The following is a 487,587-nucleotide window of genomic DNA, read 5'->3' as shown; positions in this document are numbered from 1 at the left end:
CTTTCAAGATAGGAGTGGATAGGAGCGGGCCATGAGTTTTGAAAAATTCGCGAAGATTCGTCAATCAGCGCCAATGTTATTGGGAATAGAATGTTGCGATTTTCCTATGGATAATAGGTCCTAACTATAACTACCTACTGGCAGTAGGTAATATACACAAGTGTATTTGCTTAAATGAGCTGTCTCTAGGCCATATCAAATTAAGTGATGCTCTCAGATGAATGAAACTACCACTCATTCGAAATTTGTACATAAAACATAAGCATTTTTATTATCCATTTTAATCCATGAATGTACATAATTTTGTGTCACACTTTAATTAAAGGGCAGCATATCACCATTCAGTCAAGGCAGTGCAATGCACAAAAACTAACAAGTGAAGGACGATCTAGGACTCCAGAGAGCCTATCACAAAATTAATCTTCCAACCCAGATATGCGCATGAATACCCGTATATGAAGAGAGTGAGACGCCTAAAACATTCATTCCCAGGTGAAGCCAGGAATTTCTTTCACACCCAAGGAAAAAATACAGTGAGGCCAAAATGACGCTGCCACAGTTGTGCGGGAGCGTGGTTTAACACAACAAGCTTCAGATGTGTGTAGTCTACATCTGGTAATTTACAAAACTGCCTTTAATTGAAGTCATTAAAAAACCCTCTTGTCGAACTGTTGATTTTTGTAACAATATTTAAGCAAGAACCTCAATGTTAGCTGAAGAAAGATTCAATATCTATTAAGGAAAGCTTTCAGACAGCACCTCAATCGTGCTACAACAGAAACATTCCACATCATCTTCTAGACCAATAACATTAATTAAACTCAGGCGAGTCTGCTCTGTCATTTCAGACCACTGCCTTCCCCTGGTAAGACTTGTGCAGGCTTTTATTAGATCCTTTCTGCTGCTGCTCGTAGTTATAAGCTGCACATTGTTCGCACACCGATCATTCATCCAACCGCCAGCATATCTAATTAAGCAGACTTCAACATTTTCTGTCAGTTTAATATAATAAATTACTGTTTAAAAATATATTACTTTTCAGACAATATACATTTTTTGAGCAACATTTTAAAATTGAATTATTTGAACATTTCGTCAATATTAATTATTTTCTACAGTTCTTAAATTTAAGCTCTCGAAAGTTCATTTAGCTTCTGACCAGCGATTCAAAGCCATTTTCAGTGTTCTATTTGGGGTAAGAACAAGCGATTGTAGTGGAAGATTCGTCATGGGACTGGAACGTTTCTTCGTGCTAATCCAGCTTTCTATTGCCTGCCTTTCGTAGGAATAGCCGTCTAGATGAAATAAAAACACAATTAATGGTGAATTATATTTATTTATTTGAATTTTTTAAATGGCACCTTGTCACTGGACAGGTATTACATGCCTTTGATGTCAATAAGCAGAACCACACAAGCACTGGTAATCTAATTACCTGCATCAGCTTTAAATATAATTTGCTCTAAAAAAACACCTTTAAATAATTGTTGATCCACTCATCGAAATTAGAAAAAGCTCTTTACAAGAGTAAATATTTTGTCCCTCAATATTTGCATTTTGAAGCTGCTACAGAGGTCTCATAATCGAGATTGAGAGAGGTCAAAAACGAAAAGAATTTGGTAACAAAATGTAATGTGAAGGGAAGAATGTTCTATCGTACTAATCCTTAAAAGATAACTCTTGAAATTACCCGAAAATAAACCTAGATTAGACATGGATTTCTAGATTAACGCAAACACAAGGAGATGATGGATGGAGCACTGAAGCATTTCAAACACTCACCCCCCAGTCACAGATCTGGGTTGAATCCATCATCGTTCTTTAGCTCACTTCGCCACCCCAGTTCAGACCCAGTTATATGGAAATCAATCTTGACCCTGTGCCTCATGGGAACAGTCCAGCCCAAACTGCCAAGCCAGGTCTTCCCTGGACCAGAAACAAGCATCCTGGGAGAACGATGAGGGATTCAACCCAGATCTGCGACTGGGGTTGAGTGTCTGAAAAGTTTCAGCGCTCCATCCATCATCTCCTTGTGTTTGCCATGGATTTCTAGACTGCCATGGTGTTGCAAGCAAAGCCTTGGTAAATTCTGGGCTTAGCACTCCCTTCAAAACAAATGGGCATTGACGGAAATGATGTAGGACATTAAGTTTAAGCTAAAGCTTGTTGTGAGATTTACAATTATGCAATGGAAAAAATAGTAACTTCAAAAGCATAATCTTAGTACTTCTGGGAACTGCACTCCCTGTGGATCTAAAGTATTTAATGTATTGGTTCTGTCGTGAGACATTTTTAAAATGCATTCCAAAATGTGTTTTACCATAGGTTGCTGTAGATACACATGCTCTCCATTATCCTGCTATTGTTGGGCTGATGTTTGCAGGTTGTTTTTCTTTGAAGAAAGGCTTTGGATTCACGGGGTCGACTGTGGCCCACCGCCCTTATTTGCCAATGCGCATGGGCACCCAGAGCCAGATTAAGACATTCTATAGGCCCTAAGCACTTAGAAGATTTTGTTGCCCCATGTATATCTAATTCAAAATATAAACAATAATAAACTGTAAAATAAAATTGTATTTTTTGAAATGAAACAAAACGTACAGTAAAACGGGAAATGTTTCTTTTGTAACTTCAAAAGCATAATCTTAGTACTTCTGGGAACTGCACTCCCTGTGGATCTAAAGTATTTAATGTATTGGTTCTGTCGTGAGACATTTTTAAAATGCATTCCAAAATGTGTTTTACCATAGGTTGCTGTAGATACACATGCTCTCCATTATCCTGCTATTGTTGGGCTGATGTTTGCAGGTTGTTTTTCTTTGAAGAAAGGCTTTGGATTCACGGGGTCGACTGTGGCCCACCGCCCTTATTTGCCAATGCGCATGGGCACCCAGAGCCAGATTAAGACATTCTATAGGCCCTAAGCACTTAGAAGATTTTGTTGCCCCATGTATATCTAATTCAAAATATAAACAATAATAAACTGTAAAATAAAATTGTATTTTTTGAAATGAAACAAAACGTACAGTAAAACGGGAAATGTTTCTTTTTGTAAACTTACACTTTATTCATAGGTTCAGCAGCACCATTTGCAGTTTTACACCATATGGTCCATGGTAAATCCGGCAAAAGAACATGTCTGTGGTGCCCCCCTTCCCTTGATGCCCAAACCCGTGCTTATTTAGATTAATGGTTGATACAGCCCTGTGGGCACTTACTCCCCTACACCATTCAGTCATCACTCAATGCTTGCAGTTCAGCAGAGTAACAAAGAATGTCCAAGACGTAATATGAGCCTCACATTCATTAGACAATACCAGTCCTCCATTTAGTTCAGCAACCTCCTACTTCTCCTAAGGTTCCACCCCCCCCCCATCCCTTTTTTTTTACTGAACTATCTCTTGGTGGCCATACTGGCTTTGTGCCTCCCTCCACAACAGGTGGCGGTGTCTTTTCTATGATCTCGCATTTCACTAATGGTAACTACATCAGCAAGTCCTGGCAGTGGATTGGCATTGTCCAGGGTGGCTGCCAGCTTTCCATGTAGGCCTCCTGAGAACAACCACTGATATCTAATGGACCTCTTACTAAGCCATGTGCCACTGGGTGAAACTCCCTCCATTTCTGCAAGGAAACCACTGACAGGTCCTGATATAAGACAATCCCATTATGACACTAATCCCAGTGCACCTGGACATAGCCTGTTGCATGATCTGTTCATTGAGGCAGTAAAAGGACAATTTGGCAAGGACATCTTGAGGTCCACGGTTGTCCCCAGTGATGTGCTCACCCACCCAGTCAGCTCTCTGAGTTCTGATATGGTAATCTGGCTCATACCCTATTTTGATTGCAAAACTTTAAAACATTGAAAGCATTTTCTTTCAGATTGTTTACAAAAATACTATCTATTTTCTCCTCACATTTGTCAATGAGAGATCTTGTTTGTGAATCTCCGCTTAGTGTAATTACGTTGCATATCCGACTGTAAGTCCACTATTTACTTGGTGTTATCTGCTCTCAATTATGGCTAGTTATCATCTGGATTTCCCTGAGCCCTGCTTTGAGTTCTATCAACCATGCTTCTCAGATCCTGCTTGGTGAGAACGCTTAACCTCTTAACAGAAATGCTTTGGCTCTGAGGGTCAGAGGGTGTTTCCATTATGGGAAATCTATGGTAATGCTCAATGCTGCCACTGCTAGTAGCTTTGTTGTGCTTGCCACTAAATAAACGAAGACCACCCTTAGTCCAGCTATGCATCTTAATTTGGGTGCACAGTGTTTACGCTTCCATCATTTCACTCCTAAGAACTAAAATGTAATCTGAAATGTAAACAAAACCTGCAGACGAAGCATCCACAGAGCATGCTTATTAGGCCATGGGGATGTCCTACATAGGCACTCGGAAACCTCCCAGAGCTTCGCTATTGAGTGCCCCCATGTATGTATGTATGTATGTATGTATGTATGTATGTATGTATGTCCGTCCGTCCGTCCGTCCGTCCGTCCGTCCGTCCATCCATCCATCCATCCATCCATCCAGGCACAGTGTCTCAGGTCTCCATGGATGATTTGCATGTGAATCATTGTCCTCCACCGTCCGTCCGTCCGCCCGTCCGTCCGTCCATCCGTCCGTCCGTCCGTCCATCCGTCCATCCATCCGTCCATCCGTCCATCCATCCATCCATCCATCCATCCATCCATCCATCCATCCATCCATCCATCCATCCATCCATCCATCCATCCATCCATCCATCCAGGCACAGTGTCTCAGGTCTCCATGGATGATTTGCATGTGAATCATTGTCCTCCATATTAACAGGTGCAGATTGCACATTTTGGTGGTTACTGCACCAAAATCCGTACATTCAGTTACCTACCAGGTCTAGGTTTTCAGTGTAAATTCTGGCACATTTGACCTGCCGAAATAAATCCCCTGGGGTGGAGGGGTGGACTGTATCGAATACACAAATTAACAGATGCAATAAGCTTCTCACTAATAGTAAATGTGATATTTCCACAAACAGGTGTTAGTGCCGGCATTGTTAAAAACCAGGCCACTCCTTACTGGGGAATAAACAGCCAAGAGCCAGTTCTTTTCCCTTCCCATTCAGTTTAAACTGTATTTGCATAACCCTGCACCTTGGTTACCCATCATTAACCAAAGGCACTTGTTCTACGCACACACTTAGGGGCATATTTACAAGCCCCTTGCGTCACTTTTGCGTCATTTTTAACATGGGAAAATTGACGGAAGGGTGGCGCAAAGGGCTTGTAAATATGTCCCTTAAGTTGTATCTGTCTAGTTACGACTCAGAGTGCTGCACCCTGTGACAAGGACCTAGGTACAATGATAGCTGGACAAGCATAAATAAAACAGTACGGATCCCTGATCACAAGTGGGCAGGATGGAGACATGGGGTATCCGGAACATGACAAACACCATTGTCCCGAGATAAGATAATCACTGTTGCAGCAAATAACCCTATACCATTTTTTTTTAAACTTAGAAATGAGGCATATTATGCAGCTCGGTATCTGAAGCACTGAATTACACATGTGTTCCCGTGTTTTTTGGCCTTCGCTTTCCCATCACATGATTTGGATTCTGAACCTTGCACTACCTTTTTTTACATGCACAGTACAAAATAAAACAAAACGAAGGCAATACTGGTCTTGTTGTAGCGTCGAACATTACTGTTGGTAAATACTAGCTATGCTGAGACGCTTGAGTGATGCTTATACATAATCGACTTATATCCTTATTAACAATTTGCAAAATAGAGGTCATCCAATGGAAAACACACCGGTGAAGGACTTGACTCTTAACAATTGCCGTGTAAATACAGTAGCAGCCTAAAACTTGACAACCCCGGCAGGGCCGGCCTTAGACATGTGCAAGCTGTGCACCTGCACAGGGCCACCGAATCCCAGGGGCCACCACGCCAATATATATCTTTAATATAATAATCCTCTGAGGAAGGATACATACTTGTGTGGCGGCCCCTGGCAGGGATTTGGTGGTCTCTGGCTCTGTTCCACTTCCAAACACCCTGACTCGCCCCCCCCCCCCCCCCCTTCACTGGCCCCCGCGCTCCGCCCCGACCCCCTCTTCCGGGGCCCCCTACCTACGCTCCCTGCCCAGGGCTACCATGAGCCTAGAGCCGCCCTATCCCCGGCTCCCACTCTCGCTCGCAAACCCTGCCAGCCCCGGGGAGTTTTCCCATACAGTGAGGTCCAGCTGGCAAAGCATCGACTGCAACAGCTGGACGCAGCATGGGGCCACGGGAGGTTCCCAGCACTAATGTTCGCACCAGAAAATATGAATTTACGTTGCCAATTATACGAAGATTAATGCAGAGATGAGCGGTACCTGATGCAATGACGGGATCTGTCATGAGCTCGCGCGTAATTGGGCACAGGAACTCGTCTGGAACGGCCGCGGAAGCCGCCTGCAACCTGAGACCCCGGAGTTTCTCGATTTCCCTCAAGACTTTACTGCGCAGACCCAGGGACTCTGAAAGGAGATTTGAAGAGTTGTGCTTTAGCCAGGAATGTTGCAGTTATAATGCTTCAATTGTATGTGCGTGCTCGTTTTTAGCTGTGGTCTTGCTTACAGAGGAGTGTTGTTCTTTCTGCGATAGATATAAAACCGCGAGAATTGGGTAACCAGGATTGGTCAAATTTACGAATAAAGGACTTCTGCACATATCAGAGAAACTTCTAAAAACTCGCGTGTGTTACACAGGCCCACCACCAAAGCCCCATAAACTAAACACATTTCCCTTTCTTTAACTTACAACATGAACACTGAATATGACGAGTCAATAGAGACCTTTTGCTGGCAACTAAATTTAATATTTTTCCCTATTAAAGTCATTATTCTTTCAGCATCGGGATTAAATCATTGCTTAAACCACTGACAACTTTATAACTCCTTACAGGACCGGATACGTTTTACAAGTGGATAACGCAATATTGGGAATAGTAAGTATTGATCAACAGAGCATGTTTTATAACAAATTGGCCTAGATTTATCAAGATTCCATTTTGCGAATCTTAAATAGCGATTTTTTGCGAATCGCTATTTAGAATTCGCAAAATGGAATGTATGTAAAAAATTGCATTTTTTTTGCGATTCCTTAATTATCTTTATTTGCGAATTCGCATTTTGCGAATTCGCAAATAGGGAATAATTCCACATGCATTCCTATGGGCCAAGAGGCCCATAGGAATGATTGTGCAGTAATTCTCAAATTGCGAATTCGCAATTTGCTAATCGCAATTTGAGAATTATTTCAAGGGTGCAGGGGTGTCTCATGGACACCCTGCTGCACCCCTGAAACTTACATGTGTGAGCATATGGCACACATACATGCCCTATGGGCATGTATGTGTGTCACATGCCACCTTCAAAATAGTCATATTTTGTTTTTTAAAAGGATTTCGCAAATTAACACGAACCTCATATTGGTGTTAATTTGCGATTCCTTAACCCAAATTCGCAATTTTAAAAAGTTTCATACATGCCATTTAAGGAATCGCAAAATTGCGATTCCTTAAATGCATAAGCAAAATAAGGAATCGCAATTTTTTGCGATTCCTTATTTTGCTAATTTCTGATAGATCCCAAAAGATGCTAAATGTCCGTTTGCGATTCCTTAAGGCCGAAATTCTGCGAATTTCGGCCTTAACGAGTCGCAAAAGGCTTGATACATCTAGGCCAAATATTGCAAATGCCACTCTTCTACACAGACACATTTACGAATTGTGATAGCAGTATTTTATTTTAAAAAGGAAAAACAAAGACCGGTACCAAACTAGCTGACAGGTGCTAAAAAACAGAACAAAACAAAAATGTGTAAAACATTACATAATAGCCAACTACATATTATAAACGAACGGCCAAAATAAAACAAAATCCTGTCCTCAAAAGAAAGGTGAATGTTACTTACCCTGTAAGCATCTGTTTATGGCATGTAGTGCTGTAGATTCACATGCTTAGCATAAATCCGCCATCTATTTATTTACTTATTTGAAAAGTTTTGTATAGCGCTGGCTAGACCCGGAGGTATCAGAGCACTTTTCATGAGATAGGACATTGCAGCAGAACATTATTACATAGTATATCAGTTACAGTTATAGTTGCAGCTACCAGTAAATGCTTGGGAGAAAAACGTGAGCTCAGTTTACACAATAATACAATAAATTAGCATGTAGCATATCCAAGACACACGTCGCACTACTGTTGGGCTCGGAGGTGTGCAAGTTGTTTTTCTTCTAAGAACTCTTTGGAGTCACAAGTTACAGTGACTCCTCTTCTTGCTTGCGGTGGGCATAGTCATCGACTCTATTGTTAGATTATTTTCCGATTGGCAGATGAGGATGGGATGAAAGGATAGTGTATCCCATGTAGATGACCATGTAATAATGTGACAAATAATGTATACATACGCAATAAACACAAGTCACTGGGGAGGAGGGTGGGAAACATGTGAATCTATAGCACTACATGCCACAAACAGATGCTTAAAGGATAAGTAACATTCACCGTATGGTGGCATGTGTGGCTGTAGATCCACATGCTTAGCATAAAATACAAAGCAGTTCCTCTTGTATTGTTTGAAATAATGTACGTAGTACTGCTTAACCAACATTAGCTTTTTTTCATGCCATAACATCTACACAGTAATGTTTTACGACTGATCAACACTAGATCCTCTAATTGACCATCTGCTTGAGATTATTGTTTCATTAAGCATTGCTGTAGAGGGCGCATATAAGTTATGTTATATTAACTTCTGGAGCGTACAAATACCCATGGGTGTCTCAGCGCTATGGACTGTAAGGATTAGCGGAGGGCTGGCCACTTATTGCTCAAAGAGCCAATTTTTTTACTTGTTTTCTGAATGATAGCAAGGTGGGACTGGTCTTAATTTGCAGGGGGAACAAATTCCATTATTTAGTTGTGGCAACTATAAATCTTCTATCACCCCAGTTGGCTTTCTTGGTTCTGGGGACGATCAGAAGGTTGGCATCTGCTGAGCGTAGGGCTCTGCTGGGCGCGTATGCCAGAAAAGCTTTTTTTCAGGAATTCAGGTCCTATGTTGTGAATTGCCTTGCAGGCAATACATAGCGCTTTAAATTTAGTGGGCTCTCCTTATTATCAGGGGGACTCCTCCTCGAAGAGGCACCATTTGGCAAGACGGGCGGAACCTAATGTAGGATTTGCCCACGAGGGGAGGATCTCACGGCAGGAGTCCTCCTTATAATAAGGAGAGCTGGTACAACTGATCCTGGTTCCCTTATGTCATTGTAAGAAAATTGCACCAGTGTCCAACAGTAGCGACAAATGACCCTGCTCTGACGAAATTGCCTGAAAGACTAAATGGCAATGATACATGTCGGCTAAGAAAGAAGGTGTTCTGCATATTTGCAGCCGGTTTTAAATTCTGAATAAGGGCACAAGAAAAGAATAAAATTGGTTATCTGTGCGTCTTATTTCAGTTTTATACTTTATTGGGTCTTGTTTTGTTTTGGTAGTCGCAAAAGCACATAGGGTGTGTGTTTTATTTAATCATTGGATCAAATTTTTTTGGGGGACACTTATAAGGTTTAGCAAAATGGATACCGATGATGATAAAAGTGAGCATAGCTGGTGAGTACCAATCAGCAACCTCGAGTGGTGGTGAGCAAGTGAGATGCCATTTTGCTTTTTTCACTATTTTTTCACTATTTTGGAAATCTGAAAACACATTTATGGGTGTGTCTTTCAATAATTGATGAGATATGACTGTCATTTGACAAAAAAACACCTTTTTATGAAAAGAAGGCAAATAAAGTGGTACGACACTACCTGACAAGTAGGAAGGCGTGATCAGCGTAGATAACAATAAATACATTCTAAGTCCACATTTGGGATTAGATAAGCCTTAGGGAACAGGCCTTGTGTGTATTTGATAAATTGAGAGGAGGGTGACCTGTTCCTCTTGTTCCCGCTGCAGCTCCGTATTGACAGATTAAACTTTGGAGTACCTGACAGTATCCTGGCGGCTGCAATCTGTATCAGTTGCAGCCTGCCCACAATTTTTCTTGCGATACAAAAGGTGATGATTGACAGAGCGCTTGAGAAAATCAAACACTCACCCCCAGTCAACTGATCTGGGTTTAATCCATCACCATTCTTTAGCTCACTCCGCCACCCCAGTTCAGACATGGCCATATGGACTTTTCCAATGAGGCACAGGGTCAGACTGATTTGCATATGGCCATGTCTGAACTGGGGTGGCAAAGTGGGCTAAAGAACGGTGATGGATTAAACCCAGATCTGTTGACTGGGTGTGAGTGTTTGATTGGTTCAGATGCTCCGTCCATCACCAACCACTTTTGTACCGCTTTGTTTGCCATAAGTTGGCAGGGTATGCTCAGACGGGAGTCCCTTGCTCACTTTGCCACTGGATTCAAGCAAGCCTGGCTGAAGACGGCTGGAATGCCAGAAACAGGTCCCAGGATGCTTGTTTCCGGTCCAGGGAAGGCATGGCTTGGCATTTCGGGCTGGACTGTTCCCATGAGGCACAGGGTCAGACTTATTTGCATATGGCCATGTCTGAACTGGCGTGGCAAAGTGGGCTAAAGAACGGTGATGAATTAAACCCAGATCTGTTGACTGGGTGTGAGTGTTTGATTGGTTCAGATGCTCCGTTCATCACCAACCCCTTTTGTACCGCAGAATTTTTCTTGGGCATTGATTAGAAAGCCATTGCAGTAGTCGACCTTTGACATAACCAGGGAACTGATGAGTGTTTTTCCAGTACTAATTGGGAGGAAAGGTAGTAATTTCTTTATCATCCTTAAAACATAAAAGGATGAGGGGACCATTGCATTGGCATGATGTTTAAAAGATAAACTCTCATCAAATATAATACCTAAGTTTCTGGCCTTCCTAACAAGGGTAATAACTGATCCCAACTCAGCTGGCCACCAGGTCGGAGACCATCCTATGGCAAGGTTACTAAAGACCTTTACTTTAGTCTTGTCTGAGTTTAATATATTTTTTAAAATTCTTTTTATTTTCAGATTAAAGAGAACAAACGCGGCCAATGAGTTACATGTTAGAGTCTGTTACAACACCAGAAATACAATGACAGTGTGATATAATCCTAGTAGATACAGCTGTTGGAGAACAATTTTTCATTCTATATCCTCTTCGCCAGAATGGTGGGCTTTTGGGGGCTCACAGATGTTACCTCTGAAGTCGTTCCAGCATGACCACACCTCCCCCATTTCCGAGGGCACCCTCGTGCCGTGTACACAGTCTTTTCCTGCAGCATACACCAGTCCATGTCATTTTGCCATTCTACTAGTTTCGGCGGGGTGGGGGCACCCCATAGTCGGGCGATGTTTCTTTTTGCCACCATTTGTCCAAGTGTAACCCAAATTTTCCCTTTTGTAGGCAGGTCTGTGGGTTCCCAGATGTTCAGGAGGCATCTCTTAGCCTCTGGGCGTATATCTACCCCCCATACTTCTTGCATGCATTGCACCACACGTCTCCAGAACCTTCGCACCATTGGCAATCCCACAGCATATGGAAGAAAGAGCCCGTCTCACCACAGCCCCTCCTGCAGAGCCCCGCCCCCCCCTACCCATCAACTGTAGTCTTGTGCAGGAGATGTACATCCTGTGCAGTATTTTAAGTTGAATAAGCCTAAGTCTGGCCGAAATCGCCACCTCTTTAGGGGAGGCCAGCGCATTCATCCATTCCTTTTCGTCAATCTCTAGCCCATCAGCAACCCATCTCTCTTTAAGGGGAAGGAGCGAGTCACGGGGGTTATGTCTGAGTTTAATTTAAGGCAGGTACTTGCCATTCATGAACTAATGGCCAACATGCCATCATGAAAGCTTGCCGCCACTGCCTCTCTGTCTTTGTGCACCGCAAGCATCAGTTGCGTGTCGGCAGCATAAGACGCGAGACCCATCCCAAAGGATTTGATTACTCATGCTAAGTCTGTCACATATATATTGAACAAAGTTGGACTTAACGACGATCCTTGCGGAACTCCACAAGGGAGAGAAAAAACTGGTGAGTTGAAATCGCCCATACTGGCTGACTGGGTCCGATTAGAGAGGAAAGAGGACAGAAGGGCTTTGGCCTTTCGTCCGATGTGTATGACTGAGACACAGTTGATCAGAGTAGCATGATAAACCGGGTCAAAAGCTGCTGATAGATCCAGAAGCACCAAGACTGCGGCACCTCCTCTATCAAGCACCATTCTAATTTCATCCGATGCTTTGATGAATGTGGTCTCTGTGCCGTGGCCTTTCCTAAAGCCAAATTGAGTGTCATCTAACAGCTTATTCTCTTCAATAAACTTCACCAGCTGGATGTTCATAATTTTTTCAATAATTTTCGCTGGGAATGGGAGACGCGTGATTGGCCTATAGTTTTTGGTCTCTCCTGGGTCGAGATTGTTTTTCTTTAACAATGGCTGAATGATGGCCTTTTTCCATATGGAAGGGTAGGTGCCTGAGCAGAACATAGAATTACAGATGCTCGCTAGATTAGCGCCTATCAGGTCAAGGATCATTTTCAGGACTAACGGGGCATGGGTCAGACAGGGAGCCTGATTTGACTGTGTTAACCAGATTAATGATCTGTTCCACAGACACTGGCCAAATTCCATGAAGCTGGGGATGTCTCTCCTCCTGCTGTTGTCAGCCAGTTGATTCCAGACCCCATAGGAGTGGTAAAATTGGAATAAACTTGGCCCACCTTGTCTTGAAAGTAGCTGGCTAAAGAATCACAGAGTGATTGAGACGCCTCCTCTATATAGAGTCTAGCATGAGGTACTATGGCTGTACATGATGCCATGGTTCCTAGGAGATGCATAACTGTTCTCACTGATACATGATTTTGCGGGTAAAGCTGTGGCATCAGGTTGTTGAATGTTTGTATCCTGGCTGTATTTGGGTAGGCTACTCCTGTTTGACCATCCAGTATGGCTCCCAAGTAAGGTTGTGTATGAAGAGGATACAGGTATAACTTTTCTGCATTTATTGTAAAACCTAGTTGATGTAGTAAATGTATTGCTGTTTGTGTGTGTTCCAAACATTTGTGATATGTGCGGCTTTTGATAAGCCAGTTGTCTAGATATGGAAAGATGTGTATGTTCTGCCTTTGCAAGTGTGCTGCTACCACTGCTAAAAATTTGGTAAACACTCTGGGTGCTGTTGTGACCCTGACTGTAAGCACTTTGACTTGAAAGCGTTGTCCGTTGAAGGCAAATCTGAGGTATTGCCTGTGTGTTGGGTGAACTGGAATATGAAAATATTCATCCTTTAAGTCTAATGCAGTCATAAAGTCTCATTGTTGGAGAAGTGGTATGACGTCGTGAAGAGTGGCCATAAGAAAATGTTCTGAAAGGATGTATCTGTTTAGAGGTCTGAGGTCTAATATATGTCTTAGAGCTCCATCTTTTTTGTGTATAAGGAAGTAAAGGGAATTGGCTCTGGTGCCTTATTGTTGTAGTGGCACTAGTTCTAGTGCTCCTTTATTCAGTAAAGCTTAAATTTCTACTCTGAGGAGCTTTAGATAACCTGTGATTGCCAGGTGGAATGTTTGGAGGTGTTGAATTGAGCTCCTGACAATAACCATGTCAGATAATATCCGAAACCCATTAATCATATGTGATGTTTATCCATGTGGGAAAGAAATATTGTAGTCTTTCCCCAACAGGTGATGTGTGATCGGGGGTGAGTAAAGCCTTGGTGTTGGTGGAGGTATTATTTTTGTTAAAACCTCCTTTACCTCTGCCTTTATTATTGTTTCCTCTGTGGGACACCAATTATATCCTCTAGAAGAGGTGGTTTGCCTTTGTTATAGGAGGTGGATGTGTCAGTAGAGGTTGTTTTTTATCCTCCGTGATATGAGGAGCAACGAAAAGTGGCCCTTTCAAATTGTGTTTGTAGGGCTCCCAGTGACTTAGCGGTCTCATTGTCTTTTTCAACTTTTTCCAAGAGAGTATCCACCTGCGGTCCAAAAAGATGCTCTCCAACAAAGGGAAGGCCTAGTAAACTACTGCTGGTTTAAAACCAGATACTCTTAACCAGGCATTTTTTCTTAGTATAAGGCTAGTGTTTAATCCTCTAGCCTCTATATCAGCACCATCAAGGGTACATCTTATATTTGTGTTAGAAATACATTTACCCGCTGATACAATTTGGTATGCCCTTTTTTATGTTCCTCCCGGAGATGTTGTAAACATTTTTCAATTACGTCCCAGTGTGCCCTATCATATCTTGATAATAGGCCTATTGAATTAGAAGTCTTCCGATGATTGGGCTGTCACACTTTTTTTCTTCCTCATCTATATGTTTGCTATCTTTGTCTGGTAATGGAGCTTCAGCAGTTGCCTAGGAGTTTGCTCTTTTGCGAGCAGTAGCCACAACCGAAGAGTCTGATTTAAGTTAATTCCTAATGTAACTAAGGTCTGCTGGAGAAGGCTTATATTTTTTATCAACTCTATGAGTGATAATTCTAGATGTGAAATGGTTATTGAATATATCGGTAGTATGCCTGAGCATTCCTTTTAACATAGGGAGATACCGTGTAGATTTTTGTGTTGAAGAAAGTCTCAAATAAACAAATCACCTTTCCTTTCCTCAGTATGTAATAGTACCATATGGAAATGTGCCGCTCTAATGATAAGGTCATGATAAGTAGTGGTATCATCTGATGGGGAGGGTTTAGATGGATAAAGATCGGGATCTGCATTATCTGTGAATCTATATCAATTGTATCCCAGTTATCCTGTTATGGTATTGACTGTTGATCATCGTCCCTCCCATCTCCATCCCCTGTAAAAGAATGTAATGATTCTTCTGATGAATGTATGTGCTCATGAAGTGGAGAGTGTTCTGGTGATGTTGTAGTGGAGAAGGACTAAAGTGAAGTGGACTAGTGGCTTTATCCTGTTTTTTTCCTTGTTTTTGTAGGAATGTCTATTGCCTCCTAAAAAGATAGTTGTCTTTTAGCAAATTGTGCATGCTCTTGATGGAGACTGGTGAGTATTCTTCATGTATCCGGATGGATCACTAAGTGTTTTTGTCAAGAATCCAGTTGCTGGTGTAATTTCTCGAGTACTGGTTGTACAGTCTGTGGAGAACGAGCAACTGGTTGTGTTTTCGACTCCGAAATTAGTTTTTCTTCTGCATTTTACAAAGCTGCTTGTTTCGGTTCTGAAGCTTTGGCTTTAACTGCGGAGTCGGAGCACTTGTTCAGATCAGAGGGTTTAGGTTCCGAAGATATCAACACATCTGCTTTTGAATGTTTCTGTGCCAAGAACAAGGATTCTGAGGTAGAATGTTTAGGACCGAGGACTTTAAGCTGGTTTTTTGAAGCAGAGCTGAGTCTAGACTTTCCAGAATCAGCCAGTCATTGCCGACCATGGCCTGAAGGAAGTGACGGCCCAACAGCAGACTTCTGTAATGTCTGTGATTTTGGATGGGGCAATGTACTCACAGTTTGTTGACCTGATGTGAGGGTATCTTGTTCTTCTGAATCGTAGCTCAGTTCCAGAGAGAAATTACCCTCATCTGCAGCCGACAGATGTGCCTCCATTTATGTTTCCGAAAAGGGGGTGGTGATGAACAGAGTGTCTGAATTAAGCAGACCACTCTTACCCAGTCCAAAGATCAGGGCTTGATCCATCACCGTTTTTTAGCTCACTGCACCATCCCAGCTCAGAACCTGGCTACATGCAAATTAGTCTGTCCCTGGCCCAGTGCATCATGGGAATGGGGCAGACCAGACTACCAAGCCAATTCTTCACTGGAAAGGAGACAAGCTTCCGGGGACCGGTTTCTGGCATTTCAGCCATCGTCGGCCCGGCTTGCTTGAATCCTGATGGTGCAGTGAGCAAGGGACTCATGTCTGAGTATACCCTGCCACACCTATAGTGGCCAAAAACGATTCAGAAAAGGGGGTGGTGATGAACAGAGTGTCTGAATTAAGCAGACCACTCTTACCCAGTCCAAAGATCAGGGCTTGATCCATCACCGTTTTTTAGCTCACTGCACCATCCCAGCTCAGAACCTGGCTACATGCAAATTAGTCTGTCCCTGGCCCAGTGCATCATGGGAACAGGGCAGACCAGACTAACAAGCCAACTCTTCACTGGAAAGGAGACAAGCTTCCGGGGACCGGGTTCTGGCATTTCAGCCGTCGTCGGCCCGGCTTGCTTGAATCCTGATGGTGCAGTGAGCAAGGGACTCATGTCTGAGTATACCCTGCCACACCTATAGTGGCCAAAAACGATTCAGAAAAGGGGGTGGTGATGAACAGAGTGTCTGAATTAAGCAGACCACTCTTACCCAGTCCAAAGATCAGGGCTTGATCCATCACCGTTTTTTAGCTCACTGCACCATCCCAGCTCAGAACCTGGCTACATGCAAATTAGTAGGTCCCTGGCCCAGTGTATCATGGGAACAGGGCAGACCAGACTACCAAGCCAATTTTTCACTGGAAAAGAGACAAGCTTCCGGGGACCGGCTTCTGGCATTTCAGCCGTCGTCGGCCCGGCTTGCTTGAATCCTGATGGTGTAGTGAGCAAGGGACTCATGTCTGAGCATACCCTGCCACACCTATAGTGGCTAAAAACGATTCAGAAAAGGGGGTGGTGATGAACAGAGTGTCTGAATTAAGCAGACCATTCTTACCCAGTCCAAAGATCAGGGCTTGATCCATCACCGTTTTTTAGCTCACTGCACCATCCCAGCTCAGAACCTGGCTGTAGGAGAGTAGGGTCTGCAATCCTATGATCACCCAGATTTTTTGCTTTTGTTTCACTGGTTTACGACTTTCTCTGGCTGTGGGCCTGCTAATCAGACCCACAGCCTGGCTGTTCTCTTTCTAAATTACGACATGTACCCTAGGTGCATTTACCAATTGGTACTGGGCCACCTTATCAGACCCTGTAACTCAGGGCATAGGTGTACCCAGGGCCGCCAGGGGCTGCAGCATGTATTATGCCACCCCTGGCTGGCCTCCTAAATTTGACACAACTGGCTGCATGACAGCTGGGGCGAAGTCGTGTAATCACACTTTGCTTTAGATATAGTAGCCCTATATCTAACCATACAATGGACACCCGAGTTCCTATCAGTCACTCCTATGGCAGGCCTTGACAATCCTGAAGGCAGAGTGCGTGGGCTCGTGTGAACTAGGCTCTGGCCCGAGCCGAGCCCGGTTGCAGCTTGCGGAACCAAGACCCAATGGCTGTTCCATGATAACGCGTACCACATCGGTAACTTCGGTGTCGCGTTATCAAGACATGTCGAGTAAGGTGTCATACGAATCGGGATGCTGCCCTCTCACCAACTCTGGCGACGAGGTTAGCATTCCGCCCTTCTAGAGGGACACGACATGTACGTAACTGTGAACCCCGGTTAAAGTTAACTAAAGCCTCACCTCCACAAAATGGATGCTGCCACCACAGACACGAGTCTGACCTCCTGCTGCTGGGAGTCCTTCCAGCGAGGAGAGCTTGGACAAAGGGTTTCCTGTCGAGGGCGGTGTTCGCACCGTCCCAGACAGGGTTTGTGTATTCTGGGTAGGTAGGGCTTTTGCGAGAAGGTGACTGCGGAGTGGCACCCCGGTGCTCACTACGCATCTGCCGGTCAGAACCAGTTCCAGGGGCGCCAGTCCTGGCCTGGGGAAAGTCCGGCAGGGGAGAGGGGTGTAACTACCCCCCTTCCTGGTCCCACCCTTAGGGCAGGACCTGGTCATGTACCCACCCCTTTCCTTAGAATAAAGGCCGGAGCGGGGACCCTTCCAAATTAGATCATCTTTGAATCAAGAACTACTTTCTACGAAAGGACACTCAAGACTCTTCTCAAGATTTCTCCCTTGTGACTAAGGAGTAGTCACCCTGCATCAGCGGGCACCATCTAAGAACTCTGCGGTTTGCTGCAAGTCCTTCCTCAAGGAATCCGACGGCCCAGCTCGACGAGAACCGGCTTCCCTGGCACCTCTGACCTCTACCCACGTCATCAGTGGGTGCGACGAGACCTCGAGGGACCGGCCATCATCAGAACCTGCACGCTCTTAACCAGCACGACCATCGAAGCAATTCTCTGGTGAGTGCTCTGGGGTCCGAGAAGCCCCGACCCTGAGCCGCTCCAGCACCGAAGTGCAGTCCCCCAGCATCTCCACGATCTGCGTGGGGCCCTTCTGCTCGCTGCTCAGCACGTTGTCTGGTCACTAGCCGCTGGCTTGTGCCCTTCTGTGACGACATCCGACAATCAACACTGCTGGTCTGGTTGCTCCAGACTGGCCCTTGCTTCCATCTTTGCGAGAAGCACCCCGGACCCTCCTGGTCCACTCAAGACGCCATCTTAGGCCCACCACGTGGCCCTGAGATCTGCCAAGGCTTGTTGCCCCATCCTGGGCCCAGCGACGCCGACAGCATCATCCTTCGTGGGACAGCTCGCACCTCCACCGTGGTCGCCGACAACGCCTCCTGGTCCGTGAGACTGCAGAGCCTAGCGTCGCCCACTCACCTGGTCGAGGTGACGGCCAACCGGTGCCCTCCTGGTACCCTCTGACTACTGGCTAGTAGTACGAACTTGGTCCCCTCTGCTTTCAGGTATCAACGATCTCTGATCCAGGCTTGGATCTCTACGAACTATTCATCACTGGTCGCCGGCCAGCAACTCCTTTTCTTCCGGCTCCTGGCTCGTCCGCGAAGACCCCGACGCCTGTAAGACTTGTGCAGCCGCAGCCCTCGTGGCTAGGTAACTCGGCATTTCGGTGCCTGCATAGCCTCTTTACTCTAGGGTCCTGAGTCCCTCGCTTCCGACTTGCCTTATCGGGTCCGCCCGAAACCTTAAACTTTCCGTGTCCTCGGACACTTGTTTTAATTGTGCACTTGAAGTATTTTCCTAAGAGATTTGGTTTGTGCTTAGTCAGACCCCCCAGGATATAGCGGCATGGATTAGCAAATTTAGCGGCACAAAAATGGAAATTTTGCGGCACAAATATGGAAATTTAGCGGCAATTTTGCGGCATTTTATGTGGCCATTTTTCCTACAACAAACACAGATATCTTAGTTTTTTTTAGTTATTTAACAACATGAAGCTATGTATATTTGGTTTCTTTACAATGTAGACACTTTGGGGCAGATTTACAAGCCCCTTGCGCTGCTTTTATGCCGCCGTTGCGTCACTTTTGTGATGCAGCGGCGGCACAAAAGATGCACCATGATGCGGGGTATTTACAATGTGACGCATCTCCCAGATGCGTCACGTTGCAAAGCCCTGCGCCAGAAGAGGCGTACCATTGCAGGTCAGTTTGTGTCTTGCAATAGCCTTAGAGCTTGGTGCCACTGTACCTGCTGCACTAATGATGGCTATACCTATCGCCCCTTTATAGTGTATTTTGAACACGACCTGATATCCCACCGGATGCCCGTTCGACAGATCTAAACACTAGAGAAAGAGCAGTCAAAACCGCCAAGTGATCACTTGTTAAACTGTAGCGAACTGCATGTTGGTACTTGTAGTTTTGTTGCAAAATGTCAGCCTGCAAATCGTCTCCGATTTAAAAGCGGGGACTGGTTGAAGTTGACACCCATGACATGGGGCCACTTGACGCCAGTATTAAATTTCTCGCCTCTAGGATTTTTCCCATGGCTCACTCCCAGGGGGAAATGGTCTGCAATATGTGAGCTCAACCCTCTGACTTCATCCCTTGTCCAGCGCGCCTCTGCAGATACCCCGTCCCGTGTGCGCCTCAGCTCTCTCGGCTGAGTGGTTCTGTCTGTTTATCTTGAGGGACAGACATCTCTGCACGGCGCTCCGTCTCCAAGCCCGCGAATAAGGTGACCAACTGGCATTGGTGCAAATTCAGGACGGTGAGTGTACAAATTCAGGACAAAGGGTCAAAATTCAGGACACAAATTCAGGACAGGAGGTCAAAATTCAGGACAAAACTTCAGGACAATAGGTACGTTTTAACACATCAGAGGTCGCGCAATAGTATATAAGTAAGCCCAGCCATTTCCAAACATATTCAACCGTTTGCAAACCTATCCATCATGTACCCTTCCATCTATCATTTCACTCATCCTTCCCTTCATCCATCCCCTCATCCATCCTTTCACTCATCTCCATTATCCATCCACCCTTTTACCCTATCCATCTGTACACTTATCCATCCACTCCTCATCCCATCCATCCATTCACTCATCCATTCAGCCATTTACCCTTTCACCAATCCAGCCATCCTTTCACTTACTAATCCTTCCACCCATCCACTATTTTAGTCATCCATCCATCCTCCCTTTCTGTCTCCATCGACCCTTTCACTTAGCCATCCTTCCTTCCATCCATCCTTTCACCCACCCATCATCCATCCATCCATCCATCTGTCCTTCCCCTCATCATCCATCCATCCATCCCCTCATCACCCATCCATCATTTTCCCTCATCATCCATCCATCCTTTTCCCTCATCATCCATCCATCCTTCTACCCACCCACTCTTCATCCATCCATCCTTCCCCTCATCATCCATCCATCCTTCCCCTCATCATTCATCCATCCATCCATCCTTTCACCCACCCCCTCATCATCCATCCATTCCCTCATCATCCATCCATCTATCCTTTCACCCACCCCCTCATCATCCATCCATGCACCCTTCCCCTCTTCATCCATCCATCCACCCTTCCCCTCATCATCCATCCTTTCACCCACCCCCTCATCAACCATCCATCCATCCATCCCCTCATCATCCATCCATCCATCCTTCCCCTCATCCATCCATCCTTCCCCTCCATCCATCCTTCTCCTCATCCATCATCCTTCCCCTCATCCATCTTTCCCCTCATCCATCATCCAGCTACCCTTCCACCCATACATCCAGCTATTTACATTTTCTCTCCATCCGTCCCCTCTCATCAATCCATCCATCCTCTCTCATTATCCATTTATTCAATCTTTCATTCATCCATTCACCCTTTCACTAATTCATCCAGCCATTCACCCATCCCTTCACTTACTTACTCACCAACCTTTCCATATTAATCTTGAGCTGAGCCCTTTTGAGAAGAGGTCCATCAAGAACTTCACCCTCGCTGCAGGGGCCATTCCAGGACTGGGACAGAAGCCACCCAGGGCGGAGACAGGATCCACCACAGGGGGGGGACAAGAGCCATCACAGGTGTAGGTGGACTGGAGCCACAACATGGGGGGACAGAAGCCATCACAGGTGGGGGATGGACTGGAGCCACCACATGGGGGGACAGGAGCCATCACTGAGGGGAGGGCAGGAGCCATCACAGGAGAGGGAACAGGATCCACCAGGGTGGGCACAGGGGTGGGCATGCAGTATTCTAGTATCATCTTGGGCTCCTCGCCCCCTCCTGCACAAGACAACGAGAAGACAGGCTCTCTGTCCAAAATGCCATCCCCCACTGTGATGTACAGTACTTACAGGAGATACTCTAAGAGAACTGATTGAACTGATTGTCCACCATACTTTGTTAATCAGTGTGGGTGCGATTGTGCCATTTCTTTATTTTCTTACATTATAGACTGCATGTTGAAGAACCGAGGTTTGCTTACAATTTAGTGACAGTAATTACGCTCTGTGAAGAGAACCACGTGCTGCCTCGGTGTAATCAGGGGTGTAATCTGGCCGAGTCTCGGATGTTTGGGGCCCTGGGTAGAAATGGAATGGGCGAGCCCCCTCCAAATAGCAGGGACATGATGCATTCAGGGCTGTTTGCATGTGAATAGATGTCGCTGCTCCTGAGCCTGCAGCCCCTCCCTCTCAGTCACCTTCGCAGCGCCTCTTAACAGGTCAGCAAGGGCTGGAGGTGTCAGGGCTGCCCCCCCCCTCCTCTCAGTCACCTTCGAAGCACCTCTTAACAGGTCATCAAGGGCTGGAGGTGGGAGGGTTGCCACCCCGCTGTGCCTCTCCAATGCTGCTGAGTATCTTGGCTGCTAGCCCTATTCACAGGCGATAGCCACATAAAGCAGACCCCCCAGGATATAGCGAAAAATGCTGCGATTTCTACAAAAAATGCCGATTTCGCGGGCATTTTTGTAAAAATCGCAGCATTTTTTAAAAAGTGCCGAGTTCGCGGCAAATCGCGAAATCGCGATATCCTGGGGGGTCTGCTTAGTACCCTGTCCTCATAAAGAGTACAGGGCTGTTGTGAATCTTAATAAATATTCTGTTTATTTTCATAACACTTGTGTGGTGTCCTTTCACTGGGTGTTCAAGGGGTACATGTGTGGTAAACAGCTGGCTTAACACGTCCTCTCGAGTCTTTAGCCTTAGACTGCTCGTATCCACGCTACTAGGATAGCTGGTCTTTAGGTTGACTTACAACCAATCATCATAAGGGTCGTTTGGAACGATACATAGCGGTCGCTAGAATAGCGAACGCTGCATATCGGGCCAACTTCTCACACTGGCTACATGCAAATTAGTCTGTCCCTGGCCCAGTGCATCATGGGAACAGGGCAGACCAGACTACCAAGCCAATTCTTCACTGGAAAGGAGACAAGCTTCCGGGGACCGGTTTCTGGCATTTCAGCCGTCGTCGGCCCGGCTTGCTTGAATCCTGATGGTGCAGTGAGCAAGGGACTCATGTCTGAGTATACCCTGCCACACCTATAGTGGCCAAAAACGATTCAGAAAAGGGGGCGGTGATGAACAGAGTGTCTGAATTAAGCAGACCACTCTTACCCAGTCCAAAGATCAGGGCTTGATCCATCACCGTTTTTTAGCTCACTGCACCATCCCAGCTCAGAACCTGGCTATATGCAAATTAGTCTGTCCCTGGCCCAGTGCATCATGGGAACAGGGCAGACCAGACTACCAAGCCAATTCTTCACTGGAAAGGAGACTCTGTCCATCACCACCCCCTTTTCTGAATCCATTTATGTTTTCAGCTCTTTTCCGAACCAAAAATGTCTGGTGTCTCGTTGATGCTGCATCAATACATTTGCTGTCTTCTGGTTTTCTGATGAGTTTTTTTCGACCTGAATGATTTACAGACCTCACAGGTTTGTTCTCGATGATCAGGAGAAGGGCTGAGTTACACCCTCATATAAATCAGTATGTGGACATTTAGAATGACTGGAACAACATTCAAAATGTGTCCATTCAATCACCTTTTGGTCATTTTAATATAGAAAACGTTTAAGAGAATTTCCACCTCAAAGGGCAAAGGCCCCGAAGGGCACAATGGAATCAAGTCCCCTGGACAAAATCAGTGTTAAAAAAGTTATCGTCTAAATATGGATTGGATCTCTATCGAAAACAATACAGACAGTATTTGAAAAGGATCCTAATGACTGTGTCGACTGGAGCAGAAGTGCACAAGACCAAACCAGATGGTGGAAAATACAATCTAACAATGGAGTCGATGACAAAGCATGCTGCAAGCAAGAAGAGGAGTTACTGGTGGCTCGAGAGACTGCTTAGAAGGCAAGCATTTGCAATGCAATAGGTCTCGCAGTTCTCGAGTTTGAGCTATTGGCATTGTAAATAAGAATGCAGTTTATTTATGATTTGTTTTTTTAAAAATAAATAGAAAGGCATTGTCATTTACATTGCCAATAGCTTAAACTCTCGTAGAGGCAAGACGTATTGCATTGCAAATGCTTGTTCAGGGAGAAGGGAGAGTGAAGTCGAATCTAAAGTGTGGCTAGAAGCAATGGAGATGAGAAGAAAGCGCTATTGGCAGAATGATAGTAAGGGAGGGGTAAGAATGGCATGGAAGAAGTAAAGTTGGAGACACAGGACAGGGATGGACTGAGGGAAGGAAGGGTCAAGGAAGGGATCTGGGAGAGGCATAGAAGATGACGTCACACAACAGGAAGGTACAAATGGAGGTGGCGGCGGGGTGGAGAGGGCAGATAATGAATCTAGAAAACAATTAAAGGCAAGGTTGGATGAGGCCAGGATAATTAAGAAGGAGGGCTACTAGAAGGGGGAGGGGATGCACGAGAAGCTCAGAAGACAGATGGCTAAAAGCAAGTGCCTTTCACATCGAACAGACCATCACCTTGCCCACCTTCTTTCCGCCTCCGCATACTTCTAAAGAGGAATAGAGGCTCCTTCATCTGGACTCAAAACGTGCGCTCTCTATCTGAGCCGCACACAACAGTTCCGGGTGGATGACCAGCTCTTTGTTGGCTACGTGCGCGGTGGAGCCGAAGAGGCCAGGGTCAAACCGTGCATCTGAATGAAAAGCAGTGTCCGCATGGGCGTGCGGGGTACAGAGTGAGGCAATGAGAGGGTGGGGAGGTGGCACAGAGACAATGGGACGGACAGACTCTGGACGCTTAACATCAACTGGCTGGGACTTATGATTTGAAAAAAGTGCCTGTTAATTTTTTTTGAGGTTCAAGTCATCGAAATGAGCTTACAATAATGAAGCGTGCTGGGGCTCGGAATCCGGTAATTATTTAGTGGGAGTCCACAGTACGTTTCCTCGTGTGATGTAACTGGTTGGTGCTCATCTAAAGCACTCCAACACCCTGGGTAAAGTTTGTGCTATGTAAAAGTACAAAAAAAACATATTCTGATAGCTTGAGTAAAGCGTATTAACTGAATAACTAACTCAATTAGCCCCCCAGTGGTGTCAGGAGCGGAGCAGGAGGAAGGGAAGGCTACGAAAACGAGCTGGGTCAAGGAAGGGAGAGAAAAGGAGCACTGGGACGTGGAAAGACATGGAGTGAGGTATGAGAGATGGTGGTCAGAAGGCAGATAGAGAGCACACAAGATACTGCATGAGCCATGCGCAAGCAAAAGAAAACTCACATATCCGCTCCTGCCTTTCATGCGCGTTTTCCCCAGCCTCCACCGGCTGCCCCCGAATCTGTAGCTTCCGGGCAGGATCACAGCGCCGCAGATAATGGCTGTGACCGCGCGCTTTAGGAGACACGCTCTGTGAAAGTGAAAGTGTGGAAGAGCGCGAGAAGAGACACGCACGTTCACAGCGCGTATCTCCTAAAGCGTGCAAATTCACTGCCCGTGTCTGCTAAAGCGTGCGGTCACTGCCACTGCCTGCAATGGGTTTATTGAGCGTGTGCACATCTAATGTCCCACTTCGCAGCCTACACAGCCACAATAAGTGTCGCTTCGCGAGCAGCGCATATCGCTGCATTGCTAGGCGAGACCTAAAAAACATCTTGCAAACTTCCAAGCCCAATACTAGATGGTGGACTTATGCTAAACATGTGTATCTACAGCCACATATGTCTGTAGCTGACGTATCATCTTCGCATGCCGGAATTTCTAGAGATAAAACGTTCCTATCCCGTTCCCACCAGCTTTTGCGCGTCGGTTTGTCTGCCTCGGATGCCATTGGTCCTCACAGGAAAAGAAATGCACCATATTGACATGACAGTTTGACAAATCGGTGTAATCAGAGTACTCTATGCACTGTCTGTAAAAGTATAAATTACAATAGATCTATTGAAGAACATATTAATTGATGTTTGGGGACCCTCAGACATACAAGGCACAGAGAATTACCCATACACAGGGGTGTCAACCCTCGATTCAATTGGTGACACTAATATCAACAGGAGAATTCATCATGGCTAGACATTGTTGAACTTGCCCAACAAGGAGAGAGCCTTGTCTTATTTGGAGGACCCGCCAAAGAAAGAAAGACTGCTAGCCAAATACTAGCATCCTGATTGACCTACTCACAAGGCATTTGATTGTACCCCTACAGCATATGAATTGAGAAGGTCCTGAAGAAGGTGGTCAAAATAAGGCTTATTCCACCGAAACACTTGTCAACCTAGTTATATGCACTCAGCCCACAATAAGGTCATGGAGACCTCAAACACCACTGTCCTCTTCTGACCAGGATGAATATGTGGTTCAGGTCTGATTGTTAATGTATATGATATGATTGAGAAGGAATGTGGATCTAATTGAGTGATTTGAATTGCAGGTATGAATTTAGGGGTGCACTGCACATTTGTGTTTTGGGTTATATGTAACAGTTTGTGCACTAATGAAATGTAGAAAAATAATAATATGAAAAAAAGATTTTGTAATAATATGTATGTCTTTTAGGAAAATGATTTTCTATTCACTTTTTGCTATTATTGATGATAATAAGTATACAATATTTAGCAAAATCGATAAAAATATCTTTTTTATTGTGATGTTGGTGTTGAGTAGATAAAGTCTCACAAATTTTCTAAGATAGGCCTGTAGGAGCAGATTTAGCCCAAATGTTAAAGAAATAGACTTCCAGTGGGAGGTTGTACAACAGTATTTCTACAGCCACATATGCCACCAATTCGCATATGCCACCAAACACAGCATTTCAAATCGATTTCCTTAAATCTGCAAACCGAAGTGTTATCTACGATTATTTTTGCAGTGGAAACAATTTATATAGTAACTCCGAGCCATGTCAATAATACATTTCCTAATACTACTTAACCCATTTGTTAGGACTTGACCTCTGCTTCTATTCATCATGATTTAAGGCATAAACTAGGAACATGGTAGTACTTGTGTAAACCAAACCTTACTCAAATGACCATTCTGGACGGCTGCATATCAAATACGGAGTAAGAAAAAGGAGTTTTAGTGGGGTGTGGGGTGGGGGGGGGGTGTAACTACCAATCTCAAATAATAAATATAATCCTTGGCAGGGTGAACAACTAAATTACCAGGAGCTCAAACCCCTGGTAGTTTTGGCACAGAGCAGTCAAGCTTCACTTAGGGGCAGTGCGTAAAGTATTTATGTAGTACCAAAATAGTAATAAGGTCAAAACGCATCATAAGCAAAATGGTCAAAGCAATTTAATAAACTGACACTAAAATAATAAAAATCTAGTAAAGAGAAAACTAATATATGGATTTTTACAGTTTTGAATAAAAATAGTGCCAAAATGTTTTTTTTGCCAACCACAATCACAAGGTCGTAGTGGACTGGGCCCTAGGCGCAATTTGAGGAGGATCACAATAGAGTGTGGGTCGGCTACAGAAATCAGATTTGACCTGGTCACAAGTTTTGCCTTTGGACTTAGGGCCTAATTAAGAGTTTGGCGGTACGATGGACCGCCAAACCCAAGGTGGCAGTGCGGCAAACACCACACCGGCAGTCCGACTTTGGTGGTCAAACCGCCATTGGACCGCTGCAACCGCCGGGGATCTGTGATCCCTCAGCGGGTATACATCAGCCAGATGCTCTCAATATGCTGGCGATGCCCCTGCAGCACCACCAAGCATCTTACAAGTTTACTCACTGCCACAGTTTTTATGGTGGTGAGCCTGCCATGAAAAGTGTGCTGGTGAGGAAAGAAACGGGGCCCTACAGGGCACTCTGTTGCCTCGAAGCCTGGGGAGTGCATGCACCCCCTGTTCCTGCACGGCAAGCACTTCACAGTCCATGCCATGCAGGAACAGGCTTTGGCGCTTCCACAGCACTGCCTTGCTAAGGCTGACATATGAGCCTTCGCGAAGCACCACTGTAGGACCGCCTGCCAAACCAGGAGCAAACTCCTAATCTGGCAGGTGGTCAAGGTTGGTGGTGTGGAAACGGGGTAATGGCGTGGCGTGGCGGCCCGCTCCCACGTCGCCAAACTCGTAATCAGGCCCTTGGTCTCTGAAAAGGAGCAAGGCATGGCAAGACAGAAGGCTGTGGCTGAGAAGGGCTGAATGAGGTCAGATGTCCGTCAGTCGAGGTCACGTGAAGCTGTTGCCTTTTGGTGGGGCAGCGCTAAGCAGGAGAAATTCAAATTTCGTGTCTAAGGAAGGTCCGGATAATGTAGCGCCTTTGTACTAGTGAAGATTTCAACGTTCACACTTAGTCCACTTTTTTGGAGCTCAGATTCGTCCATGGGGCAAGGCTACAGGATGTATCTGAAGAGGACTCTATAAGGCAGGACACTCTTCAGCCCTGCTTGACAGGTTTGTTCCAGTCTTTCAGAGATCTGTTGAGCCAAAACGTTTTTGAGCCAAAAAGTTTTCAAGTCCCAGGTTTTTCAGGATGTTAGGAAGAGTACACTTTGAAATAATCCAGGGTTCCATGGCCTCAGGAACAGCACTTGGGGGTCAAGACTGACTATAGCAGAAGCCATCAACAGGGTAGAGGACAGGTTCAGCTGCAATTGGTCAGCTGGGCAATTGCAGGAAAGGCCTCTGTAGCTTGAACACAAGGTCAGCCTTATGACTCTTGGAGTCCACCTCTTTATCCTAGGTTTTATGAGGGAAAGAAGGACCAGTCCTATGATGCTCTTCTCAGATCTCAGTACCTTTTCCATAATATTTATTAAAAATCAACTCTCTCATTGAATTTGGCTCTTAATAAATATTACAAAGAGTCAACGAATGACATTTTAGCTGTTTTCTAGCCAGAGATAGCATTATTAAATGTTATATTGCGCCCCAGTGTTTTCTTATGGAATAACCAGTCTTGCTACAGTGAAAACAGCTCTTGGGGCTTTTTCACTGTGAGGGCATGTTTAATAATACATTTCTACATGCCCTACTTTTAAATACTATTTGCCCTGCCTTGTGGGCAGTAAGGAAGGTTTAGACCTGTCAAAAGTGTTTATTTTGACAAGTCAGATTGTAGTTTTTAAACTGCCATAGTCAGACTACAATGGCTGTTCTGAAGCCATGTTTTTTACTGTCACTGTAATGGATGGCACAATGGGTGCTGTGGTCCTCTAGTGACATTTAATTTACATGTCATGGGTACACAGTGTACTATATACTAGCGACTTATAGGTAAGTTAGATATGCCAATAAGTAGAATACCTTTTTCATAATATTCAAAGGAGAAGCACTGGAACTTTACTCCTGGTTAGCAGGGGTAACTTGCAGAGAGTTCTATAGTCAGCAAAAAATGTTAAGGCACTAATCTGGGGGTACACTATGCAAAAGGTGGTCATTTGCTTCACTGAGAAATACACAAATATACTCTAGAACAGCTTAAATAATACAGTGGCAAATCATCAAAAGAGACCGAGTTTCTGATCAAATATATAGATGACAATGGGCTGTTTTTTCTGCCGATGCCACCTGTGAGGAACAAGAAAGTTGCAAATCAAAAATAAGCTCCTGGTTTTGCTCTGTATTCACGTGAAGGTCCTCAAACAACTGCCCATTTCTGACATCACTTATTGAAGGAGTAGGTCCCAGGACCAAAAACTTAATTTTGCTTGATTGGAGATAATGTTGTGCAATCCATGTTTTTTTAGGCTCCAGACAAGAGGACAAATGTGTAATATTTGCAGAATTTTCATGCCAGTGCAAGAGGGACTAAGTGTCCTCAACATACATCCGATACCAAGCATAAACAATCTCCATAACAGAGCCGAATCCTGTGAGACACCACACTTATGGGTTGAGCACCTGAGATATACTGACCCCAAAAAGACCCACTGCTAAAGATTGGTCAAAAATGACTAAATCCACAGAAGGCCCTCACCATGCGCTCCTACCCAAAATCCAAATGGGAGACAAGCAGCCCAAGGTCCACAGTATCAAGAGCTGCTGACTCCATAGCAGCCTGACCCTTATCTTGTTTTCCAGTAACTGCGTCCTGATATCCAGTAGTACCTCGCAAAAGGCTGAAGCCCGACTGAAACTTAGCGGGAAACATGTTGCACTCCAAGTATTTCTGCAATTAGAAAAACTATCAGTTCCACTATTTTGGCAGATTGGTAATGAATGTGGTGTACTATGGACTAAATGGCCATATGTGCTACAGCATCTTCCCATAGACACAGAACGGATAAAGCCAGTTGATACATCTGGCCCATCTAATTCTCGTTTCTTATAAGTTGAATAGGGGTCTATGGTGGTGTCACCAAAGCAATTTTCAAAGGTCTGGATAAGTTCACCTCTGCAGAGCAGAGTATAAATCACAATATTAGCTGTATACTCTGTTATGTTTTATATATTGACCGCATGACTAGAAGCAGAGAAAATATACAATGTATACACCGTGGGGTGCAAACAGACCTCCACTACATTCACAGTATGCTAAGTTGACACCAAACCAAATATTTGGAATTCTGGTGTTAATGACTTGGTCAAAACGCCAACTTACTAATAGGGTCTACAAATTCATTTTCTATTTTGCATCTCAGATATCAAATGTTTTCACATGATAGACCTCCAATGCATTCCAAAACTCTTTAGATAACCTGTGTAAAATATGTTGATTGGGTCGAGTTGTCAATTGTCTATACATTTTAAATAGTTCCTGCATTGAGTTTTGTGCTGATTCAATGCAAGCTTCAAGAAATGTGCGTTTACCCTTATGCTTGGCTTTCATATGTGGTCTCAGTAGTCACAAATAAGCAGGCATTACGATTAACATGTAAATCAGTAAAATGGTGAGCATGATATAAGACCTGCAAAATGCTGATTGCATAATTAGCAAGGAGATACACGAGCTCGATTTTCTGCAAAATATATTGTCTGAGGTGTTGTCCTTTGTTAATTGATCTAAAATCAAGGCTTATGAATCAGTTTGTGCCAACATAAACTTATGGGTTTTGACGACCATATTCATTATTACAGCTTATTACCCTAAATGGCTGAGGTGACCTCTCTCACATATTCAGACCTGGAGTAATCGCAAACAGATTTTTTTAATGGTCCAAAATGTCCCCTCTAGTGGATGCCCAGGCATGAATGTTCTAAAATTCCCCCCTCAAACAACCTATCAGTCTGCTACCAGCTAAGCAGCCCTCTCAGTTTCATCAGAACGGAGGATCTGGTTGTAATACTTTTTTTAAATTATATTTAAAAGGGAAGCTTCTAGTAGGTGAGGCTGCCCATAGCCTTGTGAAGTAGAATTGCAGTAAACAAGTTGGTAATCCTTACCGAACTGCTATATGCAAGCAGTAATGTGCTTTCCACCCAATTCCTGAACCTTTCTGGCAGAATAAGATGATAGTGTGGGCAGTTAGCCATCCAGGTTTAAACTGGGGTGTGTGACAGGAGCACAGGATAAAGCAATGCCACAAGTATGCAAATACTAAGCCAGACCACAAATGCAACATGAAGCTTCACGGTTTTTTACCGAAAATACTAACCCATAAAGGAAATTGAAAGACTACAATAGGAACATTTCATACGTAAAGGAAAAATCAATTACTAGCAATTCTATCTCTCTGACATGGCCATCTTTCTTAAACTAAAGAACAATTAATATCTCAACTCTAAAATACTTAAAAGAGAAAATCCTGTCAAAAATGTATATTTAAAACCTGTAATATTGCTTAAATAGAACAGTGTTGGCCTAGGCTTTAATGAAAATGGCAAAATAGCAGTGAAACAGAAATTAATCAATCAGCTCGGCTTAACTCCCTCATTAAGAAGGGATTTAACACTGTCCCATTAAGGCAGGCGTTGGTCCACGATTCTAGATGCAGTGCAGTGACAGGTGAATACATTTGACGGTGAGGTTGAAGGGATTATTAAAAAAAGGATTTTTATTATTCACTTTTTCGGCCCTTTTGAGGTGGTTTATAAATTCCATTCAGGTATTTATGATGGAGAAGCATTGCTTGACTTTTATAATTTGTCTTTTGGCTCTTTTCTATCCACAGCCTGGATATATCTCTACAAAGGGGAAGGACCTGTAGCTGCTTTTAAAGCTGTTAAATACAGATTTCTGTGTGCGGTACGCCCACCCATGCATGCACCACACACAGTAAACTCACATTCCCTGTCTGTACGTGTCTCTTGCTGGTTTCTTTTCTCAAAAAAATAAAAATGAAAAGTAAATCGTATTTTTTGACAGAACTAAGAGTAAAACACTTAACCTCATCACTGCGGCGCCAATTCCGCCGCAGTGCTGAAGATTCTAATCGCGGGCGTGGTCATGACGGCTCCCGGCCGTCATCAGCACACGCCCACCGTGACTCTTGACGGCTGGGAGCCGTCATCAGTGACGAAGAGGTTGACATGAACCACACTTCAGTCTACTCTTAATTCCTGGCTTTTTCTTGTAGTCAGCCTACTGGTAAAATTTACACAACTCAGAAAAAGAATAGGTGGGGAAAAGCAGCACACAGTAAAGAAGTTGTGGAGATTCGCCTGCCCAAATTTCAATTTTCTGTAGAAAGAAGCTTCAAGCATGCAAAGGTGGCAAAATGCATTTGGGGTTGTGTAGCGGGGAGAGCTTACCCTCGGAAGAGGTGACCCCTGTGGTGGACTGGTGGGACTCTGACATGGCTGCCCCTCCCTCTTTTTCCCCACAGCAGGACAATTGGCAACCCGACTCCAAGACAAGCTGGCCGGACAACATCGTCGGGGAAGGTGCAGGCTCCTTTAACTGGGAGAGTTGCCAGGACGAAATCACACCCCTGACTGACGTCTACACTGCCGGATTGGTGAAAAGCAAGGAAGTGGAAAGAGCGGCGTGTGACGTCACCGAGCAAGCACCAGAGGAGTTCGAGCAGGTCGTTGGATGGCGGAGAGAAGAACCAGAATACGGAGAAGAGTCGGTCTGAAGAGCGGAGGCGGAAGAAGGAGAGGAGGCCCATCCGGAGGGAAAGAGAAAGCCAGGAGGCCACCGTCAACGCGAGCCGCCCAGCCACATTCACCAGGGAGTGTGGCTCCACCAGGTACGGCAGCGCGTTACTGGGTGGTTTGAGAAGAGGGGAGGCACCGCGTAAGACCCGGAGCGCCTGCCTGTTGCCCTCCAAGAAGCGCTGCTTCCTGCCCCTACTGTAAATAGCCTGTTATCCTCCACAGTCCCCTTTTGTCTGAAATCACGGAGCACTAGTCGTTAGTAAGGGCACGAATCACGGTGAACCTTACACATCCCCGGGCTCCCCCATGGGTATAAGTGCTTAAGGAACCCTTCCTAATATTAGTCTTCATTTTGTTTCTCATGCATGTACTTCGGTGGAGCAATCGAGGAAGCGCTGGACCCCGAAAGAGAGAGCAGTAGACCCCAGCCGAAAACAAGAGGAGGAGTCAACCCTGCCATATTAGCAAGAGAGCGAACTTCACAAAGGAAAAAGAAGACATTTATAAAAATAAAACCCTATATACCCCGGTCCAGTCTCCGTTCCCTTCTTTCTCCCTCGTCACCCCCGCAACACAACTCAAGTACACCGATGATCACTTAGGACTACTGTAGTGTGAAATAACAAGTGAGCCAATATCTTCTACAGGGTGCTTCAGGCTCATACCAGGTAAATGCGCTCTATGAAACGGAATGCGTTGCCCCCAGCGCTTTAGTTAATGGCTGATCCTCTTTTTGAAGCCAGTGGTCTGCCTTCTACTCAGCAGAAAGAACTCAACTTGAAATTCAAAAGGAGGGGTGGGAGGTGTAGGAGAGTAGGGTCTGCAATCCTATGATCACCCAGATTTTTTGCTTTATTTCACTGGTTTACGACTTTCTCGGGCTGTGGGCCTGCCAATCAGACCCACAGCCTAGCTGTTCTCTCGCTAAATTGATATGTGTACCTTAGGTGCATTACCCAATTGGAACTGGGCCACCTTGTCAGACCCTGTAACTCAGGGCATCGGTGTACCCAGGGCCTACCAGGGGCTGAAGCATGTATTATGCCACCCCTGGATGGCCATCTAAATCTGACACAACTGGCTGCGCGACAGCTGGGGCAACGTGGCATACTCGCCCGTTGCTTTAGGTATAGTATACCTATATCTAACCCTCAAATGGACACCCGAAGTCCTATCAGCCACTCCTATGGCAGGCCTTGACAATCCTGAAGGCAGAGTGCGTGGAATCGTGTGAATTGGGCTCTGGCACAAGCCGAGCCCGGTTGCAGCTTGCGGAACCAAGACCCAATGACTGTTCCATGATAACGCGTACCATATTGGTAACTTCGGTATCGCATTATCAAGACATGTCGAGTAAGGTGTCATACGAATCGGGATACTGACCCCTCACCAATGCTGGCGACGGGGTTAGCATTCCACCCTTCTAGAGGGACACGACATGTACGTAACTGTGAACCCCGGTTAAAGTTAACTGAAGCCTCAGCTCCACAAAATGGATGCTGCCACCACAGACACGAGTCTGACCTCCTGCTGCTGGAAGTCCTTCCAGCGAGGAGAGCTTCGACAAAGGGTTTCCTGTCCGGGGCGGTGCTCGCACCATCCCAGACAGGGTTTTGTGTATCCTGGATAGGCAGGGCTTTACAGGAAGGTGACTGCGGAGTGGCACCCCGGTGCTCACTACGCATCTGCCGGCTAGAACCAGTTCCAGGGGCTCACCAGCCCCTGACCTGGGGAAAGTCCGGCATGGGAGAGGGGTGTAACTACCCCCCTTCCTGGTCCCACCCCTAGGGCAGGACCTAGTCACGTACCCACCCCTTTCTTTAGGATAAAGGCAGGAGCGGGGACCCTTCCAGATTAGATCATCTTTGAATCAAGAATACTTTCTACGAAAGGAACTCTCGACTCTTCTCAAGATTTCTCCCTTGTGGCTAAGGAGTAGTCACCCTGCATCCGCAGGCACCATCTAAGAACTCTGCGGTTTGCTGCAAGTCCTTCCTCAGGAATCCGACTGCCCAGCTCGACAAGAACCGGCTTCCCTAGCACCTCTGACCTCTACCCACATCGTCAGCTCAGCTGAGATCTGTGGGTGCGACGAGACCTCGAGGGACCGGCCATCATCAAGACCTGCACGATTTCTTGAACCAGCACGACCACCGAGGGATCCTCTGGTGAGTGCTCCTGGGTCCGAGAAGCCCCGACCCTGAGCAGCTCCAGCACCGAAGTGCAGCCTCCCAGCATCTCCACGATCTGCGTGGGGCCCTTCTGCTCTTTGCTGTTCAGCACGTTGTCTGGTTACTAGCCGCTGGCTTGTGACCTTCTTGACGACGCCCGACAACCAACGCTGCTGGTCTGGTTGCTCCAGACCGGCTTTTGCTCCCTTCTGAGAGAGGAGCACCCCGGACCCTCCTGGTCCGCTCAAGACGCCATTTTAGGCCCACCACGTGGCCCTGAAAAATCCTGGGCCCAGCGACGCCGACAGCATCAGCCTTCGTGGGACAGCTCGCACCTCCATCCTGGTCGCCGACAACGCCTACTGGTCCGTGAGACTGCATAGCCTAGCGTCGCCCACTCACCTAGTCGAGGTGACGATCATCCGGTGCCCTCCTGGTACCCTCTGACTACTGGCTAGTAGTACGTACTTGGTCCCCTCTGCTTTCAGGTGTCATCCATCTCTGATCCAGGCTTGGATCTCTACGAACTATCTCCACTGGTCGCCGGCCAGCAACTGCTTCCTTCCGGCTCCTGGTTCGTCAGCGAGGACTCCCGACGTCTGTAAAGACTTGTGCAGCTGCAGCCCCCCGGGCTTGGTAACTTCGGCATTTCGGTGCCCGCATAGCCTCAGTATCTAAGGGTCCCGAGTCCTTATCGCTTCCGACTTACCTTATCGGGTCCGCCCGCGACCACTACCTTTCCGTGCCCTCGGGCACTTGTATAGATTGTGCACTTGAAGTATTTTCCTAAGAGTTTTGTTGTGTGCTTAGTACCCTGTCCTCATAAAGAGTACAGGGCTGTTGTGACTTTAAATAAATACACTGTCTATTTTCATAACACTTGTGTGGTGTCCTTTCACTTGGTGTTCAAGGAGTATGTGATGGTATAACAGCTGGCTTAACACGCCCTCTAGAGTTTAGCCCGAAGACTGCTCGTATCCACGCTACTAGGATAGCTGGTCTAAGGTTGACTTACAACCAATCACCATAAGGGTCGTTTGGACCGATGCATAGTGATCACTAGAATAGTGAGCACTGCATATCGGGCCAACTTCTCACATTGGTGAGCAGCGGTTGGGATTTGAGCTTGCTGTTGTTTTACCACGCGTATCCTAAGAATATCTTGTGAAAGATCGCATAAGTACTCCAGGTACATATAACTTAGCTTAGAATACTCTGAGTTCTACTGAACCAGCTGTTGTAGCTCCTCAAGGCTTAGCATACCTTGGCTACAACTCTAAGCAAGGGATCAGTAGGTAAACATATAGTGTAGGTAGGTGCATCACTTACACCACACTAGAAGCAGCATGTCAGACAAAGGAGGAAACGCGGAGTCTCCCCTTGTGTCAGTCGACCTTCCACAGGTCACTTCCAGATATGCTGCACTTAGCTTCCAAGAGATGCGACAAATCTGTATGTCTCGGAAGCTAAAACAGGGTGCAAACCCTACCATTCCGTTTCTGATTGGTCTCTTGGAGACTTATGATGCTAGGAGGGCTGGTAACACAGACCCTTCTCATCCAGAAGGGAATATGCCCCCCCTCCAGGGAACCCTAGGTGGCCCTGACCTTATCCATCTCTCCGCAGAAGGTGAAGAGGAGGACGAGGATCCGGAGACATCTGGGGACGAGGCAGACAAAGGTCCGGTAGTAGTTAGCCAGCTAACTAGGGACAACTTAAGCAGGCACGAGAGTGGTACTAGGAGACCCCTGGGGCCCCTCTCCGGCCAGCTTAACATTGGGAATGGACGAGTTAGGTCTCTGTCGAGAGGCTCTAACAGATCCGTTCGAACCAATGGCTCTCGCGGCTCTTCTCGAAGAGGGATGACATCCCCTCAGAGGAGAGTGTACGAAGCTAAAGAGCGGGAAGTCAATCTGAGGATCGAAAGGGAAGAACTTGCCCTGGCCAAAAAAAAGACTCGCCTTCGCTAGAGAGCAAGAATTGAGTGGGAAAAACCCCACTGGTGGCAGCATTCCCCCAAGGGAAAACAGGAGTTTAGACACTAGGCACCTGAGTAAGATAGTGCCCCCCTTTAAGCAAGGGGACGATATCCACAAATGGATTACTGCTTTGGAGAGGGCCTGCACTGTACAGTGCGTCCCCCAGAGTCAGTGGGCAGCTATCTTGTGGCTCTCCTTTGAAGGTAAAGGTAGAGATAAGCTCCTCACTACTAGAGCTGAGGACGCTAATGATTACCAGGTCCTGAAGAACACACTGATTGATGGGTTCGGCCTAACCACTGAGCAGTACAGGTTGCTGTTCAGGGATACCCAGAAAACTCAGTCTCAGGACTGGTCTGATTTTGTCGATTGTGCCACTAAGGCTTTGGAGGCCTGGTTGCTGGGCAGTAAAGTTACTGATTACACAGGATTGTATAATTTGATCATGCGAGAACAGATTTTAAACAATTGTCAGAACCAGTTGTTGCATCAGCACCTTGTCGACTCGGATCTGACCTCTCCCCAAGAATTGGGAAAGAAGGCAGACAGATGGGTCAGAACAAGGGTTAAGCAAAACCAGGGCCAGAACCAGGGTGGTCAGGAGAAAGCAGACCAGAAGGGTAAAGATTCTAAGGGTGAACAAAATGACCAGAAGTCTTCGACAGGTCCCCAACAACCCAAAGAGGGGGGGGGGTCAGGCTTCCCAGAAAAAGAAGAATCAAGAAGGCCAATCGAAAAGGTGGTGCCAATACTGTAAAAGTAAAACTCACTGGTTTAGTGAGTGCACCAAGAAAGGAGGGCAGACTCCTGCTACTGCAGCCCCTAAGGCACCTGTGCCCCCTAGTACAGCCAGCAGTAGTAGTGCACCTCCCAAGGGATTAGTTGGGTTAACCTTGGGTTCTGAGGGATGTGACAACTTAGTTGGCACACTCACTCAGGCTGTCCTTGTCTGTACGGGGGATGTGGATATATCCCCCGATGTCAGTCCCAATACTTTGGGCAAATACCGACAGACGCCTTTGATAAATGGAAAAATGGCTCAGGCCTATAGGGACACTTGTGCCAGTGTCACCATTGTGACGCCTAACTTTGTGGACCCTGGACAGATCATGCCAGGTACAGAATTCCTGGTGACCAATGCCAGCAACGTCACTACCAGTCATAGTATGGCGATTGTTGCTTTCTCCTGGGGAGGAGTAAATGGCCAGAAAAAAGTTGTTGTTAGTTCAGACCTTCCCGTGCATTGTTTGTTGGGCAATGATTTGGAGTCATCACTATGGTCAGAAGTGGAGCACAGGACTCACATGGAAATGTTAGGCTTGCCAGCACATGTGCTTGCTGTGACTAGGTCACAGGTCAGACGATGGCCCACTGAACCGGTGCTGGATCCTGGAACAACGGACCAGACACCTCCCAAGAAGAAGAGCAGTCGGGTTAAGGCATCGCCTTCCCCCTTACCCCAGGTCGAGGATCAGGTCTCAGAGGAGGCTGACCTCCAGGAATTGCGGGAAACTGAACCTAAAGAACTCGAACTTGATCAAGTTGAGTTTCTGGGCTCAGGGGGACCCACACGAGAAGACCTGGGGAAGGACCAGTTAGACTGCCCTTCCCTTGAACCCCTCAGACAGCAGGCTGCTGCTGAGGCTGCTGGGAACGCCACAGGTACCCACAAGGTATACTGGGAGGATGGACTCCTGTACACTGAGGCAAGAGACCCCAAGCCTGGCATGACCAGGAGGCTGGTTATCCCCTTGTCTCAGCGTGGTTTCCTTCTTACCTTGGCCCACGAGATTCCCTTAGCAGGACACTTAGGCCAGACGAAGACGTGGGACAGGCTTGTCTCACACTTTCACTGGCCTCACATGAACGAAGATACCAAGGAGTTTTGTCGCTCCTGTGTCACTTGCCAAGCCAGTGGTAAGTCAGGTGGCACGACAAAGGCCCCCCTTATACCAATGCCTGTGGTGGGGGTGCCCTTCGAACGAGTGGGGATTGACATTGTCGGTCCAATGGAACCCCAGACAGCATCAGGGCACAGGTTTATACTGGTGGTAGTGGATCATGCCACCAGGTATCCTGAAGCTATTCCCCTTAGGACCACTACAGCACCTGTTGCGGCAAGAGCCCTAGTTGGAGTGTTCTCCAGAGTGGGCTTCCCTAAGGAGGTTGTCTCTGACAGAGGTGCAAACTTCATGTCGAGTTACTTAACTGCTATGTGGAAGGAATGTGGTGTCAACTACAAGTTCACTACACCCTTTCACCCACAATGCAATGGGCTTGTTGAAAGGTTCAACAGGACCCTGAAAGGGATGATTCATGGACTACCTGAAAAGCTCCGGCGTAGATGGGACGTCCTGATTCCCTGCCTTTTATTCGCTTATAGAGAAGTCCCACAGAAGGGGGTTGGCTACAGCCCTTTTGAACTTTTGTACGGACATCCTGTAAGAGGACCCCTGTGTTTGGTGAAGGAAGGTTGGGAGAGACCTCTCCAAAAGCCTGCAACCAGCATAGTGGACTATGTGCTTGGCCTCCGCTCCCGGATGGCTGAGTACATGGAGAAGGCATCCGAAAACCTTAAGGCCAGCCAAGAACTCCAAAAAGCTTGGCATGACCAAAAGGCTGTCCTGACTGTTTATCAGCCTGGACAGAAGGTGTGGGTGTTGGAGCCAGTGGCCCCAGCAGCACTCAAAGACTAATGGTCTGGGCCCTACACCATCCTGGAGAAAAAGAGAGAGGTCACCTACCTGGTGGACCTTGGAACTCCCAGGAGCCCCCACAGGGTGCTCCATGTCAACAGGCTCAAGTCATATGTCGACAGGAAGGACATGAGCTTGCTCATGGCCATAGATGAGGGACAGGAGGAAGAGAGTGACCCTCTCCCAGACCTGCTCACTCAGATTCCTGATGATGGATCAGTGGACGGTGTTGTCTTTTGTGGCAGCCTCTCTGAACATCAACAGAAGGATTGTAAACAGGTTCTTCAATCCTTCCGGCATATGTTCTCTCTAACACCCAGTCAGACCAATTGGTGCACCCATGAGGTTGACACTGGCGACAGCTTGCCCGTCAAGAGTAAAATCTACAGGCAGCCCGATCACGTTAGAGACTGCATCAAAACTGAAATGCAGAAAATGTTGGAGTTGGGAGTCATTGAACCCTCGGATAGCCCTTGGGCTAGTCCCGTAGTTCTAGTGCCGAAACCTCACACCCAGGGTGGTAAGAAAGAGATGAGGTTCTGCGTAGACTACAGGGGTCTCAATGCAGTTACTAAGACTGATGCCCACCCAATGCCAAGGGCAGATGAGCTTATAGATAGATTGGCTTCTGCCAACTACTTAAGTACGTTTGACCTGACAGCTAGGTATTGGCAAATCAGGTTAGCTGAGGACGCCAAGCCTAAGACAGCATTTTCTACCCCTGGTGGGCATTATCAATTTGTGGTAATGCCCTTTGGTTTGAAAAATGCACCTGCCACCTTCCAAAGGCTGGTGAATCACGTTCTCACTGGGCTGGATGACTTCTGTGCGGCGTATCTTGACGATATTGCTGTCTTTAGCTCCACCTGGGAGGATCACCTGGTCCACCTGAGGAAAGTGTTAGAGGCTCTGCAAGCCGCAGGTCTCACTATCAAGACCACCATGCCAGATAGGGCAGACACAGGTTGTATACTTGGGCCAACTTGTAGGTGGAGGCCAAGTTCAACCACTGGAGAGCAAAATACAGTCAATCAGGGACTGGGCTCCTCCAACCACCCAGACTCAGGTTCGAGCTTTCTTGGGCCTGACTGGTTACTACCGAAAGTTTGTCAGAAATTATGGATCGATTGTGACTCCACTTAATGAACTGACAAGTAAGAAAATGCCAAAAAAGGTTCAGTGGACAGCGAGCTGTCAAACAGCATTCGATGACCTAAAACAGGCCATGTGCACGGCACCTATCCTCAAGAGTCCAGACTACTCCAAACCATTCATTGTCCAAACAGATGCTTCTGAGTTGGGTGTGGGAGCTGTTCTATCTCAACTGAATTTCGATGGTAATGACCAGCCCATTGCTTTTAAAGCAGACGGCTGACCCCCAGAGAGAAAAATTGGTCAGCTATCGAGAGGGAGGCCTTCGCTGTGGTTTGGGCCCTGAAGAAACTGAGGTCATACTTGTTTGGCACTCATTTCAAGATTCAGACCGACCATAAGCCCCTCTTGTGGCTAAATCAGATGAAGGGTGAAAACCCCAAACTGCTTAGGTGGTCCATTTCCCTACAGGGGATGGACTTCACAGTGGAGCATAGACCTGGCACTGATCATGGCAATGCAGATGGGCACTCCAGGTATTTCCACTTAGAACAAGAAGACTCACCTGGTCAAGGTTAGTTTATTGTCCCAACGTTTGGGGGTCATGTAGGAGAGTAGGGTCTGCAATCCTATGATCACCCAGATTTTTTGCTTTGTTTCACTGGTTTACGACTTTCTCGGGCTGTGGGCCTACCAATCAGACCCACAGCCTAGCTGTTCTCTCGCTAAATTGATATGTGTACCTTAGGTGCATTACCCAATTGGAACTGGGCCACCTTGTCAGACCCTGTAACTCAGGGCATCGGTGTACCCAGGGCCTACCAGGGGCTGAAGCATGTATTATGCCACCCCTGGATGGCCATCTAAATCTGACACAACTGGCTGCGCGACAGCTGGGTCAACGTGGCATACTCGCCCGTTGCTTTAGGTATAGTTTACCTATATCTAACCCTCAAATGGACACCCGAAGTCCTATCAGCCACTCCTATGGCAGGCCTTGACAATCCTGAAGGCAGAGTGCGTGGAATCGTGTGAATTGGGCTCTGGCACGAGCCGAGCCCGGTTGCAGCTTGCGGAACCAAGACCCAATGGCTGTTCCATGATAACGCGTACCATATTGGTAACTTCGGTATCGCATTATCAAGACATGTCGAGTAAGGTGTCATACGAATCGGGATACTGACCCCTCACCAATGCTGGCGACGGGGTTAGCATTCCACCCTTCTAGAGGGACATGACATGTACGTAACTGTGAACCCCGGTTAAAGTTAACTGAAGCCTCAGCTCCACAAAATGGATGCTGCCACCACAGACACGAGTCTGACCTCCTGCTGCTGGGAGTCCTTCCAGTGAGGAGAGCTTGGACAAAGGGTTTCCTGTCCGGGGCGGTGCTCGCACCATCCCAGACAGGGTTTTGTGTATCCTGGGTAGGCAGGGCTTTACAGGAAGGTGACTGCGGAGTGGCACCCCGGTGCTCACTACGCATCTGCCGGCTAGAACCAGTTCCAGGGGCTCACCAACTCCTGACCTGGGGAAAGTCCGGCATGGGAGAGGGGTGTAACTACCCCCCTTCCTGGTCCCACCCCTAGGGCAGGACCTAGTCACGTAACCACCCCTTTCTTTAGGATAAAGGCAGGAGCGGGGACCCTTCCAGATTAGATCATCTTTGAATCAAGAATACTTTCTACGAAAGGAACTCTCGACTCTTCTCAAGATTTCTCCCTTGTGGCTAAGGAGTAGTCACCCTGCATCCGCAGGCACCATCTAAGAACTCTGCGGTTTGCTGCAAGTCCTTCCTCAGGAATCCGACTGCCCAGCTCGACGAGAACCGGCTTCCCTGGCACCTCTGACCTCTACCCACATCGTCAGCTCAGCTGAGATCTGTGGGTGCGACGAGACCTTGAGGGACCGGCCATCATCAAGACCTGCACGATTTCTTGAACCAGCACGACCACCGAGGGATCCTCTGGTGAGTGCTCTGGGGTCCGAGAAGCCCCGACCCTGAGCAGCTCCAGCACCGAAGTGCAGCCTCCCAGCATCTCCACGATCTGCGTGGGGCCCTTCTGCTCTATGCTGTTCAGCACGTTGTCTGGTTACTAGCCGCTGGCTTGTGACCTTCTTGACGACGCCCGACCACCAACGCTGCTGGTCTGGTTGCTCCAGACCGGCTTTTGCTCCCTTCTGAGAGAGGAGCACCCCGGACCCTCCTGGTCCGCTCAAGACGCCATTTTAGGCCCACCACGTGGCCCTGAAATTTGCCAAGGCTTGTTGCCCCAATCCTGGGCCCAGCGACGCCGACAGCATCAACCTTCGTGGGACAGCTCGCACCTACATCCTGGTTGCCGACAACGCCTCCTGGTCCGTGAGACTGCAGAGCCTAGCGTCGCCCACTCACCTAGTCGAGGTGACGATCATCCGGTGCCCTCCTGGTACCCTCTGACTACTGGCTAGTAGTACGAACTTGGTCCCCTCTGCTTTCAGGTGTCATCCAGCTCTGATCCAGGCTTGGATCTCTACGAACTATCTCCACTGGTCGCTGGCCAGCAACTGCTTCCTTCCGGCTCCTGGTTCGTCAGTGAGGACTCCCGACGTCTGTAAAGACTTGTGCAGCCGCAGCCCCCCGGGCTAGGTAACTTCGGCATTTCGGTGCCCGCATAGCCTCAGTATCTAAGGGTCCCGAGTCCTTATCGCTTCCGACTTACCTTATCGGGTCCGCCCGAGACCACTAACTTTCCGGGCACTTGTATAGATTGTGCACTTGAAGTATTTTCCTAAGAGTTTTGTTGTGTGCTTAGTACCCTGTCCTCATAAAGAGTACAGGGCTGTTGTGACTTTAAATAAATACACTGTCTATTTTCATAACACTTGTGTGGTGTCCTTTCACTTGGTGTTCAAGGGGTATGTTTCTATTTCTATTTCTATGCGGAATTTGTTAAGCGCGCGGTCACCCAGGGGTTTCATGGCGCTGAAGAAAACAGATGGTAGATAGAAGTGAGGGGGCAGATGGTGTAGTGCTCTAACCGTACGCTTGTTTGAATAGCCAGGTCTTCAATGCTCGCCTGAACTCTGTCAGCTTGGTGCAGCTCCGGATAGACAAGGGCAGTGAGTTCCAGGTTTTTGGGGCGAGGTATGCAAAGCTGGATCCGCCAAGTATTTCTTTTTGAATGACGGCACCGTGAGGAGGGACAGATGGGCAGAACGAAGCTCGCGGGTAGGTTCATGTTTGTTTATGAGTTGGTTGACGAACCTGGGGCTTTTTCCGTGAAGAGCCTTGAAAATTATGCAGCCTGTCTTAAAGGTAATCCGATGGGTAATGGGAAGCCAGTGGAGGGAGGCCAACAAAGGTTTGGCTGACTTCCTGCGATTGCTCTTGAATATTAATCTGGCTGCTTGATTCTGAACAATCTGCAGGCGTTTGGCGATGGTGAGGGGAAGGCCCAGGTAGGTAGAGTTGGAGAAATCTAACCGCGAGAGAACCAGTGCGAGTACTACCTGGATGAGAGCAGAATGGGTCAGCAGGTGAGCGATTTTTTTAATCTTTCTTAGCTGAAAGAAGCAGGAGGAGATCACTGTTCCGACCTGGGTTTTCAGTGAGAGATCGGCGCTAAGAGTGACCCCGAGGCTTTTAGCTGACTGGGAGGGGGATGGGGGTGTGCCCATTGAGGGTGGCCAGAAGTAGGGCCCCCAACTGAGTGCGCTGTTGCTAGGGAGTACTAACTCAGTCTTTCCTGGGTTTAGCTTAAGGTGGTTCCGATCCATCCAGCTCTGAATGTGCAGCATGGTCTTTTGAAATTCCTCGACGGAGTCCGGGGAGTTGAGGGGGAATACCAGCTGCAAATCGTCTGCGTAGTTAAATATAATGACTTTTCTGTTTTTCAGGGAGTGCAGTAGGGGTTTAAGATATAGATTAAAAAGTAGAGGAGACAGTGAGGAGCCCTGTGGGACACCGCAAGTGGTTGGGAGTGTGGGGGCTGTGAAGTTCTCCAGCTTTACAGCCTGGGATCTGTCCGTCAGGAAGGACTTGATCCAGGAGAGAGCCGCGCCGCTGAGGCCAGCTTGTTCGACACGGTGTAATAGTATGGTATGGTCCACCGTGTCGAACGCGGCCGATAGGTCGAGTAGTACGAGGGCCTGATGAATTCCATTGTCGGCGTTGGTCCTTAGGGTGTTCTGCACGGCGAGGATCACCGCCTCGGTGGAGTGAGCCTGGCGGAATCCCGCTTGGTTGGGTTCCAGATAATCTGATGTTTCGATGAAGTTGGATAAGCAGGTGGTTACGTAGGCTTCCAGCAGCTTTGCGCAGTAAGGGAGAAGGGAGATGGGGCGGTAGTTAGAGAGGTTAGAGGGATCGGCACCTGGTTTCTTGATAAGAGGGACCAGGGTGGCATTTTTGAAGGAATCGGGTACTATTCCTCGTGATAGGGAGGTGTTCAAAATGGAGAGTATGCCCTGAGGGAGTGCGGCATAGACTTCTTTCAGAATATGCGGGGGGCAGGGATTGTTGGGTGAACCCGATTTTACTCGGTTCATTAGTTCCAGTAATTTGGGTGGGTCAATGGGGGGGGATGTCCTGAAGGGTATTAGGATTTCTACAGATGTCCGGATCGTCTGCTACAGCATGGTTGGTTTGGATGCTGTTTTTTATGATGTCAATCTTCTCCTTGAAGAAGTTGTTGAGAAGGGAGGAGCCAAGATGGCGGACGGGACGGACGTGTGAGCTCCCGGCTCCGCAAGCCATCTGCCTTTGCAGCAATATCCTGTCCTTAATCCTTGCTCACACCGTGTTGAAATGACGGAAAGAACGCGTAGATGCTGCTTGCTTTCCTTTGGGGCCTCCGCCGTCTGATTTGGTGCAGAACTCGCTGAGTTCGTCGACCTCCGGAGCTGCCTGGGTAGCTGTGCCGATCGCCACCGCTGGACATCACGAGACCTAGCCGGCAGGACGAGCGGGGGAGGTGCCGTTGACTACGGGAGCATCGCGACTTCGGAAATGGACTTCGAAGATCTCTCCCGGTGCAGAGTGACTCACCTTGGCTGAGGTGTGTGTCTTTATGCAACTAGAGCCCTCCACGCGGCGCTTCCCCCCGCTCCGCTACTCATCGCCTGGACAATCTCCATTTTGGGGCGACTCCCGACTGCTACACACCCGCATTGACGAGAAAGGCGAGGTGACTCTCGTTCTGTGCGACCCCCTTGCTGTGGGCTGCATTTCTACCGGAGGTTTAAACGCTTGCCTTTCCGTATAGCGAATTCGCCCCCCCTCTCCTTATTGCGGACTCCCTGAGGGGCAGCAATGGCGCTTGCCCTTCGGGACGAAGAGAAGGCTGCTCCACTATCCCTATTGCGCGCTGCCCTGCCTGTTCCCGGACTGGAGGCGGACCCCGGGGCATCGCCGCTTGCTGCGGATCGGCTGTTATCTCGGAGCACTCTGACTTATGGGGATATTCTGATCGCCCTTGCAGACCTGGGGACAACATGGCGGCGAAACGTCCAAGAACTGATGGAGAAGATCGAGGGAGCTTCATCTGGCGTAACGCGACCGGGGCTGGCTGACCCTCTGCTACCTTCAACATTTTCTGGAACGGTTACAAAGTCGCACTATGAGAGGGCGGAGATGCGCAGTGTCCCTGGCAACAATGTTGATGGTCTTCTCCTCGGTGAGGTTCTCAATACAATGTTACCCCCCACTTTGAGAACAGTGACTCTGTCCCCACATTGGCTCTGCTCATCGATCCTCCAGTGCCTGACCCCCCCTAAGGTCTTTGCCTCCGGAGCCGTTTCTGTACAATGGTGGAGTGTGTGTTGTCCGGGAATGGAGGGGGTGTTCAACAGATTTGATGCTGGACTTGGTGGTGACCGGGGACGCTCCTCTCCGCCTCCTGTGTTTCTTCCTAGTCTAGAGCGGCCATTTTGCTCCTTTGTTCTACCCGGGGAGTGCTCGCAGCGATGGCCAGCCCTGGCGGGATTTTGCCGTTCAGGACAGGGCTGAAGATGTTTTCTCGTGGGTTTTGCTCGGACGGATGGCGGAGACCCGGACTGAACTGTATTTTGATAGGCTGTCTGCATTGAACGTGCTCCTTTTTCCCCACTTCAGTTCATACTTTCTAGGTCCTGCTCTCTATTCTTGTTGTGGGGGTTGCGATTAATGTGCTGATCTGTGACTTTAGGTATGGCTGATTAGACTCTTTCTTGGCTGTAATTTTTTTGAACTTATTGATACACGGTGGGGGAGTTGCACATGGCTGTGTGAGTTCGGGAGACCTGATTTTGGAAGGAAACTGCGGCCCTCCCCCGGGGTTAGGTTTCTTGGGAGGTTTAGATTAGATTTTTCTTTTCTGGCTCCCTATATCAAGGTGACATTATATCTTTTTCCTTTTTCTTTCTCTTACTATCTCTACTATATTTCGGGTTTATGGGGCGACAGACGCGCTGCTGGGGGGGGGGGGGTAGGCCGTAGCCTTCGCATGCGTGTAGGGTGGGGGTTGTGGGATGGGTATTCTGTTTCTTTTTGTTCCTATGGTGCCTTGTTTTTCTCTTTCTACTTTATTTCTTCTTTCTTCTATCTTGGGACCGTGTCGACGTTACTGCCGGGTGGGTGGCGGTGAATGCTGTTAGGGCCTTGGGTCTAATATCCTGGTAACATACATCCTGGCCGCCATGCTGCCTAGTAGGATTTGTCTTCTGAGTTGCTGGGCTGTGTATGCCTTTGTTGATATCACTATTTCACGTCTTCATGGACCCTGTTCTTTCTTTTCGTTTATGTTCCCAATTTTTACTGAAATGGAATAGTTGGACATTATTGCTTGCAATGAAAACTTTAAAATTAACCTTCACAACTCCTGAGACGCGACAGTAAGGGCTCTACAGTGTAACTGCTGACTGCTTCCTGATTATATTGTTGTACTGTCGTGTCACCGTCTTGCATGTACATGTGCTCAACAGTATTTGTGGCCGGCCTGAAGGTTGTGGGCCACTATTTGTACTTTTCTGGATGCACTAATAAAGGTTTTCAAAAATTAAAAAAAAAAAAAAAAAAGAAGAAGTCGTTGAGTCGGTTGCACATCATTTGTGATGCAGGTTGAGAGGGAGAGGTTCTGGCGTCATTGCATAGGTCGTTGACGACTCTGAAGATTTCCCGTGATTTGTTTTTGGCGTTGGAGATTTTATCTGAAAAGAAAGTAGCCTTGGCAGATAAGATAGAGTCCTTATAATTTTTGCGGGCTGTCTTGTATAGTGCTCTGTCTGTGGCGTGGTAGCCATGTCTCCACTTCCTTTCTAGTTGACGGAGTTCTAGTTTCTGCTTTTTTAGGTCAGCGGAAAACCATTTGTGGGCGTCCATGCGGCGGGCGCGGGAGAACTTGGTGAGGGGAGCATGTTCGTTGCATGCAGAGAGGAGCCACTCGGTGTGCGCTTTGTCCATCAGATTGATGTCTGGTCCCTGGGTAGGGATGGAGTTGGTCAGGGTGGAGAGGAAATCTTGGAGGTTTAGGGATCTCCATTTCCTGACTGACCCTCCCGGGGGCGCTTGGTTTTTTAGGTGACCCTGAATGGTAATAGAGAATTGCAGTAAGTAGTGGTCAGACCATATGCATGGTGAGGCCGTGGGACAAGAGGTAGAGATGTTGTGAGACCAGATGTGGTCTAGGATATGTCCCTTTTCATGGGTGGGGATCAAGACATGTTGGTGGAGATTTAAATTGGAGAGGAGTTCGAAAAGTTCTGTGGCATGAGGTCCAGCTTCCGAGTTATTGTACCAGTAATTGAAATCTCCTATGACCATGACCTTGTCATAGTCGACGACTAGACCTGCTATTTGCTCAGACAAGGAGGCAGGGAAGGAAGGCATAGATGTAGGTGGTCGGTAGATCAATGCTAGCGCCATGGTGCCTGTATCGGTGTCAGATTTGATGACTAGGTTATCCGTATCTGGTAAGTCTAGGGGAGGTAAGGTGGTAAACGTGTGGTCTTTATGAATAATGGGGGCAACACCTCCCCCAGCTTTTCCTGATTTTCTATTTGCAGACAGGATGTAATAATCTGATGGTAAAGCCAAGAGTATATCTGGCAAGGAGTCTGTAGTGAGCCATGTCTCAGTGACAAAAAGTATGTCAGGGCTATCCGATTTCAGGAGCAGGAATATATCTAGTTGGTGTTTGACCAGGGATCTGGTGTTCAGATAGAGACATCGGAGGGTCCGGAGATTAGGTTTAGGGGGGGGGCTTATTGTTTTTAGAGCTTTGAGATAAGATAGGGGACGGTTCTTGTAAGTGATGGTGAGAAAGGATATTGCTTGCCTTTAGGCGGGCGTGAGTGGTCGGGTCGAGGGGTTGAAGAGCGGGATTGTGTAGAGAATGCAACTCTAGGGAGGAGTACCTGATGAATTCTTCATTCTGCCTGGTCCCTGGGCCCGTCCAGGCGCGGACGGGCGCGGACGGGCGCAGACGGGCTTGCCTTAGGCGCTCCCGCTGCGCTCGTCCGCTGCGCTTCCTTCCCAGGCACATGATGAAGGAAAAGGAAGGGGCGTGGCCTCAAGGGGGCATGGCTAGCGAGCACGCCTGCGATGGCGGCCGCTGAATGACAACAAACAATTACCGCAGCAGCGCTCAATCGGCTGCGTGGTATGAAGGCGGAATACGGTGGTCGGGTAAGCTTTTAGAGGTTATCAATTCAACAAATTAAAAGCAGTTTGCACAATTTTAAATGATGATGGTATAACAGCTGGCTTAACACGCCCTCTAGAGTTTAGCCCGAAGACTGCTCGTATCCACGCTACTAGGATAGCTGGTCTAAGGTTGACTTACAACCAATCACCATAAGGGTCGTTTGGACCGATGCATAGTGATCACTAGAATAATGAGCACTGCATATCGGGCCAACTTCTCACAGGAGGTGGGTGAGGGTCTGTGATCCACCTGCAGGCATGAGCAGTGAGTTACAGCAAACATCCTCAGGGAGCATCTGTGAGATACATTGGGCCTCCTTTTCTTGGTTCAACGTCACTGTGACTGTGCACCACCTGTTTGCAGCACAGTCAGCGCGCCACATGACATCTCCTTTGCCTCTGTCTCTCCATCTCTGATGCGGCGCCGGAAAAGTGTTTCCCCATATGAATGAGGCCACGTTCCCATGAGAATGAAAGAATGCCCAATTGCGATTGCACTGGGGCTACATGTGCACAGGTATTTTCTTTATTATACGAGGGGTCCCACAGGCAAGCGTTTATGGCCCCTTCTGTAATACCAAGGTTCCTTGGGTGCAAAAAGCAGATACACTCGCTCTTTGTGCCCCCAAGGCACTTTTGAAAACATCACCCCAGATGGAGTTTGCAATCCATGAGAAGTGTAGCAAAAGGTAATGCATAAATGTTATCCATTTTGGTCTCAATAAAAGTGCAATGCACAGTGGCAGGCGCTGACCTTAAACAGTAAAGGGTCATCTAGCCAAGTTCCAAACCCAGTGTCAGGCACTGCAATAATGCCTTTGGGCTCACATTCCAAAGCTTGCAATCATGGCTCGTTAACAGATTTTATAACGGCTGTGACTGAGAGTTCCGGAATTAAGGCTGAAGGAAATGCGGGTTTCTCACAGTGGCTGCCAGTGCGCAAAAAATATAAAATAAAATGTAAAACATACTTACCCACGCTTCCTCGTCTTGAGTGCAGTCAGCTTGAATCCTCTTGGAACCTCAGTCAACCGTCTCCACATCCCGAAGCTGCTCTCATGGTGCAGATGAGCAGCACGAGGATTGGCTAGAGAGGGCTGCCTCAATGCTCCAGCAGGCACAGGGGGCCTGTGCCTGCTCTCCACCCAGCTGTCTAAGACGGCTAGGTGGAGAGGTCTTCACAGCGTATTTTAGGCAGGCCGTCGCAAGATAGCTGGCCAAATTGACATGCGCAGTGTAAACTGGTGGAGTGAGCACCATTCCTCTGCTGCCAGTCAGCAGCAATGCCCTGCCCCAAACACTACAAAGGAAATTCATTTTATTACCATTTTATTTTTCACTTTTGCTGCATTAGCAGCAGGGCGACCACGCTCTTCTGCCCTAATGGAAGGCAATGCATGCTTGATGTCCAAATTATGCAACGCCTACTCAGTGAGGAGGGCTTAGGAAAGTGGAACACAATCTTTTTTAAGACAGAATTCCAACAGATGTGAAAGGTTAATTGGAGCAAAGATGTTGCTGATTTCTTATGTGTATAGCCTCCAAAAAGGTTGCCTTTCCTGAAAGAAGTCTCATGTAACTGAAGACCATTGGCTCAAGGCTTATGAATCAGTTTGGAACAGACCAGGGTGAGGTCCTAAGAGATATCTCATTAGAGGGAACATGTGCTGTGAGATACTGGGTGTCTGCTGCAGCCCACCCCCCTCCTTACGCCTGGCTTTTGATACAGCTTTGACTGAGGTTTACTGGGTACTTGCCAACCAGGCTGCAAGTACCAGTGTTCTTTGCCTAAAAATGTACCACAATTGGCACCACTTCAGCGACCCCTGTAAGTACCTAGTAAATGGTACCCCTGGTACTGCGGGTATGAGTACTGAAGAGAGTCCTCTGGAGCTACAGCACCTGTTGTGTCACCAGAGAGGCCCCTCATCAAGGCTACGCATTCTGCCATTGCAGGCTGTGTGTCCTAGTGAAGAAATCCGAAATATTCGACATGGCACACTGCCCTGTGTGCCATACCACCCACACACTGCATTAGATAAAGGTAAGTCCACCCTACTGCAGGCCTTTACCCCTAAGGCAGGGTGCACTTACTATATCCTATGTGAGGGTAGATCAGCTTGAGCAGATATGCCTCTACAATGTCCAGTCTATTCTGAGATGTTGTAAGTGCACAGGGCAACCATAAGGAGTACATAATCCACATTTGTAAAGCGCGAACAATCACCCGTAAGGGTCTCTAGGCGCTGGGGGCCGTCGGAAAGATTAAGCAAGCTATTGCCCAGAGTCACATGGTGCTGGGCTAATGTGCCTCCAGGGATCGAACCGTGATCCCCAGATTCCAGCGTCAGTCGCCCTGGCCGTGGCGCCACACCTCTCCCTCTCCTACATGGGCTGAATACTTGTCAAAACAGTTTCCTAGCTCCATAATGGCTTCCCAAATTTCTAAGATGTTTGGTCCCAAACATCTTGCCTTAATAAATTCTCAGTTGCCCTATTCTTCCATGGTCTAAACAATGTTTCCACACATGAAGGACAAATTCAACGCTCTATTTACTACAGCAACCAGAGGATGGAAGAAGGGCAGTTCAGCTGGTGGCAGACTAATTTGTCAGCTGTTATGTGGCCTCCTTAGCCAACACCACTCTGAGAACCAAGGATGCCTGGGTCGGATCATGTCTGGTCTCCTGGCCTGTTTGATTTTGTGAACAGACCACTGAGCCAATTCTTAAAAGTCCCAGACTACTTTCACCTTCAAAAAATTGAAGTGATGGATCTCTGGATTACTTGACAACTGCCAAAGCATGCTGTTCACAATACTAACAGATACACATATAATCAGACAACCATAAACACACCATCAAATGGCCATATCATCAAATACTTACACATGCTATAAGGGTTTCATGCATACTCATAAACCCAACGATATTCTCTAAATTGTATTCTGGTTCAGGGAGGACCAGACTTCGCAGTTTGGGATGGACGTTTCCTATTGGAGCAGGGTCAAAACTGATTCGCATACAGCTGGTTCTGAACTAAGGTGGCATGGTGTGCAATGTAAGGATGAATTGAGATGCGGCCAGAGTGATGACCAGTAGCTGAGATTTATTCAAGAATTCAATCCGTCACTGTTTTGTATACTTATTGTGTCGCCCTAAGTGGGACGTGTTGCCCAGACGTGGATCCCGTACACACTGTCACTGGAACTAAGCTGTACTAGGCTGATGAGTCCACAACTATGGCAAAACTGGTCCTGGGTTACTTGTATTCTGGTTAAGGGAGGACCTGGCTTGGCAGTTTGGGCTGGACTGTTCCTACTGGAGCAGGATCAACACTGAACTGAGGCGTTATGGTGTGCAAAATAACAATGTATTGCAGTGATTGTCAATACCGGAGATTCATTCAAGTATTCCATTCGTCACAGGTCTGTATACTTATTAAAAATCTAAAAACAGCAGAAATTCCCAATTTAAGAAACAAATGTCACTGTATAGCCTAACGCTTCTTACCAATTTAACCTTAAATCTCAGCCCACCATTTGCTCTTAGGAATGTCAACCATTTTCATATATAAAGTAACAGTACGCAATGTGCAATATCATAATTTACATTATAATGGTTAAACGTGTAGAATCTAAATTTTGAAGGACAACCATATGAAACATCGCAATGTAATGCCCAATGTACTATCAATATCGGCAGCCAGTAAGTGCATCAATACATTCGATTAGTCCCACTCCTGATACACTTCTTACCAATGACAAACATCTTTTCACACACAAAATTACACATGACAAAATCTACATTTTCCGATATTTCATCAATACCAACAACATTGAGATGCAAACCAGGTTCTAAACCACTAAAGACTGTATGTACCACCAACGATCACAAAGCTCTATTACATATTTACACACAAATACGCAACAACAAAAAACTCCTAATCAAAATATTTTAACGACCAATAATGTCCTCCATTATCTATGCTTTAAATAAATACTAATACATTTGAACCGAAAGTAAAAAAACCTGCAATTGACATGTTTTCCCAAAGCCATTCTATCTACTTCTTCACACAATCAAAGAAACCGTTTACACCTTCAAAAAAATACTCGCCCCATCTTTTAGTCACATCTTATTTCAAACTTTCGCAAGCAGGGGTGGAATTTAAGGTCGTATTATTTTGTAAGGGTTGAAAATTAATTGGAGCTAATAGTAGCTTAACTTGGGAGTTTTAGTCTTTTCAGGTTTACTGCAAATAGCCACTGTTGCTCAATTGAACGTAACGTTCCTTTACAAAGTTAGGCAAATGCGATCTTGAGTGGGTGCTCCACACATCAATGCTTTTGGAACAAGGAGATGTCTTCGAAGAAATTGAACTTGTGGGATATAGGATACATTGATTTATTTCAAGTTGTGAATTAACCCACAAATAGCATTTAAAAGAAATCCAAAGGTTGATTTTTGGAGCTATGCAGTGTTATACTACTTTCCTTCCAAGTCAATATCCGTGATGAGACATCACTTCGAATGCATGCATTTGTGTCATATTGAAGAATATGTTCCATGTGACACGAGTGCAACTTCATATCAAGGTATATCAGCAGGTTGTGATCATGTTTTTGGTGTGTACTCTGAAACAGTCTCCTGGCTGATGAAGTGCTACATAAACTAGACATTATCATATACTGAAATGTGAAAAGACCATTTGAAATTAATTTAACCTGTGACATGGACGTGTATTTTCTTCTCAGTAAGCAGCCATGTAAATGATTCAGAAGGTTTGGAGCAGGTAAGCATGGTTGGCACATTTAGGCTAGTTTAACTGATTAATCCAAATGTTCTATCTCTATTTTTTTAGTGGGACAGCATCTGCTGCAGAAATACAGTATCTTCCCAGCAGCCTTTGGCTTTTCTAATCGCCGTGTTTAGTACTTATACAGTCCTTTCAACAAGCAGGGGATAAAAAGAGTTTCTTATTTCTTCTTTAGACGTGTGTCTGCTCCTCTCTGCTCAAAGTCTCAAATTACAGGAGGCAAATTTCTCCCCCTCCACACCCGGTGACCCAGGCTGGTGAAGACCGTTTATCAATTCTTGTAGCTGCTGGTTTTTTTTTTTTTTTTTTGGACAAAATAAAAGTAGTTTAGGAATGCAATTTTCAACAGTTTCAGCCCGCTTTAATCTCATCTCTCACAAACTTTTTTGTACTAAATTGTAAACGTTCATTTTATTCTGGTAACAAGAACTCCTTCCTTAGAAAATAAAAATAATTTAAATACTAATGGGATTATCACCAGAGATTTTTAAATGAATTCTGTTTCCATGTTTTTATAGATTTGACGCAAAATGGAGCAATAGGGAGGGAATCAATGTAACTTATAAACGAGAGAAAATTTTACATCACATTAGACTGTATGTGACCTTCAGATTGATTTGAAATGTTTACTTATTTTATTTATTAAAGTATTCAAGCAGACTTAACTGAGGACTATCAGAGCACAACTTGTAACACAAACAATGGAAATTATGAATGGAGAATAGCAGAAACGTACCTGTGAGACGTTCTGATGCTATTTATTATTTTAACTATGGGAAGGTTGAAACAATTTTAAAGGGCTTTGGTTGCTGTGCTTCGCCAGATGATTCTTCCTCTGGTGCTAAGTAGCCCAGGACCACAAGGATCAACCACAAAGAAGGCGTGGGCCACAGAGCTTCACTAAGACCATATTACTTTAGAAAAACTCTTACACCTACTTCTCCTAGGGCTACGAAAAGAAAACAAATGCCCTACTGAGGTCGGATTTTCAGGGTCTTTACAAATGTTAAAAGCTGTTTAAAATCCACTAGCAAGTCCCTGGGGAGGCTGATTGACAATGTGTGAAATCAATAAAAATACTTTTTGTTTTGAGTACTCACCAACATGGAGCTCATTTTTCAGACTTTCGTTTGTGAGCATTAGCAGCTCTTTTCCATCTATGTTGTTGAGCTTGAAAACCTGAACAAGATCAGGAAAACCCTCCGAAGACAGCCATGCTGAAACTTCATCCTCGGTCCAAACTTGAACAGATGGCGTACATGTGTTATCCGCCTGAGCGCCTTGGAAAACCAGAGTAGGGAAATGAATAACTGCAAATAATTAGGCACAAAAGGATCTGTGTTCTTTCAAATAATGTAAATCAAAGCGTATTTTAATTCCACAGAAAAACAGAATGTTCTCACCTACATTAACTCCACTATTCTTGGGCCTTTCCCACAGAGCTATTAATCACACCCAATACTAGGCAACCTGTATTCATAAACATAGCAAACACTAACACAAATGACTATAATCCACTTCCTAAAAAGAAGTTTTAGAAATTAGAGTTTGAATCACACACAATGTCCTGATCCATAAACTGTGCTATCCCAGTCACTCTGGGGTCAATGTGTATATTCCTTTATGCAGAAAAGAAAGGTTCATGAGAAAAAAGTTACCATCACGAAAAATATTCTGATCGAGCCATTATCTTTCCCGAGGTTCCTTATCTCATGTATATCTTCCTGGAGCAAGACTGGATCCAGAAACATTTTTCCCTAGCAATAGTTTTTCAGCACTGGTGGAGCTGCAGTGTTCCCTCAGCCACAACTCTGACCTCCCCGGATGTGACAACATCGGAATGCATAAGCCCCAGCTGCTTTCAGTTCCTGGTACTTTTCTTGCACCCCACTGAGGTGTATGGAAAGGAAAGATAAAGAATCAGGGACAGACAAATACAGAGAAACATGATATGTTTACATACCATGGAATCTTATTAATCGTGGCACTAAGTCATCAGGGGAGGACGGGCAGGAATTTGGAGGAGAGAATGGATTGAGCCGAAATATTGTTACCAATGTTAAATAATATTCTTTCTCTGATGGATACAACTTCCTACAGATTCCTTTCCCTATGCATGAAGCCTAACACAACACCCTATTGGACGTGGGATTGAGTAATTCCAATTAACCAAAGATGTCATGCAGCATAACCCTCGCAAAGTAGTCATCACTGCAAGCTCGGGCTTTGAGAAAGTAATGTTTAGCTGAAGTATGCAAGAATGAACATTTGGCCGCCAGGCAGATGTCAACTACCGGGAAGCATCAGGTGAGAGCTGTGGAAACAGCCTTGACCCTGGTGGAGTGGGCACGAATGCCAACCGTAGGTTCTTTCATGGCCAAAGTAGACCAGATCGTAACGCAAAGCATAACCCAATACAAAACAATGCTTTGGTCACTGCCTTGCACTTCTTGACACTGGCAAAACCAACAAAGAGTGCCTCAACCATTCTGTCTTGTTGAGTACAGGCTATGTAGCAAGATACAACACATCTGGGGTCCAGTCTATGCAGCCACTGCTCTTCCTGGGTTGATGAGGAGGAAAGGAATATGGAAGAGCAATGGGCTGACTGAAATGTAAAGCAAATGCCATTTTGTTAAAAATAGTGCACAGGTGTGCAGAACCAATTTGTAAGTGAATGGTGGTTGAACCAAGAGGGTCTGAAGTTCTCTGACCCTACAGGCCGAAGTCATTACCACCAAGAAAACTGTCTTCAGAGTGAGAAATCAAACAGAGCAAAGGAGCATCAGATCAAATGGGGATGCCGAGAGGAAAGTCAACACAAGATTCAATTCCCAGATGAATGGAAGAAAAAAAATACAATTACCCAGGAAAACAGAAGGTGAACAGAGCAGTCAAAAAACTTTTTACCGTAGATACTGTAAAGCCCTGCTGTTATGCCCTCCTTGGGTGAAACGGAGAACATTGGAAAATTATGACCGCAATGGGTTCAGACCTCCTGACTCCCACCACTGAACAACCCATGTAAATGCATTTTGAGGTGGTTTTTCTGACAGCCAAGATGTTGTCTGCAACTTCAGACAGCAAGTACAAGTGCTCCAGCTAAAACCACTCATTCTCATTCCGTGCAGCTTCTGCATTTGTGGACTGGGGTGGAGGACCCATCCACCTGTGAGAGCCGGCCCTTCTCCATGCAAAAGAGGAAGTGGTAGCCGACAGCAGAGTGCCAACAAATCATCATTACCAAACCCTCATCGCCTAGTCTGGAGAGAGCAGGATCAAATGTGCTCATTCGTCCTGCTCCTTCTGCAATATTCTTGGCATAAATGGGTTCTGTGCGAATGCATAAAAAGGCCCCGTGACCAACTGAACCTGATGGCATTACCAAGGAAACTAGTCGTAGAGCAGTGTATGCTCAAAATTAAAAACACATCCATTATGGCACGTTGTGAAGAGTTTCATGCACGGACACCACAAATTGGCAAATAGTAATTCTTTATCTTCCGGAAAAAAAAAGTCTCATTCCTGGTCTTCCAAAGAAAGAAGACTTAGAGCATCTATGCTTTCACTGAGGTTTCCTGTGAGATTTGTCACTACTGGAAAAATGTCCTACTGTTGGGCCCACTGCCACATACAAATTCTCTCCCAACAGAGTCTATAACCTCACACCACCCTGTCGGTTGATGTAATAGGCAGTAACAATGTTGAGGGACAGAACTTGAATGATGGAAAAGAGGAAGGCCTTCAAGTTAAGAAAGACTGCCTGCACTTAGCCTCAATTATGTGTAAAGCTACCCCATGCAGTGACGTTGCCCTGAAAATAGTCACATCCCAGTGAGGAGGCCTCTAAAACCATGGTAGCCTTAAACTGTGGTGGACTGAAGTTGCAATCAATGAACATTCATGGGGCACATCCACCTCTACAGATCCAGGAGCGTGGAATTCAGCACCCGAGCATTCTTCAGTCCAATTGGCAGAACCGCAATAGTGCTGAGATCCCACAGAACTTAAAGTAGCGCCAGTGAGTGGATAGGATCGATAGATGAAAATAAGCCTCCTAGATGCTCAGGGACATTAGCTAATCTCCTGCATTAAGTGTCATTAAGACCTGATTGAGGGACAGAATCTTGAATCTGGTTCAAGGTTCAAGATACAAAGGTCCAGGATTGGTCTCAGACCTTTGTCCTTCTACAGGATCATGAAGTAAAGGAAATAGAATCTGTTGCCCATTTCCTCCATGAGCACCACCATGTTGGTCTCTTAATTAGGCAGCCAAGAGGTTCTTCCTACAAATAGAAATGACTGCCAGGGAGCTAGCTCTGGTGGAAGGGAGGACAGAAATGCTAGGGCACAGTGCTTGCAGATTAGCTGGGTGAAATAGCAATCCACTGCGATGGCCTCCCAATTGGTGGTAAAATGTGAAATTTTCCCCACCCCACAGAAGCAGGAGAAGTAGAGGGCTATCCGTTTTTGATGCAGCAGAGCCAGCACAAGATGGCTTGGATTAGGATTGCTGCTATTGCTGGTGTCTTCTAGATTCCACCTCTGCTTCATAAAAGAGATATATTAATTGGTGCATCTCAGCAAGCTGCCAAGGTTGATACAGATATGACTACTGAGCCCTGGGGCAGCCCCAAATAATGTGGGACTGCTGGAGAAATTGCTTTATTGGAGAGACTATGCACAGCAAACATGCCCTAGTGTGGCTATTCTTGAAAAGTTTCAAGGAGCAGTCTTCTCACCCAATAATGGAATGCTTATGATAGTTGTATGGGCATCTCAAGGAAAACCAGTGAAGTGCATCAAAGTGTGGTAATGCAGTGTGAAGGTCATGCACATGGTTCACTCGACTGTGTCACCAGAACCCCAGCTGCACTACTGGATGTGACTGAAGGCATCCAAACTATTGAGGCCCAAATAAAATGGAAGTTTTTTCATGTTGTCGGGTAAACGGACAGTGATCCGTTGAGCCAGTTTCGACCAAGTATGAACATAGTGGCCCAAAGGGTACATGGTGTACGCAGTGCAAATGGCAAGACTGACGGAATACAATGGGGAGATTGCTGTACTGTTCCTATGTGGAAAGGAAGGGAGGTTAAACTACACATACACTTTGCTCACTCAATGCTTTTGAGGCATGCAATTATTGTGCTCAATGATCCACAATATCGCCAGCATGCCACATATGTTCCACAATCTGGCATTGACATTTATTTTGTGATTATTGCGAAATGTTTTAATCATTGCTGTTCCTTTTCTCTATGTCTAGGCATAGGAGACCCCATAGAGGTAACACGCACCACTTACATGACACGAGCATGTGCCCCCCCCTCTTCTCACTGTTTGTAAAGGTCCTGATGAATCGCGGGTGATTCGACCCCTAGCGAGAAACATGTTGACCCCTTTGACTCCTAGTCTTTTCTAGTATCACTCAACCTAAATTGTTGACATCTAGTAAGCTAGTCTCACATTTTAACTGCAGCCAGGGGACCCCCAGAATAAAACTATTTCCGGTACCCCTAGCTACATTTTAGCAATCAGCCAATCATCACATACCCTCCTGCCCACACACCCCCACTTCACCATAAGGCTGTTGGATAAAAGATCTCCGCCAAAGAGCCCCTCTCGAGGTGAGCCCGTCGGGGATTGCACCGCCTCCCCGACGAGGAGCAAACGCCGATGATGAAGCATGACATCCTTCGGGGTGTGTGAGGCAAATACATCCAACATAATGGATGCCCCAGGGTGTTAGTCTAACACCTATGGTCATGCCAGTTTAACCTCCCTTCCTTTCCACATAGGAACAGTACAGCAATCTCCCCATTGTATCCTCTATATCGGACACAAGCTGTGACTGGACCTTCCACCAACCTTGGTGGTAATCTGTGTCCATTGATCAGAAGATCAACCCTCCTCCCTCTTTTTGATAAATAAAAGACTGACGGAATCACATTTTTTTGCCTTCTAGATTCACGTAAGTAAGGCTGTTGGTAATGCGTAGGAACCATCAGAAAGGTGTTTGAGTTCAGTTTTGCGGAGGAAGCGTTCGGAAAAGGGTATGATAGCAAAAACATTTGGGTCCCAAAAATAGGGCCTCAGGGTGCAGGACTGTGTCTTCTCGCAACTTGTTTGTGTGGTGCTGGATCTGAAAAGGATTTCTCCCAGGCAGCAAGAACAGGCTCCAATAGTGTCTCGTTAAAAGGTAGCAACGGCTGTAAGACTGCAAGACATCTATTAAAATGTCTGACTTGGCTTGCAATTTTGCTGCTTTGCATACCCATGAAGTGAAGAAAGACAATTCGTCTGAAGAAGGATCAGAGAGGGAATAGCCACTGACATTTTGTAGGTCCAAGATGAGGCATTTATCTGTGTTATTAGAAGGAAGGAGATTATCTGCATCTGAATCATCATTCTATTGGCAGCCATTATAGTGGTCGGGCAGGACTAAAGCACTGGAGTTGGACATGAAAAGTTCCTCCATGCGGGCAAACAACTGGGCCCTAGGGAGGAGTTATGCCAAAAGTTCATAACCAAAACAGGCTCAAAGTTTTCTTTTGCCGCTCAGATAATGTGTATCCGTTTTTGCGTTTCATTGGGGTTGGAGCTACAGGAAATCGCTAAACCAAAAGGATCAGGCTGATTCTTGGGAAGTGGGCAGAGCACATTCGATTGCTTCAAAATAGTCTAGCATATCTTCCAGGAAGGCCTTGACCTCTGAGTTGTTGGATGATAGAGTCAGGAATTCTGTATTCATCTCTATTAATATTATAGTTGGTTCTCACGCTAGGGAACAGCACTGAGGTTTCTATGAACCTGGGAGAACAACCATTTCCTCAGGGAAGAAGAACCTTTCTACTTCCTAAGGTGTTTTTTTGTGGGAAGATCTTTTGGGAAATTGTTTCCTGTTAGGGGACTTACCTGAAGGAGAAGGGAAACTGTTGCAGGGTTGTGTCTGGGTACAACAAACTGAATGCAACCCTCAAGTGTTTAGTCAATCTAGAGGTTTATCTCTAGGCACTCTATCACATTCAATTCTAACTATATATCTCTGGAATTGGGTGTTCTAGTTGAAATACCCATGAAATTCACTATAAAGGCTTTAGTTAAAGGTTATTTAAGTTTGGTGGTGAAAAATACTGTGTACAACATAAAATCTAGCAAGACAAAAAATTGTCCTCACCGCCAAACTTTAATTTTTTCTACAACTTTATTTGCATTTCGAATCATATCCATATATTCAGTGTATTACCCAAAACAAATATCTCTTAATGACCTTTGTGGTTCATGTGTGTACCAGTTCCTATCTTTGCTATACTTGAGTGTGTTTTGATGTGTGACATGATCGTCTCCTACACATCTTTTAGCTCTTCAGGGTTTTTTTGTCACTCTCTGTTACACGTGTCCTCACCACCAACCTTAACTAAAATAATGGATGGCTGGTCTCCCACTGCTTTAGCTTACACTTTCTGGCTTTTTTTCCATCCTTGCTCATATTTTCATGCCTATTTTTAACCATTTTCATTGTTATCATTTCTTCATCTCACTTCTATCTTTTCTGACTTTCTCTCTCTTGCTCAAAGCAGATGGTGAAAAATAATCGCCTTATCCCCAAAAATGAGTGCAGATGACACTATCTGCAACTAACTCAATATATTAAGCACTGTTTGTAAAGCCAGGTTTGAAGAAACATAAAGGATTTACTTTGTAGAGGTTTGAGGGATTGTAAATCACTGAATATTTCACTAGTTAATAAAGCTCACTTTTATAGGCGCATACTAGCCCACCAGAAAATATGGCAATATGTGCAGGTGTGGCAATATTATACAAACAGTATTCTGTGAGTCCCTTCGCTCCCCTTTTCTGAACCACAAAGTTATAATCACTAGATCTGTGTAAACGTGGTTATAGGGTCCTGGGAAAAGAGACGAGCCAGATGAGGGAGTACTAAAAGCTAGGACATTTATTTAGTTGATCCCCACACATACATTTTAAGTAGAAGGCTTGCATTACGATGAGGACCTTCTACTTGCCTTCAAAATCCTCGTTCTGTGTAAACTTCCAGATGTTTACAGTTTTGTCCATCGATCCAGTGGCAAGTACTGGGAGGCTGAAGGAAAAGGCACATGTAGTGACATATCTAAAATTAAAAGAACTGAAGTTAGTGATTTGATACACAACAGAGGAAAAACATTCTTAGCTTCATAGATTATAATATTCTGACCTTGTGTGCTGAGTCAAAATGTAAAGAATACTTCCGCTGCTCTGAAAAAAACAAAGAAAACTAAATCAAAACAATGTTTTGGGTGAATTTGTGAAAAGCAAATAAGAGAGGCAGCTCTTATGAAGTAAATTACCATTTGAAAGTATCAGTCTGAGCTCAGTTCATTTTATTCCACTTTTACCCTGAGGGCACTCCCCTGAAGTGTTTGAAACTAAACTAAACTAAAATTGAACTTCAATGTTCAATTATTTGAATTCAGAATACAATCAATAAGAACCCATCCACGACATCTGACAGTATATATGCATGTTATATGGAGAGTTATGGGAAGCAAGAAAAGGGGAGCACAACCACTGAACAAGTCATAAGAACAAGCATTTGCAATGCAATAGGTCTCGCATTATTAAAAATTTGAGTTTTTGGCGTAGCAAATATTAATGCAACATTACTAGCTCGAATTTTGTTAATGTAGACCTATAGAGTGTAGTGTGGTACAGTGAAGTGGTGTAGTATAGAGTAGAGGAAATTACTATAAAGTGTAGTGAAGTTGAGTAGTTTAGCGTGGAGTGTTGTTGAGTAAAGTGGAGGAAAGTTTATAGAGTGGGATTGTGTGTGCTTGTATTAGGATAAAATATAGTAATATCATGTAGGAATAAACGCATGAGAAATATAGGTTGGTGGTACTACATTTGCTGTACCAATTTATTTATAATGTGTTTTGTTGTGCAAGATGACTTTACTTGTTTAGTTGCTTGTTTAGGCTTTAAGCAGTACGTATAAAAAAAATAGTATAATAAGGAATTTTCTATAAGCAGAAATAATAGGGAAACTGTGTACAGCATGCAAAAAGCTGGTAATTTAGTTGGAAAGTTTGCTGTTTATAACATTTGAAGTGTATAAAGGCGCCTAAAAGGCATAAAGTTAGTAAGTAATGTTGCGCAAGCAAAAACTGTAGTGTAATAATGTGTACAGTATTAGGTTATTGCCAGCCCCCTGGGAATACGGAGTGTTTGTAGGGTGATAGCGTGCCTTGGGGCAGCCTATTTAAGATATAGTAAAGCTAAAAAATACACGGGGAACAAAAAAAAAAGTGTAAAAGAAGTTGTGTATGGGTATATAAGATAGTAGGGCACTACTGTATGCTAAAAAGATAAAAGAATAATCATATGGAAGAGGAGAAAAAGATTAAAGGGCATTTGTGTGGGTATTTAATAATGTAAATGGGTGGGCATTTATTAAAAACTAGCTTACCCGTTGTGCGTTGCTGCGATCTCAGAAGAAAGGAAACTTGTTATGATAACATTCAATTTACATTGTGTCATTTTTATTGAAACGTATTCATTTTAATATGGAAAACATTTTAAAGTGTTGTTTTAATTCTGTTTAGTTATTCGAGTGCTTGTGGATACACTGTATTTTTTGTTTTTCCGTCTGGTGTGTACACGAATAAATCAGAAGGTTTTCCGACGCGCGAGTTGTCCATGCGAGAAGCACGGATTCTCCAAATGTAGTCCACACACTTGCAGCGATTATCCTTGTGCTTTGTTGATGGTCATTGCAAAAGCGAGTCACACCGTAAACTGTAAACGTTCAGTATTGGAAAGATTATGGGGGGCCGGGGGCCGATATTTAACACAATTTGTTTTTGCAAGAAACCTTCGCGGGAGTGTAATCAACAACTTCCCAGAGTTTCATGGCGATCGGATGAATGGTGTAGTAATGCATAAAGGACAAACAGACATACTTTCGTTTTTATATATATAGAAAATAGAATGGTGTTGTTGGAGAGAGGGATAGAGGAGCGCCAAGGATAAAGCAAGTAGTAGTGGCATGTAGTTTAAGCAGAAGGGGCCTTAGAGAAAGAGAAGAAGGGTATGTAGTTAAATCAGTAGGGGTTTAGATATAAGGAGGTAGACTCAGGGAGGGAAGGAGAGAACTAGCAAGTAGCAGTTGGGTAGAAGTAAGGTAGTATTGTGTGCGAATGGGATGGTGTATTATAAAACCAGCAGTGGTATAAGTAAGCGTGCAATACCTTATATGGCTAATAGAGTTCTCTTTACAACTCCACAGAGACACCTAGTAACAGTCTACGATACAGCACCCTTTTCTTGCTTATTACTTATGCTACTGCTGGGATATTTGTTAACAAACAAACCTAACAAACAATATCATTTGCAACACCAATAGCTCAAACTTACAGTAATGCGAGACCTATTGCATTGAAAATGCTTGTTTAGGACTTGTGCCCCGATTGTTATTTTGCTCACGAAGCCACCCCAGTTCAGACATGGCCATATGCAAATCAGTCTTAACCCTGTGCCTCATGGGAACAGTCCAGCCCGAACTGCCAAGCCGTATCTTCCCTGGACCGGAATCAAGCATCCTAGGACCGGTTTCTGGCTATCAGCCATCTTCAGCCAGGACAGCTTGACTCCAGTGCCTTAGTGAGCAAGGGACCCACGTCTGGGCATACCCTTCCCACATAGGGTGAACAGCAAAACACACAAGATAATGGACGGAATGTTGCTGGGTTCAAACTGGAATGGCATGGTGAGCAAAATAAAGATGGATTTAGGCCCAGATCTCTGTACTGGGGTGAATGTATGACATTGTTCTGCATTCTGTCCCTCACCTGTTGTTTTTGCATTTGTCACCCCGAGTGAGACGGGTATGCTCAGACGTGAGTCCTGTGCTCACCATGCCACTGGAATCAAGCTATCCAGGCTGATGAGGGCTGAAATTCCGAAACCGGTCCTTGGATGCTTGTTTCCAGTCCAGGGAGGACCTGGCTTTTCAGTTCGGGCTGGACTGTTTTTTACCACGGGGCACAGGGACAAGACTGATTTGCATATGGCTGGGTTCAAACATCAATACAAATACTTTTCATTGTGTCTTTGTTATGTCTAATAGGCATTTTACTACATAAATGCACGCACATGGGACTGCGGCAGTGTGCAGTCTATTGTACATAATTACTAATTAAAATATTTAAAAAAATAAAATACATTGAACTAATATATAAGCAATCAATTATAGGAAATAATTGACATAAAACCATGTATTGGCAACACATGCCAAAAACTAGAATTTCAGTGCAATACGTAACTAGCTGAATATGATTTTTTTTCTTAGATATACAATGAGGCGCAATTTACTGTCATTGGACTAACACCAAGCACACAAATCATGCAGCGTCCATTACACCACAACCAGTGCACACTACAAATTCTTTACAGTGAGACAGGACGTAGGTCATCAAGTTTGATCAATATTCATGACAGTCCTTGTGAGGGGAAACACATCCTCATGAAAGACCCTAAAATTCAACGAAGACGACTTATTATGCTCTGGTTCTTTCTTGCTAATACATGTTGTCATAGACCTTAAAATGCCAAGCGGTTATGTGGATGCTGCCCAGAACACTTTTCCAACTCTGGGCATTTCAGCTCTTAAATATTTGGTATCAGGTGTTTTGTCAGTAAAGTGCTATTAAACCCCCCCAGTTCAACTCCCAGAAAACTTATGGTTGTTTGTCAGATGAAAGCCCCGGACTAGAATTATAGCGCCTCAACAGCACAGAGCTACATGATAATTCTCAACTCATTCAGAAATACTGCTGCATAAACTCTCATAAATAAAGATTATCATATGTTTTATATTTATCAGATAAACTTTGAATAGTATTTGCTTAGCCCTATTGACCTAATGTTTTGATTCAGCTAAAGAAAGCTTGAATAGCATTATGAGTTACAAATACAAAATATTCTCTGGAATTTGAATGAAATGGTTTTCGTGCTGTAGCCCAACTGGCATATGACATTTGCTCATGCCACTAGTGCATTATTTTAGGAGCCCCATTGTCACAACAGCCAGCCCTGATTAATCGTTTACAGCAGTGGCTCACACAAAGGAATGCCATTTAGTTGTTCTCCTACCTATAGAAGTGTACATGCATTCTAAGCTTATACACTTGTACATGTTAGTGGTTTTAGGTCTGAGTGTTGACCGCACAGTTGCCAAACAGATCTATTCCAAACAATGTATATATAGTGAAATGTGGGTCCCTTTCAACCATTGGCTTTCTTCTACTGGTTTCTTTCAACCAATGGCTTGAGACTTTTAACAATCATGTCTTGGCTCAGTCCACTCGACTATACATCTCTCACTATATGTTACTGTCGGTTTGGAAGTATCCTTCTGCATACACTGAACTTCCCAAGGGGCGAGTTTATTTAAAGGGAGCAAAGTCATGTTGGGAGCTAGTTGTCCTGCAAATTCTAATGCATGCCTTTCTTGATGGATGAAAAATTTAAATAGAATTGAGAAGCACATAATAATATATTTACTGAGATCTTAGATTGATAGTAATTGCCAAAGTATGTATCTCATTTAAGTTGAACACAAACATCCAGAATGTTCATTTTGAGCTGAGAAATGTTTCATCCCAATTCACCTAATCCATGTTGGTCGATTCTCATGTACTTTAAAGTGCGTTGTCAAATGTGAAGATTTCAGCTGTACGGTAGATTTTTCAATTTGCAAATATTGTAGTGAAGAGTGTTGAAGGATGTTTCTTCTGTATTCCTACTTATTTAAGCGAGTCTTGTTTGTTCAATCAGAAGAGATGGAATCATAAGTAAAGGAGTTTCTCACAGCTGTGCAGCAGTACTCACTTTGAGCATTAGGCTTATGTGAAATTTTAACTAAAACTGCTCTTATTGATGCTTGCCTACTGGTGTTGCGAGCCAAAGAATACTGTGTATGAATTATTGCAAGGAATATCTATCTATTCATCTATCCTGTCCATGCAATGCAAATCTATCCATCGTATACTTACATTAAGATCCATACTTACACAAGTCCATTCATTACCTCGAACATTCACTCATGCTTCTAACCTTGTACACATGCCCATCCATCCATACATCCTTGGAAACAAACACAACTGTTCATTCACCTTATAGTCTTCATTTGTTCACCTGCAACTATGCATCCATTCAATGATCCATCATCTTTTTAGCCACCGCACACTTTGAATTTCATTCATACCCATATGTGTGCATGTGAACCTTTGAGATGTCTATATGTGTCTTCTGAGTGTGCCTTTCTATATGTGTCTTCTGTGTGTGCCTTTGGGGAAATAGTCTGTACTTACACGTGTGCCTGCATAAATGTGTTAATTTGTCTTTGGTTTTATGTGCATGCCCTGGTTGTTTGCGGGAGTGTGTGTTCCTGGGATGGGTATGGGAGTATTTCTTGGTATCTGCATGCATTGCGTTTATTACCAATATGTCTGGTAGAGAAAAGCCTCTTGTTGAACATTGTTTGCGGGAGTGTGTGTTCCTGGGATGGCTATGGGAGTATTCCTTGGTATCTGCATGCATTGCGTTTATTACCAATATGTCTGGTAGAGAAAAGCCTCTTGTTGAACATACTAAAAACTGAGAGTGAGCTTAGAGTCGGTCCATTGTTTAACATCGGTTGGCTTCACAGGCATCAAAAAATCCACTTGCTATGGCGGGTCACATTTTAACAGGTTGAGCTAATTATAGGACCTACTAATCCGTTCTTCTGAATTAACTTAAACTGGAAAGGACTAAGTGTTCTGTTCATTCAGAAAGTGAATGAGCAATTATTACGCCTTTAAATCTTGCTTTTATCTCGACACGTTTGCGGTTTGTTCAAGGACAGAGATCAAATGTCAATTTGCCTTTTTACTAATTGCTGCTTATCTTATCCTTGAAAATGGTGTTTACTTTTCTTTCTGATGACTGTAATTTCATGACCATGTTGACCCCTTTCTATCTCCTCCTCCAAAGGGTCGGTACTCACCTGAAACGGCACTGCTGCCCTCAGTTCAGAGTACTAAAGGCTCTGTTCCTTGCCTCCCAGTCACATCCGTGGTACACTTCCTGGCAGCTGCAGAGCACCACCCTATGGGCCCTGCTCAGTATGGAAGAGCAAGGAACACTACGGACAGGCGGCCAGCCCTCAACGAGCATGCACAAACTGTAACGCGACAGCCATACCCCAACGAGGCGCCATCATGAATTAGAGGGGAGTGAAGGGTTTCAAAAACATATAGATGTAGAGCGAACATGTCGGTCTGACAAAATGCATGATTATGTATCATTCAAATCACTAAGTAAAGGAATTGACGCTGCAAATTATAATTGAAATTTTATAGAATATTCTACAAATTATTAATAGTATTCTTGTACTTAACAAGGATAACAACATTATCCCTTTCTAACACTGACAACAACATAATTGTAAAAGAAAGATAACGAAATATGCTCAGAGGTTGTATTTTGATGAATGGCATGCCGTTTCAAAATGGCCATCCCTTTTACAGTGTGCAGTGAACCGCTCCGTATTCATGGAAACAAAAGACGGCGACGAGCCGATACCGATTGTCCATCTGTAGAGAGTAAACAATAGGGAGCTTCGCGTGGGAAGCCAGTTCCACGGTGGTCGCAGGCTCATACGGTTCAAGCGTAATCCGTTGATGATGAGGCAGGTGGTCGCATTACGCCACTCTGTCTCAAATTCAAAATACAGAAGGCAGGTATTTGGAGGTGCGCCTTGCCGGGCATGTTTTGACTTGCAATGTTATTGCGCTGCACCATCGATCCAAAATAGTTTTTCATAGTTTACTGAGAACAACAGTGTTATAATACAGGTTAATAACCACACTCTCAAGTTGTGAGATATAAAAATACATTTTATAGTAGGAACACAATAAACACTATTGAGTATCAATTGAGTTGTCCACAGGTGCAAAGGAGACAGTTGCAGATAAAATTCTGCTGCACCGCTATTTCCATGCAAGGTAATTTTATAATCCAAAATGCATGCTTGTCTGTCTATGAACTCATAATCGGGTTCCTCTCCTGGATCCACACAAACATAATATCGGCACACAATAAACAAGCTCTTGGCATTGCTGTGGGGAGGGGGGGGGGAGGAGAAATTCGAGACACGGCCTGGCGGCCGTGAAAAGTGTGAAGCAGGGGGCGGGGGAGGAGAAATGCGAGACACGGCCTGGCGGACATGAAGTGTGAACAAGCAACAAATGGCTAGGCAGGCGGATAGAAGCGCGTTCACGAGACCACATGCACTTCTGGAAATCCGCATTTGTTTAGCTCTTAGTTTAGCCCCTATAGTCTCGTCCTATTCATTCCTTGCGGAATGGAATAGGACGAGACCTAAAAAGTAACTTACTTTTAACTATAGTTACTCCTTCCTTAATATCTTTGATAGATTCACATGTGTCAATTATTCCTTTTTGTGAGGATGGTAACCCTTGTATATTTTTGAACAACAGGCAAGGTACTTCCTAACAACTAAACGTAAAACATTGGCATCAATATGATAGTGCAAACTACAGCCAAAGAGCTGTATGTATTTTCAGCTAACAATTCCCCAGATTACACCAAACCTCAAATTATCATACAGATGTGTAAGGAATAGGAGTCTTATAATAGGGAAGATGGAGTGGAGCACATGAATCTAAGAAACATACAAGAGCTGCATATCGCACTATAGAAAACTTTATAAATAAATAAATAAAGTGTTACAGGGATGTATATTTTTCTTCTGCTTTGGATCTTTCATAATGTAAGATGCTTGAATCCAGACTACATGCAGCGAAATACTAGAAGAGAATTTGGAAAGGGGTTCAATTTATTGAAAGAGATGGTGAGGAACCACTTCTCCGTGGTGGACTCACTTCTAGTCTGAAAGCCTTAGCATCAAGATTGGAGAAGTTAAAAGCTGGTTCTCCTCCCGCCATAATACAAACAGATCCTAATATGAGAGCCTCATCTTGAAAGATCAAAAAGGCTAGCTTATGATTTTGAGGAAAACGTCAAGATGATAGAGAATCAATACAAAGGAACTCAAAAACAGGGTTAAGAAACAGTCAGGCAAATCTGTTTTTTCCCCCAATGTCCAGCTTTTTCACTAGTTTGAAGCATCAAGACTTTGTAATACAAATTAGCTACTACCCACATGGTTTTAGGTTATTTTAGATTAATGTAATCCAGATGCAGCAAAAAGAGCTGCTCAGACTGTTGTGTGGAGAAGATGAAAATATACAAAACATTTTATGAATGATTATGTCCATAAGGACGAGTGACAGTGCATCATAAACCAAACAAATTACATTATTAACAGGAATCCGGTACCTCCAAAATACTTCCAATCACCAAATCAGTCTTCTGTTGCTAAAATTGCTGGGATCAGAACAAGCAACGACTCTGGATTGAAAGGAGGAGAAACTACAGTTTTAGACTGATGTAGTGAGAATCCTCTACTACAGCAGAACTGACCAGGCAAACTATGCAAGTATCTGATAGAGTACACGTGTCCATACTCGCTCTTCTACAGAAATTAAAATAGCAGCTACACTAGAGGAGTTAAGAAAGAGCAGGCCTTCCCTTCCACCTACAAAAATTATTTCTTGCCAGAAGTTGGAAGGAGGGTGCCATGCAGTGGTCCACAAAGAGAACTTCCTAATAATGCCTTTCACTGCCCTACTGTGATTTTATTGGCGTGGATAAGATTCTAAGGGTCAGATGTACGACGTGATTTTGCATGCGCAGACGGGTTTGCTAACCCTTTTGCGCATGCAAAATCACTATTGCCATGGACAATTCCTAAATAGCGAATCGCAATTTATTTGCGACTCGCAAATTAGGAATTGAGAGTCGCAATTAGTCTGCAATGCTGTGTGAATGTTTTGTGACCACAATTGCAGTAGCAAAACACTCGCGAATTACCACCCTCTTCAAGAGGGTGGTAATGCAGTCACAATTGGGAAGGGGTCCCCAGGGGACCCCTTCCACTTTGTGACTGTGTATAAAAATATTTTTAAGGGCAGGCAGTGGTCCTAAAGACCACTGTCTGCGCTTAAAAATGAAACAACAACGTTTAATTTTTTTTTTTTTTAAATGCATCCCGTTTTCCTTTAAGGAAATCAACTGATCCCTTTAAATCATGCAGAGTTTTCTGCAGGTCAATTGAAGTTGCATTATATTTTTGCATTAAGTTGCATTGTACATAAATTAAACATGCTCTGCCACTTTTTAGGTCTCGGAGAGGCGTAGGCTTGAGCAGCGAAGCTGCTAGCCACGCCCTGCGAGATATTGTTCTAAAAAGGGTACTGTAATCCCGCCCCTCCTTTCCATTGGGTAGCGTCAGCGTTTAGGGTAAGCGCTGGCTTCCCATTGGAAAGGAGGGTTTTTGGTTGCCGCCCTGTCGGCTTTTTAGAACGTCCCTCTGGACAAGGCAGCCTGCTTTCCTTTTGTCGTAAAACCTGTGTGGACAGATCATGGCCTCTGTTTATGAGGAGAGAGCAGCTGCGGTGAGATCACCGCCTGCCCCTCCTCCTCCCCCGCCCACCCGAGCTCTGCTGCCTCCCGGGCTCGGTACACTGCTTCTTCAGCAGTAAACCCTCTGCCCTTCGCATGCTCTTCCATGCACCCCCTCCCTCCCCCCGTGGAAGCTGGGGCTGTCTGAGTACTGTCAGCCAGAGGCTGCTGCGCATTCCTTCCAGCCTCTGCTGTAAACTTATTAAGAATGTCTCATTGCTAACGGACATGTGCGGCAATCTCAGGGTTTTGGTCACTCTCGATGACAGCCTCCAAGCCTCATTTCAAACCTGTATGTGCAGTCGACGCTCCGTGTGAACTTGGTCAGCCCTCCCTGGCGTCCCCTGCGTCAATCACGTATAAAAACTCACTTGCTGTTAAGACTGCGCCCTCTGCGGTGAAGGGGGGGCGGCGGGTCACAGCAGGGGGAGCTCCGAGCTCTGGGAACAGCGGCAGAACACGTGTATGGGGAGGCAGGGGGGCTCAGAGTACTTGTAAAGCGCGCTACTCACCCGTGAGCGTCTCAAGGCGCTGAGGGGAGGGGGGTGCAGCTACTGCTCGAAAAGCCAGGTCTTGAGGAGTCTTCTGAAGCGAGTAGGTCTTGGGTCTGCTGTAGGTGGGCAGGGACGGTGTTCCTGGTCTTGGCGGTAAGGTAGGTGAAGGAACTGCCGCCGGAGGTCGTTCGTTGGATGCGGGGGACAGCGGCGAGGGCGAGGCTGGCGGAGTGGAGCTAGCGGGTGGGAGTGTAGAAGCTGAGTCTGCTGTTCAGGTCGGTTGGCTCTGGTCTAAAGTGCACTCACACTGCAGCGCAGAGCACCAATTGTACTAGTATTTAGTAGAATGCATTGCATTTCTTAGCTCATAAAATGGTAGCAAAAAAAATAATTACTAACTGAAGGGACTCTGACGGTCTACATACGTAATGAGAACATTTACTTCTTTACATACCATTACTGTAAACCATTAGTTCGTTTAACGACTCCCACGTGTGCAGACTCAGAGCCAGTTTGGAAGTGTGTCATGAAGAGCATCTTCGGCTATATGCCCTAGAGGTGGCGATCCGACAAATCAACAGGGAGAACCGAGTCAGGAATCTTACCGTGCTCTTAGGAGCCGAGTCATGGAAATGTTTCGTCATGTTACTCGTGCAACAAACATCAAATACAAATATGTTAAAATCTCTTCATTGAAAAAAAAGTGTATTTAACATTTGGAAGCGTTTGGCTATACTACAGATTAAAACACTGCGTTAAAAGCTGTGTGGACTGTGAGAGCTGTGTGGGATGTGAGAGCTGTTTGAGCTGTGTGACCTGTGTGGGCTGTGAGAGCTATGTGGGCTGTGAGAGTTGTGTGGGTTGTTAGAGCTGCGTGGACTTGAGAGCTGCATGAATTGTGAGAGCTGCGTGGCTTGTGAGAGCTGCGTGGCTTGTGAGAGCTGTGTGGATTGTGAGAGCTGCGTGGATTGTGAGAGCTGCGTGGATTATGAGAGCTGCGTGGGCTGTGAGAGCTGCGTGGGCTGAGAGCTGTGTGGGCTGTGAGAGCTGCGTGGGCTGTGAGAGCTGCGTCAGCTGTTAGAGCTGTGTGAGCTGTGTGGGCTGTTAGAGCTGTGTGAGCTGTGTGAGCTGTGAGAGCTGTGTGGGCTGTGTGGGCTGTGAGAGCTGTGTGGGCTGTGAGAGCTGTGTGGGGTGTCTCAGCTGTGGCAGCTGTGTGAGCTGAGGGCTCTGGGCTGTTAGAGCTGTGAGAGATGTAAAAGCTGTGTGAGCTATCTGAGCTGTGTATGCTGTGAAAGATGTGTGAGCTGTGTAAGAAATTTGAGCTGCGAGAGCTGTGTAAGCTGTGAGAGCCATGGCGGAATGAGAACTGTGAGAGCTGTGTAAGCTGTGAGAGCTGTGTGGGCTGTTGGATCTGTGAGAGCTGTGTAGCTGTGTGACCTGTGTGGGCTGTGTGGAATGTGAGAGCTGTTTCGACTTTGAGAGCTGTGTGGACTGAGAGCTGTGTGGACTGTAAGAGCTGTGTGGACTGTGAGAGCTGTGGTATGTCGATGATAAAATCAAAGGGGCGCACTGTACAAACTGGGTATTTCCCCTGGGGAGACAGCACCCGTCTCTTAAGCACTCTTAAAAACGCGTCAAAAACCCACATTTCACCACCACTGACCCTTACCCAGGACCGACCCGCAGCGCACTTTGTATTCATCCAGGTTTATGATTTAATCCCATGCTCATGGGAGACGGTTGATAGTTAATCACCGCTGGACGTCACTACCCCATATTTAATGAAACACCACAAGACGCTGTCTAGCTGGTAAGACAGCTCCGCGAGCTGAACGCTGGCTAGCAACAAATGCTGCGATTAGGTGCCACTAGTTTGATTCCTAGCAAGCCAGACTCAGCCTTTCATCATTCTGCGGTCAGTAACTAGAGTATCATAAATTGATAAAAATGAACACCTGGCATTTACCGTGATTAGAAGTAGTGTCAAGTGGTATATAAAACATTCTAATTGATACATGGTCTAAAATGTTGTCTTTGAACTTGCATTACATCCACGACTGAGCTGTGAGAGGAGCTGTGAGAGTTGTGTGAGGAATGAAAGCTGTGTGGGCTGTTAGAGCGGTGTGGGCTGTGAGAGCTGGGTGGGCTGTGAGAGCTGGGTGGGCTGTGAGAGCTGGGTGGGCTGTGTGAGCTGTGAGAGCTGTGAGCTGTGTGGGCTGTGTGGGCTGTGAGAGCTGTCTTAGCTGTAAGTGCTGTGTGGACTAAGAGCTGTGTAGACTGTGAGAGCAGTTAGAGCTGTTTGAGCTAAGCGAGCTGTGAGAGCTGTGTATGATGTGAGAGTTGAGTGAGCTGTATAAGAAATTTGAGCTGCCAGAGCTGTGTAAGCTGTGAGAGCCATGTGAAGAATGAGAGCTGTCTGAGCTTTGAGAGCTGTTTGAGCTGTAAGAGCTGCGAGAGCTGTGTAAGCTGTGTAAAGAATGAGAGCTGTGTGAAGAATGACAGAGCTGTGAGAGCTTTGTGAGTTGTTTAAGTTCTGAGTGCTTTGTGAGCTGTGTGAGGATTGAGAGCTGTGTAAACTGTGAGAGTTGTGACAGTCGTGAGAGATGTGTGAGCCATGACGGTCGTGAGAACTGTGTGAGCTGAGAACAGTGTGAGCTGTGAGAGCTATATGAGCTGTGAGAGCTTCGTGAGCTGTGTGACTTCTGAGAGCTGTATGAGCTGTGACCGCTCTGGTCACACTCCAAGGTGCATCACCCCTTTGTGCCCGGGCTCAGAAATAGATTGCCCAGCATTAAAGATCGTGTAAAAAACCAGTGATATTGTCTATAACTTTTTTACAAAAGAAAAACAAAAAAAGAAACAATGACATTTACAATAGCTCAAAATAATGTCAGTGCGAGACCTATTGCATTGTAAATGCTGGTTTCTCTGGGTGTAGTGTATTTTAATTCTGATTTTGATAAAGTGAACCGGAATTTACTGTTGTCTATGCTAACCAACAAGCGTATACTCTTAGGGACTGTTATCACTTCTCATTGCACAACATTCTCATACTTAGGCTTAATCGTTAATGATGGCGCACAGGGAGCGAAAAGTAATTGTTCAACCTCTCAAGATGCACTGAAGCTATGGTGCGCGCCAGTGCCGTTTCGTGACCTTTGTCAATTCTTGAAAGAAGCCAAAGGTTATGACGCAAATATACACGATTATCATAGAAACACTTTATTATATACAGGTGACCTGCAGTATTGGATTGTACCTGTTGGCGTTATAAAGACATATGGATGTGCTAAGTATGTAAATTAATCTGGCTATTCATCACAGACACAGTTTATTGAACCGGGGTGAACATAATGTAATTATAGTACTTTTTTAAATGATGTGAAATTGTAACAACTGTCCTTCGGTACATATCTTGGAGTCACTTTTACTGAAATCTTGTGTTTTGTAGATCACAAATACTTTGTTTTTAGAAAGGCAATGAATATGTTGGAAGGTTTGTCTCAGTTTAATCAGACATATGGAGGATTCTCCATGAAAAGCCCAGTAGGCAAAGGTTATCTCAGTTATAACATATAGTATTTAAGGATTAATAATTGAAAATCCTCTTATGTTTTAAGTTCTGAAACGAAAGCATTACAGAAAGTATTTACATTGCAACCTAGCAATTGGTTTTGGAGCCCTACATTTAGAACCGGGGCACTTTTTTATACTTTAAATTTTGGCCATACGGTTTTTAGCCACCCTAATGCAATATATTAAATCTGTAGCAATGTAGTGTTTAAAAGAGGATTTGGAGTACACCGCTTAAAAAAACATTAAAAAAAAATATGTTCTTAATTTCAAACATTATGTAATTTCCTGAGACAAATATTTACACTCCTAAGAAATATGTCCAACAGGACGTATCCCTGGAGCTCCTGGCTGGCCCAAGACAAAATCCTTCATCATCCTGAATCCGGACTGTGGATTCCATGATGAAAATCCTTGTGGGTAGGCTCCACACGCCCGTTGAGGGGTAGCCATGGCAGGATTGAGCCCCATTGCCGGCAAACATGTATTATTCTGCTCAGTTCAGTTCAACTTTATTCGGATACAAAAGTACCCATAAAAGCACAAAAAACACAATTCATCACAATAATTAATACACAGGATTAAAATTCCATATACATATAACCAAAGTCCCTTGTGCAAAAATGACCATCATGTTAATATATACAGTTATTAAAACAATTCACAGATTATGTCATACGAGATCAGGGTCCCATCATAGATCTACGCACCCTTATTGCAGTTTTTAGAAAAGTGCCAGTGCGGAAAATCAATTCAACATCATCTAAATCTAGTATTGATCGGTACGCTTCCTCCAGAGTAATTGGTCTTCTCTTGTTAAAATATGAATTAAAAAACTGTTTAGCGTATTTAATGTAATGTTTACAGAAAAATATAAAGTGCATGATAGTTTGCTCACTCCTCCCGTCACAAGAACACAAGTTTAAGTTAAAATTTGAGCTATAGCCAAGTGGAAAACAAAGTGCAAATCGAATTGTGCCAGCTCTTAGTCAAAACAAAAGGCTCATTTTCCAACGGCTCATTGATAAAGTCAAATACGTGTGAAGCGGATAACAGTACTGTTCAATAGCCATATAGTTACGCACAGTTGATTTCCTAGACTCCACCACCTCCCGCTCGTTATTATATAGGGAGTACAAAGCATTCTGCAGTTCCTTTTTTGGGACTGATGCTGCTAATATGGGATCTAGGAAGACATTTTCTCTATTTACACTGCGCAAGCTTCTCAGCACAACGCTTAGCCATGGAATTTCTAAGCCTTTATCGCAGTGTAAGCAGTCCTTGAAAATCAGCTGTGTCAAAGATGCCGCTTCGTTCTTCCACACTGATACCCACATAAGTGCTGGTCATGCCTGAATAAAATCAGTTATAAAATTAATGTTAAGCTCCTTGTGACATATATATTGTGGGGTTGAAATTGGGGTGCTCATTAGTTTTCTGCAAAACCTATTTTCTTCCTGCTGAATTACTGAGCAGTTGACCGTTCCCCAAATCTCGGCGCCATATGTGGCCACCGGGGTGCACTGAAGTTTATATATTTTCTGTACTGCTAAAAGAGCACCCATAGTCTTAGGACGAGGTAGACTTAAAATGGAGTTGGTGGCCTTTGAGAATTTGCTCCTGGCGTGAGCTAAATGCTCACTCCAGGAGCCGTTCGCAGCAAAGGCCAATCCTAAATAACAGTGGCGTAACGAAACTTGAGGGGGTCCCCCTGCAAAGCACGTGGAGGGGGGGCCCCCATCGGCTCGGCCCACCACCTACCACTTTGCCCTACCACCCAGAAATCTAATATATTTTGATTCGAAACCACCAACATGTAACCGAGGTAAAAAAAGAATACAGTACTATTGCATAACACTTTAAGGCTGACATATCGAAGTACTGCAAACATTTGTTACTGTGAACAAACTAACAGGATTAATGTTATCAACCTCAGAACGGCCAAAGGCCCTGCCAGGATCTGGCAGGTGACCCAGTGATAACAGTACAGTGGCATAATAAGCTGTTTTACCACTTTTTTGCAGTGGCCTTGAAATGTAGGTGGTCATTGTAAATCCAATTTACTGACTGAAAGGGAGGTATGGTCAGGCTACACCATGTTTATCTCAAACCAGATAGACACACAGTGACCCACAAAACACCACGTAGTAGGAAGAGGGAATGGATTTAAAAAGGATTCCTGAATTTGAATCTGGGCATTTTGATTGTTGGCCGTGATACTTCTGGCCAATTGGATAGCTCAGTGGGTTGAGTGCCTGCAGTAGGCATGTGTGTAACATGTAATTCACAAGTATGAATTGTACTAAGGTAGGTGCTACCCTTTGTTCTTGAGAGGTGAACAAAATAAGTATCATGATTTTATTAGGTTATGTTGGAAGCACTCGTTAAAGAGAATTGACGTGTTTCATATTGTGTTTTGCTCTTTCGAATGATACATTTAATTTGGGATGCCTTGTTCATGTATGCCCATGGCTACAGAAAGGAGAAACAGCGTTATCAGCTGTGGGCGCTTGTGTGCTACCTCTTCCTGGGGATCACTTACCATCTGGATATGCAATGCTGAATCCAGCTCTTGCATTGCTGAGACCGATTGAATTTGCCAATACTTGTTAACGTTCGCTAGAGACTGGAGGGGTGCAATGCAATAAATCGCTCAAATAGCCCAATTGTAGTGCTAAATGTTTAAAGGGAACTCGTATTGAAATTCAGAAATAAAGGACTTAATTACTGCTGATATTTTCTACAGCACTTCATCAGGATAGAATTTATTTTTCTTACAGGCTTCCTAAGTTCAAATGGCAGTTGTAACAGGAAATATGGTGCAGAGGCTAAACTCAATCCTTGAAGTGTGGTACTTGCATTCCAATTTTACTAAAGGTCAGTTTCACACATTCTGTTAATCTTTTATCTCAAAGGTTTTTGCCCATTAATGCCTCAAGCAGCATTATAGAGCAAAATCTCAGCTCATGCAGAAGTGTTCAGACTTATTATCTAATACACTTAGTTGTTGCAGTGTCTAGCAAAACAAAACTGATTTGCTGGTTCAAGTACTCACAATGCAGCATGAACTGCTGTCACTTTGTGCCTCTTTTTTAGTTTGTCCTTGCAGTTTGTGGCCCACTCTCTACGCTGATACACATCAAAGAAACAAGGGTTCTCACACCGATTTAGTTTTTACTTCTGTATTTAGTGCATGATCCATAGATTAATATAATCCTTAAACATATTAGAATGCCTACCTAGTTAAAATTCTTATGCAGAAGTGAAATCGCAGTGACCTAACTAATAGTCATTAAAAGTATAGTTTATTGTTCAGTGTCAGAAAAACAGCACTTGAGCGTTATTCTTTGGACGTAAATGGAACCAGATCAATCAAGGTCAGAGAAATCCTGTTAAGAAATTAGTTGAAAGCACCATTGTTAGTGTAATCCTCTATTATGTACTCAATGTGCACTGGAGTTGGCTTATAACTGAACAGTTGAATTTTTAGGTTTTGTGTCAGTAAAAGGTATTGCTATAAAACGGATTAAAAAAACTGGCTTAGAGCCCATCCATTACTTAACATTGGTTGGTTTCCATGTCACTCTAGTTTCCTTGCTTCTTACTTGCCATGCCTCCTGCTGACTGTCGCCTGCTCCTGCATTCTTCCCAGGGCTTTTGCCCCTGCCATAGAGCAAGCACCTAGCACAGCTTTCTGTTTGCGGCCCGTGTCCTTCCACTGGTTGCGTGCAGCTCCAGGTACTTTCTCACTTTTGACCACTGTAAGAGTGCTTGGCAATGTCTGATGTCCCCACCCTCTGCCCTCATGTGTTGCTTACCCCCACACCCCTGTGCTGTTTTTTCACATATTGCACATTAGTGTGGGTTACTGTGCAACATGACTTAAAGGAAAAAAAAGCACATATACAGTCAATGTTGGGTGTGTGCATTCATGTGAAACTCAGTTCGCTTCGTTGTTTAGCATGTGTCCGGGAGTACACTTAGCGTAATACTTGAAAGCCATTTTGTACATTGCTACGCAGCAGCCCATGACTGCAGTAGAGCATTGTTTAGTTGAGGAACCTAGGAAACTGACATTAGTGGAATAGGCCAGACCCATACAGTAAATTTCCAGCGACACCGTGGCGCACCCATGTAAGGGACACGCTCTTATCTTATCTTATCAGCCTCCGCAAACACATGTATGCGGCTTATCCTTCTTTAAGTCATGTGAACTGGCTGCTCTGTTATTTCTACCTTGTCGCTACACTTTTTATGTTTTTGTTAATGCTGGCAGTAGACTGGTCATCTCTAGCCTTAATGATGGAACAGGGTATTTTTGCAAAGTAGGGCTAGGCAGTGTACATCTGGCCTTATAAAATTGAAAGCTGCAATTTGGGTGTGTAGGGGATGCAAGCTATAAGTATTAGAATTTCCGTGGTATGAGACAGAAGAATTTGATACTTAATCAACAACAGATTGTGGTACGTCACAACTGTGTGTGTAGTTTTTAGTACCACTCCAAATAAAATCCTTTATTACTAGCTTATTTTGGCGAACTTTAATCCATGAAAGGGTCCGCTAGCAGGCATTAAACTTGAAAATTGAGGGGTTACTGTCCTTTCTCTTCATTAGATCAATTAATCCAATGCATTATCTTGCCTATTTGAAAACTTAGTCGTAAAAAGATAGATTTTAGTTTGTAGACAACTGAAAGTGTAATCCATGCACTAGTTGCTTGATGTGGGGTTGTTGTAATGTTACTTTTCAATATCCATGTAATTTGCGAGTTGAAGCAAGAGAAAGAAAAACAATGTGCAAGCTTACAACCCCCACCAGCAGCCCTTTTAATCAAAGAAGATCAAAAGTAATGTCCCAGCTCGAGAGGGTGTGTACAGGGCGTCAGTGGCGTTACCTGCCCCACCAAAGGTCCTCCATTCCAGTGCCACCAAGAGGGTCACGCCACTCCCCCTTCTGGAGACTGAGCTGCGAAGATCAGAGGTCCGTTTAGGAGAACTGCCCAGAGGCCCTTTGTTAGATCCTTCACTGTACCAGTGGAGAGGAGATGAAACTAAGAAAACCCCTTTTGTTCAGTCTCCTTCAGAGGGTGACAAACCTGAAGACAAACATGAAACACAGTACACAGTGCCAGCTCCTCAGTTGTAAGTCCTAGGTCTGCTTGATATGCACGACTGGTAAATATGCTGCACGTGAGAAGCAGCCAACCCAGTGAAACCCTCACCCCTGGAACCAGAGTATTACATTGTGTAACAACCGGCACTGACAGCGCGACGCCCCTCTGCATGGAAGGAGTGGACGTGGTGCTCACGACTGACAGCGGACGGGGGTGGGAGGTGAAACAGACTCCATATCTACACCCCTCGACAACCATTGGAAGCCTTTGAAAATAGGAACAAAGCTGACTGAAGAAAAATAATGCCAGCAAACTACAACGAGACAAAAATAACACTGCAGCTGGGAGTTTGAGACCCTATTCCTTCTTCAAGCCTCTGAACATCGCTGGTGGGCGGGCCCACACCGGACACATTTAGGAGAGTCGAGTACAAGAGCAGAGCACTAGAGACCCGGTCAGCATGAACAAGAGCTATGGGGTGCATCGGAGTAGGCAACACCGATGGTGGAGAGTGGTTCCTCCATGTAGCCATGGTCCTGTAACCACTGTGCCCATTGACAACCACCACAGCAAGGGCTCACCACTGAGACTCCTCGCCACCACCACCCACGTCCCACCACCACTCCTGCCTCGGACAGACTTACCTGAGGCCTGGCCTGTAGCTTCAGAGCAGGCAGGGGTGAGCGGACAGCAGTAGAAGGCAAGGCTAGCCAAGCAGGGGCTAATAATAAATTATGCTGGAGAAGGTCCTTCCAAGTTCTCACTAGTCTCTGGCTGGCCTCGGTCCTACGATGCCTCACCTCGCTCACTGGTCAGGTCACGCACACTTTTAATTGCAATGCGCATGACAATGGCATTGATCACCAGCCCCACACACTATGCCTCACCCTGAAGACTGGGCAGACGCAAAGACAACGGCGCGCCGCGCACCCAACATTTAATTAATGAAGAGCCCAGAGGCCCTGCCGGCCGAGGCCCGGGCCTGTGCTGCGCACCAATGATTAATTAAGAGGCCGGGGCCGGGCCTTTTCATTAATGAAAAAACATAGCTGCCAAGGTTTCAGATTGCTTTGGTGTGACATTTTCATAATTTCAGTATAACTGTGAGTGACATTCAACGACTATGAGTGACACTTTCTAACGAGCAAAATCAAGCAATGAAGACGAAGGTGAGGGAAGCATAAATAGCAGAAATGACACCCATTTGAGCAACGAGAAATACTAAGAATATCTTAAAACTGTGCAAAGCGCTAGAACTGGTGCCCAGTTTACTTTGGCTCATGATCATGATGCGCTAAAAGAAAATGTAATTTAAATAAGAATTTGAGAAGGTACTAATTGCACTTACTAGTCTGTAGCAAGCAACACCCGACTGAACAGACAATAAACCAAACACTGCAGTGAGTGTTTAATTTTTATGACCAGCATTGGTGGCAAGCTTCAGACTGCTTATGTGTGACATTTTGGTGCTTTCAGTGTGAGTGTAAGTGACTTTCTACTGCCAAAAAAGTGACACTTTCTCGCAAGTAAATAAAAGCAATAATTAGTATTATTGTGCTTGAATTTTAGAATAATATGAAAGATAAAAACCTAGCTTCATAAGTTAACTAGTGAAACCAGTCAAGCCAATGCAAATGGAAAACCTTGCAGTACGAGCAACTCCTCAATGTGTCCCAGATGGCAAATTCATGAAGCTATAATGAAGGCAAGCATGTGTCCCAACATTTGCTGCATCTGAAATAGCCTTCTCGTAAAATGCCCCTAGGTTACATCATTTAATCACCAGAAAAACCCAGAAGTTCGTTCGTCGCATATTGAAAAAACACAGGGTCTGGCGAAAACAAAATTGTTCACACAAACTACCAGCTGAGACTCGCCACTGCGGATCTCGACTGCTAACATTAATCAATATAGTGACTGAGTCGGTCAACTGAGCCCAGCCCGCCGAGGCGCCACCACATCCTACAGTGAGTTTATAGGCCCAGGCTCACACTGTAAAAAAGTATTATATTTAAATATACAACAATAATCACACAGACCTGAATGAGGCAAGCTGGCCGGTATAGAGTCTTGCAGCATGTTGGCATACCCCAGAGGGAGGGAGACATTCAGGTCAAATTAATGTGCTGCAGTGCAGTCTCTGGGATAGATCCGATCACCCAATGAATGAAAGGTCGCCAAAGAAACTGGTACTGAGGCCCCAATTAAACTGGAAGGCCAGTAACAGGTAGCTGTGAGGGCACTTAGCTGCGGCAAAATATAGACACATAACTGCCGCTCGATTTTCTGCCGACAAGCTGCCAGGAATCGAACATAAGAACTTGGTGATTATTGGTATCACATTCCGGCATGTCACGTGGATGGATGCTGCCGGCCGATGTCTCAGCAGCACTGTCATGCGTGGTTTTGGCAGGACTGGACTTCTTTGAATTATGCTGCCAGCGCAGTTGAGTCCTCCCAGGACAGCAAGACCCACAGGCCTTAGTGAGTCTGCAATCCAGTGACAGAAGTCTGTCCTGGACGGCCGCTGCAAATACAGGCACTGACTCCGTGACCTGATGCTCAGCAATCAACAAATTTGACGCCCCCGACATGCAGAAGGCATTTCTGCAAGCGCCATGATTATGGCGCCAATTGCAAAAAACACAGCTGATGGACAGAATGCAGAACAATGTCTTACATTCACCCCAGTACAAAGATCTGGGTCTAAATCCATCGTTTTTTTGCACTCCACACCACCCTAGGTAAGACAATGGCTATATGCAAATCAGCCTTGCCCCTGTGCCTCATGGGAACTGTCCAGCCCGAACTACCAAGCCATGTCTTTCCTAGACCGGAATCAAGCATCCAAGGACCGGTTTCTAGCTATCAGCCTTCTTCAGCCTGGATAGCTTGACTCCAGTGATGTGGAGAGCCTGGGACTCACATCTGAGCATACCCAGCCCACTCGGGGTGAAAATTGCAAAAAACACAGTTGATGGACAGAATGCAGAACAATGTCTTACATTCACCCCAGTACAAAGATCTGGGCCTAAATCCATCGTTTTTTTGCACTCCACACCACCCTAGGTCAGACAATGGCTATATGCAAATCAGCCTTGACCCTGTGCCTCATGGGAACAGTCCAGCCCGAACTACCAAGCCATGTGTTTCCTAGACCGTAATCAAGCATCCAAGGACCGGTTTCTGGCTATCAGCCTTCTTCAGCCTGGATAGCTTGACTCCAGTGATGTGGAGAGCCTGGGACTCACATCTGAGCATACCCAGCCCACTTGGGGTGAAAATTGCAAAAAACACAGTTGATGGACAGAATGCAGAACAATGTCTTACATTCACCCCAGTACAAAGATCTGGGCCTAAATCCATCGTTTTTTTGCACTCCACACCACCCTAGGTCAGACAATGGCTATATGCAAATCAGCCTTGACCCTGTGCCTCATGGGAACAGTCCAGCCCGAACTACCAAGCCATGTCTTTGGGGTGTATGTAAGACATTGTTCTGCATTCTGTCCATCAACTGTGTTTTTTGCAATTTTCACCCTGAGTGGGCTGGGTATGCTCAGACGTGAGTCCCAGGCTCTCCATATCACTGGAGTCAAGCTATCCAGGCTGAATAAGGCTGATAGCCAGAAACCGGTCCTTGGATGCTTGATTCCGGTCTAGGAAAGACATGGCTTGGTAGTTCGGGCTGGACTGTTTCCATGAGGCACAGGGTCAAGGCTGATTTGCATATAGCCATTGTCTTACCTAGGGTGGTGTGGAGTGCAAAAAAACGATGGATTTAGGCCCAGATCTTTGTACTGGGGTGAATGTAAGACATTGTTCTGCATTCTGTCCATCAACTGTGTTTTTTGCAATTTTCATCCCGAGTGGGCTGCGTATGCTCAGACGTGAGTCCCAGGCTCTCCACATCACTGGAGTCAAGCTATCCAGGCTGAAGAAGGCTGATAGCCAGAAACCGGTCCTTGGATGCTTGGTTCCGGTCTAGGAAAGACATGGCTTGGTAGTTCGGGCTGGACTGTTCTCATGAGGCACAGGGTCAAGGCTGATTTGCATATAGCCATTGTCTTACCTAGGGTGGTGTGGAGTGCAAAAAACCGATGGATTTAGGCCCAGATCTTTGTACTGGGGTGAATGTAAGACATTGTTCTGCATTCTGTCCATCAACTGTGTTTTTTGCAATTTTCACCCCGAGTGGGCTGGGTATGCTCAGACGTGAGTCCCAGGCTCTCCACATCACTGGAGTCAAGCTATCCAGGCTGAAGAAGGCTGATAGCCAGAAACCGGTCCTTGGATGCTTGATTCCGGTCTAGGAAAGACATGGCTTGGTAGTTCGGGCTGGACTGTTCCCATGAGGCACAGGGTCAAGGCTGATTTGCATATAGCCATTGCCTTACCTAGGGTGGTGTGGAGTGCAAAAAAACGATGGATTTAGGCCCAGATCTTTGTACTGGGGTGAATGTAAGACATTGTTCTGCATTCTGTCCATCAACTGTGTTTTTTGCAATTTTCACCCCGAGTGGGCTGGGTATGCTCAGACGTGAGTCCCAGGCTCTCCACATCACTGGAGTCAAGCTATCCAGGCTGAAGAAGGCTGATAGCCAGAAACCGGTCCTTGGATGCTTGATTCCGGTCTAGGAAAGACATGGCTTGGTAGTTCGGGCTGGACTGTTTCCATGAGGCACAGGGTCAAGGCTGATTTGCATATAGCCATTGTCTTACCTAGGGTGGTGTGGAGTGCAAAAAAACGATGGATTTAGGCCCAGATCTTTGTACTGGGGTGAATGTAAGACATTGTTCTGCATTCTGTCCATCAACTGTGTTTTTTGCAAGGATTATGGCGCCAGCGCCTGTTGACCAATAAATAGCCCATCAATGCTAAGTCCCTTCCAAATTCAAACTCCCAGCTTTTGGCAGCAGGACAGGACGTGACGCTACTCCCGCGGCGCCAGTATAGCTTAATTTGATTGGGACCGAGCCCGGCTGTGACGTTACAGCGTTTACGCACTACCATGAAGTCAGGCTGGCTGAGAGCTGCGCCTGCAAACATAATTTACAGTGCCATGTTGCGTCACTGGCGTGCCCTGCTCGCACCATTTCATTTATGACTGGAGGCCCTTTGCACCACATTTAAGCCTCTGAGTGAGGGGCCCCTGGAGCGGGAGGGCCCTCCCGCAATGCGGCGGCTGCGGGGGCCTGTGTTACGCCTCTGCTAAATAAACAAAATATCTTACAGAAGTCAATTTTTGGCCATCTATTGTGATCGTGCCTATTACGCGCTTCCGCTGGCCATTACTCATCAGAAAGGATTTCTTAAAGTTTACCCGCAGGTCTAACTTTTTCATATAGTTATTAAAATTTAGGACATGAAGACGCAGTGAATTTGGAGTGGGCCTATAAGAACCGCATCGTCTGCGTAAAGAAGCACAGGGATGGGCTCTTTATTAATGTATGGGACGTCTTGGGGAGCCGTTTTCAGAGAGGTGTTGAGCCCATTAATATATATAATAAAAAGCAGGGGGGTCAACACACAACCTTGTCTGACCCCCCTGCCAATATCAATGGACCCTGAAACCTCTCCTCCCGTCCCGATCCTTACTTGGGCCTTGAGGTCTCTATCTAAATATGCTAAGAAATTTACCAGTGTTTCACCCAACTCACCAGCCCAAAAGGATTGCCCACAGCTTTGGCCTATTCATTTGATCGAAAGCTGTGGACAAATCCATAAAAGCCATATAGATGGGGGACCTCCTTGTAAAAGTATATTTACCAACGAATAAGTTTAGTTTGAGGCATTGTTCCGTTGTTCCGACCTTGCTCCTAAAACCCAACTGGCATGGGTCCAAGATGGCATTTGTTTCTGTCCAATCCACAATGTTATTGTACAGGACTCTTCCTAGGATTTTAAGGGTATTATCTATTAGGGAGATAGGTCGATAATTACACGGGAGAGATATATCTCCCTTCTTGAAGTTTGGAACTATTATACTTCTTGCCCAAGTCTCAGGTATTTTTGCCAAAGTTAGATTATAAAAAATATTATTATTCTACAAAGCTCGGTCGGGGCCCAGCTGGGAGTGGAGCCCACAGTGCCATTTGCAGAGCAGCGGAGAGAGCGGACACCCTGACTCTGTAACCCCAGGTAGCAGCGGCTCAGCACTGTGATGACTGGGAGCTTTCAGAGGTGATCTGCTGGGTGCCCCCTCCAAGGCCGGACTGGGAACCAAAACCGGTCCTGGAAAACTGCTCGGCCGGCATCCCGGGGGTGAGGAGGGGGTGCAGCCAAACTGTTTGCTACGGCCGATTTCGTTAAGGGACCTAAAACTAGCCCCCATCCTGGCGGCCCACCGGGGAAACGCCCGGTACCTGCTAAGGCCATTCTGGCCCCCTCCCCCTCATTCTTACGACAACAAGGTGAGGTGGATCCTTGCCCGTAATGTGGAATGAGTGCCTGGCAAGTGGCGAGCCTCTGCAGAGGACCTTGAGGGGCCCGACAGAGGTGGAGAAGGACCTGTTGAATACTGCGCCCCCGCCCCCCCAAGGCAGTCCGGACTTGGCCTGGCAGCACAGAACTGTAGAGGATTGCTCCCGGCTAAAACGAGGGGCTGAGGGCCTGCACCTGCGAGCAACTTCCAGAGGCCTGTGGCAGAGAGCGGAAAGACCCCGCAAATAATCCGCCCGCCCTTGGGCCATGCAAATGGGTGCTGTAGGCTTGCTGGCGAAGCCCCGGCAACTACAGGAAGGCAAGAGGCTTCACGGGGACCACATACCAGTGGGTGGTATGAGCGATCCCTCTTGTGGGACCTTGTGATATGGTTCCCTGGTAGTGACGGACATGCTTCAAGACAGCCCAGAGCCAACAGTACCCGCACACTCAGGGGTGTGCACAGCTTCAATGAACTAGTGGCAGCTTTACAGATGCAGCGGCTACTGGAGGGATGTACTAGTAGGATAGGGAGTGCCAGCACAATTCCATGAGGCCCGGAGCATCAGGTGGGAGACCGAGACGGCAGCTGTAACACACAACACATAGCCATAGTGTCTAGGCCTCCATTGTCTAACATAAAATCATGGGCAAATATAGAGCCCCATGCCTGCATTGCACCAATACCATTACGCAGTATATTACCCTACACCAACTGCCACAGAGACTCACATGGCAAGGGGGACAGGAAGTTGCGGAGAGCCAGCCAGACGGGAGTCTAGAGCCATCACGTGCAGAACTGCTGGCAGCTGTCCATGGCTCCCGCACAGCGTTAGAAACTAAGATAGAGGCTGTATCCATTGACGTAAACCTCCTGAATGCAAACCTGAGAAAGGTGGCAGATAAGGTTGTAATGGCTGAGAGCAACATCAAAGAACTGTAGGGAGAAGCCACGGTCCTAAAATGGTAAATGGCCCAGATGACCACAGCAACCGCAGAATTGGAGCATCACGTGAGTGAGCAACTGAGTGAGCACAGAACTGAAACCACCAGGAATATCACAATGTTTTGTCACGGAAAGAGCCCATAGAACGCTGGTTCCTCTACCACCTTACATTACCCATCGTGTCCTGCGGTTATCGTCGGAGAACCTATTAGCACCCCCCCCCCTCTTTCAAACTGAAAACTAGAGGGGGCAAGGCATGGCGGTTTTAGGAACCAAAGCATGGAATTCCCTGCCCACCCAGCTTAGACATACACAAATGAAACTCAATTTTCAAGAAGCTCCTAAAGACCTGGATTTTTACCACACCAGACCATACTGTTGTATCTCTCATCTAATCTCTTGCTTCTAGTGCTTCATCTTGGTTTTCTCCCCCACTACAGATCATCAGATGTTTTTTCCGCTAGCGCCAAGATGCTCCTTGGAGTGAACGTTGCGCTTTATAAATACCATCATTCATTTATTCACCGTCAGGCTCCCCACCCAGGGCCTTCATTGCCAAAATTCTAAATTACAGGGACTTATATTACGCGCAGATCAAAAACAACATGTCCCGCAGTCCGGTAACAGCCACATAGCTATCTACCCAGACAACACAAAGCAGGTGCAAGAGAGGTGCAAATCCTTCTACGGAACTAAACAAAAACTGAGAGCACAACACCTGCAGTATATGTGGTTATACCAGGCGCGGATAAAGGGAAGGTCCATTTTATTCAATTACCCAGAGGAGGTCTGGGAGCGGTTGGAGATGACAGACGTAACAACAGCTCCACAACAGAGTACTAGCCTCAAATGGACTCAGGGTTCTCGATACAGAGGAAGAACACAATGAAGCTACTGCTCTCCGCCCGAGAAGACCAATACAGAGCCACTAGGCCCACAGAGAGTAACGATAAATGATGATAGAACGATTCAACTACAGAACACTCACAATTAGCAAGCACAGACACATGGCTGCTCGATCCTTGAACTCTAAAACTCATGAAAAGTTTGCCATTTGTTTAATTGACTCCTGGGGGCGGGTGGAGCCTAATTCTTATGAACATGGGAGCACAGTCTACACCCGGAGCCTCTGGGATTTATTTTAGTCTATTCCCTGCAGAGGGTGAAATTCTAAACTGGTGAACATTCATTCACTCAGTGAAAAAAATTAACTAATAATAGTCCTATATAGAAATTGGAATATGGGGTAAAGGTACAATCAGATTGCTGGCTGGGAGTTCGTAGGTCGCCTAGAAGTGACTGTCCCAGTTGGACAATTGGGGATGTTGTGCAGGTCCTGACACATGTAGATAGGCCGACTGTTGGCCAATGTATGCCCGTAGGTGGGTGGGGTGGGACTTTATTATTTCTGTTTTAGATGCTCAGTTAAGGGTTTTGTCGAATGGCAGTCTGAAAAACTATCGAACTACTTGAGATGGGGGAGGGATATGACGATTGGATGCCACAGAAAATGGGGGATAGCTATAGGTTCCTAACATGGAACGGCAGGGGACTGGGTTCCTATAAGAAACGTTACAGGGTGCTCGCTTTCCCAAAAAGACATAAGATTAGTATAGCGTACCTACAGGAAACACACTTGGATGACGTAAGGGCGGCCAGGCTGGCAAAAAGGTGGCAGGCCAGGTATATCATTTCTCATACTGTAACTGTGCCAGAGGCACCCTGGTATGGGTGGCACCAGGCTGCCGTTATTATTGACATGGAAGAAGATGTGGATTGGGGCTATGTGTTTTTACAAGGTTGACGGTCAGGCAATCACACGCCTCAACACTTATGCCCCTAAAATCGACGACCCAACCTATTTTTTTGTCCATGCAAGATTTGGCAAGGCACACAGCATTGGCTGGGAGACTTTTATTGTGACCTGGACGGAGACCTAGGGAGGGCATCACCCAGAGCGAACGCAAAGCCCTCATGACCTCTGCCTTTAAGGAAGTCATGCATAACTTGGGATTAACAGATGTATGGAGTGGGAGAAACCCAACACAAAGAGCTTAAACATGTCACTGCATAATACCTTCAGTAGGTTAGATAGATACTAAGGGCTGGACACAGGCAACCTGAAGATATGGACGTAACACATGTGGGACACTTTCTATCTGACCACTTCTCTATTTGTTGTGAAATACAAGGGGGCGCCCGCCACCCAGGGGGCCAGTATAGGAGAATTCCCAAGAGTTACTGACTGCTCCAGAAGGCAGGGAGAATTTGGCGCAATCCATGACTGATTATTTGACCATTAATTTGGTCGCCACAGCGCGTAGGGCCACAACGTGGGAGGCCCTAAAGTCTGTAATACAGGGTGCATGTGGCGTGCATCGACAATTGCAGTCAGAGCTGCGCAGGGAGGCAACAAGTCTGGCTACCACACAGGTTAGGGACTTGCCACACCCGGAATGGCAATCAGAGGAGCAGGGAGTGCGCAGCCATATAGAAGACATCTTGGATTGGTTAGATAAGTATACACTTAAACAGTACAGACAGCATTTACATAGGCAGGGAGATGAATAGGGGCACCTCCTAGCATGGATATTGCATAGGGAACATCCTCCCCTATCCATGAAATGTACTCACACCAGAGGGCAGGGCAGGGCTGTGGCTACGAAAGAGGGCATAGTGGTAATATTTAGGAGGCACTTGCAGGCAGTGTATACAGCAGAGCCCAACATCCCCCCGGCAAGGTAAACCCCTTCCTGGAGAGCTTAGCTATGCCACAGCTTCCTGAAGGAACTAATGAGGAGCTGGAAACCCCATTGGCGCTTGAGCAGCATTGAGTATGCTTCCCCATTCAAATGTTCCGAGAGAGGGTGGTTTTCCAGTCGCATTTTATCAGGCTCACACAGCAGAGACCACTAAATGCATACTGGATGTTTTATGTTGAGGCGTGCAACACTGGGGTACTCGCACAAACTATGCAAGAGAGGGAGAGCTGAATGTTCCTGAAACCAGGGGGAGACTAAATGACCCCAGCGGCTTATAGACCTATCACGATGATTAATTCAGACGTGAACATTTTGCACAATTTACTGGCAAATCAGCTAGCCCCTCACAAGACAGCATTGGTTCCCGAGGACCAGTGCTGTTTTATCCAAAGCTGATACATTGGCATGAACTTGAGAAGATTTGAGCATGTGCTGCAGGAGATACAGGGTCATGATGGTGAGATGGCACTGGTCTCCATCGACCTAGAGAAAGCGGTCTATACCGCTGACTGGGTGTCCGCTCTCCCCACTCAAGTTCACCCTAGCTATAAAGCCACTTGTAACCGTATTATCTCATTGTACGCAGATAGTGCTTTATTTTATGTCCATTCACCCCCTATTGCAATGACAGTGCTCCAGCATTTTCTGGAGTAATTTGGAGATGTAATGGGACTCCGAATTAACCAGACCAAATCTCTGATGTTCCCTTTGGCCTCCCAAAATGGAACTCCGGTTGAACATCTCCCCACCCTGGGATTGCACTAGGAACTGGTATCTTTTAGCTATATGAGAATCCAGGTAGCCCACACTAGAGCACAACAGTTGCAGCTTAATATTGGTAGAGTGCTTGACTCTCTCAAAAACCTGGTGACCTTCTGGAATACACTCTCCCTGTCCCTGATGGTCAGATTAGCCATCTCTAAAATGGTACTCATGGCCAGATGTCTGTACCTACTCCAGAACACTTTGTGCCTACTCCCAGCACAAGTGTTTCAACAGCTGGACTCGCTTCTTATCTCACTCTTATGGGCAGGTGGGCATTGCAGAGTAACATTGGCTACAATAACAAAGCCATATGCAGCGGGTGAACTGCAGGTCCCACGTTTAGATCTATATTATTATGCCGCCCAATTGCAACAGGCCGCATGATGGCTGGACACAGACCCTAGTTAGGAGTCACAGTTCTTGGCAGGAATGGTGGACGTCGTTTCTCTTCCTGAACTACTGATGGAGGGCGCGGGTACACCAAGAGACACTCCATATATTGTGCGATAGACAGCCAGGGTGTGGTAACATTTTTTAGTTGCAGTACTTAAGCGTGCACCGTTCCACAGGGAACTTCCAATTTGAATATTAAAACCAGTCAGGCAGATGGCGATCAATATGTCCTCCAGACATGGAAAGAGGGGGGGATTCGAACTATGGGGCGACCTGTATCTAGACGAGTCCTTCATTTTTTTTATTTTAAAATGCCTGTGTAGACTTTGGACTAGGCCAGGGGCAATTCTTTCAACATCGGGCCTAGCAGAAACAACTAAACACACCTGGCCATGTTATCCGGCAGACCGCAATCTACTCATACCGTTGAGATTCTGCTGGCCTATGGTTCGGGCAGACACCTGATTACACACCTTTACAGAGCTATTGGGTCGGATATGGTGGAAGCCCCACAATGGGCTCGTGTGGTGAGGAATTCAGACCTTGACACCCAAATGAGAGATGCAGATTGGCAACAGGTATGTGGACTAACGCAAACAGTCTCTAGTAATGACCACTTGTGGCTGATACACTACAATTATTTACAAAGAATCTACTTAATGTCTAAAGTTATCCATCGTATGGATGAGTCTCGACTGGATACATTTTCTGGCTGTAATACTAGGGGGTGGACTTTCTACACTTAGCCTGGTCCTGTGATGAAGTGTACAGCTTATACCAACTAGTAGTGGATGAGATGGTATGTGCCCCTCGACTACCCATAGTCCTGATGCCCACATGGATATCTCAGCGAGCCCAGACAGCACTCTGGCATAGAGATGTGACTGAGCGGGCCGCTTCTTGGAGGACAGGAAAACAGAACTGTACGCATGAGAAAACTGAATGCTTTTTGATTGGCCCTCTCCTGTATAGACTGTATTGTCATACTATGTCTATGCATGTAATGACCGCCTTGTTATTTGTTGATAAGATGATTTTATTAGCAATAACTGTTCACTGATTCAAGTCAACGCAAGTAAGGACTTTTATGGCATAGCATAGTCGCTATTGACTACTCTATTATCTTGTTTGGGGTTTTCGGTTAAGGTTGAGATTATCAACCAAGCTTTCATTTTGTTTGAAAGTATCTGCCCACAAAGTACATCAAATAAGTTTGTGCATATCATGTTACTTTTTCTTGCAAATTTAATTTGTAAGAAAAGACATGTGAACCACTGTTCAAAAAAAGGTTGGCATCGGACAATAGATGAAGTAGTCAGTTATTTTTTTCACCTTAGGCCCTGACAAGATAGCAATTGGAGTTGCTTTATATTTAGGGCCGGTGAAAAGAAAAAAAATCGTACAGATTTAAGTTACCAGTGCAACATATAAATTGTTGCTAATGAATTATGTATTTCTTTGTATATTGCTGATGCTTCCATTTTATTTTGAAACTGACTGATTGGTTGTTTTACAATTGTTTCTCTGAGTTCTCTGTGTTATCTTTTAATGTGAAGTGTTTTAAATGTTCTTACTTTTGTCCTAATAAACCAATAATTATCAGTCTTTGTACGTAGGGGATGCCCCAAGAAATGGACGCGGGTGTGGGGCAAGTGGGATGCTTTCCTAAGCCATATTTGTGAGCCCCCACTAGAGGAATCATTGTCAGATGTCAGTAACTGAAAGACCAAAGTGAGGGTAATATGTAGTGCATGTGACCCTGTACAGAAATATAGACAGAGGCGTACGAAGCAAACCTGGTCGAATGAGATGACAGATGAACAACTCATGTATAAACATTTGATACACCATGTATGCTTCCTGACCTAATGATGCACTGTACCGTTTATTGCAAAAACAACAATTGATGGACAGAATGCAGAACAATGTCATACATTCACCCCAGTACAGATATCTGGGCCTAAATCCATCGTTTTTTTGCACTCCACACCACCCCAGTTCAGACATGGCCATATGCAAATCAGCCTTGACCCTGTGCCTCATGGGAACAGTCCAGCCCGAACTACCAAGCCATGTCTTTCCTGGACCGGAATCAAGCATCCTAGGACCGGTTTCTGGCTATCAGCTGTCTTCAGCCAGGATAGCTTGACTCCAGTGGTGTGGAGAGCATGGGACTCACGTCTGAGCATACCCATCCCACTCGGGGTGACAAATGCAAAAAGAACAATTGCTGGACAGAATGCAGAACAATGCCATACATTCACCCCCGTACAGAGATCTGGGCCTAAATCCATCGTTTTTTTGCACTCCACACCACTCCAGTTCAGACATGGCCATATGCAAATCAGCCTTGACCCTATGTCTCATGGGAACAGTCCAGCCCGAACTGCCAAGCCATGTCTTTCCTGGACCGGAATCAAGCATCCTAGGACCGGTTTCTGGCTATCAGCAGACTTCAGCCAGGATAGCTTGACTCCAGTGGTATGGAGAGCATGGGACTCACGTCTGAGCATACCCATCCCACTCGGGGTGACAAATGCAAAAACAATTATTGATGGACAGAATACAGAACAATGTCATACATTCACCCCAGTACAGAGATCTGGGCCTAAATCCATCATTTTTTTGCACTCCACGCCACCCCAGTTCAGACATGGCCATATGCAAATCAGCCTTGACCCTGTGCCTCATGGGAACAGTCCAGCCCGAACTGCCAAGCCATGTCTTTCCTGGACCGGAATCAAGCATCCTAGGACCGGTTTCTGGCTATCAGCCTTCTTCAGCCAGGATAGCTTGACTCCAGTGGTGTGGAGAGCATGGGACTCACGTCTGAGCATACCCATCCCACTCGGGGTGACAAATGCAAAATCAACAAATGATGGACAGAATGCAGAACAATGTCATACATTCACCGCTAATTGTTCATAGTAAAATGTCAATAAAAATGTTTTTTAAAAAAAGATAATAAATACAAGAATGCACTCCGCACAAATTATCTCCCTTCAGAAACCAGTCTGGTGTAGCATCTTGAATTTCTTGAAGGGTAGGTATGATGTGATGTTGTAGATGTGTGAAATAGTATGAAACATTCAAATTGTATTTTTCATTGCAAAATATAAAAAGTATAACATTGTCCCTTCAAACAATTCTATTACCCCCGAAGGAAAAAACGCTGCACCTCATAAGTTAGAAGGAAAAAACTGAAAAGAGGGTTATCTCACAGCCATCTTTTCATGATAAACAACTGCCAGTCTGCGCAAAAAGAGTTGCCTAGCACTGAACTGCATATACAGTTAGGAGACTGAACTTTCTCTTGCCATCAAGAAGTATCACCGATATTGCGCTCAGGAATCTTGCTGTGGTCAGCATTTGACCTTAAGTAAGATCATATTCACAGACAAGGAGAAGAGAACTTGTCCTCCAACAGAAGGTCAAAATCTATGTGCTGTGCACCCTACTTCAAGTTTGAGGGATACATCCAGGCTAGCCTCTGGAGACTCCAAAGGCCAATAGCATCCTTGACTTAATGAGTTACTTTCTCACTAGAAGCTGATGCAGCACAGTTGATTGCTCTCGTCTGGCATGGTTATGTATTTCTGTCTCTATTAGTTGGCTAAAGAGATCAGTGAATCTGTCCGTTTCATCCCATAACTTGTGGTATATGGTCTTTACAGAAATTGTAATGGCCTGGTTAAGAGCAAGCCTTTTCAACTGATAACCTTGTTACCCCAGGTTGCCAGGCACTGGTGTCCTGTAAAGTAGTTCAGACCAGGCATGGCTGTACCTGTTGCACTGATCCTCACGCACGTATCCAAACAACAAACCACTGAAAATCTCCCAAAGACTTGTATCACCCTTCCACTAGAGATGTTCTACGGTACTAAAGAAGAAAAAGAACAAAAAGGCAATACCAACGTAAAGTGCAACTTTCTTTTAGTATCAGTAAAACTTCCAAGCACTCAAGTGCAGAGCCCATTCTGGATGGGTCACAGGAAAAGATGAATTCACCTTATGGGTAGAGAAATCTCTCTTAGAAAGCTGGCTCAATATAATCGATCGAACCAGCTAGAACTAGTGACTTGATAATTATGCTAGCCACAGCACCTAGTCTTCAACTGAATACCTCTTGGCCCACATGCATCATTGTAACATTTTGCGATTTCTTACTTGCGAAAATTAAGGAATCGCAATTAAGAAATGGCAAAATGCTATGCATTACAAAAAAAAAAATCGCAATCTTTTTTGCGATTCGGTATTTTTCCTTAATTGCGATTCACAATTAGCGAATCGCAATTAAGGAAAACCCTTCCCATTGATTCCTATGGGCCAAAAGGCCCTTAGGAATGAATGGGAAGGCATTCACATTTTGCGAATTTCAAATTGCGATTCTCAAAACGTGAATGCACTTTCAAGGGTGCAGGGGGGGGGTCCAAAGAACCCCTCCATGCACCCCTGAAATTTAACTTTAAGTGCAATTTACACACACACATGAACCAAGGACATGTGTGTGTGTAAATTAAAACTTTAAAATATGCAACTAGTGCATGTTTGAAAGTTTTCGGTAAATTAGCATGAAGTTCAACTTCATGCTAATTTACCCCTTCCAAAGTACGAATTCGCAATTTAAAAATAATCATGCATTGCATTTAAGAAATCTGAAATTGCGATTTCTTAAATGCAATTGCTATTTTAGAAATCCCAACATGGTTGCAATTCCTAAAATTGCGAAATGCATGATGCATTCCAAATTAGTCAATTGCATTCGCAAACGGCCGAAAATTGCGATTCGCACCGTTTGCGAATGCAATTGACTTTGATGCATGTGGGCCCTTGTTCTTTGCCTCCTGGGAAACTAACTACATAGAACATGGGGCACCCTGTGTTCCAAGGAACATTGGTAATTAGGCCATATGTAAAGCACGGTTCGGTAAGGAATCATTCTAATTAAAATAGTACATTTGAGATTCCTTGCAACATTGAATGTTAAAGTTAGCAGGGAGGGTAAGGGCAGTAGCCCCTGCAGAAACATATAAAGGATTCTGAATGATTCCTTACGGAACAGTGTTTTACATATCTACTAGGAAATACGGACAGACTTCGAGGTGAACAGGGTCTATATCCAATATCGCCAGAGAAAAGGGCCTGCTAATTCCTCATGCATGAAGAGTACGTAACAGCATGTGTGAAGTGGAGTTTGCCAGTATCAACAAGGAATATGTTCCACGTCTTCCCAGGACACTAGAAAGTGTGCACCTAAAAGAGGGAAGGCATGTGTTATTTAACCCATAGGGAGAAGCTCCAGGGAGAACTTAAGGATAATGCCTAGTGTGTGTTGGCCAGTGAATGCACCAATAATCCAACAGTGGCTTATAGGGAGAACCCAACAAATCTTGTAACATTCCGCATATAAACAACAGTTACATTTATGTTTCTTTTAAATGTCTTTTCATCTATTAACACTTGAAACATTTATAAAAATATGAAAATCAAATCCACATAACTTAGAAAAAAAATAAGGACTCCTTTACGAAGGAAAATAGCTTAGTTGTAATATGCTTGCCTGTAAAAGCTTCTGGAATATTACTGTGAACTACCAGCGTATTGAGTCTTCAAGTCAGCACACACAAATAATATTCATTTTTAAAGAAGCAGGTATAGTGTAAAGCAATAAGCAAATAAGCATAATGTCAATAAAAATGTAGGGATACATTATAAAATATCTTTACAGTAAGTCACACACTCATATATACATACACACACACACACACATACCCACACACACACACACACACACACACACACACACACACTGACACATATATGTGTTTTGCAAAATACTTACTGCTTCATATAGTATAACACTTTTATCCACCGACCTTTAAATAAAAAAAGAAAGGAGAAATACATTAGAAAACATATTCAAAGGTATATAACATATTAATCAGAGCTGAATTTTCTTTACATTTAACTCATGAATGTTTATACATCGTTCTTTAAATGGCCACTGACACTTATCGACATGGAATCGGGGACAAAAGCCTTGAAGAAAATACACATTCATCACAGTACCTCATGGATAAGAAGTGCCAAACTGGCACTAGATTTTTAACTTTGCAAAGTATTCGTTTAAAATATTGCATGCAAGGGAGTCATTATGTATTTGTGGTAATTTTCTAAGAGTAGTCTGCTCTCTTGTTCATTAATCAGCCTGACTCCTTCCTCTGGTTACTAAACACGTGGTAGCTTGCTCTATTCTTTACATGATTATTTTTTGGTGGCCCATCAATTGTACATTGAATCAATAAATTGTACTTATATAGAGCTTACTACTCCTGGTGAGGCATTGAGGCACTCTGAGGCGAATAGCACACTACTATGGAGCCGAAGATCAGAGGTTACTAGTTCATAGATTAGAAAAACCTTATTTTTTATTTGTACATTCGTTGTGCTAGGTTTGTGCTCTTGATTTTCTGTGTGCTTATTAGAATTTAGAGTAGGGACAGAATGATGGGAGTGGATTTTGATGGGGAAGTAGTAAATTGCTATTTGTAAGTAGAGGTTGTGTGTGCACGTGTAAATTGGGTTACATCGGTAACAAGCATTGGTATAGCCAATAGGTTTCGCCTTTGGGACCTTATAAGTGTTTAGCCATGCAACACTTGATGTTGTTGCACCAAGGATATTGTGCTAGATAACTAAACACTTATCAGGTCCCAAAGGCGAGACCTATTGCCTATTCCAATGCTTGTTTAGCATATTGTTACCCTCTTTTTTGGCAAGAATGGCTGTACATAAAATCAGGCCAACGCTACAAAAAAGATCTCTGGACTAGAACCCAACACACATTATAACTTACCGCACTGGAGACAGTGACCTCTCTCACTCTCTTTCCAAGTCATGAACATCACAACTATGTTCCCATAATAGGTTCACAAGTGTGATTTTAATTTGCACATGATTGTGATTTTATCATATTTTTATGGCTCTATGAATACAGCTGAGAATTAAAGACAATTTCGGTTTGAAGTGTACCTAATTGACGAAGCACCTGATGCAAAGCTCTCAAGTTTTTCTGATAAATGTGCAAATACATTGCCCAGCCTAGGTTTTTTCCTCTGTATCTGGGACCTGTAGACTGGATTTTATAATGTACTCAATGGGACTTCAAATTCCAGATTGCAAACACAAAATCAGGACTGGTGACCCACTCACAAGGACCTGGGAAACTTGAGGGCTGTTAGGCCCCCATTTTGGGTGGGTCGATAATTCCAATATGTGCAATGACACCAGTCAGCACTCGTATTGGAATTGAGTTTGGGTGGGTCGATAATTCCAATTTGTGCAATAACACCAGACAGCACTCCTACTGGAATTGAGTTTGGGTTCAAGTTCAAGTTCAAAATTTGTATAGCGCACTACTCACCCAGAGGGTCTCAAGGCGCTTGAGGGAGGGGGGGTACTTTACTTATCGAATATCCAAGTTTTTAGTTGCTTTCTGAAAAAGAGGTGGTTCTGTGTAAGGCAGAGGTGGGTGGGGACAGAATTCCAGGTTTTGGCCGCTAAGTAGGAGAAGGATCTTCCCCCCATGGTGGATCTATGGATGTGCGGAATTGCGGCGAGGGCTTGATTGGACGATCGTAGTTGGCGGGTGGGGATGTAAAAGGACAGGCGCGTGTTGAGGCATTCGGGTCCTAGATCGTAGAGGGCTTTGTGTGCATGGGTGAGGAGACGGAACGTTATTCTCTTGTTGACGAGGAGCCAGTGAAGGTCTTTCAGGTGACCGGAAATGTGAGCTTGGCGGGGGATGTCTAGTATGAGTCTGGCTGAGGCGTTTTGGATGCGTTGGAGTTTTTTCTGTAGTTTAGCTGTGGTTCCGGCGTAAAGGGTGTTTCCGTAATCCAGTCGGCTTGTGACCAGTGCGTGGGTGACCGTCTTTCTTGTTTCGGTGGGGATCCAACGGAAGATTTTTTTGAGTATGCGTAGGATGTTGAAGCATGATGATGAGACGGCTTTGACTTGTCTGGTCATCGAGAGGGAGGAGTCCAGGATGAAGCCCAGGTTAAGTGCGTGGTCCGTGGGTATGGGTGCGGTTCTCAGGGCCGGTGGCCACCATGAGTCATCCCAAGCAGAGGGGGATGAACCTAAGATGAGGACTTCAGTTTTGTCCGAGTTCAGTTTTAAACGGCTGTTCTTCATCCACTCGGCTACTTCTTTCATTCCTTCGTGTAAGTTGGTTTTGGCGGTGTTTGGGTCTTTGGTGAGGGAGAAGATCAGCTGGGTGTTGTCTGCATAGGAGAAGATGTTGTGGTTGTGTTGGCGCGCGATGGATGAAAGGGGACTCATGTATACGTTGAAGAGGGTGGGACTGAGTGATGATCCCTGTGGTACGCCGCGGATGACTTCGGTGGCCTCTGATCTAAAAGGGGGGAGGCGGACTCTCTGGGTTCTTCCGGTGAGGAACGAGATAATCCAGTCCAATGCTTTTCCTTGTATTCCGATGTTGCTGAGGCGTTGTATAAGGGTGCTATGACAGACTGTGTTGAAGGCTGCGGAGAGGTGAAGTAGGATGAGGGCAACTGTTTCTCCGTTGTCCAGTAGTGTTCGAATGTCGTCTGTTGCTGCGATGAGGGCGGTTTCGGTGCTGTGTTTGGCTCGGAAGCCGGACTGTGAGGGGTCGAGGGATTTGTTGGATTCGAGGAAGGCGGCGAGCTGACTGTTGACGGCTTTCTCAATGACTTTGGCAGGGAATGGGAGGAGCGAGATGGGGCGGTAGTTCTTAAGTTCAGTGGGGTCTGCTGTGGGTTTCTTCAGAAGGGCGCTGAGTTCGGCATGTTTCCAGCTTTCCGGGAAGGTAGCGGAGTTGAGGAAGCAGTTGATGACGTCTCGGAGATGGGGTGCGATAATGGGAGTCTGCTTTGTTGAAAATGTGGTGGGGACATGGGTCGGTTGGCGATCCTGAGTCGATGGAGTTCATCAGGCAGATGGTGTCTTCAGTGGTGATTGGGTTCCAGGCGCAAAGGTTGTTAGAGGGGGGTTTTGGTTCGGAGGTGGGTGGAGTGGACTGGTCTCCGGACTGGTTTTCAAAGCGGTTATGTATGTCGGCGATTTTGTTGTGGAAGAATGAGGCTAGGGAGTCGCAGAGGTCTTGGAGGGAGTGATGTCGTTGGTGCTGGCAGTGGGGTTGGTAAATTCTTTGACGATGTTGAATAGTTCCTTGCTGTTGTGGGCGTTGTTGTCAAGTCAATCCTTGAATGCTGATTTCTTGGTGGATTGGATCAGTTGGTGGTGTTTGCGGGTGGCGTTCTTGAAGATGGCCAGGTTGTCAGTGGTTCGGTTTTTTCTCCAGGCTTTCTCGAGGGTGCGACAGAACTTCTTGGATTTCTTAAGGTCATCGCTGAACCAGGGGCCTTTTTTTGCTACTTTATTCGATTTGATAGTTTTTCAAGGGTGCTAGTTCGTCGGCGCTGTGGGTGATCCATTGTGTGAGGTTGGTGGCTGCTTGTTTTCGGTCCGTTGATTTGGCAGGAGGGTTTTGGTGAAGCGATGTGAAGAGCTGGTCGGTGGAAATTTTGTTCCAGTTTCTTCGGGGAATTGGTTGTGGGAGTTTGTGGGTCGTGGTCTTTTTGTAGTTGAAGTGAACGCAGCTGTGGTCCGTCCAATGGAGAGCTGTGGTGTGGTCGAAGGAGATGTGCTTGCTGGAGGTGAAGATTGGGTCGAGCGTGTGCCCGGCATAGTGGGTGGGGGTATCAACAAGTTGTTCGAGTCCGAGGTTGGCCAGGTTGGCCAGAAGGGTGGTGGTGTTGCTGTCGTTTTTCTTTTCCAGGTGGAGTTGAGGTCTCCCAGTAGAATGTAGTCCTCGGAGGGGAGGGCGTGTGGGCTGATGAAGTCAGTGATGTCTTCGCTGAATTGTGTGCGGGGTCCTGGTGGCCTGTAGATGAGGGTGCCTCTGAGTGTGGTCTTGGGGTCGGTGTGGATCTGGAAGTGAAGGTGTTCGGCGGTAGCGAGGTTATCGTCGGAACTGGTCGTGATGCGGATGGTGTTCTTATGGACGATGGCGATGCCTCCTCCTGTTTGGTTGGTGCGGTCCTTTCGGATGATCTTGTAGCCGTCCAGGATGGCTATGGCGATGTCGGGAGCTGATGAGGCGTTCATCCAGGTTTCTGTAAGGAAGGCGACGTCTAGCGATGTAGTGTAGAGTAGGTTCCAGAGGTCAATGGCGTGTCTGTGGACCGAGCGGGTGTTGAGCAGGATGCATTTCAGGTGGTTAGTGTCGGAGCTCTGTTTGGAGTTTGTGGATTTGGTGTGGGTCCTGATGCTGTCGAACTTACAGGAGTGGCAGGTGAAAGGTCCATGGGTGTGTCCTGGGGCGGCTTGGTAGCAGTTAGGTGGTCGTCCGGGGTTAAGGGCTGAGAGGGTTGTGGCGTCGTACGTAATGCGGGAGGAGTGAATTTTGCGGGGGCCAGGGAGTCTGGCGCTGGGCGCGGTCCAGGCATGGACGGGCGTAGACGGGCTTACCTTTGGCGCACCTTCGGCGCGCATGGGGCGCGATCACTGCGCGTGAACGCTGCGCGCAAAGGCATCTGTCATAAGTGGATAGTGGAGGAGGGCGGGGCGAGGGAGGAGCAGCTGGGAGGCGGGAGCGGGGTGGAGAGACGGGCTATGATGCACAACAACAACAAAATGGCAGCAAAAAAGAAAGCGAAACAGGGCGAGACTGGGGCACAATCTGTGGTGACTCCTAGGTATGAGCAGAGGCACAATCGGGCACAAGTAACTTTAAAATCAATGCGAGCAGTGCAATGCGAGCAGTATAATGTAGGTTCCCACTACCAGGCAGTACAAATGACAATATGACAATACAGGCAATGGCAGCAATGCAGAGGCACTATAGTGCTAGGAAATCACAAACAGTGACACTGAAATGGCGCAAATGATAATGGCAGCAGAGCGAGCGAAGCGCAGACCAACTATCAGCAGCGGTGATCAAAATCAGCTTGAAAGTGCTACGATACCAAAAGCCTTGGGAGCGTGGGGAGCGACCTTGGGAGCGTGGGGAGCGACCTTGGGAACGTGGGGAGCGACCAATTTGTGCAATGACACCAGTCAGCACTCCTACTGGAATTGAGTTTTGTGATAAATATCGGCAGGCAAAACCTGTTGATATTTATCTGATGAAAAATGTCTGGTATTTACTGGAATATGCGGATTTTGGTGCATTAAAAACCCAAATCTGCATGTTATTCCTCTAAAAACTCACGGTAACTGAAAATGATCACATCCAATAAATACCGAACACCTTGGTATCAGATTTCATCAGTTACAATAATTATTGAATCCCAAAAAAATACCGACTTGAAATGAGGGCCTCTGTATCAAAGTATAGCTGTCATAATAATCTGGTTATAACATTGATCTGAACTATCAAAAATCCAACAAATCCTAGAGGGATTGGTTACAAGTGTACCATTAAATTGCGATTCTTTGCACAGATATGCTTTCTCCATGTTTATTTCATCATCATAAAAGTACCAATAAAAAGTTTTTTTTTTAATTAATTGCGATCCTTTGGTCAAGGATTGCAATTATAAGCATTGTTTAACAATCCCAGTAATTACTAGATGCAATAAAGTGAGCACATAAGTATACCTGCTAGAATTTAACAAGGGGAAAATGCCCCGTGTTTATTGGGACATGCAGATTTTGGTGATGCGAGCACCCAAATCCACCTTTAATTCCCCACAAACTAGCTATTGCTATAATTATCGCATCTGTTACATTTGAACGTCTGGAGTCTAATGTTTTAATGTGGTAAGTATTACATCCTACAAGGCTTCTTCATATTCAGACTGAGAGATGCAACTAGATTTCTGATGCCTTCGATACAAGTAGCCCATTTTTTTCTGACCGCTGCGCAAACAGCGGTAGGCACATGAATTGGAATGACAAGTTTTGCGGTAATTACCACATACCCCGCAATTTTTCCCAGGTGAATTTACTACAGGAAAATGTCTTGTAAAAACAAAATAGGGTCCCAAACTTGTTGATGGTCCTCTTTGTGCTTGTGAGTTGATTTGTAACACCCTCATCTCCGTGTTATTACGGGGAGATTACGACTATTGGGGGTCAGGCGCATTTAGCACGTTTTTTGTTGGGTCACGTGTGAGAGAGGCGTGGCTATCTGTCAGCTGCTGAGCTGCACCACAGGAGAAGGAGGGAAAACAAAGGAGCTGGCAGAGAGTAGTGGGGTAAGTGTTGGAGGGTACATCAGAGGAGGGGGATTTTGGATGGTGTGGGGGATCGGATGGCTGAACGGGGCTTGCGAGGCAGAAGAGGGATATGCAGATGAGGGTCTTAAGGGGATCGTGGGGCAGAGTTAAAATGAGGTCGACGGTGGGGTGTGGATGCTGAGCCAAGAATGTTGATGTGCTATTGTGTTTACTAGGCGATGGTGTGCCATGGGGAATTTGATAAGTCTTAGTGGGACGTGGGTCTGGTGGGATGTGGACGACTTGAGTAAGTCACTGCGGGTCTCTGAGCACAGAGCTGTAGGGATCTGAGTTCTAGCGGAAAATCCAGTTATCCTCCCTCTCACTACAAAGTATACTGAATTCAGCTATTGGCATATGGGTATTTGCAGGTTAAATAATGTGTTACAGAAAGTTATTACATATTTAACGCGGTTTTTGGTGCTTAACAGTTTTTTTTAGTTTAAGTTGAGTTTGTAGCCAAGCTGTTGAGTTCTGCATATTTCCACGGGCAGCATACAGTTAATTGTTTAAAGGCTGCAAATGAAGCATCTGGATCCTTTAAAAAACAAGAAATGCTTGCGGGAAGCCTTGCGACAGCTCCTGGGGTCGAGCGGTGGCTGCGCGTGCCTTGGTTGATTACTCAGCACTGCCGCCGGGCACTTGAGCCTGTCTGGGAAAGTGAAAGCACGCCTCCTTGCACGCGTAGGGACACAAAAATATGCGTGCGTGTGCACAAAGATGGAGTTGGGCTGTCCACATGCACGTGCATTTTTTTGTCCCAAAGCATGCATATATAGCTTTGTGGATTGCGAGAGCAGCCATCTTTGTCCATTTGGATGCGCGTGCATTCAGCTTTGGCTGAATCAATTCTAAATGGTCCTCTCCATGGCGAGAGTAGCGCATGCACTGCTTTCGCCAGGCGAGACCTAAAAAAAGGAGGGGAAAGTTTGAGAAGGATGTTTTTGTAGTTGATAGTCAGAAAGGTTTGGGATCAGTCAAATGAGGGATGGGCCAAAGGTTGAAAGGAGGATTAAAAAAAGGCTTGCGCCAGCTCCTGGAGTCGAGCGGTGGCTGCGCGCGCCATGGTTTATTCCTCAGCACTGCCGCCAGGCCCTTCAGCCTGTCTGGGAAAGTGAAAGCACGCAGCCTTGCAAACATAGGGATAAAAATATACGCACGCATGTGTACAAAGATGGCGTTCGGCTGTCTACATGCGCGTGCATTTTTTTGTCCCTAAGCGTGCATGTTTAGCTTTGCGGATGGCGAGAGCAGCCATCTTTGTCCATTTGGACGGGCGTGCATTCAGCTTTGGCTGAATCGATTCCAAAAGGTCCTCTCCATGGCGAGAGCAGCGCATGCGCTGCTTTCGCCAGGCGAGACCTAAAAAAAGGAGGGGAAAGTTTGAGAAGGATGTTTTGGCAGTTGATAGTCAGAAAGGTTTGGGATCAGTCAAATGAGGGAAGGGCCAAAGGTTGGAAGGAGGATTAAAAAAAAATAGTTAAAATGAACTTAGACATACACATATGCACAAGACCCATACCCATATGTGTATAGAATATTGAACAAGGTCTGATGTGCATAGTTATCTTGTGATAACGTATGCAAATGTGATGACATTTCTTAGAGCTTTAGTAGTATGCATAAACTCTTGTATATATGCACCAACACGTACACAGAAGCAACAATTATGACGTTATCAGATATGCATTTTTTTATTTAATTATAAGGTTTTATATAGCTCATACTAGATCCCAAAGGATATCAGAGCGCGTTACAGGTGAGGCCAAGAGTGTAATGACAACAACAAATTAGTAAAAGACTGGATCATACAGTAATACATGGGACTATAACAGATTCAACAATGGTATGTACATATTTTAGAGCCTCCTCAATTTGTGTTCTTGCATCCATTTAATGTGTTTTCTTTGGGACAGGTCTTGCTATGACTGGTCTCATTACCTGCCCTTGCCGCCTGGTAATGCAACATCACTGCTTAAGAAATCTGGAAGGGAAACAGCACTCAAAATCCATCCACCTGCTATCCTCCTTTTGCTGGATTAAAAATATATATTTTCTAGCATGGTCACAGCTTTTATCCTAAACTCTTGAAAACCTTCCTGCTGGTTTACAAGTCAGGTAGGAGGTGCAGAATACAGTAGGTCACAGTTCATAAAATACGTAAAGCGGCCTTCGTGAGCTTCATTGGCTCCTCATAAAAGAAGAATGTTTGTTCAAAATTCTTTGCTTTTGCCATAGAGTCTTCTATGATGCTAGAACAAGATACTTTACCAATAAAGTTCTTTGTTATTAGCCGCAGTGGACACTAGTTGTTTTAATTTTTTGATGTCCACTGTACCAGTCGACTATAAAGACCAGAAGAGTGGTTGCTCCTTTTCTCTCTTTGTCCCTAAAATAGGAATTTCTCCCCATTTAGTTTTTATGCTCAGCACAGTTTTATTTTTGTCTCACAAATGCTCAGAACAGTTTTGTTCAGTCAATAATTCTACCTTGTCTTCGCTCTTACAGGCGATTTATTTTTGTCAGCAGTAGGACACACTTAGAAGGAAGCAGTTGCACTCCATAAATAGAAAACATCATCACCTGTGCTAAGTTTTGTATATATAACACAAAAGGAGTGAATTGAACACTTTCAGCAGTCACACCTTTGATTTCCTGACTATTCTTCTCACTGTCTCAGTATCTGATGCTCATTCTGACTTACCCCAAGGGGGAGATTCAGGCAGGCAGATTTCCTGTCTGAAACTGGGGGAATTCGCGTTTCCTGTGAGACTTTAAGGTATTGCCCCAGTCATGTTAACATCGAGTCAGCAAGACCAAAGTGGTGCCATCCCAAAAGGATTATTTAGTTTACCCAGTTCTGAAAGAGCTGGTTAATTATTAATTACATCTGTTCCCCAAGAAATAGAAAAGTGGTAATTCCGAGCCTAAAATACCCCTAACTCAATCCTGACAATCTAGGTAATTTCCAGACAATTTCCTAATTATCAGTGACAGCCAAGGACTTTGAGTATCTTGTCACACAGTAACTTCAATCCTATCTGGAGACATGTGTCTACTGAGACCACTAACAGCTGATTGCCATTCATTTAGCAGTAACAAGTCCTTCCTCTTGTCACAATTAGATAAATTCACAATGTATGTGCGATGAGGAATTGTCACAGCATCAATACTCCAGGATGACCTCGGGGCACAAACACGTAGGTCAGAAAGATCTCTGCACCCTTGTATCCCAGTTGTGGATGACTATGTACTATAAGGTTCCTCAAGAGTCTGCCTCCATTACCCCTGCTCTTCTCAAAGTCTTCAAAAGATTGCAGGCCATTCTTATTTACACCCAGGTTCTATATTAAGCTCTTTTTTGGGGAATGTCGAACTATCAGGGTCAGCTCATCCAAAATACTGCCATGTGGCTGGTGATGGGTATTTATAGGGATAACTGATGAACTCAGTGCATTCATATTGCACTCTAATTTCCATAATGGGTCTCTAGGAGATGACTGACAACCTTTGTCCCACCTCTTCTAAGCCCTTAAGTTATCACCAGTGGAATAGACTATTATTTTTTTTTAATCGGTCTGCGTGGTCCAGAAATCCCTTAATGCACTCATAAAAACAATCTTACAATATCAACCTGCAAGGCTGCTTTGATCTGACAGAGCCTGTTTAATACTGTTGCTGCATTGTGCTTCAAAGGGAAAAGAAATGAGCCTTTTCACTTAGCACCCAGGCATATAAATGACCACAAGCGATCTCTTTCCTTTAAACAAAGTTTTGGTAAACTTTGAAAGCTCATAAAAATAGATCCATATCTGCAATAGTTTCTTCTTGTAGTTTCAGGCATATTGAAATGTTCCACTGTCATGACCGACTGGAGGGAAGAGCTTCAAAAATAGCAAATAGACATACAAATTCTATACTCGTAATGTATTAAATACGTCTCGGCATCACAGTGATAGAGCAGGAAAATATGGCTTAAAATAAGTGTCCTAATTTGAGCAACATATTAACATGAGAATGCTTAAAGATTCAAATAAAAGAAAACGCGCCTTTTCTTAATCGAGCAAAATGATATATTTTTGGGAATAAGCACTTATATCTATCGTATTTTTTTAGTTTTTTGGGTTTTTTTAAACTGTGTTTATTAGAAGATTAAGGATACAATACATAGCAGTGATCATAGGAAACAATATATGCATTTGAGGTAATATTCAGATCAATTACAACTGCAATATATTTGAGAGGATATGAGAGTTTTGTTTTAAACCTCTCAACAAACTAGGCAACAGTCAGTACAGTAGAGATGCAAATCTGGTAAATACAATAGGTATAACAGCATCCTGGTTCATAGTGCCCTCAGAGCAAAGTTCACAGGGCAAGTGCGGCATCTGACAAACATATCACACACAAACAGATGGTGGCGCATGCAAAGGGACAGGACACACAGCAGCAAGGTAGAAACAGTTCCAGATAAACGCAGATGGTGTGCACATCTTGTTAAACATTTGATCAAGCAGGTACTAAAATTTGGTAGTTGAATCCGCAAGCTCAGATCAGCACATGGCCTCTCAGCAGTTATAACATTTCTATTGTAATTTCATTACAAGAATGGAGGCTACATTATGCATATTCTTTTAATGCAATCCAAGCAGCCGCATACATAACAATACTAAAAGTTCCAGAACATTATCAACATATAAAAGGCATGAGCCAACAACAATCTGCCTCTTTTAAATTTGGCTCCGAGCAGATAAGTTGAATTTGACTTCTTTCCATATTTACCTCTTATCTCCTCTTAACTACCTTCCTTGCATGGCTCAACCCCACCCACCCTCTTCTAACAACATACTGATCTCCAATTAACGGAGATCTCCTTCAACTTCCTTTTCCCTGCACTAAAATAACAAAAAGCTCTTTGCGCCGATAACTTATGTTATTTATTCATCGTTACACTATAATTAATCTCAAAGTGCCGATAAGTGCTCATGTTGATTACTGTCTTTAACGTTAACTCTTCATGTTAATCACCATTTCTAACCTTCATTTTTCCGTTCTCATTTAAAATGTATTATTACCGCTTGGATTTTAAAGGTAATGTCCCATATCCCATTGTTTTATTTCCTCACCCCGCTTCATCGGAGAAATCGACTCTCCTCTTCCCCGAGTGCAGTCCGCAAGCTACGGTGCGGTCTCCAGCGTGACCTGCCATCAAGTAAGAGATTGAAGGAATGCTTCCTGGCAACAGAAACGCCACGTCTTACGGTTGCCAGGAGCCTTTCTTACCTCATTCCCTCAGCATACTGGTGATCACTACAGTCACCCTGGCAACTTACAGCTGATCGCTCGAGCATACGAGTGTCAGTTGCTCACATCTTGAAGACGATCAGCTGTTACTCAATTTACCGCAAGTCTTATTTAGATATTTACACACAAAACAGGAGGGGGGAATATCGAAAAAGGCATCTTCTGAACACCAATTTACCTCTGTAAGAGAAATTAATACAATTTATACAAAATGTACTTTAGGAACAAGAGAAATTTCTCCTTTGGACATTCTTTTCCTTACCTTACATCGCTAAAGGGCATTCCTATCTATTTTAAAATAACAATCTATCTAAAATAACAAACTATTCTTAAACCATGTCTGATTCCGATTCAGATGACGCCACCGCACCCTAATCTAATCTAATCTAGAGGGCTCCCGATGGGGAGATCTTCCTCTGGACTGAGAACGTTTCTCTTTAGGAAGTGTCTGTTTAGTATTTTCCCCACTTTTAGGAGTAGTGAGATTATTTTTAATAAACACCTTTTCAGGATTTTCTGTTAATTCGGGTTTTATTGGTTTCCCACCCAAACTATCTCTTCCTAGTTCTTCATAAGATTTTTCAATAATTCTAGCAATCTCATATGGTCGGTCCGTTATATCTGTTTCTTTTAACTTTTGGCGGATTTCCACGGATGCTGCTTCACCTCTAATGTTAGCTAATAATATAGCTGAGACCGGTTTGAAATCTTTCAGTAATTTCATACCTAGATTTAAGTCCGGTTCTGGACCGTATTCATTTTGAATCTGCCTCAGAACATCTGGTATTACCGCCATAGACGGGACACCATGTGTTTTTGTGTAAATTGAAGCATAGACTGTACCCCAAGTGTCACAGTCCTCCACATGTGGTGCTATCCCCATTGGTAAACAGATTGTCAGAATTTTGTGTTTCTCATGAGGTGTACTATCGGGGAATACTGCCTCTATTTGAGTAATTTTTAGAGCTAACCAGAACGGAATTTGTTCCCTCTTTGCGGGCAATTTACCAATGACTGATTGTATAATCTGTGGTGTGATTTTGTTTGTATTCTCCTGGTGAGGGGTATGCTGTGGAATCCTTACAGCTGGTTGGACTGTTAAAGTCGTCATGACATATTGAACCAATTGTCTGTGTATTTTAATTAACTGTTTCAGCTGAGCTAACAGTTCTGGACCTGTCATTCCGTTAATGTCAGAATGTGGTGTGTAGCTGGCCAGTACCAGCCATGTTGCTCCTGGTCAACCTAGTGGACCGAGCCTGGCAATGTGATTTTGATGTTTTAGGACGCCTTTAAACCAGAGCTGATGCTCTTGGTAAGTTAATGGAATTTCAACGTCCTCAAAAGGAACATATTCCGCTGGAGGTTCTTCTACTTTGTAGTAGTGGAACTCGTGTGTTACCGGATTTGCTGTAGGAAACATAATCCATGAATAGAATACCTCTGTTTGCCGATATTCATGTGCCTCTATAACAAAGATTACTTTACCACCTCTCGATGATACTCCATTTTCTATAAGTTTTATAGTTATGGTTTTTCTTATATTTGCCGGGATGATTATTGCATCCGGGTCATTTTGTTGGAGATTTGTGTCATCTAAGACTGCTTGAGCTGCTGCTGCAGCTCTCTCCCTTTCTTCGTCACTCTCTGACATTTTATTGACTGAAAGATTGCAGAGCAAGTTTCAAGGAAACAAAGATTAGGTTCACAATATTTTGGAACACTCTATCCTTCAAAGTTGAACAAACCAAAAACGAATTCATAGGATTTTCGTCCTACTCAGTTTTGGCGGATATTAACCTTTTACCCACTCCAGACGTCTATTTGAGTATTTTACGGGAAAAAGGGGTCTGTGTGAAAAGCACGACTGAGTTACTCTAGTATCTAGCGTTAAATTATCGCCTTACAAACGTTGGGCGCCATGTAGTGTAGTTCCTATATTCCCAATAGGCTCATCTGCCCTGGTCTCCTGGGTATCGTAGCGCTTTTCCCCACTGCTGCTAAAAATGATCTTGTGCATTGCCGTGTAATCATTTGCCTGTTATTATTTTGTGCCCGCTCAGTATTGTAGCGCTATTTCACTCACTGCGGCCAAGAAGTAATTGTGCACTGCTCGCATTGCTTTGAAATTAGTTGTGCCTGTGTATTATCGTGGCGCTGCACTGCTTGCTAATATTATTTAGTGCCTGATTGTGCAGGTGACACTGCCCTTAGCTATATTTCATATCGTGCCCCAATCTCGTCCTGTTTGCTTTTGTTGTTGCTGCCATTTTGTTGTTGTGCCTCCAGCCCGTCTCTCCACCCCGCTCCCGCCTCCCAGCTGCTCCTCCCTCCCACTGATAGACGGGCTTACTTTTGGTATCCCGTCTACGCCCGTCCACGCCCAGCGCCAGACCCCCTGGCCCCCGCATAACCCACTCCACCCGCATAACGTACGACGCCGCAACCCTCTCAGCACTTAACCCCGGCCGACTCCCAAACTGCTACCAAGCCGCCCCAGGACACACCCATGGACCCTTCACCTGCCACTCCTGCAAGTTCGACTACATCAGGTCCCACACCAAAACCAAAGACTCCAAACAGAGCTCCGACACTAACCACCTGAAGTGCATCCTGCTCAACACCCGCTTGGTCCACAGACACGCCATTGAACTTTGGAACCTACTCGACACCACATCCCGGACGTCGCCTTTCTTACAGAAACCTGGATGAACGCCTCTTTAGCGCCCGACATCGCCATAGCCATCCCGGACGGTTACAAGATCATCCGAAAGGACCGCATCAACCAAACAGGAGGAGGCATCGCCATCGTTCATAAGAACACCATCCGCATCACGACCAGTTCCGACGATAACCTCGCTACCGCCGATCACCTTCACTTCCAGATCCACACCGACCCCAAGACCACACTCAGAGGCACCCTCATCTACAGGCCACCAGGACCCCGCACACAATTCAGCGAAGACATCACTGACTTCATCAGCCCTCACGCTCTCCCCTCCGAGGACTACATTTTACTGGGTGACCTCAACTTCCACCTGGAAAAGAACAACGACAGCAACACCACCACCCTTCTGGACAACCTCGCCAATCTCGGACTCAAACAACTTGTCGACACCCCCACCCACCTTGCCGGGCACACGCTCGACCCAATCTTCACCCCCAGCAAGCACATCTTCTTTAATCACACCTCAGCTCTCCATTGGACGGACCACAGCTGCGTTCACTTCAACTACAAAAAGACCACGACCCACAACCAACCCACAACCTATTCCCCAGAGAAACTGGAGTAAATTTACCACCGAACAGCTCTTCACATCGCTTCACCAAAACCCTCCTGCAAAATCATCGAACCCAAACCAAGCAGCCACCAACCTCACACAATGGATCACCCACAGCGCTGACGAATTAGCACCCCTGAAAAACCATCAAATCAAACAAGGCAGCAAAAAAGCCCCCTTGGTTTAATGATGCCCTTAAGAAATCCAAGAAGATCTGTCGCACCCTCGAGAAAGCCTGGCGAAAAAACCAACCACTGACAACATGACCACCTTCAAGAACGCCACCCGCAAACACCACCAACTGATCCGATCCACCAAGAAATCAGCATTCAAGGATCGACTCGACAACAACGCCCACAACAGCAAAGAACTATTCAACATCGTCAAAGAGTTTACCAACCCCACCGCCGGCACCAACGACATCACTTCATCCCAAGACCTCTGCGACTCTCTAGCCTCGTTCTTCCACAACAAAATCGCCGACATACATAACAGCTTTGGAGACCAGCACACCCCACCTACCTCCGAACTAAAACCCCCCTCCAACAACCTTTACGCCTGGAACCCAATCACCACTGAAGACACCATCCGCCTGATGAACACCATTCACTCAGGATCGCCAACCGACCCGTGTCCCCACCAAATTTTCAACAAAGCGGACTCCATTATCGCACCCCATCTCCGAGACGTCATCAACTGCTCCCTCAACTCCGCCAACTTCCCGGAAAGCTGGAAACACGCCGAACTCCGCGCCCTCTTGAAGAAACCTACAGCGGACCCCACTGAACTTAAGAACTACCGCCCCATTTCGCTCCTCCCTTTCCCTGCCAAAGTCATTGAGAAAGCCGTCAACAGTCAACTAGCCGCCTTCCTTGAATCCAACAAATCCCTCGACCCTTCACAGTCTGGCTTCTGAGCCAAACACAGCACCGAGACCACCCTCATCGCAGCAACAGACGACATTCGAACTCTACTGGACAACGGAGAAACTGCTGCCCTCATCCTACTTGACCTCTCCGCAGCCTACGACACGGTCTGTCATAGCACCCTCATACAACGCCATCAGCAACGTCTGAATACAGGGAAAAGCATTAGACTGGATAATCTCGTTCCTCGCGGGAAGAACCCAGAGAGTCCGTCTCCCCCCTTTTAGATCAGAGGCCACCGAAGTCATCTGCGGCGTACCCCAAGGATCCTCACTCAGTCCCACCCTCTTCAACGTATACATGAGTCCCCTCGCATCCATCGCGCGCCAACACAACCTCAACATTATCTCCTACGCAGACGACACTCAGCTGATCCTATCCCTCACCAAAGACCCAAACACCGCCAAAACCAACCTACATGAAGGGATGAAAGAAGTAGCCGAGTGGATGAAGAACAGCCGTCTAAAACTTAACTCAGACAAAACGGAAGTCCTCATCTTAGGATCACCCCCCTCCGCCTGGGACGACTCATGGTGGCCACCGGCCCTGGGAACCGCACCCATACCTACAGACCACGCACGTAACCTGGGCTTCATCCTAGACTCCTCCCTCTCGATGACAAGACAAGTCAACGCCGTCTCTTCATCATGCTTCAACATCCTACGAATGCTCAACAAAATCTTCTGTTGGATCCCCACCGAAACAAGAAAGACGGTCACCCATGCACTGGTCACAAGCCGACTAGACTACGGAAACACCCTTTACGCCGGAACCACAGCCAAACTACAGAAAAACTCCAACGCATCCAAAACGCCTCAGCCAGACTCATCCTAGACATCCCCCGCCAAGCTCACATTTCCGGTCACCTGAGAGACCTCCACTGGCTCCCCGTCAACAAGAGAATAACTTTCCGCCTCCTCACCCACGCACACAAAGCCCTCTACGACCTAGGATCCGAATACCTCAACACGTGCCTGTCCTTCTACAACCCCACCCGCCAACTTCGATCGTCCAATCAAGCCCTCGCCGCAATTCCACTCATCCAAAGATCCACCATGGGAGGAAGATCCTTCTCCTACTTAGCGGCCAAGACCTGGAATTCCCTCCCCACCCACATCCGCCTCACACAAAACCACCTCTCCTTCAGGAAACAACTAAAAACCTGGATATTTGATAAGTAAAGCTCCCCCCTCCCTCAAGCGCCTTGAGACCCTCTGGGTGAGTAGTGTGCTATACAAATTCAAACTTGACTTGACTTGATACTATAGTTTAGACGTAGGACTGAGGTCGAGTAGGTCTCTATCGTATATATTAAACTTAATTGTGAGTGCCAGCTAGCTCAGAGGTCACTAGAAACTTTCTCGAATTCACAAGAAGGGATTAGTTTCTGACAACCGCATAAACATGACAACTTTGTTTCCCAAGAATAAGAAATCAATCTCTAAAGTAGCAGAAACAATAGATAACAATAGATAACAATAGATAACTATTTTACTCAGTCAATCGTGCATGCTTCGTTTCACCAGAGGTGCTGAGAAAATAGAGACACAGGCGTTTTCAATAAAAGGTATTTATTGAACAGTCTTCTTTCTCAAGCATAAGAAATGTACTTCTACAATCGTAATACTGGTTATAAAGTACAGGGCATATAATACGAAAAGTATTATAAAGTAGTACTGTAAAAGCATGACATGGTTTCTAAGCCATAAGTTGCCTAAAACGTATCAAATACATACAGTAATAAAATAATGACTAAAAGTACTCAACTGGTGCTTCTAGAATACACCTACCCCGGTGTACCTAACCTAAGTCTAGTACAAGGGAAGAAGTAGGTGAGGAGTAGCTTAAGTTTAGTATTTCTCTGACAAGGATCTATCCAAGAATTCTCTAAGCTTCTAATCAGCTCCGTACCTTGGTTTTAGAATGAAGGAGGTCTAGTATCTCTCTCTCTCAGGACTCAATTTCCCAGCAACCCGCAAGGGTAGCCAGGAAACACTGGAGCTGGATTTCTCGGCAGGAGAAAAGACAGAGTCTCTCAGTGAGTCAGCTGGAGGGTCTGCTTCCTTCGGCACTTGCTGCTGCAGGGCGTTGGGCAAGTAGTTAGTTGATATGCTCCAAACCAACGTGTATTTGTCTGGGCAAATGTAGGCATATTTATACTTTGAAGGTGCCGAGTTGGACGTATGATTGGACTTAATAACGTCACTCAAAGACTCAGTTCTTTGAAAACTCCATGATTTCCTAGATAAATTAGTATTCAGGCGAGGGGAAGTCCCTAGCTGCTGAAGGCAGGTTTGTCTAAGAAATAGTTGTTGATTCTTGGAACTAAGCCTGTGTGTTCTCCGCAATAGGCTCAAGGAAATAATCAATGTACTTGCATAAGGGCTCCAACATTGAGCCACATCCAAACGCAATGGGGCGTCCAGGTGGATTTGTCATGTCCTTGTACATTTTGGGCAGAGGGTATATTGTAGGCAGTCTGGGGTTCTTTTGGTTGAGGTAGTAAAATTCTTGGTCAGAGAGGAAACCCTAATCAAGGCCTTCTTGGGTAAGATTGAGTATTTCAAGAGCTAGTTCCTTAGAGAGATCAGATGGTGGTTTCTTGTGGCTGACTCCGTTGTTAAGTTGCTTGAAAATCTCTTCTTTATATTTGGTCACATCCTGCACCACAATTGCGCCCCTTTTGTCGGCAGGTTTGATGATCACTTCTTTGTTTGCTTTCAGGGCCAACAATGCCGTCTTCTCAATCCTGCTGATATTAAACTTGGTATGCTTGTGTTCTTCCAACATCTTGTTGACATCACGCAGTACCACATTTTCATAGGCCAGAATCTTACTTATCATGGCATAAGTGGTTGGGACAAAAGTTGACGGGATTCTTAAGCCGGTGTAGGAGTACCGGGATTGAAAAGTTGAGTGTCTAAAGTAGTACCGGAGCCAAATCTTCCTAAAGAACCTGTGAAGCTCAGTTCTGATGGCAAATTTTTTGGAAGATGCAGTCGGGACATACGAAAGGCCCTTGCTGAGGACCTTGATCTCATCCTTTAAATTGTATGAAGAAATGTTGACCACTGGGTTCAGTGGGGATCTTACCACCTGTACACTTCCCGATGGGTGGGTATCTCCCCATGTTCTTCCGGTGGAAAGCGACCTGTTTCTGGGGTCTGCCCCTGTCTCCATCCCAGTTCATGTTGTTTGGTTGTTGGCCTCTCAGCGGACCCCTGGGCCAGTTGTTGCCACGTCCCCTGGGAGGTCTCCATTGGCCTTGTCCTAAAAAAGAAATCTGCGTGGATAGCTGTAGTCTTGGTAACCGTAGGCCGAGCTGGGGCCTGGTTTTTCGCCGTCACTCTCTGAGCTGTATGAGGAGTCTGAGAAAGTTGTGTAGTTCCGTCTTCCTCGGAAACCACCTCTACCACGGTTTGTGAACCGTCCCTGGTTGTCTTGTCGGAAATAGTCTTCCTGTAAGTATGGATAAGACTTCTTTTTATCATAAAAACAGACGTCACGGGGCAGTTTCTCTAGTTTCTTAGTCTGGGTTGTGATTTCAAAATCCTTCAGGGTGGCATCAAGGCGTGTCAATGCTTCCTTAGCGTTGATCAAAGTTGTGTCACCTGCAATCTCTGCTTTAAGAGACGCAATCTCTTTTGTGAGAATCTGGACTTGTTCAGCAGCTGTTTCTACTCCCAGCACCATCTAGTGCCGGAAGCAATTGTTGGCGACAAAGCTGAATCCCTCTTTAAATTTCGGTATATCCACAAAAATAGCTGGTTCAATTTTAATTTGGAGTCCCACAGGAATGGTATTTGCTTGAAGATATTTGGTGAGCAGATGTCAGTGCAATTTAGTTCGGATCAATTTCTTCTCTCCCGGGTGATGAAGGATGCATTACAGCCCGCAAGTATTTTCCGCTCTCATGACAACCCCGCGTTTGCAGTCTGTACGCAACCAACTCTCCCGAGTTTGGGTCTAAGCTTTTAATATCGGGTCCTTTTATTATGTATTCCTTAGAACCGCGGGTAGCTGACCGTGCCCTGGCGGCTCTTTTGTGATGAAGCTATTTCAACAAGGATGGTGATTTTCAAGCACATTCTCTGTGAGTTGATTCATTCCCCTTCTTTTTCAGCCATTTCTGTCCACTGCACACTCACAGTCTGAGTGTTCTGTAATTGGTGCCTATTTTTGTTACTTCATTTCCCAAATGCATTTATTGTTGTGGCTACCCCCTGAAGCCTCATGTGTAACTACGAGACTCACAGTAATCTATTTATTCATTCTTTCCACCACCGCTTATTTTAGAATTTTGGATCCTTCGAGACCAGTCTTTACATTGATTCCTCCTTTCTATTTTTCTGCTCCAGGAAGTCAGCCCACATCCCTTCCCCCATCCTGAGGAAGACCCTCCTGTAAGGTCCTAGTTGTCCCTACCTTGTTGTGTGGTCGAAAAGTCGACAACCGGTCCGCCTGCCAGCTTCTACCCCGAGCCTGAATTTTACTGCTATTTTAGAAGTATGGCCAATCATAATTTATGATCATTTACTGTATATTTGTCTCGCTCTTTTCTGAAGCCAGGATTGAGAATTGTTGTGAGTTAGGCCGCTTGATCTTCACTGTATCACTTCCCTAACCCTGCACTAATTCCTGTCACCTACACCCTCCTTCCCTCATCCTGTTGGGCACAACTACTTTCTATAATGACAACATGCATTGTGTGTACAATACTTTGTGTTATGGTGCATTGTGATTAAATAACAATGTTCTTTCAAGTTGACCGTATTTGTTTTCTATTTTGACACTAAGCTATATCTATTGCATGTTAACAGTGTTCTGCGACCCCTTCCCTTTGTACTTACATGAAAGTCCCATCGGGCTCCTTTGAGGATGGAGGTCGTAAAGGCTTGGGGAGCAAAGCTCACTGGTAAAGGGCCAGAGCCAGGTGCAGAGCAAACAGGTCAGCCAGGCGTTTTGCATCTTGAGGTCCTCGCGGTCAGGTGCAGGCCACTTGGAGATGCGATCTCGGGACAGCTGGGCCACTCAGGAAGTGGGTCTTGGGTGGCTAGACAGCCCTCAACGGGTGCTTGCTTGAGGGGCTTTGGGAGTCTAGTGCAGATGCTTCTTCTCTGTGTTTGACGTTGGGGGTCCAGTACTCCTGGTACTGGTACGAGACTGCTCCGGTAGGTCCTGGTGTCTCCAAACTTGGTGAGGAGACAGATCTGATACTGTGGGGCTGTTGTACCCTTTCTCGCTTCGGTGCTGCATTGAGGTCGTCAGGAAGCAGCAAGCCGAAAAGAAAACAAGTTACTTACCTGTAACTTCAGTTATCCAGTATTGGTATCTTTCATAGATTCACATGCCTGAATCATTCCCCGTCGTCGAGGCGGGAGTCCCACGGTAAATAAAAAAGCAGTGCCAAAAGCACTTTGCAGTAGTAGGCCCTAGAAAAAGGCCTGAGGCCTATATTATAGTAGCCTATCTACCTCATTATGCTAAAAGACCCAAAGTCTTTGCTCCAACCAATCAGCTCACAGCACCCTCTAGAACCTTCCCTGCAGAGCCAGCTCTCCTCAGATTTTCGTAGCACAAGTGGGAACAAGTATCCCAAACTTAGAGAACTGACTCTCCGGGGAGGAGGGTGGGTGCATGTGAATCTATGAAAGATACCAATACTGGATAACTGAAGTTACAGGTAAGTAACTTGTTTTCTTATCCAGTATTGGGGTATCTTTCATAGATTCACATGCCTGAATCAGAATAGCAAGCAGTAAGCCAGGCAAAGTCGGTTGCGGATGGTGGGAGACTTATTGCAGTGCACCCCCATGAATGTATCGTCAACAACCAACAAACGCTTAGAGATTGAACTATTAATAAATCATGTTCAAGTTCAACATTGAAATTATGCATATTCTTTCTGGAAAGAAATCTTAAGCATCATACAAAAATACACAACATGTTAGCATGTGTCTGCATATGTAAACACAATCTATTAAATTGCATGCACTTTATATGAAATAAGTGAACCTCAGTACCTGAACATACTGCTTATGGAAACAGGTGACGTAAAACAGCTTGGCCCACTGCCGCATCATCCTGATTTGCTGATTGTAGGCAGTAGTGTCTTGTAAACGTGTGGACATTCTTCCATGTCGCAGCACGGCAAATGTTCTCAAGCGTCACTCCTGCAAACAAAGCCGCAGACGCTGCTACAGCTCTTGTGGAGTGAGATCGAACAGACTTTGCCAATGGTCGATTAGCCTTGACGTGGCAGAATTGAATCGCGGATGCGATCCATCTTGAAATTGTGGCTTTAGTGACCGCTTTCCCCAAAGTATTTTGACCATAAGCTACAAACAGTTGATCTGATTTTCTCAAAGTCTTGGTTCTCTGAAGATAGAATTTTAAGCATCGTTTGATGTCTAACGAATGCAATGTCTTTTCAGCCGGGGTTGACGGGTTTGGAAAGAAAACTTTCAGCTTGACAGGTTCATTTAAATGAAACTGGGAAGGCACTTTCGGTATGAACGTTGGATTCGTTCGTAAAGTGACATAGTCCTGGGAGAAATGTAAAAAGGGCTCCTTTATCGTGAAAGCTTGAATTTCTCCCACTCTTCTTGGTGAAGTTAGCGCCAATAATAAAGCAATCTTCCATGTCAAGAACTTTAGGTCGGCTCTATGGATAGGCTCGAACGGATGCTTCATCAGTTGTGATAGAACCGTGTTGAGCTCCCATTCCGGTGGTGAGGGCTTGACTGGGGGATAAGCCCGGAACAGACCCCTCATAAATTGCTTGATTAGCGATGAAGAGCAGAGTGACTGAGAGTTGGTCCTCTTTCTGTACCTGGATAAGGCCGCTAAGTGGACCTTTATTGATGAAAAAGAAAGGCCAGATTGCGCTAAATGTAACAAATAGGGCAATATCTTTTCTGCCGGTGCCTCTATAGGGTGCAAAGCACTAGAGATGCACCATGCACAAAAACGCTTCCACTTGAGACGATAAGTCTTTAATGTACTCTGGGCTCTTGCCTTCTCTAAAATGTCCCGGCATTCCTGAGGAATTTGAAGATGCTCGAATTCTAAGAAGTTAGGAGCCATGCGTGCAATTTCAGTGATTGAGGATCTGGGTGAAGTACTTGACCCTCGTTGCGTGACAGTAGCTTCGGAATTACCCGCAGCTTGATCGGTGGCTCCTGAGAAAGTAACATGAGTTCCTGAAACCAATACTGGCGAGGCCACTTGGGAGCAATGAGGAGAAGGCGACAACTCTCCACTTTCATTTTGCGCACCACTCGTGGAATCAGAGGGATCGGAGGAAAAGCGTATGCATAAGTCCCTGACCATCGCATCGAAAGGGCATTCCCCCTTGACCCCTGTTGAGGATATCTGCTGGCGTAGTACCGGTATTTCTTGTTCTGTTGGGTCGCAAATAGGTCCAACCTGGGTTTGCCCCATCTCTGAAACACATAGTTTAACTGGCCGTTGTCCAGTTCCCACTCGTGGCAATCTGACAGTGTTCTGCTCAGTTTGTCTGCCAAAGTGTTGTAGAGGCCTCTGACATGCTCCACTTTGAGGGTTATGTTGTGAACTGTTAACCATTTCCATAACTCTTGGGCTTGTTTGGATAGCGTTGCCGATCTCGTTCCCCCCTGCTTGTTGATATAAAACATGCTTGTGGTGTTGTCCGTTCTGACTAGAACCGAGGATCCCACTATCCTGGGGAGGAACGCTTGAAGAGACAGACAAATGGCTTTCAACTCTAGGCTGTTGATGTGGCATTTCTTGTCTTGCTGAGACCATCTTCCCTGCACTTGCAGTTCCTGGAGGTGACCACCCCAACCCTCCATGGACGCATCCGTTGTCAGAATAAAATCCGGAGGATTCTGCAAGAATGAAAGCCCCTGTTCCAGATTGCTGATCGGAGACCACCATTGGAGTGCGTGCACCATCCTGTTGGTGATTGTGATGGTGTCCTCGAATGAACCTGTCGCTTGATGCCACTGACAGTTTAGCTCCTCTTGCAGTGGTCGCATCTTTAGACGCGCCAATGGAATGAGGTTGATGGCTGAAGAACACATCCCCAGAAGTGATGCAAATAGGCGAACTGAAAGTGACCTTCTTCTTGCCAGTTTTCTGGCTAATGCCTGCAGACGGAGTTGTCTCTCTCGAGATAAGGATGCCTTGCATTCCACCGTGTCCAAGCAAGCTCCTAGGAACAACAGGCTTTGTTTTGGATGCATCTGAGATTTGGTTTTGTTGATTGTGAGGCCTAGCGATGCGAAGAGATTGCGGCATGCCGTAATGTCGGCTCTCACTTTGTCTTCTGATGGACCTTTGACTAGCCAGTCGTCCAAATACGGGAAGACCTGCATTTTTGCTGCCCGGAGAGCTGCTGCCACAGGGGCCAGGCACTTCGTGAAAATTCTTGGGGCCGACTTGAGGCCAAATGGGAGAACTTTGAATTGATAATGGGCGCCGGCCACAGTGAAACGGAGGTACTTCCGATGGTTTGGGTGGATTGGGATGTGGAAGTATGCGTCTTCCATGTCCAAGGAAGCCATGTAATCTCCCTCGTTGAGGCAACTGAGAATGTCCGAGAGGGTGACCATTCGAAATCCCTGCTTCTTGAGATATTTGTTCAGATTGCGCAGTTCTAGGAACGGTCGCCATTCCCCTGTTTTCTTTTTTATGAGGAAAAAGCGGGAATAGAAACCTGTCCCTCTCTGATGGAATGGAACCTTCTCTACTGCGTTCCTGAGTAGCATAGCTTGCACCTCCTTGAACAATAAGTGAAGACGAGGGGGAGGGGGACCCCTGGGCGGAGTTGGTGGAGGTTTGGTGATGAACTCTAGGGTGTGACCATGATGGATCAAGTCTAGCACCCACCGATCCGATGTTATTTTCTGCCATTGCTGTTGGAATTTTACACGAAAGAGATGCCACCCACTGTTAATTTGAATCAGCTTTTAGTTATAAGCCACACATCTACTTGAGTTAGAAGTGTTTGGTATATTTATTTGTACCTTATATTCATCATATAGTCAAAATGTTCAAAAAGTTTTTACATGTCAGACAAAAAACACTACAAATATAACACATACATATATCAATATAAGCACAGTTTTACAAATGAAACAATGAGACAAATCAACAAGTCAACATGTGCATGTACTATACACAACCAAGCGTTCACATCTAAGTACAGACGATTGGAAATTACAATAACCAGTAATGAAAAGCTTGTAATTAGAACAATAATGGACAAAATCACACATGAAAGGGGATATCACGACAATTGAATTATAATATTCTTTACAAAACAATAGTTCCTGGTCGTGTTAATTTATTCTGTAATTGGGTATAATTTATATCCCCTTCCTTGCCGACGCGTTTCGAACTTCATACATGAATTACGAGTTCTCTTCAGGGCCTTGTCAATACTATCTTCAAAGCCTTGCCATTGCTGGCTGCCTGTGTGTAGAGTAAAAAGATTCTGTCAATGTCGAATAGTGTGCCTCATCTCTTAAGACCTCTCGCATTTTTAACAAAAAGTACCTGAGTGTTAGCCAGATTTTTCTCAATATCTTGTTCTGGGTAAAGGCGTATTTCAATCTAAAAAGAATTAAGCCAAAGTCACGTTTTAGAGTCAAAAAATTCCAGGAATGGCCCTACAATCACATCGGCCAAGAACATCGCGCAACATACCTTTGGGTTTGTTTTGGGTGCGGAGGGGCGTCTCCCTATGGCACGGTGAGGCTTCAATTACCTGAAGGAGGGGGGAGGAGGGATTCAATACCTGCATATTTGCACATTTTACGTTTCTGTCATGAGCCGAAAAATCGGATTAAACAAGCTGAGCAGTTAGCGTTACCTCTAAGGGTGCCCCGCGGGCTTCGGGAGAGGCGCACTTTCTGTCTAGCAGTTTGAAGGTCCACGTTAGTCAGGAATATCGCGGGCTCGCGTTCAGTCTCCCTCCGATCTCAAGCGCTGCTAAAAGAGAGATCGGTTCCCAATTTAGATGATATATTGGGCAGTCTATTTATCATTCACTCGCACAAGCGCTCCGCTCACCTTTTCACAAGCGTTCCGTTTTCCAAATGATTCGGTCTCGCGGGCGGCGGTCAGGTTGCCAAGCAACTAAATACGGTCACATGACCGGGGGTGTTATGGGAATTGTAGTGCTGAGTGCGCGCAGACCCATTGTATGGCTTACAGATTTCAGGGGTTACAGTTGTCACTTACATATCCTCCTCATGTGCCCTTCTTTCGCGTGAGAGATCAGGGGCCCCGTGGAGTCCCAAACAACCTTTAATTTATAATCTAGACACCTCGGACAGAGCGTTCAATCCAGTTTGTGCGCTATTAAATTTGAGAATCAAATAAGCTTCTTTTCTTAACAGGGTTTCCTCAATATCAATCGGACCCTTATTCCCTGATGGCACTACTGTGCACAGCACGGTCCACTTGAAGTCCATATCGCTATGGTCTGAATCCAGAAAGTGTTGCACCATGGGGGCACTCTCCACTCTCTTTTTGATACGTGACCTGTGTTGAGTGATGCGACTGTTGACCTGTTGTGTCGTCTTGCCTATATACAGTTTTTGACAGGCACAGATGATTGCATATATCACATTTCGGGTCTTGCAGTTAGAAAATCCATTATTGTGGCATTTGATTCCTCTATGTTCAAATTCCGACCCTTCGATTGTGGATGCACATGATATACAGTTTCCACATCTGTGGTGCCCTGTTATTGGCTTAAGGCCCCATATTGAGATCAAATCACTTTTGGGCTTAGCAGTCAATACATCAGCCCTGATTATACTTTGGCCAATGCTCTTACTCTTCTTGTAGGCAAACAGCGGTCGTGGGAATGAGCATTCAAGATCCTCTAATAGGTGCCAGTTCTTAAGTACCATTTGCCTTACTTGATGTGTGTCAGGCCCAAAAGTCGACACACATACTAGTCGGTCCATTTCTGGTTTTTGTTTTCGCTCAAGTAAACACTCCCTCGGAGTGTAGTGTGCCCTCTTTTTGGAATTACTGAGCAGTTTCTTGGGATACCCTCTGTTTTGCATTTCTTCACAAAACCTGGTCGCATGTTTGTCATATTCAGCCACTTCCGAACAGTTTCTTCGGATACGAAGAAGTTGCCCGTAGGGCAGATTGTCCCTCAGGCTTCTGGGGTGAGCGCTTCGATGATGAAGGATTGCTGTTGGAAAGCAGATATTTTCGCGCCCACGGGAAGCTAAGGGGTTGGAGGTGGCGCCCAATTGCTCTCACTGTTTCTTGTGACTGTCTCGTCCTTGGTTGTTTGCGCGCCTTCTTCCTACTTGACGAGAGAAACCAGCCGATCCAGATTGTCTGTAAGAGGACTGGTAGTTTTGACGGTATTGTGGTTGATACTGTCTGCCTTGCTGGTAATAACTTCCTCTGGAAGAATAACCTCGTCCTCTAGCTCCTCTGAATGAACCTCTTTTATATTGCAAGGATCCTAGCGACTTTGCAGTATCTGTGTCAGTTTTAATCGTCTGGAGAGCCTCATCGACATGTTTTCCAAAGAGGGACTCTCCGTCATAAGCCATGTCCAGTATTTTCAACTGAACCTCCGGACGAAACGTAGTGGCTTTTAGCCACCCCTGACGTCTCAGGACAGCTGCCCCAGCCAACTGCCTGAAATTCGTATTCGCCATTTCTAGAGCGCAGTCGATGGATTCTTCCGCTGCCCGCTCTCCTTCCATTAAAACTTTCCTGGCTTCTTGTCTTGAGTCCTCTGGCAATAGCTCTATGAATCTAGCCATCTCCGACCACATCTGGCGATCGTAGCGTCCAATAATCGCCATTGAATTTGCTATCCTGATGGATGCTGCAGCCATAGTGGAAAACTTCTTCCCAATAAGGTCTAATCGTCGCCCCTCTTTATCTGGTGGAGTAGAAATAGGGGTAGCTGGGTTCTTTGACCTTTGCTGCGCCGCCTGAGAGATTACCGAATCCGGGCGTGGATGACCAATAAGGCACGCCGGACTAGAGAGCGGAGCGCGATATTTCTTTTCTATTCTGGGTAACACAGCAGGCACAGATGCAGGGTTTTTCATTATCTTTATGCCTTCCTTCCAAATAAACTCAATCATGGGAATGGCTCTAGATATCTTCCTTGTTTCCTCTTTAAAGTCATGGAGAAAACACTCTGTTTGCTCCACTGTAACCGGGAGCTTAAACCTGGTTGATGCCATCTGCATCAAGTTGTGAAAACCACCTACATCTTCAGGCGGTGAATCTGAAGGTTGTGGAGTTGGAGGGGACGGCATGGGTATAACATACTCATCCCATGGGTCCGATGAAGGTATGTTAGGCAACTCTCCATCCTCTACCTCCTCTTCTGATGACGTATCCGGAGTTTGTGGAGGCAAGACCGGTTGCGGAGTTTCCACAACTGGAGAGACCGGTGGCTGTTGCCGAGGAGGAGCTACTGTATCAGATTGAGGTACTTGCGGAGGAAAACGCTGCTTGTAGTCCGCCAGCATAGCCTGTAAATCCTGTATCAGATTAGGCGGCAACTGAGTGACTTCCGGGACTCTAGGCCTTCTTTGATGTTCCAATGAATGAGGCACTATGATATCCTCTTGGTAGTAGTGCTCAGCGTATGAATCCTCTTCATCATCATCTTGGCACTTGATGACAAGTTCGGATGGGTGACGTGCCACACCAAAAGCACCCTCATCGTCATCATCTTCAAAGTCATCTTCTTCATCATCGGCAAAAGTTTCTAGAAGATGAGAAGGCATAAGTGGAGATATATATTCACCCTGTTGTCTCTTATAAGACACTAGTTGAAAATTTTTTGTCGCTATTGGCGTACAAAAGGCCTGATTCCCAGTGGTAGGTCTTAGTAAAGCTGATCCCATCGACCTTGATGACCCCGGAGACCAAGGTGCATCTATTTGCTGAAAAGATGCCGTCGTCGACGGATTTATCGTCAACGAGATCGACGACTAGGGCATCGTCGACGATAGACTTGCCGTCGACGGGACTGTCGTCGACGGGCTCGACGTCGACGGGACAGTCGTCGATGGACTCGTCGTCGATGGAGCCACCGTCGACGGGACGGTCGTCGACGGGGTAACCAAGGACGGGCTCGTCGTCGACGGGATAGACGTCGATGCATTCTTCCGTCGACGGCGGCGTCGACGACTTCGTCGACGGGCTCTTCTTAGACGACGAATTTTTTGATGATGACGGCGTCTTCGTCGACGAGTCGTCCACGAGAGTTCTTTTTGTCACAATACTAATTTTAGTAGACACAATCGGAGTAGTAATAGATGTAGTGGATATCATATTCATAGAAGAAGAGGTTGAAGTAGAGACAGTGGTCACTGGAGAGGAGACAGTAGAAGTCTTACTCACAGTTTTCTTTGCCGGATCGTTGGTGGCTGAGGCTCCAGAGACAGAATGTTTGGATCTCTGAGAAGAGCCTGAAGTAGAGTGGGAGGTCTTAACATGCTTTCTCCCCTCACTTATCTTATCCTCTTGAGACCTTGCCCTCTTGCTAGAGGTAGAGGCTCTGTCATCATCATCCTTGGAAGAGGATTTAAGCCACGAAAGGACTCTGGCCTCCCCATCCCTTAAGGTCTTGGCAGGGAAGGTAGTGCAGATCTTACAGGTTTTTGCCTCATGCTTGGGATACAGGCAATAAATGCAGTCCTTGTGTAAGTCATCCACATGGACCCTCTTCTTCTCGCATGTTCTGCAGGGTCTGAACAAGGCCTTCTTGTCAGACATCTTGAAGCTCTTGAAGAAAAAACTGAGTCAAGACTCAGGGAGACTCCCTTCCACACGACGTGCGGTGAAAATCTGAGGAGAGCTGGCTCTGCAGGGAAGGTTCTAGAGGGTGCTGTGAGCTGATTGGTTGGAGCAAAGACTTTGGGTCTTTTAGCATAATGAGGTAGATAGGCTACTATAATATGGGCCTCAGGCCTTTTTCTAGGGCCTACTACTGCAAAGTGCTTTTGGCACTGCTTTTTTATTTACCGTGGGACTCCCGCCTCGACGACGGGGAATGATTCAGGCATGTGAATCTATGAAAGATACCCCAATACTGGATAAACCGGACTTCACTGGATCAATGCCTGAGGTGTACAGGGAGTAATATCTTTACTCCAAGGGAGCTTCTCTTCGGATTTCTTGAAGGCTGCGGGTGCTTCGGGGCTGTTGGAGTGCTTTCAGATTCAGGACGACACAGCAGGCAGCGACTGTTGAGTCCTTGATGCAGAAGGGCTTCAGTTCTCGTGCAGCAGGTCTTCTTTGTCCTGGTCTTTTCTTGTTCATTGAATCTGAAGTTCAGGTCTCATGATGCCACCTAAATACTGAATGTTGGGGTGCTACAAGGGGAGACCGGTAGTAGCCAATGGGCTACCTACCTTTAGGGTTTCTACATTCTCTAGTGACCACTTCCTGTGGGAAAAAGCACCATCCTACCACTCATAGGTTGTTTCTCCACAATACCAAGATGGTAGAATTTCAGGAGAGGGGTTCACATCGCCTGTCCCGCCCTACGGATGGTGTAGGCTAAGTGGGGACCCTCCTCCTAATCTAATTGCCCTCGCTTTTCTCCCACTAAAGTGAAGCAGATTAGGGGGCTTGGCTTCCTCCACTAGCTGGTGGTTTCTGCATTGGATTTCAAAGGCGGCATCGCCTTTGAGGTTTCCCGCCCAGGAAAGCCATCCTTTCCTGGAGGAGGTGTGAGCACCTCCGCCCAGAGCAGGTTTGGTCTCTGTCCCCTCAGAGTGCTGGCTCTCACTCTGTGAGGTCAGAAACATAACTAAAAGACTGGCTAAAACAAGTCAGGGATCACACCAGTGCTTCGCAGGTTTGCAGGGTGGCCTCTAAAAAGGTCTCCGGTGGGAATTTATTTAAAAATCCAACACTGGCATCAATGAGGATTATTAAGCCAAGATATTTGGTACCAAACATCTTAGAAATCAATGAAGCTATCATGGAGCTAGGAAACTCGTACTGACAAGTATCCAGCCATGCACTCCTTATGGCTTCGCTGTGCACTTACAATATGTCAAAATAGACTGGATATTGTAAGGGCATATCTGCTCATGCTGATATCCCCTCACATAGAATATACTGCACCCTGTCTTCAGGTTAAATGCCTGCAGTGAAGGTGACTTACCTATACCTTACGCAGTGTATAAGTGCTATGTCGACTTTTCGTATTTCTTTGCACCAAGACACGTAGCCTGCAATGGCAGAATGCATAGCCTTGGTGAGGGGTTAGCTGGGGTGGCACGGCTAGTGCTGCAGCACCAGGGGATCATCATCAGTACCCAGGTCCTAGGTACCAGGGGTACCATTTACAGGGGTAGCTGAAGTGGTACCAATCATGGTACAGTGTTTGGGAAAGAGATCTGGCATTGGGAACCTGGTTAGCAGGGACCAAGTGCACTTACAGTTCGAAATCTCATCAGGCAAGAAAGTGGGGGCTAACAATGCAGAAAGAGGCACTTTCCTACAGGAATCTAATACTCTGATCTGATCTTTAGCATAGGGAATTAGTACTTTACGGGATTCTCCACTTCGCTGTCCTTACCTTTATAGCCTTCGATACATAACAGAATAATAATCTACACTTAAGACATATAAAAACTAAAGAAATAAATACCTAACCAGTATGAGGCAGGCCTAGCACATTCTCATACATAAAGAACAGATAGTGTAATCCATTGGAAATAATACATATAACATACTATCCAGCAAAAAAATATTTAAACTTCTCAGGTTGCACAACCGCTCCTCCAAATCTTTTAGGTTTAAAGTATTTTATTAAGGCATAAAAACAAACACGGGGAGGGGATCAGGAAGTCAGGTAAACACCTCCAAATCTTTTAATGATTTTAGGTTGGGTCTGAATGTCTTTACAGCGCTTAAATGTATTACTTGATTTTTTAATCTAACCATTCTTTTCATTGAGATTTCTGTAGCCTTATTCGATTTATGGACTAGTCGAAATAAAAAGGACCAAAAGAACTTTACTAATCTCTTAAGAGAATGAAGGCTTTTGAAATTTATCTAAACTGTCATCAATGACTGAACTTACATGATTGATGAAATGTAAGTTTATGATGCCTGATTTGCTCTTTGACTCATAATACAATATTCAAAAACCCATCACCGGAGAAGAGAAAGTTCCAGTGCGGAAACAGGGCCTAACCGGCATGTTATGGTAAATTGGCAAACAAAGCGTATGTCATTGAAGAAAGAAGAATATGAATTTCTTGGCGAACACTACTTGCTATTAAAAGTTTTCAGTAATCACCAAAACCCCCCTGGGCCTGCAAGATAACCAAAAAACACGCTCATCTTCCACTCATCCTTCCGCCATCACAGGCACTGCAATCCAAGACACAATAATAGTGGCACTGTTATGTCTTCCTAAAAACACTAAACAATCTAATATCAAAAAAGCCTTCTTTTAAGTTATGATCAAATGCGGACATCTCAGGTTTCAGCTGACATCTATAAACTACTCTACTTAGGTCTGGCGTTTTATGCTGTCACCGGGACCTGTTAACAGTCTAAAAGGCTTGCTAATCATAGATAAATGTGAATTAATCTCTACTTCCTACACATGTAACGCAAGTGCTCATGAAATGACAAATTGTGAAAAAAGTACAAAACTAGAACAAGTTGCTTACCCTGAAACCAACATCCGTCCATCACTTGAAAAAGCACAAGAAAGTGCTGGAGCGGTGTGTCCACTTAAAGTACATTTAAGTTTTAGGACAAACCCTAGAGGCAACAGAAAGCAAAAAGGATTCAAAACTAATTGATAACTACAACCTGATAGTATTATAAAAGTATAGAAGAGAAGCGATTCCAATAGTCTGCTAATTAGTTCTGCTAAACTGGGCTGGGCGGTATAAGGTCATACGAGGCTTTCCAGGAAACTCTACACTGCCCTACAACTAAAGCTATTGCAAACACTTACACTCATTGGTAACATCCCAGGCATTACGGTGTATGATACATTAAGATTTTATTCTGAGACAGAAGTTGAGGATTGTTAGAAGTCGGAACCCTGTGCTGATGGATCCCAAGCACAAATAAATTGTGTTTAAATTATGCCTAACCTACAAAAACAACAAACGAGCAATACTTTTTCCACCAGAAATGTACAATTTGAGGTTACTACAGACTTACAATTGAGAGGTGCACCCAGAAACTATTTTTTATTTCCAATTAATATACAGATCTGAATTGAGGAAAAACTGTAAGCCATTGCTCATGTTAATAAATGTTGATTATTTTTCAAGTGGAACTCTGACAATATCTTGGGGACAAAGGATGGATAGGTTTCTCAGCACCACTTTTTTTTAGGAATGATGGTTTACAGTTCTGAGGTGCAAAATGATAATGTAAAAAAGTAAAGGAAAATGGTCAACTGGAAGCAAGTTTATAGCAGTATGCCAAGACATATCTCCATCTAGCTCTAGTCCAGTGATAACTGGACTCCACTGTCTGGAACTATACCTTAATGTGTAAAAAAGTGCTGGGGCTCTCGTCAGCAGGCTGCTTGCACCAGCTCATCTCTCCTGTTAACACTGACAAAAACAGAACCAACTACTAACCATAAAAGTGGGGAGAGGATGTGGCCTAATGGCCAGAGCTGCACACTTCGGAGCTGGGGAACCAGGTTCGAGTCTGGCCTTGGCTCAACATCCTGTGATTCTGGGAAAATCACTTAATCTCCCCGTAAATTAATGTGTCCTTAACTGGTGCTCATGAAAAACTCCGGTGTTGATGAATAAGTGCTGGTGCTGAGCACCGGACGCCACCGGCTCAAATTAAGCACGGATTGTTTCTACCATTTTCCAGGAAACTCATGCCACTTCGCTCGAGAGGCATAGGCCATTCCGCACTTCTTCGTCCTTAACTCAATAACCTTCAATACATAACAGAACAATAATCTACACTTCAGACATATAAAAACTAAAAGAAAGAAATACCTGACTAGTATGCAGCAGGTTTAGCACAACACTTACAAGAATAACACATAGTGTAAGCTATTGGAAATAATACATTTAACTTGCTATTCAGCAATAAAATATTTAAGCTTCTCAAGTTGTAGAACAGCTCCTCTAAATCTTGTAATGATTATAGGTTGAGTCTTAGTGTCACCACAACCGTCCATAGATTCTTTACTCGCTCTGTGCTAAGACGCGTCTAAGTTCAAGGGCTCTAAAACTCAACCTATCTCCTGGGAAACCTCAGCTCGAGAACACAGGCCACACATAGGGCATACTACCGATAGCATTAACTAATATAAGGTCTCTGGTTTTAATGTTTTTTGAAAGAGACCGAGAAAGGCCTTTCAAGGTCCCAAATGGACGAAAGCCTTTTTATGAGGGGAAATAAACACATCAGAGTAGAAGAACTTCCATGACCTATTCCCAAAGATGCCAATTGATACCAAATAGGATTTGTGTTGCAAGCGAACATCTTAATTGCTGTGCCAGGGTGCTCTAAGGAACCTTAACATCAGTGGTCCCAGCAGTCCTGTGGTTGCCAAAGGGCTCCAGGCAGTTTGGACAGCTGCTGGCTACCCGAGCGTTTCTCTGCCATAATGGTCTGTGAACAGTAAATACTCAACCACTGGAGAACTCCCTCAGTGAGGGAGAAACCTATCCAGCACATCCAAAATCGGAACAAACCTGATGAGTACCTCAAAAACCAAGTCAGTACAGAATGAAAACAAGCACTGACGAAGCCAATAGGACTCACCTATTGAACATTTGCATTGGCCAATGTGAGTGGGGGGTTGTATGGGGAAAGGCGCATCAGAGAGCAACGCGGAGCACAGTGGTGTTTCCAAGGTGGACAGAGCACAATAGAAAGAGCAACACTGATCGCAGGGAGGTTGCAGGGGGAAGCAAACCAGGGAGAGAGCAACATGTAACAAGGGGGCTTGACAGGGGGAGAAGCGCAGAAGGAAGACCGCGACATAGAATGTGGGGAAAAAACGAGAAAGACCATGGGATGGGTTTGCAGGGGGAGAAGAACACAGAGAGCAACACGGATCATGGGTTGGGGGACGCATAAAAGCTAGAGACAAATGGAGTACTGGGGCGTGGGATTTGTGGGGAAAGCACAAAAGGAATAGTGCAACACAGAGCATGAGGAGTGTTGTGTGAGTGGGGGAATAACAAGGAAGAGAGCAACATAGAGCTGGGACTAGGAAAACACCCATGATAAAGCACGCAACTGTGATTTTCGTGGAGGACAAGTAAACAACAGAGAGAGCAAGACTGAGCATGGGGAGATTTGTAGGGGAACTCATACAAAGGAATGAGCACCATAGAGCACAGGAGTAGTTTGTGGGGGAGAAGTATGCGATGAACAGAGCAACATGCAAAGCGCATAAGCACACACAGAAGAGAGTGATATGGAGCGCAACAGCAGGTGGCGTGGGGGGAGGAGCTGTAAAACGCATGGACTCACAGGGAGTGCTTTACGAAGAAGAAAAAAAAGGAGTTCCCTAAAACTGAGTGTTGGAGGGATACAAGTCAGCCAGTTAGAAATGGACAAGCATTCCCTGAATTACAACAAGGTAGCTCAAGTAGAAAACTATTTCTAAATGAAAGTGGTCTTGCAGAGCATGGATAGACATGGAGGCAAGACAACAGGAGCAGAAAGAAAATGTACATAAGGATAAACCCAAAAAACAGCTCCACAAAGACAGAAGAACAAGATAAAACCAAGAATGAGTTGTTAGACAACACAGGGCTAGTACCGGTGCCAAACTAAAAGAGGAGGGAAGTGGGGGACAGACAGATAGGAAGGAGCTTGAGTATTGTGAATGAAAGATGTCAGAAAGGGACTAGGGTCTCATCCCACTAACAAACATTAGACAATGAATCATGAAGACATTGATCAATGACATAGAAACACACAGGTAAACAGATAAAGTCACCACAAACTCAAGCAAGGAGACTATGTAACACACATACATCTGCTGTGCCAAGATAGAGGTAACAAAATGACAGAGCCCCTGGGTCTCTATTGTTACTTTTGGAGGACTCCGGGATTAGGGGAATAGTAAGGAGAGGGGAGAAGGCACACAGGAATCTCCATTATAAGTCGAATATGGGACTTGGTAAGCTCTTCCCAGTCATGTGTGCAAAATGTCCTCTATGAACAAGTTCCTGTTTGATGGGGCAGTAAGGAATTCTGAAAGTTCACGTGAATCTAAGATTTAAAAGGGTCTGAAGGACCAGATCCAAAATGGATGTAGCCAGTTCTCTATATAGTGCCTTTCTAAGGCCGTTTTTTAGGTGAGGGTAGCAATGGAACTTCTGAAGTACGAGAAGGCTATCAAGAGAGCAAGCAGTTTTATAAACACACATGGAGTTGAATTCCAACCAAAAGACAGAATTATGACTTAATTGGTAGCACTGATCCCTTACAACCAGCATGTGACTGTCAGTGGTCTTAATGCACAGGTATTGAGTCTTCCGCAAATTCTAGGGAATCATTTAGAGATTGCCAGGGATCTACCACAGATAGAGCCATCATCTGTTGGTACGGCGCCCTCAGAGACATTTTGTGGCTCCCATTCTGCATTTTTCTCACAAAATTGCACCTATTTGTATTATTTCCCTCAATCAACTAAAGCATACTCAAAATCTATTTACTCTGAAGGAGCTATTCGTGGAATTCAGTCACTTTTATGTCAACAAGGTTTCTCCTTTAGTCACTGTTATTAAATCAGGTTCCCACATACATCCATATCCTGCCTCTTTCACAAGGCATTGAATATAGTTGCACTTGTAATTACCGATTTGTTCACTATCTCCTATTGTAACTCAGTAGTCCATCTAGACTTTAAACAAGCTCTCTTGACCCTTCCTTAAGAAGCCAACACCAGAGCCCCAGGTCATGAGCAGTTTTAGTCATATTTTGTTGCTCCCTTTTGTTACCAAAATATTTGAAAAGGAGATCAATGATCAACTGTTTAAGTTCATTGAATCTAACAATCTGAAGGACCCTTTTTGAAAGTGAATTTGTCCCTCTTATGCCCGTAGGTTACTAAATACCTCGGTAGTCTTTCTGACCAGGGGGTTGTTCTGCCCTTATTTTGTTAGAGTCAAATGATGTGTATGACACTGTCTCACATGAGATCTTGATCCACTGAAAGGATCAAATCTGCCTAAGAGCACAGCACTCTTTTAGCTTCTTTCTTTTCTGTCTGAGTGAGTACAAGCTGTACACCTTCCTCCTGTTTCCTCTGCTTTTAAGGCTCTCACCTATGGCGTGCTGCAGGAATCGTCTCACAGTCATACTGTGTTTATATCCTGGTTCACTCCTCTGAATGTTTAGGTCAAATAATTAGATTTTTCTATAATGCAGTATGCCAATGTCAACCAAATTATACTTTTTTAAATGATGGCTTAGTAGATGATCTTGATCATTTCAAATCTTGCCTGTGGGTTGCTATACTTTAGAAAACGTGTTGAAATTAAACAGAGCGAAGAAAAAGATACTCGTCTTGGGTAAACCTCCGTTGCCATCATCTGGAGGGTGACAGATAAGAGCTGGGTTCTTCCCCGGCCGGTTCAATCTGCCTCTAATCTCAGAGTGATTTACAATAACCCGGTCCGTTTTTTTAGGTCATATTACCAAGGTTGCATCCATTCGCTTTGCTTTTTTCACCTTCTCATTCACCGTAAATATTCCTTTTCTGCTGGTGGACTGTCGTAAAATGGGCATTCTGGTTATTATTAGGTCTGGAACAGACTATAGTAACTCTCTTTACATATGAGTACCTGTGTCCCTTATGCAACAGTGTCAGGTAGCAGAATGCAGCTGCTTGCCTTATTCTTGGGATTCCTTTACATTCTTCAATTTCTGGTCAAGTAGCATCTCTGCACTTGCTTCCAGTGGCAAATTGTAAAATGTTCATGCCCTCTGCCAGTGTCATAAAGCTATTCATGACAGTCCTGGTCCACCCTCTGCCACTGTCCTCAAGGCACATTCCTTCCAGAATCTGCTTTCAACGTCTGCTATCTTCACATCCCGAGGATTAAAAGGGGCAGACCTGGTGGCCACTCATTCTTTCTTCTTGCTACCAAGTACTGGAATTCTCTTATTGCTGATCGGGGCTACACCGATTATCTTCAGTACCGTAAAAAGACTTGCTTGTTTCCAGATCAATAGCTGCCCTGCTTTGCTAAAGCACCAGGAAACTATCTTGAGGTTATCAGTGCACTTTATAAATGCTTTTTGTTCATTTAATCTGTTACATATCATGCAGGGCACTGGTCCCAATATCACTGAGCAGCGTTTTCCTGTTACGTTTAGGTAGTAGGGTGCCCACATTCTGGAAATAAAGGATTGCCATATTGCCTTCAGCATTGAGAGTGGAAACATAGGCATGTCAAGGTTTTAATGGGGGAAGATTATGTGGTTATAACTAGCTCAGTAACAGGATAATAATGCATTACCACTGAAGATGAAATGGCTTAGGAAGAACAACTCAATACAGGTTAAATATAGGTGAAAGAAAGGGAAATACGTGATCACAATATTCTAAGGGCATCTAATACACTGAAAAATATATGTTTTCCAAATGAGGTAGTCTCTCTCAGTAAATTCAAAGTTCTATAAATTATACAAATCTCCACCACTTGACCATAAGCAGATCACAACTCAAACCCTCTTCTTTGGTACAGGAAAATGCTCATCACTGGAAAAGAATACATTTCCCGATGCTGCACATACCTAGAAATCTATTGATGGTTGACTGGGGTTGGTGGTTTAATTTTTTGATATTCCTCTCTAAACAGGAGCACGTGTTGGGGCAGTTTTATTCCCCTATCAAAGCATGACATCCTTGCAAATCACACCAAACAGGCTTTCACAATAGTGGTTTAGAAGGACGGATACAGGTACTAAAAGGGAATCGCACAATTCATTTCCACCAGTGAATACATCTCTTGGGAGCCTGCTTTGATCCAGTTTTTGATTTACAAGAGTTTCAGATTTTATTTTACTTTCCTAAAAACGTGTACATCAGAGTGAATGTTTCAACCGTGCAAATTAAATTAGGAGCAGACCTAAAAAAGTGTTACCTTCAGGAAAATATGTTCCTGTATGCTACTTTTATAAAGGAGATTGTTACAGATCCTAAGAGAGTAAAACAATTTTGAGTCAAGGAAGAACAAAGAAAACCCTAATGCTCACTGACAAAACATGCATTGAAAAGTGTTGTCATTTTCAAACAATGCCATACATACCAGTGTTATCATTACATGATATAACCCACATTTTTATTCCAATATCTTGACCACAGGACGCCATTCTATAGCAATTTGGACCATGTTCTCCGTCTGTTTAAAATAAAAAAAAAGCATTGATGAGCAGTTAAACGGAATACCCAATTTTTGAACAAACAGCTGAACAAAAACCTATTTACTATGGAAATGTATTAAATGCTCAGAAACTGTTGAATGTATTAGGAGATAATATATAGAAAATAATACATCTACACATTTTATTTCCATTTCAGAAACCAAAAATGGACCAGAATTATGGTTTAGATTTCCCCGTACCCTAGTTTTCCCGAATAACGCCGCCAACAATGTTCAATTTGGACAAGGGTACATGATTATGCTTAGTTTAATACTTTACTGCATGTATTAACTTTGCCGATCACCACTCAAAAGTCATTCTTCAGTGCTTCTCAGGAGTGCTTTATTGACTTAGTGTTCATATTAAATCAGCTGCATCAATTGCCTCATAGTTCCCAGAAGCCTCATGCAGAGACAGGTTTCCTAATGGTTTCCACCTTATTACTTCCCTTTTCTTCAGAATGTTTTGCTTTTTTAAAGAACCTGAGAAAGAGATCTCACATTACTATTTGCTTCCTAATTAAACCTTGATAGGAGACTCAATCTTCTCCTGTCCTTTCAAACAACATAAACAGATGTGCATCAGACTGTTATTGAGTCAATTAAAATAAAATCACTTTCATGCAATATTTACACACCATCTGAGATGTGTCTCGGTAGAGGACAGTGCGCACAGATTTGTGACCTCTACTTAGCTTGAAGTACATTAACAGTAATCTATTTAGCTGAAGTCAAATTTCTCAATTTCAGTAGACATTTGTCCAAAAGTTGATCTTTGGTACATGCAAAGTAAGGTCTATCAGCACTCCCATTAGTGTTCATAAGTATTCCTCACTTGTGTTACATTCTTCCATGCCATAGTTGAATACTTATGATTCACAGTATCCTTTTACATGTTCTTCTTCTATTTACTTTTTTATATAATTGTTAAAACACTTCTTTCCAGCAAGTATTACGTTTGAAAAATATTTCCACATAACTTCTTCATGGTCTTCTAGCATACTAGTCAATGGCTGTAGAGAACAAAGCAGGAATACTTCTTGTGAATGGTAATAATATACATTTAGTGTTCTCGCATTCTGAACTATCAAGAACCATCTTATGCCCCTACGCACCAATAAAACGGAGTAGTACTGACCTCATCATTCGTCCATCTATGGCCCAAATCCCCTTCTCATAACTGCAAGAACCATGTCAGGCAGTTTTTCCTCTTTGAGGCATTTGTTGACAGTTAAACCTGTGAGTGCAATGATTCATCAGGGGACTTTCCATAAATGCTTCTGCAATAGAGCCCCCACCTTCCAACTTGGCTGAGCAGTGCAGGACTTAGACTTTGCCAGACAACATCTGCAGGACCTGCAGGTTGGTGGGAAGGGACCACTGGGGTGATACACAGTATGGTGCTGCACCTACTCATCTGCAGTTATGTGTTGTGGCAACAGTCCATCGGGAGATGATGCAACCCAAAGTCAGTTATAGACGCCCGAAGGAAACATAGGTACACTAATGATTTTGATCAGGAACTGCCCATCCAAGTGCCGGAGTCCGTTTCATCCAAATGTCTGGCACAACAGTTGCATGTGCACATATGACAGGAGCAATGCAACAGGTAAATAGACTGTGTGTCACCCATGCTTTACATTCGAGATGTAAGGACCCCGCATCCCGATCTTACCAGCGGGAAACACCACCCACCAAGGTACTCTAAAGTATCATGTTATAGAGCAGCAGGGTCACTGTAAGTACTCTCCCCCTGTACCACTTGTGTTAATCTCGACTACTGTCACAAAAGTGTTGTTACCATCCTCAGAGAAAATCTGGGGGGAGGAAAGAACACTGTTTGGCATAACATCTGTTCTTCCAGATGCATTTTGTCATATGCGGTTCAAGAATAAGGTTACTTTAAACTACTTACAATTACTACCGGGTTCACAATATGTTAGCACAGCCTTTTCACTGGATGTCTGGACAAATGTGTTTATGGATACTTGTCTGCCATTGCCAGAGACCAACATCTAAAATTCGGGTTGCTTGAAATGCTGCTCTATGTCTCTAACGTTAAATAGCACACCAACACGTAGGTGCATCCCCACAAATGTGTCAGCACTAATAGCTCCAAGGGAGTCAAACAATCAAAGTGTTGTGTTGAGAACACTGCTTGTTTTTTGTTCAAGATCAGGACCTTCACCCAACCGACTGTGGCGGTGGAAGGGTAGCTGAATCTTTCACCATAGTAGAACAGTCTTTAACTTATTAACAAGTTTGTACACTTGACGGAAGTCCGCGGACTACAGATAAAGTCCTACACCTGTTGATAGGCAGGCCAGGTCTACAGCACCCAATTAGGCCTGTGAATTAGGATGTGCCCACCCTACCGCCTTATATGGCCTTTTTTCATGATGTGGGGACCAGAACTGGATAACATGGAAAAAAGATCCTACATCCAAACGAATTTGAAAACGTTTTCAATTTGGGTCTACGAACACAGGTTTGAGGACAATTTGTCCACTAATATTCTAGATATCAACCCTTTCAAGCCCATCAAACTTTTTTTTGTAACTAATTTCTAGAAAATTACTGAAAATGTTTGTACCAAACCAAGCAACGGCACCTTCTCCAGAAAACTTGTAGTTTCATGTCAAGTTTGGTGAAAGTTCTTTCAACTTTTTTCCCCTTAGCAGTGAGTAAAGACTCGCGTGGGAGTTAAAATGGGAAATGCAACTTTTTTGACATGTCTTTTGTTCTCCCCTTTGACAGATTTGTATGAAACTTATGACTCTGAACCCAAAACGGATACATTCAGTTTTGTAAAGTTTCGTGTAGGTTTCTCACACAGAGCTAAGGTAATTAAGAAAACAAAAACGGTTTTTCAATTGAAACTCAAGCTTAACCATAACTACACATTCACTATTGGTAAGTGAGTGATATAACTGTTCTGCTGAGCCAAATATATGAAAGGGACTTTAATATCTTCTCATATCCGTTGTAAAGAGAGGTATGTATCTACTATTGAACCCGTAGACACCAAGATAATGTGTGGAAAAAGGAAATGTCTAAATTATCTGTGGGGGATTCCAATTTATAGTCGGGTCCACTAGAATTATGTGATTATGCAGCTGTGGAATTGTTCATATAATTACAGATTTGCTGCATTTTCTACATAATCCATCATCTACTGCATAATCTGCAGATTTTAACAAAAAAAAATCTTTCTAGCTCAAACGTGACTAAAAATGCTGCGCCACGTGTTGCCACAAAGTGGAAGGCCCTTTACAAACGTTGACTGGTCATCTTTCTGTTGCTTACTGCTAAATTTGGATGTTAAACTGGTACTAATGAGGTGCAACCAATGTCCATACAGTTTTAACATTATGTGACATAATTTGGCCTTTTCTTGCTGGCATAATTTACTCAACCCTACAAAATAATTTGGCCCTCCTCTGCCAAACGATTCCAGTGGCCCTGTTTATAGTGAAGTTAATTTTGGGTTGCCTAGCCTGCCCTTGATTATTGTTTTTGTTATCCGCAAACTATAAAAGAGGTTTGATCATACGCTATTCCTGAAAACTACGCAACTGCGTATGCCTAGTAACTATTATAGTAAGTTGGGTATCATCATCAGTGAATAGTGACCATTTGGTGCAATACAGGGGGTCTTCAAATAACTAATACCTAATGTCTGAATGTTCTTAGGTGCTAAGGGGTTTTCCCCCTCCGGTGCTGCCCTTTGAGTTTTCCCATTGTTCATGACAAGGTCAACTCGTCATAAGCACAGGGCAGGTAAAACCCATGACGAGTTGACCTTGTCATGAGCACTGAAGAGGTTAAAACTTAGTGGCTTGAAAAATCAACAAATTGCCTTAAACCAAAAAATCAACTATCTTAATGAAGAGAGTAGGGCCCATGAATTCTGTATTCAACCTAATGCTTTTGAGGTAGAAAAAACGTGTATTTTTTAGGTACACTGAAGCTCTGCAAGTTCTTCCCTCAGCGGATTAATGCTTTCTAGGAGATTCTCTGAAGTCACCACTCTCCTCACAGGATCTGCCTTTACTCTGGATCTCTGTACAAGATAATCTGAGACAGAAGCATCCAGTGGCACTGAAAAGGAATGTTCCAAAGGATTCAGAGGAGAACATATACCATATGAAAAGGCATTAATTACATTGGCTCATCTACATTGGCAGAGGTGCACAAGGGCAACCAGGACCTGAAAGATTCCCACTGCACACAGTTGCAGAGCAGAGAAGGTCAGACTCCACGTTGTAGAGCAGAGCCAGGGATCCAGCAAGGAGAGAAGCGAAGAAGAATGCGAGGCCTGTGCTGGAGGTCGCTGAAATGCTGTAGTGGCCGCTTTAGGGGATCGAGACTTCAGTGCAGTACTGATAGTGGCATCAGCATCAACATTGAAGGTAAGTAGTGGCCTGTTTATTCCAACCCGGTGTTGTCCAATACACTGCCAGCCCACGGTTAGCCTGAACGTACAGCAACACACCACGCCGAAATACATACAGTGCAACACACCCTGCTACAGCACACGCTAACATCCTAAAGCAAGTGTTTGTGGCAAAAATGTTTTTGTTTCAAACGGGGAAACATTTGAAAGAAATGTAACTGCAACTGTAACATAACTGTGGCACTATGACACAACTGCTCTAATCCAAGAACTTTCTAGATCAAATAACGCATCTGCACAAGACCAGTGGTGACTAGTGGCAATAACTGGGTCTTCAGAAAAGGTTGAGCAAGGCATGAGGCAAGCATTGCACTTTGGAAGAAAACCAGATGGGCCGGTCGAGAGCAGGATTGCAAAGTTAGAGCAGTCACCCACAGGTTGAGCCGGAGAGGTACAGAGGTAGCCGAACTAGGTCCCGGTGCAGCTTGCGAAAACGCTCGATGTGCTCACCCGCCTGCACCGTGCCCCCCCTCCCAACATAGAGCTCAACTCACCTTTGCCACAACACCAGCTGCTACTACAACAACACCAAGAAAAACAGCTACTGTTATACCCATAACTATTAAGACAGCCAAAGCAGAGGTTAGTGCCCACACCTTCTACCAAGCCGATCAGCTCGTGCCACCCACCAGGACATAGGTGGTGGGACTAAAGAAACAAAGAATGAGCACTGAATTTAGGTAGAGAAAAGGAACAAGGGGCACCAACCGATGCCACCAGCATCACTGCAATCTGACATAGGGACCTGACCCACCCAGAGGAAGCAAAGCAGATTACACACCCAGTTTCTAGCTGGTTGGAAACTGTCATATAGACTAATTCTTCAATGATGCTCCAGTGCCATGGCAAAAAAGAGGGTTTTAGCTTGCGTAAAATCGCATGCTGGTGTGACTTTAGCTTTAGCCCCATTACACCAACCACATCAACCACTCTGAGCGGATAGCCCATCCCAAGGGTAGTCCTGGACTGTGGTCAGCTCAAAGAAAGACCAGCATGAATTAAAGCTGAATGCAGAAATTCCGCTACCTTAACCCTGTAGAATTTGTAAAAACCAGCACCTCAGCAAAGTAAAGTCAACTGAGTTCTTTTTTCAAACAGCAGCAACTACAGAATCACCAGTGCACTCAACCTCAGTGTATATCCATAACTCACTATGCAGATGCTACACTTCCTGCCCCTTTCAATAAACTGAATTGTCATCAGAAAGCATATTAAGTGTGTCATTGGAATTAAAACCAAAATCAACGACAGGGACCCAAAATCCACCCAACTTGAAAGTATGACTTAGTCTCCAAACTGACATCAGTACTATCACTTCCAGAAATCAAGTCTTACCTGTATCCTCACAGTTGCATGCGCTCTCCACCACTCCCTCCATCTCATGTCAAACAACTGCGCTGGTTACTGAAGGAATCCCCGGGCCTAGTAGAGCTCACGCCCACCCACAGAGTACCACAGAGTACCAAAGAAGGAGGGCTGGACTTGGAGAGGAGTATGCTGGAATGGTCCGAGGCCTTTGACAACTGTAATTACTGGGGAAGAGGTAGCCAATTAAGTGCCTCCACCTCAATCCCCAACCATGTAGCAAGTAGTAAAGTTCCCATGCAGCAAAATGAATGGTCTACATTTGTGCAGAATTTCAAACAGACAGAGACTGAGAACAGTTACACAAAAACAGACCAACCCGCTTTTTTCTCCAATATGTTTAAGGGCAATCCAACTGGCCTCAATTAAAACCACTCTGGTCACCACAGTAAATGCCCTGACCTGGCAGTCAGAGAAACTGTACGTCAACTTGTTCTGATTAACACCCTAGCAAAATCAATAACCAAACTGGAGTGTAAATTAGACTCCCTGGAACTAGGTGAGCACACGATTAGTATAACTGGGAGGGGCATAAGCTCATGCTTGTGCCACCCAACTGTAGAAAAATTGAGCACCCCGCCGGAGGTCCTATCCACCATGATAATGAACTGGAAACAGGCCTTCCAATGGCCAGTTAAATCAGGCCCCCAAACCTCACACCAAGTTTTGATAACCACAGTAATTATGCCCGATATAGCCTTGCACAGTTTACCACCAAGTGAACCAGCTAATAGAGAGCAACACAAACAGATCGGCCATGAAGGCCCATCTCTGACTACCTCCGTCACTGATGCTCCCACAACTAGTGAAGGACCACCTAGGGCAAACCCAATTGATTGCAATACCCTTGCATTGGCTACCAACCATAGCCAATTTTCATGTGACACCCAAGGCATAGCAACTTAGTCGGACAATCCACGGATCAGACTGTTCTCTAAAAGATCAAAGAAAAGATTGAAAAAGGCTCAAAACAAATCCATAAAACAACACAAACCAGTCTCAATGTCCAGAGCTTCAACCTCAGACAAATCTAACACACAACAACTTGGTGATCCTGTACCCGTCTTCCAGGAAACCTCAACCCCAAAGAAGGTAGTAGGTGGGCCAGACACAAACCAACTCCCAACACATTGCCTCATTCGGTACCAGAGCACCCTGAAAATCAATCGTGCTATCAAGAAACACCTGATGCCTCCTCTGTGTCACAAGCAAAGCTAAGAGCCACCCAGTCATTAAATGTCCATCTCAAATCAGGGCCCGAAATCCAGCCATTTATCTCAATAGTGTGGCAAAAAAAACAAGAGCCAGCTAAGTCAGTCAATTTTCAAACTGGCCCCAACCAGCAACCTCACGACAACCACACCAGCAGTTCTATAAGCAACACCTGTATCCATACTGAGCCCAGAGGTAATCGAACACCAGCTAAATTGATCCTTACTCCACATTACTCCTCCGAGGGCCAACATGACATCCTAAATAGATGTAGTTTGCTGAGGTTGTTCACAATCATCCTGAACCCTAGCAAACATAACCACAGAAGATATTCTGGGATTTGAATTTAAAACCTTGACAAATGGCTCGAATGGGATACTGAGGAAATTACCGCAATACTCGCCCGACCACCGCTACTACTAGACAGGGACCTCTTCCAGACTCTGGCAAACAGTAATGAATGGGACGAACTATCGGAACTCAAAAAGGAACAAGTCAGGACAGCTGTCCATGGGATAATCATGACCGAATATCTAAGGGTCTACGCAGCACCTAAGGGACTTTGGGTGACCAATGCTCCACAAATTTTTTTAAAAGATCTTGCCTTCCGCAAAGACTGGTCAGCAATATTGTGGAAATGCACAAGGGACTATCTAGTACTAATAATAAAAACAGCCACCAAGATTACTGATGAACTCACAATAAAGATCCAAATTATCGAGACCAAACTGAACAACATGGTCCATGTCACTGTATATAAAAAAAGGTTGGAAGAAATTAATAAGGAGATGAGCGAAACACAAGAATACCTAACACAAATCAAACTACAAAAACTGAGCAAAGAGCTCAAAAAATTCTCTCTTGAACGCATACATCCCTACAGCCACAAGGACTATAACCCCAATGACAATGCTTCGAACTATGGTTCCAACAGCGGATCTTCAACGGATGGATCCGATTGGAGCGGGGATGAATTCCCCAACAATCCGAGAGGGAGAAACCGCAATAGGAGGGGTAATCGACGTGGTCACAACTATTGGCACACCCCCAATTACCCAGTGAACCCACAGGGTATACCATTTCACTCCTTCAACCCCCATTTCCAAGGATGGGTTGACCCCTATTTCCAAGGACCACCCCCAATGAGTCTCCAAATGCTACAACCAATGGGAGGAAATTACCAACAAAGGCCGCCTTTTTTAGGGAGAGGCCAAACGAATCAAAGATCGAGACGAAAAGGAGTAACATGGCAGGACCAGCCACGACAAGTACACACCCGGAGCATGACCAGGGCGAAACCAGGGACAAGCACAATGCCCTCGTAGTCAATCTAACAGACAAAGTTCTGACTGAAGACCAAGAACGAATTCTAAATAGGGGCCTTGGATATGTTCCAACACCCAATTTGGATATCTTCAAAACAAAATGTGAGATTGCAGAATTCTATAAAAAACTGAAATTAAAAGCCTTTTTCAGTAACCAAGCACCACCACCTCCTGTTGGAGACACGTCTCTACGGAAAAAATCAAACTTCTGTCCTTCGAATTCGCAAGTTCCCATTGAGATACTCACCTTTGAGCAGGCCATTATGAAAGAGATAGACGGATTGAAAGGCAATACAAAAAAACTATTCAGAAATGTATCCAAAGCTGAGCAAAAAGCTCTAGACGAATTGAGGAATGATGGGGAGATCATCATAAAACAAGCAGATAAAGGGGTTGGGGTAGTTCTCTCAAAGGAAGGTTACAACCAACAATGTTTGGATTTACTTTCAGATCAAAAGTTTTACAAGGTCATCACCATGGACCCTACACCGAGACTACAGAGAACTATCGCTCTGATGGTAACAGAAGCAGAAACAAATAATTGGATCTCGAAGAAGGAGGCTGAATTTCTAGAAACCAATACCCCCAGGACCCCTTACTTTTACTGTTTGCCCAAAACCCATAAAATATGTAACCAACCCCCAGGAAGACCTATCGTTTCCGGGATTGGTTCAGTATTAGAACCATTGTCGCAATTTGCAGACCAATACCTGAAGCCATTAACGCAAAAAACTCCCACTTATCTAAAAGACACGAGGGATCTTCTGAATCTCCTACAGGACTTCAACTACTCAGTGGAAAGCATGATTCTGGTGGTGCTCGATGTTGAGAGTCTTTACACGAGCCTCCCCCAACAGAAGACTCTGGACACATTAGAAACTATCATCTTTAACAGCGATTGGGATTATAAAACACCCAGACACTTCGTACTTGAGTGTTGCAAGATGGCTCTGACAGAAAACTATTTTCAGTACAATGACACCATGTATCAACAATGCCATGGTACATCGATGGGGAATACATTTGCGCCGAGCGTAGCTGGGCTCTACGTGAGCAATTTCGAATCCGAACACATCAATAACCCCATCAATGCATACCACACACAGATTTTATTTTGGCGTCAATATATAGACAACATCATCTTAATCTAGGAAGGAGATATGGAAAGACTAAAAAACTTCCACACATGGATCAACACAAGGGATGAATGGTTGAAATTCACCTACATAGCAGACAAGCACCAACTTGACTTTCCTGACATTACCATCTATGCCGAGAACCAAACTTTACAGACAAAAACCTACTACAAACCGACATCAAAAAACTGTTTACTCTTGTACCAGAGTTTCCATCCCCGCCTCCTTAGGGAGAATCTCCCCTACAGTCAATTCTTAAGATTACGCAGAAATTGCAGTAAACCAACAGAGTACAAAAAACAGGCAAATGAACTATGTGGAAAACTCCAGGAAAGGGACTACCCTCAAAGAGTCATCGACAAATGCAAGAAGAGGGCAAGGAACCAGAACAGAGTAAGTCTTTTGGAACCAACTCAGAGAGCGCTTGAACCAGACCTGATGACGTGTGTCACCACATATGGTCCGGCAAGCAACAATGTAAAAAAGATCATCAATAAAAACTGGGGAATCCTTACTTCAGCAAATATCAAATGGCCAAAACCAAGGTTTGCTAATAAAAGGACGTGCAACCTAAAAGACATATTGGTCCACACCAGACCACCCCCGAAGAAATCCACAGCTGGAGCAGGCCAACTATGGGATCTCCATCCAGTTACTGGACACTTCCCATGTGGTTCATGTTCAGTATGTCCGCTGACCAAGACCACGAAGGAGATACAACTGCTACCTGACTTTAAATGGAAATTAATAAGCCATACAAATTGCAACACCAGCCATGTGATCTATATGATCACATGCCCATGCAAGAAGCGCTACATAGGTATGACGTGTAGAAAGGTCAAGCAGCGCATCTGCGAGCATCGCAGCAATGTAAAATTTAAGAAAAACACCACCAAGATGTCAAGCCATTATCTTGAAGCAGGACACACAACTGAGGATCTGAATTGGATAATCTTAGAAACTCTAAGCAACAAGGACCTTAATGCGGAAAGAATCCTCTTTGAGAAGGAACAGAGGTGGGTGCATAGATTACAGACCGCCTCAGATGGCCTAAATGATAATATTCCGTGGGGAAGCGTTTATAAATAGCTAGTGTTTCCTTTAACTAACGTTATATCATAGCCCCACCACCATGCCCTAACGTACCTCCTAGCTATTACCCACAACGAGACTGCCTGGCAAACAATATCCTAATGAAATCATCTGTCACATCCAGTGATTGTAGTTAAGAGAATTAGTGATCTACTCCTCTGGATGATAAATGCTCTATATCTGTGAATAATAGGATAACAACACGTGAAAAAAATGCAGGCTCTAGACTTAACCTGAACTGAAGACTTCGTGATGTAAATACGGAGCCAACCGTGGTCCGGTTTTTACAATTTTAATATCTTTGACTTCTTACATTTGTCTTCGCAGTTCCATAGTAAATGTGAATGAAAAATCACTTAGCGATAACATAAAAGAGAACAGACTCGGATCTACTGTGAGGGGTCTGTCTTTGATGGCCATGCTGCCATCTCTTATTTGGCTACCCGGAACAGCTTGCACGATCCCGGGCCCAGAGTGGTAGAGTCAGCACAAGTGGTGCCGACGGAGACCGCAGGTAGCACAAGGATAACACGGACGCCGCTACAAAATCGTAACGTATCTTTAAAAACCTATTAAGGTTCTTAAACTGTATTGTATTTTCTAGTAGACCTCCCTGACCCACTGGGACCTCGATGAGGCACAATAACACCTGACGCAGGTACATGTTTATCGCGTATTTGGCAAACAAGCGCATAAGAATATTGACTATCTAAATCCCGGCACCTTGAGGCTATGACAGCACATAATTCTTAAAATCAGGGGCATATATTATATACTGTGTTGCACACATTGCTTCACAACTTATGTGACATCATATCCTAATGGGCTGACAAGTTTCGAATGCATGTCGATACTATAGAATGAGTAGAGGAATCTTGCCATACAAAATTAATGTCCCAGATTTGGGAGAGTTGACCTTGACCATTAGTTTGTGTGTGGTTGAGAGAAGTATTGCCATTTTTTAGTTGCTTCACTTTAAGAGCGTTTTGATGTTCCTGGTAAGCATTACCAGTACACTAGTCCAGTCTAAAACCCAACCCCCCCCCCCATCTCCCTCATCTAGTCTATGCTTTTTCATTACAGGTACCTAGCGACCTTCAAGGAGTAGGATTAACATATCGTCTCCATTATCATCAGTAAATAGGCAATCAAAGAAATTCTTATTTGCCCAACACTAATAGAGACGCCCAAGGTCTCTACACACCCTGCACTTCGGTCCTGAAGAAAGTCCACTAGACCTAACCGGCAGCAAAGGGCTGAAACATGTCGACCTACAACATTCACTAAACTGAGTGTGTGAGTGCCCTAATCACTCTCATTCACACAACTTTATTTTAACATCTCTAATCCAGAACGAATAAAATTACTGCTCTGGCAGGAAGAGATATTTTACCTTTTCAGTTCACACTTTCACGTCACTGATCACTACTGTTTTTAACCAAGGGTAAAACCTCCGGGTGGAGGATGCATAGCCACTAAACCCTATGATTATGCACACACGTGTTAAGAACAGCGGAGAATCAAGATATACCGTTAAATTTACCAACTCTATACGTGCATGAGGGTTTTTTATTCGGACTAGCTGGAACGAAACCTGCATACCCTTGTTATGCAGGACAAGTGATCCTTCTCTCTTGAATATTCGAATGGGATAGAATCAACAATATTAACACTCAAATCCCATACAGTAGTAGCAGATTTCTTGAGCAGTAAGGAGACTTTCGAAGAGTGGAGGAAAGAAATCATGAAACTACTGGCTCCAAAATTTAGTCATCCTTGGAAGAAATTAGGAGAGCAGCCAAGGACTCAGGCTCATCCACTCAGCATCTTCAGAGGGGCGGGAAACGCTCAACTTAACTTGGCGTACAATAAACTGAGAAAATCATGCTCCTATTCAAACTAAACAGGTCCAACAAGGAGAATAGCCTAGAGCATACATACAAAAAAAAACCAAGGAGATGATTGGAGCTTGCTACCAACTACACTTCCGAGCAACACAAGAAATTAAGAAATTACTCCTAGCCCCAACAGTCACATACCTTAGGCTAAACCTATAGGGAATCTAAATATAAACCTCTTATCAAGGAACGTAGCAGGATTAACAAAGCTACTTAAATCTTCAACCACAAGGTCATTCATTCAGACCGCCGATCTCCTCTGCTTCCAGGAAGAATCTCCGATCTACTCTGCTCCCAGGAAACATGGGCAACCAGCTCCACCACAATCCCTGGAATTTACAAAGTCTAACGAGCAACCGCAAGAACTTATATATTTGAGAGGCCTTCAGATAGCCTCTCAATCTACGTCAGCCTGTGCCTGGATTTGAAAGTTTAAACCTTCGAACCGCAAGATGAAATGTTCCAACTAGTGATCCTGCAAGGCCTGCGAATAAATCACTTGCACCTGAAGAGTTTGCTTGTTAATGTATATTTCAATTGTTTCGGAGCAGGACGAAAAAGACAGGTTGAACAAACTCTGTGATTCCCTTGAACCTGTGCTCTATGAAAACATAACCCAGGACGCTATCATATGTGATGACTTCAATCAGTGACCCTTGGGAACCCATCTGAGAAACCTGGCTACAGGTAGCCATGCTAACAGTTCGCTTGCCACTCTATTCCAACTCCAAAGTCTAAAATAGTTTCAACACATAATCGAAAGTACATATTCAACACAAAATTCTATAAATGACCAAGTACTCTGAACTTACCACAGCAAAAATCCTAAATGTTCTAGTAAGCTTTGACATCCAGACTTGCCCAAAGAGCGAGTATTTACCTCTAGTTAGGTCCTTGAAAAGTCAGTTCCAACAAGCACAAAAACCAGAGGATTATAGCTTACTCACCTGGTGAGGAAAGCTGGGATCTAATTAGAAGGATAAAATGGGGACCAGAAAATTTGCAGAAATTCAAAGCATGGGAATCCTCCAGAGGCCCGCCCCTCAAGTTCATGCATGGTAAAATCCCCATTGGCCAATTTGCACTCAATTCTTAATGAAATACATCAAGTGTTTGGCAACAATTTAATTTCTCAAAGGGCATTTGCCAACCTTTTGCAAAAAGAAAAAAAAGACATGTTACTGTTAGTTAACTGAATATACATAGACTTCAAAAAGCCCGCCAAAAAGAACGCAAAACAACTAAAACCCGACTGTAAATAAGATTGCAGATCCTAAATAAACAGCATAAACAGATGGTCTTGTATGCAAAACGCAAACAAATGGAAAGAGAATAGATGCACGTATATTCACTGATGGGTAAACGGGGCACAATGACCTATGGAGGTATCTTAAGAACAAAACAAGACCAGCAATGGCTAGATTTAACAGTCTCAGAATCCCAGTGGATCCTGCATGTACAAAACCTATATGCAACTAAAACTGCAGCCCATGACGATTCAGATGCTCAGAGCTACTGCCCTGATCCCCAGTACCAAGGGAGGGGGGCACTTCTAACTGAAAATGGTATTTCTAAAATTATGAAGAATGGTAGTGCAACAGGAGCACCCCACCCACATGGTATACCCACACGGGGAGATCCTGACCAGTGGTCAGCAATCCCTACCACACCTGTCTATTGACCACACAGATCCCGGAGAGTTGGAAGGTCTCCATCTTGAACCCCATATATAAGAAAGGCGACAGGACGGATCCATCTCATGACCATCTCGTTGGCCTTCCAGACATTGAAGTCAAGGCCTATGCCTCCGCCCCCTTGAAAGAACTGGAGCGCTGGGCTGAAGTGAATTACATAATTATATTCAGTCAAAAAGGTGTCAGGGCAAATTCCTCTACACAGAACAATATTGTGATCCTTTCCTACCTAATCCATCAGGCAAAGAGCAAGAAGCAACTCCAGCTCTTTTTCGATTTTGTGGACTACTCAGCTGCCATTCGAACTCTGGTAAGTATTTGTCGTTCGAATTCCATAAGGTTCTGGTGGTCTCCAATCCACATGCAGTTGTTTTTTTACTAAGCAAGGAAGTCATTACCCTTTAGAGTGGGGGGTGGGGGTAAATCGGGTTAACAATGATGGGGATAAGTGGGCAGGGGTAGGGTGATAATCATTTAGAGTTAGCAGTTCTTTGCCATACTTGCAGCGTGGGCCTGGTGACCAGGGAGAAGTACCCGCCCCAAGGCCGATGGGGTCTAGCTAGCCAGGGAACCTTCAACATATATAGGACGGCTACCATCTAGTCCATGAAGCACCAGTGTTTCTCTGATGCCGGCTGGTTCCATTCCACAATGTATCGCAGTTGGGCTGCAAAATAGTAGTTAGCAAAATTGGGAGGGCCAAGGCCTCCATCTGTGAAATCAGAAGGTATGCTCGAACCTGTGCCATACACCCCTCCCCCCCCAAAGGTCTATTTGTTGTTGCAGTGTTCTTGAGGAGTTACGATGGAGGCTGCAGAGGAAGGGTGTGCATGACAGAGGATCCTTGGGAGGAGGGTCATTTTAAGGGACGCAATCCGGCCACCCAAGACATGACACCCATCTGCCAGCCACAAAGGTTCATCTGCGTTGCCTTCAAAGAAGTCCTTATAGTAGCGCTCTGCTGTGTGTTACGGGGAGGAGCAGATCTTAAGGCCCAGGTAGCGCATCCAACTGCCAGTCCACATCAGAAGGTAGCAGGCCTCTAATGCTGCTTTGTCCGCCGTCGGGATTGTGAAGTTCAGGATCTGAGATTTTTGCCAGTTAATCTTAAATCCAGATACCCTCCCAAACGCCTGAACCGGCGAGGAAGAACTGGTGTGGGTCTGAGAGAGTGAAATGGATATTGTCAGCGTAGAGCATGGTCTTGTGCTCTTGTTTACCTTAAGTGATGCCTGAGATCTCCCTGCTCCGCCTAATATGCTCTGCCAGTGGCCCCATATATAGCATGAACAGGAGCGGTGACAGGGGACTGTTCTGGCTGGTGCCCCTGGTGACATTAAAGGAGCAGGAAAGGATGCCATTCACATGGACTCTGGCAGATGGGTGGGAGTAGCCGCTGTTGATCCATCGCTGCAGGCAGGGGTCAAAGCCTATCCTTGCTAGGACTGCCTGCAGGAACCTCCAATGGACTTAATCAAAGGCCTTCTTTGCATCAATAGAGAGGAGAAGAGAAGGTTTGCGAGCACATGAGACTGTCTATGAGAAGGAGTTTCTGCTTTGTGTTGCCATTACAACCCCTTTCGGGATAAACCCAGTCTGATGGGGGCTCACCAGCCCTTGCATGCATTGCTTAAGGCAAACAGCTAGTACGCTGGTGAACATTTCTGCATCTACATTGAGGAGTGAAATAGGGTGATAGGAGGCGAATGAGCTAGGGTCTTTGCCCTACTTCAGGAGGACTGTTACGATCACCTTGGACATGGTGGGCGTGAGGACTCCCAAGTCCAACATGGAGTTGAAGAGACGCGTCAGGATTGGGCAAAAGGTTTTATAGAATGCAGGGGTGAAGCGATTGCTCTCTGTGCCCTCTGAATCTGCAAATTAGCTATGGTGGAAATGACCTTCCCAACCCGGATGCTTGTCTTCAGGGCATCCACTTCTTCCGGGGGGGAGGAGAACCAGTTCAGAGCCAGACACATAATGTTCAAGCTCATCGTGGTCCATCTCGTCAGCTGTGTATAACCCGGCATAGAATGTCCCAAACGTGCCAGATATGTCCTCGTCCCTCAGGGACTGTGCCCAATCAGACATGACTATGCACGAGGCCCCATCATGTTCCTGTTTGGCCTACAACTTGCAAGACAGAAGGCACCCAGTTTTATTGCCTACCATGTAGTGCTGGCACCCTGTCTTAGTCCAGCATGTTCAACTGTTTGTAGCTAGTGTCGATTGTCGATACACTGGGCATGCCCTTGAATGTTTGTGAGCATCTTCCAATGCCTTTACTCAAACCTCCAGTGCTAGGCACTTGTTGCGTCTCTTTGTTGAAGCGAGCCACTATAGCTATGCAGGTGCCCCGAAATACCGCCTTTGGAGCATCCCAGAGTACAGGCAATGGGACACTCTTCTTGTTCTTGTTGGGTGATAATTTTTTATCAAGTTCTGAATCTCTGTCTGGGTCTCTTTCAGAGCAGGATACCGTCAATCAGTCTCCAGGTACGTCTACCACTCGCCTGGGAGAGGAAACTGTAAGGGTAATGAGCACCAGTGAGTAGTTTAACACTGCAGAAACTCCGGTCTCAACCTGTGTCGCAGCCTGCAGGACACAGGTGGATGCCTGGAAAACGTACAGTCATGCGTAGGTCTGTCTGGATGCTGAGAAGAAGGAATAATCTATAGACTGTGGGTGAATGTCTTTCCGGACACCCGATAGCCTCAGATCCGTCAACCACTGACTTCCTGCAGGGGAAAGGGCGCCTTATTGGCTCGCCCTCTTAACTGATTGGGCCATTTTGCCATAAAGTACTAAATTAAAATCTCCCCCACAGAAGAATGTCTCCACTATGAGACCAGACCATATATTTGGCTTTGCTGATCAATTATTCCTGTGCATCCCTGGGGGGCGTATAATGTTGCCAGTGGGAAGGAGTATGAGGGATTGGAGATCTGGAGAATAAGAAGCTTGCCTGGAATCTCTATAGAAGATTGCTGCACTTGCCCCTGTAATTTGCCGGCTATGAGCATGGAGACTTCCTGTTGGGGCCTGAGGAAATGAATTGTCGAGGGAACCTCATGGACCTCATTCAGCTCATCTTGTTTCAGAAGATGTGTCTCCTGTAGACAACAAATCTCACTATCAAAGATTTTTGTGCATTTCCAAGAGTACAAAATGTTTGGTTGGCACTTTGAGGCCACTGATGTTCATAGTGGTGATCTTAATCATTAGGTGAAGTGAGTGGTTAGCTACAGTAAAGACCGCCCGGGGCACATCCACAGGTTATCTTTGTAGCCAGGTTCGAACTGGGAAGGACGGAGCACACAGCCTTGCATCAGAACCTAGTGCAAAGAGGGTTGCCAACAGTGTAACAGGGGTTTTATGAACACCCCTCTCCGCAGGAGAGCACACAAAATGAACCCAAAACGGAGGGCAGCTTTGAGCCCTGCGCTGGGCCATCCACAATGGGTCGAGCTGTGTTAATCCCATAGCCACAAACTTCACAAATGAGAAATTACTTATGCGTGCCGTCCCGGCCAGTACCATCAGTAGTTTGCGGGGGTTCAGTCAGCTTCTATCAGGGCCGGCCTTAGGCATGTGCAAGCTGTGCACCTGCACAGGGCCACCAAATCCCAGGGGCCCCCACATCAATATATATCCTTAATATAATAATCCTCTGAGGATGGATACATATTTGTGTGGGGGCCCCTGGCAGGGATTTGGTGGGCTCTGGCTCTATACAACTTCCAAACACCATGACCCGCCCTCTTCACTGGCCTCCGCGCTCCGCCCCACCCGGACCCCCTCTTCCGGGGCCCCCTACATACGCTCCCTGCCCAGGCCCACCATGAACCTAGAGCCGCCCCTGCTTCTATCCCTGTGCTGCTGTGGGCCCTAATTTTCATCTCTCCAACCTGGAGTAATCAAGGCAGAGTCTTGGGTCTGTAGCTCTTGTAGCAGGGCCGTTCTCTCGTGGCGACTTTCCTCTGGCGGTCATCAGGTATCTGCTGTAGACCATGGAAGACTTGAGACTCCAAAAAGGTGCAAACAGAGTGCGATTCCTGATTCCACTGGAAAGTGAGCCAGAAACGGTGCTCACATTTGTACTGCATGCATTTGTCGTGGAGGTAGATCGTGACAGGACGCAGGACATGCCGTTTATACAGGGTACTTGGAAGTAGCACCAACACAGGTGTGTTGGTGTCTCCTTGGGCACAGATTTGGTGCTGCGTACTACAGCTAGTTTCAACCTTGAAATTCTAATAAAACAATCAATGTTCCTTTTTCCTTTTCAACCGTAAGTGTTCAACCGTAAGTGATTTTATTAATCATTTACTGCATCCAGGTAAGTAGGCAATATATTTTGTCACTCCTAGGTATCCATACAACGTTTATCTTTCATTCCCAATGCATTTCGGCTACTGCCTTCATCTGGGGAATATCTATTGAAAAACATATAATATACATCACTAATGCGAATATGTCACTGAAAGGTATCCACCACCTAATGAAATTGCTGTGTAAATTATCTGAAAAAACACTTAGGCTCGTGAAAAATCACCAAGTGGTATAAACCTAACTGTTAATGTTCTGATGGTTATACAGGGGGTGTCCACGAAATAAGATAAAAAAGTGAGTTATGTTAAAGATCGTGACTAAACTAAACAAAGCGAGTGAGTGTTAAAATAAAGGTACAATAGAGCAATGTGAGGGTAGAGAGACGTGCTTTAGTATACATGCTAGAGCGGTGAACTCTACTTTACTGGATTGGGCGTGCGTGATCGGGACAACATTTGTTTTTTTTTTATTTGTTTTTTGGAAACCTTTATTGTGCAACAAAAGCTTACAGGTACGGGCCCACAACCATGCAGGCCGGCCGCGAAATCAAATGGTAGCACACTAGGCAAAATCAAAACAGCTCAGCAGTCCCGGAGACGAGGAACAGCAATTATCCGATGCATCACATACTGGAGAAAAGGGGGACCACTGAGTACAGGATAAGTGAGGTTAATTTTTAAAGTTATAGGTAAGAAGGATCAGACGCAGTCACTTCATCGAGAACACATGGCGGGCAATGATCCCAGCGAATCAGCAACAAACTAGGCAATAATTAGAGGATCATCAGAAGAACTTGAGGATAAGAACAAACAGTACAATACATACTGGTCAGTACCCGCCCCATGATCGTGGAACATATTGACTAACGGTAGTGGGGAGACCAACAGCAGAAACAATAAGCAGCGCTACACCTAACCACCAACCTGACCCAAAGGAAAAAGGAAAGAGTAAGAAGAGTCAAGAGAGAAAGGAGAAAAATAAGGCCCATAGAACCAAGACGAAACAAAAGACCCACCCCCAAACCCCCCACCCAGCACGCATGCAGAGGCTACGGCCTACCCCCCCCCTAGCAGTGTGCCTGTCGCCCAAAAACCGAGTCCCGAAATATAGACTCAGAAAGAGAAAAAGGAAAGGAAAAAGAAGAAAGGGGAAGGGAGAAAAAGGAACTAAGAACTGTCGGGAGAGGAGACATGCAATCAAAACGATCTGCTCCCACCCTCCACCTGTGCACAATTGGAACCTATGAGAAGAGGAAGTCACTGCAAAGTCAAATACAGGAACATGATGAGGAAGCGATCATACTTGTACAATCGAAAGTACGCCATTTATCCATGCACAAAGTAGTAGTCCGCCGATGCAAGTTATCTCAACCCTGTCCTTGTCTGTCCAGGGCCATAGACACGGAGTGCACATTGAACCAGAAGCGGACGGGCCAGGAGTGAAACGCAAGAACTCCAGGCCACGAAACACGGCACCAGTCATGATGGCCTCGGATCGGACTAGCAAGAAAAAGCAACAGCAACAGCAGGCAACACGAACAGCGCCCCGCTGACCAAGAAGGGGCACTCGCTCCGCTAGGACAGACATCGGATCCCGGCTCAGCAGGGCGAGGCGAACAATCGCCGGGAGTCACGGCAAGGCAGGCCCGGACGGACCCCGGCCGGAGTCCCTCCGTCATTTCCACTCCTTGGAAACGCTCCCGACAAAACAGAGCAACGGGCATCCAGACCTCCAGACAAGCGACGGCCGTAATCTCATCAACCTCGGGGAAGGTCCGTGCAGCACAGTGCAGCGGTTGGTCCGCACCCGTGGGAGGCGGCTCAGCGAGCCCGTCAAGAAAATCATCATCCGGTCCAGCGGCATTCAACATCATGGCCTCACGCCAGGAACTCAAGGCACCGAGGACGTCGCCAATCGTAGGATCACCCCTACAGTATTCAGCAAACGTGCCGTGCGACCGGCCAGTGTTCCCGTCGAAATCGGGACAACATTAACCATCGTTACGGTTTACGTATGGTGGTATTAACCGGCATAAGTGTGCTCTTCGCTGCAACCATGTGAAAAGGGTGTAGTTGTCTAAAAGAGCTCTACAAGCTAGAAGAGCTAAGAACTTAGTGCTTATCGAGTGAAAAACGCTGCAGTTATTCAATATGCCGGCGGTTCAAACGCCATACTCTCATTCCGCATCCCTTCACCAAAGCGGATTTTGGGCGTGTACCATGTTACGTAAGGGGGAGTGGTTAAGTATGCGATTCAGTGTGCGATTGTATTAAAGGTGTACACACATCATATCGAGTGTGTATTGTAGACAGTGACAGGTTCAGGTACAAATGCAATTGTCCCTGCTTTCCTTGCTGCAATCATTATTGCCTCATTTTGTTGGAAAGGGTGGATCCAGGCTAGGATGTGAGGGGCAGGGCTTGCCTGGACTGCTGACCTCCCAGTGCTGTGCGTTCTGTCCAGTTTGACATCCACCACTGCTAAGCTTAGGAGGAGTTTTCGGAACAGTCACACTACGTACCCCTTAATGCCCGCTCCCTCGGCTCCCGGGGGCAGCCTCCTGAATGCAGATAGTGGAGTGGTGCTACCTGTTTTTCAGGTCCTCCAGGTGTAGCTGCAGGTACTTGTTACACTCCCTAAGGAACACCAGTTCACAGCGGAGGACATCTAGCTCTTCCTCTCTGGCATTTTCTTGTGCCCTCCAACGTGGATACTTGCTGGCCCAGCTAAGCCTTATCACACTAGGGGCCGTATTACATAGGGTGCCACGTGGGGTGCAACGGGCGTTTGCACCCACTTTGCGCGCCCCGGGGCCCTTTGGTATTATAGAAGGGGGTGCAGGTGCTTGCGAGACCCCTTCTATAATACCGATAGCGCTGGCGCATTTACAGTGCCAGCACTATCAATAGAGGGTGTTCCCTCATTTGCATAGGAGTGTGCCCTATGCAAATGAGGGAATTTCTTTGACTGATGCAGGCACAGAGTCAAAGAAGTCCTCAGAAGGCGCAATAAGAGTGTGCCATTTAAAAAGTGGTTAACTGTCAGTGCGCCCCCTGAGAGCAGCCCTCTGCATGGGCTAAATGGGTCACATCAACCCCCCCGCACATCACCTTGCAGACAGGTACAGTCACTGACTGCACCCGCCTGCAAGGGGATCTCTAATCCCCTTTGAAAGTGCAGGTGGGTGTCACTTGTACTGTGAAAACACTGAGCAGCTGCTCCGTGTTTTCACATGAATACACAGCCTCCATGGCAGCGCAAGTTCGTGGCTGCCCCCACGGCAGTTGCAAAAATAACAGTTGGACAGAATGCAGAAGAATGTCATACATTCACCCCAGTACAGAGATCTGGGCCTAAATCCATAGTTTTTTTGCACTCCACACCACCCCAGTTTAGACATGGCCATATGCAAATCAGCCTTGACCCTGTGCCTCATGGGAACAGTCCAGCCGAACTGCCAAGCCATGTCTTTCCTGGACCGGAATCAAGCATCCTAGGACCGGTTTCTGGCTATCAGCCGTCTTCAGCCAGGATAGCTTGACTCCAGTGGTGTGGAGAGCATGGGACTCACGTCTGAGCATACCCATCCCACTCGGGGTGACGAATGCAAAAACAACAGTTGATGGACAGAATGCAGAACAATGTTATACATTCACCCCAGTACAGAGATTTGGGCCTAAATCCATCCTTTTTTTGCACTCCACACACCCCAGTTCAGACATGGCCATATGCAAATCAGCCTTGACCCTGTGCCTCATGGGAACAGTCCAGCCCGAACTGCCAAGCCATGTCTTTCCTGGACCGGAATCAAGCCTCCTAGGACCGGTGTCTGGCTATCAGCCGTCTTCAGCCAGGATAGCGTGACTCCAGTGGTGTGGAGAGCATGGGTCTCACGTCTGAGCATACCCATCCCACTCGGGGTGACAATTGCAAAACAACAGTTGATCGACAGAATGCAGAACAATGTCATACATTGACCCCAGTACAGAGATCTGGGCCTAAATCCATCGTTTTTTGCACTCCACACCACCCCAGTTCAGACATGGTCATATGCAAATCAGCCTTGACCCTGTGCCGGACGGGAACAGTCCAGCCCGAACTGCCAAGCCATGTCTTTCCTTGGCCGGAATCAAGCATCCTAGGACCAGTGTCTGGCTATCAGCCGTCTTCAGCCAGGATAACTTGACTCCAGTGGTGTGGAGAGCATGGGACTCACGTCTGAGCATACCTATTTCGGTACTCCCATGTGAACAGTAAAATTTGAAATAATAGGAATGGAAAATTTTTGAACTAGCTCCAGTGTTAGAATTCTAGTTAACAGCATAATCTACAATAAAATACTGTTGTGGTTTGCTTCATTTTAATTTTGTATGCCAAATCAAGGCCATCCTTTTTACCCTTCTCACATATTTGGTGGGTGTACAGTATTTTACATGCCGATTTCCCTCCCGGCAATTATTATTTTTCCGCAATTACCATGTGCTGCTGTACAACCTGGGACAAACGTTGCTCTAAATCAGTTTCCTTTTCTCTCAATAGTTTTATTAATCTCACTGTAGAAGCTAATAATTTCCCTATTATCACTGGCTTGGTAGTGGCATACACTAAGTGGTATCCCTAGTGTCACAGTATTTAAAATGAAGTTCTATCTCTGTCATAAAAAGCATTAATTTTCCATAGTTGACTCGATAGCATGTCCTCAATAACAACTTCGACCATTGAGACGTGAGAGAAGTTAGATATGCCCTGTAGTTCAATATTCGTTGACAACAGTAATAGCTGAAAAGGTTCATTTACCTCTTCCCCTCATGTTGGGCTGTCCATAAATGTATCAGATCCATTTAATGAGAGAGGGATTGGGGTAGGATTAAAATTTGTATTTTAGTAAATTTTGCCATCAATGCATGTAGACCTCGTAAAAACCTTTCTCCCCCTTATGGTTAATATGGATGGATAATTACAATCCCTCATCTCCCCTCATTGAGACATGGTCAGTTTTCAGTATCCTCCATTTTATCTATATTATAGTGTGCTACTTTTTGAGGTTTTACACTCTCCTTGTTAATACATCTTATTTAAGTGAGTGTTCTGTCAGAGATGTTTCAATGTGATCAAAGTGACCTTCTTTTGTTTGTATCAAATTATATAAATCGATTAGCAGGTTCGCAAAATCTTGGTCTATTGGTGCAATGTCTTTTTTGAATTCCAGTAACAGTTATTGTATATCATGTTTAATCAATGGTGCCTCACTTGATGAGGAGGTCTTGTTGCATAGAAGGAGCCAGGTCCAAGCCACCATTTTTCTCTGACCTTCATGAGCTTGATGCATGGCATCTTGGAAACTTAGCCTTGGGCAAAGATTAATCTGTGGCTCAACCGTTGATCTGAATGCATCTTTAAAAGAGTGACTGTTCAAGATATACCAATACCTTCAAGCACACAGAGACTACTATCAGCACATTCTCTTAGATACACCTACAAGTTACAATACAGCTATGCCTGAACTGCGGCTTAACCTGTGATCCTAGGGTAAACGTTATTTTCACTTTTGGGTGCTTCTCCCTCTCCATATGGGATAAATAGGCTTTCCAAGTGGGCCTCCATTCCTGCACAGCATAGAATCTTTTGATTGGCGACCCAAGAAGACTCATTTTTTACATAGCTGGTGTACTTTTGTCTGGAAAGCGGTATAGCCCAAGAGCACGACCAGAGCCTCACTTACATCATCCACAACCTCCATTCATTCTCACGTCTCCAGGAGCCCTTTTCCCAGTAAAATTACCCAAGGCCTATGCCTTACTCACTAATTATACTTCGGATCAGCCTATAGGCCCATCTAGGAGGATCTCTGGGTCCTGCAAAGCCTCCAGGGCTAAAGCTGTGAGTTTTTCTTTGAATGTGCTAGTGAAGATCCTCGATGTTGAGTGCATTTAATGTAGCAGAACCTCATGGGGTTCATCTTTCTTATTGCAGGTCTCTTTCGTCTGTTCCGATTACCAACCCTCAACTTGGGGGCCTTCTGTTTTTTATTCCTATCCCTCTAAGGTCACTGAAACAGGCCAGACTTTGTCCTCACTCATAAGTGTGCACTGGATTGTTTGGACTACACCGCAGATCTAAAACTTCCAAGATTGAATCTCATTGTATAGACCTAGTACTCCTCCTTGCCAAGAGCAAATAACGATCCATTGGAAGTCTCCCAATCTGCCCCCGTGTTGGGCTGTGGTGAGGAAGTTTAACGATGAAGATCCGCTGAGAGCTTGGTGCTACGTAGGGAGGAACACAGTGGGTTACGCAAAACACCTATTGCTATGTTATGGGGTACTTTGCTGGAACAGTTCAAAACCCAGGTGCAGGACACTGGTTGAAACCGGACACACTCTCCTAGGTTCTATACTACCAGCTCTAGCCCTTGACGTTCCCTTAGCATCTGACATACACCTCAGATATTGACTCCTTTGGTCTTTAATACGCCAGAATGACTTACAATCTTCTGATGATAATTTGCTTGTATGACGGCAGTAGGACTAACTTGGTGGATCGGTTTGGGGGACGAAGGTAAAGCTATTAGCTCAGTCACCTTTATTTTAAATATACTGTAGGCCATTTACTGCATCCCAAATTTACATTCTGTGCTTGCTTCAACACTACAGTTATAACACCTAAGTATTATCCTATACATATATTCTTCATCTAGCGAAATAACTATACCTTGATGCACAATGCATCTGTGGCGAAGTACAGTGTTAACTTTTTGAGAAATGCAATAACATTAATTTTACAAAAAAGTGTACACTGGATTGCGCTTGCCTTGATGAATAGCTCATGTAACAGATTTTTCACTGGGCAGATAGACTCAGCTCACTGGTCTCGCCTTACCAGTTCCTAATGATTGGTGCCTCATAGGATCTACTCTGTGATCTTAGTTGCCTGCACTATCTCCACAGACTCCAAACTTGCTTCAAATTTCAGTGTAGATCCTCTGGACTTCCCTTCCTCGAACCTCACTAGTCATCTTGGAACTCACTTTCATCACCAATGGCCAGGGTACGTGTTGATTCAGATGGCAATTTCTAAAACCCTCACTGTATTCTGGTCTCATTTTTGGGTTTCCAGGGATCAGATTTTGCTTCCTCTATATATCCTGGTGCTGTTGTATAAAAACAACATTTTCAAAGCTTGTGTGGCCTTACTAAGGCCCAGATTCCGAAGCTTAGAGAAGACGTGTCATGTCAGGTCCTTCCTCCTGCCAGGCCCTCCTTATCGTCTTTTTAAAAGAAGTTATGCTCACAAGTAACATTTTAAAACAGCAGTCTGATAATCTCAACAGAACAAACCTGATATGGGTTGTGGTGCAAAATCACAACTTGTGACTCCAAGATCATGAGCCTTTTCGTTATATAGACATCTCATATGGCTATCCCAAGCAGTCAAGTCTCCATAAGATGACCCAGTGACAAAAAACTTTCCACAAGGAGAAAATGCACAAGCCACCAAGGAACCATCCTTCACTGTACCACACCTAGGATCAAAGCAAACACAAAATGTTAGTTCTGAGAACACAAACACAACAACATTTAATTCCTGAATGAGCTCTGTAGAGACACAATGGTTCTAACAAGTTCATTGCTTTTAAGGAATTAGTTACTTACCTGTACACTATAGTTCTCCAGTATTATCTTTCATAGATTCACATGCTTGTATCTTCCCCGTCGTCATGGTGGGAGTCTCACGGTAACAGAATGACCAAAGCAGTAATCATAAAGAAGAAAGCTGAATAGAAAAGCCCATTGGGACTGTAGTATTTGGTAACCAGACCTCCTCATTGTCTGGTCCAAAAGCCAGCCAATCAGCATTGCTGCCCTACCCTCACACTCCCCACCAGAAGCTTCCTGCCTCAGATTTCCGTCCCCGAGTGAGAGACATGGATAAATACCGAGAAAAACAGGTTCTGCCTGAGAAATGGGGAGGTGGGCGGGCGCATGTGAATCTATGAAAGATAATACTGGAGAACTATAGTGTACAGGTAAGTAACTAATTCCTTCTCTGGTATTACATCTTTCATAGATTCACATGCTTGTATCAGAGTAGTAAGTAGTGCTCACAAAACCTGCGGCGTTTCCAGGATAGAACCCAGAAGGAAGTTCTGCAGCTGAAACATTGTTAGAACATGATCTTAAAATACACAGGTCAGACAAGAATAAAAACCAAATTCCCCTTTATAACATATTGTGCAAGTTCTCGAAAGAAAACATAATAAAACCATCTATAACGATAGCATATTTTATATATATATATATATATATATATATATATATATATATATATATATATAAATGCACTGTATAGAATATTGATAGATAACCAAAGTATACCTTATTGAAATAGACGCTTCAGAACAGCTTGTCCCACTGCCGTGTCCTCTTTCCACGCAGTGTCCAGACAGTAGTGCTTGGTAAATGAATGCACACTCTTCCACGTCGCCGCTCTGCAGATGTCGGGCAGCGACACTCCTGCGAACAAGGCCATTGATGTCGCCATCTTCCTTGAGGAATGAGCATTTACTCTGGAAAGAAGCTGCTTTCTCGCTTTTTCATGACATTTCATGATAGCCGATGATATTCATCTGGCAATACTCAGTCTGGACAGAGGAAGCCCTTTCCTTTGTCCTTCAAATGCAATAAATAACTGTTTGGATTTGCGGAATGTCTTTGTTCGTTCTATGTAGAACTTTAAACATCTAGCTATGTCCAAAGAATGCAACGCTCTTTCTGCTTCAGCTGAGGTATTGCTGAAGAAAGTAGGCAAAATAATTGGTTCGTTGAGGTGAAAAGAAGTAGGGACCTTGGGTATAAATGTAGGATTTGTCCGTAATACAACCCTGTCCTGGCGAAATTGAAGAAAAGGCTCTTCCACTGAAAAGGCTTGAATTTCGCTAACCATCCTCGCCGATGTAAGGGCGAGCAGTAGGGCTGTCTTCCACAAGAGGAACTGTAAGTCTGTCTTGTGTATAGGCTCGAAAGGTGGCCTCATAAGTTGCGCCAAAACTGTATTCAGGTGCCAGGGCACTGGCGGGCGCTGAATGGGTGTAAAAACTCTAAAGAGCCCTCTAACAAACTCTTTTATTAGTCTATGAGACCAGAGAGACTGCTCATCTGGCACTCTCCTGAATCTTGATATTGCCGCCAAATGCACCTTCAATAAGGCATGTGACAGACCTGCCTTAGATAACAACAACAGGTAAGGCAGAATACCTTCAGGGGGTACCGTCAACGGGTGTAGATTTTGACTGGCACACCAGTGGCAGAAACAAGTCCATTTTGCTGTGTATGTCTTGTTGGTGGACATAGCTCTAGATTGCAATAGAATTTGTCTGCAGTCTTGTGGAATGCTCAAGGCTTGGAATTCCCGCTCATGAGGTTCCATGCGGATAATTTTAACGATGCTAGGTCTGGATGCAGAATCTGTCCGTTGCTCATTGAAATGAGGTTCTGGAATGTCGGGAATTGCACTTTGTTGCCTTTTGACATCTGCAGCAGATCTGAAAACCATGCCTGTCTCAGCCAAGCTGGTGCTATCAGAATGACATGACACGGTACCGACTTTATTTTGCGAAGCACTCGCGGTATTAAGGGAATTGGTGGGAACGTGTAAGCGAACATTCCCGTCCAGTCCATGTGAAACGCATTTCCCTTGGAATCTCGCTGAGGGTACCTGGACACAAACTGGACGCATATCGAATTGTCTCTGGTTGCAAACAAGTCGAATGTTGGTGTGCCCCATTTTTGAAACACTTTGTGCATCTGAGTGTCCTGCAGTTCCCACTCGTGCGTCACACTCACCGTGCGACTCAGGACATCTGCCCGTGTGTTGAGGATGCCCTGTATATGTTGTACCTGAATTGAAATGTCGTGGCTTATCGGCCATTTCCAGATTCTTTGCGCCAGCGCCGAAAGTTGTTTGGATCTTGTTCAGCCCTGCATCAGAAGATAAAACATAGTCGTGGTGCTGTCCATTTGAATGAGCACCAACGAGCTCCAGATTCTGGGCAGGAAAGCTTGGAGTCCCAGAAACACCGCTTTGAGCTCCAACATATTTATGTGAAGCTGTGCTTCCAACTCTGACCAGCGGCCCTGGCTCTCCAGCTCTTGAAGATGCATGCTCCATCCTTGCGACGAAGCGTCCGTCGTCATCACATATTCGTGATTCTGAGGTACAAAATTCAGACCCTGATTTAAGTTCTTCTGAACCTTCCACCATGACATGGCCACCTTCATACGGTGAGTGATGGTAATCCAATCTTCGAAGGTTCCTTTGGACTGAACCCACTGCTCGTCCAGATGTTCCTGCAAGGGTCTCATTCGAAGACGGCAGTTTGGAACCAGTGGGATGCAAGAGGATATCATCCCCAACAAGGATTTGTACATCCTCACAGAAGCGAACCTTTTTGTCTGAAGGGATGTTGCTAGGCCCATTATCATCTTCATCCGTTCCTCGGACGGGTATGCTTTCGTTGCCTTGGTGCATATCCATGCCCCTAAGAAGTGGATGCCCTGAGCTGGAGTCAGTGAAGACTTTTCCAAGTTGGTCCTTAGGCCTAAGCGATGGAACAGCCGGATGCAGCACTGAAGGGACCTTCTGGCTCCTGTGAATGATGGACCTGTCACCAGCCAATCGTCCAGATATGGGTAAATGCAATGCCCTCTTAACCTTAAGTGGGCCGCCACCGGGGCCATGCATTTGGTAAACACCCTCGGGCCGATTTGAGGCCAAATGGCAACACCTTGAATTGGAAATGGTGACTCTCCACAGCGAATCTTAAATACTTTCTGTGCTTCCGATGAATTGGGATATGGAAGTACGCATCCATGAGATCCAATGACGCCATGTAGTCTTTCTCTTTTAACATTAGAAGGATCTCTTGCAATGAGAGCATATTCGGAAGGGAATTTTCTTTATGTATTGATTGAGATCCCTCAAATCCAATACCTGTCTCCACTTCAGAGTTTGTTTCTTTTTGATGAGGAAGAAATGCGAATAGAAGCCTTTCCCTCTGTGTTGTTCCGGTACTTCTATAAAAAAAAAAAAATAATTGATTTGTAGAGCGCATGGCTGCCCGGAAGCGTCCCAGCGCTTGCTTAGGGAACCGGTCCTGGTATTCCCCTGCGAGACAACCCATTACTGGGCATCCCCAAGGTGAAAGCCAGGCATCCCGCTGCGAGGGGCCGTTGTGGAGATTAAGCAAGCTATTGCCCAGAGTTACTGAGTGGGACTCCATGATTGGAATAGGCACCGAGGCGAGAATTGTCAGGTCCGGGGAAATTTGAGCCCAAGACCCGCCGAGGCGGGGAATTGAACCCTGGTCCGGGCCAGACCTCTGCATCAGGGTCTGCCGCTCCAACCACTTGAGCCACACTTCTCCACCCCTTCTGCAATAGTGATTGGACTTCCTTTTGCAGCTCCTGACGATGTTGGTGGTGTCTAAACACCGGAGGATGATCTGGTGGCATTTCCACAAACTCTAGGATATGGCCTCTGCTTATTACGTCCAAAACCCATTTGTCCGATGTTATGGACATTCAATTGTTGAAGTATTGAGACAGATAGTGGTCGTTTTCGGGGATCTGCTGTGTGGGGAGCGCCGGCCTGAGATCATTGTCGTCTGTTAGACTGTTGATTCTTTCCTCTATTGGAAGACTTGCCCCTAGACTGCTGCTGGAAAGAGGAGTTGGAGGGCCTATACTGATTGTTGGTTATAAGGCTGATATCTGTTGGTCTGATATGAAGACCTCTGATTAGATTGACCCCTTGCACCTCTTTTACGAAAGGTCTGGAACCGTCCTTGCTGAAGGGATTCCAGCGCTCTAGCTGTATCTGTGTCTGACTTGATACCCTGTAGCGCTTCGTCTACGTGCTTTCCAAATAGATTTTCGCCATCGAATGGCATGTCCACAATCTTCGCTTGCACCTCTGGACGAAAGAATGTTGCCTTTAGCCAACCCTGTCTCCGAAGCGAAACTGCTCCTGCCATCTGCCTGAACGCCATAGAGGAAACATCCATGGCAATGTCAATAGATTCCGATGCCGACTTTGCCCCGTCTCGGAGGATAGCCGCTGCCTCTTCTTTCTTATCCTCCGGTAGTGCAGACAGAATGGCTGTCAAATACGACCACATTTGCCTGTTAAAACGGCTAATAAGGGCCATAGCATTGGCTGCTTTAATCGTAGAGGTTGCCATCACCGCAAACCTCTTCCCGGCTCCATTCATCCTCCGTCCTTCTTTGTCTGGCGGCACCAATGAAGTAGCAACTGGATTCTTTGAATTCCTCTGCGCCGCCTGCGTCACCACCGACTCCGGTCTCGGGTGTCCTATTAGACAAGCCGCAGCAGACTCTGGTGCTCTATATTTCTTTTCGATTCTAGGAACCGAAACCGTGATGGAAGCCGGTGTCTTCAGAATTTTTAGGCCCTCTTCCCAAATATGAGGGATAATCGGGATTGAGCGAGCAGATTTCCTGGTGTCATCTTTGAAATCATATAAGAAACATTCCGTTTCTTTAACCTCCATTTCCAAATCAAACCTCTTAGCTGCTTTTCCCATAATGTCATGGAATCCTCCAATGTCCTGAGGAGGAGAAGTGGTTGGCTGCGGAGTAGGTGAAGGGGCCGACAGCAAAATGTACTCATTCCACTCCTGTCCCGTAGAATCTTGTACAAGTTCACCTTCCTCAGGTTGATCATCATCATCATCAGAATCCGTTAGATCGTCCCTGATTGTTATCACTGGTGGTGATCTCACAACCTGCTCATGAGGAGTAGATTGGGTCTTTGGTAGATGAGTTGTAGCCACCGGCGTAGATGATGGAGGCGCATTTGCCTCTGGAAAACGACGATAATAGTCGTTAATCATGAACCTCAGGTCAGAGACAAGAGAAACAGGTATGGAGACTGACTCCTCTCGCGACTCCTCTCGCGATTCTTCTTGTTGCTCGTCATCCTCATTATAATTACATGTTTCCTGGAAAGACTCATATCTTGTAGATTGAGCTCTCTCTTTGAAGGAAAACACCTTTTCTTCATCTGTGTCCTGGCTCTTTATTCTAAGTTGTGAAGGGCTGTAGGCCGCTCCTGACCACTCCTCTCCTTCTGAATCGTGTTCCAGTAAAGAAGATGGTGGTAGAGGCGAAATCTGCGTCCACGACGTGAATTCTGCAGATTTGCTTATGGTCGCCGAACCCCTCGACGACTGAAAAGAGCGAATAGAGATCAAAGTCTTCGACTGTGGCGATTTAAATCTCTTTGCCGTTGAAATTACAGTCTCCGTCGACGGAGTCAACGTCTTCGTTGCTGATCCCTTAGTCGTTGACGACGTTGTCGTCCTTTACCACAGATTTTGCAGCAGAAACTAGGGAACTGGTCGACGGAGCAGACCCTGCCCCTTTCTGACCTGACGGCTTCTTGAGGGGAGTAAGAGGGAGAGATGACGCCACTTTCTCCTTTGATTTAACCTTTTTAGGCTCCACCCTTTCCTCAGAATGTGAGGCCTTTCTCTTTTTAGGTGTTAGGTTAGAAGATTCCTCCCCAGAATCTGAGTCTGATGCGGCCTTCTTGTTTTGAAGCCACAACAGCAAACGAGCCTCTCTGTCCCTCAGAGATTTAGCAGAGAAGGTTCTACAATATTTACAATCCTTGGCTACATGCTTAGGATGAAGACAATATAAGCAGTCCTTGTGAGGATCTTCAGAGAAAAGCCTAGCCTTTCCACAGGATCTGCAAGGCCTGAAAAGCCTCTTTTTAGAGCTTTCAGCCATTATGAAAGAAATTAGGTACACACAATACTTTAATCCAGATGAAAAGATAGTTGAAATAAAAGGTCAATAGTTCACTCAGGAACAGCAAACTGAGCAGAGCTCAGGGAGACTCCTTTCTCACACGAAGGCGTTGGAAAGCTGAGGCAGGGAGCTTCTGCTGGGGAGTGTGAGGGTAGGGCAGCAATGCTGATTGGCTGGCTTTTGGACCAAACAATGAGGAGGTCTGGTTACCAAACACTACAGTCCCAATGGGCTTTTCTATGCAGTTTTGATTGATTTTGATTTGATTGATTTTAAAACTTATATAGCGCTTACTGTCACCCCACGGGTATCCTAGCGCTTTCGACTAAAAACTGAGTCACGATTAAATAGGGTACATCAGCCCTTACCTGTATAGAGGATTCCTGCTAGGCTTTGGGGAAAAGCCAGGTTTTCAGGTTCCTGCGAAATTCTAGCAGGGCGCTAATCTGTCTAAGGCTCTGGGGAAGTCCGTTCCACAGCAGAGCGCCGACTACGCTAAATGCTCTACCTCCTAACCTGGCCCGTTTGAACCTGGGCACCGTGAGTAGTGAGGCACTAGATGATCGCAGCTGCCTGGAAGGTTGATACCTAGAGAACCTTTCCTGCATAGGGACTTGCCCTAATTCATGTATCGCTTTAAAAACCAGGCACAGGGACTTGAAGCGAATACGTTCCGTCACCGGTAGCCAGTGCAGCTCCCTCAATGCCATTGTTGTCGAGGAGCGGCGTTGCCAACCAAGAGCAAGTTTAGCTGCCGCCGACTGGATTCTTTGGAGCCCTTGTAGAATATATAACGGGGCCCCTAGATACAACGAATTGCAGTAATCCAGTCTGCTACCCACTATGCTACCAACTACCAGTGGGCGAGTCTCTTTAGGCAGCAAGGGTAGAATTTTACGCAGCATGCGTAGCAACACAAAACAGACATTGGCAGTCTTATTGGCCTGTGATTCCAACTGGAGGTCCTTGTCAATCAGCACCCCCAGGTTACGTACTTTGCTCACCGGAATCAGTGGTTCCTCCTCTGGGGTCAGCCTAAATTCAGATGGAAATTGTCTACGTGGGCCACCCGAGGAGCAGTAAACCACCTCGGTCTTTCCTGCGTTAAACTGTAGGGAATTCCTACTAAGCCAATTGGCTGTCTTCCGCATGCATTCCTGGAACCGATCAAGGGATACAGCGTTGTCACCCTCCAAGGAGAATGCCAATTGAGTGTCGTCCGCGTAATTAACTGTGCAAACTCCGGCAGACTTTATAATGGGGAGCAGGGGCTGCAAGTAAATATTAAATAAGATGGGACTAATTGCAGACCCCTGCGGTACCCCATGGGTGACCGATGTTTTCCTAGCAGTGAAAGGGGCCAGTGTTACCACCTGATGACGTCCTGCCAGGTAGGATTTTAACCATTGCAGTGCCTGCCCCTCCACTCCCAAATTCTGTAGTCTCTCCAACAGAATTAGATGGTTCACCGTGTCGAATGCGGCCGACATATCAAGAAGCACTAACACAGTCGCATTCCCGTTGTCGGCACGCATCCGCAGGTTGTCCAGCATGGTGACCCGAGCCGTCTCCATTCCGTGACCGGAACGGAAGCCGAACTGGTCTTTATCAAGAAGGGAGTTCTCCTCCAGGAAGTGCGACAGTTCCCTACTAACTGTTTTCTCCAGAATCTTCACTGGGTAAGGTAGGAGAGAGATAGGTCTAAAATTGGCCGGTACTGAAGGATCCAGGGAAGGCTTTTTAATCAGTGGAGTCACCGTTGCCAGTTTCCATTCCGCTGGAACCTCTCCTTTCTCCAGGGATTGGTTACAAATCAGTCTCAGCCAGGGGAGCGTATCCCGGCCAGATAACTTCCATATTCTGGAGGGGAAAGGGTCATTTGGAGAGCCTGAGGATACACTCTCTACCAGTCTATCAAAAGCCTCTTTTGGCAGGGTTTGGAATTTATTCAGGGAGGCTGATTGCAATTGAGCTTCCGCTCCCATCTGTACCGAGGTAAGTTCGTCCACCATGTTGTTAACAGTGAGACTGTCCACGGTCTTAATGATTTTGTCTTGGAAATGAGAAGCAATCGCATCACAAAGTTCTTGTGATGCTGTCACTTTATTGTCCAGACATTTAGGGGCGGACAGTACTTTAGTAATTTCGAAGAGGACTTTTGTCCCGTTAGATGCATGGGTAATTGAGCTAGCGTAAAAGTCAGCCTTAGCCTTAAGGATACTTTCCTTATAGTGCAGCTGTCTCCGTCTTAGTTCGTTTTATCTTCCTCCCCATACCCATTCCTCCACTTCCTTTCCGCCTTCTTGCGAAGTAGCCGGAGCTGTTTCAGCTCCTCATTGAACCAGGGCGCCGAAGCCTTCCTCTTATTTTTTATCCTCTTCAAAGGAATTACCTGGTCTAAGATGGCAGAAATGTGGTTTGTATAGGTTGAATAGTTCTCTTCTACCGATATCATGGGATCGAAGTGCATGTCCTCTGGGTCAAACACTGGGGATCTGCAATGGTTCAACTTCGCCCATTCCCTGCCTATTCTATAGGATCTGTGCTGATTTTGCCTGTCCTTAGTATGCATTGTCCTGATGCTAAACAGGACTAGGTGGTGGTCTGACCAGCTCTGAGGCATTATATCTAATATCCTTGTTATATCTTGATTAGAGAATAGTAAATCAAGGACGTGCCCAACCCTCGTGCGTCGGTTTTCTTCTCTATGATTACTGCTTTGGTCATTCTGTTACCGTGAGACTCCCACCATGACGACGGGGAAGATACAAGCATGTGAATCTATGAAAGATGTAATACTGGAGAATTATATATATATATGTGATTTTAGTTATTAGGAGTACATTTCAGATGCTTTTCCATGTTTTACAATTTCAGTGTGGTTTCAGTTATCACATGGAACTGGACTATATCTCAAACCCTATGCTTATACTGTGAAGGACATCCATGACACAGTCTTTTAAAGGGTCAGATAACTCTCCATGTTCAGTAGGCATAGACATCTATTCCTTCAAAACACAATCTATATACATTTAAGCAACTTAAATTATAGAAGCACTGGCATGAGTATTCTCACAGGGTATGAACAGAACTGTCCTTATACAAAGTAATAGGATAAATAATACCTAAAACATTTGTTTGTTGATTAGGTGTGTTTTGTAACTTCAAATGTGTGTGTGCAATCCTCGGTCTTTGGTTTTAAGAAGTCTACTGAAAGGAATTATTGTATATGAAGTGCAGTCAAGTCAGAACAAGCGTGTGTGGATTGGCAACTAGCTATTGCCATTACATGTCTCACCAACATGCACAAGTGATAGAAACTGCTAGGTCAATAACTGATTGGTGAGATAACTTTGAGTGCTTTCCTTGAATATGATGTAAGACATTGCAAAGAGTGGGACTTGAAAGGAATTACGCATTTATGGACGCAAGAAGATTATTGTCGCTTTCCAAATATACTTTCCTGCCACACAATAAGTGACATACAGTCCACAATTATTACAATTGGATGAGCTTTATTGTCACCGATCTAGTGGCCTGCATCACTGTTGGCTTACAAGTGGATGTCAGAGAGAGATTAGTGGCTAGGAGGATTGGGCATATGATCCCCGCTGGATTAACGCAAAGTCTCCTTGAACTCTCTGCCTAAGAGCTCTGAGGTGGTCAACCAGCATTCAGTACTCACAAGTAGGAATCCATCTTCCATCACAGAGAGAAATTATTAACATTAATGCGACGTTACACTGCATATAATGAAGAGCCAGGTTAATTTAGACAGATTGACCCAGGAGGTAATCACATTTGGAGAATTCTCTGGATTGAATATTAATTGGAATAAATCTGAAATCTTTCCTGGGTTTCCTGATTGAATATGAGGAGCAAAAATCAGCAGTAAGACCGCCACAATGCTGAAATACCAAATACAGAATTGCATGGGACAGGCATTTTATTTAGTGTTAGCAAGTAACTATTTGTGGGTTGAAAATGTTCTTTCAACATTTTAATATATATTTGCAGCTACTTAGTAATTCCATTTTTAGCTCCCATATGTCAAGCTAGCACCGTGTTAATATGAAAGACGGGTCTAAGATGGCCAAGAAGTGACTCCAATAGAAACATAATACAAGCAGCTCTTTGTCCTGAAAGGGGGCGGCACACTTATAGCTAGTCCTATACATGAGTCCCATGCCAATCCGACAGTTATGTGGGAAAGCGGGAGGAGGATGGATGGGGAGGAGAGGGAGGCCATAAAGTCAAGGTCAGTAAAAGCCTTACCTGCACAAAATATAAGCAGAACACTTATTACGTGTTAACCAGTTGGCATTTGACCCTGGCTAGACTTAAGGCCATCTTGGGATGTGCCAATATATACAGGATAGATTGCCAAATAAATGGAACAATAGTGCATGTTTGGTATTTTTGTCCTCAGACTGAGCCATAACGGGTGCCCTTACTACACCTCGTTGAAGATATATCAGGCATAGATTTACTGCTAGATCCAGTGGTGATAATGTTAGCACACAGGAGAGGACAAGCGATGAACTCTTAGCATGGGAAAACTAATCACATATTTACTGTTAGCTTGCAAAATGATTCTGTCCAATTTTGGAAGCAAACTACCCCACCCCCACTAGGATTATGGTGAGCAAACATTTGGCATATTTACCAATGCAGAAACTTACAGCAAAAATAGTCGATAAAATTCAAGGGTTCAAAAGTAAATTAAACTAACAAAAACACAGCCAAAACCAGATTAGGAGCACTGGAGAATGGCATGGCATGTTCCCAACTTGGTGAGGAAAGTGGGACTACACAGAATGAGCCTTATTCACAAAGGTTAATTTACACACAAGTAGATGTACTCTTACATTCAGTAGTAAATGTACTACTTTTGGCTATTCACCATTTAGGAGTGTAAATCTACAACAACGTGTACATTTACATGTCTCCCACCCCTGGCATGGGGGTAGAGCCAACTTTAGAAATGTAAAGTCACTAAAGCCAAAAAGGCTCCAACACAGTAGTAAATGTAATCCAGTTAAGACATGGAGTAAGTCCAACACCAATCACGACCAACGGCTGATGACTGATACTGCAACACACTCTCATAGATAATATTGGAGGTTGAGACATAAAATAGAACTTCATATGACATAATATTAAAATAAATTAATTTATTTCAACTTCTTAGCAATATAACTTTAATGTTCAAAATTGTACAGAATTCACAGAACATATTTCTGATAAAATATTTCAATAACCTTTTTAAATTTAAAAATAAAGTTAACTTTTTAAAATAATTCAATCAGTTAAAATTAATTCCATACATGTTTGAAACATTTAATACAGAAGTAAACATACATTTTAATTATACTTTTTTTGAATAAATAAAACATATTTTAACTAAATATATTTAAATACATTAAATATTTGAGTCACATCAATATACCAAATATACAATGGCCTACAAAAAAAGTTAAAATAGAGGGTCCATAAGGTGGAAACAAAAAAAGTATGCTAATGAATACATGAATACCCAACTTTAATGATAGCAATAGTTAACAATATAGAAGTGAGTACAGAGGTTAAGCCGGGTCAAATTGCATGTCTGTAGGAGGACAATGAACCCTCCAAGAGGCAAAGCCATAAAGGGAAATTACTTCTTTGACAATATAACACTGAATGTCCAGCATGTAAAAAATTACATGTCTGCACTTGGCGCATTGATTTAATGCCGAAGTACACTTTTTGGATTTGAGCAGAAAATACGAGGAACGGCTACTAAATAAAAAGATAGCAGCACAATCCAGATCTTAACCTGACTGTCTTGATTCTGCAAAATCAAACACAGTACTTTTGGAATATGGTGTTGCTCGGTTCTAATAATCAAAACCAGAAGATAATATCATATTGGTGCAAATATGTAGGTTTCCCAATTAAAAAAATGAATATAACCAATACCTTGCCCTAAGCTAAAAATTACAGGTGCAGGCAATAAAGAAGCAGTAACCAGGTTGGCTATCCTTACAACTGAGGTGGCAAGAGCAATAAGACAACAAAAGGCCAATTAAGTGACAGAACCAGGGCATGTAGATTTATTTTTATCAGACCATAAGTAAAGGCAAGCTATCCTCACTAATGTTTACAACGCAGCACTTAAGAAAAATCACAGTTCGCTGTCTTGGCATTCTGCCATCCTATTCCCAATTGCATAACAAGCATTTGCAATGCAATAGGTCTCACATTCACACGAGTTTGAGCTATTGGCATTGTACATGACAATGCCTTTTATTTATGCTTTGAGTTTAAAACATAAATAAAAAGCATTGTCATTTACAATACTAATAACTTAAACTCTCGCAAATGCAAGACCTATTGCTTTGCAATAAAGGGCCTTCTCGACCACTTGTTAGATTGTAAATAGAAGAGGAAGAGACCGACCTGCGAAGTCTTCGAAGTAGTGATAAATAGTGCAGTGAAGAAGATGTGTAAGTGTTGTAAATTACACAGACATAAAGTGTGACGTGAGAATTACATATGATTCGAGCAATAAACACTAACAAAGTGCACCAACACCTTTTGCTCTGTGATTACACTGTCGCGGTTCAGGAAGAAGAGCGTGGGGGCTAGTTCCTGCCCTCCCCATGATTTGAGTGTGCAGTGTGGCATTGCGTAGTGTCATTGCTATCTCTGGCCTAATAAAAATCACTCCAGCTACAGTAGGATCCTGGCTTCACCTCAGGTGCAGGGCGGGCTGTTATTTATGGCAGGCATGGAGGGAGGGAGGGGTGGTCTCGGCTGCAGCTCCAGCCTCATAAAGTGCCCCTGCTATTACTAGTGAACGGGAGGCGCTGGTATTGGTGGTGGTGGTCTTGGTGGTGGTATTGGTGGTGGTGGTATTGGTGGTCGTACTGGTATTGGTGGTGGTATTGGGGGTGGTTGTATTGGTGGTGGTGGTAGTGGTGGTGGTAGTGGTGGTATTGGCGATGGTGGCAGTGGTGGTATTGATGGTGGAAGTATTGATGGTGGTATTGCTGGTGGTGGTGGTATAGGTGGTGGTGGTATTTATTGGTGGTGGTGGTATTGGTGGTAGTTGTGGTGGTAGTGCTGCTGGTATTGATGGTGGTATTGGTGGTGGTAGTATTGGTGGTGGTGGTGGTGGTATTGTGGTGGTGCTAGTGGTATTGGTGGTGGTGGTGCTAGTGGTATTGGTGGAGGTGGTATTGATGGTGGTGGTATTGGCAATGGTGGTATTGGTGATGGTGGTGGTATTGGCAGGGGGGTGGTATTGGTGGTGGTGGTATTGGTGGCATTGGTGGTGGTGGTATTGATGGTGGTGGTATTGGTAGTGTTGTTAATAAAACAGGCTTTTAAAAACAACCCGTCAGGTGACTTTAGTACAGATGACATGTACAACAGATTTGCTGTTATCAGCTATAGCCCGTTAGAACAAGTGTTACCAGGAATACACATGACTTACTTTGCTAATCATTTCTAAATCCATTTTACTTGGGGGCTTGAAACAGACACAAGATAATGCCGGGTTAAACTGATTGAAAGCAGGTGCCTGTGTTAAGGGGGTGGCTGTGCTGCTTAAAAAAACACAAGCAGTTTCAGCTAAAGCAGAGCATGTCCGGCCTGCAGTAAGAGTAAAGTAAATAGTGCTTATAGACTAAATAACAGGTCCAGTGTAGCAACTGAAGTAAAAGGGCCAGTCGCCATGGGAGGGTACAAATGAAGACAATGCTGTACTAAGGAGGGACTAACAAGCCTATTAACGAATCCGAAGGCAGCATTTACGAAAGACTGACACAATCCAATGAAAAATATGGGAGGAGAATGGGCGCGCTTCTCTCCCATACTCTACTACAACAGTCTCACAGAGCGAGCAGCGCATGCATGCTGCCACTAGGCTCGACCTAAAAAAAGGTAGCCACAATGATTGAGCCAACTATAGGCCCATCTCTTTGTTGGATGGGAAAATTGGGGGGCTGGGGGGGCAGGTGCTCTTAAATTATCAGTCTGGGTAGATGCAAACTGTATCTCAACCAACAGTCAGGCTTTAAGGAGGAGTTGGGAACGAAAGAAGAGGGATTTATCCAGCATTAAATATTATTTAAATACTCAAGAAAAGCCCATTATACCTGACATTTATCAATTTAAAGTCAGCCTTTGATTTGGAAAGCAGAACTAAACTATGGTGTACTCTTCATTAACAGAGACTTCATTAATCGTTTTAACTGCTATTGAAGCATCCACATTGCAAATGCAGTGGGGAGGTAGGAGTTGGGTCAGTGTGGGCCTAACAGGAATGAAGTGCCTCCTTTAAACGATGCTATTGCTTACCTGGATATTTACAACAAGGGGTGGTGAGGGACAGAGTCTCTGAATTAAGCAGAAAGCTCTCACCCAGTCAAGAGATCAGGGCTAGATCCAACACCGTTTTTTAGCTCACTGCACCATCCCAGTTTCAGAACCTGGCTGTATGCAAATTAGTCTGTTCCTGTCCCAGTGCATGATGGGAACAGGGCAAACCAAACTACAAAAGCCAATTCTTACACTGGGAAGGAAACAAGCTCCCGGGGACCGGTTTCTGGCATTACAGCCGTCTTCGGCCCGGTTTGCTTGAATCCTGATGGTGCAATGAGCAAGGGTCTCACATCTGAGAATACCCTTCCACGCTTAGGGTGGACAAAAATATTTACAACAAGGGGTGGTGAGGGACAGAGTCTCTGAATTAAGCAGAAAGCTCTCACCCAGTCAAGAGATCAGGGCTAGATCCAACACCGTTTTTTAGCTCACTGCACCATCCCAGTTTCAGAACCTGGCTGTATGCAAATTAGTCTGTTCCTGTCCCAGTGCATGATGGGAACAGGGCAAACCAAACTACTTACCTGGAGGCACGTAGCTTAGAAGCCCCTAAATTGCAAAGCATTAAGGTCCCTAGTCTGTTATATGCAGACAATAATATTTTGTTGTACTGAGCAAAAAGGTCCATGCATGTCAAGTTAGAGAAATGTTCCACGTAGTGCAGGAATAAAGGTTTCTCCATCTATAGGAACCAAACAAAACTCATGCTGATAAAACAGCTCTACTATTAAAGAGATTCCTGAAAATAAATGGGAAATTGCACAAGAGTAGATCACTTTCATTACTTGGGTATGCAGTTTCATCATAAACTCAGTTTGTTGCTGGGATTCTGCGCAAACAGAACTATGCGTAGGATTATGGTACCTTAGTGTACAGGAACGGAGTCATCCTTCCACCTTAGTATCCATGAGCCCAGGACCGACTAGCTATAGTGTCTCACTTGCTCTCCTACTCACTCGCAGAGAAACAAGTGATTAAACACTCCAGAACACACTACTCCCAACTCTCTCAGGATTAGCAGTTTCAAGAAACACCCTTTCGCGCACAGTTGTACTTGTCCACAATAAGATATGGCAGAGACACAAACAAGTTTAAAATAATTATTTTAACTAAAGAGCTCTAATGTACATTATACGTGCAGCAATACGCAGAAAAATGCATAACACAAATATGGCCAGCATAGCAAGTAGTCCGTAAATCATAAAAGGAGCTGTCATTGTAAAAGACTGCATAGCCTAAACTCCCCCACTTGTATAGAAGCAGAATAATTATAGATTACAAGATATCTGGGTGTTATCTGCAGACCTTAGTCTATAGATGGTGGATCTACATCATAGGTGCTGTCTTGCTCTTCTCCCTGGAAAGGTCCCGCTCCAAGAGTGTGCTACCTATTCATGTAATCCAATAAGACCAAAGTAGGTATTCCCAAACAATAGCTGCATCGGTATGTTTTGTCTAGGTGCTATGGCCTGACCAGAACAGAATAACAAGGAGCATTGTTGATCGACCTTGCACACAATGTGCAGACTAAATCCCTGGAACCTGCAGAGTGTGAACACAGCAGTAGGTTCCCATGTGAAAATGGCAAAAGAGGGCTTTGCAAAATAAACTCATGTAGTAACATGCGCAAAGCAGCGGACAGTCTGCAGCATGCTCATGCTAACTTAGAGAAGAGGACAATATCCCCATGCACCTCGAAATAGCCATGTTGTGGCCCCGCCCCAGCCTTGGTTGCATGCTCAGGATACGGTCGTCCGCATCCCCCTGGGTGCAGGCCTCGAAAACAGCCACAGGGGGTCCAGAGGAAGGGATCCCCCACCACTCCATTCACTGCTGGGTCGGCCACACAACTTCTGCTCAGCACTTGCCTGTCAGAACACGCTTAGATAGCAGCGGCCATCTTGCGCGGTTAGCCTAGTAAGGAGATTTAGGATTCAGTGATGGATAGGAAGTAGTAAGGGGGCTTTAGGGTTCAGAAATAAGTAAGGGCTACTATGAGAATTTTGGAGTTTCTAGGGTTCAAGGAAAGGTGGGGGTAAGGGGTAGTAAATAGTTTTACGAGTTGAGAGATGGATATGGATATGGGGCAGGTGGTAGTAAGGTCATTTACGGTTCATGGATGGGTAAGGAATAGTATGGGGTTCTTAGATTTTAGCAGTGGGTAACTGTAAATTGTAGTTTTGAGGTTTTAAGTTTCAGGGGGCTAATGGTAAAGGGAGATAAGGGATTTGAAAAGGGGTTCTGAGAAATTAGCCCCATAAAAGTATTTTTTTTTTAAGTAAAAACAAGGGGATTGGGGGACCCCCAAAAAACAAATATATACATTAAAAATACATATATTATATATCCATATATACACACACATTACCTACTGGCGGTCGCCAGTAGGTAGTTATAGTTAGGACCTCGTTTCCATAGGAAAATCGCAACATTCTATTCCCAATAACTTTGACGAATCTTCGTGAAATGTTCAAAACTCATGGGGCGCTCCGGTCCGCTGCTATCTTGAACGTTTCGGGGTGATTCGGCAAGCAGGGGCCGAGAAAAAAGGGGGGGGTCACAAAACGTGTTTTCACCATGTTAATTTCCATAGGAAACTTTAGACACGGCTACAGCCTGAACTGCTGAACGGAATTACACCAAATTTGGCAAAAAGGTAGCCCTTAGTTCAGAAAGAACTTGTTTTGTTAAATGGTGTAAATCCGTTCAGTATTTCCTGAGAAAATAAAAAAATATTGATATATAGAGGCGCGCTGGATCCGCGCACCCTGCCGATCACGAGCTGCATGCTAATTGGCTTTCAACACTTCAAACCAGGAAGCGTTGGCAGCCATCTTGTGCCTCGGTAGAACCGAGGCACAAGAAAAGAGAAAAACAAACGCACAAAACACGAAAAGGGGGCAGGGTAGAAACACCCTGACCCCCTAGGCCTACTCAGGGGTTCCACAAGGACCCAAAGGGCCCAAAAAAAGCATTCCCCCCGAAAACAAAATCGCTAGGTGCGCGCTGGATCCGCGGATCCGGCTGTGAAAAAAAAAATGAAGCACTAGCCCACCAGGTACCTACAATAAGCACCACAGAGCTGAGTTGCAGAGTGTTGTTAAAAGGGGTGTGGCATCTCAACAACGCAGCTCCCTGGAACATACTGGAGGTACCTGGTGGGCTAGTTGGCCCCCAGGAACCCTCAGGATTGAAGAGGAATCAATTACCCAACTTAAAACACGCCACAGGGCGTGTTTGCACACATGTCACCTCAGGCCCCGCCCCCTTCCTTCACCACTGTGCTAACGCGCCCCCTAGCGAGTTGTAAGTTGGGGAATTAATTCCCCTTGAATACTGAGGGTCCCTGGGGGCAAACTAGCCCACCAGGTACCTCCAGTATGCGCCAGGGAGCTGCATTGCAGAGAGTTGTTCAGAAGCCATGCCCCTTTTTACACCTCTCTGCAACACAGCTCTGTGGTGCTTACTGGAGGTACCAAGTGGGGTAGTTGGACCCTAATGACCCTCAGGATTCAAGGGGACTTAAACTCCGAACTTAAAACGGCCACAGGGCGTGTTTACACAGTGGGGAAGGAAGGGGACGGGCCTGAGGTGATGTGTGCAAACACGCCCTGTGGCGTGTTTTAGGTTGGGGAAATAATTCCCCTTCAATCCTAAGGGCCCCTGAGGGCTAACTAGCCCACCAGGTGCTTCCAGTAAGCGCCACTGTGCTGCGTTGCAGAGAGGTGGTCCAGGCCGTGCCCCTTTTAACACCCCTCTGCAACGCAGCTCTGTGGCATTTACTGGAGATACCTGGTGGGCTAGTTGGACCAGGGGACTTTCAGGATTCAAGGGGACTTTATCCCCAACTTAAAACGGGCACAGGGTGTGTTTGCACACAGGTCACCTCAGGCCCCCCCCCCTTCCCGTCACCAATGTGCAAAAGCACCCTGTGGCGCGTTTTAAGAGGTAGTTTTAATCCCCCTGCCCTATTATATACTAGGGTCTTACAGATGAGGTCTTGCTAATCACAGTGGTACCCCAAAGCATTGTTTTCCCTAGTGTATGTGGGTGTTTTAACTGTATTCTAAGTGTCTTTTAGCGTAGAACTGGCTCTATGCCTGGTTAGTCAGATTCAGTTACCACCAGTACCTGTCTGAAAAGGCTGTGGGCACAGGAGGACTTTCTGCTCCTCTGTTGGTTCTTTCTGCACATCTCTTCTTCTTCCTGCACTTTTCTTAGTCTTTGTTGACTTCTGTTGTTTCTTTCTGCATTTCCTTTTTTTCTTTGTGTGTGTTGTTTCTTCTTTCATCACATGTCCTACCTCTGTAGGCATAGTTAGAAACTAGCATTTAAAAAAACTCACTGAAAAAACATAGGTTTCAGGCATGTTATAGTTAGAAGAACAAGTTACTTACCTTCGGTAACGCTTTTTCTGGTAGATACAATATCTGCCTGTGGATTCCTTACCTTGTGAATATCCCCTTGCGCCAGCAACATTCGGAAATTCATTTTGTAGCTTCGCGCAGACGTGGACGACGTCACAGAGGCACGGCATCGCACGCGACTCCGCTGACGTCACCGACACCATAATAGGCCCACGCCGGCGTGATGACATCAGTTCCGCCCTTTTTTCCGTGCCTTCGATGCACTCGGACGGACCGATGACAGCAGATTTATACACAGTATACACAGTACACAAATGTCAAGATAACACACACAGTGTGAAGCCAATGCAGGAAAACAAAATGTAATAAACATTTCCTTTGACAATAAAAATATATACATTACAGTAACTCAGGTATAGAAGAGAGGACCACAGAGAGGCGGGTGGGTCAGTGAGGAATCCACAGGCAGATATTGTATCTATCAGAAAAAGCGTTACCGAAGGCAATTAACTTGTTCTTCTGATAGATACATCTGCCAGTGGATTCCTCACCTTGTGAATAGAATCCCACAGCAGTCCCTACTCCCGGAGGAGGGTGTCCACTCTCCTATACCAAAAAGCCCTGGAGAACAGAGCGCGCAAAGTGGCCGTCCCACCTCACTTCGGAATCCAAGCAGTAATGCTTCTCGAAAATGTGGAGGGAGGCCCAAGTAGCCGCTCTACAAATGTCCTCTACAGGTACAACCCTAGACAAAGCAGAGGAAGAAGACTTTGCTCTAGTGGAGTGAGCTCTTATACCCTCTGGAGGTTCCTTACTCGCCAGGGCGTATCAGATCTTACTGCAGAGGATAATCCATCTCGAGAGCATGCGCTTGTGCACCGCCTTCCCCTCCTTGAAGCCAGCAAATCCAACAAACAGCTGGTCATCCAACCTGAACGCTCTTGTCCTGTCCAGGTAAAAGCTTACCGCCCTCTTAGGGTCCAAGCGGTGAAGTCTCTCCTCCTCCTTGGAAGGGTGAGTGGGAGGATAGAAGGGAGGGAGGGTAATGGACTGCCCCAGATGGAAAGGAGTAACCGCCTTAGGCAGAAAAGCAGCCCTGGTCCTGAGAACCATTTTTTCAGCATGAATGGACAAAAATGGGGGCATTGAACTAAGAGCTTGAAGCTCACTTACCCTCCTTGCTGAGGTAATTGCCACTAGAAAAACAGTCTTAAAAGACAAAAGTCTCAAGGGACACTTGTGTAAAGGTTCAAAAGGCGAACCCATCAAGAATGAAAGAACAAGGTTCAAGTCCAATTGAGGCACAATAAAAGGAGTAGGAGGAAATTTATTGGTAATGCCCTTAATGAATCGTGATACAATAGGAGATTTAAACAAAGAGGGCTGGTCCGGCAAACAAAAGAAAGCCGATAAGGCCGACATATAACCTTTGATAGTTGCCACCGCAAACCCCTGCTGGGCCAAGGAAAGTGCAAATTGAAGTATATTAGACAAACGAGCCCTTAAAGGGTCAATGGACTTCTCCCCACACCAAGCAACACATTTAGACCATCTATAAGAATAAATGGACTTGGTGGAGTCACGCCTGGCTGATAAGATGATATCCACCACATTGTGTGGGAGAGAAAAGGAAATCAGGTTGCCCCGCTCAATCTCCAGGCATGAAGGTGTAAGGTCTGGAGGTGGGGGTGTAGAACCTGCCCCTCCATCTGGGAGAGGAGATCTGCCCTGTGAGGGAGATGGAGCGGAGGGCATGAGGAGAGGTGGAGAAGATCTGTGTACCACACCCTTCTTGGCCAATCCGGGGCGATCAATATAACTTGGGCCCGGTCTTGACGTATCTTCCTCAGAACCAGAGGAATCAAGGGTATGGGAGGAAACGCGTATAGGAGTTGTGAGTCCCAACTCAACTGAAAAGCGTCCCCAAGGCTCCCTGCATCGGAAACTGGAGACTGCAGAATGACGGGCAGTGAGAATTCTCGTGAGTGGTGAACAGGTCCACCTGAGGAGTCCCCCCACGTCCGAAAGACGTAACGAACTACCTCTGGATGGAGCCTCCACTCGTGGTCGGCTGAGAGCTGCCGACTGTGACTGTCCGCACGTACGTTCAGAACTTTGGCCAGATGATTTGCCATTAGACAAATCTGATGGTCCTGACCCAAGGACCAGAGACGCAGCAGAGATGCAGAGCCTCCCTGCTGAGACACTGCGACCCTACTCCTCCCTGCTTGTTGACATACCACATCGCGGTCGTGTTGCCCGTCAAGACTTGAACTGACTGACCGCGAAGGGAAGGGAGGAAGGCCTTGAGCGCTAAACGTATGGCCCACACTCTAGAACGTTGATGTGAAGCAACCTTTCCTCTGGAGACCAAAGACCTTTGACCTCCAGATCCCCCAGATGAGCACCCCACCATAGAGTGAATGCATCCGTTATCACTGTGGCCACCGATGGAGGTAGTTGAAAAGGCTTTCCTTGTGACAGATTGCCTTCCACGCTCCACTAAGACAGATCCGCTGCAGTTTCTCTCGAGATCCTCACGGACTCCCTGAGATCTCCGCTGTGCTGATACCACTGCCTGCGGAGGCACCACTGGAGTGCCCTCATGTGCCAGCGTGCATGGCTGACCAACAGAATGCAGGAAGCCATCAGACCGAGCAGACGAAGGACCTTTAGGACTGGAATGACCACTCCATTGAAAAATAAAGGAATCATTTCCTGTATGTCGCGAATCCTTTGAGGAGGAGGGAATGCACGACACATAGCAGTGTCCAGTACCGCACCTATGAACAGGTTGCGCTGGGAGGGCACCAGGTGAGATTTGGGTACATTTTTCGAAAAACCCAACCTGTGCACCAACTGAGTTGTCTCTTGCAGATGAAGGAGCACTATCTCTGGAGATTCTGCTTTGATCAGCCAATCGTCCAGATACGGGAATACCGATATTTCTGATCTTCTGAGATGTGCAGCCATCACAGCCATCACCTTGGTGAAGACTCGAGGCGCAGTAGTAAGACCAAACGGAAGGACCGTAAACTGGTAGTGTTGCGATCCAACCGTGAAACGGATATACTTCCTGTGCAACTTCAGGATGGGAATATGAAAATACGCATCCTGTAAGTCGATCGACACCATCCAGTCTTCTTCTAGAAGCGCTTGAAGAACCTGCGCAAGGGTGAGCATCTTTAACTTATCCTGCTTCAGGTAAAGATTCAAGATCCTGAGATCCAGGATTTGACGTAGTCTGCCATCCTTCTTGGGGATCAGAAAATACCGGGAGTAGCATCCCTGACCCCTCTCCTGCTCCGGAACCACTTCTATCGCACCCTTTCTGAACAGTGCCAGGACTTCTTCGTGCAGGAGTAGCAGGTGGTCCTCCGAACAATAACCCTGGCAAGGAGGGTAATTTGGGGGAAATTCCCGAAAGGGAAGAGCATACCCATTCTCCACGAGATTGAGAACCCAAAGATCTGATGTAATCAATTCCCAATCTCGCAGAAAATGGGTAAGCCAACCCCCCACTGGACCCACATGATCCGGAATGGCGGATCTAGGGCTGCTTTGCTGTGTTGGCAGGAGGCTGGGAAGGGGAAGAGGAGGAGGAGGAGGCTTGGCGACCTCAAGGACGAGCTCTTTGTCTGCCCCTGTACGACTTGTACAGCGTATTTTGCTGCTGCTGTGATTGTTTGTAGGCCCGAAAGTAAAATCTACCAAATCCTCTGAATTGCTTTCCAAAAGAGCCCCTGGTCTGAAGGCCCAAAGACTTTGCCGTCGCTCTGCTGTCTTTAAACCGCTCTAAAGCAGCGTCAGCTTTCTTTCAAAACAATCCTGACCCATCAAAGGGCAAATCCATCAAAGCAGACTGGACATCCGCAGAAAATTCTGAAGATTTCAACCATGCAGCTCTCCTAGTGGCCACCGAAGAGCCCATCACTCTCGCCACTGAATCCCACTCTGGATTACCTGCCTTGCTGCAGCCTGAGTGTCAGAAATCACTTCCTGAAAATCCTTCCTATCGTCCTCAGGAATTTTAGGCACCAATTGTTTGACGGAATCCATCAAAGCATGGATGTATCTACCCATCAGGCAAGTAGACTTTAGCGCCATACTGGCTGAGGAAAAAAGATTTTCTTGGCTGCCTGGTCTTGTTCCTTGATTCCTTTTCCCCAGGAACCTGTGGAAAAGCACCCGCAGATTTCTTTGAGCAGGCAGCCTGCATACCCAAACTCTCTGGCAGGGGGTGCGTTGACAAAAAGTCAGGGTCACCAGGTGCCACTCTATACCTTCTCGCAACCGCCCTTGAAACAGCAGGGGCTGTCAGAGGTTTTTTCCACACCTCATAAATAGACTCGGCCAAAGCGTCATTAAATGGGAGCATTGGTTCAATAACAGCGGAAGGCGAGTGAAGGACCTCAGTTAGAATGTTAGACTTGTATTCAGCAGTAGGCAGAGTAATATTCAACAAGTCTGCAGCCTTCTTTATAACAACGTGATCAGGTATCCCATCCTTAGAAGGTACGTCCAATACAGAGGTCAAATCCCACTCAGGAGACAGCTCAAGGCAACTAGCCTCTCTCAGGTCATCAAAAGGATCCTCCGAATCCTGCAGTTCACCTTCCTCCAAATTTTCATCACAATACCTCTCCTCTTCCAGAGGCCTCTGTGCCTCACGCCTCGACCTCTCCTTCATAAAGGAAGTCGACGGATCCGGGACCGACTCCACCGGAGCCGACGCTGTGCTCTAAGTCGGAGGAAGCAGCTTAATCCGAGGTCGAACCGGGTTCGGCAACGGAGTTGAGGGTATCGGCGTCAATGGATTCGGCATCAATGGATTCTGCGTCGAATGCCTCCGCGTCGAAGGCTTCAGCGTCGCCGGGAAATGCCAATGCGGAGTTGGCATGAAAGGCATAAAAGGCGCAGGAGCACAAGCCTGGGGGACACCCAAATTAAATGCTAATGGACCCGTGGCACCAACCAGTGCACCAGAGGGATACATTGCCCTGGAGTAAACTCCAAACATGGCATTCAGGAACTGAGTAGGATCCTGACCTGGAGCCGGAAAGGCTGGCTAAAAGCCCCCAAGTTGCTCTTGAGGGAGCGGAGTCTTCTCGACCTCGGCCTCCACCTCAGGCTGGTGCACCGGGGTCGACGAACCCGCAGGCAACAAAGCCTCGCCCTCTCCTTCTTCCTCTTCACCTTCATCTTCATCCTCTTGACCAGGATGGGATGGATTCGGAGAAGGATTCGGCAACTGCTTCGGTGACACAGGCGAATCCGCATGCGAAGCCTCACCCTCGAAGACCTGGACTTCCGAAGCCGGGGCCACCGCTTCCTTTCGAAGTAACTTCACCTGTGACTTCGGCCTTTAACTCGAGTCCTTCTCAGAGTGATGGCGAGATTCATGACTCCTCTTCATATGCTTCTTCCTCGAAGACCTCGAAGCATGCGCCGAAGACGACTCCGAGTGCGATCTCAAATGAGACCTCAAACGTCGAGTTTGTGACCTCGAACTATTTTTATCCTTTTTGTTTTTCAACTTCGCTACGAGGAGTTTAGTCTCCCTCTCCCGGAGTGCCTTCGGAGTCATCTTTTTACAAGAAGGACAATCTTCGACGTCATGATTGGAGCTCAAGCACCAAACGCAGCACTCATGTGGATCAGTGATAGACATCATCTTGCCACATTCTCCGGACGCTTTAAATCCAGTCTTCTTCGTAGACATCACGACAGAAGACAAAGAAAACACCAGTAGAAACACAAAGTAACAAAGTTACTATACAGCTACAGACGATCCCTTGAATACCGTTAGCGTCGACGACGTGGAAAAAAGGGAACTGATGTCATCACGCTGGCGTGGGCCTAATAAGTGTCGGTGACGTTAGCGGAATAGCGCGCGATGTCGTTCCTCTGTGACGTCGTCCATGTCCTCGCGAAGCTACAAAAAGAATTTCCGAATGTTGCTGACGCAAGGGGATATTCACAAGGTGAGGAATCCACTTGCAGATGTATCTATCAGAAATTAGCATTTAAAAAACTTTAGGAATTCACTGAAAAAACCATAGGTTTCAGGTACGTTATAGTTAGAAATTAGCATTTAAAAAACCTTAGAAATTCACTGAAAAAAACAATAGGTTTCAGGGGCGTTATAGTTAGTTGGACATTTCACTCGTACAAAACCATAGAAATTCCCACGTTATAGTTTATTTTATTTTTATTTATAAAGTCTTATATAGCGCAAACTTGACCCAAGAGGGTATCAGAGCACTTTACATTTAGGATCATTGCGTTACAAGTTACATCAGATATAAGAGCATAGTAAGGTACAGTGCACATAAACAATGATTCAATAATCATAGGAGGGAGGGGAGGAAGGAGTCATAGCGAGGAGGGGAGGACGGAGTCATAGCGGGGAGACAAGGAGGAACTATGACCAATGTCCGACTAGGTAGGTGACGGTCAAGGGGGAAACCAGGGCCAATCTCCTCATTAGCTGTCAAGCAGCTCCAACGGTCATCAGCCATGTTGCTCAGGTCTCAGCGTTCAGGAAAAAAAACAGTTTTAGTTTATTTGATTTGTAACGGTTATCTAGCACTATCTAGACCCGGAGGTATCAGAGCACTTAACCAGGGCAACGTTGCATTAGAAGGTACATCAAAATGATTATAGAGCGCTGGCTAGACCCGTAGGTATCAGAGCGCTATATCAGAGGAACATTGTGTTACAAATTTCATCAATTGCAATAGCGTAATAATGTAAAGTAAACAAACAACGAGGTTGAGAGAATTTATAAGAAAGGAGGGGAGGAAGGAGCCATAGCAAGGAGACAAGGAAGCACTGTGTCCAATGTCCGGCTGGGTAGGTGACGGTCGAGGCGGAAATCAAGCCCAATCTCCTCATTAGTTGTCTAGCACTCCATCGGGCATCAGCCATGTTGCTCCGGTCTCAACAATCAGGAAAAACAGTTTAGAATAGATGTATAGGCTACGAGGATAGAGGTAAAAGAAGAGGTGGGGGGGAGGGCATAGAACAAGCCAGAGAGGGAGTGGGGAGACCTACCCAGCGTACTGTCCGGCTGGGTAGGTGATAGTCAAGGGGGTGAACCAGGGCCAATCTCCTCTACAGCCATCTAACAGCTCCACGGGCATCAGCCATGTTGCTCAGGTCTCAGCGGTCGGAAGACAGGAATAATCAATTTAGAGTAAGTATATTAGCTACAGATCCATAGTCAAACATAGAATACCAAGTCCCCAATAGAGTATAGAGGAGAGGCCACCCTGCTGGGACTCCACGCTCAGGGAAACATCCCTGCTGGATGATGTTGCTGCTGAAATCAACTTGTAGGCAGAAATGGCGACACTTGGTGTAGTCCAGCTCGGCATCTGAGAAGGAACTGGGGTCTCCCATAGTGGCTGCCGGAGAAACAAAGGCAGCGGAGGCCGCATTATAAAGTCAGGCACATCAGGACTGGGCCTACGTAGATCCTTGTGTAGGTGTAAATGAGGAGGATAGGTCTCCACCACGATGAAGCCCTCCTCTTGAAAGACCACAGACGGCCCGGATGCCAAGCTGGTGCCGAGAAGTGTGGAGCAGAAGCAGTGGGACAAGGACAAAATCACGGAGAGCTGCAGGAAGGTGAACAGCAACTCCCTTGCCCCCTCCACCGAGTTGTCTCCACCAAGAGTGTAGAAAGCCAGGCTGCATTGAGCAAGGGGGATCCCCTGGGGGCACCGCTGAGCCTCCCGATTCCTCCTCACAGCAGGCACCATTTTGAGGTCAGGCGTCTCTCCCAGGGCTCAGCCATAGCATTGCCAAATTGTAAAAGCATCACTGAAATTATCACCAAAGGAAGGGGGCACCGCTCAGGAGGCTGGAAAAAAGGGCTCACCACGGAGCCTCTGCTCTCAGGGGCCACGTCGAGTACAGGCTCCTCCTCTACAGCCTTCAGCTGGGCTCGTGCGTGAGCCTTTGCCTGTCCCCCTCACTATTTCTCTGGTTGGTCATGCTGCCTTTATAACGATCTACCCATGTCTGCTCCTCTCGCCTCCGCGGGAGGCTCGCTCTTCGGGCGCCTCCTATGTGATCTTTGATGCGGGCGTAGGTGCTTGCTGAACCCTTCACCCCCTCAGCTGCCTCGCGGGGGCTACGAGCCGTGTGTCAATGCCGCTTCGAATCCCACGGGCTCTCATGCTTGATTATGGGGTCGAGGGAGGGGGGAGGGGTCACCCTTGCCTTGGCTTCAGGCGCTCGTTATCGCGCTCCACTGCAGGCCGCCGTAGCTTCCCCGAGGATCGCCAGGGAGCACGGGCAGGCGTCGCAGCAGACGGGCACTCACCAGATTGCCATCTGCAGGATCTGCGCACCTCTCCAGCCTTCAGCCGATCCGCCGGACGTCTGCACCAGCTACGCCAGGTGTGTTTACCCTGCACCGTGATGGCTGTCAGCCCCGCCAGTCGCGGTAAGTGCAGTTCTGGTCCGCCTTCACTCGTACGGCGCCATCTTTATTTCACCGGTCTTCAGCCGATCCGCCGGACATCTTCACCAGCTACCGCACCCATCATATGTACTCATACACCTATACATCCTGTTACACACCGCCACTCATCCATAGAGTTACTCACACACAGTCACACAAGCAAACAAAGTATCAAACATCCATTTACTTGCATATACAGTTATACACACACCACCACACTTATTTCTACAGAAATGTACACATACTTACTCTCTTAAACCATCACTTATAAAAACACATATTTATACAGGAACTCTTCTAATCTCTCACTCTCACATATACTCACTTATATACATAAATACTGACATATACTAGTTTAAAACATGTAGCTACTCATAAAGACACTATTGAAACAGTCATTCACTCACAAACACACCCATACACACACTCATCCACCCATACAGTCCTGCAAACATACTCTTTTCAACACATACTAACAGTGACGCACTCATTCATGCATCTATGCACTAAGTAATACCCCCAGCAAACAACACACTCACACACTCATACCGATACTCAAAAAAACAACCAATAACCCATATAGACACTCACGTAGCTACTCACCAACCAATGCAGTCATTTATACACAAAGTGAGAGACTGATACAGATATTTACATTTTTAAACATTACTCGCTAACCCATGTATTCACTAAGATACACTTAATCAGTTATACAATCAATTTTACCCAAAAAAATATCCATTTATACACTTATATACCCATCTATTCTTCCATCGAACTTAAGATATACATATATAAAACATTTGTAATCTTCAGAAAAACACACATTCACTGGAAGATGTCATGAGTGATGTCATGAGTGATGTCATGAGTGATGTCATGAGTGATGTCATGAGTGATGTCACTGACCATGTCATGAGTGATGTAATATGTGATGTCAGCAGTGTATTGCGGGCGCGCAAGTCATAGTTAGCTGAACTAACTATACCGGGGGAATTTCTATGGTTTTGTACGAGAGAAATGTCAAACTAACTATAACGCCCCTGAAACCTATGGTTTTTTCAGTGAATAGACATATATACATTTCGGCACAGCCCGGTGCCCGCCTCTCTACACAAAGGAATCCAGGGCGGCTGCAGTGCAGTCCGTGACTGCACGGAGGATCAGAATGCATTGTCTTCTTGACCCCTGCCCAGCTGACTTCCGTTTCTGGGGGGCGGGAAAGTTTGGGGACTGGAGGAAGCATTTTGTGATTTTAGCAACGGGATATTGACTTTATTTCTCCGTCACCTTCCTGTACTTCGCAGAATCCACACAGACACTCCCCACACAGCACTTACCTGGATAATGAACTCTGGGGCGTGTATTTCCTAGGAACAACAAGAAGTCCCCCTGGGAGGGGGTGTGGCGATTCAAAGCCAATTGAACTGTGGCAGGCTGATTTTAAAACCTGTGAAAGAGTCTCCAGAAAGGTTGATGGCATCTGAGGAATGACGAATTGTGGCTGAAATGAAATATTCTGGTACATCAAATTAAATGCTTCCAAGATTCCCCGCTTTGGCCTCTACTTCTTTACTTGCTGGAGGAGTTGTTGTGATACATTGAGGGTATCCAGAAAAGCTCTACAGGGGCCCCGTTCTTCAAAGTGGCCCGGACTCATCTGGTCTCTGCTTCAGCGGTTTTTCTCCATTTCCAAGGTATTGGTACAGCCCGGTGCCCGCTTCTCCACACAAGGAATCCAGGGCGGCTGCAGTAAGGTCCGTGACTGCACTGAGGATCAGAATGCATTGTCTTCTTGACCCCTGCCCGGCTGACTATCGTTTCTGGTGGTCTGGAACGTTTGGGGACTGGACGAAGCATTTTGTGCTTTTAGCAACTGGATATTGACTTTATTTCACCGTCACCTTCCTGCACTTTGCAGAATCCACTCGGACACTCCCTGCGCACCACTTACCTGGATAATGAACTCTGGGGCGTGTAGTTCCTAGGAACTACAAGCAGTGAGCAGTGATCCTAGGAGCGGGGTATGGGGATTCACAGCCAATTGAACTATAGCAGGCTGATTTTAAAACCAGTGAAAGAGTCTCCAGAGATGTTTGATGGAATCTGAGGAAGGCCGAATTGCGGCCGAAAAGCATTATACCGGTACATCAAATTAAATGCTTCCAAGATTCCCAGCTGTGGCGTCTGCTCCTTTACTTGCTGGAGGAGTGGTTGTGATACATTGCACTGTATCCAGAAACGCGCTACAGGGGCCCGATCTTCAAAGTGGCCAGGGATCATCTGGTCTCTGCTTCAGCAGTTTTTCTCCATTTCCAAGGTATTGGTATAGCCCAGTGCCCGCCTCTCTACACAAAGGAATCCAGTGCGGCCACAGTGCGGTCCGTGACTGCACGGAGGATCAGAATTAATTGTCTTCTTGACTTTCGTTTCTGGGGGGCTGAACTCTGGGCTGTGTAGTTCATAGGAACTACAAGCAGTGATCCTAGGAGGGGGTGTGGCGATTCACAGCCAATTGAACTGTGGCAGGCCGATTTTAAAACCGGTGAAAGAGTTTGCTGTCAAAACGCTTAGCCTTTGAAAATAAACTCTGGTTCGTTCCGAGTGCTTCTTTGAAGAAGGGTGCTGTGGGATGGATGGATGGATGGATGGAGATATATATAAGACTGAACTTAGGGAGGCACAGACCAACAGCAAGATCAGATTCCTCGAAAGGGGATATTCAGAAGAATTGGTGGATAGGGCCATTACCAAATCCAAACTAAGAGAAAGACAGGATCTGTTGGCCAAGTATGACCACACAATTCCAAATGGTAGCTCTGTATGTCTAGATAGTGTCAATAAACCACAAAATGATTTTAGGATCATTACGGGTTTTAATAGACAACATCGAGAGCTATATCGAATTATTAAGCGTAACTGGTCGACATTACAGAGTGATCCCATCATTGGTCCTACCTTACCCCGCAAGGCAACTATTACATATAGCCGAGCACCCTCCAGAAGAGACCGCCTCATCAACACCAATCCCGAAGTTACAGAAAAAAACAACATGGTTACAAACCAATAATGGCTTTTTCAAGTGCAAAATCTGCAAATCTTGTACACATGGGGTAAACACCAAGGTCTATAAGGATGGCTTCAGTGACAAGGAACATAGAATAGACAAGGTTCTAACTTGTAAACCTAAATATGCCATCTATGTGCTCCAATGCCCATGTTCCCTTAGGTATGTAGGGAGTACGAAGTTGGCGGTGCATAAACGTATCCTTCAGCACCTAAGGGCCATTACAAACCAAGATAATACCTACCCGGTGGCCCGCCATTTCAAAGAAGCACACCAATGTAACAACAAAGGGCTAAAATTCTTTGTAATCGATGCTGTGATAGCCAGGAGACGTGGAGGGGACAGAGAAGATATGCTTCGAAAATTGGAAACAAAATATATCCTCCGTCTTGACTCCAAACAGCCGAGTGGGCTTAATATTACGGAAGATTTGCACACTAGTCTTGGGCAGTAATTTTCTTGCTCCAATTTTGGGACTGATTAGACACTTTAACTACCTGTATATTTTAGTGAATGGTTCTCTAGTGATTTTTTAATCATTTATAAATTATTTATTATCTTAAAGTGTTTTAAAATATACACATTCATTCTGCCCATACAGAGTCCATTGTTTAACTTGACATGTGGGGGGCCAATACTCTCATTTCTAAGCAGAATATTGTTGACATATGGATGTCGGCAATAGTACCCCCCCATAGAACTATATGTCTCATATGAATTTGTGTATATAGGTACATGCACTTTATCCCCCCTTTCCTCAGTGGTTGTTGCTATTAATCCAATTGTGTTGTTATTAGGTAACTGTAAGAAGAACTTGAGTGAAATTGGGCTCAGTCCACTCGTGTAGCTATCCAGTAATTTGGTGAACACTGTTCTCCCGTCAAAATCTATTAAATCCATTAGTCTTTTTTATACACACTAAGCACTTTTTTGAATTGTTTTGCACAGCTGTAAGTATTTACAGTCCACGATGGTACTTTAAGATTGGACCCGATACATGGGGATTTATCCCGCAATTTTGAAATGTTCCAGGAATATACAATCAGGAAACATAATGATTTAATTATGCTGTATACTGTTTAAGGTAATCTATGCATTTTATTTTTCCATGATTAGTGGCGGTGCTCAGTTGACTGGTTATATTTGCGACATTTTGCACATTGGCGACATTTTTGCACAAGTCCCTTTAGAATATACTGGGGTTACCTGAATGCTCCGGCGTCAGGTTTACACAGCAATTCTAGCATTTGAGATTTTACAAACACTAGAAGTATATATTTATATGGCGTAATTTTGCACAATGGGACTCCTTTTACTACAATTAATTGAAAAGTTGTGAAGTATTTATTATCTATTTTTAAAATTTTACATGTATACCTGAACCTGATGATTAAGATATAATCTATGGCACATTCCATCTTTGTACAAAACAATAAAAGTTACAAATTGTTTCTGTGTACATACCAAGTTGGTAGATTTGTATCTGTCTTCTATGTCCATTCTGACATTCTGTATCACGTGGATGGTAATGGTCACTTTAAAAAGGTGATTCCCTTTAATCACATTGTCATGTGAACAAGGCTATATATATATATATATATATATATATATATATATATATATATATATATATATATATCACGAAAATTCTTCCAGCAAAAGAAGACAGAGGCCGGAGGGGATTTCTGAAAGAACAGCTACTTTATTGAGGGGGATGCCAGCAGCGGCGAATGCATTTCGGTCAGCAGACCTTCCTCAGCGCCCAGTACTGTGTCCTTCCCAAGTGAAACTCCTCCTGCGTGGAATACTCGACTGCACTTATGCTCCTCCCCCTTAAGCTGTAGGCTCACCTGTGCAGCTCCAATTACAGTCCTCGGAACTGCATTTCCCAGTATGCACAGTCTCGGCAATATCCTGGTCGGTGGCGTGGGGGTGAAACTTCAAGACGATGGGTCCGTGCGTGTCACAGGTGAGTTGGCAGGGACTGTTCACACCGCTCCCAAAACTGTAGTCATTCCTCTTTGTCCCCTCACTCCTGCCATGGCCATTTCCCTAATGTTGAAACTTCGAGTCAGCTGCCAAATGCGAGGCGTATTAGCTTAGGGAGATAAAATACCCCCTTCCCTCGAATTCCAGCATCATGTTCCTGGCGGACTCCGGCTATTATTGATCCCTCAACCTCGAAACGCTGGAACAGCGGAACGCCAGTTTTGAAGCCGAGTCTCTTTGTCTGGCAGGGGCCATCTGTGCTGCGCCTCTGGCTGGCGCAGAAAATGTCACGAAAATTCTTCCAGCAAAAGAAGACAGAGGCCGGAGGGGATTTCTGAAAGAACAGCTACTTTATTGAGGAGGATGCCAGCAGCGGCGAATGCATTTCGGTCAGCAGACCTTCCTCAGCGCCCAGTACTGTGTCCTTCCCCAGTGAAACTCCTCCTGCGTGGAATACTCGACTACACTTATGCTCCTCCCCCTTAAGCTGTAGGCTCACCTGTGCAGCTCCAATTACAGTCCTCGGAACTGCATTTCCCAGTATGCACAGTCTCGGCAATATCCTGGTCGGTGGCGTGGGGGTGAAACTTCAAGACGATGGGTCCGTGCGTGTCACAGGTGAGTTGGCAGGGACTGTTCACACCGCTCCCAAAACTGTAGTCATTCCTCTTTATCCCCTCACTCCTGCCATGGCCATTTCCCTAATGTTGAAACTTCGAGTCAGCTGCCAAATGCGAGGCGTATTAGCTTAGGGAGATAACATAAGGTGATTCCCTTTAATCATGTTGTCATGTGAACAAGGCTCTCTCTACATATATATATATATATATATATATATATATATATATAGATATATATATATTCGTCAATTGTCTTCTCCTGAAGTGGGGAAGTGAGTCGCACATACAACACCGTGCTGGAGCACTTCATTTGTACAGATGGGCAGTTTTTTAAGTCCTGATGCGTTTCTTTCGCCTTCACTGCGAACTTTCTCAAAGGTTGGCCCAGGTAGACGCGGATATGTCAGTGGGACGTGTTTTGATGTTATTATAGCATTGCCGGCCCTCTGGTGGACATCTTGGGTGATGGTCGCCTTGCATCCTGGTTACTGCAGTCCCGCTGAGTCAGTGATAATTTTTCTGAATGTGCCGTTATTGTTATGTTACAAAGCAAACCGTTGGATTTCCTGTGGTGTTGTTCCTGTAGCTGTCCATATTGTAGGACTGCTGGGACCCTTACCAAACTTTGGTGCTTGGCGGCAGCCGTTCACCCTAATGTTCGTTACCGAAGCAAAAGTTGTGGTCCCTGTTGGGTGATTGTCGGCGCTCTCTCAGGTAGTGCGTTGCTCTGCGGCCGGACCGAGCCGCTGTTTATTCATCAATTGTCTTCTCCTGAAGTGGGGAAGTGAGTCGCACATACAACACCGTGCTGGAGCACTTCATTTGTACAGATGGGTAGTTGTTGAGGTCCTGACGCGTTTCTTTCGCCTTCACTGCGAACTTTCTCAAAGGTTGGCCCAGGTAGACACGGATATGTCAGAGGGACGTGTTTTGATGTTATTATAGCATTGCCGGCCATCTGGTGGACATCTTGGGTGATGGTCGCCTGGCATGCTGGTTACTGCAGTCCCGCTGAGTCCGTGATAATTTTTCTGAATGTGCCGTTATTGCTCTGTTACAAAGGAAACGTTACTGCAGTCCCGCTGAGTCCATGATAATTTTTCTGAATGTGCCGTTATTGCTCTGTTACAAAGGAAACCGTTGGATTTCCTGTGGTGTTTTTTCGGTAGCTGTCCATATTGTAGGACTGCTGGGACCCTTGGGCAGTTGTTGAAGTCCTGACGCGTTTCGTTCGCCTTCACTGTGAACTTTCTCAAAGGTTGGCCCAGGTAGACGCGGATATGTCAGTGGGACGATATATATATATATATATATATATATATATATATATATATATATATATACATACACACACCCTATATATATATATATACTTGCTCATTTTGATACGAAGACCCTTCTTAGGAGAACTGGACTGATTGTTGTCAGACTTGACTTGGGGCAGAGAAAGACATTGGGTGGCATTAGATAAACGTATGCAGCCAGATGACGAAGGAGGTCTAGGTGCACTCAACTTTAAATTGTATTTTTGGCGGCACAACTACAGCAGCTGCCATGGTAGCTGGATGAAGTACACTTGGTTGACACAGGCCTTCCCATTGGTGAGCTAAGCAAAAGATTCCTGAATAACCGGACAACAGAAAGGGGGCCAAACCATGAGAGACAACACTGACAACTGTGGGTAGCAATGATCCCCGCACTCATCCCCGTCCATCTTAGTCTGTTCGGTCCCACACTGGGGTTATTCTTCCCCATTGTATCTGTGGCCAGAAGGAGAGGTAAGCCAGACCACCGCCATGAAACCCCTGCGATCCGCACAGGGACATGCACCACTAGATACCAATCTGTGTCTCCAGGGGGCTCCACATTATCCACCAGCTGTTATCCACACTGCAGAATCTCTTGGGCTCCCCTTTCAGTCAAGTCTCCAACTTCGGCATTGGGGGTAGCTCAGTCACAGCCATGGCAGCACCCCCAGCGGCATCAGGAGGGTTCAGGGCCACACAATGCCACAAATCCACCACCGTCTGCTCCGAAGCTGAAGTAGGTCCAGCGCTCTATGGGCCCTAATTGCATCAGACCATGGCAACATACAGCATGTAGAGTGGGGGGGGGGGTGGGGGGTCTTGTCCATTGTGATTCCCTCCACAGAGGTCCCCCTAGTATGTCTTTTGGTCGTTGGATAGATAAGGAGGGCGCGGGCAGGACAACTGGGCAGTTTAGGCTGCTGCTGGGACCCGGCCCATGCAGTCCCCCGGGGTGCTCAGGCCGCTGACCTGCAGGCTGCACAGGTGGGGTGTGACTCATCTCCTTTCTCCGTGCAGTGCTCTGTATGCCGTCACCTCCACCTACTCCGTGCGAGACAGTCACGTACCGCATCACAGGTACTGCGCAACCGCACTCACCCAAGGCGCTGCCCGCACCACCGTTGGTCCTGGGCCAAACTGCCAGTCACACAGCTCCATGGGCACTCAGCACTAGCCGTGCCCCAAAATCAGCCATCGAGGCTCCAAATGCCTGTAGCTCTTCACTCAGTCGCCATCCTCTGCCACAGTTACAGAGCCGCTCCGTCAACTCTTCATCCAGCAAAAGCAATCGCCGGGATCACCTCAGCAGCAACGAACCTCTAGGCTGCTAATAGGGCAGCCACCAACACAGATAATGTAGGATTGCTACAGGCCAAGACAGGAGTTTGTAAAGCTACTTCAGGGTGGCCATTTTACCAGGCCAAGCCCACATGTTTCAGGATGTTAAGGGCAATATGAACTGCCTGTGATACATGCAGTTGTCTTTAGAACATACTGATTTTTACGGAGAAATGTAAAGTTTTTTCAGCTAGCATCTAGGGGAGCTATGAAAAGCAGGAGGCCAGTCTCGTGAGGTGGACTTTAAAGGGGCTGAGGCGATAACCTGGTGCAAGGCCCAGAAAGTACAAAGGTAAAATGAAGCCAGGATAAAGGGAGTGAGATACCCCAGCTCCCTCCTCTTCCAAGGGAGCTCCCAAAAAAAACCAGAAGGAAGACATTCCCCTGTGTGTGTGAGGTGGGGTTCTACAGAGCTGCATAATCAACCTAAGGTAACAAATTAATATAAGGGTACCCTAACCTCCCTCACAAGTAGGAGCTGTCCCTTACCATGTCCTGTGGGAGGATGTCATGTTCCAAGAAGGGCAGAGACCGTTGGACCCAATTCTGGAGAAGGCATTGTCCTGTACATATAAAAGAATTGTCAACAACTCACCAGACTTACTATTCAAGGGTCGAGAGGCGTGGGAATCTGAGGTGGGGTTATTAGAGGATGGTGATTGGGTGGAGGCAGTGCAAAGTTCCAGAGAGGTGGCAATCCGGGCATGATTCCAACTAGTCCAATTGCAGAAACTGCATAGGTCCTACAACACCAGCACACTAATGTTTAAATTAGGGCGCATTTTAACCAAGGATTGTCAGAGGGGGTGTACTCAGATGGAAAAATAATTTCACATCCTATAGACTGCCTGATCATACAGAATTATTGGAAGAAGGTGGTTCAGCTTATGTCCCCATGGGTGCCAGGTGACATATATTGTGTGTGTCTGGGGAGCAGAATTGACCTAATTATCAAAGAATCTGGTTACTGGTAGCTGCAATGGTCGCTAAGAGGAATACTGCAGGAGCATGGGGGGGCAACTCAGTCGCCAAATGTCTCTCAGTGGAAAAAGGACATGGATTGGTGCTGTGCAGCGGAAAGGACAATGTATGAAAGCCGGGAATGCCCCAAGCAAATGGAGAAATTGTGGCAGCGATAGGGAGATTATAGGGGGTTCGGGAGGGGCATTGACTAGTTAGGTGGAGGGTGCTGGGACAGGGGGTTGGGATAGGTGGACTCTAAAGGGACTGTTCCTTTTACATCATGTCTTCGTATAGCAGAATATGTATGCCATTGGAAAGACATGTAACCCAATTTATTATTATGAACATGTTTGTAAATGCTGACCACTGTTCAATAAAAAGAAGTTTAAAAAAAAAAAAGAAAAAAAGAAGGGCAGAGACCAGGCATAGTCTGGCATGGCCAGTATGAACAAAGTCACAGGCCCACAATGGTGAAAAGACAACTAGTCACTACGAAATAAAGACCACCCACTCACAGATAATGCTCCGAACAGGGCAGCTTAGACATAAGAAGGTCTTGGGTTGCCAGCAGGACTAGCTGCAGAAGGGACTGGGCACCGAATTTACAGCTCAGGTTGGCCACATTGTAGCCACCATGGAAAAGCAGTTGGTTTGAAACTTAATCCGGGTAGTTGGGATGGAGATAGTCACCTAAAAAGAACAAAGCATGGTCTAACACAAAAACAGATTTAGAAGGGCATAAAGCCCAAGAGAGACCAACACTGATCATGGAAAACTTGTAAATAATTTTCAATATTTGACCTATGAAAATTTGATAAATGTCTTCCTGCCAGTGGTGTAACATTTTGTCTGTAAATAAAAATATCTGCAGCCATCTGAGTCCAAAAAATTTCTTTTGCATAAAATGAGGGTTGGTGGCCTGAGTAGCCTGAAAGCAAGGGTTAGCCTTTATAACACCTGATCAGAGTAACTGTGGTGGAGAACAGCCTGGAACTGGCCATCGCGCTGATGATGACCAGAGGCCAGTCCGTAATCTCAGACGGACTGATGGCAGGGAACGGAACTAAGGGTCTGCAAGGCGTCACCATTTCTGAATTTCAGTCCTATGGTCCACCATTATACTATGAACTATATCAGAACCTCACAGACGGAACGGGACTGGATAACTCAGCTGGCAACATGAGTGAGAGGAGAATTTTGTCTTCAACATACAGCTGCAAAGATTCTCCACTCCTCAAGTCACATCTTTTCGTCCCAGAACAAGCTGCAGGGCTCTTCCCCAATCCTGACACCCAAGCACCATCCACTCCCTCTCAATTTGCTCCGGCTTACTTCCTTCCATGGATGATTTGCTCAGTGACCATGAGGGTGTTCACATTTCTGAATGTACCACTCCTTCCTTTCAACCTACTGCCTTGGTTACCTTCATTTAATCTGGATCTGTATGGAGATTTGCAGAGAGCATGAACTTATTCAAGCTCTGGACACTATGTGTCCAGCAATGATTGACCCGTGTAATATCTGTCTTGCCACTTCAGAGCAGCTTTTTGTATCTTGACAGATTATCCATAACTATTTTGCCACCTGTGCCTTGATTATAACATTCTAACAACAAACATAATTTTCCAAATGTTTCTTAGTTCCCTAGTGACTTGTCAGTCCATTTTGGTTTTCCTAGCAGTATTTATTTGCAAAGCTCTTCTTTCGCCGTGAGTTTACCACCTCAATTTTTTCATTTATTTATGTATTTAAAAAGCACGGACACTGCTTAAAGGCTTTTTCAGAAGTCGTTCACATGAGGTGGCAGTTAGTTAGGTTATGACTAATCTGTTTGATAGAATTGCTGATATTTCTAATCTTTTTTTTTTGCTGCTAAGTCTGCATTATAGCAGAGATGCTTTATGTTCCAAATGAAGGACTTTTGTCGTTCCACAAAACATTTGGAGAGGATGGAAAGTCTGCTTAGAGGTCTCGAATGTAGACGTCAATTGGCTTGAAATGCAACGTCACATTCGTAACATAGTAAGGAGCACAACCTTGACTGGTCTTCTGAATAAAGAATATCAAATCGACACAAAAGATATTCATTTATTTCACAGCCACCACCTCAGAACCAGAGACCAACACTTCTACCGTGCATTTCCTACAAAAACTATTGCACAATGTTTATTTTAATTTGCAATAACGAGCACATACAAAGAATGTTAGTTGGGTTTCTGCTCATTACATTTCAATCCCTTTTTAGCTATAATTACCAATTTAAGCAGTTTATACAAATTTGAATTTGACAAATACAATGCACATTACATCTGGATCCATTAAATATGTTGTCTTTCAACTGCACCCAAGTTAAATACTGTACAGTCATTTGTGTTTTATAGGTTTCTTGAAGTTCAGGTTTTAAGAGTGATAAAGACACTACTGTTGGTTGAATGACATAATATGTACGGCATACTATACTATGCACTGCATGTATACTAGAACACTATGTATTCTGGGACGGTAGGAATAGAGGGATTAAGTGAGCCACTGATCAAGTACATCATTATTATCACCATGTATTCACTAATGGAAAAGACGGAATGTGGGACTCCATGAGAGTCTATCTTAGTTATTCAAAAGATGAAGCAAAAATAAAACTCAAGATCCAGCCTACCCTCTGTTGTCGCCTTTGATTGGAGTATATCGAATTTGGCCCCTGCCCATTTCTTTAATTCTCTTTTCCAACTCATGACACTCAGTGCAAAAACAAATTTCCAATTCACAGCTACACTGCATTAGGTTATAAGCACTGCCAAATTAATAAACTTACTCGGTTTGCACTTTTTGAGGTCTTGGCATAATACCAAGTAGGCAAATTGATTTTATTTATGTTATATCTGCCAGTAATAGATTCTGATGCCTTGCTTGCCAGCCTCCAAAAAGGTTCCATAAATGGGCAGGCCCACACCATGGAGTAACAAGCATTGGCAAAGCCAATAGGTCTCGCCTTTGGGACCTTATAAGTCTTTAGTTATGCAGCACAAGATCCTTACAAAAAACAATTTGATGGACAGAATGTAGATCAATGTCTTACATTCACCCCAGTACAAGGATCTGGGCCTAAATCCATCGTTTTTTGCACTCCACACCACCCTGGGTCAGATAATGGCTTTATGCAAATCAGCTCTGACCCTGTGCCCCATGGGAACAGTCCAGTCCGAACTACAACAGCCATATCTTTCCCAGACCGGAATCAAGCATCCGAGGACCGGACCGGTTTCGAGGTAACACCTCTCATCAGCCCGGCTAGCTTGACTCCAGTGGTGTGGAGGCTCTGGGACCCACGTCTGAGCTACCCCAGTACACTCAGGGAGAAAATTACAAAAAACAATTTGATGGACAATATCCTTACAGCAACAACATTAACTGTTGCATGGCTAAACACTTATAAGGTCCCAAAGACAAGACTTATTGGCTATGCCAATGCTTCTCTCTGTCAGTGCCAGGCTCACGGGCTCCACTAACGTGAATTGAATTATGGGATTGCATTCCCTTTTAATAGCATAGTTTAACCTTCTGCAGAATCCCAAATCAAGCTCCTGTCAGCTTTGATGCCTAAAGTGGGAAATTGTGGTCAGGCACATGAAGCTAAAATAGATGGTTGGATAAATAACTAAATAAAAAACATAACATAAGAAAAACACCCCAACTGCACGGCCAGAAGATTGAGTCTATGTTTGTGTGACAAGAGTATCAGCGAAACCGATTTACAAAAGGTCTTTTTGGGATTTACGCCAAACTTATAATAAAAAAAAAAAGACAGAATCCACAACGGAGTAACAACAGATGTTTCTAGGGAGTATTTTCTCAACTTATTCATGGGTGCGTAACTTAAGGGCGAATAGTTCTAACACTATTTTATGCCTGTGGCCTAGTCTGAGGAGGACTCTGCGAAATTCAAGGTAGATCTTATGCAAATATGTTGAACCCAAACTCAGGTGTAGCTTTGTGCTACTCCAGTACTCCTGTTGGAGCATGTGTCGCTTAAAATGCAAGTAAGAAATCCCACTGCCCTGATTTTGAGCGGACTGGAAGGAAAGGAGTCAGTTTCAGTAAACATATGTTGGACTGAATATAAGCATTTTTCAATTTGCTTCAAATTAAAGACGTTGGCATAGGAAGACAAGTTTAGGCGCCATTTATTTGTTAATGTCGTTCACTTTAGTGAGTTCCTTCATGCATGCACAAATTACACGAGTAGGAAAGGTGCATAAATGGCATAGAAATGTGTGCAACTCACACTGCAGTGTAACTTACATATCGGTATAAGCTTCACATATTTTAGTAAGCCGGGCACCAGGTATTTACTTAATCTATTTTTTAAAGTTTTTTGTTAGATTTGTGTCTTTGTAAATATAATGTAGCCTATTTCTAAAGCACGAGCGAGCCGGAGTGGGGCCTGCTGAGTGTTAACTACTCACCTTCAAGTAACATGTCTTTGCAGCCGGTGCTCCAACCACCAAGCTATCATGCAGACAAACAACGAGTATGTATTACCCAACCAGGATGCAGTCAAATCAAAAGAAGCAAGAAAAGAAACTTTGGAAAGCTAATAGATGGATTCCATTAAAAACACTGCTGCAGTAGAAAAAAACCCATATAAAACGACTGTATATAGAATTTGAGTCAAAAAATTTAAAGAGCAACAATTCAGTGTATTTATGCGCCGTGAAATGGTTCAGCGTGCACTTTAATGCAAGAACTCAAGGGTAGGTGGAGGGATACACCAAACAGCAAACTGCATGACGCATTACTACTCTTGGAGGAGCCAATGCCCACTCATGCCCATGGTATGTATATGTTAAAAAATGGTATTAATAGGCACCAATCAGCAAACACTCTCAAGACCTAAAGAGGCAGCAGCAGCCCTGTGCCGTCGTGTAGGCCGTGGCTGTAAATCAGGGTCTATTTTGACAGTCTATGTCAGGGCGGAGAGCGTGGCTCTGCCCGCACCGTTGCTTATACTGTTCACCCCAAGTATGACCTGAGCATCCCAAGGTCTACTGGCACTCTTGGCTTTTCTGCATTGTCAGCGCTTAGACATTTCATGTTGAGATTTGCAAAAATATCAGAATATAAAAGAAAAAAAACTGAGACTGGATGAAATGCTCGAGTGGCGAAATTGAAATTTTGCACTAATAAGTTTACCGGGGGTTAGGATATTTTATAAAAGTGCCACTGTCAGCGGGAATAATGCTAGAAACGTGTGACGCAGCCGCCCTCTTATCCTTCCTGTGGCACGGGTGACACCGCCACACATACATACTCCATCCTAGAAAGATACTAGAAATATAAGTAGGGCGGATAAGTTGTGAAAACATGCATTAGACCAGAGGTCTTTAAACTGGGGGGCGGGCCACCCTAGGGGGGCCTCGAATGATCTCAGGGGGGGGGCGCCAGGCTCTGGCCAAAAGAAACATTATGCTTTGTTTTCAGCGTAAAAAAATGAACATCAGTAAGCACGTCTGTAATGGGCCATCATTCACATCCTTTGTCATTTAAATCCTGGCTGGGAGAAGGTGTCAAAAGAGAAGGAACTTCAAATGTTCTCCAAGAACCACACTGTCATTTTGAATAACCACACTGGATCCTTTGCACATTAGTAAGGCCTGCCTCACCAGAATAGTATGTTTGGAAATAATGTATTTGTTTGCATTTCTAAAACAGTGACAGAACTTAGCTGCAATGTTTAAATAAGTCTCGACATATTTAACCATTGCCAGTTAAATAAAATAATTGTGAAATATTTTGAGGGGGGGCCCGGCGAATTGTTTTTCTACAAAGGGGGGGGGCGCGGAATAAAAAAGTTTGAAGACCACTGCATTAGACGGTTTAAGTTAAACCCAGGAATAAAGGCGATGCTAGAGAGAGAGGGGGGAGAGAGAGGAAGCGAGAGAGAGAGAAAGAGAGAGCGGGAGTGACAGAGAGAAAGAGAGAGAGAGAGAAAGCGAGAGGAGAGACAGCGAGAGAGCCCATGCTGCGTGCGTGCAAGCGCAGTCTGCTCATTTTCAAGCACTGCATTAGTACTTGTGGCGGCCCCTCCTCGCTCCTGCAAGGTAGATTCGGCCACAAGCACAAGTGCGTGCTTGAAAATGACCAGAGCGACAGCTAAAGGTCCTATAGGCAAGACCTAAATATCTGCAGCATCAGAGGCCCATATGGAGTATTTAGGAGACATATTAGCATACGTTATATAGAGAACATTATGTTTAGCGGTACAGAAATGGGAGAAGGCAGAGCAGGAGACACTGCAGGAGGAGGAGGTTAAGGGACAACGAAAACATCCCATATCTATGGAGTGGGCCCTGTTATCCCACCAGTTTAAGCAATTACACATGTGCACCGACCCAAGCACTTCTCAGCACAACTCAACGGACTCGGATGCATGAACCTCACAAAAGCGTACGCATGACACCGCCCCCACCACTCCGACCAACACGTGATGCACAATAATCCCACAACGCACTGCACTGCATACTGCAACTAGCAACGCTGTCCAACTGATAGCCCGTAAACAACGCTGTGGTACACCTACAGTCTGTAGCGGACATGACCCAGACGCCCTACCCGATGCACACACCCTGACTCCCCCCTCAATGCACCCCCAGTTTATTCCCCCCAGTTCCCCCCGACATCCCTTTACAGAGAAGACAAGTGGATTGTAACGACAGATACCCCCTCTGAGCGCAGGATGTATGTCCTACGGGCAAACAACAGTACTACTGTCGCTCAAAAAAGCACAAGATGTAATGTGATTTTATTGCAAAACTGTTAATAAAAATATTTCACAAAAAAAATACAGATCCTGTTTGATGAATATAATCCAATTGCAACAATTTGAAAAAAGCTTTGCTAGACATTGAGTTACATATTACTTAGTTCAGCCCCAATAATCATCAGGAATTCTAATCCAACAACGTCCTCCCATTCTGGTTTCTGATCATCAAGAACTGTGTCATCCACACCTCTTGATGGCAAGTATAGTTGAATTACTGCTTTTCTACCACTCACCAGTGATCATGTTCACATCCCCATGCCAACCCTACTGCTAGACTCCTCAAAACTAGCCAAATTACCAGGCTACCTATGCTATATAGACTACAAGCCACCTTCGACTGTGTTAACCAGAACAGGTTTTGGAGCAAATAAAAAAACTGGTCTAAACCACCCGTGCTCCTAAGATCGATTTAAAACCTACGTACAAACACTTGGGTCAGAGTAAAGCTGGGCAATGGAGCAAACCGCTCCATGGCCTTTCCAACATCCTGTGGGCTTAAGCAGGGTTGTGTCCTAGCCCCCACTCTTTTCAACCTATTTCTGGTGGACCTATCTTCATCCTTGGCTTCGGTTACCTCCCATGCCCTTTCAAATCTCCTCTATGCCGACTTGGTGCAGATTAGCCTTACTAAGGTTACCCATGAATATTCAACAAACAATAGCCTGACAGTCAACACCAAGAAAACCAAAAACATGAACAGTTCTGGAAGAAGACTTCACCAAGGTCTGTAAATTCAACTAATATACATACCTCGAACTTACATTTGACAATAAAGGAAACTTTAAGCCTCACAGGGAAAAAATAAAAAAGTAAAGGGTTCACTTTGGCAGCAGGACTTAGGGCACTATTTAGGAACCTGACTGGTATGTCGCACAGCCCCATTCTAGAAATAGCAAGGGCAAAGGTAGTCCCAACTCAGGCGTACAAAAGCTGTGCTCTGCTGGGCAGGGTCTCAGACACTCTGGACAATATGGTCATAAGAATTTACAGGGACATTTTCAATCTCCCTAGATACACCTCGCCTGGCCATTTTCCTGATCACATTCCTCCCAGACCCTCAAAAGATTTTCCCAGTAGGAGATGTAGGGTCTGTTGGCGAAGAGGTACGCGGAAAGAGACTCGTATGTACTGCCCCGAGTGTCCTTCTAAACCTGGACTGTGTGTGCCTGCTTGTTTTAGAATGTATCACACGCAAAATAATTTTGGGAGCATCCATGAGTGGTAAAGTGAACTGCCTGGCCTCTATTGTTTAATAGTTTTTGCTCAGTTTCAAGGTTGGCATTTGTGTAGTGTATTTAGTTTCAGATTTTGTTAGTAGATTTGTATATATTTTGAAATTATTCTTATTTAAATTTTAAAAAATCCTAAATGTGATGGCGGTGTTCGTGGAGTGGACCTTGTCTGCCGGTGTGCGTGGTCTGGCGCTTGGCTGACGGTGTGTATGGATTGGTGCTTGGCTGGCGGTGTGTTTGTACTGGAGCTTGGCTGGCGGTGTGTTTGTAGTGGCGCTTGGCTAGCGGTGTGCGTGGACTGGCGCTTGGCTAGCAGTGTGCGTGGACGGGCGCTCAGCTGGCGGTGTACGTGGACTGGCGCTTGGCTGGCGGTGTGCGAGTAGTGACTAGCTGCTGGTCACTACACACACTGCTAGCCAAATGCCACTCAACGCAATCCCTGAGCTGGTGGGGTTGCTGTGTCAGGCATGCGGGCATGTGAAATTGATGGGCCCTTGAATGGCGCTGTCTGCTGATGTGAGTGTTGTAATGTGATGGGTCCGCGGCTGGTGGTGTGAATGGTTTTGTATGTGTCACTCGTATGAAAGGTGTATGAATGGCCTGAAAAGAGGTTGGTGCCTTGTCGTGGCTTTACAGCTCACAAGCTGTGAGTCAATGGTTCAGTTTCTCGTCCTTTTAATTAACAGTGCATTTTATTTTTGTGAAATATCTGGTTAATACACTGTATATTCTGAACCATCACTCGCCCTCGTGCCAAATCCAACCAGTATGTATGTGTGCTTGAGAAATAGGTGGTTGTGACTAAAATTTGTCTTTTCAGTTTTTTTCAAGCAGGGTGTACCTTGTCCTATTTTGTGAATGTAATGTGTTGGTTTTGTGCCTGGTGGTGTGAATGGTCTTGTGTGTATCATGTATGAAAGGTGTGTGCATGGCCTGTAAAGCGGTTGGTCCATTGACGTGGCTTTACAGCTCACAAGCTGCGAGTCACAGGTTCAGTTTTTCTGTCCTTTCATTTATTGATAGTGCATTTTATTTTTGTAAAATCTCTTCTTAATAACATTTTATATATTGAACCATCACTCGCCCTCGTGCCAAATCCATCCAGTATGTGTGTGTGCTAGAGGAATAGATGGCTGTGCAGTAATCTTTGTCCGATTTGTGTCTCTGCCAAACTGTACATTTCATCTAAGAATAACATTTGTGCTGGCACAGTGATTCCACGCAAAAAGGTATAGAAAAAGGGATTTTTCTTCAGCTAAATTTGAGGTTTCAGGGGATTCTGGGTAAGAAAATGTTGGGGGATCCACGCAAGCCTTACCTCATTGGACTCCCCCGGGTGTCTAGTTTTCAGAAATGTTTGGGTTTGGTACTTTCCCAGGATGCCCGCCGGGGCCAAAATCTCAGGTGCCCCCCCCCCCCTCAAAACCAGGTAGTTTTGCTGTAGGTAATTTTGAAGTCTCCACAGTATGATTTGGGCCATTTCCTTTTGCAGCCACTATACCTACCCACACAAGTGAGGTACCTTTTTAATCGGGAGACCTAGGAGAACGCTGGGTGGGAGGAAATTTGTGGATCCACGCAGATTCCAGAACATTCCCACACAGAAATTTGAGAAAAAAACGTTTTTTTTCAGCAAAATTTGAGGTTTGCAGGGGATTCTGGGTAGGAGAAAAATGTGAGATCCACGCAAGCCATTCCTCGCTGGACTCCCCCGGGTGTCTAGATTCCAGAAATGTGTGGGTTAGGTAGGTTTCCCTAGATGGCTGCTGAGCTCCGCGCCAAAAACTCATGGGACCCCCACGCAAAACCAGGTTGGTTTGTCATAGGTAATTTTGATGTCGCCTCAATAGGTTTTGGGCCCTTACCTGTTGCGGGTCCTTGACCCACCCACAGGAGTGAGGTACCATTTTAAACGGAAGACCTGGGGGAACGTGGGGTCGGTGGATCCACGCATATTCTAGAACTTTCCACCACAGAAATGTGAGGAAAATTAGTTTCTTTGACAATTATTTTGGTTTGCAATGGATTCGGGGTAACAGAACCTTGTGAGAGGCAGTCAAGTCACCCCATCCTGAATTCCCCTGGGTGTCTAGTTTTCAAACATGTATAGGTTTGCTAGGTTTCCCTAATTGCCGGCAGAGCTAGGGTTAAAAAACTACAGCTAGGCACTTTGCCAAAAAAGGGTCATTATTAGGTCTCGCCTGAGACAGCGCAAGCGCCGTCTCTTTGAGACTTTTTGGCTTTTAAAAGTGCCACCAGAGACTGTTGATGGCCTACAGCTTGCGTTCATGAGGTCGTGCACATGCACAGCTGCCATCTGTGTTTTTATTGCTGTAATCAGGCTCCTCTGCTTGCCCTACCCCCCTCCCTTTCCCCCCTCCTGGCCAGCTTCATATGTGTCTTCTAGCTATGAATTATGCTCCTCTGCTTGCACTCCCCCCTCCCTTCTCCCCCTCCTCCCCCTCCTCTTTGTTAGTTTCATTTGTGTCTTCTATCACTGTGAATGCTCCTGCTTTCACCAGGCACACACACCATCAGTCATCAGTATACGCTTTCACCAGGCACACACACCACCAGCGTCAGTGCACAGCTTCCACCAGGTACACACCACACCAGCCGTCAATGCACGCTTTCACCAGGCACAGAAACCACCAGCCGTCCGTGCATGCTTCCACCAGGCACACACCACCAGCCGTCAGTGCACACTTCCACCAGGCAAACACACCACCAGCCGTCAGTGCACACTTCCACCAGGCACACACACCACCAGCCGTCAGTGTACGCTTCCACCTGGCACACACACCACCAGCCGTCAGTGCACGCTTCCACTAGGCACACACACCACCAGCCGTCAGTGCACGCTTCCACCAGGCACACACCACCAGCGGTCATTGCACGCTTCCGCCAGGCACACACCACCAGCTGTCAGTGCACGCTTCCACCAGGCATACACACCACCAGCCGTCAGTGAATGTGTCAACCAGGCCCACACACCACCAGCATTCAGTGCACGCTTCCACCAGGCACACACACACCACCAGCCATCAGTGCACGCTTCCACAAGTCATGCACACACACCAACAGCCGTCAGTGCACGCTTCCACCAGGCACGTTGTGTTTTGCGCCGTTTCCTGTTCCAGGCACTAGAACTACCCACACAAGTGAGGTACCATTTTTCTCGGAAGACTTTGGGGAATGTGGAGTGGGTGGAAATTTGTGGATCCATGCAGATTCCAGAACTTTCCATCACAGAAATGTGAGGAAAAGCTGTTTTTTTTTACAATTTGCAAGGGATTCTGGGTAACAGAACATGCTGGGAACCAGTCAAGTCACCCCATCCTGGATTTCCCTGGGTGTCTAATTTTCAAAAATGTATAGGTATGCTAGGTTTCCCTAGGTGCCGGCAGAGCTAGGGTTCGAAAACTACAGCTAGGCACTTTGCCAAAAAAGGGTCATTTTTCATTGTGAAAATGTGGTGTGTTCATGTTGGGTCTTGACCCTGTTTCTGTAGTGTCCACTATGCCTACCCACACAAGTGAGGTACCATTTTTATCAGGAGACTTAGGGTAATTCAGATTTGCAAAGCAGCTGTTATCACCTATTGACTTTCAATGCATTTCTACCTTCCAAATGAAAGACAATGTGTAAAAAAGAAGTCATTTAGAAAAATGACCAATAATTCTCATGCTAGTAGGAGTATTCCCAATTCTGGAAAGGTGCAAATATATACTGTTCCCATTTCAGAAATACATAGGTGTCTTTCATACTGAATTTTCCATGTATACATTTTCCCAGAATAATTGCTATATACCCGGTACATAATAAAAAAACGATTGCAAGACGCTGCTCAGTTATTGGCTCTGGGTTCGTCGGGTTCTTGGTGAACCTACAAGTCCTATTTATATCCCCACAACCAGTAAGGTCCAGTGGATGTAACGGTATAATGCTTTCAAATAGCTGTCATAATTAGAAGAAGTTACAGGTGAAAACGTTGACACAAAAGGGTGTTTTTTTCAACTAATTTTCAATTTGTTGAATATTTAACTGTTAGTTTCTATAAAGAAACCTTGATGAAGTTACACAAATGACCCCTTGCGGAATTCAGCATTCTGTCTACTTTACTAAAATGTATAGCTTTCCAGGATCCATTATTGCTTTTATACTCATTTCTACCATTTACTGGAAGGAGGTTGAAAGCAGAAAAATGCCAAAACTGCATACAAATTTTGGTTTTCTGACAAAAATCTGTCATTCCCTAAAAGCTGGGAAAATGGTGATTTCAGCTCCACAAACCGTTTTTTGATACAATTTGCAGGGAAAAACCCAGACGCTTTCATTTGCAGCACTTTCTTTCCCATTTTTCCCCCAAAAAAACAAATTTAGCTGTATTTTGTCTAATTTCTGGGACCCCTCTAGGGGGAATCCACAAACCCTGGGTGCCTTTAGAATCCCCATGATGTTGGAAGAAAAGGACACAAATTTGGCGTGGATACCTTATGTGGTCAAAATGTTACAGGGGCCTACACGCGCACTACCCCAAATAGCCAAAAAACAGACTTAGCATAGGGGGGGAAAGGCCTAGCAGCGAAGGGGTTAACATCTTCATGTTTGTTGGCAGTGCCTTAAAAAATGCTCCAGTCTGAGTCCCATTTTAAGACTTAGTTCTTCAAGTCAAGAGTAAGGTAGTGCCTTGATCATTTACAGCACAAATGTTAAATATGTGACAAACTGCATTTCTACAATTTCTGCTGGCCATTGTACATTTGGTAAAGTATCATTCTCATGTCCAGCAAATAACTTAGAAATGTTGAATCTCTTTGGTGGCAACACAAGAGTGAAGCCGTGCTAACTTAGATGAGACTCTGTCCCAGATACTGTAGCTGTTGCAAGCTCTGCTAGTACCACAGGGGACAGTAATCTAATAAGGTTAGTACTGCAGGATATTGTGAATGTTGTAGGGGCAATTGATGTACTATGGTGATTCATGATCTGCATTATCTTTTATGGTAAATATGCATGGCCATCCCATTATGAAACATAGAAGCAACTTACCTAAATATAAAATGAACAAGGACTACGTCTACAGCAATGCTCACCTGTAAAACTTTAATGACTGAACGTTCCATAAAACCACAGTGCCATCAGCTCCACCAGAAACCAAATATGCTGATTGAGGGGAAAATCTGCAGACTCGAACAGGGCTACTGCTGGGATGTTCAAGTACTGCCAGTGTGTGTCCATTTTGAGTATTCCATAACATAACAGTACCATCAGTAGAACATGAAGCTAAAATATCACCAAGAGGAGAGAAGCAACAGCAATGAACAGCATATGTGTGACCTTTCAGTGGAGAATAAGTAAGTTCAACGAAGTCACTCATCTCGTACACACGGATGGTTTTGTCCATGGAACATGTTGCCAGGTAAGAGGAGGAAAAGGCACAGCAGTTGACATCATCACTATGGTCGGCTAGCGTTTGAATAAGTGTCACCATCTTAACAACATATCGAAGAGTGGCCTGTAACATGAAAAGAACACTTTGTTTAATCTTTTTTAATACAGGTTGTTTTCAAAAGTACATACCACAAACAATACAAAGCACCTCTACAACCTTAATAAGTACTATCCGCAGTGCAATATTCATCTACCCCTGCGCACCACGCCACCTCCCACAACAAACATTGGCTCAGTTAAAGTTCAAAACTGCATGCAGGAATTTTCAGAACTACAATGGTTTAGTCTTAATCTATGTTTGGACTTCTTAGTCAACAACAGTTTCGGTGATAAGGTACCACAAGCACAGCATGCCCTTCATTCGCCGACAACTCTAACAGCTAAGTTTGTTATTATTTCTCCCAAAAATATTTCAGAAATCAACCTGTCCATAGCAGTAGGATTAAATGATCATTGTTAAAACGTGCACAATCTCCCATTTCACATAATAAAACATTGCAGAGTCTAGGCAACCAGTTATTCACTTCTGGGGTCTGTGTTGACTTCTGGAAGTCTCCAAAAGTCCAAATGGCCACTGCTAAATGCTTCAAGATAAGCTCACTTCTAACTTCGCTCAGGTCATGCTTTTAGGCACCATCTCTCTCTCCAACAGGTCCTGGCGACTTTCTTGCACTATGACCGCCTCCTTTCATAGACAGTCTTCTTCACCTTACTTTAAAATTATCCCAGAGCCCGTTTCAAGATGGCAGAAATGCTCTTGCTACAAGTCAGGCGCTCCCTTTTTTCGATGAATTCTCACACCTAACAGGATCAGATAGGATTCTTCCTCCTACTAGGTGTGAAGCTAAAGAGTCTAATAGGGCTCTGAGAATGAATGTGAATAGATGTATTCTGTCAGCCCATTTGAGATCAGTAAGTCAAAAGAAGGAGTGTTAAGGCTGCCCTTTCTCATGCCACCTATCTTGCACAATTCAGTGATGGGTAATCCCTGTTAATTAGCCAATAGTAAACGCTGCCTTGCTCTTCCTGGACTCAGAGGCATGCTGTTGTCTTCTGTGCAAGAGTCGTTAACTCTCTTTGGCATGGCATATGTGTGTATTCCAGGTCTGAATGTGTAATGAGTGGCAGAGCTGATCTTAAGCCACTTCTGGCTCAGAGACACCACAGTAAGTGCTTCTAAAGGTACTTTTCCTGTATAGTTACCAAAGTTATGATTTCACTGTTCAATTGGATATTTAAAACTATGGTGAAAATAACATAAAAACTGTTTTCTTGGGACGTGACCGAGCAAGCCATCATGGCGGTCGCACTGTAGGCGAGCTCTGCTGAGCCGGTCATTAAAAAACTTCAATTATCCTGCTTTTACAACTGTTGCCACCGTGGAAACACTGCAAGGGGGAGGGGTTGGGGGGGGCGGGCTGAGTGCTACGGGTAATCTGTGGCAGTTTTCTTGACCGGCCCAGGCGAGTTTCAGCCCGTTCTGGTGAGGTGCATGGCCGGCGGGACCTGTGGCGAGCCTGAGACGGTGTGGCGCAGCTGAGCCAGATGCAGCAGTGACTGGAGCCGAGCGCTGTCCTGCCCTGGGGCTGACATCGTGTTCCAGCTGTGTGTCCCTGTCTGCGGAGAGGCGGCAACCAGTGTAGTGCGGATATCCTAATATGGAGGGGCTGGGGCGGCCTGGTGAGTCGACGTAGAAACCACCCCCCACCCTACATTTCTACTGAGCCCTGCTTTGCCTGAGGATCTGTGGGTTCGCAGCTCCGACGAAGCTCCTGGGGTGGTGTGCGAACCCCGTGTGTCGCCCTGCCCCCCGCTCCGGTGGTCAGATCGGGCCACGAGTGGGGAGGAAGAAAGCGGTGGTGCTGTGAGGGGCCATACGTCCGGACAGACAGTGGGTGTTTCAGCCGGCCTCTGCTTTGGGGACCTCCTGTGCTTGCCCTGTGGTGTCAAATTTGGGCCCCGGCATTGAATCCCTGCCTGCAGAGTGGTGGTGGAGGGTGCAGTGCTGGTGGCCCGTTGTGGAGGGGGTGAGGCAGCCCGTTGGATTTGCGGAGGGTTCTTCCCCCCTCCTCCTGCATCCCTACAGGGATATGCCGCTTTCGGACCGCAAGTGATCTGTCGCCCCAGGGGGGTTCTGGCCAGTTTATCCTGGGGGTGCGTGTGGACCCCATCCCTGTCCCCGCATCCGTGATCGGAACGGGCCACGCACAAGAGGTGTGAGGGTGACTGTGTGCGTTGAGGCCGGCTATATCCTCCGCCCAAAGGTGCTGACGCTCTATCAACGGTCATACCTGGCCGTGTGGGCTCTAGGGGGTGCATGAGTGACTTTGGATGTTGTATTGTGGCCCACTCGGCTTAGTGCGGCAGAGGCGTCTCCAGTGGGACCATGACCGGTTTCCCCGCGTGTGCGCTTTCCTTCCCGCTGTAAGATCCGGCAGCCAGGTCGGGCTGCGATTGGAGTGAGTGCGTGGGGGCCCCTGTGACACCCTGTGTGGACCGGTCGGAGTGGCATGGCTAGCGGACTGGGGGCCTATTCCTAGGTGGTGGTGTCATACCCTCCCCACGTAGGGGTGGACTTGTTGCGGCCTCTTCATCATCGTTTTTGCTGGGCATACTGTGTTGAGGTTCCACCTGGTGTTGGAGCCTCACCGATACCATGACGAGAGGTAAGCATTCGGGGGGCCCGGCTAAGCAAAGCACCATGGACCGCTTCACTGGTACCACGGCCTCGGCAGCGGAGCAGGAGGGTGCACAGGCCGGCAATTATGCAGTACCGCACAGACCTCGAGACCAAAATAGGGGCGGTGGGTTCTTAGGTCTTACTCCTCCGCCAGGACCTGCGCAATGCGACAGAGTGCATTACAGCAGCAGAAAACAGGATCTCTGGAGTGGAGGACTCCGTCAGTACTTTACATAGGAAAGTAGCATCCTTGGAGACCCTCACTAGGGGCCTGGTGCCTCTTGTGGATGCCGAAGGGAGGGCACGGAGAAGTAATCTGCACTTTGTGGGGTTCCCAGAGGGCTGTGAGGGGGGATATGGAACATTTCTCGACCAAATGGCTGGTCAGTTGGTTCCCCTCAGAATCCATGTCTAACTGCTTTGTCATTGAGAGGACACATTGGGCCCTCATGCAGAAGCCGCCACCGGGAGCTCGACCACGACCAGTCATAGCGAAAATCCTGAATTATCACGACTGGGACGCTATCCTGAAACAAGCCCGCCTTAAGGAACCACTGCATTGCGAAAAAGCTCATATTCTGATCTTTCCCGACTACACTCGTCTGGTCCAGCAGAAGGGCCAATCCTCTATGGCAGCTAAGACCCGCCTACGCAACTTCAAGTTGCTGTATGCTCTCCCGTATCCTGCTAAGCTGAGGGTGGTTTATCAGTCACTAATTTTGTTTTTCGATTCTCCTGAGGACGTTTTCCACTGGAAGGACGAGACAGTAAGGGTGCATTCGCATATACCACAAAGACTGGAGTCCGACTCGTCAACAAGTGAATCCCGCAAGCTACCTAAACCTAAAGTCAAAGGCAACAGGCGCTCAAGATCCAGACGTCTTTCAAAGTCCCATAGAGATGCCAGTAATTGGTCTCAGTGCCCTGCTCAGGGAGGCCGGCCTCGTGACTTCTTCGGGACTTTCCTTGCGGACAAATTTACGTACATATCTGTTTAGGCTGTTGAAGCATATGATCGGGCTATCATCCCCTGTGGGCCTTAGCAGTCCAGGGGACAGCTCAGGTTTCATGGGGAGGCTTCTGGGGATCCATTGGCGAAGGTGGGGCCGGGGGCTCCCGTTGGGGTCACCATGCCACCTTTACTGCGACAGATACTTCAGTGGTTTTGAGGTATTGGGATGGGGGTTGAAGTTGGTGGGGATGTCTTTGTTCATTATTAGTATGTTTTCTAATCATTCATCAGAGGTTTATTATTTCACTGGTTACGTTTTGGGGGATTGTTAAGCTTTCAGTGCATGGTCATATTGCTGCTATGTTCCGCTGTGTCTTTATATGTCACCGCAAGTCCTGCTCATTGTGTTTATTGTTTCTCTAGATGTCTGCCCCTGTAGTTATCCCACGGCCCACTGCTGGGGCCCTTAGGATTGTGAATGTCAGGGGCGCTGGATAAGGTAAAGAGGGGGCTATCCTTCACCAGGCCAAGCACTACCGGGCGGATGTTCTTATTTTGCAGGAGACACATTTACTGAGTACTAAGGCCCTTTGCTTTCGGAGATCTGGGTATTCCCAGGTTTTCCACTCAGGGTTCACAAGGGGTTTCCTTGGGGTGGCTCTACTCATCCACCGCAGGGCACCATATGTCCTCTCCAGGACGTGGGCAGATACTCAGGGGAGGTATGTCTTTATCCAAGGATCTATTTATAAAGAACGGGTGGTTCTGGGTAGTGTCTATGCCCCTCCCCTTTGTCTTGGACATTGGCTGAACGCATTAGGACTTAGTGGGCGGATGTTACGGATGGAGGGACAGCTGTGGGTGGTGACTCGAATGATGTGATGGATGGGGCTCGAGATAGGTGGTGACAGGGAGGGAACGCCAGCTGCGGGCCACTCAACTAAATTATCTGCCCTGGTATCGGGTCTGGGCTGGGTGGACTCCTGGCGACCGCAGCATGCGGGGGAGCAGGGTTATACATATTTCTCTGCTGTACATGAATCGTTCTTACGGTTGGACTACATCATTGTGCCGGCTGCAGTGGCTTGGAGAGTGAAGGACGCAGACATCCTTCCTAGGGGTCTATCGAATCATTCCCCGGTTGCGCTCACGCTACGGTTCGGCCCTGCGAGGCCACCATTTCGTTGGCGTCTTTCCCCCTGCCATCTGCAAGACGACCAGTATAGGGATCATTTGGTACAGGTCAATGATCAATATTTAGATCTTAATGTGGGTTCAGTGGCGACCGCAGCACCGCTGTGGGAAGCGATGAAGCCTACTATGTGGGGAGTGGACATATCTTATTGCTCAGCGGCGCGGCGGACTAAGATGGAGTCCTTGGTGCGCTTGGAGGCCCACATGTTGGAATTGGAGCATGCCAGTAGGGTGGATGCGGGGGGCCTGGTGCGTCGTCAGCTGCTAGTGGCTAGACAAATGCAAGCAGATTTATTGCTGGATAAGGCTCGATTGGCATGGCCGGCGTTCCATAGTAGGATCTATCAATGGGGGGATAAGTCCAGTAAATTGCTGTATCGTCTTTGTCAGGGGGCAGATAGTTCCCTGGTTCTCCCTAGGCTTGTGGGGCCATCCAGGAGTGTATTGGGTGATCCCTTGGTTATAGCTGAGAGCTTTGCACACTACTATGCTGACTTGTACACCACACAGGAGTCCTTGTCAGAGGACATGGTTCGCAATTTTATTTCGGATCTCCCGCCCCAGTCTCTCTCAGATGAGGCTCGGGAGGAATTGGATCTCCCACTCATGGTGGAGGAATTAGGCACTGCATTAGGGGAACTCAATTCTGGGAATTCTCCAGGACCCAGCGGATTACCATGGGAGTTTTTCAAGAGATTTTTTTCGCAACTGTGACCCCATCTCCTTCGGGTGGTAGAGGAAGCAAGCAAGAGTGGGTGCCTTCCACGCGACTGGAGACACACCGAGGTGGTCGTGCTCCAAAAGCCAGGCCGTCCTACAGACCAACACTCTTCATACCGCCCCATCTCGCTGCTAAATATGGAGGCCAAGGTTTTCGCCAAGGCCTTGGCCACTCGCCTTCACTCCCATATCACCTCGCTGGTCCATCCGGACCAAGTGGGCTTAATGCCTCAGCTGGCGACACGGCACAATATCCGGCGGGCGCACATTACTATAGACATGATACGGAGGCTGGATGTGCCAGCGCTCTCCTTTTGGCGGATGTGGCTAGGGATTTTGATTCCCTTAGTTGGATGTATCTATTTGCGCTTTTGGATATTTTGAATTTGGGCCCACATTTCTTGGCCTACTTAAAACTTTTTTATACTCGATTCGATTCAATAAGCTTTATTCGGTTCAGTTAAAACAACCATAAAAGCGCATATACAACATGTGTTAGAAAAAACCCATACAAATCATTGAATTAAGATAATACAATTGTGACTGTTAATACATCTTAAAACAGCATACATTTCCTTACATGAAATGATCTCAAAATAAATGTTGCAGTATAAAAGCAAATATCGGGTTCTTGCATTGTAAACAGCAGACTCATAGCATCATCAGTAGTTAAAGTACAATATTTTTTAAACAAGGGTTTTAGAAAAGCAATGCGGAGGTTCAAATACAAATCACATATGAGGAAAAAGTGCAAAGTGCTTTGTTTGGTACGTCCATCACAAGGGCAGGGGGAAACAGGATACTTTTTTGCATAGGGGAATGCTACCAAGTGATGAACGAGACCTAATCTCATTCTTGTAAGAACTAAACGGTGCGACGATCTAGTGACCTGGCTCAATGGCTCAATGATTAGAGCGGCAGACCCTGATGCAGAAGTCTAGCCCGGGACCAGGGTTCAATTCCCCGCCTCGGCGGGTCTTGGGCTCAAAATTCCACGGACCTGATAATTCTCGCCTCGGTGCCTATTCCAATCATGGAGTCCCACTCTGCAACTCTGGGCAATAGCTTGCTTAATCTCCACAACGGCCCCTACAACGCTAAGGATGCCTGGCCTCCACCTTGGGGGTGTCCAGGAGTGGACGCCTCACAGGGAAAGCCAGGATGGGTTCCACAGTGGTATTCGTACAAGCGCCTTGAGATCCTTGCAGGTGAGTAGTGCGCTATACAAGTATTAATTTATATTACATTTACAAATAGGTTTGGAATGTTATGTTATGTTAATCGTAATTTATAGAGCGCACAGTCACCCAAGGGTTTCATGGCACTGAAGTGAGGAACATTAACGGCAAATAACCTATACAGATGCTTGCTTAAAGAGCGAGGTCATCAAGGATCTCAGAAACACAATAAGATTTTCACAACTCCTGACTGTCAAAGGGAGTGCATTCCAAACCTTAGGGGCTAGGTAGGCAAATCGACACCCTCACTGTCGCTTCCGTTTAAAGGAGAGTAGGGTAAGCTGAGAAAGATGAGCTGAGCGGAGATTACGGGAAGGCTTATGTTTCACAATCATGCTGTTGATAAACCTAGGACTCTTTCCATGAAGAGTCTTAAAGGCCAGACAGCCGACCTTAAATGCCACCCGTTGAGCAATAGGTAGCCAATGAAGGTCGGCCAACAGCGGTCTTGCCAATCGCCAATTGGGATGTTTATGGATGAGTCTGGCCGCTTGATTCAGGACAATTTGCAAGCGCTTTAATAAAAATACAGGTAACCCTAGGTAAATGGAATTAGAAAAGTCCAGACGGGATAGGACCAAAGCAAGCACCACCTGTATGAGAGCAGAGTGGGTCAGTAGATGGGCAATTTTTAAAATTTTGCGCAGTTGATGGAAGCTGGAAAAAATCACAGCTCCCACCTGTCCACTGAGTGAGAGATCTGAGTTAATAGTAATCCCAAGGCTTTTCACTGAAGAGGATGGTGAAGGAAGTAACCCCAGTTTTGCCGGCCAAAAGTGCGGGCCCCAACTGGCTTCACTTTTGCCAGGGAGCACCAGCTCAGTCTTCCCTGGGTTAAGTTTAAGATGGTTCTGATTGATCCACAGCTGGATATGCAACATGGTGGCCTGAAATTCAGTGACAGAGTCCGGGGAGTCCAAAGTAAATATTAATTGCAGGTCGTCGGCATAGTTAAAGGTTGTGACCTTTCTGTTTTTTAGAGAATGTAAAAAGGGGTTTAAGATATAAGTTAAAAAGAAGCGGGGACAGTGAGGAGCCTTGCGGGACACCCCAGGTAGTAACCAACTTGGGCGAAGTGAAGTTCCCAAGCCTGACAGCCTGGGTACGGTCAGTCAGGAAGGAATTCACCCAACTGACAGAGGAGCCCCTCAGGTCGGCCTGTTCGACACGGTGCAATAAGATGGCGTGATCAACCGCGTCGAACGCCGCAAACAAGTCCAGGAGCACTAAGGCCTGATGGATACCCCTATCCGCGTTGGACCTCATAGTGTCTAGGACCTCAAGAATCACAGACTCAGTTGAGTGCGCTGGACAAAAGCCGGCTTGGTTTGGTTCCAAGTAGCCTGATGATTCAATAAAATTGGAGCGACATCTAGCCACATGAGCTTCCAGAATTTTTGCTCCAAAAGGAAGGAGAGAGATGGGCCGATAGTTAGAAAGATTAGCAGGGTCGGCCCCTGGTTTTTTGATAAGCGGGACCAATGTCGCATTTTTGAAAGCACCAGGGACCTTACCCTGTGCAAGTGACTCGTTAAGGAGGGGGGAGTACACTGAGAGGTAGGACCGAAAAAACATCCTTTAGGACGTGAGGGGGGCAACAGTCATTGGGTGAGCCTGATTTAACCCGGGTCATCAATTCGACTAGCATTGAGTGGTCAATAGGAGGGATGGCATCCAGTACAGAGGGGTTGCTAGGCATATCTTCTGTGAGGACCATACTGAAACTGTTTGGTATGCTCTCTTTAATGGTGGCTATTTTATCCTTAAAGAAATCATTTAGAGAGTTACAAAGCTTTTAAGTCGGTACTTGCACAGAGGAAGTTCTATCGTCATTACATAGGTCGTTCACAACCTTAAAAATTTCCTTTGATTTATTTTGAGCATTTAAGATTCTCTCAGAAAAGAACGCTGCCTTGGTGATCAAAATAGCTTTCTTATATTTCCTGCAAGCAGTCATATATGACTCCCTATCTTCCACGGAGTAGCCGTGTCTCCATTTCCTCTCATATTGGCGCAATTCCAGTTTTTGTTTCCTTAGGTCAGACGAGAACCATCTGTGAGCGTCGGAGCGACGGGCGCGGGAGAATTTAGTGAGAGGTACATGATCGTCGCATTCTGCCAGAAGCCAGTTAGAGAGATTCATTTCCATAAGGTTGACATTGTGGCTAGGAGCAGGTATTGATTTGGCCAGGGAACTGAGAAAGTCCTGGTTGTTCTATGATCTCCATTTCCTGGTTACTCCTCCCACTGGGATAGGGGCTTTTAAATGGCCATGGAAGGTAAGTGAGAACTGAATTAGATAAGGATCTGACCAGATACATGGAGTCGCCACAGGTGTGGACAAGGATACATTATAGGACCAGATTTGGTCCAAAATGTGTCCTTTTTTATGGGTGGGAGTCCGAATATGTTGAATAAAATTCAGATGAGAGAGAAGCTCAGAAAGTTCAATGGCCTGAGGCCCTCCTGCAATATCATCGAACCAATAGTTCAGGTCCCCGACCAGTAGGACCTTGGCACAGTTGACGACTAAGAATGCCAGTTGAACACTTAAAGAGACCGGGAAGGTGGGCATTGCATGAGAAGGACGGTAGATAAGTACCAGCACCATAGTCCCCATATCTGTGTCAATTTTAACAACTAAATTCTCTATATCCAGCAGGACCAAGGGGGGCCGAATAGTAAATTTATGATCCTTATGGATAATGGCTGCGACCCAACCCCCCAGCTTCCCGGGAGGCCGGTTAACTGACAGAATAGAATAGTCAGAAGGGAGAGCTGCAAGAAAATATGGCAGGGAATCGTGGGTGAGCCACGTTTCAGTAATAAGTAAAATATCAGGCTTGTCAGTATTGAAAAGCAGAAAAATTTCCAATTGGTGTTTTACCAAGAACCGCGTGTTCAGATAGAGACAGAGGAGGGTAGAGTCCTTGATCGTTAAGACTTTTTTAGAGGAGAAATAACAGGGTTCAGGTGTGGGTGGAGGAACAGAGCCCGCCTGGGGGAGGAGAATATCGTTAGCCCCTAAACAGTTAAGTGTTGCTGGGTCCAGACATGGGAGACAAGTATGTTTTAATGAACAAAGCTCCATGGAAGAGTAGGTGAAAGTTTAACCATGATGCGTGGCCCATGGGCCCGTACCGGCGCAGACGGGCTTGCCTTTGGCGCGCCCGCTGCGCGCATCCCCTGCGCTCCCGTATCATTGCCCCCATAAATACTCCTAGGACCCGTCTCCAAGATGGCGGCTAGCCGACGAGCCAGAAGTGAGTACTTCCCTGTGAGCGTTCGGGGCGCCCTCCACAACAATCAGACAGAAAGGCTGCGGTGGACCAGGGTGTCTCGAGCAGACACAATGCAAATAAGTAAGTGCACAAGTAGCAGCAGAATAGATTAAAAGCACGATTTGTCAATTTTTTTAAAAACTGCGCTGGTAGACAGGCGCACCTCACGGATATCAACCTGGCCCCTAACTCGAGCCCGACTAAATACCCAGGTGAGCCACAATGCAAATAAGTAAGTGCACAAGTAGCAGTAGCAGCAGAATAGGTTAAAAGCACGATTTGTCATTTGTTTTTAAAACTGCGCTGGTAGACAGGCGCACCTCACGGATATCAACCTGGCCCCTAACTCGAGCCCGATTAAATACCCAGGTGAGCAGGGAAGGTCCGGACAGCTAGACCGCCGACCAAGATGGCGGCTAGCCGACGAGTCGGAAGTGAGTACTTCCCTCTGAGCGTTCGGGGCGCCCTCCACAACAATCAGCCAGGATGGCTGCGGTGGACCGGGGCGTCTCGAGCAGACACAATACAAAAAAGTAAGTGCACAAGTAGCAGTGGAATAGATTAAAAGCACGATTTGTCAATTTCTTTTTTTAAACTGCGCTGGTAGACAGGCGCACCTCACGGATATCAACCTGGCCCCTAACTCGAGCCCGATTAAATACCCAGGTGAGCCACAATCCAAATAAGTAAGTGCACAAGTAGCAGTAGCAGCAGAATAGGTTAAAAGCACGATTTGTCAATTTTTTTAAAAAACTACGCTGGTAAACAGGCACACCTCAGATTCTAAATAAAAGTAGTAGAACTGACATGTTGTTAAATGCCCTATGCTTCTTTGTCGTGCATACTTTCTCTCCCACAGAAACATATTTTTCACTTCTGTTTTGGACTTTTCTATTGCTCCGTCGGGGTTTTCCAAGATGTTTATTTTGAATATGTCCTTAAAAGTTTGTACTATGTATTTAAGCCATTATCTAGTCGGAGACAGTCTTTAATAATCATTCTATTGAATGTGGTCTCTTCCTTCAGCCATATTGATCTCCAGATCAATAATGGTCTTAGCTCTATTAGGTCTGTCAGGTAATTGATCCCCACTTCACTATGAATTAATTCAGTGGATACCGAAGGGGGTAAACAGAGCAACTTTTTAAGGAACACGTTTTCCTCTGTTTGCAAATCACCATAATAGTGATGACCCCAAGAAAATAATAGACTCTGGAGCACCAAGACCTAGTAAAATTGGCCAAAGTATGGCATGATCTACCAGATCAAATGAACTGATGAGGTCAGCGAAACATAGGAAAAGGGACCCTTGCTTAGCACGTGTATATTTTCCAATTAATAATTCCAGGTTAATGCACTGTTCCAAGGTTCCCCGCCCTTTCCTAAAACCATATTGGGTCTGCGTTAAAATCCCGTTGTCCTCAGCCCACTCCTCTAATCTGACAAGTAAGACCCTACTAATAACTTTCATAGACGAATCTAAGAGGGAAATCTGCCGATAGTTTTTGGCTTCAGATTTATCACCCTTCTTAAAGATGTGAATAATAATTGATTCGCCCCATGTAGGGGGGGCCCCTTCCAATACAGCGGCGTTAAAAACTCTATTTAATATGGGCCCCCAGAGAGCAGGTATAGCTTTATAGACATCTATTGGGACACCATCCGGGCTTTCCTTCCCTTGCTGCTATTTATTCCTTGTTCTACCTCTGTTAGTGTGATATTTACAGGTAAAATCGGCCAGATACTTGAATCCCCAGAATCAATACTGGTTACATTTCCTGGGTTAAAGATACTAGAGAAATGTACAACCCATGCCTCACTACTGACATAGGATGTCAATTCAGGGACTTCCTCATTTTTAGGTTTCGCCTAGCGGAAGCTGCGCTCTGCGCAGCTTTTCCGCGCAGGCGAAATCCTGTTGAGAACCGTAGGGTGCTTTGGTTCGGCCCTCGTCGTTGATTGGCTGGCTCCGTAAACGGAGCCTTGCCATTGGACGAGGGGCCTGTCCGTCAATGCCGGACCAGACACGGGGGCGTTCCCGACATTCTTTGGCTTTTGCCGACGTCACGGGACGCCGGGAACGCCCCCGTGTCTGGTCCGGCATTGCCGGCACCTCCCTTGCTCCCCCTCCCGCTTGTTTCCTCCCTGGACGCTCCTCCACAGCGTGTTGTGCCCCGCGCTCGGGGCTTCTTGTTTTTCCCGCGCTCCCCAGGGTCGCTCCTCGCCCCACCGTGGGGCTGTTTAATTTTCTTTCTTTTGTCCCCTCTGCAGGTTTCCGGTCTCGTAACTACAAGCAACTGGTGCCTGCAATGCGGGAATGGCGGAGGAGCTTGATCCTGGGAAAGAGCGGAATGTCGCCTGTTTGCGATGGTGAAAATTGCCCGAAGCAGAGGGCGAGTCAACTTTCAGGTCTCTGGTCCGAGGGGAAGCATAAGCGTCGTCATTGGAGGAGCCTTTCTCGAAGATGCAGGAGCATTTTAAAGTTAAGTTGCTTCGAGCGGGAAAACTGTATAGCACACTATAATGGAAGACTGCCATGCGTATAGAGGTTGCGAGGGCCCGAGGGGTTATATCCATGGCGCACATTTGTTTTCTTGGGCACAAACCGGGAGCAGTGTTACAATACTAGTGCTTGTGTCGTGCATAGAAGGCGCCGCTAAAGCTTCCCGTGTGTATGTTTTACTACTAATATGGTTGGGATTAACAGCGGCCCGCTGTGGTTAATTACTCCTAAGATTACACAAGGTTTACTCTCTTTGCTTAGCCGTGTGCTTTCATGCTGATCGAGCGTCATTTAAACCCCTCGAATTACTGCCCGTGTTTTTTAAGGCGCTCTTGCGGGGTTTGAACCGCGTGTGTAAGGTCTGAAAATGTGGAGGGGAGGGAAGCCAGTGGAGTGTTCAGCGGTACGAGTTGCCGACTCTTGAGCTTGGTGACCAGTGTTCGAGCTGCGGCTTCCACTCACTTAATCTAATTTAAGCTGCCATGCGGTTTCTTGTGAGGTCAGTGCAGCAATATAAAAATGTACTGTAAAATGCACATTATTTAGTTACCTTAGCGGTGATGTTTTTCACTGCTGGTGTCGCCCTTGGGGGTCAGGGGAGAACGTCATTATAGCCCCACGAGGAGCTTACCAATTTGGCCTGTATAGCGGTATGGGCAGGGATTCTCCAGGTCATGAACTGAATGCGTTCCCTCGACCATGTGGTTAATGCGGGCATCCAGTCACCACATCCTGTTGCTGCCACACGAATATCGGCGCTTGCCTATGAGTACGTGTATAAATGCTCCAGTGTGTGGCTGAGTCCCAGGAGCTGGCCAGGTTAGAGATTTTCCAGTAATGGCGCGTGTGCATCGGTAAAAATACGGAAAGCAACGTTTTTTCCGTTTTTGGTGATTGTGTGCTTTATATATATAAAGCCGTTTTTTAAAGGAGGTTTGTCACAGCAAAGAAATCACCGCCAGCAGGCAATGCTTTCAGACAGGAATGCTCTTACAAAGTGGTTTTGCCAATGTCAAACAAGATATTTGAAAATAGGGGGGAGTACATCCTGTGCTTGCCGTGTGAAATTGTGTTCATTTTACATGCGTTGTTTTGATTATCTGGCCTGCTATTGTTCGCCAAGAAGTTCGTTAGTCATCTAAAATGTCAGATTTATTTATTTTGTTTTTACTTTGCTTAGACAGTCTGTTCTTACTAAATGTTGTTGGCTCTATTCCTGCAACAGTTCTCTCGTGTAACGTAACGGGTCCGATTGTGTAGCGCTCTGACACCTTCGGGTAAAGTGGGGAACTGTGTTTTCACATGTGTGAATTCGGTACACATGCTCACATTTGGTGTAAACAGAAACTAGATGGACATGCGTAGAGGACACACACGCACTGTGACAGTCCAGAGTTGGGAATGGTACACGGTAATGGTTGTAGTTTACCTTTATGGACTAATCCCCTGTAGGCTCCACGCCCCAGCCAGGAGTTTCAGTGCAAAGCAATGAGCGAGGCCACATAGGGCCCAGCTCGTTCATATCTCACTGCCAGAATCCACTCAGGGGACAGGACCCAGCTTTCCTCTCCACCACTGTCTCGGTGCTTTGGCAGTGTTTGTCTGCAGTCCTCATTAAGCGCTTCTTGACGAGATACAAACATAAGGTTTCCCAATTATGCTTTGTGCAGAATTACACACGATACCTTTCCTACAACTGGATAGCGCTCACTGACGCGGCTGACACACATCTAAATGATCCTGTCATATTTCCGTTCGGCAGGCTGTAAAATGCAGTCTGATCACCCATTTTGTGACATGTTGTAAGTGTTCACTGTTTGTGTATCTGATTGGCATTGAGTGCGAGCTGTGCGTGGGGGAGCGCTATGAGAGCTCAGGTATATTTAGAGATATTCAGCGCAGCCGGCTGGAAGTTAATGTTGTGTACCGATGCAGGCGGGGTCTCAGGTTTTGCCTGCACATGCACAGTACCTTTGTAGCATGACCAATGGTAAGTTTCTATCCATGTAGCGCTGCTGTTTCTTTGTGAAGCACTTTTACAGATGCAGGTTAAGTTGGCAATATATAAAAGCACTTAAAAACAAAGGACATGATGTTCCACGAGAGTCTGGGAGGGGAATTTTTCTATGCTACCATCTAGTTTAGCATGTTAGTAATATCGGGGATGATCTTGCTTATTGCATTTCGAGATCAATCCAAATCCATGTTTCGAAATAGAGACATGTGTACAGTTTTTAAGAAAACGATATACGTTGTTAAAATTACGTAAGCTAAACACCCGGGCTTAGCATAGTGTGCGGCCCTAATTGTGTTTGGCGGTTTCTGCCATTGCATCCAGTTATGTGATACAAGTAAACTGCAGAACTACAAGGTTTTCGACGGTTGTTAGTTGTATTAAGATGAATAGACAGCAACTAGGGCTTGTATACAATAGTAAAAGATTCCACTTAAAGCCTGGTGACACTACGACAACTATGTCAAAAGAGAAGAGAAATCCCTAGAAAAATGGCTCTCTTCACGTGAGTTCCCTTCCCCTACAAGGCTCGCCTGGCATGACGTCATGCCATAACATCTCCGTTTGTTTTCTTTCTGCATCTACTAGCTGGGACGGGCCCAGAGATCAGGGTGGCTCGTATTTTGATATTTGAATCATGGCTCATTCCCATGTTGGGTGCGTCACATGGTTATATCATGAACATCCAGCAGTGTGAGCACACGTACAGGCAGCAAGTCCCTGTGTTTGTTTTCTTTCTAAGATGAGTTTATTATGTACGGTGCTGCCACCCCTGGCGGCTAGGACTGCACTCTAACAACAAGCCACATATAAGCATTTGATCATGGGAGAGAGCCAGGTTTGAAAGTTCGACGATTTATGCAGCACTTTAGCTCTGGATAGGTTGTTTGTGTAGATCTGAACTGGGGGCTCCTTCGGGCAGTGGAGACTCCCGTGGGTAGGGACAGAGATATACCTCGGAGTGCTCTAATGAGGTGTGGAAATTTAGTGTGCTGCTCATGTTGAGTGCTCTATATGGGAGACGCGCAGGGAGCCATTGAGGTGCTTGTGAGCATAGTGGGAGAAGGTTGCCTTCCCAGTTATTACTATTTACATGGTGTGTACCTCTTGGGGATTTTATATGGCCTCCAAGGTGAAGAACATTGGAATTGTGATGAACTTCAACTTTGCCATAAACAGGAAGCTTTTCATAAGACTTGCCCTGTTATTTATCTCCGAGAGAAAGTCCTCTTTCCTTGCTCGCTATTCCCTTATACACAATCTTTGCAACCCCCCGCACCCCAGTATATTTTGGACAACAAAGGGATGAAAAGATATGCACACTCCAAATCCAAGGACTCTGGCAGAGCACGTTGCAGCTTTGGGGGCAAAACAGTTTTAGTACAACAGTTGTTCTGTGGCATGCCTACCACAGGATTGCAGAAAACAGCAAGAACACATACATTTTAGCAACATTTTTTAAACCTTCCAGTTTAATGAAGCCTTTGACGTTCTATCTTAGGCCCCTTATCTCTCTCTTTATGGTACTTATTGGGTGCACTAAAGTCCAGCTTATGAATCATGTACCCCAAGATGAAAAATATCATAGCAACATTTTGATGTGGCATGTGTGCATCTTATTGTATTATTTTAACTTGTTTCTTGGTGCCTGTCTTTACCTAATGAATAGAGCATCAGGACGGGACAGGGCCTGCTCAAATCATTTTCTCAAACAAAAGTAAGGCTCACCTGCACCCTAAGCCAATGAAGACTTTTACACTGAAGGGCATCCTGAGGTTCTTTACTCCTCCCTTTAGTACATAGGCGATGATGCTGTTTTTACAGTCATTAACGAGTGACTGGGTGATGGTAACTTTAATTGCGACATGGAATATTTTATTTTTAGTATTTTACTTTTAGTTCCCAGGGACCCCCATTGTCATGCGGGAATGTGCGAGGGACTTTCTTCTCATTAGGAGGTGGGGGGTGGAGCGGCCGCCGGGGCAGGGCGTGGTGCTCGGCAGGAGATGCAGAGATAGAAAGAGAAAGGGGGCTCTGTGCCCTTTTCCGAGCCGGGCTAGCCTTCTCTTGTCACTCACCTGGGAATATTTTAAGTGCGCAGTATGGAAATTAGCGAAGACGCTCGTTTTATACTTTTTGAACCCAAAGCTACTCTTTTTGTTTCTGAAGGAGGGATTTAATTAAGCTATTTGTATTCCAATAAAACACATTTTAATACATTTATAGTACAGATCCAGTAAAAAAAGGTAGCATTCTTCATATATTTGATTAGGCAGGAACACACCCAAAAAGTTCACACTAGTAGTTTAAACTCACTATTTCTAATCATGCATCTTTACTGCTGTTCATCTGTAAAGCTGTAATCATACATATTTTTTGTATTTTGCTGCTTTCACGCCGAGACTATATTATACATAGGGGCCCATACGTGCTCTTGAATATACATTGCGCCACCTGGCAGCTCTGCGACACGAGCTCAGAGGATACTGCCACTACAGTAGCTCGGAGTGTAGTCTGTAAACAGAAAGGTGGGAATAAAGCAAGTGTCAATTGCAGAATAATTGGTACCACTTGGTACCACTGCACCAGCCACACTACTTCCCTACTGACCGTTCTCCACTTCAGCCCCGTCTAAATTACAATTCCTGCTTGTGACCCTTTTGCCTGCTTGTGCTTGTTTTCCTGACCCTGTTGCCTGCTTGTGCCTCCGTGTGCCCCTGTTGCCTGCTTGTGCCTCCGTGTGCCCCTGTCGCCTGTTTGTGCCTCGGTTTTCGTGCCCCTGTTGCCTGCTTGTGCGCCCCTGTTGCCTGCTTGTGCCTCCGTGTGCCCCTGTTGCCTGCTTGTGCCTCCGTGTGCCCCTGTCGCCTGCTTGTGCCTCAGTTTTCGTGCCCCTGTTGCCTGCTTGTGCGCCCCTGTTGCCTGCTTGTGCCTCCGTGTGCCCCTGTTGCCTGCTTGTGCCTCCGTGTGCCCTTGTTGCCTGCTTGTGCCCCTGTTGCCTGCTTGTGCCTCCGTGTGCCCCTGTTGCCTGCTTGTGCCTCCGTGTGCCCCTGTTGCCTGCTTGTGCCTCAGTGTGCCCCTGTTGCCTGCTTGTGCGTCCGTGTGCCCCTGTTGCCTGCTTGTGCCTCAGTGTGCCCCTGTTGCCTGCTTGTGCCATGTGGGTGTGTGTGGAGGGCTCTGTGTGGCTGTGTGTGTGGGGAGGTTTGTGTGGCTGTGTGTGTGGGGAGCTTTGTGTGGCTGTGTGTGTGGGGAGCTTTGTGTGGCTGTGTGTGTGGGGAGCTTTGTGCGGCTGTGTGTGTGGGGAGCTTTGTGCGGCTGTGTGTGTGGGGAGCTTTGTGTGGCTGTGTGTGTGGGGGGGGGCTCTGTGTGTGTCATTTGCGAGAGATAAAGCTAGTGGCATTGTAAATGACAATGCCATTTATTTATGTTAAAAAATACATAAATAAAAATAATGTCAAGAGCAATGCCAATAGCTCTAACTTTAACAAAGGCGAAACCATTGCATTGTAAATGCTTGTTTAAGAAAGGTGAATTGACTGTTTCCCAGAACATCTGGCTGTTAGATGTATCTACAGCCAGGGTTAGTTTGTCCCAGGCCTCCTGTTGGAGCTCTCTCTTTCTCTGTTTTAGTTGTAATTTGTATGTCAATCTTAAATTCTTTACAAGCTCCATATCCCTGCACCTACATTACAGGGCTTGTTTTAACTGGTTCAGTTAGAGGGTGCAGGCATGGTAAAAACCATCCTCTATTCAGTGTAACTTTCTTATTATATGTTGTAGTCAAAATATTAATAATTCCATTTATTTTGCTAAAATTCATTAAAATCTGGGCTGGTTCGGGGCGTGGCTAAGGCGGCGAACATGGCGGACGCAGCCTAAGTGAGCTCCGTCCCGCCGAACAGCTATCCGGCGATAATCCTTCGTCTCCCCAACCCTAAGACGCCCAAAACCAACATATTTGGCTGTCGGAACTGGCTGCGGTGCTCCGACTACACTTTCAGCGCTGTGGCCTGCTGCTGGCCGGAGACTTGAGCTCTGGAGTGGTGCGGCCTGCTGCCACGCGCAAAGCCGGGACCTCGAGTTTGGAGTCGCGGATGGGAGTGCGGCGCAGCCGGTGTGGCGGAGGAGTGGTGGCCGGCCCACACTTCCGGAGCCTCGGCGGACACGGTGTGCTGTACGACACGGCGAGGGACTGGTGCAGAGGCCGACAGCGCGGCTGCGGGGGGCCCCGCTCTTCAGTGCCGGCTAGGTGAGGGGTACAACAGCAGCTGGACGAGCCCCACTCGGCGGTCGAATCGGTATTTCCCCCCCTGCCTCCTACTAGATCTCGGCAGCTAACCCCGGCGCTTGCTGAGGGGGGGCGAGACATCTGGGCTGAGGCTGACCGCCGGCGCTTCCTACGCGGCATACTGGGGCCTTCCCCCCACCCGGTTCAAGGACACTGTGAGGCCATTGAAGAGACTCTCCTGAGGCGGGGGGCCGAGAATCTGCCAGCCGGTCGTGGAGTGGTGACTGCGGGCTGGTACACGGAGGTCGGGGCGAGCTACCCCCGCAACTGACTGCATCCTGTGGCCTGGCCCAGCGGTGACGGTCCTCGGAGGCGTGGTGGTGGGGCCCCGGAGGTGAAACCCACAGAACGGTGCGGTCTATGCTGCCCCGGCCCGGATAGTGGCCCATCTGCCGGACTTGGGTTGGAGGGGGGGAGCGAACCCATCGAGGTGCCACTGGCGCGAGGAGGTGATACGATGCCGGCGGAGACGCTAACTGATCTAGGGGTGGACATCTATACCCCGATCACTACTCCCGTGACGCCCTGGACCTAGTACCTATATCTACAGGCAGCCATGACGAGGGGTAGCAACAGTGGGCACACTTCAAAACAAGGCCCGAAAGACAAATTCACGGGGCCGCCTGGGGGTGCCGGTGCAGCCGGGGGCCCACCTATATCCGTCCCCGATAATGCCGCCCTCATGGCGGCGATAACTAAATCCAGGGACATGCTAGATGCTAAAATAGGGGCGGTTGGAGCCGACGTTACATTATTGCGCCAGGATCTGCGCAACGCTGTGGCTCGCATTACTGAAGCGGCAACAAGACTTACTGGAGTGGAAGACGATGTTGCGACTCTAAAAAAGAAGGTGGCCAACATGGAGGGGATCCAGAGTGGCCTAGCTCTGAGGATGCAGAAGGGCAGGCTCGGAGGAGCAATTTACGCTTTGTGGGATTTCCGGAGGGCTGTGAGAAGGGCGACATGGAGGCCTTCCTGAACCGCTGGCTGGAGGGGTTGATCCCTCCGGAATCCCTATCGCGCTGTTTTATTGTAGAACGTGCGCACCGAGCACTGACCCAGAAGCCGCCGGTGGAGGAGCGCCCTAGACCAGTGATAGCCAAGCTGCTTAACTATCACGACCGCGACACGATCCTGCGGCAAGCACGCATGAAGGAGCCTCTGCTGTTTGAAAACCACAAAATCCTGATCTTTCCGGACTATACCAAGTTGGTACAGCGACAACTCCAATCCTTCACCGAGGCCAGGGCGCGACTGCGGGGCCTAAATATCCAGTTTGCTTTGCTTTATTCGGCCCGCCTGCGGGTGGTGTTCCAGTCCAAGACCCAATTTTTTAACACGCCAGAAGAAGTCTTTGCCTGGACGGACGAGACGGTCCGGATCAGGGTGCACACTCCCCCAGGTCGGGATTCAGACACATCCTCCACTACTGGGCCCCCTCGGACCCCACGACGGTCGCGTAGCAGAAGTAATTGGATCACCCGTCCTAAGAAGAATCCTCCTTCAGAGACTGGGGCGGCGGGGGCCGCTGAGGCTACAGACTCTCAAGATCCGGCATCTTAGTCACCGCGGTGGGTGGCAAACTTTCAACCAGGATCCGGGGAGGAGAATACGCTCTTCCTGAACATGGACAACTTTTGCGGAATGCAGCTTGAGACTTCAGCTATACAAGTAACTTTGTGGTTTGGGGGTCCGGGTTGGGGGACGACATAGGGAGGGCGGACTCAACCCCTCAGTTCGGTTGGGTTTGTTAGTGGGGGGTAGGTTGGGACTGTGTGGGTAGTTTTTGGGGATCCATTGGGATAGTGTGTCCCGGGCCTCCCATTGGGGGCCGTCGACGATTTATACCGCGACAGGTACTTCAATGTTGCTGAGGTATGGGGTGGGGGAGGAGGGATTGTTCTGAGGGTAGTTGGCAATGGGGTGGTAGAGGGGGAGTGTGTTGTGGGTGTGGGTGGGCAGGGTGGGGGGCTGGAGAGGGGTATGGATGCGGTTGGGGGTAGTTAGTCTTGACACATTGTCTGCACGAGTTCGATTGCGAATGTCTGAGTGTGTGTGGCTCCAACAGCCCAGGACCTTGCTTTTTCTTCCCATTGATGGCTGACGTCCGGAGTACAGGCCCTACACAGGCGCTACTGCGGGTGGTGAGTTGGAATGTCCGGGGAACGCTCAATAAAATTAAAAGAGGGGCGGTATTACGGCACGGGAAGAGGGAACAGGCGGATGTCCTTCTTTTGCAAGAGACGCATCTTCAGGGCACGAAAATCCTCAGCTTGCAGCGGTATGGCTATCAACAAGTATTTCATGCAGGATTTGTGAGGGGGTCTCGAGGGGTGGTGGTACTGGTACATCGCTGACTCCGATATGTACATGAGACGCAATGGATTGATGCACATGGTAGATTCGTGTTTGTTAAAGGTATGGTTGGGGATGAGCCGATGGTGTTTGGTAGCGTGTATGCCCCGCCCCGATTGCAAGAGGCACTTGTTGAAAGGTTGTTTGAGCTATGGGCCGATATTCCAAATGTACTGGCCATCGTGGGTGGTGACTGCAATGACGTGATGAACGTACGGATGGACCGACAAAGGCCCGGAGGGGGGGCCTGTAGCAGACACCCCCACTAAATTGGGCGGCATGGTGCAGGGAATGGGATGGATTGATGCATGGCGGTACCAACATACCCATAGCCGTGAGTACTCCTATGTCTCCGCTGTGCACCGGTCTTTTTCCAGACTAGATTACCTGTTTGTTCCTTCTAGCTGGATAGGGAGGGTGGCCTCCACGTCCATACTCCCGCGTGGCCTGTCGTATCACTCCCCTGTGGCGTTAGACCTACAATTAGATAGGAGGCGACAGCCCTTTAGATGGCGCCTGTCTACGTGGCACCTGCAACAAGACAGTTACCAATCACATATACGAGAGGCCATCTCTCACTACTGGGAGGACAACGAGGGGCCCGAAATAGACGCTGTCACCCAGTGGGAAGCCCTAAAACCCGTGATCCGGGGTGATGACATTGCATGGTGTGCGGGGGCCCGCAGGGCTCGTGGGAGGAGCATAGAGGAGGTGGCGAGGCGGGTCCGGGATCTAGAAGGGGAGAGTAGTGCTGGGGATACGATTGAGGCTGTCGGGCAGCTGCTGCTGGGACAGCAGTCTTAAACATCACCGCTACTGAATGAGGCGCACCAGCTGTGGTTAGCCACGCAGAGTAGGATTTACCAGTGGGACGACAAATCCAGCACCATGCTTTACAGACTCTGCCAGAATACCTTCCAGGCGCAGTCCCTACCGGGACTTCGCGATGAGATGGGGGACCCTGTGACGGCCCCGGAAGACCTGGCAGCCAGTTTTGCGCAGTATTATGCGGCCCTGTATGCCCCCGGGAAGTTCTTCCAGCTGATGACATGGACAAATTTTTGGCGGACCTCCCGCCGCACGCGCTCTCGGATGAGGGTCAGGACCGGCTGGAGCTCCCCATTTCCCTAGAAGAGCTGGAGACGGCGCTTGGAGAGCTGAACTCTGGGAAGGCCCCTGGCCCTAATGGGTTCCCGTGCGAATACATGAAGACTTTTCATCTCCAGCTGGGGGTGCGTTATAGAAAGGCATTGGAGGCGGCCAGGGAGCGAGGCCGCCTTCCGGCGGACTGGCGACATACTGAGATAGTAGTCTTCTGCAAGCCCGGGAGGCTCCCCGAATACCACTCTTCATATAGGCCAATATCGCTCCTCAATTTTGATGCAAAAATGTTGGCGAAAGCCCTGGCCAATCGTCTTCTCCCTTATATTACATATTTAATTCACCCTGATCAGGCCGGGTTTATGCCCCATAGGGCGACGAGGCACAATATCCGTCGCGCGAAGGTGGTGGTGGAGATGGCCCGGGCTGCCAAGATCCCAGCGGCGCTCCTTTTAGCCGACATTGATAGATCGTTTGACTCGCTTAGTTGGGTTTATCTCCGAGCGCTCCTGTCCTGCCTGAACCTTGGGCCTCGCTTCCTTTCCTATCTGCAGCTGCTGTACATGGATCTGACGGCGTCTGTGAGAGTGGCGGGTGCGGTATCAGACCCGTTCTTTATCGGCCGGGGTACCAGACAGGGCTGCCCTCTCTCACCCTATTTATTTGCATTGGCCATGGAGCCGCTGGCGGCGTGGGTGCGGATGGACGCACAGCTGCGCGGACTTGAATGGGAGATGGGACTATCTGATCGAATCGCACTCTACGCGGACGACGTCCTCTTCTTCCTTACAGACATAAATCGGTCAGGGCCTAGAGTCCTTGAGATAATGCGTATATTTGGGGAGGTGTCATGCTTGCACCTAAACGTGCAAAAATCCACGCTGTGAGTTCTGGGGGAACGGGAGGGGAGGGGACCCTGGGCGTCGGCGCTGCACGAGGCGGCTGGCGGTATTAAATACCTGGGTGTCTTCTTGACCGATGTACCTGGAGTGGCATGAGCCCGCAATGTGGTGCCGGTCTGGGACCGCGTGCGGTCGGATATGAAGACTTGGTCCAGAATGCCCCTAAATATATATGGTCGCTCGGCGATATTCAAGATGGTGGCCCTCCCGCGCCTCCTCTATCAGTTGCAAAACCACCCATGTCCCATAGCGCCGCAGTGGTTTCGACAAGTGAACTCTGCGTTAAGCCAGTTTCTCTGGGCCGGAGGGGTGGCGAGAGTGGTGCTTCATACCTTGCGACATCAGACATCTTATCCTATTATCAAGCGTCTCACTTGCTGGTGCTCAATGAATGGTGGTATGGGGACCGAGGTGACCCGGCCTACACCTTTGAGAGATACATGATGGAGCCGGATACGTTGCACGCCATCTTATATTCGGCGACCGTCAGGAAGAGACTTCCCATGGTCACCCAAGTGGTCTTCCGAGTGTGGCGTGGAGCTCTACGCCGCATGGGGTGGTGGAATAAATTAACGAGAGAGACTCCGCTGTGGCAGAATGGACAGTTGTCGGCCTGGCTTCCTTGCAAGGTTTCAGGGGCTGGGATGCCATTGGAATATCGGCATTGAGACATGTCATGAAAGGCACGACCCTCATGTCGTTTCAAGCATTGAGAGAAGAATACAACATGCCTCAACCCCAATTCTTTAGGTACCTGCAGCTGCGACACGCCCTGTCCCCCTCCCTGCTGGGCCTGGACTCGCTGCCCGAATTTAGCCCCCTGGAGGCTAAGGTTTTTATGGGGGAGCTGGACTAAAAGAAAATTTCTAACATATATCAGACCCTAGTCACACATTGCTCCTCTTCATTAGATAAACTGCGCATTGTGTGGGAGGGAGACATAGGAGTATTCGAGGAGGAAGACTGGAGGGAGGCCCTGGAGGCTCCGAGGGGAGCAGCGATAGCGGTGCGATTGCGCTTTATTCAATTCAAATACCTACACAGCGCCTATTATACCAGGGACCGACTGTGGAGGGCTGTTTTGATTGCCTCCCCTGAGTGCTTGCGGTGTGAGCGTGCAGTGGGCACATTTATACATACGGTGTGGTCATGCGAGAAGTTATCGAGGTTTTGGATAGGTGTGTGGAATTGCTTTTCCGAGGTGCTTGGCTGGGACCTCCCCCGCTCGCCGCAGCTTGGCCTCTTACATATCATGGAACAGGTTGGGGGAAACGTATATAAACGCCACCTATTAGTCCTCGGTCTTACAGTGGCCAAAAGAGATATTGCTCGAGCCTGGAAAGACCCCAGGGCCCCCTTGTTGGAAGTGTGGAGGAGGGGTTTGGACTTTTGCATGGGGCTGGAGCGTCTGGTGTTTGAGGCCAGGGGCTGCGCCCGGAAGCATTTTAAGATATGGAAGCGATGGGCGGACTATAGAGGGCTGTGGCTGGAGCCGCCTGCGCAACAGGACGCTGATATTGACCAACTGCTCGTTGAACCTGGGGGATAAGGAGTACACACTGCGTGTAACTTAATTGCTGTTATACTTGGACTATGTAGACACTGTGCGGGGATAGGGGCGGGATCCGGGGTGGAGGGTAGGGAGAGGGAGGTCGGGAGGGCCATTTTATGTCCAAAATGTTGATTGAATCACCTGTATGCGATGACTTGTTCCTTGCTCACTGGTCCTCCGGTTTATTGGGGGACAGTGTCCCCTATGTCATTCATCAACAACATAATAAAATTTTGTTCTGAAAAAAAAAATCTGGGCTGGTTCGGCATCAACATCCAAACTCTCAGAGATCTCAGTATAACAATGGGAGACTATTTTTTAACACCTTGTCCGGATTGACCCCTTTCCATTTTATTCTGGTGCCATTTGGTCTACACAGCGCTATATTGCCAATAGTGGTTTGTATTACCAGGAGTCTATTACCCCATACAGCTAATGGCATAATAATGCAGTTATAATCACTAAGTAGTAGTTCTTCGATCCATGGTGTAGTGCAAAAGGGGACAATGTTCGCAGAAACCAATACATGATCTATAATAGTATTTGTGTTTCTACCTGTAAAAGTTGGGATCAATTTCCTAGAACCATCTCTTGCACACTGCATTATATCCAGGTCAAATTTAGCCAGAAATGTGTTTAAGATATCTCCATAGGGATTATGTGGGAAATGCACGCAATCATCTCCTGTATCGTTCCTAAACCCACAAACCTTAGTCAAAGACAAAGGGCATATTTGCGTATTGAAATCTCCCACCCAGATTATATCAAAATTGACATCTTCTACATTACCCAATTTATCAATGGCATTCTCCAGTTCAATAACAACTTTATAACGTGTACAGTCAAACAGATTGTTATAAAAACTAATTAACAAAACATCCCGGCCATTTTTTTGGTGTAGCCAGAGTACCTGTGAATGACATCCAACATATTTAAACATTTTAACTTCTATAGGCAGATTATTTGACATGCGTATTAGCAGCCCCCCTTTGCTCTGCCAGCTATAGAACGCAATGCAGGTAAATTATAAGAGACAAACCCGTCAAAATTAACCTGGTCTATGCACCAAGTTTCCTGGAGACATATAATATTGTGCTTATTAAGAAAATCTGTCCATCCTAACATATCTCTTTTATTAGTCAATCCAGCTATATTCCATGTTGCTAATCTAAACCTGCTAGCTATAGGTCTCTCTGTGTTTTTGGCTGACTGGGTCGTTAGGGCCTGGCCATCCCCGGTCACATCAGTCACAGTGATCGCAGCCTGTGGAAAAAAATAATTATTCCGTACATGGGCCTATATTTCCATCTGGGGTCTCTCCTTGCACTCTGCTCAAATCCCTTTCTTCCAGAGTAATTATGTCCCCCTGTGAATTTGCCTCCTGCCCAGATAACATCTGTCCTACTGGCCTCACAACCCCTTATTGACTGTTTCTCCTAGGACCCGCCATTCCTTTATTATGGCAGGCAGGACTTTGTCAATCATTCTCCTGAAGGGTATTGAGTGGTTGAAATCTATTATAAGTGGGGAGGGCAAAGGTGGCATTGTCCAATTAGCTCTACGATATACCTGACTTACTTCCATTGATGAATCTTGTTTTAAATGGCTATAAAAAAAGCCAAGTGAAAGGAGTAGAATACTACTGTCAGGATCTGGCAGGGCAAAGGCTCTTTCCAAGGTAATCCTGGTATAATGTGGGTTCTTAAAATTAACAATAACACGATCACCCTTCGTTGATTTCTTTAGAGGGACGATCCAGTTTACTCTTCTTGTCGTAAGGATCTGATCTGCATGGTTAACAGGGTAGCCACAATTACGAAATAGCCAATCCACCACTTTATTTTTAAGGGATGCATGTGTTTCTATTAGGCTTGGGCTAAGGGGGAGGAATGTTCACCAGTACTACCACAAACGGACAGCAATCGGGAGGTAAGTTGATGGATCTAGTCCTATTTCCAACCTCGGGTTCTTTCTCTGTCCGATTTATAGGCACCTGTGTAGTCTCCATGTTCCTAATATCTTTGTTTCCTGAATCACGGGCTTTGCTACTCCCCATTGATTGCTTTCTTTCTCCTAAAGGGGCTGTGTTGACTACTGTGTCTAATACACTAGGATTAGAGCTTGCTGATTCTCCAGCCCTGCTATTCCTGGGGGTGTCAAGTACAACCCCTGAGACAGATGTTATTCCAATATTGTTTCCCCCTTGTGATCCTTCCTGCTGCCTAGTTGTATTTTCTTTAAGTAGCTCATTAGAATGGTTAAGTACCCCACTAAGTCTAACAACTTCCCCATTCAATTGATCTATTTTATCGTGGAGTGGTTTGAGGTGTGTTTCTAATGTAAGAGTTAGTGCAGCAATGATCTGGTTAACCTGCGCCTCACACATGGTCCCCATGCTAGGTGGATGTTCCACTATAAGGTTAGGAGATGGGGCCTTTCTGCCTTTATTGGCTATTCCCTGTTTTTGCTGGATTTTTCTACAACTCCTTTTCCTTTTTGGGGTAGGTGATCTTTTAGATGCCGGTAGACAGTGAGCTTCACTAAGTTCAGGGGAATCTGGAACAGGATCTGGACATAAAGAATTAAAATGGGGGGCAATATTTAAGTCTTTACTTGCATTGGACTCTGCATTAGGCTCTACTTGTAAATCGATCACATTTACAGGGCCAGAAGCGCTACCTAATCCTAACGAGAGGCGGCGTTCTGCCCTGTCTATTTCACGAGATAGCAATCGATAGTGGAGCCTGGGTGCTCAACTACATTATTAGTTCCTTTTTGTAATTTACGTTTCGACATAATGATAATGTCGTATTTATTAAGAACAAATGTTACATAAACTTCTGGGCTAATACTGGCCTTATATTGTGCTGGATGATATTTGTACCAAAAAGAATACACAAATACCCCAATACACAAAATAGTATAATTGTCATGATGGTTACGACAGCCAGGACCTAATGCTAATATAAAACAAAATACTTAAAAGGGAACGTAGTAAGAATTTACTCAATATAGTGTGAATAGTATAATGGTTAAACAAATGACCAATTATGTACCCAAATCACTTTATCAGTCTTAATAAATCTTAAAAAATAATAATTAAAAGCTTATTGATCATATCGAGAGAAGCCGATTGCATAAACTTGACAATTCAGAGCATGGCCGGTTACGCACAAGTTCTTAGACGGTCCGTAATTACAAAACCAAGGGGGGTAGGCCCAGCCCAGCCTCGCACAGTCTCGGACATGCCCGCCCTTGGCCTGGGCTTCGCCAGGCACGCTCCCGCACGCGTTCCGCAAAGCGAGTGGCGCAAGGAGTTTTGCAACAGCCAGTGGTGGGAGGGGCTGATGACAGTCAGCTGCATGGCCCCGTGGACTCCTGGACCTCCGAGTCCCTGAAGCAAAGAATGCCCCACAGAGCTCCAAGTACAAGCGTCACCTGCGGAGCGGGTGGCGCGTGGAGTTTTACAACAGCCGGTGGTGGGAGGGGCTGATGACAGTCAGCTGCGTGGCCCCGTGGACTTCTGGACCTCCGAGTTCCTGCAGCAAAGAATGCCCCACAGAGCTCCAAGTACGAAGCGTCACCCCTTCTTTATACTCAAATTACAGCTTTGGTACGGGTTGCGGGAGCTGCATCCTTCACCTTTCTTATTGGACGGGGCTTTTTAACCGACGTCAATAGGACGGGCCCCAGATTGCTGCGTATTATGGAGATATTTGGGAAGACCTCTGGTCTATTCATGAACGCGAGCAAGTCCGTGTTGTGGCCACTGGGGAGCCAGGTTGAATTGGGTACCTGGGCCTCTGCGGTACAGGTTACTGCAGTCCGTATGAAATGTCTGGGGGTTTTCTGTCCACCTCATCGGGGAGTCCTGGGACCGGAATGTTGCATCGGTGTGGGCGCAGATACGTGACGAATTGAAAACTTAACCTCATATGCCCTTTCTCTTCCAGGTCGATCAGCCATCTTGAAAATGGTCTTGTTGCCACTCTTGCTCTATCAGCTACAAAATCATCCATTTCCCGTTAGGCTCTCTTAGTTCCACCAGGTTAACTCGGTCCTGGGTGAGTTTCTTTGGGCAGGGGTGGCACCCAGGGTCGCTCTACAGACGTGTTTTCAGTCCACGTACTGTGGTGGGCTTGCCACCTCGGACGTCCAGTCCTATTACGTGGCCTCGCAACTCCTGATCTTGAACAAATGGTGGTTTGGGGATCGCTCTGATCCTGCATATGCAGTGGAGCGGTGCTGGATGGGTTCCTATTCTTTACAAACGGTCTTATACTCTGCTTCTATCCGCAAGACACTGCCCTCCGCTATGAGAGTAGTTTTCCAGGTGTGGAGGCAGGCCATGCGCAAGATGGGGTGGTGGGGCAGGCTGAGGAGGGAGACTCCCCTATGGTCCAATGACAGATTGCCACAACTTGCAGGCCTTGAGGGGGTTCCGAGACTGGAATAATATTGGAATCTCTACCTTAGGGGACGTTATGCGCGGCACGGTTTTAAAATCTTTCCAGGATCTCCAGCTTGACTATCAGATGCTAAAAACACAATTTTTCAAATACTTGCAGTTTAGACATGCTATACTTCCCAACATTGCGAAATTGGAGTCTCTTCCAGAGTTCAGTCCTGTTGAAGCTTAAGTATTTATGGGAGACCTCCAAGACCATAAAATCTCAAAGATATATCAAACCTTGGTGAGAAATTGCCCCACTACATTGGATAAACTTAGGGAGAGGTGGGAGGAAGACCTCGGCCCCTTGGATGAGGAGGACTGGACGGTGGCGCTTGCGTCCCCTAGAGGAGCGGCGATAGCCGTGCGCCTTTGGTTGATCCAATTTAATTATCTTCACTGTGTATATTTTACACGAGTTAGGCTGTGAAGGGCAGGCTTGATAGGACCCCGGTGTGCCTACGTTGTGGCTCGGCGGATGGTACTCTATTTTTATACAATTTGGCAATGCATGGGGCTTGAAAGGTTCTGGCGGGGGGTTTGGTCTGCCTTGCTGAGGTTCTGGGATGGGAGCTCCCTTACTCCCTAAAATTGGTGCTATTACATATAATGGAGGGGGTGGGGAGAAATATTTATAAGCGCCATCTGATGCTCCCGGGCTTTACGCTGGCTAAACGGGACATTGCTCGTAAGTGGAAGGCAGGGGCCCCACCCATGCTTTCAGCATGGAAAAAGGTTTTGGATTTTATTATGGGTCTGGAGGTCCCTATTTTTCAGGCATGAGGGTGCCCATTGAAGCATTTTAAGATCTGGAAGAGGTGGGCGACATAATGGAGTTTGGACCTAGAGCCCCCTGCCGTGAGGGATGTGGCTGTTGAGGGTTAAATTGGGCAGGACTTGTGGTTCCTGACCTTTTGGGTCCTGCAGTGCGGGCGAATTTGTGTGATTAATAGTGTGGTGCATAGAAAGTGCAGGGGGGGGGCGGGGATTTGGTTTTTTTATTGTTTCAGTTTTTTGCATAATGCACATGTTAAAAGTCAACGCAATATTTCTTGTGTACTATGTGGCAGTCTGTCACTGGGTCACAGAGCTCTGCATTGTATTTGACAATTGACATAATATAAATTGTTGTTAAAAAAAATAACACTTTTCTCACATTTCCCAAAGTAAAGTTGTAAAAAAACATTTTTGATCCGTCTATATGGAAAATGCAGCTGAACTTAAACAGTGAAAATAGCTTTAGACATTCAGTTATGGTGGGGCCACGTTTGTTGAATGTATAGCTTGCCACGTTTTATACATTAAATGCCCGGCTTTTTGGGCTTGCACAACACACTTTAGGGGTGAATTGTTTTCCTATATCTATTTATTAGAATTTTTAAAATGAAACCAACATAAGTTACAATGGCGTTTATATCATATTCCATTCAAGAATAGCCTGGAACCACAGATCCAGCCACTGCACCGCACAGACTCCATTTGGATCAACCCCCAATAGGAGTTCCATCCACTCCACATTTTGGTGCATTTTAGGGCATCCCCTGGCCTCAAAAACCAATGTTTCAGCTAAAGTGTCACACTTCTAGGTCTAGAAATCAGAGGCCAGTCCAGCACCTCAGGCTTTCATAAAATATCTTTTCACCACCAGACCAAGTGACATCCATAGTCGCTGGGCCCTGGTTACACCCACCTCCTCAAATATATTAAGGACACATTGTTTTGCCGAGATAGTCAGCTCCCTTCCCCTGCCACAGACAGTCCACAATTTTGGACCAGAGGTTTTGTATTACATGGCAGTCCCAAACGATATGTTGGAAGGATCCAGTCTGCCCGCAAAATCACAAGCACAGATATGTGGGAACACTGCTCACATTAAACAAGTAACACAGACCTTCCAGGCCGGGCCGCGTCGTACTCTTCTACCTAACTGTCCAGAATATGGGACAGGGCGAGACTACACACCTCTGAGCCTATTAGCTCTCTTCCGACGCGAGCGGGATTTTCACTAAGCGGTGTCAACAATACCCAACTGTATGGTCCTGATCCAACAACAAAATCACCGTGTGATTCCCTGTGTACAGTTTCCTGAGGCGATCCATCCTTTGAAACCGTGATTATCTACCTGAAAGCAGACTATTGATGCGTGCAACTCCGGGATACATAAATGAGTTATTCTAAAGGACCAGTGGATAGGTCTTGGTCTCTCTCTTTTTTTTTTTTTCTTCATTGACGCTAATATTCCTTCATCACACATTTCGAAAATCCTTGAACTTCGATTGAATTTTTACTCCTACATTTCCCTGAGGAAGCTCCCCATGAGGGAGAGAAATGCGGTGGCTGATCTATTTTTGACATAAATGATGAGCTTTTCTACGAACTTTAAAAAAAAATTTAAAATAAAGAACTATTTTCCGATAAATTTGCTTGTTTGGACTTTGCCCCTCAGTAGTACAGCCTGCAACGTATGCCTGAGTTGCAGGTAGCGGTAGGACTCGAAGACAGCTAGCTGGTACTCTCGGGCACAGGGAGTCACCACGAGCCAACACGTCACTTGCAATGGAGATACTAATTAAACCCCACTTGACAAATCCAGTCAGCCTATTCAGGGTTTCTAACATCTCCGGTGTAATTGTGTTTTTCCACCCTAGATGTGCTGTCACCTCTTTTCAAATTTTGACCACAGCTCTGATGAGGTTAGGTAGGCTGGCTAATTTCCTCCCACCATATATCCCCCATCTTCCAGTACATGTCAATTCATTTGGAGTGCTGGTACAGTCTGCAGAAGATAGACCCAGTCATTAACCCTAATTAATTGTTTCGCTCAAATACATCTGAATATCCGGAAAGGCAATTCTTCCATCATACCAGCCTCTAGTTAGTTTGGGTAGGGCAATCTGTGCTAGGCCTCCATTCCATAATAATAGCTTGACTTGCACAACCCTGCCGGGTGCCCCTTTGGAGTTTGAAGACTGAAGAGTACACCAGGGTCACCTTAACTCTGGCCAGTGTAAAGCAGGCTGACCCATTGCATACCTTGTGTGCAGAATCCCAGTTTGTCGAGCACTGCAAATATGTAGTTCCACTCCAGCATATCAAATGGCATTTTGGAATCCAATGACATTGTCAAAGCATTTTTACATAAGGTGTTGCTCTATCCCAGGATTCCGTAAAGGCGTCGAGATGGAGTTCTCTGTTCCAGTTTGGCATAAGGCATGACTGATAATGGTGGATCAGCGAGTGCATCAGTCTTCTGAGTCGCATTGCCAGCATGTTGGCTTTGATATTCAACATTGATATGAGCCTCTAAGAGGCGCAGTCCTCTGGGTACTTCCCTTCTTTAAGCATCACTACTATGGTGGTGAGCCTTTGTTTTTGCGGTAGTGAGCTCCGCTTTTTGCTTTCTTTGTACATTGTTAATAGGTGCAGTGCAAGTTTTGTTAATACTGCCCAAACCAAGGAGTGAGGCGAGATCCCTCCGGCCAGGTGTCGGACTTCAGATCATTGATGTGTCTGCTGGTGCCATGTGACAAGGTAGTCAAGGCAGGAGATGCTACAGAGTGCACCAGAGTGATAAGTAGATTGCCATTTCTGTAGGCTGTGTGTTCTCAGCTAGTCCACAATTCCCATTGCAGCCAGGAAGTCCAGCAGCGGACTCTGTGCACCCCTCCGTATTTTGTATGTCTAGAGGTCTCAGTACTTGCTGGCTGCCATGCTGAGGTCGCCCCCTCAATATTAACATGCTGTCTGGCAGTTGTAAGAGCAGGAAAACCTGGTCAGGCAACGTGGAGTCATGCAATCTTGGTGGCACATATAAAGAGCAAATAGTCAATATCAGGCCTACCCACTGTTCTGATAGGGCAACATATTTATCGTGTGGATCGGACCATGTTCATTGAGCTTATAGGGAGAAACTTCTCTACAAGAACCTCCACTCCTCTGGACCAAGATATAGCCTGTGTGAGCAATCATTTTATCCTCCTACAAATCCATAGCTCTATATGTGTTGCCGCTCATGTCTGCTTTCTTGCAGAATAATGCCAGGGGCATGTTGCTTGAACTACTGAAGGATCACTCCTCTCTTTATCTTATCCCCTATTCCATTAACAGTCCTTGACAATATTTTCAAAGAGCTCCCTCCAGCCATGGTGAAACGTAATTCTTGCAGCCCGCAGGCCCATTCAGCCGTACACCGAATGTCCAAGAGCAGACAAGAGCGACCAGCAGCCCCTCCCCCAAGCCATCGGAGGCTTCTTCAGCGTTTCGCGCCTCCCGCTCCATGGGAGACGCTTCAGTTCACCGGCCAGAGGCGTGTGGCGGCAGGGCAGCGGGGGCCAGGGACTACACGGCCCATAACTCCAGGAGGCGGCCGGCGCCACCAGCAGCCCCTACCCCAAATCACCAGAGGGGTATTAATTTAAAAGGCCCATCCCGCACCGCGGGACGCGGGCGGGCGCCTGGCTAAGCCCGGGCAAAGGGAGGGCCGCCTGTGGCCGTCAGGGGCCATAAGAGGCCGGGCCGGGACATCCCCCTTGGCATTTAAATTGAGGAGCGACGACACATGACAGCAAGGTAAAATCTGGTATAAGTATTGCAGCCGGTAACCGTGTCTCAACAGAGCAAACGAAAGGGGGCAGCAGGCACTTTGGATGATTTCATCGTAAGCGCTGAGTCGGTGCTCATTCACCAAATTCAAGCCACAGAGAGATGGCTATCTTTAGACCTTGCAGCATCCCAATCCCGTTTGTCCATTGGGGGTCCAAATGAGTCACTCCCGCTGCTAAATTTGGAGCCAAATCTGTGCCATTGAGCCCAGATATACAGGTAATAAACATCCCACTGAACATGTCTCAGACTACCCAAGTCCCACAAGTCCCAGCCAGCAACACACGAGGCAAGACAATTAAACGGCAGATATTGACTGCTTCAGTATCGGATAGTAAGACTGATGTATCAAAACCCAACAAGGTGGAGCATAGAAGAAAATCAATAGACCTCAATATGGATAACATGAGGAATAACAAAGGTGGGGCCGACATTGGAATTCTTGATGTCAGGCCAACTAACTATCTCCACCCAGACAGAACTACCTTTTGTTAGTGGCTCTAACACAAATGATTTGGGCATCGAAATTTTGGACACCCTGATGGAAGGTTTTGAATCTAGACTGGATGATTTAATGGGGGTTTTAACTATGAAACTTGATGGCCTTTGGAAAGAAATACGAAGTGGTGGAGGAGCACTCAACTATTAGACATTCTAATATATTAATCACAATTATCTAAGAGGTGCAACACTACCTATTGTGTTGGCTACACAACTTGTGAAAACTGAACTTGAATGTAGACAGAGGCCTACATGCAGTGTGCACTGTTCCAGGAGAAAAAAATTCTCTAAGATTTAAACTATAATCATACAATTTAAATAAAACAGACTAATCTTGTGTGAATTCAAATTCTTTTTTAGTGGTAAACATTATCTCTCAACTGTCACAGTTCAATTGTATTCACCACAGTGATTATTCACTTTACGTGTGTAGTAATCTGTATCCATTATAACTAGGGCTCCGCCCTTATCAGCTGGTTTCAAAGTCAAGTTCACATTCTGCACTATGGATTGGATCGTCCTCTGGTCATGTATTGTGAAATTTGTTTTTTTGGTTGATTTGTAATGGATCGTCATCAGATCAGGTTTCACAGTCTCCTCGAAGAAATCAAGTATTTTGTGGGAAATGGGTGCTTGATATCTACTTTTCGGTCTAAAGATGGTGTCTGCAGTGTCTCTATGTTCATCTTGCGATTGTTCCATCACGTTGGAAAATAGTGGCGTAATCTCAGTTTACGCATGAACTTGTAAAGTGCCACATTTGTTTCCACCAAGGTGGTGTCATTCGTGGGCACAAAGGTCATCCCTTTATTTAAGGTCATAAGTTGTTGCTTGGTTAGTTCCGTTGATGAGATGTTGATAATTAAGCTACATTCTTTCCACTGCGTAGTGTTCTTGCCTTGTCCTCTCCTTGTGGGCCGCTTGTTTGATCTAAAGTTACCTGTTTCTGCGGTGGTGGTGGCTGGCCTGACGTCGGAACCTGTATCAAAAAAGAAGACCCAGTGGCCAAAGTGCTCGTTCCTGGCGTTTCAGTGGTGTGAGTCAACCCGGAAGTTTGAATCGTGAATGCTGACCCAGATTTGGTGACTGGAGGTCGTGTGGCTGAAATATCCTGATCAGTAGTGATACTCTCTTCGCTTTAAGTGTTTGTCTTGTGGGTGGTAAAGCGTTTCTTAGCATAAATCTCCGCCCAGGTGTATACCTCATTTAACTTATAACCAATAGTATCACGCCAATACTTTCTGATTTTACCTTCTTGGAGTTCTTTATTATAGCGATCCAGTTTTAAATTTAAATCGTGTTCGCAGAACACGGTGTCCCTAAGGGCATTGTGAGAGAGACGACAGGTGAAAGCCCGACGCTGAGAGTAGGGAGGCCGGAGACGAAGCAGGACCGGCGCATGATCGGAAAGGGTGCGGGTAGGGTGACCAACCGTCTGTAAATTTCACGGACCGTCCGTAAATTGGACCTCACGTCCGTTGTCCGTGAGGATCCCTTTTACGGACGCCTTTTGTCCGTAATTTTGGGCCTTTCAGGGAACAGAGCTGTTCCCTGCGAGAGGCCTCTTCTCCCTGATGGGGCGCCTCACACTCCTCCTGGGAGCACAAGAGCAGCCCCACCCGCCCATTATCATTCTGTGTGTGGCTGATTGCCACATACAGAACGATAATGGGTCAGTCTGGACTGGCACAGCATGTGGTGGCCTCCTCCAGCCTTGGACCAGGGCAGGGCATTCGGCGCATTGAAGTGCAAAAACGCCCATGCTGCTGCTAGGTGAGAATCCAGTTCATCAAAGGAAGGGGTAAAAAAAAGTTCAAAGGAAAGGATTATTGGTCTCTCAGAGTCTCATGTTTTAGAACGGACACATTTTCAATATTAATGTGAGGCGTGGTAAACGCGCACCTGTACCAAGGGAAATGCTGGCAAGGTTGCATTCGTTTTTAAATGTCTTTACAGAGGTAAAAACATAAATGGAAAATTGAGAGAACATCATTATAAGACATTTAAAGACACACAAAGGTGGTCAGATGGGTAAACATAGCTATTAATAATGCAGCAGGTGCAGTGGCACCAGTGCCAAGTGTCTAAGGGACCAAGTGCACCCAGAGTGTGGCTTTCTTTTGCACAACCAGATGCCTGTGTGAACAGCATATTCAAGGAAGCCATGGTTGCTGCTTTTTTATTTTATGCAATTAACAACCATTGACAAAGCCAATAGTTCTGGCTTGAAGGTGTAACTTTACTTGTTTTAAGTGTAACGTTACTTGTATTATATATCTAGAGGCAAACAAAAATACCAGTAGGGCGGCACATTATACTAAACACAGATTTTTAGCTTATATGTTTTTAAGCCACGCTCTTAATTACATTGAACTTGATAACCCTTTAGGAGAGACCCCCCCCCCCTAGTTTTTTCATTCCACTTAAAGCACTGGAAACAACACCATGTCACAGTCACCCCACGTCCAGGCACTGTGCATCATGCATGACTCATGGCATCCACTTTTTCAGATTACCTATGTGCAGGGGCACAGTGAACCCTCCCCACCCCAACCCTTGCTTTAGGAACTACAGCGAGGATGGAGTTCTTGATGGGCCTCTTCTGTCTGCAACTGCAAAGGCGCAGCTCATAATTAATGTGAAACGGTGGGCGAGTGAGTAAGTGAAGGGATGGGATGGGTGGATGGATGGCTGGATGGATGAGTGAAATGATGGATGGATGAGTGAAAGGGTGGATGACGGGGGAGTGAATGGGTGGATGGATGAGGGAAATGATGGATGGGTTGATGAATTGATAAGTGAAAGGGTGGATTGATGAACTGATAAGTGAAAGGGTGAATCGATGGATGGATGAGTGAAAGGGTGGATGTAAGGCTAGATGAGTGAGTGAAAGGGCTGGTATTTGTTGTTAGTATTATTGTTGTCGGCCCTGCCCGAGTCTCCGCCCCGCTCCCGCCTTCCCAGCTCACCCTCCCTCGCCCCTCCCCTCTCACTATCTACATATGACAGTCGCTCTAGCGCGCAGCGTCTACGCGCAGCGACCGCGCCCCATTCGCGCCGAAGGTGCGCCAAAGGTAAGCCCGTCTACGCCCGTCCGCGCCTGGACCGCGCCCAGCGCCAGACCCCCTGCCCCTCGCGCTGCCCAGCCCCCCCGCGTTACCTATGATGCCGCCACCCTCCTAGCCCTTAACCCCGGCCGCTCCCCCAACTGCGTCCAAGCCGCTCCTGGACGCACCCATGGACCGTTCTCCTGCCTATCCTGCAATTTTAGCGGCACCGACAACATCTCCGCTGCGACCACAACACAGATTCCCGACCCCAACCACCTAGAATGCATCCTTCTCAACACCCGCTCGGTCCACAGGCACGCCATTGACCTTTGGAACCTACTAGACACCATCTCTCCTGACGTCGCCTTCCTAACGGAAACATGGATGAACGCTTCCTCCGCCCCTGACATCGCCATCGCTATCCCTGAAGACTATAAGATCACTCGCAAGGACCGCACCGACCATACAGGAGGAGGAATCGCTATCGTCCATAAGAAATCCATCCGCATCTCTACCAGCTCCGACGCCAACCTCGCTAACTCCGAACACCTTCACTTCCAGATCCACATCGACCCCACGACCACACTCAGAGGCACCCTCCTCTACAGACCACCAGGACCACGCGCAAAATTCAGTGAAGACATCACGGACTTCATCACCCCACACGCACTCCCCTCCAAAGACTACATCCTCCTGGGAGACCTCAACTTCCACCTTGAAAAGAGCAACGACCGCAACACCGCCACCCTCTTAGACAACCTCGCCAACCTCGGACTTAAACAACTGGTCACTTCCCCCACACACATCGCAGGTCACACTCTCGACCCCATCTTCACCTCCAGCAACCATGTCTCCTTCAGCCACACTACAGATCTCCTCTGGACTGACCACAGCTGCGTTCACTTCACCTACAACAAGCCGAAACCCATCATCCACCTCCAACCAACTCTACAAAGAAACTGGAACAAAATCACCACAGAGCAGATCTCCACATCACTCCTTCAAACCTCCCCAGCCCTCTCTTCTAATGCCAACGAAGCCGCCTCCAACCTCACCCTTTGGTTATCCAACACCGCCGACACCTTAGCACCACTGAAAAAACGTCAACACAAACTTGGCATCAAGAAGGCTTCATGGTTCAACGACGACCTCAAGAAATCCAAGAAACTGTGCCACTCCCTTGAAAAGGCCTGGAAAAAAGACCCATCCACCAGCAACAAGGACGCCTTCAAAAGCGCCATCCGTACTCACCACCAACTGATCCGAAAAGCCAAGAAAACAGCATTCAAAGATCGACTTGACAACAACGCCCACAACAGCAAGGAACTTTTCAACATCGTCAAGGAATTTTCCAACCCCTCGGCCAACTCCAACAACATCACCCCCTCTCAAACCCTCTGCGACTCCCTAGCCTCATTCTTCCACAACAAGATTGCAGACATCCACAACAGCTTCGACAACCAACCCGGAAGCCAACCCACCCCACCATCAACTGACCATCTTCCCCCCGTTAACACCCTTAACGCCTGGAACCCAATCTCCACTGAGGACACCATCCGCCTGATGAACTCCATCCACTCAGGATCCCCCACAGACCCTTGCCCCCACCACATCTTCAACAAAGCAGACTCCGTCATAGCTCCGCACCTCCGAGACGTCATCAACTGCTCCTTCAACTCCGCTACCTTCCCAGAAGATTGGAAACACGCTGAACTCACCGCCCTTCTGAAAAAACCAACAGCAGACCCCACCGAACTCAAAAACTACCGCCCCATCTCGCTTCTTCCATTCCCGGCCAAAGTCATCGAGAAAGCTGTCAACAACCAGCTCGCCGCCTTCCTCGAAGACAACAAATCACTCGACCCCTCACAATCTGGCTTCCGAGCCAAACACAGCACTGAGACCGCCCTCATCGCAGCTACAGACGACATTCGAACTCTACTGGACAATGGAGACACAGTCGCCCTCATCCTCCTCGACCTCTCTGCAGCCTTCGACACAGTCTGCCACAGCACCCTTTTACAACGCCTCAGAAACATCGGAATCCAAGGTAAGGCACTGGAATGGATCACCTCGTTCCTCACCGGAAGAACCCAGAGAGTCCGCCTCCCACCATTCAAGTCCGAGGCCTCCGAAATCATCTGCGGCGTACCACAAGGATCCTCACTCAGTCCCACCCTCTTCAACGTATACATGAGCCCCCTCGCGGCCATCGCCCGCCAACACAACCTCAACATCATCTCTTACGCGGATGACACTCAACTGATCCTATCTCTCACCAAGGACCCCAGCACCGCTAAAACTAACCTACACGAAGGAATGAAAGAAGTCGCCGAATGGATGAAACAAAGCCGTCTGAAACTGAACTCAGACAAAACAGAAGTCCTCATCTTAGGTAAATCCCCCTCTGCATGGGACGACTCCTGGTGGCCGGAAGCCCTCGGAAATGCACCCATCCCGACAGACCACGCACGGAACCTTGGCGTCATCCTGGATTCTTCACTCTCAATGAACAGACAAGTCAGCGCCGTATCCTCTTCCTGCTTTAACATTCTTCGCATGCTCAGAAAAACATTTCGCTGGATCCCCCCCGAAACAAGGAAAACAGTCACCCACGCTCTAGTCACGAGCCGACTGGACTACGGAAACACCCTCTACGCAGGTACCACCGCGAAACTCCAGAAGAAACTAAAACGAATCCAAAACGCCTCAGCCAGGCTCATATTAGACATCCCACGCAACGAACACATCTCCGGTAACCTTAAAGACCTCCACTGGCTACCCGTCAATAAGAGGATCACTTTCCGACTGCTTACCCACGCACACAAATCACTCTACGACATCGGACCAGATTGCCTCAACTCTCAACTGTCCTTCTACACCCCCTCCCGCCATCTCCGCTCTTCCAGCCAAGCCTTCGCCACTGTACCTCGCATCAACAAGACCACCATGGGAGGCAGATCCTTCTCATACCTGGCTGCCAAAACATGGAACTCACTCCCCGCTCACCTTCGCCTCACCCAGAATCACCTAGCGTTCAGAAAGCAGCTTAAAACGTGGATATTTGACAAATAATCCACCTCCCCTTCCTAAGCGCCTTGAAACCCTCTGGGTATGTAGTGCGCTATATAAATGTTCTGACTTGACTTGACTTGACATGGACAAAAAAATTGATAGATGAGTGAAAGGGGGATGGATGAGAGAAAGGATGGATGGATGAGTGAAAGGATGGATGAGTGATTGGTTCAATGGATGGATTCATGAGTAGATGGATGGGTGGATGGATGGATGGCTAAGTGAAAGGGGAATTGAGAGAGAAAGGGAGGATGGGTAAATGGATGACTGAACTGGTGAATGGGTGGAAGGATGAGTAAGTGAAAGGACGGTTGGATAGGTAAAAGGCTGGATGGATGTGTGGAAGAGTGGATGGATGAATGCATGGATGGTTAGGGTGAAAGGGTGGATGGATGGATGAGTAAAAGGGTGGATGGAAGGATGGACGAGTGAAATGATGGATGGAAGGATACATGATGGATAGGTTTTTAAATGGTTGAATATGGACATGGATGGGCACACAGAAGGAAGGACAGAATGAATGGTGAAAGACTGAATGATGGATGAAAGTATGATTACACATTGTGTGCCCATTATCTTAAGCAACATTTACTATACATTAACTTTCACATTTATATGAGTGTTTGTCTTTATATAATATGTGTGTGTTGTAACGCATTCGAACACTCTGCCCCACATACTTGGGATGAGTAGCACTGTAAAAGAAATTAAATACACATGAGAGAGGGTCTATCTGAAGATGAGGGGCGCCGTTGGAGGTTGGTAGCAAGAACAGACTGGTCGGACCGGGCATCAGGCATTTTCTCTGGGAGCTGGAAAGGTGGGGGCGGTTTTGTTACCACAAAAAGACCTGCACATTTGCTAAAAGCTGTGCGCATATTGAAAAACTATGAAGTGCAGAATTGTCTCAACCTCATATAAACTTATTTTCCCTTGTACTTAAGTGGTTGTCTATTTACTTACTTATATACTATTGCGCAACCTCCTCTGATGTGTCTTCTAAAACGTACCTTTTGTCCTGAATTTTGACCTCCTGTCCTGAATTTTTGTCCTGAATTTAGACCCTTTGTCCTGAATTTTTGAACTCACTGTCCTGAATTTGCACCCATGCCAGTTGGTCACCCTAGGTGCGGGCCATGTGTGTAACCTCAATGGTCCAGGACAAAACGTCCAGCGAGGTGAGTCAGAGATCGATTCTCGACCAACAACCCCTCGCACCAGTAATGCAAGTGCCTTCCCGAGCATCGGGACGCAAATGCCGCCAGGCATCATAGAGCGAATTATCAGTTAAAATAGACGAAAGAGCAGTAGCGGCCCGCGGGTGGGACATATAAGAACCAGAACAATCCAAAGTTGCGGAGAGAGTAACATTAAAATCCCCACCCCAGACGACAGCCGCGGGACCGCAAGAGGAGATGAGATGCCAGATGTGATGAAAGAACTCTGGATCATCCGAATTTGGGCCGTAAACCGCAGCGATGGTGACAGGCTGAGCCAGAAGCAAGCCATGTAGTACAACATACCTACCTTCCGGATCAATGAGGGCATGGGAGGTCTGCCAGGGGAGACCACGACGCAACAGGATTGAAACGCCCCTTGCATAGGATGAGTAGGTGGAAGAGTGGGATCCCCCCCAGTGGCTAGACTGAAGTTTGGAGATAGAGCCGGGAAGCAGATACGTCTCCTGTAAAAGGCATATATCCACCCTGTGGTGCTGAAGATGTTCATGAATTAGACGAACCTTACGGTAATCGTTCAGGCCGCGGACATTCCTTGTCCAATAGATTATTTCAGCTATAAAGAGCGTGTCGGGAAGCAGCATTATGCATAGCGAGCAGCAGGCAGAACAATCTTACATAGCACATGTTGAGAGCGGGGAGGTCGAATGACAGCCGAGGGAGCGCAAATAGGAAGTAATGCGGGGAGTAGAGTCCACCCACAGGCGGTGACCAGCGACAAGTGGCATAAAAGGGCAGCATAAGCTAGTAACGGGCCAGTCGGGCTGGAAGGACGTGGGACAAAATAAGAAGGTCTCAGCAGCCAGAAGCTGTGAAATGGAGGGATGTGACCCATGAGGCAACAGGAGTATCTAAGGGGTATCAAGTGAAACTACGAGGCGAAGCTGGAGAGTGCCATCTGGAAAGAACATAGAACAAGAGTCGGGATCATACCAAATAAAGCGTGATGTCAAGCTGCAACGAAGTTGCGCAAATTACACAGTACATCAACAGAGCAAATTGTGAGTGTAAATGGACATTAGTAACAAAGTCGTGCATAGAGCACAGTGTCATGTCAAAAAGCGAGCAAGTAGGACCCCACCCACCAGACCCCCCCCCAAACCACCCCCAACCCCAACAACCCAGGCAAAAAGAGACCCAACCACCCCGCACCCACACCAACCCCCCAATCAGGCTGAGAATACCACCCACAACTTGGAGGAAGCAACACATTTTGAACAATGGGAATCATCCCGTTGGGCATGGCAGGACTCGGTGGTCACCCCTGCTGAGGAGCAGGCTGACCAAGCTATAATTGAGTAGCGACATTTGAAACAAAGTCCCATATGAAACAAAGAAAGAACCATTGTCTGCACTGTTAGTCATTATCACTTATACGTTCGGCCGTTTCATGTGGAGACTCGGAGGGGGAGGATCTAGATTCCTTGTCCATACGCTTGGCAAAAGCGAGGGCCTCTCTGAGATCGGGGAAAACAAGTGTCTTGGAGCCCTGCTGGACCCTCAACTTTGCCAGGGTAAGCCAAAGAGTAGGAGATCCCTTGCTTCTGGAGGATGCGCTTGGCTGGCATGAACAGTCAAGGTGTAGTCCGGATAAAAGGAAAGGGTGTTACCCTGATGGGTGATGGTGCACTTGTCGCGAGCCGCCCGGAGAATGTAATCACGATCTCGGAAATTCAGGATCTTCGCCACTATAGGGCGGGGAGGTAGACCAGGACCAGGACGCGGACCCAGGGAGCGGTGGGCGCGCTCCACAACAAAGAATGGAGACAAGACCTCCCCGAAGAGGTCTTTGATGAGCTGTTCGACAAAGTCTTCCATCCTGGAGATATTGGTGGACTCGGGAAGGCCTGTGATGCGAAGGTTACTCCGGCGAGAGCGGGCCTCCAAATCTTCGCTCTTCTCCCGAATCACGGCCAGGATCTTGTCCATCTGGAGTAACTTCTGTCTGTCCTGGGTGGCCGCATCCTCGACGTCGGATACCCTGGATTCCACGTGTAGAAGCCCTTTGTCGTGGGAGTCCACCAGGGCCTTTACGGAGTCGAGACGAGCGGATAGTTGGTCGAGCTGGGAAGCAATGAAGTGACAGTCGACTTAACCTCGAGCATGATAGCCTTCAGATCGTCATCTCGGCTCGGGGGGGTTCCATCGCCCCATCGGAGTCAGCTCCGTCCGAGCCTGCGCCGTCCTGACACGAGGATCTCCGCTCCCGGCCACACACAGACAGAAGAAGCTGAAGAATTGGGGCAAGATAGAGATGGCAGGACTGGCTCGAGCTCCGAGATCGCCAACAGCTAGTTGAGACGGAAAGACAATGCTGGCCACCGTGCTTCACTCCTGGCCACACACAGATGGCAGAAGCTGAAGTCCTGAGGGCAAGAATCCAGGAAGCCCTGAGCAGGAGCTGAGGAGCACCGAGGGCCTGCGGTGGAGTATGGTAGCAGCAGCTGGTATGGAGGGAGAATCTCTGTGAGAGCCGCACGAGTGAACGGGAATACTGCATCTGGGCTGCAGGGCCAGTAGGAGGCCACACTATACCAAGGCAAGCCGCGGCCTAGTGGTATCTATATTTGTAAATATGCAAGAAAAAACTTACCGGCTCGGGGGGAGTGAGGGGGGGGGGTCGAGTCGGACGGGAAACCAAGCAGCACGACCATGTTTATCCGAGGCGCAAAAAAAAATGCCTCAGAGAAAGCACTGTCATTTTCCGATTGGGGGACGTGGTTTTCTTTCTCTCCTCTTCCCATTGGCTGGAAGGTAAAATTCCAGCCAATGGGAAGAGGAGAGAACATAAACAAGAAAGAAGAGAAAAAACACGCCCCCGAATCTGGATAAAACGGGGCTTGAACCGAGTGACGCCCCTCTCCTCCAATGGATGGCCTCCGTTTAGGAAGCCAGCCAATGGAAAAGAGAGGCGGGTTCAAGACCCCTACTAAAAAACATTAAATCTCGGGCTGCGCGAGCTAGGGTGACCAACCGTCCGTAAATTTCACGGACAGTCCGTAATTTCGGCCGTCTGTCCGTTGTCCTTGAAGGATTCTTTAACGGACACCATTTGTCCGTAATTTTAACTGGTCGCACAACCGGCACAGCTGGCCCCCACCTCCCTTCTTGACTGTGATGCTGCTGAGGTCGGTGTAAAAGACTCCGAGGCAGTACAAAAGCTCAGATACCCATCAGCATTGGCGAGGCACAGCGGGATGGCAACCCTCACACCTTCAGCCCTTGATGAGCTGTTAAGAGGTACTTGAAGGTGACAGAGAGAGGGGCGGCAGGCCGGCAGCTTCAGGAGCAGGGGCATCTATTCAGATGCAAACAGCACTGAATGCGTCTTGTATCTGCAACTGGTGTGAGACATTCCCTTTCTGCCCAGGGTTCCAAACATCCTAGAACCGGCCCTGATTACACCGAGGCAGCACATGGTTCACTTCACAGAGCTTAATTACTATCACTAAATTCTAAACAAACCTCGATTCTTCAAACATGCAGTCTATATTGTAATAAAATAGAGAAATGGCACAATCGCACTCACACTGATTAACAAAGTATGGAGGACAATCAGTTAAATCAGTTCTCTTGGAGTATCTCCTTTCAGTACTGTACATCAGTGTGGGAGGAGGGGGGCAAAACCAACATTTTGGAAACAGAGCCTGTCTTCTCGTTGTCTTGTCCAAGAGGGGGTGAGGAGCCCTCCCCCATTCTGAAAGAGACCAAGATGATACTAGAATACTGCATACCCACCCCTGTGTCCATCCTGGAGGATCCTGTTCCCCCTCTAGTGATGGCTCTTGTTCCCCCCAAGTGGTGGCTCCTGTCCCCCCCCCCTCCCACCGCCTGTGATGGCTCCTGTCCCCTCCTGTAGTGGATCCTGTCTCTGCCCTGGGTGGCTTCTGTCCCAGTCCTGGAATGGCTCCTGCAGCGAGGGTGAAGTTCTTGATGGGCCTCTTCTCAAAAAGGCTCAGCTCAAAATTAATATGAAAAGGTGGGCGAGTGAGTAAGTGAAGGGATGGCGGATGAATTCGGAAAGGGTTAATGAATGAATGAAAGATTGAATAGATGGATAATGGGAGGGGATGGATGGATTGATGAGTGAGTGGAAGGATGGAAGAGAGAAACGGAAATAGCTGGATGTATGGGTGGAAGGGTAGCTGGATGGGTAAAAGGGTGGATGGATGAGTTAAAGGATGGATGAGTGAAAAGGTGGATGGATTGATGAATTGCTAAGTGCAAGGGCGAATGGAAGGACGGATGAGTGAAAGGGTGGATGTAAGGATGGATGAGTGAGTGAAAGGGAAGGTAGATGGACAAAATGATGAATAGACCAGTGAAGGAGTGAAAGAATAAATGGATGAGAGAAAGGATGGATGAGTGATCGGGTCAATGGATGGATTCATGAGCGGATGTGTAGATGGATGGATGGATGGGTGGGTGGATGGATGGAAGGAGGGTGGGTGGATGGAAGGAAGGAGGGTGTGTGGATGGATGGTGGACGGAAGGAAGGATTGCTAAGTGAAAGTCGATGGAGAGAGAAAGGGAGGATTATGGATGACTGAAAGGGTGGATGGGTGGAAGGATCAGTGACTGGGTGGATGGATGAGTAAGTGAAAGGATGGCTGGATGGGTGACAGGGTAAATCGCTGGATGGATGAGTGGATGGATGGGTAGAAGAGTGGATGGATGAGTGTACAGATGGATAGGGTGAAAGGGCGGATGGATGGATGAGTGAAAGGATGGATGAAGGGTGGATGAGTGAAATGAAAGATGGAAGGATACATGATGGGTAGGTTTGCAAATGGCTGAATATGTCTAGATATGGCTGGGCTTACTTATATACAATTGCACCAACCTCTGATGTGTCTGTAAAACTTATCCAATTGTCCTTAAGTTTTGTCCTGAATTTTGACCTCCTGTCCTGAATTTGTATCCTGAATTTTTACTCTCACCGTCCTGAATTTGCACCAATGCCAGTTGGTCACCCTAGCGCGAGCACTGCTGCGCAGTGAAAAGCTAGTCCGAGACCTAAAAAGGGGGAATTCTGTAAAATCGGGGGTATTTATATGATGTAAGTACAGTGTATTTTTGTTCTATTTAGAATGTGTTAGGTCGACGCTCTCTATTCTACAATTCAGAGAAAAGTATGGGGAGAATAAATATTACGGGCATTCTTGTAGTAATGGAATGGTTCTGTCATGTTGTGGAGAGGTTGCTAATAATAAAGAAAACTTAATCCTTTCGATTACTATTCGTCCTGATTTATTTATGTTAAAATGATACAACACATCGTGCCCCTGCACCCAATCGGCAAGTTCCAGGAACATTTTGCCCCAGTTCCAGCACTGCTAGTGTGCTTGTAACAGAGTGGATAAGCCCATATCAACCAGATAATACGTTCTGAAATAACAGGCAATACACCAATTGAGCCTAGTATAACGTAGGTGGTAATTAATAACGAAACACATCGGAAGGCCTTGGAGAATAATGAGAATATAATAACATCCTTTTGGATTGTGACAAAGTTTTATAATTTTGTAACACCCTGATTAATTAACAAATACAGACATATATGACAGGCAGCCAACAATAAACAGTGCTCACCTTAAACTCCCTAAACTATTGGAAACAGGAAACGGCTCGAACCCACCTGGAGAGACCTCTTTAGATGGAACAAGTTGAGAAAACGCCAAGAAACAAACACTGTCAGTGTCAGGTATTTTTTCTATTGCTGGATTTTGATCTGCTTCCGGGTATGCGCGAATGAAAAGGGGCGTGTTTAATCAATCCGAGGCATGCTCCTGGAAAAAAGTCAGAAGGAAACAGCGCGCTACCTCCTGTTGAAGTATTTTAAGAATCGGGATTCCTCTCCTTTAGAGTATGCTGTAGGCGACATCAGTATTTAAAGGCATGGGCTTAAATTAGTTAAGATAAGAAGCTGGTTTACGTATTGCCAGTTTGTGAACGGTGCTAATGAAAGGGCTTGAAGGCAGTACCGCGATTGGTTAGCAAAAAAAACATGATGGCCTGCACTGCAAATCACGAGTCTCACGTCTCAGGAGACCCGCCCAACTGCTTAGCTCGTGAGCGCGTAGAAAGAAATAGTGTCTGCATGTACGGAATCAGTACCTGTGGTGACAAACTGACCCCAGGGGGCTCCCGCAAGTGCAGCTACACGCACCGGAGGAAATCGAGAGCTGTTGCCTGGCATAAGTGGTTGGAGGAGGGCAGGACGCAATGAAACTGTGACCAGATTTCGAGAACGAACTGTGGCACTGCCCTAGTGGAACACATTCCAGTGACACATGCAGTGTGTTGCAGTTAATTATCCGTTCCTGTTGCACGAAGTTTGACCAAAGGCATTAAAGAACTTTGCAAACGAACTAAAATAAAATGCATTTGCAAAAAAACAGTAGAAAAGCCGATATGTCTCGCAGTGCCCGAGCTACTGGCCTTGTCAATGTGAATGTATTTAGCCATGTCCGCTGTCCAGCAAGGCTGAAAGGTACTGAAAGCTCAGAATCACAGGAGGTTAAACCAGCGCAGTCTCTTTGATCCCCCATTTGAGTTTATTGTCCTGCCCCCTCCTAACTCAAACAAGCATTTGCAATGCAATAGGTCTCGCATTAGGAAAGTTTGAGCTATTGGTATTGTAAATGACAAATATTTTATTTATGTGTTGCTTTTGAACATAGCGAAATTAATAGCTTTGTCTTTTACAATGCCAATAGATTTAACTTTCGCAAATGGGACACCTATAGCATTTGTAATGCAATATTTGTTGTATTTACGTGACTTAGATGTATTGATATTACAAATAACAATGGCTTTTATTTTTTTTTATAATTAATACTTAAATAAAAGTTATTGTAATTTTTAATGGCAATAGCTTTAACTTTTGTAAATAACTTATGTGAAGATTATGTTCAGCGTATTTTATTGTGATGAAAATCCAAGCACAGAAGTGAAATATTACCATCTTTTTGTGACATTTGTAATAAAGCTTGAAACATTGAGAGAACATTTTAACCAGTTGTTGTTGAATGGTTGCACAGATTGATGCTGTGGTGGCGCTGAGTGATGTGGTGGCGACGAGGGATGCTGTGGCGTTCAGTGATGCTGTGGTAGCGCATAGTGATGTTGTGGTGCCCCAGAGTGATTCTGTGGTGGTGCTGAGTGATGCTGTGGTGATGCGATAGATAGATAGAGTGAGTGCTATAGATAGATAGAGTGAGGGCGCTAGATAGATAGAGTGAGGGCGATTGATAGATAGAGTGAGGGCGATAGTTAGAGTGAGGGCGATAGTTAGAGTGAGGGCGATAGTTAGAGTGAGGGCGATAGATAGAGTGAGGGCGATAGATACAGTGAGGGTGATAGATAGATTAATAGAGTGAGGGCGATAGATTGATAGAGTGAGGGCGATTGATTGATAGAGTGAGGGCGATTGATTGAGTGAGGGGTGATAGATGGTAGATAGATATAGTGAGGGCGATAGATTGAGTGAGGGCGATAGAGTGAGGGCGATAGATTGAGGGCGATAGATAGAGTGAGGGGCGATACATGATAGATATAGTGAGGGCTATAGATAGAATGAGGGCCGATAGATGATAGATATAGTGAGGGCAATAGATAGAGTGAGGGCGACAGATAGATAGATAGAGTGAGGGCAACAGATAGAGTGAGGGCGATAGATAGATAGATAGATGGTTGTGTGTGTGGGGGGGTTGTGTGTGTTCGGTGGGTGGGGGTTTGTGTAAGTGGGTGTGTGGGGGGGGGTTGGGTGTGTGTGTGTGGGGGGTTGTGTGGGTTTGGCGTTGTGTGTGTGGGGTTGTGTGTGCTTGTGGATTTGTATGTGTGTGTGGGGTTGTGTGTGTGGGGATGTGAGTGAGTGTGTGGATGTGGGTTGTGTGTGTGGGGTTGTATGTGTGTGGGGTTGTATGTGTGTCTGGTTATATGTGTGTGGGGTTGTGTGTGTGGGGGGGGTTGTGTGTGGGAGGGTTATGTGTGAGGGTTTGTATGTGTGGGGTTGTGTGTGTGGTTGTATGTGTACAGGGTTGTGTGTCTGGGGGTTGTTAGTGGGGGGCCTGGTATGGGGGGGGTTGTGTGCGTGGTGCTGTGTGGGTGTGTGTGGGGTTGTGTGTGTGGGGGGTTGGGTGTGGTGGGGTCTGGGTATGTGTGTGTGGTAGGTTGTGTGTGTGGGGGGGTTGTGTTTGTGATGGGGTTGTGTTTGTGGTGGGGTTGTGTGTGTGGTGGGTTGTGTGGGTGGAGTGTGTGTGCTTGTGGTTGTGTGTGGGGGGGTTGTATTTGTGTGGGGGGTTTGGGTGTGTGGGGGGTTGTATGTGTAGGGGGTTGTGGCTGTGGGGGAGTTGTGGGTGGGGGGGTTATGTGTGTGGGGGTTGTGTGTGTTTGGGTGGTGTCTGGCGTTGTGTGTGTGGGGGGTTGTGTGTGGAGGGTCTGGGTATGTGTGTGGGGAGTTGTGTGTGGGGGGGTTGTGTGTGTAGGGGGTTGTGTGTGGGAGGGGTTGTGTGTGTGGGGTGGGGGTGGGTGTGTGGGGGGATGTGTGTGGGGTTGTGTGTGTGTGTGTAGGGTGTGTTTTGGGGGTTGTGTGTGTCGGGGTTGTGTGTGTGGGGTGTGTTTTTGTGGGGGGGGGGTGTGGGTACAAACACACAAGTACTGTATAACTAGCACATTGACCCATTGCCAGGAAGCGCAGAATGGTAGATGTGCTGTGCATTTTCAACATCGTACAAAACATGAAAGATCGGTTTCAAATAACTTAAAGAAACACGCATAGTGTAAACACGAAACAGGGACAAGTCTGCGAGAGCGAGGACCAAATACAAAGGAGATTCAGTAAAGAGATAAAAGGGAAGAGAGGTGAGTTGGGGTGGGGGGGTTTAGTCTAAAAGTGAGAGGCTGAACCGTTCAGCCGTGGCAAATCCGAACACACAAAGGAGGGGACTCAAAACTAACAGCGCCTTTTACATAGAGCTCAAATAAAAGTGTAATCAGTGGCGCGTTACTTGTCATTAAGCGAGGTTGACAGCCCCATATTTAGCTTCGACAGGGGAGCAAGCAGCCCAGGAATAAACATCTCCGCGAGCCGGAGTCATAATTCCTTAAGCTCCATTAACAACTCTTAGGAAATGGGCTCCATGAAAACATCTCCAAATCTTGATTTCCTTTCCTTTTCTTTTTTGTAATTTAGGGGGCGAGCCGTCCAGCAAAAGGTAATAGACTTTGACACAAGGCCTTCTGGGGTAGGAAAAGTGAGCGGCAACAAGATTTTAAATGATATTTAAAAGGCAGCCAATTGAGATTTAAAGGGGTTATTCTCCTGAGATTGTGCACGTGATGGATGTAACCAACTCCGCACGTGCATTTTCCACCTCTTCACTTAAACATCTTGGGGTCCAATGCCAAAGTGTCGCCGCTGTTATTCGTGGTGTGCGCAAGGAAATTAAATTGCAATTGTGCTCTGGTAGGACTAGTGCACAACTGTTGTCAGTGGAATCACACTGGAAAGAAAGAAAAAATAAAACGGCAATTGCGCTCTGGTAGGACTAGTGCACAACTGTTGTCAGTGGAATCACATTGAAAATAAAAAAAAAAAAACGGCAATTGTGCTCTGGTAGGACTAGTGCACAACTGTTGTCAGTGGAATCACACTGAAAAGAAAGAAAAAATAAAACGGCAATTGTGCTCTGGCAGGACTAGTGCACAACTGTTGTCAGTGGAATCACACTGAAAAGAAAGAGAAGGATAGAGAGACTTGGAGATAAACAAGCAGAAAGCAGAGCCAGAAGGGGCGGGGGGGGAGCGGATTCCTTTGAAGTGTTTAAAGTCTGATGCCGGCTGCATGTGATGTGCACGCGCCTGCACACATGCACTGTAGGCAATCCGCCTGGAAAAGCCTTTGGATGCATTTTTGAAAGCCCCTTTACTTAAGTCTTGCAGACAACGCATGCGTGTTATCTCAGCGAGACCTAAAAAGTGTTATGAAGTGCACTGCGCTGGCTTCATCATAGTGCTTTTTTTGAGTGACTCTCAGCCATGCAGAGCAGCAGATGCGCTTCTAAACAACATGTCTAAAAGACTTTCACATTGACATTGCCAATAGCATATGCATTGCTGTCATACCTGCCAACTTGAAGACCAATCTCACAGTGTGAGGAGGGGGCGGGGCCTTGAAGGCGCATGGCCTGAGCTGAGAAGTACCTACCATGCACTTTTGAACCCCACCCCCAAGCCCCCTCCTCCCCAAAAAAGTGGGGGTCAAGAAGCTTGCTGAGGCTGCTGCTGATGTCCAGGGGTGTTTTCACACCACTTAATGGTCGCCGTCAGTTTAAAGCCTTGGAAAATGAGCTGAAATACACTATTTACAGTGGTTTTCATCTCGTCCCCCCCCCCTCCCCCCCACCTTGTGATATTGGCTCCTCATCACTAGACCATGCAATGGGAGCCGATATCACGTGTTACATGGTGGCACAGTGTGAGTTGGCAGGTATGCACTGAGATATATTGGCTTTCCCAATGCTTATTCAGTGTTGACCTGGTCTTGCTGAACAAATGTGGTCGTGATATTTCAGCTTTGAAGTGAAGCTAGGATGTGGTGTAAGGGCTAGAGCTGCTGACAGGAGAACCAGGTTCGAATCTCAGGGTCGGCCGAACAATTTGTGATACTGGGCAAATCTCTTACGCTTCCCCTTGCCTAGGACAATGAATGTGTAATTTTCTGTTAAAAATGGCTACCCATTTTCAACAGAAAATTGAATAAAGAACTGAATTCAACTGAAGAGCCTCTATCAATTTTCTTGGGAAAACTAATAACTATTGTTGAATTGAATATAATATGATCATTGTTCTGAATACTTATGCAATATGTTGAGAATCTGAAGGGTGCAGGGCCATTTCTTTGGGATTGCTGTTGAGGGAATAGGGGGATTGCGATCCTGGCTACTGGCACCTTCCTTTTGAAATTTGTGGTATTTCAGTACCGGTGCAGGCAAAATTAGCCTTGATCCCTAATCTTTGTTGTTATACCTTCTCTAATCCATATCAATACGCCTCGTGCAAAGGCAGAATAGGCCGTACTGAAAACCTGTCCCCTCCATCTACGCTGCAGGGAGTGGCTCTCGCGGCCTGTGACATGTGTCTCCTGAAGGAAGGCAATTTGGATCCCACTCCGCACTAAGTAAGCATGTACCTTGTATCGGCGCTCCATAGTATGTATGCTCCTGACATTCCACGATATTCACTTAAACTCAATCAGCGAACCCATGGTAGAAATTGCGCCCAGTACCCCAGTGAAGTTCGAAAAGTACCATGCCAAGGTCTCAAATAAACTTTCCCAACGCCCCCTCTCAAGGATAGTCACTATCAAACGAGCTCCTATCCAAACTATATTAAACTAGGAATAATCCTCAGACTAGTTCAGAGGTACAAGTGAGCGCAGCTGTCTAGGGATGCATGCCCAGGTCGCTACGCATCAGCCTTATTAACCCTACACTAACTCTGGGCCCTCATAACCAACGTATTACTAAATGCCCTGAGATTGTCGCAAATAGTCCAGCCTAACAATATAAATTGCACAATGTCATCCACACTCTGAGGTGTTACCACAGGCAGCTTCACACTGCCACTTTGAGAAGTGTCCGAGTCATTAGCGGCTGACGCTTCAGTAGAGCCAGCGCCATCATCCGATGGGGGTGGGTTTCGGCTCTGTGACAGGGACACCACTGCTCGCAGTGATACAGCCCGTTCCTTCTCAGCCTGCGTCGTGGAGGGTTTCATCAAGGCCCTTCGCGGTGATCTGCGGGGGAGATGTCTCCCGGAGGCCCCGGGTTTTGAGTCCGGACCCTCCCTGTGCATACCGCCTGTCAACCCGCCCTTGTAGCTTTCCAACCAGTCCCATGTGTCCTCAGGAGAGTCAAAATAATGAGTGGTGTCTTCAAGAGCAACACGTAGCCGAGCCGGGAACATCAGAGAGTACTGCAGCCCCTCATCTGTCAGCGATTTTTTAACCTCCAGATAAGAAGCCTGCTTCCTCTGTACCTCCAAAGTATAATCCGGAAACAGAGTGACTTTACTATTCCCCGCTAAAAGTCCAACAGTCCGTGCTCTCTGCAGAAGCAAATCCCTGTCCCGAAAATGTAGAAGCCGGGCCACCACTGGCCTCGGAGGTCTCCCCGGGGCTAACGGTCTAGCTGGAACTCTATGGGCTCTTTCCAATGTGCAGAAGGTGGAGAGCCCCTCCGGGGCCACTACGGACTTGAACAAATCCTCTAGGTAGGCCACCAAGTCTACCCCTTCCGTTCCTTCTGGCAGCCCGACCACCCGAAAGTTGTTCCTGCGATTGCGCCCATCTGCACCTTCTGCCCTGCGTTTTAACACGGCCACCCTGTCCGTAAGGGCACCCAATCGCTGGTCCGTCTCCCTCTGCACGGGCAACAATTCTTCAAGGCTGGTCTTGGTTTTCTTAACCCTGATCGAGTCTGGTGTTCCTCGCGTAGCAAGCCCAATCCAACCGCCACCGTGCTGATGTCCTGATGGAGGATGTCAGCAATTGTGGCAAGTATTTGTTGCAGTTGTTGCCGCACTGGATCCTCCGGGCCTTGTTGAGATGTTCATATGTGCTTTCTTTGGGATCCAGTACGTTCTGGTGGTTTGGGCTCTAGGTTTACCCATAGTTGTGCTCCAGGAGAGGCTGGGCTCAGTGTCAGTGTGATTCACTACAGGCCACCTCGTTCCATGGTCCGGATAGCGCCCAGGCACCAGGTCCAGCGACTTTCCACTCACTCACCCCCCCTCTCGGCAGTCACCAGCAAGGAGGAAATCAGGCAAGCGCCCCGTCTGTGCAAGGAATACAGGTACTGTGCAGTAAAATGTCTGTCCCCCACTAACCGAGTCACCCAGCTCCAGGTCAGGCTCTCCAGATGTCAACCAGTATTCCCCTCAGTATGAAACACCACCCTTGCCAGGTTAAAGGGTCTGATTAGCCCCCTTCGTTCTCTCCAATGTCCCAATCAGCCGCTGCCTGGGCTCTCCAGGCCAGCACACAAAATGGCGGCTGTGCCCCTCAACTTCAGGCCGCACTACTCACTATTCGCCATCAACCTCCAGCAGTCTCCGTTGGTCATGCAGACTCCGGGGTGCCGGAGAATTCCTCTCTGTTCCAGCGGTGCCCTCAGATCTCGACACTGCTACCCAGGTATCGGCGTTGCGGCTCTCCCATCGGGTCTGCTCCGGTGTCCTCAAGGCGGCCTCTCTGAACATGTCGCTCGTCAGTTTCTCGTTCCCCAGGCGGCATTTTCGTGAGAATCAGATGTGATCTATTACAGGCAAGCTGAGCTGAGCGCAGATCGTCCGCCTGTCGTGGTCCAAAGACCCCGGGGGCTCACCTCGGACAAAGCACAGGTCTCTGCATTGCTCTCCAGCCGAGTCTTAAGTTATCACAGGGACTGCTTCTCTCACCTCGATGCTCGCCCGCTACCCTCCGAAGCAGGCCAATTAACCCCGCTCGCGGCTCTGCCAGGCATACAGACTCAGTCCACTTACTCCCCACCATGCTGGAAAGTAGCAGGCAGGAATAGGGCATCAGAAAGCGGGCCCAGGTGTAAAATTTGTCAGGAGAAGTGTTCGGCTGATGCTGAGCTCCTTGCTCTCGCGTCCGCCATGCTCCCCAGTCAAGCCACGCCCCCCCATGAAGAAGGGCTCTTGTACTAGTTTAAACTACCACAACTACACCTGGATTTACTCAAGTCATGAGCGGGCCTAACACCACCTTCACCAAATACTACACCCTAAGCTTATAGAAAACCAAAAACAGAGCACAGCATCAAAATAAGTACCAACTGACCAACAAAAGTCAGTAATGTATTTTAATTGCCCAAATACATCATGACTCAAAACAATCCAAATGGTAAGAACATAAGCAGCATATGTTTATTTAAACAAGTTGACACGTAGTTGTAGAATATCAACAGCCAACACGTGTTTCATCTAAAAACGACTTCCTCACGGCTTAAAGTTGCATCTAAGTGTTGTAGGGTCCACCAACTCAAGCAATTTACTGTCGTAATTTAGCAATGGTACTAAGCTGTCTCCACTGATCCGTATGAGTAAAGACCTTTAGAAATATCTTGAAGTCGGGAAATCCACCTAGGCACCCCTTTTTCAGAGGCAGTGTTGCCCACTGCTGTGAGTAAAAACAGAAGCGCACTTAAAGAAATAATAAAGTAGTCCTAAAACAGTGCCCTACAATGACCCCTGCATATGTCTAACAGTAGTTGGACGGATCACTCGGGAGGGCTAAACACGAAAAGAGGCATGACTTATTCATGCCTTTAACCAATGGGGAGACGCAGACTGGAGCGACAATGGCTACAGCAAATGGTAAGCCTAAGGGCGGGCTGTAAGCCCAGAAGGAGATACATAATTTCTCTGTTCGAGACAGCGCACACGCGACGTCTAAGAGCTGAGACCTAAAAACGAGTAGCATATCAGCAGTAGTCAGCGAATGGGAACAGAAAAGGTTACCACGATAGAAAAAAACAAAAAAAAAACAACTGGAGGAGAACAACATCCTGGACCCGTCCCAATGCGGATTCCGCAGCAATCACAGCACCGAAACCGCCCTCATCGCTGCCACAGATGACATCAGGACCCTGCTGGACTACGTCAAAACCGCGGACCTAATCGTCCTGGACCTCTCGGCCGCCTTCGACACCATCTGCCACCACACCCTACACACACTCCTACACGACGTAGGAATATGCGTCAAAGCTCTGGACTGGACCACCTCCTAACTCACCGACAGAACTCAGAGGGTTCACCTCCCCCATTCTGTTCTGAAGTCACCAAGATCATCTGGGGCGTACCCCAAGGATCATCCCTCAGCCTGACCCTCTTCAATGTCTACATGGCACCGCTCGCCAACATCGTCCGCTCATACAAGCTCAACATCGTCTCCTACGCCGACGACACTCTGTTGATCCTCTCTCTCACCAAGAACCCCGCCACTGTCAAAGCCAACCTCCACGAAGGAATGAAGGCCGTAGACCACTGGATGCAGAACAGCCGCCTGAAACTCAAATCAGAAAAGACAGAGTTCCTCATCCTGGGCTCCACCCCCTCCGCCTGGGACGACTCCTGGTGGTCAGCCGCCCTGGGAGCCGCACCCACACCCACCAACCCCACACGCAACCTGGGGTTCATCCTGGACTCATCACTCACAATGGCCCAGCAAATCACCGATGTCTCCTCCTCCTGTTTCAGCATGCTCTGCAAGATCTACAGGTGGATCCCCACCGGAACCAGAAGGACGGTCACCCAGGCCCTCGTCAGCAGCAAACTGGACTACGGCCACGCCCTCTACGCAGGAACCAAGGCCAAACTCCAGAAAAGACTCCAGCGCATACAGAATGCATCCGCACTCCTCATCCTCGACATCCCCGCCACATCCACATCACTGCCCACCTTAAAGGCCTGCACTGGCTCCCAGTCAACAAAAGCATCACCTTCAAGCTCCTCACCCACGCTCACAAAGCACTCCACAACGCCGAACCAGCATACCTCAACCAACGTCTCACCTTTTACAGCCCGAACCGCCAGCTTTGCTCCTCCGACTTTGCCCTTGACACCGTCCCACGCATCGGCAAGACCTCCACCGGCGGCAGATCCTTCTCCTACCTTGCCGCCAAGACATGGAACACAAAGTTGGTGGTAGTGTTCTCCTGTACAGGAGAAACGTCAACACATATAGTAACAGATCTAAAAAAACAATAATATACGTGACTTTTAAACTTCTCATAAAAATTTAGCCAATCTACACAGGGTGCTTGAAAAAACCCTGATATACACCCATCACCCGGAGTGTTATTAAGTACACGAGATGCGTACAATCAACAAAAAAAGGGAAACAGGCCGAATCAGCACACCAAGTAATGTTAATCACACCGTCAGCTCTAGGTAGTCCGGTGTGAGCTGAGAAGTCGTATTTATTGATGAACTTTTAATAAAGAATTTGAAGAATATTCCTTGGCTTGGATCTTTGAATCCATTGAAACTTACAGTAAAGGGACAGTTCTTTAATCTCACCTCGAAACCCATGTCACATGGGGTGGGATTCTATTGCTCTCCAATGGAGATCTAGGACTACCTAGAGCTGACGGTGTGATTAACATTATTTGGTGAGCTGATTCGGCCTGTTTCCCTTTTTTTGAAGACATGGAACACTCTACCCACACAGCTGCGCCAGACCCAGAACCTGCTGACCTTCAGGAGACTCCTCAAGACCTGGATGTTCGAGCAGTAGCTGCATCCCTCCGCATCTAGAGACCTTCACGGGTGATTAGTGCGCTCTACAATTTATTGATTGATTGTAGGTGAGTTAGGCCAATGTGGCCTAAGAACAAGACATTGGAGACAGTAGTGGTGAACTGTGAAAGACTTACAATCAGTAAAAATTGGATGGGTGGTTAGAAGGCTGGGCCAGTAAGGTGAGAGGTTGTCAGGTGTGCCCAGTGTTTCAAGGGGGATGAAAAGGTGGTGGTGGGGGGTTCTTAAAGGGGCGTCACCAAAGAAGTGTAACTAGCAATTATTTCCAAGAGACATGGTCTTTATAATTAAGGGTGTGGCTTAAAACATGTAAAAATCCTATACTTCACCTAGTGTGCCACCTGAACAGTATTTGGATGCTCCTCTTCAAGCTTCCTGTTATTGCTTTTACACGCCACACAACAATTAAGCATTTATCAATGCTAATTAGCTGTTAGATAAAGCAGAATATTGACAATGATTCTGTTTTGATTTACTAGAATTGCACATTTTTACATTTAGAAAATATGAGAAAGTGACTTAAACATTAGTTTGGTCGGCGGAAGGGATGTTGGCTTTCAGAGTGTATCATACACTATGGTTCCCCCCACTTTCTTCTGCAGTCTCTCACTCAGCCATGTACAGCCTTTTCTCCCAACATCTTTCTGAAATCCTTTATCTGCACATCTCACACTTCCCCACAATTACAATTGGCATATATGTGACCATCTCTCTCTGTCCTTTACAGGGGGTCTGAGGATTGGATGTGAATGTGGTCAACACACCTTTCTGACCCACTGAGAGGCACGCTGCAAAAAACTAGCCGTTTTCTGGCTGAACTTCAGAGCTCTCGATCTTGCTCTGACAAACATCCACCCACATGAACTCACTGAACAACTAGAGGAGAAAGAGTTCAAAACTTTCGCTATACAAGAGTCATGCTGCATGAAAAATACAGAAACAAGACATCTTGAAAAAAGCAAATACTCTTATGGAATGCAAGATGAAATAATATGGACATTAAATATGTTAATGCTTTTTACAGTCATTTTTAGGTCTTGCCTGAGCCAGCGCATGCGCTGCTCTGGCGAGACATTAAGTAACTACTTAGAAAACTGCTACTTGCCGGCCACCAGCTTGCTAGAACGCGCAAAAGCACGCGCGGTGTTGCACGCGCATCCTTTGCGTGCTTCGCGTCATCGCGATCACTTTCGCTTTCACAGCGATCGTGATCGCGATCACTTTCTTTATTTCACCGCCGAACCTGTGAAGGAATCACTCACTAGCTTGACACTTTGAAGGGAGTCTCTTGGTTGAAACAAAAAATTTGATTTTTAAATACATTTATTGTCGATGTTAAGAAGGTTATTTTTAAGAAAATAAAACTAATTTTCGTTAACTCGAAACTGGCTGTTCCTTCCGTTGTTGTGAACGTGTGATTGGCTTTGTGTGTTTTAAACTCGGCTGTATGTTTGTGCATTGGTCTGGTGCTGCAGTAGCTTTGTATTCTAACTGCAGGATTTGTTTGGTGCTGCAGGATCTGTGGATTGTTGCTGGTGCGAGGGGTTGCAGCTGCTCTGCGTTCTGTCCTGTTCGATAAATCGTGTCTGGGGCTGCAGGGACTTTTCACAGTCAAGAAGTGTTTGTGTTCGTGCACATGTGCGAGCTCTCAGGTTAATTGGTGGAATCGGATCCCGGCTCATCACTGGTGCAGAACATCCAGCCATGGTCTCACCTCCATCCACGGGATTAAATGACCGATTACTCAACATATCATTGCCGGTGCAACCAGAGCGCTGATACCGCCTCCCTGCAAGACTCGGTGGTCCCTCTCGAGTTTTCCTCTGTTCGACTGCTCCGTCCATGGTCCCTACAGCGTATCTTAAAGATATCTTTTTGTCAAAATCAACACCACGGCTCCTTTAGCTCAAAACATGAAAACCTGTGATCAATGAATTGTGTATTCCTGTTTGTCTGACCTTTGTTACACGTTATCACTGTATGGTGTGTCATCTTTGCTGCCATAGTCTAGTCAGCTTCATTATGGGTCTTTCTCGCACTATACTTTGCACCTCTTTCAAGGTTAGGTTCCACCACAAGCAAGCTACCATGTGATTGAAGCATGCCCCTGGAACCTCACGCGTGACGCCAAACATGCCACTCTGCAAACCTATGACTCTAATGTCCTTGTATAAGAAACGGAGTGGCTAATTGCTGGTCTCCCACCAACCAGCGCTGTACCAACAATGAATAATAAACTGAGTAGCTCCTTACTGGTCCTCCCACATACCAAAATTGTACCAGCAATGTATAAATAGAAAACTTAGTAGCTAGTTACCAGTCCTCCCGTGAACCAACAATGAATAACAAACTGAGTAGCTACTTACTGGTGTCCCGCAAGCAAACATGGTACCAACAATGTATAAACAAGCATTGCCATAGCCAATAGGTCTCGCTTTTGCGAGAGTTTATGCTATTGGTATTGTAAACGACAATGCCTTTTTTTTTTTTAAACCAACACATTAATAAAAGGCATTGTAGATTACTCAAACTCTAGTAAATGCGATACCTATTGCATTGCAAATGCTTGTTGAGAAATGGATCAGTGTTCTTGCCAGTGGAGTTAAGGATAGGAATATAGAGCCTAATAGGGACCCAATATTCTCTACTAGGCTAGCATTTTTTTACTTCTATAGTAAGAGTTCATAGACTTTCTGGGGTTATTGTTAGTGACGGAGGTTTCACAGTTTATAGCTAAGTTCTGGAATGTCTTATTACAAACTCTGGGTATTGCTACTTTTAAATCCACAAGTTATCATCTGAAGATAGAGAGCCCAAAAGGTTTAATCAGTGAATACAGCAGGGTTTGAGATGCCTTATTATGGAATATCTGGTAGTTTGGTCTTCCTGGGTTTCATTAGCAGCACCAACATACATTAACTCCCATCATGGTGCATTAGGTTGTTCTCTTTTCTGCTGTACATATGTGTTTCATCCAGGATTTAGTCCTATACATCATCCAATGCTAGAGTACCATTTTTCACATCTTTACATCAGAAGTTGGATTCCAATCAAAAAATGGCTGTTTTCCACTTAACTAAGGTTAAGGCAGATTACAGAAGTTTCTTTAGTAAGAAGTGTAGACTGGTTCCTATTATCAAGTGGAAGATAGGGTTGACTCTCCCCTTCTCATATTCACAATCCTGGATCCCACCGTAAGTGTGCGCCTCAATGTGTGGGTCCTTTTAAGATCACTCATTTGGTAGGCTCCTCTTTATGCTTGGCCCGAAAGAGCACATGGAGAATCCATCTTGTTGCACATGTGTCCTTAGTTAAACCAGACAGATCTATATCCACAAATCCTATCCACCAGTACTAGTGAATGGGTCACAGATCTAGGTGGTTATGCAGTTCTTCATTCCAGAATATGTGGGTTTGTGGGGGCTTACATTATCCCATAGCCTGGAAGGTAAATGATGCTTCAGAGGTGTCATGGAAACCTGCTACTTTAGTAAATGTGCCTAGACTGGAAAAGATCTTCCATGCAGCTTTCCCACACAAACCGTCAGAGAATCAGGAGAGGGGGTCTACCTTGCACAGAAGGTGTTTACCGTTATATTTTCAGTCAAGAGAACACAAAGGAAGAGGTGTGTACTGTAGGATACAATGGAGAAGTGGACTGTGAAGCTTGCCAAGGTCGGAAATTATGTAGTACCGGCTCTGTTCTGCTGGGGCACACACAATACTGCAGAAACACTCACTCACTTCAGGGCAGTGTAATCAGAGGCAGTAGAGCATTCACATTGGTTTCAGGTTCCAAAACAATTGGCTTAGAAGTACTTAGCTGGTGCCTGGCACCTTTTTGTTGTTATCTCTTCCTCTTAAATTGTTCATCTCAGGCTTTGCTTCTTTCATTTTTGTTATTTTGGGAACCCTTCTCTGTTTTAGTACTCTGTCTCTTCCCCAGTGGATATTCTGAAGTGGAAGGGTCTGAAAGGCTCTAATGACCCGGTTCCTTTGGAGTCCCGGGGTGTTTCCTGGTGCCTGCATGGGTTTAAAATTGCTCCTTGTTCTGAAGGACCCGCTGAGTCACTTTACACACTTATATGAAAAAGGTATTACGTTCTGGGCTAGTTCATTTATTAATGATGTTATGCTTCTCATTATCTTAAGGAAAACCCTAGAGCTAGATGTTATCTCAATACTATTATGTGTATGAGTCATGAGAAGTGCCTCTCCAGTGATGGAAGACTGCGGTTGTGTTCGGTCTTCTCTTTCTCCCCTCACCCTAAACCCCTTTTTCACTGTGCAGGACACTCAGAGTTGTATACAATCATGTAACTCTGGGGAGATCTGTTCAGGGGATTGAAGTATTAACCTTCAAACCTATGGCACCTCTTTTCATTGCTGCTTGGCAACATTCCTAACAAAGGACAGGGAGCTAGCAAAAGAGGTACGAGGGAAGTAATTTAACTTGTAGACACACAGTGGAGATTAGGAATGAGGAAAGTATAGGATGGAGGAAGCAAAGGATTGGTGTGAGTTTGAGAAATTGAACTGAGATCAGGTCAGTAAGAAACAGGGGTGACAGAGTGTAAACTAGCCAAAAAAGGTGAGAAACGAAGAAGATAGATTAAGAACGATATTTGAGGCTTAGGGCCGCATATATGAAAATATCCTTTTGCGATTATTAAATATCGATTTTTAAGAAATTGCTATTTGGTAATCGCAAAATGCTAGGAAACAAAACAGACAGTAAATAGCCATTCCCTAATTGCAATTTGTGGAGAAGTGTGGCTCAGGGGTTAGAGGCGGCAGACCCGGAATCTGAGATCGGCCCTGGACCAGGGTTCAATTCCCCGCCTCGGCAGGTCTTGGGCTCAAAAATTCCACAGACTCGATAATTCTCGCTCCGGTGCCTTCTCGACTCACGGGTTCACACTCTGCGACTCTGGGCAATAGCTTGCTTAATCTCCACAACGGCCCCTCGTGGCGGGATGCCTGGCTTTCACCTTGTGGATACCGGGTTATCTCACAGGGGAATACCAGGACGGGTTCCCTAAGCAAGCGCCGGGAAACCCACTGCGGGTAGCTGTGCGCTATATAAGCTCAAATACATTTACATATACATTTCTTGAAAATCGCAAACGCAATCAGGAAATCGCTATTTGTAATTCCGACTCCATTCGTTCCTACGGGCCTAGGTGAAAATGGTATTGCATTACCTAAATTGTGATTACTTAATTGGTAACCACAAATTAGGTAATGCAAGGGTGCCTGGGGGCCTAAGGCCCCCCCTGAAGGACCCCTAAAAAAAGATGCACATGTAAGGCACTTTCATGCCCTAGGGTCATGTGTGCTCTACATTGCACTTTGCATTTTTCAAGGTTTGCATTTGGTTACCATCAACTTGAAGTTGATGGTAATAGCGGTTCATAAATGCCCAGTTCGCATTTAGGAAAGTCTTCTTACATGTGCATTAGGGATTCACTATTTGCGATTCCCTATTTTAATTAAAAATGTAGGTAATCGGTAAAAGAACAAGTTGCTTACCTTCGGTAACGCTTTATCTGGTGGATACAATATCTGCCTGTTGGTTCCTAACCTTTTGAATTACACCTTGCGCAGCATTCCACAAAACATTTTCTACATAGCTTTCTCACGTCGACGAGGATTTGACAATGGAACGGCTTGGCTCGCGACCCTGCGCGATGTCATTGAAGCCATAAGAAGACCTCGTTGGCATGCTGACGTCAGTTTCACCCATTTTTTCCGTGCCTTCGAGGCGAACAGGTGAACCAACAACATTTCAACAAGTATACACAGTATACAATTTAAAGAAAGAAACTGGAAATTCTAAAATATAGACATTTCCTAGTGACAAACATCATACTATTTCAAATAAAATACATTAATTTCATGGCAATTAATTTTTCGGTATAAACGGGGAGGTGGGTGGGTCAGTGAGGAATCTACAGGCAGAGACTGTATCCACCAGAAAATTTTTTACCGAAGGTAAGTAACTTGTTCTTCTGATGGATACATCTACCCGCGGATTCCTCCCCTTTTGAATTGAATCCCAAAGCAGTTCTGCTCGCGGAGGAGGGTGCCTGCCTACCTATGTCAAAAAATCTTACAGCAAAGTACATGCAAAGAGGCTGTCTCTCTTCACCTCCAAGTCTAAGCAGTACTGCTTCACAAAAGTGTGGAGGGAGGCCAAATTTGCCGGCTTGTAGATGTCTACAACAGGTAAACCTCTAGCTAAAGCAGAAAATGAAGATTTAGCTCTGGTGGAATAAGCTTGAATACCTTTAGGAGGCTCCTTCTTCGCCAAGGCGTAGAAAATCTTGATGCAGAGGATGATCCACCTGGACAGTGTTCTCTTGTGGACAGCCTTGCCCTTCATCTTGCTCACATATCCAATAAAGAGCTGGTCGTCCAACCTGACATCCTTAGTTCTGTCCAGGTAGAATCTGACCACCCTCTTGGCCCCTTCCCTGCTGCGCACATTCCCCTGCTGTGCTGGGGTGCGGGGGGGCGCGCACAGCGCCCCCATGCTCATGACGAGCTCAGCTCGTCATGCAGTACAGTGCTCCTGTGCTCATGACGAGCTGAGCTCCTCACAGCCACACCCGTTTCTTTAGAACGTTCGCACAGCAGGGGAATTAGCCCAGCGTGCGAGCGTTCTAAAGGCCATGACAAGCTCAGCTCGTCATGAGCACAGGAGCACTGTAGCTCATGACGAGCTGAGCTCGTTATGAGCATGCAAGAGGTTAAGGTCCGATCAATCGATCTCTCTTCACATCATTTTACAAACCTAGCCCACCTACTGGAGTAAACAGGTTTGGTGGAGTGTCTCCTGGCTGATAAAATAACATCCACCACAGCAGATGGAAGAGAGCAAGAGCTCAGGTTTCCCCACTCAATCTCAAGGCATGAAGGTGCAGGCTCGGGAGGTGGGGGTGTAGAACTTGTCCCTGTGACTGCGAGAGGAGGTCTGCCCTGAGAGGGTGACGGAACGGAGGCTGCGATGAGAGGTAAAGGAGGTCTGTGTCCAATACCCTCCTTGGCCAGTCCAGAGCGATCAATATCACTTGGACCCGGTCCTGGCGAATCTTCCTCAGAACTCGAGGAATCAAGGGTATGGGAGGAAATACATAGAGAAGCTGTGAGTCCCAGTCTAGCTGAAACGCGTCCCCTAACGCTCCCCTCATCGAATACTGGATACTGCAGAACGACGGCCAGTGTACGTTCTTGTGAGTGGCAAACAGGTCTAACCGAGGAAACCCTATCATCCTGAAATTGTGATGGACCACCTCCAGATGGAGACACCACTCGTGATCGGCCTCGTACTGCCGACTGAGACTGTCTACACGCACATTAAGCACTCTGGCCAGATGATTCCCAGTCACACAAATCTGATGGTCCTGAGCCCAGGACCTGAGTTGCAGAGCTTCTCTGCAGAGACGATACAACACTACTCCTCCCTGTTTGTTTATGTACCACATGGCCGTAGTGTTGTCCGTCGGGGCCTGACAGCTTGGAATGGTGAGGTTGTATAGTACTTTAAGAACTTCTAGCAACTCTAGGAGTGCTGCCTTTTAAGCTTTTAAAACTGCTGTTTTGGTGTGCTTTTGTTTGTGTGCTTTTTTTTTACCGTGCTTTTGTTTACTGTTTTTAATCTTTTGTTCTTCTCACTCCTCCCTTGCATTGTTCCTGTTGGTGCCTTTTCCCTCTCTGGTTCACCGCTGCTTTTTTGCCATTTGCGTGGAGGCTGGTCACTTTTTTCCTTTCACCTGTGAGGTGAGGCACTTCTGAGGGCGGTGGGGGTGGTACTACTCATGCTCTCTGACATTTAGGCATGAACAGACCACGGTCGCGCAGAGGATGCGCGCCAAACGTGCCTAAGGCCAGCCCATCTGCACCTGTCCGTGTCTGGACGTCGCCAGACCCCAGACATGCTGCCGGTCTGAGCTGCGGCAAGCTCTCCTATTCTCGAGGTAAACTTCTTGGCATTAGGCAATTAGGGAGCCCCTGCAGTCACCCTCCTTGTAATCTGATTGAGGGTCCGTTTTGCTGTAGGAATTGTGGCTTCAACTCCTGGACGACCACCTTGTCCCTCCCCACTTCCCTTCTCTGCCTTAGACAGAACATTAAATTGCTCAGCCTTAACTGTCGCACCCTAGTCAAGCATCATCCGGATGTATACGACTTGCTTCACGATGAATCTCCCGATGTCCTGTTCCTGATGGAGACATGGCTGTCAGCTGATATGGTGGCTGAGCCTGGCCTGAAGCTTCCCCGGGTTTCAGCATTGTGACTTTCCATCGAGAGGATAGAGGGGGTGGTATCGCAGTTGTTTTTAAATCCTGCTATACTTGGACCTTTGCCAAAGTAACCCTGGCGGGTTGTGAGTGTGGGCGTTTTGGGATCTCTTTCAATACCAGCTATACTATGTCTGGCCTACTGGTTTATCGTCCACCAGGTCCTTTGAAGGAGTTTAGGGTGACGCTGAGTGATCCAGTTAGTTCTCTGGTTGTGAGGTATGCCAACAAGTGTTACTGGCAATCTGAATCTGCATCATGACAACCCCCATGACTCAGAAGTTGGCAATTTCGCAGCTGACTTAGCCGCCTCAGGGCTCTAGAAATCTGAAAAATTGTACTAGTCCTGCAGGTCTAGTACTTTAAAAAAACTCCTCGACCTAACAGTAACCTACTTGACCTACGTCTCTGAAAGAGGAGCAAATGTGGCAAGATAACAAGATTTAAAGGCATCTTTATTGCTGATTTGCTTTGTGAGCAATAAAAAGGCATTTAAATCTTGTTATCTTGTCACATTTGCTCGGTTTTCAAAGACGGAGGACAAAAGTTAGTATGTTTTCCTACTCGCCAGAAAGGGCGAGTAGGACCTAAAAATAGCTCGACCTCATAAAATTTACCTTGCAAATGCGGTCGAGTGGATTTGTCTAGCCTTGCGCCTGTCAGTTGATTCAATTGGTTAGAGGTCCTACCCACTATGCTGGCCATCTACTTGATCCAGTCTTCTCTAAACTTCCCTATCTTACGGTCTCTACCCCCATTCCGGTGTGTTGGTCTGACCATTATCTTATTCCCATGACACTCTCGGGGGTAGAGCCCCCTCAGAGGGTGCCTCAGAAATTCTCTTTCCGTCGCTCTTGGCATAAATAAAATGTCGACCCTCTTAATACCCTCCTCTCCTCAAACATACCCAGCCTGCCGGATGATCCGAATGCTGCCACAAAGCGATATCGGCCTGGGTACTTTGTCCTCTGGATGCACTTATTCCTGTCAAATGGTCTAAGGGTTGCAGTATCAAATCCAATCCTTGGTACAACGACAAGCTCGCTAATATGCGTAAAGCCTGTAAGAGGCCGGAGCGGGCATGGAGAAGAGACTATGACCCAATCCTGAAAGGATGTTATCAGGAAGCCATTAAGAAATACCATAGGGCTATTCAGAAAGAACGTGCAGCCTACTTCGCTGACGAGATTAGGAACAGCAACAATCCTACCAAGAGTATTTTCTCCATACTCAAAGATCTTAAATCGTCCGAGCCACTCGCTGAGCCCTCTATCACATCAGATGAGCATTGTGAGGCTCTCGCCACCTTCTTTGTCAACTTGGTGGGAAACATCTATAAATCTTTTCCCCAGGTGGATATGTGTTCTGGCTCTGCGGGCAGATCTCCTCCCACTCACATGCTTGCCGTCTTCCCGAGGATGTTGCGCTCATTGTGCAGCAAGATTAAATCCGGCTCCCCTGCCGATCCCTTGAAACCTGATTAATTTATGAGAGCGTTACCTGTGCTTCCTACACCTCTGGGCCAGGTGATTAACATGCCTCTGTCTATGGTAGTTGTCCCCAGGAACTGGAAGCAGGCTAGGGTTGTTCCTTTATTTAAAAAAACAACCCTTGATACAGCTAAATCTGAGAACTTCCATGCTATCTCCCTCCTGTGGTGGGCTTCCAAGATCTCTGAAGCCTATATAAACTCCATCTTGTCCGGTTTCCTGGAAGAGAACAACATACTTGATTTCTTTTAGTGCGACTTCCATCCAGGTCTCAGCACAGAGTCTGCCCTCTTAGCAGTGACCCAACATCTGTGGGCTGCATTGGATGAGGGACGTACCTCGGCACTGATCCTACTGGATCTCAGTGCCGTGTTTAATACGGTCTCTCACCACATCCTGCTGCAAAGGTTGGAGGAAGTTGGCATTGTGGGTCCTGCATTGGACTGGTTCGCCTCCTTACTTGTGGAAGGACCTTTCAGGTAACATCCCCCCCTTTCTCCTCCAGGGTCCATACTATCAAGAAGGGTGTGCCGCAGTGCTCAACCTTGACCCCAACACTCTTTGATTTGTATGTCCAGCCATTATCTGCGGTGGCCAAGAGTAAAGGGCTGACAATGGTATCATATGCAGATGATACGCAGTTGCTCTCACCGATGACTGTCTGCATGATGCTCATAAGTTTTGGTCCAGTCTTGCTGGTGTCGCGGAGTGGATCACTGCCAACTGCCTCCAGCTCAATGCCAGCAAGTCTGAGGTCTGGCTGATAGGGAAAGATCCTGAGCTGTGGAGTGAACACTGGTGGCCTACTACCTTAGGTTGCGCCCCCGCCCCGAAACAGGTGGTGGAAAATCTTGGTGTTTGGGTCGACTCGGCTCTCAGCTTTCAGGACCAAGCGAAGAAAGTGGCAGCGACATGTTTCGGCATACTACCGGGGCTCAAACCGCTACAGTTTTTTGGATCCATTCATCAGGCAGATGATTGTTCAGGCCTCCGTTCTGTCGAGGCTGGACTACGGCAGATTGCTCTAGTTGGAGGCAAATAAGACGGAGTATATGAGACTGCAGGGGGTCCAAAATGCAGCCCCCCGAACCCTCCTTGGCCTTCCTACAATCTGCTCCACCACCAGTGCTATTCCTCAGCTAAATTGGCTGCCAGTGGCCAGACGAGTGGAGTTTAAGTTCCTCTGTATTGCTTTCAGAATTTTGACCTTTTCCTCTCCTGGCATTCTGGCCTCCCTGCTTTCAACATACAACCCCCTTGCCAACTCCGCTCAGTAGGCCATCACCTTGCGGTTGTTCCCCGGGTAAGGAGGGCTCATGCTGGTGGGCGCTCGTTTCGCACACTGGCAGCTAAACTTTGTAATTCACTTCCTATTCACATATGGAGCATTGACAACTACCTGGCTTTTCGTAAGGCTATCAAGACCCACCTCTTCCCTTCACTATAGGCCTTCTCTTTACTATAGGTTTTTTAATTTCCTTCCTGTTGTTCTTTTGTGTTTTGTTAAGGTTATTAGATTTCCCCACTTTCCTTATTAGGCCCCCTTCTGCCGTCTTCTGCCCTTCTGTTTTTATTAGCACTGGACGCCCCTTTGCTGGGGCAGCCATGCGCTTTATAAAACTTCCTAACTTAACTGACCGCAAAGGGAGGGATGAAAGGCCTTGAGAGCCAAAGGTATCTTCCACAATTCTAGAAGATTGATGTGAAGCAATCTTTCCTCTGGAGGCCAAAGGTCCTTGCCAACCAGATCACCCAGATAAGCTCCCCACCCTAGAGTGGAGGCTTCCGTTATCACTGTGGCCACCGGAGACGGGGTTGAAACGGCTTCCCTTGAGATAGGTTGTATGAAACACTCCACCATAACAGCCCCGCTGCAGTATCTCTGGAGATTCTGACCACCTACCTATTGAAACCACTGCCTGCGGCGGTACCACTAGAGTGCCCTTGTGCCTGGTTGACCAACAGTATGCAGGAAGAGAACAGACTGAGCTGGCGTAAGACCTTCAGGACTGTAACAGCTGCTCCATCTTGAAACATTGGAATCATAGCCTGGAGGTCTACAATCCTCTGAGGAGGCGGGAAAGCACAACTCACAGTAGTGTCCAGTACTGCCCCTATGAACAGGTTGTGCTGAGAGGGCATCAGGTGAGATTTGGGTACATTTATCGAAAAACTCAAGTCAAACAACAGCTGTGTTGTTACTTGCAGATGCTGCAGCTCCATCTCTGGCGCCTTTGCCTTGAGCAGCTATTGGTCCAGATAGGGGAAATCAGGAATCCCCAATGTTCTGAGATGTGCCACTACCACCGCCATCACTTTCGTGAAGACCCGTGGAGCGGATGTAAAACCGAACGGAAGGACCACAAACTGGTAGTGTTGAGATCCCACCATAAAACAGAGATACTTCCGATGCAACTTCAGGATGGGAATGTGAAAATATGCATCCTGTAAATCGATCAACACCATCCAGTCTTCCTGTTGCAGTGCCAGAAGAACCTCCTTTTTGAGGTACACCATTCAAGATCCTGAGGTCTAGGATCGGTCTCAATCGCCCGTCCTTTTAGGAATCAGGAAATACCGGAAGTAGCATCCCTGACCCCTTTCCTGCTCCGGAACAACCTTTATTGCACCTTTCTGTAGTAAAGATAGAACCTCTTGTGCAGGAGCAACAGATGGTCCTCCGAGCACCAACCCTGGCGAGGAGAGAAAGGAGGAGTAAACTTCCGGAAAGGAAGGATGTATCCATTTTCTACTAGATCCAAAACCCAGAGATCTGATGTAACAGATCTCCAATTTTGTAGAAAATGGGACACCCGACCTCCCACGGGACCAACATGCTTCAAGATGGGGGATCTAGAGCTGCTTCCCTGCGGTACCAGTTGGGGGAATGGGAGAGGAGGAGGAGACTTGCTGGCGAGCTGAAGCTCGCAGGTGACCTCTACCTTTCCCTCTGGATGATCTATACAGAGGATTTCCTGGTTGTTGCTGTTGCTGCTGCTGCTGGGCCTGAAAGGAAGTAGCCTTGCCAAACCCTCAAAATCTACGGTAACCAAAGCCTAAAAGCTGGGACTGTAGACCTAACAATCTAGCTGTGGCACAACTATCATTAAAGCGCCGAGTCCGCTTTGGTACCAAAGAGACAAGAGCCATTACAAGGCAAGTCCAAAAGAGTGGCCTGCACATCTGGAGGAAAACCAGACCCCCCTTAGCCAGGCGTGCCTCTTATTTGCCGCTGAGGAACCCATCATTCTAGCAACTGAGTCAGCTGTGTCAAGCCAAGACTGAATGACTTGACGGGCCGCAGCTTGATTGTGAGACAGAAGCTCGGTAAAATGGCCCTGAACGTCCTCTGGAAGCTTAGGGATCACTTCTGTAGCTGAATCCATCAAAGCATTAATGTAGCGACCCAGCAGGCATGTTGCATTTGTGGATTTTAAGGCCATTCTGGCTGAAGAAAACACCTTCTTAACTCATTCTTCCATCCTCTTAGATTCCCTTTCTCCAGGCGTGGGTGGAAACGAGCCAGTAGACTGCTTTGTAGAGCATGACGCCTGAACTAGTAAGCTCCCAGGGGATGGATGTACAGATAAGAAAGTTGGATCCCCAGTTGCTACTTTGTACCTTCTCACCATCGATCTGGAAACAGCAGGGGCAGTCATAGGCTTCTGCCATACCTGTAAGATGGGCTCAGTCAATTCCTAATTAAAGGGGAGCAGAGGCTCTATCACAGAAGAAGTAGAGTGAAGAACCTCTGTCAGGATGTTTGACTTGATTTCTTCAGATTGTAAGTCCAGTAGATCAGCTGCATTCCTCATGATTGAGTGGTAAGAAGAGACGTTCTGCGAAGGAAGGTCTTTCGAAGAAGAGAGTTCCCACTCTGGAGAAATATCTAAACTACTAGCCTCTAGCAGTCCCTCAAATTCTTGCATGGGATCAATAATCTCCCCTTCTTCAGCCTCTTCTTGTTGCCCCTGGTATTTTTCCTCTTCCAGTAACCTCTGTGTCTCCCTTCTAGATCTCAACTTGGGTATTGGCGGCCACGGCGCCAGACGCGTCACCGGTGACTATGGGGCCGCCATTGATGGAGGCTCCACTTGGATAGCTGAAGGTGCCGGGCGAGGCTGAGATGGCACCGGAGCCAGCCGGCGCCGGAGAATACTCCAGTCTTCCCTTCAGGTATTGCATCAGCATCGAGTACCATGGCGTCGGGAGAGGCCAACTTCCCGGGGTCATCGGCATGAGCGGGATAAAAGGTGCCTGTGCAAAATGAGGTGGCAAGCCTCCCAGGTTAAAAGACAGAGGTCCCATGGGGCCAACAGGCTCACCAGTAAGGTTAGTTGTACTGGAAAACATGCCAAACATCACATTCAAGAAATGCGAAGAATCCGTACCTGGAGCCGGAAAGGGTGGGTTTGGATCGGTATCGCCTGTTCAGGGACAGCTGGAGGAGGCTGTAAGACTGGCTCCGGTTGCGGCGCCGGTGACACTAGAGCCAGAGGTGGAATGGTCGGAGGCGAAGGCGTCGCATCCTTGGGCATCAGAGAACCTCTCGGAGCCGGAGAGTATGCCGGAGTCACTTGAGGAGAAGGGAAGGGTGATACTTCATCTTTTCTATGATGCCAAAGTACTGGGGATCCCGAATTCGGAGACTTATCCTTGGAGGAGCGATGCCTCGACCCATGACGCTGCTTCTTCTTGTGCTTCCTCGATGACTTCGAAGTGTGCGGAGTCAGTGACTTAGACTTTGATATCGTCCTTCTTCGGCCTCTCTTCTGCTTCATCGCCCTGGCCATGAACAACTTGGCCTCCCTTTCTTTGAGGGCCTTGGCACGACGAACACCCCTTGATGTTGTGGTCCGACGAAAGGCACCAAAGACAATCATCATGGAGGTCAGTGATAGACATATGCCCCCTGCATTCCTTACAAGGCTTGAAACCAGATTTCTGCTACAATTTCAGGAGAACCTGTAGCAATGAAACTCTCAGAAATGGAGAGCCTTGGAAAAACCGTTACGCGTCGAAGGCGTGGAAATAAGGGAACTGACATAAGCATGCCAATGAGGTTTTCTTATAGCTCCAATGACGTCGCATAGGGTCGCAACGGAGCAGTACCATTGTGACGTCCTCGTTGACGTGGGAGAGCTATGAAGAATTGTTTTCATGCAATGCTGCGCAAGGGGTAATTCAAAAGGTGAGGAATCCACAGTCAGATGTATCAATCAGAAATTGTGATTACCTAAATTGCAAATGCCAAAGCCTTTCATATATAAGGAAAGGCCATTTTGCATTCTGAAAACGTCCGAATGTTGCGATTCGCACCATTTGCGAACCAAAATAGTTTCAGACAGCCAGCTTTTAGAGTGGTTGGAAGAGGTGCATACAGATATAAAGACATTATTGTCAGCCTCCTTAGAACTGATCGGAACCACAAATGGGTTGTCAAAAAAAAGAGTGAGTATCAGAACCTGTTAGGGAGGGGTGTGCCACAGGGCAAAACAGGGGCTACTGAGCCACAACTATGGTGGTTGATTTTGTTTGCCACTGGTGTCCTGGGGCCCAGTTTACTATGGCTCTGCAAACTCAGTCAAGTAAACCCTTTCTGCACTGAGCTCTCATAGTAGCAGGGTGAACAGTGAAGGCTTCATGTGCAATTAATGTTGGGGTGGGGGAGCTCAGTGTGAGAAATTGGCCTGATATGCAGTGATCACTATTCTAGTGATCACTATGTATCAGTCCAAATGACCCTTATTGATGATTGGTTGTAAGTCAACCGTAGACCAGCTATCCTAGTAGCATGGACAAGAGCAGTCTTTAAGCTAGACTCTAGAGGGCGTGTTAAGCCAGCTGTTATACCATCACATATACCCCTTGAACACCAAGTGAAAGGACACCACACAAGTTGTTATGAAAATAAAAGGATATTTATTTAGAACACAACAGCCCTGGACTCTTTATGAGGACAGGGCGCTAAGCACAATACAAAGCTCTTATGAAAATACTGAAAGTCACACAATTCACACAAATGCCCGAGGGGCACGAAAAACAATATACTCTGGAAGTGGAATGTGAAATTACTAGCAGGTAAGTACTACTCTAATAGGCTTTAGGATCGCTAGGACTGGACTACTGAACCTTCAGATTACGAGCAGGAGGCCTAGGGAGATCGGGTGCAGAGTGTGCACTCTCACGCGGGATGCAGGACAAAGTCTATGGACGCTAGATTTCGTAAAGTTAGTGTTATCGGACGAATCCGACTAGGTAGAGCTGAAACGAAAAAGGATCTGGACCCTTGGAAAGTTAAGCTACGCTGGAGCACCGAAATGCTCAGTTTACGTAGCCCAGGGGCTGCGGCTGCATAGGTCTGGAAAGACGTCGGGAATCCTCGTTGCAGTCTATGGAGCCTGAAAGAAGAAGTTGCTGGCAGGCGACCAGTGAGGAAGTTCGATGTGATCCAAGCCTGGATCGGTGATGGAGGATACCTGTAAGCAGAGGGGACCAAGTTCTGAATCACTAGCCAGTGATTAGATGGGCACCAGGATGGCACCGGATGGAGTCACCTCGACCAGGTGAGTGGGCGACGCTGGGCTCTGCAGTCTCTCGGACCAGGAGGCGTTGTCGGCGACCAGGATGGAGGTGCGAGCTGTCCCACGAAGGTATCTGCTGTCGACGTCGCTGGACCCAGGATTGGGGCAACAACTCTTGGCAAATGCAAGCCCATGCGGTGGACTCAAAATGGCGTCTGGAGTGGACCAGGAGGGTCCGGGGTGCTCCTCTGTTGGAGGGGAGCATGGGCCAGTCTGTAGCAACCAGACCAGCGGTGTTGTCGTCGTGGTGCGTCGTCAGGAGGGCCACAAGCCAGCAGGCAAGTAGTCGGACAACGCGGTGAGCAGCAAAGAGCAGAAGGGCCCCACGCAGATCTGGTGGATGCTGGGGGGCTAAGCACTCACTCGAGGATCCCTCGGCGGTCGTGCTGGGTAAGTGTAGTGCAGTTCTGAAGATGGCCGGTCCCTCGAGGTCTCGTCGCACCCACGAATCTCAGCGTGGCTGATGATGCAGGTAGAGGTCAGAGGTGCCAGGGAAGCCGGGTCTCGTCGTGCTGGTCGGTCGGATTCCGGAGGAAGGACGTGCAGCAAACCGCAGGTTACTTAGTTGGTGCCCGCTGATGCAGGGTGACTACTCCTTAGTCACAAGGGAGAAATCTTAGGAAGAAGTCTTGAGTCCCTTTCGTAGAAAGTAGTTTCAGGATTCAAAGATGATCTAATTTGGAAGGGCCCCCGCTCCCACCTTTATTCTAAAGAAAGGGGCTGGTACGCGACTAGGTCCTGCCCATGGGTGGGACCAGGAAGGGGGGTGGTTACACCCCGCTCCCATGCCGGACTTTCCCCAGCTCAGGGGCTAGTGTGCCCCTGGAACTGGTTCTAGCCGGCCTATGCAAAACACTGTCTGGGATGGTGCTAGCACCGCCCCTGACAGGAAACCCTTTGTCTAAGCTCTCCTCGCTGGAAGGACTCCCAGCAGCACGAGGTCAGACTTGTGTCTGTGGTGGCAGCATCCATTTTGTGATGCTGAGGCTCGAGTTAACTTTAACCGGGGTTCACAGTTACACACATGTCGTGCCCCTCTAGAAGGGTGGAATGCTAACCCAGTCGCCAGAATTGGCGAGGGGTTAGTATTCCAATTCGTATGACACCTTACTCGACATGTTTTGATAAAGCGATACCAGAGTTGGCATATAACCGCGAGGATTATAATGCACTTAAGAGTATATGGTATGCGTTATCATGCAACAGCTATTAGGACTTGGTTCCGCAAGCTGCAAACGGGCTCAGCTCATGCCAGAGCACCATCTCACATGATTCCAAGGACTCTGCCTTCAGGATTGTTAAGGCCTGCCCTAGGAGTGACTGATAGGAATCTATGTGTCCATTTTAGGGTTAGATATAGGTATACTATATCTAAGGCAAAGGGTGATTACACCACCTTGCCCCAGCTGTCGTTCAGCCAGTTGTGTCAGATTTAGATGGCCAGCCAGGGGTGGCATAATACATGCTGCAGCCCCTGGTAGGCCCTGGGTACACCTATGCCCTGAGTTACAGGGTCTGATAAGGTGGCCCAGTACCAATTGGTAAATGCACCTAAGGTACACGTGTCAATTTAGTGAGAGAACAGCTAGGCTGTGGGTCTGATTGACAGGCCCTAAGCCAGGGAAGTCGTAAACCAGTGAAGCAAAAAGCAAAAATCTGGGGTGATCATAGGATTGCAGACCCTACTCTCCTACATGAACCCCCCCCCCAAACTTTGGGACAATAAACTAACCTTGACCAGGTGAGTCTTCTTGCTCTAAGTGGAAATACCTGGAGAGCCCATCTGCATTGCCATGATCAGTGCCAGGTCTATTCTCCACTGTAAAATCCAACCCCTGTAGGGAAATGGACCACCTAAGCAGTTTGGGGTTTTCACCCTTCATCTGATTTAGCCACAAGAGGGGCTTATGGTCGGTCTGAATCTTGAAATGAGTGCCAAACAAGTATGGCCTCAGTTTCTTCAGGGCCCAAACCACAGCAAAGGCCTCCCTCTCGATAGCTGACCAATTTTTCTCTCTGGGGGTCAGCCTTCTGCTAATAAAAGCAATTGGCTGGTCATGACCATCAAAATTCAGCTGAGATAGAACAGCTCCCACACCCAACTCAGAAGCATCTGTTTGGACAATGAATGGTTTGGAGTAGTCTGGACTCTTTAGGATAGGTGCTGTGCACATGGCCTGCTTTAGGTCATCGAATGCTTTTTGACAGCCTGCTGTCCACTGAACTTTCTTTGGCATCTTTTTACTTGTCAGGTCATTAAGTGGAGTCACAATTGATCCATAATTTCTGACAAATTTCCTGTAATAACCAGTCAGGCCCAAGAAAGCTCGAACCTGAGTCTGGGTGGTTGGAGGAGCCCAATCTTTGATGGATTGCATCTTGCTCTCCAGTGGCTGAACCTGGCCTCCACCTACCAGGTGGCCCAGGTATACAACCTGTGTCTGCCCTATCTGGCACTTTGTGGCCTTGATAGTGAGACCTGCTGCTTGCAGTGCCTTTAACATTTTCCACAGGTGGACCAGCTGATGCTCCCAGGTGGAACTAAAGACAGCTATATCATCAAGATATGCTGCACAGAAGTCATCCAGCCCAGTGAGAACTTGATTCACCAGCCTTTGGAAGGTGGCAGGTGCATTTTTCAGACCAAAGGGCATTACCACAAATTGATAATGCCCACCAGGGGTTGAAAATGCTGTCTTGGGCTTGGCTTCCTCAGCTAACCTGATTTGCCAATACCCAGCAGTCAGGTCAAAGGTACTTAAGTAGTTGGCAGAAGCCAATCTATCTATAAGTTCATCTGCCCTTGGTATTGGGTGGGCATCAGTCTTAGTGACTGCATTGAGGCCCCTGTAGTCTACGCAGAACCTCATCTCTTTCTTACCACCCTGTGGGATGAGGTTTAGGCACTAGAACTACTGGACTAGCCCAAGGGATATCTGAGGGCTCAATGACTCCCAGCTCCAACATTTTCTGCACTTCAGTTTTTATGCAGTCTCTGACATGATCAGGCTGTCTGTAGATTTTACTCTTAACTGGCAGACTGTCACCAGTGTCAACTTCATGGGTACACCAATTGGTTTGACTGGGTGTCAGAGAGAACATATGTCTAAAGGATTGAAGTACTTGTTTGCAATCCTGTTGCTGATGTTCAGAGAGGCTGCCACAAAAGACAACACCATCTACTGACCCATCATCAGGGTTCTGAGTGAGCAGGTCTGGGAGAGGGTCACTCTCCTCCTCCTGTCCCTCATCTGTGGCCATGAGCAAGCTCATGTCCTTCTTGTCGACATATGCCTTGAGCCTATTCACATGGAGCACCCTGAGGGGGCTCCCGGGAGTTCCAAGGTCCACCAGGTAGGTGACCTCTCCCTTTTGCTCAATGATTGTGTGGGGCCCAGACCATTTGTCTTTGAGTGCTGCTGGGGCCACTGGCTCCAACACACACACCTTCTGTCCAGGCTTGTACACAGTCAGGACAGCCTTTTGGTCATGCCAAGCTTTTTGGAGTTCTTGGCTTGCCTCAAGGTTTTTAGAAGCCTTTTCCATGTACTCAGCCATCCTGGAGCGGAGACCAAGTACATAGTCCACTATGTTGGTTGCAGGCTTTTTGAGAGGTTTCTCCCATCCTTCCTTCACCAAACACAGGGGTCCTCTTACAGGATGTCCATACAAAAGTTCAAAAGGGCTGTAGCCAACCCCCTTCTGTGGGACCTCTCTGTAAGCAAACAAAAGGCAGGGTATCAGGACATCCCATCTACGCCTGAGCTTTTCAGGTAGTCCATGAATCATCCCTTTTAGGGTCCTGTTGAACCTTTCAACAAGCCCATTGCATTGTGGATGATAGGGTGTGGTGAACTTGTAGTTGACACCACATTCCTTCCACATAGCAGTCAGATATCCTGACATGAAGTTTGCACCTCTGTCAGAGACCACCTCCTTAGGGAAGCCCACTCTGGAGAACACTCCAACTAGGGCTCTTGCCACAACAGGTGCTGTAGTGGTCCTAAGGGAAATAGCTTCAGGATACCTGGTGGCATGGTCCACCACCGCCAGTATAAACTTGTGCCCTGATGCTGTCTGGGGTTCCATTGGACCAACAAGGTCAATCCCCACTCTTTCAAAGGCCACCCCCACCACAGGCATTGGTATAAGGGGGGCCTTTGTTGTGCCACCTGACTTACCACTGGCTTGGCAAGTGACACAGGAGCGACAAAACTCCCTGGTATCTTCATTCATGTGAGGCCAGTGAAAGTGTGAGACAAGTCTGTCCCAAGTCTTATTCTGGCCTAAGTGTCCTGCAAGGGGAATCTCATGGACCAAGGTAAGAAGGAAACCTCTCTGTGACAAGGGGACGACCAGCCTCCTGGTTGCACCAGGTTTGGGGTTTCTTGCTTCAGAGTACAGGAGTCCATCATCCCAGTATACCTTGTGGGTACCTGTGGCGTTCCCTGCAGCCTGCTGTCTGAGGGGTTCAAGAGAAGGGCAGTCTAACTGTGCCTTCCCCAGGTCTTCTCTGGAGGGTCCCCCTGAACCCAGAAACTCAACCTGATCAGGTTCAAGTTATTTAGGCTCAGTTTCCCTCAACTCTTCGAGGTCAGCCTCCTCTGAGACTTGATCCACAACCTGGGGCAAGGGGGAAGGCAATGCCTTAACCCTACTGCTCTTCTTCTTGGAAGGTGTCTGGTCCATTGTTCCAGGATCCAGCACCTGTTCAGTGGGGCATCTTCTGGCCTGTGACCTAGTCACAGCAAGGACATGTGCTGGCACACCTAACATTTCCATGTGAGTCCTCTGCTCCACTTCTGACCATAGTGATGACTCCAAATCATTGCCCAACAAACATTCAACTGGGAGGTCTGAACTAACCACAACTTTCTTTTGGCCACTTACCCCTCCCCAGGAGAAAGCCACAATTGCCATACTATGGTGGGTAGTGACATTGCTGGCATTGGTCACACTAGGTAGTCTGTACCTAGTATGATCTGTCCAGGGTCCACAAAGTTAGGTGTCACCATTGTGACACTGGCACAAGTGTCCCTATAGGCCTGAGCCATCCTTCCATTTATAAAAGGTGTCTGCCTGTATTTGCCCAAAGTATTGGGACTTGCATCAGGGGATATATCCATATCCCCTGTACAGACAAGGACAGCCTGAGTGAGTGTGCCAACTAAGTTGTCATACCCCTCAGATCCCAAGGTTAACCCAACTAATCCCTTGGGAGGTGCACTACCACTGCTGGCTGTACTAGGGGGTGCAGGTGCCTTAGGGGCTGCAGTGGCAGGAGTTTGCCCTCCTTTCTTGGTGCACTCACTAAACCAGCGAGTTTTACTTTTACAGTATTGGCACCACCTTTTAGACAGGCCTTCTTGAGTCTTCTTTTTCTGCTGTGAAAGCCTGACCCCCACCCTCTTTGGTTTGTTGGGGGCCTGTCGAAGACTTCTGGTCATTTTGCTCATTCTTAGTATTACCCTTTTGGTCTGCTTTCTTCTGACCACCCTGGTTCTGGCCCTGGTTCTGCTTAACCCTTGTTCTGACCCATCTGTCTGCCTTCTTTCCCAATTCTTTGGGAGAGGTCAGATCCGAGTCAACAAGGTGCTGATGCAACAACTGGTTCTGACAATTGTTTAAAATCTGTTCCCTCATGATCAGATTGTACAATCCTGTATAATCAGTAACCTTACTGCCCAGCAACCAGCCCTCCAAAGCCTTAGTGGCACAATCCACGAAATCAGACCAATCCTGAGACTGAGTTTTCTGGGTATCCCTGAACAGCAACCTGTACTGCTCAGTGGTTAGGCCAAACCCATCTATCAGTGTATTTTTCAGGACTTGGTAATTGTTAGCATCCTCAGCTCTAGTAGTGAGGAGCTTATCTCTACCTTTGCCTTCAAAGGAGAGCCACAAGACAGCTGCCCACTGACTCTGGGGGACGCACTGGACAGTGCAGGCCCTCTCCAAAGCAGTTATCCATTTGTGGATATCATCCCCTTGTTTAAAGGGGGCACTATCTTACTCAGGTGTCTAGTGTCTAAACTCCTGTCCTTTTATCTAGGTAAAATGCTGCCACCAGTGGGATCTAGCCCACACAATTTTTGCTCTCGAGCAAGGGCAAGTCTTTCTTTGGCCAGGGCAAGTTCTTCCCTTTCAATCCTCAGATTGACTTCCCTCATCTTAGCTTCATGCTCTCTTCTCTGAGGGGATGTCATCCCTCTGTGAGAAGAGGTCTGAGAGCCATTGGTTCGAATGGATCTGTTAGAGCCTCTGGATAGAGACCTAACTTGTCCACTCCCAATGTTAAGCCTGCCTGAGAGTGGCCCTGGGGGTCCCCCAAATCCATTCTCATGCCTGCTTAAGTTGGTCCTGGTTAGTCTACTGACTTCTACCTGACCTTTGTCTGCCTCATCCCCTGACAACTCCTGATCCTCCTCCTCTCCTTCACTAACTGTTCCATTGAGTTGGAGGTCAGGGTCACCAGTGGTTCCCTCTAAGGGAGGCATGTTCCCATCTGGATGAGAGGGGTCTGTGTTAGCAGTCCTCCTGGCATCATAAGTCTCTAAGAGACCAGTCAGAAATGGGATTGTAGGGTTAGAACCCTGTTTTAGCTTCCTGGATGTACAGATTTGTCTCATCTCCTGGAAGCTAAGAGCAGCATATCTTGAAGTGACCTGTGGAGGGTCAACTGACACAAGGGGGGCCTCTGAGTTCCCTCCTTTGTCTGACATGCTTCTAGTGTGGTGTAAGTGATGCACCTACCTACACTATTTGTTTGCCTACTGATCCCTTGCTAAGAGTTGTAGTCAGGGTGTGCTAGGCCCTGTTGAACTACAACAGCTGGTTCAGTAGAACTCAGAGTATTCTAAGCTAAGTTATATGTACCTTGGTACTTATGTGATCTTTCAAATGATATTCTTAGGATACGTGTGGTAAAACAACAGCAAGCTCAAATCCCAACCGCTGCTCACCAATGTGAGAAATTGGCCTGATATGCAGTGCTCACTATTCTAGTGATCACTATGTATCAGTCCAAATGACCCTTATTGATGATTGGTTGTAAGTCAACCGTAGACCAGATATCCTAGTAGCATGGACAAGAGCAGTCTTTAGGCTAGACTCTAGAGGACGTGTTAAGCCAGCTGTTATACCATCACATATACCCCTTGAACACCAAGTGAAAGGACACCACACAAGTTGTTATGAAAATAAAAGGATATTTATTTAGAACACAACAGCCCTGGACTCTTTATGAGGACAGGGCGCTAAGCACAATACAAAGCTCTTATGAAAATACTGAAAGTCACACAATTCACACAAATGCCCGAGGGGCACGAAAAACCATATACTCTGGAAGTGGAATGCGAAATTATTAGCAGGTAAGTACTACTCTAATAGGCTTTAGGATCGCTCGGACTGGACTACTGAACCTTCAGATTACGAGCAGGAGGCCTAGGGAGATCGGGTGCAGAGTGTGCACTCTCACGCGGGATGCGGGACAAAGTCTATGGATGCTAGATTTCGTAAAGTTAGTGTTATCGGACGGATCCGACTAGGTAGAGCTGAAACGAAAAAGGATCTGGACTCTTGGATAGTTAAGCTATGCTGGAGCACCAAAATGCTTAGGTTACCTAGCCTAGGGGCTGCGTCTGCATAGGTCTGGAAAGACGTCGGGAATCCTCGTTGCAGTCTATGGAGCCTGAAAGAAGAAGTTGCTGGCAGGCGACCAGTGATGAAGTTCGATGTGATCCAAGCCTGGATCGGCGATGGAGGATACCTGTAAGCAGAGGGGACCAAGTTCTGAATCACTAGCCAGTGATTAGATGGGCACCAGGATGGCACCGGATGGAGTCACCTCGACCTGGTGAGTGGGCGACGCTGGGCTCTGCAGTCTCTCGGACCAGGAGGCGTTGTCGGCGACCAGGATGGAGGTGCGAGCTGTCCCACGAAGGTATCTGCTGTCGACGTTGCTGGACCCAGGATTGGGGCAACAACTCTTGGCAAATGCAAGCCCCCGTGGTGGACTCAAAATGGCGTCTGGAGTGGACCAGGAGGGTCCAGGGTGCTCCTCTGTTGGAGGGGAGCAAGGGCCAGTCTGGAGCAACCAGACCAGCTGTGTTGTCGTCGTGGTGCGTCGTCAGGAGGGCCACAAGCCAGCAGGCAAGTAGTCGGACAACGCGGTGAGCAGCAAAAAACAGAAGGGCCCCACGCAGATCTGGTGGATGCTGGGGGGCTGGACTTCGGTGCTGGAGCTGCTCAGGGTTAGGGCTTCTCGAACCCCAAAGCACTCACTTGAGGATCCCTCGGCGGTCGTGCTGGATAAGTGTAGTGCAGTTCTGAAGATGGCCGGTCCCTCGAGGTCTCGTCGCACCCACGAATCTCAGCGTGGCTGATGATGCAGGTAGAGGTCAGAGGTGCCAGGGAAGTCGGGTCTCGCCGTGCTGGTCGGTCGGATTCGGGAGGAAGGACGTGCAACAAACCGCAGGTTACTTAGTTGGTACCCGCTGATGCAGGGTGACTACTCCTTAGTCACAAGGGAGAAATCTTAGGAAGAAGTCTTGAGTTCCTTTCGTAGAAAGTAGTTTCAGGATTCAAAGATGATCTAATTTGGAAGGGCCCCCGCTCCCACCTTTATTCTAAAGAAAGGGGCTGGTACGCGACTAGGTCCTGCCCATGGGTGGGACCAGGAAGGGGGGTGGTTACACCCCTCTCCCATGCCGGACTTTCCCCAGCTCAGGGGCTGGTGTGCCCCTGGAACTGGTTCTAGCCGGCCTATGCATAGTGAGCACCGGGGTGCCACTTGCAGTCACCTTCCTCTAAAGCCCTGCCTACCCAGGATACACAAAACCCTGTCTAGGATGGTGATAGCACCGCCCCTGACAGGAAACCCTTTGTCCAAGCTCTCCTCGCTGGAAGGACTCCCAGCAGCAGGAGGTCAGACTTGTGTCTGTGGTGGCAGCATCCATTTTGTGATGCTGAGGCTCGAGTTAACTTTAACCGGGGTTCACAGTTACACACATGTCGTGTCCCTCTAGAAGGGTGGAATGCTAACCCCGTCGCCAGAATTGGCGAGGGGTTAGTATTCCAATTCGTATGACACCTTACTCGACATGTTTTGATAAAGCGATACCAGAGTTGGCATATTACCGCGAGGATTATAATGCATTTAAGAGTATATGGTATGTGTTATCATGGAACAGCTATTAGGACTTGGTTCCGCAAGCTGCAAACGGGCTCAGCTCATGCCAGAGCACCATCTCACATGATTCCAAGCACTCTGCCTTCAGGATTGTTAAGGCCTGCCCTTGGAATGACTGATAGGAATCTATGTGTCCATTTTAGGGTTAGATATAGGTATACTATATCTAAAGCAAAGGGTGATTACACCACCTTACCCCAGCTGTCGTGCAGCCAGTTGTGTCAGATTTAGATGGCCAGCCAGGGGTGGCATAATACATGCTGCAGCCCCTGGTAGGGTTAAGTGAGAACAGGGTTGACCCAAAAAGTCGCTGGGACCTGGGTAGCTAGCGTTGAGAGTAAGGGGTCCCAGTGAACAAGAACATATAATTACACACAAAATAGAAAAACTAGTAAACAGAGAATCATTGCCGCTATAATGTTTTAATCACATTATAGGAAAAATGCGTGATTGTATATTCAACAAAGCATATACACTTATAAATGTATTGGTGCCCCTGAGGGTGGGGGGGGGGGGAAAAGTGATATGGTGGAGGTATAGTGAGGGGAAGGATAGGTGACAATAAAAGCGTGATATTGATCAGGTAATAAAAGCGGAAAATCAAATGTTCAGTAATACACAAGATAAACCATAAATCATTGTTATAATTCCAACAAAGCACATGCCCCAATGTCCATTTAATGCAAAATTGGTGGGTTGATTAGGGCTGTTGTGGGGTAAGGGTGGGTGTCGACGTTTCGACCCTGGAAAGCAGGATTAATTCACACTCCTTGCACTCGGGTCTTCTTCAGGACGGGCAGTACATAGGGGCAGCCAACCTGATATTTAAAAAGGGAATTTATTTAGTAAATTATGAATTGGAAAATTATCCAAGTTTGACTATGTGGGTAGGGTATGCAGATATACCTGAGTATGTCCAGTGGGGTGATGGAGTTGATCCAAAGAAAGGTCCTTAATATTAGTTCAAAGGCCTAGGACAAATCAAACATAAACTTATTACAATTAGTTGTATAATTGAATTACCAAGAACAATTAAGGAAAAGCCAATAGACTTACTAAAGTAAAAAGTAAAAATTCGGGTTCCTTTACAGGTCAGAAATTGCTGGATGAAGAACCACTCGAACCATCTATCAACAGGAGAAACACCACTTAGGATTGGACACTTGATATTTGAAATTTAAAAGGGGGGTAAATTGTGAGTTAGAGTTGCAGCGGAGCTTACCAAATGGCTTGAGAATCCGCTCGTCTTAGTTAGAGGCAGAATTGCTGAGTAGATCCAATTGCGGTGTCTAAAAAATAAAAGGACCGCAATCGATTGTCAAAATATTAAATTCAAAGGTTAGCGCGGGAGAATGGAACTACGTGATGCGAGCACCCGGAAGGTTTGTAAGCTTACCGGACGGCTTCGCGCTCGGCGTCTGACTCCGGTTCCTCGCGGCGAGAGAACTTCCTGATAGTCAGGTTGTTATGGTAACCTAGTCACATGGGATGGGCAGGGAAGAAAGACTACGAGAGACGCCCGTTGCCATAGTAGCGTAATCGGGTTTCGTAGTTGAATGTTCCGCTTGTTGCATACGAGAATGAATAAAACCACCTAATTAGATCGACAATTTGGGCAATGTAAACCTAAAAGGGGTAATTCTGGAATCATGAGTATAAAACGAAGCCGGTCGAGTGGGTGACAACGACCAACCAAGATTAATAGCCAATCACTGTGACAATATTCTCGGGTTGGAAATGCAATGTAATGTTAGTAAGCCAGTCCGTGATTAATGTGGTAATCAGTTCACATACTTACAACATGAATTAGGTTGGTATCATCATTGTTAGCACCTAACTGCGTACCTATGCCATGATGGTAAAGCAGTATTATTTACATTTCGCCAGATGTTAGTATCAAAAAACAACCATAATCAATAATCATGCACTATAGCATTATTCATAGGCTGGAAATGCACTATATTGTTGGTAAAACAGTACTGGATTAATGTAGGTATCAGTTCACATAAATACACCCTGAAATAAGATGGTGTCATCATTCTTAACCCATAACTGCGTACCTATGCCATGATGGTAAAGCAGTATATATTTACATTTCGCTAGATGAGTACACATCGTGTCAGTATCAACCAAGATAATATGTCAGCCAGTAGGCAGCAGATAGCCCATACTCAATGTTCTGCGTACCTGTCCCATGACGGTATAGGCAGTTACAGTTAGGTAATAATAATAACGCACAATGGACGGTTATATTCGAGTAATTCTGTATTCTCATGTGGAAATCAGTAGCATACATTACGCTAAGGTGGCAAGTTGCGAAAAGGAGCTATCATGTTCATTGAGACCAGTATTTATAGAGTCAAAGAAGAACATCCATTTCAGTTCCCTTATGTTAAGTATGTTGGATATGTTGCCACCCCTGGGGCCAAGGTTGATTTTCTCAATTACTAGCCATTTAAGACTGTCAGGTGGATGTTGTGCTGATCTTAAATGGTCTACTAAAGGAGCACCGGACACCTCACATCTGATGCGGCTCATATGTTGCAAAACCCTCTGTTTGATTTTCTGTTGAGTTTGCCCAATATAGATGAGTTTACAAGGGCATACAATCGCATAAATCACTGTCGAGGTGTTACAATTGCTAAGAGATTTCAGTTGGATTTTCTTTTGATTGTGTATGAATTCTTTGGTTTGCATGCAATTATCACAGGCTTTGCATTGGCCGCATTTGAAATGGCCAATTGTAGGCTGGAGATTCCACAGAGATCTGATGGTAGGATCTGTCTTGGAGGGAAGAAGCGAGCGTACTACATAGTCTTTAACACTTCTAGATTTTTTGAAAGCATGTAGTGGGGTGTCGGGATGTTGTATGTCGTCTGCAACCAGTTGCCAATGGTGATTTACAATCTTCTTGATTGAGTTGCTCTTGGTAGAGAAGGTCGTCACACAGACAATTCTATCCTGCTGATTCTCCATTGGGTCTTTGGTCTTTAAGAGTTCCTCTCGGGGGTAGAACCACGCACGTTTCTTAGCTTTAGTCACCAGCCGTTTTGGGTAGCCACGGATTATCAAACGTTCTGCTAGTTCCTCCGACTGTTGGAAGTAATGTTCTTTGGAGGAACAGTTTCTTCGGACCCGTAAAAATTGACCAAATGGGAGGTTGTCCCGGAGGGCACGTGGGTGGTGACTACTATATTGAAGTAGAGAGTTCCTCTCCGCCGGTTTCCTGTACAATGTGGTTTGAAGTTGGCCCTGATGGTGATATATGGTGATGTCCAGAAAGTCAATACTTTGATTATTAGATTGTATGGTAAATTTAAGATAAGGTGACTGCTGATTTAGCCATACATGAAACTCATTTAGGGTGGTCAAATCGCCATTCCAAAGTATTAAAATGTCGTCTATGTAACGAACCCAGATATTAAGATGGTTGTTGAAAGGATTATGGGCATCCAGTATGTTGTTTACTTCGAAAGCCGCCATATACAAAATGGCTACATCCGGGGCAAAGGGAGCCCCCATTGCCACACCCTGTATTTGAAGAAAGAATTCATTTTTAAAGGTGAAAAAGTTCTTAGTCATTGCGATCCGAAGTAAGGAAATGATGAATTCAGAAGGCACCTGCTTGGGTGCTGGTCTAGATTCCAAGTACCTCATGATGACTGTTAATGCTTCCTCTTGGGGGATGGAAGTATACAGAGATACCACGTCGCAGGTGACTAGTAATTGCTGCGTTGGGTCAAAGGGTAACCCTTCAATTAGGTTGATGGTTTGAGGAGTATCTCTTAGGTACGTCTGGGTCGCCTCCGCCAATGGTTTTAAGAAAAAGTCAATATACCTTCCCAATGGTTCTAGAATAGAGCCACAACCCGATACAATCGGACGTCCAGGAGGGTTGGTCATGTCCTTATGTATTTTAGGGAGAGTATATATCGTGGCTAGACGTGGGTACGGCTGGTTGAGATAATCAAATTCATGTTTTGATAGGAATCCAAGTTCCAATCCAAGCTGAGTGTTTTCCAGGATTTCACGTGCTATTGCTTGTGAGGGATCCGATCGAAGTTTCTGGTAGCTAACGTCATCCATCAGTTGTCGTTGAATCTCAGACTCGTATTTTTGGGTATCCTGAATCACAATGGCACCACCTTTATCCGCCGGTTTAATCACCACTTCCGAGTTATTAGCCAGTGACTGGAGAGAATCCTTTTCAATCTTACTTGTATTATATCTGGTGTAGGTCTGATTCAATAGAGTAGCGTTCACATCCCTCCATACAACTGCTTCATATGCCAAAATTTTATTGGTCATGGTGCATGACGGTGGAACAAACGTGGAGGGAGGCCTCAGGCCAGTACAGGATGGATTTTTGTAAGGCCCAGCATTCCTGAAAAAATATTTCAGTCTCACTTTCCGAAAAAATTTAAACAGTTCAGAACGAACTGTAAATGAGTCAGGTTTGTTGGTTGGGACATATGACAGTCCCTTGCTTAATGCGCGTGTTTCAGATTCGTTCAAGACGTAGTTGGAAATGTTCACCACAGGGTTCATGGTAGATGTCTGTATTACCAGCGGTAAGTTTTGTTCCGGGTTGTTCTCTCCCCGTGCTGCTCCTGCTGGAAATGAACCTGTTTGGATGTTTGACCACGTCCGGTGTCCCAGTTGGTGTTGCTCTGATTCTGTCCCCGGGGTTGACCTCTGTTGGAAAAATTGCCTCTGCCTCTCGGGGGGCGCCATGGTGCGGGTCGCTGGCCTAAAAAAGGTTGGTACTGTGGTGACTGATAACTGTAGTCAGGGTAATTGTATTGACGACTCGGACCAGCGAGTTCTTGTTCCCCTTCGGAACTATATGAGGAGTCAGAGAAGGTTGTATAGTTCCGTCTACCGCGGAAACTGCCTCGCCCTCTGTTGGTGAATCTACCTTGTTGGTCCTGTTTATAGTAGTCGTCTTGCAGGTAAGGGTAAGTTTTCTTTTTGTCGTACAATCTTATGTCCCTGGCAAGTTTCTCTAATTTACGATTCTGAGTGGTGAGGTCAAAATCTTTTAGAGTGGCTTCCAGATTGTTTAGTGTTTCTTTTGCTCCTTCCAGATTAGCATCTGCGGCGATCTCTGCACGTAGTGACTTAATTTCGCTGGTCAGTATCTGGATCTGTTGGGCAGCTGTTTCTATCCCAAGCACCATCCAGTGGCGCGAGCAATTGTTCGATATGTGACTAAACCCTTCCCTGAATTTAGGGACTTCAACAAAGATAGCAGGTTCGATTTTTATTTGTAGGCCAATCGGGATGATGTTCTCCTTAAGATATTTGGTGAGCAGGTGTCCGTGCCAGCGGGTACGGATTAGTTTCTTTTCAAGGCGTTCTAGCCGTTGAATCTTATCCTTAAGACTGAAGTCTAAAGTTGGTACATCAGTTGTCAAAAAATTATTGCTGGGATCCTCAAGAAGTTTATCAATATAATCTTCAGAGTATGATAACAATTCACGTTCAACCATCGTTATATAAATACCCTATCATGTAGAACTTAATTCAAAGAAGAGAAAACCTCGCAGACAGCGTCTGCACGAAGTGCGTTAAGTGAGAACAGGGTTGACCCAAAAAGTCGCTGGGACCTGGGTAGCTAGCGTTGAGAGTAAGGGGTCCCAGTGAACAAGAACATATAATTACACACAAAATAGAAAAACTAGTAAACAGAGAATCATTGCCGCTATAATGTTTTAATCACATTATAGGAAAAATGCGTGATTGTATATTCAACAAAGCATATACACTTATAAATGTATTGGTGCCCCTGAGGGTGGGGGGGGGGAAAAGTGATATGGTGGAGGTATAGTGAGGGGAAGGATAGGTGACAATAAAAGCGTGATATTGATCAGGTAATAAAAGCGGAAAATCAAATGTTCAGTAATACACAAGATAAACCATAAATCATTGTTATAATTCCAACAAAGCACATGCCCCAATGTCCATTTAATGCAAAATTGGTGGGTTGATTAGGGCTGTTGTGGGGTAAGGGTGGGTGTCGACGTTTCGACCCTGGAAAGCAGGATTAATTCACACTCCTTGCACTCGGGTCTTCTTCAGGACGGGCAGTACATAGGGGCAGCCAACCTGATATTTAAAAAGGGAATTTATTTAGTAAATTATGAATTGGAAAATTATCCAAGTTTGACTATGTGGGTAGGGTATGCAGATATACCTGAGTATGTCCAGTGGGGTGATGGAGTTGATCCATAGAAAGGTCCTTAATATTAGTTCAAAGGCCTAGGACAAATCAAACATAAACTTATTACAATTAGTTGTATAATTGAATTACCAAGAACAATTAAGGAAAAGCCAATAGACTTACTAAAGTAAAAAGTAAAAATTCGGGTTCCTTTACAGGTCAGAAATTGCTGGATGAAGAACCACTCGAACCATCTATCAACAGGAGAAACACCACTTAGGATTGGACACTTGATATTTGAAATTTAAAAGGGGGGTAAATTGTGAGTTAGAGTTGCAGCGGAGCTTACCAAATGGCTTGAGAATCCGCTCGTCTTAGTTAGAGGCAGAATTGCTGAGTAGATCCAATTGCGGTGTCTAAAAAATAAAAGGACCGCAATCGATTGTCAAAATATTAAATTCAAAGGTTAGCGCGGGAGAATGGAACTACGTGATGCGAGCACCCGGAAGGTTTGTAAGCTTACCGGTCGGCTTCGCGCTCGGCGTCTGACTCCGGTTCCTCGCGGCGAGAGAACTTCCTGATAGTCAGGTTGTTATGGTAACCTAGTCACATGGGATGGGCAGGGAAGAAAGACTACGAGAGACGCCCGTTGCCATAGTAGCGTAATCGGGTTTCGTAGTTGAATGTTCCGCTTGTTGCATACGAGAATGAATAAAACCACCTAATTAGATCGACAATTTGGGCAATGTAAACCTAAAAGGGGTAATTCTGGAATCATGAGTATAAAACGAAGCCGGTCGAGTGGGTGACAACGACCAACCAAGATTAATAGCCAATCACTGTGACAATATTCTCGGGTTGGAAATGCAATGTAATGTTAGTAAGCCAGTCCGTGATTAATGTGGTAATCAGTTCACATACTTACAACATGAATTAGGTTGGTATCATCATTGTTAGCACCTAACTGCGTACCTATGCCATGATGGTAAAGCAGTATTATTTACATTTCGCCAGATGTTAGTATCAAAAAACAACCATAATCAATAATCATGCACTATAGCATTATTCATAGGCTGGAAATGCACTATATTGTTGGTAAAACAGTACTGGATTAATGTAGGTATCAGTTCACATAAATACACCCTGAAATAAGATGGTGTCATCATTCTTAACCCATAACTGCGTACCTATGCCATGATGGTAAAGCAGTATATATTTACATTTCGCTAGATGAGTACACATCGTGTCAGTATCAACCAAGATAATATGTCAGCCAGTAGGCAGCAGATAGCCCATACTCAATGTTCTGCGTACCTGTCCCATGACGGTATAGGCAGTTACAGTTAGGTAATAATAATAACGCACAATGGACGGTTATATTCGAGTAATTCTGTATTCTCATGTGGAAATCAGTAGCATACATTACGCTAAGGTGGCAAGTTGCGAAAAGGAGCTATCATGTTCATTGAGACCAGTATTTATAGAGTCAAAGAAGAACATCCATTTCAGTTCCCTTATGTTAAGTATGTTGGATATGTTGCCACCCCTGGGGCCAAGGTTGATTTTCTCAATTACTAGCCATTTAAGACTGTCAGGTGGATGTTGTGCTGATCTTAAATGGTCTACTAAAGGAGCACCGGACACCTCACATCTGATGCGGCTCATATGTTGCAAAACCCTCTGTTTGATTTTCTGTTGAGTTTGCCCAATATAGATGAGTTTACAAGGGCATACAATCGCATAAATCACTGTCGAGGTGTTACAATTGCTAAGAGATTTCAGTTGGATTTTCTTTTGATTGTGTATGAATTCTTTGGTTTGCATGCAATTATCACAGGCTTTGCATTGGCCGCATTTGAAATGGCCAATTGTAGGCTGGAGATTCCACAGAGATCTGATGGTAGGATCTGTCTTGGAGGGAAGAAGCGAGCGTACTACATAGTCTTTAACACTTCTAGATTTTTTGAAAGCATGTAGTGGGGTGTCGGGATGTTGTATGTCGTCTGCAACCAGTTGCCAATGGTGATTTACAATCTTCTTGATTGAGTTGCTCTTGGTAGAGAAGGTCGTCACACAGACAATTCTATCCTGCTGATTCTCCATTGGGTCTTTGGTCTTTAAGAGTTCCTCTCGGGGGTAGAACCACGCACGTTTCTTAGCTTTAGTCACCAGCCGTTTTGGGTAGCCACGGATTATCAAACGTTCTGCTAGTTCCTCCGACTGTTGGAAGTAATGTTCTTTGGAGGAACAGTTTCTTCGGACCCGTAAAAATTGACCAAATGGGAGGTTGTCCCGGAGGGCACGTGGGTGGTGACTACTATATTGAATTAGAGAGTTCCTCTCCGCCGGTTTCCTGTACAATGTGGTTTGAAGTTGGCCCTGATGGTGATATATGGTGATGTCCAGAAAGTCAATACTTTGATTATTAGATTGTATGGTAAATTTAAGATAAGGTGACTGCTGATTTAGCCATACATGAAACTCATTTAGGGTGGTCAAATCGCCATTCCAAAGTATTAAAATGTCGTCTATGTAACGAACCCAGATATTAAGATGGTTGTTGAAAGGATTATGGGCATCCAGTATGTTGTTTACTTCGAAAGCCGCCATATACAAAATGGCTACATCCGGGGCAAAGGGAGCCCCCATTGCCACACCCTGTATTTGAAGAAAGAATTCATTTTTAAAGGTGAAAAAGTTCTTAGTCATTGCGATCCGAAGTAAGGAAATGATGAATTCAGAAGGCACCTGCTTGGGTGCTGGTCTAGATTCCAAGTACCTCATGATGACTGTTAATGCTTCCTCTTGGGGGATGGAAGTATACAGAGATACCACGTCGCAGGTGACTAGTAATTGCTGCGTTGGGTCAAAGGGTAACCCTTCAATTAGGTTGATGGTTTGAGGAGTATCTCTTAGGTACGTCTGGGTCGCCTCCGCCAATGGTTTTAAGAAAAAGTCAATATACCTTCCCAATGGTTCTAGAATAGAGCCACAACCCGATACAATCGGACGTCCAGGAGGGTTGGTCATGTCCTTATGTATTTTAGGGAGAGTATATATCGTGGCTAGACGTGGGTACGGCTGGTTGAGATAATCAAATTCATGTTTTGATAGGAATCCAAGTTCCAATCCAAGCTGAGTGTTTTCCAGGATTTCACGTGCTATTGCTTGTGAGGGATCCGATCGAAGTTTCTGGTAGCTAACGTCATCCATCAGTTGTCGTTGAATCTCAGACTCGTATTTTTGGGTATCCTGAATCACAATGGCACCACCTTTATCCGCCGGTTTAATCACCACTTCCGAGTTATTAGCCAGTGACTGGAGAGAATCCTTTTCAATCTTACTTGTATTATATCTGGTGTAGGTCTGATTCAATAGAGTAGCGTTCACATCCCTCCATACAACTGCTTCATATGCCAAAATTTTATTGGTCATGGTGCATGACGGTGGAACAAACGTGGAGGGAGGCCTCAGGCCAGTACAGGATGGATTTTTGTAAGGCCCAGCATTCCTGAAAAAATATTTCAGTCTCACTTTCCGAAAAAATTTAAACAGTTCAGAACGAACTGTAAATGAGTCAGGTTTGTTGGTTGGGACATATGACAGTCCCTTGCTTAATGCGCGTGTTTCAGATTCGTTCAAGACGTAGTTGGAAATGTTCACCACAGGGTTCATGGTAGATGTCTGTATTACCAGCGGTAAGTTTTGTTCCGGGTTGTTCTCTCCCCGTGCTGCTCCTGCTGGAAATGAACCTGTTTGGATGTTTGACCACGTCCGGTGTCCCAGTTGGTGTTGCTCTGATTCTGTCCCCGGGGTTGACCTCTGTTGGAAAAATTGCCTCTGCCTCTCGGGGGGCGCCATGGTGCGGGTCGCTGGCCTAAAAAAGGTTGGTACTGTGGTGACTGATAACTGTAGTCAGGGTAATTGTATTGACGACTCGGACCAGCGAGTTCTTGTTCCCCTTCGGAACTATATGAGGAGTCAGAGAAGGTTGTATAGTTCCGTCTACCGCGGAAACTGCCTCGCCCTCTGTTGGTGAATCTACCTTGTTGGTCCTGTTTATAGTAGTCGTCTTGCAGGTAAGGGTAAGTTTTCTTTTTGTCGTACAATCTTATGTCCCTGGCAAGTTTCTCTAATTTACGATTCTGAGTGGTGAGGTCAAAATCTTTTAGAGTGGCTTCCAGATTGTTTAGTGTTTCTTTTGCTCCTTCCAGATTAGCATCTGCGGCGATCTCTGCACGTAGTGACTTAATTTCGCTGGTCAGTATCTGGATCTGTTGGGCAGCTGTTTCTATCCCAAGCACCATCCAGTGGCGCGAGCAATTGTTCGATATGTGACTAAACCCTTCCCTGAATTTAGGGACTTCAACAAAGATAGCAGGTTCGATTTTTATTTGTAGGCCAATCGGGATGATGTTCTCCTTAAGATATTTGGTGAGCAGGTGTCCGTGCCAGCGGGTACGGATTAGTTTCTTTTCAAGGCGTTCTAGCCGTTGAATCTTATCCTTAAGACTGAAGTCTAAAGTTGGTACATCAGTTGTCAAAAAATTATTGCTGGGATCCTCAAGAAGTTTATCAATATAATCTTCAGAGTATGATAACAATTCACGTTCAACCATCGTTATATAAATACCCTATCATGTAGAACTTAATTCAAAGAAGAGAAAACCTCGCAGACAGCGTCTGCACGAAGTGCGTTAAGTGAGAACAGGGTTGACCCAAAAAGTCGCTGGGACCTGGGTAGCTAGCGTTGAGAGTAAGGGGTCCCAGTGAACAAGAACATATAATTACACACAAAATAGAAAAACTAGTAAACAGAGAATCATTGCCGCTATAATGTTTTAATCACATTATAGGAAAAATGCGTGATTGTATATTCAACAAAGCATATACACTTATAAATGTATTGGTGCCCCTGAGGGTGGGGGGGGGGAAAAGTGATATGGTGGAGGTATAGTGAGGGGAAGGATAGGTGACAATAAAAGCGTGATATTGATCAGGTAATAAAAGCGGAAAATCAAATGTTCAGTAATACACAAGATAAACCATAAATCATTGTTATAATTCCAACAAAGCACATGCCCCAATGTCCATTTAATGCAAAATTGGTGGGTTGATTAGGGCTGTTGTGGGGTAAGGGTGGGTGTCGACGTTTCGACCCTGGAAAGCAGGATTAATTCACACTCCTTGCACTCGGGTCTTCTTCAGGACGGGCAGTACATAGGGGCAGCCAACCTGATATTTAAAAAGGGAATTTATTTAGTAAATTATGAATTGGAAAATTATCCAAGTTTGACTATGTGGGTAGGGTATGCAGATATACCTGAGTATGTCCAGTGGGGTGATGGAGTTGATCCATAGAAAGGTCCTTAATATTAGTTCAAAGGCCTAGGACAAATCAAACATAAACTTATTACAATTAGTTGTATAATTGAATTACCAAGAACAATTAAGGAAAAGCCAATAGACTTACTAAAGTAAAAAGTAAAAATTCGGGTTCCTTTACAGGTCAGAAATTGCTGGATGAAGAACCACTCGAACCATCTATCAACAGGAGAAACACCACTTAGGATTGGACACTTGATATTTGAAATTTAAAAGGGGGGTAAATTGTGAGTTAGAGTTGCAGCGGAGCTTACCAAATGGCTTGAGAATCCGCTCGTCTTAGTTAGAGGCAGAATTGCTGAGTAGATCCAATTGCGGTGTCTAAAAAATAAAAGGACCGCAATCGATTGTCAAAATATTAAATTCAAAGGTTAGCGCGGGAGAATGGAACTACGTGATGCGAGCACCCGGAAGGTTTGTAAGCTTACCGGTCGGCTTCGCGCTCGGCGTCTGACTCCGGTTCCTCGCGGCGAGAGAACTTCCTGATAGTCAGGTTGTTATGGTAACCTAGTCACATGGGATGGGCAGGGAAGAAAGACTACGAGAGACGCCCGTTGCCATAGTAGCGTAATCGGGTTTCGTAGTTGAATGTTCCGCTTGTTGCATACGAGAATGAATAAAACCACCTAATTAGATCGACAATTTGGGCAATGTAAACCTAAAAGGGGTAATTCTGGAATCATGAGTATAAAACGAAGCCGGTCGAGTGGGTGACAACGACCAACCAAGATTAATAGCCAATCACTGTGACAATATTCTCGGGTTGGAAATGCAATGTAATGTTAGTAAGCCAGTCCGTGATTAATGTGGTAATCAGTTCACATACTTACAACATGAATTAGGTTGGTATCATCATTGTTAGCACCTAACTGCGTACCTATGCCATGATGGTAAAGCAGTATTATTTACATTTCGCCAGATGTTAGTATCAAAAAACAACCATAATCAATAATCATGCACTATAGCATTATTCATAGGCTGGAAATGCACTATATTGTTGGTAAAACAGTACTGGATTAATGTAGGTATCAGTTCACATAAATACACCCTGAAATAAGATGGTGTCATCATTCTTAACCCATAACTGCGTACCTATGCCATGATGGTAAAGCAGTATATATTTACATTTCGCTAGATGAGTACACATCGTGTCAGTATCAACCAAGATAATATGTCAGCCAGTAGGCAGCAGATAGCCCATACTCAATGTTCTGCGTACCTGTCCCATGACGGTATAGGCAGTTACAGTTAGGTAATAATAATAACGCACAATGGACGGTTATATTCGAGTAATTCTGTATTCTCATGTGGAAATCAGTAGCATACATTACGCTAAGGTGGCAAGTTGCGAAAAGGAGCTATCATGTTCATTGAGACCAGTATTTATAGAGTCAAAGAAGAACATCCATTTCAGTTCCCTTATGTTAAGTATGTTGGATATGTTGCCACCCCTGGGGCCAAGGTTGATTTTCTCAATTACTAGCCATTTAAGACTGTCAGGTGGATGTTGTGCTGATCTGAAATGGTCTACTAAAGGAGCACCGGACACCTCACATCTGATGCGGCTCATATGTTGCAAAACCCTCTGTTTGATTTTCTGTTGAGTTTGCCCAATATAGATGAGTTTACAAGGGCATACAATCGCATAAATCACTGTCGAGGTGTTACAATTGCTAAGAGATTTCAGTTGGATTTTCTTTTGATTGTGTATGAATTCTTTGGTTTGCATGCAATTATCACAGGCTTTGCATTGGCCGCATTTGAAATGGCCAATTGTAGGCTGGAGATTCCACAGAGATCTGATGGTAGGATCTGTCTTGGAGGGAAGAAGCGAGCGTACTACATAGTCTTTAACACTTCTAGATTTTTTGAAAGCATGTAGTGGGGTGTCGGGATGTTGTATGTCGTCTGCAACCAGTTGCCAATGGTGATTTACAATCTTCTTGATTGAGTTGCTCTTGGTAGAGAAGGTCGTCACACAGACAATTCTATCCTGCTGATTCTCCATTGGGTCTTTGGTCTTTAAGAGTTCCTCTCGGGGGTAGAACCACGCACGTTTCTTAGCTTTAGTCACCAGCCGTTTTGGGTAGCCACGGATTATCAAACGTTCTGCTAGTTCCTCCGACTGTTGGAAGTAATGTTCTTTGGAGGAACAGTTTCTTCGGACCCGTAAAAATTGACCAAATGGGAGGTTGTCCCGGAGGGCACGTGGATGGTGACTACTATATTGAAGTAGAGAGTTCCTCTCCGCCGGTTTCCTGTACAATGTGGTTTGAAGTTGGCCCTGATGGTGATATATGGTGATGTCCAGAAAGTCAATACTTTGATTATTAGATTGTATGGTAAATTTAAGATAAGGTGACTGCTGATTTAGCCATACATGAAACTCATTTAGGGTGGTCAAATCGCCATTCCAAAGTATTAAAATGTCGTCTATGTAACGAACCCAGATATTAAGATGGTTGTTGAAAGGATTATGGGCATCCAGTATGTTGTTTACTTCGAAAGCCGCCATATACAAAATGGCTACATCCGGGGCAAAGGGAGCCCCCATTGCCACACCCTGTATTTGAAGAAAGAATTCATTTTTAAAGGTGAAAAAGTTCTTAGTCATTGCGATCCGAAGTAAGGAAATGATGAATTCAGAAGGCACCTGCTTGGGTGCTGGTCTAGATTCCAAGTACCTCATGATGACTGTTAATGCTTCCTCTTGGGGGATGGAAGTATACAGAGATACCACGTCGCAGGTAACCTTTGAATTTAATATTTTGACAATCGATTGCGGTCCTTTTATTTTTTAGACACCGCAATTGGATCTACTCAGCAATTCTGCCTCTAACTAAGACGAGCGGATTCTCAAGCCATTTGGTAAGCTCCGCTGCAACTCTAACTCACAATTTACCCCCCTTTTAAATTTCAAATATCAAGTGTCCAATCCTAAGTGGTGTTTCTCCTGTTGATAGATGGTTCGAGTGGTTCTTCATCCAGCAATTTCTGACCTGTAAAGGAACCCGAATTTTTACTTTTTACTTTAGTAAGTCTATTGGCTTTTCCTTAATTGTTCTTGGTAATTCAATTATACTACTAATTGTAATAAGTTTATGTTTGATTTGTCCTAGGCCTTTGAACTAATATTAAGGACCTTTCTTTGGATCAACTCCATCACCCCACTGGACATACTCAGGTATATCTGCATACCCTACCCACATAGTCAAACTTGGATAATTTTCCAATTCATAATTTACTAAATAAATTCCCTTTTTAAATATCAGGTTGGCTGCCCCTATGTACTGCCCGTCCTGAAGAAGACCCGGGTGCAAGGAGTGTGAATTAATCCTGCTTTCCAGGGTCGAAACGTCGACACCCACCCTTACCCCACAACAGCCCTAATCAACCCACCAATTTTGCATTAAATGGACATTGGGGCATGTGCTTTGTTGGAATTATAACAATGATTTATGGTTTATCTTGTGTATTACTGAACATTTGATTTTCCGCTTTTATTACCTGATCAATATCACGCTTTTATTGTCACCTATCCTTCCCCTCACTATACCTCCACCATATCACTTTCCCCCCCCCCCCACCCTCAGGGGCACCAATACATTTATAAGTGTATATGCTTTGTTGAATATACAATCACGCATTTTTCCTATAATGTGATTAAAACATTATAGCGGCAATGATTCTCTGTTTACTAGTTTTTCTATTTTGTGTGTAATTATATGTTCTTGTTCACTGGGACCCCTTACTCTCTACGCAGCCCCTGGTAGGCCCTGGGTACACCTATGCCCTGAGTTACGGGGTCTGATAAGGTGGCCCAGTACCAATTGGTAAATGCACCTAAGGTACACGTGTCAATTTAGTGAGAGTACAGCTAGGCTGTGGGTCTGATTGGCAGGACCACAGCCAGGGAAGTCGTAAACCAGTGAAGCAAAAAGCAAAATTCTGGGGTGATCATAGGATTGCAGACCCTACTCTCCTACACTCAGAACTCAACAGTCAAACAACAGACACAATAATGTATTGTCCAGCTCAGTGTTTATTTTAGTTAAAAAGAAAGTACCTTGATTACCAAAGCAAAACAACATACTATTCAGCTCAACAGGTCTCAGCTACTGGGCTGCGATCTCATATAGGATTCCCATTCAAGCATTGCAATTACAGACACTATTGTGCCCTCTCCCTATCCTAGGAAGCTTTCCCGATTTATACAGTACCTTATGTAAAGGTGCAGACATTGGCATGGATTAGGCACAGGTGCAGTCTTTAGTGATTACTCAATGGGGATACGTTTTAGAGCAGTTCAAATAGAAAGTGGTGAGGGGTGCAATAATTAGTGTTCCCATGTCAGATGTACCTCTTTGTTTTCAGTTCAGACTTAGCCTAACATTCTAAAGCCCCACTTTACCTGCTCTAGAAGCAACGTGTGCTTGCGTCAGCAGTTTCAGCTTCCTGGCTGAAAGCAGAGGGGTGCTTATCTTCAGCAGTCGCCGCCTCTTGACAGAATGCAGAGAGGTGCTCAATTTCAGCAGTTGTGGCCTCCAAGCCAAATGCAGATGTTTGCTCATTTTTGGCAGTTTGGACAATTTGGCTGAATGCAGACAGGTGTGGCAGTTGCGGCATCAGGGCCAGGATCAGGGTTTTCGCTTCAGCTGTGATGATAGCTCACTCACTAGGTACACCAAATGTTAAGCAGAGGCAGCGCCAGTCCTTGGGCATACTGTAGAAGAGCTGGAAGGCGCAGTGTTGGGTTCACATTCTTTAAGTGGTCCTTCACAGGAACTGCACTAAGAAACTGTGAGCTCCATCACAACATGGGTTGGCCCCAGCTTTGCACCCAATGGCAGTCAGCTGCTTCTGGGTATTAATCATGCTGGGAACCAAAACTGGGTTCTCCTCAAAGACAGTCACTCGTCTTGCAGGGCGAGTCACTCTCCATGTCTCTCTGAGGCAAGCTTCTAGGTGCAAGGAAGACCCTCCGCTAGTCTAGTAAGTTGCAGGCTTCAGGTGATGGCCCCTCACCTTTGAGAGACTGGCTGTCATGCAGGTAAATGTAAAAAGAACAATTGATGGATGGAATTCTGAACACTGTCAAACATTCACCTGCAGTACAGAGATCTGGGCCTAAATCATTCCTTTTTTTGCTTACCATGCCATTACAGTTTTGACCCAGCCGTATGCAAATCAGTCTTGACCAATATCCCTATGGGCACAGTCCAGCCTGAACTGCCAGGCCAGGACCCGCATGGACCGTAAACAAGCATCCTAGGGCCGGTTTCAGGTTATCACCCCTCATCAGCCAGGCTAGTAGGTACACATCAGCTTCTAGAGTACTCTGCGGAGAACTCCCTTCCTTGATCAAGATGAATTTGGAACTGGAACACGTTGAGGGTAGTTTGAGTCCCACAATTATATTCCTTTTCCATATGTGGGATCTGGATCCACTGTCTAAAGTCTCATAGCTGTTATGCAAGGTAGTGCCTCTCACAGCTAATAATGGCTAGGCTGACACCAAGAAGGAGTATCCAAAACATTAGCACAATGAAGTGTGAAGACTGCCACATGGCTTTCATCAGACTTACTCACATGGCAATCAGTGAAAGACAAAAGGGCAGGTCCTTCCTAGAAGTGTCTTTGCTTTCAGCAACAGAATCTGATGGACTCACCCCTCCTGTACCATACACCAAATGGCAGGGCTTGGGAAAATATAATCAGAAGACTCACAAGCTTCTCGGTGAGTAGCTCGCGATCTGCTGGTAGCTGTCCAGCTACCTACAAGTAGCTCTTTTATGAGCAGCCCACTTTACTAAATTAGAACCTTTTGCTTGGTTGAAATAATATTTATACCAAAATTGAGAGTGTTTAATTGTTATGAAAATGGGTGTATTTTCATAACCCATAAGCTAGTGTTTTTCAAGTAACATGGCTACATTTCCAAAATATATTTATATTTGATAGGTAAATCATGTGGAATTGAGGAGACCTATACCTAATATTATTACGTTGGTGCCAGGGGCACTACAGCTATGGATGTTATGTATTACTCATGTATAAGTATGATCATTCCAAATAGACAAAGCCTTTTTAACATAACTGCTGGCAACCCTGCCTTGTGGACTGGGATTTTCACTGCTAGGAAACTTCATAGGGGAGCCACTAATGTAATCTTCTCAGAATGGTAATTATAAAACACAGATAATGTTAATAGCTCAGAATGATTGTCATTGAACATAAATAGTTCTTATTGCAAAAAAGGCTGAAAACCCCTGAGCCACTTGCTGAAAGGACTAATTGAATTTATAAGGGTTGTCGCGTCTCATCCTCCCTCACTTCGTTGTCCAAGTCACCTTCCTCCAGTCATAGGAATGCAGTCAGTACACTTCCACTGTTTGGAGAAGCTGTAGCCATGCCCCATCTTGTGTCAGGCAAACAAAGGGGCTATCCAAAATGGATCCACTAGTCCCAGTACTCATATTTGCAATACACAAGGTCTCGCTGTCTTGCATGACCCACACATACACAGTGTATATGCACACTCAACACATAGATAGAATATCAGCTCAGAGTTCTGGGAAAGTCAAACTATATCATAACTTTACATTAGTGTAGTCAGTAGATCACATTTCTCTCTGACACATGAAAAAGGGCTGATCAGGACTACTGATTCACAATACTCGGCATGCTGCAACCACTGCTGCATGTAATCACCCCACAGCACTGGCATTAGTTCTATCTCAGTTCTGAGAGCATGCTTGTGGGTCTCTCCAGAACACAGGACAGTTTAGGGACCTTTGCATTTCTCTGGACATTCCTCAGCCACAGCATACACGCTCAATTAACATGTGTGCGCGGCCAACAAAAAGTTAGGATACCAATTTCAATTATAGTTAGGTCAATCTGAGGAGGGATACACACCCATTCAGCATGGAGGAGGCATATTCGACCCAACCGTAGGAGAAAAAGGGAAGAGAATAGTTACAGGGTGTTAACCTAGGCAGAGGGAATGTAACAGAAGACAAAGACACATAACAAAATCAATAGATATTGATAGAGATGATCAGTCAAAAAGAGACTATCGTCCTCGATTGAATCATGATATTGCCATTGTTAAAACAGAAATTCAAAGATTGCTGCTGAAATCATTAGAGACACAGTCAGCTTTCAACAACAAAGTATATTAAAAGTAGAAGAGCTATTCAGGACCTTATGAAGAGTTCACGCCAAAGGCAGTGTCAAGTAAGTAAAGTCTGTTTTGAGTTTTCCTTTTTGGCTGCAGTGATATTGGTCATCTATAGAGTTTCAGGGCATTCTCTCAAACATTTATGTAGTTAGATGAATTTTTAGACCGAATAGCGGAATAAATGATTTTAAGGAGTTAGGTCTTGATTTATTCAAGTTTCAACCAAGCGGGAGTATCAGCATGGGTCATCTTTGAAATTAAATAGGGGGTGGTCAAGATTAAATGAGCTAAAATTAGAAGACCGCAATGTTGCTATTAACTGCCAAATGTAGGACAGATGCTGCAGCTTTAGAGTGTTGAGTTAGTCTAGAGTTAGTAACCAGAGGTCCACCATGGAAATTAAGTCGGACCAGAACAGCCCACACAAGATGATTTGTTATCAAAACTAACAATCAAGATGCATATGCGGATTAGAAAGCAGGGGAAAAACAACAAGTAGGTCTAAAATCTCAAACAGCTAGAGACAATTGAAGAAGGCAGGCTAGAAGAAAAGTAAGAAGCATCTGAGAAACTTTGTGAAGCCTGTAGCTCCATGTGTACTGTATCTTCACTCCCTCGCCCTCTCTGGCTGTCTGGGGTCTTTACATATCAAACCAGGGGTCCTGACTCAGGCTTCTTGGGTATTAGTTCAACTCAGAAGAATGAAAGCCTGGACTGTCCATACTGGATTTAGACTCATAATGTTAGATTTTTAGTCTATCTCGATGATCCTGGGCAGTCTTCCAGAGATTTTTCACTTCTGTTCCTGGGATCAAGCAGGGCACGTCTATAAAGGAAACAATTTACAAGGAGGCCTTAGACACAGTACAGCACATTGTTATTTAGGTGGGAATCTTTTATGTGTGGTGCAACGATCATGGGAAAAAAGACCTAATTCCCTAAAGTGAATAAATTCACATAAACATTTACACGGAGATGATCAGCACACACTTATTTATAAACATGAATCGATTTGTGAGATCGTTATTCTCATCAAGTAGAATCCAAGGAATTTCATGGAGACATGTATCAAATTTTTTGATAATTCGTTATTCTTTTTTTTCTCTTCGCAGTGTAGCCAACGTGTTTCGTCCCTTCATAGGACTCCTTCAGGGCTCAGTCACATGATATTTGCGTATGATAGATATATTATCTCCAATATTCAACACCATCACATTCTCGCTCTGTTTTCTTAAAGGATGTTTAGTGGATCCAATATTTCCAAGTAAGGCTAATCCTTTTTCAAATATTTCGGGCCTGTGTTGGCTACCGCATCTGGAGTCCGCAGTCAAATGGTCATCCGGCCCCCTCGAATGATCCAATAAAAGAATAAAAATTATCATAAAACTTTATACATGTCTCCATTAAATTCCTTGGTTTCTACTTGATGAGAATAACAATCTCACACATCGATTCATGCTTATAAATAAGTGTGGGCTGATCATCTCCTTGTACACGTCTATAAAGGAACTCTTTTCAATTGAGGTGAAGAATTTTTCCTTTTCTACAAGGAACTGATAAGGCAGAAGTAAGCTGCAGGATTAGTGGATGTCCTTATACAATTAGAGCCTTTCTTCTGTCTCCATAGAGTCCCAGTTCAGTGTACACTGCGGGCTACATGTGCAAGCAGTGAATGCTTGCACAAGTCTTTCTTTTATATTGCCCATGTCTGGCAAACACTTGTGTCTTGGCAAGTTGGAGCTGCATTGAAAATGCCCTCAGAAGTACTTTTTAGACTTCACAGGCAAGGCTGACGGAGGTGAGTGTTTTAGCTGCATTTTCCACATATTTTCTCCAATATAGTCGCCACCACGTGTAACTTTTATGGTACTTTATTCCCATCAAGATTCAACAATCCTTTACCATCCCAGCAAGAAAACAGAGTTTGTGCATGGTGCTCTGAGGACACTGGAAGTCCTTAACGTTAGCTGGAACATGCATCTAAACAGAATGCATATGATGAGGGGCTGCAGTCAACACCAGAGCATTGAACATTTAGCAGCCAGACCCCTACTCTTTTATTGCAAACATGAAGATCCTTTTTTTGAGCCTCCTTTGCTTGCCTAGCATGCTATTTTCACCTGAACACTATAGTAATGGGTGGTGTTTAAATAGTTTACACTTTTCTTCTTTGAACCTCGTTTTCACCAGCTGGAAGTAAAGTGATTTACAAATAGATTGTGTAATCTTAGTTTCAGTGTCCCATTTTTTTATATTTGTAAATAGGTGTCAACATGTTCACTCTTGAGTGGCAATGCAGCCAGATGTTTAAGAGGGTGGGCCCATTTAAGTGATTGGAAAGCAAATATTGTTGGAGAGGGAAGCAGGTTTCCTGTCTACACAGAGCCCCTAACTGTCATTCTCAACCAAGCAAACATCCCCTTCCATCTATACGCAGATGACACCCAACTTTACTTGGAAATCATTTCACTAGAAGATATCCACCGACTAAATGCCACCCTAAACAAAGTTCAACACTGGCTATCTTGTAACCATCTAAAACTCAACCAAGCCAAAACAGAAATTCTGCTCATATCAAAGACAGAGCAATCCTCTCCCCCCGGTGTAAAAATAGCTCAACTCCATTGATGCTGTTAAATGCAACCTCACCCTAACCAACTCCCAAAAATCTCTAGGAATCACATTGGACCTCAAACCGAGCATGAAAGATTATATAAAGAACAATTGGAACCTGAAACTTCTGAACTACATCAAACCCTGACTACCACCAATTGACCTCAAATATGCTAGTCAAGTGCTGGTATTGTCTAGATTAGACTACACAAGCACTAGGAAATCCCACCATGTGCCCCTTAGAACCACTCTCAGTGCAGCAGCCAGATTGGTCACTAGATTAAAAAAATATTACCATATCTCCCCTGCCCTGAAAGAACTGAAATGGTTCCCAATTGAAGCTTGCTGCAGCTTCAGAACTGCTTGTCTCACAAAGCCCTACACACTGGGAAACCAGCTTACCTTGCCTCAAAACTCAAAAAGGCAGGTCAATCAAGATACCTAAGAAGCTCAAACACTTTACTCCTCATTCCGCTTGAAGCCCACAAACAAAAAACACTTGCAGGATCCTTCTCGAGCAAAGCCACTAAAATCTGGAACTCCATCCCAGTACATGAAGACAAACCCCTCCTTCTTTAGCTTTGAGAGACAGCTAAAAGATCCCCTCCTCAATCAACGTCTCAACTAATAGAAGACCAATTGGCCCTTAAGACATGAACTCAACCTTCAGTTCTCCCTACATCCCTCCCCTTTTATTTTATGTCTCATGCGCAAACTTGGACTCAGTGTGATCTTATCACTGCGATGTAATTATACTCACTATTTGTAATGAACATGCACACATGTAAATCTCTCTGACACCCTGGGATATTGCCAACGCTATATAAAACTCCTAAATAAATAAAACTAAAAACCCACTTAATCAGCATGAGTGGACAGGCATGTTAATAGTTTGTTTTTCATTTTAGGTGGTGGGAAGTTACCAAAATGTACAGCGAACAACTCAACAGGATGACCTAATGTATGACTGCACCAGCTGATCTAAAATGGTCACTTTATTCCATGTTCCGATCTTTACATCCGGACGGTCTGAATCAGAGCAAGGAACTCTATGTACATCTGTAAATAATTTTATTTGCAAACAATAAGACAAACAGACAAAAACACCTAACTGTGAAACCATTAGTTTGGGAAAATAACATGTAAACAGTATAAAAAACCTTTCCTTCCGTAATATGACATAAAAGCATATGGGTAACAGACAAACACATTAGAATTAGTTGTAAACTGGGAGTTTCTCATATTCGTGCAAACACTGTTGAAGGTTGCGATTAGAAGGGTAGAACTGTAAGCCCACTGGAGGGCGTTATTTCTGAGAAATAAATATCACTGGTAAAGGGGCCCACTAGAGGGCGATACCCGATAAAAGTACAATGTTAACCCGGATCTCGGGCAATGAATGAATAAATGTATGACCAATTGGGGAATGTGTCAGGGTAAAAACAACCAGGACCTCATAACAGTCAAATAACATCAGTAACATTGTGACAATATAATGTTTGCATGAGTAGATAACAATGTGTTTGTAAATATAATGCGGTTTGCATATGAAATGAACTACGAAACCCATAACTCTTAGCTGTAATGACAGGAAGTCACGCAATAATCATGTGGCTTTGTGTAACCACTCCTTAAAGGAAGTTAGTGGGCAGACTGAATATTGACCGTGATCAAGCTGTCAGTTGGCGGCGAAACGCGTTGGTAATTGAATGAAAACTATGGATAAATAAAGAAATTGGAAAGCGAGATCCTGACGAGTGCGTGTTCATTTCCTGGAAAAGGGAAGAGTGGACGATATATATATATATATATATACAGATATTAACCTATAAGTCACTCCTATGGCAGGCCTTGACAATCCTGGAAGCAGAGTGCTTGGTTTTGTGTGAGAGGGTGCCCTAGTATGAGCTGAGCCCCTCTGCAGCTTTCGGAACCATCTCCTTATAGCTCTTCTATGATTTAGCCATACCATATACTCTTAAGTGCATTATAATCCTCGCGGTTAATGCTAACTTTGGTTTGGCTTTATCAAAACATGTCGTGTAAGGTGTCAGACACTTTGGAATACTACCCCCCGCCAGTTCTGGCGGCGGGGGTAGCATTCCACCCTTCTAGAGGGAGAAGGCATGTAGTTACTGTTAAACCCGGTTAAAGTTAAACAGAGCCCCAGCATCACAAAATGGATGCTGCTGCCACAGACACAAGTCTGCCCTCCTGCTGCTGGACAAAACTCAGGCAGGAATGGCCTGGACAATAGGTTTCCTGTCCAGGGAGGTGCCAGCACCTCCCCAGACAGGCTTTAGTTTATTGGGGCAGGGTGGGTTGCATTCAGTGAATGCTTTTCAGACACTGCCTGGGGCTCACTAGGTGCTCCATGCATTTCCCAGTTCAAACCGGTTGCTGGGGCACTCAGCCCCAGCTCTGGTGCGAAACTGGACAAAGGGGAAGGGTTGTAACCAACCCCTCCCCAGGTACACCCATAGGAGGGACCTTAGAGTTAGCCCAATCCCTAATCTTGATATAAGAATAGGATCCCAGTCCCTAGGACTTTAGATTACCCTGGACGAAACTCTGCAACATATATCTTGGACCTTCGACATTCCATATCAACTGGAAGACGGAAGAAATCTTCCTTGTGGTCAAGAAGTGACCACCCTGTTCAAACAGGCACCAACTGCATCTTTGTCGGTCTGCATTTTCGAGGCTTCGCCGGATCCTGGAGAATCTGCGACACAGGACTCGGACTTCCAGACATCTCTGACCTGCGCTCCCAGCAAAGCTGAGACCTGTAGCGGACACGAGAGACGTGGGACCGGAACTCCTGGACAACCTGCATTTTTCAACCTGCACCTACTTCCCGAGGTATCCCGAAGTTGTGCATTAGGGTGCTTGAAGCCCCAGCCCGAACACCTTTTGCACCGAAGTTCAGAGGCCCACACTCCACGAGTGTCCCGTGGGCCCGCTTTGTGCATTTCAGCTAGATGAGTCTTCGCGGTTCCTAGTCCGTTGGCTAGTGAGCCCCCAAGAAGACCAATTCTTGATTTACTTTGCTTTCCTGGTTGATCCAGGCTTGCTCCCACTCAGCTCCAAAGGAGGAGTCTCTCAGACCTTGCTGGTCTGAACCGAAGCCAATCTCGACATCTTGGGTGGATTGCGTTTCATAAGGCTTGTTGAGTTTAATCCGGATTCCGACACCGCAGTCAACTAGATCCTTTGTGGGACAGCTCGAATCCAGCTCCTGGTTGTCGTCGACACCTCATGGACCTTGTGGCTGAAGAGAAAAACTTCACCTCTTGCACCTGATATCACCCAACATTGGCTGGCAGCTTCCCATCGCCATCCTGGTCACTGGCTAGTGACCCAGACTCTGTCCCTTCTGCTTTCAGGTTCTTCACATCTTCGATCCACCCTTGGATCCACCCGGACACTTTTCCTCTGGTCGCCTGCAGCACTTCTTCGCAGCTCTCCATTGGAATCGATGAAACCTGACACCAAAAGACACCTATGCACCCGGCTTCCCTGGGTGAGGTAATACGAGTACTCCGGTGCTCCTGTGGGTCTTGACTCTCGAAGTGTTCTAGTCTAAAAGGGTTCCATTGTAGTTAACCTAGAAGTGTCCTTAAACTGTAAAATTGTGACTTGTTTGTTTCCCATAGAGAGTCAATGGTAACCTGCGGCTGTGTTTAGTCACTGCACGTGTCTCCCATGGCCTCCTACATCCTAACCTTTGGTGGTTCTAGATATCCCCAGCGATTCCACTGGCCCTAGGCCTGCTTTCTATTCCAGACGTGGTTCTTATACCACTATTTTAGTGTATGGTTTGTGAGGCCCCTAGGGCATAACATATACTGTGCAACTTATTGTATGCTAATTAAGTTCCTTGTATTGTACTTTTACCTCTGACCTCATAAAGAGTGCAGAGGGGTTGTGTTTAGAATATATACATATATATTTGATATATACCGTGTGTGGTGTGCTTTCATTTGATCATTCAAGAGATTATAATTGGTAAACAACTTGCTTAACTCGTCTCCAAGTTTTAGCCTGAAGGCTGCTCTCCACATCTACCACTAGGATAGCTTTCTATAAGGTTGACTTTATAACCTACCATCAATAAGGGTTGTTTGGACTGGTGCAAGGTGCCCACTAAAATAGTGGACATCATATACCAGGCCAACTTCTCACATTGATGTGCAGTGTATGGGATAAGAGCTTGCATTGTTTTACCAAATAATCTCGAGAATATCATTTGAAAAATCACATTAAGGTACCAGTAGGTACATATAAATCAAGACTTATAATACATAAGTTCTACTGAACTTAGAAGTTGTAGGTGTTAAGGGCTTAGCACACCCTAACAACAACTCCTAGAGAGGTTCTAGTAGGAAACCAAGTAGTGTAGGTAGGTGCACACACCATACCTCACTAGTCATGGCTTTAAAGGCAGGAGCTAGTGCATCTCTGCCAGATGTCAGCCAAGTGCAGACATCTAAATATGACACATTCTCTTTCCAAGAGTTAAGAGGTTTGTGTGCCATAAGGAAATGAAAGCAAGGACAGAGTCCCACCACCCAACACCTGATAGATATCTTAGTGGCAGATGACTTAGCAAAAGCATCAGATCCAGATACTCAAGGTAGTAGGAAGGGGGGACATCCATCTTCAGAAGAGGATTCTAGTGGGGCCCCCCACCAGGACACTGAGGATGATTAGGATGCAGACCAGGAAGAGGTTGATGAACCCAACCTGAAAGACACAGGACTACCTGGAGATGGAGAGGGCCTAATGAGGCCTCTCTCTGTCCTCCCAAATAGGCCTACTGGTGGGCACAGAAGACAGAGATCCCTTTCAGGGGAATCTCACCATTCTGGTTCATCAATGGGGTCCTCTAGCTCATCTCATAGGAGGAAAACGTCTCCTGAGAGGAGGGAACATGAAGCTAGAGTGAGAGAAGTCAAGCTTAGAATCAAGAGGCAAGAAATTGCTCTTGAGAAAGAGACCCTAGCTCTTGTGAGAGAGAGAAAATTAGCAGGACTAGAGTCCTCTTGTGGCAGCAAAATCCCTAGTGGTAGGGATGATAGGTCTTATGACCATAAAAACCTAATCAAGATTGTCCCTCCCTACCAGAGTGGGGATGACATCCACAAATGGATAACTGCTCTGGAGAGGGGCCTGCAAAGTACAGCAGGTCCCCTCAAAGCAGTGGGCAGCAATCATGTGGCTCTCCTTTGCAGACAAAGGTAGAGACAAACTCCTCACTGTAAGAGAAGAGGATGCTGACAATTACACAGTCCTGAAGAGTACTCTAATAAATGGGTTTGGCCTAACCACTGAACAGTATAGGTTGCAGTTCAGAGATACCCATAAGACACAGACTCAGGACTGGACTGACTTTGTAGATTGTGCTACTAAGGCTCTGGAGGGCTGGTTACTGGGCAGTAAAGTAAATGACTATACAGGATTGTATAACCTTACAATGAGAGAACAGATTCCTAATAATTGTCAGAACCAGTTATTGCATCAGCACTTGGTCTCATCTTCTGAGGAAATATAAATGTTATGGTCAAGTAATGTTCCCTAACGTGTACCCCACCGTCTCCATGTACCAGCTTAAAGTGCATGTAACTTCCCTCCTGTGCCAGCTATGAAGACGCAAATACATTTGCGTCCAACGTTAACATGTCCTCTTTCAGACCCACCCTGAATGGGTTGAATATTCCGTTCCTAAATATGCTATGCCAACGTCTTTTTGTGGTGTACTTTACACGTTTTTCAGCTCTGGCGAAGTAGGCCCTGAATTCTGCCATCGAGCCTTTTTCCTGCCTTCTGACTCTGAAAGCCTCAGCCCAGGCTGCCTCTGTACCCGTGATCTCTGCCTCACTCCCTGTGCGGCTCACGGCGCTTAGCTCAGCCTGCTGCCTGCCAAGACTGTATTCAACCTTCGAATTATCTGTTCCGCTCCTCGAAAATGCATTCCTGCCTACTAGTTTAAGTAAACATTCCCCCAGCTGCAGAGCAAAGGGCCCGGCCTCACTGTCTCCGTGCAAGTAATTCATAGCCTCTGTTACCATGGTAGGCCCATGCCCCCTCTCATCTCATGCAGACACTTAGACGCTTATACACGCACTCACAGTCAGTATAGAATAGCTTCTGCCCCAGAGACCTTTTCCGTTTAGATAATATAGTTCCTAAACATCAGATACCAGATATGATAAAGTACGAGTTGATCTGACATGCCAGACTTCTGTCTCTTTCCGCCAGTGTAAATGTCAAGTCCCCTGCACCCTCCGGTTTTCACGTCAGTCACACGTCATGCAGCTGCGCGCGCATCCAGGCCTCAGATTTCTGCTGACATTACAAGATTCTGCTTTGTTGCCACCCACTTGTGACCCCTACCTGTGACGTTTCTAGCACACACCTCTATGTTCACGCCTAGTTCACGCCTTCTAATTACGTACCACTACCACGTGTATACTGTTATCTTGTTTCTCTCAGCTGTTACGCCTACTGTATTGGTTTCTATAATGTGACTTAAGTATATAAGCTATGTATTGTCAATAAAATATGGCTCTATCCCTTCCTGCACCCCAGTGGTGGCAGGAACAAGATATCCGGTCATGACCATTCCTTTTTAAGGAATAAAACCCCTAAGAACTCTAACACCACGGACTCTGCCTCTTTCTTTCCGATTGAGTTATTATTGATTAAGTACTTACCTGCATAGAAATTAGGACGGTAAATCAAATATTTACCACATTATTCTGGCGCCCGAACAGGGACCCCTCCCCCACCCCACGCGCCGGTTGGTGCGTTGCAAGCTCTGTCCCCTGCCATCAGTTAGACGGAACTACGCGTACTGGCAGGATTTCCTGTATCTCCCTCTGGCCCACGGAGGTGACGAAGACTGCGATCAGCACCCAGACGAGGCGGTGAGGAGTGCGGAGGATCCCGACCAGAGCCTAGCCGAAAGAAGCAAGGTCCGAGGTGTCAAGAGGCCCACCAGTTTCCGAAGTATCCATGAGTCGAGTCGAGTCCGGTCCAGTCCAGTCGAGTTTTCCGAGGCCTTCCGATTTCCGTGCTTCCCGGTGAGTACCATTGCTGGGACGTATCTAGACGGGTGCATTATTATGTATCCGATAAAGACGAGTTTGGGTACACAAATTCGGTCTGCACTGTTTTAGACAGTGTATCTGTACTGTTTAGCAGTATATCAGTTATTCAAGTTCTTGCACTGTCTTCGACAGTGTATCTGTGCTGTTTAGCAGTACATCCAGTATCTAGGGTAGAGATATATGTTCTAAAATGTTTTTCATGTGATTAATGTCGTGGTATGAGTGACTGTTTTTAATGTGCATTATTGTGTTCTTGTGTAACTAGTTGTGTTCAGAGTTAAGTAGCAAGGATTGAGCATTCAGTATTAAGTAAACAAGATGCCGTTTTTCAATAAGTTAAAGCAGATAGGAACTAGGAAAGGGATACTAGAGGAAGAAATTCCTATCCCCCCTAGGGACACGCCTGGAAACTTTATGTACCATAAGCATGGCTTAGATGCCATATTGTATCTAGATTTATGGGCCGATTATACTAAGCATCTAGACGAGAGACACAGATGGCCCGTTACAGGAACATGGGATGCCGAGTGCATCATGAAGGTAGAAGAAGCACTATGGAAAAAGAAAGGCAGACAATCTCAGAAAGACGCCATAGAATTTTGGCGTAAAGAATCACATAAACGTGCTGAGAAAGCACTCCGTAGAGAAGACAGACATAGAGAAGAGTCAGATAAAGTCCGAGAAAATGAATTAGTTATTGAAGGGATTCGAGTAAAATCAGAACAAGTAGATCGCGCACGAAACAATCTTGTAAATGGTATGTATCTTGTGGCCGAGGGTTCGCCTGAAGCCACTTCAGAAATACCGAAAGGCCTGCCGCCACCATTGGTTCCAACTAAAGTAAATCACAGGACTACTAAAGACATATTTCTGAATTCCTATCTAGATGATGTAGCACCCCCGTACACCAATCCACGTGCCCACGTCCCGCCTACTGACGGTGACGGAGATGGCAACCCGCCTCCAGACCATATCCCGCCATTACCGCAACAAGGTTTCCCCGTCCGACAGCCTGTCGTTCCTCCTCCTCCACCACTTCCCGCACCTAAAATTAATATACCAAAATCGTTTTCACCTGATCCTACTAAGAGACAAGTTCAAGTACATATACAGACTCCACAGAGGGATAACGCCCAAGCCTCTGCCTCAGGAGGTGCGACCGGGGGTTACCAGACCCCGCCAGCAACACACAGATTACACCTTAGGGACATGCAGAACCACCTTACACTCCAGTCACCCCGTCTTGACATACTCAAAACACCGCTTCAAGTTTGCAGATACGATCCAGTACCTGGTAAAGACGATAGGATGTTGATAGCATCGCTACGCTTACGACAAGCTACAGATTACCTAGTGTTATTCTCAGGAATGAAAGAGCACTTAGATAAAATATATCATTTTGTCCAGACTGGGGAAAATCCTGAAAGTATTAAGGAGGCCATGGCACATCAGAAAGTTGACACTCAAGCATATATACTACGTTTCTTCATAAATTGCTTAATAAGAGAACGAGACAGGCCTGAGACAGAACAGGATGAAATGGAGGCACTAAACAAGTGGGGCCAAAATATATCCGAAGGAAAACACGATAAAGGGGGTTGCATAGCCAGTATGTACAGGAAAATAAGAAAAGCAGTGATAGAAATACACGAAAAAGAAAAAGAAAAAGAGAATGACTCTTCCGAGGAGGAGGAAGAACCTGAAGAACCGGAAAAGACTACAGATACGATAGCGTATGTAGGTAAGGGAACTTACCTTAGGAAAGGCATTCGTACAGAAAGCAAGAGAGTTTTTCTCTCTGGCATATCGAAACCGAATTCTCCTGAACATCAGTTTCAAGACACTGATAAAAGGCTTCGAGAACGAATGGGGTACCATGTACTCAATTCTATGGATGAACAAGAACTAGCACGATCAGCAGTACTATGGGCTGACAACTCTAATATATATAATGATGACACAGTAGCACAGACATTTCTGAACCTATCTCCAGACGAGCAGAAATTAGCAGGTGTATATATGATTCAGCACCTTCTCAAGTTATACAGAAATCAACATTCTGATCCAGGTCCCTTACACGATACGTTAGAAGCACTACTCATGGACAGATGGAGAGGCCTAAGTACCAAGTTAATACAAATAATTCTAGAACAACGGCACAGATATAACACTTTCTTAAGCTCCGAATATGTTCCCGCTCCGCCCCCAGAAAGAAAAATGTACCATATGGAGCGTCTGCATGGCATTGAAAGTCAGAACCCCTTACGAGAAGTACATCCAGTTATGGGTACCGATAATACCTTGAAACGTGTGTATGTACACACACCTCTGACCAAGTTAGAACTATTGGAAATGAAGAAACTAGTACCCTGTCACGATAAAGACCCTGCAGGTTTTCACAGAGAACTTAAAGACATGTTACTGATGGGAGATTACACATATGCAGATATCATGAAAATGTTAAAAGTATTGTTGCCCACGGGCATCTACGAGAAACTTAAGGAAAGAGAATGGGAGGTAGGAGACAAAAAGATCGTATGGGCAGAAATAGAAGACGAGGAGAAACTTCGTACCCCAGGGCTAGGCCTTGGGGAGAAAACTAAAGCATTACCAGGTTTAATAGTACAGGTTCTGCCAAGATTACTGACAACTAGAAAGGAAGACTGGGACGCTATCTCAGCCTGTAAACAGAAACACGATGAAGATACTAGTGACTTCTATTCAAGATTCGAGAAATGTTTCATTATTAATAGTGGCCTTAAACCAAGTAGCGAGTCATACCCGCATCTTTTTGTATCAAAGTTAGTCGAGAATTCCCTGCCATTAGTCAAGAACCGTGTATATAAAGTTGAGAGTACATGGCAAGCAAATACGCCATCCCAGATGTTACAAATGTTACAGTACCATCAGAACAGAATCAGAGAAGAACAGGATCATGAACAGAAACGTATGAAAGACACGAAAATGAAAATGTTAGTGGCCCAGTCGGTTCCAGCCGACGGCCAGAGAAAGGGTACGACCCAGACAGGTAATGCAGCAGCTCCCGTTAAAGGGACATGCAACTATTGCAAGCAGCCAGGTCACTACGTACATGAATGCCCAGTCCTGAAACACAATATAGCAACAGGTAAAACTAAAGAAAGACCGCATCCGCCTAGACACGACCAGAGTCAGCTACAGACTTCGCAGAATTCACAACCTATGCATGCTTCATCACATACAGGACAGACCGCTGCGGTATCACGGTCGCAGTCACAGCCACAGCCCGTTGCCGCGACGCAGCAAGTTTCACGGCAGATGTGCCAGTATGCCCAATCTGATTATCCTGATTATCAGCGTTACACATGAAACAGCCTAGAGAGGGAGTTTGGCTTGCCTCTTATTGAGATTCCTGTAGATCAAGAGGGTCCTTATGTACACAGTCAAGTATTGGGAAAAGACAGAAAATTCTTAATTGACACAGGGGCAAGCCGCACAACAATAAGTCATAATGAAGTCCCAGGGGCACCCCTCTCAGGCTCACAGAATGTTTCCCTTGGTTTTTCAGGACAGCCTATTGTAAATGAGGTATCAGAACCAGTCCCCCTGGCTGTGGGTCCATTATCACGTGTTACAGACTTATTACTCACGAAATCATGTCCAGAAAATCTGTTAGGTATCAAAACGTTGAAGGCTCTAGGAGCGGTGATATGTTGTTCTCCGGAAGGAGTTAGACTTTTCTTGCGTGACTTTAAGGGTCACTATGTATTACGAGAATTTGATGTCAGATTGAAAAATGTACCAGAACACCTGTGGGCACAAGGCCCAACCGATGTAGGCTGCATGCACATTACACCATACCGTGTTACACTAAAGCCAGGTGTTGTTTTACCCCGAATTAGACAATACAAGTTACCACCCGATGCTGTAGTGGCTTTACTAGAAATCATTGAAGAGCTCATTGCCCAAGGAGTGGTCGTAGAGACCGACTCCAATATCTGTAATTCCCCTATCATTCCGATTCTTAAACGTACTGATCCCAATGCACCACCAGTATATCGTTTGGTGATTGATTTACGAGAACTGAATAAATGCATCGTTCCACAGTACCCTGTGGTTCCCGACATCTCATCCCTATTGACTGCTATTGATTCAGAAGCAGCGTTCTTTACTGTAATTGACCTCAAGAACGCCTTCTTCAGTGTACCTATTGACCCAGAGAGCCAATACCTCTTCGGATTCAGTTTAAATGGACGAAGTTTCAAATTTTCACGCGCACCTCAAGGATTCACAGAAAGCCCCAGCATCTATAGTCAAGCACTGAAAAGACAACTTGATTGTATTCAAATGCCCGTTAACACCGCCTTACTGCAATACGTCGATGATCTGCTGATCACCGCACGAAGTGAACCCGAATGTGAACTAGCATCACTGACAGTTTTACATTTTCTGGCCAACAAGGGACACAAGGTGTCTCCTTCGAAGCTACAATTCTGTGTTCAGCAAGTTGTGTACTTGGGTCACTTGCTGTCCAAAGTGGGGAGACAGCTCACTCCTGACCGTATCCAGTTAATTGTAAATATGCCACAACCCCAGACACAAAAGGAAGTGCGGGCCTTTATAGGCCTCACCTCGTACTGCAGACAATGGATTCCTCAGTATGCATTTCTAGCTAAACCACTCATTCAGTTGACAACACAGGAGGCAGCGACTTCGACTGCCCTTCCTTGGACTCAGGAACATACACAGGCTTTTGAAGAATTAAAGAAAGCTTTATGCCAAGCACCAGTTTTAGCGACACCATGTTACAGCAAACCTTTTACACTTTTTGTTACAGAACGTGATGGTACAGCATTGTCTGTCCTCACTCAAGACCAAGCAGGTTCACATAAGCCTTGCGCTTATTTTTCAAGTACATTGGATTCAGTAGCCCAGGCACTCCCTGCGTGCTTGAAGTCAGTTGCAGCGACAGCCTTAGCAATCAGACAGAGCGATCCAATTGTATTAGGACATCCATTAACAGTACAAGTTCCACATTCTGTAGAGGTTCTTTTAAACAGAACTCAGACTCAACACTTGACTATAGCACGACTGACAGGTTATGAATTGACACTATTCCAGCCACACATAGAAATCAGACGCTGTAGCATCCTAAACCCCGCAACATTGTTACCTTCAATTATGACAGATCCAGCCCCGCATGATTGTATAGAGATCATTAATGCAGTAACAAAGCCCCGACGAGACTTGTCAGATGTTCCATTGACAAATCCAGACCTGACACTTTATGTGGATGGTTCATGCATGAGAACAAGTACAGGAGAATTAGTGGCCACGTATGCAGTGACCACTGAAACTGAAGTCAAAGAAACACATCGTATTGACACACTGTCTGCTCAAGCGGCGGAGCTCATCGCTCTGACCCGAGCTTGTATACTAGCCAAGAACAGAAATGTTAACATATACACTGATTCCCGTTATGCTTTCGGAGTCGTACACGACTTCGGAATATTATGGCAAGAACGAGGTTTCCTGACCTCTCACGGTGCCAAGATCCAACACGGTTCCCTCATTCAAGCACTGTTAGAAGCAATACATCTGCCTTCAGGCATATCCGTCATGAAGTGTAAAGCACATACTAAAGCTACGGATTCTGTTTCCCAGGGTAACGACCTGGCAGACCAGACAGCAAAACATACAGCGTTGACTCACACCCAGACAACTGATGTGACAAAGACAATAGTACCGACACAGTGTATGTCAGTTAGGGATCCCACCCTAGATGTAATCGATATCCAGACACATGCTACTGCAGATGAAATAAAGAAATGGACTGAACTAGGAGGGATCCAGACAGATCAAGGTTGGATGACAAAGGGAAAATCTACATGGTTTCTCCCCGACTCTATGGTTCAAATCATGATAAATACAGCACATAGTCCGGCACATCTAGAAGAGAAAGCTATGTTAGACAGTTTACAGAATCTCTGGTACAACAAACACTTACGAGCAGCAGCAAAACAGAAAGTGCGTACTTGCATGATCTGTTGTCAGTTCAATCCAGGAAAAAGCGTCCCTGTAGAGCAAGGTGGATTCCATCCTCCTGATCACCCTTTTGAAGTCCTCCAGATGGATTATATCCAGATGGACCGTTGTCGAGGATTCAAGTACGTCCTCGTAGTTGTTTGTGCACTTTCCCGTTGGACCGAAGCATATCCAGTCCCAGATTACACTGCCCCGACCACTGCCAGGCAGTTGGTTCGAGAATTCTTCCCACGATACGGCTTGCCTCGTGTTGTGTACTCAGATAACGGACAGCCATTCTCATCCGAACTCATGAAACAGGTTTCCCTGCTGCTAGGATATCAGTGGAGATTCCATTGTGTTCGACATCCCGAAGCCGCAGGCCTTGTAGAGAGGCATAACCAGACACTAAAAACACGCCTTGCTAAAGTTTGTAAAGAGAAAGGGGTCGACTGGATAGTCGCCCTGCCAGTTGCATTGTTCTATATGAGAATGGTCGCCCATTCGAGATCAGGACTATCCCCGTATGAAGTGGTCTTTGGGAGACCACCGAATATGTGGGGGACGCCCATCCCTAAGAAAATTACAGATGTTGATTGTAATATGCTGACAGATTACCTTGCCTCCTTGATGTCTGCACTCCAATCATGTCGTTCACAGGTTGCCGCAGCCTTCCCTGACAACACTGATGTAAAGCCACATGATGTCCGTCCCGGTGACACAGTCCTAATTAGGAACTTCGACAGGAAAAGTCCGCTGGAGCCCCGCTGGAAAGAGCCGAAGACCGTCCTTCTTACCACGCGGACCGCTATCAAGGTGGAAGGCCGAAAGGGGTGGATCCATACGAGTCATATAAAAAAATGTAACGAACTGCTGCCAGAAACAGACTCGTCCACCCCCTCCAAAGACTGCATCGAACCTAGTGACTTTAAAGTTCCCAAACAAGAGAAAACTCCCCAAGAGGAGTACCGAATGAAACTTCGATCTAGCAAGTCAGACAGTTTAATTGTTTAAGTCCTCCCCTAGGTGAATCGGTTAAATAGTTTCTGACATGTATCCCCTAGATCGAGATAGAGAGAGAGAGAGACAACTCAAGAAACATGCATATTGTAAATCACTCCGTAGTCACTGTATAGTGACGTTATTGATTATGTTTTTTCTAAGTCTTCTGATTATTGTTGCTAGTATATTGCTTCCCATATACTACCCTATCTTCAAGCGTGAACAATCTGCTTACAATGTTTCTGCTGAACACTCTTTTAGCGAATTACCTCCCCACGAACTTCCCTACAGACTCGCGCTGCGCAACAACACCTTCATTAGTATGTTACATCACTCCCATCAGACTAACAACGCTACAAACTGCTGGATATGTGGCCGACTCCCTCCCTATCAGAAATACAAGGGAGTTCTGCCCCTTTTTCCGTACCCGTTCACTCACAATGGCTCCTGTGGTGCATGGTTTAGAATAATTAATTCCTTAGATCCTGATATCGCTGTTTTCAAAGGGAATTGGGTTTGGGGAAACTTGAACTTAGTTCTGCTTAATGCCTGTTACCCTGACAAAAAGGGAATTCCCATTAGAATAGGAACTGATCTAGAGAATGAAGTATATGGATTAGGTAATTATACAATTAGCCTTATGATTCTTACTGTCGAATCCGAAGCTGCACCAGTTCTCCCTGCTATGTCAGTATTACCAGTCACTGGTGATTTATGTGTCAGAAAGAAGGGTTCAGTACACTTAGGTCATAGTAAATGTACTACTGTGGTCGAATTCAGTGATCAAGGCAAATCTTCCTTTAGAGCTACTCGTCATTCCTACTTCGTTTGTGGCCATACCGCATACATACGCTTACCTCCAGATTGGGATGGTACCTGTTACATTGCATTCCTTCTGCCACCTGTTTTCCTAGCCCCTCCTGATTATCACAGAAATACAAACCTAGTAAAGAATAGACTCCGAAGAGATCTCCCGATTGTCGATTACACTGAAACGGCATGGGAGCAATACACAGATTTCAATAAAGGATTCTTTTTCTTCACAGGCCCCGTCCAAAATAGTAAACTGATACGCAGATTAACTAGAACACTCGAAGCAGTAGTGAATGAAACGGCCTCCGCCCTAGGTAACTTAACAGAGGAGCAGTCCGCTATGCGGGTTGTTGTCCTTCAGAACCGTCTTGTTATTGACGTCATCTTGGCAGATAGAGGCGGAGCTTGTAAGGTCATCGGGTCAAGTTGCTGTGTTTTCATTCCAGAAAACGCGCCAACGGTATACCAAGCTATTACACGTCTTCATAAAATTGCAGGTTTGATACATCAGAATCCAGGCACCTGGACTTGGTCCCGTTGGTTCTGGACAACGTTGACCGCTTGGGGATGGAAGATCCTATCCTTCCTAGGCATTGCCCTTGTCATAGTATTCAGTTGCTGCCTGTGCCTACAGTGTGGGCCAGCGATTTGTGGACTGTGCGCCACATCGTGCATTGAACATTCCAGTCTTCTCCCAAACCGCCAAAGGAAGAAAGAAGAGCAAATGATGTTACAAGAACAGACTGATCGATTCATGAGGATCGATATATCATGAAGGGTCCGTAGGGAACAAGGAGGGAATGAGGAAATATAAATTTTATGGTCAAGTAATGTTCCCTAACGTGTACCCCACCGTCTCCATGTACCAGCTTAAAGTGCATGTAACTTCCCTCCTGTGCCAGCTATGAAGACGCAAATACATTTGCGTCCAACGTTAACATGTCCTCTTTCAGACCCACCCTGAATGGGTTGAATATTCCGTTCCTAAATATGCTATGCCAACGTCTTTTTGTGGTGTACTTTACACGTTTTTCAGCTCTGGCGAAGTAGGCCCTGAATTCTGCCATCGAGCCTTTTTCCTGCCTTCTGACTCTGAAAGCCTCAGCCCAGGCTGCCTCTGTACCCGTGATCTCTGCCTCACTCCCTGTGCGGCTCACGGCGCTTAGCTCAGCCTGCTGCCTGCCAAGACTGTATTCAACCTTCGAATTATCTGTTCCGCTCCTCGAAAATGCATTCCTGCCTACTAGTTTAAGTAAACATTCCCCCAGCTGCAGAGCAAAGGGCCCGGTCTCACTGTCTCCGTGCAAGTAATTCATAGCCTCTGTTACCATGGTAGGCCCATGCCCCCTCTCATCTCATGCAGACACTTAGACGCTTATACACGCACTCACAGTCAGTATAGAATAGCTTCTGCCCCAGAGACCTTTTCCGTTTAGATAATATAGTTCCTAAACATCAGATACCAGATATGATAAAGTACGAGTTGATCTGACATGCCAGACTTCTGTCTCTTTCCGCCAGTGTAAATGTCAAGTCCCCTGCACCCTCCGGTTTTCATGTCAGTCACACGTCATGCAGCTGCGCGCGCATCCAGGCCTCAGATTTCTGCTGACATTACAAGATTCTGCTTTGTTGCCACCCACTTGTGACCCCTACCTGTGACGTTTCTAGCACACACCTCTATGTTCACGCCTAGTTCACGCCTTCTAATTACGTACCACTACCACGTGTATACTGTTATCTTGTTTCTCTCAGCTGTTACGCCTACTGTATTGGTTTCTATAATGTGACTTAAGTATATAAGCTATGTATTGTCAATAAAATATGGCTCTATCCCTTCCTGCACCCCAGTGGTGGCAGGAACAAGATATCCGGTCATGACCATTCCTTTTTAAGGAATAAAACCCCTAAGAACTCTAACACCACGGACTCTGCCTCTTTCTTTCCGATTGAGTTATTATTGATTAAGTACTTACCTGCATAGAAATTAGGACGGTAAATCAAATATTTACCACACTTCCCTGACCTCATTTGCCCCTGACCTGACTGACCTATCTCTGGAAAGTCAGGCTGATGTCATCAGTACATGGCTCTCTTCCTCCTGCGACCAGGTTGCCCCGCTCAAAAAGGTCAAATCTGTCCGCCCCCACGACGCGCATAAGTGGTTTACCAGCGACCTCAAAGCCCTTAAACTTGATCTTAGGCGCTCGGACGCCACTGGAGACGGAACTACTGCCCCACTCTCCGCCTCAAATACAAAACTCTTCTTAACGATTACAAAAAAGCCATTCTAGCGGCCAAAACTAAATATTTTACCGAGAGAGTGGCCCTCTCTGCCAATAAATCCCGAGAAATCTTCTCATTAGTTCATAACCTCGCCACTTCCGATCGCACCTGTTCGTCTCTCGTTCCATCTCAAACTTTCTGCTCTTCATTGAACGACTATTTCATCGACAAGATAATTAACATTAAGGCCAACATCCCCATTGTGCCTCAACCTGAACTCTTTGGCTCCCTTCCTCCGCTCTCCTCCTCTTTGGACAACTTTCAACCCATTTCTTCTGAGCTTTTCCTTGACTTGCTTATTAAGGTTAAGTCTGGTTCTCCGGCGGACTGTGCTCCCGCACGGATTCTTAGAACTCTCTATACTAGTTGCCCTGTCCCTCCCCTCACTTTTCTCAATGCTTCTCTGGCTTTGGGTTCTGTCCCTTCTTCATTCAAATCCGCTATAGTTCTCCCCATCCTTAAAAAACCTGGTCTTGACCCTTCTCTTCTATCTAATTTCAGGCCAATCTCTTGCTCCCTTATCTAGGGAAGATCCTTGAAAGCCACGTAACATCTTGCATATCTACCTATATCGAGGAGAATCATCTTCTGGCCTCCCACCAGGCGGGTTTTCGCCATGGCCACTCCACTGAGGGAGTGGTCCTTGCGGTCCTAGATGAACTCAAGGGGAAAGCTGATAACAACCTCCCACAAGCTCTGGTCCTCCTCGACTTGTCCGCTGCGTTTGACATGGTCGATCATGCCATTCTTCTCGATCGTGTCAGCGCAGCGGGCATTCAGGGCACTGCCTTTTCTTGGATCTCGTCCTTCCTTCAAGGAAGATCGCAAGCGGTTCACCTCTCTGGTTTTTCCACTCCTCCTCGTCCTATCACCTGTGGGGTCCCTCAAGGCTCCTCCCTCTCCCCACTTCTCTTTAATCTTTACATCTGCCCTCTTATCTCTACCCTTCTCGAGCTGGAGGTCTCTGTGTACAACTACGCAGATGACCTCCAGCTCGTCTTTGATCTCTCGTCCCCTGCTGACTCCCTTCCCAAGTTCTGTTCCACTTTAGTTTTTATTTCTCAGTGGATGAGCTTCAATCATTTGAAGCTCAATCCGGACAAGACAGAGCTCGTCCTCACTGGTGGTCCCTCTAACCCTTGGTCTCCGGCACACTGGCCCCTTTCCTTTGGTCCCCCTCCCTCCCCAGCCTCCCCTGTTCGGACCCTGGGCATCAAGGTCAGCGATGATCTGTCCATGCATGCCCAAATTAGTTCTGTTGTGTCTTCTTGTTTTTTGTCCCTTCGTTTAATCCGTAAGATTCCCCGTTTTTTTTCTGTAGATGCCCTCAAAACCATCGTCACGGCTCTCATCACCTCCCGCCTGGACTATGGGAATGGCCTGTACGTAGGCATCCCTGCCTACGAAACCCGCCGCCTCCAGGCCATCCAAAACCAGGCGGCCCGCCTTATCCTTCGCCTTCCCAAATCTTCTCACATCACCCCTGCACTCAAGTCCCTTCACTGGCTCCCGGTCCATCTCAGATCCTACGTCAAATTGGCCTGCTTGGCCTTTCGGGCGCACACTCGTTCCGCCCTACATTTCATTAATTCTCTCATCACTTCTCACGCTCCTAGCCGCACTCTCCGCTCTTCATCACTCTCTCTCCTTCACGTCCCCCGTTTCCGTAAATCACGTACAGGGGGTACCCGATTCTCGGTTCTGGCCCCCCGGTTCTGGAACAGTCTTCCTCTTTCCATTCGTTCTATTCCTATCTACACCCACTTTCGCAAGGCCCTAAAAAACGTTTCTTTTCTCTCAGGCATTCCCCAGCTAGTCCTCTCGGGTTCTCTCTGTGAGTATTGTTGAGTCCTCAGCGCCAGGAAGCCGCTTGGCCGCAGTGCGCTTAACCAAGTTTCTTTTTCATTTCATTTCATTTTGACTCTGATTTGACCCCTCTCCAAGAATTTGGTAATAGGCAGACAAATGGGTCAGAACCAGGGCGAAGCAGAAGGTACAGAACTAAGGTGGTGACCAGAAGAAGCAAGACGAAAATGGTGGGGAGAAAGCTAAAGACCAGAAGTCTTCGCAAGGTCCCCAAAAAGGTTATAAAGGTAGGGGTCCCCAACAATCCAAAAAGAAAGAAGGTCCAAAGAAACCATGGTGCAAGAATTGTAAAAGTAATACTCACTGGACCAGTGAATGCACCAAAAAGGAGACAGCTCCAGCCACTATTGCCCCTAAGGCAACTGTTCCCCTCAGTTCAGCTCCAAGTGGTGGTTCTCAACAGAAGGGTGTAGTAGGGTTAACCCTGGGAACTGAGATGGATTCTGGCCTAGTCAGAGTACCAACTCAAGCTGTTTTGCTCTGTGATGGAGGCATTGATTTGTCCTCCTCTGTGTGTGCCAGTAACCTGGGCAAGTACAGACAAACTCCTTTAGTCAATGATAAAAAGACTCAGGCCTACAGGGACACATGTGCTAGTGTCACAATGGTGATACCTGACTTTGTGGACCCTGGACAGATCATACTAGGTGAAACTTACCTAGTGACCAATGCTAGCAATGTCACTACCACACATGGTATGGCAGCTGTTTATTTCTCCTGGGGAGGGGTAACTGGCCTTAAGAAGGTTGTTGTTAGTTCAGACCTCCTTGTAGAATGTTTGCTTGGCAATGACCTGGAGACTTCAGCCTGGTCTGAAGTGGAGTTTAGGACTCATGCAGAAATGTTAGGAATCTCAGCACATGTCCTTGCAGTGACTAGGTCACAGGTCAAAAAGTCTAACACTGAACAGGCACTGGATTCTGGAATAATGGACCAGTTGCCTACCAGGAAAAGGAGCTGTAGGGTTAAGGTAGTGCCTTCCCCCCTGCCTCAGGAAGAGGATCAGCCGTCTGAGGAAGCTGATTGTGAGCCTGAAGAGGAAACTGTCCTAGTAGAGCTTGAACCTGATCAGGTTGAGTTTTTTGTAACAGGGGGACCTTCCAGGGCAGATCCGAGGAGGCAGGCACACTTGGACTACCCTTCTCTTGAACCCCTCAGACAGCAAGCTGCTGCTGAGGCCGCAGGTAATACTAATGGCACCCATGAAGTTTATTGGGATGAAGGGCTCCTGTGTTCAGATGCTAGAGACCCCAAGCCTGTTGCTCCCAGGAGGTTGCTCATACCTTTAGCATTCAGGGGTTTCCTTTTGACACTAGCCCATGATATTCCCTTAGCAGGACATCTTGGCCAGAACAAGACTTGGGACAGGCTTGTCCCTCACTTTCACTGGCCCCACATGTCAGAAGACACAAATGAGTTTTGTCGCTCCTGTGTAACCTGCCAAGCCAGCGCCAAAGCAGGTGGCACTACAAAGGTCCCCCTTATACCACTACCTGTGGTGGGGGTTCCTTTTCAAAGAGTCGGGATTGATATTGTTGGACCAATGGATCCACAAACAGCATCTGGGCACAGGTTTATCCTGGTGGTAGTGGATCATGCCAATAGGTAACCAGAAGCTATACCACTTAGGAACACTACAGCACCTGTTGTGGCAAGAGTCCACGTGGGAGTTTTCTCAAGAGTGGGTTTCCCTAAGGAGGTTGTTTCAGACAGAGGTGCAAACCTTATGTCTAGTTACATGACTGCAATGTGGAAGGAGTGTGGAGTGAACTACAAGTTCACCACACCCTATCACCCATAATGCAATGGTCTAGTTGAAAGGTTCAACAAGACCATAAAGGGTATGAATAAGGGTCTCCTAGAAAAGCTCAGGCAGAGATGGGGTATCCTGCTACCCTGCCTTTTGTTTGCATACAGGGAGGTTCCTTGGAAGGGGGATGGCTACAGCCCTTTTGAACTTCTGTTTGGGCATCCTGTAAGAGGACCACTTTCTTTGGTGAAGGAATGATGGGAGTTACCTCTCAAACTCCCAAACAAGACACTGTGGACTATTTACTTGGTCTCCGCTCCAGGATGGCTGAGTACATGAAAAAGGCATCCAAAAACCTTGAGGCTAGCCAGGAATTGCAAAAGGCCTGGCATGACCAAAAGGCTGTACTGACTTAACGAGCCAGGACAGAAAGTGTGGGTGTTGGAGCCAGTGGTGCCCCAGCAGCTCTCAAAGACAAGTGGAACTTACCCCCACACTATTGTTGAACAGAAGGAAGAGGTCACCTATTTGGTAGATCTTGGAACTCCCAGGAGACCCCATAGGGTGCTTCATGTCAAGAGACTGAAACCATATGTTGACAGGGCAGACATGGGCTTGCTCATGGCTACTGATGAAGGACAGGAGGAAGAGAGTGACCATCTCCCAGACCTGCTCTCTCAGAACCCTGATGATGGGTCAGTAGATGGTGTATACTTAGCAGGCAGCCTCACTGATCAGCAGCAGGCTGACTGCAGACAAGTTCTGCAGCAGTTCAGACATATGTTTTCCCTGACTCCAAGTCAGACTACCTGGTGCACTCATGAAGTGGACACTGTGGACAGTCTGCCAGTTAAAAAAAAGATTTACAGAAGTCGCAATCCCAGCTCGCCTGAGACTAGTTCAACTTAAAATTCTGCATAGGATCTACCTCACTGGACCCCGACTGGTACATATGGGACTCTCAGATATGGGGTTATGCAAATGATCATGCATAATGATGCATATGATCTGGGAGTGTGAACACATCACCACATATTGGCGCAACATACATGACACTATACATAAAGTCCTGGGGGTCTCCCTGTCATCGGAGGTGAGGAGGTGCTTACTTAACATCTGGGAGGCTACTGACTTGAATACCTCACAGACGCAATGGGCTACTCTGGGTTTCATGATTGCTAAACGAAATATAGCCCAATTGTGGGAAGCGGAGCAACCTCCCACTCTGGAAGGGTGGGATAACAATTTAGATTGGTGTATGTTTAGGGAGAAAACTACATACCTTGCGAGGGGATGCCCTCAAAAGTGGTCAATGGTTTGGGGGACCTGGAATAGTTACAGAGGAGAAATTTGTGCACCACCCCTGAATGCTGCTCTTGATGACAACCCTCCCCGTCAAGTTCCTTTACAGTCGTAAGTTTTGTTTATCCTGTGACCCCCTGATGTATGCTCGGCGGCTTTGACTAACCCTCTGTAATGGGATTTTTGCTGATGCTTTCTTTATTAAAACGAACTATTTAAAAAAATAAGATTTACAGGCAACCTGTTCATGTCAGGGACTGTACAAGGACAGAAGTCCAGAAAATGTTGGAATTGGGAGTTATTGAACCTTCAGAGAGCCCTTGGGCCAGTCCAGTAGTCCTTGTGCCAAAACCTCACACCCAGGGTGGTAAGAGAGAGATGAGATTTTGTGTGGACCACAGAGGTCTCAATGCTGTCACTAGGACAGATGGCCATCCAATACCCAGCTTGAACAAAAAGCTACTGGGTTTGGGCTCCCAACAACACTGCTTGCCACAGGCTAATAAACAACAACAGAAATTGCAGGTGCTGGAGGACCAGAAGTACAAATAAAGTTGTCTTGACACCACATAAGGTCTTAAAAATAGTTTTTCATCAAAGTTCTAAAAGGTTGAGATCCCAAAAACTTTTTCCAAATAAAAAGAACTCAAATCAGAAGGACACATTTTTGGTCATTTGTAACATTTGGTTTATGGTCAAATTAAAACTAAGATAGTAATTGAGAAGCAGCACATCCAATACCCAGAGCAAATGAGCTCATAGATAAGTTGGCATCTGCCAAATTTCTGAGCACATTTGATCTGACAGCTGGCTACTGGCAGATCAGACTAGCTGATGATGCAAAGCCCAAGACAGCATTTCCAACCCCTAGTGGACCTTATCAGAGTTTGGTAATGCCCTTTGGTCTGAAAAATGCACCTGCCACATTTCAAAGGTTGGTGAACAAAGTCCTCACAGGCCAGGATGACTACTGTGCAGCTTATCTTGATGATATTGCTGTCTTTAGCTCCACCTGGGAAGGTCACCTGATCCACCTGAAAAATGTTTTGGAGGCCCTGCAGAAGGCAGGCCTAACTATCAAGGCTACTAAGTGCCAGATAGGGCAGAGTCAGGTTGTGTACCTGGGCCACCTTGTAGGTGGAGGCCAGGTTCAACCATTGCAGAGCAAAATCCAGACCATAATGGGCTGGGTTGCTCCAACCACCCAGACTCAGGTCAGAGCTTTCTTGGGCCTGACTGGGTACTATAGGAGATTTGTCAAGGGGTATGGTTCCATTGTGACACCCCTGAATGACTTACCTTCTAAAAGAATGCCTAAGAAAGTTCAGTGGACAGTCAGCGGTCAAAAGGCATTTGATGACCTGAAGCAGGCCATGTGCACTGCACCAATTCTGCAAAGTCCTAACTACTCCAAAGAATTCATTGTTCAAACAGATGCTTCTGAGTTGGGGGTAGGGGCTGTGCTACCACAATTGAATGAAGGTCAGGACCAGCCAGTATATTTTATTAGCAGAATGCTGACCCCTAGAGAGAAACGTTGGTCAGCTATTGAGAGGGAGGCCTTTGCTGTGGTTTCGGCCCTGAAGAAGCTGAGGCCATACTTGTTTGGTACTCACTTCACAGTTCAGACAGACCATAAGCCCCTCTTGTGGCTAAAACAGATGAAGGGTGAAAATCCCAAACTACTCAGGTGGTCCATTTCCCTACAGGGGATGGACTATACAGTGGAACATAGACCTGGGAGTAACCATGCCAATGCAGATAGACTCTCCAGATATTTCCACTTACAAACATGAAGACTCAACTGGTCAAGGTTAGTTTAATGTCCCTGCGTTGGGGGGGAGGGGGGGTTGTGTAGGAGAGTAGAGTCTGCTTCCTATGTGTTTTTTTTTTTAAAGTTTCAAAAACCTTTATTGTACATTACTGGTAGCATACACAGCTCGCAGCCTACAACCCGGGGGCCGGCAGCAGCGAAATCGCAAGTCAGGATCATATACATTTTATGATTTACACAGCCGTGTGGCCGACAACCCTGGGGTCCGGCTGCGTATTTTCACAATCATTAATTCCTCTGAGCCGGTTTGAAATGGTCATAGTGCGACCCATCACCCCACCCTAGGGGAGGTAACATTGCCCTTGTATCAATTTACGGCGCTGCGCTACCATGCTCTTCCTAGCTGTGGCCTCTTTCTCCTACTTCTAAAAACCTAAACAAAGAACTAACCCAACCCGCCCCCCTCCCCCCCTTCAGTCTCTATGCACACCTATCCTACCCAGTCTCTCACCAAGTAATGACTGACGCTCGCTGGAACCCCCCACCTCTTCTGAGATTCTCAGAGTCCGAGCCAACTGCTTATTGCGGTTTGCTTTTTCCTTACTCAGTGTACTTAGTTTGTTACTCCCTAGTTAAGCCCCTGGCTTGCCTTATTATCTACCTATCAAGCGTCTCTTTGCCCTTCCGCCATAGCACTCCCCTGTCCGGGCGCATCCTGATCCACCTCCTCTCTATAAGCGTTATCTGTGTTCCTAGTTCTTAGATGTGTTTGGTATAAGCTCCAGAAATTCTTTGGCCGGCTTGTGGGGGGTAACAGCTCGCTATAATGTTCGGATTGCGTGCAGCAGTATAGCATGTCTTGTGCCCATCTCTTGGCAATAGGTAGTGGGCCTCTCATCCAGCAATGGGCTATTACACGCCTAGCTAGTAGCAATCCCATGTCAGCTAATTGCCTGACCGCAGCCGGCAACACTCTGGAGTAGACTATTAGTGCCAGCGCCGGGTCCGAAGCCATCTCCAATTCTAGCATCTTGCTTAGCTCTTCAAATATTTCGCCCCAGTATTTCTGGACCCCCGGGCACCACCAAGCCAGATGCATGAAGTCCGCCATTGGTTTGTGACACCTCTCGCATTCTGCCGACTGCCTAAGTCCATACCTGTGCAGCCTCTCTGGTGTGTAGTATACTCTGTGGAGGAACTTGAAATGTACTAACCTATGCCTCCCGTTCAGTGAGATCTTTTTAGTGCTAGCACAACAGTATCTCCACATGCCGTCATCTATTGTGACCTGTAGGTCTCTCTGCCATGCTATTCTGGCTTTCACAAGCTGGTGCTCTCTATGCCCTATTGCCGTCTTATATAAGTTTGTAATCAGGCTGCGCGGGGTTTCTGTTTTGACAACATACGTTAATTCCCGTACTTCCGGCGGTTCGGCCAGATCCTGGCCCAAAAGGTCCCGCAGGGCACTGCGTATTCTATGATATTGGAATCGGAGTAGTGGCGATGTTTCACCACGCTCCTCCGACACCTGGTCCCATGACTTCGCTTGCCCATCCTTGAATAAATCACCCGCCTTGTCAATTCCCAGTGTGCGTAGTGCTTGTATCACTCATTTTTCTGCCACCGGTGCCAACCATATGGCCCACTTCAGCGGCATTATTGGGGAATATAGGAGTGTGCAATGTTGCGCTTGTAGTAAAGAGTGCCATGCGTGATTCGTGGCCGTTATAGAATCTAATATACCCACTCTGCTATCTATTGGTCTGAATATCGTAGTCGGCAGCGGGAGGGGTTCCGCGAAGTCTCGCTCCATGCAGACATGGGGGATGTGCTCGTCTCCATGCACCCAGGTGTGCAGATGTGCTGTTGTGCAAACCTGTAGTACAGCTCCAGGTCTGGAGCTCCCAGTCCTCCCATATCATACAGCAATGTAAGGAGAGACCACTTTGCTCTGGGTTGTTTGCTGCCCCACGCCAGCTTAATCATGAGCTGCGCCATAGATCTAAAAAAAACTTTCGATAAGACCATCGGTATAGCGCTAAACAGGAACAGAAATCTGGGCAACACCACCATTTTCATGATGGCTATGCGCCCCATTAGGGACAGCGGCAGCCTACACCATTTCTCCACTTCGTCTTCCAGCTTGCTGTATGCTACTCCATAGTTTTCCCTTAGGGGCAATTCCGAGTCTGTGTGAAGTTGTACCCCCAAATATCTGACTGACTCCTGTGTCCATTGTGTGGGAATTCCATTTAGAACCTGCTGTTCGCTGGGGTCAAGGGCAAGGCCACGGATTTCGACCAGTTCACTCTTAAACCAGAAAGTACACCAAAAGGCACCACTTCCCTGAGCATTGACGACAGGTTATTCTCTGGATCTCGAACATATAGGAGTGTGTCGTCCGCATGCGTCGACACCACAATTTTGTATGTTTGAAAATTGATACCTTCATTGCCGTGGTATTTGCGCAGCGCGCATGCTAGAGGCTCTGCCACGAGCGCGTAAAGTAGTGGCAATAATGGGCATGCCTGCCTAGTCCTTCTACCAATCGGAAAAGCGGCCAATACTAACGCCCCTATACGAAGCCTCGCCGTTGGGCCATTATACAAAGCACCAAGCATTTGGAGAAACGGCTCGCCCAACCCAAAGCGCCGTAGCACTCGGGTCATGAACGGCCACTCTACGGAGTCGAAGGCCTTCTCCATATCTAGGAAGACTGCCATGGCCTTGGCATCCTGTCTAAAGTGTTGCATAGTGCCCAGCACCGTGCGGATGTTATAGTTGAGATTTTGACTAGGGATAAATCCCGCTTGTTAAGGTACAATTAACTGGGGAGCGAGCAGCGCTAATCTCGTCGCCAGTACCTTCGCATATATCTTAGCGTCCACGTTCAGTAGGGACAATGGTCTGTATGAGCTGCACTCATTGTGAAGCTTGCCAGGCTTAAGTATTGTGACTATCATCGCCTCCCTCATGGAGTGCGGCATGCTACCTTCTACACATATATCGTCGTATAAAGTGGATAAGTGCGGAAGCAACTTCTCTTGGAATGCTTTATAGATGCCCACCGTAAGGCCATCAGCGCCGGGAGCACTACCAGAGTGCATACTTGTCAGCGCTTCCGATATCTCATCCTTGTCGATTGGCATCATAAGGAACTCGCGTTGCGTATTTGTGAGCATGGGCAGGTCAATGTGTTCCAGATAATCTACTATATCGTCTGTGAGATCGCCACATTTTGAGGAGTACAGGTCCGAGTCGTAGCTTCTAAACTCGTTCGCAATCTCGGCCTCATCAGTGGTCACGCCGCCGTCTGCTGTTTTCAACTCCGAGATCTGCGTTTTGCCTCTTGTGCCTTTCAGCACTTTGGCAAGTAGCGAACTCGGACGCTCCCACTCACCATATGTCCGAGCAATCGCATATTTTCCCATGTGCTGCCCTTTCCCTATCCGCCTCCTCATTGTACTCTGTGATCAGCATATTTATTTCTTCCTCTAGTGCCGGGTCATCACTACTCTGCTGCCGATTCTCAAGGGCTGCCAGTTGCTGTTCTAATAGTAAGTCTCGCTGTCGAATAGCTTTGAGCACACTGGAATGCTTAGCCATAGCGACGCCTCTTATGTAAACTTTGAAGGCCTCCCACACAGTTTGAAAACTGTCTACTGAACCTTTATTGGTCTCAAAAAAGCCATCAATCTCTTCTGCTAGCTCCCCTCGAAATTGTTCATCTAACAATGAGTATGGAGGAAATCTCCATGTATATGGCGGAATCACCTTCGTAGGGGAAGCTAATACCAAAAGGATAGGTGAATGGTCTGAAAGGGTCCGAGCCAGGACCGTGCACGCCTTGATACGTCCCAGAATAGTGGAAGATGCCAGCCAGTAGTCAATTCTGGTGTAAATGTCGTGGTAGGCGGAATAGTGCGTGTAGCCTCCCTGTGCTGCGTTTCTGTATCTCCATACATCCTCTAGCCCTAAGGTGGCTAACTCTGTGTTTAGTGTTTGCGCAGCAGCCGAGGGTCTACGTGACGGGCCAGCTGATCTGTCAAGCGCCGGGTCAAATACCAGATTAAAGTCCCCCCCATAGCATCTGTGAAGTAGGGAATGTGTGGGCGACTTGCGCTAGTCTACTATAAAATTCCGGGGAGTCATAATTCAGGCCATAAATATTAATGACTATTAGGTCAAATCTCAGCCCTGTGCATCGTGCTATGACATAGCGGCCCTCTAGGTCTGCCTGCAATTGCTTCAAATTCAACTTTGATCTAGAGTTTACCCATGTCAGCACCCCCCTGGAATGTGTCGTGAATCCAGCCACTGCTATATTGTTCGCCAACCCTTTGCTATGTCGCATTCTACTTGCTAGCGGTAAGTGCGTCTCCTGTAGGAGAGCCAAGTCCACCTTCTGTCTCTGTAAATAGCTCAGTACCTTCCTGAGTTTGCGACAATCATTAAGTCCCCTGACATTCCATGTGAGTGCCCAAAGTGCAGCTGACTTATCATTGGAAATTACTTCAGTGATGTTCTCCATCGCTACAAAGTACGCCACACTGCCGTGGCAGTTCCCAGTGTAAGTCCGGTGTAGGCAGCGTGTGCAGACTGAATTCTGAACGTACCCCCCTCTCTCTGTGCAAAACTATGAACAATGAAACTTCCCCCCCCCCTCCAACCCACCGCAGACCTCCCCCAACCTAGCCTTGCCGGACCCGTGCCCGCCCAGCCCTCCCCGATTTCCCAACGCCCAACCTTTTCCTAGATAGCTCCAGAGTGCATTGCGCGCAGGAGCCAAGGTCGTCTAGCAGCCTGTGTACTCTATTGTCGGTCATTGCTTTTGTCAAGCTACACCCCCGCTGCCGCCGTGCCCTGCAGTATGCATCACTAGAACTCTGAAATATCACTAAACATCACTCTCACAGATTCCCCTCTCCGTCCCCCCCGCCCCTAGACACACCTCCCCCCGTGGGCCCAAATGGAGCCAAGCAAGTACTTGTCTAAGCAGCAAATATGACCCACACATCAGCTGGACTGACGCTCTACTCCCATGGGTCAGTGAACTGAACATTTATACCTAAATCATTTGACATCATAACGAAAACCTCCACTTGCTTCGGTCAGGAACCTTTCCCTCTAGGTAATCAATATATATTTATATGGTTCATTTCGCCATCGGCGAGTCCTACCATACTCTTTGACGTAAATTATCAGTCCTGTTCATCTAGTTGGCTGCTTCCTCCGCCTTCTTCCAGTGGTCTGTTGGCGCTGCCTTTTTGTTCCCTAGATCAGTTTTTTAGCACCTGTTGCAGTGCACGTGGGTCGGTGAAAAGGTGCGAGTGTCCCTGCCGATTCACCCGCAGTCTAGCCGGGTACAGCATTGCATAGTCCAGGCCAAGCTCTCTGAGTTGCTTCTTGTAGGGAGCAAAGTGCCTCCTGGACCCTCGCTGTGAAGTCAGGGTAGAGCGAGATCTCTGATCCTTCGTATTGCAATGGTTCTTTAGCCCTAGCTAACCTGAGGGACATGTCTCTGTCACGATAATTAAGTAGTTTGGCGATTATCGGGCGAGGAGGGGCCCCGTGGTGGGGTCTCGGGCCCAGCGAGCGGTGCGCCCGTTCCACAACAAATATTGTAGAGAACACCCCCTCACCCAGCAGTGTGGTGAGGAGCCTTTCCACGAACGTTTCCATTTTGCCCGTTTGCGTAGTTTCTGGCAGGCCCGTAATGCGAAGGTTGCAGCGTCGCGAGCGGGCTTCCAAATCCTCCGTCTTGTCCTGCAGGGTTTGCATGATCTTATCCAGCTTCTTATGTCCCGTGTCAAGCTCCATCTGTGCTTCCTCTACCTCTGTAATTCTCCTCTCCGACATGTTGAGTCTCACAGCGTGCTTTTCGAGGCGTTCTACCATTCGGTCCATCCGGTACGTCAACGCATCTATCTTCGAGCCCAGCGATGATATACTAGTTTGGAGGCCCTTTTCCATAGACACGAGCATGTTCCTAATGTCCGTTCCTACAGTCTGGTCTTCCTCTGAATGCACCTGCGCGCCGTCAGTCGCAGGGGACCCCTGCAGCAATGAGCATCTCTGCGCAAAAGGCAATTTGCTCTGCGTTTTGTCGCCTTTCACCATGGTGGCTTTCTGAACTCAGCGCAAATGGGAGGTTACGCCACCAGCTACAATCCAGCGGTGACACCCGTCACCGTGGCTCCTCAGTCCACAGCCCAGCTACGTCGGTTGCGCGAGGCGCCTCCACTTCACTCCTCAGGGCACTGTCAATGCTTCCTCCAGCTGCTGCGTCGTGGTTGCGCAACCCACACACCACTACCGGGACCGCCACGTGGCTCTAGCTGCAGTTCGGCCACCACCAGGACTCCCGTCTAGTGTGCGCTTCTTACTGTGTACCCTGTTGGTCTGTGAGTTTCTTCTCTCCACGTAGTTGCCAGCACTCTCTTTGCTGTCGGGGAGGGGTGGGGGGACACAACCCACACGTCTCCACTGCCTGCGTGTGTCCCACCGTCTCTCCACCACCCTTCACTGTGCGCTAGCCATCTCAAAGGGTCTGTGCAGCCGGCAGGCACTGTGCTCCATAAATTCTGGGGGGGCCAGTGATCACTCTCCAGCAGCCTGTATCCCGGGCCCACGTCACCCCCCCAGGCTCTGTTCTTCCCGTATTGCCTCCAACGTGGGAGTCAAATGGGCCCAGGTCGCAGGGGTAAGGCAGCCTCCTCTCTCCTCCGCAGCGCGACCGTTGCACTCGCTGTTTGGGCAGCCAGAGCCCAGGGCCTGTCTGCACGCTTAGAGTGGCAGATTTCTTTGGCTTTCCCCGCTCCGCAATCGACTCTACCTGGGGCACCTCTCTGCTATAGGGCGCTCAGCCGCTGGGTCCAAGAGAAGGGGGGGCTAGCGGAGCTAGTATAGACCCTGCGCAGTATCCCCCCGTCGCTCCCGGCACCTCAGCGTTGTCAGGGTCCTCAGAGGGCTTCACCACTTTGCCTTCACTCCCCCGGCTATGTCCGCACTCACCCTGCACGTCGCGTGACACACTCCGGCCTCCCGTTATAATTGAGGTTGCGGCGTCTGGGCCCTCTCGGCTGCCGACCGGCGCTGCGTGATTGCCGATCCAGGCGCCTCAGGATTGCGGGAAAAAAGGACTCAGCTGCTCGCGTCTTTGGCTCACATGTGCGGTGGGGGGCTCGGGGGCTTGTTACAATGCGTTCCAGTGCAGGATATTGTAGGATTAGATTAGCGGCGCGGCGGAGCTACAGGTTCAGGCAGCCATTGGGGTTGCCGGCAAGCTCTGCCCCCTCTGCTTCCTATGGTTACCCCCACTTTTTGCTGTGATTCACTGTTTTTTCGACTTTAGTATGGCTGTGGCCCTGCTAATCAGGCCCGCAGCCTAGCTGTTCTCTCTAAATTGATACCATGTACTTTAGGTACATACCAGATTGGTTACTGGGTCACCCTTGTGAGCCCCTGTATATGGTACTCTAGTTACCCAGGGCATAGGTGCACCCTAAGCCTACCAGGGGCTGCAGCATGTATTATGCCACCCCTGGTTAGCCTTCCAAACTGACACCACAGATGTGCAATTGCAGCCTGGGTAAGGTGGTGTATTCACCCCTTACTTAGATATAATATATATATATATATATATATATATATATATATATATATATATATATATATATATCAATGCTCGAAGGTGGCACGCGAACAGCAGCTTGGTTTATGTATAGGTGAGGACGGGGATCCACTCGTAGACGCCGCTCCGTACGGGATCTGCCCGACGCGTTTCGAAGCTCCATCTGCTTCTCTTCAGGGGCTTTAACGGAAGCGGTGTGCGCAACCGCCGACCCACTTCCCCATTTTATGTATAACACACCCACCGATGGGAGGCTCAAATGAGACTGTGCATTCTGGGAAGTGTGGTCCGGGAAGCACACAATCAAGTCCTGTAGGGACTCCACTTCGAAAACCTAAAGGCCACGAAGTCACGAAGTAAGTGGTTCCACTGTGGGGCACATAAGGAGGATTTTACAATGTGCTGTGTCCGGGGCTCATTGGAAGCTAAAAATGCATTGATTATTGGGCACCGTTTCAAGAAGGACTCCATCATCCATGATGCAACGCATAGACTCATAACCGAGCAGCCAATCATGGCGTGCGATCGAGCATAACTGAGAAGGTGGGGCTCCAATGGTGTTCACGGACTGCAATGCCGCCGAAGAAGGGAGAGACCCGAAACGCGTCCGGATGTGCAGCCCGATGCTAAATTTACTGGCGAGAGCTATTGTTGACCTGAATAAAGCCTATGGGGAAATGCTCTTGTGTGCCTGAGTGCCTCTCATTTGTTGGACATCCCCACAAGCATGAATGTTAAGCGGCCGACCTGCCGCTGAGGGGCACCACTTCGAAAACCTAAAGGCCACGAAGTCACGAAGTAAGTGGCTCCACTGTGGGGCACATAAGGAGGATTTTACAATGTGCTGTGTCCGGGGCTCATTGGAAGCTAAAAATGCATTGATTATTGGGTACCGTTTCAAGAAGGACTCCATCATCCATGATGCAACGCATAGACTCATAACCGAGCAGCCAATCATGGCGTGCGATCGAGCATAACTGAGAAGGTGGGGCTCCAATGGTGTTCGCAGACTGCAATGCCGCCAAAGAAGGTAGAGACCCGAAACGCGTCCGGATGTGCAGCCCGATGCTAAATTTACTGGCGAGAGCTATTGTTGACCTGAATAAAGCCTATGGGGAAAAGCTCTTGTGTGCCTGAGTGCCTCTCATTTGTTGGACATCCCCACGAGCATGAATGTTAAGCGGCCGTCCTGCCGCTGAGGGGCACCACTTCGAAAACCTAAAGGCCACGAAGTCACAAAGTAAGTGGCTCCACTGTGGGGCACATAAGGAGGATTTTACAATGTGCTGTGTCCGGGGCTCATTGGAAGCTAAAAATGCATTGATTATTGGGCACCGTTTCAAGAAGGACTCCATCATCCATGATGCAACGCATAGACTCATAACCGAGCAGCCAATCATGGCGTGCTATCGAGCATAACTGAGAAGGTGGGGCTCCAATGGTGTTCACGGACTGCAATGCCGCCAAAGAAGGGAGAGACCCGAAACGCGTCCGGATGTGCAGCCCGATGCTAAATTTACTGGCGAGAGCTATTGTTGACCTGAATAAAGCCTATGGGGAAAAGCTCTTGTGTGCCTGAGTGCCTCTCATTTGTTGGACATCCCCACAAGCATGAATGTTAAGCGGCCGTCCTGCCGCTGAGGGGCACCACTTCGAAAACCTAAAGGCCACGAAGTCACGAAGTAAGTGGCTCCACTGTGGGGCACATAAGGAGGATTTTACAATGTGCTGTGTCCGGGGCTCATTGGAAGCTAAAAATGCATTGATTATTGGGTACCGTTTCAAGAAGGACTCCATCATCCATGATGCAACGCATAGACTCATAACCGAGCAGCCAATCATGGCGTGCGATCGAGCATAACTGAGAAGGTGGGGCTCCAATGGTGTTCGCAGACTGCAATGCCGCCAAAGAAGGTAGAGACCCGAAACGCGTCCGGATGTGCAGCCCGATGCTAAATTTACTGGCGAGAGCTATTGTTGACCTGAATAAAGCCTATGGGGAAAAGCTCTTGTGTGCCTGAGTGCCTCTCATTTGTTGGACATCCCCACGAGCATGAATGTTAAGCGGCCGTCCTGCCGCTGAGGGGCACCACTTCGAAAACCTAAAGGCCACGAAGTCACAAAGTAAGTGGCTCCACTGTGGGGCACATAAGGAGGATTTTACAATGTGCTGTGTCCGGGGCTCATTGGAAGCTAAAAATGCATTGATTATTGGGCACCGTTTCAAGAAGGACTCCATCATCCATGATGCAACGCATAGACTCATAACCGAGCAGCCAATCATGGCGTGCTATCGAGCATAACTGAGAAGGTGGGGCTCCAATGGTGTTCACGGACTGCAATGCCGCCAAAGAAGGGAGAGACCCGAAACGCGTCCGGATGTGCAGCCCGATGCTAAATTTACTGGCGAGAGCTATTGTTGACCTGAATAAAGCCTATGGGGAAAAGCTCTTGTGTGCCTGAGTGCCTCTCATTTGTTGGACATCCCCACGAGCATGAATGTTAAGCGGCCGTCCTGCCGCTGAGGGGCACCACTTCGAAAACCTAAAGGCCACGAAGTCACAAAGTAAGTGGCTCCACTGTGGGGCACATAAGGAGGATTTTACAATGTGCTGTGTCCGGGGCTCATTGGAAGCTAAAAATGCATTGATTATTGGGCACCGTTTCAAGAAGGACTCCATCATCCATGATGCAACGCATAGACTCATAACCGAGCAGCCAATCATGGCGTGCTATCGAGCATAACTGAGAAGGTGGGGCTCCAATGGTGTTCACGGACTGCAATGCCGCCAAAGAAGGGAGAGACCCAAAACGCATCCGGATGTGCAGCCCGATGCTAAATTTACTGGCGAGAGCTATTGTTGACCTGAATAAAGCCTATGGGGAAAAGCTCTTGTGTGCCTGAGTGCCTCTCATTTGTTGGACATCCCCACGAGCATGAATATATATATTCTGAAGAGCGACACGACCTCTCTCTCACCATCCGGCATTCTGTGCAGCTCGCCACAGACGTCCCTCTGTCATTAAAGTTAGCCAACACGTTTCAAGGCACTCAGGCCCCTTCTTCATGGGCAGCTCGTAAATACCATTGAGACCTGCAGTGATTGTTTTATGGTTTTTATTTGCACCACACGCTCCCGCTGCAGCTCCTCCCATTTCCGTTGCTGCGCTGCCTTCTGGAGCATGTAGGCACCACATTGCAGGTAGTGTTTTTTGCTTTTAGTAAGTTCAATGCATATTCATGTCGTTTGAGCATAATAAAATCCTTAAGTAGGTGGGGGTTTAGTCTGTTAGCGAGTTTCGTTCGCACCTAGAGAGAGGTGCCATCAGAGCGGATTCGTTCAGCTCCCAGCCTCTCCCTGTTTAACTGGAGATGGTGCTTCTTCCACGGCAGGGGCCAGCCGTGTGCAAAATGTTCAACACAAACGCCCCAAGCATTCTGAAGAGCGACACGACCTCTCTCTCACCATCCGGCATTCTGTGCAGCTCGCCACAGACGTCCCTCTGTCATTAAAGTTAGCCAACGCGTTTCAAGGCACTCAGGCCCCTTCTTCATGGGCAGCTCGTAAATACCATTGAGACCTGCAGTGATTGTTTTACGGTTTTTATTTGAGCCACACGCTCCCGCTGCAGCTCCTCCCATTTCCGTTGCTGCGCTGCCTTCTGGAGCATGTAGGCACCACATTGCAGGTAGTGTTTTTTGCTTTTAGTAAGTTCAATGCATATTCATGTCGTTTGAGCATAATAAAATCCTTAAGTAGGTGGGGGTTTAGTCTGTTAGCGAGTTTCGTTCGCACCTAGAGAGAGGTGCCATCAGAGCAGATTCGTTCAGCTCCCAGCCTCTCCCTGTTTAACTGGAGATGGTGCTTCTTCCACGGCAGGGGCCAGCCGTGTGCAAAATGTTCAACACAAACGCCCCAAGCATTCTGAAGAGCGACACGACCTCTCTCTCACCATCCGGCATTCTGTGCAGCTCGCCACAGACGTCCCTCTGTCATTAAAGTTAGCCAACGCGTTTCAAGGCACTCAGGCCCCTTCTTCATGGGCAGCTGCACAGAATGCCGGATGGTGAGAGAGAGGTCGTGTCGCTCTTCAGAATGCTTGGGGCGTTTGTGTTGAACATATATATATATATATATATATTCTCTCCACAAGCGCCGGTAAACATGTCAGGCTGTCAGAGGGCGGTCCCACCCGGCCACCGGCAGGCACGTAATTTATATCCAAAATTTCTCCGTAGTCAAGAAGAAATGCGGGACACCCAAAGCTTCTGTGATGGTATTTTTATTCAAGCAGACGGAAAAGGTCTCACGGCGCGTTTCACCACTTAAGGCTTGATCAAGCCTTAAGTGGTGAAACGCGTCGTGAGACCTTTTCCGTCTGCTTGAATAAAAATACCATCACAGAAGCTTTGGGTGTCCCGCATTACTTCTTGACTACGGAGAAATTTTGGATATATATATATATATATATATATATATATATATATATATATATACACACATATATATGCACATATTAACCTAGAAGTCACTCCTATAGCAGGCCTTGACAATCCTGTGCATTGGGGTGCTTGAAACCCCAGCCCGAGCACCTTTGCACCGAAGCTCAGAGGCCCTCACTCCACTAGTGTCCCGTGGGCACGCTTTGTGCATTTCAGCTTGATGTGACTTCGCGGTTCCTAGTCCGTTGCCTAGTGAGCCCCCAAGAAGACCAATTCTTGATTTACTTTGCTTTCCTGGTTGCTCCGGGCTTGCTCCCACTCCCACATGGATTGTGTTTGCCAAGGCTTGTTGAATCCAATCCAGATTTCGACACCTCAGTCAACTAGATTCTTCGTGGGACAGCTCGAATCCAGCTCCTGGTCGTCATCGACGCCTCTCTCGTGGCTGAAGAGACAAACTTCACCTCTTGCACCTGAAATCACCCAACATTGGCTGGCAGTTTCCCATCGCCATCCTGGTCACTGGCTAGTGACCCAGACTCTGTCCCTTCTGCTTTCAGGTTCTTCACATCTACGATCCACCCTTGGATCCACCCGGACACCTTTCCTCTAGTCGCCTGCAGCACTTCTTTGCAGCTCTCCATTGGAATCGACGACGAAACCCAACACCAAAAGACACCTATGCACCCGGCTTCCCTGGGTGAGGTAACAAGAGTACTCTGGTGCTCCCGTGGGTCTTGACTCTCGAAGCTTTCTAGTCTAAAAGGGTTCCATCGGAGTTAACCTAGAAGTGTCATTAAACTGTAAAATTGTAACTTATTTGTTTCCCATAGAAAGTCAAAGGTAACCCGCGGCTGTGTTTAGACACTGCACGCGTCTCCCGTGGGCCTCCTACATTCTAACCTTTGGTGGTTCTAGACAGCCCCAGCGATTTTACAGGCCCTAGGCCTGCTTTCTTTTCCAGATGTGGTTCTTATACCACTATTTTAGTATATGGTTTGTGAGGCCCCTAGGGCATAACGTATACTGTGCAACTTATCGTATTCTAATTAAGTTCCTTGTATTGTACTTTTACCTCTGACCTCATAAAGAGTGCAGAGGGGTTGTGTTTAGAATAAATACATATATATTTGATATATACCTTGTGTGGCATGCTTTCATTTGATCATTCAGGAGATTATAATTGGTAAAACAACTTGCTTAACTCATCTCCAAGTCTTAGCCTGAAGGCTGCTCTCCACAGCTACCACTAGGATAGCTTTCTATAAGATTGACTTTATAACCTATCATCAATAAGGGTCGTTTGGACTGGTGCAAGGTGCCCACTAGAATAGTGGACATCATATACCAGGGCAACTTCTCACACACACCAGGACTATGGTACCAAAATCCATTAGATCCATTAGTATTCATGTGAAAGCCCACAAATGGGAACGGCTGTCCTTTCTATCTGTTAAATTGCAGGAAGGCTACAGGACAACTCCTTTTTTATGTAGAATTTTGTTATCTGTCTTGCAGTGTGATTTTAGAAATTAACATGTTTCTTACTTTCGGTAACACATTATCTGGTAGAGACTCTATCTAGCTGCAGATTTCTTACCTTTGAATTTCCCAGGCGTCAGACTGGATCAGAAAACGTCTGCTGAGCAATACACCTTGCATGCAGCATCCGGTGGCTACATTTGGCTCCGTGTGACATCGTCGGCGCCGGTAAGGTATGTTATGACGTTGCATTCCGTATATAGGCGCAATCCAGGCACGTGGACGTCAGTACTTTTAGTTTCTTCTAAGCCAGAAGTGCAGAGCCATGAAGTAACTGACATAGTCATGTGCAAAACTAGGGCCCTGAAAGGGGAGTAAGCCTAGCTCTACAACATTAGTACGGAAAGTGGGAGGATAGGTGGTGCTGTAATGAATCTGCAGCTTGATAGAGTCTCTACCAGATAAAAGTGTTACAGAAGGTAAGTACCTTGTTCATCTGATAGAGACTTCTAGCTGCAGATTCTTCACCTTTGAATTAGGTACCCAAGTCATACCATCCCAGCGGTGAGTGCAGACCAATACCTTAAACTAGAAAGTCCTGTAGTATTGAGCTGGCAAAGTGTCCATGTCTACAGACTTTACCATCCAGGCAGTAGTGTTTTGCAAATGTGTGCAATGAAGCCCATGTTACAGCCTGACAGATGTCTTGGACTGGGACACCTGAGCCAAGGCCGTAGCCGCAGCTTTTTTCCATGGAGCAGTGGGCCCTTAATCCCTCAGGGGGCTGCTTCTTTGCCAGGACATATCAGATCTTGATGCAGGGAACGACCCAGCGAGAGATGATACTTTTCTGCACTGCCCTTTCTTTCTTTGCTCCCACGTACCCCACAAAGAGTTAGTCATCCACCTGGAACTCTTTTGTGCGGTCAAGGTAGAACGACAACTCTCTTTTTGGGTACAGCCGGTGGAGACGTTCCTCTTCTTTAGAAGGATGCAGAAAAGCAAAGAAGGTGGGTAACATGATGGACTGACCAAGAAGGAAAGGGGTCACAACCTTTGGCAAAAAGGATGCTCGGTGCGAAGCACCATCTTGTCAGGAAAAGACATAAAATAAATAACCCCGGGTGTAGTGGGCGTAGCGGGGCTACCCGGAGGGCCACGGAGTTGAGAACAAACTCTGTGGAGTTCCGCTATGCCACTCCCCATTAACAATTGATTAAAACTTAAATAAAAAGACTTTAAAGTAAAGAAATACCACTTTGCTTGGCTGCTGCGTCCCCGGGCTGCCCTGCTCCTCTTCATCGCCATCTCTGGGAAAACTGCACATGCGCCCGATTCTTTTCCCCACTCCAAAATGGCACCCATATTTCGGGACCCGTTGACAGTAACCCGGAAGCAGTAAGCATCAGCACCGTACATAAGACCACAACCGGAGTGGTCCGATGCTGACTGAGATTTCCGATGCAAGGGCATTATGCCCGTGATTTCTTGAATTGTGATTACTAATCTGAACACGTTGTAACAACTGAGTCCCACGTGCACTGACACTGTTCCTTATGTCAGCAACCCCTGCTGACCTCTACCTGGGTTTCTTTCTTTTTTCACCCGCAGAATAACATACAACAAGCCGATTCCACTGTAGGAGAGTAGGGTCTGCTGCCTATGGTCACCCCCACTTTTTGCTTTGCTTTGCTTTACGGGTTTTCGACTTAGATATGGCTGTGGGCCTGCTAATCAGACCCACAGCACAGATGCACTCTCTCTAAATTTACACCATGTACTCTAGGTACATCCACAATTGGGAATTGGTTCACCTTGTCAGCCCCTGTAGAAGTGTACCCTAGGTACTCAGGGCATAGGTGTAACCAAGGCCTACCATGGGCTGCAGCATGTATTATGCCACCCCTGGCTGGCCACTCAAATAGACAAAACTGGCTGATCACTCAGCTGGGGCAAGGTCATGTAATCACCCCTTGCTTAGGTGTGGTATTCCTATACCTACTTACATATAGACACATAGCAACCTATAAGTCACTCCTATGGCAGGTCTTAACAATCCTGGAGGCAGCGTGCTTGGTTATGTGTGAGATGGTGCTCTAGCATGAGCTGAGACTGTCTGCAGATTTCGGAACCATGTCCTTATAGCTGTTCTATGATATTGCCATACCATATACTCTTACGTGCATTATAACCCTCGCGGTTAATGCTAACTTTGGTTTGGCTTTATCCAAACATGTCGTGTAATGTGTCATACGCTTTGGAATACTACCCCCTCGCCAATTCTGGTGACGGGGGTAGCACTCCACCCTTCTAGAGGGAGAAGACATGTTAAGTCCAACGATCCCGGTTAAAGTTAACCAGAGCCCCAGCGTCACAAAATGGACGCTGCTGCAACAGAAACAAGTCTGACCTCCTGCTGCTGGGAGTCCTTCCAGTCACGGAGGTTTGGACAATAGGTTTCCTGCTTGGGGAGGTGCGAGCACCACCCCAGACAGGAGGATGTGTATTGGGACAGGGAGGGCTGAATAGATTGAGACACTGCCTGAAGCACACTAGGTGCTTCATGCATACCCCAGTTCAAACCGGTTGCTGGGGCACTCCAGCCCCAGCTCTGGCGCGAAACTGAACAAAGGATAGGGGGTGTAACCACCCCCCTTCCTGGTCCCACCCATAGGAGGGACCTAGTCACCAATCCAGCCCATTTTAGTTGTATAAAAGTAGGAGCTGTGTCCTTAGACTTTAGATTAATCCTGAAATCGACTTGAAACGAAACTCTGGACCCTTCGACATTCACCTGAGCTGAAGACTGAAGAATCTCCCTTGTGGCCAAGGAGTGACCATCCTGGGCAACCAGGCACCATCCAGCAACTCGACGGCTTGCTTTGTCCCCGTTCCCGCCGGAACCAGAGCACAGAGCCCGACAAGATCCAGACCAGACCTCCTTGACCCTGCTGCACGACTCCAGTGCAGCTGAGCACCGTGGAAGGCGTCGAGACACGTGGGACCGGACATCTTGGAAAGCCTGCAACTTGCTAACAGCGCAGCTCCTGCGGTATCCTCGAAGCTGTGCACTGGGGACTGAGACACCCCGACACCGAGCTCCACCTGCACCGAAGACCAGCCCTCCACACACCAAGATTTCTGTGTGGGGCCCTTCTGCTTGTGTTCTGCGCGACGCGTTGTCCGGTTGCTGGCCAGTTGGCTAGTAACCCTGTGGCGACGATCCTTTTGAAAATCCATTGCTGGTCTGGTTGCTCCAGACTGGCCCTTGCTTCCCTGAAAAGGTGATGTACCTCAGACCCTCCTGGTCTGCACCAGAAGCCTTTTGTGTTTCCTGCGTGGGTTGCCTTTGCTTAGGCTTGTTGGCTCCGATCTTGAAGTCGACCCCTCCATCTGCGAGAACCTTTGTGGGACAGCTCCTCTCCAGAACCTGGTCGTCCTCGATGCCTCCTGGTCCGCGTGGCTGCAAAGACAAGCTTCACGATAGCACCTGATTGGCTCCTTGACGACGTCTGGTTCCTTCCTGGTTCCACCCAGTCACTGACTAGTGACCTAGACTCTGTCCCCTCTGCTTTCAGGTCTTCTTCAACTCCGACCCACCCGGACATCTTCCTACTGGTCGCCTGCAGCATCTTCTTCCAAGGCTCCATAGGAATCAACGAGAAAACCCGACACACTTTGACACCTATGCACCCGCAGCCCGTGGGTGAGGTAACGCGAGTACTTCTGTGCTCCTGTAGGGGATTGACTATCCTAGTGTCTAGTTTTGTTAGTTGTATCTTCCTAGTTAGCCCGGAAGTGTCCTAAATCTTCAATTACTTACCCTTTAGGTTTCCATTGACTTTCTATTGACTCTCGCGTGAGTGTACAGACACTGCACGCGCCGCCTGTGGGCCTCCTACTCCTAACCTGAGCGATTCCCTAGGCCCTAGGCCTTTCCTTTTCACAAGTCGTGGTTCTTATACCACTTACTTAGTATATGGTTTTACGCGCCCCTAGGGCCTAACTGTAAATTGTGCTATTTAAAGTATTTCTAAGAGTAACTTGTTATGGGCTTTTGCCTCTGACCTCATAAAGAGTTCAGAGGAGTGTGTTAGTGAATAAATACATATGTATTTTATATATATCCTGTGTGGTGTCCTTTCATTTGGTATTCAAGGGGTTACAGATGGTTAAACAGCTGGCTTTACACGCCCTCAAGAGTCTTTAGCCTAAGACTGTTCTGTCCACGCTACCTCTAGGATAGTTGGTCTATAAGGTTGACTTTACAACCATCACCATAAGGGTTGTTTGGACTGGTGCAAGGTGATCACTAGAACTAGTGAGCACCATATACCAGGCCAACTTTTCACATCCACAGGACCTCATCAGTCCTGTTCAGAATATTTTTACGGTAAGCCGGAATTTGTTGCATGCCACGAGGCCTTACGAGAGACCACAAGCTCATTTTAAAAACGCTTGCACTACCCTTTCAAGGCACTCACCCCACTGTTGCGCACTAACAATACCACACAACCTGCTCACTGTGAATACATACACCCACAGTTTCCTCCAAAGAACACCAACGTCACAGTTTCCTTCAAAGAACACCAACGTCAGAGCGAAATTTATAGCGCTAGAAGCACTTTAGGGCGAGCCCACCTAGTTCACAGGAACAATAGACTTAGACCAGGTTTCTTAGCTCACAAGTTATTGAAGCATCCATTCTTGAAATAACCCTAGTACCTCTTTGTTATCTCCCCATATTATTATTCGATACTGAACATGGGACGCTCATTATCCACCTTGTATGTAAATATAACTTTTACTCACCCTTTATACCACATACTGTTTTTACTGTGTCTGAACACGTGACTTGATTAATGACTTATTTTGTTAAAAACAAATTATGTTTCTAACAATTGCCTATGCATTTATATACTCCGTGCTCATCATATTGCCTATCAAGGATCATCACCCCTGTTCTCACTTTTTCCCTCTTCACTTTCTCTATTTCCTCTATTTCGCTTTTCCCCGGCGCTTCCCCCTTCCACTTTTTTTTCTTTTCCTCCTTCGTTTCTCTCTCTTTCCGTACCGGTCAAATCTGCCATATTCCCATACTATACCTTTCAGTTTTGCTCTGTCCGAATTAATTGCTTATCCTAACACATTGTATTTTTTTCTCTACTTAGGTTTGCGTTGTCCTTTGCTCACACAATATTACATATCTCTTTTCTGATTGTCCTCTAATCATAGTTAATGCCATTTTATTCTATAAATATTGTACATATGTATGTGGCTCACTCTGCACCTTTCACGCTTTTGGTCTTCCATGTATGGTTTATATTTTATTTGTTTGTGGATATCTTTGTCCATTGTACTGTCTATACGTACAGCCCTAAGGAAGCCCCAGACCGGATGGCCTTGCAAAGGGCGCAAAACACATGTTGGCTGTCACTCCTTTCTTACAAACAGACTCGGACTCCTTGAAGCAAGTCATAAACACCAAAAAATAAAAATCACTACTCTGCACACCTTGCATTGGAATTTTCTCTGTGCGAAAAGACAACTTGTTTGGCTTGTCCTGACTCTCTCTTAGAACAGAAGAAAGGTAACCCTTGAGAGTTCCCAAGGCAGAGCAATGCTGGGCAAGGGTCAGAATGAACAAAAGGACAGTAGAAAGAGGAGCAGAAAGAGGGTCAATAGACATTTCTTTACAGTATAAAATACATTTCTGCCAACGGCAGGTGTAGACTGTGAGAAACTGCCCTCTTTCTTGCATGGATTGCCCCCACTTTTTGCTGAATTGCTGATGTGCATTGACTGAGTGTGCCCTGGGCTCCTGCCAATCAGGTACCCAGGGCCTCTGTTCCTTTCCTAAAACTGCATTGAAGCCTAAACCCAATTGGCATCTCTGGCCACATGTCAGCCCCTGGTAAATGGTACCCTAGGTACCCAGGGCACTGTGACCAGAGAAGGCCCCCAAGGGCTGCAGTACTTATTGTGCTACCCTCAGAGGTCCTGTGCCCTGACACACACACACACACTGCCTTGCCAGGTTGCATGTCTTGGTGCAGAACAAAACAAAGAGTCGACATGGCACACCTGTGTGCCATGCCCACAAACCACTGCCCTGGCATACATCAGTCACCCCTCTAGCTGGGTGCCCTATGCCAGTGGTGAGGGTACAGGTGCATGAGCCCTGTACCCCTATAGTACCCAGGACCATTCCTGGGCACTGTAAGTGCAGTGCTGCCATTAAGAGTATAGGGTGCTGGGAGGGTGTCATTACGAACTCCACAGCACCATAATGGCTACACTGAAGACTCAGAGGTTTGGTATCAAACTTCTCAGCACATTAAATCCACACTGATGCCAGTGTGTGATTTAATGTAAAATGCACGACAGAGGGCATCTTAGAGATGCCCCCTGAAACCCGACCTACTCCCAGTGACCTGACTGAGTGGCTGCCGAGGCTGCCACCCCAGACATGTTTCTGGACCCCTGGGTCGAGAGTTTGCCGCTCTCGGGGGCCTGAAACAATGCACATCCTGGGACGAGGTGCCAAGTCTCCTCCCCCATGAAGGGTAGAGTTCACAAAGGAGAAGCTTCAAGGCATACTGTCTTTGTGAGCCTCTCCAGGCCACTTGCTGTACTCAGCAACTGGTCCCCACCACTGGTCCCCACTTTGGGCGGGAGACCCGGCTGGAAAAACAAAGTGAGGAAGAGAGGTGTGCCCACCTCTGCCAACTCCACCCCTAAGGTGGGGGAGGCAAGGTGAAGCACAACCTTGAGTCCCCGCCAGCTTGAGGATGGGGGGACCCAGCCAACCAGGGACAGGCCCCTACTCCACTGGAGAGTGGCAGAATAGGGGGTGTACCCACCCCAGGGAAGGGGGGACCCAGCCAACCAGGGACAGGCCCCTACTCTACTGGAGTGACAGAATAGGGGGTGTATCCCATTGGTCCCTGTCCTTTACCTACCTGTAACGCCCCTAAAGTTAGTATTTAGGGGCACCATGAACCTTCCTTCTTCAGATCCCAAAACTATACGAAGAAAAAGAAGAAAGAAGACCTACCGTGCAGCTGCTAACCAGAGGATGACACCAACTGACTTGGCCCCAGCCCTACCGGCCTGTCGACCCTCGAACCTGCTCCTGGTAAATCCCCGCGACTCCAGTGGTGAGCAACCTCAAAAACCCCGGAGGACCTGACTGCCTTGCTCCACTGAAGACTGGGACTCCCACGAGCAGGGGCTCTGTTCAAATCTCTGCAACCCCAGGCCTTGGCCTGGAACAGCGAATCCTGCCCACTCTGCACCCGCCGCGCCGCTGGACAAAGACCACGAGGACGTCCCCCCGGCTACTTTGACCAAGATATCAGCACCAAAGGACCCCCCTCGGCGCTCCTGATGACGCCTGCAGCCTCAACACCAGGGACCCCTCCAACCACGACCAGCAGAGGGTAAGTTTTCCCAATGCCTAAAGACACCCCTGCACCTGGCGCCCCACGGCACCCTATGCCCAACTTCTGGGTGTCTACCCAACCTACAGCTCCTCAACGTACCCCTCGAAGTGGTGGTCGCACCTGAAGACTCTCCGTACCCGAGCCTGCAGCCTTTGTTCGTCTCGGAGCTTTCCCATTGAAATCCATTCGGCGCCCGACGGCCCAAAAGCACCCTGCACCCAACCGCCCCAGTGTCGCTGGGAGTGCACCAACTGTTCTGTTCAACTTCCCCACTTGCCCTGAGAAAGTGACCAGGAGATCCTCTTCCACAGCCGTCTGGCCTGCCTGCTAGCAGCTACCAACCAAAGGCCACCTACCCGCAATAGGCTAACATTGGGCCTACTCTCTCTGCATCCGTTTGGCCCTGTGCCGTTGAGGGTGTAACTACAGAATAAACCTGTACCTGGGAGACCCTTGAGTCTTACCCCAGAACCTTAACTGTGCCTGCTGAGTACTTACCTGAAAGCAGATAACTTACATTTTCTCCATAGGGTAACATTGGCTGGTTTTCACTTGGAAATTCTTCTGTCAAGTTTTGGAACTTTGAAATATTCACTAAAAATCATCCGATTAACAAAAACGAAATTACTCACCTGATCTCAGGAGAGATCCCAGTGCTGGATTTAGATACCCAGCACTGACTCGAAAAAGTGATTATAACTGTGGTTTTTGGATACCCTGATTTCCTTACATAGGATAACATTGCCTGGTTTTTACCAGAAATTCTTATGTCGATTTTTGCAACATACAAATATTTCTTAAAAATCGCCTGTTTAACAAAAACTATTGCTTACAACTGTTTACAGGAAATGCACCAGAGCTGAGTCCAGGACCCAGCTCTGAATAAGAAAAACGTTTGTAAAGTAAATCTATTGCAGTTTGCTTAAAATTCCCGTTGAGCTCAATGTTATAATTGTGTTAAGTTTGTGTTGCCTATTGCAACCCTTGCATCTTATTCTATGCAAAGTCTATTGTTTATTGAAAGTATTCAGGAACAGCATCTCATGTTGAGAAAGTATTTTATGCCAACCTGTGGTTCTAAAATAAAATAACAGTATACTTTTTCATATACAAAACAATTGGCCTAGAGTTCAGTTCTTGAGTGTGTGAGACCATTTGCTGACTGAGTGTGTACATCAAATACTTTACACTGTCCTCTGATACTACCTTACTGCTCGACCAAGATACCACTTTAGGGAGTACGGTTATATCTAACTTTAGCCTCTGCCAAACTTCTGAGGACTGCTGGACTCTGTACACACTGTACCTTACTTTGGGGCAGTATATACAGATCCACTTTCTTACATATAACATCTTAGTAGAGGGCCGCCTGAATGCCAGAAGAGCATTACATACTTCATGAGGAAAGTCAAAAGCCATTAATTGTTGTCACTGAATCTCCACGCATGGAGGTGCAGAGTTGACAGGTTATGGCGGAGAATGCTCCTTTGCTGCTGCGACAGAAGATCCTCCCGGAGAGGCAGCCTGATCGGAGGATTGATGCTCATTCTCAAAAGCTCTGTATACCAGACTCAGCTCATCCGGTCCGAAGCCACAAGGGTGACTTGGGCCCGGTTGCTCCTGTTCTTCTTTATAACCCTGGGCAGGAGTGGTATGGGCAGAAAGGCATACAGCAGGCCAGAGCTCCACTTGCAATGAAAGGCGTTGCCGATCTATAGCTGCTTCGGAAAAAACTCCAGCGCGCAGAACTGCTGACACTGCACATTCTCTTCAGAGGCAAACAAATCTAACCAAGGTTCTCCCCACTGCTGAAAGAGACCTTGCGCCACCTCTGAATGTAGACATCATTTGTGATCCGCTACGCATCGACGGCTGAATTTGTCTGTCCTGGCATTCGAAGAACCTGCCAGGCGTTGAACCACCAGGGTTATGCCATGCTGTTCTAGCCATTTACAGAGTCACAGGGCCTCTTAACAAAGGGTCTAGGACCCCCCAATCCCACCCTGCTTATTGCAGTACCACATGGTAGTAGTGTTGTCTGTGAACACTTGCACCAGCATCCTCTTGAGAGAGGGAAGAAATGCCTTTAATGCTAAACGAATCGCTCGGAGCTCGAACAAATGTAGGTGGAGCCAGTCTCAGCCGTAGACCAGTGTCTCCTGATCTCCACCTCCTCCAGATAGCCACCCCATCCCAGAAGTGACACATCTGTCACAAATGTGAAATCTGGTTGGGGAAGGGAGAGGGGTCTGCCATTGACCCAATCGCGGTACGTCAACCACCACTGTATATCTCTCACAGTTCCGTCCGAGATCTGGACCAAGTCGGTGAGATTCCCTTAATGCTGTGCCCATTGGAACTTCAGGTCCCACTGTAGAGCCAGAATACATCACCTGGCATGATTTACCAACAGGATTCTGGAGGCCATTAGACCCAACAGCCCAAGAGTCAGTCTCACCAAAATCCAGGATAGAGGCTAAAACATTGGAATCATAACCTGAATATCCTGGACCAGCCGCTCGGGAGGATAGGCCCAAAATTTCACTGTTTCCACAACAGCTCAGATGAAAGGGAGCATCTGAGAAGGAGTCAGGTTCATAGAGAACCCCCCCCGAATGCAGGAGGTCCGCTTTAGTCTGAAGGTGGGAGACGACAGCCTGGGGTGAGGACGCCTTCAACAGCCAGTCATCGAGGTAGGGGTAGGACTGACACCCCTAACCTGTACAGATGAGCTGCGACCACCGCCATCACCTTGGGGAACACCTGAGGGGCACTGGTCAGGCTGAGAGGGGAGCACGGCAAACTGAAATTGGTCATGGCCTACCTTAAACCGCAGGTAATGCCTGTGTCCCGGCAGGATGGGAATGCGCATTTTGCAGGTCCAACGCTACCACCTAGTCTTCTTGGTCGAGGGCTGACAAAACCTGAGCCAGAGTGAGCATCTTGAACTTCTCCTTCTTGAGGAAGAGAATGATGGTCCAAATATCTAATATGGGCTGCACCCCTTTATTCTTCTTTGGAATCAGAAAGTAGGAGGAATAACAGCCAATGTCTTCCTATGAAACAGGGACACTGTCTATAGCTCCCTTGGCCAAGAGAGCTGTAACTTCCTCTTGGATTAATCTTAAATGATTCTCCTTTAGCTGTTCCTGATTTGGTAGAATGAGAGGAGAAAAAGAGAGGAAAGGCAGAGAATAGCCCTCCTGGACGATCTGCAAGACCCACTTATCTGATGTTATGGATCTCTAGTGGGGGAAATGATGACGAATTCTCCCACCAACTGGAGTAGTGTTGTCCTGCAGAATCAGCCTAGGAGTGCTTGGAGGTTGCTGGAGGCAGTGTGGCCGACAACTTCTGGCCTCCATTCCTAGATCGGAATGCACCGTGTCCACGTCTTCGCACGGCTTGGGCAGTCCGTGCAGGATGGTGGCTGGGATAGGGCTGACGCAACTGGAAACCCTTTCTGTTGCCACGAGAGGGGCAAGGAATGGAGGAGAGGCACAAGGATCTGGCCGTAGTTCGAGAGTCCTTGAACCTGATCAGGGCCGAGTCTGCCTTTTCCCCAAAAAGACTGGTTCTATCTAAGGGCATATCCATCAGATTAGCATGGACATTGCCCGGGAAGCCAGTTGTTCTGAGCCAGTGTTATGGCAGAGTTTTTGGCTGTATTTAGCAGTGATATAGACCTTAGTCTTGCTCACATCTAGTATAGGTATTCTTAGCCTGTGTTGGCCCTTTTAAGCCCTTTCTTCCAGACCTAGAAGAGGATAGCTGCTTAATATGCCTTTATTCTTGACTTTAACCTGTCTATTGCCTATTGGCTTTGACATACTTGACACATTGGTATGGTTTATGTAGGTATTTTGGCAGAGCTAAGGGGCATTTCATCCCTTTCAGGCCTACAGGCCTAGAGCTAGAGGGACTCCATCTTGATGAAGCTGAGAGGCTTTTCAGGGTAAAGGCAAAGTTTATAGTTATAGCTGTTGTTCGCCCTAAGCGAACCGGAGAGAACCGGCCAGAGCTGAATCTAATCAGGAATTGTTCCCGGGCTCAGGTCTCTCGACGAAACAAGCAGACTGGTCACTGTGGGAGCATCTAGCGCAAGGAGCCTGGTGCATGGGATTGGTGGGAGGAAGCTGCTGGCTGGAACTTTCCATGAGGAAACAGCATTCTATATCAGTGAAGTGCAGAGGCGGAGCCAGTGAGTCGTGTGGAGGTGGCGGAACCAAGCAGTCAAGTGGAGTTGGCAGAGCAGAGAGGGTTCAAGCTAGAGAGAGAGCTGACTTGAATTGAAGGAGCAGAGAGTGTTGGTAGAGTTGGAGGAGTGGAATTGCAAGAGGAGAAGAGACAGGACATGCTTGGAACAGAGAGAAGACAAACAGACAGTCAGTGAGCTGGAACTGAAGGAAGCAGTCAGAAGCAGTTACTTATCAGGAGGAGGTGTTAATAGCTGGAGTCTGAAGTCATGCCTTTTAGAAGAGACGGAGGAGAGATCGTGGACTAACCTGTGGGAGCAGAGGGAGTTAATTGGACATTGGCGCAGAGACAGAGTGAACAAGCTAGTGGAATGAAAAGCATTAGAGCGGCAGGAACCATTAGAGTGAATCTGGAAGGTGGAGACAGTTCGTGGGGAAGAGGAGTCCAGTGCAAAGTGATCAGCGCAGAGGTGTACCCAAGAGTGCATGAGAGAGAGAGAGTCTGAGATGAGCCAAGGCACAGACGAGAGAGGAACCCAGATGACAGCTAGAACAAGACTTCACACTAATCAGGTGAACTCGACCCTTAATCTTGTCCTTATTCCCTAAGCTATTGTATTGCTAATCTTTTCTCTTTCAGCGGTGTGTTCTATCTATAGTCTTTGTCAGTTACAGATCTGTGTACTTTAATATTGTTCTAATAAAATAACCCCCAGTTTGTAGTAAACTGGCATGTGTCTTATATTCTTGTTCAATCCAGGTAAATGTATCTCCTAGGTGGTTACTATTTTATATGAATGGATGAGTAATCCCAATCAGGTAAGTGGTGATCATATAAATAGGGAGTGAGTGGACCTATGATGCCAAGAATAAGAGGTACATTATATTAATTGGCTAACTCCTAATATTGTAGTAGCAAGCCCTTAGTGAATAGAGTGAAGAGACTTCCCAATATATATATATATATATGAAGGTGTTCATAGGAATGTGGTCATCGTTGATATGCGGCGTTAGTGAGAACGTTGGGGAGGATGACCAGCGTGTATACCCACAGGATTGTGGCTTGTGTAAGTGAGAGCGTCAGGTGGGAGACTGGCGTGTAGGTTTGCCGGATTGCGAACCGTTTGGAAAAGAGAGCATTGGGTTCTGCAGGCCCATGTGTAGACGCACCGGATTGTGTGTCATATCTGCCCTAGGGTAGACCGGTCTGGGTCGGGGTGGCCGCGAGACCAATTGATGTGAATATAAGTGTGGTGTAGGGTATGGATATCCCTAGTAATCAGTGAGTATTCATAGTATCCCTATAGATTTAGTGGTGTTTTTAATAATATGAGCTTGTATATTGCGAGTTCCCCATCCTCAGGTAGGTACCCAGGTGCCTGGATGGATGGTCCTGAGGAGGGAGGTGGTTACGTTCTGGCTGGGTTGGAGGGGCCCCTAGGGGCTGATCCCGTCTAATCAGAAAATCCAGCCATAACATCTGGCGTCTATGAACAGTTTACGAAACCTGTGTGACCTGGCCATGTGCTTAGAGAGTTTCCCATGTGTTGTGAGGGAGTGCCCTGAGCGCCGGTTCCATCTGGCGTAATGTTGCAGTTTATGTAGCCTGTGTGACCTATGGGCTTGAACAGTTGCAGCGTGAGGAGATTGCATTACATCATGGCATTTGGTTTATTCAGGGTGGAAGGAATGGTTTTCATCTTGGTGTTTGAACTGTCAGGGTTGAAGGATGGCATTACATGAGGGAGCCAGTTACATCTTTGTAATGGTCCTATTGTATAAATGTGTGTAAAAAATGCTTTTAAATTGTCCATTAAATTGCTTGCTGCATCTGCTTATGCTGTGCAGTGTGAAATGTGTTCATTGTTATATGATCTGTGGAGTTCTTTGCATATAGCTCCTTGTAAATATGGCTTGTGAATAGCGCCATATTAATGTGGCTTGTGAGGTGCATGTTCTCATGTTGATCTGCTGTGTTCCTTGTGAATTGCACCTTGGATATATTGTTTGTGAAAAGCTTGTCTTGTAAATATGGCTTGTGAATAGCGCCATGTTATTGTGGCTTGTGAGGTGCATGTTCTCATGTTGACCTGCTGTGTTTCTTGTGCATTGCGCCTTGGATATATTGTTTGTGAAGAGTTTGTCTTGTAAATATGGCTTGTGAATAGCGCCATGTGGTCATGGCTTGGACAGGGCATGTTATCATTACGTTAGGCAGGAGAGAGCTGGATCTCTCTCGGGTGCTTGGGGATAACGTTTTGAAAATGTGTGTACGTGTTATCTGTAAACGTGAAGAGATGTGCTCATGACTTTCCCATGTATCCATGGACATTGGGGAATGATTGTGCTTGAGCTGCCAAAGGGTTAATATCTTGAATTGAGATGGCAGTCTTTATTTTTAAACATGCTGTTTTACCTTGCATGGTTATCTGACCTGACTATAAAAGTCAGTGTATTATTTTAAGGATTGATGGTTTGATTTTGACTTTTGATTCCTGGGTCTGCCTATGTGCTTTGTCAGCTTCTTGACGGAAAGGTAACATCTTGTGCTTTGCGAAGGGTTCTGTTCATTTCACATTCTTTTTGAAATGCGTCTACGAATTTGTGTGGGTTTGCCTTGGAGCTGATGATTTCATGAGTCTGGCTCGTAGGGGTCGCTAGGTTATAAATCAACCAGTCGGATTGAGATAAGGGTTTGCACGGAGAGAGCTGTGTTCTTTTAAATGCGCTTCTTAATATGCATCCACTGACGTGTGGAGAATTATTTTTGAATGCATGATTTAAAATGAGTGAAATGTTAAAAAGATGGCCCAGTTAGAGTGCACGCTACGGGGCTGTTTTCATTACTTATTTCTTTGAGGGTTTTCCATCTAGAAAGGAATGTGTTGGCCGATGCTTTGTAGTGATCACAGGTTGAGAATAATCAATCTTGCCCGACAGTGCATGGTAACATGTGCTTTTAATTAGTGAAAGGCAACCGTGTGCTTTTGAAAAAAAAAATGTGTGTGTTCTTATTATTATTTTCCCAAATGCAAACTGAACCTTTTTTTTTAAATGTGAAATGTGTCAGCAAAACCGGCATTGGTAAGTTAATATACTCAGTTAGAAAATAAATAGCTGTTTCATAATATATGAATGTGGCCCTTTTATTAGGTTCAATTTAAAAGTTTGCGCTATAAATTACATTGTAATGCAAAATTACATGATGCCCCTGGTTGAACAAAATCTGCATTTTATGTTGTTTTAAAATTATTTCTCTTTCAACAGCTGACAATGGTCCATGTTAATTCGTTTTTTTTTTTGCATACTGTATAATCTTGTGTGCAGAACTGAGTTGCCCCTTACTAAATCAATGCCCATATTTTAATGTCTTGCCTTTAGCTGAATTAGTTAGACAAAAGTCTTTTTAGAAAGTGGAGCTTTTAAGTAGCAGTACATTGTAACAGAATTGTTTTTTTAAAAAAATGCTAGCTTTCGTTAGTTAGAAAAATCAGGCCTGGGAACAAGCTTACAAGGAATTTGTTTGTCGACCTTGGCAGACCAGCTGGTTTGTGAAGACGGGTTTTTTCCTCTGCAGGCTTCGACTGCAGCCTGTCCTGTTTTTGATTGGCCATAATCCAATTTTGTTCCGCGGACGGCATGTTTATGTAAGGGTGGGGTGAACTCGCTCTTCCTGGCTGTCAGCGCGAGCAGCTTCATTGCCTGCTGATAAGGGATTCTTGTACACTCTTGGCCCTTGGAGTTAGTTAGATACAGTAGGCTTAGGCGGCCTTCTCTGATCAGGGAATTGGAGGCTTGCAGCGCCCTGCTCCTGCTGTGAGATCATCATTTGGCAGTGATTCAAATTACTTCGTACTGTAGCCTGGCTCCTGCTCTGAAGGGAGGGGCTGTCTCAGACAGGATTAGGGTATGTTAGGCCCTGCTAAATATCCTTAAAAATTAGATTTTGAATGTTTTTAATTAATCAGGATATTTTCTTTTCAATAATAAAAGGCACCCGGGGTGCTTTTTAAATGGAAAATTTTATTTTGCAAGATTAATGATACTTGTTTTCTTGTCCTAGGATTGCTGGGTTGTGGTGTTGGTGTGTGGGTCGCCCCCCCCCCCACTTCCTTTATTATTTTAGTTTTTTACTTTCATGTTTTTATGTTAGTTTATTATTTTTGGAAGATGGAACCAGACCAGACCAGACCGGAAGGGTGGTGAATGGCCGCATCGGAGGAAGTGTCCGGATACCGAAGATGCCGGGTGGTGACCTACACTGATGCCCCAGAATTGACATTGGACTTATAATTTTTTTTTTTTTTTGAAAAAATATATCAAGACACTTTTTTTAATTTGTGACAGATTCGCAAAAGGATTTGGTTCCTTGGCCTGCATTATTCCCATGGTTTTTTTTTTGACATCACTACGAGCAGGCCCCACTTTTAAGAAAAAACACAAACATGTCACCTATTATAGTTTTTCTGTTTTCTTCAAAACAGTTTTTGCCAATGAAGGACTCTTTTTTTTGAATGATGGTGCACACATGTGTTCCACAGTGTGAAGAAACTAAGTGTTATATATATACACCAGCTATCTTGTAGAAATGGGGTTGTTTTTTACTGTTTTTACATTTTCACCTTGATTGATCAAAGGGTGGTTACCATAAACTTTAGGTTGTCCTGGGAGGTGTGTCTTTTAGTATGATTATGTATTAATGTTTGCCCAGACCTTGAAAATAATTTGTCATGTCTATTTCTCAGATTTCACCAAAATGTTTCCTTAAGTTGACCATAGTAGGTAGGCCTCATTTAGGCCCATTGTTGTTTTTATTACACATTTAAGTCCCTACACCAATAGATTTCATGTGTCATCATTAGCTTAAGTTGACGATAGTAGGTAGGCCTCATTTAGGCCCTTTGTTGTTTTCTCATTAGAAATTGAAACACATCTAGTTCTTAAGTTGTCCGAAGTAGGTAGGCCCCATTTAGGCCCCTTGCTGTTTTCATTCAACACATAAGTCCCTACATCACTAGGTTTCACCAGTTATCACTAGAAGTTGAGGCACATTTAGTTTGAGGATGCTTTGGTTAGTTTCTGTTGTTATCAGATCCAATCTTAGATATGTTTCAGCATTCAAGTCAAGGGTGCTTTGATTTGTTTTCAGTTGGTTGTTAGGTTTGTATTCCCTACAATTGAGTTTCAGGTGGAATTTCCTTAAGTTGTCATTCTTTTTAGAGAGTTTTTTAGTTTTTGATTTGTTGATAGATTGTGTTGATGTTTGTTTATATGGATGTTGTTGTTTATTGATGTTCGCAAGATAAGGATCTAAGGGTGGAATGTTATGGCAGAGTTTTTGGCTGTATTTAGCAGTGATATAGACCTTAGTCTTGCCCACATCTAGTATAGGTATTCTTAGCCTGTGTTGGCCCTTTTAAGCCCTTTCTTCCAGACCTAGAAGAGGATAGCTGCTTAATATGCCTTTATTCTTGACTTTAACCTGTCTATTGCCTATTGGCTTTGACATACTTGACACATTGGTATGGTTAATGAAGGTATTCTGGCAGAGCTAAGGGGCATTTCATCCCTTTCAGGCCTACAGGCCTAGAGCTAGAGGGACTCCATCTTGATGAAGCTGAGAGGCTTTTCAGGGTAAAGGCAAAGTTTATAGTTATAGCTGTTGTTCGCCCTAAGCGAACCGGAGAGAACCGGCCAGAGCTGAATCTAATCAGGAATTGTTCCCGGGCTCAGGTCTCTAGACGAAACAAGCAGACTGGTCACTGTGGGAGCGTCTAGCGCAAGGATCCTGGTGCATGGGATTGGTGGGAGGAAGCTGCTGGCTGGAACTTTCCATGAGGAAACAGCATTCTATATCAGTGAAGTGCAGAGGCGGAGCCAGTGAGTCGTGTGGAGGTGGCGGAACCAAGCAGTCAAGTGGAGTTGGCAGAGCAGAGAGGGTTCAAGCTAGAGAGAGAGCTGACTTGAATTGAAGGAGCAGAGAGTGTTGGTAGAGTTGGAGGAGTGGAATTGCAAGAGGAGAAGAGACAGGACATGCTTGGAACAGAGAGAAGACAAACAGACAGTCAGTGAGCTGGAACTGAAGGAAGCAGTCAGAAGCAGTTACTTATCAGGAGGAGGTGTGAATAGCTGGAGTCTGAAGTCATGCCTTTTAGAAGAGACGGAGGAGAGATCGTGGACTAACCTGTGGGAGCAGAGGGAGTTAATTGGACATTGGCGCAGAGACAGAGTGAACAAGCTAGTGGAATGAAAAGCATTAGAGCGGCAGGAACCATTAGAGTGAATCTGGAAGGTGGAGACAGTTCGTGGGGAAGAGGAGTCCAGTGCAAAGTGATCAGCGCAGAGGTGTACCCAAGAGTGCAGGAGAGAGAGAGAGTCTGAGATGAGCCAAGGCACAGACGAGAGAGGAACCCAGATGACAGCTAGAACAAGACTTCACACTAATCAGGTGAACTCGACCCTTAATCTTGTCCTTATTCCCTAAGCTATTGTATTGCTAATCTTTTCTCTTTCAGCGGTGTGTTCTATCTATAGTCTTTGTCAGTTACAGATCTGTGTACTTTAATATTGTTCTAATAAAATAACCCCCAGTTTGTAGTAAACTGGCATGTGTCTTATATTCTTGTTCAATCCAGGTAAATGTATCTCCTAGGTGGTTACTATTTTATATGAATGGATGAGTAATCCCAATCAGGTAAGTGGTGATCATATAAATAGGGAGTGAGTGGACCTATGATGCCAAGAATAAGAGGTACATTATATTAATTGGCTAACTCCTAATATTGTAGTAGCAAGACCTTAGTGAATAGAGTGAAGAGACTTCCCAATATATATATATATATATATGAAGGTGTTCATAGGAATGTGGTCGTCGTTGATATGCGGCGTTAGTGAGAACGTTGGGGAGGATGACCAGCGTGTATACCCACAGGATTGTGGCTTGTGTAAGTGAGAGCGTCAGGTGGGAGACTGGCGTGTAGGTTTGCCGGATTGCGAACCGTTTGGAAAAGAGAACATTGGGTTCTGCAGGCCCATGTGTAGACGCACCGGATTGTGTGTCATATCTGCCCTAGGGTAGACCGGTCTGGGTCGGGGTGGCCGCGAGACCAACTGATGTGAATATAAGTGTGGTGTAGGGTATGGATATCCCTAGTAATCAGTGAGTATTCTTAGTATCCCTATAGATTTAGTGGTGTTTTTAATAATATGAGCTTGTATATTGCGAGTTCCCCATCCTCAGGTAGGTACCCAGGTGCCTGGATGGATGGTCCTGAGGAGGGAGGTGGTTACGTTCTGGCTGGGTTGGAGGGGCCCCTAGGGGCTGATCCCATCTAATCAGAAAATCCAGCCATAACAGCCAGGCGTGGGCCCTCAAGGCCACCGCCATTGAAATTGATCTGCCCAGCGAATGAGTCATAGCTAGGCCACACCGTATGGGGAATTTTGCTGCATCCCTCCCATCCTTGACTGTTTGGGTGAGTACAGCCCGGGCCTCCTCCGGGACCAGTGGCAGCACTTGCGCAACTGTGTCCCAAAGGGAATGGGAGAAAAGGCCCAATACGCATGCAGTATTCACCAAACGCAATGCCAGACTGGAGGAAGAAAACAACCACCAAACTTTCTGGGGTCGGTGTTGGCTGAGGAACTTTGCATCACCTGGAGCTGGGGGATGGTGGCATGCAATTGTCCTATTCACAGGTGCCCCTGTGCTAGGCTTGGACCACGTGCCTAGAAGGACGTCTGTGTGAGAAGTTGGCCTGATATGCAGTGCTCACTGTTCTAGTGATCACTATGTATCAGTCCAAACGACCCTTATTGATGATTGGTTGTAAGTCAACCTTATAGACCAGCTATCCTAGTAGCATGGACAAGAGCAGTCTTTAGGCTAAACTCTAGAGGGCGTGTTAAGCCAGCTGTTATACCATCACATATACCCCTTGAACACCAAGTGAAAGGACACCACACAAGTTGTTATGAAAATAAAAGGATATTTATTTATAACACAACAACCCTGGACTCTTTATGAGGACAGGGTGCTAAGCACAATACAAAACTCTTAAAGAAATACTGAAAGTCGCACAATTTACACAAATGCCCGAGGGGCACGAAAAACCATATACTACAAAAGTGGAATGCGAATTACTAGCAGGTAAGTACTACTCTTAGAGGCTTTAGAACCGCTAGGCCTACAATACTGAACCCTTAGATTAGAAGCAGGAGGCCTAGAGACGTCGTGTGCAGAGTGGAAACTCTCACGCGCAATGCGGGACAAAGTCTATGGAGGCTAGTAAATGCAAAGTTAGTGTTCTCGGGCGAACCCAACTAGGTAGGTCAAAAACGAAAGTGGATCTGGACACTTAGAGAGTGGTCCTACGCTGGAGCACCGTGGTACTCGGTTTACCTAGCCCAGGGGCTGCGGCTGCATAGGGTTCAAGTGACGTCGGGAATCCTCGTAGACGAACCAGGAGCCTGAAGTAAAAGTTGCTGGCAGGCGACCAGTGAAGATGTTCCGGGCTGATCCAAGGATGGATCAGTGAAGAAGGATACCTGTAAGCAGAGGGGACCGAGTTCTGAATCACTAGCCAGTGATTAGGTGGGCACCAGGATGGCACCGGACGAGGTTACTCAGCCAGGCGAAGAGGTGACACTGGATTCTGCTGCTGCACGGACCAGGGCGCTGATGTCGACCAGGCTGGAGGTCTGCGAGCTGTCCCACGTCGGATGTCTGCTGCTGGCGATGCTGGATCTGTTGAAGGAGGCAACAAGCCTTGGCTACGGCAAGCCCACGTGGCGACACAAAATGGCGTCTGGAGTGGACCAGGAGGGTCCGAGGAACTTCCCTTTCAAGAGGAGACAAGGGCCAGTCTAGAGGAGCTAGACCAGCGGTGAAACAAATGTAGGACGTCGACTGGAGGGTCACTAGCCAACGGGCAAGTGACCGGACAACGTGGCAAGCAACACAGAAGCAAAAGGGCCCCACGCAGATCTGGTGGATGCTGGGGGGCTGGACTTCGGTGCTCGTGCTGGTTGGGGCTTCTCTTACCCCAGTGCACCCACTCGAGGGTCCCTCGGCGGTCATGCTGTATCAGTGTTGTGCTGGTTCTGATGATAGCCGGGTCCTCTGGTCTCGTCGCACCCACGGTTCTCAGCTGTGCTGTAGAGGCAGGTTGAGGTCAGAGATGGCAGGGAGTCCGGGTCTCGTCGTGCTGGTCAGTCTGGTTCCGGAGGAAGGACGTGCAGCAAACCGCAAGATACTTAGTTGGTGCCTGCTGCTGCAGGGTGACTACTCCTTAGTCACAAGGGAGAAATCTTGAGAAGAAGTCGAGAGTTCCTTTCGTAGAAAGTAGTTTCAGGATTCAAAGATGATCTAATTTGGAAGGGTCCCCGCTCCTACCTTTATTTTAAAGAAAGGGGCTGGTACGCGACTAGGTCCTGCCCATGGGTGGGACCAGGAGGGGGGTGGTTACACCCCTCTCCTTTGTCCAGTCTCTCCCCAGCTCAGGGGCTGGTGTGCCCCTGGAACTGGGTTGAGCCGGCATATGCACAGTGAGCACCGGGGTGCCACTTGCAGTCACCTTCCTCTCAGCCCTGCCTACCTGGGATACACAAAACCCTGTCTGGGATGGTGCTAGCACCGCCCCTGACAGGAAACCCTTTGTCCAAGCTCTCCTCGCTGGAAGGACTCCCAGCAGCAGGAGGTCAGACTTGTGTCTGTGGTGGCAGCATCCATTTTGTGATGCTGAGGCTCGAGTTAACTTTAACCGGGGTTCACAGTTACATACATGTCGTGTCCCTCTAGAAGGGTGGAATGCTAACCCCGTTGCCAGAATTGGTGAGGGGTTAGTATTCCAATTCGTATGACACCTTACTCAACATGTTTTGATAAAGCGATACCAAAGTTGGCAAATAACCGCGAGGATTATAAGGCACTTAAGAGTATATGGTACGCGTTATCATGGAACAGCTATTAGGACTTGGTTCCGCAAGCTGCAAACGGGCTCAGCTCATGCCAGAGCACCATCTCACATAATTCCACGCACTCTGCCTTCAGGATTGATAAGGCCTGCCATAGGAGTGACTGTTAGGAATATATGTTTCCATTTTAGGTTTAGATATAGAGATACTATATCTAAAGCAAAGGGTGATTACACCACCTTGCCTCAGCTGTCGTGCAGCCAGTTGTGTCAGATTTAGATGGCCAGCCAGGGGTGGCATAATACATGCTGCAGCCCCTAGTAGGCCCTGGGTACACCTATGCCCTGGGTACAGGGACTGATAAGGTGGCCCAGTACCAATTGGTAAATGCACCTAAGGTACACATGTCAATTTAGAGAGAGAACAGCTAGGCTGTGGGTCTGATTAGCAGGCCCACAGCCAGGGAAAGGCGTAAACCAGTGAAGCAAAAAGCAAAAATCTGGGGTGATCATAGGATTGCAGACCCTACTCTCCTACAGTCTGTAAGTGTCTCATTAAAGGGAAAAAGAAGGACGTCTGTAAGTGTCTCATTAAAGGGCAAAAGGGGTTCGGAAGTGGAAGCCCCTGGTTGAAGCACCTCGGTCAGGAGATTAAGCCTGACCTGCACTGAGGATAGCTCTAGTCCGAGGACCTCAGCTGCCCTCTTTACCACCAAGGATGCCCCCTCCTCTGTAGCTGTTGTTGGCAGAGAAAGCATGGCAGTATCTGGTGAAGTGTCCAGTCCACTGGCCTCCCCAAGTTTCCAAAACCAGTCCAAGTTCTCTACATAGACATCCTGGTTTTCCTGATGGTCCATAGACCCCTCCCATTCCTCTCCTGCATCTAGCACACCTTCAAAGTGCTCAGACAACAGCATGGAACCCCTGGGTTCAATCGACGTCGGAATCAAGCGACGTTGTTCCGGCTCCGTGTCGTCAGGGATGAGAATGGGGCCAGCGCGCAGATAGGCATCGGCGGCACCACAGGCACCGACTTTGGGTCCAATGCTGGGATAGGTTGCGATGCCACAAACGGCGTCAACCTGGATCTAGAAGTGGGTCCTTGAGGCCCCCCAGGCGCAGTGGCTGGAGCCAGATGGGGCCCTTTCTGACCCTGTGGGGCCCAAGGGCTCACCAGCAGGGTTGTTCCCCTACAATACGTGGCGCATGGCCTCGTAAAATTATTTTATTTAGCGGGAGTCACTCCGGTTCCCAGAAAGAGAGGAAGGCACAAAGTCAACTCTGGCTCTGCTGAACTGTATCTAGTGTATAACGATAAAGGGTGTGGCTCTAAGCAGTAAGGCTGAGCCCCAATACATGAACAACCAAAAACAATTGCCAATACTGCTATATGTTTGTGACCGAGTCCTGTAAGAAAAATGTGCGGGTATACCGTCAAACCATTTTAAGCCTATTAATTGCTTTTATTTAAATTGATTTGAAAAAAGGTTTTTTGACACATTAGAACAAATGACTAATCCAAATTTGTATCTCTATACACCATCAATATATACACTTTTCATGGAACACACTGAATTTACACGCCACACAACATTTGAATCAACAACTTTACAAAGACAGAAAAAAACTTTAACACCTTTCATTCACACACATACTCATCATACCAAACAAAATTGCATTGAATGAAACACTTAATTACATTCTATATACATTTCTTTTTTTGTTTATCCTATTTTATACATTTGCTTTTTTTCAATAACATCAATTTAGTTCTATCAGACCCAGTTGTTGTGAACAATTTGTTTGGTATTCCACGGTCTACGCGTTTCGAACCCTTTGACTCAAGGTTCTCATCAGGACCAACCTCACTTTCTGACAAGTAAGCCTTGCATCAAATATTTTCTGTCCTATTGGTAACAAGACTGATATTCAAAAAGCTTGTCACAGCTTTAGGCCAGTGGCATCCTTCATTTGTATCCTGCTGATGCGTTATATCAATTGGTGTCCTCCCCCTTTATTGTTCGTCCGTATCTGAAACAACCTCCTTCGGAAAGCCCACTCTTGAGAAAACTCCCAGGAGGGCTCTTGCCACAACAGGAGCTGTTGTGGTCCTTAGGGGAGGCTTCTGGATACCTGGTGGGATGATCCACTACCGCCAGTATAAATCTGTGCCCAGAGGCTGTTTGGGGATCCATTGGTCCAACAATGTCAATCCCTACTCTTTCAAAGGGTACCCCCACCACAGGTATGAGAGGGGCCTTTGTGGTGCCACCTACTTTGCCACTGGCTTGGCAGGTTACACAAGAGCAACAAAACTCCTTGGTATCTTCTGACATATGGGGCCAGTGAAAGTGAGGGATAAGCATGTCCCAAGTCTTATTCTGGCCCAAGTGTCCTGCTAGGGGAATATCATGGGCTAAGGTAAGAAGGAACCCCCTAAAGGCCTGAGGTATGACCAACCTCCTAGAAGCACCAGGCTTTGGGGTCTCTAGCCTCAGAATAAAGGAGTCCTTCATCCCAGTAAACTTTGTGGGTACCTGTAGCATTCCCTGCAGCCTCAGAAGCAGCTTGCTGTCTGAGGGGTTCAAGAGAGGAACAGTCTAACTGTGCCTGCCCCAAGTTGCCCTTGAAGGTCCCCCTGTCCCAAGAAACTCAACCTGGTCAGGTTCAAGTTCTTCTGGGACAGTTCCTTCAGGGGTCTCAAAATCAGCTTCCTTGTAAGGCTGATCTTCACTTGTAGGCAGGGGGGAAGGCACTGCCTTTACTCTACTGCTATTTCTCTTGGGTGGCACTAGGTCCATAGTTTCAGGATCCAAGGCCTGTTCAGTTTGGCACTTTCTGGCCTGTGACCTGGTCACAGCAAGGACATGTGATGATATACCTAACATCTCTGCATAAGTCCTATACTCCACTTCTGACCATATTGAGGATTCAAGGTCACTGCCCAACAGACATTCAACTGGGAGGTCTGCACTTACCACAACTCTTTTGAGGCCAGTTACCCCTCCCCAGGAGAAATTAACGACTGCCACACTATGTGTAGTAGTAACATTGCTAGCATTGGTCACCAGGTAATTATCACCCAGTACAACCTGTCCAGGGTCCACAAAGTTAGGTGTCACCATGGTATCACTGGCACATGTGTCCCTGTAGGCCTGAGCCACTTTGTCATTGATTAAAGGTGTTTGTCTGTACTTGCCCAGAGTACTGGGACTCACAGTAGAGGACATAGCCAAGTCCCCATCACAGACAAGAACAGCCTGAGTTGGTATTCTGACTAGGCCAGAATCCATCTCAGTTCCCAGGGTTAACCCTACTATAGCCTTGGGTTGAGAACTACCACTGCCAGCTGCAGTTGCCTTAGGGGCAGCAGTGGTAGGGGCTGAGTCTTTCTTGGTGCAGTCACTGGTCCAGTGACTAGTGGATTTACAAAAATTACACCAAGGTTTTCTTTGGCCATCTTTCTTCTTCTTCTTGGAAGTTTGGGACCCCCCCTCATTGGACTTTTGGGGCCCTGCAGAAGACTTCTGGTCTTTTGGTTTCTGATCCCCACCTTTTTGGTCTGCCTTTTTCTGATCACCACCTTGGACCTGGTTTTTCTGCTTAACCCTGGTTCTGACCCATTTGTCTGCTTTCTTTCCCAATTCTTGGGGAGAGGTCAGATCTGAGTCAATCAGGTGTTGATGCAACAGCTGGTTCTGACAATTGTTAAGTATTTGCTCTCTCATGATCAAATTATACAATCCTGTATAGTCCTTAACTTTACTTCCCAACAACCAACCTTCAAGAGCCTTAGTGGCACAATCAACAAAATCAGTCCAGTCCCGAGTCTGTGTCTTCTGGGTATCTCTGAACATTAACTTGTACTGTTAGTGGTTAGGCCAAACCCATCAATCAGAGTACTCTTCAGGACAGTGTAATTGTTAGCATCCTCATCACTAACTGTGAGGAGCTTATCTCTACCTTTTTTCTTTCGTTCCCATTCTAACTCTATGGTAACTTGCGTGTGAGTAAAGACTCTGCACACGCCTCTCGTGGGCCTCCTACTTCCTGTCCTTTGGTAGTACAGTGTAGCCCCAGCGATTCCCTAGGCCCTAGGCATATCCTTTGTTTGTGACGTGGTCCTTATACCACTATTTTAGTATAAGGTTTAGCGTGCCCCTAGGGCCCTATTGTATTTTGTGCAACTTATTGTATGATAATTAAGTATCTTGTTATGTGCTTGTGCCTCTGACCTCATAAAGAGTTCAGAGGGGTTGTTTAGAAATAAATACATTTATATTTTATATATATCCTGTGTGGTGTCCTTTCATTTGGTATTAAAAGGGTTACATATGGTAAAACAGCTGGCTTCACATGCCCTCTTGAGTTTAGCCTAAGACTGCTTTGTCCATGCTACCACTAGGATAGCTGGTCTATAAGGTGGACTTTACAACCATTACCATAAGGGTTGTTTGGACTGGTGCAAGGTGCTCACTAGAATAGTGAACATCATATACCAGGCCAACTTCTTACATTGGTGTGCAGCGGTTGGGATTTGAGCTTGCTGTTGTTTTACCAGTTGTAATCTTTGCAATATCATTTGAAAGATCACATAGGTACCTATAGGTACATATAACAAGACTTAGAATACTTAAGTTCTACTGAACTTAGTTGTTGTAGACTAAAGTGCCTAGCACACCCTGACTACAACTTCTAGGGAGGTTCAGTAGGAAAACACTTAGTGTAGGTAGGTGCACACACCCACACCTCACTAGATCATGGCTGGCACAGGTGAACCAAATGGATCTCTACCTGTGGTAAGTGACCCTTCCAGGGCACCCTCCAAATTTGATATACTCAGCTTCAGGGAACTGAGGCACTTGTGTACTTCAAGAAGGCTGAAACAAGGGTCTAACCCTACCCTTCAGCAACTGATAGAACTCCTAGAGGAATCTGAAGTCTAAAAGCCTCTAGTTCAGGCCCTACAGGGAAGACAGATGAGGTCCTACCCTCAACAGATGATGATTCTGACCCCCAGTCATAGAAGATGAGGAGGATGAGGTTGATGAAGATTCTGGAGAAGAGGTAGTCAACCAGGTACCAGTCAGAAGACTGAGCCAGGCTAACCTAAGCCAATTTGGGGCTGAGAATGGGACAGCCCCATTCAGGCCTTCAAGTGGGCTTAATCAGAGGTATAAGAGGAATAGATCTCCCTCAGGTGAATCTCTTCACTCCAATGCTTCTAAGGGTTCTCAGAGGGGAATGACTTCTCCCCAGAGGAGAGAACACCAGGCTAGGATGATGGAGGTCAATCTCAGAATTGAGAGAGAAGAACTTGCCCTAGCCAAGGAGAAACTTGCTTTTGACAGAGAGAGGAAGTTAGGTGGGCTAGAGTCCACTGGTGGCAGCAATATCCCTAAGGATAAAGACAGGTCCTATGATCATAGAAACCTTAGTAAAATTGTGCCCCCTTACCAAGTAGGGGATCACATCCACAAATGGATAACTGCTTTGCAGTGGGCCTGCAAAGTACAGCAGGTACCCCAAAGTCAGTGGGCAGCAATCTTGTGTCTCTCCTTTTCAGAAAAAGTATTGTAAAAATGTTTCTCACTGTACAGGTCTCCTTCTACTGGTCTGATTTACCAGTGTGTTTTTGAAAATATCTGAATTGTGTATTCCTCTAACCAGTCACCTTCATTTGCACTTACCTATCACGCAGACGCCCAATCCAGTTCCTTTTCCTTTTTGCAACCTTAGATCAAATACTTCATTATGATTTGGATTCTAAATATACAGAATAAACAGACTTTATTTGATTCCAACTGTTTTGGCGCTCCTGTTTTACATTCATTGTATATGGTGAAAATATACTCTTGGAACATAGTGTATCCCCACAGGGTAATAAATACCAGTGTTGTATATGCATGCAATGCATAATAGTTAAATTCTGAATTTATTTCGCTCCAAAAGACCTCACAGACCAATACTCTTTCATTCCCGCATTGTACTCAGGTCTGGTAATGATTTTTGGGTTACCTCATTATTTGTAACAGACATTCAGGAAGGGGCTGAAAACCTGGCTGTTTGCCACATAGGCCAATACACATCCTGTAATTAGAAAGACAGTAGCCAGCGCCAGGACACCCTTGGGTAACTGTGTGCTCAAGAAATGCAATTAATGTAACATAACATTGTAGAGCATGACGCCTGAACTACCAAGCTCTCAGGAGATGGATGAGACAATAAAAAAACTGGATCCCCAGGCGCTACTTTGTACTGTCTTGCCACCGATCTGGACACAGCAGGGGCAGTCATAGGCTTCTGCCATACATCTAATATGGGCTTCATCAAAGCCTCATTAAATGGTAGCAGAGGCTCTGTCACAGATGAAGGAGAGTGAAAAACCTCTGTCAGGATGTTAAACTTGATATCCGCAGTGGGCAACTGCAAGTCCAGCTGATCAGCCGCCTTTTTAGATAATTGAGTGGTAAGAAGAGACCTCCTGTGAAGGAAGGCCCACAGGAGAAGAGAGTTCCCACTCTGGAAACTTATCTAGCCCACTAGCCTCCTGAAGCCCCTCAAACTCCTGCATGGGATCAATAAGCACCCCCTCTTCCTGTTGCTCCTTGAATTCTTCCTCCTCCAGAAGCCTCTGTGCCTCCCTTCTCCATCTCAACTTGGGTATTGGTGTTGGCAGTGCCAGACGCTGTGCCGGTGACTTTAGGCCAGCGTTGATGAGGGTCTACAGGAATAGTTTAAGGGGCTGTGCGAAGCCAAGCAGGCGCGAAACCGGATTACGATGGTGCCAGAGAATACTCCAGTCTTCCCTTCTGGGATTGCACCGGCGTCGAGAACCTCGGTGTCGGGAGAGGCAAACTCGGAGTCATCTGCAAGAATGGCATGATAGGTGCCTGCAAAATGAGCTGGTAAGCCTCCCTGGTTGTAAGACATCTGTCCTATAGGGCCAACAAGCACATCAGTAGGGTTAGCCGCAGTGGTGAACATGCCATACATTGCATTTAGAAAATGTGGGTTTGGATCCGGTACCACCTATTCAGGAACAGCTCGAGGCTGTAAGACTGGTTATGGCTGCGGCGCCTGAGACACTGGAGCCATAGGCGGAGTGGTCGGAGACGATGGCGACGCTTTCCCTGGGCGTCAGAGAGTCTCTCAGAGTCAACTGAGGTGAAGGGGAAGGTGAGACTTCATCCTTTCTGTGATGCCGTGGAGTTGGGGACCCCGACATCAGTGACTTGTCCTTAGAAGAACGAGGTCTGGAGCCATGACGCTGCTTCTTCTTGTGCTTCCTGAATGACTTCAAGGTGTGCGGAGCAGCATGCCAACAAGGTCTTCTTATGGCTCCGATGACGTCGCGCAGGGTCGCAAGAAAAGCCGTTCCACATCGACGAGGACGTCACAATGGGAGAGCTATGAAGGAAAGATTCAGTGTAATGCTGATCAAGGGGTAATTCAAAAGGTGAGGAATCCATAGGCAGATGTATCCATCAAGGAGAACCGTTCAATGTTACCTCAGGAAAGAGCACCCTAATTCGCTTGCATGCTACTTAGAGCACCCGGGGGACATTTGCAAACATTTCCCATGCTCCACACACATCCATCCACCAGAATTACAACACTCTTCTTCACCTGCTTGACTTGGACAGGTTTGGAGAAATAGCTCTCACCTTTTTACAATGCCACCTTATCTGATCGCCACCAATAAGTCTTCCTAATGACCAGTCCCTTAACACATTTCTTGGCATCATAATATTCCTTGGCTCTCTGTTGTCTCTCTGCCACATCACTTTCCACAGCCCCACTATCCACCCACACACATTCCATGTCTTTTAACCATGCAGGAACCTCCTTTAATCCTGTCTCTCTACCCTTTAAGCATATAAATGGTGTTACTCCAGTCACCGAATAGGGTGTGAGCCTGTATGCCCGAATTAACTTTTCAGCTCATTATTTCAGGGCAAACCTTTAGCCACAGAGAGCTGAACATTTTTCATGATCAGGCGGTTCATTCTTTTCACTAAACTATCGGCTTGAGGCCTGAATAAGGCCACCCTTTCATGCTTGACCCCCATGATTGTACCCCATTATCACACAGCAAAGTCTTTATGATACCCTCATTCATGAATGCCCTCTTCAAGAACCCAATCCCTTCTGTGTCGATCAAATCCATAGTTTCCACAACAAACCATTTGGAACGATAATTTATAAGCACAACAATATATTTACTCCTCACACCCAGTTATTTACCAGTCCCAACAAATCAATAGTTACTCTCTCCCAAGGCCTTTTGGGTAAATCAACACAACACAAAGGGTGTTGTGTGGGAGACTGGCTTAGTAATTATGGTGCTTACATATGTAAGTGTAGCACCCTGCACTCATCCAGACAACCCTTATGGTGATTTTAGTGATCTTAGACAACCATAGAAAGCTCTTTAAGTGGTAGCTGTGGAGAGCAGCCTTCAGGCTTAGTCCAGAAGGAGTATAAAGCAGCTTGTTTTACCAATAGCACAAGTTACTACTTGTGTAACGATATATCTGTAAGAGACATTAGTTAGTGATAGATTCCTTACCTTAGAATATCCCCAGGCGTCCGACTGGATCCGTAAAGTTTTGCGTGTCGGAAGGTGGTGTCGTGCGGCTCTGCGTCCGTCGCTGGCATCGTATGCGCTGAGATGACGTCAATGAGACTACTTAGGCGCCACCCATGAGTGCTGACGTCAGTTCTGTACACGACTTTCTGCGCCAGGAATGCAGAGCCATGCAAGAAACTGACCACTGGTGCCACAAAACTAGGGCCCTGAAACGGATGACCTTAACCCTAGAAATCAGTTTGCAGCACAGGGAGGATGGGTGGTGCGGTAAGGAATCTATCACTAACTAATGTCTCTTACAGATATATCATTACACAAGTAGTACCTTGAGCATCTGAAAGAGACACGTTAGTGATAGATTACTTATGTTATAATAGATACCCCCGCAATACCAACCCCGTTGGTGGGTCTGTAAACAAGATTACACAAGAAAGTCACGGAGAACAGAACGGCCAAATAAGCCGTCTCTCCGGACTTGACTGTCAAGGCAGTAATGCTTGGTAAACGTGTACAGTGAGGCCCACGTAGCTGCCTGACAAATGTCCTGCAAGGGAACGCTGCGTCCCAAGGCAGTAGTAGCTGCCGTTGCATTGGTAGAATGGGCACATAGCCCCACAGGAGGCTCCTTCTTAGCCAAAGAATAACATGCTTTGATGCACAGAACAACCCACCAAGAGATGGTTTGGGCACGGCCCAACCTTTTTTGGCGCGTGTAGATTAACACTTTTGCTTCTCACATTGCATATGGGATCCACCTTGAAGAGTGTCGAGAGGATACGAACCCAAGTAATCACAGTGTACTAGAATGTAATGTTCTTGTTCTGTCGTGACTGTTGGAGGTTGTGGGAGGGATGTTTATTGGAAGGGGATGGATGCACACTTCTGCCGTAATACTGTCTGAGAAGCTTAGCAAATCGTATTGTACACGATAGCTTGTGTTATGTTTCAATAAAGGTTTTTGAAACTTTAAAAAAACAAAAACTTTTTGGGCGCCCACGTAGCCAACAGAAAGTTGGTCATCCACCCGGAACTGTTGTGTGCGCTTCAGATAGAACAAGGATTCAGAAAAGGGGGTGGTGATGGACAGAGTATCTGAATTAAACAGAACACTCGTACCCAGTCAACAGATCAGGGCTAGATCCAACACCGTTTTTTAGCTCACTGCACCATCCCAGTTTCAGAACCTGGCTGTATGCAAATTAGTCTGTTCCTGTCCCAGTGCATGATGGGAACAGGGCAAACCAAACTACAAAAGCCAATTCTTACACTGGGAAGGAAACAAGCTCCCGGGGACTGGTTTCTGGCATTACAGCCGTCTTCGGCCCGGCTTGCTTGAATCCTGAAGGTGCAATGAGCAAGGGTCTCACATCTGAGTATACCCTTCCACGCTTATGGTGGACAAAACGATTCAGAAAAGGGGGTGGTGATGGACAGAGTATCTGAATTAAACAGAACACTCGTACCCAGTCAACAGATCAGGGCTTGATCCATCACCGTTTTTTAGCTCACTGCACCATCCCAGCTCAGAACCTGGCTACATGCAAATTAGTCTGTCCCTGGCCCAGTGCATCATGGGAACAGGGCAGACCAAACTACCAAGCCAATTCTTATACTGGGAAGGAAACAAGCTTCCAGGGACCGGTTTCTGGCATTACAGCCGTCTTCGGCCCGGCTTGCTTGAATCCTGATGGTGCAATGAGCAAGGGACTCACATCTGAGTATACCCTTCCACGCTTATGGTGGACAAAACGATTCAGAAAAGGGGGTGGTGATGGACAGAGTATCTGAATTAAACAGAACACTCGTACCCAGTCAACAGATAGAACAAGAGCGCACATTTTTGGTCCAGACGGTGGAGCCTTTCTTCCTCTTTTGAAGGAGGCGGAAAGAAGGTGGACAAAGTGATAGTCTGCTTGATGTGGAAGGGCGTGACAACCTTTGGCAAGAACGAAGGATTAGCCCTTAAAACCACCTTGTCCGGATGAAAAGAAAGAAAAGGAGGATTAGAAGAAAGAGCCTGGAGCTCACTCACTCTTCTGGCAGAGGTGATAGCTACCAGGAAGGCCGTCTTTAGAGTGAGGCGACGTAAGGGACAGTTATGAAGGGGCTCAAAGGGAGCGCACATCAGGTAGGTCAAGACAAGATTTAAGTCCCATTAAGGCATTATGAAAGGAACGGGAGGAAACGTGTACGTAATGCCTTTGAGGAAATGATTAACAACCGGGGACTTAAAAAGAGAAGGCGGATTTGGAAGCCGTAGAAAGATGGAGCTGGCCGGAAGATAACCTTTGATAGTGCACACAGAAGGATACAAAGTTCCCCGGGGAGAGTACAACAGTGTGGAGAAGGAGAAGAAGTGCAGAGCCAGGGAACTAGAGAGGTTCCCTTGTCGGAACTTGAGAGCCTCACACACCCAGAGCGCTAGGTGTAAAACACCCTGACTGTAGGATGTCCAGCTTCATCATCGGCTCACTGCTCCTCGTCAGACCGGCGCTGCAATGTCTGACGGAATGCCAGGAGGCACTCTTTTGGTGGAGTTCTTTTATTCCTTACCGATGGTGTGTGTGAGTGAGAACAAGAAGTGTAGTCAGTGAAAAGTGAGTGAATGTTAAAACAGGGTAAGCAATCCACAATGTATTTTATTAGAGTGGCTGATTCCCTGATTAATCACTTTTCACCGACTACACTTCTTGTTCTCACTCACACACACCATCGGCAAGGAACAAAAGAACTCCGCCAAAAGAGTGCCTCCTGGCATTCCATCAGACATTGCAGCGCCGGTCTGACGAGGAGCAGTGAGCCGATGATGAAGCTGGACATCCTACAGTCAGGGTGTTTTACACCTAGCGCTCTGGGTGTGTGAGGCTCTCTAGTTCCGACAAGGGAACCTCTCTAGTTCCCTGACTCTGCACTTCTTTTCCTTCTCCACACTGTTGTACTCTCCCCGGGGAACTTTGTATCCTTCTGTGTGCTCTATACTTGGACATGTACACTGGACCCCATTAAATATCGACCTATCCCCGTTCCTCCTGTTGTTTTAAAAAAAAAAACCTTTGATAGTGCCCAGAGCAGAGCCCTGCTGGGCCAAAGAGAGAAGGAACAGAAGGACCTCGGAAAGAGGGGCAGAAAGGGGATCCACAGCTTTTGCTGTGTACCATACAACAAACTTGTTCCACCTGCAGGCGTAAACAGTGTCAGTGGAGGGACGCCTGGTTGCCAGAACAACATCACAGACTTCGGGAGGAAAATCGAAAGCTGTCAACTGTCGCCGCTCAATCTCCATGCATGGAGGTGGAGGCTGGACAGGTTCAGGTGGAGGACTGTCCCCTGCTGCTGCAACAGAAGATCCTCCCAAAGAGGCAGTCGGATCGGGGGATCGATCGCCATGGAGAGTAGCTCGGAATAAAAGTATCTTCGTTCGCAATCCGGTGCCACAAGGATAACTTGGGCCCGGTCTTGCCGAACCTTCTTCAGCACTCTGGGCAGAAGTGGTATAGGTGGAAAGGCGTACAACAGACCGCAGCTCCACTCGCGACGAAAAGCGTCGCTGAGCAAGTGCTGCCTTGGAACATTGCGCGTTCTCTTCTGTGGCGAATAGATCTAACCAAGGCTCTCCCCACTGCAGAAAGAGACCTTGCGCCACGTCCGAGTTCAGACACCATTCGTGATCCATCATGCACCCGGCAGCTGAGTTTGTCCGCCCTGGCATTCAGAGAACCTGCCAGGTGTTGAACCACATAGGTAATGTCTTGATGTTCCAGCCATGTCCAAAGGCGCAGAGCATCCTGACATAGGGTCCCCAACACCATCCTGTCCTCTTTGTTGCAATACCACGTGGCGGTGGTGTTATCCGTGAACACCTGCACCACACTTCCCTGGACAGAGGGAAGGAATGCCTTTAATGCAAGTCAGATCGCCTGAAGCTCGAAAAGATTGATATGGAGTCAAGACTCCGCCGGAGACCATAGGCTTCTGATCTCCGCCTCTCCGAAGTGGCCGCCCCATCACAGGAGGGATGCATCCGTCACCACTGTGTGCTCCGGTTGGGGAAGGGAAAGGGATCTGCCATTGTCCCAATCGCGATTTGTGAGCTACTACTGCAGTTGTCGTGCAGTGCCCTGATGCTGTGCCCACTGGAACTTCAGTTCCCACTGCAGAGACTGCAGATGCCATCTGGCATGTTGCACTAACAGGATCCAGGAGGCCATCAGGCCCAGGAGCCGGAGGGTCATCCTGACTGAAACCCGGGATAGAGGCTGAAAGATCGGAATCATAGCTTGAATATCCCGGACTCGCTGATCAGGAGGATAAACCCGAAACTGCGTCAAATCCAGAACTGCTCCGATGAAGGGGGGCATCTGAGAGGGACTCAGGAGCGACTTCTGCACTTTGATGGAGAACCCCAGCAAATGCAGGAAGTCGGCCGTAGTCTGGAGGTGGGAGACGACTGCCTAGGGCGAGCCAGCCTTCAACAGCCAGTCTTCGAGATAGGGGAAGACTGGAACCCCTGATCTGCGCAGATGAGCTGCGACCACTGTCAACACTTTCGTGAACATCCGAGGGGCACTGGTAAGGCTGAAGGGGAGAACGGCAAACTGAAAGTGCGCTTGGCCTACCGTGAACCACAGGTAACGTCGGTGGGCCGGCAGGACAGGGATATGAAATTATGCATCCTACAAGTCCAACGCTACCATCCAGTCTCCAGGGTCAAGGGCAGCCAACACCTGAGCCAGAGTCAACGTCTTGAACTTCTTCTTCCGGAGGAAGCGGTTGACGTTTCTGAGGTCCAAGATGGGACGCATGTGAGAAAGTGCTATCTTTCTTGCATGGTATGCCCCCACTTCTTCCTGAATTGCTGATGTACTTTGACTGAGTGTGCCCTGGGCTCCTGCCAATCAGGTACCCAGGGCCTGTATTCCTTCCCTAAAACTGTGTTGAAACCAAAACCCAATAGCATCTCTGGCCACATGTCAGCCCCTGGTAAATGGTACCCTAAGTACCCATGGCACTGTGACCAGAGAAGACCCCTAAGGGATGCAACACTTATTGTGCCACCCTTAGGGGTCCTGTACCCTGACACACACACACTGCCTTTGCAGGCTGAGTGTCTTGGTGCAGAACCAAACAAAGAGTCGACATGGCACAAATCCCTGTGGGCCATGCCCACAAACACACTGCCCTGGCATCAGTCACCCCTCTAGCTGGGTGCACTAGGCCAGTGGTGTTGGCACAGGTGCATGAACCCTGTGCCCCTACAGTATCCAGGGCCATTCCTGAATACTGTAAGTGCAGTGATGCCATTAGGAGTATATGATACAGGGTGGTTGTCATTACGAACTCCACAGCACCATTATGGCTACACTGAAGACTAAGAAGTTTGATATCATACTTCTCAGCACATTAAACCCACACTGATGCCAGTGTGGGATTTAATGTCAAATGCACAACAGAGGGCATCTTAGAGATGCCCCCTGAAACCTAACCAACTCACAGTGTCCTGACTGCGTGGATACCAAGGCTGCCACCACTAGACATGTTTCTGGACCCCTGGGTCGAGAGCTTGCCGCTCTCGGGGGCCTGAAACAATACACATCCTGGGAAGAGGTGCCAAGCTTCCCCCCCCAGGATGGGCAGGGGAAGCTTCAAAGGCATACCACCTTTGTGAGTTTCTCCAGGCCACTTGCTGTACTCAGCAACTGGCCCCCAACGGTTCTGACCCCCACTCCGGCGGGAAGACAGGTGGAAAACCCTAAGTGAGGAAAGGGGGTGTGCCAGCCTCTGCCAACCCCACCCCTCAGGTGGGAGAGGCGAGGTGAATCACAACTCCGGGCTACTGCCATCTTGAGGATGGGGAGCCCTACCCAATCAGAGCTAGGCTCCTGCCCCCCTACCACTGGAAAGCGGCAGGATAGGGGGTGTACTCACCCCAGGACAGGGACCCATTGGTCCCTGCCCTTGCCCTACCTGTAACACCCCTAAATTTAGAATTTAGAGGCACCCTGAACCTTCCTTCCTCAGATCCAGAGTTTGAAACAAGAAAGAAGAACAAGAAGAAAGAAGACCTGCCGTGCAGCTGATAACAAGAGGACGACATCAACTGACTTGGCCCCAGCAATACCGGCCTGTTGATCCTTGAACCTGCTCCTGCTAAATCCCGGCGTCTCCTGCGGACAGCATCCTCGAAAACCCCGGAGGAACTGGCTGCCTTGCTCATCTAAAGACTGGGACTCCCATGAGCAGTGGTTCTACTCAAACAGCAACAACCCCTGGTGCCAGCCAGGAACCCCAAATACAGCACACTCTGCACCCGCAGAGCCCGGCCCGTGCCTGAGTGGACAAAGACCACGAGGACGTCCCCCAGTCGACTGTGACCCGGAATCCAGCACCCAAGGACCCTCCTCCACGATCCCGACGACGCCTGCAGCCACACATCAAGGGATCCTTCCAACCGCAACCAAATGAGGCTAAGATTTCCCGACGCCAAAAGACACCCCTGCACCCAGCGCCCCAAGGCCCCCTGTGCCCAACTCCTGGGTGTCTAGCTATCCTCAAAGATCCCAACCTACCTCTCGAAGTGGTGGTCGCACCTAAAGAATCTCCTTCCCCGAGCCTGCAGCCTTTGTTCAACTTCCAGTTCTCCCATTGAATAACATTGGGCGCCCGAAGGCCCAAAAGCACCCTGCACCCAGCCGCCTGAGTGCCGCTGGAAGTGCAGCAACTATCCTGCTCTACTTCCCCACTTGCTCTGTGTAAGTGATCAGGAGCTCAGCTCCCACAGCCGCGTGGTCTGCCTGCTAGCAGCCACCAACCATTGTCCCCCTATCTTCCATAGGATAACCTAGGGCCTACTCACTCTGCACCCGGCTGCCCCTGTGCCGGTGAGGGTGTAACAGCTGTACTTACCTGATCCTGGGAGACCCCTGAGTCTACCCCCAGAACCTTAACTCTGCCAGCCGAGTACTTACCCAAAGACCGATAACTTGATTTTCTCCATAGGGTAACATTGGCTGGGTTTCACTCAGAATTTCTATTAAGGGTCGAGTTTTGCAACTTTAAAATATTCACTAAAAATCAGCCGATCAACGAAAACCAATTCACTAACCTATCAGGAGAGACCCCAGTCCTGTATCTTTGAGCCCAGCACTAAACCTGAAAAGTAATTATAACTGTGATTTACTGTTAACTCAATTTTCCTCCACTGGAATACACTGCCTGATTTTTACCAGAAATTCTTCTAAGTGTCAATTTTCCAAACTTACAAATATTCCTTAAAAATCGCCTGTGTAACAAAAACAATATCTTGCAACTGTTTACTGGAAATGCACCAGGGCTAAATCCAGGATCTAGCCTAGAGTAAGAAAAACATTTGTAAAGTGATTTTATTGTAAATCATGGGAAACTTTGAAAGCGTTGGGAGCACCCATTGACATAATTATTCACTTATCCCAAATCTATACCCACTTAACATCTAGGGTTCGGTTTGGAAAAATGGGTGAATGCACACCTGATTTTAGGGTCACATGTGGCATTAGACAGGGTTGTGTACTAGCACCCCTCATTTTCTCTCTTTATATAAACAATGTTGATCCCTTTTTACAAACTCTAACTGTGGATGCCCCGAAAATTGGAATTCGCCCGACGCCAGTATTACTATATGCTGATGATGCTGTCCTAATCTCAAGGACAGCAAATGACTTACAATCCCTTATTGAGAACTTTGCTTTGTTCATGACTGATAAGGACCTTAAATTAAATTTAAAGAAAACATTGGGGGGCGCTAGAGGGCGCCAGGCAAGATGGCCCCACTCATGTGAGGCTCCGCCAGATCGAGCTAACATCCTGCCAATATCCTTTTCATCCTGCCCGCTTACCTCTCTGGCGTTGCGGCACTGTATGCAGTGAGTGAGGCGGAACATTCTGTTGCCAGTTTTGACTGTCTGGCTGCCTCCGGCCGGGAACGCGGCCATCTGCCTTGCTGACTGGACCCTGGCCTCGTGGTGCCCCAGGGCGACCCTGCGCCTAAGGCCTGTTTGCTGCGGAGAAATCCTGACGAGCCTGCCGTGGCAACCGGGGGCGGCTCGGTCGGCTGGACGGTCTCGCTGAGCCCCGGGAAGAGGAACTGAGCGGAGGTGGTGACGGACGACTGCCGCCGGGGCTGGACCTGCCCTCTGCTGGTCTCGGTGAGTGGGGAGACGGCCTGGGAAAGCCCGGGGCTGCGGAGGTGGCGCTGGGCCACCCTGGGCCGCCCCGCGCGAGCTGCGGCTGGTGGGGGCGGGGAGCGCTCTGGCGCGGCTGTGGTGTCCGGGCGGAATAGCGGCGTCCTGGTGAGGGCTGGAGGTGTGCTGCGGCCTGGGCTACGGATCAACACTGGCCGAGATGGAGTAGCCTGGATCTGACTGCCGCGTAGTGGCTGGCTGGTTGAGGGACCTCCCGGGGTCTGAGGATCCGGCCTCTGGCGCACCGGCGCTCACTGTGGGGTTGCGTGTACCGCTGCTCTCCGCTGCTGCCCTGCTGGATCTCTCTGGGCCTCCATCCTGCGGCGGCTGATGTTAATGGGACGCTTGTGCTCTGTATCCTTGGCTGGGTCTGCAGGAGGCTTGGGACGGCGATATCGGTGCCCGGAGGGGTGAAAAACCGGGCTCTGTTCAATTGGGCATATACGCTGCTAGTGTTGCTGGCTGGGCTTTTGGTGCTCCCTCTCTCTAGGTGCACAGACTGACTGCCCTTCACTTTTGCGGACACTGCCCTGATCTGTTAGGGTGCCACTCGGGGCCCTGAGTATTGGCAGTAACGGCCGGCTGGCACTATGGGCAGACCAGAAAGAAACCAACCCAAACTCACGTTTGATGCTAAGAAGACCGCGCTGACGGCCTCGCAGGCGCCGCCGGACTCGGAACCCCCTGGGGCGTCTGGGGGCACACCGAATCTGGAGGCAGTACTTGTGGCCATGCAGAAAACACTGCAATCCATTGAAGGCACAATGGAAGCAGTGAACCACAGGCTTGACCATATGGCTACGCAGTTTGACCGGCAGAATGAAAGGATGGGAGAGGTTGAGCAGAGAGTGACTGCCACGGAGGAAGGCCTAACATCAGTGTCCGCCAAGGTCTTTAACATGGAGCGGGTTTTGGAGGTCATCCAGGCTAAAAATGAGGAGTTGGAGGGGCGGTCCCGACGCAACAACATCCGTGTCACGGGCTTGCCGGAGTCCACCAATGTGGGCCGCATGGAGGACTTCATGGAACGGTTGCTGCTTGATATTTTTGGCACGGACCAGCTATCTAAGGTGTTCATCGTGGAGCGGGCCCATCGCTCCTTGGCGAAGAGACCGGTGCCTGGGGCGACTCCACGTCCTGTCATCGCCCGCATCCTTAATTACAAAGACAGGGATGTGATTTTGCGCCTGGCGCGAGAGAAGGGCGCCATAGACTATCAGGGCAACAAACTTGAATTTTACCCTGACTTCACGGTGGCGGCGCAGACAGCAAGGAAAGAATTTCAGTCAATGAAACAGCTTCTTAGGGCGGAGGATATACCTTATGCTATGCTCTACCCGGCCCGCCTCAGGATAGGGGCACCGGCAGACAATAACATTTTCACATCGCCCAAGGCGGCTATGGACTATGCGAAGAAGCAAAAGAAAAGGAAACGTGACTCTAATGCAGCGCAGGGAGGGGATGAGGACTTCAGTGAAAAGGCTGCATAGGACTCTGTGCTTCTTAGGCGTCTCAGATCCTCCTGTGCTTATAGGCTGGGGTGTTACCACACGTTAATGCAACACTAACAATGCTGACATGTCACCTATCTCTACTTTCTGCTGGTGGGTGAGGGGTTTCTGCGAAAATTCAATGTTGGCTATGTCGCCAGTGCCCAGGCTACAGGTTTGTGCATGTTGCACTGTTTGTTTTACAGATTGTTGGGGCTGGACGGGTGAATATCTCCCGCTGCTGCTGGTGGGCGGCGGGTTGGACACCTATACTGACTACATGGGAGGCGCAGATGCCCAAGTTGGGGACCTGAGGTACATTGCTGATTGCTATACTGTCAGTTATGGCTTGGCTGCTAGGCCTTTGAGTTGACATGAGTGGCAGGTCATGCCAAACCTAGGGTTGAAAACTGGGGTTTTAATGCTTGCTGGATATGCTATTGCTGCAATATTTGCTTGTCTGCCCCAGTTAATGTGCTGAATCATACTGATGAGGGTGATGCTACCTGCTTCACTGGGTCCTCCTGCAGGGTTCTGATACGAGTTGCGGCGTCGGGGAGGAGGGGATGGATGGTTAAGACAGATTGCTCGATCATCTCCTACTTAGTTCACTAGTGGGAGTTGGGCACCTCTGCGCCCCCACGTATGGGAGCTCCCCACAATTTGGTTGGTGCAGTGTTTGGGGTTGAGGCACTAGGGGGTTGGGGCTGGCTTTGGCAGGTTGGGGGTGCTGAAGTGGGTGGGGGGAAGGAATTCGATTACCTTGGATTCCAGTTCTGGGGGGGAGGATGCCTCGGGGGCGTATGAGCAATAAGGGACTGTTCAATTTTGTTGGGGGCCATTACGGGTGTGGGGTAGGACTGGACGCCGCTATTACTGTTCACAGGGTGGCATGTACTGATGGAACTGCATGGATAGGTATATGCGTTAACCATTACTCTTTCTAGGGGGGGAGCGCTGACTTGGATTTCCTGGAATGTACGAGGTCTTAATAGACCACAGAATACCAGGCAGATGCTTGCATATTTGAATAGGCATGCAGTGCAGGTGGCCTTTCTGCAGGAAATGCATCTCTGCGGACAAGTGGCCGACACGGTAGCTCGCCGCTGGGCTGGCACTAGGGTGGCCACCTCATACTCCTCTTATGCCCGAGGTGTTATGATACTTATCAAAAAAGAGGTCCCGTTTGTGAGTCAGCATGTGGAGGTTGATAAGGAGGGTCGGTACATCATTCTGCATGGTAAACTGCATGGCACGCTGATCACCATGGTTAATGTGTATGGGCCCAACATAGATGACCCAGACTTCTTTGTCATGTTATGGAATAAGGTTTATCAGCTGCCACCCTCGGCGATTGTGTGTGGAGGGGACCTGAATGTGACGTTAGATCAAGGGTTAGATAAAAAGGACGTGCGTCAGTCATCCATGAAGCGGGCATGTGGCGCTGTCAGGGATGGGATGCAGGTGCTGGGGTTGGTGGATGCGTGGCGGCTGGGTCATCCTGGTGTAAGGGAGGGCACCTGCTATACCTCTGCTCATGACACCTGGTCGAGATTGGATTATTGGCTGGTGACGAGGGATGTGAGTGGTTGGGTGACGAAGACTGCACATTTGGCTCGCACGTTGTCTGACCATGCCCCTGTGTTGATGGAGGTTCAGCTCCCGACGCATGCGCATGTCCCGTTTGCGTGGAGATTGCCTCCTGGTGTTTTGAATGATCAAGTCCTGCGGGAGAGCCTGCGGGACTCGATTGAATTGTTTTTTGATGAGAACGTTGGGTCTGTGTCCAGTGCTGGGATGCTCTGGGAGGCGTTCAAGGTGACAGTGCGGGGCAAGTGTATCGGTATGCAGGCTGGGGTGCTTAAGTCACTTAGAGAATCTATGGAACGGCTGGAGCGTGAGTTGATAAGTATGGAGCGGCAGTGTGAGCGCCGGCCCTCAGATCATCTTCTGGCTGACATACGCTTAAAGGTCTCTGAATACAATGAACTGGCAGATCAAGAGGTTCAGTACCTATCGAAATGCACAAGGGCACGACACTATGGAGAGGGCGGCAGACCTGGGAGAGGACTGGCGGAGAGGCTTACAGACCCTTGGGCCAAACATTGCACAGTGCAGGAGCTCAGGGAGGGCGACAGAACGGTGACTGATACGGATGGTATTGTAGACTGTTTTGCTTGGTACTATACGGCCATGTATGCTCATAAAGATACGGCTACCGAGGGGGAAATTTCGAACTACCTTGAGAACATCGCTCTTGTCTGGCTCTCAAAGGGTCAGCAGGAGTTTCTGATGCACCATGTCACGGAAGGAGAATTACGGGATGCAATCGCGGCTCTGCCTAATGGCAAGGCCACTGGTACGGATGGCCTACCACCTGAATTCTATAAAGAGTATGCGGATGTCCTATTGCCGCATCTAGCAATGGTGCTGGAGGAGGCCTATGAACGTGGGCAATTGCCCACAACGCTGAGAGAGGCCCTGCTGGTGGTACTCCCTAAGCCGGGTAAACCATTGGACGGCTGTGAGTCATACCGACCGCTATCTCTAATGAACACAGATGTCAAGATTATCGCCAAGGTGCTCGCCACGCGCCTGCAACTGCTTTTACCAGTAATGGTGTTGCCGGACCAATCTGGCTTTGTACCGGCGCGCTCCACCACGCACAATCTGAGAGCGCTTTTCGCTGTTCTACACCTACTCAAACCTGACTTAGCTGCGGTGGCGGTCCTACTGGATGCTGCCAAAGCATTTGATTCTGTGGCCTGGAGATACATGATGGCAGTACTACATCGTATGGGAGTACCGTTTTTCTTCACGTCGTTGATTGCATTATTGTATGCTGATCCCGTGGCGCGTGTGCGAGTGAATGGGCGGGTGTCGGAACCATTTGCAATACAGAGGGGCACGAGGCAGGGGTGCCCGCTATCACCTTTGCTGTTTGCCCTCATCATGGAACCCCTAGCCTGTATTCTGCGCCAGCGACATGCGTCCTCGGCTCTATGTTTTCGTCTCCGATCCTTGGCAGTGTCCATGTACACGGATGACATGGTACTCTACATTCGAGAGCCGGTCAGGTATCTAGATGGGGTGCTCCGGGAATACGTGCGTTTTGAGAGATACTCTGGGCTGTCAATCAACTGGGGGAAGTCTATAGTGCTCCCGCTCACTGACATCACGCGCCCATTTCCTCTAGAATTCCCTCTGGAATGGGCTGAGGAACCTGTTCGATATTTGGGAATATGGATACACAGAGGTATCCAAGAAATGATTCGGGCTAACTATGGTGTAGCCGTATCCAAACTAGAGGACCAGGTGGCCCGCTGGATTCGATTGCCCCTGTCGTTTGCGGACCGTGTAGCTTTGATCAAAATGGTGGTACTCCCCAAATTTCTATACTACTTCATGAACATTCCGCTCCACTTGACAACTAGCTTTTTCACAACGTTGCAGTCCTTGTTGATCACCTTGGCATGGGGAGGGAAGAAGCCGCGAGTGAAATGGGACACCCTGACCAAACCGTATGAGATGGGTGGATTTGCGGTACCTGACATGAAATTGTATTATCTGTGTGCGCAGGCGCATTTTGCCTCGTACTGGATTACAGCACCGCCATATACGCCGCATGTGGCGATTGAGGCGGCAGCGGTGCACCCGTTACCACTGAAAGCGATGATTATTAACTCACATTCGGTATATGAGAGGGACGAGGTGGACACGGTGCAGAGCACGGTGAGGGCGTGGCGGGAGTTGGGTAGGCGCGCGGGTTCCTTGCCACTGTATGCGCCGGGCATGCCTTTGCTTTATCATGAGCATATCTCGGTTACGAGTGAGACAGGAGCGATCCACCTGCTACAGGATGTTGGCATAACCTCAATGGGGGACGTCTTCCCGGCGGGCGGTTTTCTGGCCTTATCGTCCATATTGGACCAAACCAACAATAGCACTATGGCTACCTTTGTGTATGTCCGGTTGCGGGCCGCGGTGCGCGCGCACTATCCGACGTTCCCATTGGAACTACCTGCGCTGGCTGCACTGCAGCTCCTGTACACAGCTACCTCTCGAGTCAAACTGGTGTCGAGGCTGTATAAACTATCACAGGACGAGGAATGTGGTATGGATGAGGCTGCAAAGGCTAGATGGGATGCGTGTTTGCTGGGGCCGCTTTCTGAGGATGATTGGGAAGAATGCTGCGCGATGACTGGGAAATTTGCTGTTAATGGAAATTTTAGACTTTTGCATTACAAATTCTTGCAACAATGGTACTACACCCCAGGGCAACTTTTTAAATTCGGGCTGCGAGAGTCATCTGCGTGTGTGCGCTGCGGAACTGCGGTGGCTGACTTTTTACACTTAGCTTGGACGTGTTCACGAGTGTCAGCGTTCTGGATGGCTGTGACTGAGGCTTTGACTGCTATGACCCAGGTGACTGTTGAGGCGATACCGCGTGTCTGTTTGCTGGGCATGGTGTCTGGTATTCCTTTGGGTGTGAGGCGACTGGTGGCGCTGGCGCTGCAGCTGGCCAAGCGCAGAGTGGCGAGCTGCTGGGGTGGAAGGAGGGCGCCGGAGGTGAAAGTCTGGCTACAGGATATGGTGTATTGTCGAGACCAATTGACACACTATTATGAGGAACTGCCAGCTCGCTCCCGCCCCCGTTATATTTGGGAACCCTACACCGCCTATATGCTGGCACAGTCGCCTGATGACGACCTGTCCAGCCCAAATCCCTGAGTATGTGGTGAACTGATTGGAATATGCCGGTTCGGCGGTGGCTTGCTGATGGCCTGTCAGGTTTTCTTGATTGCTGCTTTGTGCTGATGCACTCGGATGCGTGCCAGTGCTCTGGTCATGAGGATGCGGCTAGGAGTGTTGCTTATACCTGTGGCTGACCCCCAAACTACTGTCTTTCTTAGGTTTCATTCAATGCGTGCTCTGGCGTCTGGTCCGACGCGGTACTACTCCATGAAGTGTGGTTTCCCTATAATGAGCTTGCTGTCCCGTTTTATATTTGCACTACTGATGTACTACGCCCGGGGGTGGGTTGGGGGGGGCGGGTTCTTGTTGTTTTTAAATGTTTCCTATTGTTTTGCCTTGTTTCCTTCTTTACTAAAGCAAAAATGAGACCTCAGATGGATTTCTTATGGCTTTCCAAGCCCGGCTTTAAATTGTATACTGCTCAACATTGCTTGTTATGCCACCGGGCTTCTGACTGATGGTGCACTAGCTGATTATTGCGACCCTCACGGGCTTTTGTTTCAACGATTGCGGCCGGCCCGTTGGGTTGTAGGCCAGGAGCTGTGTAACTGCACTAAGATGTAATAAAGGTCTTTCAAAAAAAAAAGAAAAAAAAGAAGAAACCATTTGTCATGACTTGCAGGAAAAACAAGCCTAAGAACAAATCACACTGTGAATGGCGTTCTTATTAATAGAGTCTCAACTTTTTCTTATCTGGGCATGCTTTTTAATAGGAGTGACGCTTGGAATTCTCACATTGAATTATGCAATAAGAAATTCCTAAGGGTTATAGAGAGTATCCTAAGATTTTCAGCGAAAATAGGCAACAAACCCATCCGAGAGATCTTGACTTTGTATCGGAGTAAATGTATTACTGGGGTTTGCTATGGGGCTGCAATCTGGGGGAGAGCCAATATTGCCCCCCTACAAGTTTTAGAAAAGAAATTCTTAAAGAGACTGTTGGCAGTTCCCAGGGCAACAGCAAATTATATAGTACATAAAGAACTTTCAGTCCAGTATATAAGTGACTCCATAAAATCGATTGGCCTCACTCTCTGGCATGGAATTTGGGCTAAGGACGAAACTAAATTCACAAAAGAATTAATTATGGACTGTTTAACCCTTGACCAAAGTAGAAAAATACTTTGGCTGAAATATATTTTTGAACTGCATAAATATTGTGAAGTTACAATCGATATTAAGAATCCTATATTTATACAGGATATTAGTAAAACAGAGATGAAGTCAAGATTTTTAAATGTTGGCGAAAATGAAAGAGATAGAAGTGCTGGCCATAAACCTACTGTTGCTTCCTATTGTGAACGCCCACTTATGAGGGGCATACAACCATTTTTAACAATGGTGAGAAACGTACAACAGAGATTTTACTTAACTAGAATGAGGATGGGTTTAATACATTATTTAGTTGTATTTCCAAAAATGAATAGATGGTATCATAAATTACCAAATTGTCCCTGCGATGGAAAACCCAAACAAACCACATTGCATTTTATCCTTTTTTGTAGTTTTTATAAAGATATCCGGAAATCCGTTTTAAAACCCCTTTTTTTATCACATAGACTTTTTAATTATAAATAGGCTTTTAACTTCATATGCAGTCTGGAAAATATGAAAATTATTAATGCCATCTCTCTCTTTGTACACCTCGCAATTAGGAAAAGAAAAGACTTTTCATATTTAGGTGTATTGTTATATGAAAACCAGGATGAATTCTTTTAGTCTAGTCTCTTGTCCCGAGTCAGGAGGTGGAATTTGCACTTTATATAACCCAACGTACTTTTATGCATTAGCACTTTATATCGCCTGTATGTATGCTTTGTAACTTGATTGACATGAAGTATTATCAATTTTTAAAACAATGATATTGTTGCATTTTGTTTACTTGAACTTTTCTTATGCATTAGTATCTGCTCTACCTTTAAATATTATTGATGACCTCTTAAATTGTTAAAATTGTGAAAATTGCATACCTTTTTATGATATATTGTAAGATGTATTTTGTTTCGTATGCTGTTATGGTGGTATTTGTTGCACCGAATAAAGCTAATTTGATTTGATTTGATGCATTTACTTAAAACTTCCCATTGAGCTCATTGTTATTTTGTGTTTAACCTGTGTTGCATATTGCAACAACTGTAACTATTGCACTCCAAAGTCTATTGCTATTTGAAATTATTTAATTGCAGCGTCTCATTCTGAGAAAGTACTTATGATACCTACTGTGGTTCCACAATAAAGTAACTATATATTTTTATATGCAAAACAATTGGCCTAGAGTTTAGTTCTTGAGTGTGTGAGAGACTATTTGCTGACTGAGTGTGTACAACAAATGCTTTACACTGTCCTCTCATACTGCCTTACTGCTCAACCAAGCTACCACTTTAGAGAGTAAGGTTATATCTAACTTTAGCCTCTGCCAAACCTCTGGGGACTGTGGACTCTGTGCACACCGTACCTTACTTTGGTCCAATATATACAGAGCTACTTTCTTACAGCGCAGTCCCCCTTTCTCCTTCTTGGGGACTAGAAAGTAGTGGGAATAACAACCACATCCTACTTCTGGCCCAGGAACGCACTCTATGGCCCCCTTGGCCAAGATGGCAGTGACTTCCTGTTGGAGAATCGCAAAGTGATCCCTCGACATTTGGTGGACCTGATGTGGCTCAAAGGGGAGGAAGTAGGCCCTTTGGTCAATTTGCAGCACCCACCTGTCCGAAGTGACAGAACGCCAGTGGAGGAGGTGATGGCGAATCCTGCCACCCACCGGCGTGAGGTGCAACCCAAAGCTCGGACTAGGAAGGTTTTGAGGCGGATGCGGCGGGAACCACGTCAGCGCTGAGGTTGGTTCTGTGCAGGCTTTTGGCTGAACGAACGTGTCGGGGCATCCCTTCCGTGGCCACGAAAGGAACGAAAAGCAGACGTGGCCGGGCGCATGGGGGAGAGACCCATGGACTTGGCATTGGCCCCGGAGTCCTTAACACGCTCCAGCGCACAATCTGCCTTATCGCCAAACAGGCGGGTACCATCAAAAGGCATGTCCATGAGGGAACTCTGAACATCCCCTGAAAACCCAGTGGACCATAACCATGCCTGACGACGGAGGGCTACTGTGGTGGAAATTGCCCTACCCAAAGAGTCCGCGTTGTCCAGTCCACACCGGATGGCGAACTTTGCTGCATCTTTCCCCTCAGCCACAGCTTGGGAAAGCACTGCCTGAACTTCCTCCGGACACTGAGGCAGTGTCTACAAAACCGTGTCCCACACAGCATGAGAGTAGGTGCCCAAGAGGCATGCAGTGTTCACCGACCGCAGACCCAAGCTGGCAGAGGAAAACAGTTTCTTGCCAAACTGCTCCAGCTTCTTAGATTCCATATCCGGCGGGGCAGGTGGGAACGCGCTTTGGGAGGTGGAGGCTTGGATGACCAGGCTCTCCGGAGTCGGGTGGGTCGTTAAAAAGGCAGGGTCACCCGGGGCCGGCCGATGACGCCTGGCCACGTTGTAATCCACATGGACCCCTGTAGATGGCCTAGACCAGGTGCCCATTAACACATCCGTTAACGCCTCATTGAACGGTAGCAGAGGCTCCACAGAGCTTGCTGCCGGCTGAAGGACTTCAGTGAGGAGGTTCGTTTTTAGAGTTACTGTAGGCAGGTCAAGGGCCTCAGCTGCTCTACGGAGCACCACAGTGTATGTGGTGCACTCCTCCATGGCCACAGCAGGAGGAGAAAGGAAAGCAGGCTCAGAGGAGAGGTCAAGGCCACCTGCAGCCTCCAACTCTTCTGCCCACTCCTGTTCCGACTCGCACTGCTGTGCATGAGGGTCCTCAGACCCCTCCCAGTCGTCCCCCTCCTCCACTGCCTGAGGCACAGAGGAATATAAATGGTCTAACGGCGCCGGGAACGGCGCCAATCCGGTTCCATATCCCAGTTAGGGTCCCAACCCAGAGCAAAATTGTCCGGAAACCCGAGCAAGAGTGGTGGTGGTACAAACAGAGCCCATTGCTTTGCCGGGAACGCAGGGGGCGCAGGGGCCAGAGCCGCCGGTGGCGGACCCTGAGGGAGGTCCCTCAGATGGGACTGCAGGGCCCGAAGGCGTGCCGGCAGGAGCCCGAGGCCTGAGAAGGCGGTCCATAGAAGCAAGAAAATCTTGCACCTGGGCCGGAGTTGCCGACCAACCCGGATAAGGTGGGTAGGCCGTGGCACTCACAGGCTCCAGAGGAGCCACGGGGGAGGTACCCCCTGCCCCCTCGTCCGTGTTCGGAGAACGACGGAGAGCGTAAGCGCTTCTTCGACTTCTTTTTATGACGTCTCGTACCCGATTCCGAGTGTGAAGTTTTCGACCCCGAGGAGCGGCGATGATGGCTCCGCGGTCGGTCCCTCGATCGACCCCTAGATCTTGAACGGCGCGGAGACGACTGCTCCCGTAAGGCCTTCGGAGCCATGGCCAAACAGTCGAAACATGACCGGGAGTCATGGTCGCGCTCCAGACAGTAGAGACAGACGTCATGGGGGTCGGCCACCGACATCGTTCGGCGACAAGCCCCACAGGATTTAAACCCAAGCACCTCTACGTGGCACCAGGTGTCAAAGACTCAAAATAGTGGAGACAAATAGTCTAAAAAAACAGTTAGTTAAAAAGTGACTAGGGTACGTGCTCTAACCGGATCAGCACTTGCTGGTGCGGAAAAAAAAAGAACTGACTTCAGCGCGCATGGTTGGTAAAGTGACGTCATCTCAGTGCATACGATGCCAGCGACAGACGCAGAGCCGCACGACGCCACCTTCTGACGCGCAGGGTTACTGCTGATGAAAAAACTTGCCGGATCCAGTCTGACTTCTGGGGATGTTCTAAGATAAGGAATCTATCACTCACTTGTCTCTTTCAGATCTTAATCTTATTGTATGGTTCAGTGAAAAAGAACCAAACAGTGTAGTTATAAAAATATGTATTTATTATTAACACTCACTAACACACTGTATAATCTCCTAACTGGAGATACAATACAAAGCACACAATACTTTGTCAATAGAATTTGTAAATAGCACAGAATGCACAGTGGTCCCCAGGGGAAGACTAAACCATATACTAAAATTGTGGAATGCGAACCACGACCTAAGTCTATAATAGACTTAGAAGACGTAGAAGAGCTGGGGATCCAAGGAACTAGTATCTAGGAACCCCATGGATGTCGTGTGCAGAGTGGGAACACGACTGTGTGCTCAATGTTAGTCAATCTGTAAGTCGCACTTGCAATTTTAAAGAAGGACCCTTCCCAGCAGACCCTGAAGAAACCCAGTGGAAGATGGAAGGTTGGAGAGTCACCCCACCCGTGGATACCCCAGGAACCTGGATACCTGCTCCAGGGAATACGGCTGCACAGGTGTGAAGTGACGTCAGAAAATGCTGTAGACCACAATGGAGGGTTTCAGAAAAGTTGCCGCTGGTGAAGGAGGTGAAAGTGTCCGGTGGAACTAAGAGGTGGATTCAAGGTGAGAGGTACCTGCAAGCAGAGGGGACAGAGTCTATGCCATTCAGGAGTCAACAGGAGGCACGGAAGACGAATGCCCACCGATTTCAGAGATGCAGGGGAGTTGGCGGTGCCCTTGTAGTTGCAGCTGTTGGACCAGGTGATACAGTAGGACCAGGAGCCGTGCACGAGCTGTCCCACGTCGAATGTCAAGCGCCAAGGGGTCAGTGTCTGGCAGGGGCACCAACAAGCCTTACCAATTGTGTGCAGTGTTGGGACAAGCAAGGTCCAAGTGACTCACCACGAGCAGGTAAGTCAGTTCAGGCCCTGAGCAAGCAGGGAGCCTACTCGAGCCCAAAATGACCCTCGAGAGGACCCACGGGCACAGGAGTTGCAAGAGGACCGTGAGCAGCTCACCAAAGGATGCAGGCCCACGGTGTAAAGGATGCGATGCAGGCGAAGATCTTGGCTGCTGGAGATGCTTGAGGTTGGAGCTTCTTGCAACCCAAAGATCTCTAGAGGAGAGAGTCAAAAGGCCTTGGCAACGGCAAGTCGATGCGTTGCACAGGGGTGCTGTTCCAGTGGTTCTGACTAGGGATACTGGCCTCATACTCGGTGTGAAGACAGTGCAGGCCTCAAGGGATTTGCAGAACCACCACCTGTGTTCGGAGTCTATGGGAGCCCAGGATCAGCTTATCCGTCAGCTGCATTGCGGTGCCTGTAGATGCAGGGGAGTGACTCCTTTACTCCAAAGGAGCTTCCTTCGGGTGTCTTGGATGTCCACAGGCCTGCTGAAGAACCTGTATGGAGCAGAAGCATAGACGTTGCAGCAGACTTGCAGGACGACGAGACCTGGAGCAGCAGGAGTCTTCCCAGTTGCAGTCTTGGTTCCCAACGCGATGTCCAGCAAGGTCCAGAGTGCCCTGATGGTCGAAGTTTAAGTGGTATGTGATCTGAATCTTGTTCCACAAGGAATCTAAGGACCCACCCACAGGTATGCCCTAAAGTACCCTAAGGAAAGGGTTAGAACAATTCAGGGGTATCTCCCAGAGGAGAGGCTGGACATTGCGGAGGATAATCCCATGTCCTTTGTCCTGTTTCGAGCCAGAGTGGGAACCAATGGCTCGCTGAACTGGTATGGACTGGAGTATGCAAGGAGGGCACCAAATGTGCCCTTCAAGCAGTCTGAGTGGTGCTGGCAAGTGCCCCTACCCTTTCCCAATACACTAAGTCTTGTCTGGGAGGTGGTCACACCTCCCTGTGACAGGATATCTATTGTCCTGCCTTCCTCTGCTCGAGCTTGGCTCAGCAGCAGGAGGGCAGAATCGTGTCGCTGGTCGGCAACAGTCATAGTTTGCTGTCCAGGTCTGAAAGACTGTTACTGAGAGCACTGACGGTATCACCGAGGAGCTTTACACTGCCATGGAATCATACCTCCCACACAGTTTACAGTGTGTGGGTATGATTCCCACATGTTTGATACCAAACACGACAGGAATCGTTACAGCCAGTTTAGAGATGGTCATCATGTAATGACGAATGGCCCTTCTATGTATCTTAATGGCTGGTGCACTTACAACCCAGGAGAATGGACTCTGAACATTGTAGGGGTGTCCCACTCATGCAGGAGCACCTTCACACTTAGAACCAAGAACCCTGCCTTGAGGATTGAAAGGCCTGCCTTAGGGGTAACTTATAGGTTTTAAGTGCAGTGATCTCAGATATAAGGAAACATATCTGTCATAAGCAGTGATACCACCTGCTTACACAGGCTGCAATGGCAGGGCTGTAGTCACAATTTGAGTGGTCTCTCATGGGTGACATAATATATGCTTCAGCCCAGGGGAGACCACTAGTGTACCAATGCCCTGGGTACCTTAGTATCATGTACTAGGGACTTATCAGGGTACACCAGTAGTCAATCTGGAGTGCACCCAAGTACTCAATCAATCAGTGAATTGTAAGAGCGCTACTCACCCGTGGGGGGGTCCGCAGATGTGTTTAGCCAAAGAGCCAGGTCTTGAGGGTCTTCCCGAAGGTGTTCAGGGAGGGGACGCGTCTGATGTCTGCCTGTAGCTCGTTCTAGGTCTTGGCTGCAATGTGAGAGAAGGATCTTCCGCCTGCTCTCGCTCTGTGGATGCACTGGGTTTCAGCCAGTGCGAGGGTGGAAGATCAGAAGGTTTATTTTGGGTACGTGGAAGTTGATTCTGTCATTGAGGTATTTTGGTCCGATGTGTAGGCGTGAGTGAGGATTTTTAAAGTGACTCTTTTCTCCAGGGAGAGCCAGTGGAGGCTTCGCAGGTGTTGGCTGAGGTGTTTGTGTTGGGGGATGCTGAGGACGAGGCTAGCAGCGGTGTTCTGTATTGTCTGGAGTTTGCGGAGTAGGGACTGGTTGATGCCGGCGTAGAGTGCGTTTTCATAGTCCAGTCTGCTGGTGATGAGTGCGTGGGTGATTGTTTCCTTGACTCAGGAGGCATCCACTTGAAGGTCTTGCGGAGGATGCAGAACGTGTTGAAGCAGCTGGAGGTGACGGCGTTGACCTGTTGGTTCATGGTGAGTGATGAGTCAAGTATGATGCAGAGGTTCTTGGCGTGGTCTGAAGGGGTAGGTGGGATTCCGAGGGCGGTCAGCCACCCCATGCAGAAGGGGTGGTACTGAGGATGAGGACTTCTGTCTTCTCGGTGTTGAGCTTCAGGCAGCTGTTGGTCATCCAGACTATAACGTCTTGTATTCCTTTCTGGAAGTTGAGTTTGGCAGTGGTGGGGCCTTTGGTGAGGGAGAGAATGAGCTGGGTGTCGTCTCCGTAGGATACGAAGTTGAGGCCGTGTTGTCGGACGATGGCTGCAAGGGAAGTCATGTAGATGTTGAAGAGGGTGGGGCTCAGTGATGAACCCTGTGGGTCTGCGCAGGTGATTTTCGTGGGGTCGGAAAGGAAGGTCGGGAGTCTGATCCTTTGGCTTCTTCTGGTGAGGATTGATCAGATCCAGTCCAGGGCTGTTCCTTGTATGCCTGCGTCCTGTAGTGTGGCGACTAGTGTATGGTGGGAGAGGGTGTCGAAGGCCACTGATAGGTTGAGTAGGGTGAGGGCTGCGGAGTGGCATTGGTCCAGGAGGGTGCGGATATCGTCTGTGGCGGCGAGTAGGGCGGTCTCTGTGCTGTGGTTGCTTCGGAATCCGGATTTGGACGGGTCAAGTACGGCGTTCTTTTTAATGAATTGTGTCAGTATCCTTTTGATTGTTTTCTCTGCAACTTAGGCTGCGAAGGGGAGGAGCGAGATGGCTGATTATTCTTGAGGTCGTAGGGGTCAGCTGTGGGCGTCATGAGCAGGGGTCTGACTTCTGCGCACTTCCAGTCGTCTGGGAAGGTACCTGTTTTGAAGTGGTAGATGTGAGGGGGACAGGGGTCGGTGGGGTGCTCCCGAGTGAATGCTTTTCATGGTCTTCAGCCGAGATCGGTGTCCAGTTGGAGATAGTGGGCTGGCTGGTGTTTCGGTGGGGCGGGGGGCCATCTTTGGCACCTGGTGGATGGTCGATGAAGTTGTCGTAGAGGTTTTTGATCTTGGTGGAAATAGGTTCCAAGCTTGTTGCAGAGGTCTTGGGATGGGGTGATGTCTGTACCTTCGCTGCATGGGTGGATGAATTCTTGAATGACACTGAAAAGTTCCTTGGAGTTGGTGGAGTAGGCCAGGCTCTGAGCCGGTTGTGGTAGGCCATCATGGCGCCCTTTTAGGTGGTGTGGTTTTCGGTTGTTTTGGTGTTTCTCCAGTTCTTCTCCAGGCTTCTGCAGGTGCATCTGGCTTCTTGGAGAGCGTTGGTGAACCAGGCAGCTTTCCTGGGGCGTTGTCTGTCGGGGTTGCGTAGCGGGTCGAGCTCGTCTGTGCAGTTGGAGATCCAGGTGTCGAGTTCTCTGGCTGCATCATTTGCGTCGGGTTCCCAGGTGTGGTTGTCTTGGGTGAGGGTGGAGTTAAGTTGCTCGTCGGTAACCTTGCTCCAGTTCCTTTGTGGTGTGTGTGGGGCTGGTTCGGGTGCCTTGGTTTTGTTGATGGCGAAGTGTACGCCGTGGTGGTCGGTCCATGGTGGCTGTGTTGTGTGGCTGAATTGGACGCTGTTTCCTGCGGTAAAGATGGGGTCGAGGGTGTGTCCTGCTCTGTGGGTCGGTGTGTTTACGAGTTGTTGAAGTCTGATGCTGGCGAAGTTGTCACGAAGGATAGTGGAGTATGGGTCCCTGGGGTTGTCGAGGTGGAAGTTCAGGTCTTCTATGAGTATGTAGTTTGTTGAGGAGGTTGTGTGGGGTGCGATGAAGTCGGTGATGGCGGTGGCGAAGGGTGGTCGGGGGTGTGTAAACGAGGGTTCCTCGGAGTGTGGCTTTGGGGGTGGTCTGGATCTGGAAGTGCAGGTGTTCGGCGGAAGGGAAGGTTTCGCTGGAGGTGGTGAGGTGGAGGGTGCTCTTGTGGGCGTTGGCGATGCCCCCTCCTCGGTGGTTGGGGCAGTCTTTCCTTTGGATCTTGTATCCATCTGGGATGGTGGTTCTGATGTTGGGGGCGGAGGATGCGTTGGTCTAGGCCTCTGTGAAGAAGGCGATGTCGGGCGAGAGAGAGTCGAGTATGTTCCAGATTTCCATGGCGTGTTTGTGTACGGAGCGTACATTGAGGAGGATGCATTGTAGGGGGTCGCCGGTGCTGGAGTCGGCGGTGTTGGAGGCCGGGGTGGCGGTGAGGGTCTGGCGGCAGTGGGGGCAGGAGAAGTGGCCGTGGGTGTGTTCGGCGAGGCCTGTTGCCATTCTCTAGGTCTTTCAGGGTTGAGGGCGAGGAGGGTGGTGGTGTCGTAGCGATGGGTAGTGGGAGGTCCAGGGTTCCTGGCACTTGCCGCGGTCGGGTCGTGGACGGGCACAGACGGGCTTGCCTTTGGTACCCTGGTGGCGCAACTGCGCAGTGGACACCATTAAGTAGGGGAGGTGGGAGGGAAGAGAGGCTGGGAGCAGGGGAAATCCGGGGGGAGGGGCCGCAGGGGCAAAAGCGGCAAAAGGTACAGGCTGGCACGAGAAAATAAAAACAGTGGTGGAATTAGAGCAAGACGCATATGGGCACAATAACAGTGGCACAACAGGGAAAACATTAAGAAGAAAAAAACAGCCTAGAATGGTTACGGTGGTTGCAGGCAGTCTGGTCCCAGTTGGAGCGGGCAGCAGGCGTAGGAGCAGGCAGCTGGAGTAGGAGCAGGCAGCAGGCGCAGGCAGCAGCCTCGAACCTCCCAAGGAGGAGGTCGGGGTCCGAAGGCAAAAGACGACACAGCAGAACTGAGGGGAGAGAGTGGACCTAGACCAAGGTACTCACCATGTTAAGTTTAGGGAAGAAGCACGGAGACTGGAGTCCTGATTAGTATGATCCCAGTCATACTGTTCAATAAAACATAATGACACAAGCAAGTGGGGGTGACCATGAAAGCAGATCCTACTTTCCTACAAGTTGTCTCACAATTTTTGTCTTGTCACTATTGGCACAAGCATAACATTCCTTAACCACACTCTCAATTTCTCCATCAATACTGGGCCACCAGAAGGATTGGCAAACATTCCTTTTTGCCACATTGCGACCCGGGTGTCCCTCGTGCACCAACTGAATTACCCTCTTCGTAAGTTTCTCAGGTGGAACAATTTAATTCCTTCTTAACAGTTTCCCATCACACACGCTCAATTAATCTTCTACATGATGGTACCTATGAGATTCGTGCTACCAACTTACCTGTCCTTCCAACCTGCATACACACATTCTTATACTTCTCTTAGTAAATAATCTTCTGCCATTGCTGAATCCCATTACTCCTTCTCAAGCTCTTCACTCCCGCCTCTCACAACATCTACACTCATTTCTGCATCCTGAACTGGTTCATCCACAGGCATTCTAGATAAACAATCCGCAAATCAAATTTTTTAGTCCCTTCACATATTTATGTTATGTTATGTTAGCGGGTTTATAAAGCGCAACAGCTGCCCCGGCAAAAACGCGTCCGGCGCTAAACAGCAGTGAGGTGACCGAACTCAAACAGGACCAAGGGAGACCTATGCAGAGGGGAAAAGAAAGGTTTTTAAGGCTTTCCTGAATTCGAGGTAATTGTTGAGCCCCCGAATGTGGGCGGTAGTGAGTTCCAAAGGATAGCCGCTGTGTTGCGGAAGGAACGACCACCGGCACGAACCCTCCTGACCGGGGGGACCACCACCAGGTATTGTCCTATGGAGCGAAGCTGGTGGGAGGGGACATAGGGTAGCAGCAGGTCAGTCAGGATTTTCGGAGATACCGGTTTCAGGGCTTTAAAGGCTATACAGAGAGATTAAACTCAATTCGCCCAACCACATCTCAAAATTGTATTCCACCACGGACAGCATCTACCTGGATAGCCGGAGTGTCAATTTTTCCTCCAGACATTTTCCCCCTTTAAACAAATGGATCAGGGGCTTATGTTTAGATTTCAACTAGAAAGGTAATGCAAACATGCTAGGGCTTCCCTTTTGATAACAGAATAGGAGGATTCCGCTTTCTAGAGGTCTTGAAGCAAATCAATTACTTTGTCCTGGCCATCTTTTACCTGAGTTAGCACTGCCCCTATTCCCACACTGTTTGCATCGGTTGTCATACACGTTCTAGCAGTCGTATCGAAGTGAAACCAATGTGGGATTTCCCAAAATACCCTCTTTTACCTTGTTGAAGGCCACATCACAACTTCCACTCCAGTCAAAGAGGACCCCTTTTTTTAATCCGTAACTTCCAACGTTCCACAATTTCTGTAAAGTTTGCCAATAACGTTGAGCCATACTCTTCTAACCCTAAAAAGGATTTCAATTGGTCTTTGATAGCAGGATTAGGTGCATTTTTCACTGCCTCAACAATACTTTTTTTTGTTTTTAGGTTTGATCCATCCTTGGATATTTCATGCCCCAAGTAAGTCACCTGTGCATTTCTCCTTTTTTATTGTTGATCTGTGGTCTCTCAATCGCCCCATCACCTTGTCCATCAACACATCATGCTTCTTACTATCTTTTCCTACAGCCAAAACATCATCCTGAAAACAGAGGACTTATTTGAGACCATCAAATATCCGCTGCATCATTGTTTGGCTGACGCTAACCCAAATGGCATTCGTCAATAACGAAAGGTCCCTAGTGGCGTAACAAATTAAGAAGATATTTAGATACCTCATGCAAGTTGATCTGATGATATGCAGCAGACGTATCAATTCCACTAAAGAACAAGTTACTTACCTTTGGTAACAAATTACCTGGTGGAGACAATATCTAACTGCAGAGTCCTTACCTTTGAATTTCCCAGGCATCAGGCTGGATCCATAAACTTTTGCGTGAGCAGTACACTTGAGGATGCCGTCGGGTGGCTCTATTCAGCGCCGTGTGACATCATTGAAAGGTAAAAAAAAGCCTACAAGGGATTTGATTTGCAAAGATCTTTTGTTAATCAAAAATTAATCAGGGAGTTAGTCCTTACGGAACAAACGCCAAAGTGTCATTAGACAACATCAAACAATAAGATATCTTAACATGGATCACACGGGAGAGCCTAGAAGTTTGAAAATATATATTTTTATATATTTGAATAAATATTAAAGGGAGTACAAGCAAATAAAAATCAATCTGCATATAGTCATGTAAGGAAGTAAAATCAAATTATCTTAACAATACATGACTGAACAACTATTCCAATAAAATCATAAGCAACAAATCTCATAATGAGGTTAATTTGATTTGAGGAAGCGATTGACGTCCCTGAGGTCCAAGATGGAGCGCAAACTCTCTTTGACCTTCTTGGGGACCAGAAAGTAGTGGGAATAACAACCACATCATACTTCCGGTCCAGGAATGCGCTCAACGGCCCTCTTGGCCAAGAGGGCCATAACTTCCTGCTGGAGAAGCGCAAAATGATCCCCCAACATGTGGTGGAATCGGGGTGGCAGGGCCGGATGGGTAGACTCAAAGGGGAAGGACTAACCCCTCCTGATGAGTTGCAGCACCCACTTGTCGGAAGTGACAGAGCGCCAATGGAGAAGGTGATGATGAACCCTGCCACCAACCGGCATGGTGTGCAACCTGAAGCTCAGACTACGAAGGTTTCGACGTTGACGTCGAGGGGCCGGAGGTGAACTGACCCTCATGCCGGCCCCCGAAGCCACCCCATTGGCCTCCACGCCCATGGACGCGCGGAGTTTGGTTCTGCGCAGGCTTTTGGCTGAACGAACGGGCAGGAGCGCTTCTGCCATGGCCACGAAAGGAATGAAAGGTAGAAGTGGCCTGGCTCATGGTGGAAAGGCCCAAGGACTTGGCCGTAGCTCGAGAGTACTTAAAACGCTCCAGTGCAGTGTCCGCCTCGTCAAGAAACAGGTGAGTGCCGTCAAAAGGCATGTCGATAAGCGAGCTCTGGACGTCCAGGGAGAACCCTGTTGACCTCAACCAGGTGTGGCGACAAAGCGCCACGGTCGTGGTGTTAAAGATTGCAGGAATCGCTGTTAGCATGAGCTAAAAGCCATTTTGTTCTTGGCAGCCATTTTAGTTAGCCATGTGCTCGCCATGTGCTTTCTTCCTCTTCCAGAGCCATTAGTAAAATAGTATTCTTGTATGTGCCAGGACCTCTCCTTGGTTTCATGCTGACTATGAAACAAATGCATATATAAGGACACTGTTCTCTGTACTCCTTAGACTGTCTCCTACAGTGGCCTGAGGGTACTGTATGACGCAGTCTCCCTCATGTGAGGTTATTAAAAATGTTCTTTTCATATTACAGCTTCCGTGCCAATTTCTTCTTTGTTGGTTTAAGGACCAGAGTATAAGTGAACCCCTTAGAAGGTTTTTATTTCTTCAAATGGCGCCCAAACGTGGACCTTATCGGAGAAGCGGCTATCCAAGGGAGTTGTCTTGACGGGAGACAGGAATCTACTGAGGAGGACAGGAATCTACTGAGGAGTTACCCTCCACACGGAGATTCTTTATCTCTGCAGCCCAGTATATTTCTGGTCTTCCTGATCTGATCCTCCAAGTGTTTGCCGCTCCCGACTGCGAACTTCTTTGGCGTGAGTATCCTAAAATGACCGTTAGGTCATTCAGAACTTGGCAGTGGAGGTTGGAGATTTGTGCTTGGTAAGGTCGTCGACATTTGATTTGTTTGTTTCGCCAAAGACTTTGGAATTTGGAAATAAATGTAAATTGCAATTTATGTAGGCAGGTAATGAGGGGATTTTTCTCTAAATTGTGAAAATTTGTAACGGCGCATATTGTGTTAAGTGCCACTGCAGTATAATATTGTATATGCTGCAATATTTTTGGCATGCCTGTTTTAAGTGCACATCGAAGAATGTGCTGCTTTTTTGGAGGTACCAATGTGAATCTTGACTGAACTCAGCTGGTTCCTCTAGAGGGGATACCTAAATAGGTTTAGGTATATTAAAAAAGGTATTTCTTCCTTGGTGACTGAGTACACCATGGAACTAAGTATACATAAAGAGGATCCTGCCGGTGCACTTAGTAACATTCTTAAGTGGTGATATGCAGAGCGCTTTTTGAGTGTTCTGCCAGCCAAAACTGGCAAATCTGGTGTATTCTAGCTTCTTGAACATGGAACAGTCTTTGGGCTGTTTTTGTGCAGTCGTTTGAACTACTTTTGAGAGATTTTCTTGTAAATATAACTTACAATTAGTATTTACAAATGGTTTGGTTTCAGTACAGTCTGTGGGTTGTCTCTTGGTTCAGTCCTAAGTGTTGATTTGTGGGTTGATTGTGTGTTTGAATGTCTATGTGGTGTGTGGTTTGACATCAATGGTATTTCTGTGAGTAAGTAGCGATTGCGCTCTTTGTGTAAGAATAGCTAGCCTTAAGCGGCTGTATTGTGTGTTCTGAGTGTATGACCCCCTTCTGAAAATGTCTTGAATGAGCTCAATTTGTTTTTTGTCATCATTCTGTAATGCAAAATGTCATTGAATTAATTACATTTAAAAAGAAAAAAAATTCCAGAAATGATTTATGTAACATATGCTAAATAGCTGCACGCTACCATTAAAATTGAAAAAGTAAGAAACTATACATGTGTGCAAATTGCCACAATGCTAAAGATAAAATTAGAATTCACATTTAATAGGAATAAAATAGGCCTCATAGAAAGGAAGAAAATAACGAAATTGTGTGCTTTCCAATAAATAGGACTAAATACAAAATGTTACAACAATTTTCCTTATATATTAATGTTAAAAAGGCATTCCATCATCTGAGTGAATTGTTTGTTGCTGAAATAAACACCACATTACAAAACAATAGATTTGTGCTGGCTTGAAAGGCTTGAGATGTTGGCGCCTGCTGGTCAGAGCACAGCTGAGTCAATAACACATGGCTATTCTTGGTCCCAAGCCACAAGTAAACTGCTGGGTCAACTAGATCTTAAGTTAGTGCAAACCGGGTATAAAGACGTGTATTAAAGACTGCTAATTTCAAAAGTTAGAAAATACAGTTTCATTATTTTGGAATACAGAGAAAAAGATTAAAAGAAGGGATTTTCTTTTTTTACTGCCTTTTTAATAAGCACATCCGTGGTTCTGATGTTAAATAATTACTGTCCTTTATAAGTGATGCAGACTTTTCATGTTTCAGTAAGGCTTTTGTGCTTAGTGTTATAAATGAATGCATTTAAAGGTGATAGGAAAGGAATGAGGCTTGCTTTTCATATGTGGAACCATCAAAAAGGGTTGGTGATCATTATTAAGAAAAATAAAATTGACTATATGAGGAACTTTTCTTTTGTTAAAAATAATTGCACTAAAATTTCCCAAATATATCAGTCACTGGTCATCCACTGCTCTTCCAACCTACAGCGGCTTGGGAGGAAGATGTGGGTGCATTGGAGGAGGAGTACTGGGCTGAGGCCCTAGGGGCCCTGCAGGGGGCGACAATAGCAATGCGTCTACAGCTGGTGCAGTTCAAGTACTTACACAGGGTGTATTTCACCAGAGTACGTCAGTGGAGGGCGGGAATGATTGCATCTCCCGAGTGCATTCGTTGCCATCGGGAGGACGGTACACTTATAAACATGGTCTGGAGTTGCCTATCATTGAATAGCTTTTGGAGGGGGATATACTCTTGCCTCTCTGAGGTATTGGGATGGGAGCTCCCCCGCACACCGCAATTGGCCCTGCTACATGTTATGGAGGGAGTGGGGGCAATATTTATAAACGCCACCTTTTACAACTGGGCCTCACTTTAGCAAAAAGGGATATCGCCAGGGCCTGGAGACACCTAGGGCCCCATCGGTGGCTGCTTGGAAAAATGGGCTAGATTTTTGCATGCGGTTAGAAAATTTTCCTTGCCAGGGGGTGTCTGCGCAAACATTTTAAGATAAGGAAGCGGTGGGCAGATTACTGGGTTCTATTATTGGACCCACCACAGGAAGGAGGCACCCTTACTGGACTAATTCACATGTACTTTCTTGGAGGGTGGTGGCAAGGGTGGGACGGGTCGGAGGGACCAGTATCCCCGGTTGTGATGAACAGGTTTAGGTGGACTCAACACAATCTTTGGGGGAGCGGGGGTTGGGGGGATTTGTTATAATTTGGTTTGCTTATACCTGCAAAAGTTAAAATCAATATCAATATATGTTTGATGTGTGTCTCTGGAGTACAGAGCCCTGCAATATATGTGAAACTAGACAAATAAAAATTTGTTTAAAAAAAAAAAAATAATAATAATTGCACTAAAAATCGTTTTTGATCCTTATAATTTCTAATAATCCTACTGTGAATAATATATGACTCCTAGCATCAAAGTTGAAATTTGAGCAGTATTTTACCCACAAGGTGGGGAATAAAATGTGAAATGTCACTTTATCCAGGCATACAAAACTCTTTTTATAAGGGTGTAACTTATACATTTCTGAGCCGCCATCCCTGGGATATCTAGAGGACACTCTGGGGTCCCTAAAACATTGTAGGTTAGCCATTTTTAGTGCCCCTACCACCAAAGTCGAATTTGGCCAACATTTACTTTTTCAAAGCAGTTCTTCCACTCAGAGCAGTTTTCAAACTGATCTCAGGCTTCAGTAATGCACATATGCAAGTATAGAACAAACAGCTGACCTCCATACTGCTAGAAAGGCACACCACACACTGCACACAAATGAAAATAAGTATAAAAAACCCAGCAGAAGTTAATATGCTTCATTTAAGTTATTGGCAAGCAGGTATGGAACAGTACTGCCTTTCAGCGGTCAGTCTCCAGAGTTACTTTGAATTGGAAAAACTGCATGGAAAAGACTTGCACAAAATAGGACAGCTGGTAAGGGTTAGAGGTAGAGTTCTGCATTTAGCAGCCTAGAAGGGCTAAGGTTAAAGTTTGCTTTGACACCTCGACCTCGAAAAAATCTGAAAGACGAGATGACAGTGCAGGGAGAGAAAGAGAAGCTTTGCTTACTATTTTTGGCAAAAGCAAGTTTTTGCGCAGTCATATGAACAGAAGGAAAGTTAGTGGTATATGTGGGCCCCGAGTAGAGCATAGCTCTACCATGTATATAAAAATAATGCTTTTAGCTTAAAGATTACTGTACAAGGGCTGAGATAAGGAGGCAATGGGATTTAGTTTGCATTCATTCACCTTCATGTTAAACTAGTACAATTGCTAAAGGGATTGGTGGTTGGTTAATAATGTGTTCTAGCTAGCTCAATGTGCTATTTACCTCCTACAAGTTTGTTGTTGCCCAGTTGTCACAAATAGGGGTAGATAGTGTTGACAGAAGGTAAACCTGTTTCAGGTTTCCTACTGTCGAAATGGGGGAAGGAGGTTAGCTCCTCTGCAAATTAAGGGTAGGCAAATTTATGTTTTCTCTCTCTTTTTCTCACTCTCTTTTGAGCCTGTCTAAGCTGTCTAGGAAATGGCCATGAGACATTTAATTGGCTATTCAGTAATACTGTTTTAAAATTGTTAGCATTAATAAATAAAATATGCTATGTTACTGCTCATCCTGTCTGATGAAATTATGAAAGGATGAGTAGTCTAGATTGCTGTTCCCTTATTTGACCTTTAAGCGGAACTATATGTTATTCTCATGTTACATACAGTTTTGCAAGGGCTTTGTTGTACGAGTTACTTACCTTCGGTAACGGTGTATGTGGTAGAGACAATTCTAGCGGCAGATTCGTTAACATAGAATTATTCCCAGGCGTGAGACTGGATCCGGAAAATGTTGTGCCCAGCATCCCGGCGCGCCGGGGGTGGGGAGGGTTGTGGGGGGGAGGGGGGCGGCATCACGCGACTCCGCCCTGACATTGTCCGCGCACGTGACGTCAGCGAGGTCACATAGGTCCCACCTGGCACGCCTACTTCAGTTTTCTTCGGAGAACTTTTCCGCGCCACAACACGGAGCCAACAGACAAAACTGTGACAGTATAGGAACAGTGTGCGAAAGAGCAGAAACATAGAAAAGGAACGGTGAGGAACACCACCATAAGGGGCAGTGCCAGACACTGCAGCACATAAGGTCAGGGAAAAGAATAAAGAACAGAGCACCGCCCTGATCAGCAACCCTGTCAGTATGGAAATACCCCCCACAGAGACAAAGAACATATGAAAAAATTTCATGACAACGTGTAGCAGGACCACAACCCCAATCAATAACAATGAAGGGGAACCAGTCCAGGACAAACAAGGAACGATAAACCCCAGAACAGCCCCAGCACAAAATGTGACATCCCCCATAAGGAAAGAGAGCTAAGGCCCGGCTAAAAGACCCCAACCCAGAGGGCAGCAGAGAAGCATAGGGGCCAGAACCCCTAGCACTGAAAGGGGGGGGGGGGAGAGGGAAAGGGGGGTTGGAGGTAGCCCTAACTTGGAGCAACCAGAGTGTAAGGGCACTGAAGCACCCATAAACCTATCCTCCAATGACCAAAAGGAAGGAATCAGAACTAACAAGACCACATCCTGCCAAAAAAGAGCGAAAGAATGCACTCACAGAAGCCATAGCCACCCACAGGGAGGCTAGTGCAGAAGACCAAGCCAAAGGTCCTCACAGAACGGGGAAGAAGGGCAGGTCCTGAAGGAATCTGCGGCTAGAATCGTCTCTACCAGAAGCACTGTTACCGAAGGTAAGTAACTCCTACATCTGATAGAGACTACTAGCCGCAGATTCCTTAACGTAGAATAGATACCCTAGCCATACCCAAGGGGGCCGAGGGTCTGTGAAAGGACCCAACCAGCCTGGACATAATAGAGGGTCCCACAGAGTCCGAGTCCCAAGACAGGACGAGGGGCCCGTCCCCCCAGGCAAAGGGAAAACCCCGCCAGCAGAAGACAACCAAACCCCAAAGGGGGTGTGGGAAAAGAAGAGGTAGCCTGTCCTCACCTAGCAGAGGAAACAGGGCAAGGCAAAAGGAGGCCAAACACCCCATGCCCATATGAGGCAACAAAACCTCCGCCCAAGGCCAAGGCAAGAAGAGGAGTACCGGACGAGAAGAGCAACCGAGAGACTCTAAGGAGAAGAGGCAGAGCAAAGGCAACCCCAGATAGGAGGGCGCCGTCAGCAATAAGCAGGCGGAAGCCGAAAGGGTAACTCAAGGTCACCCAGGAAGAACCGTCCAACGCCCCACAGGGACGGACTGCGCCCGCAAGAGCGTCAAGAAGTCAGGGACCATCTCCACCCACAGGGAGAAGAGGTAGAACCAAGTGCAAGGCCCACTGGAAGTAGCGGACAAGGCAGGATGACAGTCCCACTAAAGCCCCAAGAAGGCACAATATTGCAGAAAAAACAACAGGTCGGCACCGGCAAGCTCTGACAGAAGGACACCACAGAACGAAGCACTCGGAGCAAGAAGGCGAAGAAGAGTCTGGATACGCACACACGGCCCAAAGGAGACCGCACACATGACTCAAAAAAAGTGGAACCGCACAGAAACCATGACGCCAGGCAACGGACAGCAGGCCAAACCAGGCAAACAGCGCAGTGACCCCAGAGAAGAACACCCTGGGCGTAACTCAAGCTAGTCCAAGCCATCAGCAAGAAGATTGCATTTGCAACATACCATAACGCTCGGAGAGCAGATGCCCACAGGCGACCACAGCTCCCCAGCACATAACAGGGCTATATAACAGCCACCACTGCCCCACATAGGGCATGTCACGTCCCAAGACATGGGAACCTCTTAGGAAAAACTTCCGCAGGAGAGGACATCAGAAAAGACCTGCGACAAAAACCCAGCAGAAGGCTTATCAAGCAGCCAGAGGGGAAAATCACAGGAGGCCCAGTCTCAGGGCCACCATGGTGTAGAAAACCCAAAGGAAAAACACACAGTCAAGAAGGGCTGACCAGCAGCCAACAGAACCACAGTCCCAACAAGGAGGACTTGAGTGGCCACGAAGCACACAGAACAGACAACCGGGGCGACCCGCCCCAACGGAAGTACACCTCCAAGAACCAGATCAACTCGCAGGTCACTGAGGGGGAGAAGAAGGAGGAGGAGGATGAAACCCCGCCAAGAACCTCTGGATGGCCGATGCCGCAGGGGCATGGAACAAAAGAGCACCATCGAAAGGAAGGTCCACCAGCCGTTCTCGAACGTTCTCCGTGAACATACTGTCCCGAAGCCAGGCATTGCGACGAAGGGCAACTGAAGAAGCCGTGGCATGACTCAGCACCTCCGAGATGTCCAGAATGGAGCGAAGAAGGAACGCCGCCAGCTCCCGGCCATCCAACACATGATGCCTCAAATCAACACAGGCACCCTCCTGAGAGGCGGTATACATAAGGGACTCCGCCGAGTCCCACAAACAAGAAGTGGCCCTAGCCAAAGCACACAGCGTGTTAAGGGCCCACAGAGCCGCATTGGTTGAGGCGAACATATTGCGCCCCCAGGAGTCCAACCAGCGGGCCTCCCATGATGGGGAGACAACAGCGGCGGCAGAGAAAGAAAATCAGTCTGCAAAAGGGGGTCTCTTGTAGAGGGGTGGAGGGAAAGACACACCGGATCAAGTGGCGCTGGATGAAGGTGTTGGGGCACCGGGTCCCCCGTGGCGGGACGTCCCCAAGAAAGAAGAATGGAGTGAACCCTCGAAGGGAAGCAACAGTTCCCTACCACCAGAGCCCTGATGGAGAACTCCAGAAGATGATCCGCGGGGAAATGGGTAGCTGGATCACCCATGCGCACAATTCCCACAGCTGTGGAAACAGCGCAAGCGAAAACCGCACCTGCCTCTGCTGGGCCCCGCGGAGGGGAAAGCAGCTTCTCGTTAGGTGACGGCTGCAAGCCAACCGGAGAAAGGAAGAGCCAAGTCCGGAAAGAAGGTAGAGGGACCAAGGACTGGGGAACCTGCGGCTCCTCTACCGAAGACCGCGGCTGCGGAGACGTGAGGAGCCGCCCCTAGAGAACGTCGGTGAAGAAGCCACAACGCGGCGGCCCGTCTCCGGCGAGGATGAAACCAGCAAGCGCCGAACCTCTGGAGAAGAGGAGGTGTCCGAAGACGAGTCAACATCCCAACATCGGCCTGGCACCGTAGAGTCCGCAATTTGAGGCAGGGCATCATCGTCGTTCGGCACTCGGAGAGACGCCGGGGCAGCCTCTGACACGGCGCAGGAGAACGGGGCTGGGCCGGAGCTGGGGCGGCGAAGGAGCAGCGCTGACCTGACCTCTGACGAGGCAGCCACCTCCGTGGAGGGACGAGAGGTACCCGGAGACGGACGAATAGGCCCCCGCCAGCCCCGACCCATGACGGGGTGAGAGGGGCCCTCCGCTGACCCATGTGGCGCCGCCAGGGCCAGCAGCTGCCGGCACAGAAGCTGCATCACCCCGGCCTCAGACAAGACCGCCGCCTGTCCTGAGGACCGGTCGGGGCTCAGAGGCGCGTCCCGAGCCCCGGTGACCTCCCGCAACACTACAGGGACTCCCGCGGGAGTTTGCAGTGAAGCAGAGGCGCCGTGGTCCGAAGGAGGGGCCCCCGAAGGGCCATACCCCAACGGCACCACATCCTCCGAACCTGGAATCGAGCCATCCGGCGCCCGGATCCTCTGACGTCCCAGGAGGGGAAGGAGGAGGGGGAGAAGCCAGCGAGGCCTGCAAAGCCCCCGCATAGGTCTCCCTCTGGGCTCTAGTTGCCCCCACACCGGGAAACAGCGGATAAGGGGTCGACGTGCAGGGCCGCACCACCCGCGAAGAGCCCATTTCCCCGACAGGCCGGAAACCGACCCTCGGGGACAAACTGCAACACTTACCGACAGGTGAGCGACGCTCTTGCGACCTGGGAGAAGGACAATGTCGATAAGGGAAGCAGCGGGTCCGAGAACCCTCCGCAGAGGCCGGCGAGATGATGATGATGACCTGGACATGCGAGCTGAGAGAAGTTTATCCGGCGCTCCAGCCAGGACTTCGGTTTCATCTGCTGGCACACCTCACAATCAGTGGAGTCGTGGTGTTCCCCCAAACACCACATACAGATGAGGTGAGGATCCGTCACCGACTTCATCAGGTGGCCACAAGACGAGCACGTCTTAAAGCCCGAAGGCATTCGCACACTGTTCCCCCACACACGCAATAGCGAAAGGAAAAGACCTAAACAGGCCCAGAGCACGATCCGGATCCGCGTTGCACGCGGAAAAGGAAAAAACTGACGTAGCCGCGCCGGGGTGGGACTTATGTGACCTCGCTGACATCACGTAGGCGGACAACGCCTAGGCGGAGTCGCGTGATCCAGGCACGGAGGGATGCTGGGCAAATTTTTTTCCGGATCCAGTCTCACACCTGGGGATAATTCTACGTGAAGGAATCTGCGGCTAATAGTCTCTATCAGATAATGTTTTTTTACATAAAAATGGACTAGATGGCTCAAGGATTTGCTTTCTGCTTGGGGTTGAAAAATATTGATGGTTCTGTTAGTAATAATAGCCATTACTCTCTCCTGCTATCTGTATGTTAATTATGACCCAATGCTCTGTTCCCTTTGTACTCCTGCTTATACCTTATGTATACCCACTTAATGAAAGGTTTAGAATGGAAATGCCCACCTAGCAATGGATTAGGACATTGATGAATTCATGAGAATAAATGTACAAAATATTTATTATGTTCCTACTAGATCATAGGAATGTCTTTATCTCATGCTAAAAAGACGATCTGTTAAAGATTGCAGGAATCGCTGTTAGCATGAGCTAAAAGCCATTTTGTTCTTGGCAGCCTTTTTAGTTAGCCATGTGCTCCCCATGTGCTTTCTCCCTCTTCCAGAGCCTTGCACATGCTCAGAAAGGCCTAGCTGGTAGAATGCACCTGCTCCTAGTGTAGAACTGTCAGGCTATTCTTACTGATGTGTTCAGTTTAGTCTCTACTCCCACTTTGTTGAGCAAACAATTTTTGTATACCCATATTAGTCAAATAGTATTCTTGTATGTGCCAGGACCTCCCCTTGGTTATATGCGGACTATGCAACAAATGCATATATAAGGCCCCTGTTCTCTATACTCCTTAGACTGTCTCCTACAGTGGCCTGAGGGTACTGTATGACGCAGTCTCCCTCATGTGAGGTTATTAAAAATGTTCTTGTCATATTACAGCTTCCGTGCCAATTTCTTCTTTGTTGGTTTAAGGACCAGGTGTATCAGTGAACCCCTTTTTATTTCTTCAGTGGAAATTGCCCTACCGACGGAGTCCGCGGTGTCCAAGCCACAACGAATGGCAAACCTAGCCACGTCCTTGCCCTCAGCCACAGCCTGAGACAGCATAGTCTGGACCTCCTCCGGGCACTGAGGCAACACCTCAGCAACGGTATCCCACACGCGTTGGAATAGCGACCCAAAAGGCACGCAGTGCTCACCGACCGCAGCTGCAGCCCCAAGCTGGCCGAACAGAACAAACACTTGCCAAACTGTTCCAACTTCTTAGAGTCCTTATCCGGCGGAGCCGTGGAAAAGGCACTCTGGGACGTCAAAACTTGAATGACTAGACTCTAAGGTGTTGGATGGGTGGTCAGAAAGGCAGGGTCACCCGTCGCCGGACGATTACGCCTGGCGACGTTCTTATCCACATGAGCCCTTATGGCCGGCCGTGACCAAGTGCTCAACAAGACTTCAGTGAGGGCATCGTTAAAGGGCAGCAGAGGCTCCGATGAAGTGGACACTTACTGGAGCACCTCAGGAAGGAGATTAGTCATAAGGGTCACCGTGGGGAGATCGAGGTTAAGGACCTCAGCTGCCCGACGGAGCACCACCATATACGAGGCACCTTCCTCCATAGTGGGCGGGGGAGAGTCAAACCCCGGATCAGAGGAAACGTCAAATCCGCCAACCTCCTCCAAGTCGTTGACCCAGTCCTGCTCCAAATCCCACTGTCGAGCAAGAGGGTCCTTGGACCCCTCCCAATCGTCCTCTACCGCCAGCGCAGATGGCACAGGCCTCGGCGGTGGGGCAGGGACCTGGGGAGGGAAGAAACAGTGCCGGGAACGGCCCTGGCCGAGCCGGCGCTGGGTCCCAATTCGGATCCCAGGTGGGGATAAAACCGTCCGGGAAACGGGGCAGAGGCGGAACCAGCGGCACTGCGGCGTCGGGCCGGCAGCATGGGTTCTCTTTTGTGCAGTGGCTGGAGCCAGCGGCACAGATTCCTGCGGCGCTGGGGTCGGAGCCACAGGCAGCGCCGGGGCTGGATCCGCCGGAGGAGTCAACGGACCAGTAGGATCCTGACACAGGACTGCGGGCCCGAAGGCGCACCGGCTGGAGCCCGAGGCCTAAAGTACGAGTTACTTACCTTCGGTAACGATGTACCTGGTAGAGACGATTCTAGCCGCAGATTCCTTAACGTAGAATTATCCCCAGGCGTGAGACTGGATCCAGAAAATTTCCTTGCCACAGCCGGGGGGACTGCACCACGTGACTCCGCCCTGACGTCGCCCGCGTTTGTGACATCAGCGAGGATACATAAGTCCCACCCCGGTGCGCCTACATCAGTTTTCTTCGGAGAACTTTTCAGCGCAACAACGCAGAGCAATCACAAATAAAAACTGTGAGAATACTGGAACAGTGTGCGAAAAAATCAGCTAAACAGAAAGGGAAGAAACAAATGGTGAGGAAAAGCACCATCCAGAATAGTGCCAGGTACTAAGGAACCAAAAGTCATGAAAGGAAAGAACAGAGCACAGCTACTGCAAGCAAGCCTGCAAACAAATACAACAGCCCCCTTAGGGCCAGAAAGCATGTGAAAAATTGCACAGCAGACAAAGTGTGCAACCACAGCCCAGAACAGAGAAGGGCATCAAGGCCAGAACTGAAGAGGAATGACAATTTACCCCTAGACAACACCAGCAAGGGGAGACATCTCCTGAAAAGAGCTAAGGGTCGAGATCTAGCCAAGAGACCTCAACCCCAAGGACTGCAGAGGAGTCATTAGTGCAATCAACAAAAGGAAGAACAGCACGCACAGACCCCCCCCCCATTGAAGCACCCATGAAATCATCAATCAATCCCCAGAAGGTAAGAATGGAGCAAACCACAAGACTAGCATCCCCCTAGGCAGGGAGTAAGCAAAGGCCCTCGCAGAAGACAACCACTCCATCGGCAGGCGAGTGCAGAAGACCAAAGAAGGGTCCTTGCAGAACAGGGAGGAGGGCGGGTCGTGAAGGAATCTGCAGCTGGAATCGTCTCTACCAGATACATTGTTACCGAAGCGAAGTAACTCGTACATCTGATAGAGACTACAAGCCGCAGATTCCTTAACGTAGAATAGATACCCTAGCCATACTCAAGGGGAAGCAGGGTCTGCGAGAGGACCTCTCCAGCTCAGGCGAACACAAGACCCCAACAGGGGACAAATCATAGGGACAGGGAAAAAGCCCAGTCCTCCCCCCAAGCAAAAGAGCACTTCAGCATTGTGGAAGAACACCGGCCCCAAAAGACAGAAGAGGCAGCCCAGCCCTCACCAAGCAGGCAAAAGCAAGGCCAATACGAAAGGAGGCCAGCAGTCAAAATACCAGGGACCCCCACCGGAAGCCTCAGAAGCACAGGTAATGCAGAGGAGTACAGAGGAAGAAGAGCAACCCAGAGACTCCAAGTAGAAGGGATAGAGACTAAGGCAAGAGCCCTCCACCCGGAACACACCCAGTGAAGAGGGCAGCCAAATCCATCACAGCTGGAAGTCAACAGACCAGACAAAAGAGCGCCTCAGCAATAAGGCAGGTGGGAGAAGAAAAACATAGTCCTACAAGGCTCCCGCAAAACAAGAAGCAGGGGCGGCAGGCCCCACTCCAAGGCCCCTGGCCGTAGACCAGAGTCGCTGACAAGCGCCACAAAACTAAACGTCCAGACCACATCATCCAGGCAGACGCAGCTGGGTGCCAATAAGCGACCAGCTGGAAGATAAGAGGAGAAACAAGTAGGGCGGGCCCAGCCGTCAACACAGGAAAGCATCCCCCCTGGAACACCCGACAGAAGATGGCATTTTAGACTCCTAGTGAATTTTCACAATTCATGCCCTTATTTCACATTGCCCTTATAGAGGCATAGAAATCAAGCCCTTATTAAGACATAGCCCATGCTACCCAAATACAGGCATGGCTACTTCCACCCGTATCAAACGTCACAACGATTTCTTGGAAAATCGGCTTAAGCAGTTAGGGAACTTCCCCTTGCTTGAATATTGATTTGTCCAGGAACTCATGTACTTTGTTATGTTATGTTATGTTATGTTAGTTTTGTCTTATATTGAAACAAAGAAATCAAGCGAAACCGCTTGCCCACTGCGCACTGTTGCAAATCCCCAATGGAGAATTATTTACTAAATTTCATCTAAATGCTAAACATATTCAGTACAAAAAAACGCTGCAAGTGATATGTATTTGATTCTTGTCTTTACTAACATGTCATTTAAATCAACTCATGACATACTTTTTATATACAACTCTCATTGGTACAAAAATAAATTTCAAACAACTTCCTTTCAGAATAAGGAGTAATTCGACAATGGGATACTATTCATATGTTCCCTGCCCAATGCATTTCGGGCCTCCCGGCCCTTCGTCAGGGGCAATGCCTAAAGAAACAGAGAAATAAATGTTTTTACTATGATGAGATAGGTTCTTTAAATATGCAAAGTACACCGCAAGTCACTATATGCATTCATTAAACATACTAACACATTAGATTTTCTCTCAACAGCATTTTGTGATCGTACTCACTTAGAGCCCAAGAAAATGAAGGTGAAAAGAACAATCCAATTCAAGTGTGTAAATGTAGAAGCTGCACTCCGTTACTACAAAACAAGAATGGTCCGCCTTAGTGATATATTGCAACATTGTTAAAAATAACCAGAGACTGCATAGGTGATCCCTCATCACTTACTCGTAAACGCGTATAAACCAGCGGATGGTGATACCGGCTTTGATATGACAAATGAAAACGGGTCACACGGGACTTGAGTAATCGATCACTGGGCCCGGAGAGTGCACTCGAGAAAAAATCTGAGGAAGATAAGGAAACGCATACTCAAAATTTGTAACTCTGACCCCTGCATTATCAAGGCGTAAACCATTACGTTAACTTTCCAAAATTCCATGAATGTTACCAACTGTAATTGGACAATGCTAGACGCATCTATTTCAATGCTGCTGCAAGCATGGGCGTTCAACACGATCTCTCGCTGATATCATCGGACTCGCTAATAATCAGCTGCAAAAGTAAAAGAAACTGGCTCAAACTAGGGCTGAACGCCGAAAAACACAATCTCCTACCGGCCTAATGTCAAAAGATATCTACCTTTACTCAACTCGGTGACAAACTCTGAATTCTCCGGTCGGTCGCAACTCCTTCGTAACGGTCCCGGCAGTCGGTGAACAAACACTCCTACTGCGCAACTAATAAAGCCACTTATAATGTTGACGTGCTAATCATGCGCGCATGTCAAAACTGACGACGGACTAGAAAACTGAAAGGATCATCCAGTGAAAACACGGTGGGCGCCATGTTAATGTGGTGTAAGATGTAGTAATATAACGATCACAAGAAGAATGTAATGCAATGTAATAAATGACATACAGATTATTAGGATAGGAAATAAAATTTAACACATAACAGTCAGCCTCTGAACGAACTCCTCTGTGCAATATCACAAAAAACAAATAAAGTCTACTCGATCATTGATCCCTTTGGGATCTTGTGTCTGCAGCCTCTTGATCCAGTGAATTTCTCTTTGTAATAGAGTTCTGGTTAGACTCTTTCCGGGTGTTGGAGTCACCATTTCTAAGATCTGGAATTTTAGTTGGGCAATGGTGTGTCTGTTTCTGTCCCAATGCACTGCCAGGCTGCTGTTTGCATTCTTATTGCGAATGGTGCTCTTGTGCTCTGAAATCCGTATTTTGACTTTTCTCTCTGTTTTCCCCACGTACAGTAGACCGCAGGGGCATTTGATGGCGTATATCACGTTCATAGAGTTACAGTCAGCATTTATCCTAAGTCTTAATCTCAGTTTTGTCTTATATAGCGCATGGCTACTCAGCAAGAGTGTCCCGGCGCTTTTATTGACATCCTGAGCAGACACACAACACAAAGATAAAGAAAACGAAGTCAGCAAAATAAAAGAGGGAATCTAAAGGGCAAAAAGCCAGGTTTTAAGGCCCTTCCTGAAGGCCAGCAAGTTCGATGTACTGCTCAATGCCAGAGGCAGAGTGTTCCATAGCTGTGGAGCCCGCAACCTAAAAGAACGGCCTCCGATGCGGGCCTTCTTCACATGAGGGACCGTGGCCAGGAACATTGATTCTGATCTCAGAGATCGTGCCGGCCGGTAAAAGGCAAGCCTCCTTCGAAGATATTTAGCCCCCGAGGCGTAAAGAGCCTTGTGTGCCAGAGTCAGGGCCTTAAAAACTATCCGCTTCCGGATAGGCAGCCAATGGAGAGACTGCAAAAGGCCGGAGACGCTGGCTCGCCTGTGAAGGCCGAAAATGGCTCGTGCGGCCGTGTTCTGGACCACCTGCATCCGTTGTAAGAGATACTCCGGCAGGCCAAGGTATAGGACGTTGGAGTAGTCCAATCTTGAGCCAATTAAGGACTGTACCGTAGTCCTCCTATGACCCTCAGATAGCAGAGGAAGAAACTTCCGAAGCATCCTGAGGAGGCCAAAACAGGTGCCAGTCAGGGCAAGGATCTGAGATCTTAAAGTCAGACCGTTGTCAATCTTAATCCCCAGGTTCTTAGCCACCTGTGACGATCGCACTGGAGGGGACATATCAGCGGGCCACCATTCCTGCCAATCTGGGTCGGATTGGCAGCCGAAGAAGAGTACCTCAGATTTATCTGAGTTGCACCTGAGGCTGTTCAGCTGGAACAATTTAAAGACAGCCCCAAGGCACTCACGGATACTTTCTCCATCAAAATCCTCTCCTTTCCCGCACGTAAAGAGGAGCTGGGTATCATCGGCATAGGATACGATCTGGGCCCCATAAGACTCAGCCAATGCCGCCAGAGGGGTCATAAAGATGTTAAATAGAGTCGGGCTCAGCAGAGAGCCCTGCGGGACTCCGACTCCCAAAGGCGGCATCTCGGCAGAACTAGATGAGGCCCAGACCGTTTGTCGGCGGCCAGCCAGAAACGATCTAAACCAGCTAAGCACCGCCCCCCTCAGACCGATGTCATAAAGTCCGACGAGTAAACCCTTGTGGGGGACGGTGTCAAAGGCCGCCGACAAATCAAGCATTACCAGCATGGCTCTGCCACCCGAATCCAGTGCCTCCTTAATGGCTTCAGACACCTCCAGAAGCGCCGTCTCGGTACTAAGGTTAGGGCGGAAGCCCGATTGAGTAGAATGAAGCAGATCGTAAAATTCTAAAAAGTTAGAAAGCACAATATGCACATGCTTCTCCAAGATTTTGGCCAGCGCAGGAAAGAGAGAAATAGGCCTATAATTGGCCAAAACCTCGGGATCTAGACCAGGCTTTTTAAGGAGGGGAATCAGGATTGCCTGCTTCCAGGACTGTGGGACCACCCCCTGGCTCAAAGAGAGATTCAGGAGGGGATTCGCCAACAGATTACCCACTGCCGCCATCTTCGCCAGAAATTTGGCCGGACACAGGTCAAGCGGCGAACCCGATTTAAGATTGGCCATAAGTGTCAATGACGAAGGAACTAAAATAGGCGGAAAGACTGACAGGACTGACCCTCGAGGGACCGATGGAACTGGTCCGTCCTCAGAACAAGGGGAGACTGCAGCCGGCCTCAATGGAAAAGAGTCCTGAATCAGCTTTATCTTAGTAGTAAAGAAGTTGGCGAGATCAGAAACCCACGCCTCAGTGGGGGCGGTCTGGGTCACATTCGACCGTGGGGCCGTAAATTCCCTAACGATCATGAAAATCTCCTTGCAGGAATTAGACACAGCCTCAATCCTCCTAGCAAAATAACCTTTCTTCTCTAGGAGGATATCCCGATGATAGGCTTTAACCATAGTTCTATAAGCGAGCCTGGCGGCAGAGTCGTACTGAGCCTGCCAAGCCCTTTCAGCCACCTTGCACTGCCTGCGAGAGGCCAGCAGTGCTTCAGTGAACCAAGGGGCAGAGACCCGTTTAGATAGCGAATGAGGGGCCATCGCAGGGGCTAGATCATTCAGCCTGTCCACAAGCCACGCCTGCAGAGACTCCAGGTCCCTATCCAAATCCCCCGTGAGAGGGCAAGGATGATCGTAAGATGCGTGCGATAGCATTTCTGGGGTCACCCGATGATACGCCCTCGACGCTAATCCCTGCTGTCTGAGGGCAATGCTCGATAGCCTCTTTGTACCCAGTACATGAAAATTGACCAACCGATGGTCTGTCCAGAGAACCGGCAAAAGTACCGTCACCTCTATGGGGGACGTGGAAAAGACCTGATCCAGAGTGTGGCCTTTATCATGCGTTGGTTCAGAGAGATAGGGGGTCAGGCCCAGTGGGGCTGTAATATCGGACAATTTGATCGCATCTGGGTCCAAGGCCTCATCCATGTGGAAATTGAAGTCCCCCGCCAGGATACAATGATCAGCTCTCAGGACCAGCGCAGACATAACAGACTGAAGCTCATCGAAGAAAGAACCAGCCGGGCCAGGGGGCCTGTAGACTAACAGCCCTTTCACAGATTGATGCGGCGCCAATGATATGGAGAAAGCAAGGTATTCAGACCCTGTGATAGCCTCCGTTGGAATAATTGAGCAGGCGACAGATTCATTCACTACGAGTGCTACACCTCCACCCCTCCCTTCCAATCTATCTTGCCTATAAATATTGTATTCTGGGGGAAATGCTGTGGCGATATCGGGATTAGATGAGACTCCCAGCCAGGTCTCTGTCAGCATCAGACACAGCGGCTTTTCCGTGGTCAGGAGATCAAAAAGCTCCTGAGCATGACTGCGCACTGATCTGGTGTTTAAAAGCAGGCAGAGATGCTTCACACTGTCCGACTCCCGATTAGATAACGTAGATGGGGTATAGCCTGGCGACCAGCCACAGCCCGGGCATCTCCTCTTCCCCCTATAACGGCCTGGAAACACTTTATAGCAAGCACATGATACCTTTTGTAAGGACCGCAGCTCTGCAGATGTATAACAAACCATAGTGACACTAGATGAGGTTAATCCATTTGAACCCAGTCCCCCCGTCACTCCAGTCGCCTCCGGGACGCGGACGGCGCAGACGAGCTGGAATCTGGCGTGACTCCGGCGTCACTACGGCGAAACGCTGCGCGTACAATGGCTGCTTTATGTGCAGGTCAGCGTGTCCTTGCGACAGCTGGTCTGCTACCCTCAAATGGCCAGGCGTGCAAAAAGACTCACCCAAGATGGCGGCCAAACCTAAGGTGAAGCAGGGACCCGCAAAGCGCGGTGAGATGACAATTATAGTGCAGGCGAGGGAACTAAAGCACCAGCTAAAAACAAGGTAAATGAAAAGTAAATGAACACAAATAGAAAAACGGGGATTTTAAAAAACGCTCTCGCGTTAATGAATAGCTCGCCCTGCAGCGCGCTAGGAGTTGTAATGTCGGGTCAGGCGTCCGAGGAAGGAACAAACAGAGCAGCCCGCCTACAATGCCCCCTTATGTGCAGGTCAGCGTGTCCTTGCGACAGCTGGTCTGCTACCCCCAAATGGTCACTTTGCAAAGAACAACTATTCCCTAGGGGTTCTTTCCTGACGGTATTATGCCCGACTTTACATCAAACTATGGCATTCCTAGGCACCTTCAAGGTATAAATATACCTTCACTTGCTCTAGCAAGACACGGTGGTTCAGAGCAGTTTGACTATCTACTTGCCCTATGCAACTCGCTACAGCAAGAGCCGAAGGAAGCCGACTCTCCAGCTGACGCACTGATCTGCCCTTCTCCTGCCGAGAATCCAGCTCCAGTGTTTCCAAGCTCCCCTTGCGGGGTGTTGGGAAATCGAGTCCTGAGACAGAGATACCAGATCTCCTTCACTTTAACTAAGGTATGGAGCTGATTAGAACCTAGAGAAATCTTGGATAGATTCTTAGCAAAGAAAACTAAACCTATGCTACACAATACTTACTTCTTCCCTCGTACTAGACTTAGGTTAGGTACATTGGGGTAGGCGTATTTTAGAAGCAACAACAAAATACATTTATGGAGGGTCAAAGGGGATTTAAAGACCACACTCTGATACGGCCCCAACAGTACTACAAAACAAAGAGTGTCAGAGAGTCTAGAATAACAAGAACAAGAACGCTGGATGTGCATCTACAGAGGGCTTACAATACCATGCTAGATATGAAATTATAAAGACAAGGGTCACCTTATATAAAACCCAAAAAGTGATCATATGAGGATGCCCATCAGTCACCACACGGAACCGCCCTTCATCATTTGCATTCCTTCTAAGACCACTGATGGTGCTATCTATTGTATTTCTCATAGAGGGCTAAGGTTGTAAAAACCCTCTCATGATCAGATAGATTAACGTGGTCTTACTTCTCGACTGTGAGGATGCTAAGGAAGGGGACTGATGTTGTAGTGCGAGAAATAGTGAAAAAAAGGAAAAATGTGTGTGAGATAAAATTGGATGAGGGGGTGCTGGACGTTACTTTATTCTGTTGCTACCCACTCTACCAATATTAAAAAGTAGACAGGAACAACCCAATAAATCTTGGATCATCTGATGTATTCTAGGGTCAACATGTTTCTGCAATATTTGACAAGAGTTGTCATTGCTTTCATCAGGACCACTATACACTGTGTGCTACTACGAACTGGTGCTCTTAAAGAACGAAGTGCTCAAAATTATAAATGAATTTCAAACCCGATACTTGGATCACCTGTATCCACTAGATGTCTGTATCGGTAATTTCACTGTTCCAAGTTGGAAATTGCTAGGAATAGTGAAAACATGGAGTTGTTAAATTGTAGTCTTGTAGGAAAAACACAACAAACTTGTACTTGTATAAACATACTAGGTTTCAATTATATAATCCTAGTAGACAATAACTTTTGCTCGGGCACAATCATAGAAACAACTTATATAGTGCCAAATTCTCAACCTTGGGTCAAGTTTTCTAAATAGCCAAAGGAGATTAGCATCTTACCCCACTTGGAAGATGTATGGACCTCACCCCACCTGGCCACGGCTCAGGGTAAAGGGGAAGCACCGCTCTGTAAAAAGGGGCAAAAGACAGCGAAGCTGTAAATGCCACTTGTATCTTATATTTTCAGACAATCAAATATGAGTACCGGAAACGCTATCTAAATGTTCCACTCAAATTTTAGAAGCACCAGTTGAGTATTTCAGCCTGTGTATTATGTATGTATTTTTATATGGCTTAGAAACCATACAATGCGTTTACAGTATTATTTCATATTACTGTTTACGCTGTACGCATTATACTTTGCAGTCTGCATAACGATTGTAGCAGTTCACTTCTCTTGCATGAGAAAGAAGACTGTTCAATAACCTTTTTATTGAAAACGCCCGTCTCTCTATTTCTCTGCAACTCTGTAGAAACGAAGCATGCACGATTGACTGAGTGAAATACTTATCTATTGTTTCCGCGACTCTAGAGATATATTTCTTATTCTTGGGAAACAAAGTTGTCATGTCTATGCGGTTGTCAGAAACTAATCCCTTCTTGTGAATTCAAGAAAGTTTCTAGTGACCTCTGAGCTATCTGGCTCTCACTATTAATTTTAGTATATTCGATAGAGACCTAGTCGACCTCAGTCCGACGTCTAATCTATAGGATGTATTATTCCAATGCGCAGAGCCTATTGGGAATATAGGAACTACACTACATGGCGCCCAACGTTTGGTAAGGCACCAATTTAACGCTAGATACTGAAGTAACTCAGTCGTGCTTCTCTCAGAGCCCTTTTTATTCCGTAAAATACTCCAATAGACGTCAGGAGTGGGTAAAAGGATAAAATATCCGCCATAGCGGAGTAGGACGAAAATCCTATGTATTAGCTTTTTGGTATGTTCAACGTTGAAGGATACAGTGTTCCAAAATATTGTGCACCTTATCTTTGTTTCCTTGAAAGTTGCTCTGCAAACTTTCAGCCAACAAAATGACTGAAAATGATGGCAACTCAAATGGAGCTACAGGCAATAACGCCGTAGCAGCTTTTGACGTAACAGGCTTTAATGAAGCCAACGATGATGCTATAATCATCCCAGAAAATTTAAGGAAAGCCATAACTATAAAAATTATAATAAATGGCCTATCATCAGGAGGTGGTAGGGTAATTTTTGTGATATAGGCACATGAATATCATCAGACTGAGGAATTCTATTCATGGATTATCTTTCCTGAAGCAAATCCAGTAACACATGTGTTTCACTTCTACAAAGAGGAACCTCCAACGGAATCCATTCATTTCGAGGATGTTGAAATTCCACTAACTTACCAAGAGCATGCGCTCTGGTTTAAAGGCGCCCTAAATCATATAAATCACATTACCAGGCTCGGTCCACTAGGTAGACCAGGAGCAACATGGCCGGTATTATCCAGCTATACACCACTATCCTGCCATTGAAGAAATGTCAGGTGCGGAACTATTAGTTCAACTAAAACAACTAATCAAAATCCATAGACAATTTGTTCAATATGTCATGCTGACTCTAACAGTCCAACCTCCTAAAAGGATTCCACAACACATCCCTTACCAGGGGGACAGAAATAAAATTACACCACAGACCATACAATCGGTCATTGGTAAATTACCCGCAAATCGGGAACAAATTCCATTCTGGAAAGCTAAAAAAATTACTCAAATCGAGGCAGTATTTCCTGATACTACCCCTCATGAGAAACACAGAATTCTAACTATCTGTTTATCAATGGGGATCGCACCACACCTGGAGGACTGCGACACTTGGGGTACAGTCTTTGCTGCAATCTGCACTAAAACACATGGTGTTCCGTCCATGACGGTAATACTAGACGTCCTGAAACAGATTCAAAATGAATACGGGGCAGAGCCTGCTTAAAATCTAGGTATGGAATTACTAAAAGATTTCAAACAGGTCTCAACAATAATATTTACTAATATTAAAGGTGAAGCAGCATCATTGGCCATCCGCCAAAAGTTAAGGGAATTTGATCTAACTGAGCAACCACAAGAACTGGCCAGAATAATTGAAAAATCCTATTAAGAATTAAGCAGAGACAATCTCGGTGGGAAGCCAGTTAAACCCCAACTGACTGAAAGTCCTGAAAAGGTTTTTATTAAAAATACTCTTCCTCTTCCCAAAAAGAAGTGGAGAACACTAAACAAACTCCGAAAGAGAAGCGTTCTCAATCCAGAGGTAGGTCTCCTCAAAAAGAGCCCTCTGAAAGGAGGTATAACCTCAGGAATAGAGATAATTTGAGAAAACCTGATAGATATCAAGATACTGATACACATTCCTCCTGTACCTTTCAGACTTCCTCACAGAAATCGGAAAGAAGAGGATGATCAGAGGAAAAGGAAGAACGAGTGAAGTCCAAAGACGATCAACACATTCCAAAAAAAAAGAAAACTCAATTCACCAAAAAGAAGGTAGCAGGTCTAAAAATCAGATATGCCAAGGATCTTGAGGACACAACTCAAGAACGGGGAATGGGCTCAAACGATGTTGGACAGCACAGCAGAAGTCACCATAGCTCGCAAGAACTTGAAGAATCATCTGGAGACAGTGGACTTGAATGAGTACATCCATGTTGAAACTGCAGATACCAGGGTTAGTGTACCACATACGTTATATGAAGTAACACCCCGGATGGAGGGGGGACATAAGAAAAATAAGAGCACTCTTTTTGGAGAAGCTCTCTAAGGGTTATGACATTCTTCTAGCTGAACAAGACTGGCCACCTGAATTTGTCAGAGAGTGCCCACATGGCGAAGACATCATTATGCCAGCTTTCTCCAATCATGGTCCAATTCATAAAAAATAAACCTATGCCAGAAATGGGCAGTAGCCCAGGCTCCTGCTTTGTACAAAAATCATGTAGGATGGGATGAGGATTCTGCTCCCCATAAAATCTAATTGAAAACTCAAACAACTGCGCAAGGGCAGTATCCAGTTAAGCAAGAAGCTAAAAAACAGGTCAGGGAGATCTTAGATCAACTTGAATACCAAGGGGTGATTGAAACATGCACCTCGTCCATGAACAATCCTTTGTTTCCTGTCTCCAAACCAGACAAATGCAAGAACAACAGTTGATGGACAGAATGCAGAACGATGTCATACATTCATCCCAGTACAGAGATCTGGGCCTAAATCCATCATTTTTTTGCTCACCATGCCATTCCAGTTTGAATCCAGCCATATGCAAATCAGTCCTGAACCTGTGCCCCATGGGAACAGTCCAGCCCGAACTGCCAAGCCAGGTCCTCCCTGGACTGGAAACGAGCATCCTAGGATTGGTTTCGGGCTTTCAGCCCTCATCAGCCAGGATAGCTTGATTCCAGTGGCATGGAGAGCACGGGGCTCACGTCTGAGCATACCCGTCCCACTCGGGATGACAAATGCAAAAACAACAGTTTTGGCTTTGCTTTGTTCGCCCTTAGTTGCCAGGGTATGCCCAGACGTGGGTCCCTTGCTCATTTTGCCACTGGATTCAAGCTAGCCTGGCTGATGACGGCTGATTAGCCAAAAACCGGTCCCAGGATGCTTGTTTCTGGTTGTCAGGATCCCTAACGTGGTAGATTTAAAACCTATAAATGTCTGTGACCTAAAAGACCCTTGCGGTACTAACAGATTTCTGACTGGGCACCAGTGGTCGAATTTGTGGCATTTGCGCAACTGCAAGATGGCCGCTAAGGTGCTGAGGTCAGTGGTCTAGTGTTTCTGCAGATTCCGAGTGAGCCTGATGTGACGTGCGCACACCTGCGGTATTGCGCACTTCACTGAGGCTTTTCCCTGGTGAGGAAGTGTCCTTAGTTTGTCCGTAGTTTTTGAAGGTGAATTATCAGAGTTAAGCTCATTCGGAGCAATTCCTGAGATGAGTAGAGGCTTCGATAAAAGTTTCCAGAGACCGGAGAGGAAATAAGAAGAGAAACGAAATTGCCAAGTTCACGGACCTGCGCTCGTTTCCTGAGTCAGAGACCGGCGGAGTTATATTTTCCACAGCTGTTCCAAGCAGAGAGCTAAGTGACTGAAGAGAGATTTTCTTTTGAAAGTTAAAATTGAAATACGTTAACTATTTTCAGACGAACTGACAGAGCTGTCAAGTGACTTGTAATTATCAAGAGTTATGGTGTGTTTAAACCAGTGAAGAGAAAATGCAACATTGAAGACGAATAAGCACGTTAAAAACCGAGTGGAATACAACGTGCACATTAAAAGGAAAAGAAACGATAGTGAGAGAACTCTTCCCTGAGATATATTCTTGTGGCATTCATTCTAAGAAGGGAAAAGAAAGACATTAGACACAGAAATAAATAGAATTCTAGAGAAGAAAAGACAACGATAACATTAACAAAAGACAAGAATAACTTGAGGAATAATCTTTTCCAAATATCTGGTGGGTCAAAGAGTGAGGCAGAAACATTAATAAGAATATTGGGAAAGAATAACTAGGAGACTGATTATTTCCTTAATGTCTTGCAGATATAATACCCCAAGCGTCATCTTTTTAAACAGAGAAACAACATCAGGTTAAGAAGAGAGGCAAGGTGCTAAGAACTGTGGGTAGGTAGTCAAATTTAGGAAAAGTAAATAGGAAATAAGGTATCAGACCAGAGTAGTGAAGGGAAATACATAATTGTTGTGTGCTTAGTTTCCTAGGTATCTTCGATAGGCTGAATGAAAGCTGAAGAAGAGAACCAGACGGAAATCAGAAGGTTCAGGACCTGTCTCTTCTTGTTCTTTATTATTTTATCCACTTTTCCCCTTCCCCCTTGCTGATCAGTTAGCGCCAAGGTACTATTTGGCCCTGAGTGATTGGTAGTGGGAGTTGGGAAATTAGCAGCTTCTGTTCCCGTGCAAGAATTACCGGCAGAGCAGGAAATATTGAAGGTGAGCTCTGACACTGGTCCAGGGAATACATGGCTTGGCAGTTTGGGTTGGACTGTTCCCATGAGGCACAGGGTCAGACTGATTTGCATATGGCCATGTCTGAACTGGGGTGGCGGAGTGAGTTAAAGAATGATCATCAGTTGACTGGGGGTGAGTGCTTGCATTGTTCAACACTCCGTCCATCATCCCCTTTGGTTTTCCAAACCAGACAATACATATCCTCTAGTTTTGGATTACAGACATTTAAACTCTTGTTGCAAAACTTTTGCAGTACAAAATGTACACAGTGCAGCACTAATGAATAACATTGTGCGTAAAAAATACAAAACTACTTTAGATATTTCTAATGGTTTCTTCTGTCAAAACATTGCACATGAAAGTAGGTATTTGACCGCTTTCTCAATTATGGGGACACAGGGTCAATTCTGTCGTCTCCCCCAGGGATTCAAGAATAGTCCAGGGTTATTTTCAGCCAGAGTAACAGAGTTACTACAAACCTATGATGATGAGGCATGATCATATGTAAATGACATCTATCTAACAGATGATGACTTGGACAGGCACTTGAACAGGGTGAACACCATTATATTGGGCTTTGCCTCTGAAGGGTATAAATTCAATTAAAAAAAATCAAGAATTGCCCACCTCAATGTCATTTTTCTGGGATATGAGTTATCAAGTGAAGGCAAAAGCCTGGCAGCCAACTTTTTAATAAAGTGTGCGCTGCTCCAACCTCCAAAAGCGTGAAAAACGTAGTCGATTCTAGGACTTCTTATTTATTTATTTATTTATTTATTTATTTATTTATTTATGTCATTTATAAAGCGCACTATCCCCTTGCAGGCATCCTGAAGCTAGCAAACTCAGAATACAGTTTAAAAGTGTGCCCGGGGAGTGACAATCCAAGTTAAATAGACCTTGGAGAACAACCAAGTTTTAAGTCTCCTTCTAAAAGGAAGGAGATCGCTGACTTGTCTCAATTCCAATGGAAGTGCATTCCAAAGTCTGGCAGCTACTACGCCAAAAGTTCCGCCACCCGATTTTGCTTTCCTAACTCTTGGTATTTTCACCAGTCTCGCCGATGAGGAGGGAAGGCTTCTTACTGGAGCATACCATTCAAATTTCCTCCGCATGGCAGCAGGTCCAGACCCATGCAGAGCCTTGAACACTAGACAGAGAGACTTAAACTGAATTCTCGGTCTCAGCGGGAGCCAATGCAGCTCCGCTAAGGCTGATGAAGATGAAGAACCTCTGGGCAATCCTAGGGCTAGCTTAGCTGCCGTAGACTGAATCCTCTGGATTCTGTCCAGAAGATATTTTGGAGACTCTAACAGTTATGCATTACAGTAGTCTAACCTGCTCAAAATGGTACTTTGGACTACTAACACAAGGTGCGTGAGGCGGCAGCAGGGGGGAACATTTTCTGTAAAGTTCTAATAATGTCAAAAAAGCCTCCCACCGTTTTGGTAACCTGAACCTCCATTGTGAGTTTGTTGTTAAACATAACGCCCAGGTTACGAACCTTCGATACCGGCCTCACTGCGGTCGATGTATCTGAGGGCCAGAAGCTACCAGACAACACAGAAGCAACCATACCCACTGAGCAGTACAGCACCTCGGTCTTATCCGCATTAAACTGCAAAGAGTTTTCCCTCAACCAGTGAGCCGTGGCACGCAGGCAGCCATGAAACGGCTCTAAAGATGTTGCCTGATCTCCCTCTAAGGAGAGAATCAGTTGCGTGTCATCTGCATAATTTACGATGCAGATGTTATGCTCTTTTATGACCGCAAACAGGGGTTTCATGTAAATATTAAATAGAATTGGGCTAATTGGCGAGCCCTGTGCACGCCATGCGTGATGTTGGTAAAGACAGATTGTTAAGGGGGGAGAGACACTGCTTGCCTCCTATCAGAAAGAAAAGACTGGACCCAATTCAGAGCACGGCCCGTCACCCCCACCTCCCTCAGCCTACCCAATAGGATCCCATAGTTAACCAAGTCGAATGCGACAGACAGGTCAAGCAGAATAAGAACAGCTGCTTGACCCCTGTCTGCCCGCTTTTGAAGCTCATCCATCAACTTCTGAAGAACTTACATTTTAAATTATGCAGAAAGGGTTAAACCTCTCTACGAATTAATCAAACCTGATTTCAAACGTACATGTAAGCAACAACACATTTACAGACTTGCGTAAACGTACGCAACTTAGTGGTCCGAATCATTCGAGGAAGATGCAGATTCACGTACTTAACCTTTAATGAAGGAGAAAAAGTACCCATAGCTTACAAATCACACTTGTACACACAAGCAGAAATAAAATTCACTTCTAGAGTAAAAATTCTGACAGCGGTTCAAACTGCAGTAGCAGAAGAGAGAGCCCTCGCACAAGGTAAGCGCATAATGGTCGTTACTCCTGTATCTGCCTGAGAGGCAGTGACAAAAGCGAGCATTCCTAATGCAAAAGCTTTACATCCAAGATGGATACAATGGGTTAATTCTCTTGCTGCAACAGACGTTGAATACGTCTTTGACCCTTATTTGAAAACACAAGAATTTCTACAATACGAACAAGAATGTCCTCTGCCTACTGAAATTCTGCCTCTAGAGAAGTATGAATGTATAATTTATACTGACGGATCAGCACAGCCCGATATTGGGGGTAAACAAGCTTATAGTGCTGCGTGCGCAATCGTTAAAAGTCGCTGGCGAGATGGCAAATTTCGACCAATGGTCACTAAAACTCAATCTCTAGGAGATTATACAGCTCAGCGAGCTGAACTACAAGCATTCAAGATGGCACTTGAAAATACTGATCGCGGATTACCCACACTCATAGTGTGTGATTCATAATATTGAGTTCAATCTTACAATGAATACTTGCAGAACTGGATTGAAAACGGTTTCAAAGATACAAAATGTGGCACAATCAAGCATAAGTTGCTTTGGGAACAAGTAGTTCAGTTACCACAAGGACTACAAAACACTCACGTGATACATATGCTGCGTCATCAACGTGATGGCGTTCACGTTGCAGGGAATTAATTCAAAAACTAAAATAGACGGCGAAATAATGCTAGCTGTCAATGCCACAAGGAAAGGCAGCAGTGCAGCGTTACTTCAAAACTATCCACTCAAATACTCATACATAATTGATGCAACCTCCGTTCCTTTTGCTCGAATCCCTAGAGTGGGGGATAGAGTGATTCCAAACAGGAAACGTAGAGTAGCTTTGATATACGAAGCATATTTGGGAGAGGGTCTGATACATCAAGGGATCTCAAAAACAATACTAACTCTTAAGGAGACGTACTGGTGGCCAGGGATTAATGGTCATATTCACACATTTGCAATTAACTGCCATAACTGCAACAGAGATCGCAGCAGAGAATGCCGCCGGATACCTGACTGCAGTGTAGCCTGCCCAGTACAGACACCTTTGTTAGAGAGCCCTTAGACTATCTACACGCAGACGTCCCTAGGGACGAATGCGCCCCCACAACTATTAGGACAAAACTTCATTTGGATGTGGCCTCAGCGCTCGGCTGACGCATAAACTGTTATAAAAGATTTACGAGTCTTTATCGGCACATACGCAGTCGGCACGCTACATTCTGACCAGGGTCCTTCGTTTAGCTCAAAAGCTTACAAGGAGGCCATGGCCAATCTGGGCGTTGCATTGCGGTGTTCTAGTCCATTTCATCCTGAGGGAAATTCAGTAGTGGAGAGAAAAAAACGGGACATAAAGCAATCTATAACAGCTAGGGTACTAGGCTGGGGCGACGGGTGGGTCAAACATCTAATAAGTGTCCAACGTATTCCTAACACTCTGCCAAGAAGTTCTCCGGGGGAATCACTCCATATGAAATCCTTTTTGGAACTAGAATGATTGTGCAGGACCTCGATTGTCACACTTAAGTGGTAGAACAAAAACACTTTGATATCAAAGATCGTTTGGCTGTGTTGCAGGACCTAAATGAAATAAGAAAAAGCAAAAGTAACGTGTTCCTGAAGCCAATGACCACTGACGATAAACCATCCGTCCCAAGAAGACCCGTTTGGATTCCAAAGATTGGGGATCTGGTCAGAGAAAAGATCACGCACAAGAAGGAATTTGGGCCTTCTTACAGACAAGCAGTACCTGTCCTAGCAGTCAACGGATCAAGAACAGTGTTACTTCCGCCCCTTGCTCGTAAAAAGGGGAACAGGTTCGTGTCCATCGACCTGGTCAAACCACATCATGTGGCCGATCATAAGTAGTAGGCAAAGTGGACTCCAAAGATGTAGCAGACGCCCGAATCTGGCTACTATCCAAGAGGTTCAAACTGAGAGACTCATCACCTTTGAAGAATCTGCAGTGGGAAATGAAGGACTATGCAACAAAGCCATGGAACTTGTACCTCTTGAGACCCAAATAATAGTTCGTCAAGAAACGCCTGTCTACAATGAAATAGCATCTGACTATACAAATGTAGCACAAGTTACTACTTGTGTAACGATATATCTGTAAGAGACATTAGTTAGTGATAGATTCCTTACCTTAGAATATCCCCAGGCGTCAGACTGGATCCGGAAAATTTTGCGTAGCAGTACCCTTGCGCGTCGGTAGGCGTCGTCTGCGGCTCCGCGTCCGTCGTCGGCGTCGTGGGCGCCGTGATGACGTCGTCGGAGTATATAGACGCCGCCTCCGCGTGCTGACGTCAGTTCTTAGCCACAGCTTTTCCGCGCCAGAAGCGCAGAGCCATGACAAAAACCGACACTGGTGCCAAGAAACTAGGGCCCTGAAAGGGGATGACCTTAACCCTAGATATCGGTTCGCAGAACGGGGAGGATGTAATGTAATGTAATGTAATATGCTGTTTTGTAGCGCGCTCAATTACTACCGGAATTACTATCGCAATTCTTGAACCCAGGCATCCTATCAGGCACAATAAGAGAAAAAACAATCGAAAAACTTGGTCAAAGACCGGAGTACTGCTCTTCAGATCTGCGTCCACTGGCGCGGAAAAAAGAAGAACTGACGTCAGCGCGCGGAGGCGGCGTCTATGTACTCCAGCGACGTCATCACGGCGCACGACGCCGACGACGGACGCGGAGCCGCAGGGGACGCCTGCAGACGACGCCTACCGACGCGCAGGGGTACTGCTACGCAAAAGTTTCCGGATCCAGTCTGACGCCTGGGGATATTCTAAGGTAAGGAATCTATCACTAACGTGTCTCTTTCAGATATATCGTTACACAAGTAGTAACGTGCGCATCTGAAAGAGACACGTTAGTGATAGATTCCTTACCTTAGAATAGATACCCCAGCAATACCATCCCCGTGGTGGTGGGTCTGCGAACCAATATTTACACCAGAAAGTCCTGGAGAACGGAACGGCCGAAGTAGCCGTCCCTCCGGACTTGACTGTCCAGGCAGTAGTGCCTCGCAAACGTGTGCAACGACGCCCACGTAGCAGCCTGGCAAATGTCCTGCAAGGGCACACCGCGGCCCAAGGCAGTTGTAGTGGCCGTGGCTCGAGTGGAATGAGCCCGCAGCCCAACAGGTGGTTCCTTCTTAGCCAAGGAGTAACACGCCTGGATGCACATGATAATCCATCGAGACATGGTCCTCTTGTGCACCGCTTTCCCTTTCTTAGCGCCCGCGTACCCAACAAAGAGTTGATCATCCACCCGGAACTGGCGTGTGCGATCCAGATAGAATGAGAGCGCACGTTTTGGGTCCAGACGGTGGAGCCTCTCCTCCTCTCTCGAGGGGTGCGGAGGCGGAAAGAAGGTGGGCAATGTGATGGACTGCCCAATGTGGAAGGCCGTGACCACCTTAGGCAAGAAGGAGGGCCTAGTCCTCAAAACAACCTTGTCCGGATGGACTGAAAGGAAAGGAGGCTTACAAGAAAGAGCCTGGAGCTCACTCACTCTCCTGGCAGAGGTGATGGCTACCAGGAATGCAGTCTTCAAAGAAAGAAGGCGAAGTGGACAGTTATGAAGTGGCTCAAAGGGAGCGCACATCAGAAAAGTGAGAACCAGATTCAAGTCCCACTGAGGCATCACGAAAGGAACCGGAGGAAAGGTATGAGTGATGCCTTTCAGAAATCTGTTAACTATTGGGGACTTGAACAAAGAAGGTTGGTCAGGCAGCCTCAGAAAGGCTGAAAGAGCCGAAAGATAGCCCTTGATAGTGCCCAGAGCAGAGCCCTGCTGGGCAAGAGAAAGAAGGAAGAGAAGAACCTCAGAGAGAGGGGCATTGAGAGGATCCACAGCCTTTGCTGTGCACCATGCCACAAATCTGTTCCACCTGCAGGCGTATACCGTTTTTGTGGAGGGACGCCTGGCTGCCAGAATGATGTTGCAAACTTCAGGAGGCAAGTCAAATGGCCTCAACTGCCGCCGCTCAATCTCCATGCATGGAGGTGGAGACTGGACAGGTTCGGGTGGAGGACCGTCCCCTGCTGCTGCGACAGAAGGTCCTCCCGAAGAGGCAGACGAACCGGGGGATCGACAGACATACTGAGTAGCTCGGGATACCAGTACCTTCGTGCCCAGTCCGGAGCCACAAGGATGACTTGTGCCCGATCGCGCTTGATCTTCTTCAGCACTCTGGGCAGAAGAGGTATAGGCGGAAAGGCGTACAACAGACCGCAGCTCCACTCGCGACGAAAAGCGTCTCCGAGCGAGTGCCGCCTTGGAAATTCCAACGCGCAGAACTGATGACATTGCGCGTTCTCTTCGGTGGCGAATAGATCTAACCAAGGCTCTCCCCAACGCAGAAAGAGGCCTTGCGCCACATCCGAGTTCAGACGCCATTCGTGATCCATCGAGCACCGACGGCTGAGTTCGTCCGCCCTGGCGTTCAGAGAACCTGCCAGGTGTTGAACCACCAGAGTCACGCCCTGATGTTCCAGCCACTGCCAGAGGCGCAGAGCCTCCTGGCAGAGGGTCCACGACCCCACACCGCCCTGTTTGTTGCAGTACCACATGGCGGTGGTGTTGTCCGTGAACACCTGCACTGCACTCCCTCGGACAGACGGGAGGAATGCTTTCAGTGCCAGACGAATCGCCCGCAGCTCCAACAGATTGATATGGAGCCGGGATTCCGCCGGAGACCAGAGTCCTCTGATCTCCGCCTCTCCCAAGTGGCCACCCCAGCCCTGGAGGGACGCGTCCGTCACAACTACGTGCTCCGGTTGGGGAAGGGAGAGGGATCTGCCGTTGACCCAATCGCGGTCCGTGAGCCACCACTGCAGCTGTCTCGCAGTGCCCTCCGAGATCAGGACATGGTCGGAAAGGTTGCCCCGGTGCTGGGCCCACTGAGACTTCAGGTCCCACTGCAGAGCCCGCATCCGCCACCGAGCGTGATGCACCAGAAGGATGCAGGAGGCCATCAGCCCCAGAAGCCGCAGCGTCAACCTGACCGAAACCCGGGATAACGGCCCGAAGATCGGGATCAGGGCCTGAATATCCCGGACTCGCTGTTCGGGCGGGAAAACCCGAAACTGCGCCGAGTCGAGAACCGCTCCGATGAAAAGGAGCTTCTGAGAGGGGCACAGGTGCGACTTCGGCACATTGATGGAAAACCCCAGCCTGTGTAGGAGATCCGCCGTAGTCTGGAGGTGGGTGACGACTGCCTGGGGCGAGCCCGCCTTCAACAACCAGTCGTCTAGGTAGGGGAAGACTGAAACCCCTAACCTGCGCAGGTGAGCTGCGACCACCGCCATCACCTTCGTGAACACCCGTGGGGCGCTGGTAAGGCCGAAGGGGAGCACGGTAAACTGAAAATGCTCGTGGCCTACCGTGAACCGCAGGTAACGCCGGTGGGCCGGCAGGACGGGGATGTGGAAATACGCATCCTGCAAGTCCAACGCTACCATCCAGTCTCCTGGGTCTAGGGCAGCCAAGACCTGAGCCAGTGTCAGCATTTTGAACTTCTCCTTCCGGAGGAAGCCGTTGACGTTCCTCAGATCCAAGATAGGGCGTAGGCCCCCTTTGCCCTTCTTGGGTACCAGGAAGTAGTGGGAGTAGCAACCACGTCCTACTTCTGGCCCAGGAACGCGCTCGATGGCCCCCTTGGCCAAGAGGGCCGAAACTTCCTCCTGCAGGAGCCGCAAATGATCCCCCGATACGCGGTGGTGTTGCGGTGGCATGGCTTGAGGGGTCATCTCGAAGGGGAGGGAGTAGCCCCTTCGGACGATCTGCAGCACCCACCTGTCCGAAGTGACTGTGCGCCAGTGAGAGTGGTGATGGCGAACCCTGCCTCCCACTGGCGTCACATGGGCCGAAAAGCACGGACTAGGAGGGTTTTGAGGCGGATGCTGCGGGGGCAGGTGTGGACTGGCTCCGCTTGCCTCCCCGACCGCCTCCACGGCGGTTTCCACGGCCGCCGCCGCGCTGGACGACAGTTTGCGGCGAGTGGCTGGCGGCACGCGTGGGGACGCCCCTTCCGTGGCCACGAAAGGAGCGAAAAGCAGCCACTTGCTGGCGCGGGGCCGAGAGGCCCAAGGACTTGGCCGTAGCCCTGGAGTCCTTAAAGCGCTCGAGCGCGTGGTCTGCCTTGTCGCCAAAGAGGCGACGGCCATCGAACGGCATGTCCATGAGTGTATTCTGGACATCAGCCGAGAAGTTGGCGGACCTAAGCCAGGCGTGGCGTCGAATCGCCACCGTCGTAGCCATCGCTCTGCCCAGCGAGTCAGTGGTGTCCAGTCCGTACCTGATCGAATATTTCGCTGCGTCCCGGCCCTCCACCAGGGCTTGGCCGAGTTTGGCCCGTACCTCCAACGGACACTCTGGCAGCAATTCTGCCACCGTTTCCCATATAGAATGGGTGTAACGGCCCAAGAGGCACGCGGTGTTGGAAGACCGCAGTCCACAGCTAAGGGACGAGAAGACCTTTTTGCCAAAGGCCTCGTACCTCTTGGATTCCCGATCAGGGGGCGCTGACGGGAAGGCGGTCTGGGAGTTAGAGGCCTGGATAACCAGACTCTCGGGGGTGGGGTGGGTGGACAGGAAACATGGGTCGCCCGGAGCCGGGCGGTGGCGTCTGGCCACGTTCCTATCTACAGGCGAACCTGTAGCGGGCCTGGACCAAGTGCCCAACAGAACGTCCGACAAGGCCTCATTAAACGGCAGCATTGGCTCCATGGAGCATGACTGCGGCTTAAGGACCTCTGTGAGGAGGTTAGTCCTCACGGCCGCGACGGGGAGCTCAAGGCCCAAGGCCTTAGCAGCCCTCATCAACACCACACTATACGTAGCGCCCTCCTCCGAAGCCACGGAGGGAGGAGAGACGAATCCAGTGTCTGGAGAGGTGTCCAGGCCACTGGCCTCCCCAAGGTCTCCTGTCCAGTCCATGCTAGACTGACATTCCCTTGTCAGAGGGTCCTCAGACCCCTCCCAGTCCTCCTCTTCCCTCATCTCCTGAGACTCAGGGTCGTTAGTGAATGAGGATGGTTCGTAGGGATAGAAATCCCCGAACGGCGTCGGGACCGGCGCCGACTGGCGCCGTCCCGACGTCGGGACCCATAGAGAGGAGGTATTGGGGGCGGCGTCGGCCGGGACCGACGCCAGCGGGGACACCACACGGACCGACCCCGGGGGGGTCGTAAGGTCCACCGGGGACGCTCCATCGCCCGACGAGGGCTGAACGGCACCCTGCGGCGTCGGACCCGAAGGCACCGACGACGCCGGGGCCGCCGAACCCTGCGGCGCCGAGCCCGAGGGCAGCGGCGGCGTCGGGATCGCAGAGCCCTGCGGCGCCGGCGTCAAAGACGCCGGCGGCGTCGAGGCCGAAGCACCCGACGGCGTCGGGGTTGAACCCGACCCACTAGGGCCCCCAGACGGGTTCGCTGGGCCCGAAGGCGCCGCGGAACCCGTCGGAGAAGAAAGGGACCTCATGGCCATGAGGAAGCACTCTATCTCCTCCGGCGTCGCGTTCAGCCCAGGGACCGGGGGGTATGGAGCCGAACGCGGCGCCCGCGACTCCTGAGGAGCCGCGTGGGCGGTGTCACCCGAACCCCCGGCCGCATCGCGCGAGCGTCGGGGGGAGTCGGAAGAGCGATGATGCCTCTTCGACTTCTTATGCTTCTTACCTGACGACTTGGACCCGGAGGAGTGGCGCCGACTCCCGGAGCTGTGACGGCTCCGCCCCTGCGACCTGTCCCTCGACCTCCCTGGGGACCGGGACCGGGACCTCACACGGCGCGGGGCCGACTGGCGGATCTCGAGTCGCCTGCGGGACCGCTCCCGCCTGGCCTTCCTCGAGAGGGCCCGTCAGTCGGAACAGGCCTCGTCGTCATGGTCGACGCCCAAACACGTCAGGCACAGTCGGTGCGGATCCGTAACCGACATGAGTCGTTCGCAACCGCCGCAGTGCTTGAATCCGGGCATCCCTAACGGCACCGTCGGAGTCGTGAAGACTTCGAAAGAGATCAAAAAGATCCAAAAAGTTAGTCAAAAAATGACCAGGGAACTGCTTTTTCCAGATCTGCGCTGGCTGGCGCGGAAAAAAGAAGAACTGACGTCAGCACGCGGAGGCGGCGTCTATATACTCCGACGACGTCATCACGGCGCCCACGACGCCGACGACGGACGCGGAGCCGCAGACGACGCCTACCGACGCGCAAGGGTACTGCTACGCAAAATTTTCCGGATCCAGTCTGACGCCTGGGGATATTCTAAGGTAAGGAATCTATCACTAACGTGTCTCTTTCAGATACAAGTGATCTGGTGGGTTCAGTGATTTCAACGAATCCTGATGCAAGCCTTCAATTGAAAGAACGGCCTCTGGCTATTTCATTAACTTTGATAAGTTTTCCAAGGATCCCAGTGAACCTGAAACGAAGCCAGCAAAAATAACTTTTAAAGAACAAGTAACAGAACTTTTTGATCAACTGGAAAATACTTATCTGATTTCACCATGGATTGAACTTTAGATTGTGTTGGGGGTACTTTTCCTTCTACTTTGGTTGACTCTTGTATTTACTTTGGGAATGCTGATTATTGGAAGATATGTTAAAAAGGACACAGCAAGTAAGAACATCAACTTACTACTCAAGGGACACAAATCATCTCATCGTGAACAAAGAGACTTGTCATCAGTGAACATCACAGCTGTTCCTATACCTGGTAGTATAGCTTGGGACAGAACTGAATATGACATTCTTGGTCCGGCAGAGGTGTTGAAGATTCTACACCAATTCAAGATTTCCTTGAGTGACTTTATTTCATCTAGTACCTTTTCTGATGATTGGGACTTTGAGACTATTAATAATATGATGTCAAACTTAGAAATGTCAGCAAAATTTACTACACATGAATACTTAGAAGATTCATCAGATTATGAACAAATGTATTGTTATAATCACTATGGTCATCATTTCTTGCATAAATCTGCAAATCCTACAAATGTATTAACTTATAACCAATGGGAACATTGTCCTACGCCACCAAAAGGTAGCTCAAAAACATTTGACAAATTTCCATACTTTTCGGGTTTTAATGTTTCAAATCCAGAAACATTTTACTTTAAAAAAGTTAATAGAACAGGAATGAAAAGTATATTGACAAATACAAACCAAATCTATTCTGCGGCCTTTTATGCTCAGCTGTCTACATTAGGTTTTGACTTTTGGAAAGACAACATTGATAACTGTCTGGGGCACAAAAGACTGGCATGTGCAGGGATTGGAAGCACTATTTAGAGCCTGCACCATCCCTGAACAAATAATGTTTTTGAATGACACTGTTCAGCAGATATCTTGTCTTGGGTTAGCCAAGATAAAAGATTTAAACAAACCGTCCATACCTAAACCTACACCTGATAGTAACAAGAGTACAGAGGGGGAGGTCGACGTACATACTATTTTGCTTCACAATAGAACACATCCTGACTGGAAAAAATGGTTAATCTGGCCCACAGACACAAACACCTATCAAGAAAGATTCCTGAACAAAAATTTGGGGTTTCAAATTCACTAGGCCTGATCCAAGATATGTTCAGAGACAGCATCCAGGAATAGTAACATCATACAGTGTAGGGAAGCTGTGCCTTGAGTAGCTACAAAAATCCACTTTAAGGAAGTAAAACAACACTTATCTTTGCTTAAAGATGGCGTTGATCTGAGGGACTTCTTACAAGGACCTACCAAACAGCGTCATAAATGTTTTATATACGCCGGTATCTATGCTGCTTATAATGAAGCATGGAAGATTACGCAAGCAGAGACTGCAGAACGAATACAAGAAATTGATTGTATAAATTTAGAGAAATCTCTCTCTGTAGTTGACAATGGGTTAATGACTATCATCCAGAATATATTCTTTGGACAGCATAGTATCCTCTGCCATAGACATAATGGAACAGGACTTGGTCATGTTGCAACATGGTCAGTAGCAATTGCGTTCTATAATGCTATTGGGCTGGACGTTACAAACCTTACGTTCAGGCCATGTGCCTTGGCGTCTAATCAACAACACATCACTGTTTTCTGAATTTAATCTCACAGATAAACAGATCACACTGGCACAGAGGGGAGCAGACTATACGGTGCTGAGCACTGAAAAACTGGAAAGATTGCCATTAACTGTTTTTGAGAAACCAGCAACAGCATGGATAATACACAGTACAATCACTCTGCCGGTTACAATTTTCCATTTTCAGTATTGCTTGAAACGTATACCAGCAGCCGTGTATGAAAGGTTGGGTAAAGAATACATCAAGACATCCTGGGAATTACCATACACACACAAATGTTGGAGTGGGGGGAAAGAAATGTTTCTTAGTGGTAAAAATTGCGAAAACGCACTAAGCATCTCTCTCCTTTATCAGGGTATTAATTTACTCGGGGCCTGTGATGGTTCCTCGAACAACTTATCCTGCCACATGCAAGGTTCACCAGCTGCGGTGATTGATCCTCTTTTTGGGAAACTTTCTAATGGAAGTTACATTATGTTGAATGATCACAGCTGCTGTTGCATGTTGCCAGGAATGCCCTATCTCGTAACTGTGTCAGCCAGGGTCACTTGCTCTATGCAAGTATTGTTTCCAAAAACCAAGACAGACCGGGGGTCGCTGTTATGGCCTTCACTGAACATCTCTTCTATACAAATTGATACTTTAAACAGACTGAAAGCCATTCTTTTACAGAAATCTGTGCCACCGACCTTGGCCAAAGAGACGTATGATCTGCAAGTCGCAAGGACTTTTGCAGAAATACATGCCCTTTTAACCATAAATTGCCCTATACATTTCTCAGAAATGTTAGGTCGTATCTTAAACAGGTCTGATACGAGTGGTGTTGTACATGTATTTAAGACAGTTTTTTCGAGACTGTTAGCACCTTTTCAAGCAGTCCTAGGCATATTTCCAAATTTCGTGCACTTTGTGTTTGGCGGACTGCCTCTCGTTTTGGGACTCGCAGCAGGGATACTATTTTTGCTCCTTCTGCTCGGATATGGCAAGCCAACTCACCAATGATACCCAGATCACCTTGTAGAACACACTTCTAAGCGATGAAGTGTTGTGAGCGCATAATCCAAATTTTGGGATTAACCTGTTTAAGAGAATTGAATACTACATTGTTTGTATCATTCAGACCAATATGGCAAGATTGCATCTTACCTGTTCTACGATGTCTGCTATGTGGAGAAGAATGCGTGTTAGACATCTGTCTCACACTCCCATCAGTCATGCCAGCGGACGTGGATACTTTGCTTGGACCAGTAATGGCTCATGCACTGTGTTGTCCCCAGCGGCTACCAATTCAGATGACGGCATTCATTGAGATCTCACAGATGCAACATGCGGACGGTGAGGTACGAGGAACAACAGGCGCACAGGTACCATCTACTTCGAACATTGCTAATGCGACCAACGCTGATGGTGATGCTTCACATCTATGTGCAATTGATCTTCTTAGCGAGGTAATCCAACTTTCGCCTACAATGGTAGACAAATTCTTTACGGACTTAGAAGATTTGATGTTTTCTCCAAACAATAACACTGACTTTTGAAATTGGCACGCAGTGTTCTGAGAGACTCTGAATTCGACCTTCATTTTTCAAAACAAGTTTTCTACCGTTGGAACTCTATTTTTTCTATGATCCAACTTTTGTTTTTCCAAATTTACATTTTACCATTTTTTGGCACAAAGTACTCTGCTTAAAGTAGAACTATTCATAGAGAACTAGAATTCTTTGGAAAAAAAAAACTTCAGAGAGACAATATTTAACCTTGTCCACATTCAAACAGTTTATATATTCTACTGTGGAATGGTCTCCACTTTTTCTTCTGTATTTAAGAGCCATTTCATTAATGTATTTTCGTGATTCATTCAGATAGCATTTCAAATGTCAAACTATATATGCTTTGAATGAAACATTGCTTTAAATGCGTACAGCACAAATGCTATTTTCGTGTACAACCAATACCAATGCATTTTTATGTATTTTGGGTGTGTTTTAACACATCATTTAGATAGGTTTAATGTGTTTAGAACTTAGTAATGTCGTACATAATAAAGTGGAGTGGGTGTTGTGTGGCGTTTTAGGTTCAGAGTGAATTTTCCTAATTCATGTCCTTATATAGGTACAGTTCACATTGCCCTTACAGAGGCATAGAAATCAAGCCCTTATTTAGACATAGCCCATGCTACCCAAATACAGGCATGGCTACTTCCACCCGCACCAAACGTCACAACGATTTCTTGGAAAATCGGCTTAAGCAGTTGGAGAACTTCCCCTTGCTTGAATATTGATTTGTCCAAGAGCTCATGTACTTTGCAAAGAACAACTATTCCCTAGGGGTTCTTTCCCGACGTTATTATGCCCGACTTTACGTAAAACTATGGCATTCCTAGGCACCTTCAAGGTATAAATATACCTTCACGTCACCTTAGTATATTCGATAGAGACCTAGTCGACCTCAGTCCTGCTTCTAATCTATAGGATATATTATTCCAATGCGCAGAGCCTATTGGGAATATAGGAACTACACTACAGCCCCAGAGGCACAGGCAACGCAGAGGAGTACAGAGGAAGAAGAGCAACCCAGAGACTCCAAGAAGAAGGGGTAGAGACTAAGGCAAGGGCCCTCCACCGGAAACACACCCAGTGAAGAGGGCAGACAAATCCATCACAGCTGGAAGTCAACAGACCAGACAAAACAGCGCCTCAGCAATAACGCAGGTGGGAGAAGAAAAACATAGTCCCACAAGGCTCCCGCAAAACAAGAAGCAGGGGTGGCAGGCCCCACTCCAAGGCCCCTGGCCGTAGACCAGAGAGCAGGCGGGCGCAGCTGGATGCTGACAAACGCCACTAACATAAACGTCCAGACCACATCATCCTGGCGGACGCAGTTGGGCGCCAATAAGCGACCAGTCGGAAGATGGGAGGAGAAACAAGTAGGATGGGCCCAGCCGTCACCACAGGAAAGCATCCCCCCTCGAACACCCGACAAAGGACCACGCCGACATGGCGGACAGGAGCGGAAAACACAGCAGCACAATGCCAAAGACAGCATACCAAGCCAGTCAATCAACGCATCAAATACCTAGAAGGCAGAACTGGAGCAGCGCCAGCTAAGCCCAGGCAATGACCAAGAAACCGCACCAGCGGAATACAACGACACCAGGAAAGGCAAGAACCCACACGAAGAGTCTACACCCTCCCAGCAAAAGACAGAGCTATACAATACCTACAAGTACCCCACATGGGGTATGACACATCCCAAGAAATTATAGGAACTACTCTTAGGGAAGAAATGCCGAGAACAAAACTATAAACCTGCGGCAGAAACCACAGAAGGCTTTTTTTTTTTTTAAATGTTATTCGCATTTTGTTAAGATACAGAACATTTCAACAAAAGAAAAGGCCAGTTTGTTGTTACAGCAATACAGAATGTGGCTTATAGACAGATCATGCAGTGGTACAGAAAGCAATAGTTGGTCTTGTCATGCTTACTCCTCTGATTCATGGGAACACTAACCACATGAATCCTAAAGCTCCTCGACATCAGTATACGACAAAATTAGTTTATAGAACACAGAATAGTACAGTACTTTGCAGAGTTTGTACAAGCCTAAACAAACATATACAATTATCACCATAGTCCTCAAGGAGTTAGAAACAGGGGTCCGCCACAGAGCACGTGATAACCGCTAGCCCTCCATATCTATTCCGCAGTCTGCGTGTCGCCAAATTGCTCTGCCCCAGCAAAGTCACTCTGCCCCTGAACCCATGTCAGGAATGGTTCCCAAATGTCACGGGGCCGGGAAGTGGGGGGCATAAGTTCCCAGAATGTATTTAACTGTGTGTGGCGTAGGTGAGATCAGGAATCCAACCCTCAATTGATGGTGCCCTCCTCCTACCCCAATGTACCGTAATTTGCTGCTTAGCATATAGTAGAAGTAGTGTGTGCAACTTTCGCAGCTTGGGCGGGGTGTCTTTGACATATCCAATAAACCTAGAATGGGAGATGGAGCCTTCAGCACTCCAACAATTTGGCTCCCTGAGGTAAAAACTCTGGACTAATACTCTGCGATCATTGGACAGCCCCATGCCACGTGTAGAAACGATTTAAGCAAGCCGGGCTGAAGACAGCTGGAATGCCAGAAACCGGTCCTCTGAAGCTTGTTTCCGGTCCAGGGAAGACATGGCTTGACAGTTCGGGCTGGACTGTTCCCATGAGGCACAGGGTCAGACTGATTTGCATATAGCCATGTCTGAACTGGGGTGGCAGAGTTGGCTAAGGAACGGTGATGGATTAAACCTAGATCTTTTGACTGGGTATGAGTGTTTGATTGATTCAGATGCTCCGTCCATCACCACCCCCTTTTGTACCACGTGTAGAAACGAAGCAGGGGAATATTTGCAAAGCCAACAGCTATCGTCCTCTCGGAGTCCCATACGATGTAGGCTTATGGGTGTTCTATAAAATCTGTGCAGATATTTCAAATGAATCAGTCGGAGCCTGTAATTGGGACAGAGCTCTTTAAGTTGTCCACAACAGAAGTCCCACTGTGCTTCCGGCAGTGGGGTGGGAAGATCTTCATTCCAATATTGAAGGGATTTAGGCTTTACCAATGGGGCAGTGTTTTGCATGTGCGTGTAGAGTCGCGGGGAGAGGGGGATTGCAACAGGTTTTCCAATGTGGGTAGAGCTGGGGGAGCCGCAGGGAATCCCTGCAAAGAGCACGACACGCTGCTTGTAACATGATATAGAAATAGTTTGGAGAAGGGCACCGTCTGACCCTCATCCACTGTCGGAGGGGACCTAAATTAGTTTTCGGGAAATAGGTCAGCAAAGGTGTGAATTTTCATTTTCTGTTCTAGTGACTTAATAATCCCGTCTCCAATGCAGGGTATCATTGGGTTCTGTGCCAGTGGGATCGAGGGGGCATACAACACCGGGCTTTCCGCCCGTTTACGCAGCTCATCCCATGCCCAGCGCAGCGTTCCGGCAGTGTCTACATCTCCATGAGGATGCTGCAATGGTTTATAAATAGCCACTTTAAGCAAGACTGGCGCAACTGCGTTACGCTCTACTGCCATATGGGGTTGGAAGGGCGTGGGGTGTACCCAAAAGTGCAAGAATTGGGCCTGAGCGCAGAGCGCATAAATATGCATGTCCGGAGGGCCCAATCCTCCCTGACGTAGCCGGAGCGTCAACATGTCCCAGGATGTCCTAACCTGTCCACCCACCCAAGCCAAGGAAATAAGATGCAACTTGAGAGTGGTAAAAAAAATGCAGTGTGATTGGGATCGGAATATTTACAAATAAATACAGAAATTTGGGCAAAATGACCATTTAAGCCAACACTATCCTCCCTGCTAGGGACAGTGGCAGCTTAGACCATACCTTAACCTTCTCCTCCAACCACACGACAGCCCGCCCATAATTCAGATCCAAACCTCCAGTGTATCCCAACTGATCCAAATGCCCAAGTATTTGACTGCCTCAGCTTCCCACTTTAGGGGATATTCGGAAGAGACCAGTGGCGTGCCATCTGTCAGGGGACATATCACCGATTTTGCCCAATTTACAAAAATACCAGCCAGGCCTCCGAAATGGATAAACTCCCTCAAAATTGTGTCTAGATTCTCCTCCGGGTTAACAAGATAAAGTCACGTCGTCAGCATACAATGATATGAGTAGGCTTCTGGAGCTAAACCCTATACCGCGTGCCGTATGATGTTGCCGGATACGGGCAGCTAGAGGCTCTATTGCTATCTCAAACAGTAGCGGGGAAAGGGGACAGCCTTGCCTTGTGCTGAGTGATATAGGGAAGGGATCAGATAATAATCTAGTCTCCCTGATCCGAGCCCTGGGTAAGGTATATAATAACCGTATCCGATTGATGAAGAGCGGGCTGAACCCCATACGGCCCAATATGGCAAACCAATATGGCCACTCAAGTGTGTCGAAAGCCTTGGTGGCGTCTAAAAAACCCACTGCAGCGTGAACCTCTGGATGCAGATAATGCAAAGCTGAAAAGATAGTACGTAAATTATGAGAGGTCAATCTCCCCGGGATAAACCCTGACTGATCCAGGAGCGCAACCATAGGGAGCAGTGGTATTTGCAATCAGCTTAGCTAGGATTTTTACGTCCACATGTATCAACTATAGTGGTCTATAAGAATCTACCTCCGTTTCTGGCTTCCCGGGCTTCAAAAAAAAAAAAAATTATGGCTTCCCTCATGGACTTAGGCAGTACTCCCTCCTCCAGAGCCTCCTCATATACCGCCAGCAGCCAAGGCGCCAATTCCTCAACATATGTTTTGTAAAAAGATGTAGTCAGACCATCAGGTCTGGGGGCCTTATCAAGCGGTAAGCTTTGTATGACCTGGGCGACATCGTCGGTGGTGAATGGGAGGTCCATATATTTTCTGTGGGCGTTATTGAACCAAACTAATGCAATCGAGTCCATAAAGGACTGCATCCCCTTGGGGCATGTATCCTGGGTGGCAGTATAAAGGTGGGAATAAAAAGCGGAGAACGCGTTTAAAATTTCTACCTGTCCCCTGACATCGGTTTCTGGTGCAGTGTGTATTTCATGGATAAACGTGGTGGATCTAGGCGGCCTGATCATACCAGCCAACGTGCGTCCTGGCCTATCCCCCTCCCCGTATCGCCTCCGCATATTTTCCAAGGAACTTAACCTCCAGCTGCGCCTCCTCAGAGAAATCTAGCGGCTTGGCCTTCAGGTGGCCGACAGTGTCTGAGTCACCAGTGGAATAAAACCTCTCCTCAAGCTCCCATATGTGAGCCTCCAGGGAGGCAATTGTGCCCCTAATAGCCTTCAAACTCCCGCCTGTCTGGCGATGCACTGACCTCTGATGACAACCTTAAATGCCTCCCAGAGTGAAGCCTCAGTGTCTACCGAACCTGTGTTCAGATCAAAATACTCATTGATATCCGTCTGTATCTCCTATTTCAAGGCTTTGTCAAGTAGGGCATGTGGTGGGAGGCACCAGGTGAAGGCGCACGGAGGCGAGCTCGAATTCAACAATTTCAACGAACATGGAGCGTGATCTGACAGTGAACGTGGCATGTGCATTACATCTGAAGTCCAAGTGGCTACATCTCGAGATACTAGCCAGAAGTCCAAGCGGGACCATGCGCTGTGATGATCAGAGATGCAGGTGCCCTCCCGGATCAAGGGGTGTCTGCTCCGCCATATGTCTATCAAGTCACTGTCAGAGATTATAGCCCTCAGGCCAGCGCTAGCTGTGGAGTGTAAGGAACGAGAAGCTCCCCGCCTGTCCAAGTCATCATCTAGGATAGCATTGAAGTCGCCTCCACACACTATCGTACTGCAGCCTGTCGCCCTGACTTTCGTCCAGAAATGCCTAAAAAACTCAGGGGAGTCTACATTAGGGCCATAGACGGCCACAATGACTATGGAGACAACGCACAGAATCCCTTGTATAAAGGTATACCGTCCCTCGGGATCAACATGTACCAACCCCTCCCTCACATCCAACCCTAGCTTAATCAACACAGCCACTCCACGCGCATAATTGGAATATACATAGGAGTAAACATTTCCCGACTGGCCATGACGAAGCCTCTGTGAAGGTGTAACATTGAGAAGCGTCTCCTGCAATAAACAAATATCTATATTATGTCTGGATAGGTAAGCATGGAGCAATCTGGATTTTCTACCGTCATTGAGCCCTCGAATGTTCCAACCCACAGAAGGCTTAGTAAGCAGCCAAAAAGTGCACTCTAGCCAAAAAAGGGGGGCTGAACCAGCAGCCAACTAAAGAAGTGGGTCGACCAAGGACCCCTAGGGGACAGCAAACCACACAGAAAGTGTAAAGGACACTCCAACCAGAGATTCCAGGAGCAAGTGGGATAACATCCCCCACCAAGACCCGGAGGATCAACAAACCAACCTACTAAGGAAGAGGAGGAGGACGGAGCCCCGCAAGAAGAGTCTGCATGAGTGTTAAACAGAAGGACCCCATCAAAGGGCAGGTCAACCAGACGCTCTCTAATATTTTCAGGAAAGACCGCATCACGCAGCCAAGCATGGCGACGGAAAGCCATAGAGGTGGCCATAGCATGGCCGAGAGCATCGTCAACATCCAAGCCCGCACGCAGAATAAACGCGGCCAACTCCCTACCATCCAACACATGGCCCCGCAGATCCGCACAGGCACTTTCATGGGAGACATGGGAAAGAAGAGACTCTACTGAGTCCCACAGACTGGAAGTAGCCCTGGTCAACACACACAAAGTGTTAAGCCCCCGCAAGGCAGCGCTGGAAGAAGCAAAGACATTGCGCCCCGATGAGTCCAACCACTGGGCCTACTGAGACGGAGGAAACAACACTACAGGCAAACACTGAAAGGCATTCTGCAGAAGAGAGCCTTAAGTAGAGGGGTGGAAGGAAAGACAGACAGGGTCATGCGGAGCAGGGCGGTGACGATGCAGAAGCGCCTGAGGCACGGGATTGCCCGTGGCAGGGCGCCCCCAAGCTCCTATAAGAGAATTGTGGAGTGACGCTTCAAAAGGAAGGAACAACTCCCGTCTACCAGAGCCCTGGTGGAGAGCTTCCAAAAGGTTGTCTGTAGGAAACGGAGAGACAGGTTCACCCACCCGCAGAATACCAGAGGCTGTGGAAATAGCCCGAACAAAGGCAACACTGGCCTCAGTAGGGCGCAGCGCAGGAGAAAGTAATTCCTCTGTGGGCGATGGCTGCAGACTGAGCCGTCCATCCCCAAGTCCAGGGGTGTGGGGCCAGCCCCGGAATAGAGGAGGATCCACAGATGAATAGGGAACCTGAGGGGCCTCAGGGGAAGGCGGAGAGGCCGGTGGAAAAGCCAGACGCAAGCCATGGAAAGAAGGGTTCAAGGATTTAGGCCATGGGGACGGCGAGGAGCCCTCCCTGGAAGATGCCGGTGAAAAGGTAACAATACGGTGCCCAGTCTCCGGGGAGGAACACACCAACAGATGACAGACCTCAGGAGAAGAAGGGACCTCAGGAGACGAATCAAGAATCAGACGCCGGCGCAGCTCCGTGGTATCCGCCACCGGGGCCTGATCGATGTTGATACGAATGCCCACTCCGGCGCCGGGTCTACTTCTGCCACCACGTGCTTTCTGGGAGAATGGGGTGGGGACGACGCTGGAACGGCAAAGGAGCAGCGCCGAAAAGGTGCCAGCACGGCCTCAGATGGGGCAGCCGCCCGCATCGAGGACCGAGAGGGACTCGGAAAAGCACCCCAGGTCCCAGCCTCCACTGGAGCCGGGGAGAAAGGCTCCCGGTGCCTAAATGGCGCCGGCTTGACCTCTGGCGAGGCAGCCGCCTGCTCAGTGGACCGAGAGGGACTCGAGGGCAAGACCAGAGTCCTTGCGATCTCCTGCGATGCCACAGGGAGCCCCATAGGGATTTGCGGTGAGGCAGGGACGCCGGGTGCCGAAGAGGGGAGCCCCAAAGGACCAGACCTCAACAACATCACCCTCCTAGGACCTAAAGCTGAAACCTTTGGCGACTCCGCAGAAGTCCCAGTGCGAGGCAAGGGATCTGCAGATGTCTCAGGAGGCGGAGGGAGGGCCAATGAAGCCTGCAGAGCGGCAGCGTAGGCTGTCATTTGGGCCCTAGTTGCCTCTGCACCGGGAAACGGTGGGAAGGCGGGGGCGCATGTCCCGGGGGAGCCGGCGCCCACTGCGGAGGAAGGACAGGGCCTCGGGGACAAACTGAAGGACCTACCAGCCGGTGAGCCATGCCCCTGGGGCCTTGGCGAGAGACAATGTCGCAGATGGAACCGGCGGCTCCTCGCCTCCGAGGTGGGGACGGACGCTGGGATGACCTGGGCAAGCGCGCAGACAGTAACTTCATCCGGCACTCCCGCTGCAATTTAGGCCTAAGGTGCTGGCAGGCGTCACAGCTCTCCAAATCGTGGTTCTCACCAAGGAACCACATGCAAATAGGGTGAGGGTCCGTCGCCGACATGGGACGTGCACAGGAAGTACACGTCTTGAAGCCCGAAGGCATTCGCACACTGTTCCACTAACGCCAAGCGTGAAAAAGAAGAGAGGGCCTGAAAACAGGCCAGGACACAATCCGGATCTGCGTTGCACGAGGAAAAGAGAAAAAACTGACATAGGCGTGCCAGGGTGGGACTTATGTATCCTCGCTGACGTCACGAACAGGGCAGAGTCACGTGGTGCCACAGGGATGCTGTAGCAAGAAAGTTTTCCGGATCCACTATCACGCCTGGGGATAATTCTACGTTAAGGAATCTGTGGCTAGTAGTCTGTATCAGATCAGGCGGTCCATGTCAGCAAGGAAATCTTGCATTTGTGTGGGAGTCGCCGACAGACCCGGGTAAGGCGGGTACGCTTTTTTGACTTCTTTTTGTGTCGTCTCGTACCATAATCCGAACATGAAGACTTGGATCCCGAGGAGCGGTGATGACGGCTCCGCGAGCGGTTTCGGAAATGACCCCTGGACCTCGAACGGCGTGGGGACGAGTGCCAAACTTCAAGCAACTCCTGGCGCCGCTCCCTTAAGACCTTCGGGGCCATAGCCCTACAGTCCAGACAGGACCGGGAGTCATGGTCGCGCTTCAGGCAGTAGAGACAGACGTCGTAAGGGTCCACCACCGACATATTGCGACGGCAGGTCCGGCAGGGCTTAAAATCAGGCATCCCTATGCGCACCAGAGAAAACATGAGACAAAAATTCTCAAAAAGATAGTAAAAAAATGACTGAGGTACGTGCTCTAACCGGATCTGCGCTTGCTGGCGCGGAAAAAGAAAGAACTGACGTCAGTGCGTATGGGTGGCGCCTAAGTAGTCTCTGTGATGTCCTCTCGGCGCATACGACGCCAGTGACGGACGCGGAGCCGCACAACGCCACCTACTGATGCGCAGGGGTACTGCTAGCAAAACTTTCCGGATCCAGTTTGACGCCTGGGGGTATTCTAAGGTAAGGAATCACTAACATGTGACTTTCAGATATCTCTGATGAAAAGGAGCGTCTGAGAAGGAGTCTGGTGTGACCTCGGCATGTTTATAGAGAGCCCCAGCAAATGCAGGTCAGACATTTTCTGAAGGTGGGAGACAGCCTCTGGGGTGAGGACGCCTTCAAAAGCAATTCTTTGAGATAAGGGAAGACTGAAATTACTAACCTGCATAGATGAGCTGCGACCACCGCAATCACCTTGGTGAACACCCGAGGGACACTGGTAAAGCCAAAAGTTAGCATGGTAAACTGAAAGTTCTTGTGGCCTACCTTAAACTGCAGATAACGCTTTTGGCCCAGCAGGATTGGGATGTGAAAATATGCATCCTGCAGGTCCAACCCTACCAGCTAGTATCCTTGGTCTAGTGCAAACAAGACTTCAGCCAAAGTGACCATTTTGAATTTCTCCTTTTTGAGGAAGAGATGGACTGTTCGGAGGTCCAGAATAGGACGTAGACCTTTGTTCTTTTACGATGTTATAATGTAGCAGGAGTGACACCCCCTGCCTACTTCTAAAATCGGAACCTTCTCTATACCTCTCTTGGCCAAGAGAGCTGATACTTCCTCTTGGAGTAATAATGGAAGATCCTCCGCCAGCCGTTCTTGAGTTGGCAGTAAAGAAAGAGGAAAAGAAAGAAAGGGCCGAGAATAGCCATCTTGAATGATCTGCAAGACCCATTTGTCCGACTTAATAGACCTCCAGCAGAGGACATGATTTTGAATTCTCCCTCCAACTGGAGTGGCATGGTCTTGCAGAACCAAACTAAGAATGCTTGGAGGCTGCAGTTGTTGGGGCTTTGTGGCAGGCAACTTCTGGCCATCATTCCCATGAGGCTGGAATGTACAGCGTTCACGTCCTTGCACAACTTGGGGAGTCTGCGCAGGACAGTGACTAAGGTATGGCTGACACGGTTGACAACCCCATCCATTGCCACAAAAGGGGCAAAAGGTAGACCGGCCATGAGGTGTAACCAAGAGGCCCAAGGACCTGGCTGTAGCTCAAGATTCCTTGAATCGCTCCAATGCAGAGTCTGCTTTCTCTCCAAAGAGATGAGTTCTGTCAAAGGGCTTAGCCTGACTACCCAGAGAGTCAGTGGTATCTAAGCCACACCTAATGGTGAACATTGCAGCATCTCTCCCATCCTTCACTGTCTGGGACAGCATGGCCCTGGCCTCGAATAGGACCTGTGGCAGCACTTGCGCAACCATTTCCCATAAGGAGTGCGAGAAACAGCCAATAAGCATGCAATGTTCACCAACCACAATGCACGGCTGGTGGAAGTAAACATCTTCTTCTCAAGTGCATCCAGCCTCTTGGATTCCCTGTAAAGGGGAGCGGAAGGGAATGTGCCATGGGATGTTGAAGCCTGAACCATCAAACTCTCAGGGGTCAATCAATCATTTGTAAAGCGCACTACATACCTGCGAGGGTCTCAAGGCACTGAGGTGGGGCGCTACTGATCGAACAGCCAGGTCCTGAGTATCCTCCTAAAGGTCAGGAGGTCTTGAGTCTGTCGTAGGCTCAGTGGGAGGGTGTTCCATGTCTTGGCGGCGAGGTGGGAGAAGGATCTCCCACCGGTGGTTGTTCTTCAGATGCGCTGGACGGTGGCGAGTGAGAGGTTGGCGGAGTGTAGCTGGCGGTTGGGGATGTAGAAGGAGAGCCGTCTGTGGAGGTAGGCTGGGCCGGTCTTGTGGAGTGCCTTGATTGCGTGGGTGAGAAGCTTAAAGGATATCCTCTTGTTGACTGGGAGCCAGTGCAGGTTTCTCAGGTGGGGGTGATGTGGCCGTGGCGTGGTACGTCAAGGATCAGTCGTGCCGATGCGTTTTGGATGCATTGTAGTCGTTTGATGAGCTTGGTCGGGGCTCCCACATAGAGGGTGTTTCTGTAGTCGAGTCTGCTGCTGACGAGGGCCTGGGTGACTGGTCCTAGACGTTCCACGCAGAGACCAGATCACCCCGCACCCTGAGAGATGTGCACTGGGTCCCCGTCGACAAAAGAATCACTTTCAAACTCATGATCCATGCACACAAAGCACTCCACAAGACTGGCCCAGCCTACCTCAACAGCAGACTCTCCCTATACGTACCCAACAAGAGGCTCTGCCGACCTATCCCTGGCCGCCATCCCGCGCATCCACAGAGCCACCTCCGGGGGCAGATCCTTCTCCCACCGGGAACACTCTCCACCTACACCTACGATAGACCACAGACCTCCCGGCCTTCAGGAGACTACTCAAGACCTGGCTCTTCGACCACTAGCTGCAGGCCCCCCCCCCCACCCAGCGCCTTGAGACCCTAACGGGTGAGTAGCGCGCTTTACATATTAACTGATTGATTGTCTTTCTTGTATCTGTCGGGATTCATCTGTAGATCTTGCGGAGCATGCAGAGGGTGTTGAAGCAGGAGGAGGAGACGGCATTGACTTGCTTGGTCATTGAGAGCATTGAGTCTAGGAGGATTCCCAGGTTGCGTGCGTGGTTGGTGGGTGTCGGGCTGCCCCAGTGCCGTCGGCCACCAGGAGTCGTCCCAGGCTGAAGGGTTGGAGTCGAGGATGAGGACCTCCATCTTGTCAGAGTTCAGCTTCAGACAGCTGGTCTTCATCCAGTCGGCAACAGCCTTCATTCCTTCGTGGAGGTTGGCTTTGACGGTGATGGGGTCCTTCGTGGGGGAGAGGATCAGCTGAGAGTCGGCGTAGGAGATTATGTTGAGGTCATGCTGTCAGGCTACGTGTGCAAGCGGGGCCATGTAAATGTTGAATAGAGTCGGGCTGAGGGAGGATCCCTGGGGTATGCTGCAGATGATCTCAGAGGCTTTGGAATGGAATGGGGGAGGCGGACGCTCTGGGTTCTGCCGGAGAGGAAGGAGGTGGTCTAATCCAGAGCCTTGTCTCGGATCCCTGTAGCCTGAAGGCGTGCGCGTAGTGTGCGGTGGCAGACGGTGTCTAAGGCAGCAGAGAGGTCTAGGAGGATGAGTGCTGCGGTCTCGCAGTTGTCCAGCAGGGTCCTGATGTCGTCGGTGGCGGCGATGAGGGCAGTCTCGGTGCTGTGGTTGCTGCGGAACCCTGACTGGGAAGGGTTCAGGATTCTGTTTTCTTCGAGGTATCGGGTTAGCTGTCTGTTGACTATTTTCTCGATGACCTTGGCCGGGAAGGGGAGCACAGAGATGAGCCAGAAGTTCTTGAGGTCTCTTGGGTCTGCATTAGGTTTTTTGAGTAGGGCGTGGATCTTGGTGTGTTTCCAGATCTCTGGGAAGGTCATGGTCTCGAGGGAGAGATTGATGACCTTGCTCAGGTGGGGAGCGATGGAGCTGCTTGCTCTGTTGAAGACTTGGCGCGGGAATGGGTCTGACGGAGAGCCGGAGTGGATTGTGCACATGGTCTTGATGGTGTCATCGATGCTCACGCTGGCCCAGGCTAGCATGGGGTCATGGTCAATGGTGTGCGGAGGGTCTGTTGCGTTGCTGTCTTCTGGAGCTGTCTGGGTGTTGAAGCTGTCATGGATGTCTGCTATCTTGCGGTGGAAGAAGGTGGCAAGGGAGTCGCACAGGGCCTGCGACGGAGGGATGTCGTTGGTGTTGAAGCTGGGGTTGGAGAGTTCCTTCCCGATATTGAAGAGCTCCTTGCTATTGTGTGCGTTGTTGTCGAGGCGGTCTTTGAAGGAGGTCCTCTTGGCCGCCCTGATGAGGTAGTGGTGGTTGCGGATGGCGTCCTTGTGTGCTGCGTGGCTCTCCGGAGTTTGTTCACTGTGCCATTTCTTCTCTAGTTTCCGGCAGGCTTGCTTGGAGGCTAGGAGTTTTGGGGTGAACCAGCTGGCCCTCTTTCTGGTGTCTCTGTGTGGGGGTTTCTTCAGCGGGGCAAGGGTGTTGGCGCAGTCCTCGATCCAGCGTCTGAGGCTGTGGGCAGCGTCGGTGTGGGAAGGTTCGGTGGGTGGGTTGAGAGCGAGGTTTGCGTGTATTTGCTCCAGCAGCGGCGGGGGATCTGTTGGGTGCGGTAGTGTGTGGTGGGTTTCTGGAAGGCAAAGTGGATGCAGCGGTGGTCGGTCAGAGGAGTTCAGTGGTGTGGCTGACGGGGTCGAGCGCGTGGCCGGCGGAGTGGGTGGGCGTTGTGACGAGTTGCTTCAGTCCGAGGTTGGCGAGGTTATCGATAAGGGTTGTGGAGTTGTCGTTGTTCTCAAGGTGAAAGTTCAGGTCTCCGAGGAGGATGTAGTCATTGGAGGTAAGGGCGTGCGTGCTGATCAAGTCAGCAATGGAGTCGCTGAACTCGGGCGGGGTCCGGGGGGTCGGTAGACGAGGGTGCCTCTGAGGGTGGAGTTAGGGTCTATGCGGATCTGGAAATGCATGTGTTCGGCGATGCTGAGCGTGTCGTTGGTCCTAGTTGAGACCCTGATGCTGTTCTTGTGGACGATGGCGATTGCTCCTCCGACTCAGTTGGTGCGGTCTCTGCGGGTGATCATGTAGCCGTCTGGGATGGCTATTGTATTGTATTGTAATTGCATTTATATAGCGCTTACTGCCCTTGACGAGGCGTTAAAGCGCTTTTTCGGCGAGTAGCACGCTACTTCAGGACCCATAGAGGATTAGTGTTGAATTTGTATAGTGAAACATGCAAGTACATTTTAAGTGGTGGATAGGTTAGTCAGTTATTTGGATTTGGAATGATAGCGGAAGAATAGAGGAGGACAAAGGTTTGTATTTATATAGGGCTTGTTGACGCACGCAATTCAGGAAGCCTACAAAGGATTAGTGGTGAATTATTATGGTGAAATATGAAGTAATTTCAGTGGTGGATATTAGTCAGTTACTTTGAGTGAGAAGGATAGCGGAGGGATAAAGGGGAAGAAAGATTTGCATTCATATAGCACTTCTTACCCCTGATGGGTGTTGAAGTGCTTTTCTGGCGAGTAGCACGCCACTCCGGAACCCATAAAGGATTACTGTTGAAACTTAGTATAGTAAAAAATAGGAAGTAATTTGAGTAGTGGATATGTTATTCAGTTATTTGGGTAGTATATTAGTATAGTTTAATATGGAATTTGAGAAGTGAACCTGTTAGTCTGTAAATTTCGATTGAAAAAGATAGTGGAGGGATAAAAGAGTGAAGGATTTATTTTTAGGTCTTAGCAGTAGGAGGAGGCTTTTAGATGAGTGAAAAGGAGTTTTGTAGGGGAGGACTCAGAGGGAAGAGTTTAGAAAGGTTTGTTTTAGGGGATCGGAATAGTAAAAGAGGCGTCAGATGATGCAAGGAGGGGTAGAGTAGGAGAGAGTCTAGAAAGGGTTATTTTGGCAATCATAGTAGTGGTATGGGGTTTGGGATAAATGAGAGAGTGGATGTAGAGGATATATTGATAGATGTATAGGATGAGAGATAGGGTAGTGCATTGGAAGGAGTAGTAGAAGAAGTTTGAGATGAGTCAGAAGGTTGGGCTAGAAGATATATTGAGCGAAGTATAGGCTTAGAAATAGGGTAGTGATTTGGAAATGCTAAATTAGAAGAAAGTGATAAATATATAGATCCATAATTACATTGAAATTATATAGATACATAAAGGAGGTAAGTATATGTAGATTAAAGATATTGATAGAGGCACAGGATGAGAAATAGGGTAGTGCATTGGATATTCTTTTTCAGGAGAAATGTAACAGACACACAGATCTAAGTACATGGAAAGTATATAGATGCACAATGGAAGTATGTACATGTAGACGAAAGATGATTTTTATTTATTTAATAATATTAGTTTTTCTCTCAGCACAATTATTTTACATGTTTATACAAAGTAATACACAAAGATAGGTACATATCCATACTGAAAACAAATGCTTGTATACAGAGGGATATGATGTAAATTTCTGTTTGCGTATGGTGCTTATGTGGGGAAGAGTCAAATCTTGAGTAGTTTACTGAAGATAAGGTGGTTGTCGGTTGACCTTATGTTGGGGGGTAAAGAGTTCCATAGTTTGTCTGCTTGAACAGATAAGGACGTGCCACCCATGGTTTTTCTCTTGTATGGTGGGATTTTGAGGCGAGATTCTCCTTTAGAGCGGAGGTTCATTTGTTGAATGTGTTTGGTGATTTTATTCCTGATGAAGAATGGTCCCATTCCATGTATTGCTTTCTAGGTGATACAAAGCAGCTTGAACGTGGATCTTCTGGCAACCGGTAACCAATGAAGGGCTTTCAAGGCAGGGGAGATGTGGTCTCGCGGTTTGATATGCAAGAGTAGTCTGGCAGCCGAGTTCTGAATCCGTTGTAGTCAGAGGCTATTGGCGTAATCGAGTTTGGACAGAACAAGGGAGATGGTAGCTTGGATCTTGTGTGGAAATCCCAAATGAGGGAAAATTCGTTGCAGCGTTTTTATAGTAGCAAAGCTTGATCTTGCTAGTTCATCCACTCAGCGATGTCGGGGACGGAGGAGTCGTTAAACCAGGTCTCTGTCAGGAAGGAGATGTCCGGGGATGTTGTGTCGAGCAGGTCCCAGAGCTCGACGGCATGCTTGCGTGCGGAGCGGGTGTTCAGTAGTATGCATTGGAGGTGTTTGGGGGTCTTTCTTGGTGGGTGGTTCGTCTGTTCTGAGGCTCGTGTAGCTACTGTTCTGGCAGGTGAAGGGGCCGTGTGTGCGCTTCGGGGCGACCTTGAAGAAGGTGTGGCTGCGTCCAAAGTTGAGAGCGTGCAGAGTGCTGGCGGCGTAGTGGCGGCTGTCGTCATTGCGGATGTGGGGGCCTGGGGCTCTCGGGCTGGGCGTGGGGCCAGGGGTTCTGGCGCTGGGCACGGTCCAGGCCCAGATAAACTTGTTGCGTGCGGCCGGCATATTTGGGGAGGTGGGATGGAGGAGCAGCTGGGAGGCGGGGGCAGCAAATGGGCAGTGGGCAGTCAGGGTGGCGGGCCGCAGCGGCGAGGGACAACTAAGGTAATAGAAGGAAAAAGGGGCACAAAATCGAAAGAAAGACAAGTGGCACAGAAGGCAAAAGGGCACAAAAACGAGTGGAACAGAGGGCAGAAGGGCACAAAAAACGTGTGTAACAGAAGGCAAAAGGGGCACGAAAACGAGTGGCACAGAAGGTAAAATACAGAAATACTGTGCACACAAACTATTTATATACCATGTGTAATGGCCGTGTCAGTTATCATGCTTGTTTCATTGTTCTTATCGTACAGCAAGCACTCCCTTGTTTTGCCTGATTTTGTGTTTTGTTCTCTGACACCTTGTCACTACTTGTTTCACTTTTAAGCCATTGGATACAGGACTGTATCCCACTGTATATTGTTTGTTTTCTTTGATACCTAATAATAAGCTTGATTAAATCAATAGAAAGGATAGAAACCATGCAGAGCTGATTCTGTTCTATATTCATTGTTTTGCTATACTTTTCTTGCAACAAGGACCATTGTCCTTTTATAAAACACTTTCAGGCCAGAAACACCCCTAAGGTGGGCCACCTGAAGTGGACAGTTGAGGAAGGGTTTCACCATGTTGTTTTTGGTAAAACTAGGAACTCTGGATCAGGTTTTTGCCCAATCTCCACAGGAAGAGGTCATATGAGGGTGAATAGTCACCCCAGAGGTAAGTAACCCATTAGCTACTACCCTACACTCCCCTTAATGCCCGTAAATGTAATATTTTGGGGTTCCCCTGACACTCAGGACAAAGAAGAGCCAAAGTCGTGGGAACAGAGGTTCTGCACTGAGATTGGCTCCAAACCCTGCCTGCCTGGCTGCTTGCACTGCAACACTCACAAAGACCGACTCGTCTAGAACCTAGGCAGTCTCCACAAACCTTTGTAAACTGTTCTCCTCTTCAACCAAGCAGCATCTCCCTTGGTGTGGAGGAGCCATCTCCCTGTATCTGCAGGCACCGACCGCATCAACACAGTACTTCATCTTGCTGGCCATCAGGTCCACTCAGGGAGCAAATTGCCAGGAAGAGGCTGTTGTGAGTCCAGGAGGCCAGCCCTGCCAATTTCACCAAGTCTCGAGAAGCTGACCTCTCCAGGACTCTGTCAGCACTAATACCCTGGGTAACTGAGCCCTTGCAACTACCAAGGCTTGTGTCTCCAGTCCAGACATCACCAACGTCAACACTGACCTGCCGTTGAGGGACTTCAGGATCCACAAGGCCTTCGAGAGTGACCCTGCTGCCCTGCTTTCTCTCACTTTCCAGGTCACCAAAGCCAAGTGAGAGCCTCTAACTACAGCGACCCGCTAGACAAAACACCTCTATACCCGAGCCTGGGTACATGTAAACCGAGTGCATCCCTGTGTCTCAGAGACCCTCAAGAGCCGAGCACCCCTGTGGGTTCTGCCAGAATAGTCCCCAAGTCCCCACTGGCAGCCTTTCTGTTGCAGGTATTTCTTCCATTGGTTTTACCACGTAGCGCTCGAGGCTACCAACGCCACCAGCACCTCTGCACCCGGACACCCCAAGGCAGGTAAACCCGAACTGCTGGTGGTTTCTTGAATCTTGGCTCCTAAGCACCTAATATCCTAGAAGGCACCCTCTAAAACCGTTTGCAAGTGTATCTATGCAGTGTATATTTCTCTAATTGGATAACATTTCCACGTTCGAGGCTCATACCTCAAAACAGTTATTAGACTGTATTTTTTACTAGTTCTACAAAAATATATGACTCTGAAAGTACTTAGCTGATTCAGATGATCTTGGTGTTTAAAATTATATTAAAATCTGTTATTTTTCTAAATTGGTCTCGGATTTCCTTCTTGAGTATTTGTCTCATTACTGACTTTGTTTGTACAACAAATGCTTAACACTACCCTCTAATAAGCCTAAGGCACAAGTTACTACTTGTGTAACGATATATCTGTAAGAGACATTAGTTAGTGATAGATTCCTTACCTTAGAATATCCCCAGGCGTCAGACTGGATCCAGAAATTTTTGCGTAGCAATACCCCTGCGTGTCGGTAGGCGTCGTCCGCGGCTCCGCGTCCGTCGTCGTTAGCGCCGGAATGACGTCGTCGGGGTACTTAGACGCCGCCCATGCGCGCTGACGTCAGTTCTGATACACAGCTTTTCCGCGCCAGATACGCAGAGCCATGATAGAACCAACACTGGTGCCATGAAACTAGGGCCCTGAAAGGGGATGACCTTAACCCTAGTTATCGGTTCGCAGAACGGGGAGGATGGGTGGGTCGGTAAGGAATCTATCACTAACTATGTCTCTTACAGATATATCGTTACACAAGTAGTAACTTGTGCATCTGAAAGAGACACGTTAGTGATAGATTCCTTACCTTAGAATAGATACCCCAGTAATACCAACCCCGGTGGTGGGTCTACGAACCAATAATCACACCAGAAAGTCCTGGAGGACGGAACGGCCAAAGAAGCCATCCCTCCGGACTTGGCTGTCCAGGCAGTAGTGTCTTGCAAACGTGTGCAGCGAGGCCCACGTAGCTGCCTGGCAAATGTCCTGCAAGGGCACTCCTCGGCCCAGGGCAGTTGTAGTCGCCGTGGCTCGAGTAGAATGAGCCCGCAATCCAGCAGGGGGCTCCTTTTTGGCCATTGAGTAACATGCCTGGATACACAAGACGATCCACCGCGAGATGGTCCTCTTGTGCACCGCCTTTCCCTTCTTAGCGCCCACGTAACCAACAAAGAGTTGGTCATCCACCCGGAACTGGCGTGTGCGATCCAGATAGTAAGAGAGCGCACGTTTTGGGTCCAGACGGTGGAGCCTCTCTTCCTCTTTCGAGGGATGCGGAGGCGGAAAGAAGGTGGGCAAGGTAATGGACTGCCCGATGTGGAAGGCCGTGACAACCTTGGGCAGGAAAGACGGTCTCGTCCGCAACACAACCTTGTCCGGATGGACAGAGAGGAAAGGAGGTGTAGAAGAAAGAGCCTGGAGCTCACCCACCCTCCTGGCAGAGGTGATGGCCACCAGGAAAGCAGTCTTCAAAGTAAGAAGACGGAGAGGACAGTTATGGAGCGGCTCAAAGGGAGCATACATTAGGTAAGTAAGTACAAGATTCAAGTCCCACTGGGGCATCACGAAGGGAACAGGAGGGTACATGCGTGTGATGCCCTTCAAAAACCTATTTACAATGAGGGACTTGAATAAGGAAGGCTGATCAGGCAGCCGTAAGAAGGCGGAAAGGGCAGAAAGGTACCCCTTGAGAGTGCCCAGAACAGAGCCCTGCTGGGCAAGAGAAAGAAGAAAGAGGAGAACCTCAGAAAGGGGTGCAGAGAGTGGGTCCACAGCCTTTGCTGTGCACCATGCCAGAAATCTGTTCCACCTGCAGGCGTATACCGACTTTGTGGAGGGACGCCTGGCTGCCAGAATGATATCACAGACTTCGGGAGGCAAGTCAAAAGGCCTCAACTACCGCCGTTCAATCTCCAAGCTTGTAGGTGGAGACTGGACAGGTTCGGTGCAGAACCGTCCCCTGCTGCTGCGACAGAAGGTTCTCCCGAAGAGGCAAATGAATCGGGGGATCGACTGACATGCTGAGAAGCTCGGGATACCAGTGTCTTCGTACCCAATCCGGAGCCACAAGAATAACCAGGGCCCGGTCGCGCCTGATCTTCTTCAGCACTCTGGGCAGAAGTGGTATAGGCGGAAAGACGTACAATAGACCGCAACTCCACTCGCGACGAAAAGCGTCTCCTAGCGAGTGTCGCCTTGGAAATTCCAACGCGCAGAACCGATGACATTGCGCGTTCTCTTCTGTGGTGAATAGATCTAACAAGGCTCTCCGCATTGCTGAAAGAGGCCTTGCGCCACGTCCGAGTTCAGACGCCATTCGTGATCCAACATGCACCGACGGCTGAGTTCGTCCGCCCTGGCATTCAGAGAGCCTGCCAGGTGTTGAACCACCAGGGTCACGCCCTGATGTATCAGCCACTGCCAGAGGCGCAGAATCAGCCACTGCCAGAGGCGCAGAGCCTCCTGGCATAGGGTCCACGACCCCACCCCGCCCTGTTTGTTGCAGTACCACATGGCGGTGGTGTTGTCCGTGAACACCTGCACTACACTCCCCCGGACAGACGGGAGGAATGCCTTCAGTGCTAGACGGATCGCCCGCAGCTCCAAAATGTTGATATCGAGCCGGGACTCCGCCGGAGACCAGAGGCCTCTGATCTCGGTCTCACCCATGTGGCCTCCCCAGCCCTGGAGGGACGTGTCCGTCACAACCACGTGCTCCGGGTGAGGTAGGGAGAGGGATCTGCCACTGACCCAACCGCAGTCCGTGAGCCACCACTGCAGCGGTCTTGCAGTGCCCTCCGAGATCAAGACATGGTCGGACAAGTTGCCCTGATGCTGGGCCCACTGAAACTTCAGGTCCCACTGCAGAGCCCGCATCCGCCACCGGGCGTGATGCACCAGAAGGATGTAGGAGGCCATCAGCCCCAGAAGCCGCAGCGCCAACCTGACCGAGACCCGGGATAAAGGCTGAAAGATCGGAATCAGAGCCTGAATATCCCGAACCCGCTGTTAGGGTGGATAAACCCGAAACTGCGCTGAGTCTAGAACCGCTCCGATGAAGAGGAGCTTCTGAGAGGGACACAGGTGCGACTTCGGCACGTTGATGGAGAACTCCAGCAAGTGCAGGAGGTCGGCCGTAGTCTGGAGGTGGCTGACTACTGTCTGGGGCGAGCCCGCCTTCAACAACCAGTCGTCGAGGTAGGAGAAGAATGACACCCCTAACCTGTGTAGATGAGCTGCGACCACCGCCATCACCTTTGTGAACACCCGTGGGGCGCTGGTAAGGCCGAAGGGGAGCACGGTAAACAAAGTGCTCGTGGCCTACCGTGAACCGCAGGTAACGCCGGTGGGCCGGCAGGACGGGGATGTGAAAATAAGCGTCCTGCAAGTCCAACGCTACCAGCCAGTCTACAGGGTCCAGGGCAGCTAGGACCTGAGCCAAAGTCAGCATCTTGAACTTCTCCTTCCGGAGGAAGCCGTTGACGTTCCGTAGGTCCAAGATAGGGCGTAGGCCCCCTTTGCCCTTCTTGGGTACCAGAAAGTAGTGGGAGTAACAACCACACCCTACTTCTGGCCCAGGTACGCGCTCGATGGCCCCCTTGGCCAAGAGGGCCGTGACTTCCTCTTGCAGAAGTTGCAAGTGATCCCCCGACACACGGTGGAATTGCGGTGGCATGGCTGGAGGGGTCGCCTCGAAGGGGAGGAGTAGCCCCTTCGGACGATCTGCAGCACCCACCTGTCTGACGTGACAGTGCGCCAGTGGGAGAGGTGATGGCGAACTCTGCCTCCCACTGGCGTCACATGGGCCTGAAAACTCAGACTAGGAAGGTTTTGAGGCAGGTGCTGCGGAGGGAGGTGTGGACTGGCCTCGCTGTTGTCCCCAACCGCCGCCACAGCGGTTTCCACGGCCGCCACCGCGCTGTTGAACATTCTGGGTGCGTGGCTGGCAGCACGTGTGGGGGCGCCCCTTCCTTGCCCACGAAAGGAGCGAAAGGCCGCGATTGCTGGCGTGTGGCCGAGAGGCCCAAGGACTTGGCCGTAGCCCTGGAGTCCTTAAAACGCTCAAGGGCATGGTCTGCTTTGTCGCCAAAGAGGCGACGGCCATCGAACGGCATGTCCAGAAGTGTGGCCTGGACATCGGCCGAAAAGTTGGCGGACCTCAACCAGGCGTGGTGTCGAACCGCCACTGTCGTTGCCATCGCCCTGCCCAGTGAGTCCGTGGTATCCAGCCCACACCGGATGGAATATCCTGCTGCATCTCGGCCCTCCACCAGGGTTTGGGCGAGTTTAGCCCGGACCTCCTCCTGTCATTGTGGCAGCACGTCCGCGACCGCGTCCCACAGGGTGTGGGTGTAGCGGCCCAAGAGACAGGCGGTATTGACAGACCGCAGTCCTAAGCTCAGGGACGAGAACACTTTCTTCGCAAACTTTTCATATCTCTTGGATTTCCTATCTGGCGGAGCCGACGGGAATGCGGTCTGGGAAGTGGAGGCCTGGATAACCAGGCTCTCGGGGTGGGATGGGTGGACAAAAAGCAAGGGTCGCCCGGGGCCGGGAGGTAGTGTCTGGCCACGTTCCTATCCACAGGCAGACCTGTGGCGGGCTTGGACCAAGTGCCCACAAGGCCTCATTGAACGGCATCAGAGGCTCGCTGGAGCTTGACTGCGGTTTGAGGACCTCAGTGAGGAGGTTAGTCCTCACGGCCGCGACGGGGAGCTCAAAGTTTAAGGCCTTGGCCGCCCTCGTCAACACTACACTGTAAGTAGACCCCTCCTCCGAAGCCACGGTCGGAGGTAGAGACAAATCCAGTGTCTGGCGAAGTGTCAATACCATTGGCCTCCCCAAGCTCATATGTCCAGTCCTGTTGAGACTGGCACTCCAGTGCCAGAGGGTCCTCAGACCCCTCCCAATCTCCCTCGTCACCAGTCTCCTTTTAAAACAGGATTAAGAGACAGGGGCCTCCTCATAGAAATAAAAATCTCCAAAGGCCGTCGGAAGCGGCGCCCAGCGGCGCCGTTTCGGCGCCAGAGTCGGACCGAAGGGAACATTTGGGAAGGCGTCCACAGTTGGCGCCGGGGGCGACACCCGTGGGGCCGGCGCCGGTGAGGTCGACCGGCGACGACCCGGATCCGGAAGCGGATCCGGTGAGGTCCTGCGGCGCCAGGACCGAAACACCCGACGGCGTTGGGCCGAAGCACCCGACCCGCTAGGGTCTCCAGCCGGGACCGTTGGGCCCGGAGGCGCCACGGAACCCGACTGAGGAGGGAGGGACCTCATGGCCATGAGTTACCGCTCGATCTCCTCCGGCATCGCGGTGTGGGGCAGGCGGCGACGCTTGCGACTCCCTTGGAGCCGTGTGGGCGGTGTCGCCCGAACCCCCGGCCGCATCGTGCGAGCGTCTGGGTGGGTCGGAGGAACGATGACGTCGCTCAGACCTCTCATGCCTCTTACCTGAGGACTTGGATCCTGACGACCGATGTCCACTCCCGGAGCTGCGATGACTCCGACCCCGCGACCAGTCCCTCGACCTCCCGTGGGACCGGCGCGGGGCCGACTGCCGGAGCTAGAGTCACTTGCGGGACCACTCCCGCCTAGCTTTAGACGTCAGGGCCCGGCAGTCGGAGCAGATGCGGTCATCGTGGTTGAGGCCTAAACACTTCAGGCACCGGCGATGGGGGTCCGTAACCGACATCAGTCGGTCGCACTTCGAACAGGGTTTGAACCCAGGCATCCCTACCGGCACCGATAGAGTCGAAGACTCGAGGGAAGAAATGAAAAAAAAGATCAAAAAGTTCAGTCAAAAAATGACTAGGGGTAGAGCTTCTCCGGATCTGCGCTAGCTGGCGCGGAAAAAAGAAGAACTGACGTCAGCGCGCATGGGCGTCGTCTAAGTACTCCGACAACGTCATTCCGGCGCTAACGACGCCGACGACGGACGCGGAGGATGCCTACCGACGCGCAGGGGTATTGCTACGCAAACATTTCCGGATCCAGTCTGACGCCTGGGGATATTCTAAGGTAAGGAATCTATCACTAACGTGTCTCTTTCAGATTTGCTCGACCACACTACCACAAATAAGAGTACTTGGGATTATTAATTATACCCTGTAAACCAATAAGAGTCGTCTGTACTTTTTGCATGGTGGGCCAATATATTGGCACTACTACATACAAAGCCTTCCTAAAGGATGGGTATGCCCAGACATGGAACCTATGTGCCACTGGAACCACGCTGTACCCGGCTGATGAGCCTATACTTAGGGCGAAACTGATCCTGTGTTGCTTGTGCTGCAGTTCAGGTAGGACCTGCTCGGCAGTACAGAATGGACTGTCCCGATTGGAGCATGGTCAAGGCTGACTTGCATATAGCTGGGTCTAAACTAAGGTGGCATGGTGTGCAAAATAACAATGGAGCTATTACTTTTTTGTCTACTTCTATAATCAAAGGAGATATGGCATTTTTAACGTAAAGGGCATTTTTGATCAGTTTTATTCAATTATCAAAAAAAAGGATAAAATATTAAGAATTTAAATACAACTTCTTTGGAAAACAGTCTTTTATTGTACTCGTGCCACACATACGAATGAAAAACACTCCCAAAGGGGAAAATAAAGAACGCTACCTTGTACACAACATTTTGTTTTAAATAAAACAACTTTGGATATTCTCACATCGGTAGGAACAAATCAGAGATCTTTGCCTCCAAAAGGCCTCCTCAACACATGGTAGGTAAAACACAGTGGTTACAAATGGCTTTATGATGCTCTACTATTATTTTAGTAGCCAAACAATGCAGAGAAATGTTTACCTGAAAAAAATACTGTGCAAGTACGAAATTGTCACAATTTTATTTTGCATGGATACAAATGATTACAATCGAAATTGAGGCCATGGTGTCTCAAAATCAAATAACAAAATAGAAAAAAGATGGAAAACTAATATCCCCAACACCCTGTTTTAAAGGCAGGCACTACCAAGATTAAGGAAACTCCACAGTGTTGGCAGAGTATATTTAATGTACTGCGATATTTTGATAATCACTTGACCAAATAAAATGCTACAATCTTTCTAAGGCTTAAACAATAGTAATATCTGCAAACAATATGTACACATCATACATATTTAAAAACAAGACTTTATATAAACAAAAATGGACAGTATATACATATGTATAATGTTTGTCTTTCCCATCTTGAAATACACAAGTGATATATATGTGTGGTATGTGTGTGTATATATATATATATTTATATATATATTTATATGTGTGTATTTTCATGTACACACACAAGCACACATTTATATATATATATATATATATACATGTATATATACACACACACACAGACATACATACATATATCTACATATGTGTGTAAATGTAATTGTAACTCTACAGTAAAGTTTCTTCAGTGTAAACAGTTTTACTTGGCTTTGTTTTATTTTTTAAAACATTCCTTGTGGTTTAAAGAATTAAAGCAATTTTTCTATTCTTCCTTTTCACAGAAAACGAAGACTGTATGTTTATTAATAAATAATTCATAAAATTAAATACATTCACTAAAAAATAAACTACAAAATAAAAAAATGAAAAATAGATATTTTATTGAGAGGGAAAAGTAGCATTTCCCATTAGAGCTCCGGTAGTTAACTATTCAGTGCGTTTGGATTTTTTTTTTTAATTGCTATTGCACTAGAACACCCCTTTTGTCTGAAATGATCTGGGTGAGCATCCCTGTTCTACCTAGTGAGTTGACAAAAGACACAATCCATTATTCAAAGGCTGTGGTCTCTGCAGGAGTGAAGTCCCTCTTTTGCGATATTCTTTTCTTGAAAAAACAATCAGCGAGTCATTTGTGTGAGTGCCTTGCTTTCGTACATACAAACAGCTCGTCTTGCTGGTTTCACTGTCCTCAAACGTTTGAAAACCGCGTTTGATGATTTCAGCTCACTTTAAACATTTCAGTCCATTTGTTTTCAAAATATATCCTCATGTTATGGCCAGCCCTCCCGATCTCAGAATCATCTTCATTAAATGTTTCACAGTTATTGAAAACAAGTCTTATATCTAAAGCAAACGCTTCAAAACTAGTGTACCTGAAAGAAAAGAGAAATTTAAACATTAATATAATAATATTGGTCATTTGCAAGACAGAAAACAAGTTACATTTACTATTCAAGCAATCTTGTTTAATTTTGTGGATAGCAGAAGTAGAAATGCACAAGTTACTACTTGTGTAACGATATATCTGTAAGAGACATTAGTTAGTGATAGATTCCTTACCTTAGAATATCCCCAGGCGTTAGACTGGATCCGGAAAAATTCGCTTAGCAGTACCCCTGCGCGTCAGTAGGTGGCGTCCTGCGGCTCCGACATGACATCACAGAGACTACTTAGGCGCCACCCATGCGCGCTGGTGTCAGTTCTGTACACGACTTTCCGCGCCAGGAATGCAGAGCCATGCAAGATACTGACCACTGGTGCATTGAAAACTAGGGCCCTGAAAGGGATGACCTTTACCCTAGTAATCAGTTCGCAGAACGGTAAGGATGGGAGGGGTGGTAAGGAATTGATCACTAACTAATGTCTCATACAGATATATTGTTACACAAGTAGTAACTTGTGCAGCTGAAAGAGACACGTTAGTCGGATTCCTTACCTTAGAATAGATACCCCAGCAATACCAACCCCGGTGGTGAGTCTCCAAACAAGATTACACCAGGAAGTCACAGAGAACAGAAGCCGCCTCTACGGACTTGACTGTCAAGGCAGTAATGCTTGGTAAACGTGTGCAGCAAGACCCACGTAGCTGCCTGACAAATGTCCTGCAAGGGAACGCCGTGTCCCAAAGCAGTAGTGGCTGCTGTTGCCCTGGTGGAATGGGAACGCAGCCCCACAGGAGGCTCCTTCTTAGCCAACGAGTAACAGGCCTTGATGCAGAGAACGACCTACCGAGAGATGGTCCGTTTGTACACGGCCCAACCTTTTTTGGCGCCCACGTAGCTAACAAAGAGCTGGTCATCCACCCGGAACTGTTGTGTGCGCTTCAGATAGAACGAGAGCGCACGTTTTAGTTCCAGACGGTGGAGCCTCTCTTTCTCTTTTGAAGGATGCGGAAAGAAGGTGGGTAAAGTGATGGTCTGCCCGATGTGAAAGGGCGTAACAATCTTTGGCAAGAAAGAAGGACGGGTCCTTAAAACCATCTTGTCCGGATGAACAGAAAGGAAAGGAGGTTTAGAAGAAAGAGCCTGGAGCTCACTCACCCTCCTAGCAGAGGTGATAGCTATCAGGAAAGCCGTCTTGAGAGTGAAAAGACGTAAAGGACAGTTATGAAGGGGCTCAGAGGGAGAGCACATCAGATATGTCAAGACAAGATTTAAGTCCCATTGAGGCATTATGAACGGCACGGGAGGAAACGTGTGCGTAATGAGGGGCAGCAGGGGATCCACCGCTTTAGCTGCGCACCATGCCACAAACTTGTTCAACCTGCAGGCTTACACAGTTTTAGTGGAGGGACGCCTGGCTGCCAGAATGACATCACAGACTTCAGGGGGAAGATCGAAAGCTGTCAACTGTCGCCGCTCAATCGCCACGCATGGAGGTGGAGGCTGGACAGGTTCGGGTGGAGGACCATCCCCTGCTGCTGTGAAAGGAGATCCCCCCGAAGAGGCAGTCGGATCGAGGATCGATAGCCATGCTGAGTAGCTCTGTATACCAGTATCTTTGTGCCCAATCTGGGGCCACAAGAATGACTTGGGCCCGGTCGTGCCAAATCTTCTTCAGTAGTCTGGGCAGAAGTGGTATAGGCGGAAAGGCGTACAACAGACCGCAACTCCACTCGCGACGAAAAGCGTCGCTGAGCGAGTGTCGCCTTGGAAATTCCAACGCGCAGAATGGATTACGCGTTCTCTTTGTTGGCAAATAGATCTAACCAAGGCTGTCCCCACTGCAGAAAGAGATCTTGCGCCACGTCCGAGTTCAGACGCCATTCGTGATCCATCATGCACCAGCGGCTGAGTTTGTCCTCCCTGGGGTTCAGAGACCCTGTCAGGTGTTCAACCACCAAGGTAATGCCTTGATGTTCCATCCAGGTCCAGAGGCGCAGCCTCCCCTGACATAGGCTCCAGGACCCCACCCCGCACTGTTTGTTGCAATACCACATGGTGGTAGTGTTGTCCGTGAACACCTACACTACACTTACCCGGAGAGAGGGATGGAATGGCTTTAGCGCAAGTCGGATCACCCGAAGCTCGAAAAGATTGATGTGGAGCCGGGACTCCGCTGGAGACCAGAGGCCTCTGATCTCCGCCTCTACCAAGTGGCCTCCCCATCCCAGGAGAGACGCATCCGTCACCACTGTGTGCTCCAGTTGGGGAAGGGAGAGGGATCTGCCATTGATCCAATCGCAATTTGTGAGTCACCACTGCAAGTGCCGTGCAGTGCCCTCCGAGATCTGGACGTGATCGGACAGCTTGCCCCGATGCTGTGCCCACTGGAACTTCAAGTCCCACTGCAGAGCCGTATATGCCATCTGACATTTTGTACCAGCAGGATGCAGGAGGCCATCAGGCCCAGGAGCCGGAGGGTCATCCTGACGAGACCCTGGATAGAGGATGAAATATCTGAATCATAGCCTGAATATCCCAGACTCGCTGCTCGGGAGGATAAACCCGAAACTGCGTTGAATCCAGAACCTCTCCGATAAAGGGGAGCGTCTGAGAGGGACTCAGGTGCGACTTTGGCACATTGATGGAAAACCCCAGCAAGTGCAGGAGGCCGGCCGTAGTCTGAAGGTGGGCGACGGCCGCCTGGGGCAAGCCCGCCTTCAACAACCAGTCGTCGAGGTAGGGGAAGACTGACACCCCTGACCTGCGCAGATGAGCTGCGACCACTGCCATCACTTTCGTGAATACCCGAGGGGCACTGGTAAGGCCGAAGGGGAGCACGGCAAACTGAAAATGCTCCTGGCCTATCGTGAACCGCAGGTAACGCCGGTGGGCAGGCAGAACGGGAATGTGAAAATATGCGTCCTGCAAGTCCAACGCTGCCATCCAGGGCCGAGGGCAGTCAAGACCTGAGCCAGAGTCAATATCTTGAACTGTCCCTAAGGTCCAAGATGGGGCGCAAGCCCCCTTTGTCCTTCTTGGGGACCAGAAAGTAGTGGGAATAACAACCACAAACTACTTCCGGCCCAGGAATGCGCTCAATGGCCCCCTTGGCCAAGAGGGCCGTGACTTCCTGTTGGAGAAGCGCAAAGTGATCCCCCGACATGCGGTAGAACTGGGGTTGCATGGCCGGGGGGCAGACTTGAAGGGGAGGGAGTAGCCCCTCCGGATGCGCTGCAACACCCACTTGTCGGAAGTGAAAGAACACCAATGGAGAAGGCGATGGCGAATCCTGCCACCCAATGGCGTGGGATGCGACACATAGCTCAGACTAGGAAGGCTTTGAGGTAGACATCACGGGGGTCAGAGGTGGACTGAACCCCACAGTGGCCGCCTATCCCACGGGCCCGCTGAGTCTGGTTCTGTGCTGGCCTTTGGCTTAAGGAACGGCCAGTGGTGCCTCTGCCATGGCCACGAAAAAAATGATACGTGGACGTGGCCGGGCGCGTGGTGGAAAGGCCCAAGGAGTTGGCTGTAGCTCGAGAGTCCTTAAAACGCTCCAGTGCTGTGTCGGCCTTATCACCAAACAGGCGAGTGCCGTCAAAAGGCATGTCCATGAGCGAGCTCTGAATGTCCAGGGAGAACCCAGTGGACCGCAGCCAGGCGTGGCGCCAAAGCGCCACGGTCATGGAAATTGCCTACCAAGGGAGTCCGCGGTGTCCAAGCCACAACGAATGGCGAACCTAGCCGCGACATTGCCCTCAGCCACAGCCTGAGACAGCACAGTCTGGACCTCTTTCGGGCACCGGGTTAGCACCTCAGCCACGGAATCCCACACTGCATGGGAATAGCGGTCCAGAAGGAATGCAGTGTTCACTGACCGCAGCCCTAAGCTGGCCGAAGAGAACAAGCACTTGCCAAACTGCTCCAATCTTTTAGAGCCCTTATCTAGCGGAGCCATGGGAAAGGCACTCTGGGACGTAGAAGCTTGAATGACCACTCATGTGGTTTAGGATGAGTGATCAGAAAGGCAGGGTCATCCGGCGCCGGGCGATCACGCCTGGCGACATTCTTATCCACGGGGGCCCCCGTGGCGGGCCGTGACCAAGTGCCCAACAAGACTTCGGTGAGGGCATCATTAAAGGGCAGCAGCGGCTCCGAGGAAGTGGATGCCGGCTGGAGCACCTCAGGGAGGAGATTTGTCTTCAGGGTCACCGTGGGGAGATCGAGGTTAGGGACCACAGCAGCCCGAAAGAGCACCACCGTATACGAGGCGCCTTCCTCCATAGTGGGCGGGGGAGAGGCAAGCCCCGGATCGGAAGAGACGTCGAGGCCACGGGCCTCCTCCAAGTCATCTACCCAGTCCTCCTCGGAATCACACGGACGAGCAAGCGGGTCCTCAAATCCTTCCCAGTAATCCTCCTCCGCTAGCCCCGAAGGCACAGGCCTCGGCAGCGGGGCAGGGACCGGTGAAGGAATAAACAGCGCCCGCCGGGGCCGAGCCGGCACCGGTTCCCAATTCGGATCCCAGGCGGGGACAAAGCCCTCTGGGAACCGGGGCAGAGGTGGAACTAGTGGGATCCACTGCGGCGCCACCGGCGGAACTGAGGACGGGGCTGGCAGCATGGGACCTCACGGAGCTGAGGGCTACGCTGGGCCCGGCAGCATGGGCCCTCCTGGCGCCGAGGTCGGAACCAGGGGCGCACGATCCTGCGGCACCGGGGCCGGAGCCACTGGTGGGGCCGGAGCTGGATCCGCCGAAGGAGTCAACAGACCAGCAGGATCCAAACACGGGACCGCGTGCCCCGGAAGGCTCACCGGCGGGAGCCCGAGGCCTAAACAGGCAGTCCATAGCAGCAAGAAATTCTTGCACCTGTGCCGGAGTCGCCGACGGACCTGGGTAAGGCGGGTAGGCCGCGGGACTCCCAGGCTACAAAGGAGCCACAGGGGCGGAGCCCTTGCACCCCTCGTCCGCATCCGGGGACCGACGGGGGGAGGTCGGAGAGCGAAAACGCTCCTTCGACTTCTTTTTGTGCCGTCTCTTGCCCGAATCCGAAGGGGAAGAGGAGTGGTGGTGACTATTCCACAAGCGGTCATGGGAACGACCCCTGGATCTGGAACGGCATGGGGACAAGTGCCGAACTTCAAACAACTTCCGGTGCCGCTGCCGCAGGGCCTTCGGGGCCATAGCCCTACAATCCAGACAGGACCGGGAGTCATGGTCGCGCTCCAGGCAGTAGAGACAGACGTCATGAGGGTCCGCTACCGACATATTTCGACAGCATGCCCCGCAAGACTTAAAAACCAGGCATCACTACTAGCATAGGAGAAACCAACACAAGACAAAAGTCTAAAAAAGATGACTAGGGTATATGCTCTAACCGGATCTGCGGTTACTATGCTAGGCTTGGACCACATGTCTAGAAGGACATCTGTCAGTGCTTATTAAAGGGCAAAAGGGGTTCAGATAAAGAAGCCTCAGGCTGAAGCACTTTGGTCAAAAGATTAGTCTTCATCTGCACCGAGGGCAACTCCAGGTCCAGGACCACCGCCGCCCTCCTCACTATCATTGCAGAAGATGCTCCCTCCTCTGTAGCCACACTAGATGGAGAGAGCATACCAGTATCTGGAAGGGTGTCCAGTCCATTGGCCTTTCCAAGCTCCTCATACCAGTGCAATTGCTCACAAGGAGCGTCCAACTGGTGTTTTAAAGGCTCCAGAGACCTCTCCCATGCCTGAAACCTCTTCAAAAGGAACAGGCAATGATGTAGAACCTCTCGGCTCCGTTGCCACCTGAGTCGACCGACGTCGACCCAACTCTGAGTTGTTGGGCATCAGAATGGGGCTGGCGCCGCCGGTGAGCTCCAGTGGCGCTGGGTGCATCGACTTCAGAGCTGGCGCATGTCACATTGGCATGACAGGCACAGACCCGGATCCAGAATCCGATCCACAAGATCCAACCGGCGTTGAGGATGGAGCTATCAGCCATAGAGCCCAGTGGGGCCTACTCCGGCCATGCGGGCCCGTGGGTGCCCCAGGGGGTTGGCCCGCTCAAATTTTCAGCATACAGCCTCGTAAAACTCTTTAATCTAAGCGGGGTCGCTCTGGCTCCCCGAAATGGGGCAATGCGCAGTTGGAACCAGGAAAGATTCTGCGGAACAGTGCTTGGAGCGTTGATGCTCCCCACCCATCTTGTTGACAGACGACAGATGAGGTGAAGCCAAAGTCCATTTGGACTTATTTCTTATACCTCTTACCCGAGTGTCCAGAGTGCGAAGAGCATTTGGGGCTCCTGCAGCGGTCCCGCAACCTTCTTTTCCTTAATCGGTACCAGGACCTCTGAGGAGTCACGCTTGACGGCATTGCCTGCTGATCAGTAAGGAGCTTCATAGACCGCTCCCGCAAGGCATTCAGTGTTATGACCCGGCAATCTGAGCACAACTTAGAGACGTGGTTGTGCTCGAGACACGACAAGCAAAGAAGATGGGAGGTCAGTTACTGACATGGCGTGGTGACAGGCACCACATGGCTTGAAACCAACCCGCCTAGAGGTCATCCCTCGACACACAAAAAAAAGCATCTCTTGACAAAATGTAAAAAAAAAAGTCTGTAAAAAGACAGAGAGATAGTTCTCTGGATCAGCGCTAACTGGAGCGGAAATAAAAGAACTGACACAGCGCCTAGGTGACCACAACATTATAACTGACCATGCCGGCAACATCACGCGGAGCCACCCAACGGCATACAGAGGTACTGCTCTCGCAAAAGGTTCCGGATCGTGTCTGACGCCTGGGTAATTCATAAGTAAGGAATCTGCAGCTAGAAGTCTCTATCAGATGAACAATTTACTTACCTTCTGTAACATTATTTCTGGTAGAGACTCTAACTTCATATTACTCAACTAAGAATATTACTCAGGTGTCAGATTGGATGCAGAAAATCTTGAACAATACCTAGGTGCGCCAGTAGGTGGTGTTGAGTGGCTCTGCACTGACAACATCCGAATCGTAAGTGACATGAATGGTGCCGATATAGGTGCCATCCTGATGGGCTGACATCAGTTCTTTCATGAATATTTCTATGCCAGAACACGGAGCCATGACTAAATGATATGTGACCAGTGTGCAGAATCTAACAAGATCTTTGGGTGAAGAGCCTATTTTGCAGAGCAGGTAGGATGGGTGGGTCGGTGTGGTATCTACAGTTAGAGTCTCTCCCAGAACAAACATTACCAAAGGTACGTAACGAACAAGTTACTTACCTACGGTAACGCTTTTTCTGGTAGATACAGTATCTTCCTGTGGATTCCTCACCTTGTGAATATCCCCTTGCGTCAGCAACATTCGGAAATTCTTTTTGTAGCTTCGTGCCGACGTCACAGAGGCACGACACCGCGCGCGACTCCGCTGATGTCACCGACTCAATAATAGGCCCACGCCGGCATGATGACGTCAGTTCCGCCCTTTTTTCCGTGCCTTCGAGGCACACGGACGGACCAACACCAGTAGAAATATACACAGTATACACAGTACACAAATGTCAAGATAACACTCATAGTGTGAAACCAATGCAGAAAAGCAATTGAAACAAAACTTTTCCTTCAACAATAAAAAACATATTAACATCCCAGTTACTCAGGTATAGAAGAGTGGACAACGGGGAGGCGGGTGGGCATGTGAGGAATCCACAGGCAGATACTGTATCTACCAGAAAAAGCATTACAGAAGGTAGGTAACTTGTTCTTCTGATAGATACATCTGTCAGTGGATTCCTCACCTTGTGAATAGAGTCCCACAGCAGTGCCCACTCCCGGAGGAAGGTGTCCACTCTCCTATACCAGAAAATCTTAGAGGACAGATCGCGCAAAGTGGCCCTCCCTCCTCACTTCGGTATACAAGAAGTAATGCTTCGCGGAAGTGTGGAGGGAGGACCAAGTTGCCGATTTACAAATGTCCTCAACAGGTACACCCCTAGACAAAGCAGAAGTAGAAGACTTCGCTCTAGTAGAGTGGGCTCTTATACCCTCTGGAGTTTCCTTACCAGCCAGGGCGTAGCAGATCTTGATGCATAGAATTATCCATCTCGAAAGGGTGCGCTTGTGCACAGCTCTTCCTT

At 47.0% G+C, this 487,587-nt stretch overlaps 2 protein-coding genes across 18 annotated transcripts in view; both read right to left on the bottom strand.

The window, feature by feature from the left end:
* Nucleotides 1-244: 244 nt before the first annotated feature.
* Nucleotides 245-394,553, bottom strand: WDSUB1 (WD repeat, sterile alpha motif and U-box domain containing 1). Of its 4 annotated transcripts, XM_086956660.1 has the most exons (12): nt 393,961-394,553; nt 270,816-270,959; nt 213,187-213,608; nt 163,050-163,234; nt 137,088-137,180; nt 130,491-130,584; nt 97,868-97,901; nt 62,182-62,222; nt 61,991-62,097; nt 55,061-55,240; nt 6,371-6,514; nt 245-1,295 (listed from the first exon to the last, which is right to left on the bottom strand). In XM_086956660.1, exons 3-12 carry the CDS (start codon nt 213,582-213,584, stop codon nt 1,144-1,146), a joined length of 1,428 nt encoding a protein of 475 aa, XP_086812786.1. In that variant the 5' UTR covers nt 213,585-213,608; nt 270,816-270,959; nt 393,961-394,553; the 3' UTR covers nt 245-1,143. The 4 variants fall into 4 exon arrangements, with proteins under 4 accessions (XP_086812786.1, XP_086812784.1, XP_086812785.1 ...); XM_086956658.1 differs by lacking the exon at nt 270,816-270,959; XM_086956659.1 differs by lacking the exons at nt 270,816-270,959; nt 393,961-394,553 and adding an exon at nt 260,830-260,980.
* Nucleotides 394,554-478,195: 83,642 nt separating this feature from the next.
* The window catches only part of BAZ2B (bromodomain adjacent to zinc finger domain 2B), a 1,380,234-nt gene continuing 1,370,842 nt past the window's right edge, over nt 478,196-487,587 (bottom strand). For all 14 annotated transcript variants that reach the window (XM_086956655.1, XM_086956643.1, XM_086956644.1 and 11 more), the window contains one exon: nt 478,196-479,463. In XM_086956655.1, coding sequence (XP_086812781.1) covers nt 479,310-479,463 — 154 coding nt within the window. In that variant the 3' untranslated portion in view covers nt 478,196-479,309. The remainder of the gene's footprint in view (nt 479,464-487,587) is intronic.

Source organism: Lissotriton vulgaris, chromosome 2_1, assembly GCF_964263255.1.
Source record: "Lissotriton vulgaris chromosome 2_1, aLisVul1.2, whole genome shotgun sequence".
Classification (NCBI taxonomy): domain Eukaryota; kingdom Metazoa; phylum Chordata; class Amphibia; order Caudata; family Salamandridae; genus Lissotriton; species Lissotriton vulgaris.
Note: the sequence above shows the minus strand (reverse complement) of the source record. Positions and strands in the feature narration are given on the sequence as shown.

Bases quoted from the DNA above. Each gene is read 5' to 3' on its own strand.
- WDSUB1 (XM_086956658.1), bottom strand. From the start codon at position 394,056: ATGGCCGCGTTCCCGGCCGGAGGCAGCCAGACAGTCAAAACTGGCAAC. The intron at 137,181-163,049 runs GTTTGTTCTGTT...TATTTTAAACAG, and splicing joins TGCACCACAACCCATATCAG to ACGGAGAACATGGTCCAAAT. The intron at 1,296-6,370 runs GTACCGCTCATC...TATTTCATCTAG, and splicing joins AGATCCCGTCATTGCATCAG to ACGGCTATTCCTACGAAAGG.